The 521,172-nt window shown below is 42.8% G+C and overlaps 8 protein-coding genes and 2 long non-coding RNA genes across 18 annotated transcripts; 4 read left to right on the top strand and 6 right to left on the bottom strand.

Moving 5' to 3' along the window:
• Positions 1–8,658: 8,658 nt before the first annotated feature.
• On the bottom strand, positions 8,659–49,426 carry TMEM156 (transmembrane protein 156). Of its 2 annotated transcripts, XM_050947889.1 has the most exons (7): positions 49,327–49,426; positions 41,936–42,208; positions 39,154–39,414; positions 37,073–37,183; positions 32,734–32,832; positions 17,516–17,607; positions 14,306–14,408 (listed from the first exon to the last, which is right to left on the bottom strand). In XM_050947889.1, exons 1-6 carry the CDS (start codon positions 49,424–49,426, stop codon positions 17,519–17,521), a joined length of 933 nt encoding a protein of 310 aa, XP_050803846.1. In that variant the 3' UTR covers positions 14,306–14,408; positions 17,516–17,518. The 2 variants fall into 2 exon arrangements, with proteins under 2 accessions (XP_050803845.1, XP_050803846.1); XM_050947888.1 differs by lacking the exons at positions 14,306–14,408; positions 49,327–49,426 and adding an exon at positions 8,659–8,740 and having other exon boundaries at positions 41,936–42,464.
• A 3,061-nt stretch (positions 49,427–52,487) lies between these two features.
• On the top strand, positions 52,488–197,607 carry KLHL5 (kelch like family member 5). Of its 5 annotated transcripts, none has more exons than XM_050947612.1 (13): positions 52,488–52,760; positions 63,086–63,169; positions 108,758–108,934; positions 134,031–134,213; positions 138,769–138,905; positions 139,475–139,671; positions 152,924–153,136; positions 167,257–167,443; positions 168,492–168,716; positions 169,013–169,175; positions 183,635–183,847; positions 193,643–193,814; positions 195,840–197,607. In XM_050947612.1, the coding sequence occupies exons 3-13, from the start codon at positions 108,801–108,803 to the stop codon at positions 195,894–195,896; spliced, it is 1,881 nt and encodes a 626-aa protein (XP_050803569.1). In that variant the 5' UTR covers positions 52,488–52,760; positions 63,086–63,169; positions 108,758–108,800; the 3' UTR covers positions 195,897–197,607. The 5 variants fall into 5 exon arrangements, with proteins under 5 accessions (XP_050803569.1, XP_050803572.1, XP_050803571.1 ...); XM_050947614.1 differs by lacking the exon at positions 52,488–52,760 and adding an exon at positions 52,884–52,969; XM_050947615.1 differs by lacking the exon at positions 108,758–108,934.
• Positions 197,608–205,122: 7,515 nt separating this feature from the next.
• Positions 205,123–339,249, top strand: WDR19 (WD repeat domain 19). Of its 3 annotated transcripts, none has more exons than XM_050947369.1 (37): positions 205,123–205,184; positions 216,433–216,524; positions 218,706–218,771; positions 224,690–224,815; positions 228,029–228,144; positions 228,923–229,038; positions 237,495–237,575; positions 238,815–238,927; positions 243,429–243,602; positions 249,871–249,941; positions 252,221–252,393; positions 252,484–252,598; positions 253,430–253,536; positions 254,023–254,145; positions 259,036–259,185; positions 260,276–260,423; positions 270,001–270,205; positions 271,122–271,281; positions 273,923–274,033; positions 274,728–274,837; positions 276,638–276,695; positions 277,584–277,730; positions 277,821–277,903; positions 279,460–279,543; positions 289,215–289,361; positions 291,824–291,948; positions 293,293–293,405; positions 295,416–295,484; positions 296,016–296,093; positions 302,373–302,469; positions 310,661–310,785; positions 313,104–313,185; positions 314,849–314,999; positions 316,535–316,658; positions 317,704–317,780; positions 319,069–319,193; positions 339,161–339,249. In XM_050947369.1, exons 1-36 carry the CDS (start codon positions 205,179–205,181, stop codon positions 319,181–319,183), a joined length of 4,038 nt encoding a protein of 1,345 aa, XP_050803326.1. In that variant the 5' UTR covers positions 205,123–205,178; the 3' UTR covers positions 319,184–319,193; positions 339,161–339,249. The 3 variants fall into 3 exon arrangements, 2 of the variants coding, with proteins under 2 accessions (XP_050803326.1, XP_050803325.1); XM_050947368.1 differs by lacking the exon at positions 339,161–339,249 and adding an exon at positions 319,667–320,254; XR_007773558.1 differs by lacking the exons at positions 314,849–314,999; positions 339,161–339,249 and having other exon boundaries at positions 319,069–319,166.
• RFC1 (replication factor C subunit 1) lies at positions 321,232–393,278 on the bottom strand. Its single transcript, XM_050947409.1, has 25 exons — positions 393,180–393,278; positions 382,195–382,323; positions 380,092–380,167; positions 377,904–378,020; positions 347,798–348,027; positions 343,969–344,043; positions 341,891–341,968; positions 339,425–339,512; positions 339,029–339,306; positions 337,563–337,670; positions 336,318–336,497; positions 334,518–334,622; positions 332,744–333,140; positions 331,662–331,771; positions 330,010–330,124; positions 329,365–329,453; positions 328,840–328,977; positions 328,268–328,363; positions 328,013–328,111; positions 327,170–327,324; positions 326,922–327,039; positions 324,418–324,563; positions 323,388–323,601; positions 322,758–322,949; positions 321,232–321,834 (listed from the first exon to the last, which is right to left on the bottom strand). Exons 1-25 carry the CDS (start codon positions 393,180–393,182, stop codon positions 321,730–321,732), a joined length of 3,441 nt encoding a protein of 1,146 aa, XP_050803366.1. The 5' UTR covers positions 393,183–393,278; the 3' UTR covers positions 321,232–321,729.
• A 15,906-nt stretch (positions 393,279–409,184) lies between these two features.
• Positions 409,185–454,487, top strand: KLB (klotho beta). Its single transcript, XM_050945511.1, has 5 exons — positions 409,185–409,922; positions 428,506–429,016; positions 435,129–435,397; positions 440,100–441,243; positions 453,927–454,487. Exons 1-5 carry the CDS (start codon positions 409,185–409,187, stop codon positions 454,319–454,321), a joined length of 3,057 nt encoding a protein of 1,018 aa, XP_050801468.1. The 3' UTR covers positions 454,322–454,487.
• LOC127048382 (uncharacterized) lies at positions 441,396–451,024 on the bottom strand. The gene is made up of 3 exons (XR_007773621.1): positions 450,887–451,024; positions 447,807–447,888; positions 441,396–443,036 (listed from the first exon to the last, which is right to left on the bottom strand). It is a non-coding gene; the product is annotated as an uncharacterized LOC127048382 (long non-coding RNA).
• A 5,874-nt stretch (positions 454,488–460,361) lies between the features above and the next one.
• On the bottom strand, positions 460,362–467,598 carry RPL9 (ribosomal protein L9). Its single transcript, XM_050948093.1, has 7 exons — positions 467,485–467,598; positions 467,287–467,402; positions 466,191–466,286; positions 465,527–465,659; positions 463,588–463,668; positions 462,931–463,048; positions 460,362–460,496 (listed from the first exon to the last, which is right to left on the bottom strand). The coding sequence occupies exons 1-6, from the start codon at positions 467,528–467,530 to the stop codon at positions 462,942–462,944; spliced, it is 579 nt and encodes a 192-aa protein (XP_050804050.1). The 5' UTR covers positions 467,531–467,598; the 3' UTR covers positions 460,362–460,496; positions 462,931–462,941.
• A 591-nt stretch (positions 467,599–468,189) lies between these two features.
• LIAS (lipoic acid synthetase) lies at positions 468,190–486,507 on the top strand. Of its 2 annotated transcripts, none has more exons than XM_050947870.1 (11): positions 468,190–468,356; positions 471,556–471,728; positions 473,538–473,631; positions 474,565–474,645; positions 474,878–475,034; positions 475,853–475,910; positions 478,167–478,295; positions 480,402–480,547; positions 484,682–484,752; positions 485,156–485,267; positions 486,069–486,507. In XM_050947870.1, the coding sequence occupies exons 1-11, from the start codon at positions 468,273–468,275 to the stop codon at positions 486,119–486,121; spliced, it is 1,158 nt and encodes a 385-aa protein (XP_050803827.1). In that variant the 5' UTR covers positions 468,190–468,272; the 3' UTR covers positions 486,122–486,507. The 2 variants fall into 2 exon arrangements, with proteins under 2 accessions (XP_050803827.1, XP_050803828.1); XM_050947871.1 differs by lacking the exon at positions 468,190–468,356 and adding an exon at positions 469,334–469,452.
• A 7,317-nt stretch (positions 486,508–493,824) lies between these two features.
• Positions 493,825–496,112, bottom strand: LOC127048394 (uncharacterized). Its single transcript, XR_007773640.1, has 2 exons — positions 495,918–496,112; positions 493,825–494,520 (listed from the first exon to the last, which is right to left on the bottom strand). It is a non-coding gene; the product is annotated as an uncharacterized LOC127048394 (long non-coding RNA).
• Positions 496,113–500,139: 4,027 nt separating this feature from the next.
• Positions 500,140–520,831, bottom strand: UGDH (UDP-glucose 6-dehydrogenase). The gene is made up of 12 exons (XM_050947802.1): positions 520,826–520,831; positions 518,188–518,356; positions 515,531–515,632; positions 513,751–513,951; positions 513,461–513,658; positions 512,896–513,043; positions 510,840–510,934; positions 507,115–507,245; positions 506,151–506,284; positions 504,878–504,969; positions 504,683–504,793; positions 500,140–501,386 (listed from the first exon to the last, which is right to left on the bottom strand). The coding sequence occupies exons 2-12, from the start codon at positions 518,347–518,349 to the stop codon at positions 501,276–501,278; spliced, it is 1,485 nt and encodes a 494-aa protein (XP_050803759.1). The 5' UTR covers positions 518,350–518,356; positions 520,826–520,831; the 3' UTR covers positions 500,140–501,275.
• Positions 520,832–521,172: the final 341 nt, after the last annotated feature.

Here is a 521,172-nt window from a genome sequence, read left to right as displayed (position 1 = left end):
TAATTTATTTATTGCTGCTATTTGCTGTTTAATTATAAATGGCTTTTCTCAGTGACTGACTCCTACACTACAGCATGCACTGCCTAACATGACTGAACAAAGGAACTGCCACTTCCACTTTTTTGAAGTCCTTTAGATTATCCACTGATTATCTTTTTCTAAATTGTAAAACATACCTCTTTCTTTTTTACTTGTAATAAATTATTGCAGCCAGCAGCATTTCAGATATTTTATTAACGATGCCAGTGTCATCAGCAGGTCAGGCTTCATAACAACTTCAATGAGTCTGAAAGATAGACGAGTCCTGTTTGACACATTAGAGAACTTTTACCATTGTCTGACTCACAGAAGCACTTTTTATCACATGAACAGTCACCCACTAGTAGTAGTATTTATTAGACATTCTATTTTTAATTCAAAATGACAGCCCTGTCTCTTCTGTTGGTCTCAGAGGAATGAAAAGACTGGGTAAGGACTTTTCTGAGATCTTTTTAAAGCCATCTCAGAGCAAGGCTTAAAGTGACACTGTCAACTAATCTGACCTACTCGGAAATTGTTGCAATCTGACTGGAAAGTCCTCTGGACTTTAAACAAGTATAATTCATTTACTGAAAAATCAAATTCTGCTACTGAGAATATGAGGACTAAAATAACCACTCTTATCATAGGATCTATGCATTTCCATTATTTTGATACCTACTCAGCATATCAGCAATATTGCTATAACTCATGGTTGTTGATGATTGCGCATAAATGTGGAATTAAAATGAAAACAGTCATAATTTCAGCTGTATTCACAAGCCAGGCAGGGAGAAACAAAGGACATGATCTGTGGCAAAAGGGAGATTTTTTTTTTAAAGATCTGATGACAGTACCAGAAGAGACTTTTTTTTAAAGTGCTGAACATTGCTTAAAATATTGAAGAGATGACATCTAATTAATTCCAGCAGGATCTGAGTCACAGCCTTTCTGAAGTAAAACAAAAATTAAGCATGAGCATGCAGAAGATGAGGCAAAGATCAGAACATTCAAAGAAATAAAACACAAAGGAATGAGGGCAGTTACTTTGAAAGACCTGATCAAACTTGATCTGCAATGCTCACTTCCCCCTATCATATTTACCTCCAACCCTTCTCTCCAAAGTGCAGACCTGCTAAAAAATCAGCAATAGAGGAGGTTCCCCACTTTGATTGTATCCCATTACCATCTTTGGAGAAGATTCTTTAATGGAGTCCGGTTCTTAATTGTTTCCCCCCTACTCCCCAGAACTTAATGAGACTATTACCTATATAACATCATAATAAAGTGCATAAACTGTAGAAAACAAAACAAACCCCATAACAAGGGCTAACTATAACTCTATGAATGAAAGCTGCTGTAGTTGAAAAGGGAAAGCACGAGGACACTACCCCAGGTAAATGATGGGTCTTTCTCTTGTGCATGACAGGGTGGAGGTGCATTTGGCTGCAAAGTATTCATAGATTCCAAAGCCAGAAGGGACCACTCTGATCATCTAGCCTGACCTCCTGTATAACACAGGCCATAGAACTTCCCCAAAATAATTCCTAAAGCATAGCTTTTGGAAAAACATCCAATCTTGATTTTAAAATTACCTGTGATAGAGAATCCACCACAACCCTTGGTAAATTGTTCAAATGGTTAATTACCCTCACTGTTAAAATGTACGCCTTATTTCCAATCTGAATGTGTCTAGCTTTGACTTCCAGACATTGGAGTGTTCTATACCTTTCTCTGCTAGACAGAAGCGCTCATTATCTAATATTTGTTTCCCATGTAGGAACTTACAGACTAATCAAGTTACCCCTTCACTGCCTCTTTGTTAAGGTAAAGAGATTGAGCTCCTTGAGTCTATCACTAGAAAACTGGTTTTCTAATCCTTTAACCAGTCTCATAGCTCTTCTCTAAACGCTCTCCAATTTATCAACATCCTCTTTGAATTGTTGACACCAGAACTGGACTCAGTATTCTAGCCACAGTCATACCAATGCCAAATGCAGAGGTAAAATGACCACTCTACTATTACTTGAAAATCCCCTGTTTATGTATACCATGATCGCATAAGCCTTTTCAGTCACAGAGTCACACTGGAAGCTCATGTTCAGCTGAAGACCCCAAAATCAGGGCCGCCTCCAGAGTTTTTGCTGCCCCAAGCAGAAAAAAAAAAGCCACGATCGCGATCTGCGGGAGCTCTACTGCCACCGCTTCAGTCTTCCATGGCAATTCGGCGGCGGGTCCTTCACTCCGAGAGGGAGTGAGGGACCCGCCGCCAAAGAATCAGATGTGTTGCCCCTTCCCCGTGGCCACCTCAAGCAGCTAGTGCCTGGAGCTGGCCCTGCCCAAAATGACCCCAAAATCTTTTTCAGAGTCTCTGCTTGTCAAGATACAGTCCCCCATGTAAGTATGGTCTACATCCTTTGTTCCTACATATACATCTTTACATTTAGCCATATTAAAACACATATTGTTTGCTTGTGCCCAGTTTACCAAGCGATCCAGATGGCTCTGTATTAATGACCTGCCCTCTTTGTTATTTGCCACTCCTCCAATTTGTGTGTCAGCTGCAAACTTTATCGGTTATGATTTTATGTTTTCTGCCAGGTCATTGATAAAATTGTTAAATGGCAGGGCCAAAAAACAATCCCTATGGGACCCAACTAGAAACAAACCTGCTCAGTGATAATATATTTGTAAACAGGGAATTACTAGACTTATCCATTATTTTGATCCATTTATTGTGTGCCCATGATGTGGTGTACTCACCTCTCGTGAGCACCTCCTATCAGCTGGGTACTATCCTACCCTCTCTCCTGGTGTCCCCTGTAGTTTGTTACCCTCATCAGGCAGGTTTTCAGTGACTAAGCTCTCCAGCTCAGTCACACATCATCTAAATGGATGAACCCCTTCCAGGATAACAAAGGTCCAAAAAAGGACTGTCGTGTGCCCTTGTTGGTATCTGCAGCCCCATCTCGGGGCTCAGTTCTCAGCCCCTTCTGTGGTAGCTTTAAGTCCATCTCTGCCCTCTTATATATCGGTACCACCAGGGCTTTCTCTCTGGAGACTTTTTGTCCTCAATGGTTCACTGGTGTCCCAGCAATCCAGCCAGCTCACTCCTTACGTTCAGTCCCCTTCCAGGGGTTGGTTAACCAAACAGTCAATAGTCTGCCTGCCCTTACCAGGGTCTTCAGCCCCTTCCCCGAGTCTATTACATTCAAGCCCTTTGCTCAGGCTTTTAAATGGGTCTTATCCTCTTCTTGGGGCTTAGGTCAATTCCCCAGGGGCAGGACCCAGGCCTGCCCCACTACTCCAGGTCCCAATGCATGGACCCTATAAACAGCAGCCACATATTACTTCCCTTAATAGTTGCTGCTGCTTCATTCTCTGGGCTAGTGCCCACCCATTCCCATCAACTTCATCCATTACCCTAGGGTTACACTCCCTCTGACTGTTCCCTGTTTGAACAGGGTCTCACCCAAGCCACCTTGCCTGAACAGACTCTGTCTGTCTCTGCTTGAACAAGGTCTCTCCCATTCCTCCTTGCCTGGAGAGTTCCTCTCTCCTATCCCTACTGGTCCCACCAATGAACCGACCTGCTTAGGCCCCGCAGCTCCTTTTAACTGAGCCTGCTGCACTCTGACTGCCTGCTTCCCTGCCCCACCTTCACTGCAGTTTTCCTGGGGCAGGGTGTGATAGGACCTCCAGCAGGGGTCGTCAAAGGCCTGATACACTCCATCAAAATGCCATGTTAATTTTATATCATTCTAGTTTTTTTAATCAAAATGTGAGGTACAAAGTCAAACAATTTACAGAAGCCTAAGTCTTTTACATCAACACTTACATTTATCAACCAAATTAATTTGACAGGATCTATTTTGTATAAACAGAAGTTGATTGGCATTAATATTACCCTCCTCTAATTCTTTATTAATTGAGTCCCCTATCAGCCACTCCATTATCTTTTCGAGGATTGATGTTAGACTGACAGGCCTATAATTACCAGGGTAATCCCGTTTACCCCTTTTAAATATTGGCATACCATAAGCTTTCTTCCAGCCTTCTGGACCTTCTTCAGTGTTCCACGATTCATTGAAAATCAGCGTTAATGGTCCAGTGAGCTCCTTAGCCAGCTTTTTTAAAACTCTTGGATGCAAACTTTCTGGGCTTTCTGGTTTAAAAATGTCTATCTTTAGTAGCTGCTGTTTAAAATCCTCCTGAAATACTAGTGGAACAGAAACTGTGTTATCATCCTATGATGAAACTACATCATTGATTTTTTTCCCCAAATACAGAACAAAAATATTTATTGGACACCTTTGCCTTTTCTGCATTATTGATAATTCTACCATGCTCACTCAGTCTTATCCTTTCCCTTGCGAGAGGTTGGAGACCACCCTCGCACCGCCTTCTTGGGCTGAGCCAGGGAGCAGGAACCTTGTGGGAAGGAGACTGAGCAGGAAGCACCTCCTGTCAAGAAGAGGGGACTGAAGAAATTCATGCACATCCCTGCACACACCCCTTCATTGCACTTCCTTAAGAATATATCATATGTATTCTGAGATAACTGCCTCATTGCATTATTTTCTTGCTATTTTCTTGTGCTGCATCTGATAACCTGATGCCTCTTCATTCTCCCACTGATGTCCTTACCCACAGCTGGGCACAAATGAAAGGGAAATTTTCACATGCCAAGATGAAAGAGAGTAAATTTCAGTCACAGGGAGGTGAAGTCCTGGGACAGAAAGATACTAGATCTTCTCAGTTTCTGTTTGATACTGGTGTTTTGAAAAGAATTATTAACACAGGGTACGTCTACACTACAGGATTATTCCGATTTTACATAAACAGGTTTTGTAAAACAGATTGTATAAAGTTGAGTGCACGCGGCCATACAAAGCACAATAATTCGGTGGTGTGCGTCCATGGTCCGAGGCTAGCGTCGATTTCTGGAGCGTTGCACTGTAGTTAACTATCCCGTAGCTATCCCATAGTTCCCGCAGTCTCCCCCGTCCATTGGAATTCTGGGTTGAGATCCCAATGCATGATGGTGCAAAAACAGTGTCGCGGGTGATTCTGGGTAAATGTCGTCACTCATTCCTTCCTCCGTGAAAGCAACAGCAAACAATCATTTTGCACCCTTTTTCCCTGGATTGCCCTGGCAGACGCCATAGCATGGCAATGATGGAGCCCTTTTTGCCTTTTGTCACTGTCACCATATGTGTACTGAATGCCGCTGACAGAGGCAGCACTGCAGCGCTACACAGCAGCATTCATTTGCCTTTGCAAGATAGCAGAGACGGTTATCAGTCGTTCTGTACCGTCTGCTGCTGTCATGGGTGCTCCTGGCTGACCTTTGCTGAGGTCGGCCAGGGGCGCAAAGACAAAAATGGGAATGACTCCCCGGGTCATTCCCTCCTTTATGTCATATCTAAAAATAGTCAGTTCTGCCTGGAATATGGGGCAAGTGTACTAGAGAACCAGTGTACCAGAAAACACAGCCACTCCGTGTCAGATCCCACAGAAATGATGAGCTGCATGTCATTCTAGGGCGTGCCCCTGCAACAACCCCACCCGTTGCTTCCCTCCTCCCGCAACCCTCCTGGGCTACCGTTGCAGGGTCCCCCCATTTGTGTGATGAAGTAATAAAGACTGTAGGAATGACTTTTTAGGGAGATAAAATGAGGGGGAGGCAGCCTCCAGCTGCTATGATAGTCCAGGCAGTACAGAATCTTTTCTTTAGACATGAAAGGGGGGGGGGGGCTGATGGAGCTCAGCCCCCAGTTGCTATGATGAGGACGGTTACCAGCCGTTCTGTACCATCTGCCGGGAATAACTGGGAGTCATTCCTATTTTTACCCAGGCGCCCCCAGCCGACCTCACCTGAGGCCAGCCAGGAGCACTCACGGGATGATGACAAGGACGGTTACTAGTCCTTCTGCACTGTACCATCTGCCACCAGGGAAGGGAGGGGAGAGGATGCTGCTGTTCAGTGCCGCAGTACCGCGTCTACCAGCAGCATGCAGTAGACATAAGGTGACATTGAAAAAAAGTCAAGAAATGCTTTTTTTCCCCTTTTCTTTTACGGGGGGGGGGGCATAAATTGACGAGATATACCTTGAACCACCCCGGACAATGTGTTTGACCCTACAGGCATTGGGAGCTCAGCCAAGAATGCAAATATTATCAGAGACTGCGGGGACTGCGAGATAGCTGGAGTCCTCAGTCCCCCCTCTCTTCCTCCATGAGCATCCATTTGATTCTTTGGCTTTCCGTTACGCTTGTCACACAGCACTGTGCTGTGGACTCTGTATTATAGCCTGGAGATTTTTTTCAAATGCTTTGGCATTTCGTCTTCTGTAACACAGCTCTGATAGAACAGATTTGTCTCCCCATACAGCGATCAGATCCAGTATCTCCCGTACGGTCCATGCTGGAGCTCTTTTTGGATTTGGGACGCATGGCCACCCGTGCTGATCAGAGCTCCACGCTGGGCAAACAGGAAATGAAATTCAAAAGTTTGCAGGGCTTTTCCTGTCTACCTGGCCACTGCATCCGAGTTCAGATTGCTTTCCAGAGTGGTCACAGTGGTGCACTGTGGGATACCGCCCGGAGGCCAATACCGTCAATTTGTGGCCACACTAATCCTAATCCGACATAGCAATACCGATTCCAGCGCTACTCCTCTCGTCGAGGAGGAGTACAGAAACCAGTTTTAAGAGCCCTTTTTATCGATATAAAGGGCCTCGTTGTGTGGACGAGTGCAGGGTTAAATTGGTTTAATGCTACTAAAATCAGTTTAAACGTGTAATGTAGACCAGGCCACAGAGAGATAATATTTGCCTGCATATTATATATGCATTTGCAATGTGATATGGATTTTGAGCTGCATACACAGAGGCATCACAGAGCAAGGTGGTAATAGTCATCCTCATCACAAGCCAGGAAACAGCACACATGAAATAATGTGCTCAGGTATGGACACCTCAGTACCAGAATGATACAGACAATTTGGAAGAGAGCAACAAAAAGGTATGGATGGATTGACAAGGAGGAAATCAAATAACTACATAAGTTATAGTTTAGCCCAATGACATCTAAGGAGGGAGAAAGAGGAATTGTATAGGCTGGTATAATGGGGTCTGGCAGAAGTAATGGAATTAAATTAAAGAAAAAATAGGCTTATATGAAGAAAAAAATTCCTGACAGTGAGATCTCTTTCAGTTATTGAGTAATCTCCTATAGAAAGCAGTGGAAGTGCCATCCCTTGAAGCATTTAAATCTTCACTAGAAAAGCACTAGCAATCTGTCATTGTTTTAAGATAACCTAAACATCACTCTTCAATCTGTAAGTTTAAATAAAGAAAACCACATCAATAGAGGCAAAAGTTTATTTTATATACTATATTTCAGAGGCCATTTCTGGAAGGTTTGAAGTTATTATTACAACTAAACATGTCAGCCCCAAAGACTCAAAAAATCAAGGTTTTTTTCCTGGATTTTTTGTAATATGACAACACAAGCAGTAGAAATAAATATTTCAAGTTTATCCAACTAGATATAAAAATTTCAAATAGGTACAGGTACAGGCATTCAAATAGGTACAGGCATTCAAAAACTAATGTTCACAATTGTTCCTATTAAATCTGAACTGCTTGGTACTGTGTAATGACTAGAGAAGCAATTTCAGAAAGCTTCTGGAGGGAAAAGCCATATAAATGTAAGAGATGGAGGGTATGAAGTATTAACATGATGCTAAATTGCTGCATATCGTATTTGCAATGGGCAGTTTACAATCTGTTCATCCTGATGGATTTAGCACAAGGGAGTTAGAAGCCCTGGCTCTGCAATTTCAGTCTCTTGCTGGTAATTTATGGCTAAATTGTACCCACAAATAATGTGTAAGCACAGAATGAGTTTGGGACCCTGATCAGCCCAAACAGCTCCACTGCACTCAGAGGAGCAGTAATAAATGGAAAGTAAGGAAAAGTTGCCGGAGATAATGAGTCTGAATACTAATGACCTAAACTGGTGCAAAAATAGGATTGCAATCTATCAAGTAGTACCCAAATTCATTTGGTGCTGCTAATGAGTTGTTTAAAAAAAATGGTTTTATAGTTTGGAGCCAAATCTGCACTATTTACCCATTTTTCCCTTAACTCATTAAGATCCTGCAGTCTTTGTGCATGCAAAACTCTCATTGACTTCACTGCAAAAGTTCCATGGTGTTCACATTGAGCTTCAAGATTTAGCCCATGATGTGTGACCCTTCTTGCTTCTTTAGCAGCAGCCAGACATCTTTAAGGATCATTGTGACCTATGACATTCACATTACACAAACTAACATCCATGGTCCATCAAAATATACATATTTTTCCATTTAAAATGGTCTCATTTTTTCACAGAGAATACAAATTGAGTTTCTTCTCAGTTGGAAAGAAAAATTTTAGCAAGGATAACCTCAACTTTGTGAGTAAGTATAAATCCTGAATGAACCCAAAATAGATATGAAATCTACAGTCTTCTAATGAGGTTGATTCTACAGCACCATATCAGTTTATCCATTGTTCGTATTTTAATAGAGTGGTTTTGATTAATACAAAATCCTGTTATCTGAGGTTCCTGGCATTTTTAGGAATAAGAGCTGGCTAAGGTAGCCAGGAAGGATGGATTGGAAATGAAGATGGCTTCTTTCATGGTGTATCGATTATGTTTCATATTGGAAGGCCTGAAATTGAAGAAGAAACTATTATCAGATAAAAGGAATGTGGGAGAAAAAGGAGAGCCACTTCTCATTTACTTTATGTTTAGTAGATTCCGTTATAACGTATTTAATAAATGTAGTTTTCTTGTAACTTTCACTGTACTGAATTTTCCATTTTATCACAAAAGAAAAAAAATTCTAATGAAAAATAGACAAAATGAAGGAAATGCTTCATACAGGAGCAAAATCAATAGCCAGGGAATTCTGAAGCCCTGATAGCCCAGGATACCCAATGTAAAGGGGATACAGTGGTCGCTACCTACCAATAGGCTCATCCCTAACTGTTCTTTCCTGGCTATTGAGATTCTGCACATGAAAATTTCCCTCATCCAAATAATGAAAAAAGGTATCTGTGTGTCTGCTCAGTTGTGGTTTTTTATGACAAGTGAATCCCAGAATCCTTTACACTGACTGCCAAGATAGCTTCTGGATGCATCACTGCAGCTGGTGCTGCGATGCTGGGGGTATTTTTGAGAATTAATAGATGCCTACTGGAGGTGAATGAGCACAACGGGGGACACCCTTTTGAAAGAAGAAATGACAGAAAAACGAGACCAAATCAACTAGTGAGCAGAAAGGAGCAGCAAACAAGTGAGAAATTGAAGCAGGAATCAAATCCCATCCTTACCTAGGATGCCAGCATACCAAGGGACAGGCTTGTCAATAATTAAATGAGGGTAGCCATTTCCTCATTTGCAAATGAAAGAAAGTCTAATATTCAATGAAGCTGGGCTGCAGAAAATTATCCAGACCTGATAGCTAGTCCTTATCTCTAATGGGGCAAAGGAGAACCCCATATCTGAGCAATACCAAACTCTGACAATGTCCAGAGCTAAATCAAGTCCATCTTAGCCCTGAGATGTATCTCATATTCCCACCTTGAGTGACAAAGCAAAAGATGGCCCGCCTCCTATTCTGGCAGTTAAGTTGTTTGGGATCCCAGCTAGAGTATCTTTCTCTCTGACCTTATTTTTCATTCACATTACCCCATAGGAGCTTTTGGTAAAAAGTGTTTCTGAGGATGGGGATTTGTATTGGCTGAAGCAGCTGCTGAGGTGAGCTAAAAAATGACAAATATAAGCAGGACAGAATGTATCAAAAATTGGTGCCAGCTAATAGAAGGCAGCAATTTTTAACTGTTTGTGTAGTGCCCATTGCAGCCAAATCTGGCACTCTTGCAACCAAAGCAATGTAAATACTAAATCCTTCTTTTAACAGCTTCTAAATTTCTGATGGATCCTGAGATGTGGAGGAAAGTACATTGTGCTGTGTGTGTTTTAAGCAGAAGCTGCTAGTTGTGCCAAATATTCTGAAACGTACTCAGCAATTTGTGATGCCAGAAGCCATATTACACTAACAGACATAATGGATTTTAAAACTTAATTTACATATTAAATTACATATAATGAGGCAAAAAGGGCAGAAAATAACTTTTCCACTCTGATATTTAGAAAATAAATGTGTAACTGATTTGCCTGTAATGCATTCACTACAATATTTGGGGCCATATGCTGACCTGAATCTGTGTCCAGAAAGTTGTATACAGCAATCAAGGGCAACACATTGCAAAAATGGCTAATTGGCATATTAAATGCTACAAAGACTAAAAGTCACTGCATTCAGTCTTACTAACCCACCACATTTAACTATAGTATTATACAAATATAGCAAAGCACCACAAAATCTGTATCCTGGAGCGTAACTGGCATTATATATTTTAAGGAAAATCAAAGGGTCCCCATCAACTTAAAAATCATATTTTTGTCTGAATATTTTGCCTATTTTTTACAAATAAACATTTAAGATTCCTAAAACAGACAAACATTATTTTTGTCTCCTCCCCTATCACCAGCATATTTAGTTTTTACATTTGTGATTTGTCAGCTTCACAATTAATTAGTCATTTTTTCCTACTGTTTGAGTGAGTCTTTACTCAGAGGTAAGGAAGATGTGATTTTAAAACCACAACCACAAAAAACTGACAGAGAAACTGAGGCAGGAGTCTACTTGAAATTATTCTAATTCACTTTATTGCTAGTTGCCTATTCTATTAATATTATTATACTGAGCCTATAATCATGGTATCTGAATGCTTTCCAGTAATGCAGGAAGGGCCTGATCCAAAGCCCACTGAGGACAATTGAAAGACTCCTGTTGATTTCAGCGGGCTTAGATCAGGCCCAACACAGCTAGATTGCTAGGGTCCCTTTAAAAAAAGAAGATGATCACAATTAAATAGAATGGGGTTTGGGCTTTTCTGTAGCTCCTTTCAGTTAATTGTCCAGAAATGACCTATGCCCTATCACACCTGCAAGGCTCTGCTCCCTCAAGCTACCATTATATTTTACATAAGGGAAAGAATCAGGTTCTCTTTTCCGATTATCTTTGCTATAGGAAGTTTAATCTTTCTTATAACCACATCCTCCTTTTGTTTGTCACCCTTAACTGTGCAGTAACTATCTTGGATCTCCGTCCTGCAAACTGAACAGTATAAGATCCTTAGATTGTAACCCCTTGGGAGAGTGACCTGTCTTACTTGACAGTGAAGCACCATGGCACAATAGAAATAATAAATTACAATGAAGCTTTGTCCATATCCAAGGGACCTCAAAGCACTTTGCAATGTAAAGTACTGATGGTGCCAGAATTATGTAGGAAAAAAGAATAAACTTTAATGTGTGTCCCACAGTAGTCCTCATAGAGCCTTGGACATTAGTCTACTTTATTAAAAGAACTAATATGGGACAGGACACGAGGGTTCTCCCCTCCTACCCTTGGAGCTTTTGTTGCCAAAGAGACAGATGCAGTAAATAAAACATGTTCAGTAATATTGATTTATATGGCGTGAATTTAATCTAGCAACAACTAGGAAAATGAGTGTGCACATATTTTTATAAAACGCATCTCTGTATCCAGCTGACTTTAGGATATTGCTCTTTGCAGAGGCGAAAGTGTAGGATTTCATTCATGAATTGTCAGTTTCCTGCAGGGGTCAGCAATGTGTCCATACACGGACACAAGTGTCCATGGTAAAAATGTTGAGGTTTGTGGTAATTTTTCAAAAAATTGAACGACTGAATGACATAACCCCCTGCCCCATTCACACACACACACACACACACACACACACATAATTTTGTCACATGTCCATTGCGCAACAGGGTGGTGCTGACCCTTGGTTTCATGTCTGGTTCTAATTTCCCAAATGATATTTTCTTTTTAAATGTTTTTTTTCTGATATGCCTTTTTCATGATCTTTCTGAGAACATGCTGCTGCTTCCCCTTACATGGGCCAGGGACAGAGGCCCAACACACTCTGAGATGGGGATGCTGTAACAGTTCCACCATATGCTATATCTATCTATGTTCTTATACTGCATAGGTCACCACAGAGATTAGGGAGACTGGCAACCTGCAGTCATTTTGTGGTGACTATCCACATAGTCCAGGCTCTGTGGGTTAAGATAGGACATTTTAGAGGTAGGAAAGGGATAGAGTTCAGGAGAAGTCATTCCCCGGGCATATGCTTCCCCCAGGACTCAAGGTGTCTGCTCAGTTGAAATCTTCTGTGTTACTATATGGGAGATCAGGCTCCATACAACTTCCAGGCTGACCCATGAAAAACAAAGTCATCTCCTCAAATCTCTTAAGACTTTACAGGAGACTGTCCTGTGAATGGGTTTTTCACAGAACAGGATGGTCTGACTCATAGTTAGTTGCCCTGTTTTATCTATTATTTCAGCAATTCTTTGTCTCTTATTCTCTTTTGAATGGCCAGAAAAGGAAACATACCTTGATCATATGCCCCTTCCTAAACATTAGTCCTCTCATGGTCTTAAGTACTGTATTATTTGTCAGGAATTGAAGCTGACAGTCTGACTTTGGTAAAACTGATTTTGTGTTATCCTTCTGGTACAAGACTCTCAAAATGGGGGTCACGACCCCTCAGGGGGTCACGAGGTTATTACATGAGGGGTTGTGACCTGTCAGCCTCCACCCCAAACCCCATTTCACCTCCAGCATTTATAATACTGTTAAATATAAAATATGTGTTTTTAACTTTAAGGGGAGGTGGGTTTCACTCAGGCTTGCTGTGTGAAAGGGGTCACCAATACAAAAGTTTGAGAACCACTATTCTGGTATGTTCTGGAATTTGAGGTTCCCAAGATTCCTGCACTCTTCTCAGCTTCCTGCTTTTCTTTTCATTGTAATGGTGGGGGGCGGAGATTATTTGCTGCTGACCAAAATAGAAGTGGCAAACCAAAATACAAGTTACCTCATAGTCACTAATAATACTACTTGGTACTTGCAGGCTTTAAAGTTCTGTATACTCTCTCTCTGTTTCAGTTTCCCCACCTTTTAAATTAGGGAAAAACTATACTGTCACGGGTTCAGTCCACCTGTGCCTCATTAACAGTCTTTATGGGTCCTGATAGAGGGCAGGTGATCTCTAGAAAGAGCCAGAAGGGAACAGGAAACAGCAGCAGGACTGCTAGCTATGGACCTCTCTCAGCCCAGTGAGAGTGCCACACAGAGGTGGCTGAAGGGTTATTGTAGGAAGCAACTGGAGGTCCAGAACCACATGCTGAAGTAAGGAGGGATGCACAACCTCTGAACCCAAGGGCAGAATCTGCAGGCCAGGGAGATTTTTATTTTGATGTAGGGTTGAAGACTTTATATCAAGTTTATTAAGGCTAATATAGTAAAACCCCACCAAGGGAAATCTTGTCTTACACCCTTACGTGGTGTGGCAGTCTTAAAGGGGCCTGAGAGAGAATGGGAAACTGAGGGAGACCTGCACTGTCATATGCAGAAGGGGGTGCTACAAAGCAGGCATGCCCTTTTACAATTTGCTGTTAAAGTGTTCTGAAGAGAATTGTCTCAACATGTGGGATGCTTGGCCTGTATTTTTCCTAGCTGGGTGCTGGTAGGGAGTTTAATGGATGGTAGCAATATTACATGAAAGGTAGGGGTGACCTCCAGCCCCAACAGTCAGATAATATGGTGAGGAGTGTCCTGAAATACCGCACAAAGACTGGATGAACTTAGGACACAGATAAACAGAAAAGCTGCAGTGCTGGAAGCTGATGAACCTTTATTAAACCATTTGTTACCAGTTGAGTTAACTTCACTCAGATATCCTGGCTGTATTCAGCATGCCAGCAGAGATAAATACTGCATAATGGACCTGATACGAAGCCTACTGAAGACAATGGAAAGACTCCCATAGTTTTCAATGGGCTTTGGATCAAACCCTTCTGCTAAGTGTTTTGGACAGTAATAAAAGCCAGCTTCAGGTGAACCTTAGGGGTGTTTCTTAACTAAATAAAATTTTAGTTCAAACCTCACCTACAGACTCAGATGTACAAGTACTGTGATCTAGGAAAAAATTAAAAGAGCATGATTTGCCAAATGTGTGTTTCCCACCTTAGCAAGTGATAGTCAGATATCGTTTGGAATAAAATCAGAGAGATACTCCACTCTGAATATATTTAACAAAGAAAAAATAAAACAGGGAGCTTACCAATGGCAGTAACAAATGAGAAGCCAAGAACAGTGCATATATACAAAAAAAGAAGGGGCATAGACTTAGCAGTAAATCTACAGCATCTACCCAGTAGGTCTCTCCTCCCTAGAAAGGAAAAAAATCATTTCAGCAGGCATTGCCACTGTGCATGTGATAAGTTTGTGTCATTGGCTACTGAGCTGTCCCTAACTATTAGCAAGACAAATACTTCACACCAGGGCATTAGAAGGATCTGAGTTCAGCAACAAGACTGGGGGTTCATGACAAGAACCAGACACTCATTTGTCTCTCTTTCCTCCAGCTTACTGTTGGTACCACACATAGCTACATCTTCACAGGGTGGCTACTGTTGTTATGGGGGATGTTGAATAGGCACACTTCCCCTCTCAACACTATTTGGCACTTGCTGTGAATAAATTTTACCCTGAGTTACACCATATACATGTACTGAGGCCTGTGCTACCTGGAAATAAGAGCAGGATAGCTGCCTTTCATAGAGAGAGGAGTGTGGCTGTGAAAACTGGACTGGCAGGAAGTCCCCACTGCACAAATTTTCAATTTGCTCCCCGAGAGAGTAAATCACAACACTGTAAAACACCCTACATTCAGAAACAAGGCCCAAAATGCAAACTGCCTAGCCTGGACTGCCACATTTTGCAAGTGCAAAAAGACAAGCCATTTTGTTCTTTATCAGCACATAGGGGAATGAAAGAAGTTAGGGCATACGAATAGCAGCTCATCATTCTTTCCTTGCACATTTTATTCTATGAACCAAGGGAGCATGATGTGAGTCTAATTAGCAATGATACTGAAGTCATATTTAAAACTGACTCTAGAGCAGATCTAAAGTGTGGTCTCTGGATCAGTGATATGAATCTGAGTAACAGATACTACTGCAACGTTAGAAAATCCAGAGAGACAGTTCTTAGCCACAACTAAACACTAGACCTAGGTATATGCCTGCACTGCAGAGAAGAGAGAAGTGTCTATCTGAAATGGACAGATGTGTGGGTGGGGATCTGAAAATGAGATGACTACCACGGAGGACATGTATGGTTGGGAGGCGTTCCCACAGGAAGGGAAATGCTGTACAGAGGAGAAGTGGACGGGGTTCTGAGGAGAGGAGAATTTTCACAGAAGAGGAGGCAAATCCACTTTGGTCTATGCTGGTATCACAGGACTGGGCAATGGACTAGGCCTCGGAAGACCTGAGGTCTATTCTCATTTCTGCTACTAACTTTCTGTGCATCTTTGGGCAAGTTACTTCACCTTTTTCTACTTCAGTCTCCCCATCTTTACAATGGTGAGAATGATACTTTTTCACATTCATAAATCCCATGATAAATGAAAAGCATTATATAAGTGGTCAATATTCTTAAGTATTATATTATCCTGCCTATGACCCAGCTAGTCTCACTCAGAATCAAAGCTCTATGAGTTTGCTATGTCATTAGCTCATCTGTATCCTACCATAGCTTTAAAAAAATTTACTTCTGCAACTAATTCAGTGTTTTCAATTCACAAACTGATTTCTCTATAGGTCCTCCTTGTTAGAGGGTTTTCCCTTCACCCCCTTCCCTGGTTCTTGTCATGCAGACAGAAAGCAGAAGAGCAGAAGTCCAAAGTGCAGACAATGCGCTGTTTATTGGGATTAGTTCCAAGCAAACATATCCATAGCTCTACACGCCAGAAAAGTCTATTTCCCAGTGTCTCCCTTCCCAGCTCTATCACTGCAAAGCCTTGCCTGTGTCCCCATTCCCACCTCCTCAGCAGGCCCAAATATACCTGCAGTGCACGCCCCTAGTCACACCCCTAACAACTTATGGTCATGTTTCATTTCGGGGATTGCTGGGTTGGGGTCTTCATTCCCACCCCTTTTATACCCCATGCGAGGGGTAAGAAGTGAGGTTGTACTCCGGTCAGGGGCAGGCATTTCTCTGGTCTTTCAGTGTTTTACCTTCCCTCCAATCCTTTTTTGCCTCTCCTGACTGGTTGCTCGACCTTGCCTTGAGATAAGGAGTTGAGGCAGTCTTCATGTGTGTGCTCATATTCCCACCATGCCCAATGCGCTCATATTCCCACAATGCCCAGTGCTTATCTGTTTCCATTATATTAACAAACCATCTGGTTTAAGCAAAAGCAACATTTACAGTGTGTCTTTGTTCTTAGTAAGAATCCCTTTGTTCACACATATTAGTAAAAATGTATATATATACAAAACCAAAGAGGCAAGTAGAAGTCAGCAAAACTACATAGACACTAATACTCCTAACACACCTGAACTATTGAAGTCAAACTGTATTTTAGTAAATAATTTTTTTAGGAAAATTTATGATTAAACCAAAAGTATATCCTTTCTGTAAGACTGCAGATTTAATGTATGTAAATAATGAAGGATCTTCTTAAGCTTTTAACCTCAGTAATTTTTCACATGCAATGACAATTCTATGAAAGTATCTGTAGGCCCCTTTCTTCTATGCAGCTTTGTATTAGTATTTTGATTTTACTTATTCAAATATGATCTATTTCATTTTCAGACATTAAAACACCTTTCAGTAAGTATATCTTTTCAGACTTGTCTCTGTCTCCATTGCTATTGAGATTAGAACTGGCACCCTATATCCAGATGTTGCTGAACTTTGAAGAAGTTTGAAAGTGAATCTGAACTCCACACACAGCTGGGCCTACCTCTGACTGAAACCCACATCTTCAGTCATTTCTGCTGACTGCTGTAATAATGATGGTGGTGGATTTCTTTGCTATTTGAATTTGGTCAGCAAATTATTTATTATTTCAAACACATGGTTCTTTTCAGGACTCATTAGCAAATTGTTTCCCCTGCTGCTTTCTCTGGTTCCCATAGCCTCACTCCTTGTCAGAAACAACTGTCACCTTGATTCTGAAATCCAGGTCACACTACTCCACACCATAAAAATAGTGCAAATGTTTCTGCTAAAGTCTTCAGGGGCGCACAGGGTTTAACAGACTAAAAGATTAGTTTATTGATCAGTCTTGGTGCTAAAAGAAAAATTGATTTTGTTTTCCTGCCATCTAGCTCTTCTGAAACATATTTTCAGGTTCACCACCTCCTGCATTTTGGCCAGAAGTATGATGTAATTTATTTAGAGTACATATTGCATGTGGTCACTCTGTTGATTTTAGCAATAGATAGGAAAACAGAATCATGTGAGAGGTTTAAGGTATTTGTTTACCTCCTATGCCTGCTGAGAATGCTCATGTTCAGGAATTGCAGGCAATATCTCTGCTGTTTGTGTGATAGCTGTGGGTCTTCGTTGGTTGGGTTCTGTTAAAAGAGAAAATAGTTTTAGTCCACATTCATAAATAGCAAAAACATCTGAGGAATGTTACACTTCAGGTACCTTACTCCCATTTGATTTCTATGAAAGTTAGGCACCTAATCTGTTCAAGCACATTTTTTAAAATCCCACTATTAGGAGTCTAAGTCCCACTGAAAGTCAGCTGAATTTAGGTGCTTAAGTCACTTAGAAACTTTTGAAAATTTTACCCAGTGAAAATACAGAAGCATGTTTAGTAAGAGCAAATTCAGGGCTAAATCAAAGCTGTAGATTAGCTAGCAGGAAGCAGAAAACTCTGTAGCTTTCAATCTGTGAACTTTCCAGGGCATAATCCATATGGAGGGGCTGAACAACCACGCCACAGAGGTAAGGGGCATGCTGTTCAAAGGCTATTGTGGCTACAGCGGGAGCATGGAATGCTCCCAGGAATCACACAGTTACTGACATACATCTGCAAGTGGTGGTGGCAGTGAAGGGGTTCAACGACACCCCAACAGGCTGGCATTGAAGCTGCCCTATAGACAAGACACCTTAGTAGGGCCCACATAAGGAGTCTGAGCTATTAGGAAATGGAGAAATTGGAGCTTGCTGGAAGCTCTTCATAAGCTAGCACTCAAGAGATCAGCATTATCTGATATGATACATTTTTTGCAGATCTGAAATGGGATGATGTTGTAGATAGTATCTTAACTCCAGATCCACCTGCTCCGTGCACAGTCACAATTCCTCCAAACTTGCAAAGGAACTTCTATATGTTCCAAGGAGGAGGGCAAATTATGCTGCTTAGATTAAGCTACATCCTGTCCAAACATGCCCTCTAATTTATGCCTCAAATTTTTGTAAATATAATTCTAAAGTACAATTCAGTTCTCAACATTTAAGTAATTAAATTTGAAAAACAAGGCTAAAATAGACTTGTGAATGTATCCATTCTCCCTTCAGAGTCCCACTGTTATGCCTACATATCAAATGGAGAAATGACCCAGACGTATATTGGACCACTATTCTGGTCCTGTTGTCTGTGGCTATAACTGGACCTGGGCAGCTGAAATCACATACAGACTATAAAATAGCTGCTCTGAAACTGCCTTGGACCCATATATTTTTTTTATCCTCCCTTGTAAAACACAGGAATAAACCCAAATTAGTCATTAGATTTCATACTTTTCTGTCTAAATTTCATGTCTTTAAAGCTGGGAGGTCTGTTGTAAATATTGTGACAAGATTTGCTTTTTTCTCTGCATTACCCACCTAAGCTGTAGAGGAAGAGACAACCACTCACCTATGTCAAATATTAACTGAGGAGGAACAGAATCAAATATGTGATGTTCTACTTGGCCAAGATTAAAAAAGAAAATTCCTTCTTAACTAGTCTTCACATCTATTTAACATTGCTGAAGATGCATCCTGCCTGCCTTCTTCAACAAGAAGGAATACTGCGGAACAGTAGGAGGTAGGAGAGGTGGGCCTGGGCTTAGAGTTCCCTGGAATGCCAACACTGTTCTATACATTGAGCCAAATTCTGCTCTTATCTATACCACATTGACTTAAATGAGGTTACACAGGTATAGCTGAGGGAGGATTTGAACTATTTTCTCTGATGTCAGAGACAAGAGACTATCCTTTTAATAGGACAATAAGGGAAACAATGCAGAAATTTGAATGATTTGAGGTAATGTGTCCTGTTCACTTATTTACACACACTGTAGCCACTGAGCTCCTATACTCTCTTTCATGGGCTACCCACATTTTTGAAGTCTACATGTTGTAAGAGCCCAACCACAGCCAGGCTGCTACTTCTGCTCCCACACATAAGGGCAGGGATGGACGAACACAGTGATAGGTGGTGAGTTGTATGGGCTCGAGGTGCCCGGGCTCCAGGAATATTCAGGGCCGGGTGCCCTGCTCTAGCAATATTTGGAGCTGGCTCTCTCCCCCGGCCCTGCCTGGATCGGGCCCCGGCCCCATGGGTCTCCCCCCACTGCCCCACCCCGCCACACCCCTGCCTGGAGCGGGTCCCGGCCTCCACCTTCCACCCCTCCCCCTGCATCCCCCCTCCGCTGCATCCTTGCCTGCTCGCAGATCGGCTCCCGGTAGAACTGCTGTCTGCTGCCCCAGGTCCTAGCGCCTGCCATCCGCTAATGGCAAGGCAGGCTGCCCTTACCCTGTTCTTCTGCAGGGCCGCCCGGGGGGGGGCAAGAGGGGCAATTTGCCCCAGGCCCCGGGCTCCGCAGGGGCCCCCACGAGAGTTTTTTGGGGCCCCTGGAGCGGGGTCCTTCACTTGCTCCGGGGGGCCCGGAAAACTCTTGCGGGGCCGGGCTCCAGAGCTTCTTCCGCTTCCGGTCTTTGCCGGCCAGGGGGTCCTTCTGCTCCGGGGGGAAGGACCCCCCACCAGCGAATTACCGCCGAAGCGGGACCTGCCGCCGAAGTGCAACCCAGTCTTCGGCAGTAATTCGGCGGTGGGGGGCCCTTCCGTTCCGGGACCCACCGCCGAAGTGCCCCGAAGACCCGTGGCGGGGGCCCCCCGCCACCGAATTACCGCCGAAGAGCAGGCTGCACTTCGGCAGCTGGTCCCACTTCGGCGGTAATTCGCCGGTGGAGGGCCCCCGCCACGGGTCTTCGGGGCACTTTGGCGGTGGGTCCCGGAACGGAAGGGCCCCCCGGCGCCGAACAGGGCCGGCTCTAGAATTTCGCCGCACAGGGGGCGCCCTGCCGCTTGCCGGTCCCGCGGTCCAGTGGACCTCCCGCAGGCATGCCTGCGGATGCTCCACTGGAGCCACGGGACCAGCGGACCCTCCGCAGGCACGCCTGCGGGAGGTCCACCGGAGCCGCCTGCTGCCGACGGCCCCAGGCCCCCGGAATCCTCTGGGCGGCCCTGTTCTTCTGCCCTAGCCCTGAGCCTCTCCAACGCCCCAAACCCTCATCCTCAGCCCCAACCCTCAGCCCCCTGCACCCTGATCCTCATCCCCAGCCAGAGCTCTCATCCCCCTGCACCCTAATCCTCTGCCCCAGCCAGAGCCCTCATCTCCCTGCACCCTAATCCTCATTCCCAGCCAGAGCCCTCATCCCCAGCAGAGCCCTCATCCCCCTGCACCCTAATCCTCTGCCCCAGCCAGAGCCCTCATCCCCCCACACCCTGAGCCTCTGCCCCAGCTCTGAGCCCCCCTGCATCATGAACCCCTCATCCTCAGCCCCAACCCTCATTCCCCTGCAGCCTGATCCTCTGCCCCAGCGTGCACCACCTCCCCCTTCCTACACCCCCACCCCTAGCTGAGCCTGCACCCAAACTCCGTCCCAAAGCCTGCACCCCTCACCCCCTCCTGCATACCCACCCCCTGCCCTAGCCCAGAGCCTGCACCCAGCACCCAAACTCCCTCCCAGAGCCTGCACCCCTCACCCCTTCCTACACTCCCACCACCAGCCCACAGCCTGCACCCAAACTCCATCCCAAAGCCTGCAGCCCTCACCCCCTCCTGCACACCCACTCCGTGCCCCAGCCCAGAGCCTGCACCCAGCAGCCAAACTCCTTCCCAAAGCCTGCACCCCTCCTGCACCCTAATCCCCAGCCCAGGACCTGCACCCCAGACCGCCCCCCTGAAACTCCACCCAGACCCTTAGGCAGGTGGAGGCGGAGTTTGAGGGGGCGGAGTTGGGGGGGTAGATTTAGGGGGGCAGGTTCTGGGCACCACCAAAATTTCTACAAACTTGCCTCCCATTAACACAGTGAGGAGTGGGCAGGATCTGCTCCTGAACACGTTGGCCAGTGCCCCAAAACAGCACAGAAGGGGAAGCACCAGGTTTTGATTCTCAGAGCCTTGGGTCCTGACCAGATTGTGCAGGGCAGTGACATCCTGCCCCTTACTCAGGCTAAATGGTAAAGTTACAATCCAGCCCTTCATTATTAGAGGTCATTGTCAATATAAACCCCCTATACTAAACAAACCATTTCATTTACCATGTTACTAATGTCATAGGTTGAAAAAATTAAAATGGAAAGAGTATTAAATATTCCAATTTCCTTTCCGTCATTTATATTGCTTGCTTACTTATGCAGAGTCCTCTTTCCTGAACAAAGAAAGTCAATTAAATCACTTTTACTTTTATCTTATATAATCAGTTTCTTAATGTCATACTGTTTGGCTTGCAAACACATCAGGTTAATGTTTATTTGTTTAAAATAACTGCTACCACTGAAATTTAAAAAGCAAAATCACAGGGAAAACTTCTGTTGGCCTTGGGTTTGCAAAATTTGGGATTTTGAATTAATAGTATCTCTATTGTTTCAATGTAGAGTTCAATCTTTTATACCTTTTAAGGGCCAGGATTGCATTGATTTACCTGGTTACTGTGTGTACTTTCCTATTCCTGGGCTACATTCATTTTCATAAAATAATTACATAAATAGCCCTAAAACTTCAGCTGAGTGATACAGATGTGATGGTAAAATGAACCTAACAAAATAACATATTGGAAAAATATACCTCACAATTCACAAGCTATTGAATTCTCAGTTACATATTTGTTTCTACATAATGATCTTTGTTATATTCAGTGACATTACTGGGATTTATTCATAGTCTGTCTTCAGCTCTTATGATGTGAATGCTAATTTAATAAGGTTGAGAGGCAGGAGTATCATAACTTCATTTTAAAAAAAACAACCAAAACGTCCTAAGTTCATTAAAGTTAACTTTGCATTGTCATGAGCAAGACAGGTTAGTTGGAGAATGTATTCTAATATGTAAAGAGTCAGAGTATGCCTCACTGAGACAATGGAGGTAGTAGATATTTATAATCCATCTTGGCAATGGCAGATCTTAAAACTAGTGCTTAGGAGAAACAGCATTTCTTTCCATGTAGTCTTGATTCTGCTTGCTATATGGTGTAAACCAGGACTAACTTCACTCAAGTCAATGGAGTTATGGTGGTTTGAAACCGGCGAATGGCTCCATAATCAGCCCCATGGAATTAGTAAAAGCAGTTCATAAGCAAGAAACTTTTCAGTCAAATGGGTAGCCTGGAGTGGAAGGAGCATAACATTAAGACCAATATTGTGCTCTTTCTTCAACATCATAAATCTACACTGGGATTTCATAAGACACTCAATGGTCAAAAAACCCTTAGACATACACTGCTAAACAATGCTATTGTGAACATAGTGATAAAACAAGAATGTTATTACTGAGAGCTACTAAAGACAAAAGATTTCAGAGACACATTCCTTTCCTGAGGGATGAAAATAATAAGCTCATAAATACATCTTCAGAAGTTAGCCAGCTCTCTAAATGTTGGGAATATAAATTGTATTCCCAAGAGTGCTCAGGCAGACAGGATGCAATCTGCTCTTTTCTAGGAAAAATTGAAATGCCACAAATTACTGGATTGTTGAGATAAATTATTGAGACTCTTGTAACTGCTGAAGAAATTGACAAGACAAGGCTATTGCTAATATGCTGAATGAACAGTGAGGTGCCCAAGTCTAGACAGTTTTTTAAAACTATTTTCCCATTTGCTGACTTAGGATTTTATTTTATTTTATTTTATTTTTTGCCATTTACAGTTATTTCAGAGGACTCCTGGTTTGTGTTAATCTATAAAAGGATAAGGAAATCAAATTACATGGAATTTATTAAACAGTATGGTTCATCTAGTAATATCAATAATACTCTGAGCCCAGGACTATTCTTTCCCTTCTTGTAACAAAGTTATTTTGACCAAGTTGAATAACTTCCTCAGTTTAGCGTGTTGGTTATCACTCAACCCTGCAGTGAGTTGAGCCATGCACCAGTCTCCCTGAGCTGCTAATAATGTACATTCAGAAGGTCAAATACTAATTCCTGTCTGAAGCCATATCAGTGGGTTCTGTGCAGATGGAAGGAATGGAATCCAAAAAACCAGCACAGCCATTTCAAGGTGCTACTATAGTTTTGAATCTATCCTTTAACATGGGATTTAGTCAAATGTGGGCATAGTCATAGAGCCTCAGGCCACAATACCTTATCTGCCAAGGCCCTGATGTGGGATATACGTGACAATATGTGACAAGGGACCAAAAATGAGGAACACAACAAAATTATTGATGCAGGAAATTTAAAAGCAGTGGCAGCATTCCCTTAGCGCACATAAGTCTTTCCATAACCTCAGTTTCACAGTTCTTTTTTTCTGATATAAATAAGTTTCAACAATAAAAGTGAGTGAATGCCATCTTTATGTGGGAAGGAGGTAACTTTGGAACTAAACTGTATGCCTTCACATAAACTGAGGGACATTTTACAGGTATGCCCCGAACTCCAGTGCAATGGCACAAAAGAAGAGTAGAGTTACCCTGTGTGCCCTTTCCATGCCTAGGATATGCCTCACAGTAAGTCAAACCAGTGTGTAAGGCCTTCTATGGTGCTTCAGAAGGCTGCAGGATTTGATCCAGAGTTATTTCCACATGACATGGGGATTCATTTGTTTGCTAGCCCATTTCATTTGTTCTGAGCTGAGAACAGAGTGCTTGTCAGTCAAGGGATGACACAAGTTCTGTTTTTATACAGATGACTTCCTCTCTTTGTAGACAATCCACGCTATCCCTGCCATACAATTGCTTTTTAATTTCTTGTAGCAAGGTTATGTACCTGGCCTGCCCACTCACATTGATTTCTTTCTGCTGGATTTCATTACAAACACTAGAGGCTTGTGACTCTAGCTTTCAGTGCTAACTTCACAGTCCTAATACACAAGTTTTTCTTCGAGTGATTGCTCATATCCATTCCAGTTAGGGTGTGGGCGCAGCGCGTGCACGTTCATTGGAAGACTTTTACCCTAGCAACTCCAGTGGGCCGGTAGGTCGACCCCTAGAGTGGCGCCGGCATGGCGCCCGATATATACCCCAGCCGGCCCACCCGCTGTTCAGTTCCTTCTTACCACCGTGTCGGTCGTTGGAACTGTGGAGCGCAGCATAGCTGTCCTCCACGTCCCTAGCTCTCCTTTGTTTCATTGTTCTCATAGTTGTAGATAGTTGTAAATTGTAGTTGGACTTTTCATTATTGTTAACTTTTAGCATAGCTGTATATACTTAGTTAGCGGGCTTGGGCTTTAGCCCTTCCCCACACCCGGCACCGGGCCCATGCCTGGTTCGCCAGGGTTCAAACAGTGCTCGGCCTGCAAGAAGCCAATGCCAATGAGCGATCCCCACGACGCCTGTCTGAAGTACCTGGGGGAATCGCACATTTCAGATAAGTGCCACATCTGTAAGGCTTTTAAGCCTAGGACAAAGAAGGAGAGGGACCAGAGGTTAAGGACTCTCCTGATGGAAGCGGCACTTAACCCTGTGGCCCTGACGCAGAGCGCTGGCTCCGTGCCGGCACCGGACCACACCGGCACCAGAAAGACGCCCCGGCACCGACCTTCCCCGGCACCGGGATTCGATGCAAGGCCCTCGATGTCTGCCACTCTATCCTCGCAGACTCGACCGGAGCGCCCGGCACCTACCTCTGCCACCGCACCACCAACAGGGATTCCGTCGACTCCGGGCCCCGGAGGTCCGTCAAGTCCGATCCCTCATAGCTCCCCTATAAGATCCGGGGTTGAGCTGTTGGTCCCTTCGACGCCAGAGACATTCGCTTCGGCGCAGGACCTAATTGCTCTCACTGAAACCACCCTGTCTCAACCCCCGGTGCCCCCGGTGCGGGTTTTATCTAGAGGCAAGCCTGCGACAATGCGAGCGCCGTCTCCGGTCTCGCCCAGCCGGCACCATCCCCTTCGAGGTCCCGGCACCGTGGACGTTCTCGCTCCAGGTGCCGCTCGCAGTCCCGGCACCACTCCCCTCGGCGGTACCGGTCATACTCGCGGCACCGGCCATCTTCCAGACGGTCTCGCTACTCCCGGCACCGGTATGGATCGAGTCGCCGCTACCGGCACCGAGACTCCAGGAGCCATTCTCGTCAGCGGTCAGCACCCCGGTCGACCTCCCGGCACCGCGCTGGTGGTAGATACCGGTCCCGGTCGACCTCCCGGCACTGCGCCGGCGGCAGGTCCCGGTCGACCTCCCGGCACTGCGCCGGCGGCAGGTCCCAGTCGACCTCCCGGCACCGCGCTGGTGGCAGGTCCCGGTCCCGATCCCGGCACCGGTACGATTCCCAGTACCAGTCCCTGGCACCGAGGAGGTCTTTGAGGTCGAGGCCGAGGGAGCCCTATCAGCCACGTTCGGCCCCACCATGGCCGTCCCGGCAGCCGTCTGTCTCATCGCAGGCAGACAGCATGTACGCTCTGGACGCGGACAGACCCGCGGCCCTCTTCCAAGACCCCCGTCCGCAGGATCAGGGACCGCAAAAGTGGGGCTTCTGGACACCCTGGGTGTACCATCAAGCCCAGGGCCCTCAGCACATTCCATCGCAACCAGCGACATCTGAGCACCGGGTTCCGGAGGCCTCGTTGTCTCGCCCTCCCCCTTCTCCAACGGGGGAAGACTGGTCTAACCAGTAGGACCCTGAGCTCCCTCCAGGATCAGAGGCGTTGGTACAGACGGAGCCCCCTGTGGACCCAGTCCTACCGGGGGTCTCCTCATCGTCCTCCCCCGATGAGGCAGTGGCGGGAACGTCATCCTCCAGTCCCCCCCTACTCGACCTCAGGGCGCACCAGGACCTCCTCAGGCATGTAGCGCAAAACATGAACTTGCAGGCTGAGAAGGTCTCGGAAATCGAAGATCCTGTGGTGAGCATTCTCTCAGCGGATGCTCCCACCAGAGTCGCCCTTCCCTTCATTAGGACTATTCAAGCCAATGCTAATACCATCTGGCAGTCACCGGCATCTATCCCTCCTGCTGCATGTGGGGAGGAGCGCAAGTATATGGCACCCTCTAAAGGGTATGAGTACCTGCATGTCCACCCGCCCCCGTGCTCCCTCGTCGTGCAGTCTGTGAATGAGAGGGAGCGCCACGGGCAGCAGGCCCCAGCACCGAAGTCCAAGGAGGCGAGGCGCATGGACCTGCTAGGCCGGAAGGTCTACTCAGTGGGCGCCCTCCAACTCAGGGTCTCTAACCAACAGGCACTCCTTAGCCGCTATGCCTGTAACTCCTGGGTAGCGGCGGATAAGTTCAAGGAGTTGTTGCCTCAGGATGCGCGTCAAGAATTCGCGGCGATTCTTGATGAAGGCAAGAAGGTTGCGAGAACTTCATTGCAGGCATCCTTGGATGTAGCGGACTCGGCCGCCAGAACTCTGGCTTCTGGGGTTACCATGCACCGCATCTCCTGGCTACAGGTTTCTGGCCTTCCTCCGGAGCTCCAACACACCATCCAGGATCTCCCGTTTGAAGGTCAGGGCCTGTTTTCAGAGAAGACTGACCCCAGGCTGAAAAGCCTGAAAGACAATAGGGTCATCATGCGCTCACTAGGGTTGCACACGCCCGGGACACAGCGCAGACCCTTCCGGCCTCAGCAGCAGCAGCACCGGCCCTATCCCCAGTACCACCAGCGTCAAGACTTTAGTAGGCGCCGTAGCAGGAATGGCCGGCGCAGACAATCGGGCAACCAAGGGGGACAGAATCAGAGCTCCTCTAAAGCCCCACTTGGCCCAAAACCTTCATTTTGAAGGTGCGCCTGAGGACGCTATACCAGTTTCCTCCACAGATCCGTCCCCTCCGTTTTCCAACCGCCCTTCGTTCTTCCTCCCGGCATGGACCCAAATAACATCCGACCGTTGGGTCTTACGCATGGTGCAAACGGGATACCGTCTGCAATTTATTTCGCAGCCTCCCTCCCACCCTCCACCCTCGTCCCTCTTCAGGGACCCCTCTCACGAGCAATTCCTCCTTCAGGAGGTGCAGACGCTCCTCGACAAAGGAGCCATAGAGGCGGTTCCAGAGAACGAAAAGGGTAAGGGGTTTTATTCCCGCTACTTTCTGATCCCCAAAGCCAAGGGAGGCCTCAGACCCATCCTCGACCTGCAGGAACTCAACAAATATATGGTGAATATATATGGTGAAGTTGAAGTTCCGCATGGTATCCTTGGGGACCATTATCCCATCTCTGGATCCTGGAGACTGGTACGTCGCCGTCGACATGCAGGACGCTTATTTTCATATAGCCATTTTCCCACAACACAGACGTTTCCTTCGGTTCGTGATCAACCGCCACCATTATCAATTTGCAGTCCTCCCGTTTGGCCTCTCCACGGCCCTGAGGGTATTCACGAAATGCATGGCTGTCGTCGTCGCCCATCTTCGACGCAGTCGCATACACATATTCCCCTATCTCGACGACTGGCTGATTCGAGGCACGTCAGAGTCGCAGGTCCTCAACCACGTCCGCATGGTCAGCAGACTCTTTGGAGATTTGGGCCTTATTCTCAATGTGGACAAGTCTACTCTGCTTCCCACACAGAGGATAGAGTTCATCGGGGCCATTCTGGACTCCACCTTGGCCAGGGCCGTTCTGCCGCTGTCCAGGTTTCAGACGCTGTCGGCCATCATTTGGCGTCTATAGGCGGCTCCCTTGACCTCTATAAGGACGTGCCTAACCCTCTTAGGCCACATGGCAGCCTGCACCTTCGTTACGGGTTATGCGCGGCTTCGTATGAGGCCCCTCCAGTCCTGGCTTATCAGCCAATACAGTCCAGCCAGGCATCTGCTGGACGCGGTTATCACTGTCCCCCAGGAGGTATTGGATTCCCTCCGGTGGTGGCTAAACCAGTCCGTAGCGTGTGCGGGGCTCCCGTTTCATCCGCCCCAGCCCTCGGTATCCCTAACAATGGATGCCTCAGACCTGGGTCGGGGGGCCCACCTTGGAACCCTGAGGACACAGGGCCAGTGGTCTCCTCAGGAGGTGGCCCTCCACATCAACATACGAGAGTTGAGAGCGGTCTGCCTTGCTTGCCAAGCGTTCTCCCATCAGCTTCAAGGTCGCTGTGTCCCGGTATTCACCAACAACACGACAACCATGTACTATATCAACAAGCAGGGTGGCACGAGATCCTCTCCCCTATGTCAGGAGGCGATGCGGCTCTGGGACATTTGTATAGACCACTCCATTCACCTCATGGCATCCTTTCTTCCCGGAGTACGGAACACGCTGGCAGACCGTCTGAGCAGATCCTTCCTTTCGCACGAATGGTCCCTTCACCCGGACGTCGCCCTCTCACTCTTCCAGAGGTGGGGTTGTCCCTGGATGGACCTCTTCGCATCCAGAGGGAACAGGAAATGCCAGATGTTCTGCTCCTTTCAAGGCCGGGAACCAGGGTCGGTAGCGGATGCCTTTCTTATTCCGTGGACGACACACCTGTTCTACACATTCCCTCCGTTCCCACTTATCCAGAAGGTCCTTCTGAAGGTGCGCAGGGACAGGGCCCGCTTGATTATGATAGCTCCAGCGTGGCCCAGGCAACATTGGTATCCGATGTTGCTGGACCTGTCTCTAGCCAACCCAGTCCCCCTGCCCCTTCACCTGGACCTGATCACCCAGGACCACGGCAGGCTCCGTCACCCGGACCTCCAGTCTCTGCACCTCATGGCGTGGCTCCTGCATGGCTGACCAGGTCGGAACTACGGTGCTCTACCCCGGTACGTCAGGTACTCCTGGGCAGCAGGAAACCTTCCACTAGACCGACGTACTCGGCCAAGTGGAAGCGTTTCTCCTGTTGGTGCACGGAGAGGGGTTTCCTTCCTATGGAGGTTTCTATTGCCAATATTCTAGATTACATCTGATCCCTCAAGCAGCAGGGCCTGGCGATATGGTTCCTTCGGGTTCACCTGGCGGCTATCTCCACCTTTCATCCGGGGGGAGATGGCCATTTGGTTTTCTCTCACCCTATGGTGACCAGATTCCAAAAAGGATTAGAACGTCTCTACCCCCAGGTTCGACCCCCTGCCCCTACCTGGGATCTCAACCTGGTTCTGACTCGGCTCATGGGTCCTCCATTTGAGCCGTTAGCGACTTGCTCCCTGCTCTATCTCACCTGGAAGACTGCTTTCCTGGTGGCCATCACCTCAGCCAGACGGGTGTCAGAACTCCGGGCCCTCAGAGTAGATCCCCCGTATACGGTCCTCCATAAAGACAAGGTGCAGCTGAGGCCACACCCTGCCTTTCTCCCCAAGGTGGTCTCAGCCTTTCATGTCAACCAGGAGATCTTTCTCCCTGTCTTTTTCCCAAAGCCCCATTCGTCCCACAGGGAGCAACAGCTCCACTCGCTTGATGTCCGCCGGGCACTCGCGTTTTATGTGGAGAGGACCAGCTCTTCGTGGCGGTAGCGGACCAAATCAAAGGACTACCCATTTCCTCACAGAGGATCTCCTCGTGGGTGACGTCCTGTATCAGGACCTGTTATGACTTGGCTCACACCCCTATGGGCCACGTGACTGCGCACTCCACCAGGGCACAAGCATCATCGATGGCTTTCCTCGCCCACGTGCCCATCCAGGAGATTTGTAGGGCGGCAACCTGGTCCTCTGTCCACACCTTCGCTTCCCATTATGCCCTGGTCCAGCAGTCCAGAGATGATGCGGCCTTTGGCTCTGCAGTGCTCCATGCCGAGACTTCTCACTCCGACCCCACCGCCTAGGTAAGGCTTGGGATTCACCTAACTGGAATGGATATGAGCAATCACTCGAAGAAGAAAAGACGGTTACTCACCTTTGTAACTGTTGTTCTTCGAGATGTGTTGCTCATATCCATTCCACACCCGCCCTCCTTCCCCACTGTCGGAGTAGCCGGCAAGAAGGAACTGAGGAGCGGGTAGGCCGGCAGGGGTATATATCAGGCGCCATGCCGGCACCACTCTAGGGGCCGACCTGCCGGCCCACTGGAGTTGCTAGGGTAAAAGTCTTCTGACGCGCGGCACGCACACCCTAACTGGAATGGATATGAGCAACACATCTCGAAGAACAACAGTTACAAAGGTGAGTAACCGTCTTTTCCTTAAACTGCTGTAACAGCAGTACTGGTAATGAAGTGATTATAGTGCCCTGTTCCCCTCTCCTTTTGCCTCTTTGCAGGCCCCTGCATGTGAGAGCATTCACCCAAATTGATTATGTCTTCTCATCTTCTCAATCTGCTTTCATGCAAGAACAAACTCCCACATACCTGTTTCTGAACCAGCCCCTGTACATTGGGTGAGTTAGGGCTGTGTTATTCCCTTCCCCAAAACCAACTCCCTGCATGGGAGGGAACAGTTCCCCAACCTTAAGTCATTTCCTGCTTCTTACCAAACAGGCTTGCAATTCAGTGCTAACAAATGTAAGGCAATACTGCTAGGTATTATAATTATTTATCATAGCATCTAGGAAAGCCTGTGCTAGACCAGGATCCTATTATGTTAGGTGCTGTACAAACACTGAACAATGAGACAGGGATAGGAAATAAACAGCAAAAATACAAATTGGAGGCTGCTAACTAGAAAGCAGCAAATCCATGAAAGACTTATAGGCAGAAGTAAGATACTAAGGCCCAGATCCTCAAAGGAATTTAGGCACCTAACTCTCGTTGAAATCTGAGGATCTGGACCTAAATAAGAGCATTCAGTGCAATGCAGTTGTTAAACAAAGTTATGGTCTTTTTAGATTTTATACATAGAATGATAACATGTAAAACAAATGTGTGTTTCAATTACCCCCCATTTCAGAAGAAGATCCAAAATCTAGAAAAAAATAAATAACGGTGCAACATACTAGCATTAGAATATATGAGGAACCTGCGATAGCTAAATATTTATCATCTAAGAAAGAGGTGATTCAGGAGGGATATTATTACAGTCTGTTAAACTGTACAAGTTAATCAAAATACATAAAGGGAGTTATTCAGTCTCAGGAGATGGCAGAACAAGGACAAACAGTTTGAAACAAAGGAAAGAAGTGTTTAGACTAGATATTAGGAAAACATGCTTAACTATGGCTATGTTCCACCTGCTTTCTTTGAAGCCAATGGCAAACATCCCATTGACTTTGTCATAAACAGATAGTTAAGGGTTAATAGAACAGGAGTACTTCATGTCTCTTTTGACTGTAAAGGGTTAACAAGTTCAGTGAGCCCGGCTGTCACCTGACCAGAGGACCAATCAGGGGACAGGATACTTTCAAATCTTGAGGGAGGTAAGTTTGTTTGTGTGCTGTTAGTTTTTGGTTGTTGTTCACTCTGGGGGCTCAGAGGGACCAGACACGCAACCAGGTTTCTCTCCAATTTCTTTGATACAGTCTCTTATATGTTCAGAATAGTGAGTACTAGGTAGATAAGGCAAGTTAGACTTATGTTTGTTTTCTTTATTTGCAAATGTGTATTTGGCTGGAAGGATTTTTATTTGTACTTGTATACTTAGGCTGGGAGGGTATTCCTAGTGTCTATAGCTGAAAGACCCTGTAACATATTCCATCTTAAATTTACAAAGAATTTTTACTGTTTTTTCTTTCTTTAACTAAAAACTTTTCTTGTTTAAGAACCTGATTGTTTTTTTATTCTGGTGAGACCCCAGGGGACTGGGTCTAGATTCACCAGGGAATTGGTGGGGAGAAAGGAGGGAAGGGGGAGAGAAAGGTTAATTTCTCTCTGTGATAGGATTACTTTCTCTCTCAGGGAGAGTCTGGGAGGGGGAGAGAGAAGGAGGGGGGAAGGTGGATTTTCCTGTTTTAAGATTCAAAGAGTTTGAATCACAGTGATCTTCCAGGGTAACCCAGGGAGGGGAAGTCTGGGAGAGGCCACGGTGAGGCAAAGGGTTTACTTTCCTTGTGTTAAGATCCAGAGGGACTGGGTTTTAGGGGTCCCCGGGCAAGGTTTTGGGGGGACCAGAGTGTACCAGGCACTGGAATTCCTCGTTGGTGGCAGTGCTACAAGTACTGAGCTGGTAATTGAGCTTAGAGGAATTCATGCTGGTACCCCATCTTTTGGACGCTAAGGTTCAGAGTGGGGGTTTATACCATGACAGACTTCAATGAGCATAGCTGAGTAATAGAGAAGATTAACAAGAGAAGGGATCACGGTACCATTGTTGCTGAGGTCCAAGAGCAGGACAGAAGAGACATTGTGAAAGATGTAGTGAGAATTCTACAAAATATAGGGATTAAGACAGGATGTCTTAGAAAGTTTTTCTTGGCCCCTCTCTTTGTTTCAGAATTAGTTAGGTTTTTATTTTGCTTATATATTACTCACCTGAAAGGAGCTGAATAATATTAGTAGATGTAGATTCTTTTGAGCTTTTGCTGTCTTTTTGTTGGATAACAGAAGCTGCCGTTGCTCTATATTTGCTATCTGATTAAAACAAAAATAGTTTATCTTCAGCTGTATCATTATATATATATTACTCGTTACCAGGGAGCTCATAGCAACCCCTATATTTAGGTTGCCTAACACTTTCCATTATAAAAGAGCCTTATGCCCTTTTTTAAATTGCTTTAATGCCTCTATTGTTTACAGCAAGACTGGGAAATTGGGCCAAGAGAAAACCTTGGTGCCAGATTTTTCTTTGTCCAGTGAAATTCCATTCAAGTTTGGCTTTTGAAAATTATTTTTTCCTTTCAGACACTTATGTACCTCAGGATAACTTTGGAAGCCTGCCAGAATATTAACTGAACATGAATAGTCTAATCTAAGGGCAGGTCCAAACTGTTGCTAAAGCAAAAGCATCACATGTTGCACTGGGAGTTCTGGGGGCAGACAGTCTGTCTGGGAGCAGAAAGAGAAGGAGTCAGGCTGAGCTTCCCCCTAACATTACCTCCTCATGGACACAGCAACCTGTCCTCTTCTATGACAGCACTACATAGAGAAAAAAACACACACACCCCTCCCAGGGGGAAATGGGGAGAGAGAGAACAGGGCAGAGCTATCCTTGACCACCTTTTTGATCCAACATCTGATCTTAGCAATCATTCTCCCCTATGCCCCATCAGGAGAAAAGCCTGCTCTTGCTATAGGCTGTTATGGTTAGTTCTGTAGTAAAGCTATATTGCAATGCTGATGATTCAGAGTTCAACCCTACCAATGAAGTGTTATGGATGGTTGTTACTATTTTCTAATAGAATTTGGTTTTACCTTTTAAAAAACCCTAGGGAATTATATCCACAATTAAATTAACCTTGTCTAGGTTACAAATTCAAGCACTCCAAAACTGAAAAATGGGAGAATCAGGATTATATAGTGGATTAAGCGGTTTGTATGAGCCCTGCCTCATTTGAAGGCATGTAGAAAGGAAGTCAAAGAGAATACAGAAAGGATTGTCTTCAGGTCAAGATAAGGGGATACTCTGCAGGAAAATTCAGTTCTGTCGCTGCCTTTGCTGCAGTATTCCTATATGATACCAAGAAAAGTACTAAAGCCAAAATTTTGGCAGATGGCTTCTAATTGTGTGTTCCTCATTTTCAGAAACTCCAATTAAAGACATGCAAGATTTGATATGCAGAACTGCTGAGCACTCATAACATCAACTAAAGTCAATGGGAGCTATGGATGCACAGTGGTAGGGCAGTCTGGAGGAATGACTGGAAGTTGAGGGCCAGAAGTCCTGATTTTTAATCCTGGCTTTGCCACTGATTCATCTGTGGCCTCAGGCAAATCTTCATCTCAATTTCGCCATCCATAAAATGAGAATACTAATGCTCTCATATCTCACCTTGGAGATAATTTCTGTAATGTTTGTGAGACCCTTAAATATTATGGTGAGGAGAACCCTATAAAAGCCTAGAAGGAAATGAATACTTCTGTATTAATTGCATGCTTTGAATGGTATGCAGTAATAAGGCAAGAGCCACTAACTGAATTATGAGGATAAAAATATTGAACAGTTGCCTCATTCCCTGAGCACTGTCCATCCTGTGTACTGAATGAGGCCTTGAGGTGACTCCTGGGAGGGACACGAAGGGTCAAGTGCCCTCCAGCAGCCGCCCCGGGTAGAGGGAGGAAGGGTCAGGGCCAGAGCCTCTTCCAAACACGCTGTCTGGTGCAGCACAGTGGCTAACTGGGAGTGCACCTGGCTGCAGCAGCAGCAGGCTGCCCCCCACCCAGGCTCAGCTTCTGGGGACAGTGGCCAAGTGAGTCAGAGGGCCCACCCCTTCCCCTTCCTGGCATACTCAGAGTCAACTCCTGTCCCCAGAAGTCAAGCCTGGGGAGGTAACAGGCTGCCGCTGCCACCCCTCCCTGCCCAGGCTCAGCTTTTGGGGACAGGAGCTGACTCTGAGCATGCTGGGGGGCAGTGGGGAGGGGGCTCTGACTCACTCAGCCGCTGTCCAAGAAGCCAAGCCTGGGTGGGAGGCAGCCTGCTGCTGCCGCAGCCAGGCACTCTCCCAGGCAGCTGGTGACTCCGGGGTCTGGTTGTGAGCAGCTGACCATGCTGGGGGGAGCCGGCACAGCAGGAGGACAAAGCCCTCCACCCCCCAGGTAACATGAGTTGGGGAGGTCACATGTCCTCCCCTTTATATGGTGCCCCCCCATACTAGGGGAGGCACCAGTAATCTAGTATGTAATTAAAGACTGTATCATAACGCATATGCACAAGGGGGTGGAATTCAGATTGGAGAGGCAATCTTAAATTCTGACATTTTCTAACTTTTGCGTGGTTGACTTTGCAACCTTAACATTGTTTTAATGTGGGCTTTTATGAAATACAACATTCTACATTTAACTAATTACAATAATTATTAATAGAAATTATAATTCTAGAATCAAATCAGTAATTGGAAGCTTAGAAGCTTGAAAATTTAAATAATATTTTTCTTTACTGATTATGTCCTTGAAAATGCTGAGAAACTCATAATTGAAGATGGAATGAATTATTTAAGAATAAATACAAAAAATAGTTTAATTACCTTGGAAATGTATGCATTACAATCACGGGTTATGATCCAAAGGCTATAAAATCTTACTCTTAAATCCTTAAAATGCATAGGTAATCTTAAAATTACTATTAAATATATTTTTAATATTAAACTACAAGATATAATAGTTTTAGTTTACCTGCTAGGACATGAGTTCAGGGCTATGTGCTTTTTGGGTTGGGGTTTTTTTTTGTTTGTTTGTTTTTTTGGTATTTTTGAAAAGAATGGAAAAAACCTCTGACAGGTTCTGGCAGGAAGTAAAAAGATAAAATAAAATAATTTTCTAATGATATAGTTTAAAATATATTTTTTTTGATTTGTAATTTCATCCATGTATTTTGCTTCAGATTTAGGATCTCAGACAACTCTAGTGCTTATTCATTTAAATAATCTTTGAGATCACCTTTAAATAGAAACATTTTCCACACATTTAGTTTTCTTCCTCTTGTTTAATTATGATTAAAGCCAGAATCCTAACAGTATACCTTTATTACAGAAATGGCTGACAGTGCACAGAGTTAGGATGGCTAAAGGCACATAAGTGATATCATTTTAGCCATATAAATAATCAAAAATTCTGGTTGTGCTCAGTTCTGGAGCACTGGGAGAGTACAAAGCTGTAACACCTGAGTGCTAATGCTCGGCGGCATCCTGGCTGCTTTGGGCAGATGCCTTAGTGAGCACTGTGTGGTGGAAGCTTGCTTACTAACACTCCTTACATGCTGGTGAAAGGAGCAATATGTTCTCTCCTTCGCACTTACTGGTCTCAGAGTTCTGGTAGTCACACAGAAAGCAGAAACCTGCTTGTACCAAAGGCCAGCTGGCCACACTCCTTCAGTACAGAAGAGTGTTGCTGAGTGCAGGCATTATGTCAGTTGCCCAGAAGTCTAGTTCTCAATGGAGTGCTGGGTTACTAGGAAGGAGGTAGTTCCCTATGTAGCCTCTACTCTAACTGATCTCACCTGGGAGCAGGCAGAATTTAGCCTCTAGTGTTGAAGATACTGTTTAGAAAATTATTGTGGTCAATACTGTAGCACAGTAAATGCTTTTTTAAATACTCAAAATGCATACATGGTGCTGAATTAACAGCACTGAAAACAAGGGCCATCTGGTCCAAATTCAGCTTCAGTGTAAGCAAGTGCAACGCAGTTGACCTCTGTGTCAGTGCACCAGGGCTAAATTTGGATTATCAGTCTTCAGAACAGGCAGCTGCCGTGAATGCTTCATCACATCTACCTAATTTGCCTCAATCCCAACCTTCAGGGATCATCCTTAGGAGCAAGAGGATATTTCAATTTCTATGCCTATTCAGTCTTTGGCTCTTCTGTTGAGACTCTGAACAAAGAAGTTAATTGTGGTTTCCTATCTCTGAGAACTGGACCGAAACCATCAGCTCATTTCACATAGGCCATCAGGCATCAGTCAGTTGCTAACATATTTCAGTCACTGCCAACCTGTGCTGGATTTGAACTTGTGATCCAGTGGGGAAAGATTATATTATTTATCTGCTGAGCCTTCCAATCTCCCATCTGCAATTATTTTAATTGTATTACATATTACAACTAAAACATAATTCTTTAAACTGCTTTAATAAATAAGGGTGTAGCCTATTGCAAAGCTGAATGTACTTTTTAAAAATTATAGGAATTTAAATGTATATAGCTTCACCCTACATTACTTACGGATGTGTTTTTTATTTTCTTGGAATACTTTGTAGGTAACAGTAATGATGGTAAGCACAAAAACAAATGGAATCAGAACAAGCCAAATAATCTTCGGCATACACATTGGATCTGTTATAAAATAAAATGGAGAAGATAAAATAAAGCAATACATAATTATTTTTCTGTCATCCATCATTCTATCTAGATATCTATACCATACCCATCACCAGGGTATCTCAGTGGCTTATAAATTTAAAAGAAAAGACAAAACATTTTTTCCTCTTTCTTCCCTCCCCTGCTGTTCAGAAGAAGGATTGTCTGGAATTAAGTTTCATGGTTGCAGTAGGGTTGTCTAGAATTAAGTTTCATCTTCGTCTGGATGTATCACAGTGCATGTCTGAGATAGTTAAATAAAATGTGTGAATTAACAACTCATGTGTAAATTATATGTGACCCTGTCAATGAGAAGACACTGCAAAAGTCAACATCTACGTGGGGGTGTGATATAAACAAAAAAGGGGCATATGTTTTGATGAGAAATAGAAGGAACATGTGCAGCGTACAACATACACCTATTCTTGTGTCCACAACCAGACAGTCCAATTGCATATTCAGGAGAGGGAAGAACATGGTGCTTATGGAAACCTTCTTGCTTATGCAAAAAGGGAGAGGCATGCCACTTCCAAGACCACCTCCTAGGAAATCCCATCTATTAGGGCTCTATTGAGAGAAAGCATCTTGGGGCCAGGGCAAGCACAAGAAGGAGGCTGTTCTCTGTGGAAATATCGGCTGCAGAAACCCACAAGTTCTACATGGAAATCTCTTCAGTAGCTAATATCTATTAGAGCTGTATTAACTGGGTCCCCTACTCAGTTACAACTGAAAAACCACAGAGAAACCCAGTAAGTAACAAAATGGTTCCATTTGATAGCTCCCAATTCTCATGGATAAGTTGCCCTGAGAGACAGCCTTATGCAGTTACCTATGCCTTCCCCTTCCAAAGGCCAGATTTTTATGGCTCTTTCCCACCTGGCTACCCTATATTTATTGATTTTTATTTCCCTGATGCTCTGGACACATCTCAAACTTTAGATCTTGTCTATCTAAGGGAAAAAAATGTTCTCAAGTCGAGTTAATTAACTTGAGGTAAAGTTCTAGTTAGGACCTAACAGACTGTAGCTTTAATGCAAGTTAGTAGATTGAGTGAAAGACTATGAGGCAGCCTAGACTTCAACTCAGCCTACTTAATTGTGTGATAACTGCAAACTGCCTTATCTTCACTAGGATTTTACCTCAAATAGTTAATTTCAGTTGGCTAATTCGAGTGAAGAACTAACCTATTTTTCCCTAGTGAAGACACAGCCTACTTAAAAATCTAGAATTTTCAATACATAAATAAATAATAAACAATACTTGAGTTCACCAATTTCCCAATGGCAAATGTTCTATGGCATTGAATATGACAGACAATCAGACAGAAAAGGCTCTTAAAAAGCCTATGCAGCACAAGAAGAAATTTAAGGAGTTGACAGGCTATCCTCTGGAAAAAGATTGTCTTCACAAGGAGACTGTCTTCACTAACTGGACCAAGACTTCTCCCCAAAGCATATTGGACTTAGAATATAAGCGAAACATTGCATCATGACACTGACATTGCAGCCTGACCTTTTTCCCATTGAAGTCAAGAGGAATTTTGCTATTTACTTCAAAGGGAGAAGGACTGGGCCAAAAACTTTGGCAAAATAAGCTAATAAAAATAAGAAAAATCAATTCTTGTTAAACACAAATTCAATCAATCTCTGAACTATAAGCCAGAAAAAAGGTTAATCAGAGGCACAGATGTTAGCGCTCTCGGGTTGTTTCCAAAAATATACAGCAAATGTATCTTAAGGTACTATCTAAAGACCATTTGTTGTCTAGCTCAGGTGGCCTTTCATTAAAGGGTGATCAAAATTGCATTCCATTTTCAGGGGATACTTTCAAACAGTTGCATATGGTTGCCTATTGGAAGTTTTCCTTCCTTAGTGTAAGATTCATATTATATCATATTATATTATATCATGTTTGATTTGCCCTCTCATTCCCTTTTCATCACTTACTTTCCACATAAGGCTGTAGTTGCAGTGAAATATTTATACAGCCATTTTGGTCTTCCATCATTGCTGCTATACATGAGTGATTTATGTTTTCTTCTGTAGTGTTTCCTTTTCTGGTTGTAGAATTTCTGAGGACTTCCACTATATAGTAAGTGTTGTATTCCTCGCTTTCTTCATTCACATAACCCATAGTGAAATTGAAATGTTTATGGAAAGAAATAAATTTTTTTGCTTTCATATCTAATGATCCTCTCACTTCTGGAACTACAAATAAATCAAAAACATTAAGATCTGCTATGTAGCACATTGTACTTACAAAATAAAAGTACCATAACTCACTACTAAACCCCATTCGTATAAATAGACAGTAAGACTCATTACTGACTAGTAGTAAAATGGACAATAATATATGTAATAAGCTTTCAGAATGGATCTAAGTTGTATTGATTTTGCTATACAAAATGTGTTTTCCTTGTAAATGTTAGTGACTTCATTTACCAACTGCAAAAGTTTTTTTGGAATGTGTCATTGTCAGAGATAACACTAAACTAAAAATAAAAATGTGAAAGTTATAGAGTTTGAGCTGGACATGACCTATTAGGTCATCTAGCCCATCTCCTTGCCATTTTGGAATATTTGCCCAGTCTAATTTTAAGTGATTCAAGCTATGAGGCTTCCACCATGTCCATGTCAACAAAATAGAACATGTTTTCCCCTCAGTAACATCCATATACCTCTGTCAAAATCAATAGGGTTCAACAAGCAAATATGAGGGTAGAATTTGTCCCATATACTTCTTATCTGGTTATTCTCCGAATCTGTACAGGAAACTAATTTGTAAAAGCTAGAGGATTCATTTTTATGCATGCAGTTTGAAAATAACAACAATATCTTAGACTTGGGCGCTTGCTCAGTCGGGGTCCTATTCTGGCTTTTGCAGGTGTCACAGAATCACAAAGTCTGGTCCATGCTCCAGTCTGTAACTAATCTCCTGGGAGTGACCCCTTTAGTGGGCCAGGCCCCCAGGGCCCATACTGTTCCACAGGGGAAGGCTAATGACCTCCATGACTCCAAAACTGAGCCATTGGCACCAGCAATCCCTGTCTCTCTCCGTGGCTCCCTGCAATTAATCCAGTCAAGCCAGGGTCCTACAGAAGGCTTGTACAGTACCCGTTCAGGACGCAGTGCTTTCAGTGAGCGTTTGCAGTGACACAGGCAGCCTTTCTAAAACAAGGTACCCATTTAGTAGTCACCTGGCACACAGAATCTGAAAGTCTTTAGGTCAGCACAGAGGGGCAGAAATTAAGCCATAGTCCAATCTTGGTCAAAGGAGTGCTATGATGAGCCAGTGAAGCTGTGACAGACTCCATTTCTGGCTCCCTGTCTTGTCCCCTCTAGTCTCTCCCAGTCTGGGCTCCTGAGTCCCTCCAAAAAGCCCCCTTCATCCAGTCACCTGACATCTTGTTCTCCAGCTCAGTTCCCAAGTTCTGCCTGCTGGGGTTTCCTGCTATTACATGTTGATTGGGACATCCCTCTGTCTTGCTGGACCTTCTGTTGATTTGGGTCAGTTTAAGCCAGTTCTTTAATGATTGTATTCATTTCCCTCAGACAGCAAGGTGACACACACAGACCTTCTGCCTCCTGCACTGTTCCAGGAACAGTGTTAACACCTTTGCATCCACTGGATAGTAATGCAACATACAGAGGGAAACTAAGGCATGCCTAGGATTCATAAAAATATTACAGAAAATTCCAACTTTGTCACAGTAGGCAGAGCCCATGTTGAGACGGCAAAATCTAGAATGTCTCCAGAAGCAATGGAGAAGTGCATGCCAGAGAGAGAGGATGAGACCCTCTCTGAAAAGGTGTAGATTCTGACTTCCCTGTTCTGCCCTGGATGGCTGGAAGGAGGCTAGGACTTCTTCAGTCTTGTCCAACTTGAATCATTCAATGTCACTCTGGAACTAAGCACCCTCAATATTGCAAATATTGACACGGATTATTTTAGCTCTCTGATATCCATGCTTTTGTATAGCGCTAACTACAGTCTACTCTTATTAATCAGCATTTGTTTTATTATCCTGTCTTCAAAGCCATTCTTCAGATATTTTCTCTCAATGTCCCCTTCCACCACAGGAAAACTATCTTTTGATTAATTATATTCCATAGTAGAGCTCCACATTGAAATCAATAAGGCGTTCTGCATGAAAACTGATGACAGGATGCCCTTTAGGGGCAAATTAAGGATTTAAGCAGAATGTATGAAGATGGGAAGGATGAACAGGTGCAAACTTTTAGAAACATATCATGGTACAAGTTAAGGATGTGTGGATGTATTCTGGCTGGCTGCTGGAACAGGTAGAGGGAGGAAAAGTATTTCTATACTCTTTCCCATAACATCACCTTTCTGCACCAAAGGCCTGATACAGAGCCCATGGAAATCAATGGAAAGACTCCCTTTGATTTCAATAGGCTTTTGATGAGGCCACAACACAGAAGGCAGGATTTAGCTCTAAATATAAATTCTGCACTCATGACGCTGCCTATGTATCTGAGGGCAGAATTTGGCACTAATTATGCACTTTGTAGCAATGCAAAAATAAGCTACTAAGGCCAAGAACATATATTCACAGAGTTTTCCAGGAGTTTATGATTAAGGAATCAGTATAAAGCTTATCGCATTTTCATGATGGTTTAACTGGCAAAAAAATGAAAAAAATCGTATGCAAGTGTAATTAACTACCTCTAAACTAAGCACTTCTTTTCCCTTGTTCTCGTTCTTTACCTTCTGATCTTGATCCCTGGTGAACAACATTCATATCATCCTCAGATTCACAGGTTGAGTTTAAAATACATGGCTGCAGTTCAGTCTCGGAGACTTGGCAAATACTTGGAATATTTTGAAAATCAGAGTAATTTATAAAGATCTTCAAAAAAACAGTCTGTTTTTTACTTCCTTGTTGCAGGAAGCTTTCAGAAAAATTGTTAAAAGCACAGACTGGAAAGGTGACATTATTTAATGAACAAGCATCGATGCATGATATAATCACAGTGCTTGCTGTAAAACAAAAAGAAACATAGTTATATATTGTAAGGATGGTCATACTGGAAGCACATAGTAAAATATGTACAAGTAAGTATAAAGATAGATATCCTTTCACCATGCTACTGTGAAACATACTTTCTCTCGAATTCTGGCAGCATATTGAACATATTGTATAATGGGAGAGCATGAAAGAAGAATGCCTCTCACGTCTAACATACTGGATTTTATTGCTCAATAATACTAAATCTCTTCTGTAACCTGCATTCATAATTGTATCTGGATAAATTCCTCTTCCAAAGCTCTTAGGATTTGATCCTATTTGAAAAAAGATGAAGCCCTTAACACTTTCAGAGGGAAAGTTTGCTCAGAAACCTACATGGTAACAATAAGTCTTTGTGATTGTATTGGAGAACAGCTGTAGTTAAATTTAAACCTGTCTCCAAAGATAATGCTCTCATAAAGCAGGATTATATATACCTGAAAACTCCACATTACAGCTTTTGTGTACTCTAACACTAATGTTATCTCCTATTTCACCTCCTTCTTTTTGGTATTCTTTGGTTTTAGCTAGTGTGCATCGATTCACCTTGGACAAGTGATACAAAGATACTCTATAATTTATTATTAAGGAAGAGAATGAATCTCCTATTTTTTCCTACTGTCTTCCACACTAAATAACCATTAAGGCTTTTTTGTACAGCTCACTTTTATATTTGAACTTGTACTTGTCTTAAAATATTTTTTAAAATCTGAAAATAATTAAAGAGCAAAAATGCTGGTACCTAACACCAGCTTCTTAGGAAACCAAATAACCACTCTGTTTCTGCTCACGGTATGGGAACCCACACTACAGTAGCTCATCTTCCAATTTAGATGTATACTTTCATCTCCATGAAATAGGGTTTTAAGTATCTAACTCCCACTAGCACTAATGGAAGTTATATGGTCATAAATTCTCATATATAGAGATGAAAATACATCCCCGAACTGGCCCAACATTCATTGTAGCCTGACAGTTGCAATAGGCCATCTGTGCTAGCATCCAGGGGGACTAGCCTCAGAATCAATTTAGTGAAAAATTTCAGACAGGATAAAGAAAAGACATCCTACAGTAAATGCAAAGTCAATTACCTTCTCTTCTTTAGTGATAGTAGATTAGAGAGTAATAAATATGTCATAAAAACAAAAACTGCAGTGATTTCTAAAATATCATATTATGCACATAAAATATAAGACAATAATTTGTTATAATATTATAAAGAACATTTAAAAATACCAAATTTAGGGCCTGATCCTTCTTTAGGCAAGTTGAAGGTTTTCTTCTAAATGTCCATGATCTCTCCTCAATTGCACAGTGAGAGAGATGTGGACCTTTGGAGACAAATTCTTATTGTCTGCCCAAGTAAACTCCTAGTAAATATTATTTGTGCAGATGATCTATGTCAGAATGTGTAAGGGAAGGAAATTAAATTTTCCTTCCCATCCTGGAGCTAGGATGCTGAGCACCTATGCAGCCACCTCAAAGTTATTACTGCAGCTTTCAAGCTATTAATGGCTACTTATTGCTACAAATATTTTACACAGGTATTCTGTCCATGTAGTTTGTGGAACTATTGAGTGTGCTTTATCAGAGTGAGATATCTCTGTATCAAATTATGAACTCCATTTCGTACGATGTGCTGAACATATAACTAAACTTACCCGAAGGCAGCCTCTTATGTATTCCAGGCAGCCGTTCTACTTGGGGAAGAGGCTTGATACCTCACTGAAACATTATCACTGAGAAGCCACCAAGACTAGAACCTCTTATGTGTTTCTCAACTACCAGCCCATCCCTCTGGAACAACTGACTTTCCTCAAAAGTGGTGGCCATGACTGGAGGGAAGTTGGTAGTCCCTAGTGGAGTAATGGCAGAGAGACATAGGCCTACATAAGAGCAGGAGCTGCTGTGTGCAGGGGAGGGAGAGCAACCATCACCACATAAAAAGGACTGGCAGGTAGGTGAGAGCAGGAGACACTCTCCCTAACTTAAATCACTGACAACCTTTTGATTCACGAGAAGAGGTGAGGTCAGACCAAGGGAGGGTGTGTCTCAGGACCAGAGGTGAAAGTAACTTAAAGGACTTACCAGTACGCAGGGCCAGGGTCCTGAGCAGGGGTTTGGGACCTCAACCAGAAGGACTTTAAATCCCCAGGCCCTTTAAATTGAGATTTAAAGGGCCCAAAGCCCAGGTTGAAGTAGCGGCTGCTGGGAGCCCTGGGTCCTTTATATCACTGCTGGTAGCAGTAGCTGTGGTGGCAGCCAGGACGGTGGTGGCAATTAAAAGGGCCTGGGGCTCCACTTCAGTAGGAGGCCCTTTAAATTGCTGCCAGAGCCCTGGTACTCCCAGCTGCCACTGCGACCCTGGGGCTCTGGTGGCTATTTAAAGGGCCTGGAGCTCCAGCTGCTGCTGCCTAGGAGCCCAGGGCCCTTTTAAATTGCCAGCATGGGGAAGCAGCCCCCTGCTGGTACAGTTGGCTGTGTACCGGCTCTTGCCGGTATGCCAGACTGAACTGGCTTACTTTCCCCTCTGCTCAGGACTCCTGTTTCGTTTTCTAAGATCTCTAAGCCCTCTGCTGCTTTAAGAGTAAAGTTTCTGTGGTTAAGAAGTTCCTTTGCTAAGCCTATGTTTAGAGTTGTTCAGGAACTTTCCATCAAAATGGAGTTTGTGCAACACTGAAATTTTCTTCAGGAAAACTTTGATTTTGCTGAAAATTTTCAATTTTCCATCAAGAAACTTGAAATTAAATATATCGTTTGGGGTTGGGTTTCATTTTGAGTAAGTTCAACAAAATATTAAACTGTATTTTCATAGTATGTACCATCATCATATGGGAACTGTTGTTCTGGTCCCTATTCTCTCCTATGGACTGGGGCCCCTAGAGGAACATCCCTCCCATAAGGCAACATGCTGATTTCACTCTGACTGAGAGGTGTGGTCACATGACTCTGGGTGCATTATGTGAGATGTTTGGGACCTTGATGTCCCTATTCTCCCTTTGGGCCAGGCTCCCTGCTGTACTATACCTCCCATAACGCAATGTACCACCATAAGAAAATACAGGTTAATTTTGAAATGAAGCATTTGGGATAATTTCAACAAATCAAAATGAAACATTTCAATTGTGAGAGTGTGGAAATATTTTGTTTGGATTTAAAATGTCCAAATGAAATGTTTAGACATTTGTTCATTTAAATTTTTCAGATTTTTCCATTCTATGAAAAGTTTCTAAATTTCAACTTTTCATCCTCTTTAGGGACAAAAACAAATGTTGACATGTCAGAATTTACCACAGATAGAAATTCAAAATTTCACTCAGTCCTGCCATTGTGCCTTATTCACTTCCCACATAGTCCATGAAAGGGCTAAACTACATGGGTTAAGCTGAGAAACAATGACTAGACTCTAGCAAGATCCATTCAGCTTGGAAGCACATAGGACCCAGCGATGGGGTCCACTTGCAACAGACTGGTAACCATAAAGTGGGCAAGGTTGTAACATGTGCCCCCACCTGTCTCCGCTGGCCCCCCACACACATTCTCATGGAGTTTGCCTTTTGTCTCCTGCACTGCCAGTCCACAACCTAACTGAACCCCTGCTTTGCAACAGAACTGCACCAGTATTGCTGCTTTATTTATAGATCTTGCATTTCCACAAAAGGGTGGTGACAGGATATACCTTTTAGTTCATAATGCTTTCTTGAGATAGTGAAATATACTGTAGTTAAGGAAACAAGGATCTACTGTCTCAGACACACAACTACATTAAGGTGGAGTTAAGGTTGAGAACACATATCAGTAAGTTAGGGTAAATATATTACATGCATGTTGTGATTATCATCAAAACAAGCATTGTAGATCCAGGAAATTCAGAGTTAAGGTTAAACTAAAAGAAATCCAAACATGTAAGATATGGAAACACACAATTAAGGCACTCAAACAGCCTTCATTCTGCCATGTAGTGATGTCATGCAATAGCTTACCATTATGAATGATGCCTATTAGTCTTTGTGGCCATATTAGTCCTTGTCTCAGATTAGATTAAACTGATTTTAAAGACACAGACTTATTTTCTTGTTTCCCCCCTCCCTCCTCAGGGTATCACTATACAACAAAGTTAAAGTTGTTTGTGTGCTTTAACTGAGTATTTCTTTACCTTAACACTTAATTTGAAATTGCCAGAAGTTCAGCTGAACCTCGGCAAACATCTGCATAATTCAGGTTTGTAACAAAATTCAGAACAAGAGCAGTCTCCTAAAGAAGATTTTTAACTAACAATGCCCATGCAGCTCTGAGGACACACATACGGCCAAATTCTAAGATGGTGTATTCTAGGCTGGTAATTCCAGTGTATTTACACCCTCTTACAAAACTCATAATTTGTTACATAGTTTAGCAAGCAACCAGATAACCTGGTGTAGCTAGTTTTAAAATTCCTAGACAGAGTTTTGTGATGAATTCTGCTTCTCATATACTTTGCTTTAAGTCCTCTGAAATCCTCAGTGCAGCACTTAAGGCAGAACTGCACTTTCTAATTTTACTAACACTGTTGTTAAAATTCAGCAAGTTCAAAATGACAAAAATTTCGAGGTTGCATCAGTTATACCATGCAGCGTTATCTAAACAGGAACTATATATGCAAAAATCAACTAGAAATAATAGTTATTACATGGTTCTGACAGTAAGGTCAACACGTTCTCTTGTAGTAACATTTATGTCATCACTGTATATTCATGCAATCTGTTAAACAATTTGATTACTACTTAGCACTTTTGCCACTTTTACATGGAGGTAAAACATTAGGTATGGCAATCTGAAAACTTTGTTTACACTTTCTACAATATCTGAAAACTTAAAGCATCCCACTGATCTTGTCATTTTTATTCCTGGGGGAATTCTGTGCCACTGCATACATGCAGAATTCATGTGTCTCACAGATTTCTTTGCCTCCCCACAGAAAAATGACTTTCTGATGGGGCAAACAAAGCGAACCCGCAACACCGGTCATGCGCCGCTTCCCAGCAGCGCAAGTGCATTGTTTCAGGCATCTGGAGCAGCCAGCAGAGAGGTAAATCACTGCGGGGGGGGTGGGGGGGCTGGGGACGCCCCAGCCGGTGGCTCTTACTCTGTGCCAGGCTCAGCTGCTTGTCCTGGCAGGGCTGGAAAGGATGGGATTTCCTCTTTCCCTTCAAGGAGTGGCCAGGGCTGGGTCAGACCCACCTCCAGAAACCTCTCTCGTTGCAGGAAACTCTGCACCCCCACTCCTCCCTGCACCCTCATTCCTCATCTGTGGGGGGGGGAGCAGTCACTGTATAGGGAGCTGCTCCCCCATCTGCCCAACCCCTGTGCATCTGGACCCACCTCATACCCAGATTGCCCCACCAACCCTTACCTCCTGCATCCAGAATCCCTCCACACTGAGCCTCCTGAACCCAAACCCACACTCCAACAAGCCTCACCCTCTGCATCTGGAGCCCACCTGCACCTAGAGACCACTTCTGAGTCCCACCTCCATGCATCTGGACCCCACTCCTACACCCAGACTGCCTCCACAGACATTTGAACTCCCACAAGTCCTACCCCACTTGTACCTGGATCACCTTGACTAGCTCCCCACACCTAGATCCCCACCCCACTGAGCCCCACCAAGCCAGAACCCAGATCCCAGCTGAGCCCTCCATACCCAGCCCTCCCGTCCTCCTCTGCTGAGTCCTAACCACCTTCACCTGGACCCTTCCTGCAGAGTCCCATTGCCTCTGCACCCAGAACCCCACCCCCAATGAGCCTGTTCATCCAGATCCCCCCCTGTACCTGCAGCCAGATTGCCCCACACAGAGCCCTTATCACTCCACACCTGGATCTCCCCACAGTAAGCCCTTCCACACTTGGATCCTGCTGGGCTGAGCCTGCCTGTCTACATCTAGTGTGCTTGGCATGGAGTGGCAAGTCTGGGCCTTGCACTATGTAAGGGCCAGGTGCAGCCTCACTGCTGAGTTCATGTCCCTGGGTCGGGGCTGCAGGGTGATCTCCCACCTCTGTGCAGTCAGTGGCCTGTGCTCCCCACTGCCATGCTGGAGCCTCCACATTTATTTATTGACCAATAAAATTTGCAGAATTTTGGAGAAATTTAAAATATTATGTGCAGAATTTTTAATTTTTTGGCATAGAATTCCCTCAGGAGTATCATTTTGTAAGCTACAGATTGTTGTCCTTATGCTTGAGTTAGAATCAATTTAATTCTTGCTTGGTAAATGAAAATATAAATTCAAATTAAATTAATTTTCCTAACCTCCAAAATTTCAGAGTTTTTACTGAATATCACTTTTCATAAAAAATGAACATAAAGCCTTTCAGGAAAATGAACCATCTTTATCAGATGGACATTTTTCTTGTTATGTTTTTCTCTTCAAAGTCCTACTTTGGAATACAGAAGAAAAAAACCCTATAATTTAATGTTAGCCTATCTATGGATTTTTAAATGAAGGTATAACAATGAATATATGTTTTATTCATACATTTTCTCATTCTCCCGAATCTCAGTATTGACCTCTATGACCAAATTATATTTGGAATTCATATTAAGAGATTGATTTCCTCAGTTCTACCCATTCTGCACTATTTTGTTTCAGTTCACCATACATACATACTACTTTGATATCTTCAACAGGATTAACTATTTTTCATGTTCTTTGAATGAAAGTATAATACAATAATGTCACAAACATTTTTGTGCCTTTGGGTGCAAGAAGTTCAAAATAGTTATAATTCTAACAAGCAATTACCTTCTGTAGAAAACTCCCACCAAAGGCAAGAAGTAAAACATAAATTAAATGAAAATACCTACAGTATTTTTGATTCTGGTATATGTAACTGTTTGACAAATATTCTTCATAATTAATGTATATAGTTAACTATTATAAACAAAAAGCTAATTGAAGTGACACATTTCATATACATTTTGTAAAGTTTACTATCAGTAAGAAAATTGCATCACAATCGGCTCCCCTGGGAAAGTACATGTGAATTCTTTTAACTGCAATCTGACCTTAAAATAAAGAAGAGACCACATTCTTTAAAGCGGATCACTCACCTTCATTGGTTTTGAAAAATTCAGGCAAACTTACAATGAACATGATAATTATTGCTGTTAATAATTTCAGGAGATCTGCTTTGCTCATAGTCAAGCACATGTCACTGAAGAACTCTCATCTAGCATACTGGTGGGAAGTTCCTTCCTGTTTTCGTGTTGGTCTTATGCAAAATACTTCTTATTCGTTTCCTTTTTCTAGCAAGACTTGCCTTTTTTTTTTTTTTTAACATGTTTTGTTACATGAGTTTCAGAGAGCCAGTGTCTCTGGTTACTTACACTAGCATAAATGAGGAATAAGGCCACTGAATACAATGAAAGTATACTAAATATTAAATGGTATAAGTGAGAGGAAAATCATGCCTAGAAACCAGGGCTGTCAAACTATTAAAAAAATTAATTGTGATTAATCGCAGTTTTAAATCACACTGTTAAACAGTAATAGTATACCATTTATTTAAATATTTTTGGATGTTTTTTATATATTCTAATATATTGATTTCAATTACAACACAGAATGCAAAACGTAGAGTGCTCACTTTATATTATCATTTTTTATTACAAATAGTTGAACAGTAAAAAAGATAAAATAGAGTATTTTTCAATTCACCTCATACAAATTCTGTAGTGCAATCAAATGTAGAATTATTATTTGTTTACATAACTGCACTCAAAAAGAAAACAATGTAAAACTTTAGACCCTACAAATCTTCTCAGTCCTACTTCTTGTTCAGCCAATGGCTAAGAGAAACAAGTTTGTTTACATTTACAGGAGATAATGCTACCCACTTCTTATTTACTGAGAGTCACCTGAAAGTTCGAACAGGTATTCACATGGCACTGTTGTAGCCGGCACTGCAAGGTATTTACATGTCAGGTATGCTAAACACTTGTATGCCCCTTCATGCTTCCACAACCATTTCAGAGGACATGCTTCTATGCCAGGGGTGGGCAAACTTTTTGGCCCGAGGACCACATCTTGGTGGGGAAATTGCATGCAGGGCCATGAATATAGGGCTGGGGCAAGGGCTTGGGGTGTGGGAGGGGGTGCGGTGTGCAGGAAGGGGCTCGGGGCATGGGGTTGGGCCCAGAAGCGTAGCTGGGAGGGAGCAGGGGGAGCGGCCGCTCCCTCACTGACCACATTCTCCAAAAGTGATGCCTTAGGCACCGACTCCCTTGGTGCTCCAGGGCTGGAGCACTCACGGGGAAAACTTGAGCACCCACCAGCAGTCCAACTCCCCAGTCCCCGCCCCACCCAGTTCACCTCCGCCTCCCCTCCGCCTCCTTCCCTGAGCACACCGCAGTGTTCTGCTTCTCCCCCTGGCTCCCAGCACATGCACTGTGAAACAGCTGATTCGCGGCAAGCCTGGGAGAGAGGGGGGAGAAGGGGGAACGTGGCGTGCTGTGGAAGAGGCGGGGCCAGGGTGGGTATTTGAGGAGGGGTCCAATAGGGGCAGAGAGGGGGGAGGAGGGGCGGAGACAGGTTGTTCTTCGGCAGTGGGTCCTTGACTCGCTCCAGGTCTTCAGCGGCACGTCGGTGGCGGGCCCTTCAGAGCCGCTGAAGACCCGGAGAGAGTGAAGGGCCTGCCGCCAAAGTGCCGCCGAAGACCCAGTAGGGAACTGCCCGGTGAGTACAAGTCCTCTGCCCCCCCATCCGACCCCCAGAACCCCCCCTAGAACCCGCAACCCATCATCACCCCCCGCTTCTTGTCCCCTGACCACCCCTTCCTGAGACCCCCCCAGGACCACACCCCCTACCCAACCCCTCTGTTCCCCATCCCCTGACCGCCCCCTCAGAACCTCCACCCGCTCCAACCGCTGTCTACCCCTTATCCAACCTCTCCTCCCAGCCCCTCCCGGCCCCCTAACCAGCTGCTCAGGGCAGCGTGTATGGATGCCACGTGGCCTGCTGGAGCTCGCCGCCTCACCCCCTTACCATGCCACTCAAAGCGGCAGGAGCTGCAGAGCTGCCCAGCAGTGGTCCAGAGGGGAGAAGGTGGGGGAGGGGCCAGGGGAGCTCAGGTGGGCCAGATGTGGCCCATGGGCTGGTGTAATGACAGAAAAACCTCCCTCTCCCAATTGCCCGCCCCTTTAACAACTGGTTCTAAACCAGCTTCTAAATTTAACGACCGGTTCACGTGAACCAGTGCGAACCAGCTCCAGTTCACCACTGGATACACGTGCCTCCAAATAATTTTTGAGTGGTGTCATTTTCTTCTGGACAAGCTTCTGACACCACCTCCATGCACTTGAGCCATGGGGAGCCCTGAGCCCTTTAAATCCCAGCCCCAGCCCAGCCACCGAAGCTGCGGCCAGGATTGAAAGGGCTCTGGACTGCCCGTAGCTGTGGGGAGCTCTGAGCCCTTTAAATCCCCACCGTGGAAGCGGGTGCGGACCGGCACGGCATACTGGCTCTTGCCGGTACGCCGTACCAGACCGGACCGACTTACTTTCACCTCTGGGGGTAACTGATGGATCTGTTTATACATTCATGTTTATATTCATACAGATTGCTTGCCAAAGGCAGCTGGATAATTGGTGGGGCCCTCTTTTAGGCTACTACACTATGAGCTAAGAGTATGATGAGTAACATACTTGCACTACCTCAATGAATGTTACAAACATGCCCAAATCCTGTGGCTACATACTCAGCACGACTAAGTCATGCCCGGCTGCCACTACCTGTTCTACTTCAGTTATGCTACTCTTTATATGAGTGCTAGCTCTCCTGGAGCTAGCTGAGCAAGCATGCCCTCTCCAGCTGGGAATCACACTCTCTACTCCCAGTGCAGACTTGGCCTTCCTGTACTTTAGTACAGATTGAACAAATACATATCCTGAAAGAGTGGCAGCGCCCTTACATCCCATCTGCCAGCCAGAGGGAATCCTCAGCTCTGGGGAGGAGAGCATAGCTCCATCTGTGCTGGCCCCCACCCCACCGAATCCTGCCTAACGCTGCTGGGAAGAAGGCCTAAAGCAACATTCTCTCCCGAGGCGACCTGCCTCAACCCCGCCCACTCCCTTGTGTGGGTGCGACACCGCCCCTTATTTTGCATATCTCCACCCCCATCGGCCGGCGACTCCAATTTCTTCCCCTTCAGGCGCGCGGAAGTGAACTGTCAGCTGGCGGGCGGGCGGCGGTTGGAGGAGCTGGCCTTCCCCTCCCGCGAGTGACGAGGCGGAGTCTGCGGTTGGGCGGAGGGCGTTGCTGAGGGCCCCTCCCCTGGTTGTGGTCCCCTCCATCCGCCTGGATGAAGCCGCCCTGAGCGCGCGGGGGGGGGGGGACTGGATCCCTGGGGGACAAGTTCGGGGTTTGGAGCCGGGAAGTCCTGCAGCAGAGGTGGCCGGGGAGGGGGCTGCCCGGTGACTGCATCTCCCTTCCCCTGGCATAGCGGGGGCCACGAGAGAGGGAGGGACCCCCCCCCAGGCCCTGAGAGGTGAGAAGGGGAGACGGGTTGATGGCTCGGCAGCCGGGAGATAGAAGGCTGCAGGGAGGGGGCGCCTCGAGGGGCAGCGATCCCGCCGCTCTGCTGGACTTGGGCGCTGTACAGAGGAGCAGGCGGCCCCGTCTAGGAAGCTCCTGGGGATGAGGGGGAGAGAACTTAACTTGTGTCAGTATCGCGTGGTGTTGAAACTCGTGCAAAAGGTGACTCAACTTTGTGTGTTTGGGCAGCGGGTGGGGGAGTCCGACGTGAACAGCGGGGTGTCTCACTCCTGACACGCAGGAGCAGCCTGCTGCCCCACTGGCAGTCGAGCCAGAAATCTGGTCTGAGGAGCCTAATCTAGCGCACACATACTAGCCTAATGCAAGAGGACAAATACTGAATTTAAATGATCTGCTTTTTATTAAAGTTTTAACAAGTTATACTGATATTACTCCACATGTGGATATGCTTATTATGGGATAAGAGAGGCTTTTTTTGGTTTAGTTAAACCTCTTCCAAAACAACATAAATAAACAAAAAAAAATCACCCTTATTCCAGAATAAGAGTGGCCACACAGGAGTTATAGTGGTATCACGATATCAGTTTAAATTTCATCTTACTGTATACTAGTATAATAACTTTCCTGTGTAGAGATATCCTAAGTGTTTGCAAGGATCAGGATTTAGTTGTTCAAGAAAATAAAAACTCTTTTATGATGGGCAGTTGCTTAATCTTGCTGGAAACAATACCTCCACTTCCTTTTCTTGAAGATTCTTTCCATGAGTGTTTTTATTTTGGATATGAGGAATAAGATCAGGAAAAATAGGTCTTCATACTACAATGTTCAATCTCACTTCTGATGACTTCTGGTATTCTCAAAATTTAAAATCAACAAAAGTTGCCATTATAGTTCCATTATTGGCCTTTCCCTTTCCTACTCTGGGAGAAGTCTGTTGTTTTTTTCCCAATGCCTGCAGAAATTTGTGCCTCTCTCAAACTAAAATAAAATTTTGTACAAAAGCAACCAAAACTAGCAGTATTTTGGCTTCTGGTATGTTTAAAATTTTTTATTGTACTGTGTTGTGGACTTCCCACATGTTCCACCATAAAATTGGTATGTGAATTATATTCTCTTTTTCCTTTAGCCTGTGTTGCCAGAGTATTCTCTTGAAAAGTTCATAGATATTGATCTCTGTTTTGATATCTCTGTAGTTGTTGTTTTGTTTGTTGTTCAATATTTGTAATGTTGGCAGAATGTTGTTATTGGTGGTTTAAAGCCCCCAAGGATTTCTGCAGAGAACAGTTCTCTTTTTTCTTTACATATTTGTTTAATTGCAAGGCCTTTGGAAATGCACTGCTGTTGTCTGTTGACTTCTAGCATAACTGAAGATGAATTTTGAAATGTGTAATTGAAAGGGAGTTAATGGGGCACAAATTGAACAAATTATAACGAATCTTTATTTCATTTATATATTTACTTTTTATAATTGGAAAGCAAGAGAAATGAGACCATTTGTATTGATATTATGTTAGGTACCACCACACTTTTTAAAAGAGAAACTCACTTCAGTGTCAGTAAAAGTGTATTGTGCCTGCTTTTTTTTTATAGTAGCACTGCTAGGTAATATGTGGATTACAATTCTTAATTTTTGTTCATTGGGTGGAGTGTTTGAACTAGGGTGAGGATGAGACATAACAGTAGCACATGTGAGGGGAACATATTCGTAGAAATATGCTTATCATTGCTAGATAAATGTAGTTTGAAAGAGAAAGTGTAGCTCCAATCCTGCAAACAATTACGTATGCTTAATTTAACTACTAAAATGCCTAAAGTTATAGTTCCAGTATCACTCATCTGCTATCCTATCACATAAAAAAGAGAATGTTTGCAGGATCAGATTCTGTGGCATGATGATATTGGAGTGAGAGTTCTGCTGCTGACTTCAGGAACAGAATTGGGTTCTAAATGAAAATTGTACTTCAAGTTGATGACACACTTCTACCAGAAAATTATTTTTAAGAACTATATCTTAAATTGTGAATTGCCAAAAAAAAACTTGGACCTAGTATTTAAGAGCACAGTTTTTAAAATATATTTTAGAACACCATCTGAAGTGACAAATAGGAACAATAGCATTGTTTCAGTTTGGACATAATTCCAAATACATATATGTATATATGTGTGATTGGTTGTAAAACTACAGACACTTATTTGTTCTAGAGAACTGCAGTGTCTATAGCTTTAGAAAAGTCAGTTAATTTATCATTCTGTGTAATATCTTGTAAAACACATTTTAGTAATTCCATTATCGTAGTTCAGAAACTCTCCCATAAATAGCCACAGTTCTGCATTTCAGCTCTTGAATAGGATTTATTTTCTTGGTTGTGCATGTATAGGCCCTTATCCTGCAAGTGATTCTGCTTGGTGGACCCCCGTAGACTTCACTGTGTCTCTGCACAGATGAAGTGATCTATTGGCATGGAGTAACGTGTAAGAACTGGGCTGTCATTTGTGTGCTTACAGGTCTGAGAATAGAACTCCACTTACCCATCATTGTCTTACAAACACTGACAGGCAAGATTTGAATATACTCCAAAAATATTCTATTTTAAAATAGCAAGGCACATTGCAATGGATGGTAAAGAAGCTGTTAATTTCAAAGTAACTTTAAAGGTTCATAATATAGATGAGTGATCTTCCTTCTCTTACCCCCTGTCATCCAAAATTACTGTGCTTTTCTTCAAACACCACATCCTACAGTCCTTTGGATCAGTTTCTGTGCTTTTCACAGAGTTTCTTGTGTGGGTAGATGCTACTTCTCTTCCTCACTATAGGCAGTTTGGACAAGGGAACAACAGCCTCTTCCACCTCCTTGTAGTTGCTGCAAGAAATGCTTCTCTGTTTCTCTAAATCCCATCTGTTCCATGTGATAGATTAAATAAAATGCTGACCTTTGGGACCTGACTAAACTACCAGTGAATGGGAGGCAGTCTTCTAACTATATAAACCTTCTGTCAGCTCATCTTAAGATCATGGCCCATGGGCTAAGAACACCAGCCAGATCCTCACATATACTTAGTTGTTGCTCCATTCAGCTTGGCGGGCACTAACATGTTGGGGTACATCTACATTCTATATTGCCAAAAAACAAAAATAAAAAAACCCTGTGCCAGCAAGTTCTTGGTCTACAGACTTGAGGTCATCCTATGGTGCTAAAATTAGCCATGTAGACATTCCACCTCATGCTCTGAAGCCCGGGAAGGAGATGGGCTTCACAGCCCAAGCCCCAGCTTGAGTCAGAATGTTTGCATGGCTGTTTTTAGCTTCATGGCACAAGCAATGCAAGCCCGAGTCTGTAGACTCGGGCTCTGAGATTTTCTGCTCTGATTTATTTTGGTTCTATGTTTTTGCAGTGTAGACATATATCCTTGGTGGCCTGCTACTTAGTGGAATACTCAGCCTAAATTAGGTGTCCAGCCTCCCTGTATGATGCATGGGGAGAATTAGGTGCCTAAGAAAGTGATCCTCCGTAGCCAGCAGCTTGTTAGAGAGCCCCCTAAGCTACTTGAGAGTGAAACACTAAGGAGAGGGACTTAGGTGCCTAAACAGTTGACCAAGTGGACCTGGCTGATGGACCAGAGAAGGTACCTCTGTCCTCTTGGAATCCTCAGCCACAAACTCTCTCTTATAGTTAAATGGCTGACCTGTCTTAGATGCCTTGGTAGGCCGTGCCCTAGCAGCTGAAACTGTTGTGGTTTTTTTTTTCCTCTTGCTCTCTTTCCTGCTCACAGTCAATACATCTCTCACTCTCACCCTCTTTTGTGCAGGTGCTATGTGGTTCCCCTTTCATCTATTGTTGGTCTATATGTGGCCCTGCTGCTGTGAGGTGTCAACAGGTCTTAAGTGTGCTCAGAGTGCTCAGAGCATACCTGCAGGATTGGGCCCCACAGGTTTTCCCCCTAGCTAGCTTGAGCTAGGGCTTAAAGCTGCTTGTTAGCTGTGGGGTAGCATCAAAGCATAGGTGGCTCTGCAAATGCTACCCACCAAAACTTAGGTGCCTAGCGGGGTAGGCAGATGCTGTGTGATGATTTTCAAAAATGTCATTGGTGCCTCAAGAGGTGGACTTGGGTTCCTAAAGAGGCAGATAGATCCTCAAAGGTATTTAGGTGCCTGGGCCCGGGTCTGAATACTGATAATTACAGTTTAAATTGGTTTTTAAAATTCTGCTTGGTATTTTATGGACGTGGATAATGATGTGTGGATTACAGCAGGTTCTTAACTACTTACTGAACCACTGGTTAGCTTTGAGTTCTCATACATTTACTTTAAACTTAAGGAAAGCATACAGTGTTTTGCTCAATTTTTGAGGAGCAGCATTTCCAGTTGTCAGCATATCATAATCAAATATATTTTAATCTTTTTTTCTTCTTTGACATATAATTTACACATTGCTACAATTAACTTCAAGCTCTCTTTTGATGTTGTGGTATAACATAGTATTTCTTGTACATAAGATGGGAATGTAGTTTTGCTTAAATACGTATGTTGTTGCAGCTTGATTCCTAGTCTTGCTTAAAGAAAACTAAAATAGGTTGTGTTGTTGTATTGAAAGGTTATATCTTTCTAACAAGTTAATATCTTATGGCCTGCCAAAGTAGAAATTTAATAGAATCAACTCTAAGCTGCTTTACCACACGGAGAGCACTTTTAGGTAAGCTAGAGTCCAGGGCTTCAATGAATAGCTGTGACATTTACTGTAACATATAATTTAATTTTGTCCCTTTTGATTTAATTCAGAAAATTATATGCAAAGACTTGCAAGTTTGACTAGAGGATATATAATCAGACCATTGGATATCATGGTGATGGGTACAGTATGAGAGCCAGAATAGATTAGAATCATATGTGCTTCATCTATCTCAAAGGATACAGTTTAGTTAAATTTTTCATTTTATGAACATTAATATGTTAAAGATACTGATTATCAAGCTAAAAATTTTTCACGGTAGAACATCTGCAGAAACTGCAGATTCATGATGTTTCCATGAACACTTGTTCTCCTCTTGGCATATGAAGAAAATAACTTATTCTCGGAGGGAGGGGGAATGTATTTGTTAAGAGTTAAATCATTTTTTTTCTTCACTTGCAATTTTCTGGATAGTCTCTTATCATTTAGTTCTGCATCCCCACACAATGACATTTAAATAATAATGTACAAACTGAAAGTCTATAGTTTTACTAGGGTCACATCAATTTTCTTTTTTAATATTAAAGCTGAAGGATAATAGACAATTTTTTTAAAGTGTTAGACGCATATGAATAAGAATTGCACTTCCTAGGTTCAAAAGTTACAGATAATGTCAAATAAAGACAATGGAACTACTCAAACACGCGAGTAACTTTACTCAATTGAGTCTTGGCAAAACCAGTCCATAAGTCTTTGTACAGTGGGAAAATAGATGTGAATACATGCGAAGTGCTGTCAAATTCACAAAGAAAATAAACTGTAAAACACAGATTAATTTTGCTAGCTGCTTTCACTTCTATTAATCTTGGGTGTTACTCAATAACTATAGTAAGCACAACATTTTCAAATAGGATTTTAAAATAATCACTGTTCTTTCAGTCAAGCACATCATTGCTAGAGGCAAGATCCTAGGCTAAATGGACCAGTGAGTAGTTCTTGGAATACAGAAGCTGCAGTACCAGAACTTCTATTCATGGACAAAATTGTGGCATTGTTAGGGGTGCAGAACTGTCCTATAATACATGGACTTAAGTATTAAGCATCCTGCAGCCTGTCTTCCAAAATCTTCAATTTCACAGATGTGATGTTACATCTGTGAACTAAATTTAAACTAATTGCTGGTAATTGCCTTTCCCTGCCCCCCAAATCGTTGTCAGAGCTGGCAGGGAAAAGGCAATCATAATGAGAGTCACTCCAAGAAGCTTTCATTGGAGTGGGAGGCAAGAGCCACACTGTGCAGGATAAGGTACTGGAGTGGGAGGGAATGCTATCCTTAAAAAAACAACCCCCCAAACAGACATTTATGGTAGGACAGGAATGGCAACAGCAAGGGAAAGGACAGCGGGCAGTCCTTGTCTGCAGTGCATGCATCTGTCATCCTGGTGTATGTGTGTATAATATACTGTAAAATGGAATACAAGCCCATTTTTAAAATTATGGAGCTAGAAGTCCATAGCCAGATTTGAGCTTCGCCCTCATGGTTTGATGTCACTCAGAGCTCCTTCATGGAATTATAGCTCTATCATTGAGTTACTTATTTCTTAACTGGTTTCAGAGAATGTTCATATTGTTTACAGATAATAGATAATACAGATTAAGGGTAATATCTTTAAAAGTTCTCAGCAATGGTCTCATTGCTTCCTTTGACTTCAATAGGAGCTTTACTATTGACTCCAATGGTAGCAGAGTTAAATCGACACTGAGCATTTTAAAAAATCCCACTGTAACTTGACATTAGAAATGTAACAATTTGATAAACAAGGTGTCATGGAGTGTGAGGAAGTAAGGGCCCTGGACGCCTCTTTCTGAGATTCACTGTGAAGTGACTCTCAGCCAGCCAGTAAAACAGAAGGTTTATTAGATGACAGGAGCACAGTCCCAAGTGGAGCATATAAGTACAACCATAATCCCTCAATCAAGTCCTTCTGGGGGGTTCAGGGAGCTTAGACACCAGCTTGGGGTTCCCTGCGTTGTACCACCCAGCCTAAGACTGAAAAATAAAAAACTCCTCCAGCAGCTCTTTCTTTTGTTCAGTCTCCCAAGCAGAAGGTGTCACTTCTCTCAACCCCCTTCCTGGCTCAGGTTACAGCTCAGGTAGTTTCCTTCAAGGGAAGTTCCCCATCCCCAATGTAACTCCCCTGCAACATTCCCAGGTCAAATCCGCCCTGCTTCCTGCTCCATCACACAAGGCAGCCCATGTCAAACGATGTGCATACACTCTTTTGGGAATTTGACTTTTTTTCACTTTTGGGAGGAAGGATAGTCTTGTGGTGAAAACACCAAACATGGACTTAGTAGACCTGAATTCAGGCCCTGGCTCAGCCACAGATTTCCTGTATGACTTTGGGCATGTCACTCAAACTACCCTGTGCCTCAGTTTCCCATCTGTAAAATTAGGATAATACATACCTACCTCACTATGATGTTGAAGATAATATCTGTTAATCATTGTGAAGCACTCATCTACTATAGTGATGAGGGCTATATAAACACCTAAAATTCTGTGCAAGTAAATCCTAATTTGTGTTGGTGGATTGGACAGTGTATGCACATAATATTTGTATTTTGTGTATGAGTTTGAAAATCTGAGTTCAAACGAGATTTAAAACACTTAATTATTAATGTACTTATCCTCATGCATGCAGCTCATTTAAAAGCAGGTACCAGTTTTGGGTGCTATATTTCAGCAAAGATGAGAACAAACTGGAGAAAGTCCAGAGGAGAGCAACAAAAATGATTCAAGATCTAAAAACATGAAGCATGAGGAAAGATTGAAAAAAATGTTTTTGTTTAGTCTGGAGAAGAGAAGACTAAGGCCTGGTCTACCCTGGGTGGGGGAGGGGAGTCGATCTAAGTTACACAACTTCAGCTTCATGAACAACGTAGCTGAAGTCAACATACTTAGATCTACTCACCACGGTGTCTTCACTGCGGTGAGTCCACTGCTGCTGCTCTCCCTGTCGACTCTGCGCCTCTCGTGACGGGAGAGTGCTCGGGGGTCGATTTATCGCCTATAGACTAGACAGGATAAATCAATCCTCGCTGGATTGATCACTGCCCGCGGATTTGGCAGGTAGTATAGACATACTTGAAGAGGGGAAATAATAGTTTTCAAGTACCTAAAAGTTTGTTACAAGGAGGAGGATAAAAAATTATTCTTGTTAACTTCTGAGTATAGGACAGGAAGCAATGAACTTAAACTGGAGCAAGGGAGGTTTGGGTTCTACAGTAGGGAAAGCTTCCTAACTGTCAGGATGATTAAGCACTGGAACAAATTGCCCAGGAAAGTTGTGGAATCTCTGTAACTGTAGATTTTTAAGAACAGATTAGACAAACACCTCTGAGGAATGGTCTTAGTTATTACTTAGTCCTGTGTTGAGTGCAAGGGACTGACTAGATGACCTATTGAGGCCCCTTCCAGTCCTACATTTCTATGATTCTGTGATTACAGATCCTGTTTATCATACTGAATTGTCTTCATAGCAGGCCTCAGAAGAGTAAGAAAAATAGCTTTTCCAAATAAAATAATCTCTTATTTTCCACTCTTGGATATTTTGCTTTTGAGCACACAGCTAGGCAAGAACTCTTTGATTTCAAAGATGAGAGTCACTGGAGAACCTGAAGAAGGTGTTAGACTGTTCCACTGTGTTCTGAGTTCAGTTCCTTACTGACTTTAGTCTGATAATTCCTTAGGGGATGTCTACACAGCATTTAAATGCCTGCAGCTAGCCTAGGTCAGATGACGGGCTTGCAGACCTAAGGGTGTAGGGCTATCAAATTTCTGTGTAGCTGTTTAGGCTTGGACTGGAGCCTGAGCTCTGGGACCTCACAAGAGGGGAAGGTGTTTTATTCCAGTGGCCATGACTTTGAGGTCAGCATAGATAAGGAAAGGCATATTCAGCCCCATGTCAGTTTGTCATGGTTTAAAACCCTAGTGGGCAATAAAATGTGTTTAATGTTTATGTGCGCTGAGACTCAAAAAGGTCTTCACTGTACCTTTAGTACATCTGAGACATCAGCTGGCGGCTGCTTCTTGCTGAAGTAGGCTAGCTGATGTCAAGATGCATCTGAGCTTTCTCTGGTCCCCTCTCAGATGTCTTATCTCTTGAGGAGTAACTGTGCTATGGATGTTGACCTAAATTGGATTCAGGCCCTGTTACTCCTCTCATTGTAATTTCCTCCTGCTGCTTTTTACTCTGTATGCCATCTATGCAATTTGTCACTATATATGTTGTTTTCTCCCAGTGATTTAAAGGTATGCCTAGACTGTGATCTTTTGATGTTTTTTATACTTGTGCATGATTAGGGAAAGGGCAAAGACGAGGTTCACAACTGTTGCTTAGTGCTCTTGTGTCCTACGGAACCACCTAAAACACATTTGAATCCTCCAATATGTCTTACAGTTAGTTAGCCCAGAACTGAAACATCATGCTCCTAGGTCAGGGGTTCTCAGGACAAATTATTTGGTGGCCTCAGAGTGTGGCGACCAACTCTTGCTGGTGGTCACTCTCATGCTTTCCCCTAAAATACTTAATTAGCTTTAGGAAAAACAAATAAATATGCACATACACATGTCCAAATCATTGTAATTTATTTATTGATAGCTAGTATTGATAGCTGTTGTGAAAAGAGATATTAACAAACACACAAGTAGTACTTTTCACAGCAGACTTACACACCCCTGCAAGCCTGGGGACAAATTAAGCCCTGGATGGGAGATCAGAGGAGGCAGTGAGAGGGGTGAGTGAGTGGCCACGGGAGGCTGGAGCCTGAAGCCCCATGTCTGGAGGATGTGGCCTGCCGCCACGCAGCTGGAGCCCCGTGGTCTGAGTGTCGCTGCATCTGGGAAGGTGGGAAACACACTGGCTGCCTGCTGCTCCAGCATTGTGACCCAGGTGTCTCCAGAAGTGGTCAGGGCCCAGTCCCTGCTGGCGGCCCCAGCAAACAACACCAAGGTGGTGCATCCAGGAGCACCAGGGAGAGGGAGGAGCCCCTGCTTTGCCCTCCACTCCAATCACAGCCCAGGAGGCTGTGGCCGCAAGAAAAGCCCCTGGTGGCCACATGTGGCCACGGTGGCCACATTTGAGAAATGCTGTTGTAGGCCATTTTGAGGCAAATACTCAAGTAAGTGACTTAATACATTATTCTAGTGGAGCTGTGCTTAAAGCCATGTATCACTTTCTAAGGTCGCCATAGGAGACCAGTATAGCAATTGCCAAAGGCTTCTGTTGATGCCTCTTTGAACAGCATCAGTATAGGCATATGAGCCAGTGGATTCTAAAAGACAACAGGGGAGGACATTGGTGGTCCTGATGACCTTCTCTCTCTTTGTTTTTAAGAGAGAGTCCTTTGATGGTGTAAATGGCAAAATCCTGACCTTGACTCGTTTAAAACATTTCTCCAACACCAGCTGTCATGGGATGAAAACGAAGTACATTTCGCATTGAACTAAATTTATTCTATACTTGTATTTTGAGACTTGCCCACAGTTAGTTTTACATGCTAGTTGTGGATACAGTCTAACATCCAGTTTTTTCAACCATTCACTTTTTTATTAATTATTTTAATGTGTGTTTTTCCTCCTTTAGGTTCTGTTATCTACCTGGAACATATTGAGGGAGGAGAACAAATGGAACTACAGGGCTCTATGAACATCTAGAGAAACAATATAGGTAATTATTATATATCTTTTATTATAACAACAAGCTATGCTCAAATAACATTGTGAGGGATCCCCCCAGGGTGCAGCCTTGGACCGTGGGACCACTGTGCCCCTTTAAAACTCTCCAGCCTGGGCTGTCTCTTTCAATGCCTTGCTAATGACCAGCAGCAATCCCCTCCAGGCGCTGTTATCACTTAGCACAACCGCATGTGAAGCCCCACACCCAGCTAGATTGCATGAATGCTCCCAGAGCCACTCAAGATGGAATAGTGCAAATGTATTAATTGGTTCACCACTTCATCAGTGGAAAGTGGATATACACCAGCCTTTGCAAACCTGAGCATATTTGCTACACACTTCATACAAACTCACTGGTAAAGATAAACTGTAAAACAAATTTATTGACTACAAAAGGTGGATTTTAAGTGGTATTAAGTGATAGGCAAAAAGTCAGAGTTAGTTACCAAAAGAAAAGAAAATATAAGAATGTAGTCTAAACTCTCAGCCCTATTAGACTGGGCAACATCTAGATTAAGTAATTCCCCCCTTCTCCCCCCTGGGATATTGCAGTTCATAATACACAGATTTCACCCCTGAAATCTGGGTCAGTCCCATCAGTTGGAGTCTTCAGAGTGTCCTTGCTGCTTGCAGTGTAGGTGGGTGAAGGAGAAAGGACAGCATGTGGCCACTGTGTCTGTTTTATACCTTTAGCCCATGTGCTTGGAAAACAAAAGTCCAGGCATGTCTGGGTGGGCATTGCTGAGTCTCCAGACAAGGTTGAGCAATTACCCTTGTATGGCCTCATGTACATGATGTCAAGTATCAGAGGGTAGCCGTGTTAGTCTGGATCTGTAAAAGCAGCAAAGAATCCTGTGGCACCTTATAGACTAACAGACGTTTTGGAGCATGAGCTTTCGTGGGTGAATACCCACTTCCTCACATGCATGACTTAATACATTATTCTAGTGGAGCTGTGCTCCATGCATGCATGAGGAAGTGGGTATTCACCCACGAAAGCTCATGCTCCAAAACGTCTGTTAGTCTATAAGGTGCCACAGGATTCTTTGCTGCTCATGTACATGAGTCACTGCATTGTAACTTCTTTGCTGGACAATAATTGTTGATGGGTTGATTGACACCCTGCTTGGGTGGTGGTTACATACTTTGCTGTTGCCTCTGGGGAGCTAATATCTGGCTGATGTCCCAGCTTACAGCATGTTTTAGTGACAACCATACAACACAATTCTCATAACTTCATATGCATTAATGGTATACATGTATGGATAGAAAAATGATTTTCAGCAGATCATAAGCTTTCCCCTGATACCTTGCAAGGCATGCTTTATATGTAAGATCACAATATTATATATATGGAATATGGGGGTTACAGGGCGCTCCCCCAAGGTACAGAATGTCACAAACATTATGGCATTGACTAGCCCACAAAAGTATAGTAGTTTCAAAGTTAGACTGAAATTCCATCCCTTCCTTTTTTGTTGTGCCACACATTGTTGTCAGACCCCCTCAATAAGTGAAGAACACTTGAACAGTTTGACCTGAATTTACTTTTATGGATTTCAGACCCTTAATGTTGTTTGGAACATAGTCTCGTGTGGCTTTATCTCCTTTGCTCTCTCCTTCAAAGCATGATTCATATAAGAATATCTGAACTGATATAAAATGCTTTTATTCTTTTTAAAATACAGAAAAATTTTAATTTGTAAACAAGCATTAAATGAGAATCTGTTTAATTAGGGGAGGGAAAAACAAAACAAAATATTTTACTATTGAATCAGTATATGGAATTGTTGCACTCAGAGGAATGGTTATGTTGAAGAGTAGCTAACAGCTCTGTTGAATCTCATGACTCCAGTAATATTGACAGGTTTTAGCTTATGAGTCTCTTCTTATTTGTTTTGGATGAAAGCTAAAGTAACTTGCAAAAGGTATAACTTTGACATCTGCACAAAGCAAGGTGATAAAAAAATACTGAAAAAATGTATATACACAGGACTGTAGCCTTTTTTGGAGTCGCTGTAAAGTGAATTGTTGCAATAATAACTGAAGGGTTTTCTCCAATTAAATTAAGATTTCTTATTTGTATTAAAAATGGAAATTGATCAGCTGCTACTTGCTTGAACGATAGAACCATTTTCAATGTTGGATCTTTGATAAAGAAATATTGAGGAGAAAGTCAGTTTTCCAATATTGTCTAGAACTCATTGATGTTGTGATATGTTATTACAGAAACAGGTTTTTCTCTGTATTTGTTTTAACTTCTGTCACATTATCAGTAGCAGTACTCATTTTACACAGTAAATGTAAGTTGTTCCACTATATTACTACCTATCTAATTCTAGGAAAACATCATTTTGACTTTTTGGGGGTGGGCGTGGTGGTGGAGCATATTACACTCAAGCAATTTCAACATAGAAGTTTGAGTGGTATGCCTTGTGAGCCACAGAATCATTCAAAGCAGTAAAACTGTTGGGGCACATGTGTATTGACACATCTGAATATTTAGTTGTCAGTTCCCCTTTCCTTCAACTTGAATGGTCATAGCACCCCCTGTTTCCTTGTTCATCTTCCCTCTCCTTTACCTCTTGTTTCTTGTGCTGTCTCACACACACCCCATAAGGTGTCTTCACAGCAGCTGGGAGCGAGCCTCCCAGCCCTTGAAGACAGACTTGAGCTAGCGCACTAAAAATATATTGTCAAGTATCAGAGGGGTAGCCGTGTTAGTCTGGATCTGTAAAAGCAGCAAGGAGTCCTGTGGCACCTTATAGACTAACAGACGTATTGAAGCATGAGCTTTCATGGGTGAATACCCACTTTGTCAGATACGTTCCTCAAGATAAGGAATCTGATAAGATACAAGTTGAGGAAATTCTGTGTTCATTGAGTCATTTACTAAGCAAATAGCTGATTATCACATGGTGATGAATCAACTGCAGTGTCTTTTATGCGCCAAACTCAGCTTCTCTGCATTTCTTTTCTTAGATGGTAAAAGGCTGGAAATGCAGATAACCATCCAGAAAGGTCTAGATCTGACCAAGTTTACTCTGCATATGTTATGTGTCCATTATTGTGAAGAATTCATTGGCATCTGCAGTCACACTTCACAGGAATTCTTAGAATCATAGAAATGTAGGGCTGGAAGGGACCTCGAGAAATCATCAGGTCCAGCCCCCTCCGCTGAGACAGGACCAAATGAACCTAGATCATCCCTGATGTGTTTGTCCAATCTGTTTTTAAAACCTCCAGTGATGGTGTGACACCGAGCCAGAAAGGGGTAAGCAACTTGTAGGCTGAATGACCCAAATTCTACCTTTAAAGACAAATTAGGGCCGTTCCTTATAAATAGCTAACAAAGCCATGTTAGATAGACTAGAGCTTTGAAATGTAGACTTATTGGAGAATTAGAAGAAGATAGTGATTATATTTGTCTGTGTTTACCCATATCTTGTTAGAGGTTAACAATGTAACCAGATAGTTCCTGTCTGTTACTATATTCTATTGATTGAAAGATCAAAAGGGAATATTAACATTTAGATGCAACTTGAGTTTAATAACATCATTGTCTATATTTCTTTTTGAAGTTTAATAAACTATCTAGGAACTGATTAATGGATATTATGCTGATGCAACTAAGTATTTGTGTATACATAGAAAATAGGTTTTACTTCAAAGCCACTGTTCTTCACGCAAGGAATACCTGCTGTCAAGAGGCTAACAATAGATTTCCACAAATCTATAAAAGAACTCTAGGGCCGCAATCCTGTATCTCAGATCTGCTTAAGCTTGGTTAGGAGAAGCTTGAGTCACAAGATTGAGGTCTCCAGCTTCAGTTTTGATTAGCCTGCTAATTCTCATGAAATAATTAAAACAAAGTCTATATATAGACTGCATATTTGGACTGTAATCTGATGAACCAATTCTGGAAAGAACTTTTTCTATTCAGCAGCTCACTATCTCTACTATGAAACTGACCTAAGACTTATTCACGTCTCTATGTATAACCTTTTAACTATAATACTTTTTTTCCCCTTTTTAAATAAATCTTAGTTTAGGTAATAAGAATTGTCTGAAAGCATGTATTTGGGAAATATCTGAAATATTCAGTGACGTGGTGGGTAACCTGTCCACTCCCCTGGGATTGATGGAACTTTCTGATGAACAAGATTTTCAGTAATCCTCATCATATTTGACTAAGCCAGTGGTCCCCAACCTTTTTTGTCTGGTGGGCACCAGACGGCGAGCCACGGAGGACCGTGGCGGCGGACGAGCATCCACCGAAATGCCGCTGATAAGTGGCGTCATCCAGAGGCATCGCCGCCAAAATGCTGCCAAATTTTGGCGGCATTTTGACGGATGCTCGTCCGCTGGTCAGTACATGGGTGCACTTAGTACGTGGGCGCACCTGCGGGCACCGCATTGGGGACCCCTGGACTAAGCTGTCTGAGTGGGAGCACAGGGCTGGATTGCTTTAAGGGAACTGTGTGTTTGGCTTCAGGGTAACCAGTAAGGTATTGTAGAAACTGTTTTGTAGCTTGATTGGTTAATCTAATTACTAGAATAACCACCAGTTTTGGGGATCATCTGTATCATTCTTTGCAGTTTGCCCTGATTGAGCAATCTCAGTGTGATCCTCCCCAGGCAACAATGGTCACAGGAGCGGATTCCACAGCCTCCCTTGGAATCCTATTCCAGAGTTTAATAGTTAGAAAGTTTGTCCTGTTATCTGACCTGAATCTCCCTTGTTGCAAATTAAGCTATTTATTTCTTGTCCTGCCTTCAGTGGAAATGAAGAAAAATTGTTCACCATCTTCTTTATAAGAGCCTTTAACAAATGTGAAGACTGTTACTAGGTCTGCCCTCAGTCTTCTTTTCTCAAGACTAAATATGCCCAGTTTCTTTAACTTTCCCTCACACATCAAGTTTTCCAAACCTTTTATCATTTTTATTGTTCTCGTCTGGACTCTTTCCACTTTGTCAACATCTTTCCTAATGTGTGGCGCCCAGAATTGAACACAGTACTCCAGGGGAGGCTTCACCAGTGCTGAGTACAGCGAGACAATTGTCTCCTGGGTCTTACATATGACACTCCTCTTAATACATCCCAGAATGATACTGGCCTTCTTTGCAACCTCATCACATTGTTGACTCATTCAGTTTGTGATCAATTATAACCCCCAAATCCTTTTAAGCAGTACTGCCACCTAGCCAGTTATTCCCCATTTAGTAGTTGTGCGTTTGATTTTTCCTTCATAAATGTAGTACTTTGCAATTGTCTTTACTGAACTACTTCTCGTTGATTTCAGATCAGTTCTTTAATTTGTCAAAGTCATTTTGAATTTCAATCCTGTCCTCCAGACTGCTTGCAGTCTCTCTCTGTTTGGTGTCATCTGCAAATTTTATAAGCTTACTTCACTCCATTATCCAAGTCATTAATGAAAATATTGAATAGTATTGGACTTGGGACTGACCCTTGCAGGACCCCACTAGATATCCCCTCCCAGTTTGACAACAAACCACTGATAACTACTCCTTTGAGTGCCATCTTTCAACCAATTTTGCACCCACCTTACAGTAATTTCATCTAGACCATGTTTTCCTGGTTTGCTGTATCAAAAGGGACTGTATCAAAAGCCTTATTAAAATCAAGATGCATCACATCTAATGGTTCCCCCCATCTTCTGGGCAAATAACTGTAAAGAAGGATATTAGGCTGGTTTGGCATGATTTCTTTTTGACAAATCCATGCTGGCTATTCCTTATAACACTAATATCCTCTGGGTGCTTACAAATTTATTGTTTTAATAATTTGTTCCAGTATCTTTCCAGATATCAAAGTTAGGCTGACTGGTCTATCATTCCCTGGATCCTCTTTGTTCCCCTTTTTAAAGATAGGTGTTATGTTTTCCCTTCTCTGGTCCTCTGGGATCCTACCCCTCCTCTATGAATTCTCAAAAATCATTGCTATTGGTTCCGAGATTTCTTCAGCTGATTCTTTAAGTACCCTTGGATGAATTTCATCAGAGTGTGCTGACTTGAATACATCTAACTGATGTAAATATTCATTAACGTGTTGTTTCCCTATTTTGGCTTGCATTTCTTCTCCGTTGTGGTTAATATTGTGTTAAATGATTGGTCACGATTGACCTTTTTTTGTGAAATCTGAAGCAAAATACACATTAAACACCTCAATCTTCTTGTTGTCATAATTTATTAGCTCTCCTTCTCTAAGTAGAGGACATACATTTCCCTTGGTCTTTCTTTTGCTCCTAATGTATTTAAAGAGCCTCCTTTTATTGTCTTTTGCTAAGTGTAGCTCATTTTATGCCTTAGCCTTTCTGATTTTGTCACTACATGTTTATTCTATTCTTTTGTGCATCTTCTTAGCAATTCATCCATGTTTCCACTTTTTGTAAGATTTTGCCCACCCGATTCCACCGGTTCCCAGCCCACGGCTCTAACAGTGGCAGAGTGTTCTGCCTCTGGGTCGGCAGGGATTCTAGCGGCAACACACTGACCCCTGTTCTTGCAAGAAAACCAGACTAAAGTGTGGTTTCTCCAGGCTACTTCCTACCACAGTTTGGAGAGGGGGTTCATAGTCTAAGGGTCCCCTGTCTCCTCAGGGTATACTGCAGATGGCAGTCCTGGCAACTCCTGTCTGGGGTCGGTCTCCTCCAGAGGCAGGACACTGTCCAGCACAGGATCGTCTGCAGCGGTTGATAGCAGACTGGAGAGCTCTGTCTTCTTCTGTGGTTCCCACTCAACTGAGCTTCAGGGCCTTCCCTTTATACTTCCTATCCTACCTTGGTATTTCTGGCAAGGAGGTAGAGTGGATCTGGCTCTGCCCACCATGGGGAGGGTAGTGGTCCCTCGCTCTCAAGTCTGGAGGGAGGCCACTCCACTTCACTACAGAGCCGTAATACCCTCTTACCATTCTTCCTATATTTCCTTCGCATTGGGATAATTTGCAATTGTGCCTTTAGTATTGTCTCCCTGAGAAACTGCCAGCTCTCCTGAACTCCTTTTTCAAATTTAGTCCTCTTCCAATATTTTTCTCACATAGTATCCTCCCAATATCTGCAACTCTTATTCATGTTGGCATTATTTAGTGAGCAATGCAGTACTCCTAAATGCTACATTTTTGTTCTTTACTTTTGTTGGACATCAAGGTCTGGTCTATACTAAAAAATTAGGTCAGTTTAATGTCAGTCAGGGGTGTGAAACATCTGGACCTCTGAGTGGGGTTGTTAAGCCGACCTAAGGCCCCCTCTAGCCAGTGCTAGGTCGATTGGAAAAATTCTTCTGTCAACCTAGCTACCACCTCTTGGGGAGGTGGATTACTTATGCCGAATGGAAAAGCCCTCCTGTTTGGTGTAGGTAGTGTCTACACTGAGTGCTATGGCAGGGCCGCTGCATGGTGCAGCAGTCCCACTGTTGTGTTTTAAGTGTAGACAAGTCCTAAAAAGCCAATATTGTTTACTCATATAGCCAAGGAGATTGCACTGATCATCCCTAAGTTAAATACAATTTTAGGGAATTTGCCTTTTCAGTTAGATGCTAGCTTAGTCGTCATGTGTGTGATTCCATTTGGGTTTCTTTTTGCTTATAAACAGCCCTCTGGTCTATTGCCAGAGCATCTTTTGTGGTATCTGCAAGTCTGTTGCGTAATATGTGCCTGTGTGGTAGCACACTAACTGCAGAAGTTGCTTTCGTTCAGTGGAAGATCCAAGCTATTTGGTAGAATATATGAAAACTTCCTCTTTCACAATCACCTAAAACAGAATTTATAATAAAAGAGCTGCCCAACTTGGAAATATTGTATAGAAAGTGGAATATGTAGGGATTGATCCTGGCTGGCAAACCACCAGATAGTTAATCCCTGCAACCCCCCGTTACCCCCCCGATCTTAACATGCCTGAGTAGAATGAAAAACATAGCACGTCACGCTTGCAAGCAGCGGGTGAGAAGCAGGGAGATAAGGAAGATCCTCCGCCAGTAAGAAACAAGTAAACAAGGCTGTGATTTATGCTGATTCATGCTGACAATGTAACTAGAAAGAATAAAAGGGCTGCCACGCCGGCTGACGGGGCGCCTTCCTGAGCAAACGAGCTGTCTGTGTCTGGTTCCTTCCCGCATCTGGTGACCCCGACGTGATACCAGCCCTCCGTACCCACCGGCCGGCCGAGCCGTGGTGCACCACAGTGCGTCTTCGCACTCCCTTGTGAGTATGGGGGGGGATTTGTCCGTGCAACAGAAGGCTCATGCGAAAGAGCTGGTTCAATTACTCAAGGTAACCGGTCACACAGCAGCATCGCAGCGACATGTGGAAAATTTACTCCATGTCATAGAGGTTAAATGCCCTTGGTACCCCGAGAGAGGATCTCTCGAGGTTTCCGATTGGCAGACTGTGGGTGAGCGATTCCTAAAAGAACCGCGAGCACCCATCCAGTACATTTTGCTGTGGCAGCATTGTGCAGAGGCAATCGGGCGTTTGCGAAAGGAGGCGCCCCCGCTTGCCTCTCCCACCCCTACCCCATCTCCATCCTATGTCACGGAACCTCAAACCCCCTGTCCTGCCCCTCGGGCGCAGGCGACGGCCCCCAGTCCTGCCCTTTTTGATTCGCCGTCGCCTCCCTCTCTTTCGTCCTCGCCGGCTCAGAGCGCGGTGCAAGCCGCTCTTCAGCAGGCAATGGCGATAGATGCCTCCCCCTTATTGGAGGAATGGGAGGGAGACCTCCCGGCCCTCTATCCCGTTACCTATGCCTTGAATGATGCCAGAGAGAACGTTGCTACACATCACCCGTTACCATTCAAGGTTATTAGGGAAATAAATAGCGGGGTCCGCCAATCCGGCCTCCGCTCCACTTATGTGGAGGGTCTCATTGAGGGGCTGGGTACAGTCTATGTTATGTTGCCAACAGATTGGAAACACCTGTTCCGAATGATTTTATCTCCTGCCCAGTACTGTGTATGGGACAGTGAGTTCCGGGCTGCAGCATTGGCCTGCTCCTCTGCAGAGATCATCCCTGACCAGATTTATGGGTCGGGGCGGTTTGCAGAGGTGGATGCACAGTTGGTGCTCCCGGCAGAATCTTTCAAACGCACCGCACTTTCAGTCATGCGGGCGTTTCGTCGTATTCCCATGACTGGCAAACCCTTGTCGTTCTTCACTAGTATTAGACAAGGGTCCTCTGAGCCTTTTCACCAGTTTGTAGATAGATTAAAAGAAGCCACAGGCAGCCGACCTGGACTGGAATCTCTGAAAGAGACGCCGCAGGAGATTCCAGGGTGTAAAAGAACAGCCCTCCCAAGAGCAGAAGCATGTTGGAAATTCTGGACAAGCTGTATACAAGATAATCTCCCTTCCACCTCTCCCCCTCCTCTGAACATTATACACAGAAGTGGCCAGTCTGGACGTACCTGTGTAAGTATAAAAGGAGCTTCGGGCTTGGGGCATTAATATTTTCCTGAGTGATGTGGGAGCGTTCCCAACACTCTCCATTGTTGTTTTATTATTTTATTAATGAAGCTTTAAAATTCAGTCATATGGTGTGTTTTCTTTATCTTCCCCCAGCGATCCTGTAGTGTCAGCCTGATCACCTGACACGAGGGATAGATTGGTAACAGAAATTTGTCACAGTTTGGTGAGCAATTAAGAAAGGGGGAGCACTGCAGAATTTACACCATCTATTTGTTTTACCCTTGTTATTTTGTGTTTGCTTTGCTTGGTACTGTTGGTGCTATATGTTGAAAATTGCATGAGTAAAAGTATGCCTTAATAGGATAAGAAAATGCTATTTGGTTTTGGTTCTGTTCTGTTTAACCGGTTACTGTTGTTTTTTTGCTCTGTATACATTTGGGCGTTAGGAGTGTGGGCGGAACTGAACCTCTCGTTCGTAATTCCTTGGGGTGGAAGCCATGAGTGCGAGGAAGCCCTGAGGTTGAATTGAGATCCTTCTGTCCCGTCCCCTGTAGCGGACAGTATATAGAAGTGGGAAAGTCTGACTTAGACTGTACTTCCCTCTGCGCTCTGTGTAATTTTTTTTTTCTGTTTAAGTGTCAGCAGACGGATGGGTGGACTCTAGGTAAACTCTCTAAAGGGGTTTGGATTTTTGTCCAGGTGGCAAGCCTCATGAAGGAGGACTCGGGTAGTCTTGTGAGTAAGAAGGTTTAAGGGAAAAGACCAGGAGGGGTGGGGGCTAGTTAAGAAGCCCACCCTCCTAGCTAAACTGGTAGTGGAACAAGTTGGTGCCCATGGAAGGGACGGTTCAGCAAGAAAAGCAGGATCGGGCCCAGGCAGGCAGGCAACAGAGAGAGAGATTGGAAAGCAGGTTGGAAAACTTTAAGGGTGTAGTGGAAGGAAGGAGTCAGTAAGTATAAGCGTGGGGATTTCAAATACCCAGGACTTACTTGGCATGGTGATTTAAGTTGATAAAAGTGTCTGTTGGGAGACGAGCAAGTGATTTAAGGGAGAGTGAGAAGTTAACTCTGTAGTTGCTGGAGGAAACAGCAGTTGAACTTTGTAAAAATGCTAAAGAAAAAAGTTCTTGGTGTCTGCGAAATGTTTGTAAATAAATTTAGGCAAAGAAATTATTGGATTGCTATTATTTGGTTTGGCTATGAACAATTTAGTTAAATTAGCTGAAGAATGTATACAGTGTTATGTAATTGAAAACCTAGGCTGCTTATGAAACAAATATAAGAAAATATGGGGTAATTCCTCTGTTCTTGCCTGAAGTCAACAAGGGTATTTGTATATTTCAAGCGATGATTGTCTGCCCAGAAGGGGTGGGTAGACCTCTGTTTTTTTGTCTTTCAGATAATCAGAGAAAACTGATGCCAGCTGAACGGCATTCAACGTATCATGCATTTACTGGCACAACAGGAATTATGTTTTGTGTTCTATGTCCTGTCTTGTGGTGTTTGTCTCGTGGCCAAAATTATTGTTGTTTAATATTTTTATAGGATAGTCTAGTTAAAATTAAATAGAAGGGTTAAATGCAGATACTTGTTTTATTCAACTTTGGAATACAAGGTGTTTGGATAAATCAGGAGAATGTGATACACTAAAGTCTAATGCATTTGCTTAAGTAAGAAAAAGAAGCTTCATTGGCCAAATTGTTAATTAAAGAAATTGTTGTTATAATTTGCATGCCAACGGTCTTTGAAAGCAAAGACATGAACAGTTAACCCACTCCCCATATTGTACATGGGATCTTTCTGGCTACCTCAAATTTCTAGCCAGAGGGCTGGGGATGGTAGAAGGCTATTGGACTAGAGGTTGAATTGAATGAACTCCTCAAAGTGGGTGTGCTTGTTCTAGCTCGTTGCTCCAAAGTTCTGTAATAAGGTTATTTTAGTAAAAGAGTATGTGTGACATATATTAAATAATAAGACTAATGTACTGTATAATGGCAATGTTTACGTGTTCGTTGTTGGAAAAAGGTGTATAGGTGAAGAGTGAAAGTTTCCTTTGCAGGTTAAAGGAAGCCAAAAAGGGAAAAGACAAAAAAGAACAGAATGAGTTAACTGAAAAGAAAAAAGTAGCTAGGAGACTGTAGATAAGACACTGTCTCCATTCAAGGACACTGCTCACAGCTAAGACTTGGCTAATAACCAAGGAAAGGGGGGTGGGGCTTGAATGTGCCCAAGCAACTATGAGATCTGCAAAACACTGCCAGGCACTAATGAAATGTGTTAAGATTCTTTTCTCACGGGTAAAGAAGCGCTACCCAAAGACCGAATCAGCCCTTGCCTTCCCGGATGCCCTTCAACTAGCCCTGGCAGGCTTTGTGGGCTCCCTGTCCTATCATATTCAGAAAGATCCTCGCCTGCATGCCATTTGTCACATTCCCACTGTATTTCGTAATCTTTGCCAGCAAACCCCCATAATTGATGCGCTTACAGTATTTACAAATTGCTGCCTTCTGCTCCCGTTGGGGCGTTGTGCACACCTTTGGCATCCCCTATAATTTACAGGGCCAAGCTATCGTTGAGCGTGCGGACCGTACCCTCAAAACAGCTCTCCTCCAACAAAAAACAAAAGGGGGAATCCCGCCCACGCTGCCCGACAAGGAGGTGTGGTTAGCACATGTTCTTTATACAATCAATTATTTAAATCTTGTTTTTGATGGTGCCCATTATATCTCCCGTTTACAGAAACACTTTAGGTGCAAGGAAGAACTCCCCGCCCCTAAAGTAACGTATAGACAACTCCCTGGAACCACGTGGAGTGCCCCAGTCCCCTTGATTACCTGGGGGCGGGGGTACGCAGCCGTTAACATACCTAAGGGGCCTGTGTGGGTCCCAGCCCGTTACATCCGTCCGTGGAAAGAGGACCCCACAGGCGGCCCGCAGCATGGCGTGGCACCAGGGTCTTAACAATCCCATTCCTGATTTCAATCAGTTATTAACAACAACAGTTACGCTGTCTCAATAACGGCGCCGCAGTACTCCCAATGCACCAGTGACGTGGGTACAAACAAAGTTCCTCCCACAGCAAGCTGAGCGTCTGCTGGAACAGCAAGAAAAGGAGAAAACCCCAGAGAATTTGTTAACTGCCTTTATTGCTTGCCTAAATGCTAATTTTTGTGTGATGTTATGTATAATGCCTTGGCCACCTCCTTGGTTGGCATACCTGGCTTAATAATTAGTAATAGTAAAAATCTTAATTGGTTAGCTTGCTCAGCGGTTAAAGCTCTTAATGCCACGTCTATTGCAGTGGCATTGCTTAATGAGGAGCAAACAGAGCTGCGCCATGGCATTTTGCAAAATAGAGCTGCCATTGATTATCTTCTTTTGCTACATCACTATGGTTGTGAAAAAATTAATGATATGTGTTGTTTTAATATTTCTGATCACTCCCATGCTATTAATAATCAAATAGCTTTAATTAAAAATCTTACTGCTCAAATTCAAATTCACAATGACCCATTCTCCTCCTGGTGGGACTGGCTATCTAGCTGGCTACCAGGATGGGGTTGGTTACATCAGGTAATAACCTATGGAGGACTTTGCCTTTTATTCCTCATACTCACCTGCTGTAGCGTTCAGTGTATTCCCTCCTTAATTTCATTGTGCACCCAAGGGTGCCCTTGGGCAAGAAAAAAACCTGCCCTTCCCTTCTAAAAAGTAAAGGGGGAGATGTAGGGATTGATCCTGGCTGGCAAACCACCAGATAGTTAATCCCTGCAACCCCCCGTTACCTCCCCGATCTTAACATGCCTGAGTAGAATGAAAAACATAGCACGTCACGCTTGCAAGCAGCGGGTGAGAAGCAGGGAGATAAGGAAGATCCTCCGCCAGTAAGAAACAAGTAAACAAGGCTGTGATTTATGCTGATTCATGCTGACAATGTAACTAGAAAGAATAAAAGGGCTGCCACGCCGGCTGACGGGGCGCCTTCCTGAGCAAACGAGCTGTCTGTGTCTGGTTCCTTCCCGCAGGAATATGTTACCTCTTCCCAGATTTTGAAGTCTTTACATGTAGTTACTACAGCTCATAGTATTGTACTCTTCTAATTCCATGTGGATATTTTCTCCTCAAGAAGTCTTTGAGGCTCACTGCTCCTGTCAAACAGGATATGTGTTGGAGAATTTCACCTGTCAGCTCATGACAGCATCACCAGAAAAATCATCAGCTCATCACAGTAGTACCAGAAAAAAGATAACATTGACTAAACTAAGAGTGACTGTGAATCAGCTTTAGTAGAACTAGGAGATTGCAGTTGGAGAGGGTTTGGGGGGGAAAGCTCCAGGGGAAAAGAAATCCAGACAGAGGTTTACCAAACCTGAAAACTTCAAATTTGTAAAGTTCAAGTTTTTGGTTGTGTGCTTTTCAAACATCTGCATTTTCTCCCCATTATTTTTAAATAATGCAGCATAAAATACTTTTTTAATGAACTGTAATCCTGGCTGTTCGTTAGTAAGAAAAGTGAGGCCTACTTAGTAACTCCCCATAAACGAAGAAGCTTTAAACTGGAGGGAACCATTTTTCCTTCAGAAAGTTGGGTTTTGGGGTATGGCAAAAATACTTGCAATTTTAGAACAAAACAGATGAAGGGAATAGTCATGGCTCTGGCTTCTAAATGTTGCCAAAGCTCGCACAATAAAACCTAAATTAATAGATTTACAAATGCATATTTTATAGGTTCACTGCCAAGATTCATTGGCCAAAAAAATTGATTCTCTTTGTTCTATCTGTTTTACATAGGGTTTTCCATGTGTGTGGTCTTATATAATCCTCCTGTGGTTATGCACACCCTTCATGCTCATAGTCTAGTATTGACGGGAACATTCTCGTGTAAATAATTCTGAACTTGGAGTCTTGCTAAATGTTGAAATCCAATATTAAGATCTTCTTGTTGCCTGCTTTACACATAACCTGTTTCACTTTTGATCATGGGTTCTTCTTCTCAAAGTATAGATGGAAGAGAGTCCTTCCAGAGAAAGCGGGGAGAGCAATGAAGGGTAGGAGAAAACAGAAGGATTTTGACTATTGCTTACAGTGACTTCCCTCCATTCTCTACTCCCCTCCCACCACTGTCAAGAAACTAAAGGTGAGCTGTCTCTTGGCAGCCCACTAGGCTACTGTGAAATTACAGCTAATCTTTAAAACAGTATAAGTAAGGAGAGAGCTACCTTACAATTAAAGCCTTTTCGAGATTGTCCTTGAAAGTTTTTTCCTTTCCAATGTGCAGTCCATCCCTATCTCTCCTTTCTCCCCCCTCACGCTCCGCAGCCTCTCCACAATACTACAGCAGAATGCAAGTATAGGAGACCTGATGTTGTGATTCAATATGAAGTTGTAGGAGGTTGTCCCATTTGGCACAGTGGCAACACTGTAAACAAATTTATAGGACATGTTAGATACGCACAGGTGTAACATTTAAAATGTGAACAATATTGAAATAAGAAATACTTTAAAATTCATAATGCTATGAATATTGATTGTACATTATCTATGTAGAAAGTTAGTGGCATTACCATTAAATTCTCAATACTTGCTGGCATTCTGATCAACTTTTACAGGAAGAGAGGATATAGATGCATGGGATCATCAATAATACAATATTCAGAAAGTAGGTGAAAAAAGCATTATGTATGAGTTTTTGCAGTAGCAAGCAATCAAAAGATATGAGATGTATTCTGACTTTGCTATTTTTTGAAAGGTTGAAATAGCATATGCATAAATCTGTCTAGTTTAAGTTTTTAAACTGTTAATTGTTCTTATTGGTAGTGGACAATACCCCACATTACAAAATTCTGCACACCATTCTTATATTTGTTAGTAGCATACAGATGTGGAGTATAAGCAATGTCTCTCAACCTATTATTCAAGAACAAGAGGAGTTTCTCCTTATCAAGATTGAAATTAAGTGTTACCTATAAAACAGTTTAGAAACATACTTATTCATTGTATCTGGCTTAAATTATTTAATACTGTAGGTGTGCATAACTTCATAGATGCAATAAGACATGATCCAAGTACACAGACGCTTAAAATCTAAACTGTACTGAACACAAAGATATCAGCAAGGTTGCAGTGGTGAAGGGAAGGGGGAGGGAATTCACAGAAAAGCATTTTGTTATTCATGGGCAAAGTTAGCATTGCCATTATTGGAGTCATCATTTTACATAAACTTTAGTATAATAAAGCTCCCTTGTATTATAGCTTTGTGTTGAATAATGCCTTCTACATTGTTTACATCTAATTTGATCTAAATAAATTGACTCAACTTAAAAACTAAAATATTATATCTAAAAACATCAACAAAAATCATAGATGTTGAATGTCAGTGTAGTAACAAACCTATGCAATCTGATTATAATTACAATATTAAATCATTAGATGTATTTTGTATATTTAAATCTTATTCTTATTTCTATTAGCCTAAACCTGATAAGGCTCAAAAAGCTTTTCACTAAGAAGAAGCATGGAATTTTAAACCTTTAAGTATTCTTCTAGGAAAGAAAGGAGAGAGAGAATCTATTAAGATACAGTATAGTAAAGCTTTGGTATTTATCATTTGATCTTCCCACACTGTCATAAATCCACAACTTAAATTTAGTTAATCGGTGGTTTATTTCCTTCAACTAGGTAATTTAAATTTCAGTTGCATTTTTACATAAGTAATTGACTGAATTTTGGTCAGAGAATTATAGTTGAAAATACACTAAATGCATTTCAGTAAAAATCCAACTAGTTCTTCACTTCATCATAAGTATTCTCAATGTATTATATACTTCTTTAAAAAAATTAGTTGAAGCATTTTAAAGAGCGACCCTATGATTTGTATGTGTGTGAAACAGGGTAATGAATGGTAGGGGGAAGATAAATTAGTAAATAGTTGCAAACCATTTTAAAATACTACACAAAAACTTAGATTTAAGAAAGTTAAAATAGTAGTTAATCTTGCATTGGACTGTCAGGCTTATCATCTGGGACAGTAGAGAAAATTGGATGGTAGACCTTTGTCCTATAGTTTCATCCAGGTTCAGCTCTCACTTTCTTCTGGAGGCCAAGCCAGTCCGCCTTGAGGTTTGTCTTACTCTGTGTGTGTATGTTGTCTTGGTAGACAGGCCTTGCTTCTCCAGGAATGAAAGAATTTTGGTGCTTGTGGTTCAGATTTTTGTTCTTAGTTCCTCTCTGGAAGTTCATGTATACCCCCATTGTTCAGTTGTCACTCTGCATGTGTAATGAGAAAATGCTTTGGGGAGTCTTGTGAAACAGGGCATTGCTGTGTACTTTGAAAGAACTATCAGAAAATTAAATTAATTGTTGCCAATTCTTCAGGAAAAGGAATTTTGGCATTTAGGAGTACTGTATTTCTCACTAGATAATGCCACAATGAATAAGAGCTGCTGATATTGGTAGGATACTTCTTGAGAAAAATATTGGAAGAGGGCTAAACTTGATTTTTAGAAACTGGAATTGGAGAATTACTAGTTCAGATAATTCCCAAATGGATAAGACCTAGAGATAATAATAAAGTAGCTTTTGGCTTGTGTTTTGTTACTTATGAATTGCTGCTGGTGAAGTTACTGAGAAATGTGGAGAGAAGTTTCTTTTTACAGTAAGTACACTTTCAATAGGACAACGTCCAGGTAATGTCCTCTTTTTCCTGTTGGGAAAATCACTTTGATCTGAACACTCCAAGAGGATAATTTTTGTCAAAAGACATCACGTGAATTGCCAATATTTCTGTTTAATTAGAGGACATGAGAACAAAGTTGGCCAGGTCTGATGGGAAAGAGGGCTAGAGTCTTGAAATGTGTGCAGTGTAGAAAGGTCGAATAAGTCAATTTCTTGACTGAGTCATGCAGTGTCTTCTGATCTTTGTTTTGTCACACATATAGTTTGAAGGAGGATAGAATCCACTTTATAGGAATTACAAAAAAACTGAATTCCAGAATAATTGTCTAAGGTGATATTGGAATTATGACCTCTGTGTCTGCGTATGCTTATTATTTTAGTTCACGGCATAAAGGATAAGAAGGAAGATGGGGAAATCCCTCAATTTTATTTTCTTGTTGTATAGTATTTAGAATGGTTTGTCTGAGGTGGAATTGGTCTACAGAGAGAGGAAAATGTTTAGTTTTCTCGAAGATTAATTCTTAAGGCATAAAATTTCCTAAAACAGCAGATTTGCACCATTTATTTGAATTTTTGGAAAAATATTTCCTGGTCCAAGAAGGACAAAATGGCTGGAAGGATTAGATTAGCTCGAGGGATCGTGTATTTTTGATATGCAGATTTTTATGTCACCCAGGGGTGCTGGTGTGAAAAAGCAGTATAGCTCAGTCCTTAAGCGCCTTCTCTGAGGGATTCTCCAAGGAACTTGTCACATTTTTTTTGAAAATGTGATTGATCCGATATTGCCATGATAAAGTGGTGTGTGTCAGGAATTAATTTCTTAATTTTTTGTTTCTTTGACTGAGATGTCTACCACTGGTAGACAACTTGGCCATAGAATCAAAGCTTCCTTTTTAAATTTTTTTGATAGTATTGTAAGTGAAAATTATTAATTTTTCCAAAGGCACTTGGACTAGGTGATTCATATGCTAATACCTAAAATGTTTTGGACTTCTACTGTCTGAGAGTAAAAAAGAGGGATCACTTTAGTGAACAGAGGAGAGTTTCTATTATCTGAAATAGTTTAATCTAAGTAAAAATAACAAATAATGGTATTTGGTTTTCTAAAAACTATTTTGGAAATGCAGCAATAAAAAGGGGTTGCAGACACAATGGAGCACACAATTAGAATTCAAAATGGCCATGATAAATTGGAGAGTTGGTCTGAAATCAACAAGATAAAATTCAGTAAAGACAAACACAAAGTACTGCACTTAGGAAGGAAAAATCAAATGAACAAATACAAAATGGAGAATAACTGACTAGGCAGTAATACTGCCTGGAAGGAACTGGGGGTTATAGTGATCATAAATGGAATGAGTCAACAATGGTAGGCAGTTGAGAGAGGCAGATATTTTGAATGTACTAATCAGAGTATCATATGCAACTCAGGAGGTAATTGTTCTGCTCTATTTGGCATTGATGAGGCCTTGGATGGAGTATTGTGTTCAGTTTTGGGTGCGATACTTTAAGAAAGATTTAGACAAATTGGAGAGTCCCAGGGAGGGTAACAAAAATAAGAGGTTTAGAAAACATGACATATGAGGAAAGATTGAAAAAAAAACGGGCATATTTAGTTTGGAGAAGACTGAAGGAGTTCATGATAATTCTTGAGATAGGTAAAAAGTTGTCATAAAGAGGATAGCGATCAAGTTCTCCATGTCCACTGAGGATAAGGAAAGAAGTAATTGGCTTAGTTTGCAGCAGGGGAGATTTATGTTGGATATTAGGAAAAACTTTCTGACCTATAAGGAAAATTAAGCACTGGCACAGGTTACCTGAGAGGTTGTGGAATCCCAGTCAATGGAAGATTTTTACAAACAGGTTAGACAAACATCTCTCAGGGATGATCTTAGGGTTGCCAGTTTTGGTTGAAAATATTCCTGGAGGCTTCATCATATGACATAATCTTTCATTAGAGGGTTCGATTCCTGGAGGGTTGGCAACCCTAGATGATCTAGATATGCTTAATTCTGCTTCAGTGATGGAGGATGGACTAGAAATAGATGACCTCTTGAGGCCACTTCCAGCCCTACTTTTCTATGATTAACATAGAGGAGTGAATTTTCAAAGCACAATGTGGGAATTTATCTGTATGAGTACTGTTTATGATAAGTGGAGTCATGTGTCTAAAGCCCCTTACAAAACTTCAAAGTTTATCCTAAAGAGACATTTTTATATAGGAGCACTGATCGTGATCGCAACACCCAGTGGCTTGGTACTTAGCTTGATTCTAGACTTGTGATACTACTAAATAACTGAATAAAAAGATATTTTGTCCTCTGCTTCAATTATCTATGATTTTAAACAAGATTGTCTCAGGGCAAGGTCTTTGAATCTCCTAAATTTGTGCAGAGTTGATCATGTCAGTGTCCAGCTAATTGGAGTTGTGCAGCACTTTTAAAATGTATGGGTCTATTTACATGAGAAACATTTTTTTCTCAATCTGCTTACGTAGCTTGCATGAGTGTTGCATATTGTTGAAAGTGGATGATGAATTATATTGAGAGGCTCTGTATTTTTCTCTTCTAGAACAGTGTACATTGAGCAAAACTTGCATACAGTCAGAGGGCTGCTCTGATTTAATCGCTTTGATCTGATGACTTTGGGAAGCCCAGTGTAACATGAAAAGTGTCAGTGTTTGTAACACATCATGTATGTAAACAAACAAGGTGTTATGAAACAGTTTTACAAAATTCATGATAACAGAATGATTAGTATGTACAACCTTAAATTTTTGAGGAAGAAAATTAAATTGATAGTCCTACCATACAAAATCCAGCTGAAACATCTCTGGGGCTAACAACTCTCAATAACACCACCCTCTGCAATAATCTCTTATTTAGTCTAACTTCCAGTGCATAATAAATTAAAAAAAAAAAAGCAGTGGTACACATTTCATTAGATACTGAGAGAGAAGGTGACAAGATAGGGTTTTCCAATGCCCATGTTTGATAATCTATAGTTATATGCACATACAATAAGAATTACACATCTCTCAACTGCTAATGTGCAGACTAATCATAACCAAACAGGATCCTACACTAAATGTTTGAGCTGATTCACAATATGTTGGTACCTGATCATAATACACACGTTTAAATACTTCTGAAGGAAATATGGCTGAACTATATGATGTATCTTAAATTATTGGAAATGTGTATTTTGATATACATGATTTTAACATATCAATCTCCAAAAAGGATGGAGTTTCTGTTTGCTTTACTGCAGGTTTTCTTGTATGGGAATTTCTTGATCTTTGGGTGCAATAAATTTCATGGGAAGAAATCATAACTGACTGACTGAAGTTTTAATTGAGAAATTGGGAAATTACTATTAATGATCCATAGTGTTGACCTATTTATTTATTATGACCTATTTTAGAGTTGGCAAAGCAGTATATTGTAGTTGGAAAAAGAATGAGTGATATACAGATACAGTATCTATGTAATGCAGTGGTTTCCAAACTTTAACAACCTGTGAACCCCTTTCACTAAAATGCCAAGTCTCGCAAACCCTCTCCTAAAAATTAATATTTCCAGGGATTTTCTCCTTTACCTGAGCATAAATTATAAAAGCATTGATCTTGGAAATATAAAATTTGTTTTTATGACATGATTATTACACACTATTATTAATTATGTATCATTCCAGTATTTTTATTACATTATTAAAATGGTAACTCTCTTCCAAGATCTCTCTTTCGTAGCTTGTATCTCTTTTTGAATAAACCTGTTATAAGACAAGGCTCCTATGTTTCATCCAGGAATATCAGATGTGAAACAGCATGAAGTTATTTAAGAAGCCAACTCAAAGAGTTCCTCATACACAAGCATTCAGGTCTCGAGCAGTCCAGGCAAACAACGGATGTTACAAGAAAGCTTAAACTTGTTCTTCATAATAATTTTAAAAACAATACTAGCTGCCTATTTAATTTTAAAAACAGCAAAAAATATCCACCTCCCGTTCCATTTCTTATAAGGAGTCTTAAAGTTTAAATCTCCTCAGTGTGATAGATATTCTCGCTTTGATCTGCTTAGCTCTTGGAAGTCCAGGGGCTCCGGGCTGCTGGCCCCGTGCTGCCCAGAGTCCCTGGGGACAGTTCTGCCCACCATGAGGGAATTTTTTCCTGAGAACCCCCATAACATTTTGCAAACCCCCGGGGATTCATGAACCCCAGTTTGGGAACTACTGTTGTAATGTCATAACAAGATGCTTGTAAACTTTTCAAAACTAAGGAATTTTAGTCACTATTTCCAGGCACATGTATAAAAGAAGAATTTTTAACTGTGGTGGGGGAAGGGAATGTTATCAGGTAGCTATATCAGTCTTCAGAGGAGCAACATCACAACTGGATAACACAGAACTAACGCACTGTTCTCTTGTTCTTCTTGTAGTTACTCTTGTGGCAGTAGAGAAAGAACTGACAGGGATTTGAAGGGGATTTCAATGCATGACAGTCTCTGTTAGCAAGAGTTAGGCTAGCTGTAACCCTAATAACGCGAGATTTGTAGAAGCGAGGATTGTGTGAGGTGAGTGGGAAAGAACAGTGAGAGAAGTTTTTGTGACCTTGTGTAGATAGATGGGGATTGTAGACTAGAGTCTAAATAGAAGTGAGAAAAATAAGATATCAGGATGAGCTATGTATAAACAAAATGCAGCTGTTGCTTATTATTGTATATAACAAAAAGTATAAATGCTTGCTGTAATTATTTACCTGTAGAGAGACCTGCCTGGGAGGGGGAAACCCTGTGTCCTAGCGCACGCTCTCCCTCTATGCATTGCTTGAGAAATAAAGTATCTGACTTTGCTGCACCCAACCAGAAAGTGAGAACTGAGTTTTTCTCCGACACTGCTGAGACAAGTTTACAGTACTGTTCTGAAACACAACCAAAAATAAATATGTGACCAAAATAATTATATATCCTCAACCATACATTTTAAGGCTCTAATGATAGAGGTGATGACCATAAATATCAGGCTGTGTAGGATAGTGTGGTTAAAACCACTAATAGTGCACAGATAGGATCAGAATGCCTTGTTGAGGGAGTACATTGTCCCTTCTACCTACGCTACATTGATGACATCTTCATCATCTGGACCCATGGGAAGGAGACTCTGGAAAAATTCCACCACGATTTCAATAGCTTCCACCCCACCATCAACCTCAGCCTGGACCAATCTACACGGGAGGTCCACTTTCTTGACACCACGGTGCAAATAAGTGATGGTCACATTAACACCACCCTATATCGAAAACCTACCAACCGCTATGCCTACCTTCATGCCTCCAGCTTCCATCCCGGACACATCACACGATCCATTGTCTACAGCCAAGCACTGAGGTACAACCGCATCTGCTCTAACCCCTCAGACAGAGACCAACACCTACAAAATCTCCACCAAGCATTCTCAAAACTACAATACCCGCACGAGCAAATAAGGAAACCGATCAACAGAGCCAGACGTGTACCCAGAAGCCTCCTACTGCAAGACAAACCCAAGAAAGAAACCAACAGGACTCCACTGGCCATCACATACAGCCCCCAGCTAAAACCCCTCCAACACATCATCAAGGATCTACAACCCATCCTGGACAATGATCCCACACTTTCATAGGCCTTGGGTGGCAGGCCAGTCCTTGCCCACAGACAACCTGCCAACCTGAAACATATTCTCACCAGTAACTGCACACCGCACCATAATAACTCTAGCTCAGGAACCAATCCATGCAACAAACCTCGATGCAACTCTGCCCACATATCTACACCAGCGACACCATCACAGGACCTAACCAGATCAGCCACACCATCACTGGTTCATTCACCTGCACATCCACCAATATAATATATGCCATCATATGCCAGCAATGCCCCTCTGCTATGTACATCGGCCAAACTGGACAGTCTCTACGGAAAAGGATAAATGGACACAAATCAGACATTAGGAATGGCAATATACAAAAACCTGTAGGAGAGCACTTCAACCTCCCTGGCCACACTATAGCAGACCTTAAGGTGGCCATCCTGCAGCAAAAAAACTTCAGGACCAGACTTCAAAGAGAAACTGCTGAGCTTCAGTTCATCTGCAAATTTGACACCATCAGCTCAGGATTGAACAAAGACTGTGAATGGCTTGCCAACTACAGAACCAGTTTCTCCTCTCTTGGTTTTCACACCTCAACTGCTAGAACAGGGCCTCATCCTCTCTGATTGAACTGACCTCGTTATCTCTAGCTTGCTTGCTAGCATATATATACCTGCCCCTGGAAATTTCCACTACATGCATCTGAGGAAGTGGGTATTCACCCACGAAAGCTCATGCTCCAAAACGTCTGTTAGTCTATAAGGTGCCACAGGATTCTTTGCTGCTTTTACAGATCCAGACTAACACGGCTACCCCTCTGATACATTATCCCTTTATAATACTTATGTGATAAAAATACATGAACATGGATTGGCATTAGTTAGGGTTAACCTGCCTTCAGCACAGACATCATTCTACTTTGTGGAAGATCAATGTTGGGAAGGGAGCAGAGTGAAGCAGGGGTGGGTCTATGACATGGGTAGAGGTGGGAAGACAGCAGGAGAGCTAGTTGGCCTACAAAGATCAAAATTTCATATGTCCTCATCCCTGTCTACCTACTTTGGGCAGGTGCTAATTTTAAATCCTGAGTGTTCAGTCCACATGCTCAGTGAGAGTTTGGCTGGCATCAGAAAGCTGGGTAATACTATTTGGTATAGCATATATAATATTGTATGTTTACTCTTATAAAACTCAAATTGCATGTAGAAGACTGGATAACGTAATGATTTTTGGATTTTCATGTATATCTCTATATGACTGTAAATTCTTTATTGTGACTTTTGAGGGGAGAGGAGGGAGACTTTCTTCATCAATCAGGAGTTAATGCACAATAAAAGTCAAGTTTTTCCTAAAATTCCACAATTATGTATCCTAGAAATTAGTGAAATGTTAACTCCATAAAACTGATGTAAATGCTTCTTTACTATTGTTACCGTGGGTCAAAAAAGCAAACTCAGGAGAATCACAAAACTATGTAGTTTCACCTCTGATCAGAGTAAATCTTGTCATGGAACAAGTCTCAGGACACCACAGAAAGTAGACAAGTTTGAAAAGAAACAGGAAAGCACAATTGATTATTTCAAAATAAATAGCATAAACTTATCCCCACCATTTGGTAGTGTTATGTTGGTAGATGGTGTTGGCTGATATCAATCACATGCCAAGTTAAAGCTGATGGGTGTGCTAATTAACTTTTTCATTCAGGCTAAATTGAAGGAGCAATTAAATACCCTTTTATGTAGTGATGGGTGGAAACAGAATCGCCACCCAAGGCACTGGGTCATATGGCAAGGACTAAGCAAGAGGCAGGTTTCATCATATCTGACGACTGCAGGATTCCTACACCTTTTGCTGATTGCAAAACATAAGGGCTAGAGGATTGATTGGTTGTATCTCTGCGTATGATGAGCAAAAAGCCAGTAGAAAGTGATGGAAACATTTGTGAGCATGCCCAAAAGGGGCAACAGTATTGAATCTAATTGATATTATATAGGTGTAGTGCCACAATTGATTAGATTATATTGTTGAAAACAGTTATGTACATGCAATATTTACAATACATTTTTTTTTAAAAAAGTAGTGGGAGGATTTATAGATAGTGGAGCAACTACTGTTTTGTACTGCTTTTATAAGTTCTTATCATCATCATGACAAATCTCAGAGAAGCCTAGTCTATGCTAGAAAATTAAGTTGGCATAATGTTGCTCAAGGGAGTGAAAAATGCATACCTCTGAGTGGCATTGTTAAGCTGACCTAAGTCCCTGTGTAGACAGTGCTAAGTTAATGGAAAGATTCTTCCATCGACCTAGCTACAGCCTCTTGGAGAGATGGGTTACCTGTGCAAATGGGAGAATCTCTCCCGTTCTCATAGGTGGTGTGTGCACTGAGGCACTATAGTGGCATGGCTGCAGTGGCTTAACTGTGCTCCCAGGGCCGGCTCCAGGTTTTTTGCTACCCCAAGCAAAAAAAAAAAAAGAAAAAGGCCACCCCTTGAAAAGTCCCACCCTCAAGGGGTTGGAATGCCACCCCTTGAAAAGGGCCGCCCCAAGCACATGCTTGGAACGCTGGTGTCTAGAGCCGGCCCTGTGTGCTGCTATAGCATTTTAAATGTAGAGAAGCCCATAGGTTCCTTGCAGATTGAGTGCCACCCGGATCAGTCTCTGGCAAGGTCCTTAAGGTGGTCTGGGTGGATATTCAGTTTATGACCATCACTGGTGATCTTATTGTACTACCAGAGCTTTTTGTAACTGTGTGATCACCGGCTATGTAATGGTGTGCCTTGGTAAATATGCTTTGTAATCTGTTGGTCTTCCATCCTAATAACAGATACCAGGAAAACCCCTAAACTGAACCAGTCCTGATGGAGACAGTTTGTTGGGTTCAGCTAAAAATATCGTAATTTCCGATCTTGTCCTGCCCTTTAATATGGAGCAGTTGACAAAAATGATGAGAATCAAAAATGTCAAACCACTGCACTTCAGCCTTCTTTAGCACCCGTCACTGCCATATAATAGAGCTGGTGTAGCTATGGTTCTACAGATTTGTAGCAAGTTTGATGTCACATTGTCCCCACGGAGGCCATTGAAGGGCCCAGAACATGGCAGTAGCTGCTGCTATATAAGTGTCAATGTCTTTTGAGCATCCTCTAGTACCATCTATGCTTTCCATAAAGCAGTCAGTTCCCATGTGCAATGTGGCAGTATTACATTGCTGTTGCGACCATTCATAAAACTTAAGCTCAAAAGATACTGTTGTGATCATCTAGTTTGACCTTCTGTGTATTACAGGCTCAGGCTGCATGATAACAGGCAATTAGTGGGTTCCTTAGTGGCTGGTTAATATCTCCTTGCAGGAGGATACAATGGCAGGTTCCCTCAAACACAAACATAGGTATTGCCATACTGAATCAAACCTGAAATCCAGCATCCTGTCCCCAACAGTCACCAGCACTATATGCTTAAGAGAGAGGTGTAAGAACTCTGCAGTAGTCACATATGATGTAATCTGCACCAATATTAGGTTTCACCCTGATTGCTAATAGGTAGAGATTGGTTTAAACTAAAAGCATGACACTTAATCTCTTACACAAAATTATTATTCTTAATTATGGCAACTTTGGATATTGATATCCATATATGTCTAATCCCATTTTGAATATTAATTTCTTTGCCTCACCATTTCCTGCAGCAGTGAGTGACTCCTGCAGTTTCACATATTATGTAAAAAAATTCTTAGCTTGTATTGCTGTTGAATGCCCTCTTGTTCTTGTGCTCCTCAGGTATCTGCACACCAGGCTCACCCTCATTCTGGCTATGCACCCTATACACAAGAGTTTAAAATGTTTTTAAGCAGCAGTATCCATTGGGGCTGTGCATACATCCTGTATGCCCTTGCACTTCTCTTTCAGAAGGCATAAAGGGCACAGCAACCCCAGTTGCCATTCAGTTTCTTCTTCATGCCCATGGCAGTGAGTCAGCAAAACTCAGGGTCCTCTTAGCTACTGTCCTATCTAGAGTGTACTCCTAGTTATTTTTGTCTTTTGATATTTTGTTCAGCCCAGTGTGGTGGGTGTGTGGGGAGTAAAATTAGTTAGCCCTGGTATCAGGACTCAGTAATCCTATCGGCCTTGTGTTTGAATCAAAATCATAAGGTTTTAAAACCTGTCCATATGATGATGGAGCAATGCCTTTAAATGTTAGGCATGTTAAATGTCTTTGTTTGGGGGAAATCCATATCGTTGCAAAATGTGTGGTTTGCAAATCCTTTTCAAAATTCATTCAAAAAGCCAGAGAGGCATAATTGAAGCTATTTTTAATGGAGAGGTCCATGAGAGGCACATCAGACTCTGAAGCTCTCCTGAGAGAAGAAATTCCTGCTCCTTCTGCAGATGAGCCATCCACAAGAGGTCTCACTCTGGAGTCTGCTGGAATGAAGAGAATTCATTTGTCCTCTAATGTATCAAAGACTGTCTCAGATGCCATTGGAGCAGTCAATGGAAGAAAGGACCACAGTTCTAAGTCTGACTCTCAGTGCCATTCTTTCTCTGATACCAAGTAAGAAGAAGCCTGAGAGTTGTCACTCCAGAGACCAGGCCTTATTTTCATCATATTCTGTTGGCAACAGGAAATAGTGTCCATGATGTTCTGTATAGAGCTGTCAGCAGCCTTTGAAATTCTTGACCATGCAGTTTTCCTAGTTTGGTTACACAATACCATTCTAAACTGGTTCTGTTCTTTAAGAAGTTTGGGCAGTTGTTCAGCTGCTTGAGTGGTCTCTTGTGCGGTGGAGTTCCACAAAATTTATTATCCCTCTGGTTCAACACTGTGAGACTTTTAGAGAAGATAGTGGCATGATTTGGGTAGTTATCTTACTGGAATGCAGATGACACATACATAGAGGTGTAATGAAAACAAGATAAGGTTGTTCAATATCCTTAGGCTTTCCTAGTGCCAAGCTGCAACTGAGGCTTGTATGACAGTGAACAAGCTGAAGCTGTGGCCTGACCTACATCTAAAACTTAGGTTAACCTGGCTACATCTCTCGGGGGTCTGAAAAATCCACACCCCTAAATTAAGCCAACCTAAGCCCTGGTATAGGCACCACTAGGTTGTCAGAAGAATTCTTCCATTAACCTAGTTACTGCCTCTTGAGGGAATTGATTTACAACAGCATCAGAAAAAACCCATCTATTGCTGTAGCAAATGTCTATGCTATAGCAGTGTAGCTGCAGTGCTGCTGCTGTAGCGCAGACATAGCCTCAGTCTCAGCAAGTCAGATGTTAGGGGAAGGAATTTAAAGGGAGTGCAGAAGTGGTTGCTTCCACCATTATTATAAAGGTGTTTTTTCCATCCTTCTTCAAGAGGTTTGCAATTTGGCAGTGTTCTTGGACATTTGTCTACTCCGAGAATTTGTCAGTAGGTGGCAGTTGCTGAGCCTTTTTTTTTGTTTTTGTTTTTTGTTTTGTTTTGTTTTTTAAATCTCTGCTTGTCTAGAAATGTGTGAAACTTTTCAGGGGCAGACCTCACCACAGAGATATCCATGCTTTTTTGATTTCTAGATTGGTGTATTGCAGCGCAACCCATGTTGGGTTATAGCTGAAGATCACTTGAAAGCTAGAGCTCATGGAGAATATGCCTGCTTACCTCTTAAGGGGTATTGGCTGCAGGGAACATGCACTATATTCAAGGGTGAAAGTAACACAGAAGATGGGAGGGGTGGGGCCTCAGGTGGAAGGGACGGGGCTGGTGATCAATCTCCCCTAGCCAGCCCATTCGTGCTGCCTGGCCTGTGCTGCCTGAGGCTCCATTGGCGATTTTAAAAGGGCTTGGGCCTCCAACTGCCGATGGCGGGGTAGAGAAGGGAGGGGCAGCGCTTTAACGTCGGCTGTGTACAGGCCAGTACTGGCGGCCGCTTACCGGTACACCGTACCAGCCTACTTTCACCCCGACTATATTCCTGTTTATTTCCAGGTGCAAGTCAAGATGCTTGTACTTGGATACCACTGTGATATATAGATGAACTTAAATCCATATAGCCATATATGCCTTAAACCAGGGGTCAGCAACCATTCAGCAGCGGTGTGTCAAGTCATCGTGTATACACTCTAATTTAAGGCTTCACATACCAGTAATACATTTTAACGTTTTTTAGAAGGTCTCTCTATAAGTCTATAATATATAACCGAACTACTGTTATATGTAAAGTAAACAAGGTTTTCAAAATGTTTCAGAAGCTTTATTTAAAATTAAATTAAAATGCAGATCTTATTAGTTTAATGTGATCCTTGCCCTTGCTTTTCCTTGCTGAGTTTTCCAATGTCTGGTAGCATGTATTTGGATACTTTAAACTGCACACAGGCTTCTGAGTGATCAGTCGTTAACCGGCTGGAACCCCAGATTGGCAGCTGAGGTGAGTGGAGCTGGCGGCTGGTAGGGCTGAGCAGAGCCAGAGGCCTGGACCCTGTCTGGCAGGGGGCCTGCGCTGGAACTCCAACTGGAAGCAAGGTGAGTGGGGCTGCAGAAGCAACCCCGGCTGGCAAGGGGCGAGCAGCCGGAACCCCAGAGCGGCGGTGGGTTGAGCGGGTCAGCCCGCCCAGCTCTGGGGTTTTGGGGGTGGGTTGAGTGGGTCAGGCCACCCTCACTCTGGGGTTTCAGCCGCAAGCTCCTGCCAGCCAGGGTCTCAGCCCACTGCCAGCCTGGGGTTCCTTCACCCAGGCCAGCAGCAGGCGCTGAGTGGCACCGGCGGCAAGACCCCCGCTGGCAAGAGGCTAGCAGCGGGAACCCCAGAGCGGCGCTCAGCCCGCCCCACTCTGGGGTTTCGGCCGCTGGCTCCTGCCAGCTGGGGTCTCAGCCTGCTGCCAGCCTGAGGTTCCTTCCTCCAGGCCAGCAGCGGGTGCTGAGTGGGACCAGACTCAGCTCACCTCACGTGTCATCAAAAAGTGGCACGCATGCCACCTTTTGTCACGCGTGCCGTATGTTGCCGACCCCTGCCTTAGACCCTGGCTTCCATTGCTTTTTTCTCCAGAAGCCGGTAAAGTTAGTTGAAACACTAGATTTAAACATATGGGACTAGTAGCCTGGCTTTCTCTCATTAGAGATCCCTTAACTCTGAAATATGCTTTCTCTCCCTCCCCCCCTCACCCCCACTGGTTTGTCAGAGATGTAGTCTATCCTTTCTTTTACTTGTGAGGTTGGTTTGGATAGCAGTGGCATGTTTGATTTTTAAGAAAGTACCCTTTCCTCTCTTGCATCTTCAGAGGCGGAAATGTTATGCCTCTGTTAAAATTTGTAGACATGTCCTGAGACATGTTATAAGATTTATTTTTCTTATATTAATAAGACTGAGAGCTGAGCAAGGTCCAATTGCTGCTCTACAAAGGTCCTGTCATGGTGCCATAAATCTGAATGCTGTCTCTGCTCTAAACAAAGCTCCTTCTTTTTTTTGTAGTCCCTCTCAGGCTGTTCCCATTTATCCTCTGAGTGTAGCAAAAAGAAAGCAAACAAAGGAGGACAGAAAGGGCTTTTTTTCTTTTACCGTAATCACTTGCCTTCAGACACAAGTAGTTTTTTTTTTCTGTATGTAACTACTTTCTTTGGATTAATATTTTAATTTTTATATTTATAAATGTCTACAAAAATAGTTTTGCAAGCCTGGTAACATTCCAGAGTGTGCATTTGATCAGTTACAAACATCTTAAGTATGCTGAGGCGCTCATCTGTGCTGAGACATAGATGACTAGTGTTTGTTAGAAATATTTTCAGTTGCCAGTATTTGCAATCTTGTATCAATTTTTTTAAGTTTAATTATGTTCTAAAGTTTGAATTACTATATTATACAGTACAGAGCAATCTTTGGAATTAGAAGAAACTAATTACAGAAGTTAAAATAAGGACTTTAATTATATTTAGATTTTTTTATTTAGTTGACAATTTAATGGAATATTAAAATCTTCTAATGATCAGTTGAGTCTTTAGTTTCTCAGGTCTTGACTTGAAGTACAAAAGAGCTGCTCAGGATAAACAGATAATTGTATAATCGATTTGACAGAATAATCAACTTGAAAATATAGTATTTGATGTTGCATTGGTGTTGGATGATGATGATGATGATGATATAATTGTGTAAAATCAAAGGGTAGTAGCAGCAACAACAACAGGAAAAACACCTGAACAGAAGAGTGCTGGTTTTTGGATCTTGAAAATGCTTCAGTAGATGTTATATATTCATTTGGAGGTTTAATTTTAAACCCTAATTTCCTAATAGAAAAATTAATCTGAGATAATAAATACCAAATAATAGAGACTTATTTAGACTTACCTTTTTAATGGGTGTGTGTGTGTATATATTTATTTAGATGTATTAAATCCTCTCTAGCACTGTGGGTACTTCACATCTTTATGAAAATGCCTATACAAAATTCAAATAGATTACTGTCTACAGAAGTCTAGCACAAATAAAATCTCTCTCCTGCCTCTGCTCATATTGTAGCTGTATTTCTTTAGATTGACTAGTTGAGGTTAAATAGCATCTGCTGACCTTATGATCTCCTTAGCATAAATATTGTGTCTACGTTGTAACTAATTATATTGGATTATCACTCTTCAACACTTGGACAAATGAAGCAGGCCATATATATCGTCTTAAGAATGTGAGTGCCCTGAATTCCTTTCTAATAGTTAAACGCGAATATCTTTTTTCCCCCCTTCATTTTGATAAATTATTCTTGAGACCTTTTTGTGGGAAATACTTTATTAAAACTGTCTTGCTGAATTCTTTCAGGTATCTATCTTGTCCTCTAGTGCAAGTTTAACTATTAGCACCAATATAAATGGTTCCAAATGCAGAATTTGGTAAATTAAGCTCCCAGTCATGCACATACTTCATTGTTTGCAGAACCTTGCTCACTTGAGTCGTCCTGTTGAAGTTTATAAGACTACTCATGTGACTAAAGTTACACATGCCCTTAAGTGTTTACAGGCTCAGAGCCTCATGCTTTCTAGAAAATCAGTATTCTCTTACTTGATTTGGAGCCTGTCAAGTTCTAGTGCAGGGGTTCTCAGGACAAACTTTTTAGTTTGCTCAGAGTGCACCATTCTTTTTGGTGGCCACTCTCACGCTTTTTTCCTAAAATACTTGACTAGCGTTAGGAAAAACAAGTAAATATGCACATATACATGTCCAAATCATTGTAATGTATTTATTGCTAGCTAGTAAGTCTGTTGTGAAAAGTGATATTACAAACAGACAAGTGTCCCTTTTCACAGCAGATTTACTCAGCCCTGGCAAGCCTGGGGACAAATTAAGCCCTGGATGGAAGGATGGGGAAGGCAGTGGGGGCCAGGGCAGATGGAGGGTGGAGGACTGGAGCCTGAAGTCCTGCGACCAGAGCCTGAAGCTCCATGACTGGAGGACAGGGTCCAGGGATGGAGCCTGAAGCCATGTGGCCAGAGTCTGGGGCCTGCCACGGTGCAACCAGAGCCCAGGGCTGGAGCCCGAAGCCCCACAAGCAGAGCCTGCTGCCCCACCACCTCAGGGGTGAAGCCCAAAGTCTGAGGTCCACCACGCCTGGGAAGGTGGGGAACTCATTGGCTGCCTACTCCTCCAGCATTGTGCCCCAGGTGTCTCCAGAAGGGGCAGAGTCCAACCCCTGCTGCTGGCCCCAGCATCCAGGAGCAACATATAGGGGGAGTGGGGCTCTACTTTGCCCTCCCCTCCCCATCACAGCCCAGGAGGCTGTGGCTGCAAGAAAAGCCTCTGGTGGCTGCATATAGCCACGGTGGCCGCATTTGAGAAACGCTGTTCTAGGGTGTCTCCACTGTAAGTATATAAAACTCCCATTAATTTCAACAGTATTATGTTAACAAAGAGAGGACAGTGTGCCTTTAGGTAAATTATATGTTTTTTTATGATTTGCAATAAAGTAGAATATTATACCTTATGAAAAGACGTGTTTAGGCATAGATTCTTTGGTCTGCAAGTTAAAAGCCCCAATCTTATAAAGACTTACACACATGCTTAACTAAGCACTGTGAGTAATCTCATTAAGGGCTTGGCTACACTTGAGAGTTAGAGTGCATTAAAGCAGCCCCGGATGCCCTAGCTCATGACGCATCAACACTGGCAAGGCACATGGAGTGCCCAGATTCAGTGACTGGAGCACTCCTGGTAATCCACCTCCACGAGAAACATAATGCTTGCTGCATCCCAGCTGGAATGCCACAGTGCCAGTGTAGACGCCCTGGTCTATTAATGTGCGCTGATCAGCCTCCAGAAGTGTCCCACAATGCCTATTCTAACCACTTTGGTCATCACTTTGAACTCTACTTTCCCTGCCCTCAGGTGACCAACCATCAGACCCACCCTTTAAAGTCTCTGGGCATTTTGAAAATCTCCTTCCTGTTTGCTGAGCAAGGAGTGGAGTGCTCTCAGCGAATCTTCCCAGGTGACCATGCCTCCATGCGCCAGGTGATCCCCAGTATGGAGCAATGGCGAGGTGCTGGACCTCGTCAGCGTTTGGGGGGAGGAAGCTGTCTGGTCCTAGTGGCGCTCCAGCCGTAGGAATTACAGTACTTTTGGGCAGATATCAAGGGACATGATGGAAAGGTGCCATGACCGGGATGCACTGCAGTGCATGGTTAAAGTGAAGGAACTGTGGAATGCCTACTGCAAAGCCCACGAGGCAGACTGCTGCTCTGGTGCTGACCCTGTGACCTGCCATTTCTACAAAGTGCTGGATGCAATACTGGCAGCGACCCCACTTCCACTCGGAAGACCACCATGGACACTTCAGAGCCTAGTTCAACAAGGCAGGAGGAGGAGGAAAGCGGGAGCGAGGCTGGTGAGGAAGAGGGGGACAGGCCGGCATCCCTAGATGCTTGCAGCCAGGAGCTGTTTTCAAGCCAGGAGGAAGATAGCCAGTCTCAGCAGACAGAGCTTGGGGGAAGAAGAAACAGCAAAGGAGGTGCCCGGTAAGCGGCTTTTATTTTGGGAAGGAAGTTGTTCGGTGCGGACTCTTGGGGCAAGAAGGGTTAAAGCTGCACGCATGCCTAGATGCGGAATAGGGCGTCGATGTGCTCTCTCACATTGTAGTAATTGGCCTCAGTGATGTCTTCAAAGGTCTCGTGCAGAAACTGGGCAATCCGCTTGCGCAGGTTCCTTGGCAGAGCTGCTGTGCTCTTTGTCTCAGTAAGGCTAACATGTCCACGCCACTGTGCCGTCATGGGTAGGGGGATCATTGTTGCACACAGGCAAGCTGCATATGGGTCAGAGTGGAAGGCGCATTGTAGTAGAAAACCCTCCCTTGCTTTCCAGGTCACCCTCAGCAGCGAGATACCTTCCAGGATGAATTCATCCTGTGGGGACACTGTTCAGTATAGGAGCCCCCTGCAGCTGTTGGCTCTCCCCAAGGCACAGAATCCCAGAGGACAGTATGGCTGTGAAACAATCAGTCCCCCTTATCCTTGTGCTTGCTTAAAATTTTGAGGCTTCTGTGGGTTCTGTGCACTTGCTTTGGGACGGGCAATTTCTGCTATTGTGTACACTGTATTTGTCTTTAAGTTTGGCTGAATCATTGCTCTGTCTGATGTGAACAATGCGCCTCTGTTAAGTGTTGCTTTTTACAGATGCAACCTTGAGATCCGAGCCGTCCTTGTTATCGACAGCCAAAAGACTCCAAAGAATCAGGAAGCATCCACAAAGAAGCAAAGAGGACATACTGCATGAAGTCATGCAGCAGTCCCTTAGTGAAAATCAAAAAGTTCAGGAGTGGAGGGAGAGTGAAAGGAGAGTCTGCCAACAGAATGCGGATCGCTGACACCAAAGCGTGGAGCGGCTGCTAAGTATCATGGAGCGCCAAGTGGACTCAATACAGGCACTCGTAGCAACACAGACTCTGAGCACTTCCGTGCCGTGTCTCCTCCCCCACCCTGCATTCCTTGTCCCAAAACTCTTTTCCTTATGTCTTTCCCCCATGTCACCACCAACCCACTTTCCCCAACATCAGAGTTCTTATTGTGACCAGCTGCCTCCAACACCTGTAGCTTCATCACCAAGCCCTGCAAAATACGACCCTTACCCACTGCACTCAACCCCCATCACCGTGCATTTTAGCCATCCAGAAGTACAGTACTCATTGCAGGGCACTCCAGACAGGAAGACTGAGTATGGTAACAGGACATACGCAAATCTATGATTGTCCCATTCCCCTCCCCACCACCTTTCCTCATCCCACACAGCATAGATGTGTCATGCCCTTTCTGTTTCCCAAGCAGTTGTGTTTCTTTTCAGTAAATGAATTTTCTTTTCAATACATGAATTTTTTGGCTTTGAAAACATTCTTTATTATTGCATTAAGTAAAAGATACCATAGCCCAGGAAAGCAACAGGCACTGCAAGTCAGTGCATCATACGTAGCAAACACAGATTCCTACTTACATTGGAACCACTGCACTTCACTCCCGTGCAGGGCACCAAACATTACTGGTGGCTTTCAGCCTCAGATTGCTCCCTCAGGGCATCCCTAATCCTTTCAGCCATGCGCTGGGCCCCTCTAATAGCCCTGCTCTCTGGCTGTTCAAATTCAGCATCCAGGTGTTGAATCTGTGAGGTCCATGCCTGACTGAATCTTTGTGAAGCCTTCACAAATGTTACGGAGGGTACAGCACACGGATATAACCATGGGGATGTTGTCATTGTCCAGGTCCAGCTTCCCATACAGACAACACCAGCAGTCCTATAAACAGCCAAAAGCACACTCCACAGTCATTCTGCACTGACTCAGCCTGTCGTTGAACCACTCCTTGCTACTGTCAAGGCCCCCTGTGTAGGGTTTTTTGAGCCACGGCATTAACGGGTAAGTGGGGTCTCCAAGGATCACAATGGGCATTTCAACTTCCCCTATGGTGATCTTCTGGTCTGGGAAGAAAGTCCCAGCTTGCAGATTCCTGAACAGGCCTGTGTTCTGAAAGATGCATGTGTCACGCGCCTTTCCGAACCAGCCTGCGTTAATGTCAATGAAATGCCTATGGTGATCCATAAGTGCCTGGAGAACCATAGAGAAATACCCCTTGTGATTAATGTACTCAGTGGCTAGGTGAGCTGGTGCCAGAACTGGAATATGCGTCCCATCTATCGCTCCTCTGCAGTTAGGCAAAGCCAGCCACAATGTCCTGCACGTTACCTAGAGTCACTGTTCTTCTGAGCAGGATGCGATTAATGGCCCTGCAATCTTGCATCAATACGATTCCAATGGATTGACTTTCCCACTCCAAACTGGTTAGCGAACGATCGGTAGCTGTCTGGAGTTGCCAGCTTCCAGATTGCAATAGCCACCCGCTTCTCCACCGATAGGGCAGCTCTCAATCTCATGTCATAGAATCATAGAATATCAGAGTTGTAAGGGACCTCAGGAGGTCATCCTTGCGCCGCAGGATGGAGGCAAGCTCAGCGCACACTCCCATGAAAGTAGCTTTTCTCATCTGAAAGTTCTGCAGCCGCTGCTCATCATCCCAGACTTGCATGACAATGTGATCCACCACTCAATGCTTGTTTCCTGAGCCCAAAAGCGGCGTTCCACAGTGGTGAGCATGTTTGTGAATGCCACAAGCAATCTCGTATCATATGCATTATGCGAGTCAATATCATCGTCGGACTCCTCACTGTCAGTTTGTATCTTACGGAGTAACTCGACTGCAATTCATGACGTGCTGACAAGACCCATCAGCATATTCCTCAGCAGTTCGGAATCCATTCCCACAGATCGAAAGGGAAGACAGTGTGCAGTACAAAAAATGTTTAAAAGTGGCACCAAATGTGGATGGATGCACAGGGATTGCTGGGATGCAAAGCAATGCATCACAGGTCATTGGGACAGGACCCAGAATGACCCGCTTCCTCATGACCCTTTCCCACAAGCCACAGCACCAGAATGGGAAGAGGTACTCTGTGGGATAGCTGCCCATAATGCATCGCTCCCAATGCCTCTGCAAGTGCCACAAATGTGGCCACGCCAGTGCGCTTGCAGCTGATAGTATGAACACACTGCAGCGCTTTCCCTGCTGTGGTCTTCGAGAGCTGGTTTAACTCACAGCGCTCTACATCTGCAAGTCTAGCCATGCCCTAAGTTAAGTACATGTGAATAAGTTTTGCCTCTGAGGGTATGTCTGCACTACAGAGATTATACTAGCATAACTACTCTGGCATAATCCTGTAGCGTAGGTGCAGCCTGCATGCACAGAAGGGTTTTTCCATTGGCATATGAACACTACATTCCTGAACAAAATTTGCTACATTGATGGAAGCATTCTTCTGCTGACATAGCTGCATCTCCACTGGGATTAGGTCATCATAGCTGTGTTGGTTGCGGGTGCATGTTTTGTCATAGCTATGCCGACCTAACTTTTTAAGCAAGTGTAAATCAAACCTGTGAAGTGACTATACAAATGGCATTATGGCATCCTCTGTGCATGTGTGTGTCTGTCTGTCTGTCTGTCTGTCTGTCTGTCTGTCTGTCTCTCTCTCTCTCATATCAAATATGCTCAGTTTCAAAGTTTAAAAAAAATTCTTTTCCCCTTAACTTCGAGTACTACAAACTCAACTGGGCTCTGAGAATTAAGGTGGATTCTTTTCTTTTTGTGTTTTCTCCGTGATAAAGGTTCTGCAAACTAAATGTAGGCCATTAGTTGCTCCTGTGCAATCCTGTTAATTTACGTTGAAGATCCTGGTGATATTTATCTAATCTAAATGCATACATAACATCCTATTACAAAAAACTGTGGATTATAATTTCATATAATTTAGGCACAAACTGTTAGAACATATGCTTTATTATTATCTCTGGGGAAAGTGTGTGGGAAATCCAAATTTGTATAATCTCAGTTATGAGGGAAGTCAAGAAAATTGAAAAAACTTTTGCCCTTTTGTTGTTTCATAATACAACACAGTTTATTCTCTTATTTCTATATGACTAAGGGTATGTCTACATCTACAATTTTGCAGCGCTGGTTGTTACAGCTGTATTAGTACAGCTGTATAGGGCCAGCGCTGCAGAGTGGCCACACTTACAGCAACCAGCGCTGCAAGTGGTGTTAGATGTGGCCACACTGCAGCGCTGTTGGGCGGCTTGCAGGGGGGTTCGGGGAACGCGAGAGCAAACCGCGGGGAAGGAGACCTGCTTGCAGGGGGGTTATTAAAGGGAACAAGAGAAAGATGCCACATTTATTATGATGATAATTTGATTTATAACTAATATCTTAATACTTATACACACACATTATACCTAATACCTAATACCTACACACACACACACACACATCCATCAGATGTTCTGCAGCTGCTGCATAGTTACCAGTCCTGAAGATAGCTTAAGTTCATAGCTTGATTTTGTAGCTTGCGTTCGTAGCTTGTGGCGGCTAACTGGCCAGGAAAGCCAGGCACAAGGACAAGCTGGATCTCTGTTGGGCAGGCACTGATGTCCTTCCATGTTGGCAGCAGAATGTTACCCAGAGTCTCTCATCTCACCCTTCTTTTTTATAGGCTTTTAGTTTGGATTCAAAGTCTATAGGTCTTGCTGTGTCATGCTGCCTCTGGGTTTAGATTGATCACCCATCAATTGCAAGTGTGACTTTCAGCCTTGAACCTGGCTTTGATCTTCCTTCTGTTGTCCTTTTCTTTTTAGGATGGACGCTTCTTACTTTGTTTAGGGCTGTTGTCTAGGTCTTCAGCCGTTGGTATTTTGAACTTTATCTCATCAGGACAGCCTGGGGCTGGAGATTGATTCCGTCATTCATACATACCTCATTCACACATCTAAACTAAACTAATAAGATTACAGCAGGGTTTGCAAAAATGAAGGTTGGAGGAAGCTTTTACAAAATGGAGTGAGTGTTTTAAAATGGGGTTTGAATTACAATATGGAACAGAAGTTACAGTGTAGGCAAGTGTAGTGAATGATGAACAGAAGTTACATTAATAAAGTGAACAATTAAAAACAATTTCATTTATCAGTTCTACAAGTAGAAAGGGCTGAAAACCACGAGAGTTGGCAAGTCTGCCATTGTCTTTACTTGATTTGCACAAGAGCAATTTGAATTTAAAGAAATTATTTTGTTGATATGAACAAAAGATAGAATTGAGCTCAGTCTCTTAGTTGTGTTGGCTTTGCCATGCTAACTGTAGCTGTAAAACTTGCTGACATGTAAGTAGGTATGACTTTGAATACAGACAGGAAGTAACTGAACATGAGCCTAGGTGTTAATGTGTTCATCACTTCTTGTCCTGTCCTGTCTCATCTGTCATCCTTCACGAACACTGAGAACAAATACACAATATGGAGAGAGGGGATAAGTAAAAAGATGCCATTTTTTCTTTGTTTTTTAGAATAGAACCATGCTTTAAAATTCACACTGCAAAATTCTTGTAAGTTATATTTTAAGTTAATATTTAAACAATAATTCCAGCAGAACTTAACAAGATCATCTGGAAAACAATGCATTGTTGGCTGACCTCACTGGTATTTCTTTGTTTATGTAATATGGTAACTTTTACTGTCACATCCAATCAATTCCAAAATTTCAGGGAAAGTTTTAAGCATCATTGGTCAGATTACTAATGATTTTGGGGACAATCATAACATCTAAAGAGGCAAATGGTGATTCATCTGTCAAAGGCATCCATTAACACCTCGCAGCACAACAGTGTCCTTGCTCATCTCTCCAGTACAGTTTAACGTATTGACACCATGAATGACAGAAGACAAATAGTTGTTTTCTCTCCTGGGAGCCAGGGGTAGGATACTCAGACAGCAGGGGTAGCCAGAGGGAGAGAAGAGGAGAGAGATGGCTTCTTTCATTCCTACCTCCTAAAAGTCTGCTTCTGGTGAGGGGGAGAGGGCATCATATGTTCAGCCCTCCCTTTCAATCTGTTAGGAAGAAAGGCACTTTGCTGGTGTGGAGGAAGAGTCGCACAGAGTTCCTGACAGGATGGGGAGAACAGAGGTTTCTGCTGTGGGGGAAGGGAATGGGGGGGAAAACAGAGCCCATTGTTTGGTGGGGTGAATGGGGGATTCTGCTGTGGGAGGGGGGAGGGGGAAAGCTAGAGGACTAGAGCCCCTGGCATGATGTGGAGAGTGGGGGAGGGACGCACACAACTCCTGGCTGGGTAAATGGGGAATCCTGGTATGGAGGGCATCGGGCTGCATAGAACACCTGGTGATGGTGGTGAGATTGGTGGACTCTGGAATGGGGAAGGTTGGAGAGAGTGCATGGAGCCCCTGCCATTGGGGGATGGGGAGAAGGAATGCAGGTGGACCCAGAGCCCCTGGCAGGGGGGAGAGAATGGAGGACCCTGATAAGGAAGGAGGGAGGGAGCAAAGAACCCATGCCAAGGGAAAATTGGGAGAAGTTGAGAAAGTCCCTGAAATAGAGAGTCATAGGAGCATGGCACACAGGGAGCTTGTGTGGAGGAATGGAGGGATGCATGGAGTCCCTGGTATTTGCAATAAGCTCAGCCTACAGAAGCCATGAATTGTGCACCCCCTTTGTATATTGATATTCATTGACAGTGAAAACTGATATCAGATATACATGTCCAATAGAGAAAGGGGAATGGGTTTGATCTGTCTTGTAAAACATCATGTAACTTCTGTGTATGATATAAAATCATCATTATCAAAAAAATTCTGTGATACTACTATGATCAAATGAAGTCAGCCATCCAACAAAAGCAGCAACAATAATCTCATATTCTATACACCCACTCAACCCTTTTGGTTCCTAATTGCCTAAAAAATAGTAATCTGGGCACGCTTCAAAGGTTAACAAATCTGGGGTCTGGTAGATACAAATTGAGAAAACTGAAGCACTTCCATTGATTGCAGCTGTGATAGCAAGTGAAAGAACCATTCCCTCAAGTTACCAATCCCTAAATAATTTTGAGCATTATGGGTTAAAACCAATGCTTTTATCAGTTCACATTCCAGAGGATTGTTGACCCTCTAGTCCATGTAGACTGGAAGTCACTCTCTGCCTTTTAAAAATCCTGAGTATTTTAAAATGTGTTTTCCTGATTGCGCACCTTGACGAGTTCACCTAGTAGCTCTCCCCTGTTGTGTGCAGCTGCCCAATTGACTATGCATGCTCCATGTACTAGATGCACTCCTGGCTGGAGTAGACAGGAGGTGTTGGATCTCCTGGGCCTGTAGGAAAAATAAGCTATGTAGGCACAGCGATAAACCAGCTGTGGAAATGTGGGCATTAAGAAAAGGTTGAACATAGAATATAAAAATAGTAAATGAAACAATGAATTCGTACTTCTGTGGCTCTTTTGGGTAATGTGGATCGCTAGTTTGGCTCCTTGAACCATTGAGGTCTGAGTATCACAGGTCTAGTCAGTCCCACCAGCTGAGCACGGATGAGCCTGATGAAGGGGCAAGAACCTGAGGTAAGTGTATGCGTATATTTTTCCTTACAGTGCTTAAATGTAAAGATTGTGCCCAGCTCAGTCCCAAGTTAGCAGGCAAAGATACCAACTTTTCATTGCTCTCTCTTCTCCTGTGAGTAAAACAGTGTTATACTGTGTGGAATATGTGGAACACTTTGTGATATTATTATCAATGTTATAAAATTGCAATAAATCATGCTGGATATTCCGTGTGTCAGGGAAAATGTTATGATTTTTCCAGTACGATAATCTTGTTTATATGTTTGTATCACATATGTATTATGATTTATAGATTTGTAGGGAATATCTCTATTTCAAACTTGTTCTGTGAATCTGGATGACACCTCCAAACTGACTGGCACCAGCACTGCCTAACCTGTTCGATGGCCCATCAAGGGTCATCAACTGTACAATGAACTCACTCAAAGGAACTAGGGGATACACCTTATGAGTCAGCAAGCAGGGCCACCCAGAGGGGGGGCAAGTGGGGCAATTTGCCCCGAGCTCTGCAGGGGCCCCCACGAGAATGGCTGAGGCTCCCTCCCTGGCCCTGGCTTGATCCCTCCTCCGCCCCTCTCTCGGAGCCTCTGCGCATGCAGAAGCGTCCCTGGACAGCACTGCAGCGTGGCTCTGGTGGGGCCTAAGCTCCTTCCCACTCAGCTGCGTGGTAAGGGGGTGGGGCTGCGAGTTCCAGGCCGAGCAGAGGGCGCTCAGGCCCCGCTGGAGCTCACAGCCCCGCCACCCTTACTACGTGGCTCTGAGTGGGGAGCTCAGGCTCCACCGGAGCCACGCTGCAGCGCTGTTCAGGGACACTCCTGGATGCGGAGCGCTAAGGCTCTGGGTGAGGGGGAAACCAGGGGGAACGGGCTGGGGTCAGGGGGGTTCGATAAGGGGCAGGGAGTCCTGGGGACAGGGAGGGGGCAGAGGTTGGGGGGTGGTGGTCAGCGGACAGGGAACGGGGGGGTTGGATCATGGGCGTTCTGGGGATCTGTCAGGACTCAGTGTGTGGATGGATAGGGGTTGGGGCAGTCAGGGGACAGGGAGCAGGGATGGGGTCCTGAGGTGGGTGGGGGGTCTCTGGGGGACAGTGAGGGGACAAGGAGCAGGATGGGTCGGGGATTCTGAGGGCGGCGGGCAGTGGGGGGGCAAGAAGTGGGTGGGGGTTGGATAAGGGGCAGGGCCAGGCTGTTTGGGAGGCACAGCCTTCCCTACCCTAAAGTTCATTCAGCAGTTTGAGGCTTGCAGAATAGCCAAGCTGTTAGCTTTTCCATTAGGGCTACCATCCCTTTCACTTCTCAAATGCCAAATTACAGTCTATGTTTAATTTCAATGCCATAGGGAGATTCATTTAAAATTAGCCACTGGGGGAGGGATCACATGAGAAGAGCAATATCCTACACCGCCTACCTCCTTCCCAACCCTACCAAGGGAGACCCCCCCCCTCCCTGCGTTCCCTGAGGCTTCAGAGGGGTTAAATGAGTGGTTCTCAAAGCAATTTCGGGGGCCCCTTCCCCTGGAGCTCACAGCCCCGCCCCCGTACCACGTGGCTCTGAGTGGGGAGGAGCTCAGGCGCTGTCCAGGGATGCTCGTGGATGTGCTGAGGCTCCGGGAGAGGGGTGGAGGTGGTATCGGGCCGGGGCCAGGGAGGGAGCCTTAGCCATTTTTGTGGGGGCCCCTGTGGCAAATTGCCCCACTTGCCCCCCCCTCCCCCCCCGGGCGGCCCTGATCTGCTAGCTAGTTTTCAACCAACCTCCAGTCTTACATAGTAATACTCCTGGAGGAATAGTATGCCACTTGCATGTGCGCAGAATTCATGTCTCCCACAGATTTCTTTGCTTCCCTGCAGAAAAATCACTTTCTGATGGGGGAAGCAAAGGGAATCTACAAAACTGGTCATACACTGCTCCCCAGCAGCGCAGGTGCATTGTTTCAGGCATCTGCAGCAGCCAGCGGAGAGGTAAATCAGTGAGGGGGAGCTGGGGACGCACCAGCCAGTGGCTTCTACCCTGTGCCAGGCTTAGCTGCTATTCCTGGCAGGGGTGAGGAGGATGGGACTTCCTCTTCACCTGCAAGGAGCGGCCAGGGCTGGGTCAGACCCAAGTCCAGAAACCTCTCTAGCTGCAGGAATATCTGCATGCCTCCTCCTTCCTGCCCCCATTGCTCCTCAGCCGTGGGGGGAGAGGTCACTGTATGGGGAGCTGCTCCTCTGTCTGCCCAATGCCCATGCATCTGGACCCGCCTCATACCCAGATTGCCCCACGAAGCCTCACCACCTGCACCCAGACCTCCCTCCCCAACTGAGGCCCCTAAACCTGAACCTACACCGCAATAAGCCTCACCCTCTTGCACCCAGACACCCTGGCCAAGCCCCACCTCCCTGCATCTGGACCCCACTCCTGCACCCGGACTGCATCACCACACTTGAACCCCCATCCCAACAAGCCCTACCCCACCTGCACCTGACTAGCTCCCCAGACATAGACCACCACCCCACTGAGCCCTACCAAGCAGCACCTGGACCTGCACCCCATCACGCCAGCACCCAGAAACACCCCCACGCTGAACTCTCCATAACCGGACACCCCTTGCTGAGCCTCAACCACCTTCACCTGGACCCCCCCCCCCACAAAGTCCCATTGCCTCTCCACTTGGAACCCCTCTCCCAATGAGCCCCTGTTTATCCAGATCTCCCCCATACCCAGACCAGCTGCCCGCAGCCAGATTGCCCCACATAGAACCCTTATTGCCCTACACCTGGATTTCCCCACTCTACGCCCCTCCACACCTGGATCCTGCTGGGCTGAGCCTGCCTGTCAACATCTGGTGTGCTTGGCACAGAGGGGCAGAGCCCCAGGGTGTTTCTGGGGCAGGTCTGGCCCTTGCGTTATGTCAGGGTCGGGTGCAGCCTCACCATTGAGTACATGTCCCGGGGTGAGGGCTGCAGGGCGATTTCCCACCTGTGTGCAGTCAGTGGCCTGTGCTCCCCACGGTCATGCTGGAGCCTCCACATTTATTTATTTACCAATAAAATTTGCAGAATTTTAAATTTTTTGGTGCAGAATTCCCCCAGGAGTAAATATAGGATATTTAAAATATCCCTGTTGTTTGACCTTTTCTTTTCCAAATACAAACAGAGAATTCTGACATGAGATTTTAAAGTATTTTGAAAGTTAAATTATATATATATATCTAAAATATATATCTAAATAGCACTAGAGACTGAACTCCTTTCTGTAAAGGCAGTTTTATTTTTTCTCTATCTGACCAGTGCACTTTAAGTTTTACCTGTAGGGGCCAGTTTTAGAGGTGAGAAGATAGTGTGGTCTTGATGACCCTTAAGTCTGTGATGCCTCAAACTCCTTCATGATGATCAATTAGTTGCAGTTGAGGTTATGGTTTTCATGATGTATAAATAGACTGAGACCATTAGCACATTTCTCCTAGGCTACTAAGCAACCATCAGTAGTAACTTTCAGTCACTACAGACCCAGATTTGATTCAAACCAGCATGTCAAGATGAAAGGCTCTGTAACCCTTTACCTGTCCCCTGAGCCGTCTAGTCTGTTTGAAAAACAATTTGATGCATGTCTTGTAACTGGAAAGAAATAAGGAATCCTTTCCAGTTCAGATTTTCCTGAAATAGAATCAGCATATTGGAATATTTTTAGCCTTTTTTAAAAGTGATTTCTTAACAGTACAAGAAAGTGTTTCATTTGCTTTTTAGAATCACTGTTTTTTTTTTCTTATTAGTAGTAGCAAGAGTTAACACAGTAGCGCAGTAGAGATTCTGAGATGCAACATAGGAATTACATTCTCTATCATTTGTGGTTTAAGGAAAGAGGGTGGTATTCAGCATTTGAAAGGGCTTTAATGAATGCTGTTAGTGTTTGTGAAAGCTAATGGTCAGAGGATGTGAAGGAAAACAGTAGAAAGTGCATTGGCTGCTTCAGTGTGACCTGATTAGCATTTTTCTTGATTTGAGGTGACTGTTTCACCTTGTATGTTCATCCCAGTATTTTTCATCAGCTCTTGCCACTTGTTTATATTCAGATGACATATGATTTGAAAAAGCACTTTTATGTATGTGAATGCAGTCCCTCCCAAAATTTGCTTGTAATATGCAGGAAGAGTATATGTTTCTCTAATCTTGGTTGGATGCACAAATCTTCTTTTATGTGCATTGCTTCGTGCCCTGTTGCCTAGACGATCACTTGCTTTCATTGAGGATGTCTGGCTCTCGAAAAGAGTTTGACGTGAAACAGATTTTAAAAATCAGATGGAGATGGTTTGGTCACCAGTCATCAGTCCCTAATTCTGCAGTGGACAGCCACCAGGGAGACTTCTGGAATAGAGGACAAAATGCAACTGGTGGGACAAAGTTTTTAGATCCAGGTAACCTACCATTACCTTTGGTATCAATTGGTTACAGAAGGTCTAGCCAACAGGATTTCCAGAATTTGCCTCCTTGGCCAATGGCATCCACCTCTGAAGTCCCTACATTTGAGTTCACAACAGAAAACTGTGGAGATGCACGTTGGCTTGGCAGACCAGAAGCAGATGATGGAGCGAGTGAAGAAGAAAATGAATCGGACAGCAGTTCATGCAGGTTAATTGTTATTTTCCTATTTTGGGAAACTAGTTGTCATTTAATGTCTTGAATGACATTTTATGTTTCATGCCTACAAATGTCAGCTATAATTTATCCTAGATTAAAATGCTTCAGAATTTTCTGATCGTGACATTGCATCAAAAGCATAAAAGTAACTGGCAGAACATATAATTGAATATATTTGCTATTACCAAATTAAAATTTAATTTTAATATAGCTAACCTATAGCAAAATTAATCTTTACAGCTACTGAAAATAATATGAATACAATAGCTTTACAATACTGTTTTTTTTAAATTACTTTAGAGTAACATTTGTTTTGTGCTTAGCTGTGTTAAGAATTAGTTTTACACTAAATTAAAGAAAGAAATAATGTAGAGGTAATATTTCTATAGCTCTGAAATCTTTAAGTATTTTTGAGAATAAAAGATTCAACTGGAAAAATAAATTTTATTTATTTTAGCTATGAATTTCAGTTATAATTTTCTCATGTATGTGCATTTTTCAGTGTTCTGTAGTTGTAAATCTGAACATATAAATCTATATTTTAAAGTCCATTTTCATATGTTGTTTATGAAGCCGAATGTGAGTACAACTTAAAGAAAAAATATTTACTTCATTCATTGAAACTGATATATTGCCAACCAGCTTGTGCAGCAAATTAAAACATGAAAAGTGCCTTAAACTGATTGTGGCTGTGCTAATCAAGTATCTTAAATTGTAAAACTAATTATGTCCATAAAATTATGGTAATAGTTTTGTTTCTGTCTTACATCTTGTTTCTGGTGCTAAAAATAAATAATATGTTATATCACTAATGTTTTTATCAAAAGGTGTATGTTAATTGGTGGCAAATAAGTAATATGTAATTTAATTTCTCTTTTTTTTCTCGGTTTTTACTAAAATGTCAGTTTATTTTCATTACATCCTTTATTACTTAGCTCAACTATACTACACAGAGTAACATGTCTTGCTGTGCCCTTTTTTGGTTTTGTAAATATTAGAAATGCTACATTAGCTAATTTGCCATCTCAAATTAATTTTCATGGTGTTTGCTTTCTAGCTTTTAAAATTATTTCACAGTGACTAGATATTCTAAAGAAGTGTGACCTATCTTTTTTTAAAGGGGGCAGAGTTTTATTAATAAGCCTATTAGAGATAGATCAATCTGGTTAATATATTTCAATATGTTGCGTTCCCTTTGGAGAGTGTACCCATATAGAGAAAAATGTAGTTGGTGCAAGGGCAAACAGACAAGAGCAAACACTGCACAATTTATGGTTTATATCCTTAACAAAACAAAAATTCTCTCTGTTTAGGAGTCAACATAGCATTTGCTTTTGTCACTGAATTGGAAACATTTATCAGAATTATAAGGGAATGAAAAACTGCATAATGAGGCTTTATAAAAAGCAATTTAGTCTTCCTGTAATAAGTATATTTAGCTATCAACAAAATGAGTTTCAGAGAAAGTACCTAAGAATCTTCTATATGAGGTAATTTTCCGTATGTGTTTTTGTAAACAATTCTATGAACAGTTACAACAGATGACATGAATGCATCACCATTCAATCTTCAGAGATAGTCTTTTTAATGTTTTCAGAAACATCTACTCATTCAGTGCAATTTTTCTATGTACAGCACTACACAAACAAAAGAGGATATTCTCAAGGTGAAAACAATTGGTATAAAAACCCATGTTTCATTGAAAGACATCCATGTGCAGTCTTTAAAATTAAAGAGACATTTTGATTTTCAGAAAGGGTCAAGTACAGGAAAGGAACTGAAGTATGACCAATAAAGCTAGTTAATTAAAGTGGAGTATTACAATTATCTGTTTAAAGTATAGGGGGAATCTGTGTATAATCTAGGTATTTTAATTTTATTTATGGTGGTTGAGTTCTGTTTTTTGTTTTGTTTTTGCAAGTGGTAAGGGTTATGTAGTACTAGAGACACAACTGAAGTACAAATCTTGTCTGGCTTTTGTATCCTTTAACAAAGTAACTGCATCCTTGTTTTCCTGTATGTTTACACTCGTAATCTGAATCATGTAGAATTATTTGCCCGATGTGTGTATTCTTTGTATTGTGAAATGTCATGCCTAGTTAATGCTAATGGTTAAGAAGGTGCTTCATTTAATCATTTGTTTGTGTACACTTGCATCATCAAGATAAGGTGTGTACTAAACCATTTCTGCTACACACCCTGTATAATAGGTATGCAAGAACCCCAAACTGGAATAATCTAAAAATATCAAACAATGTGGCACATCAATTGACACAGTCTGACTGACTGAGCAGTTGGAAGCTCTCTCCTGCTTGTAATCATTAATGTAAAGAGATTTAATAACCACACAATCAGTCTTCTGTGTATATTCTTCTACAATATAATTTCACATTTACTAAGTTCTTTTGGGTAGCACAAAAATACTTTGTTGCACTCGGATTTCCTTCCTAATATAAGGGCCCCATGTTCCCTTCAGTGGAAATAAGACACATCTGGGAGTAGAAAATCCATTTTAACTCAGTTTCTTTCATTGAATTCTTCTGTAAAAGGGGGAATACCTGGATGGATGGGTGTGCGCATGCATACATACACTATCCACCCTCCTCTGTCATAAAGGAGAATGAGGTTCCAAACCCATTGATCTGCAGGAGAGAAATGTGTGTGTGGAAAGTTCTTGCTTCTGCACTCCTCTCTAGCTGAGTGCCATGTTGCAGGCCGTGGAAGCACAGCATGATAGAGGAAATAATCTTGTATTCTGCATGTCTCCTCCCACGCTGTCAGGTCCCCTTTTTGACTGGATTTTCTGGTCGAAAAACCGGACACCTCACCACTCTAGTGTAAGCTAAGCATAGAGAAAGTTGATTTCACCTAGATATCTCTGGAAGATTGTTAGGGATAGGTTATTTAATGATTAAATAAATACAAATTAAAACAAAAACAATGCCATGGAACTAACCAGATCTGTGTCAGACATCACTGATCAGTTTGGTAATATAGTGTATCCTTCCTCCCCACCCCTCACTCTGTTGTCTTTTTAGATTGTAAATTCTTTGGAACAGGGAGCATGTCCTATGTGTTTCTATTGTGCCTTGCGCAAAGTAGATCCACCCTAAAATAATGGTTGTTTGTAGATTTCTCAGTTGTGAGTTTGTTTGTATTAGGATGATACTAAGATATGTAATGCTAACTGAGGGGCTCATAGAGGAGTATGTACTAGTTGTAGGCCCCGTCCTAGAAAGTAAACCAAAATCAGAATAGACGCACTGATAATATGAAACAAATTTTCCCTTGTAAAACCAAAATTGTCAGCATACATATAAATAAAACTATTCTCAGTAACTAAAGCAGTTATAGAAACTATTAATGTCCTGGTTGTCTCTAGAGAGGCCTCATATACATACGGGGGCTAAAAAAAATTTTTTTTCTTTATTGTTTTTCAAACCTGGGTCAGAAAATTCATTTTAGCATTGTTCTATTGTGAAAAGTGTAGGTTGCTTTTTAAAGGACTGTCAAGGTCTTTTCCCCCACTTTGAACTTTAGCGTCCAAAAAGTGGGGACCTGCATAGACCCTTCTAAGCTTAATTCCTAGCTTAGATCTGATAACGCTGCCACCAGCCAAAATATAGTGTTTGGCACACTTCTTGTTCCCCCAAAACCTTCCCTGGGGAACCCAAAACCCAACCCCCTGGGGTCTTAAAACAAGGAGAAATAAACCATCCCCCCTCCTTTCCCCTCCCCAGACTTTCCCCTCCCTGGGTTACCCTGAGAGGCTACACTGATCCAAACTCCTTGGATCTTAAAACAAAGAGGAATTAACCTTCCCCCCCACTTCTTTCCCCCCCACCAATCCCTGGTGAGTTCAGACCCAATCCCCTTGGGTCTTAAACAAGAAAAAAAAATCAATCAGGTTCTTAAAAAAGAAAGCTTTTAATTAAAGAAAGAAAAAGTAAAAATTATCTCTGTAAAATCAGGATGGTAAATGCTTACAGGGTATTCAGATTCATATAGACTAGAGGGACTTCTCCCCCGCCCCCAGCCTGAGATTCAAAGTTACAGCAAAGAGAGGTAAAAATCCTTCCAGCAAAATACACATTCACAAGTTAAGAAAATAAACATAAGACTAATCCGCCTTTTCTAGCTAGTAGTTACTATTTTGAAACATGGGAGACTGATTCAGAAAGATTGGAGAAAACCTGGGTGCACGTCTGGTCCCTCTTAGCCCCAAGAGCGAACGAACACAACAAACAGCACAAACAAAGACTTCCCTCCACCAAGATTGGAAAGTATCTTGTTCCCCCATTGGTCCTCTAGTCAGGTGTCAGCCAGGTTCACTGAGCTTCTTAACCCTTTACAGGTAAAAGAGACATTAACCCTTAACCATCTGTTTATGACATGTCCCCCAAATCTCGGACAGTGTGGAACCACACTGGCGGTGATTTTTTCCTAGAACTTTAGAATAAACAGATTAATAAAACACATGCACCTTTACATATACTACTAATTATGTAAACTACAAGACTTTTTACATTTTAAGGACAATTTTTAACCAGTTGATTTTGGGAAACTTTCACGAGAGAGTGCATCAGCTACTCTTAGAAGGTTCTGAAATGTGTTGAATTTCAAACTCAAAATCTTGGAGAGCTAAACTCCGTTGAAGCAGTTTTTTGTTGTTTCCCTTGGCAGTATGAAGCCATTTTAGTGCAGCATGGTTGGTTTGTAGTTGGAACCGCTGTCCCCAAACATATGGGCGTAGCTTTTCCAGGGCATACACGATGGCGTAGCATTTTTTTTTTACTGATTGACCAGTGGCTTTCCCTCTCGGACAATTTCTTGCTGAGAAACATGACTGGATGGAAGTTTTGATCCGGTTCTTCCTGCATTAAAACTGCTCCTACACCACGCTCAGATGCATCTGTGGTTACTAGGAATGGTTTGTCAAAGTCTGGGGCCCTTAGCACAGGGTTAGACATGAGTGTCGCCTTAAGCTGGGTAAAGGCCTTCTGACACTCATCAGTCCACTTAACTGCATTTGGCTTGGTCTTTTTGGTCAGGTCTGTTAGTGGGGCAGCGATTTGGCTGTAGCGTGGTACAAATCGCCTGTAATATCTGGCCAAACCTAGGAAGGCTTGGACCTGTTTCTTTGACTTTGGGACAGACCACTTTTGGATAGCATCCACCTTGGCCTGTAGGGGGTTTATTGTTCCTTGACCCACCCGGTATCCAAGGTAAGTCACTCTGTTTTGGCCTATTTGACACTTTCTAGCCTTAACAGTTAGTCCTGCCTGCCTGATGCGCTCAAAGACTTTTTCAGGTGTTCTAGGTCTTCTGCCCTTGAATCAGAAAAAATGGCCACATTATCGAGGTAGGCAACTGCATATTCTCCCAATCCTGCTAGGAGACCATCCACCAGTCTTTGGAAGGTGGTGGATGCATTTCGCAGCCCGAAAGGAAGCACATTAAATTCATACACCCCTGCATGGGTAATGAAGGCTGACCTTTCTTTGGCAGGTTCATCTAACGGTACTTGCCAGTACCCCTTGGTTAAGTCTATTGTAGAGATGAACTGGGCACGTCCCAATTTCTCCAGTAGCTCATCAGCGTGTAGCATTGGATAGTTGTCGGGACGAGTTACCGCATTTAGCTTACGGTAGTCCACGCAAAAGCGTATTTCCCCATCTGGTTTGGGTATCAGAACCACTGGAAATGCCCATGCACTGGTAGAGGATTATACCCATCTGTAGCATGTTTTGGATCTCTCGTTCTATAGCAGCTTGGGCATGAGGAGACACCTGGTAGGTGGGGTTCTAATTGAGTGACCATTACCTGTGTCAATGGAGTGGTATGCCCGTTCAGTCCGTCCTGGGGTGGCTGAGAACAATGGGGCAAAACTAGTGCACAGCTTCTTGATCTGTTGCCGCTGCAGACTTTCCAAGGTTGTGGAGAGGGTCACCTCTTCCACGCCACAGTTACTTTTTCCTTCGTATTAGACACCTTCAGGCCACTCAGTGTCATCTTCTCCCTGGGCTTTAAACTGACAAACCTTTAAGTCTCTGGAATAAAAGGGCTTGAGAGAATTAACATGGTACACTTTAGGCTTTAGGATGGAGGTAGGAAACGCTATGAGATAGTTAACAGCTCCCAGGCGCTCTTGGACTGTGAATGGCCCTTCCCATGACGCCTCCATTTTATGGGCCTGTTGCGTCTTCAAGACCATAACCTGGTCTCCTGCTTTGAAGGAACGCTCTCTGGTATGTTTATCATACCAGGCCTTTTGCTCTTTCTGAGCATCCTTTAGGTTTTCTTTAGCAAGGGCTAAAGAGTGTCGGAGGGTGCTTTGTGGGTTGCTTACAAAGTTTAGAATATTAGTTCCTGGAGAAGGCGTAAACCCCTCCCATTGCTGCTTCACCAACTGTAATGGCCCCTTAACCTCGTGGCCATACACAAGTTCAAATGGTGAAAACCCTAAACTGGGATGTGGTACAGCCCTGTAGGCAAAAAGCAAGTGCTGCAACACTAGGTCCCAATCATTGGAGTGTTCTTTGACGAATTTACGTATCATGGCCCCCAAAGTTCCATTAAACCTCTCCACCAGGCCATTGGTTTGATGGTGGTAAGGGGTGGCAACCAAGTGATTCACCCCATGAGCTTCCCACACATCATTCATGGTCCCTGCCAGGAAATTAGTTCCTGAATCTGTAAGGATGTTGGAGGGCCAACCTACCCTGGCAAAAATGTCTGTTAAGACCTGGCACACAGTTTTAGCCCTGGTGTTGCTTAGAGCTACTGCTTCCGGCCATCGGGTAGCAAAGTCCACGAAAGTCAGTATGTACTGCTTTCCTCCGGGGGTCTTTTTTGGGAAAGGACCTAGAATATCCACAGCTACTCGCTGAAATGGGCCCTCAATTATGGGGAGTGGCTGGAGAGGGGCTTTGACCTGGTCTTGGGGCTTTCCCACTCTTTGGCACACCTCACAAGACCGGACATAATTAGCAACATCCTTGCCCATCCCCTCCCAGTGGAAGGACTTCTCCAACCCGTCTTTTGTTCTGTTCACGCCAGAATGGCCACGGGGATGATCATGGGCTAAGCTTAAGAGCTTTCCCTGATACTTAGTTGGAACTACCAACTGTTTTTGAGGGTGCCAGTCTTCCTGGTGTCCACCAGAAAGAGTCTCCTTACATAAAAGTCTTTGTTCTACCACAAACTGGGATCGGTTAGAAGAGCTGAGAGGCGGTAGAGTGCTCCGTGCTGCCGCCCAAGCTTTCTGAAGGCTGTCATCCACTTCCTGCTCAGTCTGGAACTGTTCCCTTGAGGCTGGAGACACCAGTTCCTCCTTATACTGTGGACTTGGGCTTGGTCCCTCTGGAAGCGATGTAGGTGATGCGGTTGTTTTTGTTGATGGTGAACCGCTTTTCGCCATCACTATGCGATATTTCAGGCTCTAGCTGAGCCTCTTGGGTAGGTTTGTCTGCTGCTTCTGCCAGTTCAGGCCCGCTGACGCCCTCTGGCGTTGAGGTTGGAGATGAGTTTGCAAGCGCTGGCATCAGTGCTGGCAACGGTTCTGGTGCTGGTTGCTTTTCCAGTTCCAGTTCTGGGACTGGATGCACTGTGGCTGTTGCCGTCGTTGGCAGGGGATCCGGGTCCACCACTTCTGTCTGGGTCTCCGGTAACACAGACAGGGCCCTTATGGATGGCTCAGGAACAGGGATGGGTCTGGAAGGTTTCCTGGCCTGGCTGCGTGTAAACATTCACACCCTCTTGGCCCACTTTATCTGGTTGGCCAAGTCTTCCCCCAGTAGCATGGGGATGGGATAATTGTCATAAACTGCAAAAGTCCACATTCCTGACCAGCCTTTGTACTGGACAGGCAGTTCAGCTGTAGGCAAGTCTACAGATTTTGACATGAATGGGTAAATTGTCACTTGGGCCTCTGGGTTGATGAATTTGGGGTCCACTACGGATTGGTGGATAGCTGAAACTTGTGCCCCCGTGTCTCTCTACACGATAACCTTCTTTCCGCCCACTCTCAAAATTTCCCTTCGTTCTGAGGGTATTTGAGAGGCATCTGGGCCTGGGGATCTTTGGTGTGATGGTGGTGTAATGAACTGCACTCGGTTGGGGTTCTTGGGGCAGTTGGCCTTTATATGTCCTACTTCATTACATTTAAAGCATCGCCCCACTGACTGGTCACTGGGCCGAGGTGGGTTGCTGGAGACTGGTGAGGTGGGACAATAGGGAGTCTGGGGCGCTCCTTGGGTTGTAGGTGGGGTCTTGGGTTGCCCTCGGTGATAGGGTTTATTTTTGGTTTGCCCCCTGTGATATTCGCTCCCCTTGCTAGTAGCTTTTTTCTTTTCTGCCACTTCCACCCATCTGGCTCCAATCTTCCCTGCCTTGGTTACAGTTTTGGATTTCCTGTCTAGGATGTACCTTTCTGTTCTTCTTCGAGTGATTGCTCACATCCATTCCAGTTAGGTGTGCGCGCCGTGCGTGCACGTTCGTCGGAAACTTTTTTACCCTAGCAACTCCAGTGGGCCGGCAGGTCGCCCCCTGGAGTGGCGCCGCCATGGCGCTCAATATATATGTAACCCTTCTGAAAGCTTCAAACCGTATGCCTCCAACCTATCGAGCACTTTAAGAAGTCTTTCTTCATGTTCCTCCAGGGTTCTTCCAAACACAATCAGGTCATCCAAGTAAACTAACACCTGCAGTAAATTCATGTCTCCCACGACTTTTTCCATGAGTCGTTGAAATGTGGCAGGGGCCCCCGAAATCCCTTGTGGCATGCGTTCGAACTGGTAGAACCCTAACGGGCAGATGAAGGCTGTCTTCTCCTTATCCTCTTCTCCCAGAGGGATCTGGTAGTATCCACTCCGAAGATCCAACACAGAGAACCACTGACTACCCAGCAAACAGTCCAAGGCATCTTGTACTCGAGGCATGGTGTATTGATCAACTGTAGTGCGCCTGTTTAGGGTGCGGTAGTCAATACACATCCGGATTTTTCCACTCTTCTTACGAACGACCACAATGGGTGAGGCATAGGGGCTTCGTGACTCTGTGATGATACCATTCGCGATCAGCTCTTGAAGATGATGGCGCACGTCTTCCATCTCAGAGAGGGCAATCCTCCTAGACCTCTCCCTGAAGGGTCGGGGATCTTGTAGCCTGATATGGTGTTCCACTCCCTTTGCACATCCCACGTCCCACTCATGTAGTGAGAACACCTTGGATCTCTCGCAAAGCTTCTTCCTCAGGCGATCCTTCCATTCCTCAGACAGCGGTGAGTCCCCGAAGTCAAACTTCGCAGGATCTATCATTGGAACTTCAGCTTCACACTGGGGTCTCACAACGCTTTCAGGCTCAAAGATGTCTGCAATCTTCTGCCCTGGTTTTACAAACACATCACGGCGTGTTTCATTAGCAACCAGTATCGTCACCTCCTCCTGGGCTTCAGCAGGTAGGGTTATGACTCCACTGAGAACCAGCACTCCTTCTGGGAGCCCTCCCTGGGTTGGCTGCTCTACCACAGCTAATGTTCCCTTACTGCCTTTTAGGCAGGTACTCCTGACAATCACCTCCTTTTCTGACATGGCAGGCACCACTAAAGGGACCGGGCCCGCATACCTCAGTGCTCCTACTGGCAAATCAGGCATCACTTTTCTTGTGTCCTCAATTTTTCTGTAAGCCGCGGCACAGTGTGTGTGTATCACCAAGGTGTTCAGATATTGGTCTCCTGCTTGCTGTCTGCAGTAATTGGCCAGTATCCTAAAGAGGCTGGAGTTGGTCCCTATTAGCACAGACACATCAGAGGCTCCTTTGGGGTCAGAGCATATTAAAGCAGCAGTGTCCACCTCCTGTCTTACCCCAGCAATCTCTTCTGGGAATTCCAGGTGTACTATGACATAGCCCTGATAAGGGTATTCATCCATGCTGAGGCCACATAGGCCAAGCCCTGTCAGGGGCTGTATAGGCAGATGCCCAAGCATCTGCTGGTAGAAAGACTGGAATATGATAGTCACCTGGGATCCAGTGTCAAGCACTGCTCTACATTCTGTCCCTTCAACCTTTACAGTGACTTCCACTCGGGGTCCTATCAATCCTGGGGGGATTCGGGCCGCATGGTTCCTTCCAGGGGAGCCTCCGCATCCTGCAGGCCTAGGCGGCTCCCTTCCCAGGCCTTGGGGCCGTTTCCCGGCTTTCCCCAGGTGGTCCTCAGCTTTTGATATACCAGCATGGGATTCTCTGCATTCTGACACCTTGCAGCAATGTGCCCACTCTGGCCACACCGGTAGCAGAAGAAGGATTGTCCTTTCCCTTGCTGTCGAGGGGGTGCAGATGTTCTAAACGTAGTCCTCTGGACCATGGTAGCAGAGGGTTCCTTGCACCTTGAAGTCTTTGCTGAATCGAGAGTACTCTCTAGTTCAGTCACTTTCTGTGTTAAGGCCTGCACTCGCTGAGTAAGTTCCTCTTGAGGATTCACCATTAGTGCCTTGGGTGTCCGTGTGGATGTTGTGCCAGATGCTTGGTGTTGCTGCACCTCCCAAACCTCGCCAGCTGCCTGCCTCTCTTCTTCTTCTCGGACCTCTTTTATCAGGCGAGAGTAACTTGGTGGATTATCTTGCCGTTCCCTTAATCGAAGGTGGAGAAGGATTGGGTTCTGATATTGAATTCCTCTCACAATCTGAGCCAATCTAGTCCGGTCCATTTGCTCAACGGCTACTGCTCCCCTCATGATGGCTCTCTGTAATAATTTCTCCAATCTTTGGACATAGGCAGAAACCTTCTCTCCCTTTTGTTGCCTGGCATTGAGGAATTTGCAATAAACATCCTCTGAACCCTCAGTTCTCCCAAAAGCATGGTCCAGGGCCTCTAGGCAGTCCCTCACCTTGACCCCAGGGTTACCGAGTTTCAGGGTGCGAATCACATCTAGAGCTGGCCCCCTGAGACACTCTACTAGTCGCCTTCTCTTTTCAGCCTCAGGCACCGCCCACTCCTGCAGCATCTCTGTGGTGTGCTCCAGCCAGGGTTCAAATGCTTCCTCCCCAGGTATTGGGGTGGGACCCCCAGAAAACAACCTCAGTTTACGATAGGGGCTTGACTCGGGGTGGGGAGGCATGACCTTCCCTAATGCTTGCCCCAAAGCCTTCACCCACTCATCAGGTGAAGGAGCAGTCTCCTGTTGTGGGGCTCTCGGCTTAAGGCCCAACAGACCTGGCATATCAGCCAAAGTTTTTCCCTCTTTCCCCAAAAAGTCTGACGTTTTCTTTAAAAACTCTACATCAGCAGTAGGGGCTGGTGAGGGCTGGCTCCCAGTGGTTATTACCTTCCACTCACCATCATCCACTGCTATCGTGCCTGGAACCTATAGAGGGTCCACAGCCGAGGGCAGCTCACACAATACAGCAAAAGCGCCCTCTTCCCTCACAAAAATGCGCCCACGCATTTTGCACTTACACAAGTACTCAGTGGATGACCTTAAGATAGGTTCTATTGAGCCCTCATCGACTGCCTCCAGCACCCCCGTTACCAGAAGACAGTTCCTGGGGTCAATATTCATCCCCTTGCACCAATCCTCTAACAAGTGTAGAGCCATTATACAAACTCTAATCTTTTCCCAATACAACAGATCAAAACAACAAGGTAATTAGGGGTTTTCCCAATTCAATGGATCACTCAAAATGTGCTTGCGAGGGGTACTGACCTAGGATATCCCGGACGAGCCCCCAAAATGTAACCCTTCTGCCCCTCTAAGTTGGCAGCAACAAGGGCCGGGTTCAGTATCCAGAGGTTCCGTTTCAATAACCCAATGCCAAACCAGCTCGAGCCCCCACCCAGTGACCTGGGAAAATCTTACACACACCCCTAGGCGCCTCAAAGAGGCAATGCTTCCCCTCTCGCAAGCACAGAGTCTCGGTGTAGCAGAAAAGATTTAATACATGAGATAAACAACAAACACTACATTGGGAAAAACACCTCTACTAGAGTTCATAGACCAAACCGTGAGCAAAGACCCACCCCAGGAAATTGGGCTGTGTCCTCTTTCCTGGGCTCTTGAGTCCAGCAACCCCCAAATCACCCACAGTCCCAAAAGTCTCTGTCCTGGGTCAGTGCAGCCCAAAGTTCGAGAGTCTATCTGCAGGTCTCCCCCCCCAGCCTGGTAGAAAGGGGCACCTTACGTAATCCGGGGCCAACTGCCCTGCCTCTCCGTGGATTCTGCTCCCGCCTTCTCCATGAACTGCTCCGCTTTACCAGCCGCTCCACTCTGCTCCTCCAGCCGTTCTCTGACACTGCTCCGCTCCGCCAGCTGCTCTGCTCCACCAGCTGTCCTGTGAGCTGCTCCAGTTGTCCCTGCAAACTGCTCAGCTCTGCGGGCCGCTCACAGCTACTCCGCTCTGCCAGTTGCTCCGCTGCCACCAGCTGTCCCGTGATCCGCTCCAGCCGTCCCCACAAACTGCTCCACTCCGCCAGCAGCTCTGTTCCACAGTATAGCTTTGGGCTCCCCACTAGTTAGCACAGTACTCAGTGCTCTCAGCTCAGTGATTTTAGCTCTTTAGTGATTTTCAGCTCTTAGTGATCTCAGCTCTTAGTGATTCCAGCTCATAGTAGGGGAGCCCCAGTGCTAGTGCACCATTAGCCCAAAGTGATTTCAGCTCAGTAACCTGTAATTAAATTCTTAAGGGAATAAAAAATCAACTCTGACATTCCACAGTGGAGAGAGGAGGGGGTGCAACTGGTGCTTCTGGCTCCCCAAGGAGATTGCACCACCAGGCACAGATACCTGTCCCCAGCCTCTCTCAATTCTCTGGGTTTTGGAACCCATGTCCCATGTCTAGCCAGTACCACCCAACTGAGGGTGAGCAATTTGTCACCAAGCAGTCCCACAGCTTGGCAGTCTGGGATAGGGTGGGCGTGCCTATGCAAATACACTCTCTCACATTCTTTCCACCAGATGTCAGGGTAGAGCTTATCCTGACTCTGCTTACATCTATCCCTGCCGGCCCACCCGCTCCTCAGTTCCTTCTTACCGCCGTGTCGGTCGTTGGAACTGTGGAGCGCGGCATAGCTGTCCTCCATGTCCCTAGCTCTCCTTGTTATCTCTCGTTATCTCTCGTTATTGTATAGTTGTTAGATTGTTAAGTATAGATAGTAAGTAATTAAGTGTAAATAGTGTAGTAAATAGTTGTTCGCCGGGGGCTCTAGCCCTTCCCGGCACCCGGCACTGGGCTCATGCCTGGTTCGCCGGGCTTCAAGCAGTGTGCGGCCTGCAAGAAGCCTATGCCTACCAGCGACCCCCACGACGCGTGCCTGAAGTGCCTGGGGGAATCGCACAGATCGGACAAGTGCCGCATCTGCAAGGCTTTTAAGCCAAGAACAAAAAAGGAGAGAGATCAAAGACTCCGAACTCTCCTTATGGAGGCGGCACTTGACCCGGCGGCTTCGCAGGCCGTGATCTCGGCGCCGGCACCGGATCGTACCGGCACCGAAAAGACTCCCCGGCACCGACCTTCTCCGGCACCGGGTGCAGAACCAAGACCGTCGACGTCGGCTACTCCGGCCAGACAGACCCGACTGGAGCGCCCGGCCTTAACATCGGCCGCGGCACCGCCGGCACCGTCGACTCCGGGCCCGGCGGGTCCGTCGAGTCCGGTGCCGCCAAGCTCCCCCATGAGGTCTGGGGTTGAGATATTGGTCCCATCCACGCCGGAGACCTTCGCCTCGGCACGGGACCTCATTGCCTTGACTGAGCCTACTCAGCTGCCACCCCCGGTACCTCCGGTGCGGGTCGCATCTAGAGGCAAGCCCATGATGTCGGCACCGTCTCGGGACTCGTGCTCGCGGTCCAGGTCCCGACGTCACGGCAGGTCGAGATCTCATCGCCGCTCGCAGTCCCGGCACCGCTCTCCTCGGCGGTACCGGTCGCACTCGCGGCACCGGTCGACCTCAAGGCGGTCGCGATCGGACTCCAGCCGCCGATACCGGCACCGTGACTCCAGGAGCCAGTCCCGCCGTCACTCGCCGCACCGGTCGACCTCCCGGCACCGAGCTGGTGGCAGGTCCCGGTCCCGGTCGACCTCCCGGCACCGCGTCGGTGGCAGGTCCCGGTCCCGATCCCGGCACCGAAGCAGCGGCCGGTACCGGTCCAGATCCCGGCACCGAGACAGAACCCGGTCCCGGTCCCGATCCCGGCACCGCTATGACTCCCGGTACCGATCCCCGGCACCGAGAAGATCGTCGCTGCCGACCCGCGCAGACCCTTACCAGCCAGGGTCGGCCCCGCTGTGGCCTTCTAGACAGCCGTCGGTCTCCTCACAAACGGACAGCGGGTATGCGCTGGGCACCGACCGGCAGGCGGCGCTCTTTCAGGACCCGCCACAACACGACCAAGGCCCGCAGCAGTGGGGGTTTTGGACCCCATGGGCATACCATCAAGCCCAGGGGCCCCAACAGCTTCCTGCTAGGCCTGCGACGGCGGAGCACAGGGTGCCGGAAGCCTCGTTGTCTCGCCCCCCTCCCTCCCCGGATGGAGAGGAAGGGTCCAAGCAGCAAGACTCCGCTCTGGCTCCTGAGACAGAGGCGAGGGCCGAGGGGGACCCCCCATTAGACACTCTCTTGCCGGGGGTCTCCTCATCCTTCTCCCCTGATGAAGCGGTGGCTGGCACCTCCTCCAGTAGCCCCCCCCCCCCCCCCCCCCCGCTGGATCTCAGGGCGCACCAAGACCTCCTCAGGCGAGTAGCTCAGAATCTGAGCCTGCAAGCCGAGGAGGTCTCGGAAATAGAGGATCCGATTGTTACCATCCTCTCATCGGATGCTCCCACCAGGGTCGCCCTACCCTTCATAAGGACCATCCAGGCCAACGCCAACACTATCTGGCAGTCACCGGCCTCCATCCCCCCTACGGCGAGGGGCGTCGAGAGGAAGTACATGGCCCCCTCTAAAGGCTATGAGTACCTCCATATACACCCGACACCGTGTTCCCTGGTGGTACAATCGGTAAATGACAGAGAGCGTCATGGGCAGGAAGCTCCAGCCCCCAAATCCAGGGAGGCCAGGCGAATGGACCTCCTTGGACGCAAGGTATACTCGGCTGGGGCGCTGCAACTCAGGGTTTCGAACCAGCAAGCCCTGCTCAGCAGGTACGCTTTCAACTCATGGGTGGCAGCGGACAAATTTAAAGAGCTGCTGCCGCAAGACGCCCGCCAGGAATTTGCAGCCATCTTAGATGAGGGCAAGAAGGTTGCACGTACATCTTTGCAAGCTTCTTTGGACGCTGCAGACTCGGCTGCCCGCACCCTCGCGTCGGGGGTAACGATGCGCCGTATCTCCTGGCTGCAGGTCTCTGGCCTTCCTCCGGAGCTCCAACATACCATCCAGGACCTCCCGTTCGAAGGCCAGGGCCTGTTTTCCGAAAAGACAGACCCCAGACTTAAGAGTCTAAAGGACAATCGGGTCATTATGCGCTCCCTCGGGATGCACACACCGGGAACGCAACGCAGACCCTTCCGGCCACAGCAGCAACAGCAGCGCAGGCCATATTCCCAGTTCCGCCAACGGCAGGACCTTAATAGGCGCCGTGGCAGGAATGGAAGGCGCAGGCATTCGGGGAACCAAGGGGGGCAGAACCAAGGCTTCTCTAAGCCCCCGCCTGGACCCAAGCCTTCATTTTGAAGGTGCGCCCGAGGGCGCAGTAACAGTTTCCCCCACGGATCCTTCCCCCCCGTTTTCCAACCGCCTTTCGTTTTTCCTCCCGGCGTGGACCCAAATAACATCGGACCGCTGGGTCTTACGCACGGTGCAGACGGGATACCGCCTGCAGTTTGTATCATTTCCTCCTTCCCACCCCCCTTCCTCGTCCCTCTTCAGGGACCCCTCTCACGAGCAATTCCTTCGGCAGGAGGTACAGACGCTCCTCAGCAAAGGAGCTATAGAGGCGGTTCCGGAAAACGAGAAAGGCAAGGGGTTTTATTCCCGCTACTTTCTGATCCCCAAGGCCAAGGGAGGCCTCAGGCCTATCCTCGACCTGCGAGAGCTCAACAAGTACCTGGTGAAGTTGAAGTTCCGCATGGTATCCCTGGGGACCATTATCCCATCCCTGGATCCGGGAGACTGGTACGCCGCCCTCGACATGCAGGACGCTTATTTTCACATTGCCATTTGGCCACACCACAGACGTTTCCTTCGTTTCGTGGTGGGCCCCCTTCATTACCAATTTGCAGTCCTCCCATTTGGCCTTTCTACGGCCCCGAGGGTATTTACAAAATGCATGGCAGTTGTTGTGGCACATCTTCGACGCAGTCGTATCCACGTGTTCCCTTACCTAGACGATTGGTTAATTTGGGGCACGTCGGAACGGCAAGTTTGCAGCCATGTCCGCGTGATCACCGGCCTGTTTGCTACTTTGGGCCTCTTGATAAACATGGACAAGTCCACCCTGATCCCCACGCAGAGGGTGGAGTTCATCGGGGCCGTCCTAGACGCCACTGTGGCCAGGGCTCTTCTGCCGTTGCAGAGGTTCCAGGCATTGTCGGCGATCGTTCAACGACTGCGGGCAGCCCCCTTGACATCAGTGCGGACATGTCTAGCCCTGTTAGGCCACATGGCAGCTTGCACCTTTGTGACCGGTTATGCTCGGCTCCGCATGAGGCCCCTCCAGTTGTGGCTCATCGATTATTACCGGCCGGCAAGACAGCCGCTAGACATGCTGATCACGATCCCCCAAGGGGTGTTAGATTCTCTCGACTGGTGGCTAGACCAGTCCGTGCTATGCACGGGGCTCCCTTTCCACCCACCTCAGCCCTCGGTGTCCCTGACAACGGATGCCTCAGATCTAGGCTGGGGGGCCCACCTGGGAACCCTGAGAACGCAGGGCCTGTGGTCCCCGAAGGAGGTGAGGTTGCACATCAACATGCGGGAGTTGAGAGCGGTCCGCCTTGCTTGTCAAACGTTCTGCCATCAGCTTCAAGGTCGTTGTGTCGCGGTGTTTACCGACAACACGACGACCATGTACTATATCAACAAGCAAGGCGGCACCAGATCCTCTCCCCTGTGTCACGAGGCGATGCGACTCTGGGACTTTTGTGTAGCCCACTCCATTCACCTCACGGCTTCTTTCCTCCCCGGAGTACGGAACACGCTGGCGGATCGCTTGAGCAGATCCTTCCTGTCGCACGAGTGGTCCCTTCGCCCGGACGTCGCCCTCTCCATCTTCCAGAGGTGGGGTTATCCCGTGTGGACCTCTTCGCGTCCGGGGGGAACAAGAAGTGCCAGGCGTTCTGCTCCTTTCAGGGCAGGGAGCCCGGGTCGATAGCGGATGCCTTCCTTATTCCGTGGTCGACCCACTTGTACTACGCGTTACCCCCGTTTCCTCTGATTCACAAGGTCCTTCTGAAGGTGCGCAGGGACAGGGCTCGCGTGATCATGGTAGCCCCAGCGTGGCCCAGGCAGCATTGGTACCCCATGCTGCTGGACCTGGCCATAGTCGACCCAGTTCCCCTGCCCCTTCACCCGGACCTGATTACCCAGGAGCACGGAACCCTCTGTCACCCGGACCTGCAGTCGCTGCACCTAGCGGCGTGGTTCCTGCGTGGCTGACCGGCTCTGAGCTGCGCTGCTCCACACCGGTGAGGGAGGTGCTTTTGGGCAGCAGGAAGCCTTCCACGAGAGCGACATATTCGGCCAAGTGGAAGTGTTTCTCCTGTTGGTGCATGGAGAGACATCTCCGCCCCATGGAATTTTCGGTGGCCGATATCTTAGACTACGTTTGGTCCCTCAAACAGCAGGGTCTGGCGATATCGTCGTTGCGAGTCCACCTGGCAGCTATCTCCACCTTTCACCCGGGTGCGGATGGTCGCTCTGTTTTTTCTCACCTGACGGTGTCTAGATTCCTTAAGGGACTAGAACGTTTATACCCTAACGTCCGACTCCCTGCTCCAACCTGGGATCTTAACTTGGTGTTGTCTCGGCTCATGGGACCCCCCTTTGAGCCGTTAGCTACTTGCTCCCTGCTTTACCTCTCTTGGAAGACTGCCTTTTTAGTAGCTATCACCTCAGCTAGGCGGGTGTCGGAACTCCGGGCTCTTGTGGTAGACCCCCCGTATACAGTCTTCCACAAAGATAAGGTGCAGCTGAGGCCACACCCTGCCTTTCTCCCCAAGGTAGTCTCGTCCTTCCACATCAGCCAAGAGATATTCCTTCCGGTTTTTTTCCCGAAACCTCACTCCTCAGGCAGGGAGCAGCAGCTCCACTCGCTTGATGTCCGTAGGGCTCTCGCGTTCTATGTGGAGAGGACCAAACCATTCCGCAAATCCCCCCACTTTTCGTGGCAGTAGCGGACCGCATGAAGGGGCTTCCTATCTCCTCGCAGAGGTTATCCTCATGGGTTACTTCCTGTATCAGGACCTGCTATGAGCTAGCCCATGTGCCTACGGGCCGTGTGACTGCGCATTCTACCAGGGCGCAGGCGTCGTCGCTGGCTTTCCTCGCCCGTGTGCCCATCCAGGAAATCTGTCGGGCAGCGACCTGGTCATCGGTCCACACCTTTGCTTCCCACTACGCCCTGGTCCAGCAGTCAAGAGAGGATGCGGCCTTCGGATCTGCAGTGCTCCATGCCGCTACTTCTCACTCCGACCCCACCGCCTAGGTATGGCTTGGGATTCACCTAACTGGAATGGATGTGAGCAATCACTTGAAGAAGAAAAGACGGTTACTCACCTTTGTAACTGTTGTTCTTCGAGATGTGTTGCTCACATCCATTCCACACCCGCCCTCCTTCCCCACTGTCGGAGTAGCCGGCAAGAAGGAACTGAGGAGCGGGTGGGCCGGCAGGGATATATATTGAGCGCCATGGCGGCGCCACTCCAGGGGGCGACCTGCCGGCCCACTGGAGTTGCTAGGGTAAAAAAGTTTCCGACGAACGTGCACGCGCGGCGCGCACACCTAACTGGAATGGATGTGAGCAACACATCTCGAAGAACAACAGTTACAAAGGTGAGTAACCGTCTTTTTCCTCAGGAACCCCCTCTAAGAACTGCTCCATTTGCATTAGGAAGGACAGCTCTGCCAGAGTGTTAACATTTGCTCCTGATATGCAGGCATCCCAATTCTTTCCAATATGGTAGGCGTGTTGGGTAAATGACACATCTGGTTTCCACCTTAGGGCTCTGAACCGCCGACGGGCATGCTCAGGTGTTAGCCCCATTCTGATTCTGACCTTGGTTTGAAAAAGTTTGTAATCATTCATGTGTTCCTTAGGCATTTCAGCTGCCACCTCTGCTAAGGGTCCACTAAGCTGTGGCCTCAGCTCTATCATGTACTGGTCTGTAGAGATGTTGTACCCAAGGCAGGTCCTTTCAAAATTTTCTAAGAAGGCCTCAGTGTCCTCACCCGCCTTGTAGGTGGGGAATTTCCTGGGATGGGGAACAGTACCTGGAGAAGGGTTGTTAGGTTTGGCTGTTTCATTCTGCGTAGCCTTTGCTAATTCCAGGGCCTCCCTCTGGAGCTCCAAAGCCCTCCGGTGGTCAGCCTCTTTGGCTTGTTCTTCTTTTTCTCTCCTCTCTATCTCTCTTCTGTGGGCAGCCTCTTTGGCTTGTTCTTCTCTTTTGTGAGCTGCTTCTTCCCTTTTTTGGGCCGCTTCTTCCCTGGCTATTTTTGCATTAATTAGTTCCATCCATCTCTTATGTTTGTTGTCTCTCTCTGTTGCTTCTAGCCTTGCCCGTTCCTGTTTAAGGGCTTCCTTGGAACTGATTGTTCTTGCTTTCTTGTGCTGGCTGCCCCCTCTGCAGCTTACTGACTGCTTGGTTAACAGAGATTTTCTAACTAGCTATGCCCGAGAAGTAGAAAGAAAGAAAACAATTCACTTGTAAATGCCTTTTGCTGGCTGTCTGCTGGCTCACAGCTCGAGCCTCTTCTTACAAAGACCCTTGTTAAAAAACTTAACACCTTTGCCCTCAGGCTGCTTTCCAAGCAGCCAGAAAGGAGAGAGAAAAAAAAACTCACTGGCTTCTGGGTCCTAGAAATCCCACCTCTGCCACCCTGTCATGGTCTTTTCCCCCACTTTGAACTTTGGCGTCCAAAAAGTGGGGACCTGCATAGACCCTTCTAAGCTTAATTCCTAGCTTAGATCTGATAACACTGCCACCAGCCAAAATATAGTGTTTGGCACACTTCCTGTTCCCCCAAAACCTTCCCTGGGGAACCCAAAACCCAACCCCCTGGGGCCTTAAAACAAGGAGAAATAAACCATCCCCCCTCCTTTCCCCTCCCCAGACTTTCCCCTCCCTGGTTACCCTGAGAGGCTACACTGATCCAAACTCCTTGGATCTTAAAACAAAGAGGAATTAACCTTCCCCCCCACCAATCCCTGGTGAGTTCAGACCCAATCCCCTTGGGTCTTAAACAAGAAAAAAAAATCAATCAGGTTCTTAAAAAAGAAAGCTTTTAATTAAAGAAAGAAAAAGTAAAAATTATCTCTGTAAAATCAGGATGGTAAATGCTTACAGGGTATTCAGATTCATATAGACTAGAGGGACTCTCCCCACCTCCCCAACCTGAGATTCAAAATTACAGCAAACAGAGGTAAAAATCCTTCCAACAAAATACACATTTACTAGTTAAGAAAACAAACACAAGACTAATCTGCCTTTTCTAGCTAGTAGTTACTATTTTGAAACATGAGAGACTGATTCAGAAAGATTGGAGAAAACCTGGGTGCACGTCTGGTCCCTCTTAGCCCCAAGAGCGAACAACGAACACAACAAACAGCACAAACAAAGACTTCCCTCCACCAAGATTGGAAAATATCTTGTTCCCCCATTGGTCCTCTAGTCAGGTGTCAGCCAGGTTCACTGAGCTTCTTAACCCTTTACAGGTAAAAGAGACTTTAACCCTTAATCATCTGTTTATGACAAAGACCTTTTTACTCAACAGGGGTCTGTTCCTCGTGTATCTTGTGTCTTACTCTACTGACAGATTTTTGAGAGGGTTTGCTTTGTTTTGTACTGCTTTTCACAACTGGCTTGTGCATCTCTGAGATCTAGATATCAATGTCATCTCAGTCTTTACACAACTAGAGATCTTTTTTAGTTCCTTCTAATCCTTGTCTATCACCATTAAATCCTGGTCTCTAACTCTCTCAAACTCAGTGTCTTCCTTCACTCATCTTCTTTTCCCCTGCTATCATGCCCCCTCTTCCCAAATATCCAGTTTCCCACTAAAGGGTATTTGCTGCTGCTTCTGGGACCACTAAAATTTATTCTTTTTTTTTGCATTCCCCTCTTTAAAATTCTTGCCCATGCCTTTATCATTTTTCAGCTTGTAAAACTATGCTTTTTAGCCTTCCTGTCCCTCTTCTCTCCAAAACACTACAATTAATGTCATCTCCATTTGCTCTGTCCATACCACCTCCCTTCAATATTTGAATTCCTTCCCTGGCTTCTTATTTCTTATCCTGTTAGACTGAAAGTAGTTAGCCATGATCAAAGCAAGTCTCATCTGAAAAATATTTAGCCCAGATTTATGCTATATATTCTCTCTCTCCCCTTACTCTCTCCTATAACCACCTCTATTCTCATTTCCTCCTAATTTCTCACCCCCCAACCCCCTAGTCTTTTACTCCCTATGTTTCTCCTAGTCCTCGCTACCTCATTCGCCTTTTCAACAAACTTTCCACACACTCTGTTACTTGAATTGATGTCTTGTTGATTTTTGATTGTAAGCTGTTCTGGGAAGGAACATCTTATTCCATTTTTGTGAAGTATCTCATAAATATTTGTCAGTTTACATACACTAATAACTCAGAAAAAGCTGATGTCTTAAAGTTCCGGTGTTGAATTACATTTCTTGCCTCCGTCTACTGACCAGAATACATGAACAATGTATTTGCACTAAAGATTTTTGTAAAAAAGTTCCCATTGGTAGCACCATTGTGAATCCTAGTCTAGAAAAGACTTCAGCAGCTTCCTGTATTTTTACCACTGCTAGGGTGACCAGATGTCCCGATTTTATAGGGACAGGCCCGATATTTGAGGCTTTTTCTTATAGAGAAGCCTATTACCCCTCACCCCCTGTTCTGATTTTTCACACTTGCTCTCTGATCACCCTAACCACTGCTTGGTTTCACAGCAAAAATGGTATGGTGTGTGTGTGTTTGGGTTTTTGGAGTGTAGCAGGTAACTGTATCACATTTGCTATTCCAACTGTAAAATCCTAGTAGAGACTAGGCACTGCGGGTAGCCTTTACTGCGAGGGTGCTAGGCGAGATCAGCCTTTATAATCCTGCCTGTGGTTGACCTCACCTAGTTTACCTCACAGTGACTTGTCTCCACTAGAATTTTACAGCAGGATAACTAATGCATATTTGTTATGCCATGGTAAAATGCAACTTTTTCTTCGCAGTGAAAACAAAGCCTTAGTTTAAACCAACTGCACTAACCAACTAGTGTTGTTAGGCAATTTTTAAAAAATGATTTTTATTGAATAATTGTTTTTCAAGCCAAAGGCACTAGTCCTCAAGATGAACAATGTTCATGCTAAGTTTAAAATCTCAGATGTTGGTCCTATATACTGGTTCCAAAAAGGATATTTAGAACTTTTTTTAATGGGAAAAGGATAAAATATGTTTTTGTTTTTTCACTCTACCATAATGAAGTTTGCTCAGACTTAAAATTTGTATTTTATTGGCAAAGACAAAGCATTGAGAAGCTCAGTCTAAGGCATGGTCTTCACTAAAAAGCTACATCGCTCAAAGGTCTGAAAAATTCACATCCCTGAGTAGCATAGTAAAGACGACCTAATCTCCAGTGTAGACAGTGCTAGGTTGATGGAAAAATTCTTCCTTCGATCTACCTACTGCCTCTTGGGGGGAGTGGAATGTTGGTAGGAAGTCTACACTGAAGTGCTCCTGCAGTTACACTGATGTAGTGAATCAAGTGTAGACAAACCATAAAAAGTGAATATTTTTGAAAATGGAATGTTTGAAAACAGCTGCTTATAAAGAATGATGGATTTGTAACCTTAATTATGGTAGGCAGGGCTAGTGCTCAGTAGAATTCTTATGTAGTAATTACTTTTTTTGTTTGCTTTGTTACTATCTGAGATTATAAATATGCACAGTTTACATGTTCCCTGACACTGTGCTCCCACCTCCTCCAGAATTTAGAAAAAATTGACATTTCTTTCTTCTGCTTTCAGAGATAGCTTTCACATTGTAAACTGCTGCTCTGTGTCCTTGTTGAGCTGCAGCAGTGCAGCTTGAAACAGTAAAAGGATAGGTGTGTATTCCACCCTCCCACTTTTTAATAGGCTGTTAATATTGAAGCCTATTTATGATTACTTCAGTGCCACCATGATTAATTGTTTCGCTACCGAACAATGAACCACTTTCCCAGGCAAAAATACTTAATCAAAAATCTTGCTTGGAGAAACAAAATCCCTTAAACTAGTGGCACTTGGACAGTTCTGTGGTCCCCAGTGTTAATGTTTTAAGACCCAAGTAGTGAGTTGACTTCCAAAGAACTACTCATGATTAAAATAAAGCATATGCTTAAATTCTAAGCTGGATTGGAGTCCTAGGCCTTGTCTACACTACCACTTAAGCAACGTAACTTATGTCAATTTAGGGGTGTAAAAAAACCACCCTCTGAGCGATGTCATTTAGATCGACTTAAGTTTGAAAGAGTAAAAAGAGAAAGTGTTATTAACTGAACTGTATTTTCACTGACTCATGTTCCAAGATGTGTGACAATAAAAATACACCTCTACCTCGATATAACACTGTCCTTGGGAGCCAAAAAAGCTTACCACGTTATAGGTGAAACCGTGTTATGTTGAACTTGCTTTGATCCACCAGAGTGCGCGGCCCCGCCCCCTCGGAACACTGCTTTACTGCATTATATCCAAATTCATGTTATATCGGGTGGCGTTGTATCGAGGTAGCCGTGTATTTTTTCTGCATACATGTCATAACTATGTGTATGTAAATATTTATTTTTCCAAATTTATCCTCAAAGGAGTTGTATAGAAAGGGCACTTTAAGACATTTATCTCTCAGAAGTATTGATATGTCCTCCATTACAATAGTATCTAAGAGCCTTACAGCACTACCTGTAAGGAAATGGAAATGTTGTTATACCCATTTTACAGATGGGGAACCAAGACTCAAAGAGACTAATGGTATGTGTATACTGCAGCTGGGAGCCTGCTTCCCCACCTAGGTAGACAGATGCACACTAGCTTGCTCGAGCTAGTATGTTAAAAATAACAGTGTGGAGATTGCAGCATGGTGCTGGCAAAGGCTAGCTGCCCAAGTACAAGTCTACTCAACCCATTGGACCCAAACTTATGTGGCTAGGCTATGCTGCAACATCCACACTGCTATTTTTAGCATACTAACTTGAGCAGAGTTAGCACGTCTATCTCCCCGTGCTGAGACATGCTCCCAGCTGCAGTGTAGACATGTTGCCATAGCTATGCCAGTATAACCCGGTAGTATGGATGTAGTCTACACAGATGAAAGGGATTTTTCTGTCTATATAGGAACATGACTTTCCCAAATGATTCTAGCTAGATTGATGGAAACATTCTTCCATCAGTGTAATCTCCAGCATAGATGTAGCTAAATCAGCATAGCTGCATTGGTCAGGGGTGTGGATTTTAAGTATAGACCAGACCTCAGTGTCTTGCCTAAATCTGCATAGAAAGTCTGTGGTAAAGCAAGTCTGGTCTTCTGAGTTCTGGCCTAAGTCCCTAACCACTAGATGAGGGGTTCTCAAACTGGAAAAAATGTGGTTTTAATTTATAAGAGGAGTCGCAGTCAGAGGCCTGCTGTGTGAAAAGGGTCACCAGTACAAAAGATTGAGAAGTACTGCATTAGATCATCTTTCCACTCTTCAATGGACTTTGGAACTCACACAGACACAGACACACACGCACACACACGAAGATGCGAATGAAAGTAATTGCGAGAGACAAAATGTTAACCTGAGTAATATATATCACTTCTAAATGCAAGCATGACTTTCATTGTTTCAGCTATGAACAGAATTGCTGTATTAAAATATTAGCCATTCTAAGATTTTGTTATTATGTTCTTCAGGACTTCCAACAGCAGTCAGACTCTATCATCTGGCCAAACTATGGAGCCTTGTACATCAGATGAATTTTTTCAGGCACTCAACCATGCTGAACAAACCTTTAAAAAGATGGAAAACTACCTGAGACATAAACAACTATGTGATGTGGTATTAGTTGCTGGTGATCGCAGAATTCCAGCTCACAGGTAAATATCTAAAAGATTCTAATTCTAAAATAAATTACATTGGCTTACTTATGTTTGTGCATCTGTGGTGTGAGGGTTAACTATTTGAGTTTAAAATAAAAGATTCAAGAAAGAGGTTTTGACCAAATTAACTTTGGAAACTAAAAATTAACTTTTGTATATTCCCTGTGATACTTGATCAAAAGTAATTCTAATGGATACCATGTTAATTCCCACCTGTGACTATAAACTCAAAGATTTGGCAAACAAAAAACAATAAAATCCCTTCCCAGAATCAATTTTCAAAATATTTCAAGGACTGTAGTATTTTTTACTGTTCACAAAGAAAAAATTAAATTTAACATTTACATGTGTATTGGATGTTCCCTTGTGTCTTCCAAATTAATTCAGTGTTGTAGTTTGCACAATTGTAAGACCAGCCTACCTATATAGTTTCCTCTCACATGAAACACCCAAACCGTCTGTAATTATTGTACCTTCAGTTCTTGTTGGCTAGCCTTAACATGTAGCAGCTTTTCAGAAAATATTTAAATATATCTTTATGTTCTGGAGAATAGACTGGAAAGCAATAAACTGATATTTCACTTAGGATCTTAAAAGTCTGAACATGTATGCAGGTAATGTCAGTTTCCTAGGATATTAAGATTCCAATATCTTGGCATTTGTAGTTTTGCAAAATAATTGAAATAAATTGCATGGTATTTTTAGTAGTGTGTGTATTTCATCTGGAAAAGTACTAATATGCCAGTAATCAAAAAGGTTAAGTGGGATGACCTGGGTACTGATAAGCAAGTTAGCTTGAGACAAAATAATGGAAAAACTGATATGAGATTTCATTGACAAAGTATTAAAGGATAGGGATATATCTGTGCCTGTCAAGATGGTTTTATGGAACATAGGTTTTGACTTGATTCATTCTTTGAGATTACAAATTTGCTTGATAAACATAACAGCATAGATGCAATATACTTAGACTTTTGTAAGGCATTTGATTTAGTACTGCATAACATTCTGATTAAAAAATTAGTACTACTGTATTCAATATCAATAAAGAACTGGCCAACTGACAAATCTCAAAAAGTAGTTGTCAGTAAGTCAAATGTGGGTATTTCTAGTAGGATTCTGCTGGAATTGGTAATTGGGCAGATGCTGTTCAACAATTTAATCAATGATCTGGAAATAAATATAAAATCATGCTGATTAAAATACAGATGAGGACAGGGCAGTCATACAGAGCAACCTGGGTTGCTTGATAAGCTGAGCTCATTTAAACAAAATGCTAAATGCAAAGTTATACATATAGAAACAAGAATTGCAGGCCATACCTGTAGAATGAGGGACTGTAATCTGGAAAGCAGTGACCGAGAAAAGGCTTTAGGGATCATAGTGGTCAAACAACTAAATGTTAGCTTCTAGTGTGATGGTGTGGCAAAAAGGACTAATGTGATACTGGGATCTATAAATGGGAAACTAGTGAGTAAGAGTAGGACAGTTATTTTACCTCCATTTGAATTTGGCAAGACTGAAATAATGCATCCAGTTCTGGAGTCCATGTATTAAAAAAGAAGTTGAAAAATTGGAAGGGGTGCAGAAAGAACCAGAAAAATTATTTGAGGCTAGAGAAAATGCCTTACAGAGAGACTTAAAGAGCTCAATCTATTTAGTGTCAAAAAAAAAAAAGAAGAGGTAACTTGTTTGCCGTGTATAGGTACCAGGAATAAAGACAAAATACTGGTTCTTCTTCGAAGATTGTTCATGTCCATTCCAAGCAGATGAGTATGCACTGCATGTATGCCAGCTGGAAGATTTTCCCTTAGCAGCGTCTGTAAGGTTGGCCTGGGCGCCCTCTGGAGTGGCACCTCCATGTTGCCCAATATAGGAGCCTGCCAACCCTCCACCCCCTCAGTTCCTTCTTATCGCCGGTGACGGCTGCCTGGAAATTTGCTGCACTCCTGGGCAAGGCAGCAGGGACAGGCTCCGTTGCTCGCCCCGGTCCCACTCATACTAGGTTACTTACTTTACTGAAGCAGCAGGGACTCTCACTCTCCTTGGTTTGAGTCCACCTGGCTACCATCTCCACATTTCACCCAGAGGCTGATGGTTTCTTGCTCTTCGCGAACCCACTGCTCAGTTGCTTCCTCAGGGGCATGGACAGACTCTTCCCACATACGTGGCAGCCTGTCCTGGCCTGGGACCTTAATTTGGTCCTTTCTGCTCTCACGGACCCACCTCCTTTGAGCCCTTGGCTACATGCTCACTGCTGTATCTCTCCTATAAGGTCGCGTTCCTCGTGGCTATCACCTCAGCTAGGAGGGTCTCTGAGCTCAGAGGCTAGCCTCGGTACTGTGGACACACTCCGCCGAGTTAATGGTCTTGAGTGGGGACACACACAATCAACTGTATAAAATTGATTTCTAAAAAATTGACTTCTATAAATTCGACCTAATTTCGTAGTGTAGACTTACCCTTAGATGCAGTTTATCCCGTCAGAAGGAGTTTTTCTGCCAGTGTGTGAGCACCACCTTCCAGAATGACATTAGCTATGCCAACAGAAAAATTCTTTGGTTAGTATAGCTGCATTTACACTGGGGTTTTTGTCGATATAGTTATGTTAGTCAAGTGTGTGTTTTTTTCACACCTCTGGCCAACATAGCTATGCCGGTTTACATTTTGAGTGTAGACCAAGCCTAAGGCAGTGTTTACACAAGAGTTGTACCAGTTTAATTGTATTGTATAGTTTAAGTGGTATAACTACCCCTAGAGTGGCTGAAGTTATACTAGCTTAAATGTGCTTTTACCAGTATAGCTTGTACAGAACTGAAATAAGCTGTACAATCGTAAGGCATCTTTTCAGTAGTATAACTGTCTCTACCCTAGGACTTATACAGATATAACCACATTGCAAAAATCACACCCCTTACTGAAATAGTTATACCAGTGATCTGTGTGTAGACTAGGTCTTAGCCTAGGCTACTGTTGCAGCCACCACTTTTTTTTTCCCATTAGAGCTCTAAATATTATTACAGTATTGTCAATGTTAAATATTTTTAACGTGAGATATTTAGTTTACATGTCTGGTTCTGAATTTAATGGAAGAATATAATGAATTACAAGTTATTTTAAAATTTGTTTTATTAACTCATTCAAATCTAGTCCATCCAAAGAACCATTCGCCAGATGAAATATGACTACGTGGTCCCGGACAATCTAAGGCTTCTGACTGAACAGGGGAATATCAAATCAATCTGCCAAATCTCCCTCAATGGCAAGATGAATTTATCTGTTACCACACTCATGCTGTACAGAATCCGATTCTGAGAGGCAGTATTTGAAGCTGAGGTTTTATTTAAATGAAAAGCTAAAACACCCAGAACTGCCACATGGATAGTCATCCTAACAAATTATTCTAATTATCCTCTGGGACTGAATAATCTAGTTTATCAAGAATGGGCCATAAAAGTAATTTTGTACTACAGGGATTACAGAATACTGTTATACTGCCCTTTGAAATATTTAAAATGTTTTTAAACCATTTTCCTCACGGTCAAATTGTGTTTAATTCAAGTTCTGCACATTCTCACCCATCTCCATTGTCTCCAAAAGGCTGGCAAAAAGTATTTACCTGATGCATCCCTGGACAAAGATGATGCAATGGATAACAGATGGAAGATATGCAGACACAATTTAATAAAAAGTAATGGCTGCCAACACTGTCAGCAATCTATAACTTTGCAATTGTTAAACTAAGACACAATTTTATGTAGTTCATCTGTAAAACGCATCCAGTTAATCCAAATATCTGTAAGAAATACTACTAAGCATTCCCTTTGCTTTTCCACTCTATTTAATCATATCTTCACCTACCTTAATTCTTAAAAATGTATTACTATTATAATACTGTATGTATTAAGTGTTTTGCTCTCTCTCTGATGCAAATAACTCTTTGTTGAGCATTAACCTAGACATGCACTCGTCCCAAACAGTTGACAAAGTAATGTGTGAACTGCTTACACAAAAAAGGTAACTCTACTATTACCATATTCCTGTGACTGACTTACTATACTCACATGTGGAATTTTCTGATTTGTATGATCTCCATTTCTACTGAGTAGGCAGGTTCTGTCATTGATATTTGTATCAATTAGCCTATGAGGAACCTAAATAAAATACTTTAAAATAATTTTTTAAATTACTAAGAAGTAATTCCTTTACCATTTTAAAATTAATAATTGATTGTTTTTTCCAGGTATTTTTCATATAGTATCTAATGCTATGTATTTGCTTCTTCATGTATTATTTTTATATGGCAATTATAAAAAGTCATTGAGCACTAAAAGGGTAAATCATTTACATCAGCAGAAAATGTACTTTCGGTAACAGTACTCCATTATTCATAGGAAGGAACTGGGGCATGAAGCAGTTTGTCAAGTTTAAAATGCTTTCCTCAGTACAGTGCACCTTCAAAGGCCAAAATAATGAAGCATTTATTAACAAACGTCAGCTTCACTAAGTTCTTTTTTTCCCTCTCTCTCCCCTTTCTCCAATATATTCTCAGATTAGTTCTCTCCTCTGTTTCGGACTACTTTGCAGCCATGTTTACTAATGATGTAAGAGAAGCAAGACAGGAAGAAATCAAGATGGAAGGTGTAGAGCCAAATGCACTGTGGGCTTTGGTTCAATATGCATATACAGGTAATAAGAATGAAGAAAAGGGTGGTAAAGTTTCTCTGATGTTCTGTCCCTAAGTGAACATCATATTCCATTATTAGATTTCAGATATTTGGTAGAAATGCTGCACCATACAATTCAACTTTTTATTTATTAAAACTACTATTACTGCCATTACCTAGAGCAACTCAGTGGGATGTAGTCTCTCTAGTTAATTGACAAATGTCAAAATATTTCAGATGCATCCTGTTTGATGAAAGGAGAATATTTTTTCATAATTCCTTTGCACTCTATTATGCAAGCTACTACTTTTTAATTTTTGGGTTGTCTTGTAAGAATGTTATTGTCTTAGTCCGATGTTCTGTAGTATGTTCTGAAAATAATTCTGTGTTGTTTATGATTTTTTTGGGGGGTTGATGAAAGATAAAAGCAGAGGAACCAGAACTACCGTTTCAGTCACATTTTCTCTCTCTCACTTACTTAGTCTGTCAAAAAAACCTTTTTTGTGTGTTTGTGTGTTCAGAAAAATCTCTTGTTGGAATTAGTCAATATTCTTTCATAAATAATGAGCGCCCTTCTTTTAATATTGTTAGGTCGCCTTGAATTAAAAGAAGATAATATTGAGTGCCTGTTATCTACAGCTTGCCTTCTCCAGCTCTCCCAGGTTGTGGAAGCGTGCTGTAAGTTCTTAATGAAACAGCTTCACCCATCCAACTGCCTTGGAATCCGCTCTTTCGCTGATGCACAGGGTTGCACTGACTTGCACAAAGTGGCTCACAATTTCACCATGGTATGTCCTTATTTGTAGCATCATCCATTCATTGATTTTTCTGTAGCAAGGAAAATATAGAATATCTGCCTTCATGAGGTAAATGTTGCTATCCCGCCCTCACCCCCTAAGAGCCATTGTTATTATCAGAGCTATTTATATACTGTAACATTAAGTACTGCTTTCTATCTTGGTAGTGTTCCATTTAGTCAGAAAAAATGTAATGGGTAAAATCTTCAAAAATGCCTGTGACTATTTAGAGAAACAGTGTGGGTGAGGTAGTAACTTCTATTGGCCCAGCTTCTGTTTGTGAAAGAGACAAGCTTTTGAGCTTACACAGAGCCCGTGTTCTGGTATGGGAAATGTACTCAATCACCTTCTATATAGCAACATAGGAACAAGGAACATACGTTTTTAGGTAGAATCATGAGTAGCCACGTGCAGAAGTATAACCAGCAATTAAGTGAGGGTTTGAGGATTTATTTGGAGCAAGTCTGATTCTCTGACATTGTTCAATTTCATTCCCTCACCAATATCTTTTGTTAATTTTTCTCCTTACCTCCCTCAAAGGTATCATTTTATGGTAACTCTATCAGAGAAGGGTAAGAGCCTAAGGGTACGTCTATACTACCCACTGGATTGGTGGGTAGTAATCGATCTATCGGGGATCGATGTATCGCATCTCATTTAGACGCGATAAATCAATCCGTGAATTGACGCCCGTACTCCACCTCGGCAGGAGGAGTAAGCAGCATCGACGGGGGAGCAGCGGCAGTAGACTCGCCACCGTGAGGGTGGCCAGGTAAGTCGAACTAAGATGCTTCGACTTCAGCTACACATAGCATAGCTGAAGTTGCGTATCTTAAATCGATTCCCCAGTGTAGACCAGCCCTAAGCGCACGTCCAGACTAACCCGCGGCATCGGCGGGTTAAAATCGATTGCTCGGGGATCGATATATCGCGTCTAGTCTGGACGCGATGTATCGATCCCCGAGCGCGCTTACATCGATTCCGGAACTCCATCAACCCGAACGGAGTTCCGGAATCGACACGGAGAGCCACGGACATCGATGCCGCGCCGTCCAGACGGGTGAGTACCTCGATTTTAGAAATTCGACTTCAGCTACGTTATTCCCGTAGCTGAAGTTGCGTATCTAAAATCGATTTTAATACCTAGTCTGGACGTGGCCTGAGAGGCATATCTGTCTGTGGCCAGTTAGCACTGCTGCTCTTTGCTCATGGGAGTTCCTAGAGTTACGTGAGGTACTTCTCTCCTCCTCCCATGACATGGCCTCTGCTGGTCTAGGCTCTTGGGAACTGAACTCAGGCATCTGGATACCACATCAGTGAACTTAGTATTAAAGCCTTTTATTCCCTGTGTGGTATCCCCATGTCATCTGAAATGTGTAATTTGTGTTTCTTAATTGGAATTGGGATAATTGAATCAGAAATCCATCGATTCTCCTTTTACCTTTTGAATTTTTGCTGAATGGAACCCGTTGTTTGGTTGTTTTATTTTTTATTGTTTTTCCTCTGACTTAATGTCCAAGCTTACTATTGTTTGCAGTGTTGTTGTTGTATCCATGTTGGTCCCAGGATAGTAGAGACAAGCTTTTGAGGTACACACAGAGACCTGAAGAAGAACTCTGTGTATCTCAAAAGCTTGTCTCTTTCACCAACAGAAGTGGTTTACCTCACCCACCTTGTCGCTTCAAGTTTACTATGAGAGATTAGAATCAAATACCCCGGCATTCTTGTTGTGTGTGATTCAGTTCCCTCTCAGGTGGGTAGATCGTTAATGCATTTAACAATGCATACATACATACTGATGTTTATTAAAACATGTGAATGAATAATGTGCAAATCACAGTATATAATAAGAAAAGATTTCATTATTGGGCAAGTATGGATTGAAGACAAAGCATCAATAAAACAATCAGATGAGACTGGAAGAACAGAATAAAACAGATATGTATAATTAGGAGAAATAGTATTCTTAATTGTGAGAGACTGAGAAATCATTGTATGTTATGATGAAAAAAAATCACACTAAAATAGATTCCTTATTTCTTCCTTGCCCGAACAGTTTTTTTCTAAATAAATAATTGTCCTTGTTGTGCTACTGTCTAGTCACGTTCCTCTAACATTTACTAGTGGAATGCTAGAATCAGAAGGTTAACAAAATATTATTTGATGCATTTTAAAATATTACCCTTTAGAAGGTGTACTTCCAGCTGGTATTATTTTGACAGCAACTGTTGGTTGTCGTCTCGCTTCTCAAAAGTTAACTTATTACTGACTCCACATCTTTCCTTTAGTAAGAAGTTGTTCAATTCACAGGAAAATAGTTGCGTATCTTTTAGGCCATTGTTTACTTCAGTGGCACAATTACTGATTCTAAAGCTTTGCCATGAATCAAATTTAAATTAGCTGGATTTTTAAAAGCCATTTTCAAACTAATTAGTTGTGCTAGATGGATTCTTCCCAAGGCCTTTTTAATGTTGTTTAGTTCCAGTGGAGACATGAAATTGAATTTTAGTAATAATGTGTAATACTGAAGCAGTTCCTTTGGTTTGAAACTAATGTTGCTATGGAAACTGAATAGAAATGTATAGTCCAATTGAATCATCAATTCAAATAAATCCCAAAATAGTTTCATTTGTTTAAAAGCAATTTGAAAGAATAAAAATGTTTAACACTAATGAATACTAGTCACTTGATGCTCATTCCATTAAAAATATTAAAGTATCAGGGTTAAAAATATCTATAGTTCTGTAAATTCTGCTGTTTGTTAAAATTTATAAATTATTCATATGCTACAAATGATCATGAGTTACACTGAAATAACCCTGACTGGAGAAATTTCTATTGGTTTTGCCACACTGTTTTGCCTTTCTTAAAGGCACTTGAAATTTGAGGGAAATTAATAGTATAAAATATTTTGTATTTTAATTTCAATATATTCATTTTCTTTCTTTTGTCGCTGCTTTTTCTTTTCTAGTCTGATGGAAAGAGCAGTTCACCATGCAGACAATTTCATTGCAGTTAAAACAACTACTCAGTTTTAATGCTGTCATATTGAAAAGCTATGTGTGAAACAATGAATATTTTGATAAGCACCTAATTTAAACTATTGCTGTACTTTGAGACCAGCAGTTCACATGAAATGGGCATTTTCTCAAAATAGAAGATCCATCAGTGAATAATCTCAGTGGGTCCAGCTCCACTAATGGACTTTCTCTATCTGAACAACATCCATTAGTGTCACTTGAAAACGTTGGCAAGGTTTCAGTCAGTGCAGTGTATTTGAAGTATAAATATAAATAGGATTGATTTGAATGTTGGACCACTTCAGATTAAAAGTATGTATGTTGCTATTTTGCTAAAAGAACATGAGTGTTTCATTACTTTATTATTAACTATGTTGTCACTCAATTTATAGGCTGTTTACTCATTGTGACAAAGAATAAGAAAACTCTTTAAGGTTATTGTCAAACTAGATCAGTTTTTTGGACTTCAAAATTTGACAGTGCCTGAAAAATCCTCAGGACATAGTAAGTGAAACAGTCTAAAGTGACTAGTAGTGGACATAATAGCATATAAACAGGCATTATGGACTTGATTCTGATAATGTAGGCATGTAAAAATGCAATTACCAGGATTGTGTGTGCAAATACACCTAATTAATCTTTTATACATAGAGTTATCTTATTATGTAAATATAATTTATAAAAAGTAATGGGCCACATGACTACAAATTTAAAAATGTTGCTAGAGTAGCCAAAAGGTTAATTTAAGTATCTCTGTATCAGGGCATAAAATACAGAATTTTTGCACTTTTGATTGTTTTTTCCAAAGCAGCATCTAACGTAGTGTTTTACTTCCAACATCTTCCTGTTATATCAGGTGTGGGGACATCCTACATTTCCAACAAGGGTGACTGCTGTGATTTCTTTAGTTTATCCAGGAGATCAGAATCACATAATCTCCATTAACTTGATATTTCAAGTAACATCGAGGTGCTATGCCATCGTGTCCTAAAATAAGCACAGTATACTTCCTCTATTTTGAGGACAGGAAGGGAACTAAAATATAATTGATGCAAATTTGTAAGAGTTGATGAATTTTATTAATTATTCTAAGATCAACATTTTTTTAACTTAAGAAAATCGCTTATTGTGTGGTGATTGCTTTATAGTAACAATGCTTAGTACTTATATAGTGTCCTCATCTGTAGATCCTGAAGTGCTTTATAAAAGATAGTGAGTGTAATTGCACCTTAATTTCCCATCTGTAAAATGGTGATAGAAAAGTTAAGGCAAGGGTCTTATAGCTACTGAATGGCAAAGCTAGGAAGAGACTCCACACTTCCAGTCTTGTAACCTGTCCAGTGACTTATGTAGCCTCTAATTATCCTCGATCCATCAAGGAAAAAAATAAATGTTTATTCTTTTCTAGCTCATTTGAGAACAGTTGATAGCGTGCAGTAGTTATTCGATGAAATATTTAGCTTTTTTTCCCTTTCAAAAAATGTGAACCAAAGGAAAATGAGTATTTTCAGAGAAGAGGAAAATAGCTTCTTCTTAGAGTGCTTGCTCATATCCATTCCAGTTAGGTGTGCGCGTGGTGCGTGCACGCTCATCGGAAGATTTTTACCCTAGCAACTCCGGTGGGTCGGCAGGTCACCCCCTGGAGTGGCGCTGTCATGGAGCTTGATATATACCCCTGCCGACCCGACCGCTCCTCAGTTCCTTCTTACCACCCGTGTTGGTCATTGGAACAGTGGAGGGCGGCTTAGCTGTCCTCCACTTCCCTAGCTTCTCTTTGTTCATTGATCTCTTGTTGTATATAGTTGACCTAGTCCATAGTATAATTAGTTTTATAGTTGTTGTACATAGTTTAGCGGGGTTTGGGCTTTAACCCTTCCCCGCACCCAGTGCCCGGGCCCATGCCCGGTTCACCAGGGTTTAAACCATGCTTGGCTTGTAAAAAGCCAATGCCCACGAGCGATCCCCATGACTCTTGCCTAAAGTGTCTCGGAGAATCGCACATCTTCAACAAGTGCCGCATTTGCAAGGCCTTTAAGCCGCGGACTAAAAAGGAGAGGGTCTTTCGCTTAAAGACTCTCCTTATGGAGGCGGCCCTTAACCCTCCATCCTTGGCACTGAGTGCTGATGGCGGTCCTCCGGCACCGGACCGCACCGGCTCCGCCAAGACACCTCGGCAACGGCCTTATCTGGTGCAGGGACCTGACCGAAGGCCCTCAGCTTCCTCCACATCTTCGGCACAGACTCGTTCGGATTGCCCGGCACCTACCCCTGCTGCGGCACCGACGACCGTGGTACCGTCGACTCCGGTCCTGAGAGGGCCATCGAGTCCGGTCCAGGAAAGCTCCCCGGTGAGACCCGTGGTCGAGCTGACGGTTCCCTCCACACCGGAGACATTCTCCTTGGCCAGGGACCTTATTGCAATGACTGAATCTGCCCTGCCTCAACCCCCGGCACCGCCGGTGCGGGTTCTGCATTCCAGAGGCAAGCCTGCCGCTATGAGGCCTCCTTCGCTGGAGTCAACGAGCCGGCACCGGTCTCGATCCAGGTCCCGGCACCGCTCAAGGTCTCGTGGACGGTCCCGATCTCGACGCCGCTCGCAGTCCCGGCACCGCTCACCCAGGCGGCACCAGTCGTACTCGTGGCACAGATCCACCTCTCGTCCCGGCCGGTACTCTCGATACTGCTCCGGCTCTAGGCACCGCTTCTGGCACCGAGACTCTCGCAGCCGGTCCCACCTCAGATGCTCGAGATCCAGGTTGACTTCCTGGCACCGCGCTGGTTGCAGGTCCTGGTCTCGGTCTCAGCACCGATACGATTCCCGGTACCGATCCCCGGCACCGAGGAGATCTCCAACGATGGGAGCGAGGGACTCATACCAGCCTCATTCGGCTCCTCCATGGCCGTCGCGACAGCCGTCCGTTTCTTCTCAGGCGGATAGTGCATACGCCCCAGACGTGCCTGCTGCCTTGTTCAACGAGCCCCAGCCTCAAGATCATGGATCGCAGCAGTGGGAATTCTGGACGCCTTGGGCATACCATCAGGCCCAAGGCCCTCTCCCAGGTCCACCACGCTCGACAGCCTCAGAACACATGGTACTGGAGGCCATGATTACGCATCCCCCTCCTCCTCCTATGGAGGAAGGGTTGACCCAGCCTCAGGATTCCGAGCTCCCCAGGGAGACGGACATGATCCACCAGGCGGAGCCCTCATCAGACCCGCTCGTTCCAGGTCTCTCCTCTTCATCCTCCCCAGACGAGGCTGTAGCTGGAACCTCATCGACCAGCCCTTCTCCAGTTGACCTCAGGGCCCACCAGGACCTCCTCAGGCATGTTGCACAGAACGTGAACTTGCAGGCCGAGGAGGTCCCGGAGGTCCAAGACCCAGTGGTGGACATATTGTCATCAGATGCCCACACTAGAGTGGCCCTCCCATTTATTTAGACCATACAAGCCAATGCCACTACGATCTGGCAGTCTCCGGCCTCTGTTCCGCCCACTGCGCGAGGAGTAGAGCGCAAATACATGGTGCCCTCAAATGGTTATGAATATCTGTGTGTACATCCTCCTCTTGCTCCCTCGTCGTCCAGTCAGTTAACGAGAGGGAGCGTCATGGCCAGCAGGCCCCAGCCCCTAAATCAAAGGACGCAAGGTGCATGGACTTGCTTGGGCGAAAAGTTTACTCTGCGGGGGCCCTCCAGCTCCGCATGTCCAATCAGCAAGCCCTTCTTAGCCGCTATAGCTACAACACCTGGGCAGCAGCGGACAAATTTAAGGAGCTGCTTCCGCAGGACGCACGACAGGAGTTCTCGGCGATCCTCGATGAGGGGAAAAAGGTCACAAGAACTTCCCTCCAGGCTTCCCTGGACGCCGCAGACTCAGCCGCCAGGACTCTGGCCTCTGGCGTGATGATGCGCCGTATCTCGTGGCTGCAGGTCTCTGGCCTCCCCCCGTAGCTCCAGCACACTATTCAGGACCTTCCATTTGAGGGTCAAGGGCTGTTTTCGGACTAAACTGACCCTAGGCTGCAGAGCCTAAAAGACAACAGGATCATTATGCGCTCGTTAGGGATGCACACACCAGTAACTCAGCGCAGGCCCTTCTGACCCCAACAGCACCGCCCTTACCCTCAACGCTGGCAGAGACAAGACTTCGCCAGACGGCAAGGCAGAAACGGCTGCCGAAGGCAATCAGGCAACCAAGGGGGCCAGAACCAAAGCTCCTCCAAGCCTTCCTCCGGGCCAAAACTTTCCTTTTGAAGGTGTGCCCGAGGGCGTTGTACCAGTTTCTTTAAAGGATCCGTCCCCGCCCTTTTCCAACTGTCTTTCCTTTTTCCTCCCTGCGTGGTCTCAGCTAACATCAGATTGTAGGGTCCTACGCACATTGGAACTTGGATACCACCTCCAGTTTATTTCAAACCCCCCCTTCTACACCTCCTCCCTCGTCCCTCTTCAGGGACCCCTCTCACGAGCAACTCCTTCTACAGGAGGTGCAAACGCTCCTCTCCAAAGGAGCCATAGAGGAGGTACCGGAGCACGAGTGGGGCAAGGGGTTTTATTCCCGCTACTTCCTAATCCCCAAGGCAAAGGGAGGTCTCAGACCAATCCTCGATCTGCAGGAACTCAACAGATACATGGTAAAGTTGAAGTTCCGTATGGTATCCCTGGGGACCGTTATCCCATCCCTGGATCCTGGAGACTGGTATGCTGCCCTCGACATGCAAGATGCCTACTTCCACATAGCCATCTTCCCACCTCACAGGAGGTTCCTCCGGTTCGTGGTCAACCGGCAACATTTCCAGTTCGCGGTCCTCCCGTACGGCCTCTCTACAGCCCCAAGAGTATTCACCCAGTGTCTGGCTGTAGTCGCCGCCCACCTTCGCCACAGTTGGATACACGTGTTTCCGTATCTAGATGACTGGCTTATCCGCGGGACCTCCGAGACGCAAGTCCTCAGTCACGTCTGCATTGTCAAGAACCTTTTCCTACATCTAGGTCTAATGATCAATGTGGAAAAATAGACTCTAATCCCCACTCAGAGGATAGAGTTTATTGGGGCCACCCTGGACTCGACTCTTGCCAAAGCCTGCCTACCACTGTCATGGTTCCAGGCTATGATGGCCATCATCCGGAGGCTGCAGGCGGCACCGTTAACTTCAGTATGCACTTGCCTCACTCTTTTGGGTCACATGGCAGCCTTCACATTCGTAACGAGCTACGCAAGACTGCGCCTACGGCCCCTTCAGTCCTGGCTCAACTCGCAATACCGTCCGGCCAGGGATCCTATGGATATGGTCGTCACCATTCCCTCAACCGTCCTAGACTCCTTCCAGTGGTGGCTGGATCCCTCCATGGTGCGTACGGGGTTCCCGTTCCATCCGCCCCAGCCCTCGGCGTCCCTGACAACAGACGCATCATCCCTCGGTTGGGGGGCTCACTTTGGGCACCTACGCACCCAAGGCTGTTGGTCATCTCACGAGCTGGACCGCCACATCAACGTCCGGGAGCTGAGAGCGGTCCGCCTCGCTTGTCAGACGTTCCGTCAACACTTACAGGGCCGTTGTATGTCAATATTCACCGACAACGCAACGGCCATGCACTATATAAACAAGCAGGGCGGCACGAGATCTTCGCCCCTGTGTCAAGAGACCTTACGACTATGGGACTTCTGCACAGCCCATTCTATACACCTCATCGCGTCCTTTCTCCCGGGGGTTTGGAACATGCTGGCGGATCGCCTCAGCAGATCCTTCCTTTCCCACGAATGGTCCCTTCGCCCGGACGTTGCTCTTTCACTCTTCCGGAAGTGGGGGTTTCCCCGGATAGACCTCTTTGCATCTCACAGGAACAGGAAATGCCAGACGTTCTGCTCCTTTCAAGGCCTCTCACCGGGTTCAGTGGCAGACGCCTTCCTTGTGTGGACGACGCGCCTGCTCTACGCCTTTCTACCATTTCCTCTCGTCAACAAGGTCCTACTAAAAGTACGCAGGGACAAAGCCCGCTTGATCATGATAGCTCCAGCCTGGCCTTGACAGCACTGGTACACCATATTGCTAGACCTATCCATAGCCGACCCTGTTCCCCTGCCTCTTCACCTGGACCTGATCACCCAGGACCACGGCAAGCTCCGTCACCTGGACCTTCAGTCGCTTCACCTCACAGCATGGCTCCTGCGTGGCTGACCCAGTCAGAGCTGCATTGCTCCACCCCAGTGCAACAGGTGCTCCTGGGTAGCAGGAAGCCTTCCACAAGAGCGACATATTTGGCCAAGTGGAAGCGTTTCGCGTGCTGGTGCGTGGAGCAGAACTTCCTTCCCACCGAGGTCTCCATATCCAACATCTTGGATTACCTCTGGTCCCTCAAACAACAGGGCCTGGCGGTATCATCTCTGAGGGTCCATTTGGCGGCCAGCTATACCTTCCACCCAGGGGAGGATGGCCGCTCGGTGTTTTCTCATCCGATGGTGTCTAGGTTCCTTAAGGGCCTAGAGCGCCTTTACCCCCAAGTACGCCGCCCTGCCCCTACATGGGACCTTAACCTGGTTCTTGCCAGATTCATGTCCCCTCCTTTCCAACCGTTAGCAACTTTCTCCCTTCTCTATCTCTCCTGGAAAACCGCTTTCCTGGTGGCCATTACGTCCGCGAGACAGGTCTCGGAACTTTGGGCCCTCACGGTGGATGCCCTGTATACTGTGTTCCACAGGGACAAGGTGCAGTTGCGACTGCATCAGGCCTTTCTCCCCAAAGTGGTATCGGCCTTCTATGTTAACCAGGAGATCTTCCTCCCTGTCTTCTTCCCAAAACTGCATTCGTCTCGCAGGGAGCAGCTACACTCCCTAGACGTCCGTAGAGTGCTCACTTTTTATATCGAGTGAACTAAGCCATTCCGCAGGACCTCCCAACTCTTTGTCGCGGTGGCTGAGCATATCAAGGAGCTACCTGTCTCCTCGCAGCGGATTTCCTCCTGGGTAATGTCGTGCATCCGCGCCTGTTATGACTTGGCTCATGTCCCCTCGGGCCACGTGACTGCGCACGCCACCAGGGCTCAGGCCTCATCGGCTGCTTTCCTCGCTCAAGTGCCCATTAATGAAATCTGTCATGCAGCAACCTGGTCGTTGGTCCACACCTTTGCCTCCCACTATGCCCTGGTTCAGCAGTCTAGGGATGACGCAGCCTTCGGCTCCGCCGTGTTGCACTCTGCGACATCTCACTCCAACCCCACTGCCTAGGTAAGGCTTGGGAATCACCTAACTGGAATGGATATGAGCAAGCACTCGAAGAAGAAAAGACGGTTACTCACCTTTGTAACTGTTGTTCTTCGAGATGTGTTGCTCATATCCATTCCAAATCCGCCCTCCTTCCCCACTGTCGGAGTAGCCAGCAAGAAGGAACTGAGGAGTGGTCTGGTTGGCAGGGGCATATATCCAGCGCCATGACGGTGCCACTCCAGGGGGCGACCTGCTGACCCACCAGAGTTGCTAGGGTAAAAATCTTCCGACGAGCGTGCACGCGCAGCGCGCACACCTAACTGGAATGGATATGAGCAGCACATCTCGAAGAACAACAGTTACAAAGGTGAGTAACTGTCTTTTCTACTTTTTTCAGGGCTTGAAAAATCCAGTTGCCTATGGTGAATAGGAAATTTTCCCAGGCAGGTGCCATCAACTTCTGCAGCTTCCAAGCTTTAATTTTTGTGTTAATTTTTGGTTTAAGTTGCTAGCCTTTTAAGTTGCAAGGAAAACCTTCTGAATATGAAGTGATTATAAACCAGTGCTGTCCAAGTGTGCAAGAAGAGAGCTCCAGAATCTCTGCTGCAGCTTCTGCTCATAGCTTTTTCAAGCTTTAAAGCAGAGTGAAAAGTGAACAGTCATGTCAGTTTTTATTGCTGGTCTTCAGAAGCACATGAACTGTGCAAAAATATTACAAGAATTGGATCAAGTTCAGCTTGCTGCTGTTTGAGTAATTCATGAGCAACAGCAGAGATCCATACTATTTATGAGGAGAAGAACTCAGAAATAGAGGCTTGGAGAGAGATGGAGAAGCAGACTCAGCGCATATATAGCAACCAGAAATGTGTGCCGTAGCTGTGCCACTGTAGTGTAGACATACCCTTAGTGTAACATAAGGGACAACAGATGGATACAGACAAACAGGAGAGTATAAGGAAACAATGAGACAATATTGGTCAACATGTTAGACAGTGATCTCCACTTGCCAGCATCCCAATTGTTGTCAAGTTTTTTGTAGGCATCATGGCAGAGAGGAGGGTTTTGAACATGGATAATGAGGCAGCTTTATGGACATTTATGGGGAGCACCTCTCAAATGTGAGAGGCAATGAGGGAGAAAGCATGAAGGTGCTTGTTTAAAAATGTAACTAGATATTTGTAGACAGTCATGTGCCTTGTCCTCTTTTATATCTTTTAGTCGCAATAATACATATTCAACTTGTTCAGTCTTTCCTTAGGGTCAATCCATCCAGCCTTTGCAGGTTATGTTCCTCTTCTCTGAGCTCCCTTATTTTGTCAATATCTTTCTGGTAATGAGATGCACAGAATTGAATGCAATACTCGGTGTATTTCCAGAGCCATATTTAAAACAAAAGTCATCTCCCTCCTCTGTGATGATATGCTGAGTGCTTATGCAGTCCAAAACTGTAATGAACATTGTTATTGCCATTTTGTATTGCAAATTCATATCTGATTTGCAATGCCATTTTCAACAGTATTTCTCTCTACTGCTGCTGGATTTTTCTCTGTTATTAAATCTGTGTTTTGAGTTACTGAATTATTTTTCCTCTGAGATATTAACTTGCATTTTTCCAAGATGACAGTCTTTCCAATATAGGATTTTCTGTGAATTTCACTAACATGGAGTTTACTCCTTTTAGATCATTAATTATGATAATTATTATTATTATTATATTAAATAGGGTTGGTCTTAACACTGGTCCCTGCACAGTCCCCTTATCGAATGCACCCACTCCGTGGATATTTTGGCTTTTTTTTTTTTATTACCTTTAAAAAAACAAAAAGTGTTTCAGCCAGTTTTCACTCTACACGTGTTTTGGATATCCAAACCGATTTCAATTAATTTAAGAGTAAGATTACTTTAGAGATTAAATCAAATGTTTTTCTAAAATTAATCTACATTATGTCTGCTAATTTTGGACTTGATCATTAAGTTACTACAATCTCTGAGTAAAGGGAAACATATAGATGTGCTGTTCCAGGAGCGGACCATATTGGGTACATCTACACTTCAATAAAAAACCTGTGGCATCGAGTCTCAGAGCCCGTGTCAGCTGGCTTGGGCTGTGCAACTATAAAATTGCAGTGTAGACATTTGAGCTTGCCTTGGCTCCACCCCGAGCCCAAGCACAAAACATCTACGCTGCAATTTTAAAGCCCCCAGACGAAGCCCTGCAAGTTCAAGTCAGCTGACCTGGGTAAGCCACAGCTGTGCCACGGGTCTTCCACTGCAGTGTAGGTGTATTATTTTGAATCAGAGACTCTTTCCACCTTATGCTGCCTTCTTGTTCCCTTGCAAAGGAGCATGGAGAAACTGTGGTCTTGCCCTTTTCAGTACTATTAAAAAAGCATTCAAGTTTGGCAAAATGTATTTGTTATAAGCTTCTTATTGCTCTTCTAGTTTTTTGTGGATTTTTTGCCACTTGCAATTGAGTTTAATAAAGCTTCCACAAAATCTTCTAAAAATCCTGGTATTTTTAAATAATGTGCACTTATGGTTGGAAACATTTTATATTTTGTTTCTTCCTACCATGGAATGAGGACAGGCTACTAGAAATGACAGAAGGGCAGATGTGGAGAATTGAAACCTATCAGAAGAGTAATTGTTGATTAAAAAAATTAATTTGTAGCCTGGTGCAGTACTGTGAATCCTTTATATCTTCATTCCACTATCTGTATACCTTACTCAGCTGTATTTGACTTACAAAACAATAAAAACAATTTAAAATAACCTACTGAAAGTTAAAGTTAGAACTGTTTTCCTGTTCATTTACTCTTTGGAAATTATGTTTAACACAAACCAATCTAACTATAATGAAGACCTTTACAAACATGCCCATTACTGGAGTATGCTGTACTCTACTCAGCAAAATCTGCATCTCAGTACATTATGTTTCTGCAACTTTCAGCAGCGGATGACAGTAGTGGCCTGTCCATAGATCTTTAGTGTTCATATTGAAAATACTTTTTTCTTTTTCAGGAGAATTTCATGGAAGTAATTAGAAACCAGGAGTTTTTATTATTGCCAGCCGCTGAAATTGCAAAGCTTTTGGCAAGTGATGATATGAATATTCCTAATGAAGAAACTATACTGAATGCACTGCTTACTTGGGTTCGACATGATTTGGAACAGAGAAGGAAAGAACTTAGTAAGCTGTTGGCTTACATTAGGCTACCGCTGCTTGCTCCACAGGTAAATTATTACAAATATAAAACCATTAGCTCTTTCTTCCCATGGATAACATCAGTATTTTTAGGGGACATACTTATACTGTCTATGGAAGTTACCCCAACTAGCAGTGATTTTGGTTTCTTAGAAATAGAGATAAATAAATGAGAAACATCTGTAGTCAGTTTTGTATTTGAATGGATGAGAATGCCACCTGCTCTGGGGTCATTAAAATAACTGCTCTCATTGATTTAATTAATAATATTTAGCACTTACATAATGTCAAAGGGCTTTACAAACTGAACACTTGCAACATCCCTGTAAGGTAGGGTAAGAATCATCTCCACTTTGTAGATGGGAAAACTAAGGCTTTCATGAGCCTTTGACAGATACAAATAAAATTCACTAATCAACATCTATGAATTGTGACCTTCTTCAATCTCTTATCTTTAAAGCACTCAATGATCTTTGACCCTGTTGTATGCACCCTGTGTCCTCTTTATGATCATTAGCTGGATTGGCTAGAAGGCATTTGCTTTTTATATTTACATTTGAGTATTCCATAATCAGTGACAGAACTTACTGAGCTGTGGGTCCCTGAATTTGTAATTCACTTTCTTTAGAAATGTATTAAGGTCAGAGTCGATTGACCTTCAGGAAATAATTCAAGGCTTACTTCTTATGTTAAACATATGCTGAACAAAATAATGTATTTTTTCATGCAACGCACTGTCAACCTCTGGAACTCCTTGCCAGAGGGTGTTATGAAGGCCAATACTGTAATGGGGTTCTAAAGGGAGCTAGATAGATTCATGGAAGATAGGTCCATCAATGGCTATTAGCCAGGATGGGCAGAAATTTGCCAGAAGCTGGGATTGGGTGACAGGGCATGAATCACTTGATAACCTGTCTGTTCATACCCTTTGGGGCACCTGCCATTGGCCACTGATAGAGGACAGGATACTGGGCTTGATGGACCTTTGGTCTGACCCAGTATGGCCGTTCTTACGTTCTTAGTTGTTTTTATATTGTTCTTGTCTTTTAATCTACTGTAATAGAAACATCTAGAGTCCTTGGAAATAGAATTTACAAACATCAGTAAATTTAAATATAAAATCAAGAGAAATTGGGCCTGATCAGTACTAATTGGACAGTAAATGTTAAGGGTAAACACCAAAACAATACTTGATTACAACCACTATTATGTGTCTCACTTTTCTTCCATCTTTTGCAGATGTATGCTGCCATTTCTGATTCTACATTTGTCACCTTTTCATTTATTCAGTTTTTTCAGATTCCTCAAAAAATGAAATTTGAAGTATTTTTAAAATGAATGTTAATCACACGTAAATCAGGAAATTGAATTAAGTTGCAACAACAGCCTTCACTCTGACCCATAAGGGTGCGTTATAGTATGATGTTTTGTTACATGATTACACAGCAGTGGGCTATGTGACATAGCAAACATATTAAAATATAATGAAACAGTTTCCAATTTTATGGTAGAAGGTTCAAAGCTGTTTGGAAGAAAGGAGACAGAAAATTGGAGGGCTCACTAAAAGCCATGTTGTTATAAGTAGAGATGTGAGGACTTAAACTCACAAACTTTAAAAAATTACAGGGCATCTGAAGTAGGGGATTGCTCGTTGGAGCTATGCCATCAGCTATGAAGGTTTGTCTGAAATATTGCCTTGGGCATTACGTGAGGTGGAGAGATCCAGCGTGAACCTTGAAAATGATGGCTAACATAGGCAGCAAAGATGCAGGGTAGAATCTGCACCTAGCTACCCGAGGCGAAGGAAGTCACCAGGAAAGACTCAATGGCTCAGGTCGAAGCCAGTACTGGTAGACCAGGAATAGGGTTGCATTACTGCACCTCCATCTCATCCTAGTGGGATGAGATATTTCCTGGGATAATTGTTGGCTCTTTTTTTTACCATGAATAACCTAGTACTCAGCGCCAGTGTTAAAGCCCCTGCCTTATTTTCAGCTGTAGATGCCCTGTCGGTGCTGTCTCCCCTCGGTGGAAACATGATGGGTTCATGCCAAAGCCCCCTTGGGGACACACGTCCACTGATGTCGGCAGGCACATCTGGAGTACATTGTGACAATACATCCAATTGTATCTGGGATCTCCAACAGTCCACCAAAATTGCAACTTGGAATGTTGCAACTCTTCACAGGTATGGTCATCAGGTCACTGTCTCACCCGAAATGGATCGTCTTGGTATATCAATCTCAGGACTAACAGAAGCAAGGCTGATAGATCACAGACGTCATGAGGTGGACAATTCTTTCCTTCTGTAGTCTGGCAGTCACAACCATTTAAATGGTGTAGCAGTACTATTGCAACATGAAACCAAGTCCTCCCTGACAACCTGGATGCCTGTGTCTCCTTGTTTACTAATTGCACATCTTAAACGTTGACACGGTTACTTCACTGTCATGGTAGTCTGTGTGTCAACAGAGGAATTTATTGACTTAGTTAAAGATCATTTCTCTGATCAGTTTGAACATCTAGTATGCACAGTCCTTCCACATGATCTTGAGTGACCTAAATGCAGTGACTGGCTCCCTGCAAACTGGATGTGAACAGGTCATTGGTCTTTATGGTTCAGGCACACCCAGTAATAACTCTTGCCGCTTGCTTACATTCTGTGCCTCCCAAAATCTTTCCATTCTTGGGTCATGGTTCAAGTGGCAATGCTTACACAAAATGTAATGGATCTTTCATGATGGTGTCACTCAAAAGGAGTTGGACCACATCATTACACATGATAGGCGTATCTTCGTCTGCTGTAGAACTTATCGTGGTGTGGAATGCGTGGCGAACACAGATCACCATCTAGTAGTTACCAGTATGATGTTGATGTTCCAATGAGCAGGTAAGCCCTCTCTGATGATGAAGTTTGACATCTATGAACTCCATGTGCCAGGTTTATCCAACAGGTTTTTTATTGTTGTCAGCATCAGATTCTCAGCTCTAGCTAATCTGCCAGATGACATGGAGATTGCCTGGTCCCTGTTCTCTTCTACCCTCAACCAATCTACTGAGCAGATGATTGGCTATAAACATCCAGCACATCGAGCATGGCAGATAATTAAATTGAAGGCCTCAGTGCGCCGGTGCGGTGATAAACACACTCGTAATCAGCTGAAGCAAAAATTTAACACCCTAGCAGTCCGCGATCGCAAGGCATATTATAACCAAGTGACAAACGGTGTCGAATTTGACTTAGCCAGGATCGACTTGCAGCCAGGATTCCACGCCATTCACAACCTCAGTGGTCAAGAGGTAATCACTACAAATGGTATCCTGAATGCCAGCCAAGGCCATCCATGTAAATTGGATTATGACATTCTCTCACGCTGTGTGGAACATTATCACAGTGACCTGAACCATCCTCCAGCTGCCACTTGTTCAGAACTGGATGATCTGGCAGTCACTGCAGTTCTGGATCCAAACATTTGTACTGATGTACCAACATTGAATGAAGTGAAGTATGCCATATCTAAACTGAAAAACGGATATGCAGCTGGTGCTGATGGCATCCCATCAGAGCTGCTAAAATATGCTATTGATCCTATAGCAGCGTCACTTCTGGCCATCTTTCATCTGGTATGGAGAACTGGAACCTTACCAACTGCCTGGAAGGATGGTATTGTGATCTCGCTCTATAAGGGCAAGAGATCGTGCAGCAAATGTAAGAGCTACAGGCCGATCACCTTGCTCTCTGTTCCAGGGAAGGTATTTGCACATGTTTTGCTGGCATGCCTGGAGCCTTTGCTACATCGGAAGCATTGTCCCCAACAGTCAGGCTTTATGAGGAACAGTTCCACATTAGATGTCATTTTGACCCTTCGCTTGTTGTCAGAGATGCATCAAGAGTTCAAGAAGCCCCTGCAAATAGCATATGTTGATGTCAAGGCTGCATTTGATTCAGTAGACTGTGTCGTGTTACGGAAGGCCTTAAAGGGTGTAGATGTGTCTACTACTCTGCTGGACTTGATTAGAGAACTGCATAATGGAACCACTGCCTGTGTTTGTCTAGGGAACCGATGTCAGCGCCTTTTAAATTAGTATCTGGTGTTAGGCATTCTGGCCCCTGCACTCTTTTGTCGGCCAATGGATTTCATAATGCAGCATTCCGTCAGGTCCATAGGCATTGAGATTAGTGATCTCTTGCTCACAGACCTTGATTACGCTGATGATGTTCTTTTAGTACAGAGCCTCGACAGGTTTCGTGAGGTACTCCAGCATATGGAGGAGTCAGCTAAGTTTGGTCTCCTCTATGCTTCATAGTCAAAGACAAAACTGAAAAATATAGGACCAGGTCCACCTGCGACTCCAATCTCTTTGAACAATGAAACCATTGAATCAGTTTCCAGCTTTTGCTATCTGGGTTCTATTCTTACTATCTCCTCCAATTCTCACACAGAGGTTCTCCATCAGATTGGCATCACAGCATCTGCCATGGGCCGTCTACAACCGATATGGAATCAACATCATCTTAGTATGACAACCAAGTTCAGGATTTATTCGAGCTGTATCCTTCCATACTGTTGTACGGGTGTGAAACATGGACACTACACTGCGCAGACTGGACAAAGCTGAAGGCTTTCTACACAAAATGTCAACATCGTATACTGGGCATAAAGTGGCATGACTTCATCTGTAATGCAAATGTTTATGGTTGTTTGGGTCTACAGACTACTGGGGCCATTGTCCGCTGGTGGTGCCTTATGCTTTTCAGACATGTTGCAAGGATGCCACAGGACGTTCCAGCGAATGCCGTTTTCCGGGTGGCTTGTAACATCCGGGATAAAAGCCACCAGTGGAGGAGTGGAGGCAGCCCAAAGGCAGACACCCTAGTACATGAGTTTATCAAGTCTGTTCTGATGTTGGACTCTCAGACCGTCAAGCCTTTGCAGTCGCACAGGAACGGACCAAATGGCGAACGATCGCTGCAGCCAACTATCTGGCTAAATGAAGAAGAAGAAGAATATTATAGGACTGTAAAGCTAATGGCAACAAGACTTGTAATGGAACCTCTATATCATCAGTTTTATTTACAGATTTCTTTGAAGCTACCATTATACATTCTGGCATCTCAGTTTATTGACAGAAGCAGCATCCTAGACATCTGGAAAATCTTGTTGCTGTTGCAAAGGCTTGTGACATGGTTGTTTTATTTGTTTTTATATTTGTTTACCAGGTTCCAGTGGCTAGTATCTGGTCTTTGATCATATTCTGAAAAAGTTGATTAATCACATTCCTAACTGTGAGAGATTCAGCTTTCTTTTCTTCAGAAGCTCCTAGTACTTTAGAATTTTCTGTTTAAATTACTGCTAAAAAATTTGTTCCAAATATATAAACGTTATACCTTTTTCTGCATCTGTTTTTCAGGTGTGCTTAGAATGTTAATGCACCATTTGTAACTGCTCAATTATAAATGCCTTTGAACTTTGGTGCAAGGAGCTACATAAATAACCAAATCCCCAGAAAACTGTAATTTATAATTGGGGATTTGTTTTGGGGAGTTTATTAATTTATATATGGTAATGAGTAATGTATATTACATTGTATAGTATAATATATATATTGTAATAAGTAATCTCTTTGTGGTGATCTCTAGAGCACTTTAATATAGTACTCTTTCACACAGCACTACTTTAAAGCGCACTAGAGAACCTTTGGTGCACTCCAGTGGGGTCTGCATGGACCAGTTAATGAGTAACACCTAAGTGTGCTTTAGAAGTCATGCTCCCATAATCCATATTACTGCTCCATTTAGACAAGCCCTTAGATACAAGTAACCATTTCCAGTGTTTTGCAGATTTTTATTGGATACACACAGATTTCTTTTTCTTTAATTGAGGTTGTTTTATCAGTGTCGATCAATTAAAACCTAAAATCAGAATTAATTATAATTAAATTATAATTATTATCATGCATTCTATTAAATGGTTAGCATTTGTAAAATATGTGAGTCAAGACAAAGGTTGTTTCAGTGGGGAATGCTAATTTATAATGAATTGCAATACAGTGGACTTAGTCACAAAAACACAGTTTGGGGTTTTTTAGTCAAAAACAGCCTTGGACTGCTTATATTTTTAGTTATCATGGAATTATTTTCATAGGTCCAAGCCTTGTGCTATAGTAAATCATAGCTATGCTGGGGTTCTCTGTTCTAGTGAGTAGATATATTTGTTGTTTGGAGATGCAAAGAAGTATTTTGCCACAAGTATTAATTTTTACAGCTTTACGGTTTGATCTCCCCCATCCCCCCCCCAAGGTTAAATAGTATTTGTCAATCTCAAAAGTAGATCCAAGGACCGGGTTGAGGTTGGAATGTTGTCCTATTGGTAGCCTTCTGTATTACAGGAAAGCAGATTTCAGTGCCTGCTCTTAATCTTGATCTAGAAGGATGCAGATGTTGGTGGTGTTGTAGAGGCACTTACGTATTGCATCAAAAGTAATCCATTCAGCCAGTTAAGGAGTTGTCTTATCTGGGTCTTTTTATTCAGGAATATAGTGGCCTAATGTCAAATGTTCTAGCCCACTAAAGCTTATTGTCAGATAAATTTGTTAGGGTTTGGCTGCACTTGCAGCTGTACAGCTCTGGGAGTTAAAGCTGTCTTCGTACAGCTGTGTAGGGAAAGCGCTGCAGTGTGGCCACACTGACAGCTACCAGCGCTGCAGTGTGGCCACATCTGCAGCATTTGCAGTGGTGTTGGAAGTGGTGTATTATGAGCAGCTATCCCAGTGTTCAAGTGGCTGCAACGTGCTTTTCAAAAGGGGGTGGGATGGAGTGTGACAGGGAGCGTGGGGGAGACAGAGAGAGTGGATTTTTGGAGCTGACACTGTGTCAGCTCCCTGCCTTGCAAGTTCTAAGGACTTGAAGATACACAGCACCAACCTTCAATCATTTTAAAAGTTTTGACCCCTTTCCCCAGCCCTCTCTCATTCACTAAATGCAAATAGTCTTCAGACCAGATAAGCAACTGATCCAAAACAGACCCCCCCTGTCCCCATCCGGGCTGCTTCTCTCCTCAAGCAAACACTAGCTGTGGACATTCATCCCCCTGCCTGCCTCTGCTCGAGCAAACAGTAGCTGTGTTTGTTTTTTAGATAACACTGCTCTATGGCCAAAATGCTTCTGAAATAAATGTAGTCCAACTTTACTAATTCTGGGTCACTGAGAACGAAAATAATGCTTAAAATTGTTGATTGGCTCTAGTTTTCAAGATATGCTGTTGGGTCAGTATATACGACCCTTGACTTGGGAATGGCAGAGGATAAGTGAGTTATAAAGGGAAGGGATCTCAGTTTAAACCAGAAATGTCTAAAATACATCTTTGACTGGATCTATGAATAAATCTATGACTGGGTTTGGACAGTACTTGCTTTTTAGGCAAAACAATGAATGATGCAATTTGAAGCTGGTATTGCGTTATACATGATATGAATTGCATCATGTTATTCCTAGAAGTCATGGATGATGCAATCATAACGAAGCTTACATCACACATGAACAAATTGCCCTATATCAGCTCTAGAAATCATACAGTGTCTTGCTCTTTTATTTGTCAGTGTTTGATTTTGCAAAGGGACACATTTCTGTTTAGCCAAAGTGAGCAGAGATGCCTCGTACTTGTGTGAACAGTGCAGATAACTTCTGCTATGTTTGTGGTGAAGTGACTTTTGCATCACAAAAGCGCAGTATAACCACTGTGGTTAAGAAAGCCTATCACCTTTCTTTTGGCTGCAAAATTGGAGATCAGGACAAGAGGTGGGCCCCACACATATGCTGCAACACTTGTGCAACAAATCTTCGCCAGTGGTTGAACAGGAAAAGGAAATCTTTGCCTTTTGCAGTGCCAATGATTTGGAGAGAGCCAACAGATCATACCAGCAATTGTTACTTGTGCATGGTGCCTCCAGTTGGGAAAGGTGTGTCAAAGAAGAAAAAGTGGACTGTGCATTATCCAAACTTTCCATCAGCTATACGCCCAGTACCCCACGGAGAAGGACTGCTGGTTCCTGATGCACCAGAATCATTCTCATTTGAGTCAGACGAGGAAGAGGAAGAGGATGAAACTTCTGGTCCTGAACCATCAATGTCACAGGACCCACATTTTCTCCCATCCTCCTCCTCTGAACCACACCTCATAACACAAGGTGAACTGAATGACCTTGTCAGGGATTTGGAACTACCCAAGAGTAAGGCAGAGCTGTTGGGCTCCAGACTACAGCAGTGGAATCTCCTGGCAGGCTATCAGGGCAAATGGAGCCCATCAATATTTGCAGACTATTGCTGGACAGTGACAAGAGATGCTCCATTTAATGAATACAAGAGACAAGCCAAGAAGCGCCGAGTAGATACTGAATAGGACTAAAATATGTACATAATAGTTTTTTGCCTTTTGTTTCATAATACATTTTATTTATTTATTTAACCTTTTTGCTGATTTTTAAAGTGTTTGTTACATAAACAGGGCAGGTGAAATATTATCATGTAAAGCAACCATAAACACATGAAAAGACCTAGGTTTACAATTTATGATTAAAACTCTACTATCTACACGATATACATAGACATAAAATGTAAAAACTTAAATATCTTAGAAACAGTAGCCAATCAGTTGTTTTCATTGTCATATTTGTATTCAGCACATCAAAATACATAATAAATATCACATTTTATCTCTGAAGCAGACGACTTCTCAAAAATTGTAGACCAGTGTAAGCAGCTCCGGGAGCCCTGAGTTCACAACAAAACAAAGAGAGGCATCACAACAAACAGAGGGTGTTATCTTTACTTAAAAAGCATTGTGGGAAGGTTCTGGAGGTCAGTTACAGAGTAGTAAGATTAATCACCGTTTATACTGGCATCCCAGCGCTGCAAGAGCAGTGCTGTTCTCTTTATTCCTTTCGTCGAGGTGGAGTACAGCCAGCGCTGTAGCCAGGGAGATACAGCACTGTTTGTGACTTGCCAGTGTGGACGGGGAGTAAGTTACAGCACTGTAAAGCCACCACCAGCGCTGTAACTCTCAAGTGTAGCCAAGCCCACAGTCTCTAATGTGCCACAAGTACTCCTCTTGTTTTTTAGACAGTAGTGTGACACTGATATTCTGTCTGTACACAAGTATAAAGCATTGCATGCCAACATTTAAAACATTGTAACATTTCTTTTGGTTTAGCAATTTTCTAATAATTAAATGAGTGTAAGATCATAAAAGCAGCAAGCACTGCTTTGTATTAAAAGAAGCAGCTCAGGTGAAGTATTGCAACTGAGAATGATGAAAACTAAGATAAGCACTGTTCCTTCTTACTGATGGTTTTAAGCAAAGGGATTTTTAATTTGCTTTTTAAACAGAAGCAAACCTTTGCTAAATTCACGTTTAAAATATTGATTATGGTATATTGCATTAGTCTAAAAACAGAAGTTGTTACAATCTGATGGAAAACTTTTTTATAAATCTATAGTTCTGTTTACTTCCTTAACTCAGAGGTTCTCAAACTTCTTTTTTCACGGACCACTTGAAAATTGCTGAGGGTGTCAGCGGACCACTTAGTGGTCTTTCCAAATGTTTGTACCATTAGCTAACTATTGTAAAGTACTTTGGATAAAAGCACGACATAAAAAAAACTTTATAATATTTAACTTTTTTTTCCTACAGATAAAAGCACACAACTCACACTTTAATATCTGTAGTCTTTCTAATGTGGTGGATGTGCCGTCTCCCCCCTGCTGTGGCAGCCCCCATGCTGAGGCCAGGAAGGAAGGGGGTCTCTCCCCCACCGCAGAGCTGAGGCTGGGAAGTAGGGCCATCTCTCTCCAGCTGCTACAGCCCTGGTGTTGTGGAAAGTTATCTCTTTCTCTGGCTGCCGTAGCCCTGCACATCCCAAATTCCCTCCACCCCCTCTTTTCACCCCACTGTGCCTCCCACCTATCCCCTATTCCCCACAAGGCCACCACCTCACCTTACTGTGCGTTTTCTTCAGGGTCCAGGCCTCTAATTAGTGGAGCCATACCTGTGTGGCTCCACTAATTAGGTGGGTGGTCCTTCATTCTCTTGTGTGCGGCTGCCCAGGCGCGCACCTTAAAAGTAACTATCTGCAGACCACCTGAATGGAGCTCGCGGACCACTGGTTGTCTGCAGACCACAGTTTGAGAACCTCTGCCTTTACTCATTTTGCTATCTCTTTTATGCTGACCTGAATGTATCACTTTTGGCAAAGGAAAAATATGTATGCAGTATATTCCTTTTTCCAGCATAAAATGGAGTAAGGCCTTATAGTTGTGAAATTGATTCTTTTGTTTTACAGAAATCTAGTATTTTTTAGATATTTTTGCAGCATGATGCAAAAGGCCCAAGAGAGCTGAGAAACAAAAACAAAAAATAAAGTAGAAATATCACAGATGAGTGAATTACATAACTTGAGTGCAAAACTTTCAAAAGGAAGTGGGTGTACAAAACTTCATAGTAAGGGGAAAATTGTGTTTGGCTCCTGCACGGAGGCACAAGTCAGAGGAATGGGTGCAATGTACCTCCTTTCCTTATGTTCCCATGTTGCAGCTGGGCACAGTTGAGATCTTGCACTCACCTAAGTACTAGCCTGTTTAAAAAAAAAAAAGAAAAGAGTGAGGTAGAAGCCATGGCCTTGCCTCTCTCCTTTGTATCAGCTAGCAAAGCTGATCCCCCCACAGAGGGAGTGCACACTACACAATTTTTAAAGGATGGTGCAGCAGCTAGACAACTCATCTCCTGGTAGGGTGACCAAACAGCAAATGTGAAAAATCGGGACGGGGGTGGGGGGTAATAGGAGCCTATACAAGAAAAAGACTCAAAAATCGGGACTGTCCCTATAAAATTGGGACATCTGGTCACCCTATCTCCTGGGATCTTTGTGTTTATGTGTGATACAACATTTCAATGAGGCCCCGCTGGGAAAATGTACCATCACCCCACCCAACAGTGGGCTCTGTTAAATCTAGGCAGCTCTAAATTCACAAGAGATGCTTATGCTTTTGTGGTCAATAACGAAATCCATTCAGTGAACCTGACTAACCTACTGGGGCAATCTTTGAGAGTGCTTGCTTAGTACATTTGAAAGCGAGATGGTTCTCTGGAGGCAGGCAGGAATATGAGATCTGTCATGGCTGACTGCCAGCTTGATCCAATCCATGCATCATAATAAGGAAAAGCAATATTTCTTACTGAAGGAGCCACAGTCTCCATCTCTTTTTGTTTATGTTGGGAATTATACACAATGACCATCTCTCCAGAAGAAATTATGCTTTCATGTCTGACCTCAGTCTTCTTTTTACTGGACCTAATGTGCACAGTTCTCTTTTAATGTATATTTCCTAACTTTTTAGAGTACTTGATACTGTTCTGTAGAGTTTTTAGCACATGTGATGAACCTGGGACTCATTTCATCATGCTGCAATTAAATGAAGTTGAGTTTGATCAGTGCATTTGCACATAGAACCAGTACAGAAGAAAACTCATTGGTGTGTTCAAAAGTAGCAGTCTAAGATTAAACCAAGAACAGCGTGAAGAACTAACATCCCACTCATAATAGGGGTCTACATTACAACTGCCCCCTTGGCAGATCTTAAGAGATTCTACCCTACAGATGTTTAGACTGACACAGCTACGGCATTGCAGCTGTGCCACTGCAGTGTAGACACTTGCTATAGTGACGGAAGGGGGTTTTCTGCCACAGTAGTTAATCCACCCCCTCAAGAAGTGGGTAGTTAAATTGTCAGAAAAATTCTTCTGTCAACATATACCAGGGCTTAGGTCAGCTTACCTACATCTTTTGAAGATGTGACTTTTTCATATGCCTGAGCAATGTAGCTAGTTCAACCTACATTTTGGGTGTAGACCAGGTCTTAGTGTGTTTATATGTGTGCAGTGCTTAGATGCTATCGTAATAAACACTGTAAAAATTAGGACTGTCGAGGGATTAAAAATATTAATCGCAATTAATTCACACAATTAATCATGCTGTTAAACAATAATAGAATACTATTTAAATGTTTTGGATGTTTTCTACATTTTCAAATATATTGTTTTCAATTACAACACAGAATACAAAGTGCACAGTGCTCAGTTTATATTTATTTTTATTACAAATATTTGCACTGTAAAAAAAATAGTATTTTTCCATTCTCCTATTGCAAGTACTTTAGTGCAGTCTCTTTCTCATGAAAGTTGAATTTATAAAACAATGTAAAACTTTAGAGCCCACAGGTCCACTCAGTCCTACTTCTTGTTCAGCCAAGCACTCAGAAAAACAAGTTTGTTTACATTTGCAGGAGATAATGCTGCCCACTTTTTGTTTACAGTGTCACCTAAAAGTGAGAACAGGCATTCGCATGGCGCTGTTGTAGCCAGCATCACGTGATGTTTACGTGCAAAATGCCCTAAATGTTCATATGTCCCTTCATGCTTCAGTGGCCATTCTAGAGGACATGAGTCCATGCTGATGATGCATTCTGCTCAATAACAATCCAAAGCAGTGCAGACTGATGCAAGTTCATTTTCATTATCTGAGTCAGATGCCACCAGCAGAAGGTTGATTTTCTTTTTTGGTGGTTTGGGTTATGTAGTTTCCACATCGAAGTGTTTCTCTTTTAGGACTTCTGAAAGGACGCTCCACAACTCGACCCTCTCAGATTCTGGAAGGCACTTCACATTTTTAATCCTTGGATCGAGTGCCGTAGCTATCTCTAGAAAGTTCACATTGGTACCTTCTTTGCATTTTGTCTAATCTGCAGTGAAAGTGTTTTTAAAATGAATAACGTGCTGGGTCATCATCTGAAATTGCTATAATATGAAGTACATGAAAGAATATGGGTAAAACAGAGCAGGAGACATACAATTCTCCCCCCCCCCCAAGGAGTTCAGTCACAAATTTAAGTAACGCATTATTTTTTAACGAGCGTCATCACATGAAAGCACGATCTCTGGATTGGTAGCCAAAGCATGGAGCGGCATACATATGTTTAAATACTTTGCAATGCCGGCTACAAAAGTGCCATGCGAATGCCTGTTCTCACTTTCAGGTGACACTGTAAATAATAAGCAGGCAACATTATGTCCTGTAAATATAAACAAACTTGTTTGTCTTTATGATTGGCTGAACAAGAAGTAGGACTGAGTGGACTTGTAGACGCTGAAGTTTTACATTGTTTTGCAGTTATGTAACAAAAAAAATAATCTTCATTTGTAAATTGCACTTTCACGATCAAGAGATTGCGCTACAGTACTTAGGTGAACTGAAAAATACTGTTTCTTTTGTTTAGCATTTTTAGAGTGCAAATATTAGTAATCAAAATAATAATATAAAGTGAGCACTGTACAGTTTGTATTCTGTGTTGTAACTGAAATAAATATATTTGAAAGTGTAGACAAACATCCAAAAATATTTAATGAATCTGACTTGGTATTTTATTGCTTAACAGTGCAATTAAAAATACTATTAATCTCAATTTTTTGAGTTAATCACGAGTTAACTGTGATTAATCGACAGCCCTAGTATAAATGTCATTGTATAGACCTCTACCTCCTTCCTGCTTTGCCATTTCAGCCTCTAAGGTGCTGTACTGAGGTACAGAGAGGAAAAGTGAATTTTACAAGATCACAGAATAGAGATCATTTGCAGAGTTGGGAATAGAATCTACTTTGAAGTGCTGCAATGTCTTTGACACCCCCAGATTAGATATTTTGCTATAATTATTGTGATTCTTGATACATATGGCCAGGGTTAAACTGAGTGGCAAATTTGATAGTCAGGAAGCATTTTCCTCTGGGTATATTGGCCGTGACACAAAAATTGATCGTGTCTTCCTTTGGAGCATTGAGCAGGAATCGCCCATTAGAATAAAGTGAACCTCATTCCTTCCCTTCTTCTATCTTTCTAAGTATATTTCAAAATATGTGAGTGTTCTGTACATTGATTCGTCTAATTTTACACTTATTTTATTTGTGTGATTATTCTGATGAGTGTGTATTGTAAACCAGACAGCAATCTTTTTTCAGACAAAATGTTCCATTATAATTTTTATTCTTTCAAACTTCTTGCTGTTTGCTTAGCACTTAAACATGTTTAATTTTATTTCTGTCAGTTTCTGGCAGACATGGAAAATAATGCCCTCTTTAAAGATGACATTGAATGTCAAAAACTCATTATGGAAGCAATGAAATACCATCTGTTGCCCGAGAGACGACCCATGTTGCAAAGTCCCCGCACAAAGCCTAGAAAGTCTACAGTAGGAGTGCTGTTTGCAGTTGGAGGAATGGATGCAACAAAAGGTATTGGTTTACATAATATTTGTTGATGACAGTGTATATTGAAAATCAGCTGAGTAGATTTTTGTAAAGATATATTTATTAGATTAAAACATTCAAAGGCTATACATTATAAATAGTAGATAAATAGATAAATATCTATTGATGTTTTTTATTTCAGTAATAGACATATATAGCAATAAAAATATTACATGTGTGCAGGAAGCTGAGTTATGGTTGTTGTAAACCTAAAATGGGATCACCTCACTTCTGTTCATTTAAATGTTCAGTCAAATGAATGGAAAATCACCTCTGTTCACTTGAATGTTAATTAACATGGTTAAAAACTTAAGGAAGTTATACATAAAATTTTAATATTAATGAAGACTTGAATACAAACAAAAATAAGTGAAAGCTGCTACAGAATATTTAACTCATACCCTTATTGACTATTAAAGCATTCTATCAAGGTATCTCAGAATGGTACTTTTATGAGCTTTCCTACTGTGTGGTGATAACTAGAAACATTTTAGTGAGTTATGAATGCCACGGGAATTAGACCACATTTTTATTCATTTTTAGTTTGTGTATTAATTTTAACATTATATTAATATAGATTATACAAATGATGTTAGTTGTATGTCTATACACTGTGAATGCATTATATATATATATATACACACCTGCATTTTTTTCACAGAACTTCAGATTTTGTTCTAAATGTTATGATACGGGGTTAATCTTAATACCTAAATATAGCTCTGTCAGGTTCATTTTATGTCACTTCCTGAAATTTTAATGGTCTTTATAGGCTTAATCCAGCAAGGATGTTGATCATTCTGGCTCTTGCCCTTCAAAACATTTAAAAAATAAATAATATAATTAAAATTAAAAAATAAATAAAGAATACTACTTGCATTTTAAAGTTAAGCATATGTTTAGGTGAATTTCAGGATCAAATCCAGAGGGCTCAGCAGGTTGGAGGATCAAGCCTTCTGTCAGTAATTTAAATAGGACACTTACTGCAAACAACTGTTCTCTTTGACTATAACTTGTATATATTACTGTTAAGGAGCTACGAGCATTGAAAAATATGAACTGCGTACCAACATGTGGACTCCTGTAGCAAATATGAATGGGAGAAGGTTACAGTTTGGAGTTGCAGTATTAGATGATAAGTTGTATGTTGTTGGTGGTAGAGATGGACTGAAGACATTGAATACTGTGGAGTGCTACAACCCCAGAACAAAAACTTGGAGTGTAATGCCACCTATGTCCACACATCGGCATGGCCTTGGTATGTATAACTTCATAATTTTTAAAATGCTAAACTTATGATTGATTAAGAGCAGTTAAAATCTCTCTTTAAAGCTCATTTTGTTTTATCTTGATACTAGCCTAAATCTGAACTCTAAAATCGGCTAAAATTAAAGTGACAAATTATTTTGATTTGCTGTGGAACATATTTAATATTGGCAGTCAAAAGAGGATGTGATTTGTATTTATTTAAAGGTGCATCTTTTTTGGTAGGGGTCATGGGAAAGTGATGCCTTTTGTTTTTCCAGGAAGCAGTTGTTTCTCTCTGTTTTTTAGGGGTAGCTGTGTTGGAAGGTCCTATGTATGCTGTAGGAGGGCATGATGGTTGGAGCTACTTGAATACAGTTGAAAGGTGGGATCCACAGGCTCGTCAATGGAACTTTGTAGCCAGTATGTCAACTCCAAGGAGCACTGTTGGTGTAGCAGTATTAAATGGAAAGTAAGCAAACACATTTTCTTGAGAAATAATTTGGTCCAATTTTTGTTTACATTAATTTTTTAAATGTAGCTTTAGAAATATTTTAAAATGAATGTATTGCTCATGAAGGATGTTGGTTGATAGTACTGGGAATAGAAGTCCTCTTCTTGTAGAAAAAGAACAGCATTGACTATGCAAGCTTTCCCGTCACACCCCAATATGCTTCAGTGCTGTGAAAGAGGAGCCATCTCTAAGGGCAAGCAAGCAATTCTGCCTCCTTATTAATTAAGTCCCTGGCACATTTGCTGAAGGCACCAGTTGGAGTTCTAGTTTCTGTTAGTGTTGAACCTATGTATTGATGAAAATTAACGTTTTGTAACTCTGCAAATGGCAAAATAATCAAATTTGCCAAAACCAAACTTTAATTAATACAGGTAATAGTTTCTTCTTCTTTTGGCTTTTATAGTTTAGAACTACATTTTCAAAGCCATGACCTAATTAAAGCAAAATACTTCAAGTCACACAATTATTTTTTTGAAAAACAAGACATGTTCAAATTCTCATGTTTTTAGAAGAATGAAAGCACAGTTTACTAAACCAACAAAGACTTGCACCAGTCCATATTTTCAGAAATAGAAAAAGGGTTCTAAAATATAGTAAGTGTTTTTATTTCTGCCACTAGTCCATGTCTGTAGTAAAGAATCCACAAAACATCTGTAGCTGTGCAGTACAGTTTTAGCCTATACTATAGATGCTGTAGATATGGGTGTACAATAATCCATTTTAAAGACTATTACCGCCACTTGCACTAAAGAGAAAGGTACCTATAAGATATGGGCTGAAAATCTCCCTAACCTTTTGTAGGTGAAATTGGTAATGGAAGGTGATTTTTGCAGAGTTTCCATTTGAACCTTCACTAAACACACACATTTTTCACAGGTAGAAACAGAAAGAATTTAAAAAAGTGGTTAGTTTGTCCAATCATAAAGTCAGCTCATAAAGATGATATTAATCAGTTATATGATTTTGCTATAAACACAAATGCTCAAATATATAAAGAACCATAGAAGAGGTGGAATATGTGAAAAAAACCTGTCAAAAACTATAGAAGTAAGAAATGAGGGTGAAAAAAGTTGATATACTGCTTCTCCATGTCATTGCAGAATTGTTCATTATTGTACATTTTCTAGTATCTTGTCCAGGCTGGTTTTGAAAGTCTTAGGCAATGAGGATTCTTATTCAATAGATAGACACATCCATGTTATTCCACTTAAGTGTGTGCACACCCAGCGCACCAGAGCCAGAGAAATTTGCCTCGCAGTATCTGTTGAGGGGTGGTTCATACCTTGTGCCTCCCCGGCAACATGACGGGATGCTGCTCTGGCCCTCTCTGAGGCCAGAGTCTACACTACTGCTGCCAGTTGATCTAAGCTTTCCATTTTGAGTTATGTTTGTAGCGTAACTCAAGTCGACGTAGAGCTGTGTCGACGGGAGACGCTTTCCCGCAACATTGCTTCTGCCTGTCATTGAGGTGGAGTACAGAAATCAATGGAAAAGTGCTCTCCCATCAGTTGAACATGTCTTCACTAGACCGCTAAGTAGATGCTGCTGCATCTATTATAGCAACACCAATTTAGCTTTGTAGTGAAGACAAGTCCTTCTTACTGCCTGTGGCTGGAGCTGGAGTCTGTGTGGTCTTAACTTCACAACCCTTGAACTAGTTTAGTTTTCTCTTGTTGTATATTGTTAGTAGTACCCTGTTAGCTAGAATAGTGTTAGTTGTGTTAGTTTAATTTTCCTCTGTGCCACTCTAACCAGCATTTAAACCAGGGGTGGCCAACCTGAACCTGAGAAGGAGCCAGAATTTACCAATGTACATTGCCAAAGAGCCACAGCAGCACGTCAGCAGCCCCACATCAGTTCTCCCTCCCACCCCTGCGCCTCCCACCACCGGCAGCACCGCCTATCAGCACCTCCGCTTCCCACCCCATACCTCCAGATCAGCTGTTTTGTGGCATGCAGGAGGCTCTGCGGGGGGAGGGAGGTGGAGTGAGGGCACTGCAGGCTCAGGGAGGGGGCAGGAGGGAGTGGAGTGGGGACAGGGCCTGTGGCAGAGCCAAGGGTTGAGCAATGAGCATCCTCCGGCACATTGGAAAGGTGGTACCTGTAGCTCTATCCCCAGAGTTGGTGACTATACAAGGAGCCGCATATTAACTTCTGAGGAGCCACATGTGGCTCTGGAGCCACAGATTGTCCACCCCTGGTTTAAACGTTGTCTTTCATATGGGGGAGCAATCCCCATCAGCAATCCACACATGCGTTGCTTGCTGTATCTCAGCCAGGCCCTCATTGAAGAGCGTTGTGTGATCTGCAGATCGTTCAAGAAATGAACTCAAGTAGCTCGGGACCTTCACTTCAAGCAGCACCCACTTGAACAAGCCATGTGGTCTGCTTTGGCATCGAGGCCCTAGTCGGGTCAGAGATTACCTTTAATTTGTAAGCATGCTCTTGCTTCATGTCCCAGAGCAGGCACCTCTCCAAAGAAATAGAGGAGCCATTTCCCATTGACTGCCTCACGGAAAAGGTTGTATAAGACATATCAAGACCACTCCAAGTCTCGGGTGGACTATTCTGCCTCCCCCAGGGAAAGTTTGGACCAGCACAGAGTTGGTGACGGCACACAGGATGGCATGGGTACCTCCAAACCTTCCCCAGTGTAGAGTAGGGAGGTTAGAAACCCCTAGGTGTCTGTCGAGTCCGATAGCGACAGTGGAGATGCTGGTACTAACTGTTACCCTATCAGCAGTGCACCAGGTAGCTACAGACCTCTGATTTTTGTTTCCAGCATCTCTTTGGTCCAGGACTTTGTCAGTGCTGTGCCATCTATTGCCCTGTCGACTGAACTAGCTGCTGAACCCTTTGGTCCATCAGCACTGCCCCCATTTTCCCTTTCACAGGTTGTGGAAGCAGGGCTAGTACTGGGATCAGTCTGAGGGACCTTGGTACTGGGAATCTGCTTGACATCACTGTAGTCAGCACAGAGAATGTTACCATGGTGGCTTTCACCACCCTCAACATCTGTACTATTAGACATTCTGGTACCTCTGCTGACTTCAGGATTGATGCTTCTTCTGGCACCAGTGTGCTCGGCACCAGCGGTACTGCTTCCATCAGCAGCACCAGTTCCTGCCTCGTTCTGGGCAATGGACAAGTCAGACCTGTTACTCAATCCCCCTGTTCTCGCTCAACCCTTATCCCCAGGATCCTGAGACTCCTCAGTGTTTGACTCAGGGTCATTATCCTCCCACTTTCCATCTCCTGAGCAGCATTGGGGCTATTGATGGACCATTACAGGTAGTGGGATTGGCACTCATCTTGTGGTCACGATGGAGAGTCCAGCATCTAGTGGCCAACAATGCCTTATCTATGTCAGTAGCATTCATGGAATCCATGGAGTGCTGCTTGGTTGCGCAGCTCCCGCTGTTCATCTTGATCGAAGGCAAAATTATTGGCCAAGTCTGTGATGGTGACTGTTGATCTGCTGCAGGCCTAGGCACTGGTGGTCCTTCTCCCTGCAGAGACTCCAGAGTCTATCCTTTCTCAGTCTATCAGCCCTGGAATAGGATCCAGCTTTAGCCTTGCCTTCATCTCTGGACGATTCCATGCATTCTGGTTCATCCTGCACTTTGGTAGTGGAAAATCTTAAGATGTTGCTACTTTCTTGGTATCTAAGCAGAGCTCTTGCAAGAGAACACCTACAAATTAGTGGATATCCTACAGCTATCTACTCTTGGGAGAGTCACCCTCCCTATCAAGGATGTGTTCCATGAACTGGCTAAGGCTCTCTGGAGCATGCCACCTTTGGTATCGCCGGTGGCTAAGTGCATGAGAAAGCGCTGTTCTTCTTCGAGTGCTTGCTCATATCCATTCCAGTAGGTGTGCGTGCGCCGTGTGCACGTTCGTCGGAGACTTTTACCCTAGCAACACTCGGTGGGCCGGCAGGGTGCCCCCTGGAGTGGCGCCGCTATGGCGCCGGTTATATATCCCTGCCGGCCCGCTGCTCCTCAGTTCCTTCTTACCGCCCGTGTTGGTCGTTGGAACTGTGGAGCGCAGCGTGCTGTTCTCCACCTCCCTAGCGATTCACTCATCTTCTCCTATTGTATATAGTTCGTTTAATTGTAGTTAGTTAGTATATTTAGTAGTTCAGTTTGTGTAGTGTAGATAGTTTGACGGGATTGGGGGTTAGCCCCTTCCCCGACCCCGGTGCCGGGCCCATGCCCAGCTCACCGGGCTTCAAGCCGTGTGCGGTCTGTCGTCGGCCGATGCCCACGGGTGACCCGCACGAAGCCTGCCTTAAGTGCTTGGGCGAGGCGCATCTGACAGACAAGTGCCGGATTTGTAAGGACTTTAAGCCCCGAACCAAAAAAGAGTGGGACGTTCGCCTCAGGCAGCTGCTGCTGGAGGCAGCGCTGACTCCCCACTCCTCGACACCGACACCGGCACCGAGATCAGCCGCTTCATCGGCACCGGAACATGCCTCAGTGAAGACTCCGAGTCACCGGCCTTCTCCGGCACTGGCTTCTACCCAGCACCGCTCGAAGTCACCTCCGAGCAAGAAGCGCAAACCTCCTGCGGCTGCCGTGCCCGCACCGCAGTCAGAGCGCTTAGCCAGACCGGACCGCCTGGCACTGCCGTCTGCCGCGGCGTCAACTTCCGCCGCACCATTGACTCCGGCCCCGGACAAGCCGTCGAGTCCGATGCATACCAGCTCCCCGGCGCGGGCCGCGGTTGAGCTTGTCGTGCCCTCCACTCCGGAGGCATTCTCCGCGGCACGGAACCTGATCACCCTAACGGAGCCTGAGCTGCCTCAACCCCCGGCACCGCCGGTGCGGGTCCCCCAATCCACAGGCAAGCCAGACCTTGTCAGACCTTCTTCGCCTGGTAACACGGGACTTCGTCACTCTCGGTCCCGATCCAGGTCCCGCAGACGCTCAGGGTCCCGCCATTGTTCTCAATCACGCGGCCACTTGCAGTCCCGGTACCACTCCCTGTCGTGGTACCGGTCGTACTCGTGGTACCACTCGAGGTCCCGGTCGCTGTCCGGACACTATCTGCACCGTTCCAGGTCCCATCATCACTCACGGCACCGGGCTTCTCACAGCCGTTCTCGACACTACGGCTCCCGGCACCGGTCGACCTCCCTGCACCGAGCTGGTCGCAGGTCCCGGTCGCAATCTCGGCACCGTGGAGGGTTGCGGCACCGCTCCCCGGCACCGTGTAGGGACGGTTCCAGCGGGCGCAGGCACCATCACTTTGCAGTCTCCGCACCGCCATGGCCATCTCGTCCACCATCAGTCTCCTCCCATGCCGGATCGGCGTCGTACGGGGACTTGGACAACCAGCAGGACCCTCAGCAGTGGTCCTTTTGGACTCCTTGGGCTTACCATCAGAGCCAAGGTGCCCCACATCCACCGCCGCGCTCGAGGCCCTCTGAACATAGGGCGCCAGAGGCCATGGTGAGCAGACCCCCTCCAGAGGATGCAGAACATCTCCCAGTGCCGGGCTCGGATGTGCAATACCCACCCCAGGACGTCCCACAGGACCACGACTCGCTTCAAGACCCAGTGGTCCCTGGGGTCTCCTCCTCTTCGTCACCAGACGAGGCAGTAGCGGGGACGTCCACATCTGGACCGCCACCAGTTGACCTCCGCTCGCATCAGGACCTCCTTCGCCGGGTCTCTCTTAATATAAACCTGCCAGTGGAGGAAGTTCCGGAGGTGGAAGACCCAGTGGTCACCATCCTGTCAGCGGAGGCCCCGACAAGGGTTGCCCTCCCCTTTATTCGTACCATACAGGCTCGAGCGGACACAATCTGGCAAACCCCGGCTTCTGTTCCACCTACAGCCAAAGGGGTCGAGCGCAAATATATGGTCACATCCAAGGGGTACAAGTACCTGTACGTACACCCTCCCCCTTGTTCGTTAGTGGTTGAATCCGTTAACGAGTGAGAGCGCCATGGCCAACAAGCCCCTGCGCCTAAATCGAGGGAAGCCAGGCGCATGGACTTGTTGGGAAGGAAGATCTACTCTGCGGGGGGCCTCCAGCTCAGAGTGGCGAATCAGCAAGCCCTCCTGAGTAGATACAATTATAACACATGGGAGTCGGTTGGGAAGTTTCTCGAACTAGTCCCGCAGGATTCCTGCCAGGAGTTCTCGGCTCTCCTGGAGGAGGGGAAAAAAGTGGCACGAACCTCCGTCCAGGCCTCCCTAGATGCCGCTGATTCGGCAGCTAGAACAGTTGCCTCAGGGATCGCCATGAGGCGCATATCGTGGTTGCAGGCGTCCGGTCTACCACCAGAGCTGCAATACACTATACAGGACCTACCATTTGATGGTCAGGGCCTGTTCTCCCAAAAGACAGATCCGCGCCTCCAAAGTTTGAAGGATAACCACGTGATCATGCGGTCCCTCGGCATGCATACGCCACAGACCCAGAGGCGACCTTTCCTCCCTCAGCCTCAGCGTCACTATCCCCCTCCTCGGCCAAGACAGGACTTCTCCAGAAGGAGAGGCCGTAACTCCCGCAGATGCCAATCGGGCCCGCAAGGGGGTAACAACTCCAGACCCGCCAAACCACCGGCGGGACCGAAGCCAAACTTTTGAGGGTGCGCTCGGGAGCACTGTACCAATTACCTCCCAGGATCCTTTTCAGTTCACCAATCGCCTTGCCGCATTCTTCCCTGCATGGTCCCAGATAACATCGGACCGATGGGTTCTCAGCACGGTCGAGTGTGGTTACCGCCTTCAGTTTATTTCGTCCCCTCCTTCCCACCCTCCCTCCCCGTCCCTCTTCAGGGACCCCTCTCACGAGCAACTCCTTCTGCAGGAGGTTTCGAAGCTCCTTGCGTTGGGAGCTATAGAGCAGGTTCCGGAGCACCTAAGGGGAAGAGGGTTCTATTCCAGGTACTTCCTAATTCCCAAGGTGAAAGGGGGCCTCCGGCCCATCCTCGACCTGCGAGCTCTGAACAAGTTCATCATGAAGTTCAAGTTCCGCATGGTATCCCTGGGAAACATTATACCCTCCTTGGATCCCGGAGATTGGTACGCTGCTCTCGACATGAGGGACGCATATTTTCATATTGCGATTTACCCCCCACACAGAAGGTTCCTTCGCTTCGTGATAAACCGCCACCACTACCAATTTGCGGTCCTTCCCTTTGGCCTATCCTCGACCCCTCGAGTATTCACAAAGTGTATGGCAGTAGTCGCCACCTACCTCCGCCGCCGTCAAGTTCATGTTTTCCCGTATCTCGACGACTGGCTTATTCGAGGGACCTCCGAGGCTCAGGTTGCTGCACACGTAAGCGTCATCAAGGACCTATTTTCCCATCTAGGTCTGATCCTCAACCTAGACAAGTCCATTCTGCTTCCTACGCAGAGGATAGAATTCATCGGGGCCATGCTGGACTCGAATCTTGCAACAGCCAGTCTACCTCCACAGAGGTTCCAGGCTATAGTCTCTCTCATCCAGAGGCTACAAGCCTTCCCAACAACCTCTGTCCGTACCACCCTCATCCTACTCGGCCACATGGCAGCGTGCACTTTCGTGACAAAGCACGCGAGACTACGCATGCGCCCTCTCCAGACTTGGCTTGCCTCGGTTTATCGTCCACGCAGGGATGCCCTGGACATGGTAGTCACAGTCCCAACAAAAACCCTGGACTCCCTCAACTGATGGCTGACACCTCCCCTGGTGTGTGCCGGTCGCCCGTTCCACCCACCACAGCCTTCAGTGTCGTTAAGGACGGACGCTTCATCACTGGGCTGGGGTGCACACTTAGGGCACCTTCACACCCAGGGCCTTTGGTCCTCGCAAGAGCTGGCTCTGCATATCAATGTTCGCGAACTGAGAGCGGTCCGCTTGGCATGCCAAGCCTTCCAACACCATCTACAGGGCCGTTGTGTTGCGATTTTCACGGACAACACAACGGCCATGTATTACATAAACAGGGGGGCACACGGTCTTCTCCCCTTTGCCAAGAGGCGATGCGACTGTGGGACTTCTGTATAGCCCGCTCGATAGACCTCGTAGCCTCCTTCCTTCCGGGAGTCCAGAACTCTCTCGCAGATCGCCTGAGCAGATCCTTCCTGTCCCACGAATGGTCCATCCGTCCGGACATCCTTCTTTCTGTATTTCGGAAGTGGGGCTTTCCCCAGATAGACCTATTTGCCTCCAGGGAAAACAGGAAATGCCAGGTATTCTGCTCCCTTCAAGGCCATTCCCGGGGCTCTCTCTCAGATGTGTTCCTGATCCCCTGGAAGGGACATCTTCTCTATGCCTTTCCACCCTTTCCCCTAGTGCACAGAGTCCTGCTCAAGCTCCGCAGGGACAGGGCCAGACTGATACTGATAGCCCCTGCATGGCCGAGGCAACACTGGTATCCCATGCTGCTCAACCTATCCCTAACGACCCCGATACCACTACCACTCTGCCCGGATCTTATAACGCAGGACTTCGGCAGGCTTCACCATCCAGACCTGCAGTCCCTGCACCTGACGGCGTGGCTACTGTCTGGCTGAACCAATCCGAGCTCCGCTGCTCGGCCCAGGTCCAACAGGTCCTTTTGGGAAGCAGGAAACCCTCCACGAGGACGACATACCTCGCCAAGTGGAAGCAGTTTTCTCTTTGGTGTACACAACATTCCCTAGTTCCAGAGGCCGTTTCGATCCCTCTTATCCTGGAATACTTGTGGTACCTCAAGGGAACAAGGTTTGGCACTCTCATCAATAAGGGTGCATTTAGCCGCCATCTCCACCTTCCATCAAAGGGAGGCGAACAGTTCCACCTTCTCTCACCCGATGGTTTCGAGATTCCTTAAGGCTTGGAGTGCCTATACCCACCGGTTAAGCCTCCTTCCCCTACCTGGGATCTCAACCTTGTTCTGACTTGGTTCACAGCCCCACCCTTTGAGCCCTTGGCCACTTGCTCGTTGCTGTACCTGTCCTGGAAGACGGCCTTCCTGGTAGCTATCACATCGGCCAGGCGGGTTTCGGAGCTCCGTGCTTTGATGGCGGACCCCCCCGTATACGATCTTCCACAAAGACAAGGTGCAGCTATGCCCGCATCCAGCTTTCCTCCCCAAGGTGGTCTCAGCCTTCCACATTAATCAGGATATCTTCCTACCGGTCTTCTTCCCGAAGCCGCACACATCAAGCAGGGACCAACAGCTTCACACCCTGGATGTCCGTCGAGCCCTCGCCTTTTACATCCAGAGGACAAAGCCCTTCAGGCGCTCGCCCCAGTTATTTATAGCGGTGGCGGAGCATAGGAAAGGTATGCCTGTATCGGCTCAGAGGCTCTCATCAGGGGTAACGTCCTGTATCCGGACGTGCTACGACTTGGCCCACATCCCGATTGGCCATCTTACCGCCCACTCTACTCGGGCTCAAGCCTCGTCGGCCGCCTTCCTGGCACACATCCCCATCCAAGAGAGATGCCGCGCAGCTACCTGGTCGTCAGTGCATACGTTCACTTCTCACTATGCGCTCGTGGCCCAATCAAGAGATGATGCCGCCTTTGGCTCAGCAGTTCTGCACTCCGCAGTGTCTCACTCCGACCCCACCGCCTAGGTAAGGCTTGGGAATCACCTACTGGAATGGATATGAGCAAGCACTCGAAGAAGAAAAGACGGTTACTCACCTTTGTAACTGTTGTTCTTCGAGATGTGTTGCTCATATCCATTCCACACCCGCCCTCCTTCCCCACTGTCGGAGTAGCCGGCAAGAAGGAACTGAGGAGCGGCGGGCCGGCAGGGGTATATAACCGGCGCCATAGTGGCACCACTCCAGGGGGCGCACTGCCGGCCCACTGAGTGTTGCTGGGGTAAAAGTCTCCGATGAACGTGCACGCTGCGCGCACACACCTACTGGAATGGATATGAGCAACACATCTCGAAGAACAACAGTTACAAAGGTGAGTAACCATCTTTTTCATTACCTGGAAGGTATTTGAGGGGTTTTATTCCCATCTGGCCCCAAACTCTCTAGTTGTAATGCAGGGAATGACAGAGCCCAGCAGGACAGGTTTAAGTCCAACCCCAAGGATAGGGATTCCAAACGAATGGACTTCATGGGCAGGAAGATTTACACCTTCCTTTTCCTACATATATGGATTGCTAACCAGCAAGCCTTGCTGTCCAAATATGATTTTATTAATTGAACAGCTATGTCATAGTTCGCAGACCAGCTGCCTGAGGCCTTGTGAGAAGATCTTCAAGTATTTGTAACTGGGAATTCCTTGGTGGCTAAGACTTCCTTGCAGTCCGCACTGGACGTCATGGTCACCTCTGCCATTGAGGATTTGCCCTTCAGTGACCAAATGCTGTTCTTGGACAAGACTAATGAAACACTGCACTCCTTCAAATACTCCAGGGTACTTGGGGGGTGTACATGCCAGTGGTGCAGAGGCACCATTATGGCATTCAGCAACAACCGCAGCAGTATTGTCTGCAGTGCACGTTTGGCCAGCCTTTGTCTCCTCCAAGGTAGCAGGACCACCCCAGAAAGGGGCATGATCCCACAGGAAGAAAAAGAAGAAGAAGAAACCGTTACATACTATAACTGTGCTGTAACTGTAGTTCTTTGAGCTGTGGTGCAGACATGCATTTCACCACCACCCTCTGTCCCTTCCATAGCGGAGTATTGTTTTCGGGCATTCGGGGGAGGGTCAGGGTAGCGTTATCTCATGTAGCCAGGGGAGGGAGTATGGCCATGAAGTGTGAATGCCATCCTTCTACGGGTACTGCTAAGCAAATTTCTCCAGCTCCAGTGGGCTGAATGCGCACATACCTAAATGGAATACACGTCTGCATCACATCTTGAAGAACCACAGTTATAGTAAGTAACCATTTCTTCCACCACTTCATATGGAGGACTTTTCCCACAGTTTGATAATTATCACTATCCGGAAGCTTTTCTTGATATACAACTTAATTTTTTTTCTGTCTTAATTTTATCCAATTACTCCTAGTTACAGTCTGTGTGCGGCACTTAAAAAATGGCGCTTCTCTCCTTGGTGTTCACATCCTTCAAATAGTTGTAGATTATCATAACACTCTTAATCATCTCTTGAGCTGTATCTATACTGGGGATATTTGTACCCAGATAACTATACTGAGGCTGAATCAATACACGTAATCCCCAGTATAGAGAGAGACTTAACCAAGTTGCACATTTACTCTTTAAATTTTCCTTACAAATCAATCCCCTCAGCATTATTATTATTATTTTATTATTATTATTATTATTTATTATTTATTGTTATCTGAACTCTCTCCAATTTGTCTGTCTTTCTAGTAATGAGGTGCCCATACTTGAATGTGATATTCCAGATGCATAGAGTCCCTCCTTGCTCCAAATCCTAAAGTGATGCTTCTGCATTAGCAGCCCAAAATTCTCTTGACCCTTTTTCTTTGCAGTATCACATTGCAGATTAGTTTACATCTGATTTAACAAGGTACTTAAGCACATGCCTAACATAAGCATGTCAGTAGTTCCATTGATGTAAAAAAGTTAAACACATGCTTAAGTAAATTGCTGAATCAGGGCCTAGGTACCTATCCCTATCTAAGGATATGTCTACACTACCCGCTAGATCGCTGCATTGACCGCTGCCTGCTGATCAATCTAGTGTAGACACGATAAATCAACCCCTGAGCGCTCTCCCATCAACTCCTGTACTCCACCGCCATGGGAGGCACAGGCAGAGTCAGTGGGGGAGCGGCAGCAGTCGAGTAGGTCTAAGTATGTCGACTTCAGCTACATTATTCACATAGCTGAAGTTGCATTACTTAGACTGATTCACCCCCTCCCCGCTTCAGAATAGACCAGGCCTCAGTATTTTACCACTCACTGTATCTATGATCCTTTAGGCAAGTTTTTAGTCCCTGTGACTTTCATATTTGTGGCAGTTTGATTTCATTCTGAGGATAAAAATTCATTGGATATTATGTCAAATGGTTTACTAAAAACCCAAAAAATATTACATATACCTCAAGTTTGTCTGTCAAGATTTATTCTTCATTAATCCATGTTACTGACTGTCTAAAGTTTAGACAGTAAAGTGTATTAGAAAAGGGCAAACTACACCATCTAGTGGATGTGAGGACATTATCAAGAGCTAAAATTTGGAGGCAGAATTTTTTTTAAATGGGTAAAACAAGGCTTTGATATGGCCCTGTCATTTTGAATTTCACTGTACCATGCTTTAAAGAGGCATATCAAACCTCAGTACAAAGTCCTTTCTTTCTTCAGTATGCCCATTCTACAAGGGGGAACAGCCAGCTTGGAATTTAGGCAAAAGTGTACAGTATTTAAACCAGGGGTCCCCAACGCGGTGCCTGTGGGTGCCATGGCGCCCGGGGGGCATCTAAATGCGCCTGTGTCCTGGCTGGCAGTGGAGCATCTGCCGAAATGCTGCCGAATTTCTGTGGCATTTTGGCTGTGACGCCTCTCGATGAGTGATGCCACCGACAAGTGACATCATCAAGAGGCGTCGCCGCCAAAATGCCGCCGAAATTCGGCGGCATTTCGGCGGATGCTCCACCACCGCCATGGTCCTTCGTCTGGCGCCTGCCAGACGAAAAGGTTGGGGACCACTGATTTTAAACAGATACTTTTAATGGCGATGATGCTGGATGTTCAGATTTTATTGTGAGATGCCCTTATTGAGTTTAATTTTTTTGGAGGAGTACTGATTCTGGCTCGTCACCAAAATTATGTTACGCAGGTTCACCATCTGCAATCTGTACTACTACTGAATAATATACCCAGTTGTGTTTAAAATAACAGAGAGGACGTGGAAGTTGGGGTTACACACTGTGGAGGAGTTACATTTTCTTTCCCTTTTCAAGTGCAGCTCCATCAGCTTTATGCTCTGTCCTTCCTTCCCTTTTAAACTAGGGTAGCAACTTCTTCATTTTCTTTTTCTTTCTTTCTCCTATAATCAGACTGAAATGCAGAGAACTTCAGAGAGCATGCCACTGCTAAGGAAAGGGCTAGATAGTTTTATTTCAGCCTAGAGTGGATGCTACCGTGCTATGCTGAGGGAGCTGCACTAAAGAAAGGAAACGGGCTACCTCCATCATGAATAATGTAACTTTTAAATTGTATTTGGGAGCTTTGTTTTGGAGCAGTAGCCTATTGTGATAGCATGCTACCAGTACTGAGGAAAACTAAAATGTATTAAATAGTTGCTAAATGATCAAACTGGTCCCATTAGTGTTGCAGTATATATGATTGAACTACTGCTGATTTCAGGAAGAATATATATTTAAAATTTTTTAAATCCATTACTTTTATTGCATATGGTAACATTTTTCAAAAGTACATAAGTGAGTTAGATTCTTTAAACACTTTTGAAACCAAGACTTAAGTTACTATTGAAAATGAGACTTGGGCTCCTAAGTCACTTAGGGATAGAACTAGGTGAAATATTTGGATTAATAGTTTGTTTATTGAAGAACACAGTTTCAGTGGACTATTTGTGAATGTGACATCAATTCATTCAGTAGTTTTGGCCCAAAAAATATTTTTTGGAACTTCAACATGAAACTATTTTTTTTGATTCACCAAAATGTATTGCAATTTTTTGATTCAGTTCAGGTCAAGCTAAAATTTTTTTGATTCCCTGCCCGTGCCCCCAGAACTGCCAGCAAACCAAAAAATCGGCTTTGTTTTAGAGTAAAAAATTTCAAGAGCACTTACGTCCATAGAATGGATCATAAGTGCTTCATTAAGGACATCACGTGTTGACAAGTATTTTAAATGCTTGATTATCATTATTATGTGTTGGGCTGAAAGAAAAAGATTAAAACAAAACCTTATCTTCCATCTGAGTCCTAGTTGTAGAACCTTCCACTGAAATTTCAAGACCTTTGAACTTTTTTTCTTAACAAATTTGAGAGATTCCTCAGCCACAATCATCCTTTGAAGCTTGCACCTTTTCATTTGAAAAGTTTGAAAAAAAAAAATAAAACCTGTTATGCAATTCTCACTGAAATCATTATTTTGCTATTTGGAATGAGGTAAACTTTTTTTTAGCTTAGGACCAGTTAAAATTGGCTCTTTCTATAAAGATTGAAAAAATAAATGTTATAAAAAATCTTAGGATCATAACAACATTCAGGACAAAAGACAAAAAACAATTATGAAGGCTATACAGTGAAAAGTGGGTCAGATAAATTGAATATTATCAAAAATATCTAATAAACATTATTTCAAAGATACGATTTGAAAAAAGCTATTTTCCCAATCCCCAGATCATTACCTATTTCTCTGTTATATTTTTCTCCACCCCTTCAAATTCATTCTAGCTAATTTTATTTTCCTGAGTAACCATGTGTAAAAATGTATCTATAAACGAGGAAATACTATTGCTGTAATATTTATTTTATGAGTTCAGTTAGTTTCTTTTCTTTACAGACTTTATGCAGTTGGTGGTCGGGATGGAAGTTCTTGTCTCAAATCTGTGGAATGTTTTGATCCTCATACTAATAAATGGACTCTCTGTGCTCAAATGTCAAAGAGAAGAGGAGGTGTGGGAGTAACTACTTGGAATGGGTTCCTGTATGCTATTGGTGGGCATGATGCTCCGGCATCAAACTTGACATCCAGACTGTCAGACTGTGTGGAAAGGTAATACTTAGATGAGGATAGTGCTGGTGAAAAAGTGTGGCATGATTTTCACAAAGAGCTGTAATGAGAACCTGTTAAAATGGTCATATAATTTTAATACTAGTAAATATGTAGATGCATACCATGTAATCAAAATATTATTTATAATATGGTTCATGTCCAACAGAGTAAAAATACCATCTTATTGTACTTTATCCAGAAAAATTATTTTGTTTTCTAACAATCTCACTGAAGGATTCAGAATTCATTTTAAGAAAAACTTTTATTCAAGATGCTTACAAACACTAGTGTTTCACCTAAACTAGCCTTTCATAAGAGATAGAACTTCCTCCATTCATAAGGTAACTTTTTAAATGAGTTACCATTCAATTTCTGTCCAATCCTTTAATGTCACCACTTTCCTAGTTCCCCTTGATATTATGGAAAAATCAGGTATGTTCACCATTCATGAGTAATGCAGTCATCCCAAAGTTGAAATGGATTGATAGAAAATGGTTATTGGAATAAGTTTGGGATGACTGCATTACTCACAAAAGGCAGAAGTAGATGTGAATTATACAGGTCTCATCAATCAAGTGACAATTATAGTAAAAACTTAGTACTACACAATCACATATTTTCTCTTCACTGTTGTCAGGTATCCAGATCCCTGAAATATCCTGTTATGGGCATACTAAGCCAGCTGAACTTTTTCCTGATATAACACACTCCCTGTTCACTAGGGAGGGCAGATTTTCAAAATCACCTAAGAAACACAAGCCTTAGTGAAAGTCAGTGGGACTTATGCTAAATCCTGTAGGATTTTTTTTAAATCTCCACCCTGAACTGTGTTTAGCACTACAATTTCAGAAATGAAAGGAATTTCAGGATGGGAGCTATCTTCTTCCCCTGGACTTGATCCCTTCAAACTCTCTTGCTCCCAAGAGGCTACCAGTCTCTTCTTTCCTGTGACTTCCCACAGCCTTTTCTGTGACTCTTGAGCCCACTCCTTTATTCACAGATTTCTTTTGTTTGAGGTTCCAGTCAGGGCTGGCTCCAGATTTTCTGCCACCCCAATCGGCCAAAGAAGAAGAAAAAAGCCGCAGCAGGTCCTGCACTCCAAGAGAGACTGAGGGACCCCCCCTACCAAATTGCCGCCAAAGACCTGGACATGCCGCCCCTTGGTATTAGCTGCCCCAAGCACCTGCTTCTTTAGGTGGTGCCCAGAGCCGGCCCCAGTTCCAGTTCAGAAACCCTTCCAGCTAAGCCCCAGAAATGCTGCTTTCAAGCTTTTCGTGCACTAATGCTGTGCACCTGAAAATGAAATCTGGAAGTTGCAGGACCAAGGCCTTGCAGAAAGGCTTGCAGATATGCAGCCCCATCACAGCACAAATTAGATTTTAGAAGGAGATGGGAAGTGCTGACGCTTGAAGAAAGGTCGTGGGAAAGATGTTCATCAATTTTTGCCCAAATGTCACCTGATGAGGTTGACATTTCAGTTCTGAAACAGGATTATGAATGACGTGATATTCATACATAGCATCTAGAAAAAATTATGAAATAGGTTAAAATGTATTACTAAATGATCTTTGTTAGGCCAAATTTTAATTTGGAAGTTGGAATAAAATTGCTACAGTACATGTTTTGTTTATTTCTGATTTGCTCTCTCGTGCTAAATCAGTGGGATGGAGGTGTTGAAATGTCTGCAAAACCAGCATAAAATAATTTTAATGCAAATATAGTAATCTAAAAATTAGCTTCATAAAATTCACTGTGAAGTTTGTGAATGCTTGTTTGCTACTGTACACTGTGATAGATTTTCAAGAGCATCACATTGGTATATAAATCAATTATATAAATCAAATTGACAAACATTTTGTATAGTTCATAATTCACTATCTTTCAATACATAATGCACTTTGCCTGCTGCATAAGTTTCAGGCAGTGCTTCTGTCATAACCTATTCCCAGATTTGGACCTTAGCGTCCAAAATATGGGGGTTAGCATGAAAACCTCCAAGCTTAGTTACCAGCTTGGACCTGGTAAAGCTGCCACCACCCAAAAAATTAGAGTGTTTTGGGGCACTCTGGTCCCCCAAAAAACCTTCCCTGGGGACCCCAAGACCCAAATTCCTTGAGTCTCACAACAAAGGGGAATAAACCATTTCCCTTCCCCCCTCCAGGTGTTCCCTCCCTGGGTTCCTGGAGAGATACACAGAAGCAAGCTCCGTGAATCTAAACAGAGGAATTCCACCCTCCCTGTTTCCAGTCCTGGAAACAGAAGTACTTCCCTCTTCACCGAGAGGGAATGCAAAGTCAGGCTAGTAAATCTAACACACACAGATTTCCCCCTGACTTCTTCCTCCCACCAATTCCCTGGTGAGCACAGACTCAATTCCCTGGAGTTCCCCACTAAAGAAAAACTCCAACAGGTCTTAAAAGAAAGCTTTATATAAAAAGAAAGAAAAAATGCATAAAAATGGTCTCTCTGTATTAAGGTGACAAATACAGGGTCAGTTGCTTAAAAGAATATTGAATAAACAGCCTTATTCAAAAAGAATACAATTCAAAACATTCCAGCAACTACACACATGTAAATACAAAAGAAAACAATATAAACCTTACTGCCTTACTATATTTGTACTTACAATTTCGAAACAGAAGATTAGAAAGCAAGAGACAGAAATCCTCTCATAGCCGAGAGAGAGACAGGCACAAGACAAAGAACTCAGACACAAACTTCCCTCCACCCAGATTTTAAAAAGTCTTGTTTCCTGATTGGTCCTCTGGTCAGGTGTTTCAGGTTACTTCTTTCCAGGTGAAAGAGACATTAACCCGTAGCTATCTGTTTATGACACGCCCCCCAAATTGCAGACAGTGGGGAAACTCACTGGCGGCGATTTCCTCCTAGACTTTAAAATAAACAGATTAATACAACACGTGCACCTTTACATATACCACTAAGTATATACCTAACAGACTTTTACATTTTAAGAACACTTTTTAACTACTGGATTCGGGGAAACTCTCACGGGAGAGAGCATCAGCTACTTTGTTAGAAGCTCCTGAAATGTGCTGAATTTCAAAATCAAAATCCTGGAGAGCTAAACTCCAATGAAGAAGTTTCTTGTTGTTCCCCTTGGCAGTATGAAGCCACTTTAGTGCAGCATGGTCAGTTTGTAGCTGGAACCGCCGTCCCCAAACATATGGGCGTAGCTTTTCCAGGGCATACACAATGCTGTAGCATTCCTTTTCACTGACTGACCAGTGACTTTCCCTCTCAGACAGTTTCTTGCTGAGAAACATGACTGGATGGAAGTTGTGATCCGTTGCTTCCTGCATGAGAACTGCTCCTATACCACGCTCAGATGCATCCGTGGTTACTAGGAATGGCTTGTCAAAGTCCGGGACCCTGAGCACAGGGTCAGACATGAGCGTTGCCTTAAGTTGGGTAAAGGCCTTTTGACACTCATCAGTCCACTTAACTGCATTTGGCTGGGTCTTTTTGGTCAGGTCGGTCAGTGGGGCAGCGATTTGGCTGTAGTGTGGTACAAATCGCCTGTAGTACCCGGCCAAGCCTAAAAAGGATTGGACCTGTTTCTTTGACTTTGTGACAGGCCACTTTTGGATAGCATCCACCTTGGCCTGTAGGGGATTTATGGTGCCTCGACCCACCTGGTGCCCCAAGTAAGTCACTCTGTTTTGGCCTATTTGACACTTTTTGGCCTTAACAGTTAGTCCGGCCTGCCTGATGCGCTCAAAGACCTTTTCCAGGTGTAGTAGGTGTTCGGGCCAGGAGTCTGAAAAAATGGCTACATCATCGAGGTAGGCAACTGCATATTCTCCCAGTCCTGCTAGTAGACCATCTACCAGCCTCTGGAAGGTGGCGGGTGCATTTTGCAGCCCGAAAGGAAGGACATTAAATTCATACACCCCCGCATGGGTGACGAATGCTGACCTTTCCTTGGCATGTTCATCTAGCAGTACTTGCCAGTACCCCTTGGTTAAGTCTATTGTAGAGATGAACTGGGCACGTCCCAACTTTTCCAATAGCTCATCGGTGCGTGGCATTGGATAGTTGTCCGGACGAGTTACCGCATTTAGCTTACGGTAGTCCACGCAAAAGCGTATTTCCCCATCTGGTTTGGGTACCAGAACCACTGGAGATGCCCATGCACTGGTAGATGAGCGGATTATACCCATCTGTAGCATGTTCTGGATCTCCCGTTCTATAGCAGCTTGGGCATGAGGAGACACCCGGTAGGGTGGGGTTCTAATGGGATGAGCATTACCTGTGTCAATGGAGTGGTATGCCCGTTCAGTCCGTCCTGGGGTGGCTGAGAACAATGGGGCGAAGCTAGTGCACAGCTCCTTGATTTGTCGCCGCTGCAGACGTTCCAGGGTGGTTGAGAGGTTCACCTCTTCCACGCCACCGTCTTTTTTCCCGTCGTAGTAGACACCGTCAGGCCACTCAGCATCATCTCCCTGGACTGTAAACTGACAAACCTGTAAGTCTCTGGAATAGAAAGGCTTGAGAGAATTAACATGGTACACTCTGGGCTTTAGTGAGGAATTGGGAAATGCTATGAGGTAGTTCACAGTTCCCAGGCGCTCTTGGACTGTGAACGGCCCTTCCCATGATGCTTCCATCTTATGGGCCTGTTGCGCCTTCAAGACCATAACCTGGTCTCCTACCTTGAAGGAATGTTCTCTGGTATGTTTGTCATACCAGGGCTTTTGCTCTTCCTGAGCATCCCTTAGGTTTTCTTTAGCAAGGGCTAAAGAGTGTCGGAGGGTGTTTTGTAGGTTGCTTACAAAGTCCAGAATGTTAGTCCCTGGAGAAGGCATAAATCCTTCCCATTGCTGCTTCACCAACTGTAATGGCCCCTTAACCTCGTGACCATACACAAGTTCAAACGATGAAAACCCTAAACTGGGATGTGGTACAGCCCTGTAGGCAAACAGCAACTGCTGCAACACTAGGTCCCAATTATTGGAGTGTTTGTTGACAAATTTACGTATCATGGCCCCCAAAGTTCCATTAAACCTTTCCACCAGGCCATTGGTTTGATGGTGGTACGGGGTGGCAACCAAGTGGTTCACCCCATGAGTTTCCCACAGTTTTTGCATGGTCCCTGCCAGGAAATTAGATCCTGAATCAGTAAGGATGTCGGAGGGCCAACCTACCCTGGCAAAAATGTCTGTTAGGGCCAGGCACACAGTGTTAGCCCTGGTGTTGCCTAGAGCTACAGCTTCCGGCCATCGGGTAGCAAAGTCCACGAAAGTCAGTACGTACTGCTTTCCTCTGGGCGTCTTTTTTGAGAAAGGACCCAGAATATCCACAGCTACTCGCTGAAATGGGACCTCAATTATGGGGAGTGGCTGGAGAGGGGCCTTGACCTGGTCTTGGGGTTTGCCCACTCTTTGGCATACCTCACAAGACCGGACATACTTGGCAACATCCTTGCTCATCCCCTCCCAGTGGAAGGACTTCCCCAACCGGTCCTTGGTTCTGTTCACCCCAGCATGGCCACTGGGATGATCATGGGCTAAGCTTAAGAGCTTCCCCCGGTATTTAGTTGGAACCACCAACTGTTTTTGCGGCTGCCATTCTTCCCGGTGTCCACCAGAAAGAATCTCCTTGTATAAAAGTCCTTGGTCTATAACAAACCGGGATCGATTAGAAGAGCTGAGAGGCGGTGGGGTGCTCTGTGCCGCCGCCCAAGCTTTCTGAAGACTGTCATCTGCTTCCTGCTCAGTCTGGAACTGTTCCCTTGAGACTGGGGTCACAAGTTCTTCCTCAGACTGTGGACTTGGGCTTGGTCCCTCTGGAAGCGATGTAGGTGATGGGGTTGTTTCCGTTGCTGGTGAACCGCTCCCCGCTGGTGCACCTGAGGGTATTTCAGGCTCTGGCTGAGTCTTTTGGGTATGGCTGTCTGTTGCTTCTGCCAGTTCTGGCTCGCTGGTGCCCTCTGGCGTTGAGTTTGAAGATGTGGTTGCAATTGCTGGTGCTGGTTGCTGTTCCAGTTCCGGGCCTGGGACTGGAGGTGCTGTGGCTGTTTCAGTGGTTGGCATGGAATCCGGGTCCACTACCTCTGTCTGGGTCTCTGGCAACACAGACGGGGCGTCTGTGGACGGCTCAGGAACAGGAATGGGTTTGGAAGCTTGCCTGGTTTGGCTACGTGTAACCATTCCCACTCTCTTGGCCCGCTTCACCTGGTTGGCCAAGTCTTCCCCCAGTAGCATGGAGATGGGATAGTTGTCATAGACTGCAAAAGTCCACATTCCTGACCAGCCTTTGTACTGGACAGGCAGTTCAGCTGTAGGCAAGTCTACAGCTTGTGACATGAAGGGGTAAATTGTCACTTTGGCCTTTGGGTTGATGAATTTGGGGTCTACGAAGGATTGGTGGATAACTGACACTTGTGCCCCTGTGTCTCTCCACGCAGTAACCTTCTTTCCGCCCACTCTCAAATTTTCCCTTTGCTCCAAGGGTATTTGAGAGGCATCTGGGCCTGGGGATCTTTGGTGTGATGATGGTGTAATGAACTGCACTCGGTTGGTGGTCTTTGGGCAGTTGGCCTTGATATGTCCCCGTTCATTACACTTAAAGCATCTTCCGTCTGATGGGTCACTGGGTCGAGGTGAGTTACTGGAGACTGTTGAGGTGGAAGAATAGGGCGTCAGTGGCTTTACTTTGGTTGTATGTGGGGTCTTTGGCTGTCCTCAGTTGTAGGGTTTATGGTCGGTGTGCCCTCTGGGGTATTCGTTCCCCTTGACAGTAGCTTTCTTGCTTTCTGCCACTTCCATCCATCTGGCTCCAATCTCCCCCGCCTCGGTGAGATTTTTGGGTTTTCCATCTTGTATGTACCGTGTTATGTCCTCAGGAACACCATCCAAGAACTGCTCCATTTGTATGAGGAGGTGCAGTTCTTCCAAGGATTTAACATTGTGTCCTGATATCCAGGCCTCATAATTTTTCCCAACGTAGTAGGCGTGTTTGGGAAATGACACATCTGGTTTCCACTTTTGGGTTCTGAAACGCCGACAGGCATGATCCGGGGTTATCCCCATTCTGTATCTGGCCTTGGTTTGAAAAAGTTTATAGTCGTTCATGTTCTCCTTAGGCATTTCAGCTGCCACCTCTGCTAAAGGTCCACTGAGCTGTGGCCTCAATTCTACCATGTACTGGTTTTCAGGGATGCTGTACCCAAGACAGGCTCTTTCAGAATTTTCCAAGAAGGCCTCAGTGTCATCACCTGCCTTGTAGGTGGGAAATTTTCTGTGATGTGGAACCATAATTGGCGAAGGGTTATTAGGATTGGCGGGGTTTTGTTGCTTAGCCTTTTCTAATTCCAGTTCATGTTTTCTCTGTTTTTCCCTCTCTTCACTTTCTTTTTGTTGTTTTTCCATTTCTTTTTGTTGTTTTTCCATGTCTCGGCGGTGGGCCGCCTCTTCTTCTTCTTGTTTCCTTCGGTGGGCCACCTCTTCTTCTTCTAGTTTTCTTTTGTGGGCTGCCTCTTTGGCTGCTTGTTCTCTTTTGTAGGCTGCCAGTTTGATGCTTTCTTCCTTTTCTTTCAGCGCCACCTCTTTTTGTCTTTTTTCCAGTTGTCGCCTGTGTTCAGCTTCTTCGATTTGTTCTTCTGCCCCCCTTTTTTCCTTGGAAGTCATGGTTCCTGTTTTCTTGTGTTGGGGTGCCCTCTGGTGTTTATTGTCTGAACTGCAGGCTCTGTTGCCTCCTGGGGTCTGCCTAGCAACAGTGCCTTTTTCCCTTTCTTCCTCTAGCTAATCTTTTCAATGTAAAGTAAACCAGAAAAACCACTTTATTTGCATGTATATTGTGCTGGTAATGACTCTCAATGGGAGTGCTATTGTCACAAAAGACCCTTAATAGCTCCTTAATGGTTCCTTGCTTAATATGCAAGCCAGAAACTGCAAGAGAGAGCAGAGAAAGAAAAAAAATTCTCTCCGGTTCCCTTTAAAACCAAACTGTTTCTCTCTGCTTAAAAGCCTCTAGCAGAGAAAAGAAAAATATAATATTCCTACTGGCTTCTGGATTCTATCTTTCCCACAAACGCTGCCACTCATGTCATAACCTATTCCCAGATTTGGACCTTAGCGTCCAAAATATGGGGGTTAGCATGAAAACCTCCAAGCTTAGTTACCAGCTTGGACCTGGTAAAGCTGCCACCACCCAAAAAATTAGAGTGTTTTGGGGCACTCTGGTCCCTCCAAAAACATGAATAAGATGTGTGCTTCCAACAGAGACCTGCTGCACTAAAGAAAAAGGTGCCAGAAAGACACTTAAAACTCATTACATCTTTGCATCTCATGCAAAGAAATCAACACCAATTTCATCCCCCAAACTCACTTTCGTGGTTTTGGATACCTTCTTAGTGAGAAAGAGATTTTCTTTTGATAGTCCTGTGCCTTAAAAGCATTTTATTAATGTGATTCCCTCAAGAAATTTGTTTGTTTTCTTGGCATTGTGTCTTGTAACCAGGGCCAGCTCCAGGCACCAGCACAGGAAGCAGGTGCTTGGGGTGACCAATGGAAAGGGGCGGCACATCCGGGTCTTCGGCGGCAATTCGGAGGCAGATCTCTCCGTCCCTCTTGGAGGGAAGGACTGGCCGCCGAATTACCACCGAAGAATGAAGTGGTGCAGTAGAAGTCCCGCTGATCGCAGCTTTATCTTTTTTTTTCATTTTGCCCCTTCACCACTTCAGGTGGCAAAAAAGCTGGATCTGGCCCTGCTTGTAACTACGCTGGCTAATCTGAAAAGGAGACATTTACAGATTGAGTCAAAACCAAGTTTTTAAAAGACAAGTTTGGACTCTCCAATTTAATTCCTGACCTATCTGTTAAAGACTGTAGATATACTCTAGATTCAAATTTAACTGAGGTGTTTTCAGTGTATCACCTGTCTACTATTGTGTTTGATCCTAATGACACCGGTTTATGGCAAGAAAAGTTCTGTAAATTGCTGCAGAAGAATTTTGCCATGTTGACATTTTTTTCTATAAATTATAGTTATTGCAAAAAGCAGTGATCAACTTACTTGTCCAATGAATCTCCTCAGCAACACTGTATTACTCTGTATGTGATTTGGGATTTAATAGTTGTCTGTCTGTAAGGTGAAGAGAGCACTAAACTCTAACAAAGTCTGGCAGCAGAACTTGATTCTGGAGCAGAGCATGTTTGGTCATAAAAGAGGGGAAAATTATAAGAAAAAATTAAAATAAAATTGTATCTATTATGTAAAAGCTAAAAAAGATGAACATAGGCCGGAGATTACTTGGACCCCGATCACACAAGCTACTCCAAGTTACATGGTCCAGTTTGCAGGATTGTGAACTTAGTGAAAAGATGAACTGGTAAAGTTATCAAAAAGCTTATTCTAGTCATAGATTGTTAAATAACTTCTAAAAAGGACTTAATTTTTTCTATTTTAAGTGTCTTGATTGCTGTGCTACTTTACCCTTTCCTATTTAGCTTATAATAGAAACTTTACAAGATGATAATTCAAATAACTCTTTAACAAATGATTCATATATACTGCTAAATGAAGTTATGTACAGTATTGTTAACAGTGCTAGGTATCTTTTTCTGTTTCTATATGTGACTGTACAGCCTCAGTGAAATGATTAACCAGATGCTGCTTTTAAGGGAAAGATTTAAACAAGTAAGAAATCCTTTTAATTTCACACCCGAAGAGAGAATACTCCTTTACTGATTCTAGTACCTTGAGAGTCAATTTCAGTATTTTTAATGGAATTTTAGGCAACAGTATTAGACTTTTACAAAAATTATCTTTCAGGTATGATCCAAAAACAGATGTGTGGACTGCAGTGGCCTCCATGAGCATGAGCAGAGATGCAGTGGGAGTGTGTCTCCTTGGTGACAAGTTGTATGCTGTTGGAGGATATGATGGGCAAACCTATCTTAATACAGTGGAGTCTTATGATCCCCAAACGAATGAGTGGACACAGGTACGGTTTCTAATTAAATTACCATATATACTCGATCAGAAGCTGGTTCGTTTATAAACCAAACCCCCCAAGATGGATAAGTAAAAATGGAATTCGGGGGTTGGCAAACTTTGACTCCCAGGTCATCAGAATAAGCCGCTGGCGGGCCGAGATGGTTTGTTTACCTCGAGTGTCCACAGGCACGGAGGTAAACCTAAGTAAACAAAGTGTCCCAGCGTGCCAGCTGCTTACCCTGATGGGATGGGATAGCAACTGGTGGGGAAATTTTTTTTGGGGGGAGAAGCTGGGAGTCAGGGGAGTAATCCTTGTGACCACCCCCCACATGTCCCCATCCCAGCCCGGGACCCCCACACTCTTCCCATCCCATCCTTTCTCACCTTATCTAGGGAGGGCCAGGGGAGGATGTCTCTGACCTGGCTGGAGCTGCTCCGGCAGGCTTGGCAGCGTGGCCGCAGCCTGCTCCTGCGGGCCAGACCCGGTGGCAAGGCCGCAGCATGTTCCAGTGGGCTGGGCCGGGTGGCATGGCCACAGTGTGCTGTGGAGGGCCGGGCGGTGCGGCCACAGGCCGCTCTGTGGGGCAGGGCTGAGTAGCACAGCTCCAGCCTGCCAACCCAGGAGCTACAGCTGCTTCAGAGGCTGGGGGGAGAGCAGCATGGCCAGAAGCAGACAGACTCTGGCCCTGCCTCTTCCCTTCTGTCTCTGTTGTCTGTGCTGCCTCTTCTTGCTCCCTCTGTTGGAGAGAGGGGCTGTGTCTCACCTCTCCCTCTCTATATCCGTTCATAAGCCGACCCCCTTCTCTGGTGCTTCCCTTTTTTACTAAAAAAAATTCAGCTTATGAACAAGTATATACGGTATATGGTATTATTTATGTTAGTGATGCCAAAAGTGTGCTTGATGCCTCCAAGTAAAGAAAAAAGATAAAGTACATGCCTTAAGGAGCTTACCTGTAATGAGATTACAAGACAGTAGGGGTATAGCAGAAGGACAGAGACCACAATTTTCAAAAATAAAAGTTTAAAGTTAGGTGCCTAAATCAATTATCTGATTTTTCAGAAGTGCTGAGCACCCATCAGCTCCCATTTTCCTATGTTTGAAAATCTTGGCCAGTATCAAGAAGATTGTGTATTCAGCATGGATAGTGCAGTATGATGAAACAAAGATATTTAAAAAAAATAGATGAAAATAAGTACAAGAACGTGTCCTCTAGTTTTCTTTTTAAAACAAAATAAGATTTAAAAAAAATTTTTGTAGGGCCCCATTTAGTTCTCTTGCTGCCTATTATCAGGTCCCTCTTATCAAGGCTGATTTGATTTGTCTGATAAGCTCATCTTGGCATCTATTTTATCTAGATACTATACTTGTACCATGATTATCATCATGGTATATGAGCATCTGGTGAATAGACTTCAAGTCTGCCCTACTTTCTCCTTCATGCACAAACCTCCAAGTGCTGCTTGAAAGCATTTGTCAGGTGATCAGGAGCTGTGTTAAAGTTGCATGAAAAGACCTGCACAATACAAGCTATTTGCAGTGTGCAATGACTTTTCTTGGCTCTATCAAATCTATGAGCAATGCTGCATATTGTTCAATGTCATCTACAGGATTAGGATTGTTGCATAGCAATGAAATGAAGGCCCAGTACCAAGTACTGCTATACTTAGAAGAACAGTGTTAGATGATAATCTCATTTTAAAATATAATAAAAATACTTGATTTTTTAAACATTCAAATAAATATTATTTTACTGTGAAGAGTACTGTTTATGGAGTGTGCCATTGACTTTAGAGAGAGCAGAATTTGGTCCTGCAGAAGAAAGTATTGCTGTTTCTCTGAGCATTTTTATGCAAATCTTCAGCCTATTTTGTTAATTTTTAAAGTCAGGTTACAAAGCACCTACAAATATGACATTACAACCTTAACTACTGTGGTACATTATCAGTTTTGAAAATCTGTTTTTTTAATAAAGTCGATTATATTTATTTTATAAACATAGCTCGTCAGTCCTTTTTTTGGTTTTTGTTATAGGTTGCACCCTTGTGCCTAGGAAGAGCTGGAGCATGTGTTGTGACTGTAAAACTCTAATTATTTTGTATATGAAGATACTAGTCTCTTCCATAGACTCACTACGTTTTTCTCAAGTGAATTAATACGTTACCAGTAAACAGAGGTACTGTGTGTTTTCTTCAGAGCTAAGTGTTTGATCTTAAGATAGCATACAGGTAAACAATTTTGAATGGACCAATAATAAGCACTTTTAAAAAAAATTACCTTATGTTACCATATACATACAAGAACTGTATTTGTAAGGTATTGTACTGAGGCCAGTTGATTGCCAACAAATACACCTCTACCTCGATATAATGCTGTCCTCAGTAGCCAAAAATCTTACCATGTTATAGGTGAAACTGTGTTATATCGAACTTGCTTTGATCAGCTGGAGCGCGCAGCCCCATCCCCCAGAGCACTGCTTTACCACGTTATATCCAAGTTTGTGTTATATCAGGTTGCATTATATCAGGGTAGAGGTGTACTTTCTTATTAGAAAATGCTAAGAAACTGAGTGAGTCTATTCTAAAATAATTGAATGTTACAGATTAAGGACCCTGATCTTGCAAACATGCATGAGAGTGACTATTCACAGAAGTAGTCCCACTGATATCAGTGGGCATAAGATGTTGCAGGATCAGGCCCTAGATATTTGATTTGCCTATACTGAAGGTGTTTTGCTGCAGCTATGTAGGTTATTATTTTTAGTTCAGACAGACAAACCAATGCAAATCAGTTGTAAATGGCAGGCATATTTCTTGCCTTGGAGATGAAGGTATATATTTGGTGACTATGTTGCACTTTTTTCACCATAACTGAGGTTTAGCAATTTTTTTATTTAACCAAAGCCTTATTTTAAATAATCTTTTTATTATGCTAAGAGAAATCTGCCACTTAATACTTTCTGCAGGAGTTATGCTGCATCCAGTATACTCTGGATTTTTAAAGGTTTTATGTAACATGCAGCATATTTCTTTACTTAATTCCATCTCTCATTATTTACACTTGATTGTAACTACTCTTTGTGAGTTTTTCCTTTTAAAATAAATTTAAGTGAGAGAGATCTGAAGTGTGATTAAAAGTGACCCAGCAGAAGTTAATGAGTGCTTTGGAAACTCCTAAGCATTCCATTACATGAAGGTTAAAAAAGATCTATGATAATTGTTCTAAACTGCATTTAAATTGGAGATTTGCACTAATTTGAAGAGTACAGTTTTATAAGGTGAAATGAAACACTTGTGCTGTTTTTCCTATGTTATTTCAACAAATAAAGGTTTCGAGCCTACAAGATGCTAACTGTCCTCAGTTGAGGATGTTCAACACCTTGCATAAGATTAATAGTACTTCACAGGATCAGACCCAATTAGTTACATTATTTAACATTATAGTGAACTTCCTTTGAGATACTTTATAATTTGCCTTTTTTATTTGATTGTTATAGTTCCTTACACAGAATTGTGTGGACATTCCAAATGTTCTCTGAAAGTTTTGTGAGGAATTTGCTTTTCCTGTGCCTTTTTTCTTATGTTTTCAAACAGTATAATACATGATTATGTTTATTTGTAATGGAAAATGTGAAGATGTGGGCTCACTGAGTGTTTGTGAAAGTAAGTTCTAAATGTCTGATACCCAAAATCTTTGTACATTTGTAATGTTTAAATACAAATGTGAATGTTAATGCTCAATTAACTATTTATTGTTTTAAAAGAAATTACTGAGCAGTAAAACTTTGTGATGAAATCTGTAATGTTTTGATTCATTATTTTATCTTTCAGTGTACACTGGTGATCATTGTTTAGTATAAATTGAATACTGTTAAAATCTTTTAAAGTACGATTTCCATTTGATGGTTTAGTGCCTAATTTTTGTGCAATTTGTAATACAAACATTTTATGCTTCGATTAGCACATTTAAAACAGATTTATTTCAGCTGCTTTACATTATTTTTTTGAAACTCATAATGTTGGACTTCTATTTTTACAAAAACATCTCCTCTATCTCTATCAAACATTTTTAGTTGTTCTTCATTGTAATTTATCGTCACCATAAACAAAACTCTTAGGTATTCCAAGAGGACCATGCTCTTCATACCTCCATCTCTTGCACACCACCTTTTTAAATGGGACTATCCTGTTAGCCAAGTGACTTTGGCTTTCATCTGAAGTGTTGGAATGACAAACCTAGGGACTAAATTCCTCTTTTTCACAATACAGATATAGCATAGGCAGCAACCATGCAAGTCTATTCACTACCTTGTCAATGCCTATGTGCTTAAATTTTTTGTTGGAGGAACCACCTCTAGGGATGACAGGATAGTTCATGCCCATTCAATCCTTGGTGTCTCTAATGAGACACTAGAGAAAGATGCTAACTACAGCCAGTTGACATTTGTGCTTGCATTAGCCTATATCAAAATCAGTAACCACATATACTCTTCCCTTATTCTGTATGGGTAAATTACTCCATAATTGACTGCTCTGAAGTTTCTTGCATCTTTCTCTGAAGCATTGGGTACCAGCTGTCATCAGGGATCAGGGATACAGGGCTGGACAGATCATTAGATCAGTTCCGATGTTCTTACATAGCACTTTCTCTGTGGAACTCATGAAGTGAGGGTAAGGGCCCAGGCATTGTCATGTGCTTCCTGGAGATGAATGCATGGCTCCATAGATGGTGTTGACAGGAGGGCTTTCATTTCCTCAACCACAAAATGCTGTTCCAGGAAGGAGGACTGCTGGGAAGAGATGTTGTCTACCTAACCAACGAGGGGAGAGCATCTTTGTGCACCAACTCACCAACCTAGTGAGCAGAGCTTTAAACTAGGTTCAAAGGGAGCAGGTGACAAAAAGTCCACAGGTAGGTGTAAAAAAATTACCTTAACCGAAAACTAAAGGGGGTGTGGGATGGAAAAGTACAACAGGATCATAGGAGCAACAGATAAGATAACAGTGGAGGAATCGGCTCAACATCTTAGATGTGTATTCACAAATGCAAGGAGTATGGGGCATAAACAGGAAGAACTGGAAGTATTAGTCCATAAACTAAATTGTGACTCAGCAGGCATCAAAGAGACTTGGTGGGATAAAACTCATGACTGGAAAATTGGTAGAGGGGTATAGATTGTTCAGAAAGGACAGTCAGGGGAGAAAGGAAGGAGGTATTGTATTATAAATCAAGAATATATGCACTTGGCCTGAAGTCCAAAAGGTGGTGAGAGGCAGACCAGCTGAAAGTTGAGATATGTTGAAAGTTGAAAATAAAAGGGGAAAAAGAAGGGGTCTGCTATAGACCACCATATCAGGAAGAAGAGATGCATAAAATATTTCAAGAACAAATAGATACCCAAAACACAAGACCTTGTAGTCATGGGGCACTTTGTTTGGGTAGTTAATGGATACAACGTCCAGTAAGTTCTTGGACTGTACTGGGGGCCATGACTTGTTTCAGAAAGTGGAGGAAGTAACCAGGGGGACAGACATTTTAGACTTGATTCTAATTAACAGGGAGGAATTGGTTGCAAATCTGAAGGTGGAAGGCAATTTGAAAGTGATCATGAAATGAAAGACTTCTTACTTCGCTTAGAATCATGGAGTGAGAAAATTGGAATAAGGTCAATGGATTTCTAAAAAGCAGGCTTTTACAAACTTGGAACTGATAAGTAAGGTCCTATAGAAAGGAAATCTAAGGGAGAAAGCAGTTCAGTACAAGCTGGAGGTTTCTCAAGGAAACAATATTGAAGGCCCAACAACAAACTATTGTGATTGTGGAAGATATAGGAAGACTAGTAAGAGGTCAGTATGTCGGCATCAGGAGCTCTTTAGGGAAGAAATCCTACAAACAGTGCACACGTGGACAAATTGCTATGGATGAATACAAAATAATAGTACAAACAAGGGGACAAAATCAGAAAGCTTTGACACAAAAAGAGTTACATCTAGCAAGGGATATTAAAGGAAGTAAGAAGAGATTCTATAAATACATAAGGAGTGAGAGAAAGACAAAGGAAAACATAGAGGACCTATTTACAGTGATGGAGAGGTAATATTGGATGACATCAAGAAGGCTGAGGTGTTTAATGCTTATTTGGTTTACCTTCACTAAAAAAATTGTGATCAGACGCTTAACATAATATTAACAATGAGGAAGAAACACAAGCCAAAATAGGGAAAGAAATGTTTATTATTTACATAAGTTAGATGTGTTCAAGTTGCCAGGGTAAAACGGATTTATCAGGGGTTTGTTCCCCACTGGGAGTTGGGCATCTGAGTGTTAAAGACAGGAACACTTCTTAAGTTGCTTTCAGTTAAGTCTGCAGCTTTGGGGCACGTGGTTCAAACCCTGGGTCTGTGTTGGAGCAGACTGGCATGTCTGTCTCAACAAGACAGGATGCTGGAGTCCCAAGCTGGCAGGGAAAGCAGGGGCAGAAGTAGTCTTGGCACATCAGTCGGCAGCCCCAAGGGGATTTCTGTGATCCAACCATCACAGGAGGATAATAGAGTTAGAAGTAATAGCCAACATGGATTTCTTATGAACACATCATGACAAACTATTTCCTTCTTTGACTACTGGCCTAGTGGATGGGGAGAAGCTGTAGACCCAATATATCTTGATTTTAATACAGCTTTTGATACAGTCTCACATCACATTCTCATAATCCAACTAAATGTGGTCTAATGAAATTACTATAAAATGGGTGCACAACTGGTTGAAAGACAATACTTGGAATAGTTTTCAATGATTTGCTATCAAACTCGGGGCAAGGAGAGAAGGGACGTATCTAGTTGGGGTCATGTAGGGGCCTGTCTTGTCTAGTACTATTCAATATTTTCATTAATGACTTGAATATTGGAGTAGAGAGTATGCTTATAAAACGTGTGGAGGACTGAATGGTGCACTGGAGAGAGGTGATGGATTGATGGCTCTGGTACCTAGAGTCACCTCTGTTCCTGTAGAACGGGAGAGCAGCAGGGCCAGCCAGCCAGCCTCCCATGATTCCCCAATGATAAGCTTCTGTAGATAAATCTCTGATAATTTTCATATGACTTTACATTGTGCCTCTTCATATAACCTTGTAGTGGGTCTACCCATGTGTGACCTCTGTTTTCATGAAACTTTGTATCAAAGCCTAATGTAGAAACTTTGCATTGCCCTTGGTATAATGTTATAGCCCCTAAGGATAGAATAAGATAGAAGAAAAATGTCTCTTTGCTAAGAATAGACTAAGATTTCCTCCCACCCCATAATCAGTCGCTCTGTTGAATGAATGAGGTGTGAATGAGGAAGGCGTGGAAGGCAGGCACCTCCAAACAGCTGCAACAGTTGGAGAGGGGATGGAAGCCAGACCCAAGGACAATAAAACTTGTCAAGCGGGCTCACGTACTTGTAAAACAGTATCATTCTTGTGCCGCTCCCCAAATGTTAACACCCTAATGAGTTGCGCCAGCCCAGCCCTGTCTACACCCATCCATTAGTCTAGTGCTAGCGTTGTGCACTACCCTCCTGAAACGTTAGTTTAGAATTAAAGTTTGGCCTTTATTTACTAAGCATGCTCTGAAGACAGCATACTCAACATTTCTCTGCCTAATGCAGGTGCAGCACTGAAATGCTCAGAGTGGAATCATGTTCAGTATTTTACAGATAAAAGAATGATTACTAAGGCACAATATCTTGAGGATTAGTGCAAGAAATGTGGGTCAATATCAGTGTGAGTTATGAGTGCTCAGAAGAACTCAATCATCTCTAGCTATTGCTTTTGTCCATTCTGGCTGCATCCTGGCTTCTTTCCAGAGCTGCTGAAGTGTAGATAGCTTTGGAATAGCAATGATTTCAAACCTGTTAGGACCAGATTCACAAGTGAGATTTAGCCCTTGTGCTGCTCAGGCAATACAAATGGGCAGAATTTTAGCAGCAAGTAGCCCACAGGAAATTCCCTTTATATAGGGGGAAGTACTCACTGCTGTGAAGCTGGAGTTGGCCAGTTGCCTTCCCCATTAATGCTCCAGAACAGATGGATGGAGGGGAGTGTTGCCTATCTCTGCTATGTCTGTCCTTTATTGATGTGAGCTATCCATCCAAAAGCAGTCACGTGACCCTCCCCAGCAGTATGTTTCAGGTGTCCAGGGCAGCCAGAAGCGAGGTAAATCACTATGGGGTGGGAGCCAGGGGTAGCTCCAGGCACCAGCACGCCAAGCGCATGCTTAGGGTGGCAAGCTGCGGGGGCACTCTGCTGGTTGCTGCGAGGGTGGCAGGCAGGTTCCCTTTGGCGGCATACCTGAAGAGGGTCCACTGGTCCCGCAGCTTCAGCGGACCTCCCGCAGGCGTTGCGCTGAATCCGCAGGATCGGGGACCTTCCGCAGGCAAGCCGCCGAAGGCAGCCTGCCTGCCGTGCTTGGGGCGGCAAAATACCTAGAGCCACCCCTGGTGGGGGCGCAACTGGGGAAGACACTGCTGGTGGCTCCTACCCTGTGCTGGGCTCAGCTGCTAGTCCTGGAGGATGGGACTTCCTCTTCCCCTGCATGGCACCCAAGTCTGGGTCAGACCCACCCCTAGATTTTCCCCCTGGCTGTAGGAAGCTCTGCAAACTCCATGTGCCCCGCCACAGCACTTTGTGCGCCCATTGCTCCACAGGGGGAGGGATCACTATACAGAGAGCTGTTCTCTCTTCCATCCAGACTCCCGCATACCCAGATCTGCCTGCCAAGCCTCACCCCCCACACCCGGAACCTCCCTGACATGCCCCACTCCCCTGCACCTGGACCATCCCGATGAGCCACTTGCACCCAGATCCCCACTCTATTGAGCCCCAACCAGCTGCACCTGGATCCCAATCCCACTGAACCCTATTCCCCAACATCTGGACTCCCCACACCCAGACCCCCCTGCTGAGCTCTATCCCCCCCCCCCCACTCCCACCCTGCTGAGCACCAGCCATCTTCACTGGACTCCCCCTGCAGACTCCCATTACTGTTGCACCCAGAACCCCCCAACAAGCCCCTGTGCATCCAGATCCCCCCCACACCCAGATCCCCCACTGTGTGGCCCGCACCCAGATTGCCCCATCCAGAACCCTCGCAACCCACACCTGGATCTCCCCCCACACACACACACACACAAAGCCCCTCCACACACACATCCTGCTGGGCTGAGCCTGCCTGCCTGCCCACACCTGCTACAGATAGAAGGGCAGGGTTCTGGGATATTTCTGGGGCAGGCCTGGTCTTGTGCTGTGTCAGGGTTGGGTGCAGCCTCACTGCTGAGTCCGTATCCTGGGTGGGATGAGGAGCTGGACCATGATCACCGACCTCTGTGCAGCTAGTGACTTGTGCTTCCCAATGCCATGCTGGACCCTCCACATTTATTTGAAAAATAAATTTTCAGCATTTTAAAATATTATGCACAGAACTTCTAATTTTTTGAAACAGAATGCCCACAGGAGTAAGGAGGGACAAGGAGTCAGTTGATCAGGACTGCACAGAGGTTTTAGAGGGTCTAGGCCAAAATCTGAAACTAAGATGACTGTCCCCCAACAATTTAACACCAAAGGAAAGGTGAAGTGAGAGGTGGAGTGAGAATGAGCTTAGACTGCATTCAGCCCAAACCACAGGCTTGACTCCTGCCCCAAGCCCATATGTGTAGTTTGACTTGTATATTTGGGTAGGCAGCTCCACTCAGGCCAATGGGACGGCATGGGGGGCAAATTCTGCACCTGCCTGATGTTTGCAGTTGGGGGGACACCACTTCCCTGACCTACCCCCAAACTGCACCCATGCTGGGGGTGGACCTGGCTCCCCACTTTGGCTGTTGTGACTGGGCAAACAGGAGGGGTGTGTGGATGCAGCACCACTCAGGTTGGGGGGGGGCCTCTCTTGCCCCCCTAGCCCTGCAGCTGCCAAAGGAGGATAAGGCACACACAAGGAGCAAAGTGTGGAGCCCTAAAACCAAATAATTGTTTACATTCTCTGTTCCTGCTTCAACCTAAAGAAGCTGTACAAGGCTATATCTACACTATGGGCCTTACAGCAGCACAGCTGTATGCTACACTTGTGCTGCTGTAAGGTCTCCCATGTAGCTGTTCTTTGCCTGCAGGAGAGCATATAGGTCATGCTAACAAGTGGCTGGGCTGCCATGCTCAGCACAAAACGTGCTTGGCTTTCAAGCAGACATGCCACACCCATGAAAAAAATGCAGAAATTAGGCTTTTTATTTAATTGGCTTCTGGGTTGCTTTTTTGGCTTGTAGCTTGTTGCTTTTTTTTTTTTTTAAATCAGTTCCTGGCAAGGGGGAACAAGCAGGGGCACGGCAGGGGAGAGAGTCAAGGGTGCACCCAAGAAGATCTAGTCACATAGGGTGTTGGGCTTCATAGCGATTGGCTTGTTTTGGCCTCATTTTGAAATGGGATTAGCTTGCTTTTTAGTTTATTGTGAACATCCGGATGCTTATTTACCAGGTGAAAGTTGGCAACTGTGCTTTAAGGCAAGCACAGTCACCTCCAGGAGGCAGTAGACAGCAAGAGCAGCAGCCCTAGATCTTGTACTTCCAGCAAGCCTTGCTGCAGCTGTAACCCTCTGCCACCCCTGCTGCGATCTGTCTGGTTTACACTGTAAGCGCCTCAGGGCTGTGGCTTGCCAACGGCATTTGTAACGTGACACGCACACCGGGCCTGCAGGAACAAACGCTCGCGGAATGGCGGCGGAGGCCGAGGGTGGGGAGCCAGCGGGGCACTGCATCCGCCCCACGAGCCTGCCCCCGTCTCACGCAGGCTGAGGCCACCGGCTTGCAGGGTGGCCCCCTTACCCTAGAGAAGCGCTGCTGCCCCTGCGGCTCCAGGAACGCGCGACTGAGGCTGGGATCAGCTCCCAGGCCCCACAAGCCCGACTCGGCCGCTGCCTCCGGCAGCCACTGAGACACGCCCGGAAAGCGGCCGCTGACAAGCCAGGCTCCAGCAGCCCGGCACGGTCCCCCTACTAGCGTGACGGGCGCTGGCGTTGCCGCAGGAGGCCACGGCCAGGGGCTCCATCCTGAGTCCCGCTGTTCCGTAGGCTTTGCCACCTCCCCCCGCCCCCAGCGGCTCGCTCACTTGGTGGGCGGGGCGGGCTCGGAAGCCGCTGGCGGCTGCCGAGCTCAGATCGGTTTCCGGCTCAGCCCCGCCTCCTCGCTATGATTGGTCGTGGCGCCAGAAGCTCTTCCCTTGGCCCCCACCCCCAAGATCTCCTGGGTGACCGGGACGCTGTTAGCCGGAGGGGTCGCGCTCCCCGTCTGCCCGCGGAGTGGCAGCGCATGCGCACATGAAACATTGACTCGGGAGGCCCTGGCGAGAAGATGAAGGTAAAGTTTAAAAATGCCGTTATTGGGGCGGGGGTGGGGCTCACTGGGGACCGGGCGCCCTCCAGCTGCCGGAGCTGCTCTGGCGTGGGGGCAGTTGGCCGCTGTGGAGGCTGAGGGGCCTGGTGATCAGACAGCCCGGCCCGGGGCCCACCCCAGCGGGGGCTGCGGCGCGTGGGAGGTAGAGCGGGGTGACCTGGAGCAGACGTGGGAGCGGGGCGGCCCCGCGGACACGCTGACGTGCCCTGCCCTGGAGGGCAGCGGTGAGCCGAGGGGCGGGGGCTGCCGCAGAGCAGCGGGAGAGCGAGAGTCGCTGGGCGGGGTGAGCGGCAAAGGGGGCTGGTGGGGGCTCGCTCCTGCGGGGGGCAGCAGGGAATGGCGGCCCGCTCTGCTGTGTGGGGCGTTGGGGAACGGCCTGGGAGGGAGCGCAAGAGGGGCGTTTCGGCCCCGGACCTCTCCCACAGGAAGAGACGCTGCAGAGGAAGCTGCAGGAACCCCTGAAGTGGGCAGTGAGGGAGTAACCTGCCCAGCGGCGGGGAATCTTCTTCCTGAATCCCGGCTGTATAGGTCTAGCCTCTGCCCTGTAGCATGAGGGTATTTATCACTTCCAAACCTGGCCGGAGTTTTTAGTCTTATCTAGTATAACTGGACGCTCTCAGTAGCCAAAAAAATGCCCAGTCCTGCTAAGTGCAGGGACCCAGGGACATCCCGTGGCAATGAATTCCACAGACTAATTTCCTGACTTCATTTCAGTGAAGGTTTGCGTGTTGCTGTGTTGAGAAAGGGTAAATAGGGATGGCAGATTCTAGATTATGATTGTGTATTGGTTGATTTAAAGTTGGCTGCTCGCATGACCGAAGGCTGAAAGATCACAAAGGCCTGGAATTTGTCCACACTCCCACTAATATTTTTCCCTTACTAGTTTTTTTAAATGTGGCTTATTTAATTAACCTTCCATGTCAGTGTTTGTTGTAGCAGCAGAATATATGATATATAGACATCAGCTGATAGATTGCATAACCTTATTGGTAAGGCTATGTTTTAGTCTCGGGTATTTTTAGTAAAAGTCATGGACAGGTCACAGGCAGTAAACAAAAATTCACAGCCTCTGACCTGTCCATGACTTGTAACCCCTGACTAAATTTTGGGGAGGGGAGTGGCCCGAAGGGGCCGTGGGTGCTCTGGGTGGGGAGGGTTGGCGAGGCTGGCAAGGCTCCCCGTCGGGCTCCGACCGGTATGTCCCTGCAGCTCCTAGGGGCAGGGAATGCCAGGTGGCTCCGCGTGCTGCCCCTGCCATTGCCTGGGAACTGCAGCCAATGGGAGCTGCAGGGGCATCATCTGCGGGTGCGGGCAGTGCATGGAGCCACCTAGCTCCTCCATCTAGGAGCTGCAGGGACATGCTAGCCGCTTCCAGGGAGTGCTCCCTCCTCGCCCCTAAGTAAGTGCCGCCCCAACTCCTGAGGCCCCTCACACACCCAAACTGCCCCAGCAGCAGCTGGTGAAGGTGACTCCTGGGCTGCCTGATCTGCTCAGGCAGCCCCAGAGCCAGCTGCACCGGCCACTGCAGAAGTCACAAAATCTGTGACTTCTGAGAGAGACTTTACTTATTGGTTATCTTAGAACAAGTCTGGTCTGTCTTATCTAGATGCCTTAGATAGTTGGTCTCCATCATTAAAGTATCTGAGCACCTCACCATCTCTAGTCTATTTATTCTCTCAACAGCCACGTGAAGTAGGTTATACTGTTATTTTTGTTTTACAGATGGAAAATTGAGGCAGAGAGGCTTAAGGAACATCTACACTTGCATAGTTACAGTGTTGGTCAGAAAGCACAAAAGGAAAACCAGTGTTGTTTGTGCAGACTGACAGCTGCCTGCGCATGTGTGTTCATTTGCAGCGCTATTCAAAGTGATGCATTCTGGGCAGCTATACCACAGAGCACCTCTTTCTCTTTTGCCACTAAGACTTGTGGGAAGGCGGAGGGGGTTGCGGGTCATCCTGGGTCCAGTCCGAATGCCCTATGATGCATTGCTTCGCATCCTATCAGTCCCTGTGCTTCTGTCTGCATTTGATTTGTGTACTGCACTCCCTTGCCTCTTAAGGGCTGCAGGAATGGATCCCAAACTGCTGACCAGTATGCTGCTTGCTCTGACCAATATGTCACAAGTGGCAGTGGAGTTATTCCTTAAACTACAAAGGCAAGAGGAGTGCGACATTGATCTTGTCACGCGTAGTAGCTATGACACAAGATTGCTTGTGGCAGTCACGGAGGTGCTGATCACAGTGGAATGCCACTTTTGGGCTTGGGAAACAAGCACTGAGTAATGGGATCACATCATGATGCATGTCGGGGGTGATGAGCAGTGGCTGCAGAACTTTCGGGTGAGAAAACGCACATTCATGGAACTATGTGATGAGCTCTCCCCAGCCCTGCGGCACAAGCTCTCGAGAATGAGAGCTGCCCTCTCACTGGAGAAGCGCCTGGCGATTGCACTGTGGAAGCTGGCTAGTCCAGACTGCTACTGATTGGTTGCTAACCAGTTCAGAGTGGGAAAGTTGACCATTGGAGTCATGTTGATGGAAATGTGCAGGGCCATTAATAGCATCCTGCTCCAAAAGACTGACTCTGGGCAATATGCATGACATTGTGGAGGCTTTCCACAAATGGGCTTCCCTAACTGCAGAGAGGCGATAGATGGCACACACATTCCAATTCTGGCACCACGCCACCTACCACCGAGTACATTAATTGGAAGGGGTATTTCTAAATGGTTCTCCAGATGCTTGTGGATCACCATGGACGTTTCACAGACATTGACGCAGGCTGCTCTGGAAAGGTCCATGATGCATTCATCTTTCGCAACACTGGCCTGTTCAAGAAGCTGCAAGCAGGGACTTTCTTCTCAGACGAGAAGATCGCCGTAGGAGAAGTCGAAATGCCCATTGTGATCTTGGAAGACCCCGCCTACCCCGTAATGCCGTGGCTTATGAAGCCATACATGGGGCAACTTGACAGCAGCAAGGTGTGGTTCAACAACAGGCTGAGCAAGTGCAGAATGACTATTGAGTGTGCATTTGGCCATTTAAAAGCCCGCTGGCAATGCCTTCATGGGAAGCTGGACGTGGCCGATGACAATATTCCTATGCTTATAGCCGTGTGCTGTATGCTTCATAATATTTGTGAAGGGTGAAAGCTTCACTCAGCGCTGGACCACAGAGGCTCAGTGCCTAGAAGTTGAGTTTGAGCATCCAGAGACCAGGGCTATTAAAGGGGCACAGCACAGGGCCATAAGGATCAGGGATGCCTTGAGGCAACAGTTTGAAGCTGAAAGCCACTAATATTTGTTGCTATGCTCAGGAGTGCAGTGCTGGTAATGCTAGGAGGTGATTGGTGCACAAGATGCAAGAAGGGGCCTTAACATAATTGTATGTTGTTTTGCAGTTCTCTTTTTGCTTTCACTTAATACGGGGTGGCCAACCTGAGCCTGAGAAGGAGCCAGAATTTACCAGTGTAGATTGCCAAAGAGCCACAGTAATATGTACTGATTGTGTGACTTAATAGAATAAAGATTGCTCTCAAACACACAATTATTTTATTAAAAGACAACAACCAGAAGAAAGAGTCAAAATGAAAAAATTAATGAACAGGGAGGGGGAATAGGGGAGGAGAATGTCTCAAGAAGAGGAGGTGTCCCAGGACAGGTACAGATTTGTGTAAGTAAGGGATCATACCCTGCCATCTCCTTTGGAGTACAATGCAGCGGGTGCTGTACTTTAGCAGGGCCAAACTGCAGAGGGATGGGTGGTGAGTGCAGTGGGTAGGGGGAGTCCCCAGTGCTGGACTGTGAGGAAGGAAGAGTGGAATGCTGCAGAGAGTGGAGCCAGAAGGTTGATAAGAGTGTGTTGGCGGTGTGTGTGCGTGGGGGGAGAGGGGGAATGCATGGGAAAGAGTTTTGCGATAGCAGCTGCAGGGGAGGATGAGCGTGGAGCCGCTCAGTTTGAGAGTTAGTATCACCTGGAGCGTGTCCGCTTGGCACTCCATAACATTTAAGAGCTACTCCGTGGCTTCTTTCTGGTGTGCTGTGTTCTCCTTTTGGTCCTCTTCTCGGTGTCCCGCCACTCCTTCAATTCCTGATTCTTGGCAGCGGAGTGCATCATAACCTCATGGAGAAAGTCCTACTTCGTTCTTCAGGGCTGCTTTCTAATTCTGGGCAGCCTTTCTGCCGCCGATAACAAAGAGGGAGGCTGGGCTCCCAAGATCATCTCTGTGAAGTTTAAATGCAAGATTTTACAGAAGCAGTATTGTTTGCAACAGAGACAGCACTGACTCCGTGCTTTAAAACACAGTCAGTATTCTCACACCTGTCGCTAACTGGCTGACCCCAGGCAAGCACACATGAACTACAAGACTCCCAAAATGGTGAGTAGCTGCAGGGGCAGAGTAAATCACTGTTCCCAGACCCTGCTGTACACTGGGCACGTGTCTCTTGAGTAGAGCCAGCACTGTGGGGGGGCCTGATAATCATTCCTGTCCCCACACTTTCCACAGGAAGATATCTTTCTGATGAGGGTGAGCAGGGAATCAAGGGAGGATCTTCTCCAAGGCTGCAGCTTCCACCCTGGCCCCTATGCAGTTCGCCTGTATGCAGCAGTGGTCCCTACTCCCCCACCCCCTTCGATGGTGAAGTGGTATGGAAAAGTTACTGTTAATGAAGCAAGAACCAAAGCAGCTCTGCCGAGGAACCTGCAGCAGTGGATTGCCCACTATCTCCACAGGAGTTTTCTGGAGATCTCTGAGGGAGATTCCCATGAAGTGAGGGAGTCTATCAACAGCCTGTTCTGCCGCTCAGACTAGACATGTGGTGTGGAACAAGCCTGCTTTCTCCAACCCTGCGTTCTCTCTGCTTCAGCAATTCCCAAAATGAGGCCCACTTACCAGGGGCCTCCTCTCCTGTATGCACTTCACCAAGATCCGACTGCTGTGACTGGCTAGGCTCCTCTGGGGTAGAAAAGAGCTCCTGACTGCATGAATCTCTGGCCTCCAAGTCATCCTCTGCCTCTGGGTCCCCATCCTCCTCTTCGTCCAAGTTTTCCTTCAGGCTCGGTCCACTCTTGGCTGGCACGCAAGCCAACAAAGTATCCACAGGAGCCTTTGCAGTGGAAGTGGGGTCGCCACTGAGTATCTGTGACGATGCGGTTCTGGTGGGACCCCGCTGAGAGTGCCAATTAGGACCAATTGCTCAAACAGGGCAGTCACAGCCCAAGGCTGGGGTTTTTCCACCTCTAAGGCAAACCAAACCAGCCAGACAAAAATGACTTCGGTTTCACCCCACTGGCTAACCACAAGTCACACAAGCAATTTCCTTAGACACTCCAGTCTCCCAGTATCACCACCAGTGCCACTCGTCCTGGGGATGAATGGTTATGAAAATCAACACCCCAATAAAAGAAAAAGGTTCTTTCGATCCCAAAGGACCAAGCCCCAGACCCAGGTCAATATACACTTCAGATCTTACCCACAAATCAAGCTGTTGCCAATCCTTTAGAATCTAAAATCTAAAGGTTTATTCATAAAGGGAAAAAGATAGAGATGAGAGCTAGAATTGGTTAAATGGAATCAATTCCATACAGTAATGGCAAAGTTCTTAGTTCAGGCTTGTAGCTGTGATGGAGTAAACTGCAGGTTCAAATCAAGTCTCTGGAGTACATCCCCCGATGGGTCATCAGTCCTTTGTGTAGAGCCTCAGTTTGTAGCGAAGTCCCTCCAGAGGTAGGAAGCAGGACTGAAGACAAGATGGAGATGAGGCATTAGCCTTATATAGTCTTTTCCAGGTGTAAGAACACTTCTTTGTTCTTACTGTGGAAAATTACAGCAAAATGGAGTTTAGAGTCACATGGGCAAGTCCCTGCATACTTTGCTGATTTACAAGGCATATTAGCCTCCTCTCAATGAGTCAGTTGTGTAGCTGAAGGTCCTTAATGGGCCATCAAGCAGGCTAAGCAGAGCTAACACCAACTTGTCTGGGGTGTCACCCAGAACTACAGCACCAATTTGAAATACAGACAGTATACAACCAATACTTATAATTTCAACTACAAAATGATACAGACAGCATAATCATAACCAGCAACCCATAACCTGGTCTTAGACACCTTATATGACCCCCTTTACATAGGATTTGGTGCCACTACAGGACCTTGGTTGCAAACCATGTTCTATATGGTCCCAGTTTATATCAGTAATGTCACAGTATCATGTCCAGCTCTTTGTAGAACTGGTAGCTTGTGGGCGCAGCACGGGAGCGGCAGTTTGCCTCCTGTGCTTTGTTGTAGGCGTTCCGCAGCTCCTTCACTTTTACCCTACACTGGAATATGTCCCAGTCATGGCCCCTTTCTATCATGCATTTCTAAATCTGTCTGTAACTATCATAATTCCTACGGCTGGAGCACAGCTAGGACTACACAACCTCCTCTCCCCAAATGCTGATGAGGTTCAGCAGCTCAACATTGCTCCAAGCAGGGTATCACCTGGTGCATGGAGCAGGCATGGGCACCTGGAAAGATGCCCTGAGGCCACTGCATGCATCACCAAGCAAACAGGAAGGGGACTTTCAAATTTGCAAAGGAATATCTGGGATGGGGATGATGGTTGGTCACCTGAGGGCAGGGCATTACAGTTCAAACCAATGACCAGAAAAAGTGAGAACAGGCGTTCTCCCGGAGGCCAATCGCAGCGCTGTAATCACCACGGTGTTTACATTTGCATTGCAGCGCCATAGCCCCGGCGCAGAAAGCTCTACACCTCTCTTTGGGGTGTTTGGGGTATTTTTAGAGCGCTACAACTGCGCAGTTTCTGCGCATTATGTGGCTTTGCAGCATGTACACCTTGGGAGTTACAACGCAGAAAGCTTTTTTTCTGTGCAGAAACTTGCCAGTGTAGACATTGACTTGCCCAAGGTCACAAAGGAAGTCAAACCTGTCCGTTTTTTTTGAAAGAATGAACTTCAAATGGGAAACTTCCACGTGCCACACATAGTGTTGCCAGCCTCAAGTGTTCAAAGCTGAGATCTTCTAAAATGATAAATTTTGGGTTGTTTTTCTTTGCCTTTTGATTTCTAAGCCTGTAGGGTGCACTTGCTTCATAGTTTCAAGTTTCATAGCTGTTTTTTTTTTTCTCTTCCAAACACGATGGCTACAAACCAGGGTGGATTGATGTAAATCAAGGTGATTTAAGCAAAAAATGTCAATTTAAATCATCGATTTTAAATAACTTTTCCATTTATACTTCAGTTATTTTCTAAAGAAAGGTACATTTTCATTGGTTGATATAACCATTTAAACATGTTGATTTACAACTAAATAGCGCCTTTACAGTAAATTTGGTACATCTGTTTGCTACCTAGGAGGGTACACTAAACTATACTATAAATTGTATAGCTTAATGCTTTCAGATTCTTAATTGTACATTTTTTAGTATGTTAGAAAATGATTAAAGATATATTGTTTATTTACTAGATAACTAACTTTTTGCTCATGATTTTTGTCAAGCTGCATTAGGATGATAACGAACTTGAACTTAAACATATGAAACAGCATATATGTTTATTTTCATTAAACAAAACTGCATTTAAATTAAATGTTTTGGATACATAAACTTCTCATCAACACGTTTCATGTTTACAACTAAGTGATTTATTAAATAGAGGGATTAACTGTACTCAGTGATTTAAACTGATTATTTCAGGTCAGCCTGGGAAAATTTTCAAATATGCCTAAGTGAAAGTGACTGGAGTGTATGTTCCTAGTCACCTGTTGTCATAAACAGATAGCTAAAGGTTAATGTCTCTTCCACCTGAAGCACCTGACCAGAGGACCAATCAGGAAACCGGATTTTTTCAACTCTGGGTGGAGGGAGTTTGTGTCTGAGTCTTTTGTCTGTCTGCCTGCTTTCTCTGAGCTTTGGAGAAGTAGTTTCTACTTTCTAGTCTTCTGTTTCTAAGTGTAAGGACAAGAGATCAGATAGTAAGTTCTATGGTTTCTTTTCTTTGGTATTTGCATGAATATAAGTGCTGGAGTGCTTTGATTTGTATTCTTTTTGAATAAGGCTGTTTATTCAATATTCTTTTAAGCAATTGACCCTGTATTGTACCATCTTAATACAGAGAGAACATTTGTATGTATTTTTCTTTCTTTTTATATAAAGCTTTCTTTTAAGACCTGTTGGAGTTTTTCTTTACTTCAGGGAAATTAAGTCTGTACTCACCAGGGAATTGGTGGGAGGAAGAAATCAGGGGGGGAGATCTGTGTGTGTTGGATTTGCTAGCCTGATTTTGCATTCCCTCTGGGGGAATAGGAAAGTACTTTTTGTTTCCAGGATTGGGAACAGAGAGGGAGATTCACTCTGTTTGGATTCACAGAGCTTGTGTCTGTGTATCTATCCAGGAGCACCTGGAGGGGGGAAGGGAAAAAGGATTATTTCCCTTTGTTGTGAGACTCAAGGGATTTGGGTCTTGGGGTCCCCAGGGAAGGTTTTTCAGAGGGACCAGAGTGCCCCAAAACACTCTGATTTTTTGGGTGGTGGCAGCAAGTACCAGGTCCAAGCTGGTAACTAAGCTTGGAGGTTTTCATGCTAACCCCCATATTTTGGACGCTAAGGTCCAAATCTGGGACTAAGGTTATGATACCTGTCTCTTGAAAATGAGAGTCTCCTGTATTACTTAGGCTGACCTGTTGTGCCATATTTATAAAGCTTGACATCAAAAGTTAGATGCTTTCCCCCAATTCTGTCTTTATATCAGTGATACTCAGACCTCGGTGATTCAGGAGCCAAATTAGTAATCAGCATTACCCAAAAGAGCCACAGTACTGTGAATTCATTGTTTCATTTAATATATATTATTCTCACAGCAAAATGATTGACCAAGTGTTTTATCAACTTCACTTGGTTACTAACACGGTAAAAACATCCTGATTGTTTAATAACTTAGATTGGTTAATGTACGTGTACCTCGATATATAGCTGTCCTTGGGAGCCAAAAAATCTAACGCGTTATAGGTGAAACACTATTATATTGAACTTGCTTTGATCCACCGGAGTGCACAGCCCTGCCTCCGCCCCCCCGGAGCACTGCTTTACCGTGTTATATTCAAATTTGTGTTATATCGGGTGATGTTATATCTAGGTAGCAGTTAAATTAAATCACGCAGTGTTTTAATATCGTGCTGCAAAGAGCTGCAGGAGATGCATTAAAAAGCCACTGCTTTTCTATATAAAGAAGCCTTTAACTCAGAGTTTTTGACAGCCTCATTGATTCAGTATAGTTATTTTTATTTAAATGTTTTAAGAGTTTACTATTATTTTAGCCTTTAATATATTTTTATTAAATTAAGATTTCATTATAAACAGGTTTTATTTATAAAAAGAAAAACTTATTTTACTAATTTAAATACAATTAAAAATCCAGTTTAAATAAAATATCCAATTTTTAAAAAGCCCTTTTTTTTATTTTTGATTTTTGGAGAAAATCTTAGATTTTTATACACTGTACTAGAAACTTACTTTTTTTAAATGAAAGCTGAGCTGCTTGTGCAGTCTCTTAAGTCGAGCAACTATGACTTTAAGAAAATTACCAAATATTGTGAGACTTAGAATATCGAGGTTGGAAGGACCTCAGGAGGTCATCTAGTCCAGCCTCCTGCTCAAAGCAGGCCCAGTCCCCCAGACAGATTTTTGCCCCAGTTCCCTAAATGGCCCCCTTAAGGATTGAACTCACAACCCTGGGTTTAGCAGTCCAATGCTCAAACCACTGAGCTGACTTGCGATAGAATCACAGGAGTTGGCAACACTCAATATTGCTAAAGAATAAAGTTGTGTAGGTTTATAATCTTCAGATTTTAACACATGCAAAGTGTGAAAAGAAAAGCTAATTTTATTTTACAGTTCAGTTACTTGGTTTAGTTTTGTACTTTTACTTCTCTTACGGATTCTATCTTTCCCATAAACGCTGCCACCATGTCATAACCTAGTCCCAGATTTGGACCTTAGCGTCCAAAATATGGGGATTAGCATGAAAAACCTCCAAGCTTAGTTACCAGCTTGGACCTGGTACTGCTGCCACCACCCAAAAAATTAGAGTGTTTTGGGGCACTCTGGTCCCCCCGAAACCCTTTCCTGGGGACCCCAAGACCCAAACCCTTGAGTCTCACAACAAAGGGAAATAAATCTTTTCCCTTCCCCCCTCCAGGTGCTCCTGTAGAGATACACAGAAGCAACCTCCGTGAATCTAAGCAGAGGGAGTCCACCCTCTGTAATTTCAGTCCTGGAAACAAAAGCACTTTCCTCTTCACCCAGAGGGAATGCAAAATTAGGCTAGTAAATCTAACACACACAGACCTCCCCCTGACTTTTTCCTCTTACCAATCCCCTGGTGAGCTGCAGACCCAATTCCCTGAAGTTCCCCACTAAAGAAAAACTCCCAACAGGTCTTAAAAGAAAGCTTTATAGAAAAAGAAAGAAAAATACATACAAATGGTCTCTCTGTATTAAGGTGACAAATACAGGGTGAATTGCTTAAAAGAAATATGAATAAACAGCCTTATTCAAAAAGAATACAATTTAAAGCACTTCAGCAATTATAGACATGTAAATACAAAAGAACATATAAATCCTTATCTGATCTTTGGTACTCACAACTGGGAAACAGAAGATTAGAAAGCAGGAAATAGAAAAACTTCTCATCCGAGAGAGCATATAGGCAGAAGACAAAGAACTCAGACACAAAATTCCCTTCACCCAGAGTTGAAAAAAATCCTGTTTCCTGATTGGTCCTCTGGTCAGGTGGTTCAGATTACTTCTTTCCAGGTGAAAGAGACGTTAACCCTTAGCTATCTATTTATGACAGTAGCAACAACCAAAAGTGCTATCTTTGCAAAAGTCTGAATTCTCTAACTTAAAATTTTTAAAAATTGCTAATACAAATGAAAGTATATTTGTACTATTTTCATCTTAGGTTTTCAAGGTTGAACTTTTTCAACACCAGATTTGAAGTGTCTGTAATGAAAATTCACTTTCCCATGTATAACAAAAGGCCTGCCACAGAATTCTGTCCCTTTTATACATTTTCTGTCCTATAGTCTATCTTTCTTTCTTTGTACTGAATGTTAGTTATATTTACTAATATGCACTAGGCAGGTTTAATGTTCTTCAATGCTTACCATTTTTAAGTTAGTAATTCCCCTCTTTCTTCCCTCAGCGAGTATTTACTCTATTAGAAAAGGCTTTGCTTGGTTCCCCTGTGCAGTTCATCTGGCAGAAAACTTTAGGAAACTTCCTTGCTGTGACAGGGTAAGATAATAAGAATTTAAATATTATTAATATGTATGTAGAAGTAATTGAATTATTTTTACATTTTGTTAATGTTGTATATTCACTGTCACAGTATATGTCACAGTTCCTGAGGTAACTTGCATCTCTGACCCCTTTTTGGCCTTCTTGAGGGCATCCCACTTAGGTCTCAGGCTTCCCAGCTGTCACCATAGAGTCCTGCAACTCTCCACCTCTAGACCAGGGAGTTAGGCTGCAATTTTTTCTGTAATTCACTGTGATTACCACAGTAGATCTGACTTCAGTTCAGCATCTATGGTCCTATTCTTTCAAGGGCAATGACATGGTTAATTAGTGACCAACCAGCCAATGACAGGGTTAACCATTGACCAGCTGCACTTTTATAGCTTTCATTTCTTTGTTTGTCAAGTGTTCTGAAGTAGGTCAAACTAGTATAGGTAGATTTGGCAGAATTCAATTTTTTATTTTTTTTTGGAACATATTTAGGCAACTAATATGTACTTTTCATTTTAAGATTTTTATTTGATTTTTAACAATTTTAATTTTTACAATCCCTGGAAATTAAGGGGGAGGGAAGGGGAGGGTTGGGTTAGCATTAGGGTAGCACTAATAGTGGGGCTCCAAGGGGTTCCCGGGACTGGTAACATGGCTGCAGGGGCACGCTGCACAGCTGAGGGATCCAAGACACCTATATAAAAGATGTTAGAGAGGCTGTCATCCTCAGCAGATGGAGCAAGGACTCCAAGGAGAAGGATGAGCCCCAGGACACAGAGGGAGGCCACCCTGCTGCTGAACAATTCCATCCCAGGGGCAACTCCTATGTTTCTAGTGGGTGGGTGAGTGAGTGCAGCTCCTCTGTCATGGCTCCAGAGGATTCTTTGCAGGGCCTGTGACACTTGATTCCTACAGGTGCGAAGTGTGGGGAAGTTTGCGGTCCTGGCAGAGCAGAGCAGAGCAAAGACTCCTCTCCAGAGTTATGAGGAAGAGGACAAGCCTCTAGCCTGAGACCACCCCACTGCCGAATGGGTCCTGCCCAGGGACAGAGCTTCCCCCAGTACATCATCCTTGCGGTACTAGCTCAGGGTCTCTGCTCTGCCCATACAGGACTGCAGCCTTCTCCACAGCTTGCACCAGCAGGAATCAAGTGTCACAGGCCCTGTGGTAGCTTAGTGAGCCCTCTGCCACCACAATGTCATGGCCTCGCTCCTGTGACAGAAGGGCTGCCTGGGGCTTCCTGTGCTATTGCAGGGCCAGTGACATTGGATCCCTGTAGACGCAAGATGTGGGGAAGGCTGTAGTTCTGGCAGGGCATGCAGAGCAGAGACCCTTTGCCTAAAACTGTAAGACAGGCCCCTGGCCACAGGGGAGGCTACCCTGCTGCTGAATGGCTTTTGCTTAGGGATGGCTCCCGCACTCCCAGCTGTTGAGTGAGAAAGCTATGACAGTGGGGTTGCCTGCCCTGCCTGAGATACCTGCAGAGACAAGATACACAGGGTGGGTTTTGAGGGGTTTTTTGTTTGGTTGGTTGGGTTTTTTGGGTCAAATTTCAGTGTGTCAGCTGAAATAGATGTTTACTTCATCTATCAAATTCAATAGAATCCTGCCACGGCCGTGTACATGCAGTTTCTGTCAGGGGCAGAGTTTCCTCCAGACTTGCTACCTGCCGAGGAATTTGCATTAATTACCTCCCAGTGATTTAGTTCTTGTAGGAAACCCTGTAACTCCCCCATGGAGCCAGAATACAATCCTTAGCCCATAAACAAACATATAAGACTTATAAAGCCGATACAATAATTTTTTATTATTCCATGTGTCCATAATATCTTTTATTGGACTACCTTCTGTTGGTGAGAGAGGCACGCTGTATATTTCCTAGACCTAAAAAAGAGCTCTCTGTAAGCTTGAAAGCTTGCCTGTCTCACCAGCAGAAGTTGGTCCCATAAAAGACATTACCTCTCCGATCTTGTCTTGCTAATATCTTGGGACCCACATGGCTACAACAACACTGCATATATCCATAATATCTGTCACAGTAAGTACCTATCCCCTGAAAATATCAATAGATAAAACTCATGAGCCATATCAACGTGGCATGAAAGATTAATGGAAAAAGTTTTTATGAAATCTCTAAGGATATTTGCAAATGTACAAAAAGAATGAATTCATCTTCTGTGTTTTTAGAGCTGATCACACTGTAAAAATCTTTGATCGTCATGGTCAGAAGAGAAATGAAATTAACTTACCAAGGTAAGAACTAACAAGGGTTTGGCACATGTTCTTAAACAAAAAAATCACATATTTTTAATGGCACATGCATACGTATAAGTAATCTGTGGAAGATGCATAAGTAATCTGAAGCAAAACTGAATTCATAATACAATAGCCATGAAAAATCAGGAAAAAATTATATATATCCTTATATGTAAAACATTCTTTAACTATACTTTTAATCAAAACAAGGGTAGAGATAATTTTAATCAGAATTTTAGGACCCCACATAAATAGTTCGTTGCTAAAATGTATAAATATATAACAAAAGTGACAGACTAAAAAGATTTAAAATACCAAAAAAACCTTATTTCAAGTCCAAACTTCATCTCAAAAACTGTATAAAAGTACTTTCTTCACCTCAGTTCTGTCTCACACCATCTACTCATGTTATGTCAACAACCCAAAACTGTTATCTTATTTATTTTCTGTTGCATTGTAGTCTGGTTCCATTTTAATTAAGGTGGTCTCTGTATAGCTTCGCCTTCCTCCAAATGTTTCCGAGTACCTAGAAAACTTTCTCTCTTCTTTGCACCATCTTTTCATCCATACATTGAGACCTTGAAGTTCCCGCTGCCTAGATGGACCTGTGTATGGAACTCAAAGCACTTCAGAAAAAGCTACCACTGATGCCCTGAACCTATGCCTTCTATCTAGTATTCTAAATTTAGCTTCCAGAACCTCTCCCCTATATCTCTCTACATCATTAGTACCAACACATACCACAACCACAGGCTCTTCCCTAGTGCTCACCTGTAGTTTGGTTAGATATCTCATGATGTTTGCCACCTTTACACCTGGTAGTGAAGTCACCAAGCTGTTCTGATGGTCGCCAACTGTCTACATATTTCATATTCAGTCTCCTGTCACCCACAATCAGTCTTTGGGTATGTCTACACTGCAAAATAACTTCTGCGGCAGCAGTCTGCGCCTGCGGCAGCTGACTCAGATTTGTGCTACAGGGCTAAAAATAGCAGTGTATGCATTCCCGCTCAGCCTGAAGCCCTTAGACTCTGAGACCCTCTCCCCCTTCCCAGGTTTCAGAGCCCAGGGTTCAGACCAAGTGGGAACATCTACAGTGCAATTTTTAGCACCATAGTGCAAGCCCAAGTTGACCTGAGCTCTGAGACTTGCTGCTACATTTGTTGGTGGTGGTGGGTTTTTTTTCTGTTGCTGTTTTTTCCTGCAGTAGAGAGAGATCTTTTCTCTCTCCATTGTAATTCAGTCCCCTAGAATGACCTCCTCAGTACATGAAGAGCTGTCAGTCTTCACTATTTCAGTTGGAAGGAGAGTCCCATCTAAGGGATTATGTTCCTCCAATTCACCTTGGTGTCCCTTCCACCATGAGTCTGGCTTCCTCAGTTGGACGAATGGGGAAGTCAGTTCTGAGATGAGCCTACTCCAGTGTCCCTATATGCAGAGTCTCTAAACAATTCCATCTGTCTCTGCTCTTCCAGCTCAACAGCTCTGTCCTCAGGATGTTGTACACGGGCTCTGATAGCCATGAACTGCTTGTGTTGGGTGTGTATGTACGCCACTTGGCTACAGAGCAAATAGTCATCCATACATTTTGCACTCTGCAACAAATTGGTTAGTGCCCTCCCTGGCTAGTTTGCTTCCCATTTACCTTCATAGCTAGACTGAGTTTTTTAAATTCATTTCTAATCAGAGTTAACTTTGTTGTGGTCTGTTAATTATTCAGGGAAAAGGTTTTATTATTATTCAGATTTTAATTCCTCAGGCTGCCAGGTGATGACAGTTCAATTTAGAGCTTTCTTGCCCTCTGTGACTGACTACCACTCAGTCCAAGCTTCCTTGTGCTCAGTCACCCTGAGAGTCCCCAGATGATGTCTGCACTGCAAAGAAAAACCCATAGCTGGCCCAAGGAGGAATTCACAGAAACTGTGACCTGTCCGTGACTCTTACTAAAAATATCAAGACAAAACAGGGATCTGTGGATCTCAACAGGCCTGAAGGGGGGCATCTGGGCAGGGGCTTGGAGCTGCCTGCAGCAGCTAGGAGCTGAGGGGTACCCCTGCCACTGCAGCTTTAGGGGTTCCCTGCTGTCCATGGGGACTGAGAGCTGTGGGGTGCCCCGGCTCCTATGTCAGCCCAAGCTCGGGGGTTCCCCTGCCGCTGCCCGGGAGCTTGGGAGTTCTCACACCCTTCCGCGACCTCCGTGACTAAATCATAGCCTTATTGATGATTAGCTCAGTCTCCTGAAGTCTGGTTTCAAAGAACCTAGTATTACAACTATCTCAAGGCTAACTCTAGGCCTATGTCTACTCTGCATCGCTTACAGCAGCATAGCTGTGCCGCTAAAGCCTTGCCGCTGTAAGGCACACAATGTAGGCACTCTTTGTTGACAGGAGAAAGCTCTTCTGCCGACAAAATAAACCCACCCTCAACGAGGGTTATGGGCGAGGCGTGTCTCACGCCAACAAAGCATTGTCCACAATGGGCACTTTTCATCAGTAAAACTTTTGTTGGTCAAGGAGGTGTTTTTTTTCACACTCCTGAGCGACAAAAGTTTTACTGATGAAAATGCAGTGTAGACATAGCCTAAACCTGAGTGTCTTTTTTAATATTAAACTTGAACCTAATTTACAATCTGACTGATTGCTGTAGAAGCAGTTAAATAACAGCAGTTTCAACCAGGGCAATTAGTTGCTGCCCTTAAACCAGACTACAGTTTTTTCCGCCAAGAATAACAACCCAGATTGAGTACAGGTGTCACAGTTACAGGACTAGATATACATTCCTCTTTCTGGTCTCTCAGAGTATCTCTTCTCAGGTTTCAAACCTCCACCTATTCCAGGGTAGAATTCCACAGTTCTCCCACTCTTACACCAGGCTCTGGGCTACAGTACTATGAGTATCAACTGTGCAGGTCTGACTCTCTGCTTCTTTTCTTTGGGAGTCTGTGACCAGAATACCTCCTTAAAACAAAAGTATTGGGTTTTTTTTGCAGCGGGAGCAATTTAGAGGAAAAAACAACAAATAGTCTGATGCATGTCTGTCCAACCTAAAGGCTTACCATCCCCTGAGGTAGTTCTAGGCAGCCTGCCTTTTTTTCAGACACCACAGCAGTTCTTGTGTGCCTGGTTCCCCTGAACAACTCCCCGACAGTTCTCCCCTCACTCTTGAGAATGGTTCTTTATAAGCTCCATAGGCCTTTTGATCTTTTGGTTCCCAGGCCTTGGCCCTGCTTGTCAAAACTGGTTATGTAAGTTGGCTGGAGCCAGGAAGTAGAATCTTCAAAGCTAATAGTTCTGATATTGTCTCTTAACAACCCATAAGTGTTTACTGAAGAGGGTCTTATATTATTATATATGTTTTCCTATCAGCTTGTTTTTCCTGACAACTGCCCTGTTAAACTAAATCAACATATTACTAAGTAAACATCCCAATAACCAGGTCAATTTACAGTATTCAGAAATGATTACAGAGCATCTCCACTTCTGTCATAGAGAGTTCAAGCAAAAGCAAGGACAGTTACCTGGAAGAACCCCCGCTCAGTCCAAACGATACTGTGATCACTCCATCTGTTACCTTCTAACTCTATCTGGGACTTCCCCTCTCTTGAGAATTGAGTTCAGAATCCCAAGTTTCTTCTGTTTGAATAGAAGATGTCATAAGTGCCATCTCTTCAATTATATTTCTCATTTTCTCTTGTCCGTTTGTTCCTATATACTATTTTTCTTTTTTGCTTTCTTGTGTTTTTCTGCACTCTTGTTTTTCTGCACTCTTGTCTAATAATAATAATAAGAACTCGCAGCTCTTATTCAGTGCTTTTCATTTGTAGATCTCAAAGGAGGTAAGTGTCACTATCCCCACTTTACAGATAGAGAAACTGAGGCACAGAGAGAGAAGGTGACTTGCCCAAGGTCTCCGAATAGGCCAGTGTCAGAGCTGGGAATAGAATCCAGATCTCCAGAGTCCCAGTCAAGTGCTGTGTCCCCTGGTTACACTGCCTCTAGTGTCTTCCCTTCCCATTTATTCCTCCTGCTCACCAGAATGCTGCATGCTGCTGTGGCTGGGGATTGAGACATCCATTGAAGTTTCTTGCAGGAGGCCACATTTACTATCGTGCTAAATTCAGGCAAGTGGGAGAAAAGAAGATAAAAAGTTGAATTTGATGGATTGCTGATTTAGCCTGCAGCCTAGTATACATAAAGTGCTTCCTATGAGGAGCTACTACGTGAGCAGGACGGGAAAGCTGGTAGCTTCTCAAGAAGCCACCTCCTGTTTTACTGGAAGCTATACATGTACTTACCCAGAATGCAGAGCAAAAGCACAATTCACATTGGATCTTAGGCTTCAAAACAAATTATTTTTGTAAAATTTTATTTTGACTTCTCAGGCAGTCAAACCTCTTGTTTTTTCACTCAACGCACTTGCTACAGCTTTAAATGCTATTTTTGCGTACCGTACATTTTTTACCAAAGAACAATGGTTGAGAGATAAGGTCCACGGTAGAAGAGTGTAAAAGACAATTTTTCAGACAATTAAAAACCAAAGATATTGACGCATTCATGACAGCAAAAGCTGTGTTCTGCATGTTTTTGCAAAGATTAGACACTGCAGTTTTTACATATTTAATTGACAAATGTCCCTCTGGCAGCCAAACAGTAAGTTCTTTCCCCATACTAGCAGATGGAGTCTAGAACAAGTAACCAGATGCCTGCTATACGTTATGAGTTGCTTGCCTTTTGATTAGAGATGTGCAATTGTTTAATATAATACCCAGACTCCATCCAATATCAGGTTTTGTTGTGTTCGCACAAATCTACCTTGATGCATGTGCCAGGGCTGCTAACATTTATACAAACACCTGTGTGCCAGAATCCATCCTTTTGTTATCTTCAGGGATGCAGCTGGGCTCCTGGAACGGAGTGGCTCACTCTGCCCTCCATGGGACTATAAGGGATACTGAGGGTGTATCTACATTGCAGTTAGATGCTGCAGTTAGGCCTGTGCCAGCTGATGTTGGCTCTCAGGGCTCTGGCTGTGTGGCTATTTTATTGCAGTGAAGACATTCGGGTTTGGGCTGCAGCCTGAGCTCTGGGGCCCTCCCACCTCACAGGTTCCTACAGCCAAAACTCCAGCCTGAGCATGAATGTTCTACACTGCAGTTAAACAGCCCCTTAGCCAGAGTCGGCTGGCACAGGCCAGCCAAGGGTTTTTAATTTCAGAATTACTCCAAGAGGCCTCTTTCTTCTGCACAGTCTTTGAGGAGTTTTTCATTATGATCCATTGTCTCTTCCAGTTCTAATAAGAGCCTTTGGTGCCCAACCCTTCTCTACACTAGTGCAGCAGGAAAATATACCCAGTGCATAAGCAGAGTTGTTTATAATCCTTAATATATATGTTCCTTCCTTAGTCCTATTTCTCCTATGCTAGAGATCATGGGGTATGTCTGCCCCTGTGCTCCTTGTGGGAACAGCAACTAGAGCATTTTCCTGCTTCGATGGGGACTTCTGTCCCAAACTTAATACCCTTCTGAGAACTAGGAGGGAGCTGTCCACATCAGGTTGCCTCCAAAAAACTAGAAGGTTGGGTGACAGCTTGGTGTCCCTTAAAGATCCAGAGTATGTTGGAAGGGGCCCTCTAGCCCTGGGGCCCAGCAAGGGATCAGGGCTCTAAAGCCCCCTTTGGAGGCACAAGTAGTAGGAAGGAGTCATAGTCTTGGGTGAGATTAGAGCTGGGGCGCAACTTCTATCTAGAGATTCAGGTTTACGTAACATGAATGTCTCATCCTGTCTCAGGTTTGTTAGGAGGGGAGGGGCTGGGTCAGGGGCTTTATTTTGACTGTATAGTTTTGTCTGGTTTGGACCCTCATAAACTTTTAAAATCCCTGCTAAAATTTATTTTCTTCTTTCTCTCTGTTTCTAAAGCAACTGTGTTGCTATGGACTGGGATAAAGATGGGGACACCTTAGCCATAATTGCTGACAAATCTAGTACCATTTATCTGTGGGATGCCAACACAAACAAAACAAGCCAGGTGGACAGTGGCATGAGGTAAGAAAAACTCTTCATGTAAAATGTAAAACACATGTCAAGAATCATGCTAGTACAGTATGCCCTTCTTGGTGCTACATCCTAAGCCCATTTGGAAGCTGAAATTAATATAGAATGCAGCAGCCTGCTTCTTAAGTGAGGTATGTTGCCACAAGGACATTCCACTGGTGTTTTGTAGCCTTAATTGGCTATCTACAGGTTTCAAGGTATAGCATTTCTGCCCTAAATGGCCTTGACCAGCCTACTTGAGAGAGTACCTCTTTTCCCCATGACGTGTGCTACTGCCAAAATTGGAATCAATAGAAACACTTGATCTGGAATCTATTCAGTTTAAAACAGAGGTTGCTGCTGGGAAGGCACTTTCCCTAAGGATTCCTCAACTTTGGACCTCAGTTCCCACACCTGGGTTCTAAAAAGGATGACTCTCTTGACCTTCAGGTATAGTGCAAAGATCTTTCAATACAACTTTTGTGGGTATGGTGTTACTGAAGGGCAATATCTAATATTGTTGCTCTAAAGATTAGCTGGTCATTGTTGGTATGTGATGGAGTTTGCAGCTGGATATTTTTTTATGGTATGATTTGTGTTTTTAAAAGAATGTTAAGAGTGCCTAAATCCTGAGAACGTCTCCATCTATTATTAGTTACATAGCAGTAGCATCCACAGTGTGCTAGGTCAGGGGTTGGCTACCTTTCAGCAGTGGTGTGCTGAGTCTTCATGTATACACTCTAATTTAAGACTTCATGTGCCGGTAATACATTTTAACGTTTTTTAGAAGGTCTCTCTATAAGTCTATAATATATAACCAAACTACTGTTATATGTAAAGTAAACAAGGTTTTCAAAATGTTTCAGAAGCTTTATTTAAAATTAAATTAAAATGCCGATCTTATTAATTTAGTGTGATCCTTGGCCTTGCTTTTCCTTGCTGAGTTTTCCAGTGTCTGGTGGCATGTATTTGGATACTTTAAGCTGCACACAGGCTTCTGAGTGATCAGTTGTTAACCGGCTGGAACCCCAGATTGGCAACTGAGGTGCGTGGAGCTGGCAGCTGGTAGGGCTGAGCAGGGCCGGAGGCCTGGACCCTGTCTGGCAGGGGGCCTGCACTGGAACTCCAACCAGAAGCAAGGTGAGTGGGGCTGCGGCAGGTTCCCCCACTGGCAAGGAGCCAGCATCCAGAACCTTAGAGCGGCGGCGGGCTGAGCGGGTCAGCCCGCCCAGCTCTGGGGTTTTGGCGGTGGGCTGAGCGTCTCCGCCTGCCCCCGCTTTGGGGTTTCAGCTGCCGGCTCCTGCCAGCCAGGATCTCAGCCCAGGCCCGCATTGGGTTCTGAGTGGGACTGGTGGGACCCCGGCTGGCAAGGGGCCAGCAGTGGGAACCCTAGAGCAGCGCTCAGCCTGCCCCGCTCTGGGGTTTTGGCCGCCGGCTCCTGCCAGCCAGGGTCTCAGCCCGCTGCCAGCCTGGAGTTCCTTCCCTCAGGCCAGCAGTGGGTGCTGAGTGGGACCCCGGCTGGCAAGGGGCCAGCAGCGGGAACCCCAGAGTGGCAGTGGGCTGAGCGGCTCAGCCTGCCACCACTCTGGGGTTTCGGCTGCTGGCTCCTGACAGTTGGGGGTCTCAGCCCGCTGCCAGTCTGGGGCTCCTTCCCCCAGGCCAGCAGCGGGTGCTGAGTGGGACTGGTGGCAGGACCCTGGCTGGCAAGGGGCCAACAGCAGGAACCCCAGAGTGGCAGCGGGCTGCGCGGCTAAGCCCGCACCGCGTGCCATCAAAAATCAGCTCGTGTGCCATCTTTGGCACGCATGCTGTAGGTTGCCAACCCCTGTGCTAGGTACTTTTGAAGCACATACGATAATAAAGTCCCTGCCCCCAAAGTCATTCATCAGCAACAAAAAAAATATTTCTGATAAGTCACGTGAAGAGGAAACTTGATCCTGATTAACAGTAAGAGACTCTGAATGAGTCTTATTTTGCTCGCTGTTACTTTATGTCTATCCAGTCTATGTAGCTGGGATACGAGCAGCCCCTGTTACACAAATATGTCTATTCCAGGGGTAGGCAACCTAAGACACGCGTGCCGAAGGTGGCACACAAGCTGATTTTTAGTAGCACTCAAACTGCCGTGGTCCTCGTCACCGGTCCAGGGGGCTCAGCATTTTAATTTAATTTTAAATGACACTTCTTAAACATTTTAAAAACCTTACTTACTTTACATACAACAATAGTTTAGCTATATATTAGACTTATAGAAAGAGACCTTCTAAAAGCATTAAAATGTGTTACGGGCATGTGAAACCTTCAATTACAGTAAATAAATAAAGACTCGGCACACCACTTCTGAAAGGTTGCCGACCCCTGATCTATTCCTTTAGTACTTCTGCTTCTATTAGCATTTATTATGCTCTTCATGTTTACTACTTTTTAAACTAATAATAAAACAGACAAAATGTCCTTCAAGGGTATTTACATACATCAATTCTAAAATCCAATTACATGAGGGAGACTGTATCAGTAAGGAAGCCATACCTAATTGCATACAACAACATAAATGCAACAGAAATATCGGGACTCAGGCTTGGCTGACAGGTTAGGCTACAGGGAGTTTGAAATAATATTATCTTTTTACTAAATTCAATTAAAATATTAGCTTTTTGTATTAACTCTTCAAAAATTACACAAAACACAGCCTTCCTCTATCTGAAACTCAAAGCAAAAATAGCTTCTGCTAAGCTTTCTTACTATATTGGATAGTTTGGCAATCAAAAAACTATGATCTACCATGTGAATACAGTCATGTGATCAGTCCCAACTACACCTTTAAAATACAAAAAAAGTCAGAAAAGCACCATCTTTTTAAATATTTCTTAGAAATTTGCTGTTAACTTGATTATCTCTGATATATTTGGAAGTATATCAAGGAGGCTTAAAGCTTATGGACAGATTCCCACTTTTAGCATTTGTACACATCTAAATGTTTAAACAAACCAGCTCCTCGCCCCCACCCCCAGTTCATTGCTATTTACTGAATGCTTAAGAAAGTCTGAAAGTGGCAAACTCACCTTAAGCAAATGAATTAAAAAATTTAGCTCAGGTTTACACAACACTGTGTAAATACAAAACAAATAATTATAGTTAACAATGTGTTTGGTTTTTTTAAGTTTAAAAGAGAATCTCACAGCTATGCCATATAAGATGATTTTATTGTGTGTTTTAATATTTCAGAGACCCAATGTCTTTCTTGCTTTGGTCCAAAGTTGGAGCCTTACTTGCAGTTGGAACAACTAAGGGAAACTTGCTTATTTATAACCGACAGACTTCTCGTAAGATTCCTGTCCTTGGTATGTACTATACTGAATTCATTGGGTTTGTATGTTTCTAACTGAGAGCAACATTTTACTCATAATGTTAAGATTCCTTTGTGTTCAGTGTAAAAATATAATCTATAACTGTAACTCCAAAATGTACCCTTGCTCAAAGGGCTACTTCTGATTTATTATTCTTACTAGAATGGTTTCTTATAGAATACTTTTCAAAACTCCTCTGTGATGACCTAGTGCCAAAGTTCTGTGCTACCATGTGGGAAACTTGGGTTAAATTGTCTTCCTTGCTCCACAGATAAGAAAATTGGTTGTGGAATTTTTCATGTTGATAAACTATCTTTCCTATGGTATATTTGAGGAGAAACATCAAGAAACTTCAGAGTTCCATTTGGGCAGGAAAATGGTGGCTGCTGTAAACGGCTTGAGACGTTTGATGCGAATCAAGTGGGAAGATGAGAAGTTCCTTAAGGTTCCATAAAGATACAAAGGCTTCACTCTTGGGAATTTTTTTTTTTAAACAAAAAACAAACTTTGATAACAAATATTTTCCACTGGCTAGCATGCTTTCTTGAATATTCACCGTGTCAGTTTTTTGTTTCACACCCTAATTATTTTCTAAAAATGTACATACTTGAATTACATTAATCTTTCCTTTAATTTTTTAATGTTTTTTAAAATGTATGTATTGTAGGGCTCAAACCTGCATAGCCTGGGTTATGAATTAGAGGCCACATTCCCATCTCTAATTTTGTATGTTTTTTTATATGTATAAATTAGATATATATCTGTTTTTCAGGTAAACACACCAAGCGGATCACTTGTGGTTGCTGGAGTACTGAAAATCTACTGGCACTAGGTAGTGAAGACAAAATGATAACTATTAGCAATCAAGAAGGAGATACTGTAAGACAGGTAATAATAGCAGCATCTTTATCTAACTGTTATACTTAGTTTATGATCCTGAGGCAAGATTCTGTTCTGATCTCTGAGAGTTACAACGCTGGACTCAGCCCAGTTGGAGTGGATGCTAAAGTGGCTGTAAATCATCTTTGCACTCTCCCAGTCCTGGCCTGCTCCCAGGGCTGGAGCAAAACGTCAGCATACTTTGGGGCCTGTCCAAGTTATAGCAGCCTCTTTAGGTTGCCCTACTGTCTGCAGACTCTGCAGTGCTGCATGTTATGAACCTGCCCCGGAAATGCTGCTCACCACCTCTGCCCTGGTTTATACTCGATGCCAGGGCTTGCATGGGGTTCTTGGAAAGCAGCCTTATGGCTGTCTTCTACAGTGTCTGTACCAGGGGAATTCTTCCATGGCCAAATACAGGGCTTTTAGGGCATCTTTAGGATGCTCCAGCCCTTTTACTCTTTGTAAAGTAACTGGAGTAGGGGTGAAGATCTTGCTCCTAAAGTGTAAGGTAGGCCTTTGTTACCCCTTTTGAGATGCTGATTCCCTTCTTCCCTCTGATCAGAGTTCTAAGTGTTTTCTTATGTAAATTAGAATCCTTGTGAGCAAAGGCATTTTCTGGATATGCACAACATCTATAGAATTCACTTAATTTCAAATAGTAGAAACAGTGGTTCATTGAATACTTTTTTAAGAGCAGACTGAAATCTTATTTCTTCAAATGATTGCAGACATTCCTCCCAGGTGTGCACACGCCCACTGTACTGAATCTGGAGAACTTTGCTTAGCACTCCCTTTTGAGGTGGTATTCGCTCCCTTTGGCCTTTCATAGCCCCTCCCATAGCTATTTAAGTGCAGCACTGCCTTGACCTCCCTCAGTTCCTTTTCACTGCCTGCAGCTTGAGTTGGAGAATTCTGTGTGGTATCAAATATCATGTTTTCTGTCACGGTGCTTTCCTATGATTTTGTGTATGTAGTTAGTTATAGTAACGCCCTTAGGATTTAGTTAGTTAAGTAGGATTTAGCCTGGTGTGATGCCCTCATCAGGTTTTAAACACCTCCTGACGCATGGGGTGGCTGTCTCTAATAGTGACCCCACACTCCGTGTTTATTGTGCCTTGGGAAAGGGCACAATAAAGAAAAGTGCACCATCTGTAAGTTGCTCAAAAAGAGAACGTAGGTGGCTAGAGACTTGCACCTGAAACAACACTTTATACCTGCTTTGGTGCTGGGAACCTCTGCAGACTGAATAGAGCTATGCCATCTACTCACTCACTGGTACTGAGTCAAGATTAGTTGGACACCATACCGTCGACTCCAGTGTCATCAGTGGGCTTCCATTGAGTCTGGTATCAATGACATCGGTGTTGGCACCAACTGTTTCCACACCACTGATGTGTCAGGTAGTGCTGGACTTGCTATGCTTCTCTAGTTCCTGATTCTTTATTAATACAGGAGCATTCAGCTGCAGTGTCTTCTTCTGTACCCTTGCAGAATTGTCACCATTATTGGCACTATTTTCCACCATTCCTGAACGTTTTTGATTCCTCCGGGATTATCATTTGTACAGGGATCAGCACTGGTTCTGCAGTAAGGACAGAGGCTCTTGGTCCAGTTCATACTGGCCACCGGTGCTGTATCCTTATCCTGAGTGGCCTCCTTGGAATCCTTTGGATGTTCCTCAGTCTGCAAGGTCCTGATCCTTGGCTCAGTCCAGGGAAAGATCGCCAATCCCCTCAGTAGTGTCCCCTCTTGAGCTACCTACATTGCAGACACAGACCAAGGTTGCTCCCTCTGAGCTGGTTCAGCCTGAACCATTGTTACAGGCACAAGTGTTGCTGCAGGAGAGCCTCTTCCTCTTCCTCCTCACCTGATGATTCCACAGTGCTGGATTTCTCCTCTTTTGTGCCTGAGAATTTTAAATCATTTGAAGATCTCCTGAGGTAAATAGCTTCAGGCTGGGTTTGCTCAAGTACATCAAATTAGTGAACATTCTCCAGTCCTCAGCTCCAGGAAGGGGAGCTCTGCCAATAAATGAAGCACTTTTGGAACTCACAAAGACTTTGTGTCATACCCCAGTTTCCTTACCTTTTGTCAGTATGCTTTGCTGTAGTTAGTATTATGTACCTATGTGGCGTTTTGAGTGCTTCTTTTTCACATCCAGCCCCAAACTATTATTGTAATAGTGGCAAATTAGAGACTACCTCAGGAGAGAGATAAATCCATGCGTAAAGACTTTGGGCTTGTCTACCCTTGAAATCCTATAGCGGCATGCTGCAGCTGCCCCACTTTAGTGCTTCAGTGTAGACACAATCTATGCCAGCAGAAGGGATTCTCCCATCAACATAGGTTATCCACGTCCACTGGAGGCAGTACCTATGTCAATGGAAGAATTCTTCCATTGACTTAGCGCTGTCTACACTGGGGGTTAGGTTGACTTAACCTCGTTGCTCAGTGGTATGGATTTTTCAGACCCTTGAGCGATGTAGTGGGTTGACCTAACTCTTTAGTGTAGACCAGGCCTAAGAGTCTGAGTGGTTAAATTTGATGGAAAGAAAAATTTGTTCAACCTCATTGTTACAAATGTGCATTTCAAATCAGCAGGCAGTATTATCTAAATATGACTTTGTAAATTGGGAGGTGTCAAGGCTGATTCCCCACTCTGGCAGTTTGAGTGCAGAAGGTGGGGGCCTGTAAGAATTTTTAAAATTAATACTGGCCACTCCAGGCTGGTATTAAACTCCCAAGGTCACAACTTCTCTCTGACCTTGGATGGGTTGATGCTGTCACCAACGAAGTGAAAACTCCCACCCCTTTTGAGAACCCAGGAAGAAACACTTGGAAATTCCTTCCTGCAGGATACTCTGAAGCCCTTCTTTCTCTCTCTCTCTCACACGAAAAAGACAAAGGAAATCAGCTGTTGCCACCAGCTAATTAAACAACATCTGTACAAACCTCGTAGGGACACAAAAATCCAATCCTATTCTTAAAAAAGGTAAAAATTATTAAAAACTAAAAGAAAGGAAATACATTTGGAACTTAGGCTTAAAAGAAACAATTACAAAAATTAAGCATAAAGATAGCTCTCTTGAGGTTCAGCTTAAAGCAAAACAAAAGCATCTGGGGTTAGCACAGAGGAGTCCACAAGCCAAGAAATAAACCTAATCACGTCTTTCTAAATATTCCTAATTTACTTACACATTTGGGAGTTCCAAATATGTAATTCTAGGTATGATCTGATGATTTTTGATCATACCTGTCGTAATGCTTCTCATGCCATAACTGCTCCTTGTTTCTCTTCTTCCCGGAGAACACCACAGACAGACAAAGGGAAGTTTTTTTCCCCATTTTAAAAAGTTCTAGCCCTCCCACTGGCTCTTTTGGTCAGGTGCCCACTCCTTTCCTTTTACAGGTGTGCTTGTTAACCCTTTACAAGTAAAGCAAATAGAGAACAGCCACTAAGAGGAATTTTATAGCTAACTGGCTGGGTGTCCATAAAAGGGAGCTATCCCTCCCCCTCTTCATTTATCACAGGAGGCTATGTCCAAATTTACTGATAAGTTGCCAGAATCCTCCAAGGAAGAGTTCAAGACACTCATTGTGGAAGGGCATCTAGTGGGCAAGATATCATTGCAGTCATCACTGAACAAGGCAGACACTTCTTCCAGGATTATGGCCCCAGTTATATGTCATGGGGTCTACTCACTGCTGGGGTGCTCCTTTGTGGTTATATCTGGTCCAGGTTCCCTTCTAGGCAGTCTTACTAAGCAAAACTATGTCACTTTCCCAGTGGCTAGTAGGGGAATCGGGGCCTGTCCACTGGGTTCCAGCCCAGAGACCCTACAATCAGCAGTCAAGAGTTGCATCATCTCAACCCTTGCTACCATTTCCCTGGGCTTCTTCCTGCTCTGCCCTCTGCAGACTTTCTTTTCTACCTACTAATTTGCTGCTCTTGATCTTCAGGACACTTACTTCTCGGACAAGCCCTTGCAAAAGGTCTCTTTGATGGCGAGATTTACCCTGCCTCGGTTTTCGAGTGGAGGGATAGCTCAATGATTTGAACATTGGCCTGCTAAACCCAGGGTTGTGAGTTCTGTCCTTGAGGGGGCCATTTAAGGAACTGGGGCAAAAATCTGTCTGGGGATTGGTCCTGCTTTGAGCAGAGGGTTGGACTAGATGACCTCCTGAGGTCCCTTCCAACCCTGATATTCTATGATCCATATGGCGATTTCCCCAAGCCACAGGAAATTTCTGAGATTTGTAGCAGCAGGACAGCATTGTCAGTGCTCCCTTTTTGCCTGTCCCTGGCTTCATGCATATTTACCAAATGCAGTAGCATATCTCAGAAAAGAGGAATTCTTGTCTGTCTTTACCCGAACAATTGGTTAGTGAAGGGCAAGTCTAGAGACCAAGTCCGCTGTTACATCCAATTCAGTCGTCTGGTCTGATTTTGAACAGTCATAGTTAATACCAATACAAAAAATTAAGTTCATTGGGGTCTCACTAGACTCGGAGGGCTTTTCTTCCTAATAAATAATTCCAACCAATTTGCCTCCTGTGTTTTTCCCCTCCACTCTCACTGTTCATCAACAATCCATGTACGCTTGAGATTGGCAATTACATGTTGCAGAATGCAAGATTGTGCCTTCATCCTCCTCAAGGCTGATTAAAGTGGTATATCTCCTGAATTGTCAGTCATTTGATCAGTCCACTAGACCATCCAATAAATGTTTGCAAAGGTGTTCCCTTTGCCTACCCTCCATCAATCAGAACCATAGTTACCAATTCCTTCGCAGGAGGTTGGAGAATTTATCTGGGGTCATTGAAAGTTCAAGGTTTGTGGACAGATCAGGAAGCTTCTCTTCATATCAACATCCTGGAGCTTTGAGTCATTTACAGTGCGTACCAGCCTTTCGGGAACAGATCAAGAGCCCCAGAGTCATAACTAAGCATTTTAGCGCCCGGGGCAAGCAATCATATTTGCAGGGGTAAGCAGGCCAAGGCTTGGGCCACAGCTGGGGGCAGGAGTGGACCCTCAGCTGGGGGCTGAGGCCTGCAGCCACAGCTGGGTGTGGAGCATGGGGCAGGCAGCCGGGACCCTTGGTGCCGATCCCTGGGTGCAGAGCCAGCAGCTGGGGTGCGGGACTGGCAGCCAGGATCCTTGGTGCAGGGCCAGGAGTGGAGCAGGGGGGCAGGTGTGGACCCTCAACTGGGGTCCGAGGCCTGCAGCCACAGCTGGGTGTGGAGCATGGGGCAGGCAGCCGGGACCCTTGGTGCCGATCCCTGGGTGCAGAGCCAGCAGCTGGGGCGTGGGCCTGGCAGCCAGGACCCTTGGTCACTCCCTTCCCACTCCTTGAGGGGCTGGTCCATAGATTGAAGACCTCTGCCCGAGGGTTACCCTATTTCAAGTTTCCAAATAGAGGACACTGCCGGGGGGAGGGAAAGGAGGAGCTGGAGTGGGTATTTGGAAGGTGCAGGAAGAGGTACCTGCGGCAGGGGTGCCCACTGTAGGTGGGCTGCCAGTGCTGTGAGGGGGATGGGCTGGATTAATGGGGGAGCCTCAGCTGCTGCCGCTGCCGAGGGGATGCTGCATTTGCAGCTCCTGCTTCCCCCCATTCCCTTATTCTCTTCTCTTTCCCCGCCTTATCCCATCCCCTTCCTTTCCCTCTGCCTCTTACCTCATATCCTCCACCTCTTGTCCCCCTTGACCTGCCTCCCCTGCCACCTAAGGCACCCTGCATGTGTAGAATGGAAAACTGAACTGCACTAAGACCAAGGAGGTGACGTCCAGTTGCAGAGGAACTGTCAGCAGAAGAAACATCTCCATACCACTCCCTCTGCTCCCCACCCAGGCCTCTGTTGGGGTGGGGTGGGGGAGATCAATGTCCCCCTGGCTATGCGCCCTAGGTGATTGCCCTTCTCGTCCCACCCTGGTTACAGCCCTGAAGAGCCTGCTGCAGCCAGCTTTGTCAGGAGGCAATAAAGTTTTGGCAATTTTGCATCAGGGAAAACATCACTCCCATGGCTGCTCACGTTCCAGGTGCTCAGAATCACTTGGCCAGTCACCTCAGCAAAAATTTCTCCCAGAATCACAAATGGTCTCTGAGGAGTAGTTTGCCAAGGTCCATCTTCAGAGAATGGGACATTCTGACTCTTGATTGCTTTGCAACAAAAGACAAGAAGTGCTGTCAATTTTGCTCTCAAGCAGGTCTGTCTGGTCTCATTAACAGACACCTTCTATCTGAATTTGTGATCAGTGTTGAGGTATGTTTTCCACCACAATCCCATTCATTCCACAGGTTGTTCAAGTTGGATCAAGCCAAATTGATCCTCATTGCACCAGTTTGGCGAAGACAATGTTGGCTGTCTGACCTTCTCAACCTACCTATTTGACCTCCGAGTTCTTTTCTCCTCTGTCGTGACCTACTGATTCGACACCACAGTCAAATTCAAAATCCGGTGCTGAGCAGTCTGCACCTCTTGATTAGATGAGGAGGAAGGACAGTGTGCGGAAGCACTTCAGCAACTTCTGCTTAGTAGTAAAAAACCATCCTCTAGGGCTGCCTATTTGGCCAAGTGGAAATGTTTTTTTTGGTTTGGTCACTAGCCTAGGGAATTCAGCCTGTATTCAGGACGTTTTTGCATTGCCTGTTACATCTTCAGTCTCTGGTCTGTCTCTCAGCTTGTTGAGGGTCCATTTAGCGGCAATCTTGGTGTTCCATCCGTCGATCCGAGGGAAGTCAATTTTCTCAAACTTCATGGTAGTGGAGGAAATGTCAATTTCTTTCCACCTTAGTCGGACCTTAGTATAGTATTGGCTGCCCTCGTAGGATCTCCGTTTGAGCCCATAGTAACCTGTCCCTTATTTGCCAAAAGATGGCCTTTCTTTTGCCGTCAGGAGAGCAAGTGAACTGCAGGCCTTGATGGCAAAGCCTCCATGTATGCAATTTTTCAAAGACAAACTGACTCTGCAGCTGTATCCAAGATTTTTGTCTAAGATGGTTTCTCTGTTTTACCTTCATCAAACAATATACTTACCTGTATTCTTTCTAAGCCACACTCAAATACAGATGAACGCCACCTTTATACATTGGATATGAGACGTTTCTTGACATTTTATCTGGAAGGGATTAAAGTATTTTATCACCTCAGTTTTTTGTCTCCTATGGGAATCAGATGAAGGAGCTCAGTTAGTTTCCACATGGATGATTTCCAGATGGATCACTTTCTGCATTACAACAACATACGGGGTAGCTCAAGTGCTCCTCCACAGACACTGGTGACTCATTCAACGAGGGCCCAAGCAGCTTCTGTTGTTCTCAGTAATGTTTCTGTACATTTTCAGTGCTGCTATCTGGTCTTCTGTGCGTACAAGACATTATGCTATTTTGACTGCGTCTCAGTGAGATGCCACTTCGGAAAGGCAGTCGTCAAGTCGCTGTTTAACTAGAGCCCAACCCCAAGCCCTACCTCCTTCGGTCACTGCTTGTGAGTCACCTGAATGGAATATACATCTGCAACCACTCGAAGATGAAAAACAGTTACCTCTCTGTACTGTAACTGTTGTGCTTTGAAATGTGAGTGCAGATGTGTATTCCACAACCCACTTTCTGTCCCCTGTGCATTAGTGTCTCAAATGTTGATACTCTGTAGGAAGGAACTAAGGAGGGGTCAGGGTGGTGCTGCCCTTAAATAGCTATGGGAGTGGCTAGGAGGGGTCCGATGGGCACTGCTAGGCAGAGTTCTCAGACTTCAGTGCAATGCGCATGTGTACACCTGAGTGGAATACATGGCTGCATCTTCATCTCAAAGAACAGTGGTTACAGTACAGATAAGTACCTGTTTTTTCTTTAGCAGGACCCTAGTCTGGGGAGAGTTCAAATGAATCTATGTTTTGGCTGTATTTTGTATATAGTAAATGGCTTTGGAATTCATATCGGAGCAAAGCTATATAAATACAACATCAATCTCCTTTTGGGTGGGTAGACAGGGCTGCTTGTTTCATCTTATCCACTTTCATCTTTAAATGCTCTATTGTTGGCCCTGTCTTCTTTTCCCACTACGTTCTTTTGCTGCATGACCTCGACTGGTCACGCCACTTCAGTTACTACCATGTCTACAAAACAACATGAAGGTCTATCTGTTCATCTCTATTTAGAGTTGCATCTCTAACTGCCTTTTAGACATCTAAACCTGGATGTTCCCTGGCAATTCAAGCCTAACATGATCAAAACTGATCTTTTCTTTCTTTCTTTCTTTCTGTTTCTGTTGTTAATGAAGAAAGGATGTTGGCGTTGTGAATAAAGGGAGAATAGTGGAATTGTTGTAATATTTCTTTATTTGTATTGCATTAACACCCAAAATATTCTAGATGGGAAAACTGTCCTCTTACCTTATCTGTACAGTGCTTGGCACACTGTGCTACGTAAATAAATAATATCTGAATCTGGACTTCCTTCTCGCAGACTTCAGTGAGATCGGATCCCAGTGATATGCAGTTCTCAGTGATGAAGACTGATGAAAGAATATCAGCCAAGGAAAGCACAGTAAGCAGACTGTATGAAACCCATGCACAGCACCATTCAGCACATCTCAGATGATGTTCTGAATGCAAACATAGTGCCCTACCTGTCTCTGTCACATTAGCATACAGTATTACTTAAAAGGTTCAGATGGCGTTATCTGAAAAGGAAGAATTAATTTGATTAAAATAAACTATACAACAAACTAAAGTAAAGTTGCTGTGGTATCTTTAGAAGAGCTTAAAATAATAGTAATTCTTAGACATTTCAGACCTTTAACTCTTACAATGACTAGTGGTACTGACATTTAAGAATGAAATGCTTTAAGAGGTTATGACAAGAGATGGGCTGAGGGCAAATCTTTGGATTCACACACACTCAGACTTTGGGGAAACTCAAATCTCTTGTTATCAGCTATTACAGTTTTTTGGGTTTGCACTGGGTCTTGGTTTCCCCCCCAAATATGTTAAGAAACAGGGTTGGGTTGGAGAGGGTTTACTGGTATTTTAATACTCCTAAAATAGGTATTAGCATGAATAGTACTTCACTTTTAGGCTGAGGGCAAACAGAGAATGGTCTAAATTAAGATAGAAAATAGCCTTTTTGTTTAATATTCTTGTCAATCCAAGCAAACACAAAGTATGAGACATAAAACAAGTTCTTCCTTGTTTTCTTGTTATAGATGTTATAGTAATAAGCCTCTGTGTTACTGTTCCCTGTGTTACCCTGCATTGAGCTAGCTTCTACTTTGTCTGATAGTAATGCTATTTATTTGGTCACCAGAGAATGCAAACAGAGAGCATTGAAAACTGAGCCTTTCTTTCCCCAGAGACAAAATCCATCATCTTTGTGGATGTCCTCAAATAAGAAGCATTTATCTAGATAGATATTAAATTGTACATCTTCATAATTTTTAAGGAACTCATTTTAAAATTACTTGAACAGCTTTTAAGGAAATTTTATTAATTATTAAATATTTTTTATATTTAGAAATGTTATCTGTTTAGAAGTTTTGTTTATATCATTGACTAAAATTAGCCACCAGAGCTGTGATGGTGTTTCCTTGCACTCTACGGATGACAATTCTCTGCATCTCAAAAAACACAATATCCTCTGATTTTGTGTTATAACTTGACCAATGGAACTAGACCTTTGAACTGAATTCTGAAGGATAAAAGCTTTGTCTTTTAGGATAAACAGTAGTGTTTTTTTTTTTAAAATGGCATTCTCACTGGGTGTGTGTTTCACTTTGTCAATTGGCAGGTAAGCGTGGTGGTTGGCAAGAAAACATTGTTTCTTTTTAATTTGAATGATCCTGATAACCCAATTGATCTAGAATTCCAGCAGCGCTATGGCAACATTGTAACCTATAGATGGTGAGTAAGCACTAACTTCTTAATATTGCAAGAAAAAGCTGAGGTTTTTATCTTTCTAACTTATTTTCATTTCTGGTATTTATCCCACTATGACATGAGGATTTTTGGGTTTATATCGTAGTCTTTTTAATACAATATTCCTTTCAAGCTAAAGCAGTGGTCCACAAACTGTGGGGCATGCCCCTCTAGGGGGACATGGAGGAAAGTTCAGGGAGTGCATGGTGGGGCCCAGGCCAGTTCCCACAGGGGGCCAGGGATGGAGCACAACTCAGCCCCACTTCATTCTCAGCCCAGCTCCACCCCAATCCCAGTTCCAGCTGCAGGTCTGCTCTGGCCCCAGCCGCCGCTCCTCTATGTCCCCTGCTCTGCCCCTAGCCCAGCTCAGCCCTCATTCCCTCTCTGCCCCCAGGCCAGCTCCACCTATAGCCTCAGTTCCTTCCTCATCCCCAGTTCTGCCCCCAACTCTGCCTTCAGCCCAAGAGCCAACTGCAGGAATAGAGGCGGGACATGGACAGATTCCATTACTGATAAGGAGGGGCACAACAGGAAAAGTTTGGTCACCACTGGACTAAAGGAATCTACAATTTACAGGCCCCTTCACTGAAAATTCTGTTTAAAAAGCAGTGATGTCAAAATGAGACAGTAAAGATGTAGTCCCACACTTAGTAATGGTATGGTTGCTGAAATTAGTGAGTGGTTTCTGTTTGGAGGAGAAATTGGTGACACAGAGTCAGGATAGATTCTTGGTATAATCTGTTTTATTTACAAAAATATACACACTCATGGCTGGCCCGCATCAGCTGACTTGAGCTCACAGGACTCAGACAGTGAAGCTGTAAAATTAGACCTTCAGGCTCCGACTGGAGCCAAGGGTCTGGGACTTCCCCCACAACTCAGCCCCAACTCAGCTGATGCAAGCCAGCTGCAGGTGTTTGATTGCTGTGTTGACACACCAATAAAATCCCTTCCAACAGCTCTCTGGGTGAGTAACCTGCTTGTATGCAGCCTTTCAGTAAAGAATTTCCTTTATTTTAATGACCATTTATGGTTTTCCATTTTTGATTAATTGGGGCTCTGTCTGTACAACTTACGAATTCTAGTTGATATGAAGTTATATTATGAAAAACTGCTATATGTATGTAAAAATGCCTGTATGTATGTGGATCAACCATTGCTGTCAGGTAGCAGGTACACACCAGACAGGCACAATGGGGTAATTGCTTAGGACTCAACGACCCTGTTCAGATAAAAACGCCTGGGAATGATGAGTGATCTCAAGCCTTGGAAATCCAATTTAGTTTACCCTTGTAGGAGCAACAATAGAAACTTACCAGGAGCAGAACAAAGGCACCCAGGTGACCAGGAGGAGTTTAAATAAGGGAACACATAGAAACAGTGAGTAGATAGGAAGATGCAGCATACGGCAGGAGAGAGCAAGATCACCCAGTGTGTAGCAGCCTCATAGGGCATGCAGGTCCTGCTCACTTTTTGGAGCCCAGAAGGCCCCAAGCACTCTGGACAGCCCAAAGAATGCCCTGGCGTGGTGAGGAGGCTGAGGCAGGGACACTGAATCATGGAAATGTGGGGCTGGAAGGGACCTCAGGAGGTCATCTTGTCCAGTCCCCTCTGCTGAGGCAGGACAAAGTATACCTAGACCATCCCTGACAAATGTTAATCTGTTCTTAAAAACCTTGAATGATGAAGATTTCATGGCCTCCCTTGGAAGCCTATAATCCTTATAGTTAGAGAAAGTTTTTCCTAATATCTAACCTAAATCACCCTTGCTGCAGATTAAGCCCATTACTTCTTATCCTCCCTTCACTGGACATGGAGAACAATTGATCACCATCCTTTTTATAACAACCCTTGAGATATTTGAAGAATGTTATCAGGTCCCCCCCCCCCCTTAGTTTTGTTTTCTCAAGGCTAAGTATGCCCTGTCTTTTAAAACTTTTCTTCATAGTCAGGTTTTCTAAACCTTTTATCATTTTTGTTCCTCTCCTCTGGACTATCTCCAATTTGTCCACATCTTTCTTTAAGTTTGTCACCTAAAACTGGACACAGTATTCCAGCTGAGACCTCACCAGAGTAGAGTGGGACAGTTTACCTCCAGTGTCTTACATACAACACTCCTGTTAATACACCCTGAATGATATTAGCCTTTTTTGCAATTGTATCACATTAAGAATATAATATATTGGGTCAGACCCCTGGTCCATTTAGCCCAGTATCCTTTCTTTTGACAGTGGCCAATGCCAGATGCTTCGGAAGGCGTAAACAGAACATGGCAATTTCAAGTGATCCAGTTCCAGCTTCCTGCAGATGGTGGTTAGGGACACCCAGATCATGGGGTCGCATCCCTGACCATCTTGGCTAATAGCCATTGTTGAACCTATCCTCCATAAACTTATCAAATTCTTTTTTGAACCAAGTTATACCTTCAAACATTCCATGGTAATAAGTTCCATAGGATGACTGTGCATTGTGTGAAGAAGTACTTTCTTATGTTTATTTTAAACTTACTGCCTATTAATTTCATAGTGACCCCTAGTTCTTGTGTTCTGTGAAGGGTTAAATTACACTTCCTTATTCATGATTTTATAGATCTCTATCATATTCCCTCCTTACTTGTCTCTTCTCTAAGATGAAGAGTCCCATTCTTTTTAATCTCTTCTCATATGAAAGCTGTTCCGTACTCTTAATAATTTTTGTTTCCATTCTTTGTTCCTTTTCTAATTCCGATACATCTTTCTTGAGATGGGGTGACTGTGTTCAATATTCAAGGCGTGGGCAGACCAGGAACTTATGCAGTGGTATCTTGATATTTTCTGTTTTATTATCTGTCCCTCTACTAAAGTTCCTAACATTCTGTTAGCTTTTTTGACTTTTTTGACTGCTGCCACATTATTGAGCGGCAGTTTTCAAGGAACTATCTGCAATGACTCCATGATCTTTCTTGAGTGGTAATAGCTAATGTAGATCCCGTCATTTTGTATGTTTGGGATTATTTTTTCCATTGTGCATCAACATAAAATTTTCATCTGCCATTTTGTTGCCCAGTCACCCTGGTTAGTAAGATCCTTTTGTATCTCTTCACAGTCAGCTTTGAACTTAACTATTTTGAATAATTTTGTAGATCTGCAAACTTTTCTACCTCACTGTTTACCCCCTATTCGGTCATTAATGAAAAAGTTGAACAGCACAGGTCCCAGTATAGACTCTTAGGGGACCCCTTCTTTTATGTCTCTGAAAACTGACCATTTATTCCTATTCTGCCTTTCCTATTTTTCAGCCAGTTACTGATCCACGAGAGGACCTACCTTCTTATTCCATGACGCTTAGTTTGCTTAGAGCTTTTTATTTGGGACTTTGTCAAAAGCGTTTTGAAAGTCCAAGTACTCAATATCAGGGGTTCTCAAACGGGAGTTGGGACCCCTGAGGGGATCACAAGATTCTTACGTGGGGGGTCATGAGCTGTCAGCCTCCACCCCAAACCCTGCTTTGCCTCCAGCATTTATAATGGTGTTAAATATATAAAAAGTGTTTTTAATTTATAAGGAGGGGTCAGACTCAGAGGCTTTCTCTGTGAAAGGGGTCACCAGTACAAAAGTTTGAGAACCACTGCTCTATATCAGCTGGATCACCCTTGTCCACATGCTTGTTAACACCCTCAAAAGTTTTAGTAGATTGATGAGGCATGATTTCCTTTTACAAAAGCCATGTTGACACTTCCCCAACATATTGCGTTTATCTATGTGTCTGTTGATTCATATTCTATTTGTGATCCACTCTAACCCCCAGATCCTACTGCCTAGCCAATTATCCCCTTTTGTACTTGTCCATTTAATTTTTCCATCTTAAGTGCAGTACTTTGCACTTATCTTTACTGAATTTCATCTTGTTGATTTCAGACAAATTCTCCAATTTGTCAAGTTAATTTTGAATTCTAATCCTGTCCTCCAAGTGCTAGCAACCCCTCCCTGCTTGGCGTCATCTACAGATTTTGCAAACATACTCTCCATTCCATTATCCAAGTATTAATGAAAATATTGACTAGTACCAGACCCGGCAGGTCTGGCCTTAGGGTTGGGCGGGCTGGGCAACAGCCCAGGGGTGCCGTTCTAAGAGAGTGTCTCCGGAGCCGGGGTGCCCCTCCTACCCCCGGCTGCTCTGCTCTGCTCTGTTACTGTCTGCATCCACTGCTGCTCCTTCCCCACCCACCTTCCCTGCCTTGGAGCCACCCCTAGCCAAGCTGCTTCCGGGAGCCTCCTGTCTGCTGTTTTCCTATGGTGAGGACCTCAATGAGGAGAGGAGATCTAGACACAGCTCCCACTAACAAGTATTTTTATATCTGCTGTAGGAAGACTTAATGCATTTCTGTCTTTCTTTCTTCAGCAGTCGGACTTTCATCTTGCTCAGGATTTTTTTCTCATATTGCGTTACTTTCTATGCAGTCAGCCCAGCCATCTCTCTCTCTCTTTAAATGTTGGTTTTGCTATAGGTATGGTGATGGCTACATCATGATTGGCTTCTCACGTGGCTGCTTTGTTGTTATTTCTACACACATTCGTGAGATTGGTCAAGAGATTTTTCAAGCTCGCAATCATAAGGATAACCTAACCAGCATTGCAATATCACAATCACTAAACAAAGCTGCATCATGTGGAGACAACTGGTAAGTGATCATATTTGACTTATAAAATGTCTGAAATAGCAAGTGTCTTAAAGTAAACACTATTTATTTTCTTCATTGTTCTAACTTTTGATATCTTGTTTATTTTTTATTGGCTATTGTGATACTTGAATACAAAAGTGTTAGTGACATACTTTCATTACTGTGTGCTACAGATTAGACACAGAATGCCTGTTAGCAGTAGTAGGAATTGTTCATCTAATCCACTTCATGTGCTGTTGAGAAAATTTAACACATTTATGGGATACTAAGGGTTGATATGCACACCATTTTTGTAACAGTATAACGGTATATCTGTTTAGAAACCAACATAGTTAAAAGTGTGGATGCAATTATCCAGTATAAAGGTGTTTATATCAGTATAGCTGAATTTACAGAAATAAGCTATATTGATGTAAGAACTGTTATATCAACTGTATGACTGGGCCCACATGAGGGGGAAGGTTGTGCTATTTTAACTGTGTCTATTTTTAAACCAACATAGTGGTACAAATACTGTGTGTAGACAGTCCCTCCGTTTGATGTCTAAAACTTGACTTCTTTAGAACAAGCTAAAATGCATGCATCCTGCTCTGAAACTAAACAAACTCTGGCTTGGGCAAACCACTACCTGGAACAGTTTCCAAAGGCTGGGACCCTCCAATGAGAGACCATGCTGTCATCCTTGGAGGAGTTTTATCTCTGAAATAAACAAGATAATCTTAATTTCTATGATGGGCATAATGTGAGAGTTGGATTTTCACACTGTGAGCAAACAGACAGATTAATTGTCTGCATATCTTTTATTATGTATTTGTATAGCACCTAGCACAGTGGAGTCCAGATTATAAATATTTATTATTTGTATTACAGTAGCATCTAAAGACCTCTGACCCAGAGTTCAGGGTTGCATTATGTTAAGCACTGGATGTAACCCCAAAATGGTGGCCCCTGTCAGCCAGAGTTTAGATTCTAACTAAGCTAGTCATGTTTGGGGCCTCAGCAATGGCTACTGTAAAGCAAATAATAAAACTAGACCTGCCATCCAGGTGGCACAAGGATATCAGTCTTTGTCAGAGAGCGCTTCCTTGATCAATGTCTTGAAACCAGAGTAGTAATGCATGCCATTCACATTATGCAAGAACTGAAGGGCACAACAGTTGGACTCCAAAGTGACCGCACTATAGCATCAACCATCCGAGGGTATAAAGAGCTGAGTACTAAACTGCTGAGTCTTTCAACTCTAGATCACTAGTTTAAATCCATCCCACTTTCATATTCAGTTGTTTCCAAATGGTTGTTCAATAGCTTAATTAAAGTGAGTCCAGTTTCTAGTAGATGAGGGTCTGACTCACCAAAACCACCACCACATTTGTTGCTAATTGGAACCCTTACTGGCAGTCTCAACAGAAAGGCCAAGGTTTGAATGGATATGGAGACTGAATGTGATCCTCTCATTCTTCTTCACGTGCCTGTCCATATATATTCCATTGTTGATGCATATACATCCCAGGCACTCAAGATTGGAGTCTTTTGGCCAGCAGTGTCAATTGGGGCTGCGCAGGCGCTGTGAATGTCATTCTGCTCACATACCAAAGGCATTATGGGTTTTGCAGGCCCTAGTGCCTCTCAGTTCCTTCACCATTGTCCATATTTGTGAGATATTGCTCCCTAGTGGCTTGACACAATTTTCAGCAACTTTTTGTGCATTATTGTCTACATTATTGTTAGTTAGGATAGTTTGCCTGTTGGCAAGGTTTGGTAGTTTAATTCTTTGTTTTCTTTTCATTTTCTCTCTTATCAGGAGCTTCTTCCTAATACCAAGGCTTAGGTCTCATCTGAAATTGCCTGGCTTTATGTATTGCTCCTCTTGTGAGGTGCCATGACCATGATCAGTTAGTGATGGATATCCCATATGTGCTTTTTGGTTGGGGAGGATCGTAGCCCTGATAAATGCAAGTCCTTTTTCTAAAAGGACTTTGAAGGCAAGAGAGGTACACCTTAATCTGTTTTTATTTGACTGCTCTATGCAGCCTGCCTCTGATCCAGGGTGGGGAGAACCTTCCCCAGACAGGTTTGATTTCAGTCCAGCCTATATGAGTTCCAATTACTCTAGTTTGTGGGCCCCATCTTCTAAGACTGTCCCAGCTATTGTCAGAGCCTTGGAGAAAAAAGAGCATTACTCCTTTGGGAAGAACAGGGGCAGATCCTTGCTGGGAATTCCTAGTAAAAAGAGGTCCAAGTTCCCTATCCACTCCCAATCTAAAGAGACTCTTTCATCTGAGTTGAGTACCTCTGGAACTCTTGAGGGGGCAAGTTACCAGAACTTTGGCACCATCCCAGGAATCAAAACTAGCTGCCTCTGAGACCAGAGCATCAGGGGCTACTTCAAAACCAAGTGCTCTGCCACCAACTCTTGCTGCGCCAACCCTTTTTGATACCAGTCTCTTTGGTACTGTTTCCTTCGACACCAAGTACTTTAGCACTGGACATGTCAGCACAATCCACCCTGGTGCTATCCATCCCCACACCGAGGTTAGGCATCACCTTTCTCCATAGTGAAGAAAGAAGCATGCTATATCAAAGGATATTCAAGTCTTGATGAGCCAAAATCTCCGCTGCTCTACACAGAGCTAAATTTCCCCACCACAATGACAGTATTAGTACTGGGTGGTCTGCTCAATGCAGGTTAATGTTGCAACCTAGCACACTAGCTTCAGCAGCCTCCCACTTAGATCTGGAGTGCTCTTGCTTCTCATGAAATTTCCAACACAACAGGGAGGGATCCCTTATATATTCACCAAGGACCCCCTCATTTGATCCTTATGCATCTGAAAGAGAGTCAAGGGCTTCATTCATGCCTGTATCATATAGGGGGTATGGGAGTAGACATATGCCCTGATCCCCTTCTCCCTGGCCCCCAGGACCTTTTCCATGTAACGTTCCATTATGGCCCTGTTAGAACCCCTGAGGTCTTCATCATATGAAGCACCACACTTCTGCACCACCATCCAGAGTAAAACCTCCTCTCCAGCACCTTCCCAGGGACCTAGGATTTCTCAGCTTGCAGTCCATGATGTTTATAGGATCTTTTTTTGGAAAAGTCCAGATCTTTCAGAGTTTCCACAAGATAGCATTTGCTGACAGAATGAAGGGTCAAGTGATATAAGCTTGGAATATCGGGCTGTATTAAGGTCTGTAATGAGCTAGCTAGTTTATATCCTCCAGCTGAGATTAAGGCTCTTTCTACAGGGCCCAGGCCGCCTCTGCAGCTTCTTTGCAAACTACTCATTCCAGACATCTGGAGGGCAGCTACTTGGGATTCAGTTCATACTTATACAGTTCATACTTCCATTCCCTTGTGGAAGCATTGAAATCTGATGCTTCTTTTGGCAGAACAGTGCTGCAATCTTTAATTAGACTCCAAGCATGCACCTCCTTACATTAGGTTACTGCTTGTGAGTCATCAAGAGTGGAATATATGTAAACAAGCACTTGAAGAAGAAAAGTTACTTACAGTAAATGGCATTCTTTGACATATGTTGTCCATATATATTCTACAACCCTCCTTCCTTCCCTGCTACTATGGAATCCTATAACACCTAGAGTCTGTGATGACAAAGGAACTAAGTGGCAGTTGAGCATACACTTACCATTGTGCCCTCAGTCCTGGAGCATGTGGACACTTAGGGAAATAGGGCTGGATTACCCAATAGTCAGACTAAGCACATTTTTAGGGCACCAGCAAAGCAAGGGGCACCAAAAAAAATGAGATTTTTTTTTGACAAAAATTGATACTTGATGTTTCAAAAAAAGCATTGAAGTAATCATCATGGGAAAAATCAGAACTTTGTTAGACTTCCTTACACTCCACTACCTACTCTTCCTTCTTTTTTTCTGTTCTCTTTTTGTTACTTATCTCCACCTAAACCAGGGGGGCGTCCTACTAACATAGATCGAAATAATGCGAGGAAATCAGATACTGTAACTGATCATCCTACTCCTGGTGGTAAAACAGACATTGTTCTAGAAGGTGTGGATGTGTCAGAGATTGAACCTGCTCATGCTGTAAATAATAGGAGAAAAGATCCTGGTATGTGGGTTGATTTCAGTACCGATGATGTAGGTTACTGGATAGATCATGGACCAAATGACTGTCAACACCACACTAGACCATTTGAGAAATCATGTTGGACTTTTACCAATGGCCAACAAACAAGATATTGTCCACAAAAAATATTTTTTGGCATGAAAGTGAATGGTGAGAAATACATTTGAGAATGACTACTGTATTCACCATCAGCAGGGTCTGTGTACTGTTTTGTTTGCAAACTTTTTGCATATAAACTTTCAACATCTCGGTTTGCTGCAGATGGATTTAATGACTGGTGGAATACTGTTTTAATTGAACAACATGAAAATAGCACTACTCACAGAGATTCAATGTTGACATATTTAAATCGAAGACAGGGCTTTGGATTGACACAAAAATTGGAAGAACAAATTAAAGGGGAGTGTGAATAATGGCAATACATCTTGCAGCGTATTATAGCTGTTATTCAAACATTAGCTGAACGTGGTCTGCCTTTCCAGGGATGAAATGATACACTTGGATCATTGCAGAATGGAAATTTCTTGGGATTGTTGGAGCTTGTGGCTCAATTTGACCCATTTTTAGCAGGCCATATCTCAAAATATGGGAATGCTGGCAAAGGTAACCCATCATACTTATCCAAGACAATATGTGATGAACTCATTGGTCTAATGAGTGACGAAGTTCATTCAGCTATTGTGGATGAAATAAGTACTGCTAGGTACTTCAGTTTATCTGTCGACTCTACACCTGATCTTTCACATATTGATCAGTTGAGTATTGTACTAAGATATGTGTCTCCTACAGATAGAAAACCAGTTGAATGATTTATAACATTCCTCAATTTGAAAACCACACTGGTTAAGAAATGTCAAATCAAGTACTACATTATCTGTGCCAAGTTTACAAAATAGATTTCTCAAAGTGAAGAGGTCAGTGTTATGACAACACTGCCAACATGTCAGGGTGTTATCAAGGAATGCAGAAGTAGCTTTTAGAACAGAACAAATATGCCATATAGAAAGATGGAATACAATGTGTATTTCCACATGTAGAAATCGCACTACATATTTTTCTAACATTGATGATTATGAACTGCTCCCCAGAACACTTTTTTTCTCAGCTGAAAAGAATAAAAAACCTCAGAGAACAACAATGTGTCAGGACAAACTTGATTCACTTTCCCTGTTGTGTATGGTAGCGGACATGCTTCATCAAGTCAGCTTCAATAGAATTTACCCAGAATTTTGCAATCAGAAAATCAAAAAAGAAGCTATTTTAGTTTCAGCATACATGTAAGTTTTGTGTCATTTTGAAAAAATAAAATGTTATTTTATGGTATAGTATTGTTTTTATTTTGAATTACATATGGGGGGAGCACTATAATCTTTTCAGTGCTTAGGGCCTCTAAAGGTCTTAATCTGGCCCTGCCCAGAAGATACAGCTGGCAAAAAGAGCCAATATCAAGCACATGGGGTACATGCTCACCAAGAGTAGCATATATCTGGACAGCACATCTTGAAGGATTCCAGTTCTTGTAAGGTAATTTACTTAGGGATAATCCCTCCGGAATAGGGTTAAGCAAGTGGTGCACAGGGTAGGAAAGTTCCACAGTGCAATAGCAACACAAAGACTTCATGCTCTTGAACTCTGAATCTAGCAACTTTTAACTGATGTTAGTGTTTGTGGCTCAGGGACCAGTTGCTTAGGTCCATGATTCAGTGTTAACCTATCAGGTGCTTCTATGTGTGCACATGAGTGTATCATGACAGAGCCACATGAGAAAGGATAGTGTTATTTTCCCATCCTTGAAGTCCTGAATGGAGAAGTCCCTCTTCCACTTCTCAATATTTTTGTCCCATGAGATGATGGATCAGTCTGTCATTCTCCCAGTGTCCAGGAAGAGCGCTTTATGATCATATAAATAACATGACGTCTATGCAACCAGCCTCAGTGTTCAGTACAGAAACTAAAATGCATACAAGAAGTCAGACACATTTGACAGTGTCTGTTTTTTTTCAAAAACTACATATCTGGGGAACCTAAAGCACTTTGCATTCTCCCTTTAATATTTCTTTCTCCATAATGAGCTTATCTCTCTTCATTAACTACTTTCATTTCATGATGGTTAGGATGATAGTGCTAGTAAAGGTAGTGACTGTTTATATTTTGTTTTAGCATTAAGATTCATGACCTGTCAGAACTGAAAGAAATGTATGCTATAATAAACCTGGACGATGAAAATAAAGGTATGATAAAGTTTCCAAAGCTGTAAAACAGAATTTTGTTTACATTAGTATGTTTACAAGAGAGAATGTATACAGAAGAATATTTACTGAAAAGCTGTCTAAATATGGACTGCTGTTAACTCCCTCCTTTCCATTGTGTATGTATTATGAGATGGTCTGTTTGCCAAAGTGGGTATTTAACATAGCTTTCGTGGTTTGGTTTGGTTGGGTTGGGTTTTTTTTGGTTGGTTTGGTTTTTTACAAAACACATAGAGATCCTATTTTTCACTTGATTGTCCAGTATTTTTGACTCCATAGCATGGTATATTCAAATTACTAAAATAATAGTGTGTTTATTTTTTCCCATTTTGCTTTTCTGAGTGGCATGTTCTTGTGCTAGAGGTATGTGTATCTCTGGAGCAGGAGTCCCTGCCACTGTTACCTCCTATTTCAATATTGGATTCATTTATTGTGAATTTTGATAAAATTCACTCTGAAATTAAGACCAAATTAGCGGATTATGGTCTGTGATGATAAACTATTTCTGTTCCATTCTACATAGCTTTTTATACTGAAGTACAAAAGGTGTGAAAAAATTAGGGCTGTCAAGCAATTAAAAAAATTAATTGTGCGATTAATCACACAGTTAAACAATAATAGAATACCATTTAAATATTTTTGGATGTTTTCTATATTTTCGTATATATTGATTTCAATTACAACACAGAATACAAAATGTACAGTGCTCACTTTATATTTATTTTTGATTGCAAATATTTGCACTGTAAAAAACCAAAAGAAATAGTGTATTTCAATTCACCTAATACAAATAGTGTAGTGCAATCTCTTTATTGTGAAAGTTGAATTTACAAATGTATAATTATGTACAAAAAATAACTGCATTCAAAAACAAAACAATGTAAAACTTTAGAACCTACAAGTCCACTCAGTCCTACTTCAGCCAGTCGCTCAGACAAACAAGTTTGGTTACAATTTTCAGGAGATAATGCTGCCCACGTCTTGTTTACAATGTCACCTGAAAAGTGAGAACAGGCATTTGCATGGCATTGTTGTAACAGGCATCACAAGCTATTTACATGCCAAATGTGCTAAAGATTCAGCTGACCCTTCATGCTTCAACCACCATTCCAGAAGACATGCGTCCATGCTGATGACAAGTTCTGCTCGATAACAATCCAAAGCAGGGCAGACCGACACATGTTCATTTTCATCATTTGGGTCAGATGCCACCAGAAGAAGGTTCATTTTCTTTTTTGGTGGTTCGGGTTCTGTAGTTTCTGCATCAGAATGTTGCTCCTTTAAGACATCTGAAAGCATTCTCCACACCTCACCCCTCTTAGATTTTGGAAGACACTTCAGATTCTTAATCCTTGGATTGAGTGCTGTATCTATCCTTAGAAATCTCACATTGGTACCTTCTTCGCATTTTGTCAAATCTGCTGTGAAAGTGTTGTTAAAATGAACATGTGCTGGGTCATCATCCAAGACTTCTACAACATGAAATACATGGCAGAATGTGGGTGAAACAGAACAGGAGACCTACAATTCTCTCCCAAGGAGAATTTTTTTAACAAGCATCATCTGCATGGAAGCATGTCCTCTGGAATGTTGGCCAAAGCATGAAGGGGCATACGAATGGTTAGCATATCTGGCACGTAAATACCTTTCAGTGCCGGCTACAAAAGTGCCATACGAATGCCTGCTCTCACTCTCTGGTGACATTGTAAATAAGAAGAGGGAAGCATTATCTCCTATAAATGTAAACAAACTTGTTTGTCTTAGCGATTGGCTGAACAAGAAGTAGGACTGAATGGACTTGGAGGCGTGGAAGTTTTACATTGTTTTGTTTTTGGGTACAGTTAAGTAACAAAAAAAAATCTACATTTGTAAGTTGCACTTTCATGACACAGTACTTTGTATGAGGTGAATTGAAAAATACTATCTCTTTTGTTTATCTTTTACAGTGCAAATATTTGTAATAAAAATAATATATATGGAAATGTAGACAACATACAAAATATTTAATAAATTTCAATTGTATTCTATTGTTTAACAGTGCAATTAAAACTGTGATTAATCACAATTAATTTTTTTAATTGCAATTACTTTTTTGAGTTAATTGCATGAGTTAACTGAGATTAATTGACAGCCCTAGAAAAAATATTCTTAAGTAATGAAACCTTGACATGGTTGCATTTTAAAAAAATAGAATTATTTGTGGATTTTACTGACAACCAAGTAGCTATTTTTGTTGTTGTAAAAGCTTCTCAATATTTTAGGTCTAGATCACCTGGCTTGGACAGATGATGGGCAGTTGTTGGCAGTGTCTACACAAAGGGGCTCACTCCATGTCTTCTTGACAAAGCTTCCAATCCTTGGAGATGCTTGCGGCACACGGATTGCGTACCTCACTTCTCTTCTTGAAGTTACTGTGGCCAATCATGTTGAAGCAGTATGCTAGCCTATTAATTTTTCACTTAATTTAGTTGTAACTTTTAAATAAGTAGTAACAATGAGAAAATTGGGTATGATTTTCTTATAGGAGCTACCAATCACAGTTTCTGTTGAAGTGGAGCCAAACTTTGTTGCTGTAGGTCTTTATCATTTGGCTGTAGGAATGAATAATCGTGCTTGGTTTTATATACTTGGAGAGAATAGTAAGTATGACTGTAGTTCTTTTATTTTAAAGTTTCATTATCATTATCTGCTAAATATATGTCCATTTTATAAAACAGGCATTTTGTTTAACTCTTCTAATATCCTACTTAGTGCAATAGTATAATCTCATGGGACACCAAAATTCAGGACTGCACGTTGGATTCCCAGAATTTGGATTAGTACCAACAAGATATTGTGGAGGCAATTAGAACAGAAATTCAGGGTTCTCAAGGTTGGATGAAGCCTTTCATTCTTTGTCATCAGGTCAAACGCAGCTGTATGAAAGTCACTACCAACTGAAGGTTGTTTGACTTATGTAAAATTAGTAGATGGTCTCAGTCCATATTGGCAGTCCTAGCAGAGAGGCCAAGGACTGCATAAACATGGAGACTAAACTATTCTCAAATTCCTATAGGTGTTCCATCCAGAGTTTAGATGGATTGGGGGGGAAGAGTGGAAAAGCTTGTGCTATACCTGTTTTTTTTAGGCAACAGACTTAAGTTTCAGTACTTGTCAATCCAAAATCTTTTATGAATAAAAAGATCACTCTAAAGGGAAAAAAGTCCAGCATTAGTCATCGATGGACTAACTATAGGTTAATGAGGTTTCGTTGGGGAAAAAGGGTCCCTTTTAACCCTTAGTAACAGAAGGATGCAACTGTTTTCTCATAGTCTCCCGTGTTTCTGTCAAGAGTTCCTCCTACTTCTCCACCTTTCATTCTCCTGCCCTCTTAAGATTATTATGAATTACTCAGGTAGGTAAGAAGAACAGAAAATGGACCATGCACAATTTATCTTTTTCACCTCCTCCCTTCCCCTTAAATTCTATAGGTGTAAAAAAGCTTAAAGACATGGAGTATCTGGGGACAGTAACCAGTATATATCTTAATTCTGACTATGCTGCTGCACTCTTTGAGGGTAAAGTCCAGTTGCATATGGTAAGTATACAGAAGATTTTGAACTCTGAAAGGCCAGCTGAATTGAGGTGGCAATAGATTGAGGAAGAAATTGTGAGTCCTAATGATAGTAAGATTGGTATGAATGGAAGTTAGGTGCTAAGTGGGTGAGAAGATGTAACTAACCAAAGTAAGAGTTAAAAACCTTCCAAACAATTATTTTAGTAGCAAACATGAGAACAACAACTGAGTTACAGGTGGCTTGCAGAAGTGTGCATTCTGTCTTGAAGTGGCAGTGGATGAGAAGAAAGTGCTAGCTTATGAGGTGTTTAACAAGCTTTCTTTGAAAGCTCAGTATGGGGTTTTAGGGGAGCAGCTAGTGGTTTGTAAGTGGTACATGTGAAAGGGCAAATCTGAGCTAGTTATAACTAGGGTAATGCCTTAGTGTCTGTTTCATACAGACAAAATTAATTAATATCTCACTAGTGGTGACAGTGGTTTCAGTTTTGCTTATTCCTTATGCTTTAGATAGAAGGTGAAGGTTTAGATGCTCAGGAAGAACGAGAGACTCGACTTTTCCCAGCGATGGATGATAAATGTCGAATCTTGTGCCATGCTCTTACTGGTGATTTCCTCATCTATGGTACAGATGTAAGTATATTGCTTGTCTCAAATTCTTCTTAGATTCAGTAAGTTTCTGTTTTTGATTACTTGGACTATTTCTCTTCATACAATAAGCATAAAGTGTACGGTTCTGATATGCAGTGTACCAAGACTTACTTTGTATGCAAGCTATATTTTAGGCAAACAGAGACAAAATTTCAGCCAGCTTCCTTAATTATTTAGGCCTGCGTGTGATGCAGTTGCACTGGCACATTACAACGGTTCAGTTGTTTTTGGCTGATGCTCAGCTTCGTAACTTAAGGCCAAGTCCTGCTTTTATTGAAGTCCTTGGCAAAACTGATATTGAATTTAATATTATTTATTTGTATTACGGTGGTGCCCAGGGGGATCTATCAAGGATTAGGTCCCCATTGTGCTAGGAATCTTGCAGACCTGCAGGAAAAGGATAACCTAGATTATGAGGGACTATTATTATATGACAACTGCATAGGAGTAGCATCCACCACATACCATCCCCTTTACAAACTTAAAGGCACAGATCCTGCCTCCAACAGCTCACAGTTTGAAAAGGACATACAAACCGGAGGGATTAAAAGGTGCCCTCTGGGGCACCTGGCACTGGCCACTGTCAGAAGACAGGATACTGGGCTAGATGGACCTTTGGTCTGACCCAGTAGGGCCATTCTTATGTTACCAAAGTAAAGATAACCTAACCTATAAAATGATTTTTAGTTTGTTTGGCTTTGTTTGTAAATTGTCTGTATATCTAGAGTTGCCCCTTAACCTTGCACTATTAGTGAGAGAGTTTCTTGTAGACATTGCTTTAGAAGTGTCTCTTCACAAGGTGTTACCCCCAAAAATCAGACTCAACTCTCCACAATCAGTCATCAATTTGTCTGGTTTTGATAGGTGAAAGGAGGTGACCCACCCTAGAGGAATTGCCAGGGTTTTCCCTCTGAGCTTTGGCAAACTCCCCAGAACAGACTGACTCTGTTGACCTTTGGGAGTACACAGATACAGCATTCCACTCCAAGGATTGACACTCAGGCAGTAAGCTTTGAAAACAAAAATATTCTTTATTTAATGTATCAATGTTCTCTGATACAATAAATCATAAAAGCATATATCAAGAAACAAAACACAAATTCTATTAGCAAAAGTATGCACATCAAAGTACCTAATACCGTAGTACCGTGCAACTAGAAATATATTTAAGTGGTTATATTCTACTTGCAGTGATCAGTCACATTTTGGATGTTGACAGCAAGTTCTTACTTAAATATTAAAACTGTATACATAGTAACAAACATATACACAAACATCCAATTTTAGTATCTCAGGCATACAGACTCATTTATTCTATTTTCTCCTTATACCATGGTCGTCATGTTTACTTCTCTGCAGTCTTCTTTCCCTCAGGTCCGTCAAATGGTCCTTTTGTTCTGTCACAGCTACTTCTTAGCTGCTGCTGCTGTCATAGCTTCTCTACTACTGTTTCTGTAACTCACACACCTCCTGGGTGTGGTGCTTTGTCCCATCTAGTGGCACCAAGGCCACTTAGAGATAAAATGAGGCTGTTCTACAGCCTTAGCTTGCAGCCAGTTGGCTTTTAGCTCATGCAGTAGAGGCTCATGCACTAAGCTCCACAAGTCCCAGGTTCAATCCCACCTCCTGATGACCGGGGTCTGTCAACATTACACCTCTGCGTGATTGCTTGGTCTGCCACAACAAGCCCCTAGCCCTTTTCTTCCCTTTTTTAGTGATTTCAGCTCTCTTCCTGCTGCTTCTGGCTTTTCCTGCTGACAAACTTTCTTCCTTCTGCTCTCGCACTCCAACATCTCTGAGAATGACAAACACACACACTCAAGCTTCTCAGTTCTCTGCCTTATACACGCTTCTTGGCCTATTCTGATTGGTAACTTCCTCAGTCCTTCTCGTTAGCATACCTTTCCTCCAGTCATCTTTAAGCCTACTCTCATTGGTCCGTTCTTATAAACCAATCACAGCTGCTAAATTCATTTGTCAATTAATGCTGGACCTGGTTAAAAACCTGTGCCATGCTCAACTGACTCCTCCCTTCAAGTTTTGAGTGACCCTTATCTCACCTTAGCCTGCCTGTTTGCTATAGGCCAAATTACTCCAAGACCACCATTTTAGTTTCTCTGGCTGTGATTACCTGCGACCACCATCTTGTTATCCCTGGTTGTAACCACTTAAAACTGTCTCTTAGTTATTAAACCTATATAACGATAAACAGTTACAAATTTATATGCATCTTAACATTAGGATTCACTGTCAAGACTCCAATTTTTACTAATTTAAATAAGTTTAATTTCATTTCTTTCCTTGCTTCAGCTAGTGATGGCGGGGCAATGTTCTTAATGTTCAGCTGCTCTATTCTGTATTCCTTACACAGAATAGATCAGCAGAAAAATCTCTTGTATCAGAGGGATTTGAATGAAGAGAGGGTGGTGGCTTTTAGGACAAGCTCATGAAATACATTTCATATGTTGGGAGTGATGTGAAATGGAGTTCTGAGAAAGTTGTTTGTTAGTGGACATACAGTGTGTCAAGGCTGACATCATTGGTAGAGTGTAAGGAATGGAAGAAGCACCTTGGAAAATGAATGAAGTGATAAACAGCCACACATCATTATCTGGGCTGGCATCAGGTATATGAAAACCAAAGGATGTGTTGGCACAACCCACAACTTCCTCACAATTTTTAATGTAAGTTTTTGAACAGAAGCCTAGAAACTAGAATAACCAAGATGATCAGGCAGAGAGATGAGAGAGATTACAAGCAGTAGAAAGAAAAAATGTCTGGCAGTTGTATGAATTGGTTTTTTTAGAAGATTATTCTGGGCTTATCAAGAATGAGTAGATTTAGATTTTATCCACTGATATTTTTTTAATGTATGTACTATCCTCTTGCTTTGTGGCTGTAGCTCATCGTCATAATAGCACATGTTCTGCATCTAGAGTTAAACTTCATTTCAGCCTAGCAGCAGCACATAGATGATATACTTGTCTTCCAAGCAGAAGTCTTAACCATATAACTAACTAAAAGAAGCACTCGGTTTAGAAACCACTTTTTTTCTTTCCTCGAATCTTATCTGCTGGTTCAAAAACCCTGGTGTCAACCACAGTTGGAATTTTTGCGAGACTGTAGACAAGGTTTAAGACAGTAAAACTGCAACATGTCTCTCTGAGTCAAGTTGTTTGACATTTATATAACTTTCCTTTTAAAACATCATGTACAGTTGTTAGTACATTTTCAAGCTGTCAGAAGAGCTTATGTTCCTTTATTTTATAGTAGTGATATTATTTCCACTGTAAACCACAAAGTAAATAATTTTCTTGTTCATTTTATCAAAGAAAAAGTTTGAAAATGCACAACCTTTTGCCCAGTTAATGGTTCAGTAGCACATTCTATTGCCTTGTGAAAGACCTTTGAGTGAAATGTTAGAGCTTCAGTATCCCATGAGCTCAAACCTTTGAAGTGATGATCACTTCCTGTGGGGTTTTGAATACCTTCCACTGCTTCTGATTTCAATGGAAGTTCAGGGCACAAAGTACTTCAAAGGATTGAGCCCTTAATTACTCTATATAAGATGCTATGCTGGGTTTCCAAAGGAAAGGTAGTGTTTCGGTCTCCAACACCATCACTGGTTTAGTAACATAGTTAAAAATTCATTAGTGATTTTTGCAATTAATTGTTGGGGTTTTTGGTTATTTCATTTTTTTAAATTTTTTTTAAGATGTTACTGATTTAATATAAGATACTGAATTCACAGCTGAACAATTGGGTGTGTAGGAGTTTTACAGTTGGCTATTTTATATGATTTTAAAAATATCTTCTGTACATATAAGAGGAAAATGAAAAGAATCCTTAAAAGATTTCTCCATATTAAATATAGTATTAAATAATTAATTAACCTACTTTTTTGTCTAAGATAGGTGCACAGATTCTAAGCGTGTCACGCTTGCTATTTGGAGACAATACAAATTTGATAGTTCGGGATACTACATGCTAGGCCCTTCTCTCTAGAGCAACATTTCTCAAACTGTGGGTCAGGACCCCATTTTAAAGGGGTCACGTGAGCTGGCGTTAGACTTGCTGGGGCTGAAGGTAAAAGCTGAAGCCCTGAAGCTTTGGCACCTGCTAGGGTGGCAGGGCTTGGGCTTTGGCCCCCTAGCCTGGGGTGGAGGGGCTCGGGCTTTAATCCCCCTTCTTAGGATTGTGTAGTAATTTTTGTTGTCAGAAGGGGGTCAGGGTGCAATGAAGTTTGAGAAACCCTGCTCTAGAGAGTCATCCAATTCTACCTGCTTCCAGAATTGTGTAGAATGTAGCAGACCTTCGTCTGCAGACCATGGACATAGGGAAATCTCTCATTTATTCTCCAAAACTTTTTCTAAACCCATATTCCACTTCTAGATGGTTTTTAATCAATTTGGCTCAGAATTCTAAATATTTGGAAGGAGGTAAATTTTCTTTGAGTTGATTTTGCAGCTTTCCCTTGCTACAGGGCTGCATCGTATGGGGGGAAATGCTCAGCCACGAGACCAGAGATAAAGTGTTTTTTCTGCTCTTCTGTTCTATCAGAGTATATTGAAGAGTACTTTTGCCTCTTTGGCAACCGGGGGAACACATTCACACAGGAATCAAGGTTGTCTCAAAAAATGCCCTAGATTCTCCTGCCATCTCCCCCAGAGCAGCTGCCAATGGGAAAAGAAGGCCAAAGAGACTGCAGTTGCTCTTCCTTAAATACTCCTTACACATAGCACTCGAAGATAGGACAAACCAAAATGGAGTAACATTGGAGTGACTCCATCAAAAAGAATTACCTCAACATTATTTACATTATAATTACTTGTGTAGTACCAGTATTCTGATTGTTCTATTATTTATTATTAGACAGGTGTTATTCACTATTTCTACATTGAAGACTGGCAATACGTGAATGAATATCGGCATCCTGTCAGTGTGAGAAAAATCTTTCCAGACCCCAATGGAACCAGATTGGTTTTTATTGATGACAAAAGTGATGGCTTTGTGTATTGCCCAGTAAGTCAATTCAGGACATTCATTCCACTTTACTTACAAGCAGATTTCTCTGTAAGTTATTTCTACTGTATGATGTGTTTTATCACACATAAAGAAACATGTGCCAGTTGGACTGATTTGCCCCCCCCCAAAAAAAAAAAACTGAGGTGGCAGAGGGAATAGCCTAGTGATAATATAGGGACATAGAATTGCCACACCAGATCAGCCCAAGCTTGCTCGTGGACAAAATTTCTTCTTAACCCCAGATAGTTGGTTTACATACTGTTTATAATTACTTTATCTTATCTAATGTTACTGTGTATTTTCTGATTATCTGTATTAATGTCTCATATTTTAAGCCTGTTTTGCTCTTGGATTCAACACCTTTAGCAGAGAATTCCACAGGCAAATGTGTGTTGTGTATTAAAAAAAGTTTATTAGTTATAAATGTATTTCACTGTGTCCCCTAGTTCTTGTATTATAAGAGAGGCAAATAGGAGAACCCAATTTACTTCTTAGTAACATTTATTATTTTCATTATTCATCTCCTCGCTAAACTAAATAATCTAGCCTGCTTCTTGCTTACATATATATACCTGCCACTGGAAATTTCCACTACATGCATCCGACGAAGTGGGTATTCACCCACGAAAGCTCATGCTCCAAAATGTCTGTTAGTCTATAATGTGCCACAGGACTCTTTGCTGCTAAATAATTCTACTATTCCCAGTTTCAACACACATGAAAGTCTTTTCATGTCCTCAGTAATTTTCATCACCCATTTCTGGGCCACTTATTCCTTTTTGAGATGGGTGACTGGAATTGATTTTTATATATTCTTTATAATTGGAGATATACCAATCTCCTAGAACTGGAAGGGACTGTGAAAGGTCATCAAGTCCAGCCCCCTGCCTTCACTAGCAGGACCAATTTTTGCCCCAGATCCCTAAGTGGCCCCCTCCAGGACTGAACACACAAACCTGGGTTTAGCAGGCCAATGCTCAAACCACTGAGCTATCCCTCCCCCCCAAATCACTTAGTGATCACACTATTCAATGTGTCTCATTGGCTTTCTGCTTACTAAATAACTTTACATTACTGTTTTTTGTAGGTAAATGATGGTGTGCATGAGATCCCAAATTTTCCACCAACCATTAAAGGCATTCTGTGGGAAAATTGGCCAATAGATAAAGGTGTATTTGCTGCTTACGATGATGATAAAGTGTATACTTATGTCTTCCATAAGAATACCATACAAGGTACTGTAAATACTTTAGTTAATCTTATTAGCTATCTGACATTTCATGGCAATTAAAGTTAGAACATGTTACACAATAATATTAAATATTGCCTTTTAATTCGTATTTTCATGTGAATTTGCTGCATGTGAATAATAGTACTGCTACTGGTAAGTATTGCCAGCCACAGAGCAGACAGATACTGTGCAAGTTTCTGCACACAGCTCCCACAAGGCATTTAAATCCTAATTTGCAGATTTCCTACTACTCTGGTCCATGGCCTTTAACCTGCCAGTTGTGTTGAATATTTGTGAGAAATGTCTGCTGGGAACAGGATCACAAAACTCATGTTCAGTTTTAACCAGAATTTTAATCTAGGTCATCTAATGCAGTGGTTCTCAACCAAGGGTATGTGTACTTTTGGGGGTACCCAGAGATATTCCGGGGGGTACATCAACTCATCTAGATATTTGCCTAGTTTTACAGCTGGCTACATAAAAAGCACTAGTGATGCCAGTACAACCTAAAATTTCATAAAATGACTTGTTTATACTACTCTGCAATACACTGAAATGTAAGTATAATATTTATATTCCAATTGATATATTTTATCATTATATGGTAAAAATGAGAAAGTAAGCAATTTTTCAGTAATAGTACACTGGAGAATTTGAAAGTAGTGTCTGTTAGTCCGTGCATGTGCCCTGACTCACCACCTGGTTTCATCTAAGGTGATAAAGAGGGGGGCATACCAATCATGTCTCCAGTTCCTTCTCATTGCAACATGGTCTGGGTCAGAACTATTAGTGTCTTCCTGCATGTGACCCACAAAAGAACAAAGTTGTATATAGTTAGCTTTTTACTGATTTTCACTTTTTTTTTTCTTTTTTCTGTTTTTAGATAGGTGAGCAGTTTTTAGAGTAGAATAGGTAGTTTGTGGGTTTGTTTTTTGGTAAACTTCCCCACCCCCACCCATATCCACACATGGGTACTACACTATACCAAAGACCCCAGGCTTTAAAATCTGCCCCTTCTGCCTTGCATTCCTTCTCGGTCAGCGATGAACATCAACCCTACGCTACTGCTTGGAGAAGGCCACATCATAGAATTGTAGGACTAGAAGTGACCCCGAGAGGTCATCTAGTCCAGTCCCCTTCACTCATGGTAGGACTGAGTATTATCTAGGTCATTCCTGACAGGTGCTCGTATAACCTGCTCTTAAAAATCTCCAGTGATGGAGATTCCACAGCCTCCTTGGGCAATTTATTCCAGTGCTTAACTACTCTGACAGTTAGGAATTTTTTCCTAATGAACAACTTAAATCGCCCTTACTGCAATTTAAGCCCATTGCTTCTTGTCCTATCCTCAGAGGTTAAGGAGACCAATTTTTCTCTCTCCTCCTTTTAACAATCTTTTATGTACTTGAAAGCTGTTATCATGTCCCTTCTACAGTCTTCCCTTCTACAGACTAAACAACCCAATTTTTTCAGTCTTCCCTCATACATCATGTTTTCTAGACCTTTACTTATTTTTGTTGCTCTTGTGTGGACTTTCTCCAATTTGTTCACGTCTTTCCTGAAATGTAGTGCTCAAAACTGAACACAGTACTCCAGTTGAGACCTAATCAGTACTGAGTAGAGCAGAAGAATTACTTTTTGTCTTCCTTACTACACTCCGGCTAATACACCTCAGAATGGTGTTTACTTTTTTTGCAACAGTGTGATGTTGTTGACTAATATTTAGCTTGTGATATACTATGACCCCCAGATTACTTTTACTTTCTGCAATACTACTTCCTAGGCAGTCATTTCCCATTTTATGTGAGCGCAACTGATTGTTCCTTCGTAAGTGGAATACTTTTCATTTGTCCTTATTGAATTTCATCTTATTTACTTCAGGCCATTTCTCATTTCTTATTCTCATTTTGAATTTTAATCCTATCTTCCAAAGCACTTGGAGACTCTCCCAGCTTGATATCATCCACAGATTTTATAAGTGTACTCTCTATGCCATTATCTAAATCATTGATGAAGATACTGAACAGAACTAGACCCAGAACTGATCCCTGTGGGACCCCACTCTTTATGCTCTTCCAGCTTGACACTGAACCACTGATTACTCTCTGGGAACGGTTTTCCAACCAGTTATGCACCAACCTTATAGCAGCTCCATGTAGGTAGTATTTCCCTAGTTTTTTTTTTATGAGAAGGTCATGTAAGATGGTATCAAAAGCCTTACTAAAGTCAAGAAATATCACATCTGGCACTTCCCCCATATCCACAAGGCTTATTACCCTGTCATAGAAAGCTATTAGGTTAATTTGACACAATTTGTTCTTGACAGATTCATTCTGATGGTTACTTATCACCCTATTATCTTCTAGGTGTTTGCAAATTAATTGCTTAATTATTTGCTCCATTATCTTTTCGGGTACAGAAGTTAAGCTGGCTGATCTGTAATTCTCCAGGTTGTCATTATTTCTCTGTTTATAGATTGGCACTATATTTGCCCTTTTCCCAATCCTCTGGAATCTCTCCCATCTTTCATGACTTTTCAAAGATAATTGCTAAAGGCTCAGATATCTGCTCAGTCAGCTCCTCGAGTATTCTAGGATATATTTCATCAGACCCTGGTGACATGAAGATATCTAACTTGTCTAACTAATTTTTAACTTGTTCTTTCCCTATTTTAACCTCTGATCCTACCTCATTTTCGCTGGCATTCACTATGTTGGATGTCTAATTGCTACCAGATTTCTTTGGTGAAAACTGAAACAAGAGAGTCATTTAGCATGTCTGCCATTTTCACATGTTCTGTTACTGTTTTTCCTCCCTCATTGAGTAATGAGCCTACCTTGATCTTGTTCTTTCTCATGTTAGTAATGTATTTGTAGAATGTTTTTTGTTACCCTTTATGTCTCTAGCTAGTTTAATCTCATTTTGTGCCTTGACCTTTCTAGTTTTGTCCCTGTTATTTGTTTATGTTCATGCTTTGTCATTTGACCTACTTTCCACCTTTTTTTGAGTTTGAAGATTTTCTGGTTAAGACAGGTTGCCTCTCACCATACTTCCTATCTTTCCTACACAATGGGATAGTTTGAGCTCATGCCCATAATAATGTCTCTTTAAAAAACTGACAACTCCGTTGAACTGTTTTTCCCCTTAGACTTGCTTTCCATGGGATCTTACTTGCCACTCCCTGAGTTTACTAATGTCTGTCTTCTTGAAATCCATTATCTTTGTGTTGTTTTCCCTATTACCATTCCTTAGAATCATGAACTCTTAACATTTCATGATCACTTTCACCTAAGCGGCCTTCCACTTTCAAATTCTCAACCAGTTCCTCCATATTTGTCAAAATCAAATCTAGAACAACCTCTCCCCTAGTAGTTTTCTCCACCTTCTGAAATAAAATATTTCCTCCAATACATTCCAAGAACTTGCTGGATAATCTGTGCCCTGCTATATTATTTTTCCCAACAAATGTCTGGGTAGTTTAAGTCCCCCATCACCACTGCTTCCTGTGCTTTGGGTGATTTTATTAGTTGTTTAAAAAAAGTCTCATCCATGTCTTCTTCTTGATAACATGGTCTGTAGCAGACTCCTACCATGACATCACCCTTGTTTTTTACCCCTTTTATCCTTATCCAGAGACTTTCAACAACATTTTAATATGTTTAATATAGGAGGGGAGCGATAGCTCAGTGGCTTGAGCATTGGCTTGCTAAACCCAAGGTTGTGAGTTCAATTCTTGAGGGGGACCATTTAGCAATCTGGGGCAAAATCAGTACTTGGTCTTGTTAGTGAAGGCAGGGCACTGGACTCAATGACCTTTCAGGGTCCCTTCCAGTTCTACAAGATGGGTATCTCTCCATATATTATATTTATAACACTACCTACCTTTTTCCCCTGCCTGTTCTTCCTAAGCAAGCTGTACCCTTCTATACCAATATTCTAGTCATGCATATTATCCCATCAGGTCTCTGTGATGCTAACTATGTCATAGTTGTGTTTAACAACTAGCATTTCAAGTTCTTCCTGCTTATACCCCATACTACTTGCTTTAGTGTATACATGTAAAATACTGATTTGATTTCCACCCATGTTCTCTCTTGTCTCTCCCTTGTCCCTGCTATAACAGCCCATGCTCCCCAAGATTCCAAACCATCTCCCAGGTATCCATGTGTTTGACATCCAGGTTGTAATTACTTATTTTTTATGGGTCCCTATTATTCTGTCAGAAGCAATTTGTTTTGCCTACTTCCCCTTTTCCTCCTAAACAGAGTGCCCAAAAGCACTTCCCCTACAGTTTCTATAGGAACATATTAGCTGCTGGTCAAAGTCTCAGTGACTTTTCGTTTCCTATTGGCTTAGAAATCACAAATTAAAGACCCAGAGACTGTTAGCCTGGCAGAGTACAGGATATGGGCCATGGTCTCTAGTACATGTGGAGAGTAGGGAGGGAGAAGACTGAGTTTTCAGTACTTTCTGGTAAGTAAAGTTTTGTTTTGTTTTGTTGGTTTTTTTTTTTCTTTCGATGCTCCTTATGGATGTGCAAATGTACATTCTGTAGTATGTACCTTACTGAGTTGGGGTGTTTGTGACTGTGCTAAATGTATTAATAAACTGTGTGGATTCATCACAGCTCCTAGAGTTTTCACCAAGGTTTTCTCCATTGTAGCAACCCAAATCAGGAGTTATGGGGTCGTCATATTCCCATATCTCAATGACTGGCTTCTAGCAGCATGGTCCAGACATGAAGCCCAGGTTTTAACCTCCATGTTGATCATCCTCCTTTGTTCTCTCTGGGTCAATATCAGTGCCAAAAATCAACCTTAAACCCAATGCAATGGCTAGACTTTTTAGGGCCACTATCAATTCAGTCTCTGCATAAGCCTACCTACCAAGAACTCATAACTCATATAGTCAACAGTACTTCAGTCACAGCCAGGACTTTCCTATCCTTCCTGGGACACATGGCCTTATGCACATAAATCTGCATCTTCGCTGCCTTCAGATGTGGCTCCAGTTGATTTACTCACCCAACCATCATGCCATGGACCGCATGCTCACAGTCCTCCCACACACACTCACACATAGTAATCTCATCCCTTCCCTGGTAGAGGGAACACGCAGGGTTCCCTTCCCACCCTCGCTTCCCACACAAGATAGTTATCACTGATGCATTCCTTGTAGGCTGGGGAGCGTACATGGGTGAATACATGACACAGGAAACATGGACTCTTTGGGAGTCTAGAATGCATATCAACATTCTGGAGCTCTGAGCTGTAAGGATGGCATGTAGGCCTTTCTCCTGCTCATCTGTTCCAATCAGATTCTCATAATGTTGGACAACACCACGACTCTTTGCAACAAATGGTGGCACGAGGTCAATGACTCTGTGCTCCGAAGCAGTCACCCTTTGGAACCGGTGCATCACCCACCAGATCATCTTATCTGCAGCCTATCTCCCAGGAACACACAATGTGATTGCAGACTTGCTCAGCACACAGTTCATGATTGACCACGAGTAGGAACTCCATGACACCATGGTACAGGACATCATCAACAAGTGGGGAACTCTGACCAGAGATCTCTTCACATCCCCAGTGAATAGAGAATGCAGCCCATATTGCTCCAGAGGAGGTCTGAAGCTCTGAGTGATGCTTTCATCATCTCCTCATTGGACCAACTCAATTACGCCTTCCCTCCTCTTTCAAGTCCTACCATGAGTACTACACAAGATCAGACAAGACAGAGCGACAGTGATCCTGATCATCCCTTCCTGGCCCAGACAGTTTTGTTTTCCCAACCTCCTTCGTATGTCTACCTGTCCCCCAATTCCCAGCCCTGCTTTCCCCAATCTCCTGATGCAGTACAATGGTGGCATCAACCATCACAATCCACATGCATTTCACCTCAGAGCAGGGTATTTGGATGTGCATATTCTTTAGAAGGGGTGTGTTCATAAGACATGCAAAACATCCTCTTCAGCAGCAGGAAGGAATCCGCTAGGAGTTGTTACTGAGCCAAGTGGAAATGCTTCACCTCCTGGGCAGAGTGCAAGGGATTCCCCACCTCCGGAACTACCTACTATCCTTAAAGGCATCAGGGCTCGCCCTCGCTCTCTTAAGGTCTACCTAGCAGCAGTTAGTGCCTTTTACCCCCCACCCCATGGAAGAACACTCTGTCTTTACCCACCTGTAGACATCCGGACTCACCCCTGCTGCGCCTCCTGCTGGTTACTTCTGGGAATTAGCTCAGTTCCAGCTCCGGAGTGCCCTCTGCAGGCCGGTGATCCACCTGTCCTCTGGCCCTGTGTCCCTCCCTGGACCTGGTGCCCTTTTATGTGGAGTGCTGCCCCCAAGCAGTCACCCCTTTCTCTGAGGGTTTCCCCTTCCCAGGGGACCTCCACCCTCTATCCCCACTTTGCCTCAGAATATGGCTACTGCCCAGTCTCCATCTCGCCCCCGTTCACTGGGGCAGACTGCAGTATCAGCCACTCATCATAGGCAACAGGGTTTGGATCTGCTGTCCTAGCCTACCCCTGGGCTGCCCTCTGCAACCCCCAGTACCTTTTAACCTAATGCTAGGCCTCAGCCTGGGGCTTTCTAGGCTAGAGCTCCCCCGCTACTCAGCCTGTCCTCAGCCCTGCTCCCCTCAGGTACTTTGTCTCTAGCTCCTGGCAGCCAGGCCCATCTCCCTCTACAGCTAGATAGAGACTGACTGCTTCTAGCTCCTCTGGCCGCCTTATGAGGACCCGTTGCTCTGTTTGGGGCGTGGCCCCAGCTGCAGCCACTTCCCCAATCAGCCCAGCCTAAAGGCTGCTTTCTCCAGCCACAGCCCCTTCCCAGGACTGTTTTTAACCCCTTCAGGGCAGGTGCAGGCGTCCACTCTGCTACACCACCATTGACTGCTAGGTTTTGGAAAGGCCTCATCAGAACCTTCCCACCTGTACAACCCATCACTCCCCAGTGGGACCTCAACCTGGTTTTATCCATACTAACAAAACCGCCCTTTGAACTGCTGGCATCATGTTCTATGTCCCGCTCCATGAAGGTCGCCTTCCTCATTGCTGTCACTTCAGCAAGAAGGGTCAGTAAGCTTGGGGCCATGATGACGAACCCTCCTTTCATCATTTTCTATAAAGATAGTCTCCTTACATCTGCATCCCAAAATTTTGCTAATGGTTATTTCCCAGTTTCACGTTAATCGATCCATTTACTTATCTGCTTTCTTCCTGAAACCACATGACTCTGAAGAGGAACTGCAACTCCACTCCCTCAATGTCCTTTGGGCCTTGGCCTTCTGCCTACAGAGGCCAAGACCAATCAGGAAAACCACCAGATTGATTGTTGCAATAGCTGAAACAGTTAAGAGGCAGGCAATCTCTACACAGCTAATCTCCAAGTGGATTTTGGGATGCATTACACTATGATATCAATTTTCTGTCCTCCCATTACCCTTAGGGGTCTAGGCCATTCTGTGGGAGCCCAGGCTTCACCCATGGCTTGCCTCCACCATGTGCTGATTTGGGATATATGTAGAGTAGCCACATGGAATTCAGTACACATCTTTGCACCATTATGCCTTGGTGAAGGACTCAGTGACAGATGCCGCCTTCAGGGCGTGGCTGTCCTCTGCTTATCTCCTTCCATCTGCATCTTCGCACCCTCCTCTGACTTAGGTACCATGTGTTAGTCACCCTTAATGGAATACAATAGGGCTTATCACTTCAAGAAGAGGAGTTTACTGACCTTTTAACTGGAGGTTCTTCGAAATGCGTGGCCCCTATCTCTATTCCACTTCCCACCCTCCTTGCCTTCTGCTGCAGATTTGCTGGATTTGCAGTGGAAAAGGAACTGGAGTTGTCTGTCCCGCCTTTTATCTCTTCAGAAAAAAACATGAGACAAGTCAGGGCACATGTGCAGATCGATGAACAGTACTTTCTAATTCTCCACTCCAGACCCATGGTGTGCATATGTGTAAACCGTCAGTGGAATACAGATAGAGATCACACATCTCAAAGAACCTCCAGTTACAGGTAATCTCCTCTTTTCTATCTTACTATCTATCCCTTTCCTAATATTCGGTTAGCTTTTTCGACTGCCGCTACACATTTAGCAGCTGTTTTCAGAGAACTATCCACAATGACACCAAGATCTCTTTCTTGAATTTGCTCCATTATCTTTTCGGGTACAGAAGTTAAGCTTGCTACATCGTTTTATATGTAGAATTGAGAGTGTTTTCCAATGTGCGTTATTTCACACTTATCAACATTGAATTTCATTTGTCATTTTGTTGCCCAGTTACCCAGATTAATGAGATCCCTTTTTAACTCTTCGCAGTCAGCTTTGGAGGTTACTGTGCTGAGAAATTTGGTATTGTCTGCAAATTGTGCCCTTTTCCAGATCATTTATGAATATGTTGAACAGCACAGGTTGCCATACAGATCTTTCAGGTACCCCACTATTTACCCCTTTCCACTGTGAAACTAGACCATTCCTACATTTTATTTCCTGTATCTAACCAGTTACTGATTCATGAGAGAACCTTACCTCTTATCCCATGATAGTTTATTTTGCATAAGAACCTTTAGGAGCTTAAGTTTTAAGCTTAAGAGCTTAAGGTTTGGGACCTAGGTAAAGGCTTTCTGAAAGTCCAAGTATACAATATCGACTGGATCACCCTTGTCAACACACTTGTTGACACCCTCAAAGAATTCTAATAGATTGGTGAGGCATGATGTTCCTTTGCAAAAGCTAGGATGATTCTTCCCCAACATATTGTGTTAATCTATGTATCTGATAGTTCTGTTCTTTACTATAGTTTCAACCAATCTGCCTGATATTGAAGTTAGTCTTACCAGCCTGTAATTGCTAGGAGCCTTTTTTGAAAATTTGCATTGTATTAGCTGTCCTCCAATGATCTGTTACAGAGACTGATTTAAGCAATAGGTTACATACCGTAGTTAGTAGTTCTGCAATTTCATATTTTGGAGTTCCTTCATAACTTTTGAGTGAATACTGTCTGGTCCTACTGACTTATTACTGTTTAATTTATCAGTTTGTTCCAAAACCACCTCTATTGACATTTCAGTCTGGGACAGTTCCTCAAACTTGTCACTTAACAAGACTCAGGTGTGGGAATTTCCCTCACATCCTCTGCAGTGAAGACCAATGCAGCGAATTCATTTAGGTTCTCTGCAGTGGACTAGTCATTCTTGAATGCTCCTTCAGCACCTCTGTCATCCACTGATTGTTTGGCAGGCTTCCTGCTTCTGAAGTACTTTAAAAAAAATTTGCTCTTTTTGTGTCTTTTGCTAGTTGTTCTTCAAATTCTTTTTTGACATATACTTTGACACTAGGTACATACAGTAGATTATGAATGCCAAACAGGAGACCTTTAATTAGTCAGACTGGTCCAGGTGTAGTGCTGCTGCTATGCCAAAGGATAAAAGAACAAAGCTGTTGGTATTTTCAGAATAAGATTCCTTCACTCTTACATTTCTTAACTGTTCACAACTGCAACTGATTGCTAAACATGTCATAATGTAGGAGCATTTTAAATAACCTTTTTTTTCTGTTCTCCTAATACAGGGTCCAAGGTTATTTTGGCAGGTGGTACCAAGGTTCCATTTTCCCACAAACCATTTCTTTTGTATAATGGAGAATTAACCTGTCAGACTCAGAGTGGGAAAACAAACAATATCTATCTTAGTACTCATAGTTTCCTTGGCATTGTGAAAGACACCGGATTTAATGAGCTGAAACAAATACTTACTCAGACTTTAATGCTGAAAAGGTAAGTCTGCTTTTTAATTGTATTGGGTTAATCATTTCCTTCAGTGATTGAAGCACACAGTACAGCATACATTGGTGTTCTAAAAATCTCTTGCTGAATATCGATAAAATTATATTGAACCTTCATTCTGTATAAGTGCTTAGTGTGTCTGGGTAGCCAAATAACAAATGACCCAATGATGCTTTTTCTCACTTGAATAAATTACTGTAGCTCTTACTTTACAGAGTATTCTGGGCTGCATGGTAGCTTCTGTCTCAAAACTCACTGAAAGTGTATGCCACCCACTCCTTCCATTCTTAGGGTACATCTATGCTACCCGCCGAATCGGTGGGTAGCGATCGATCTATGAGAGATCAATTTATCACGTGTAGTGTAGACGTGATAAATTGATCCCCGATCACTCTCCCGTCAACTGCTGAACTCCAGCTCGGTGAGAGGTGGAAGCAAAGTAGACGGGGGTTTTGCGACGTGCCGCAAGGACGCAAAGTAATTTTAATTCGATCTAAGATACGTCAACTTCAGCTATGCTATTCTCATAGCTGAAGTTGCGTATCTTGGATCGATTTTCCCGCCCCCTTCCCCCCCCACACAGTTTAGACCAGGCCTAAGGGAGCAAAAAACAGTACACTGGGAGGGTGTAGTGCAAGGTGAGAAGTAAGCCAGGGAAAGAAAGTATGTTTCTGAAGGAGAAAGGTGGGGCAATTTTGGTATAAACTGCAGGCCGGTGTATTCATGTGGCCCTGTTTTTTCCTGTCAGAGGGCTCCTAGCAATTTCCCCAAAACCTAGAAATTAGTCAGTCCCCAGTTTCCCTCTGCTTTGAGGTTAACTAGTTTTTGAGGTTTAAGAGAAAATGTTCTAAGAAAATACACATTGAATGCAACTGTTTGTTTTAGTTTTGTTTTTCACCCTGCATAGGTTTTCTGAAGCATGGGAGGTATGCAAACTTCTGAATGATCAATCTGGTTGGAATGAGCTGGCCAGAACTTGCCTACATCACATGGAATTGGAGTTTGCAATACGTGTTTATCGGACAGTTGGAAATGTTGGGATGGTGATGTCACTAGAGCAAATAAAGGTAACATTTAAAAGTAATTACCAAACATTTTTATAAAAAGATTAAGATTTTAAATGCACTTTGAAGATTGCTGGAATTCTGGTGTTGTGTGTTTATATTGAAGAAGAATTATTTTAGAGGTGTCAGTATCTTAGAGGGAGAGGAAGAGTATGTATTGAGAAACCAGAGCCATCTCTAGACAGCTTGCATATTCCAGAGTGTGTTAGTTGCTGGAATTCCTCCTTAATTAGTTGATTTGCATGCAGCACTGTAGTATTGCATGTACTGTACATATACTATGCTTTGTAACCTATCGTTTAAATCAGCTTCTGTACCAGATGACTGGAGGATAGCTAATGTGATGCCAATTCCCTGGGCCACTTTCCCACAGCAGCCCCCACTCAATATCAACAGTTTCAAGCAGAGTGCCTCAAGGGTCAGTCCTGGGGCTGGTTTTGTTCAATATCTTAATTAATGATCTGGAGGATGGCGTGGACTGCACTCTCAGCAAGTTTGCAGATGACACTAAACTGGGAGGAGTGGTAGATACGCTGGAGGGTAGGGATAGGATACACAGAGACCTAGACAAATTAGAGAACTGGGCCAAAAGAAACCTGATGTGGTTCAATAAGGACAAATGCAGAGTCCTGCACTTAGAACGGAAGAATCCCATTCACTATTACAGACTAGGGACCGAATGGCTAGGAAGCCGTTCTGCAGAAAAGGACCTAGGGGTTACAGTGGACGAGAAGCTGGATATGAGTCAACAGTGTGCCCTTGTTGCCAAGAAGACTAACGGCATTTTAGGCTGTATAAGTAGGGGTATTGCCAGCAGATCGAGGGACGTGATCATTCCCCTCTATTCGACATTGGTGAGGCCTCATCTGGAGTACTGTGTCCAGTTTTGGGCCTCACACTACAAGAAGGATGTGGAAAAATTGGAAAGAGTCCAGCGGAGGGCAACAAAAATGATTAGGGGGATGGAGCACATGACCTGCGAGGCGAGGCTAAGGGAACAAACCCTCACAATTTGTTTAGTCTGCAGAAGAGAAGAATGAGGGGGGATTTGATAGCTGCTTTCAACTACCTGAAATGGGGTTCCAAAGCGGATGGATCTAGACTGTTCTCAGTGGTGGCAGATGACAAAACAAGGAGTAATGGTCTCAAGTTGCAGTGGGAGAAGTTTAGGTTGGATATTAGGAAAACTTTTTCACTAGGAGGGTGGTGAAGCACTGGAATGGGTTACCTAGGGAGGTGGTGGAATCTCCTTCCTTAGAGGTTTTTAAGGTCAGGCTTGACAGAGCCCTGGCTGGGATGATTTAGTTGGGAATTTGGTCCTGCTTTGAGCAGGGGGTTGGACTAGATGACCTCCTAAGATCCCTTCCAACCCTGATATTCTAAGATTCTATTTCCAAAAAGTCTCCTCACCTCCATTGTTGGCTTATGATGAAAATGGCAGAATAAGCTGTGACCCTTGCATCTAGAGAGAGAAGGGCTATGTGGAGGGTCACAGGGAGCCTCTGAGGCTAGCAAAAATCCGCCAGGAAACACAAGACCCACGGAGTCAAGGACAGAACTTTGTCACAATCGTTACAGACATACTTGCTGACCGGTATTTGAAATAAATGTCCAGAATAATTGAAATTGGTGCGATTATGTAGAGCAGGGATCGGCAACCTTTGCAGGCGGCTCGCAAGGGTAAGCACCCTGGCGGGCCGAGCCAGTTTGTTTAACTGCCACATGCGCAGGTTCGGCCAATCATGGCAACCACTGGCTGCGGTGCGCTGCTCCACGCCAACAGCGGCGGCAGGAAGCAGCAGCCAGCATATCCCTCGACCCGCGCCAGTTCCGGCAGCCCCCATTGGCCTGTAGCAGCGAACCACAGCCAATGGGAGCCGCGATCGGCTGAACCTGAGGACTCAGCAGGTAAACAAACCAGCCCGGCCCACCAGGGGGTTTATCCTGGCGAGCTGCGTGCCAAAGGTTGCCGATCCCTGATGTAGTGTTATTTTGACACACAAAATTTGAAGAATTTTACAGAATTTTAAAATATTGTGTGCAAAATTTTTAATTTTTGGTGCAGAATTTTTAATTTTTGGTGCAGAATGCCTCCAGGAGGAATATAATATTGCACAGTTTTAATGGTAATGGCATTCAAACATTTTTTCATTTAAAAACAATTAAAAAAATGTGTCACTTTGAATGCCTTGGCTGGTTTTGTGAAATGCAGAAACCTTAAAAAAAATTCTGATTTGTGTAAGTACTGGTATCCACTTCTGCAGCTCTTAATTACGTGCGGACTCCCATGAGCTTTACTGGAACTGTTCAAATGAGGGCTTTCAAACTGGGCCCTCACATTTTGCTGACTGCCATGTTGTGGGGTAGAATCTGCCCTTTCCTATTTGATGGCATCCTTACATGTACATTGAGAAATGTCCCATTTCTTGTGTAATGAGAGAGGTTTTAACAAATTATGTAACTGTGCATATGGTACAGCAAAAGTATGTGCCATGTTTTTTCTGGGTGACAAGTGTGACACATGCATAGACATGACTTGACAGGTGGATCTGTAGAATCTTTTTTAAAAATTAGTAATAGATGACAGAGTTTGTAATAGGGTCGTCTTCTGGACAGTTGTAGCACTCAGTATTTTTATTTACAGGGAATAGAAGACCACAACCTCTTAGCTGGACATCTTGCCATGTTTACTAATGACTTTAATTTGGCTCAGGATTTATATCTGGCATCCACCTGTCCTGTTGCTGCACTTGAGGTACCCAGTTAAGTTGCCTAAAACGTTGTCAAATGCTAATTGTTTTTCTTGCCAACCTAATATACGCTACTACAGGGGTCGGCAACCTTTCAGAAGTGGTGTGCCGAGTCTTCCTTTATTCACTCTAATTTAAGGTTTCATGTGCCAGTAATACATTTTAATGTTTTTAGAAGACCTCTTTCTATAAGTCTGTAATATATAACTAAACTATTGTTGTATGTAAATAAGGTTTTTAAAATGTTTAAGAAGCTTCATTTAAAATTAAATTAAAATGCAGAGCCCCCCAGACTGGTGGCCAGGACCCGCACAGTGTGAGTGCCACTGAAAATTAGCTCAAGGACTGCCTTCAGCACCCGTGCCATAGGTTGCTACCCCTGCGCTACTACCTGATTATTTTGCATGGTGATAATTCTGCTCAGTTTTGTAGTATTTCTAAACATTTTGAGTCATAATGATATGGGTCTGTCAATTGCTTAAGATAAGTATGTATTATGCCTCTTATTACAGTATCACCTTCTTGCTATCATCTGTCTCAAACTTTCTGTTGAATCCAGTCAAGATTCTAACATTGATCATTGTATTTATAATACTAGAAAATAATATAATGATTCAGTATTTGATGCTTACATCAGAAAATTTCCCCCCCTCCCCCCCAAAAAAAAAGCTGACTTCAAAGAATTTCTTTTGGTAATAGATGAGAAGAGATTTGCAGCACTGGGACAGCGCACTGCAGCTGGCTAAGCGTTTGGCCCCAGACCAGGTCCCATTCATATCAAAGGAGTATGCTATGCAGCTTGAATTCACGTATGTTCTCTTGTAAAAATGTAGTATTGTAATATTGAACTAGTACTCCTACTGAGTAGAAAAGTACTAGCAATGTCCTGAAAGCATTTCCACAAAGATCTTGATTTGTTTGAGCCTCTCCAGCTCATTGCAGTCCTATACAGAATCCCTGAGAGGTCCTGCAGCTGCTGTACCAGGGAAGTTGGGAGTATCCACAGAAAACTACTCTGGAGACATGGTTCACAAAAATAGCTGCTCATGATCGATTTAAGTGCCCATAAAAGAAAAAATGAAGTGCGCACCAACCGGCAAACCTTGCAATGCAAACAAAATAGACTGTTAACCAGAGGTTTAGTTGCAGAGTAGTGTCAGTTTGGAGTAGCTTTCTCCTACCTACCATCTTTTATCTCCACTGCTGAGAGTAGAAGACAGCTTGGTATTTAAATGCCCAGGCCTCTCCTTCCCAGGTCACGCTGGGTCATCCTATCTCCTGCATATTTGTGAAAAAGGAGAGCCAGACTTCCAGGTCAGCAGTCTAGTAGAGACAAGGAGTCTACCCTATTCCCCTTGTCTTTCAAACCTAACTATTTGGCTGCCCCTACCAGGTTGATATCATGTTCCCTTTGGCTGCCAAATCAAGATAGGGGATCATGGCTGCTTCAAGTATGGACCCATGATTAGCCACTGAGCAGGCTTAATCTGGTAAAGTAAGTGAGATTTATGGGAAAACAGTGGCTGAGAGATTGCTTCTTGCGGTACCAGGTTTCTACGCTACTAAAGAGATCATACAAAGGAGCTCCTTAGAAGTCAAATTCAGCCTCATCACCAATGACTTTCGAGCTTTAGAAGGCTCACTTCCTAGGGCCCATAGAAGATTTTGGCACAACAACCATAAATCCTGACATAGGCCTTATTTCCATGCAAATATGCACTGATATCACTAAATCATTTTTAATTCACACCTTTTGTTGTTTTGGAACAAATCTGGGAACCCTCTTATTTTGGAATAAAAATGTCCTATTTCTGTTTTGTTTAAGTCGGTAAATAAATCATTCAGTCAACATTAGTGGTATCAAAATAGGACACTTCTTTCAGAAATCAGCTTCTGTTGCTTGTTGAGCTCAAGGTGCAAAGGCCTAGAAGTGATACAGGAAAGAGGCTTCTCCAAGAGACAGATGTGCAAACTCACTGCTTAGTCTTCTTGGAACATGAAGGGACATGACACACATGCTTAATTCCACCCTTTGTATCGGAGCCACAGAGTCCTGATGAGCCATAATTAAAAGGTTCAAGGCCAATAGGGTCAAAGTGAAAACGAAATATGCCATGGCACAAACTACATAACACTTACTAACTAACAATAATACAATTGAAGTCTAGAAATTAAGGGAGTTTTGGATCAAAATCCCCCAAATCACCCTGTATACTGAGAGAAGATACCTGCAAGTGGCCACAGAAAAGAGGGAACTGAGACATTTGTGACCATATGTCACTTTTGTAACCTTACTCTGAATGTTTGGAGCCGAGGAAAAGGTGCTCATGCAGCTCCAACAGGGGCTGCTTTCTAGAAGGTTCCCAAAGGAAATGCAGCAGCACTAGGGGTGCCCATCACACAAAATGGGAATATGCAGTGGCCACCTGAAAAAATAATTGCAATTTATGTTAAATGCTGCAAAAATGTGATCACAGGATTAACTGTTTTAATAAGACTCTATTAGCTGACAAATAAATGGAATGGATATCCTAAGTATGCAGGTTTAATATCTCTGCAGTTGTTGTTCCTATTAATTTACATTATTAACATAAATTATTTTATTTTAGGGGTGATTATGTGAATGCTTTGGCGCACTATGAGAAGGGAATCACAAAGGACAATAAGGTAACACTCTTCAATGTTGGCGGCATACAAGTAATTATATATTATACACTGAATCCTTCTGTTCCAGTATACTTAAATACAGGATTTTGTATTCTTCTGTAAATGATATGACTCTCTTCCTTTTCGAAGAACAATATTGATATTATGTTGGTCTTTTCTGTCATTTTATACACAGAGAAAAATGGCTTGCTTGATGTAAAACAGTAGTTTATTAATATCTATTGCATTAAGATTGTAGTATGGAAATTATTGTTATCATTTGAACAATTTCACAATATTTATATAAATATTAAGGGGGACAGTGCCAAAATAATAATAGATCTCTGCTCTTTTGGTGAAGTCAATTGTTCAGTAAAGAAAAAAAATGAATAGTCAGATTTTTCCAAGACAAGAAATAGAAATGCTTCCTTGTATATTTTAAAACCAAATGTGTGAATTGGGGGCTAGTACTTTGAGAGAAGTCCAATTAGAAGCAAGTAATTTCTCCTTCTGTCTTTTTCTGTACATGTGTTTTGGTGTTTTTGTTCTGTTTCTTTGTCTCTTTTTGAAACTTACCTTTGTCCCGTATGCCTGACCTACTCAGTTATTTCAAAAAATAGAATGTAGTATGAAAGACTAGATGGAACTTCACCAGAAAGTTACCTAAATGTGGCCAGCAAGGAAAACTTAGGCTTTTCCACAATTAATGGTGCCATTATTTAATCATAAATACTGACTGTTGCCTTTTCAAACTCTGGTTTAAATTTTTTAGACAAGAACAGTTTTACCCGAGGTCAGGTCGTTTCTGGTTGATGCATTTCACTGTTGTTGCAATGATTGCAACGGCTTCTGTAAAACCAATACTTTTTGCACTGAAAATATAGTTATCACATTACTTTTGATTGCCAGTACCAGGAACATGATGAAGCTTGCCTAGCTGGAGTGGCTCAGATGTCCATTCGAATGGGAGACATTCGTCGAGGGGTTAATCACGCCATTAAACATCCTAGCAGGCTACTAAAGAGAGACTGTGGAGCCATTCTGGAGAGTATGAAGGTATCCGTAGTATTAGAGAGAGCATTAATAACATGATGAATTCACAGTCTACAAATAAATTAAAATTTTGTATAATTTTCATTATTGTAGCAATTTTCAGAAGCCGCCCAGCTATATGAAAAGGGGCAATATTACGACAAAGCAGCATCAGTATATATCCGCTGTAAAAATTGGTAAGTGCAGCTTTAGTGCAGATTTACGTTCCTTGAAAAATAGGTTATATTGTAGTGCCCTTTGAAAAGGAATAGAAGTCCCTGATCATCTTGATTAATCAGACACATAGTTCACATGACAGTCTACTGACTCTTTTCCTGGGAACTAAATCAAGTATGATTTACATTCTGAATCTTCAGAAACACAGGTTGTTGTAAATCAAAACTTCTAGTGCTAATGAAGCCAATTCAATCAGGATGGATGTGGCCCATTCCCAGCAGTCAACAAGAAGGTGTGAGTATCAGCAGAGGGAAAAAAAAAATGTGGTAGTGACTCAGCCACTCCCTGTCTTTATTTGGCCTAATTTGATGGTGTCAAGTTTGCATATTAATTCCAGTTCTGAATAAAGGCCTGAATGAAGACTAGGAGTGGCTGAGTTACTACAAAAATAATTTTCCCTCTGTTGATACTCACCTTCTTGTCAACTGTCGGGAATGGGCCACATCCCACCCTAATTGAATTGGCCTCGTTAGCACACACCACCCACTTGATAAGGCAACTCCCATCTTTTCATGTGCTGTATATTTATATGTGCCTACTGAATTTTTCACTCCAGGCATCTGATGAAGTGAGTTATAGCCCACAAAAGCTTATGCCCAAATAAATTTGTTAGTCTCTAAGGTGCCACAAGGACTCCTCATTGTTTTAGCATCATATGGCTGTTCAGCGTTGTTTTCAAAATGAACTGAGCCCTTGTCCAGTTCCTAGGGAGCAGGTGTTTACATAATAGAATTGCCACCATAATTGGACTCCTCTTAGCAATCCCTGCAGAGCAAACAATAATTGAATTGGTAGAATGACAGATGTACCTTTTCCTCATGAGCTGGTTCCTCCAGGTCAGAATTGAGACACATTGGAGTAGTACAGGGAAAGCTTGCATTGCTGTCATCAGTACTGTGCCTTTTCTGTGAATAAATGAGAGTATGGCAGAGTCCAGAGTGCTCTGTCTGGCACTCCTCACAAATAGAAACTACAGACCAGATCCACTGAAGTATTTAGGTATGTAAGTTCCACTGATTTCTAAATACCTAAATACCTGTGAAGATTGGGGCCTACAATCACATCCAAAATTAAAACAAGGAAGAAATGATATTCTAATTCTATAAGGCCCGTTTACATTGTCAGAGCAGCATAGCATGGCCCGAAAATGCACAGTAACCAATTACTAGTTTTTAGATGTGTAGCAAGTGCATATTTTTGAAAACTTTGAAGCTCTTTCAAAGCTTCTCTTGTATATAGCAGAAGACAGCATATTTGTAATGCAAAATATCGTGATTAATTTCCTTGTTCATTTAAATGAAAATGAGATCACCTTTACATACTAAATTTTTTTGTCTTAATTATTACTAAAGAATAAGATCATGCTGCTGGTTTTCATACTGCACATGTTTTGTAAGTCCCTTTTTCTTCTCTCTCGAGTATTTCTATAAATATCCATATACTTTATTTGGTTAAAACAAATTAAAAAGAAAGATCATCTTTGTTATTTGATTACTTTATTCTCTTTGTTTTCTAGGGCAAAGGTTGGTGAGCTTCTCCCTTGTGTATCATCTCCAAAGATTCACCTGCAGTACGCCAAGGCAAAAGAAGCAGATGGCAGGTAGTGTTTAATTTCCAGAATCAAATAGCCAAGGGTTTAAAGCTACAGAATGTTAATATTCACAGTTTTATTCATAAAAAAATTAGTATATCCAGTGACTACGTATTTGTGGAACAATATAAAAATTAAGTGTTATGCAAACATCTTGAAACTAGACAAAGATTATGTTGCTGATTAGGAAACAAATAGTTCTGATAGATTATCCTTGGGTTAAACTTTAAAAAGCTATTTTAAAAAAAGTAGCACTATAGCTGTTAAGTACTGTAGCTTTGTTCAGTGGTGGTGATGTGCTTAAGTTTATTTTTTTTCTAAAGACTCCTTCTGAGTTTTTATAAAAAGCTATGATTAGTCATCACAGTCTATGAAACAAACAGTTTTTACTTTTTAAAATAAATTACAGTAGCACTGTTTGTAATAATTGGGTCTCCAAATTTACCTTCATTGTGAACTCAACTGTAAGAAGCGAGTGAAGTTCATAAAATGTCACAATAACCTGTAACAATAAACATCAAACATCAATAAACATTGATGTGAAAAGGTGGAAAAGAGAGACAAAAAAGACTGTTGATATAATTCAAGGACTGTGTTAAACTCATGCCTGGTAAACAAGAAAATTGGTGTGTTGGAAATTAGGGCTAACTGATGATCAAAATATTGAGAGGATGGGCTTTTCTGCCCATCACTCCCCTTCTGAAGTCCTTAAAAGAGAAAACTTTCGGGGGAAATTCAGGTGGAAGAAGCTGTTTGCCAGCAACTGCTGCAGCAGGGTTTACCATCATGGCTGCTGCTGTCTCTTGCCACTGTGGGGCTCTCTTATCCTGATCCTGAGAATGATGCTGACCAGACTGGGCCAGAGAGGGGGATTCAGATGACATTACCACCTCCACCAGCTCCAGCTAAATTCAGAATGCTACCTGCGATGTGAGACTCTCCCTGTCTCTCACATGTGCGCGCTCACACACACTGTCTTTTTTCTTCAAATCCACCCTCCCCCACGCACATTTCTTCTCTTTCCTGTCCCTCTGCTTTTACCTTCGGTTTAATAAGAGCCTGGCTTAGCCAGGCAAGACTGTATTTGTAACATTGCTGTTACCCTGTGACCAGAAAGAGGTGATAAAAAGCAATGCCCTAAAGATGCTGGTACAAGTTTGCCAGATCTCGCAGTGACTATTAAGACAGTGAGCCATATCCCCTCTCTGCGCAGCAGTGTGGTTGCAGGTAGGAGTCAACACCGGACACACAAGCTGCATTTTCTATCTTCTCTGTTCTTTTCTCTTCCCACTTGTGAGTGTCTTGTGTTGTCTTCTAGGAAACAGAATTGGACTTTAACAGCAACAGCAACCACAACAGCTCAACTAATATCTTTTCATTTCCCCAAAAGGACAGTTATTACCAACATTATTATCACATAAGAGACTGTCAAACAAGTGGTTTTTTCCTTCTAAAAACTCTCTAGCTAAAGGCAAAGGAAACAAGGAATGTTGTTAAAATGAAAGCCTTAGGCCTGGTCTACACTACGCGTTTAAACCAAATTTAGCAGCGTCAAACCGATTTAACCCTGCACCCATCCGTACAACGAGGCCCTTTATATCGATTTCTGTACTCCACCCCGACGAGAGGAGTAGCGCTGAAATCGGTATTGCTATGTCAGATTAGGGTTAGTGTGGCCGCAAATCGACGGTATTGACCTCCAGGCGGTATCCTACAGTACACCATTGTGACCGCTCTGGAAAGCAATCTGAACTCGGATGCACTGGCCAGGTAGACAGGAAAAGCCCCATGAAATTTTGAATTTCATTTCCTGCTTGCCCAGTGTGGAGCTCTGATCAGCACGGGTGGCGATGCAGTCCCAAATCCAAAAAGAGCTCCAGCATGGACCTTACGGGAGATACTGGATCTGATCGCTGTATGGGGAGACAAATCTGTTCTATCACAGCTCCATTACAGAAGACGAAATGCCAAAGCATTTGAAAAAAATCTCCAGGCTATAATAGACAGAGTCCACAGCACAGTGCTGCGTGACAAGCGTAACGGAAAGCCAAAGAATCAAATGGACGCTCATGAAGGGAGGGACGGGGTACTGAGGACTCCAGCTATCCCACAGTCCCCGCAGTCTCCGAAAAGCATTTGCATTCTTGGCTGAGCTCCCAATGCCTGTAGGGTAAAACACTTTGTCTGGGGTGGTTCAGGGTATATCTTGTCAATTTACCCCCCTCCCCCACCCCTTAAAAGAAAAGGGAAAATAAATAGTTTCTTGACTTTTTTTCAATTTCACCGTATGTCTATTGCATGCTGCTGGTAGACACGGTGCTGCGGCACTGAACAGCAGCATCCTCTCCTCTCCCTTCCCTGGTGGCAGACGGTACATTGCAGAAGGACTGATAGCCGTCCTCATCATCATCCCGTGAGTGCTCCTGGCTGGCCTCAGGTGAGGTCGGCCGGGGGCGCCTGGGTAAAAATAGGAATGACTCCCGGTCATTCCCGGCAGATGGTACAGAACAGCTGGTAACCATCTTCATCATAGCAACTGGGGGCTGAGCTCCATCAGCCCCTCCCCCCCTTTCATGTCCAAAGAAAAGATTCTGTACTGCCTGGACTATCATAGCAGCGGGATGCTGGGCTCCTCTCCCCCCCACCCTTTAATGTCCTGCCTGGACTATCATAGCAGCTGGAGGCTGCCTCCCCCTCATTTTATCTCACTAACAAGTCAGTGTTTCTTATTCCTGCATTCTTTATTACTTCATCACACAAATGGGGGGACACTGCAACGGTAGCCCAGGAGGGTTGGGGGAGGAGGGAAGCAACGGGTGGGGTTGTTGCAGGGGCACCCCCTAGAATGACATGCAGCTCATCATTTCTGCAGGATCTGACACGGAGCGGCTAGAACATTTGCCCGATATTCTAGGCAGGACTGACTATTTTTAGATAAAACATAAAAGACTCGGAGAGTCATTCCCATTTTTGTCTTTGCGTCCCCGGCCAACCTCAGCAAAGGCCAGCCAGGAGCACCCATGACAGCAGCAGACCGTACAGAACGACTGATAACTGTCATCTCATCACCAATTTACACTGGCACGGCAGACGGTACAGAACAACTGATAACCATCTCTGCTACCTTGCAAAGGCAAATGAATGCTGCTGTGTAGCGCTGCAGTACCGCCTCTGTCAGCGGCATCCAGTACACATTGGTGACAGTGACAAAAGGCAAAACGGGCTCCATGGTTGCCATGCTATCCATGGTTGCCATGCCAGGGCAATCCAGGAGAAAAAGGGCACAAAATGATTGTCTGCCGTTGCTTTCACGGAGGAAGGAATGAGTGACGACATATACCCAGAATCACCCGCGACACAATTTTTGCACCATCATGCACTGGGATCTCAACCCAGAATTCCAATGGGCGGAGGAGACTGCGGGAACTATGGGATAGCTACGGGATAGCTACCCACAGTGCAACGCTCCAGAAATCGACACTAGCCTTGGTACATGGACGCACACCGCCGAATTATTGTGCTTTGTGTGGCCACGTGCACTAGACTCTATACAATCTGTTTTACAAAACCTGTTTATGTAAAATTGGAATAATCCTTTAGTGTAGACATACCCTTACGTAACACTTTACGTTTTAAATGCTTTAACTGTTATCTTTTGTTTTCTGTATCTTTAATAAAAGGTTATAAGACTTCAATTTTATAGTTGCCATGGTACTAAGCAGGCTGGTGTCTCTATTCCAAACCTGAATCTTGTTTAACACTATTTAATGTTGGATAGTAACATCGTCCTGTTAATACCTTTCTTTTACTATTTCGGCTTATTTATTCCCATCTAAATTAATACAATGCACCTCCTTTACGCTAGAGACAGGGACAGTCTTTGCTAATTATTGATTAATGTTTAGATAAGCAAACACAAAAGCAGGGATACTTAATCACAAAAAATAAAGTTTTTGCTAATTGTAATATACAAATAAATATACTGCAGAATATTTTGTGAAAATAACCAAGGCTTAGTATTATGAGGAGTCACTGCAGTGCTCTTGCGCTAAATATTTGCTGTGATGTGAGCAGAGGCCACTATTTTTATGCCAGTAATACAGTGTGTGAATGAGAAAAGTCCTATTGTAACTTGTTTGACTAGGGCAGGGGTCGGCAACCTTTCAGAAGTGGTGTGCCAAGTCTTCAGTTATTCACTCTGATTTAAGGTGTCACGTGCCAGTAATACATTTTAACGTTTTTAGAAGGTCTCTTTCTGTAAGTCTATAATATATAACTAAACTATTGTACGTAAAGTAAATAAGGTTTTTAAAATGTTTAAGAAGCTTAATTTAACATTAAATTAAAATGCAGAGCCCCCCGGACCAGTGGCCAGGTCCCGGGCAGTGTTAGTGCCACTGAAAATCAGCTCGTGTGCCGCCTTTGGCACGTGTGCCATAGATTGCCTACCCCTGAACTAGGGGAAGAGAAGAGAATGGGAGTTCTTTTTTGAGTGATTGCTCATGTGTATTCCACAATATGTGGCATGCTCGCCATGTGCACCAGTGCTAGAAGTTTTTCCCCTAGCAGTACCCGTAGGGGAGCGCCCCAGTGACTCCTGGAGTGGCGCCTCTATGGCAGCGGTATAAGAGGTGCTGCACGCTTCCCCCCACCCTCAGTTCCTTCTTGCCACCAGTGAAGATGCATTGGAACTTCTCTGCTCCAGTTTGTCTGCAGCTTTCCTCTAGATCGCTGTAGAAAACCTATGCTGATCAGCGACCCTCACCAAAGTTGCTTAAAGTGTTTGGGAGAAGCCCACATTAGGTGTTTTGGCCCTTGCAATGGTCTCCAAGCCGCCAAAATTGGACTTGGCACCAAGTTCAGCAGCATCAGTGCAAAGTGCACTTTTGGGACTGGCCTTCCAGTGCTGGTCACTGTCCCGGTACTGGCTAAGAAGCAGAGGGAGCACCCGGGAAGAGGACATTTTCTGACATCCCGTGTGGGAAAGGGAAAGTCTGGGGAAGAGCATAGACCTTTGTGGGGCAGAAAGCCAGGCACTTGTATCGCCAGCTAGGCCAGCCAGCCTTCCTAGGAATGCACTAGCCACCCCAAGTAGTGGGAGAGGCCCCAGCACCTGGAAGTCCCGTTCATGCCAGTGCCCCCAACACCCCGCCAAGAGATGGTCATCTCCAGGGGGAAGCCAGCACTGGGATCCATGCCATGATCTCCATCTGTGTGGCATCACTCCCTGGCACCGCAGCAGTTGACGTCAAAGTGACAATCCCCGGGGATGTGCTTCTGACCTGCCCAGACCGACCAAAGTTCCTAGCACCATTCACGGGACTCTCAGCACCTGTTCCCTGTGGGATGGCACCGCTCTCCTGATGGCCAACATGGCCTCAGTGTGCCAATGGTCCCCAGAATGACTCTGGTCTCTGGACAGGAGATGTCGCTCCCGAGGACGAGGGACTCCATCGGGGCCCTGATGAAGTCGGCACGGATCGTCTGGGTCGAGGCAGTGCTCCCCTCCATTCCATTCCCAGTCGCCAGACTCACAGCACTAATCTCAGAGCACTAGGTGTCAACTACCAGGTCACAGTCACTGATCCGCCGAGCTCCGTCACTGATCCATGGCAGACGGCTTCAGGGCTTGGCTTTCTGGTACCGGTCCCCCTGCTGCAGACATCAGGATAGCAGGCAGGAAAAGGACTTAAGAGACCGCATCAGCACCGCAGTGGTCTCCAAGGCAAGACCTTTCCCCCTCGAGCTTGGAGGAGGTAACTGGTGTCTTGGGCCAAGCACACCCAACCAAATCGGGTGTGGGGGGGGCGCTCCCCCAGGGCCACTGCCTGGTGCATGGCCAATGGCCTGCCCCTTGCCAGTTTTGGAATCAATGGAGGTTTTCCCAGGCACCAGAGACCATCATGCAGTGCCCTGTATCAGAGAGGAGGTCAGTGGGGTCTAAACAGGGTGCCTCAGGAACCTCCCTCAGCCTTGGTGGACGCCACCTAAGTGGAGGATGCAGAGCCACTCCCATCCTCGCCTCCTTGTCATCCTTGCCCGACAAAGCAATGGTGGGACCATCCCAGACAGTGCCACAGGACGATGCCAAGGCATACCAGGAACTGCTGAAGAGGGTGGTAGCGAATCTGGAGTTGGAGACAGAGGAGTTGGTGGAACCCTCGGACTCCTTGTTTGACATCTTGGCTGCAGTGGCCCCATACTAGTTGGTTACTCCCCATTCATGAAGGGGTGGTGAAGCTGATAAAAATTTTGTGGCAAACCCCATCCTCTCTCCTGCCCATTTCCAAGCAGGCGGAGAAAAATATTACCTCTGCACGAAAGGGTTTGAATACTTGTACTCTCACCTATCTCTGAACTCTCTAGTGGTCTCAGTGGTCAATGAGAGAGAGAGACAAGGGCAACCAGGCCCAACTCCCCAAATAAGGATGACAAAATGCTTGATTTATTTGGGAGAAAAGTTTATTCATCTACCAGCCACCAATTGTGTGTGGCAAACCATCAGGCCTTACTCGGGAGGTATGATTTCAATGTGTGGCAGTAAATATCGAAGTTTGCAGACTCATTACCGAGGAGTCCACACAAGAGTTCCTTGCCATCCTAGATGAGAGGAAAACTAGCAAGGGCCTCCCTTCAGGCTGCCTTGGATGTGGTGGACTCGGCTGTGAGACCCATAGCAACAAATGTGTCCGTGACATGGGCATCGTGGCTTATGTCCTCTGGGCTGTTGACAGAGGCTCAGATCTCGATCTAGTACCTCCCTTTTGATGGGTTGGCCCTGTTCACAGAACAGACAGACACGAGGTTGCATGGGCTTAAGGATTCTAGGGCTACCCTACGTTTCCTAGGCCTATATACACCAGCCGCCCTAGAAAGAAGTTCAAACTGCAGCAACCCCATAGACCAAATGGTCAAGCCAGACCAGAGCCTTACCACAAGAAGGGCAGGGACTATAAGCACCACCAAGGCCAACAATTGGGCCCTGCTTCTCACTTGTCAGTTTACGTTCTGGACAGGCACCACCTGGACAGAGTCCTCACAATTCTTCTGCAAGTGTTTACAACTCTGAAATGGTGATCAAACCCAGTAAACGTTTCTGAAGGAACACCCTCTACAACCCCAAAACCCACAAAGATGCTAGTGTCGGACATGTCTGACCTAGCTGGGGGACCCACCTTGGATCGCTGAAAATCCAGGGGTTGTGGTCCCGGGAGGAGCTCACACTACATGCGCAAATGTCAGGGAGCTCAGAGGCATCCGTTTGGCTTGCGAGGTGTCCTTCCTTGACTATCTCATCAAGTGGTTCAGGTGTTGACTGACAATAGAGCCATCATGTTCTATGTCAACAGGCAATGAGGAGTGAGGTTTTTGGCTCTTTGCCAAGAAGCCGTCCAGCTCTGGGAGTTCTGTATCCAGCACGGCATACACTCAAGGTGATACATCTCCTCGGTGTCCGAAACACACTGGCAAATTGCCTTAGCAGGGCGTTCTGTTCTCACCACAAGTGGTCCCTCCACAAGGAGATTGTCAAAATGATCTTCCAGAGGTGGTGTACACTCCAAGTGGACCTGTTCGCCACCTGGTGTAACAGGAAGTGCCACTGGTTTTGCTCCCTGTAAGGACTTTTCTCCTGTCCTGAGCAGACGAGCTGGTGTACGCCTTCCCGCCAATCCCTCTTATCCCCAGGACCCTCCTGAAACTAAAGAGGGACAAAGCCAGGGCTGCCATGATCACCCCCGCATGGCCCCACCAGCATTGGTTTGGCATGCTCATGGACTTTGTGTCAGCGCCCCCATTGACGCTTCCCAACCACCCAGATCTGCTCTCTCAGGATCACAGGAGGTTACGCAGCCAAACCTCACCTCACTCCACCTCTCAGCGTGATGCTGCGTGGCTGAACCCAGAGGAGCAGGCCTGCTCTACTCAAGTCCAGCGAGTGCTGCTGGAAAGTAGAAATCCCTCTACTAGAGTAACTTACCTGGCAAAATGGAAACGCTTCTCCTTCTAGGTGTTGGAGCAAGGGATCTACCTGACCCAGTAGTCCCTGCAGTCCATTCTAGACTACCTGCTTCATTTAAAGCATCAGGGCCTAGCCTTCTCCTTGATCAAGGTGCACCTGGCAGCCATTTCAGCCTTCCAGGGCAGATCAGTGTTCTCACATGAGATGATGATCAGGTTCCTTAAGGGCCTGGAAAGGTTTTTTCCCCCAGTCTGGAACCCAGTACCCCAGTGGGACCTCAATCTAGACCTTTCTAGGCTCACTGGCCCTCCCTTCAAGCTATTTGCCTCCTGCTTTCTTTCACATCTATTATGGAAAGTTACCTTCTGTGTGACTATCACTTCAGCGAGGCGGGTCTCCGAGGTTAAAGCCCTTACATCAGTGTACTAAAAGGACAAGGTTCAGTTGTATGCCCACCCAGCTTTCCTGCTGAAGGTGGTGTCAATTTTCCATATTAACCGGGACATATTTCTCCCCGTTTTTTGCCTGGAGCCTGGCGCGTTGAAGGAGGACAGTCGTATACACATCTTTGACGTCAGGTGGGTTCTGGCCTTTTCCTTAGAGCGTACTAAGTCCTTCCGTAAATCGACTCAATTGTTCATTGCAATGGCCGACAGAATGAAAGGCCTCCTGGTATCTATCTTCTCAAAGGCTTTTGTCTTGGATTACCACCTGCATTCGCACTTGTTATGAACTGGCACAAGTTGTATCTCCGCAGATAGTGATGGTTTATTCGACCAGAGCTCAGGCATCATTGGCAGCCTTCCCTGGCGCAAGTCCCTATCCAGGATACCTACAGGGCCACAACGTTGTCGTCGGTACATACCTTCACGACCCACTATGCCATCACCCAGCAGGCTAGAGATGAGGCTGGCTTTGACAGAGCTGTGTTGCAATTGACACAGCCATGAACTCCTACCCACCTCTGGGGATGCTGCTTGAGAGTCACCTAACATGGAAAGGACATGAGCAATCACGCGAAGAAAAAAAAACAGTTACTAACCTTTGTTAACTGTTGTTCTTTGAGATGTGTTGCTCATGTCCATTCCATGACCCGCCCTCCTTCCCCACTATTGGAGTTCCGGCAAGAAGTAACTGAGGGAGGGAGAGAGCTGGCAGTGCCCCTTACACCGGCACATATGTGCACCGCACCAGAGGGCGCCAGAGCTGCTCCCCTATGGATACCACTGAGGGAAAAACTTCTGGCACTGGTGCATGTGGCGAGCACACACACCTAACATGGAATGGACATGAACAAGACATCTTGAAGAACAACAGTTAACAAAAGTTAGTAACCGTTTTTTCCTCTTGTTAAATGTTGAATAGTAGCTATTATTCAAAACCAGTTTGACTTGGATAACTTGCCAGTTTAGATGACTGTGGAGATACTCTCATAAAGTATGTAGACTGTTAATGCTGCTTGTCTTCTAAGGCAAGTCAAAAGACGGTATTGTATGAAGTGTTGTCTGTCTTCCTACTGCCATTATCCATCCCAATAGAAGAAGAGTTCAAAGGAGGTGTACATCTACTAAACAAATTGGCTAAAAAAACAACAACTTGGTTTCACAGCGTAACGTCTCAAGTGTAAAATGTCATGAGTCCCTTGCACAGAATATTGTGAAGAATTCTTAACAAAGCCAAGAAAGCTTGAATGTAAAACGTGGGCATCATTATTTTGCAGATATAAGGAAGCAGTTGTGGCTTATGAGAATGCCAAACAATGGGACAATGTAATCCGGCTATATTTGGATCATCTTAACAATCCTGAAAAAGCTGTTAGTATTGTCAGGGAAACACAGTCTCTCGATGGAGCCAAGATGGTAGCCAGGTAATGCAGTACTATAATTACATTAGATAGATTTACAAACGTAACTTTCCTAACTTTATTTCTTTATAACCTCTCATGCGATTGTCTTTGTTGTCCTCTTCTATATTTGTTGCCAAGTTCTAGAATTATGCTCAGTACACTAGAAGTGATTCAAAAATGAGATGTAAATAGTAAACTGGGGTGGGCAAACTTTTTGGCCCAAGGGCTACATCTGGGTGGGGAAATTGCATGTATGGCCATGAATGTAGGGCTGGGGCAGGGGGTTGGGGTGTGGGGGTGTGTGGGAGAGAGTGCAGAGGGCTCAGGGCAGGGGGTTGGGGTGCAGAAGGCATGCAGCGGGGGCTCAAGCCAGAGGGTTGGGGTGCAGATGGGGGCTCAGGGCAGGGGATTGGGGTGCAGGAGGGGTGCGGGGTGTGGCAGGGGCTCAGGGCGGGGGGTTGGGGTGTGGGGTGCAGGAAGGGTTTGGGATGTAGGCTCCGGCCCAGCGCCGCTTACCTGGAGGGGCTCCGGGGTGACCGTGGGGCTAAAACAGGCTCCCTACCTGCCTGCCTCCCCTGGCCCCATGCCACGCCATGCTGCTTCTGGAAGCGGCCAGCACCACATCCCCAGGTGGGGGGCACAGGGCTCCGTGTGTTGCCCTCTCCTGCAGGTACCTCTCCTGAAGCTCCCATTGGCCATGGTTCCTCATTCCCGGGCCCCCCATCTTCCCCAGAGGCCAAAGGGACATGGTGCTGGCCACTTCCCAGAGCGCCACAGGACCCGCAGCGCCACGGGGCTGGCAATCCTGCAAGCCAGATCCAAAGCCCTGACGGGCTGTATCTGGCCCGCAGGCCATAGTTTGCCCACCCCTGTAGTAATCCCTCTAGTCCATCCACAGAGAGGTTTCACTTTTACAAAGGGCTGTTCAGTTTTTTGGATATCTTTATTGATTTGTTGATACATTCCAGTCTTCTGTTTGCTTTTCTTACTGGAGAAGTCTTAAGTTTTTGTCCATTCTTAACCAACAGATTCTTTTGCTTGATTCACGTCTTCTAGCTTGTAACATGTAAAGCATAGTCCCTTTAGTTATTTTATTTATATTATATTCTGTTTTCCTCATTACCTGGTGTCTGGGAGGGATATTCTTTTTTTATTTTATTTTGTATCGAGTATTTGAATTTATGGAGTGGGCACCCAGACCATAGAAGGGGCACCTCTAAGTTATTTTAATAAATCTGAATCTGTGTTTTTTTGTATAGTGCAACACTTCATAATCTCTGAGTTGAGCACTGAAAGGATTAATCACATGCTGGGGTCCTTTTTTTTTTTTTTTTAAAGTCTCTAGAATGCTCATATTGGCACATCTGTAGCTTTATGTAGGGCCAAAGCTGGTGCTAGACAGTTAAACTTTAAATTTGGAGACCAAGGGTGATATTCACTCATGGTGTTGAGGACCAGTGCAAGTCTCTTTGCACCATGTAAGCTCCAGGGGACTGTACAAGGTTAGTCAGCTGGGTAGCCAGACAAGCTGCCTATTGCATGCCATGGAGCTAATCACTGTACTAGTCATTGCAGGACATATGTGGAAGGTGCCATCAGGGACAAAGGAAGTCCATGGGGACCACTTCCAGTTTGTGTTTATGCAGATCCAGTGGTCCCAGCATCCTGTAGAACCATTGCATTGGGGTTGTGGCTGCTACTGGAGCCCTGCACACTGACCTTGTGGGGGGCAGAGGGTATGTGACTGTATTTAATCACAACATCCTCCCTGCAATCTCAGGTTTCTACACAAGGGGAGTGAATTTCACTCTGAGTGCATAATTTTGAATGTTCTCACTGTTGCATACAGTCACACAAACAAACAAAAGCAGTAAATATCCATTCAGTTCAAAGTGCCATGTATGGTTGCCTGGGTGCATATCAAGAACATCACACACTATTAAGAATGCATAATGAACATAATTGGACAGATGATGCGAAACAATCAGAACTTCAGCTTTATTATTTTTAAAGCATATTTCAAAGGCAGTAGTCCTCACTGAGAACCAGTGTCAAATTTTAAGTGGAAAAAAGAGTACAGTATATGAAAATATCATTAGAAAAAGGCATCTGAAAAACACTTTTTGCATTTGAATGTCTCAAAATTGGCCAAATCGTAATTTGTCAGTTTCACCAAAAAAAGTTCACTTTTGGACTGTCAATAAACATACAAAATTTGATCCCAAATGATAGAATCTTTTAGAAAACTATAAACAAGCAAGCTTCAAATAGAAAAGCCTTCTCATCCATAATTATTACTAGAAATTAGTTTATCGTAAGGTACGAGCATATGCTAATAGCAGCACACTAGAAGATTTAGAAGAATGATTTCATGGTCCTTCAGTTGCCACACTCATTGCACAAGAGAGATTTTCTTTGGAAAACATTTGGAGTGTGTGTGTTATGTTGTTTAACAAAAGTATTAATGTGTTTATTCTGATCAGATTCTTTCTGCAGTTGGGTGACTATGGTTCTGCCATCCAGTTTCTGGTTATGTCTAAGTGTAATAATGAAGCTTTCACACTGGCCCAACAGCACAATAAGATGGAGATTTATGCTGACATCATTGGTGAGAATTCTATTTTAATAATTTTATTTGGAATTCTTTAGCAATTTATGGCCTATTTGTGAAGAAAGGCATAGAGAAGTCTGTAATGATAATGTGCAGCTGTGTGAAATTTCACATCTCTTTGATCCATGGTCACCTACAGAATTCAGTTTTCTGCCTTATTAATAGTAGGAGGCAATGGAAAACTCACTGAACCAGTTCACAGTTAAGCCATTTGACTATGCTAATAAATGACAAGGGTAATTACATTATGGTGTGTAAAACCTAAATTAAAAAACTGCTCCAGTAAGTCCTTAGTAAGGCTGCAAGTTTGTTATGGATTCCGTGACTTCTGCAGCAGCTGGTGTACCTGGCTAAGGGGCAGCTCAGGCAGCCCCTGCACCAGGCGCACAAGCCACTGCTGGAGCAGTCTCGGGACACTGCCTCCTCCCTGAGCAGCAGAATTTTGGTGTGGGAGGGGGCACTGGATTGGGGCACGGGATGGGGTGAGGTGGGCTCTGGACAGCACTTATGTGAGGGCTCCCCAGAAGCAGCGATATCCCTCTCCCTCAGCTGCTTTGTGGAGATGTGGCCAGGCAGCTCTGCATCCTGCCTCCGCCTGCAGGCACCGCCCCCGCAGTTCCCATTGGCCACGGTTCCCAGCCAGCGGGAGCTGTGAAGCCAGCGCGCTAGGCAGAGGCAGCATGCAGAGCTGCCTGGTTGTGCCTCCGCCTACCAGCTGAGCGAGAGGATGTCGCCTCTTCCAGGGAGCCCCCCAGGTAAGCGCTACCCAGAGCCTGCCTCACCCCATCCCGTGCCCTTGCCCCCTCCTATACGCAAACTCTGCTACAGCTGGGGGTGGGGGAGCACAGAGCCAGGTCAGGAGTCTGCTGGTCCTGCCAGTGCACCCCCAGTGCAAGCAGAGGTTCTGGGTCATGCACTGCCGCCTGCACCCCACAACACCAGCGGGGGTCCTGGGCCACATGCCACCGCACACCCCTTCCAGCACCTGGGCCGCCCTCCCCCTGCACCTGCGGTGCCCCCGGGAACCCTTCCCTTCTCCCCGCCCCGCAAGTTTTAGTCACAAGTATTTTTAGTAAAAGTCATGGACAGGTCACAGGCCGTGATTGACCTGTCCGTGACTTTTACTAAAGGTACCCTTAGCCATTAGTCCTTTACCAAAGATCAAATGTGGCACATTAAGTAGGTATAAACTGTGCAAAACAGAAGTTATAAATCCAACTGGCTCCTATTTTGTTTGAAAACCAAAGGCCAAAAATGTGAAATATATGGTTTGCCTCTTTGACAGGATCTATAAACCTTTGTTTCATAAGAATTTTGCTCACGTTAGTGTCTGTGTTGCAGGTTCTGAGAATACTACCAGTGAAGACTATCAGAGTATTGCACTATACTTTGAAGGAGAAAAAAAACATTTTCAGGCGGGCAAGTTCTTTTTGCTGTGCGGTCAATATGCCCGGGTTAGTATTCAGAGATAAAACAGCAACAGTATTTAAATGTGCATAGCACTCGTTGTGCAAAACACTGGATTCCAGGATTATTACACTTCCTACAGATCAGAAAAAATAGGCTTTTTATCTGCTTCCTCGTATTTCACATTGATGCAATCAGAAGAAAAAATATTACTGTCCTACCTACAACAAAACTTAGAGGAAATTATTTCTTCTATTAAATAGAAAATGAATAAAGGGTGAGTGCTATATATTATGTTATTCAGCCATGCACATAATTCTTATTGATACCAGTAGAAGCTTCATATGGATCGTAGATCTAATATATCTCTAAGTGATACATTAACATACCATATATACTTGATCATAAGCCGGTTCATTTATACGCTGACCCCCTTAGATGGATAAGTAAAAATGGAAAATTTTTATGACCCATTTATAAGCCGACCCTATAAATGAGGAGTCAGCAAACTTTGGCTCCCGGGCCATGCGGATAAGTCACTGATGGGCAGAGATGGTTTGTTTACCTCGAGTGTCCACAGGCACAGAGGTAAACCTAAGTAAACAAGCTGTTTACCCTGATGGGCCAGGACAGCAACTGGTGGGGAAATGTTTTGTGGGCGGAGAAGCTGGGTGTCAGGGGAGTAACCCCTGTGACCATCCACCACGTGACCTTACCCCTAGCCTGGGACCCCACACTCTCCCCATCCCATCCCTTCCCACCTTATCTGGGGAGGGCCAAGGGAGGATGTCTCTGTCCTGGCTAGAGCTGCTCTAGTAGGCTGGGCAGCGCAACTGCAGCCTGCTCCAGTGGACCAGACCAGACTGCAGCATGTTCCAGCAGGCTGGGCCGGGTGGCATGGTCACGGTGTGCTCCAGAAGGCCAGGCGGTGCAGCCTCAGCCTGATCTGTGGGGCAGGGCCAAGCGGCACAGCTGCGGCCTGCCAACCCGGGAGTTGCAGCTGCTTCGGAGGCTGAGGGGAGAGCAGTGTGGCTAGAAGCGGAGAGACTCTGGCCCTACCTCTTCCATTCTGGCGCTGTTGGCTATGCTGCCTCTCTTTGCTCCCTCTGTTGTGGGGAGGGGCTGTGTTCCAACTCTCCCTCTCTATACCCGTTCATAAGCCGACCCCCTTCTCTGGTGCTTCCCTTTTTTACTTAAAAAAAATTTGGCTTATGAATGAGTATATACAGTAGTTAGTTTAGTTACTGTTAACTTGGTTGTCTGAATGTTCAGTTGTAGAAAAAACTATTTAATTGATTAAATACTGTAGCTTATTGAAACAATTTTTAAAGGAAAGAGTATGCAAATTAGCATATTTCTTATAGACTGGTTACAAGTTGAGTGTGTCAGCTGCTGCATATTAAGCAGAATGTTTATGTCCTGAGAGCAAAACAGCAAGGTTATGAATTTTTGAAAATTACCAACTGCTGGGGATGGGACCATTGTAGGTGACCTGCTCCTCCCAGTGAGTCAGTGCCCCATTAATCCTTGGTTGCAGTGCTCTGTAATGCCCCAATAGAGCAGATATCCTCTGATTGCTGGCTGTCAGTGCTGATAAGAAATGTGCCAGGACTAGACTATGAATGCTCCTGCTGTTCTGATGAGGCCATGGGAGTGAGGAGGAACCAGGGTGGGTATGGGTGATGTGCTGGATTGTAATTGTCCAGCAAGCCCTTCAGAAAGACTTCATCAGTATATTTTTTCCTACAGCAGTTTTTGGGACAGCAGCTGATGCTTGTGTACCGCCGTGGTCCTGGTTTGGTCATGCGTATTGGTCATTTTCACGACTTTGTGACTCAATTGACTTCAGATTCATATGAAACAACACAAATGCTCTCAACGTGTGCTCAGGGATCACGTAATTTTAATGTAATCAAAGGTTGTTTCTCCTTCCTTCCCGGATGTTGCAGAACTAGATGAATTAAAATATAATTTTTCAAAAATAGGGAAAAAACTTTTATAAAGAAAATACCATGTCATTTATCTGTTATACCCCTGTATTTCTATTTTTGTTTTAGGCACTAAAACACTTTCTGAAAAATCCAACCACAGAAGATAACATGGCTCTAGAAATGGCTATTGAAACAGTAAGAAACATTGATAAACCTAAGAAATTGAATATTCAGCCTGCTTTTCAAGTAATCTGTGTCTCTACTGTAATGATGTCATCCTAGTGTTTAGCAGAATTTGAATAGTTTATAGATTTAAGGAGGAATCTGCAAGAGTAAAAGCAAGAGCTAAGGTAAAAAGTTCCTGATGCCATCCCAAATAATTTTCTTAGCACTGATGCTGAAAAAAGGGAATGTAAATAACATATCTGTCTGTAATTCCAAATCTAGATCTTGTTAATATTTAATGGATGCAATTAAAAAACCCATTAAATAGGTAGTAGTTTATGACATCCTTGTCATAGTGTGTTAGACTTCAACATGGACTTCAGCATGTCAAAGAGAAGCTGATCAACCAAATAGATACCTACTTTACTGCATTTTGAGTACATAACACCGGTAAAAACATGTTTTAAATATATCTAAGTTCAAAGGTTTTCTGTGGAGAAATCTAATTCTTTTTCCCCATATTTCAGGCACATGTTGACATTTTTCCTCTGTCTTTAATAGGTGGGGCAGGCAAAAGATGAAGCACTAACCAATCAGCTGATAGACTACCTTATGGGGGAGAGTGATGGCATGCCTAAGGTACTATATTCCTATCACTCTTTTTTTCTCCAGTTTCTGTTCTATAGGATGATTTCTTTTATCTTTTGCCCTTCAGACACCTAGCAGATGTAGATTGCTTTTTTTGAGGAGGGATATATAAACATCGTTCTGGACAAAGTGCTTAGCTCCCATTTAAGTTCCTAAAGTAAATGATCAGATTTTCAAAACGACTCACTGCGAAGCATCTCCCATTTGATATGTGGACAATGGGTTCTTCAGTTATTTGGAAATCTAGCTACTTCATTTAGATACCTAAATGGATGCTGAACTTTTTTGAAAATCTGGCCCTCTATTTTTGTACTTCATTATCTAATATCATACAATTTTCAAAGTTGAAAATGATTTATTACAGTCATTTCTAACTGCAAATATATTAATACTTACACTTATATTTATCTTAGATAAAAAATTAAGTACACTGTGCTGGCATATACAATTCCATATGTGATCTGTACACGACTACATAAAACGTTTATAGTAAAAAGAAAACTAAAGATTAGCAAATCCATATCTTGAGTTTTTAATGACATACTTTATATATAGAATGCGGAGTTATTTAACACTAAGAATATAAAAAAATTGTAGGTATTTATTTTTTATTGTGACTTATGGGAAGTCTTTCTGAAGTCACAGAGTTTAAGGTCAGTAGGAATCGCCAGACCATCTGGTCTGACCTCTTGTATCTCACAGGCCACTAACACCACCATTACATTCCTGCAGGAGCTTTATGGATTTTTGCTTTTATCTTCCTTCTGGGAGCCCTCATTTCATACCCAGCATCCTTTATACAAAGAGGACTAAATAGAGCTACTTTTGGAGTCCATAGGTCACTTCTCCCACCATAGGTAGTGATGCAGGCATGGGGAACTGGTAGACTACCACCAATAGGCTGTATTAATCCGTCTTCCCCTTTTACATGCTATATTTTTTGTATTAGTTGTCATGTTTGTGTGCTTGGTTAGTAATGTTAACCAATGTTGTTAATCCTGCTTGTTAATGCCATAGGTCTGATGTTAAAAGGAAGACCAAGAATACCAAATGTATTTCAGGGTAAAGGGCTCAGAGAAATTACAGTGTCTTCAGAGGTGAAATTCTCTTCTCATGTCCACACAACCAATCTCTACTTCAGTATCTTGATTTCCATACATGTGCAAACCACCAACTAGGTGAGCAAAATATAGGAGTGTAGGTCTGCAGTGTGGATCTGAGAAAAGAATTTTGCCCATATTATCTTTGCATGATTATTTTTCATCTAGGTTTTAAAATATACTAGCATTGCTAACAGCCATCAGATGGTGGTAATCTTCGGGTAATTCAGTTTCTCTGAGATCCTCTGTGGCTGAGCTAGAGAAGGCACTTGCTCCCATACATACACTGCATCAGAAGGACTCTGCAGGGCTTCCACAGTGTAATCTCCACAGTCCTGTAAATTCAGAATCACAAATTTATGCTCTGTAGGGACGGAGCTGGGTTTGACAGCTGTTGAGATGATATGTAGTTGCTGCTGAAGGGCTACAAGCTCTCAGAATTCTAGTTGTGGTTTGCAACTCTATAGTGAGGTTGCAGAGCTCCAGCCTCTTTCTTGCTGTGCTGTATTATAGGGCCAGTCTTGGTCCTTTGGGCATTTAGTGACATTTCTGTCTTTTTTTAATTAAAAAAAAATCTCTGCACTTTGAGCAGCCGCTTTATCTGTCTTTGTTGGGTGCTGTTTTGAGGTAACGTTACCTTTCATCAGACATTTGGATGACACCAAAATTGTAGAGGGAACATACACTCAAGAGGACAGAATTCAATTGCAAAGTGACCTGGAGAGATTAGAACTGTAAGGGCTGTGATGGGAGATCTGGTACTAACAAATATTGCTCCACACAGATATAAACGTTGCGTGGAACACGAACTGACTGTCTCTGCCTGTCCTTACATTATTTTTTCTGTAAACCACAACCAAGCCCCGTGGAATGTGTGGGATGGGGAATTGGAAGTGACCCACAATATGAAAAAGTTTGAGAACCAGTTTTAATAGTTTAATTTTTTTTATAAAACTTCATAGCATTGTGGGAATACACTCATTGTAATGTTTAACATTGTTTTGCAACTTGTATGAAGGGCATTCTTTTCCTCATTTAAAAGCTCTCTCTTGTTCTTCTGAATGCTTTACTCCATCTGCCATAGTCTCTCTCAGTGAGTAACATCATTTTACTTTATCAAATCATAGTACTGTAACTTGTTAAAGAAAAAAAATTTTTTTTAACTTCATTATGGTGTAGAGGCAAATGCCTGACTGAAATTCTCAGGCAATCTGAATCACATTTTTATAGAATAACATCTTTTAGATGGTAGAATTTTTATTTCACTGAAGATGAAATCTACATTGAAGTAGCCATACGGCAGAAATTTGTTAATCCTCTCTTCACTTATTCCCAAACTAGATAATTCGCAGAATAGCCTGGTTCTTTCACTCCACTTCTCAATAAAGAGTTAATAGCTCAGGGCTGTAGTGAGGTGTTATATTACTAAGCCTTTACTACATTTATCAAGATGTTTTTATACCCTTTGTATTCTAATATAATATATTAATAAATTTATTACATATAATACTAAACTACACTTGTCAGAATTAAGACAAAAGGATTCTGATCCAATATCCTTGATTTATATCCTAGTTTTTTGCTTACTACAATGCATATCACCTAGAGTGTTAATTAACAAGATTCTGCTGTTCTGTGTTTATTTTTTAAATACAAAAATGTTTTAAAAATTGAAAACAAGAAACCCTGAAAACAAAATTCTGTAAAGTTGCCAAATTCCAATAAAAAAGTAGTAATGGTCTATTGAATATTAATAATATGTTTTCCAAAAGTTCTAAGAAGGATATTTTTCTATTTAAAACTGTTTTCTCTCATTTAAAAAACATAAGGCAAATTTAAAAGCATACAATATAAAATTAAAACATTTAAGTCCATATTTAAAATAAACTGGACTCCACTGAAGATGTAAAAATAATTTATTTGTAGACACAATTGGAGTCATTTAGATATGTTACTTTAATTGCATCCACAATGAGGTATATAGGAAACACTATACCAGGTCAGGCCAGTGGTCCATCTTCTGACAGTGATCAGATGATGTTTTGGAGGTACAAAAAACCGTGTGGTGGACAATTATGTAATAACCTGATGATAGGAGAATTTTCTTCCTAACTCTAGTCAATTAATGATTGCATTGTCCCATCTAATACAGTATATTATCCTATCTAGTGCAACTGTAGAGTTTCATTATCTATATAAATATCTAATTTTTTAAAATCTCATTAAGTTACTAGCCTTTGTGGCAGTGAGTTCCTCAGATTAACTATGTTATGTAAAATTATATTTCCCATTATCAGTTTTCAGTGTCTTTTTTCAATCTCCATTGAATGTCTTTTTGTTGTTGTGAGGGAGGGTATGCAAGTCTCTATTTTGTTAACCTCTATCATGTCCCTCTTATTTGTCTACTCCATCAGTTGGAATCATAATCTTTTCAGTCTCTTCCTTATATGGAAGTTTCTCCATGCCTTTAACAATTTTCTCACCTTTCTCTAACCTCCCTCTGTTTCCACAATGTATCTTTTGAGATGTGCTGAATGCAGTATTCCGGGGGAGGGTACCCCATTGATTTACATAATTCTATTATCATATTTTCTGTCCCATTCTATATATATCCTAATGCTTTTTGGTTTTATGACTAATACTGCAAATTGAGCAGAGGTTTCTGTTGAACTGTCTATAATGCTACCCAGGTCTTTTAGATGAGTGTAGGGTGACCAGGTGAGACGAAGAAAGTATCGAGACACATGGCGTTTGCTGACAGAGCAAAAAAAAAAAAAAAGTGCTGTGGCGGAGCGAAATATCGGAACAAATTGCATCCCGACCAAAGATCGGTCAGGACGCGGGACAACCACCCAAATATCAGAACGGTCCCATTTTATCGGGACATCTGGTCACCCTAGATGAATGGATTGTAGTTAATTTAGAACCCAGCAATGTGTATAAGTAATTCAAACTATTCTTTCCTATTTGCATCACCTTGCAAGTCATCATTGATTTCATCTGCTGTCATTGTGCCAACTTGTCTAGTTTTGTCAGGGTCCCTTGTCAGTTTTCATCCTTCTTGACTACCCTAAATATTGTTGCTTCATCTGCAAATTCTACCAATTTGCTCATTACCCTTTCCAGCACAGTAAAAAAAATATGTCAACAACAGTGGTGACACTTTGCAATTAGTCTTTCCCCATTACAAAAACTGATCATTTACTTCCGCTCTTCGTTTTATGTCCTTAGTTTCTAAAATACTTAACTTCTCATTCCATGACTACTTAATTTCCTTAATAAACTCTTGTGAAGGTTCTTTTTCAAAGGCATTTTGAAAGTCCATGTAATTTGCCAGCTAGTTCTCTCTCATCCTTTATTTGTTGCTGCTACTCAGAGAATTCTAGTAGTTTAATAGAGCATGATTTGCCTTTACCGAAACTGTACTAGTTTGCTGCTGTCATATCACATTCATCTAAGTATTCTAGAATTTTGTTTGTTTTTTTTTTTTAAATTATTCATCCAATTTTCCTGGTACTGAAGTAAGACTTGCTGGGCCGTAATGTCTGAGATTACCCCTTAGCAACTATTTTAAAGCTAGATAGATACCTTTGCTACCCTCTAATCCTCTGGTATAGTAGCTGACTTTAATGAGAGGTTACATATTTTTCATAGCAGCTCAGCCTCTTCATTCTTAAATTCCTTCTCATCTCTCGGCATCTATCTACACTGCAGTTAAACACCCATGACTCCCTGTAGCCAGAGCCCTGCAAGCCCATGTCAGCTGACGTGGGCCAGCAACAGGTGTTTAATTGTAATGTAGACATACCCTTGGCTGTATATCATCTGGTTCTGGTGACTTACTACTCTTTAATGGCTCTTTATCACCCTCACTCAAGCAAAATAGTATCTTAGTCCATGAGAAGTACTGCTGATTTCAGAGGGGTTTCAGGCAGAGTAAGGTGGTATTTTTGTGTAAAAGGTGGCAGAATCTGGCATTAATTTAGTCTCATCTTATTCCAGCACAACCTCTTTTGATACCTCAGTATCTGGTAGTACATCATTTTTTATTACTTGAAAAGAGAAGGTCTCTCCAACTTCCTCTGTGGTGAAGACTGATTTAAAAAAATCATCTAAGCTTCTCTGCACTGCCCTTTACTTCCTTAAATTGATCCTTTTATTTCATGATAAATCCAGTGGACCCACGCATTCTCCTGCAGGCTTCCTGCTTTTGATCTACTTAGACTTCCTTGTTGTTCTTTTGAAGGTGCAGCTAAAAAAAGGAGTAATTTTAATTCATTGTTCTTTATCTTCTACTGAATCAGAGGCTACTGATTGCAGAACAGAATTTCAAGGTCAACATTTTAGCATCAGTACTTTTCTATAATAGTTTTTTAATTACAACTCAATTATAATTATTTAAAAGGTTCTTGTAAGATAAAAGTTATATACTTTTTTTTTCCTTAATTGCTCCTCCACTACAAATTTACTGTAGAATACCAAAAAGCAGAAACAAAACCCCTAGGTAAATTTCAAAAACTTCTCTGATTGACTAGATCTGACATTACTGGAACAATGTAGCCAAATCAGTGTCCAATTTCTTCAGTATTAGTCACTTCATGATTAGTGTGCTTTCTCTTCAACTTTTTTCAAGCAATTATATATTTTAGAAGTTCTCATGTCAGCAGATTTACATGAATGTTACATTCCAGCTGAAAGAGGGATATCTTTCAACTGTATTTTCATGTACTATTTGTTAAGAATGGAAAAATTTCTCTGATTGTTTCCTTCCTGAAAGTAACCTCTTCCTCAATCCAAGAGCAGTTTGGGACTTATTGAGGAGAAGTTTAGAAACAATCCTAATCAAGGGGTGGAGGTCCAGTAAAAAAATTTCTCCTTGATGGAGAGAAGGGAAGAGAGATTTCTGCTCACTACTTCCCCAAAAAAAATATTTAAAAAGCTAGTTTAGTAATGAAAGAAGTGGGAGAACTGGATCACAGTTTTATTTGCACTGCCACAGGCAGAGAACACGATGCACAGCCAGACAGGGTATGGCCAAGCCACAGAGTTCACAGACAGATCTGAACTGCCTCTTGACATTTGCTTGAGCTAGAGAGAGATTAAGATCTAGAAGATGATACAGCAGTATATGTTCCATCAGCAAAATTACTTTTGTATTGTTCTGATTAAGGACGCCAAGTATCTGTTCCGCTTGTACATGGCACTAAAGCAATACAGAGAAGCTGCCCGAACTGCCATAATAATTGCCAGAGAGGAGCAGTCTGCAGGTAGGTCACTCAATACTCTTAATTTATTCTGTTTTTACTGATGTGACAACAGGATTCCTTTTTCCATCCCAGCAATATTTTAGATACTACCACTCATAGGAGCATGCTCAGAGAAGGGCATATATCAATTTTAGAAAGACCTCCGTCTTGTGTACACTAACGATTTTCTCTTATATCCAGTCTTTATTTGAAAGTGTGAAGTTGCCATTACGGGAGTTTAAAGCACTCTTATAGGGTGTGTATACACTGCAATTAAAAACCCGTGCCTGGCCCATGCCATCTGACTTGGGCTATGGGGCTGTTTAAATGCAGTGTAGACATTCTGGCTTGGCCTGCAGCCAGACCCGCACACTTTACAAGATCCTAGAGCAGGGGTTGGCAGCCTTTCAGAAGTTGTGTGCCAAGTCTTCATTTATTCACTCTAATTTAAGGTTTTGTGTGCCAGTAATACATTTTAACATTTTTAGAAGATCTTTCTATAAGTCTATAATATATAACTAAACTATTGTAGTATGTAACGTAAATAAAGTTTTTTAAATGTTTAAGAAACTTCATTTAAAATTAAATTAAAATGCAGAGCCTCCCAGACTGGTGGCCAGGACCCAGGCAGTGCGAGTGCCACTGAAGATCAGTGCAAGTGCCATAGGTTGCCTACCCCTCCCCTAGAGCCTGGGCTCTAACCTGAGCCAAAATGTCTATACCACAATTAAACAGCCCCTTAGTGTGAGCTTGAATCAGCTGGCATGGGCCAGCTGTGGGGTTTTAACTGCAGTATAGACTTACCTCTAGTGATGGTGGTAGTGAGACTGGAAAGTCATGGAGAGAGTCTCTTAGTTCTTCTTCGAGTGATTGCTCATATCCATTCCAGGTAGGCGTGCACATTTGCCGGAAACTTTTTTACCCTAGCAACTCCAGTGGGCCGGCAGGTCGCCCCCTAGAGTGGCGCCACTATGGCACTTGATATATACCCCTGCCGGCCCACCTGCTCCTCAGTTCCTTCTTACCGCCGTGTCGGTTGCTGGAACTGTGGAGTGCGGCTTGCTGTCCTCCACGTACCTAGCTCTCTTGTACGCTGTTCGTAGTCGTAGTTGTAAATAGTTTTATAGACCGTTTAAAGTAGTATATTAGTTAGTTGTTTATTGTATATAGTTGTATAACTTGTTCGCGGGTGGGCCGTTGCCCTTCCCGGCGCCTGGCACCGGGCTCATGCCTGGTTCGCCGGGCTTCAAGCAGTGCTCGGCATGCAAGAAGCCGATGCTGACTAGCGATCCCCACGACGCGTGCCTCAAGTGCCTGGGGGAATAGCACATCATTGAGAAGTGTCGTATATGCAAGGCCTTTAAGCCTCGCACAAAGAAGGAGAGGGATCAAAGACTCCGCGCTCTCCTAATGGAAGCGGCACTGACTCCGGTACCGGCGGCGCAACCGGCCACTTCTACTCCGGCACCGGACCGCGCCGGCACCGACAAGACTCCCCGGCACCGTCCATCCCCGGCACTGGGAGCAGATCCAAGACCCTCGACGTCTGCAACACCATCTAGGCAGGCTCGAGTGGAACGCCCGGCACCTACCTTGGCCGCGGCACCGCCTGCAGGGCTGCTGTCAACTCTGGGTCCGGAAGGTCCGTCGAGTCCAGCCCCTCCTAGCTCCCCCTTGAGATCGGGGTCGAGCTGTTAGTCCCATCTACGCCGGAGACCTTTGCCTCGGCACGGGACTTGATAGCGTTCACGGAGCCATCGCAGCCTCAAACCACGGCACCCCCGGGACGGGTAACCTCCAGAGGCAAACTGATGCTGAGAGCGCTGTCTCCGGAGTCCAGGCACCGATCGCCCCGGAGACGTAAACGCTCGCAGTCCCGGCACCGTTCTCCTCGGCGGTACCGGTCGCACTCGCAGCGCCGATCAGCATCTGCACGGTCCCGGTCTGGCTCCTCTTACCACCGGCACCGAGACTCTAGGAGCCGTTCACCTCGGCGTTCAGCTCCTCGGTCGACCTCCCGGCACCGAGCCGGTGGTAGGTCCCGATCCCGGTCGACCTCCCGGCACCGCGTTGGTGGCAGGTCCCGGTCCCCACTGCCATCCCGGCACCGCGCTGAACGAAGATCGCGGTCCCACTCTCGGCACCGACCTTGAGGCAGATCCCGATCCGGATCCCGGCACCGACTACCATGCCGTTCCCGATCCCGGCACCGGTACGGCTCGCGGTACCGATCCTCGGCACCGAGGAGATCGTCGGCGTCGGCATATAGAGAGGTCTATCAAACTGGCTCAGCGCCTCCGTGGCCTTCAAGGGAACCATCCATGTCCTCTCAGGCAGAGAGCGCCTATACGCTGGGCCAGGACAGACACTCGGCCCTGTTTCAGGACCCTCCACCTCAGGAACGAGGGCCTCAACAGTGGGGGTTTTGGACCCCATGGGCGTACCGCCAAGCCCAGGGTCCGCAACATATCACTCCTCGCCCTGCGGCGGAACGCAGGCCACCAGAGGCAACGGTGTCTAGACCCCCTCCCTCCCCGGAAGCAGAAGACAGGTCCAGCCACTAGGACCCAGAGCTCCCTCCAGTGACGGAGGTGCAGCCCCAGACAGAACCCCCTGTGGACGCTCTGTTGCCAGGGGTTTCCTCGTCGTCTTCCCCTGATGAGGCAGTGGCGGGTACCTCGTCCTCCAGCCCTCCCCCTCTAGAACTTAGGGCACACCAGGACCTCCTCCGACGCGTGGCACAAAACCTGGACATTCAAGCAGAGGAGGTCTCTGAAATCGAGGACCCTGTGATGAGCATCCTCTCCGCCGATGCGCCCACCAGAGTGGCCCTGCCTTTCATCAAGACTATTCAGGCCAACGCCGCTACTATCTGGCAGTCACCGGCCTGCATCCCTCCGACCGCTCGAGGAGTGGAAAGGAAGTACATGGCTCTCTCGAAGGGCTATGAATACCTGCACGTTCACCCGACACCCTGCTCCCTTGTGGTCCAGTCGGTGAACGACAGGGAGCGCCATGGTCAAGAGGCCCCGGCGCCCAAGTCTAAGGAGGCGACGCGGATGGACCTCCTGGGCCGCAAGGTCTATTCAGCGGGGGCGCTACAGCTCAGGGTCTCGAACCAGCAGGCCCTCCTTAGCCGCTACTCCTTTAACTTTTGGGTAGCGGCGGGAAAATTTGCAGAGCTGTTACCGCAGGACGCCCGTCAGGAGTTTACCACCATTCTGGATGAGGGCAAAAAGGTAGCGAGGACCTCGCTACAAGCCTCCTTAGATGCTGCGGACTCGGCCGCTCGGACCCTTGCCTCGGGGCTTACGATGCGCCGCATTTCCTGGCTTCAGGTCTCTGGCCTTCCGCCAGAGCTCCAGCATACTATCCAGGACCTCCCTTTCGAAGGCCAGGGCCTGTTTTCTGCTAAGACAGACCCCAGACTAAAGGACCTTAAAGACAATAGGGTCATAATACGGTCTTTGGGGATGCATACGCCTGCGACACAGCGCAGGCCATTCCGGCAGCAGAACCAACAACAGCAGCGTCGGCCGTATCTTCAGTTCCGTCCGCGGCAGGACCTCACTAGGCGCCGCGGCAGGAACAACCGACGCAGACAGTCGGGTGGCCAAACGGGGCAAAACCAAGGCTCCGCCAAGGCCCCTCCTGGACCCAAGCCTTCACTTTGAAGGTGCGTCTGAGGGCGCAGTACCAGTTTCCCCTCCGGATCCTTCCCCGCAGTTTTCCAACCGTCTTTCATTTTTCCTCCCGGTGTGGACCCAAATAACATCGGACCGTTGGGTCTTGCGCACTGTGCAGGCCGGTTATTGCCTGCAGTTTTCATCGCCCCACCCCCCCACCCACCACCCTCGTCCCTCTTCAGGGACCCCTCCCACGAGCAATTCCTCCGTCAGGAGGTGCAGACGCTCCTCGTCAAGGGAGCCATAGAGGAGGTTCCAGAGAGCGAGAAGGGCAAGGGGTTTTATTCCCGCTACTTTCTAATCCCCAAGTCCAAGGGGGGCCTCAGGCCTATCCTCGACCTGTGGGAACTCAACAAGTATATGGTAAAGTTGAAGTTCCGTATGGTATCTCTTGGAACCATCATCCCATCCCTGGATCCCAGAGACTGGTATGCCGCTCTCAACATGCAGGACGCTTACTTCCATATCGCCATATCCCCCCAGCACAGGCGTTTCCTCCGCTTTGTGGTCAACCGCCAACATTATCAATTTGCGGTCCTCCCGTTTGGCCTCTCTACGGCCCCGAGGGTGTTCACGAAATGCATGGCAGTCATCGTCGCATACCTTCGGCGCAGCCGCATTCACATGTTCCCCTACCTCGACGACTGGCTGATCCGGGGCACATCGGAGCTGCAGGTGCGCGACCACGTCCGCAGGATCAGCAGCCTCTTTGCTGCCCTAGGCCTCGTGATCAACGTGGACAAGTCTACTCTGCTCCCCATGCAGAGGATAGAGTTCATTGGGGCCGTTCTGGACTCTACCCTAGCCAGGGCCTTGCTACCCTTGCCCAGGTTCCAGTCGCTGTCGGCCATCATTCTGCACTTGCAGGCGGCCCCGCTGACCTCTCTAAGAACATGTCTGGCCCTCCTGGGACATATGGCGGCCTGTACGTTCGTGACAGCGTATGCCCGACTCCGCATGAGGCCTCTTCAATCTTGGCTCATCGCGCAGTACCGGCCGGCCAGACATTCGTTGGACACAGTTGTCACCGTTCCCCAAAGGGTACTGGACTCCCTTCGGTGGTGGCTGGACCAGTCCGTAGTCTGGGCGGGGCTCCCGTTCCATCCGCCCCAGCCCTCGGCATCCCTGACTACGGACGCCTCAGATCTGGGCTGGGGGGCGCACTGCGGCGCCCGAAGAACTCGGTGCCTGTGGACCCCTCAGGAGCTGGACCTCCACATCAACATACAGGAGTTGAGAGCGGTCCGTCTTGCTTGTCAAGCGTTCGTCCATCACCTTCAAGGTCGTTGTGTCGCGGTGTTCACCGACAACACGACGACCATGTTCTACATCAACAAGCAGGGCGGCACCAGGTCCTCTCCCCTATGTCTCGAGGCGATGCGTCTCTGGGAGTTTTGTATAGCCCATGCCGTTCACCTTTCCGCCTCCTATCTCCCGGGAGTACGAAACACTCTAGCGGATCGACTGAGCAGGTCCTTCTGCTCGCACGAGTGGTCCCTCCGCCCAGACGTCGCCCTCTCACTCTTCCAGAGGTGGGGTCATCCCCGGATGGACCTCTTCGCGTCCAGGGAGAACAGGAAATGTCGAACATTCTGCTCCTTTCAGGGTCGGAAGCCCGGGTCTATAGCAGATGCCTTCCTGATCCCATGGGCGACCCACCTGTTTTATGCGTTCCCTCCAGTTCCGCTGATACACAGGGTCCTCCTCAAGGTGCGCAGAGACAGAACTCGTGTGATTCTGATAGCTCCAGGGTGAGCCAGACAACATTGGTACCCCATGTTGCTGGACCTCTCAGTAGCCAACCCAGTTGCCCTGCCCCTTCATCCGGACCTGATCACCCAGGACCACGGCAGGCTCTGTCACCCGGACCTTCGGTCTCTGCACCTTACGGCATGGCTCCTGCGTGGTTGACAGGCTCCGAGTTACGCTGCTCTACCCCGGTTCGGGAGGTTCTCCTGGGCAGTAGAAAGCCTTCCACCAGGGCTACTTATTCGGCTAAGTGGAAGCGTTTCTCCTGTTGGTGTTCGGAGAAAGGTCTTCTCCCTATGGAGATTCCCATCACCACTATTCTGGACTACATCTGGTCCCTCAAGGCCCAGGGTCTGGCGTTGTCGTCCCTTCGGGTTCACCTAGCGGCTATCTCCACGTTTCATCCTGGAGGGGACGAACGTTCCGTCTTCTCCCACCCTATGATGGCGAGATTCCTGAAGGGACTGGAACGTCTCTATCCACAGATCCACCCTCCTGCCCCTTCATGGGATCTCAACCTGGTCCTAACTCGGCTCATGGGTCCTCCATTTGAGCCGTTAGCTACTTGCTCCCTGCTCTCTCTCTCATGGAAGACCGCCTTCCTAGTGGCCATCACCTCAGCTAGACGGGTGTCGGAACTACGGGCCCTCACAGTAGATCCCCCGTATACGGTCTTCCATAAAGACAAGGTGCAGCTGAGACCACACCCTGCCTTTCTTCCCAAGGTGGTCTCAGCTTTCCACATTAACCAGGAGATCTTCCTCCCCATCTTTTTCCCAAAGCCCCATTCTTCCCACAGGGAGCAACAGCGACAGATGTCTGTCGGGCGCTAGCATTTTATGTGGACAGGACCAAACCATTCCGCAAATCCCCCCAGTTATTCGTGGCGGTAGAGGACCGGGTCAAGGGACTACCGATTTCCTCGCAGAGGATATCTTCCTAGGTTACCTCCTGTATCAGGACCTGTTATGACCTGGCCCACGTTCCGACGGGCCGTGTGACTGCTCACTCCACCAGAGCACAGGCGTCATCGCTGGCTTTCCTTTCCCGCGTGCCGATCCAAGACATTTGTAGGGCGGCAACCTGGTCATCGGTCCACACATTCGCTTCCCATTACGCCCTGGTTCAGCAGTCCAGAGATGATGCGGCCTTTGGCTCTGCAGTGCTCCAGGCCGCGACTTCTCACTCCGACCCCACCGCCTGGGTAAGGCTTGGGATTCACCTACCTGGAATGGATATGAGCAATCACTTGAAGAAGAAAAGACGGTTACTCACCTTGTAACTGGTGTTCTTCGAGATGTGTTGCTCATATCCATTCCACACCCGCCCTCCTTCCCCACTGTCGGAGTAGCCGGCAAGAAGGAACTGAGGAGCGGGCGGGCCGGCAGGGGTATATATCAAGTGCCATAGTGGCGCCACTCTAGGGGGCGACCTGCCGGCCCACTGGAGTTGCTAGGGTAAAAAAGGTTTCCGGCAAACGTGCACGCGCGGCGCGTACACCTACCTGGAATGGGTATGAGCAACACATCTCGAAGAACACCAGTTACAAGGTGAGTAACCGTCTTTTTCTTTTATTTAATTTCCAGTAGATTTATTAGTAGAGACTACCGAGAACTTCACTTTTCCCCATAATGGAGGTCTGTTCCTTAATTGCAGTGGCTGGTAGACATGGCTTCTAATTTAGGGACTGATCCTGCAGTCCTTAGCTACATCAAACACTGATTTTAGTAGGCGTTTCACCTGTAATGACTGCTTTTAAAAGAACAGACTTCTAAAAGTTTTTTTTTAATGATACTTGGTTTTTTAGTGGTTGGTTAGATTTTAGATAGAGGGGAGAGAAAAATAAAATGAACGAGGAAGGGGTTTGGGAAGCAAAATAGTGTATCTCCTCCATTGGCTGCTCCCGCTCTAGTCCAGGCAACAGTCCTGTAACAACTTTCTATTTTCTTTTATTTTAAAATAAGTTATGGAAAATGTTTTTAAAAGAAGAACAGCAGCCTCAGGGACAAGGAGGACAATCACATTCTGGGCAAGTTAACAGCTATCTGTGTACTGCTCTGCAATGGGCTGGAAAATTTCAAACCCATGGCACTGAGGGTCAAAGGTCTGCTACGCCACAGCAGTGAAAAACAGTTATGTGCTCATGATGTAAGCATAGAACATAAAGGCTCAAGGGTTTTATTGTTCGTTGTCTAAATTCCGTAATCCTGAAATAATAAAATGTGGTGCTTTAATTGATCTGAAGTGAAATCTTTTTCCACCTGTTTAATTTAGCAAAGTACTATACAGACATTCACTAGGATATTAAACTAAAACTTCAAATAACACACTGTATTTGATATTTAACTAATTATAGAAATAAGATGTGAAATAATCATTGTCCAGAAACAAAGGAAATCCATCCTAGGATGCCCTAAAACTACTCTTTTGTACTTTATTGGAAAAGTAATGGATGTTTCAACTTCCATTTTTAATATAGGGGACAGCAGCAGATAAAATCATGATCTACATGTGCTTTGAGCTGTTCCACATATGTCCTGCTTTTTTCGTTTCTTCCCATGTCACACTGATTTTTTTTTCGTTTAGCTGCTAAACTAGTGCTGTCTAGGATATTGTAGCAGGCATCTAGGTGCTTGTGATTTTTCCAGACAAATTGACTTGCAAATTTTCTGCTCTTATATTATAGCTAAAAGCCTACAATTGAGTTTAATTATATCCCTTGTGTAACAGCATTGTTGTGAAAAAATACATTTACTGTTAACTTTTTTCTTTTAAAGGAAACTACCGAAATGCACATGATGTTCTTTTTAGTATGTATTCAGAACTCAAAACCCAGAAAATTAAAATTCCTTCTGAGATGGCTACAAATCTTATGATTCTACACAGCTATATTTTAGTAAAGGTAATGCAGATTCAGAATTAGTGTTTTAATGAAGCAAATTCTATGCAATATTTATATAAATTGTACAGATTAATTATGCTGGCATGTTTGTTGATAGTACATACAGATGGAAGTTGGTAAATGCACCAGTTACAAGAATATTCCATTTCCATTCAGTAAGCTCACTGCCTATCAGTCATTTTATACTATTGAATAGCATAGTCCCAAAAGTTCTGGTTTACTTGGGATAGCCCTGGTTTTCTGTTACGTGGCTCAGGTCTTTGTGTTTATCCTGTGCAACCGGGATCACATAAAAATCTGGTTGTTTTACGATTACTAGAGATAGCTGGGGCTGCTAAAGCCTGCGTCTCTCTTTCCTTAGCCCACATCCAGACTAACCCGCAGCATTGGCAGGTTAAAATCGATTGCTCGGGGATCGATATATCGCGTCTAGTCTGGACGCGATGTATCGATCCCCGAGCGTGCTTACATTGATTCCGGAACTCCATCAACCCGAACGGAGTTCCGGAATCGACACGGAGAGCCACGGACATCGATGCCGCGCCGTCCAGACGGGTGAGTACCTCGATTTTAGAAATTCGACTTCAGCTACATTATTCACGTAGCTGAAGTTGCATATCTAAAATCGAATTTAATACCCTAGTCTGGACGTGGCCTTAGATTTCATTGCTCTGCCTGTGGTTTTCCATTTCCTCAGCCGAGCAAGGAGATTGCAGGCTCAAGAACAGTCAGTAGGAGCACTTTCAGCTGGCTTAGGGACAGGTCATAAGAAAATGGAGGCACCAAAGGAGTCATCCTCTGAGAAGGACCTCAGGTTGGGGCAGAGGGGGGAGAGATGCCCTACAAAAATGCTATAAAAATGCCAGAGGATAAAGACCAGACCTGAAGAGCTCTGTGTAGCTCGAAAGCATGTCTCTTTCATCAACAGAAGTTGGTCCAATATATACCTCACTCACCATGTCTTTCAGAGGATAAAGAGGGCTAAGTAGGATTCCCCAAAACACATCATCTTCCCCTCCAGTGGCACAAAGAAAATAAGTGGTGAGGCAGACATATAGGTGTCATAGAGCCTTGTAGAGGTCTCCATCCATAAATATTTGTGGGCCTCCCCTTACTGGTTTTGTATCTATTTTGGCAGTATTGATGGTGGAGGTTTTCAGGCGGTTAAGTTACAAAACATCAGATGTATCCCACTACAATACATGGGCAGAAAACTTACGTTTGTAGACTGTGTATGAGAGGAGACTATATTTATCTTTGATTTTAGAATTGCATCAGTGCACTGCCAGCAGAAAGTTTGGCCCAGCATCTTTTGGAATGGTTTGATGCCTTAATAATCTTATCAGACAACCTTTAAATCCTCAAGTGATTTGCTGATAACTTGGAGATTTGTCCATGGAAAAGTCTTACTGGCAGCTACAGGCTATAAACTGTTGTTAATAAAACCTAAAAGCTTACAGAGGTAAAGCCCAAAGGAGAAAAAGTTACAAAAGTTTGAGAAGCTACAGTAGCAAGTAGTTCTAAGATTAGCTGAAATACCAAGTATAGTATAGAGCCCTGCAAATCTGTGGATATCCACTTCATAGCCACTGACCATTTTTGTGGATAATGGATTGGATGCAGATACAACCACACAGGGCTCTACTCACCTGAGGCGCCTGGCCCACGGCATCTGGCTCGTGTAGCCCAGGGGGTGCAGCGCACTTGGGGCCAGCAATCAGTGGCTGGGGCTGGGCAGCAGGTCAGAGTCAGGACTGTCCAGCACCCACTTACCACGCCACTTCCTGCCCAGCAGCGTGAACCCCTAAGGCAGCACCAGCAACCTCACCATGGCCCATCCCGGTAGCCCTGACCATGCTCCCAGTGCCAGGCCTGACCACGAGGATTGGAGCAGGTGGGGCCCCGGCACCCCACCCCACAGTGATGCAAGATGCACTGCTGCACTCACAGTGTGCCGTCACTAGCAAACCCCTTGAAGCAGCACACAATGCGATGCCCCTTTGAGACCCGGCCCCTGCACTGCCCCTTACCCCCAATACCCACCCTCCTGCTGCCTCTTCCCTGCAAGACCCTGCCCCCTCAACTCACTTCTCTACCTCTTCTTCTCTCCCCCCCAGCCCTCGTGAGACAGCTTGGTGCTGCTGATACAGGTAAAAGATGGCTAGCAGATCACAGGTTGATCGTAGTGGATGCGGATCCACATTCTTTTATCCGTGCAGGGCTCTAATATAGAGCAGCAAAGCATTTACTAGTTTCAGATCCTCCAAATGCTGTTGCTGTAATCTTTAGTGTAATTATACCCACTTGTTTTATTTCAGACTCATGTTAAACGTGGAGATCACATGAAGGGTGCACGCATGCTTATTCGTGTAGCCAACAACATCAGCAAGTTCCCATCACGTAAGTGCTGTCCACACACAAAAAAGCATACGAGAATTAACTATCCAGTGCATCAGACACTTTCTTTTTGTGCTACTGTTGTGCATATCTTTGAACAAGTGTAGGTATGTAGTAAAAGTTAAACCTGTCCTGCCATGGAAAACCTGCTTTGCTACATGGCACATAGGTATGAAGGCCTTACAGTGATGAGGGCAACACTGCTAGCTAAGTGTGTCCTCAACCATACTAATTGCTAAATGGTTGCAGTATTAAGTTGCATGAACCACAGTCTCAATATCATATGTAACTAGTGGGTCAACTCTGGGACCTTGGCCACAAAACTCATGTCTTCTTTCAGATGTACTGCATCTTCAGTACAAGAGAGTACTGCAAGGCCAGGGCGTCCTACCATTATGGCAGTCCTTGCTTGGGACAAAGTACAGTGCAAGTGCAAGATGCTAATGCTTGGCTCACTGTTATATAGTAGTTACCTTTAAAATTTTCATTTTTTACTTTGGTAATTAGACATTACCGCTGTATGCCTTATACTCTGTCTAGGGAATACTGTTACCTACTTACCAAAGGTAAAATTTCTTTGAGAAAGTGCTACATGCAGAATCTTCTCACATATGACAACAGTAGTGACAGTACGTATGTCTACACCACGTTTGCTTTTCACCTGCCTACACCTAGGCTGCTCTGCATGACCAGCACTTGCCAGCTACACTAAATCCTGCACTCTGAAACACATTGTGACAGAAATTATACTTGACTGTTTGCTCCCAAGTTCCCAGCTACTGATGTCTCTACCTAAGTTATCAGTCCAGAGACACTGTGAATGTTTTGCTATGAATAGAGCTATGGTAAGAGTTGAACCATGACCATATTTGGGAGAGGTGGGGGTAATCTAACAATTCCCAAGGTCATATGTTCAGTCTCAAAAACGCACCATAGTGAGGAAACCCAATGACTGGGATATATTAACAGGAATGTCCTATGTAAGACACATGAGGTAATTGTTCTGCTCTGTTCAGCAATGGTGAGACCTCAGCTGTATTATTGTGTCCAGTTTAGAGCACCATGTTTTGAGAGATGGGAATGGATTGGAGAGAGTCCTGAGGAGCCCAACAAAAACAAGAGGTTTAAAAAAACAACCTTTCCTGACAGAGCATGAAAGAATGGGGCATGTTTATTCTAGAAAAGACAAGACTGAGGGGAGAATGTAAGTCTTCAAATAGGTAAAAGGTTGTTTATAAAAAGTATGGGAGAACAGCTGGTCACATGTCCACCCAGGGTAGGACAAGAAGCAATCGGCTTACTCGACAGCAAGAGAGATTTAAGTTAGATATTAAGAAATCCTTTATAATTTTAAGGATAATTAAGCACTGGAACAGGTTCCCTAGGGAGGTTGTGTTATCCTTGTCTCTATTAGTTTAAAAACAGGTTAAAGAAGGTGGAGTAGCTATACCTAATCCTGGCTCAACACAAGAGGATGGACTAGGTGACCTTTTGAGATCCCTTCAAACCCTGCATATCTGTGTGGAAATACAAGTACCAAAAATCTGTGTAGCTCTGTGCCCTGAGTAAAGAATTTCTTCAAAAGCCTCTCAACCCTGTTTGCTCTATTGCTAAGGTTTTTAGCATTGCTAGTGGTAGATGAATGTTTGCCATTGTTTCATTGCAGACATTGTCCCAATCCTGACGTCAACAGTGATTGAGTGTCATAGAGCAGGACTGAAAAACTCAGCTTTCAGTTTTGCTGCTATGTTGATGAGACCGGAGTACCGCAATAAAATAGATCTTAAATACAAAAAGAAGATCGAAGCAATGGTCAGGTGAGCTAGGCTAATATGATTTATAAGTGCAGACAACAAAACAACTTTAATCTGTAGCATTATTTTTCCTCCATAAAATCTACGTTTACATATATTTTCCTTAGATATTTTTCCATAATCCTTACCTTAGGTTGGGAGGTTAATAATGTCCAACTCCTCTAAAGACTGAGGCCCTTATTTTTCATTGTCTTGCATATTTACCTCTGTGCAAAGTGGGTGTAAAATGCTACCAAACTCGCTGCAATGCTTACACCCATTTTGCACAGGTGTGGAAGTCTATAGTGAATTGAACCGACAAAGGCATAGTAGTTCTCCTATATTTGTATTTTCAGGGGTCAGTTGTTCAGCATCACTACTGTGCACAGCATTTTATAGAAACGTGCAAAGACATCAGTTTAAAATGAAAAAAGGGAGATTAGGCCAAGGATAAATACCAAGTTAAAACGGCAAATTCCTTCTCCCTTCCTCTTTGTAATCTGTTTAGACCACAAATTCTTAGAGGCAGAGACCTGTTTTTCTAGACTACTACTACTGTATAGATAATAGTGATGGTGTGTTTATCCTACATGTGTAAAGCTCCTTGCCTGCTTTTTAGATGCCACTTTAAAAATCTCCCAGCCAGCATGCCAAACTGCTCTGCTATACTCATGACACCCTATTGAAGACAATGGGGTTACATGGGTGTAATTGAGAGCAGAATTTTTGCAACTTGTGGGATGAGTTTTGACTGCTCTGGTCAATACAACTGAAATAGCTCCTGTCCGGCAGAAAAAAATCAGGGTACAAAATCTGAACTTTGCCAAATTTTATAAAATATTTTAATGAAAATGTCTAATTGTTCTCAAAGCTCATTATGCTGAGACATTGGAAAGGATGTATTAGGCTAAATAGAAAGTGCTATGAAAGAGGATCAAAGCCTTTTATCTATAAAGTTCCAGGACAGAGTATATCTAGAAATCACTTAGGAAAACTAATTTTAAGTGTCCCTCTCACTGCCCTCATATTAGTTATAATCTACACAATTTTAGAGTAGAGTCTGGATCAGGAACCCTCACCACCATACATACTTGCTGAAAAAGAGCTTATGGACTGCAACTCCATTGAGCAGAAACTATAGTCCAACTATTACAATTCTGAAGCTTAAACACACTAATATTTAACACCTAAATATAATGGTGAGTGGTGCCCAAGAAACAGTAAGATTAGATGATATTACATAGTATATATACACACACACACACGCTATTTATTACAGGGATGTTTGAGAGATTAAGAATTCAAAATGGAGAGCAACATTGCTTAATGGCAAATAAATGCTTCAAATTAAGGGCCCACTTGCAATGTTAGACAGTGTAAGGAAAATATATGCAGTATCTAAGGGAAAACTGGTGAAGAGTGAAGGTGACAAAAGATTGTTAACTAGAAACTGTACATTACTCCAAAAAATTAATGTTTTGCTCTTTACAGAAATAATGTGTGGTCTTCTTTTGTGAAGGAGTTCTTGTACTTGATTCAGATCCATATCTTATTTCTAGACGACCAGACACATCTGAGGCAGAAGAGCCAACTACACCATGCCCATACTGTGAATTCCTGCTCCCAGAGTGTGAACTCCTCTGCCCTGGATGTAAAAACAGTCTCCCATATTGCATTGCAACTGTGAGTATTTTAAACTGAATGACAAATTCCCCTCCTCCCTGCACACGCACACAGTTTGAGAATGCTTCCTTTAGTATTTAGCACTGTGAACAAGGTCTGCCTCTTCCCCCTTCTTAAAATGTCAGACTGTTTTGGTAAGTAACATTCATCTAAATTTGTAATTGATTCAAACATGTTTGTCCAGTCAGTCTCTATCCCCATTTTTTTAAATGGGGACACAAAATAACTGACTATTATATCACTAAAATTTAATGAAAACAATGAATTTTTATAGTGAAATTATAAGATGTATGGTAAGGGAAAGAAAAGTGTGTGTTTTCAATTAAGACTGCTGTGCACAATGTAGAAGTCCAAAGATGTAACATCTATGTATTTACGGAACCTTTTTAAATTGAGTGTACACAAGGAGGAAGCTGTCTCACTCTAAGCAGACTATCACAAAAACTGCTGCTTTGCCTGAAACTTTGTGATCTCAGGTTGGATAAGGTGGTATGCAAAGAGATGGCCTCACAGCTCTGGTGCCTTCTGTGTGCATGATTAGCAAGTAAAATCTTGTACCTAGAACAAACTCCAGTCTAAAAAGAAGCCCCAACAGTTTTGGTAAATATCTGGGACTGCTGTTTATAAACTCTTAAAATGGTAACTCAGTAATGGTCATGGTAATTGTCCCTTGCTGTACTTCTACCAAAAAGAGGGGAAGAATGGAGAATTACAAAGCGCAGAAAAATGTAATGAAATGCTGCATCATCTTATTCAGAACTTCTTAAAATCCACAGCACTATTCATGCAGCAACAGATGTGAAAATGAAGTATCCAAATTATCAATCTCATGTAATGTTTGCTTGAAAATAAATTACAGTAGCATTAAATCTAGCCATGCTGTAAGGTATTTGATACCATTGCAAGTTAGTGTCATTGTTCCTCATGAAACTTGTTAGAATTAAGATCTTTCGCTGCTGAAAGGAGCAGAACTGAAGAGTCAGTATGCTGACTAGGATGCAAATACTGACAATCAGGTTTAATCATTGAAAACTTTCACCTGCAGGGTCGGCATATGGTAAAAAATGACTGGACAGCCTGTCCAAATTGTGACTTTCCTGCCCTGCACTCAGAGTTCAAAAAGTAAGTTGGAATCTTTCCTGCTGAATAAGGATTTTTTTTTTTTAAAATAGCAAAGACCCTTTTCCACAGGAAGAAGCTTTAAGCCTTTCATTCTGAAGGCCCATCATTTATCCTTACCCCACACTTTCACCATAGCATGAACACATTTGGGCATGTCAAATGCATGCTACAAATAGAGAACGGAGCAGCTGATCCAGTTGTAACCTTTGAAAGAAACTAGCAAGGGTGGAAATAGGCTTCTGCAATTTCAACACTCTTCTTTCCCATCCCCCAAGAGGCAGTGCAGAAACACACGAATACCGGCCTGAGGAGCCCCAACTATCGATGTGGTCCCCTTAAGATTCAAAGGGCCAAAGCAGCTGTTCCCCCACCCAACAGACACAGACTCCATAATGCTTGGTTCCAGAGTAAGAATGTACCTTGGCAGAGCTTTGACCTCAGCTATTCTGCCTTGAACAAGGGCGTATTTCCTGATTAGCAGTCACAAGGAAGTAGGAGCAGTTCCTCAGCTCAGTTAGTGCTTATTATTGACATTTGAACAGAGCTACCTTATCAGTAGAAAGTCTTCCCTTTCAATATTCTCTTTATTCTGTACTCTTCTTAGGATTTGCATATTTTACTTTCAAACTTGAGTAGCCCTAAGACTGTATATTTGATTTCTCAAATGAGACTGGAGCTTTAAATAGAATTATTAACATCGCCCACTTCCAGAATACAGTAGGGGGCTAGACAGCCTTCCAAGAGCTTTTACTATAGCAGCATCCAAGAAATCCCTTCTTTCCAAATTGTAAGTAGTTACAGTAGAATCTGAGTTATGAACTGACCAGTCAACCCCACAATCCGGCAGCAGCAGAGACCAAAAAATAGCAAATGCAGTGCAGTGCTGTTATTGAACTTAATGGAAAAAAAAAGGGGGGGGGGAGATGCCAGCATTTTTGTTCTGCATAGTAAAGTTTCAAAGCTGTATTGAGTCAATGTTCAGTTGTAAACTTGTGAAAGAACAGCCATAATTTTTTGTTCACAGCTACAAATCTCTCTGAAACGGAGGTTGTTTGTAACTCAGATTCTACTGTAGTTGACACCTTACAAATGAGTCATTTTCGCCCTCCCCACCTACTAAAATTGATAGATTTTAAGGCCAGAAAGAACTGTTACAATTATCTAGTTTGATTGCCTGCATAGCAGACCACAGAATTTTCCCCACTAATTCCTGCATCAAGCCCAACACTCTGTAGTTGAAAATGGTGTCAGGAATGTAATTTGACCTGAAATATTTCTTTTAAAATAGCGTGTTGCAGAGTGAAAATATATGTCCAATGTGTTCAGAAAGAGTTAGCATTGTCCATCTTAAGAAGATAGCTGACTGCACACCATACCTCAACCCAGAAGAAATGGAACAGTGAATTTATTCAAGTAAGTGCTACTGCCACTTCTAGAACAAACCCTAGGAAGATATGCAAGAAATGAGCCAAGATACAGTGACTAGCTGGATGAACTTTAGGGAAAATGGATATTTATGTAATTACAAAAAACTTAGTATACTAAGTGTGCTTGTTTATATGGGAACTCTGTGGTGTTCCCTGCCCTACAAAGTTTACAACTGAGAACGAACACCAAGTACATGGTAGTACCTACAGGCTGAAGCAGACTGGGAACCCATCAATGTGATAAACAGGATGGCAAGAAGGCAGTGCAAGCCATTAGTTTTTATTCTTATTTGACAACTCCAGGTAGCAAGTTTTGCCTTGAAATGCTCTGTCTTCAAAGAATGCAACCAAATTCTCACCACTTGCTGCCATTAACTCACTCTTTACCCTATTTTACAGTAAATGTTGTACTAGTTAACATTTTGAATCCAGTATTTGACATCCCAATTCTATTTTCAGGTACCAGCAATCCTTGGAGGGAATATTTAGCTACAGTCTACACACTGGTTTGTAGTTCAAGTAGACAAAACTTAGTACTGTTCCAATACCAACTATTCTTACGTGAGAGCTGTAATTAGTGTACTGTACCTACAGTCCTGTAGGTTTACACAGTGGGTATTAAGCACTTTTGAAGAGAAATTGTCACCATAAGTAGCAGACTAATATCAGTTTTTAGTTGTAGTACATATCTTCTCCAACTATTGTATTTGAACCTCTTTCATAGTCAGGATTGATGTTTAGTTTTATAACAACGTTAATTCCATATTTGACAAGCAATTTATTTATTCATTGAAAAGTCAGTTTGGTACAGTTGCCTCTATTTTGAAGACTGAATAACTGCTGCTCTTCATTTTCAGAATGATTGGAGAGTTGTGGTGTTAAGGATGGTCCTTAGCAGTTTCGGGGGGGGAAAAAATCCAGCAAACAGTTTAATACTGGAGCAGTTGTCAGTTCTGTTCTCTATTTTGTGATACAAAAATTAACCAATGTACTTGTTGAAAGCAGAATAAATCCAGTTTTACCCTTAAGTTTAACTTTAAAGTCTGTTCAGCTTCAGCAGCACAAATGGGAATAGTGCCAACTTTTTGTTTCAGCATTCTCTGCTGCAAACCTGTCTCTTCATCTGAGAGTGTAGTACCACTGGAATTCTCTCTACAGCTCTGTGGGATCTGCTTCCATGTGTGTTCATTTATAGCCAACTCATTATTGGAGGGATTGATAGCTAGGAGATAAGCAATACAAATAGCCGAAGGAAGAAAAATTTAGCATAATAAAGAGGGCATCATACTAAATGGGTACACCCCAAGGTCTTGAGATTGAAGTTTTTCTAACTTAAGATATTGTAAAGATTTCCATGTTGGCACTGCAGTACAGACAGTGGGATTTAAATTATTTCAATTCCACAACACTGCTTAGGAAACTTGAGGTAGAAATTCAATAGAAGTGGGGAGAAGACTTTGGGTAAGAGCAGACAGGAAAAAACCCAAAGCCTGATAGCCTAATGCTTTGAATTTTTAGTTCTTGAACAATGCAGTAAGGGCACTATAGAGCAGGGGTAGGGAATAGATATTCTATGGCGGGCCATGAGTGCTCACAAAATTGGGGCTGGAGGGTGCTCAGGGCTGAGGCAGGGGGTTAGGGAAAGGCTCAGCAGTGCAGGCTCTGAAAGACATTTACCTCAAGCGGCTCCCAGAAGCAGTGACATATCCCTGACCCCAGCCTGCAGGCCATAGTTTGCCCACCCCTGCTATAGAGCCGTAAACATCTCATAATGAATACATGCAATTTTAATTCCATAGCACAAAAGCATCCAGAAGTGCTAATTCTCACTGAGTATTTTCCACACCTCTCTCCTTCAACAAAATGAGGGGGAGGAGGGAGGTGGAAGACAAAACCCAGGAAAAAAATTCCAATACACACTGTAGCCCCAAAAGCTGAGGTAGATGGTATTTGTCCCCAGCAGGCCTTAATAACTATCTCCAACGTATGAAAAGGAGGAAAAAACCTGAATAAGCCAAAATATAAATTTAAAAATATTTGTAAACTAATTTTATTGCAATTTTATACATTGCTGCAGTTTTATAATGTACAAAAGAAATATGCAATTTAAATGTTTTGCATTATGTACAAGATTTCACCACATAATAGCAGGGATTTAGTAAAAAAGGTTCAAAGTCCTGTAAAGAAAGACTATTAGTATAAATGGCAGGAAGCTAAGCTCCTCTTTCAACATGTTACTGCTGCAACTGGTGCTTATTTACAGGTGACCTTCTAGCAGCAGACTAAAGTCTGCATTTTGTTTACAATCTTTTTTATACTTTGCAGCATGTTAACATTTACATCATCCATGCATATTTGGATTGCAAAGCAGCCACACTACCTCTATAAAAGAGGAGCATTTTCAGCCCACTGGTTCTACCTTTCCAGCTGCAACAGGATCACTGCTTCACATTACTGCCAGAAAGTGGGTATCACTAGGCAAGCAAAGCTGTGTCCAAAGCTAGAGTGGTTACCCAATGTAATCAGTCAGTATTGAACAGTTCAGTTCCTCCTTTCTTTCCTTTCCCTTTTTTTGTTTCTTCTCTGTTTGCTGCTTTTGATGGCTTGGTAGACTTTGCCTTTTTTTGCTGGAAATAAAATGTTAAAGTTTAAAATGCAGGCTTAGTCGGCCATGCTAAATTGTGACAGAAAACAATCAGCATGGCAACATTCTCAATAAGGATAAGTAAAGGAAGTGTTAACAAAAGTAAGGATATCAATCAGATAATATCAGTTACTTCCAATTTGTGTCCTGATCCTGAAGCCATCAACAACCTAAATAAAACCTCTAAAGACTAAAGTGAAAAAGGATCAGGGACATACACTTTATTATGTCTGTTGCCAAAGCTCACCGCACATACCAGGGCTCCTTGCATCCCTCCATTCCTTCTCTAAGAAGTCCCTGTGTGCCACCCTTCCATCTCCTGCACACAAGGGGCTCTGTACCTCCCTCACCATTCTTCTCTGTCTGGGAGATAAGTCATTCAAGATGGCAACAACATTTTAAACTGTACTGGGACAATGAGCAACACAGATGTTTTGCTGACACCAGCAAATTTCATTGTTTTATAGAGCTGATTGCCAGAGCCAGCACTTTCAATCAGATGCAAAGAGCTCTGCAAATCACCTTTTTGCTTTTCCGATTTTCACCAAAATGGGCAAGGTCTGTCCTATTGATGCTGAAAGCATTCCCTGAAATTCTGGAATTGATCAGATGAGGTGTTCAGTTCATTAGCATCAGAAAAACATCAAATTGAAAATTGGCTGAGTGACGTGAGACCCTAAATCTGCTACTTGAACATTAGACAGCAATACTTCTGCCAAAATTTCAAACCTACCATCAGAAAATGCTTCCCTATTTGACTCTTCTAAATCTCATCTTGTTGCAAAGTTAAACACCCAGCAACCCAGCAAGTGTGTGTTGTAGTCCCTGGTAAGATGGTCTAACTTCTCACAGGAGACAGATAGGTTTCCTTGGTGTTACACTACTCTTATTAGCTGGAAGTATTACCTTGATCATTGCATCACTTTCAATAGTATCTTGCTCATCCTCATCAGATTGCAATTCGTCAGCATTCAATTCTTCATTTGCTTCTGAAGCCAGCCCAGGCCCTGGCTGCCGTTTAGAGGTTTTTACTGCATGCAGGGCATATGGTGTCAAATGTGCCTCTTTGTTATAGGCACGTGTAAAAGCTGCTTTGACCTGTTCAGGGGTGAGGAGACACTATAAGCACTAGATTAAAGACTCCAAGTTGTCTGGCTAACCAAGCTATGATCTGGTCAAGGATTCCCCCAGAGAAGAGTATCTGTATGCCTAAGGCTTGCAGAGAAGGAGACAGCTATCAGGGAAAGGAATGCAGGGAGTACACAGGGGGACACATCTAAGATGCATATTGAGGGCCTAATCTATTTCTTCTTTGAGATTCAGTCACTTGGCTACTGAATATTTGAAAGCATGGTTATAGATCAGCTTTCAAAATTGTAACTCTGGGTGCAGAAATGGTAACCTGCTTCAGCCATCCATCTCCTGTCCCAGTGCCACAGCACAGTGGATGCTATTCTATGTTTTATTCATAAGGCCAAAGAATTACCATACATTTATAGGAGGAGGTAATAGCAGAACGTAAGTAGTGAATTTTACCTTGGGGTCCAGTTTAGAAAAGGGACTAGGTTTGCCTCCCCAGCTGGATATTTCCATAATATTTTCAACATCTTCTCTCATCAAGCAATAGGAGTCCATGAATGTTACAGCATCCTGTACACCTTCTGTTCCTAAGCTTGTCAAGGGTCTAACAAGTGCATCCCGCAAGTATGACAAATACTCCATGTTTACAGCTCTCTTGCTGGTGTGGGTTCTTGCCAAATGAAGAGAGATTGCATTAAATAGGATTTCCTTGAGGCTCATTCCTAAAGGTCAGCTCCCAGTGCAAATCAAAATACACCCTCTTGAATAGGCTCTCAGCAGTGTCTAGGAACACCAAAATGCAGGCTGCATTTCTGCATGGAGCTACCAGTGCTGAATAATTACAAATGCCCTGGCTGCAAGATATCCAGATTGGGGCCCTGGACAGACAGTATCATTTACAGTGGACTAGCTAGTAAGGGGCATCCCACAGCAAAATTAAGTGGGAAGTTAGGTCAAACCACAGTTTAAATAAAATCATATTCTCAAACTATTTTAATGGCCGATTATACAAAAATTGCTTTAATCTGCCTATTGACCACCTTAGTGCTATGCCAGTTACTGGAAGCCTATGACTAAGCTCTTGGAATGTGACCATTGCCAGCCAATGGACATATCTGTGTCCTTACCCTCTCTAATGGACCTTTTAAAATTAATACTAAAAAGGAAGAAACTATAGCAAATAGGGGCTATTCTGCTTTCCACACATTTTGCTCTGACCCTCCCAAGACCAGTGTTACCTTCCCTCCCAAACCCCATTCAGTCCTGTCCCTAATCCATTTGCTCTCCTTTCTCATTGGTGTCCTCTTTCGTGTTAGGAGACATCAGTATCTCATTTCTCTCCTCACCTGCTGGTCTCCAGAACCTAGTTCCTCCTAACTGCAGCCAGAGCTAATGATCTAAAAGAGCTAAGTTACATTAACTACCAGTAGGAACAAACATCCCAAAACGGTGTACACTGGGAAGCACAGAGGGAGCTCTGCATTACCTGAGACTCATGTGCATTGCCAGTTCTTGAAGAATCCGGTCATGTTTGCCTGTGGATGAAAATTTCCCCAGCCAGCCTGGAAAGTTAGGAAACTGTGACATGTAACCTCTCATTAGCTCCCCAGGGAGAACACTCGAATAAATGGCCTGAAAGGTGAAGTACACATGAAATTCAGTTCAGACGTAAATGTTTAACACTGGCACCAGGATTTCCTGAATGACACAAAAATACAAAAATATCAATAGTGGAGTGTTTTAGAAGTTAAAGATAGAGGAGACCTATACAAATATAGGGTATGTCTACACTGCAATGAGAGACCGATAACTGGCCCAGGTCAGCTGACTTGGGCTCAGACTGGAGCCCAGGCTCTGAGAGGGAAGCATTTCAGAGCCCAGGCTTCAGCCCAAGCCAGAGTCCCTACACTGCAACTTCTAGCCATGCATCCCAAGCTCACTGACCTGGGCTCTGAGACTCAGTGCCAGGTTTTTTTTTAGCACAGTCCAGACATACCCACAGGGTATCTGGGAGGCTGCGGAATAATCTCCAGTGGAAAGTGAAGGAGGCCATATAATAAATTCTAATGCCAGAAGGGACCATCGTGGTCATCTATTGTGACCACCTGCATAACAGGCCAAAAAACTTCCCCAAAATAATTCCTGTTTGAACTAGAGCAGATCTTTTAGAAAAATAATCTGTTTAAAAAGTGCCAGTGTTGGAGAATCCCTGGATACAGGCAGAGTCAGACTGGGCAAAGCAATAGAAAATGTAAAGAAAAGAGGGAGACAATCCTACAGTGGTAATGGGATGGATTATTAAGTCTCTCTCATTTTTAACTTCTAAAATGCACCATATCCACCAAAAGACAAATCCCAGATCTTTTCTTATTCTAAAGATTATGGCGGCCAGCATCCTGTCAATATTAAATCTACATGACTAGTTTAATCCCTGTTTGTTGGCATGTTTCTAGAAGTAAGTGCAAAAAACTTCAGTATCCCTTGCAAAGGAAATGCATATTTCCTAGTATTTTAACCACTTAAGAGCAACAGATATATCTGGTGTGCCAGCCATCAGCACAACTGATGGTGCACCACACTACCTCTGTCCCTCAGCCCAAGAGATATGACTCCCTCAGCATAGGCATTATGGATTTCAAGGTGTTTTCAATCATATGGTTATAGCTGAAATACAGCTACTGCTACATGGCATAGAAAAAAGGTTCATACATGGAATATGGTGTCTCAGAATGGGATAAATTAAAAACCTAACAGACCAGGGCTGGAGCTGACGTCCTAGTCCACCTAACTGTCATGGGCTTTGGTACAGAGGCCGGTATTTCTGGCTCAGCTGCCTTCAGAGCATCTCCTGAAAGGAGTACCCAGACACATAAATGACCATCGCTGTGGGCAAGTTAGGCACCATACAGGTGCATCAGGCTCAGAAACAATAGCTAGGCACCATGCACAGCTTTTAAACTCCTTTTGGGGTTTCAGTCTGGGCACAGCCTCAGCACCAGATTGAGTCATTAAAGGCTGCAAAACACTATTAAGATACAGAATACCCCAAAACCAAAAGCCACTATCCTAAAACTGAACTATTTAATGACTTTGGCTACTACACCAGCCTAAACATGATGACAAACGGAGAATCCCATCTGTTCTCTGTGGTGAAGGAACTGAAGCAGCTGACAGGAGTAAACTCGTTTATATATAGAGCCTTGGCCACCAAACGTTTAGCACCTTGAGGGGGCACTCATGCATCCCCCAATGGACACAGCTTTCAAGAGGTTTCTGTGAACTTGACACCAGGGGTGTGACAGTGTTTCTCAAAGACTGTGTGAAGGGGAGAGGGGAGAAACGCCAGAGGACTGGCCAAGATGGCATGGACAGATCTCCATGTTGTTCTCCAGACTGTCAGCTTTAATTTTAAAACAAACAAACAAACAGTCTAACAATTATGGTTGCAAAGAAAAAACTTTCAAAATGTGACAGTGTAACCAATGAAGGTGTCTGAGTTTTCAAAGAGCCTGCTCCAATACCTGTGAGATCTGAATTGTCTCATTCATTTCGATGAAAACTAACTCAGATGCCATTGATGCTTTAAAACGTGAACGCTGTTTTTCCCCAAGAGAGAAAGAGTGTGATGCTGATGGCCGGGGGATTACAAGAACTAGCCAAGGGACGTAGGGGACACACACGATGATAAAGACCTATCCATCTTAAATTTTCTACAACATATGACAGGGTTTCAGGAAACATGCAATTTCCTGAAGACAGCCTCAAGCTTTCAGAAGTTCTGGAAATGCTGTATTAATACAGGAGATGCTTTTCACTAACATGAATATGGGCAATGTAGTTCAAATGGCAAAATCTACCATCTGAACTGAAGAACAATACAACTGTACAAACTGTAAGTTATGTAATAAAACCAGGCCAACAATTTCAAGGGAGCAGTCTGGTATCTGGGACATCCTTACGTTACGTATGAGAAATGAAAGAAGGGCTTACCTGCATAGGCAGAAGGTTCCAGTTTTGCTTACTGCGAATCTGTTTGTCGACTAGATCACCATCACATATACTGTCTGCTGCTCTGCTCAGTAGCATCAAGTGTTTTTTCATGTTACCTCTGGAAAAAAGTAGTTGCCCATATTACTGCAGGAACCTCCAAATATATTAAAGAGCAAAAACTCTTTCACACACACTCACTCCCCCCATACAACCCCTAGCTCCACCATTTGTGATATGGGACAACTCACCGAGCAGCAACAGGTTTCACATGTACATAATTTTCTTGGACAAAAAGAGGTCCTAGAGAGTAATCATGGAAGAATAGGTCAGATTTGTCTATAAGAGACATGTGAGAAGTTTCTTCTCCAGCAGTAAAAACTTTCCTGACGACATCAAAGGGACCCTAAAATAAAGGCATTTTTAAAAGCTGATCACACATGTGCTGCATTTTCTATGAATAGTAGATGAAGACAGAAAGTAACTATAGTGATGGCCCATAGCTATATCTGGAGTCTAATATAAAAGTCAACTACTTCTATCCAAAGATCTTGAAGTGCTTTACAGACATTAAGATTGAGCTTCAACACCTCTATGAGTAGGTTGAGGTAAATAATTTTATGACTATTTGTGAGGATGAACAATTGTCAAGGGTAGGAAGGAGTGAGCTACATAATCTTTAACCTTCAGGGAGCTGCCAAGTTAGTCCTTTTAAAAAAAAAATCTGCTATAAAAAGCTGTATTGCCTGGCCTACTTCATCTAAAATATTTTAATCTTGCACAGGTAAATTAGATCTGCACACTGAGACAGATCCATAATAGACTTCAAGGAGCATTCTGCTCTCATCTGTTCTGGGAAAAACTCTACTTCCTTTTTTTTTTTTTTTTTTTTTCCTTTTAAGTTAGTTTTATTCTTCAGTTATGGTGACAAAATTTTAGCAAATTAAATGGGTCTGGTGCATACTCAAAACATTTTTTAAGTAGCTGACTACCTCTGTATATTTTGACTACTAGTATTTTATTTCTATTGTTGAATTTCTGGTTACTAGGAACAAATCCATTAGCAGCTGATCCAAGATGTACACACTTCTTACCAATTTGATATCCTTTTTGGCTTTGCTGGCATCAGCTTTTGCCTCATCGTAGGTCAGTGATTTACTTTTTGTACACCACATACTAAGATTATGTAAAACCTGGGAACAAACAAAACAGACAGCTTACGTATAGCTCAGGACAAAGACATAGGAAGAAAATCTGATATCTATGCAAAAGCAGCAATCTAGCAGTCATGTACTACAATGCAAGCATGAACTATAGGCTACCAAGACTGCTACTGGTGTATAACTGACCTGCCTAATGTCCTGATTTGCTGCCAGAATTATCTCATTCATAGCTGGAGCGGGTATCTTTAACCCTTCTTTAAATGCAATAGACATCATGGCACCCTGTAATAAGCAAAATATTTGAAAGAGAAAAATATCTTGAGTATTTTTTACATATAATGTAGTTAAAGTAGAATAAAAATGATGGGCTAAATATGCACATTTACAATGAAGAATGTTACAATGATTTCATTTCAGTTTACAAGGTATGATTTATTTATATTCTTAAAAAGTCCTCTTTCAAGTATGCATATCTATTACCTGTTGTTACCTTTACTTGGCTCTTGAAAAATAAGGCCACTTTCTTAGATGCCTAACTATGCATCCACTTTTGAAAAAGCAAGCAATAGCCAACAAGATTCGCCCTCCACCCTGCAACTACTGAAGTTACTCCATACAACCTAATTTTTGACCTTAGGTGCTGGTACAGGTTTCTGTTTCTACCAGGGACTGGAAAAGTAAAAGAATAGATGCTGGTAGAGAACTGGCTGCATTCAATGCAGTGCTACTCAATGAACAACTTATGTCACTATTCCTACCTTAATCTGTTCTAGCCGAGGTCTCTGAAAGCGAAGATCAAAACAGTAATGGACCAGGGAACGAATCTTGGGATGGTTCCGGTCATTACACATACAGATGATAGGAATCTTTGTGGTTTTGATCAGACCAATTAACTCCTGCAATTTAAACACATTCACAGTGTACATGTTAACGGTCTTCATATATCACACATAGCAAAAACTATTAGAATTTGTTAGCTTAAAGCAGTTTATGAGTCAATACGTGGGTCAAATCGTCAGCTAGTGTAAATCAGCATAGCTCTATTGACTGTAATGGAGTTACATTATGGATCTGGTCCTTCTTTTTCTAACTCTTTCATTTACCACTCTATTGAAAAAGAAATTTATTTCTATTGTGTCTCAAACCATGCAGTTCAAGCCGGTTTTTTCAGTACTTTAAATACTCAGCTCTGTGATGAGATTTTTATTATCTAGATTAACTACTTTGCCCATATAAATGTTATACATTTTACTAGTGCCAGCAACAAACTGTAGGTGTTTCACCTGTATTCCTCCTCTGTCTTCGTTCCCTGCCATTCCATCCACTTCATCCATGATCAATACATGTTTCATGCTAACTGAATGGGATGTTCCTAAAAAATTAATAAGGACAAGTGAAGTTGCACTGAAATACTTATTTCCCAGGTTATAGAGGTGCTGCTCTTTACACAACTCTCTACAGTTAAATCTATATTAAGGAAATGTTGATTTAATCTCCCATTCTGCCAGTCGCACATACAGTACACTCAAAATACATGTTCACACTGTAGTGCTGACTGATTCTCTTGTCATGTCTACAATATCCAGTCCTATTCAGCAGAAGAGCAATTATACAGTTTTTTAGCAGTTTGTGTAACTTCCACAACATACCATAATTAAAAATATCAACCTAAAGTAATATTTAGGATTCTTCCCAGGCCCATTGTTTTGACTTGCTTTCATCTTAATACATGAAACTCGCTCTCTAAAATATGGGATTGATCCTACCAGCGACTGAGCACACTCAGCTCCCACTGGATGTCATGGAAGAAGGGCACTGTTAATTCACTTCAGTAGGAGTTGAGGTGCTCAGCACTGCACATAATTGAGACCTCTGGGGGGGGGGGGGGGGAGGGCAAGCAACTAGGGAACATCACACACACCACATACCAGAACAGAAGTCTTTCATGCTGGTGTTATTTAGAGATTCGGCAACCACGTCCTTCAAACTGTTCTTACTGCGAGCATCACTAGCATTCAGTTCCACGTAGCTGTACCCCAGTTCCTAATCCCAATACAAACCACGCAGAACAAAGAGAATACATCAGGAAAAAAAACAAAACCCAAAACCACTCATAAGCAAAGATGGGAAGACCATACATTATAAACTAAAACAATGTACAGCTTTGTATTTCAATTCCCTTTTGTATTTTCCCTCCTTTCTTTTTGCATCCTAAACATTTTTTGGATGAATCACCGTAAACAGAGACATGCTATATTGCCCCACAGCAGAACAAAATTCACTGTTGATTCAGTAAATCATTTCTAAAATTCTGTAAATTTGGAGGTGGGTCTGTCTTCTAATTTTACAAAACTGGGAGGTCACAGATTCAGCCGCAAAAGGGGACTGACGTGGCACATCAAGAACTCAGTTTAAATTAACAGAATATACAGTATATGTCTCAACTGAAGCAGAAGTCAGAGTTTTAGTTTGGGATTTTCAAAGGGGCCAAGAGTTTTGCGCCCAACTCCTGCTGGCTTTCAATAGGATTTGGGTGCCAAACTCCCTTAGGCCCCTTTGTGAATGAAGTCTGGGATTTTCAATTAATATTTCTGAAAGATTTACAGTAAGAAACATTCAGTGTGAAAACCTCCATTATCTCCCACCACGAAGCTAGACAGCTTAGGCTAGAGTTTCTTGATCTTTTCAGCTTATGACCCCTCATTGAAAGCCAAACATTGACCCCATTACATATAAAAATAGTATATTAAAAAACAAGTTATATAATAGGTCTAATTATTGATATATTCAATTAAAATATTTATAACTGTCATTTATTAACAATAAGCTTCAATAATTATATTGATGTAATTGGATTTTTAAATGTAATAAGAATTTATATCAATTTCATTATTTCTTTGCTTTATGACTGTAATAAAGTTCTCAACACCTTGCGACTCCTGAGTCTTTCATGATGTGCCTGGGGGTCATGACCCACCAATTGAGAAACATTGTTATTAAGAAAAAAAATTAGAATAATTTTCAAATTTCAGCAAAAATTCAGTCCCAACTCTTCTCAGCTTTTGTCTTCAACAATTCACTTAGAAAGTGTGGCACTAGGGCGAATGAAAAGGTGTAGGAGGAATACAAAAATATATAATAAAAGCATGCAGTGATGGCTTCACTCTGCTCCCACTAACTTCAACTGGTAGATCTGCTATTAGCTTCAATAGGAACAGAGTTAAGCCAATGCTGAGAACTTCAAAAAATCCCATCCTCAACTGCTCAACATACTGGAGCTTGCATTCCTTTTCATAAATAGATATGGGTGCACAATCACATCACTATCGTCTATGTACTTACCCCATACTCATTACAAGAGTGTCCTAAGACCTATATTATCACGTAAGACCCTGACACTACAATCAGTTCCCCATGGGTAGATCTTCATGGAGACTCTGTAGGTGGACCCCTACACCCATGCAGAGTCACAGTGGGGGCCCATCTTAATGTATCCAATTGTAGGTGCAAGATCAAGGCCCTATATCCAATACTTGCATCTTCTCTTGCATCCCAAAAACATTTGTGAACAAGCACTCACCTCACAAACTAAAGCAGCTGTAGTCGTTTTACCAACTCCTGGTGGACCTGACAGCAAAGCTGCTTTAAAATTAGTACCACCATCTTTGCCTCCCGATTTACTGGGTTTTGCTACAAAAATAAAAGCAACTTTTATCTAGATATAATACAGGGATGGTAGATAGTTACATATTTTAAAAAGATACCTTAAAAATACCAGACCTTAAAACAAGCAAGCTCAATCTCTGGATATCAGAACAATGGACTACAAATCTATAGAATAGTCATAGCATGAATATTTGGAGAACTGTAATTCAAATAATCTTAGTTTAACAGAATATGCACTTGCACTCTTTGTTTTTAATAGTTTTCAATAATTAAATGCACCTGTGGCATTAAAATGTTTTAGCACTTTTAGTTGCTGTGAAACATTAATATAGGATACATTAAAAATGTGTTGCAGTGAAATTATATACAAACTTACTGTGCCCTTTTCATTCTCTCTTATATATCCTCATGAAAGGGCATAAAAAATTAGTCCAGAATACCACACATTAAGTACCAATAGATTGCACTGACTAGCTTGCAGTGTCTTTTCTTTAAAATTGCAGATTATCCTTAAAGAAAGTTGCTAGTCAGTGCCAGGACCTTGGGAATGCACTTCGTCACGTGCACAACAGCCACCAGAGTATATTAGCCTTCAGGGCATGCTGCAAGGCCCACCTTTTCTCCCTGCTAGTGAGGAAATGGGTGTTGGCTAGAGCCCCATGGTGGTGGGGGACGGGAATTAATGTCTATTATATGTTTGTTGAGGTTTGGCCTCTCTTATAGTTTGTAAATATCCAAACAAATAAAATACAGAACTGCAAACAGTACAATGTAAATCTGGTGATCTGAAAATGATTGTTTTACATCTTCAAAGGTAAAACAGACACTTGCTGAAAATATTGCATCTATTCTGGGACTTAAACCTGATTCCAGACTTCTACAGTTGCTTGCACTCTATAAAAGAGCCTACATGAAGCTGAGCAGTGCGAACACCCGAAGTTCTACAAATTGAGAAACCTGGAAACAGCCAGAAAAAGATATTAATTGCATAGTCACCATGTTTGTCCTCAGAAGTATTCTTGTGCCAGTTTTGGAGCCATCGTAACAACTTATTGGCACAGCTTTGCTCCCCTTGCTGTCCAATTACTGTTTTAAGAGATGTAGGCTTATATTTATCAACCCACAGCAACCCCTCTGCTCTGCCTTTGCTTATCTCAGGAACACAACTCTCTTCAGCCTTTGGGGCATGCTGCTTCTCCACAGCTTGCTGCTTGAAGTCCAGACCTTTCTGAGCTTCAGTAGTTTCTTTTTTTATAGATCTGAAGGTGCCTTCTTTTTCAAGAGTGGAGTTGCTTTTTTTAGGGTCAGTTTCTTTCTTAGCTGGGCTAATTTTTCTTTTTTCAGGCTCCGTTTTCTGTGGGGTCTTGTCCCTTTTTGACTTCGCTTTCTTTGCCTTAAAAGACAGAAGAGTGAAAGTATAAAGGGAAAATAAAACCATACAAGAACAGGTCAGTAGCACACACAGCTAGAGAGCCTTCAGAAGGGTCAAAACTTATATAACTAGAGCTAATTAGAATTTTCCCCACCCTCTTTTAAAATATTCAGCAAAAAAATTAAAACTTCAATTTGGAAATAACACTGCAGTGCCTCATGGGACTAGTAGTCAGGTCACTCTTATTATTCACCATGGTCTACCTTATTGCTGAGCCATTACGGTGTATCATGGAGTCCCTGCTCATAGCACTTTGTGGGAGATGTAGTTTGAGGCTGGGGAATGCAGCCCATGAAAGAGAAAAGGGCAACAAAGTACAACTCCTATGAGGCACTATGGTGGCATTTCAAAATTTAAATTGGTTTTTGAACAAAAAGTCAAAATTGCCTGTGGAAAACAGAGCTAAATTTTTCATGGAAAGTATGAGTCAAAAGCCCAAATTTCCATCAAAAACCATTTTGGAGCTCTGTGACACCTCCAAAGAAAAACACAGTTCCAAACTTAGTTAAGTATGAGGACGGCAAGCCCATGAGTGGATTACAACAGGAACACAAAATGTCTCAGCTTTAGACTGATATCAAATAAAAAAACAGATACAATCATTTCATTTCAGCAGCTAGTCACATGAGAAATAGTAAGACTGTGTCTACATTCAGTTTGGAAACCATGGTAGTACCTCTAGAAAACTTAATACTGTTTACGTAGTCATTGTAGACTGATCTTAACCACACCGTAAAATAAATTTTATAGCATTCATCCACATTAGTTTATTTCGATTAAGATTACTTAATGTTCGCACAGAGGAGTGACAATGTAACAGCACTACATAAATGCTAAATTTATCATATGCCATTTGCACTTAATTACCCTACATTTGCAATAGGATCTCAGATTTGAATTATGGCCTTGATATCGTACAGTATCAATCATCTTCAATTAGATGGCAACACACGTAAAATAATTCTGTAGATTTTCTAGAGCTATTACATTTTAAAGGATAAACAATTAGTCAAATTTATTAAATTTATTAGATTTCCCCTGAATATATTCATTCCTCAGATAGGCAGCTGCACTAGAGGGAGTGTGAGAGTGCATTAAATAGGTTAAAAAAAATAAATCTGATAAAACCAAAGCAAAAGTGAATAAAAGGAAGTCTTCTTTTCCACAATACAAAACTTGTATTTTCTTCCAACGAGAAGTCAGAGTGATGGAAGCGTGCGACTACATAAAGCCAAACTGCCGACGGATGGACGGGCAGACAAACACACACACACACACACACACACCATATTAGCTGACAGTGCTTTAAGAAATAAATTAAGTTTATTTTGTACAAACCTCTGCTTCAGCTGCTATTTCATATTTGGACTTTTTGCCTGGCATAGTTCGAATCAGATCAAATAGGTCATCCTCGTGAATTATTTTTGTCCCCAATGTTGATGCCTAGACCAGAAAGAATAATTAAGATTAGCTCACTTGCACTTAAACTGCTTTACACAAGTAATTATGTATGTAATTAAGTTTAGAAACACAAGCAATGTTAAAAAGCTGTATAATAGGTGTCTATTCACATTACAGTTACAATTTTTAAAACAAAATACCAAACATATAGCCTATAATTGACACAAATGAGACAGTAAGGGGAGAGTTTAGGGTATGTGTGGTTGTTTCTAGCAGTAATAGAAACAACAAAAACATTGTATATTACAGTAAAATATTTAAATGATTTATAGTCAGATGGTGACATTTGAAAATAATTACCTGAAACTAATTTACATACCTGGAAGGTTTTTTTAATTTTAAGTTTTCCTAGAAATTAACTTTTGAATATCCATTCCAAGTAGCAATAAGACACTTCAGAGAACAATCTGATGGGGCTGATTAATTTACACCTTCAGATTCATTTCTCGTCTGACCACACACCTTCAGTGTACATTAATCAGAACTATCCTAGACTCATGTCGTACTGCTCATTGAATGTCTTCAGTACGGATTGTAAAGATACTTATTCATGTCTGAATCCTTTAATATTAATGCTGTGTTGTATGTACATTTGTTTTACGTAATGTAACGTAAGCACCACTGTAATTTAGCACTGCTGTCAACTTTGGGCCTATTTCTGGTCTCACATATAGAAGAGTGCACTACATCAGATATACTGTCTGTACATATGTAAGTATGGCTGAGCCCTCAAAACTACTGTAAAAATTGACGTTACTGGTAGAAAAATAAGGAAGTCGGTGTTACCTTTAAGTCATAACTGAGGCACTATCTATTAATAAACACCATTTTCTCTTTTCTAAAAAAGTTACTTAATATTTCACACACACACACACACACACACACACACACACACACACACACACACCCTCAGAATATGCATTTTTGGGAGAATTGTCTGGTTTTGGAAGGGAGAGGAGTTATTTAAAGTTAAGCACCAATGTTGATACAAGAACAACTGGATATAAGCTCGCCATCAACAAGTTTAGGCTTGAAATTAGACAAAAAGGTTTCTAACCATCAGAGGAGTGAAGTTCTGAAACTGCATTCCAAGGGAAGCAGTGGGGGCAAAAACCTAACTGGCCTCAAGACTGAGCTTGGTAAGTTTATGGAGGGGACAGTATGATGAGACTGCCTACAATGGCATGTAGCTGATCTACAACTGCTAGCAGCAAATATCCCCAATGGCCCAGGAAGGGACACTAGATGGGAAGGGCTCAGAGATACTACAGAGAATTATTTCCCAGGTGGTGTCTGGCTGTTGGGTATTGCCAAGATGCTCAGGATCCAACCGCTCACCATATTTGAGGTTGAGAAGAAATTTTCCCCTGGGTCAGACTGACAGAGACCCGGGGGTTTTCACATTCCTCTGAGACATGGGGCACAGGTCACTTGCAGGTTTAAGCTATTGTAAATGATTAATTCTTTGTAACTTGAAGCCTTTAGATCAGGATTTGAGGACTTCAGTAACTCAGCTACAAGTTATAGGTTTATTAAAGGAGTAGATGGGCAAGGTTCTGTGGCCTGCAATGTGCAGGAGGTCAGACTAGATGATCCTGATGGTCCCTTCTGACCTTAAAGTCTATGAGTGAATTAACATGTGCATTTCATTTTTGGATCATGCATAGTAGCACTTACCTTTTCGCATTTAGACTGGCCACAGTCACGCCCCATAATGAGATAGTTTGTCTTCTTGCTGACATTACCAGTCACTTTTCCTCCATAACGCTCAATTAAAGACTTGGCCTCATCTCGTTCAATAGACTCCAGGACTCCTGTAATTACGAACGTCAGGCCCTCCAAGCAGTTTTCAGATCCCTAAGAATCAAATATTACAGTAAGCAGGATCCCTTGATGCACTTACAACAAAATGTCTCCCCATTACAAAAATGATTTCTTCAATACCTTGTAAAAGCAGCAAAGAGTCCTGTGGCACCTTATAGACTAACAGACGTATTGGAGCATGAGCTTTCGTGAGTGAATACCCACTTCATCAGACACATTGGTTTGTCAACTACTGTTTCATTAGCTGAGGCCTTGGCTACACTCACACTTTACAGCGCTGCAACTGGGGTGTGAAAAAACACCCCCGAGCGCTGCAAGATACAGCACTGTAAAGCGTCAGTGTAATCAGGGCAGCAGCGCTGGGAGCATGGCTCCCAGCGCTGCACGCTACACCCGTAAGGGATGTGGTTTACATGCAGCGCTGGGAGAGCTCTCTCTCAGCGCTGCCACTCTGACTACACTCACACTTCGGCAGCGCTTTGAAATTCCAAATGTAGCCATACCCTGAGACTGTAAGCAGCCATAAACAATCTAATGCTTGGCACTTTTAGCTAAAATTGAGTGGGTAAATTTGATTGCTATAGGCATCGACATCCTGTACTTCAAGCACTGCAAACTACTGAGAATCACTTTCTTCAAACAGGGTAATCGTTTTCCACTATAAACATCAAAAATCAATATATAAATCAAATATTATACTAAGAGTTTCTAGTTGGTGACATTAAGGTTTCTTAATTTGTGCTGTTTATTTTTACACAAAAAAGGTATTGTTTTTATTTTGTAGGGACTTAAAAAATCAAATAAAATCAGTCTGTTTTTCTTGGATCAAGACAATTGGCTCGCTCCAAAATGCTGCAGTCCTGGAAATGAGCTCAACAACATGAGAAAACTGTAGAACCCAACCACCCATTTTCACAAGCATTTTTCAACACCACAAAAACTGCAGTTTCTAGTGCATATTTTATAGATTAGAAATCTATTCTCAAAATACTTCTTAGTTGGGTCTTGTCTTAGATAACATATCTGGAGGCCCTTGATATACATCAATATTACACACACAAAATGGTGTAATTCTTCTACAGCCAAATTGGGACTTACTTGTGGTATCTCTTTGGAACCTAGTGCTTTTGGACCCTCTCGATTAAGGAAGCTTCGATATGCCTGGTAGTTGACTCGTTTCTTTTCAGAGTCCTCAGGACTGATAGACTTTGAAAGAAGAAAATTTACTATAAGTAAGGAAACAATCAAACTCAGGCTCTACTTTCTTTAAAGTTTCCAAACAGCTTTTTGCACATTAAAGGAGAAGCAAACCCTAGCACTTATTTTTAAATGCTGACATGTAACTAGCAGCAACATAGGTCTTTACAAAAGGAAACAAACTCTACAGTACTACAGCATCCCTCTTTAAATGTGTGAAAAGTAATTCACTGTTTATGTTAGGGCTTGTCGAGACATGGAATTAATAGGGAATAACTATCCACTTAAACCTCAAACCCTATCTTAATCCAGAATAATTTTCATGTGTAGACATACCCTAAATTGATACACACGACCAACATATTTTGCTATGCTTCAGATGAGTCAGCCTTTTATTCATAAAAAAATAAAAGTTAAAAAAGACCTATTAGAGAATCCAGGCCTTTCTTCTCATAAATGCAATATTGTCTATTTCTCTGCACAAACACAGAGGATGATTTTGGTTAAGCGTGTAAAACTTTAGAGACAGTATTTGCCATTTTCAGCTGCTGGGGGTGGGGAGGTGGGAAATGCTCTTCAGAATCATTTCTCAAATCAACATTTAACTATTGGTAATTTAAAATTAGCAGATGCTTCTGACATTTCAGTGTCTAGGATTAAAAAACAAGAAAAGGTGGGAATTGTTGAAAAGCTGACTATGCAGTGCTTAAGTCTGCATTTATTATGTATTTATTAACATGTAATCTAAATGAACTTCCTCCTGTGTCACCTAGTGCATCCTGTCATCGAGAATACAGCAAGAACAATCTTCATATCTGTATCATGTATAGCACCAAGCTCATCATAAATAATAAAGTCTAGGTGTCTATGAGATAAAGAAATTAACATTAGTTGTTTTCTGTTAACAATATATTTCCATACCAAAGATTCAAAGAGCCATCCACTTCTGGGATCTCTTTGGGCACCAAGCCAGCCCTCACTCACCCCCAACTCCCCCTCACCCCCAATTTCTGCACTATGGAGCTATTCAGATAATTGCTTTCTTCCACAGAACTTTTTAATATGATCTTTCTGTGTATGTATGTCCTTTAAGAAGTGCTTGTTAATTAGATCTGTTAATTCCTAGCCTCATTTTATCAATATTCCTCCAGCTAATTTTTTTCTTGCCTTTGACACACTTATTGGAAACTTAAAACCTCACTAGAAATTTAACTTCCTGAAATTAGAAGTTCTCCAGGAAACTCAAAGGCAAACATATTGCCCAGCAACAATAGTTAGATAAGGAGGATGGTAAAAAGAAAAAACAAAACATTCATATTCTTGTGTCAGCACCTAGCCCTAGTGAACTCCTCATGAAAGGTTCCTACCTCAGGCTTTTGGGGAGAAACTTTCTGTTTCTTTGGCGTTCTCGTCTCTTCCTTTCCTGAAATGATTTTTTCTTTTGTCACTGCACTGAGAGTGTCTCTCTCCTTTTTATTGCTCTCTTCTTTTTGTTTCAGACCCACCAGCTTACAGCTAGGTTTCAAAGGCAAAGTCCTATTCTCTGACTCCACGGCTTTACCAACAGACGTTTCTGGATGTGGACAAGATGGTCTTGTACTTTCATATTTAGTTTGTTCCTTTGCATTACAATTCCTTGTGTCATCTGTTGAGTTGGCATTTCCCCCAGAAAGAGAGAGGGGAAAAAAAGTGTGTGTTAACAGGAGAACCTCTTCATATTATAGATTAGTGAGTGCTAAGATTTTTCTGTATGCTTGCGTTACCTTTTTGAGATGGTTTACGTTTTTCTGTTGTGTTTGAACTGGTCTTGGTAGTCGAAATGGTTAGCTTCTCTTCTGGATATTTTCGAGCCTAAACAAACATGAACAAAATACCAGAATAAGAAATCTACATGCTCTAACCCAGGGGTCGGCAACCTTTCAGAAGTGGTGTGCCGAGTCTTCATTTATTCACTCTAATTTAATGTTTTGCATGCCAGTAATACATTTTAATGTTTTTAGAAGGTCTCTAAGTCTATAATATATAATTAAACTATTGTTGTATGTAAAGTAAATAAGGTTTGTAAAATATTTAAGAAGCTTCATTTAAATTAAAATGCAGAGCCCCCCAGACCGGTGGCCAGTGTCAGTGCCATTGAAAAATCAGCTCACGTGCCACCTTCAGCGCATGTGCCATAGGTTGCCTAACCCTGCTCTAACCAATAGTTAAATTAGACTTCTGCAGGTTCAAAACATCTCTCTCAATTTCTGAAAGCTGTGTTTGGGGTCTGAATGGCACTGCTTAAAAGGTTAGCCCCGCCACTGGTTAGAACAGAATTTAGTACATACACTTTTGGAAAGGATATCTAAGCAGATGAGCTTTTTAGGGTCAAATTCTGCCTCATGCATGCACTCAACTCCCCCTTATGCCAACGGGAGACATATACCTAGAACCTATGATGGCAAAATTTGGCTCTCGTTATTTCATTTGGGACGCTTAGGAAAAATAGGACTTTGTGCTTTCATTTATTAACTTCAAAAATGATTACTGCTAACTAGCTTAAAGGCAATAATCCCATGTACTCTAAAGCATGGGTAGGTGTCCTCTTTCTGATTTATATCTGGCCTATTTTCAGTTTGAATGTGTGATCTGTTTCAAAATCAATCAAGATTTGCAGATTTTATAATCTTATTTTTATGTATGTTTTAACACTGGCAAGCAATGCCAGATATTCACATACCAGGCATCCTAAAGCAGAGGGCCCACACCTTTAGGGGTGAGAGAGAATTTCATTTTTTATGTCCATCTAATCCTTGGCTTCTCTGTTGAGATTGCCAACATTCATGCTAATCAGTAACAAATAAGGTGGTGGTTTTGTGATGTGGACCCTCACTTTAGATCAGCAACTCAATTTCACCTTAAGTACTAAATCGCCAAACAGCCTACCATCTGGGCTGAATTAAAAGTGGGGACCTACATATCATAGGAAACTGGTAATAAGTTAACAGAACCTAAACCATTCAGTCCTCTGTTGTAAGATTCCATTTCTATATTGATAAGATTTTGTTAAATAATTGCCTATAGACCATGTTATTCAAAGCATCAATATAACTTCAGTTTAAATCGAAAAAAAAATTCCACATGAACCACTTCAGTCTTCATTATTTTAACCTTAAATTTTAACTCTCTCTTGCATCAACCAACCACAAACTGCAAAACTGCAACTTCACAAATCTGTTTCAAAACTAAGGTCAGGTCTACACTAAAAAGTTAGGTCAAGCCAGCTAGTCACTTGGGTATGTGAAAAATCCATAGCTTGGAGCAAAGTAGTTGAGCTGATCTAGCCTCCTGTAGACAGCACTAGGTCAACGGAAGAATTCCTTCTTTGACCTAGCTACCGCCCCTACGAGAAACAAATTTACCATAATGACAAGAGAACTGCTCCCATCACTGTAGTGAGGGTCTGCACTGAAACGCTACAGCAGCGCAGATGCAGCTTCGCCATTGCAGTGGTTTAAGTGTAGACACAGCCTAAGTTTTGATATCCTCTTAACAGTAAAACTATAGCAAAGGGATCCCCCACAACTAGAAGTCAGCATTCAAGCAAATATAAAAGACGACAACTCAATGATGAGTTACACTGCAGAGATTTCTAATTCTGAAGAGATACAGAGGGCGATAATAAACTGCTAGTTGTCCAATTTTCTTTTCCAGTAAAGTACCATTTATTAAAATCATATTTTGTCAGACAATACAAAGTGAGATCATATGATTATCACCTGATTTACTCTTTAATCTTGGGATAAGTCTCAGCGTTAGCATGCTAGACAGCAATGTGAAAAACTACAATTGTGACACAGGTCAAGAACTATCAGTGAAGGGGCTAGTAAGGAGATTTGTTCACTAGCCGCCAACAGAACACAGTAACAGTTTCAAAAGAAGCAGACAACCCGTTCAACTACAAGGATAAAAAGCAACACATCTGCTGATATTAAGAGAGGACAGTGCTTATTGAGTGGGGGGAAGAACAAACCAAGAGGAAGGAAAAGTGGGCATGACCTTTTCAATTCCACAACTTAATGTTTCTTTCAAGAATGCCTCCCCATGGATCTCCATAAAATACATACGTGGTCAAAAGATGTAGTGGGTTTTTTTAAAACAAAAAAATACAGTGCAATCCAGAGTCACAAAAACATTTTAGTTTTAAAAATATTTTCATTTTTAAACACAAAGCTTATAAAATAATTAACCTTTTTTTTCTTTGGTGTTTCATCCAACATGGCTAGAGTTCTGGCAAATTCTTCATCCTCATGCAGCTGTCTCTCTAGCTGTGAAGAAAAGAGAATATCCAGGTTTTTGTCAAAGAAATTAAACTAAAGACAGGTTGTATAAAATGCCACTGCCTGTTGTTCAAGATCAAAAATTCACTGACCAAATGGACCACGACAATATGCAGTTTTAATCAAATATCCCACTCAGAGGGAATCTTGCTGCACTGGATTGCTACAAAATGACTTGTTTTCCTCAAGTGCAGCGACAGTATTCAGCTTCGTGAAAGGATATTTGTAATGCAACAACCCACTATATAAAGAGATGAACTACCTAGATAGAGAGGAATAGAATTGTGCAATTTCATTAACAAACCTTGCTGTCTCTTCAAATACTTTTGTTATGGAACAACTTTGTTAATGCATTACACAACTAAAATCTGAAAGGAAGTCAGGATCTCACTACTGACAACCTGTTACTGGGGAGCTCCCTGCAGATTTCAAAGATCCTCTTTCAGAACTGGTGTCAGAAACAAAGCATATTCTGTATTATCACATCCCCACAATGAAAGTAGTCATCTTCATGCCAGTTCTCTTATTTCAAGAGAGTAGATTTTTACAAATATAGCCCTTGACCTTTGCCTGGCTCTTGCTCTTCAATGCATTTTAGCAACTGTCTGACATATTAGACAGATGCAAGTCCAGCTGAAAAATATAAATAGCAATTTTAACAAAATGGATTTCCTCCAGTAAAAAAAAGAAAGTCCAGGTCCATGCATTTCCTCAGATTCCATTTGCAATTACTTATTAACTTGTGCCAAATAAAAACAAAGCCTAGTTAGATTTTCCTTCATTTGTTCCTAATGCAATAAATGCAATATCTACAACAGTGACAGGCATCCGCGTTACCATATTATCATTTAATATTGTGCCTTAGGGCAAAAATTTGTTCCTCCTGACTAAGGTGTTTATTGATAATAGCTGTATTCCACATTACAAATCAAATCCTTTTACAACAGCAAGTAAACTGTCCTAATGTAAGATCAAACATGCCCTTCCTGCCTGATTCAAACAGATGACTTCATAAGTCCAAGTATACCACAGGGACTATTTTCTATGTAACCATAACACCGGTAGTACTCTGAAGCTGATGAATGGCATCTATCTTCCCTGCTTCCAGCAGAAAGAAGAAAAACAGACAGACAACAGTATCATCAATGTAAATGAGCCATTTAAGGTGAAGATACACAAACTGTATCAGCAAAGCATTTCTGTTACATTTCTTGTGGAAGGGAGTGGTGGTGCTAGAGGTGTTAGGAATTTAAAGAAAATGTGCGTGTTTTTTCCTAAAACAGACTATTTCATTTCAAAAGTTAACCCTATTAGAATATTAGTTTTTGGCAAGGTCAAAGAGGATAAATTCTTTTAAAATGTCCATAAATTATAAACATTTACTTCACATGATGCTTATGCATTACACATTTCCAGCCAATCTTCCCTTCAAAGAAGAAAACACAGACATTTTGACAGGTATGCATTCCCCCAATATAAAACAGATTCATCTGGCATTTATAAAGTTAAATACAGTACCATGCGTAAGAATGCTATAGATTTTCAGGAGTGCATGGAAATCACGATACAATCAAATGAAATGGTCATGGATGGCAGCGATCTCTTTTGAGATGGAGTATGCATTAGAGACAGAGAGATATATAAGGGTGTAGGAATGAAGATCAGATTTGAAAGAGAGGGGTCAATAGCAACAGATAAAAGGTGTGGGGAAGGGATATAGGGAGGCAGAGGTTAGGGTAGATATGGCTACATTCACAATACTAAAATAATATGCACAAAATAACCTCGCATATATGAACTTTATTATTGAAATATATTTTTTAAGACATAAAATTTGTTTTAACTTTCCAAGCCACTATAGCAGCATATTCACAGAATTGCTCAACACAAAACACAACCCAGTTATTTTCTTGTCAAGCAAAGGCTTTTGAAAAGGATTCATCAATTTGGGCAGCAGAGAGCCAGGACAACATGTTTACAAAGTTTACCTCTGAATCTTCCTCTAACTGAAGTTGCTTAGCAATGGCCTCATCTTCTAGCAATGAATCTCTGCTTTGTGAAGGCTGCATTTCAAAGAAAGAAAAACAAAAAATCAATAGTTCCAGTTGTTGCCATTATCTATAAAGCTACCATGAGATACTGTTGTATTAATCATGAAGAGTATATGTCTCTAGAATAATCTGGTTACATACCAGCATGACAATGGCTAAAAGAACTGGGAATGGGAATGAGCATTTTACTCCTACCTCACTAATCTGAATCCATCCCAGGTTAACAGCTACCATTCAGAATACCAAATGAAATTAAGTGGCCTCACTTATTTCCAAGCTGATATCAGATCACATCACCTGGCTTTAATGGGCATCCTTGTTCCCAAGTTCAGAAGAGAAAAGTCACTGATTAGGCTGTATGTGGAATATGAACTACCCCCTCTCTCCCTTTCCCTCTGGTGCAAACATAATGGCAGGGCAATACATGGAAGTCTGTGCTGCTGCCTATGCACCCGGTATACATTCTGTTGATAAACAGAACTTTACATGCCATTTCTCTCAGGCTGGTACCCTTTCACAAGCATTACAGATTTTCAATTTTAAGTCAAATAATTTTTGGAAATTCAAGCTGATAAAATTCTCTAGTGTTCTTGGCTTTTTATCGAGCATTTCAGACAGTTTACTGATAGTACAATAAACCTCTCCACGTAGGACTGGAATTGCGAGAAAACCTTTACTAGTAGGGCTGTCAAGCGATAAAAATTAATCATGATTAATCACGTTGTTAAACAATAATGGAATACTATTTATTTAAATTTTTTGATGGTTTCTACATTTTCAAATATATTGATTTCAATTACAACACAATACAAAGTGTATAGTGCTCACTTCATATTTAATTTTTATTACAAATATTTGCACTGTAAAAAAACAAAAGATAGTATTTTTCAATTCACCTCATACAACTACTGTAGTGCAGTCTCTTTTATCATGGAAGTTGAACTTACGAATGTAGAATTATGACCAAAAAAATTACTGCATTGAAAAATAAAACAATGTAAAACTTTAGAGCCTACAAGTCCACTCAGTCCTACTTCACCTAATCATTCAGACAAACAAATGTGGTTACAATTTGCAGGAGATAATGCTGCCCACTTATTTACAACATCACCTGAAAGTGAGAACAGACGTTTGCATGGCACTGTTGTAGTCGGCATCGCAAGATATTTACGTGCCAGATGCACTAAAGATTCATATATCCCTTCATCTTCAACCACCATTCCATAGGACATGCGTCCATGCTGATGGGTTCTGCTCAATAACGATTCAAAGCAAAACGGACCAATGCATGTCCATTTTCATTATCTGAGCCAGATGCCACCAGCAGAAGGATTAATTTTCTTTTTTGGTGGTTCGGGTTCTGTAGTTTCCGCATCTGAGTGCTGCTCTTTTAGGATTTCTGAAAGCATGCTCCACACCTCGACTCTCTCTGATTTTGGAAGGCATTTCTGATTCCTAAACCTTGGGTTGAGTGCTGTAGCTATTTTTAGAAATCTCACATTAGTATCTTCTTTGCATTTTGTCAACTCTGCTGTGAAAGGTGTTCTTCAAACAATAGATGTGCTGGGTGATCATCCTAGACTGCTATAACATGAAATATATGGCAGAATGCGGGTAAAACAGAGCCGAAGACATACAGTTCTCCCCCCCAGGAGGCTCAATCACAAATTTAATTAACGCATTATTTTTTAATGAGCATCATCAGCATGGAAGCATATCCTCTGGAATGGTGGCCAAAGCATGAAGGGGCATACAAATGTTTAGCATAACTGGCACATAAATACCTTGCAACACCGGCTACAAAAGTTTCATGCGAACGCCTATTCTCACTTTCAGGTGACGTTGGAAATAAGAAGCAGGCAGCAGCATCTCCTGTAAATGTAAACAAACTTGTTTCTCTTAGCGACTGGCTGAAGAAGTAGGACTAGTGGACTTGTAGGCTTTGAAGTTTTACATTTTGTTTTGTTTTTGAGAGCAGTTATGTAACACACAAAAAAAACTATATTTGTAAGTTGCACTTTCATGATAAAGAGATTGCACTGCAGTACTTGTATGAGATGAACTGAATAATACTATCTTATTTTTACAGTGCAAATATTTGTAATAAAAATAATAAATATAGTGAGCACTGTACACTGTATTGTGTTATAATAGAAATAAATATATTTGAAAACGTAGGAAAGCATTTGAAAATATTTAATAAATTTCAATTGGTATTCTATTAACAGTGCAACTAATTTCAATGAATTTTTAAAATCTCAATTTTTTTAGTTAATCGCGCGAGTTAACTGCCATTAATTGACAGCCCTATTTATTAGGTTTCTCTTTACACATGTAAAACAAACAAACATACAGGTGTTTAAGGAAAAAAACTTTAACTTGGTAAGAACGTGTTTTACTTTTTTAAAAAACCTGGTAAGTAATAGAAACTAAAGAGAAATGGGACCACTGATAGTTATTTAAAGTTATAACACCATTTGTAAGATTAGTGGCTCTTCTACAGTTCTTCAGAGTGTTGGACAGGAGCAGAGGCTAGCAAACTGCTGACTTCCATTTTGCTGGTGTTATTCTAAAGTAAGTATACTTACAATTTGAATTTCTTCCATTGTTTAATTAAAGCTTTGTTTTCTTAGGGCTTGGCTACACTTGTGAGTTAGAATGCATTAAAGCAGCCCCAGGCGCCCTAGCTCGCTACCCATCCACACTGGCAAGGCAGGTAGAGTGCTCTGACTCCAAGGCTAGAGCGCTCCTGGTACTCCACCTCAGCAAGAAGATTAACACTTGGTGCACGTTGGCTGAAATGCCCAGGCGTCAGTGTGAACGAGGTGTTGCATTACTGAGCTCTGATCAGCCTCCGGAAGCATCCCATAATCAAGTGGTCACTCTTGTCATTGTTTTGGAACCACTGCAGGCATGCCAATATGCCCTTTGAAAGCTCCGTTTTCTGACAGCTGGCATGATTATCTTCTCTGAGACAAAGCAACATTACTGTGGAACGCTGAGTGAGAGAGAAAAGCCGGGGGGTGTGGGAGTGTCTGTTGCTGTCTGAACTTACATGCTCTCAGCCCCCCAAAAACCCACTCTCTCCCCCCATACACACTCCACCCCACCCCCCTCATTGCAAAAGCACGTTGCAGACACTTGCATGCTGGGATAACTACCACAATGCACTGCTCTCTGTGGCCGTTGCAAGAGCTGCTGATGTGGCCATGCCAGTGTGCTGTCAGCGTGGACAGATTGCAGAGCCTTCCCTACTGTGCTCCACGAAGGCTGGTTTAACTCAAAGCGCTCTACATCTGCAAGTGTAGACATGCCCACAGTATTCTAAAATTTGTTTCCTACAATATGATGGAACACTTCAGAAATTTTATCCCTCTCCATGCACCAAAACTTATGTTTTAATAATCACTAATTTAACAAAATTGTGCTTATTACTTATGATTAATTGATTTCACAAAAGTCTACAAATCAAAAACCTTGCAAAACAAGACTACTACATATATTAGGGCACTACTGGGAAGAACAGTTAAAAAATAACTAATTTTCATGTTGAATGATCTGTTCGAAGAGAAAAATATAATTCAATAATCATGTTTTTTAAAATTTCTGATACATCTAGATGTGTTAGTCAAAATAGTACTCACTACAGTGACTTTTAAAGCAAGACATGTCAAGAACAAATGGTTACGTGGCTGCTCTGCATCGCTAAGTTCACTAAACCAGCCATTTTGATCTGCTATCATCAAGAAATATGTTGAATACTCACTTTTCTTTTGCTTGCTACCAATTTCTTTTCTGATCGCTGCACGCTACTAGTTCCAAAGTAATCAAGTACTGAGGTTGGCGTCAATTTTATTGGTGATAAAGGTTTACTTTTAGCTTGTGGTTTTGCATCCTCCTTTCTCACTCCTGCTGTTCCTAGACAGCTGCTTGCTGATGTTCCATTCTCCTTGGGTTTCTGGGAAGTCTTCTGATTAATGAAGTCACCTTCATCATCTTAACAGGGAAAAATATTTAATCACTCTGTTACCAATATCCTGAATAAGTTCTTATATAATGTAACTGATAAGAACTATTTGGGGCAAGTTTGTCAATTCTTCACCTTACATCTTTGCAAATGTTACAAAATGTCAAATGTTCATTTAAAAAAAGCTCAAAGCAACACTTACATAATTAAATGTAGGGTATTTTTACATACAAATTATTTACTACTACTTTGTACTCACACAGAACCTGTCTCCAAAAGAACTTTATAAAAGTTATACATCCTCATTTTACAGATGGGAAACTGAAGCATGGAGACTTGGCAACAGATTCAAGGTCTGACTCTCAGACCTCTTCCCTAGAAGAGCTACACCATACTTTTAAAACAGCAGGATATTAAGATAAAGGTCTTTTGTAGCATAACTCTTTACGTAAAATTATATATATCACACACACACACAAAACACACACACACAGCGCATTATATTGATCTATTTTCCATTTCAGTACTTAACATGGCCCTCAGCACTTCAGTATCCAAGGATTGCTTTCTACAGTCAACTTACTGCCCCTTCAAATTACTTGATACTATTTTAGGACTTTCAGAGGTTTGTACGACTGGCAAGGGAACAAGAGATGGATTGGGGTGTTTATTTCCTGGAAATCTGCAAAGCAACTACTTGAATCATATGTTTGGGGGGGGGGGGTTGTATTTTTTTATTTTTGTGCCCATAACAGAGAAACTAGCAACTAGTCCATGTGTTAGCAGCGGCAGCAGCATTCATTAACCCCTTCTATCAAAAGAGCCCTAAATGCTTTACAAACTATATTACTTCTCCCTCAGCTGCAAATATAGCCATCTCTGGCATAGAACAGCAGCCATTTAAGAGTTGAGCCCACAAAGTAAACCTTTTTCAATTAAAATTGAGAGAAATTTGGCAAAAGTACGGAATAGCCCACAGACCACAAAAATGAAGTGAGGATTTGGTCTTCCCTCCCCTTTAGGGCTCTTTTTATAAAAAATGATTAAAACAGTTTTGTCCTTACAGTTCTGTTAAATCATTTTCAATATCAGTTCACAGGAAAACCATTGCTACTAGCTGTTTTCATCAATAGATCAAAGTTTCCTAATAGGCAGATATTCAAAGAATCCACACAATGATTATTAGGATTCCTGAATCTGAGGCAGTTTGGGAACACAATTCATAGAAGAGATGTAAGGAGACTTACTGTACTGGATTACCTAACTCTCTTGTCTCCTGATGCGCTAGTTATATACTTCTCTCATCTCTTTAGTAGCTTTCCTAAAGGTACATTATCCCACATAATTTTCAGTGGTAAGTGGTTATGTGCTTGTTAGGTCTACACAGTTTTCTGTCCTTATGACCCATGGGTTGATTTTCTGTATCCACATATTCTGTTCCTTTTTTCGGTTTAGAGTTTCTTCCTCCACCCTCACACCATCCAATAGAGGGCGATAGTAACAACATTCGTGACATTAGCTGGAAGGTTTCTATTATTGAACACTGTTATTATGTGGTATCCAAAGAACACCTCAAATGGGCAGGCTGATTATTATTCAGGGCTATATGCTATGCTTGTGAGGAAAGGAACTACTAGGTTATCAAAGCTACATCAAAAAAAAATCATTACAGAATGCCTGAAGACAAGATTTGTCCACCAGTTGAACAGTTGTAATTGATCAAAGAAAGAAATCAAACCTGGGTTTCAGACACAAAGGCACAGAGCCCTTCCACTAGACCAAGAGGTTTACTTTTTTCAACACAACAATACATTTTCTTTAGGCAACAATACATCTCCTACAGCCATTAAGCTCAATTTAACTAGATATAATATATCCGGGATATTTGGCTATTGGATGCTTTAGGCTCCTAATTTGCCCTAGTTTAATATCTTAATAGTAGACTGTTTGTTCTACTAACTTAATTTCAGAATTATTTTCACTTTTTACAATTTTTCAATTGAACGAGAAAATGCATTTCCGGGGTAAAACGTGCATCTTACTAACAGTTAATGGAGCTATAACTACATTAATTTGTCTCTGGTAAAAAACACAGATCGCCTTCTACTTTTATTTTTCTTAACCCTAAAGCTGCCAGTATAATAGAACTGGGTCCTTACTCTTCTCTACTGATATCACATTCTGCATACTAGTAAACAAGATGACTTCCTTATTGCAACTTTTTTTTTTTTTAAGACTAAAAATATAAACACCGGATATTGCCTTTTGTTGGGTAGAGCAACGTAAAAGGATAAATATGATGAAGTTTAATTAAAAAAAGGATGTTGATTTTTTGGAGTCATGTTTACAGTGTGAGCACTTTAAGTATGGGTGGTAATTAAAGCAGGCACTAATTATGTCCTTGCTCGGAAAGGCAGTATTAGATTTACTAAGTGCAAACTGTGTACACTGAGACCAAATAGCAGATTTATAGGCTGCTGAGTGCTTATGACCTCAAAATATATTCATCTGAAAATGTAAATGCGGGGGAGCCTAACAAACATGAAAGTAACTGTCCAGAGGCAAATAAATCACTATTTCTAATCCAGTCGGCTTCCAAAAGAGAAGTTTCAGTGGCATGATGATTTATCAAAAAGAGATTCAGAAATAGTAAATTTACCTAATTTCTTTTCAAATAACTAAGCCCCAGTATTTTTGAACTTTGAGGATGTGCTGACCGCTCCACAGAAGGCTTGACATATCTTCCTCACATCTAACCTGCACGGACCTGCCTTCATTTCCTAACTGTTCTTTGGGTTACGCCTTTTTTTTTTTTTAATATGTATCTTTACGATGTGCACTGAGGACTTGAATATTATTTTTCCTGCTCGTTGTTTTACCTTAGAAATTTCAGGAATGTCTTATTTTATTGTAGAACTATTTAGAGATATCAGATATACAATGAGAGGTTTCATACTTAAGGTATGTCTACACTACAACACTGAAGTGGTGCAGCTGTACCAATACAGCTGCACCACTGCAGCATGTCTGGTGACGACACTCAGTGAGAGCTCTCCCATAAGCTATGTCGGTGGGAGAATATTCACACCCCTGAGCAACATAAATGTTGCCAACATAGACCGTAGTGTAGACATAGCCTTTAATGAAGGGGCAGAGAGGTCAGAGGGGTGCTGAAACCCGCTTTCTACCAAGTGTTTGCTAGCCATTGAAATAAAATAGGTGTTAACGAAGGCAAAACAAAGGTATCAACTAAAAATCCCTTCCTCTCTCAATTGTTCAGCTATTACTCATCTATTATGATGTCATCATTTCATTATATTCTTCATCTGGTATTGTGCCCATGAAGGTACATATATTCTGAATTTCCAATGTAAAAAAAAAAAAAAAGAAGAAGAAAAGAAATATCTATCAGGCCTTCTTTATAAAATCATATACACCAAAGAAAGAAAGTCTTCTGAATAATACACTGGACTGGAAATTAACAGATACAGACTTATTAGTAATTATTGATATTGTGGTAGTAACTACAAGCCACAGTCATGGCCAGGAGGACTCCATTGTGCTAGGCACTGTACAAACAAGATAAAAGCATCCCTGTCACACAGAGGTTACAATCATAAGTAATTCAAATCCTGGCTTGGTCTCAAACTTCCAGCCTTATCTTGGGCAAATTACTTAGTTTCTCTGTACCTCAGTTCCCAGTTGGTATAATGGATTATCATCGTCTTGCACTCCCTTTCTAATTTTCTATTTAGAGTGTAAACTATTTGATGCAGGGACTTTATTATATATTTGTACAGTAATTGGCTCTGATCTCTGCTGGGGTCTCCATGTATTATCATAATGCAAATAAATAGTAAGTTTAATATGGTAGAATTACTTTAAAACAGACAGACATACTGCAGCATTAAAAACTTTGAAACAGGTCAAAATTAACAACTGCATAAATTCTTTTGTTATTAAGATTATATTACATGTACATAATTATAGTGTGTTTTGGACAGATCTTATAAACGCAAAGCTAAGTTTTAAAACTGCCTCAATGTTAATCACCACACAATTATTTATTTGCAACAACAGCACTTAGAAGCTGTTATGCACCAGAGTTCTATTGTGCCAGGCATTATACAAACACAAGAAGTCCCTGTCCCAATGAATTTACAATTTAGATGAAGGTACTATGGTCTTTCATGTGGTTTATCCTTGTGTCTTATTCTCCAGTCTGTGGGTATATCTACACTATGAAATTAGGTCCATCTTATAGAAGTCGATTTTATACAGTTAATTATGTATGTCCACACTAAGCGCATTAAGTCAGCAGAGTGCGTCCTCACTACCGTGGCTAGCATTCACTTACGGAGCGGTGCACTGAGGGTAGCTATCCCACAGTTCCCGCCACCCATTGGAATTCTGGGATAAGCTCCCAAGGCCTGATGGGGCAAAAACATTGTCGCAGGTGGTTTTGAATACATCAGTCACCCCTCCCTCCGTGCAAGCAATGACAGACAATTATTTCTTGCCTTTCTTCCTGGGTTACCCATGCAGGTGCCATACCACGGCAAGCATGGAGCCCACTCAGCTCACCGTCACTGCTGCTGTTGTGGGCAAGTCTACTGTGGGGGCTGCTGTGATCCAGGTTGCCAAAGCAATCATTGACGTTCGGTTACCAAGGATAGTGACTCTGGGAAACGTGCAGGCCTTTTTAGATTTTAGGTGCATCATATTCCTGTCTTTGTCGCTGGTGAAGAAGTCTTGCAGCCGTACATTCTAGTCCGGTCGGTGCTGTAACACCCCATAGCACTTCTGTGGCTGACACATGTAACAGTTCCAGGGCTCTTGCTGTTTTGCCTTGGCACCTTGCCCTACCCGGACCTCCAAGCATTCGACACAGAAGCACCTGCAACAGCTGGCATTGCTACATAGCAGCAGCTCCTTGCCTTCACAGACTGTGCAGTAGGACTACTAACCGTCGTCATCCACTGCTAACTCTGCTCTCCTGCTCCCCAGCAACAAGCTCGGGGGATCCGTTCATGAAGCCTGGACAGTAGTAAGGAGCAGTTCAATTACAGGCTGAGCAAGTGCAGAATGGTAGTAGAATGTGCCTTTGAACATTGAAAAGCTCGCTGGTGCTGTTTGTCAGACCTCAGCGCAACCAACATTCCACTGTTATTGCTGCTTGCTGTGTCCTCCATAATATCTGTGAGAGTATGGGGGAGACCTTTATGGTGGGGTGGGAGGAGGAGGCAAATTGCTTGGCATCCAATTTTGGGCAGCCAGACACTAGGGCGATTAGAAGAGCACAGAAAGGCGCTCTGCACATCAGAAAGGCTTTGAAAACCAGTTTCATGACTGGCCAGGCTTCGATGTGACAGTTGTGTGTGTGTGTTTCTCCTTGATGCAAACCTGCCCCCTTTGTTGATTTTAATTCCCTGTAAGCCAACCATCCTCCCCCCTTTGAAATAAAGTAACTATTGTTTTGAAGCCATGCATTCTTTATTAATTAAAAAAAAATGAGATAATGGTTGGCTGGAGAGAAGAGAAGGACAAGGCCACATTGCTCATTGCAGCCACACTAAAAATCGAACTGTTTGAATGACAGCTTTCTGTTGGTTGGGCCATCCTCTGGAGTGGAGTGGCTGGGTACCTGGAGCATTCTTGCTCCTGCACCCCCCGCATTCTTGGGCACCTGGGTGAAAAGGCTATGGAACATGGGGAGGTGGTTAAACAGTGGATGCAGCAGGGGTCTGTGCTCTTGTTGGCTTTCCTACGGCTCCAACAGACACTTCATCATGTCCGTTTGCTCCCGCATTAGCTTCAGCATTGCGTCCTGCCTCCGCTCTTTGCGCTCACTTAATCCTTTCCTGGTCTCTACCACTGAATGCCTCCATGCATTAAGCTGTACCCTATCAGTGCGGGCGGACTGCATGAGCTCGGAAATCATGTCATCGCGAGTGCGTTTTTTTCACCTTCTAATCTGCAATAACCTCAGGGACAGGGATGATGGGGGAGCATAGAAACATTCTATGCTCTACAATGGTCACCTGTGCTGCTGAGTTCGCCACGCTGACCAAACAGGAAATGAAATTCAAAAAGTTCCCAGGGCTGTTCCTGTGTACCTAGCTAGTGCATCAGAGTTCAAAGTGGTGTCCAGAGCAGTCACAATGGAGCACTCCGATAGCTCCCAGAGGCCAATACCGTCAATTTGCGTCAGCACTACCAGAAATTCAACCCAGCAAAGTCAATTTTAGCACTCTCCCCTCACCAGGCAGGGGTACAGAAGTCAATTTTAAGAGCCCTTTAGGTCAACGGAACGGGGTTGGTTGTGTGGACATATTCATTTTTAAAATCGACCTAATGCAGCTAAATTTGATTGACCAGTAGTTGATACATCACTTAATAAGATAGGACTATATTTGTTAAATATTTTTGTAGATTTTCAGTGTTCTCCTTTTAAACAAAACTATAAGTAAAAAGTTATATTCAAAACCATTGAGGTTTTAAACAGAATAAACGAACAAACCATCAGTAATTGTTGTATTTGCCTATTAAGTTTAAAAACTGATTAACCTTAAAAATATATATATATTTTTAAAAAAATTTTAAGTTATTAAAACCAGATGCCATATTTGACTTAGGAAATGTAATTTTCCCACTATTCACAACATTTAAAAAAAAACCCAAACCTGAAATGGTCCAACAGTAACTCCAGGCTTCAGAAACTGGCCTTTATAGTCCCATAGATTTGTTTTACATTCAGTTTTTCAACATACAATTTGATTCTTAATGTACTACAAACATGCAGTTTAAACTAACACTGTTAGAGCTTCTGTCTAAAATGAAATGTCAAGGCAATGTGATAATAAAAATATAAAGCTACCAGCCCCCAAGCTATTCAAATTTCAATCCCATGTCACCACTTTATTGGAGAAGTTAAACAGATGTGATCAAAGGCCACTCAATGAAGATTGTCTCTATCACATTCTTCCAGGGAGATGGAAGGTTCGATCTTGGAACCCTTAAAAGTTCCAAAAGAGCCAAAGGGGATAATAATGTACAGACTACTTTACGCTTTTCCAGGATCAGACCCAAAATCTGGAGCAACTACATGTTCTAAATATGACATTTATACATTTCAGAGGATTGGAACAAAACTGTATAGCCTTTAATACACTTTTTGTTCACTTTAAACTAAAACAAATAGACCACCAAATATAATTGTTACTTTATAATTTCTCTTAATTTTTTGTTGAAAAAAGTTTCAAAACCAATCGATTCTTTTAAAGTATGCTTTACCTCCAGAAATGCCATACTTAATATAATTTTTTCAAATAAAATATTCACACAACTGTACAAAAGGAAATTTCTGAATTAATGTGTTATTATATATACTTTCAAAATCAGCAGTCCATTTACTCTCACAATTAAGAGATTATGATCAGCTACTCTTATTAACTTGTATCAGAGTCATTTTTAGCCTAAGATAAAATTCAAGGCTGCTACTTACTATTTCACAGAATTGATCTGAATAGGAATCCTTACCACCACTGTCAGATGTCACAAAAATGGATATTTTACAAAAATTTATATTGTGTTATTATATTAACTAGTCCTATCAATGAGTAGAAAATTGCATCAATCAAAATTTTAAAATACTTAAATGTATATATTTGCAGTATGTTTTTCATCTATTTCAGATATTGCTAAGTTAGTCTTCATTGTATTAAAACATAATAGGTAAGTATGCACATGTATATTACTTCAAGGTATCGAACTTAATAAAAATGTATTTTTTTCCTATTACATAAACTATTCTACTCATGTGATAATCAAACATTTCTAATCTCAAAGTACAAAGAAGGGCTTTAAATTATTAATTTAAGACACAGAATTATTTCTTTACTTTTACTGGTTGATTCAACACATTCTCATTCATATTTAAATAAAAACAGGATTCCTGACAGCTGAAGGTTAATGCTAGTTTCTTTAATTCTGTTTACAACACTTATATTTAATACAAAACAGGATCACATAATCATATAATATCAGGGTTGGAAGGAACCTCAGGAGGTCATCTAGTGCAACCCCCTGCTCAAAGCAGGACCAATCCCCAACTAAATCATCCAATCATTAATGAGCTGGAGGATGACCTGGACTGCACCCTCAGCAAGTTTGCAGATGACACTAAACTGGGAGGAGTGATGGATACGCTGGAGGGTAGAGATAGGATACAGAAGGACCTAGACAAATTAGAGGATTGGGCCCAAAAAAAAAAAATCTGATGAGGTTCAACAAGGCCAAGTGCAGAGTCCTGCACTCACGACAGAAGAAACCCATGCACTGCTACAGACCACTCAATCCTGTTCTGATACCAGTTTTAGCCCAGAGCATATTTTATACCACCAACTGCAAGATGGGCTTTTAAGGAAAATTGTAACAACCTTAACCATAGCAGCAAACCACAACCTGATTATGCAGTGTTTTACAACTTTAATCACAAAATATGAAAAATGTGCTAAGTAGACATTACTCAAATAGCTGGAATCAGATTTGCCACATGCCTTAGGCACTTGGCTCATGTTGTCATTTCATATTCTTTGGTTTCATATACATTTTTAACTGTTTTATGCAATTATGCGAGACTAATGAGAGATATCTTGTTAAATAGTATCAATATCAATAAATTTGGAGAAGTCTTGTAATCAATCATCCAATAGTAAGAAATAGTGAAGAAACCGAATTTTTAGTAAACTGAAATCTTCACTAGAAAACCTTCCTTGAAAAAGAAACTACACACCTAATAACTAAAGTATTATTTTAATTAAAAGTAAAAATACATTAAAAAAGTGTTTACAACCTGCTTTAAGAAATTTAAAAAAAAAACTTTACATTAAAAACCCACAAGAAAAATTTTAGAAATATTCTGTTTAAAATTACAGTAATCAAGATGAGACTTTTTAAAAACTATGACAATCAGCTTGCTTACTGTAAGTAGCACAAATTTCATTTCAGTATGATAGTTCTTAGTGAAGTAGGCTCAGAATAGCCAATTTAAAAGTTTTTTGAAGACTTACGTTTCAAAACACTTTTCCAATGTTATCATGATAAGTGATTCTTTCCTGGAAAACTGTCAGATAGAATGAGCAAACTGCACATAGTGTTCTTTTAAAATTACGTTTTACCCACCTTACTTAACCCAAGATGGATTGTATGTCAAGATGTCACATTCTGAGTATATACCAGCTCTGCTATAAGTAAGGTTAAACAAAAGGGGTTTCTTAAAGGACAACTTTTAAGAGATCTAAAATCTGCATGCATGTTTATTCAGATGCTTTGAAATTTAGTGTTTTTAGGGTTAGAAATCCGAATTGGAGCAAGGGGTTCTCAAGATACAGACCCCCAAAAAACAGCATTTCTTAAGACTGATAGTTTCTAACTTTTGGGGGGGGGGGGAGGGGGCGCACACTTTGGAGTCAATCCATAGCTCTCACTGAGCCCCAAGTGTTCTCAATCATTCAACATTTACTCAGCTACTGAATGGTTCAAGGGGACATGCTGTGACCATTAAACCAGAACTATACTCAGGCACCACGTTTGAAACCCACCCTTGGCAGAAATCCAGAAGTGAAATGTAGACATGTTGCTAAAAGCAGCTTCTGTCAAAGGGTAGTTTGGGGAGAGTGGGAGGTAGTGACAGAATCTGAGTACAAAATTCAGAAGGTGCTCAAAACTATTTTTGAAAATAAAAAAATTACACCTGAAAATGCTTGCTGGGAGGGAAGGAGGAATTAGTGCTGCAGAGGAGTTGGGAGGAAACCAGGAGAGAGTTTTGGGCTGCAACAAGTGGTAGGGTAATAGGGAGGAGGATAAACAAGGATGGCAGCTCAGGTCAGTGGGAGAGGTGGGGACTAGGGAGAGTGGGGGGAAAGCAGAGGAAGCGCAGGATAGGGAGAGGGGAGGCCTGTCAGCCCCAAATTCTCCATTCTTATGTGTGCGCATACCAGGATCTGGGGATCCCTATCTCTCTGGGGATGTTTGAGCTCCTCACCCTGCCTCCGGAGGTGAACCAGGATGCGGGGGAGGGGTTCCTGAAAGTAACAAATTTAAACCTTGAGAACCAGGAAATACAAAGTTAAGGTACATGCCACCCCCTGTGGAGTGGAGGGATTAGCTGGAGTGGGGCAGGATGGGGTGCGCCGGGTCATGGCTGTGGAGGGCAGGCTGAAGAGGAGGAGTCCTGCTGGAGGGTGTTGGAGTCTGGCTCAGTGCTCAGCTGAGGCTATCTAATCAAAGAAGCGTGCATCCCCTAGAAGACTGCCGCCTGTGATATGTTTACATAGCAAGAAGCAACTTCTTACATGCTAGTTGCTTCTACAGTGCGAACTACTGGTGTAACAATGGTGCCTTTGGTGGGACACTTCTGAGAGTACCAATTCAGAACAAATTGCTTAGAGCAAGGCAATTACAGCCCAAGGCTGGGGTTCCTTTGCACATTAAGGCAAACCATACCAGCCAAACAAAGACGACTTCGGTTTTACCCCACTGGCTAACCATAAGTCATACAAGCAATTTCCTTAGACACTCCAGTTTCACAGTATCATCACCAGTGCCATTCGTTATGGGGACGAATGGTTATGAAAACCAATACCCCAGTAAAAGAAAAAAAGGTTATCCCAATCCCAAAGCACCAAGCCCCAGACCCAGGTCAATAGACAAATCAGATCTTACCCACAAATCACATTGTTGTCAATCCTCTAGAATCTAATATCTAAAGGTTTATTCACTAAAGGAAAAAGATATAGATGAGAGCTAGACTTGGTGAAATGGAATCAATTATACACAGTAATGGCAAAGTTCTTAGTTCAGGCTTGTAGCAGTGATGGAATAAACTGCAGGTTCAAATCAAGTCACTGGAGTACATCCACAGCTGGGATGGGTCATTCAGTCCTCTCAGGGCTTCAGTTTTTAGTTAAGTCCCTCCAGAGGCAAGAAGCAGGATTGAAGACAAAGTGGAAATGAAGGAGCTGCCTTTTATAGTCTCTTCTGGGTGCAAGAGCACCTTTTTGTTCTTACTATGGAAAAGTACAGCCGCAAAATATGACTTGCCCGTGTTACTCCAAGCTCCATGTCCATCCATGACTCAGTTTGCAGGCTGACGCCATTATTCATATTGTTTACATGTTAGTTTGAAAGTTCCCAGGAAAGCTCAGATGTGGATTTGTATGTGTGCGTGCTTTGGTGAATTATATATATGGTTGGAGTTAAGGCTGCATGCGAGTTGTTCAGAATATATATCAGATGTGGATTGGCGTCTCCCAAAGTCCATTGTCAGTTACGTGTTTCTTGATTGGGCACTTACTGAGAACAGTCGCTTCTCAAGAAGCTAACCAAATGCTTCACTGAGGCTACTTAGAATCAAAAACACAGTACATAGCCAATATTCATAACTTCAACTACAAAAATGACACACCCATACAGACAGCATAATCATAATCAAAAAATCATAACCTTTTTATGGACACCTCACATGACAACCTTTGTTCAATATTAGCTGCAAATATATAACAGTGTTTGCAGTTTATGTCAATAACGTCACAACTGGGTTAAGGGGATGGGAAGATGAGCTGCAAATGTTGGTGGGAGACAAAATGTTGCAGAACTGGTGGGGATGAAAGGAGAGACATCAGTCTTGTCTCATCTGCTTGAAGTTACTGTACCCCCATATAATACAACTGTCAAGATTTTAGGACCTAGACCATGCCTGTGATTTCTCTCACTGGTCCTCTCAGCAATTACATGTTGCAAACATTCCAAAGCATGTCCATTATCCTCCTTCCAGTGTAACAGGAGGGAAGAGCAATTCTTAGAAACCATGTGTCCTAGTGGAGAGACAAGTGGACTAAGCTATCCCTGACTCTGCCACTGGCCTGTTGGGAGACGTTGGTCAAGTCATTTCACCTCCCTGTGTCTCAGTTTCCCAATCTGTAAATTGAGGGCAGAGATGTAAAGGGCTTTGTGATCTACTGATGAAAAGCACTATAAGAGCTAAGTATTACCACCAAGTTACAGCAGCAGATCAACTGCAAACTACAACTGCCTAAATGCCTACTAACTACTACAAATATTTCTCTATTAAAAACAAAAAGACAAAAAACACACTAAGAAATTCACTGAAACATCATTGAACACAGAGTTAAGGTGGTCTGTGGTGTCTTGTACCCTTCCAGAACATATACTTCAAATGACACAAACCTCAGAAAACCAGAAAATGAAGAGTTAAGGTATTTCAAACATCAACTTCTGAAAACCAGGAAACAGAGTAAAGCCAACACAATTATAACTCTGCCCTCTTAGAGCAATGACCCAATAAAACCCATACTTGCACTCTGCCTTTGTAGATAGGTCACAACATTCAAAAAACAGAGTACATGACAACTACAGCACAGAATCTAACGTCCACACTTTGCTAAGGCAAAACTTGTGTTTAGATGAGCTGTAATAAACAGGAGTTACCTGCACATGTTCTATACTCATATACTGAGCCTAATTCCCCCAAACAACCCCATACTCGCTAAATCTGACAACTACTTCAACCCCCCTCCTCCCACAACCCATTCATTCTCACTGCAGGATTCCATCTAATACTATAGTTTCATTTACTGCTTGTATACTACCTCACTACTGACAATCCCCATGCTAAAATGACTCCTCTGCACTGCTGCTACTCAACTTACAGAATTTAGCACTGAAAGGAGACATATTGAATCCCTCAAACTACATATGCACCTCTTTCCTTTGATCACACACATGGGGGGCTAAGGCCCTGACAGAGGGCCAGCCTCCTCCCAGATCTCTTCTTATCACAATCGAAGATCTGCCAAGGTGCTCCAACTAATCCCTCCACCATTCAATACAGCTACACCTAGCATAGTGAACTCATCTGGAGCCAGTATTACCAGCTCCAGGGTGACACAGCGAAGGTTGTGTTAGCGTGTACCTTAACTCTATTTCCTAGTTTTCAGAAATCTGAGTGTCACTGTACTCGATGTTCTGGAAAGGAAAGACACCACAGGGCAACCTTACCTTTGCATTAAAAGATGTGTGTCAATGAATTTAGTCAAAGTAGCAGCATTTTTCTGCATTCCATTATAATATTTTTGAGAACACAATATTAAAAAAGAAATGTATGCTACTAAAAGTCTATTATATCCTGATCTCTCAATGAAGTAATCTAGAAACCTGTGTAAGTGTTCCAAAAATATATAAAAGTTACCACAGCAAAGTCAGTGAAAATATATATATATATATATATATATATATATATATATATATATATATATATGAGTTTAAAAAGTTCAATATATTCAAAGTGTCAAACCAAATTACCAAAGCACAAGATCCAAAGCACTCTATTATCAACTAGCATGTGCCATTTCTACCCTTCCCCATCAACTAGGTTAAGAATTACTGACAGCTGTACAAAATGTATAGGGGAAGTGTTTGCTAATGAACCCTCATCTCCTAATGATGACATCAAAGCACATGACATTGACTAGATAAGTACCACAAACCTCATTTAACAATTCAAAGATCACCCATGTAAGTACTTGAAAAAATACAATTTAGTCTCAACACTTCCCAAACAAAAGAGAGAGAGCATAGTAACCAGGAATAGTAGATCACAAAGATTATTTAAAATCCTACATTTCCCTTCGGGGGAGGGGGGGGGAGTTATACAAAGATGAATTAAGTTAAGAGTCTTGTTTCACAAGCTTAGAAATAAAATGAAAAACCATAAGATGCCTATTACAAGATATGGGACAATATTCTTTAAAACTCTTATAAACTAAGAATGATATCACATGTGGCCCATAATGTTATGGCTTAATAACTAAAGTTGCACCGGTAAGGAAGAGAGAAATTAACTCAACTTTGTACATCAACCAAAGTGAATTAAAAAAAACTAACAAATAAGTCACTTGGACATAAAATAACTGTAGCATCCTTTAAAAACTGATTTTGTGGTTGCTATGTGAATAAGTGACAAAGCAGGAAGAAACCTACTATGGCATAAGTCTACACTACAAAGCTTTGCTGACATGGCTATTTCAGCTAGGAATTTGAAACAAAAACAAAACAAAAAGCTTACGAGCAGACATAGGGCAATGCTAACTCCTTCATTTGCACCTGAAAACAAAATAGGAGCTATTCCAGATCACAAAGCACAGGAGCTATGCTGTGTACATATAACAAATCTGCTAATTGCAGTGCACTGGGGTTAGCTAACCTATTTTAGGTAACGCAGGTTAAAACAGCAGCGAAGACACAAATTCAAGTTGAGCACACTTTTTTTGGCGGGGGGGGGGCGAAACGACAATATATAGACATACCTACTATTTGCCAATATCATGCACTCCCAGAATGCCTTGTATTCATATTAAGCTTTACAGTGAGTAAACGTTGTATAATCTCTATTAGGGCTGTCAAGTGATTAAAAATTAATTGCAATTAATTGCACTGTTAAACAACAATAGAATACCTTTTATTTTAAATATTTTGGATGTTATCTACATTTTCAAATACATTAATTTCAATTACAACACAATACAAAAAGTGTACAGTGCTCACTATATTTTTATTACAAATATTTGCACTGTATAAACAAAAAAAACTCAATTCACCTCATACAAGTACTGTAGTGCAATCTCTTTATCATGAATGTTGAACTTATAAATGTAGAATTATGTACCAAAAAAACAGCATTCAAAAATAAAACAATATAAAATTTTAGAGCCTGCAAGTCCACTCAGTCCTCTTTTTCGGTCAGCCAATCACTAAGACAAACAAGGTTGGTTACAATTTGGAGGAGATACTGCTGCCTGTTTCTTGTTTACAATATCACCTGAAAGTGAGAACAGGTGTTCTCATGGCACAGTTGTAGGTGGTGCTGCAAGATATTTACGTGCCAGATGCACTAAAGATTCATATATCCCTTCATGCTTCAACCACCATTCCAAAGGACATGCTTCCATGCGGATAATGGGTTCTGCTTGATAATGATCCAAAGCAGTGCAGACTGATGCATGTTCATTTTCATCATCTGAGTCAGAAGTCACCAGCAGACGGTTCATTTTCTTTTTTGGTGGTTTGGGTTCTGTAGTTTCCATATCAGAGTGTTGCTCTTTTAAGACTTCTAAAATCATGCTCCACATCTTGTCCCTCTCAGATTTTGGATGGCACTTCAGATTCTTAAACGTTGGGTCGAGTGCTGTCGCTATTTTTAGAAATCTCACATCATTACCTTCTTTGCGTTTTGTCAAATCTGCTGTGAAAATGTTCTTAAAACGAACATGTGCTGGGTCATCATCCAAGACTACAACAACATGAAATATATGCAAAATTCAGGTAAAACAGAGCAGGAGACATACAGTCCCCCCCCCCGCCCCCCGAAGGAGTTCAATCACAAATTTAATTAACACATTTTTTTAACGAGCATCATCAGAATTGAAGCACGTCCTCTGGAATGGTGGTCGAAACATGGAAGAGGCATATGAATATTTACCATATCTGTCTTGTAAATACCTTGCAATTGCCAGCTACAAAAGTGCCATGCGAATGCCTGTTCTCACTGTCAGGTGATATTGTAAACAAGAAGCAGGCAGCAGTATCTCCTACAAATTGTAACCAGCCTTGTTTGTCTTAGTGATTGGGTGACCAAAAAGTAGGACTTGTTTGTCTTAGAGATTGACAGAATAAGAAGTAGGAATGAGTGGACTTGTAGGCTCTAAATTTTACAGTTTTGTTTTTAAGTGCAGTTATGTAACCAAAAAAAATTAAAAATCTGCATTTGTAAGTTACATTTTCACAATAAAGAGATTGCACTTTAGTACTTGTATGAGGTGAACTGAAAAATACCATTTCTTTTGTTTCATTTTTACAGTGCAAATATTTGTAATTAAAAATAACATAAGTGAGCACTGTGCACTTTGTATTCTGTGTTGTAACAGAATCAATACTGAAAATGTAGAAAAAACATCCAAAATCTTTAACAGATTTCAATTGGTATTCTATTGTTATAAGTGCAATTAATTGCTATTAATTTTTTTTAATCACAACTAATTCTTTCAGTTAATCGCATGAGTTAACTGCGATTGACAGCCCTAACTTCTATCTTTTGTATCTGTAGGATATGTCAGAAACAAGGTATATGTTCTACTGAGACTTGCCAAATACGAACATTGTGCTAGGTATGGCTAATACAATGTTCTAGGGATACTTGGTTGTCTCTGTACCATGGAAAACAGGTGTGAAACTAGATAAGAAAACAGAAGTGAGGTCTGTAATAATACTGTGGAATTTTCTCTCTGTTGTAAACAAAATGAATATAAATATGAGCAGAATTTAGTTCATTCTTTGGAACAGACAAACTGCTGCAAGACTAACTAATCTCTTTTTGCTGATCTATCTGTATTTAATAAACTGAGCAATCTGACACCTCTTTAATGGATAACCTAAACCAAATTACTAATACTAGTGAGTGAACTGATTAGCAGCATAGAGTGATTGGATTAGCAGCTGATGAGCTGTGCTAACTCAAGAGGTAGCCTGTAGCAGCATTCCTATTGCATCATTAGTGTCACCCACACTCAAACTAGCTGGCTTGAGTTTAAACCACCACTTAGCTCAAGCTAGGGACTGTGTGTGTGTGGACAGGAGTCATGTGATGGACAACACCAAGTGATACCTCAAGTCAACACAGCAGTGAACACAAGCCTAGCTCTATAGTGCCCTGATACAGTAGCAGCTAATCCCAGTAAGTAATACAAATAATAATAGATTCTACTGTATTACTGCAAAACAATAGTACAGATGCAAAAATGGTGTCCTTGAAATTTGAAGTTTTGCTTTTCCCAACAGAGATGGGAAAGATAAATACTTTTAGAATAGCAAGAGGAAGGAAAATAGTATGTTCTGTCTTCACGTATATACTGTTTACAAGCAGATAAAGAAAGGTTAAAAAAGCAGGGAAGAACGAACAAGGCACTGAGTAATACTGAATAGCACATTTCTATGTACAGCAGCCAAATAATTATTTTGGATTGGTGAATTAAAATACTAGTTTTTTCAATCGTCAATTGCGTGTATATGAGAGAGAAAAGACGGGTTATGTAAAGTTAGTCCTCAGCAAGTCAATTCAGCTTGCAAGGCTGATCTAGCAACCTACAAATTAAAGTATGAACTAGCTAGAAGTCAAAAGAAGAGAGACCGAATAGAAGTAGCATTGCTTTGGGGGGGGGGGGGGGAGAGACTTGACCTCATTCCTCAATTAAACTAACTTTGTTCTTGCCATATGGAGAGCCAACAGCAAAATGTGTTCTCTTCTCTCTAGAAAATTTGTAATACAGCAATATCAGGAAACAAAATGTAGGCATACCAAAAGCGTGACAGCATCTCCGAGTAAAAAGATAAACATATATTATCCATCACAGAGCAGAGGAATTACCTTAGACAAGTCCCAGTCTGTATTACAAACATTCACTTATATAGCAGGGTACAAAAAACAACAGTCAAAGAAAATATTTTTCAAGGCCCTGATAAAAATGTATTTAGACAAGTTAAAAAGGGAAAATTATTCTGAAACTTTAAAAAGAGCAAGGACAAGTTATAACTCCACGTGTTACCATTAACAGAGTATCCCATGGCTTCAACAATTACTCTTATTTCTGACATTACCTTTCAGACTGCAATTTAAACAGGGAAAAAAACAAAACAAAACAAAAAAAACCATCTGCCAGGCAAATGACTAACACTTCAGAACTGTGATAATAATCCAATAGCCAACACAATAGATATGGATTGAGAAACTTTTGCTGTTATAACTCCTCATTTTCAAACACAAGGGTAAGTTTTTCAGAAGATTTTCATGACTGTTCTGTGTAGAAAAAGAAGTGTGCGCGCACACACACAAGCTCACAATTCCTTCAGTCATTTTTTGAGTAGACCAAGGCTAAAAAAAATTCCACTTTACTTGTTTCAAAAAAAAAAAAAAAAAAAAAAAAAAAAAAAAAAAAAAATCCAACCAAAAGACCCGAAGTTTGAAAGCTAAAACCAGTCATTAAAAGTTTTAAATGAGCAGTCTTTGCTTTGTTTGGGAAGAAAAAAAAAATAAATCTGTCAAACTGTAGCTTTGTTAAATCAAAAACATATTCCCATCAAGCAAATTTTTATCTGCAAGGATAAAAATTTTACAGTGATGAGCATCCTAGAAATAAAACAGATTGGACAGAGAGGCACATTTTAAACAGACACATTGTGGCTGCATGTGCTTCTCTAGATGTGCAGTTTTCAAACAAACACTGTTGAAGATGAAAACACTGAGATTTACAAAGCTTTTGCCATTTAATCCAGACCAACACAATTTCCCCATATATTGTATATTTCAATTATGTGATCATTAGGCTCAAACATTACATTCACATTTCCTGAACTCAGTCCTTGTGCCACTGAATGCCACTGGATTCTGCCAACAGAGCCAAAGAAATCTGAACTCAGACGGTGAGCCCAATCTACGTCTAGTACACTTGTCTGCTAATTTCATAGAGGTATCAATTCCTTTAACACAAGGATGGGCAAGCTTTTTGGCCTGAGGGCCACATCTGGGTGGGGAAATTGCATGCAAGGCCATGAACGTAGGGCTGGGGCAGAAGGTTGGGGTGCAGGAATGCAGGGTGTGGGACGGGGCACAGTGTTCAGGAAGGGGCTCAGGGCAAGGGGTTGGGGTGCAGGCAAGGTGACAGGCAGGGGGCTGGGGTGCAGGGTACAGGTCCCTGCCTGCCTGCCCCAGCCCCGCGGTGCTCCCGGAAGCAGCCGGTACCATGTCCCTTGGGGGGGCGGGGAAAGCTGGGGAGGGCACAGAGGGCTCTGAGCGCTGCCCTCGCCTGTGGGTACTTTCCCCAAAACTCCCATTGGCAGCGGTTCCCCGTTCCCAGCCAATGGAAATGGGGAATCCTGTCAATCCCACGGCCAGATCCAAAGTCCTGACTGGCCAGATCTGGCCCGCGGGCCATAGTTTGCGTACCCTTATTTTAGCACAATGGAGATACCTTTATTAGATGGGCATTTTAAGTGCACATTAATTACTAGTTGAGAGCACATTTCACTGGAACTCTACTCACAGGATACTCACCTGTCCCCACAAGAAGTGTACATTCATGCTCTCTATTTTGTCTTTAAAATGTGCACAGGAAATTGACTTGCAAAAACTTTGTTAATAAAAGAGTAAACTGGCAGTTAACATTTTGGAAAAATATTCTTATGGCAAGATTAACTGTGCCACACTGTACACATGTAAAATTTTCTGTTCCTGCATTTGTTATGTTTATATATCCATATATCATTGGTTATGCTTTTACATGCATTGCAGAATAAAACATGTGCAACATGGAGCCAAATTATCTAATATAAGAAACTTACATTTTCTGTGATTTTAACTGTACAACCTTAATTGTTTTTAGCATTTAATTATAAAAAATAGTTTTAAATAACTCAAGGTCTCGAGTGTCTATTCACAAGGTTCTGGATCAGCCCTATGCAGCTACTCCAAATGGTCAATTTTTGAGATCCTGGCCCTTCAGCCATTTCACTTGCAAATTCAATTTCTCATGTTTCTTTCTCCAATTATGATGCTTTGATTAGCTTCATGTGCCACCACGAAGGTGAAAATATGGAAATTTGTTCTGTGGAATACTGTACATACATCACAGCAAAAGTTCAGTGAACGAGCTCACCATCAACATACTGAGCAAAGTGGAAAGTGAATAAGATCTCAAAAGGGAAAGCATGTAAAATAGTGAGCAGCGGAAGAAGAAATTGCTAAATGTTTGCTTTAAATCTTCTCTTGCTATCTCAGTACCTCATGGCTGTGCAACACTAAACACACAATTCACCTATCTATCCCATACTATGTGATGCACTGGCAAAAGAGGAGTTCAGATGCCAATAATATATATAACATGAATTTCTCTTACCTACTGCATGTCCCTGCCTGCAGGTATATGGGATCTTGGGGAGCAATTACCACACAGGTGGGGTGCAAAATAAACTTTATTAAGAAAATGCAAAAACAGGGAAAATTTAATAGTGAGGGGTATGGGGTTTGTTAAGGTAGGCAATTGGGGAGGGAGTTCTTTTAGTATAGTATAGGGGGTTTCAATAGTGGGGTACAATACAGTGGGGTACAATACAGTTGGTAACCAACTAACACTGAAGTATAAATGTAACAGGTAGCTAACAATTTCTAGGTAAAGGGTGTGTCACAGCAGCATATAACCAACTAACAGTTATGGGTAAAATGTGTTAAATAACCAACAACTCTAGGTAAAAATGTGTCACAGTGGTGTAAATATAAAATGTGAGGTGTGTGAGAGAGAAAAAGGGTAACCAATGGGGTTTTATGCTAGACTTCAGTAATACAATTGAGGTTTGGCAGCAGTAGGAGCGGGGTGAACACGTGGGGGAAGGGATTAAAAGAGAGAGAGAGAGAGAAAGGCAGTGGTAGAGGAATGAGGTTAGGGGATGGGGGAACAGGAGCACGTGGTGGAGCAGAAACCAAAGACAGAGGCGCTACAGAGGGAGATTTAAACTCAGGGAGACACAGAGAGCAGACAGGCTGCAAGTTTAAACAGCAGAGAGACTGCAATGAGTGACTGGGGAGCTCGGGGGGGGGAGATTGGGGCAGTGGGAAGACAAATTCAAATAGTAAAAACCTTATCTATCCCCTAACTTAATCAAACTTATATAAAATGACAAGCAGCTACAGAATACAACCAGGCAATGATTTTCTAAACTTATCTTAACCAACAATTAGGCAACACAACAAATATCACAGAAACTTACAAGCTCTACAATCTTAACAAACTATGACTTATTAAATTAAAAAAAAAACAAGACCTATGGTGCACCTTATGCTATGGGGACGTTACAGAGGGCAGAGTGGTATGTATCCAGGACCCAGCTCCCAAGGAAGCCAAGGGATGGTGGCTACAGCGGTGGATACAGCTGAAAGCAGAGAGCCCCAAGGCAAAGCCCACAGGAGCAGAGCTTAGCAGTGGCAAAGAGCCCTGTAGTTTAAGAGAGGTTTTAAGACACAGACCAAGGTTTAGCTTGAGTCTGTGTGCTGGGGAAACAGAGCCAGCAGCTAAAATAATAAAATAAAAGTATAGAAAGTTTTACAGAGGGATTCTTACCAGTCCCCAAGGCAGCAGCAAAGGCAGAAGCAGCAGCAACATCAGAAGAGGCAAGGAGGGTTCGGTACAGTCTCAATAATCAGGAGATCTCTCAGGTAGCAATTCGTTCTTCGTGGGGGGGGTTTCAAAAACGGGGGTACGCTCAAAAATAAAACAAGAGCGAAGAAAGGACCCCCCAGAACCCCTGGCTGATCAGACCAGGCAGCAATGCAGGAACCTTTCTGAGGTGTGTTTCAAAAATGTCTGGTTTTAAAGGCAAACTTGGGCAGTTTCCCACCAGTAATCCTGATAGGCTCCCTCTGTCACAGGGGAGGGGGCACAGGGGAAAAACTGAAGGTAAGCCCAGAGACATGCCTGGACATAGTCCTGTGCAATAGGTGACTCAAGAGCACATGAGACTATGACTCATGCCCAGGATCTTAAAACCACAATAGGCCTTGCAGCTCTGGACATTGCCTACCCTACACCAAGCCCAGGTTCAACGAGGTGATAACAGGACTAACCCTTTGAAAAGGGCAGTGGTCCCACTTAGCATGCAGCACAAGTGGCCATCCCTTTGAGAAGGGCAATGGCTCTTGTTAAACAACTTAAGGGGCCCTCCCTTTGAGAAGGGCAGTGGCCCTGGTAAACAACTTAACAGCCAGGGAAGGGCGGTCACAGGAGAACAGAAAACAAAATGGAGTCTGGGGAAACAAAATGGAATAGGGGAATAGCTGTAACGGACACTGCAATCATACCAGAAGCAGCTTTCTTCATTTCTATCCTCCCTCTCTGCTAATGCCCAATGAAAACCCTTTTGCTGGACAGCTGGACTGTCAACAGCAGAAGTCAGTCAGCCAATCTTCACTATTCGTGCATCTCTAATGTGGCCATCATAACTGAACTGAATCAGAAGAGATTAAGATTGTAGTATTTATATTTCCACATGCACTAAATACTTACTAATAACTCTTACAGAGTGTGGTAGATGAGTGAATGCCAAATTAGAAAAACAGGCCTTAGATATCAATACATAAACCCATCTAGTGTGATTACTTTTAAAATCCTTACTATTTAAACTTTTATTAAAGTGAGGAGATTTCACAGAAGGAATAACAAAATTATATAGATAGTAAATTTCTTCAAGTTTTCATGATAGGACCTAGGAAATGCACCTTGGCAGTGCATTATAGCTCTCGTTAAATTTTTCTAAATCCACTTTTTCCTGTAATTCTCAAGATAGCTCTATTAGACTCATAGATCAAATATCAACTAAATTAACTGTTAAAGTTCACCAAGTGCTTTAGAGAATAAAAGAATTAATAGTATTATTTAATATCTATCAGAAGGTAGGCAAAGAAAAACCCAGTGCTGAGTCTCAGCGCCCAGGTCAATTGACTTGGGCTTGCGGGGCTCCGATTGCAAGGGTAAAAATAGGAGTCTAGAGTTCACACTCGGGCTGGAGTCTGTGCTCTGAAACCCAGCAAGTGGGGAAGAGTCTTCGAGCCCATGCTCCCACCCGAGCAAGCATGTCTTCACTCATATTTTTAGCGCAGCAGACTGAGCCCTGAGAACCAGAGTCAACTGAACCAGGCTCTAAGACTCAGTGCTACAGGTTTTTCTTTTCAGTGCAGACACACCGTAAGGTACATATATGACCACCATTACCATCATAGGTGAATGACTCAGAATTGTTAATGTATTTATCTTCACAACACCCCTCTGAGATAGGAGAATGTTGTTGTTACTCTCATTTGACAGAGAAATGACACAGAAAGACTAAGTGACTTGCCCAAGGTCACATAGGAAGTCTGTGGAAGAGTGGGGACTCAAGTTTACTGAGTTGGACGCTACCACCTTAACTACTGGACCCTCCTTACTCTCCAGTGAATTTCAAAGTTCAAATTCTGTAGGAATCTTATTTCTTTCTCTCTCTCTCTCACACACACACACACACACACACACTTCAACCACGGACAATCCTACCCACCCAAAAGCACGTTAATTAGTTCTCTAGATTTAATTGGAATTGTATATATCTATGCTATAAAGCACCAGCGTAAAGTGTTACTTACCTTTTTAAGTGCCACTAACATAAAAGCAGCTTTTACAAAGTTGTGTTTTGCCACACTCACAAGTATTGTTGCAATCACTACACATCCACAAGGATATTATCTACATCATTCTCTTTGTTAATAGTCAGGTATACATTAAGATCCACATACACAAACAAAACGAACACCCCCACCCCACCCCACACAGTTCTTGCCAACTAGCAATCCCTGACGAAACCAGACCAGGCTCAATGCAGCATAACAACAGGTCATCTTCTACAAACAAAGCTCAAGGTCCTATACTTCATTAAACAGTAAATAGTAAATGTTATTTAACAAGTACAAGAAGTATTTGGATTTCTCCCAACTTACTGGACTGTTTTACTAGAGATAATGGTTAGCAATGGAGGTATTTATAAATAGCTCTTCCTTTTCCTGTTACTTGTAAGATTAATGGTGTTCTGTCCTTGATAATCAATAATCTAAATGAATGGAGTTTGATTTCACCAAGTACACAGCAATGATGAAAAATATTTGTTATGGGATTAGAAAGGGTAAACCTAATGGTCTGTACAGCACGAAAGCAACAGTAAGATAAATAGAAAAAAGTTAACCATTACATTAATCCAGTCATTTACTCTCTTCTACAAAACAATGCAACTTTAATTCATATAGCATTTGTCATAAATCAGATCCCAAAAAACAGAGTTAAACAGAAATAAATTTAGAGGGATAGGCAAAGGACAGAAGACAGACTTCAGATTAGATCTGGGGAGGGAGAGAGAGAGAGAATATGAATAACAGAACTACTTAGGCTATTTCAAACAAATAATTGCTGCAAATAAGGCTGTCACACCTGCAGTGGAAAGGCTGCATGAACAAACAGAAACAAGACTGATATTACACAGAAGGAGTGAAGAAACAAGTCCATGAAAGTTTTAAAAACAAGGGAAATAATTTTTAACTGAATGGATTTGGATACCTGTACTTTTAGAAAAATATATTTAAAATGTGAACAATATATTGGTTACATCAATAAAAGTAATGCTAATGCTGCTGTCAGACAAAACTGACAGAGAAAAAACTACAAATTCAATGCAATTTAGGGAAAAGATATTAAAGTAGTACAAAAAATAAATGAAATCCAAGTCCACAGAATGTAAAGCCCATCAAACAAACTCAAATCATATCCCTCTCTCTAGCCGAATAAGACACAACCCCATCATGATATTGCCAAATTTTTGTGTGTTTTCTAATATTGAAACAGTTATTGGCTTAATGTGTAGGCCAATTAAAGTATGCTTAACTGGCATTAAAACACTATTCAGTTCCAATGAAATGAAAAAACGAATTACACACATACTAGCAAAAAAATATGAAATGAAATGTTAACCCTTGTATAAAGAAATTGCTTTAGTCATAGCTTAAGTCAACCTTACTCTGTTTGTACCTAGAACTCACTAGATAAGAGTAACCTTGAGCTGCAGTTTTCAGGGATTTCACTATTAACCTTGACCAACGTTCCTATTGTGTCAGATGCAGAAAAGCTTGATCATACCACCTCGTTACATAACAAATCTAAAAAATGCACTATTTCCACTTGCTCTCTGAAGAATCTGATTAGGTATCTGTTCTTGAATTAAAGCCATCCAATATCTTTATAAATCTGGGTGAAAAAATCTAAAATCATTCTGGTAAAGTTTGCAGATGACAAAAATTGTTAAAGGGTAAATAAAAAGTTAAGACAAGTCAGTAATATACAGTTTCATATATGGATAGCTTAGTAAACTGGGCTCGTTTGAACAATGAGTTTTAATACAGTTAAATAACAGGTCATGAATTTAGGAACAAAGAATGCAGGTTACAGTTATAGAATATAGGACTACATTCTTGAAACTGACTCTGAAAAGGATTTGGGGATAATCAACTGAACAGGAGCTCCGAGCATGATGCTGTTGGCCAAGAGAGCTAATGTGACCCTTGTATACACTGGATTAAGAGCAGGAAGGCAGTAGTACCTCCATATATGACAGGGGTGGCCAAACTGTGGCTCGCAAGGCATGAGGCTCTTTTAATGTTAAAGTGCAGCTCGTGGAGGCCCCTCCCCTCCCCCCATTCCTCCCCCTCCCCATTCTCCACCTACCAGACTGGGAAACAGGAGCTCAGGACCTCTGCCGTGCAACAGGATAGGGGGCTTCTGCCCATCTGAGGAGGAACGGAGTGCACCTGACAGGGCTTGGGGGTTCAGCAGGAGTGGGGAAGACCCGAGCTCCAGCAGGTTTTCCCTGCCTCTGGAACTTCTGAAGATTGTTGTATGTGGCTCGGAGGGTCAGTAAGTTTGGCCACCCCTGGTATATGGCATTGAGACCATTAGTGGAACATTGTGTTCATTCAGTTCTGTGTCCACACTTAAAATAATGGGAAAGGGCTCAGAAAAGAGCTGCAAGAATGAGTTGAGTTCTGAAAAATGTGCCTACAATAAGAAACTCGATCTGGTTTACCTAGAAGGGGATTTGATCATGATCTCTAAGTACTTCCATGGGGAGACGTTTCTGATAGTAGTAAGCTCTTAAAGCTACAAAGCAAAAGTATAACAAGATCCAGTGCCTGGAAGCTAAAGCTAGATAAATTCAGCCTGGAGATAAGGCACAATTTTTAACAGTGAGGGTAATTAACCATTTCCACAATTTACTAAGAGACACTGTGGACTGGAGGTCTTCCTAAAAGATAACCTAACCAGAAGTTATGAACCTAATACAAGAATTACAGGATGAAATTCTATGACTTTTGCTGTACAAGCAGTCAGAGTACAATGACCATAACTGGTCACTTTCTGGCCTCAAAAATCTGTGAACATGTAGTTCTTAAACTTTAACTGCATAACAAAAATTATGCATCAAAAAGCTTTTTTTAAAAAAAAAGTCTGGTAAAGAGATAAGACTGGCAAAATAATAAGTGGTTCAAGTTGGGTACTTTTAGGCTTTACAGTAGGGAACACTAAACAACCACCATGCACAGGTTTAAGTGCAAAAAAGCTGACATACACTAGCAAGTGAACAAATCGAAACACTTAATACACTGTACTTCCACTTTAGATAGTTCAGTGTATAGAATTTGAACCGTGACATGTTATTTACAAGAAAGTTTTTTTATATTTCAATAAATTAATCCTATCTGCTTCTGTTGGAATCAAATGAAATAAATATGCTCCTTAAATTTTAGAGTACTTGCAAATACACTATTGTCAAGTGCGTCTGCTACAGAATGCTTTGTCTTGTGCCATTTTTTTCCATATCAGTTCTTGTTTTAACTTTAAAAAAGTTGAAAATCATTCCCCCCCATTTAAAAAAACAAAAAAAACAAAAAAACCAGTATAAACATTGTAACCTCAGCTGGAAATGTATATTTTGTTTTTTGGGTTTTTTGTTTGAAGAAGTATATTGTCCGAAAAACAACATTCTGCTTATCAGAAATAAACACATCACAATTACCAGAAATATAAAACAAAATACAGGCAGTGCTATATGTGCTATGAACATGCAAGTGTTTTATTACACATACAATAGATTGGTATCTTGAAAATATGTTAATCTAATAGGTATTTTACTTTGTGTAACACTGACAGTTTAAGCTTTCAATAGGACATTAATTTAGCAGGTATTAATTTTTTAAAAATTCTTTTGTTTTAGACTTGATACACGCAAACCCAAGTCTTTCAACAATAATCCAGCTGTTTGGGTCTTTTAGAAGCTCCACTGCTATACAATTAAAATTCTTACTTGATAGCAGAAATGATTTCAATACAGTGAGATCATATTAGTTGAGCCAATTTTCTAGTTGTTTTAAGAGTATTCAGCTGCATCTTGTTGAAAAGGAACTGCCATTCGAGAGGGAAGGGTAAACTGTCACCTTTGTACTTGCTTTCTAACTTGATTGTGTTCTTGTGTAATCATCAAGATCTTCTCTACAGCATGCTTTGCAAACACTGGCAAGAGACTTTCACAGTTTTAATTGCCCACATCCATGCATTAAAAGGTTTGATGTGTATCTAGCACTACCTTAACCAGCTTACAGGGCTGATCCAACTGCCTCTGAAATCAAGGAAAGATTTTCACTCACTGATGTCAAAGGGAGTTAAATTGGGTGTCTGACCTCTGGAAATAAGAGGATAGGTTTGAGGGCAGGTTGTATAGAAAGTGACTGTACTTAAGATGTGAGAAAATGCCAGTGCAGTTATAAGATACTGATGTCAAAAGAACACGATTGACTCATTTGTCTCTACTGTGACAACTTCTCAAGCTTTGACACCTGTAAACAGCCTTAACTATGTAATTTAAATATGAGACTGTACATACAGTAGAACCTCAGAGTTACGAGCACCTCGGGAATGGAGGTTGTTCATAACTCTGAACAAAATATTATAATTGTTCTTTCAAAAGATTACAACTTAACATTGCCTTAACACAGCTTTGAAACTTTGCTATTCAGAAGGGGGGTGGGGGAGGGAAAGCAGCATTTAAGTAGTTTACATGTAACAGCACTATACTGTATTTGCCTTTGTTTTTTGTTTGTTTGTTAGTTAGTTATTTGGGGGGCGGGGGGAGAAGGAAGGTGTCTCTATTGCTGCCTGATTGTGTACTTCCAGTTCCAAATGAGGTATGGGTTGTCTGTTCAGTTCATAATTCTGAGGGTCTACTCTATAAACATCCTTGTACTTTAACCCCTATGGGAAAGGCATAACAGAGCATACAATAGCTGTATTTATACAGATATATTCCATTTCTGATTACTGAACGATGGCTAAAAGATTAACTATGCTACATTTTCAGTAGAGACAGACAACAACTGATATCATTTAACTACATTACTTAATAATCACATGCATGCAGATTAACAGTTAGCAGCTACAGTTTTAATACTTTTAAGAAGCAGCAATTATTATACTACACTTATAAAGGAATCTGCTACAAGTTTCATATCCTCAACTGCCAAGTTCTTTTTTTTTTTTTTTTTAAGTTTACTTTATTGTTCTACTTCATAAATAATCTTGCAGCATTCAAATTCCTGGGTCTCATCTCTCTAAGAATAGGCAGAACTCTTCAAGTTCTTAAAGTTCTTTGACCCATAAGGGAAGAGGTAGCAGACCAAAACAGGAGCCACCATCCCTAATAGTAGTTAAATGCCACCCAAGATTAGCCACTGCCATTAGAACCTTGCAGTTAGATCCTGGTTTTAGCAGGAGGCAAATGTTCCATAAAAAAAATAAGCTAAATACAAAACAAAACTGAAAACTTAATGCCTCAAACACTAGAACAAAAAGCCCACAGAAGTTTAAAGACAAAGTCACTATCTCAAAGTTCCCCTCCAAACTCTGAAAGGAAAGGATGAGTTAGTAGGAATTCTGCAAGACGTGTTCTATGTAGAAACAGAGGATAAGGTAAGCAGATCTGCCTCCTCTAAAAAGGTACAATCTGGGCAGGATTCTTACTCCTGGAAAACAAGTAGCTCAGGGATATCCCAAGAGTGCAATCAGAACAATGGCAACCAACAACGAACAAGACACTCTCTCATACGTCATCATCTACAAACAGATATATATTCTGAACAACCTGCATGCAGCCTTAACTCCAACCATAAATATAATTCACCAAAGCAAGCACACATACAGATTCAAATTCTGTGACTGACAGGTAAAAGTTACTATCAAATTTAGAAAAGAATAACCTTAGAAAATTTAGAACTAAACAACAAAGATCATCCAAGCGCATAACTCTTTCTAAAGACAACAGAAATGACTGCAAAATCTGAAGTCAGTGGTTAAGTTCAGGGAAGGCAACTGACCCGCCACTTCTGCTCTTCAGGACAAAAAATTTAAGAATTTAGAAAGCTGAGATACAGGACTGAGATTGCATGGATGGTATTTTTAAAGAAGTACTACTATAAAAGTAGCAGAGTACAAAAGAATTTTACTGTTATCAGCTTTCCTAATATCAATCTTCCTAATAGTCTGATAGCAGATGGATTAATACTTGGACAATATATTTTGGTTTTTTAAGAGTTTGAAAGTCAGAATCAAGGAGGTAAAGACTGAAAATGAAGTTTTGCCACTAACTTTAATGAAGTAAGCAATTGCAGGAGAGAGAAGACTGGCTAGTCAGATACCAAATGAAAAGCTCTCTCTGAAAACTCAGATAGCTCTCTGAAAACTTAGCTCATTTGAAAAAGAGAGTGCTCATGAAGAGCTTAAGTGTTTGGAAGTTATCCTTGACCCCAAGGCTTATAAACACATCACTTGAGGAAACTGAAAAGAGTGCATATGCCAATTCTTGAGATGACATTCCTGACTAAACCAATGGAAACAAGGAGAGATGGTATATGCCTGACCAGAACCCAAGCAAGACTGACCAACAATCCAACACCAAAGGTAGAAGAGGACCTTAACAGCCGCATTGATCACTCATCATCCCATAACTTTTAGCCTGCTGAAGACTTCACTAGCCGAGCAATGACATTTCCCTTTCCCTTTTAAAAAAAGCACTCCTCCTTGAATATCATGTCTTTTATGTTTAACCATTTAGAAAAAACAACCCTACCATAACAGCTGAATATATCATGTGTTTCACACATTACCTGTCTCTGAAACATAAACAGGATCCTGCTTAAGAACTTTATCAGGTTTCGAAGAGGATGGTTTTCTCTCTGGTGGCTTCTTAGATTTCTTTACTGACTGCACCTCCTCTTCTGAATCTGTATTTGACCACAGGATAAGCATTATTTTCCTCCACATACATATAGTCTTTAAATAACAGTTCAACACATCAGTTATAAAAACATCCACCTAGGGGAGAAAGGTACTCTGCGGAAGCCCAGAATACAGAGAAAAATGAAGCTGTACCATTCTAATTTAAGAGACCTGTGTCATGGCCACCATCCTTCGACTAGGACAAGGACCTAAATGGGACTTCCTTAAGAAGCCATCAGTCACCCAGAAGAACTTTTGTTCAACAACAAGAAGCATTCCTTATTACCTATCCCAGGAACTAAGCATGTTGCTTCTGCAGTGGGCTGAGCTGGAGCCTGAAAATTAAACTCCAGCCTGTGACCCAGGGACCTTTTCGTGCCAACTGACACAATGCAGAGAAGGTGCACAGGATTTTACAGGGATCTGCTGGATCGAATAACTCGCTAAAGAATGGCATGTGAGGTCTCTACTGAGAACCAGTAGTCCACTGATCATCATAATCATTGCAAAAATGTATGAACAAATAATATTTAAGGAGTTGTGTATCTATACAGATTATGTGCTTAAGGCAGATAACCAGGAGGTAACATGTCTCAGAAAGGTTCCTTTCAGGTAGCAGAAGTTGCTAGACAGAAACTTGTCTCCCTGTTTGTCTTGTCTCCTTATTAAGCAATTGCAAAAGGACTGAAAAAAGCAGAGGGAACCCAGCATACTTAATAGATAGTTATTGCTTACAGCATGACGTGCGTGGTTCAAGGGGACACACTAGCAGAACAAGTATTTAGTTTTTTAAACACGCACAAAACTAGCACCTCTACATTTCTCTAAGAATGAAATGGTCAATCATCTCAGTGATTGAAAAGCCTGCTAGTCTTTTAAAGCATTTGGAGCAGAACTTAATTTTTCTTCACCCTAATGGAATAGGAGATCTAACACTCCAGGCACACTGCAGGCACTCAGCAAATTAATAATATATTACAGGTGGCAGCTGGTTTGCATATACTATATGTAGCACGAAACATTAATTTTGAAATATTTCCTTTAAGGCTCCCCAAGGGTATAAGGACTAGCTTAATATATAATTTCTCCTCAGTTTGATGTATTTTCAATATTCAATGACAACATTCTGGCAGACTTATTTATTTGTGTGTTCTGCAGCTTTAGCGCATCCCATTGTTTTTGTTTTAAAATTAGAGCAACCTTGTATTACTGAACTAGCGCGCGCACACGCACACACGCGCACACACCCCCCAAATAGCCTGCAATGGAAGACACAAGCTGTAGGGAAGCCTGTAATCTTCTTTTCAATTTCATAATAACTCTAGGAGGCTTCAGCATCCAGAGGGGGAAGAAATGACAGTAACAAAGGGAGAAACCAAAAAGCTTCAAATTTTTTTAAATTTAAAAAGCAACCTGATATATAAAATTTTTTCAGACACTATTTTAAATTGTATCTTCTGGAGAATATCCTTGGAAGAATTGGTTGAGCAGTCTTTTCAATTAAATTTTACTTTTTTTTCATATTCTGAAATGTAGAATGTTTTTCCACATCAGCAGACTCCTGTGCCTCTCATGCAGACAGATCAGATCTCAGAATTGAAGGCCTTAAAATTGCAAAAAAAATTCTGTCAAGACCTTTAAAACAGAAATCATTCTTTATGTCTGCCATTTAAAAAGATACTGAGTAAACCAGTTCTAATCTAAACTCCAAATCTGGGTTTTTCAAATTGTTGACTAAGGTCTACAGAAAATTATTTTGCATATATACATGGGTTAGAATTTTTAGCAGATGTTGCTAGAGATGCAATGCTGCATTTTGTGATACTGAAGAGTGACAACAGAAAATGCAACTGTTCATAGTGATAACCACCAAGCAATGAATCACTTTCAGCAATGAGAGCCAAGAGCATCTTGTGTTCAAAATGCTTTTATTTCTTCTTTAGCATAAACCTTCAAGAGGCTGGGTTTTTTTAATGCGTTGCATTGAGAGGTAACAATTACCTGCTAACCCTCAATTTTAACTGGCAGTACCGCAAAAGACACAAAGCAGCATTCTAAAGTGGTAACAAATTTTACCTGAATCATAGATTATCCTTTTTTTCTTGTTTGTCTGCTTTCGTTTGGAATCATCTTCATTAGATGAATTCTTCACCTAGTAGTAAAAGTCCATTATTTCCACTATCAAGTTCTTTCTTGCTTTCCTTCTACACCTACAGTTCATTAACTAGAAGTTGTAGTATTAATTTCTAGGAGAAACATGGTAATGTCCATGCGTAAAAATAAAGTTAAGAACTTAACTGAAAGCTTATAGTTTAAGTGGCTATAAAACAAGAAGGTAACAAGGAGAAGCAAAGTTCATTATATTCCACAAAGATAACAGTTTGAAAAAAAATAAAAAAAATACACAGGCTGCAACTGAAACAAATGAAAGCTTAAACAATTAAAATAATCAGACACCATCCTCAAACACCTCTGAAATTTTAAAGAGCTTTGTGGAATTACAAGAACTAATCTAATCAGAAATGTAAAGAATATACTAGTCAATACATGACTTGTTTGCTCCCTCTTTTAACATAACTGCCATAACAGATAGACCAGAGATCCCATCTAGTCCAGTGTCCTGTCTGATAGTGGTCAATACCACACACTTAAATGGAAGTTGATTGTACAGTTGTAAAAAATGCCATAACAGACATCTGCCCATATGGGAGCTTTCTTCCTGACCCAGTCAAACTGGTGGTTGCCTTCTGACCTGAAGCATTAAGGGTTATAATGACTTTTTTTTTTTTTTTTAAAGAAGTCTTATCTAACATAACTTTTCCTGTGGATAATAGGAACATACAATGTTCAACTCTATTCTGAAATCTACTAAGCATTTTACCTTAATTATGCCTTCAGTTCCACAACTCAAGTATCGGTTGTATAAAATAGAATTTCCTTATCAATTTTAAAATTGTTGCCTTTCAATTACATTGAACAGCTCCTTGTTCTTGTGTTACAAGTGACGGTAAAGAGATATACCAAATTCACCTTCTCTATACTATTTATTATTTTGTACCCTGTCTTCCCTCTCATCTGTCACCTCTTTGAGCTAACAGTGACAATCTTTCAGTCTCTCCTAATTCAGAAATCTTTCTAGGGCTCTAATCATTTTTGTCACCTGTCTCTGAACCACCCCACTTTTTTATATCCTTTTGAGATAGCATAACTAGAACTCAACTCTTTCCACTCATATTAATTACCCTAATTTTAAATATGTCTCATTACATATTTTGACTCTGAACCTACAATGAGCTCCACATGAGCAGTGCCCTGAATTACAGCGCTAATCTTTTCCCCACCAGGCATTAGACAATGGAGGTAATTTGAGTGTAAAGGCAAGAATAGTTCATAAGGTCAAGTATGGCAGCTTATTTTAAAAATACATTCTATGGACAGCAATTTAAGTTATGTCAAAGGTGCCGGGGCACGTAAATGCACGCCCTTTCTGGGAGGTTTATAAATCTAAATAAATTAGGGTTTGCCTTGGCAGAGCTCCTTACATGATCAGGACCTTAGCTAGATTTGCTTTAAATATTTCATAGGATTGTTTCCATGACAGTATCACAATCTTTTCCCCCCTTCCAAGCATATGGAAAACTAACAATTAATTTATCATACAAGAGAAAAAAAAGTTACAAGAAGATTGGAATGCAGAAACAAAAGCAACTTCTGCTAGGCTAATTCCAATCTTAGCACTATTTTCTATGCTGGATTTGAGAACTGTGTTTGCTTGGTTTTGCTAGCCAAACTTGGTTTAAGAAACATGTTTCTCTTTTTCCACTTCTCATTGCCACCCATGAGACATAGGACCCAAGTTAAATGTTCTCCAGGAAGCAGGAATGCTGACCACAATGGAGGGTTATGTTACTACAGAATACATTCCATAGTGCCATATTAAATATGCAGGTGAGATTTTTGCTTCTGGTATAAATGTCTCCCTGACTCTGCAAAGGCCAATTAGAATTTATTTCGGTTTTGACTATTGAGAAATGACCCAAACATTTTTTAAATAACTGATGAGAAACCATTGAAAATAACATTTAAACCAAGAACACAAGTCAGTTGTAAGGAGTGAGCCACAGAACAACCTTCAAAACAAAGCCCAGTACAGTCTGCAGCTGAGGAAAGCAAACTGACCTTGATATCCTTTGTTTTCTTCTTCCCATCTGAAGACTCTTCCCCATTTTTGGTTTTCTCTATCTTTTTCACTCTCTCACATTCATGTTTCTTGCCAGTAGGTACAACCCCAAAGAATTTTCTGATATCCTAATAAAGGGGGAAAGGGATTTAAAAAGGCAACACCCAATACTTTGACCTTTCACTCAACAAAAGAGCGAGATTATTTTTAAAAAAGCTAATTACTCTCTCAACAACTCTTCGGCCATTCACTGATCTAGAAGTGTTGCTTAAAACCTGTAGAGATGAACGAACTCATATCTAGTCAATACAGGTCTTACAGAGGCAGAGCAGTCTTTGCTCAGTTGCAGCACATATGGCAGTAGCAGCTTTCCTTTCCACTACAGATCATTCCAAGAGCCTACTTTTCCCCTAGTGGAATATCTCTGCCAGCCATCCTATTGCAAAGCACAACACACATTCACATTACTGATGGGATAAAGTACAACAAACAGTTGCAATTAGCTCCAAAAATATTCAGTAAACTCTGACAAGGATAGCCAAAATGTCAAAGAGTCTTTTATAGATCAAATGAATAACCTACTGTGGGGAAGACCCTAACACAGATGAAACTCCTCAGCAAAGCCCACAGGTAGCTACAGGATACTGAATCCCAGCACCCTCTATCTTTTCAGAATCTGGGGGAAATGGGTCATTTCACCAGGGCTCTAGCATCTACAAAGTGTTTGGTATAGTTCTCCAGCTAGTAGGTCTGATCATTTTTTCCAAGTTCAAGCAATGTTAATCAACCTAAAGAGATCAAAAGGGTAACATATTTGTGGCATCTCCTACCACTAATATAAGAACAAAAAGAGCTTTCTACCTACAAAAGTGAAAGGTTTGAACTTTATAAGGCTCTTGTATAAGCATATAGCATACCCACAAACACAGACCTGACATCTGTTAAGAGCCCTTAAACTTTAAGACTATTTACTTAAAAAGAGAATCAACTAGCATGTTATACCTGTTTACAGTCATTGTCTCCAGAGATAGCGGCCATTTTAATGGCAGCCATTATAGGAGCAGCACAATCATTTGGTCTGAATTTATAGCAGGCAGAGGGTGTGGCTTGTGACTATATTCTACCCAGGTAACACTACTTTCTGATTTACTCCCTAGAGATTGCAGCTAGGTAGTTTCCCAGGGATACTAAGACCTGTAGAATTTTCTCATAAACTGTGAGTAATACTAGTTTTTTGGATTTTTTGTAATATTATTTACACAAGTTTGTAGAGCCACTGAGAAAAAGCCTTTGTCAATGCCTTACTCTAGATAAGCTTGATGTCAAAGCATAGTGCTCTGGCTCCTTTCTGAGTTGGATTTAGAAGGCCAAACAGAACATGTGATTTGTTAAACATAATTAGCATTTTTTCCCCTGATAAAACCTGAGACTTAATTATTGTCAGGTTTTGAGCTGTCTTCTTGTTTTAGAAAGTTCACTCTAATGAAAACTTGGATTTGCTATACTTAATTTACACCTAAGGCACTGACCCTGTAAGCAGATGTTTTTGGGTTGAATAAATGGTATTCTATTTACACAAGGGCCTTAAAGGCTTGAGACCTAAATAATTAACACTATTACATTTGTGTTACTCAGCTATTTTGCAGGTATTCTGTCACTACAGTAATACCAGTACTTTACAAGTTATGAATTTGATGGTAAATGGATAGTTCTAAAATTTAAAGGGATGCTGTCAACCTCAAACAATGACTGAAGTAGTTTCAAGTGCTGCATATGCCTCTGAATCACCATTCCCAATTTTTATAGTCTTCACAATGATACTCTTCTCTTACCTGTTGATGTGTGAAAACTCCCCCCAGGCAGAAAAAAACTGATTACAATCCTGCCTGAGGCTTTTGGGTTCAACTCATATATATTCACTGCTACTATTACTAAGTAAACTAATTAGGAGGAAAGCTGTTTCATTTTCACTTTTCAGTAAGAGTCCTCATAGGTGTGATAGAGGTAATTTTTAAGTTAGTTGTATCCCTTTGACTATTCCACCATGGCTTAAATTTAAACTAATGACTTGACAATGTACCTGAGACCTTAGTTCCTTTTGTGCTGCTGACACATTTGTCATAATAAATATGAATAGCTCTACATATTCTGCATACATCGAATATTAGTTATAAACCTACAACACTCATGATACATGTGTATGTAAACATAAGTAACTTTTTTGTTTAGCCAAGTCTTTAATCTTTAGTATCCCTTGCAAATAAGTAATTGTTAATGCTGTAATCACAGGTTTCTGCTGTAACTTTTTCTAAAATGGATAATAAAGAAAAATATGCATGGACTACTTGTTTCAGCTGTGAAAATATTCAATATGTACACACAACAGAAATCACTTTGCACTAGAAATGTTGGGATGAACTAGATGACCATATAAGGTTTTCTGTCTTTATAGTTTCTTTAGCTAAATATACAGAGGAATTACACTTCCTGGGGACTTATTAACCCAATCTCTTATTAAAGGGACATATAAATTTGTTTAATAACATTGTAGAATGTGAAGGTTTTATGAAAATGTAAAGTTTTCACAGCTGTTTATACTTCAGTGAAAAGTTTAGTTGAGATTTAAACACATTCTTGTCCAGCATTTTCAACCCAAACATAATTACAGCCAGTGTGCATGAAAACCAGACAATGACTCTGACTAATCTGTATTTGTTGGCCACGCTAAAGTGCAAAAAGTAATCACAATTGATAATAAAAAGGTAGACTTCACTTTCAGTTTTAATAACAAAGTCTGTACGTAATTTCCAAAATTATTTAATCTTACTCGTTTTAATCTCCAGGAAATATATCAGAGTGCTAGTTATAAAGAGATTCTCTTCCAAGATGCTGTATCGGTTTTTGGTTTCAATTTTCTACCTTGACTTGAGCAAATGGGTAGTGTTTCAACCAAAAAAAGCATTTCCATACAAGAGCAAATCTAAGAGTTGGGTTTAAACTGACATTTGTGTTTCTATGTTAATTTTACAGGTATTCAATAAACACTCACTTCCTAAATTCTGTATAGGGCCAGAATGTCAAGGATGTTACCATCTCCCATTCTTTGAAATAGAAACTTAATTAAGAAATTGTTTGAAAGTAACTTGTTTGCCCCAGGTTCTTCCCTTTTTAAATTAACATAAGTTCCGTGATTCATTCAGGGCTGTAAAAACCCAAACCATGAAATAACTTTCATATTCTGGTTCACCAGCTCTCATGATTGCAAAGCAAACTGCTTGTCTTTACAGAAAACTCACCACCACTGAACGCCTGTATTTTATTTTAAATACTGTGCTGTTTTAAACAAACAATATTATGGTATGTTTAGTTTGAGTTAGGACATATTTTGTCTCAAAATGAACTACTGATTCTCCTATAAACTTCAAGTTTTTAATGTTTGTTGTAAAATCTACCACTTTCCTTTTATCATGTAAACTGCACCAATATGAACCTTAAATACAAGACATCTGTGGCAGAGTGGGAATTTTTTGTAATATCTTTAATGCCTATGTGCGCCTCAGTTTCCTCTGTACTTCACATTGCCACCCAACAGGAGCAGAAGGATTAATACTGTTCCTGGAATAGTGTAGGAGACAGATATGCCTGTCACCTTGCTGTCTAGGTGGAATGAATGGTTGTCAAGGAACTGGTTGAAAGAAACTAGATCAACAGAGGGTCCAGAGAGACAATGCAAGGCCAACTGACTGAAAGATCAATGCTCAAAAGTGGGAAGCTCCAGCAAGTGGGGTTGCGAACTCAGCCATGGCCCTGCCTGGAGAATAAAGGACCGAGAGGTCACCAGCAAAGGATAAAGAGTGGACTTCTAGAGGAAGCTGGCTTCTCCCTCTCCTGGAACCGTTAAAGGGAGAGAGAGACAGGAACCAAGCTGGAGTTCATGACAGCTTGGATGGCACTTGCACTGGCTTAGCCAGGATGGACTATAACTTGAACTTTCTCCTTCCTGGATTCATATAAACAGGAATAAAAGCCCCATGGCTTAGCTCGATTTCAGTAAGGCATTTGATATGATTCCACATGGGGAATTATTAGCTAAATTGGAAAAGGTGGGGATCAATATGAAAATTGAAAAGTGGATAAGGAATTGGTTAAAGGCGAGACTACAACGGGTGGTACTAAAAGGTGAACTGTCAGGCTGGAAGGAGGTTACTAGTGGAGTTCCTCAGGGATCGGTTTTAGGACCAATCTTGTTTAATCTTTTTATTACTGAACTTGGCACAAAAAGTGAGACTGTGCTAATAAAGTTTGCAGATGACACAAAGTTGGGAGGTATTGCCAATACAGAGGAGGACTGGGATATCCTACAGGAAGATCTGTGGAATGGAAAACCTGTCATATGAAAGAAGACTCAAAGACTTGGCTTGTTTAGCCTAACCAAAAGATGGCTAAGGGTAGATATGATTGCTCTTTATAAATATATCGAGGGATAAATATCAGGGAGGGAGAGGAATTATTTAAGCTCAGTACCAATGTGGTCACAAGAACAAATGGATATAAACTGGACATTAGGAAGTCTAGACTTGAAATTAGATGAAGGTTTCTAACCATTAGAGGAGTGAAGTTCTGGAACAGCCTTCCAAAGGGAGTAGTGGGGTCAGATTATCTGGCTTCAAGACTAAGTTGATAAGTTTATGGAGGGGATAGTATGATGGGATAGCCTAATTTTGGCAATTAATTGATCTTTGATTATTAGCAATAAATATACCCAGTGGCCTGAGGTGGGATGTTAGATGGGGTGGGATCTGAGTTACTACAGAAAATTCTTTCCTGGGGGCTGGCTGGTGAGTCTTGTCCACTTGCTCAGAGTTTAGCTGACTGCCATAGTTGGGGTCAGGAAAGAATTTTCCTCCAGGGCAGATTGGCAGATTTTCACCTTCCACCTTCCTCTGTGGGGCATGGGTCACTTGCTGGAGGATTCTCTGCACCTTGAGGTCTTTAAACCACGATTTGAGGACTTCAATAACTCAGACATAGGTTAGGAGTTTGTTACAGGAGTGGGTGGGTGAGATTCTGTGGCCTGTGTTGTGCAGGAGGTCAGACTAGATCAGGCCTGCACAACTCATAAAGCGGCGAGGGCCACATTACTCCAAAGAAAACAGCTGAGGGCTGAAACCCAATGGAAACACCCCACCCCAGCACCTCCTGGTCCCGCAAAAACATCCCGCTCCAGCACCGCCCAGCCCTGCAGAAAAAAACCCTCCTTCCTCAGCGCCACCCCTCCAAAACAGCTGTGGGTCAAAAAGGAAGGTTCGGGGTGGGGAGGAGATACTTGATTTTAAATCAACCAGGGGCTCCCAGCTGAAGAGGTGGCTGGGAGCCCTCGGGGCAAATTAAAGGGCCTGGGACTCCGGTGGCTTGGGGAACGCGGAGCTTTCCGGGGCTGGGGCAGGGATTTAAAGGGCCCAGAGCTCCTGCCGCTGAGGGGAGCCCGAGCCCATCCGCTGGAGCCGCAGCCAGGATTCAAAGGGCTCTGGGCTTCCCACAGCGGCAGGGAGCCCTGAGCCCTTTAAATCTCAGCCATGGCCAGGAATCTCTGCGGGCAGCGCAGAGCCCTTTGACTCCCGGCCACAGCTGGGATTCAAAGGGCGCTGGGCTGCCCGCAGAGCGCCATGTTCAGGGGATTTAGAATTCTCCCACAGGCTGCACAGTGAGGCTCCACGGGCCGCATGCTATGCAGGCCTGGACTAGATGATCATAATCATAGATGGTCCCTTCTGACTTTAAAGTCTATGAGTCAAGTATCGAGGTAGCTGTGTTAGTCTGTATCCACAAAAAACAACAAGGAGTCCAGTAGCACCTTAAAGACTAACAGATTTATTTGGGCATAAGCTTTCATGGGTAAAAAACTTCACTGTTAACACTGGTTCCCCCTTGTGAGGTACTCCCTTCTCTTAGTTTGTCATATAATGCGTGCATCTGTAACTTTCACTCCATGCTTCTGAAGAAGTGAGGTTTTTTATCCACAAAAGCTTATGCCCAAATAAATCTGTTTGTCTTTAAGGTGCCACCACACTCCTTGTTGTTTTTATTGTCATCCAAGTTGGGCTTGCAGGGCTAAAAACTGCTATGTAGATGTTCAGGCTTGGGCTCAAGCTCAAATGTCTACAGAGCAATTTTTAGCCCCTGAGCCAACTGATCTGGTTCAGACATGGATATTTTTATCCCCATGTAGAACTAATCCCTGTGCTAACCCAAGGACTTTGATTCTATATGCTAGGTGACTAATAAATTAATTGTTACCCTGTTTTGAAAAGGCTGCCTGATGTTTCTGCAGTGAGACCACTGCATGATGAAGTACAGTACAAGCCTCCCACAAGGAGCTAGTTTAGCAGATTTGCTACCAGGTGCCACAGAGAGACAGATTGCTGATGCCCAAAGGCCCAGTTCAGGAGTAGGCAAACTTTTTGGCCCAAAGGCCACATCTGGGTGGAAAAATTTCATGTAGGGCTTAGGCAGGGGGTTGCGGTGCAGGAGGGAGTGCCGGGTGTGGGAGGGGCTGTGGTGTGCAGGGGCTTCAGGCAAGGGGTTGGGGCAGAGGAGGGGTGCGGGATCTATGAGGGGGCTCAGGTCAGGGGGTTGGGGTGCAGGAGGGGTTCAGGGTGTGGGCTCTGGCCTGGCGCTGCTTACCTGGGGTGGCTCTGGGATGGCAGCGGCACACGCCAGGGCCAGGGCAGGCTCCCTGCCTGCCTGCCTGCCCTGGCCCCACGCCGCTCCCAGAAGCGGCCAGCACATCGCTGCAGCCCCTGAAGGTCAGGGAGCAGAGCATTCTGCATGCTGCCCTTTCCTGCAGGTACCTCCCCGGAAGCTCCCACTGGCTGCAGTTCCCCATTCCCGGCCAGTGGAAGCTGTAGGGGGTGGTACCTGCAGACAAGGGCAACACATGGAGCCCTCTGTCCCCTGTGACTCCTGGGAAAGGTGGTGAGAGGGTGGGATGTGGTGCCGGCCACTTCTGGGAGTAGTGCGGAGTTCTAGGGGTGATAATCCCACGGGTCGAATCTGGCCCACAAGTTGTAGTTTGCCCACCCCTGGCCCAGCCCCTCTAGAACTGTGTGTCTCCTTGGGGCCTGGCACACTGAAGAGTTCACTCCCAAAGAACTGGTTACAGGCTGCGGCATACACCGGACCTTGTGGATTTGTGACAGTATCTACCAAAAATAACCACAGTATCTTAGACTGATAAGTAACGTAGTGACACTAGTACAGGAACGCCCAAAGCAAAGTCTACAAACCACCTAAACTGCAATCCATTGGTGCTTTCTTTATTATACAGGTCTGGCTCAGTGAGACTAATGATTTTTAACAGACAAGAGACAACAAATTATTTGTCTTTAATGGCTGGGTAAGTGTTCTTGTTTCCATTGCTGGTGAACTCAAACAAGCATCTTCTATTTATCCATCAAGCACTGTTCATGCAAACACTATGGCTTATCTTTTGATAATAACCTTGTGACTATAATGCAGTTATCTGTAGGTTTTTAACTTCAAAATGTGTCTCCCTTTGTTAACACAATGTTCCATTTCCTTGCTGCAAATCATCCTTTGATCCCCATATCAAGGCAGAAGTAGCTTTCTTCAATTGTTTAAAATTAGTTTCTCAGCAAATTGCCAAAACTTCAAGATAATAGCATATAATCCACATGAACACACTTTCTAAATAAAGGCTTAGATTTGAGTGCTTACTTTACCTTAAAGCAACTAAACTAAAAGACTGTACATATCCTTCAAGTGTCCTCTGTTTACCATCTTCAGCATTGCTATATTAGCCTTCAAATTCTTCTTCAGACATCTCATTTTTTTCCAGAGGAGAAAGATAATCTTGTTAGAAGCTATTGGACTGTACTAGATGTACGGATGAAACTATTCTTGCATTATATGAAGCTAAAAATAGGAGAAGCAAAATGGAACTTACTTCATGCCATGTATATATATGGGAATAACACCAAAAAAAAATTTATAGGCCTGGTCTATACGAGACTTATGCCAGGAGCATAAAAAGGTGTGATCCCTGACCATCATAGCTGTTTCAGCAGAAGCCCCTAGCACAGCTCATATTATACCAGTAAATATGCAGTTTTGCTGGTATAGCTTGTTTTGCTTCTGAGCACTGGTTTTACTACCATTACCAAGCACAGCTTCCAGACAGAATTGCATCCACACTCTGAGTGCTTTGCTGGTATAGTATACCAGTATTCTTATACAAATATAATGTTGTTAAAGTAGACATAACCCAGGTAAAACTAGAGCAAAACAACTGACTGGTCCATATCTTGAGTCCAAACGACTGAACTACTTATTAGTTCTAGTTTAATCCTAAAATGGACCACTTCCTTCCTTTTTAGTTAAGATACCAACCTAAAAAGGAAATGTGATTGACCGTACTTTTCTAAATGTCATACTGTATATTTTAAATATTGCTATATGAGAAAACCTGGCATTTTATGCATGCTAACTTCTTGAAATGCTGTCTGAAATGAACATTTTAAAGAGTCTCTTGTCCTCTGATGGATATATAACATCAGCAGCACCAACACTGCTTAAATGTTGGATTTTTCCTGTGCTTATAAGTGGAGGCTACTGCCATCCAACAGGCAACAGTCAGGTGTGATTCCTCACTTGCCTAGAGGCAGCTTGCCAATCTCTTTTCTCCAAAAAATCATAAGGAATAAATGCCAGTTACATCCACCAATACAGCTGTCCCAGAGCAAACCCTAAGGACAGACAAGTAAAGCTAACAAACACTGACTTGCACCGTGGCAGGTTTTAAGCCAGGGTTAAACTCCAGTTTAGAGCAGTTTTCCTATTTTGCAGGAGGGGCTTGCAACAGTGATTCAACATACATGACAAACTCCATTGTAGACAAGCCTTAGTAACTGGATTCCCTTCCCTTATTTTAAATACTATTTTCTCTCATGGATGAATTTCCATGAAGTTTTCTTCTTGCCTTGCTCTCAATAGTTTGTTCCCTTCAAGCAGCTGAAACAGGATAAGCTCTGCGTCTCATGGGCCAACTGCCTCGTGCATGTTACTTTTCTTCAGTGCAATCAGTAGTAAAATTAAACCGATGAAGTATATAACATTTTTGTCTGGAGTAAACTGAAATAGATGAGAAGCACAAAAGTAATTTTCACAGAAGAACTATGAAGGAAGGATTCCTGATATTCTATATCCAGTTCCAATTCCTATAGCCCAGTATTAAAATAAAAGGACAGAAAACACACCTATTTTGTGTTCGTGCCCTCTCACTGCAAACATTAAGTAACTAAAGCTGGAAATAGCCAGTTTAAAATGCACCTTTTGGACCTCTTCATATCTAATTCTAGTCCTGTACAAGTCCAGTAGCAGTCTTCCCTGGGAAGTAGTATACACTTGCAAATTTCATTGTGAAGAGAGCAGAGCTCAGTTTGAAACCTCAAGCAGTTTATCAATACAATTCAAGCAATAGTTATTTAACATTAGTTTAGCATAATTCATTTCCAGAAACAAATAAACTAAACCACATTGGGTATATCTACATGGGACTAAACAACCCATAGCTGGCCCGTGTCCACTTACTCAGGGTCATGGGGCTCATGCTCCAGAGCTAAAAATTGCTGTTGAGATGTTCAGATGTGGACCCTTGCAGGCTCCCAGAGCTTGGGCTCCAGCCCAAGCTCAAATGTCTACACAGCAATCTTTCAGCCTCTGAGCATGAGCTAGCTGACAGTCCCACTAGAGAATTTTTTATCCTTCTGTAGACATACCTATTAAGCCCACTTTAATTCTGAACAGCAGCATCTGGTGATATAATGCAGGTTAACTAATCTACTTTAAATACTTCTTTAATTCGGATTAATTTTCCTGCATCTCCCTATGCAGGCAAGACACCTCAACTATTGCACCAGTTTGATTAAATTGTTTTAGAACCCTACCTTTAGTTAAATCAGTGCAAATTACATAGAACAGGCCTAAGAAAGATCATATAATCAAGAGAAACACTTTATTATGAATTACCTCACTTAGCACCATAAATGGGTAGGGAGAGGGGCTAAATATATGCATAAACTAGAACCAAAATAAAGTTGTTTTAATTCACATCTTTAGTTACTTAGGCAAAAATCTATACATGGACACCCTTAATTTGGATTAAGTATCCTATTTAACTTGATTTTTACTGACATTAAACTAGGGCACTCAGTCCAAAATAATAAATTCACAATTTTACTTGTTTCAGTATGTCTATATACGGATATATAGACATACTGAAACAACTAAAATTGTGAATTAAAACAAACATTTATTTTGGTTCCAGCTGATGTGAAGATAGTGCTAGGCTGTCCTATCAGTGTCCTAAGACAAGGAGGAGAACTGGGGCTGATACAGACTAACACAGCTACCCCTCTGAAACCAGTGTCCTAAGAGGGGCACCACAGCCAAGGAGCTAAGTAGGGCACACAGGATCACATGTAGAATACAAACTTAATCCACTTTACTATCTCCACTGTGTGGCACTTGGAAGGTGGGAGTGTGAAAGAACGACTTGCCCCTGCCCCTAAAACAGCCCCAGAAAGGCCAGAAGGCCCTTCCAAAGGGGAAGTCAGTAACCCGCACAGCTGACTTCAGCAGCACAGGGAAACGTTTCCCCCTCCTCCACCAGCAGGGCTCCCTCACGTTTCCTAGAGGATAAGGAAGGTCTCTGCCCCAACCATCGCTTTGAGCAGCAAGAACCACGACACTTGCTGCTGCGGCCCCGCCGGCGGGGAGCCTGGGGAACCTTCCCGCGCGGGGGCAACGGAGCGGGTCGCAGCCTCGTTTCAGGGCGCGGTGAGGGAGCCCGCCCCGCCTGACGGCGCTGGGGTCGCACGCGCCGGCCGAGCGGGAGCGCTACAGGCACCCACTCCCCTGGGAGAAGGGGGTGTCGGGACCAGCTACCCACCCCCGCCGCGCTCACCATGTTGCCGGGGGTAGTTTATCTCGTTAGCGGGTAATACCGGGCCTCCGCCTGCGCCATCCCCCCTTCGCGCCAACGCCAAACGCGCGGCGCGTGGGATTGACGTCACTAACGCGACGGCTGAGGCGAGTGCCGATTGGAGGCGGAGGGGGGACTAAGTGCGGGTGGCAGGCGGAGGGCGGTGACGGGATGGGGGTAGGATGGAAAGGGGTGGAACTGGATCCTGTTAGATATTTAAGGGGATGCGGCAGACAGAGGTTGACAGATGCCTAATCCAGGTGCTTCATTTCCTGCTGGGCTCCTTACCTCTCAGTTTGCCTGGAAAGCATGTTGATGTCTTTTGTTTACAATCACCTAGCTGTTGTAGATAGAGCCCTACCAAATTTGTGCTTCATTTTGGTCAATTTCACGGTCATAGGAATTTAAAAATCATAAATTTAATGATTTCAGCTATGTAAATCTGAAATTTCACGCTGTTGCATTTTTAGGGGTCTGGACCTAAAAAGGAGTTGTGGGGATTCCAAGGTTATTGTAGGGAGGGTTGCGGTACTATCACCCTTACTCAGGGCCGGTGCAACCATTTAGGTGACCTAGGCAATTGCCTAGGGCGTTAGGATTTGTGGGGGCAGCATTTTCTTCAGCAGCGACCACGGCAGCCGGATCTTCAGCCACCCCGGTCGCCGCTGGCATTTAGGTGGAGGGAGCTGAGACAGGGGAGCACGGGGAGGGCCGCCTGCAGTAAGGGGGGGGCACTGCATGCTGGGGAACTGTTTGCCCCTGCTTACCCCTGCCTTCTCCCCAAGCATGCCGTGGCTGCTTCACTTCTCCCGCCTCCCAGGCGTGTGGCGCCAATCAGCTCAGGGGCCGCAAGCCTGGAGGGCGGGAGAAATGAAGCAGCGATGGCATGCTCGGGGTGGAGGCGGAGCAGGGGTGAGCTGGGGTGGGGGGGTGCCCCTCAGGGCAGAGGCGGGGAGCTGCAGTGGGAGTGCTGCCTCAGGGCAGAGCTGCCACTGGGGGGCGCCTCAGGGCAGAGGGATGGGGGACGGCACAAGGTGGAAGTTTTGCCTAGGGCGCAAAACATCCTTGCACTGGCCCTGCCCTTACTTCTGCACTGTTGCTGGTGGGGTGCTGCTTTCAGAGCAGGGCACCTGGCCAACAGCCTCTGCTCTCCAGCCACCCAGCTCTGAAGGCATCACAGAAGTAAGGTTGGCACTACCACTATCACCACCACCACCACCACCACCGCCAATACCTTGTGACCCTCCTGAAACTCCCTTTTGAGTCAGGACCCCCAGTTTGAGAAATGCTGGTCTCCTCCATGAAATCTGTATAGTATAGAGTAGAAGCCCACAAAAGACCAGATTTCATGGCTGTGAATTTGATAGGGCCCTAGTTATAATGAAATTATTATTTGAAATGTAGTTTAAAACCATCACCATGTCCAGAACAGTGTGCCTCAATCTTGTCCTGAGTTTGCTGCTCCCCATCCCTCCCCACTTACACTTCAGGCCTAGCAGGGTCCTGACTCCTGAGAAGTCATGCTGTGCTGAAGAACCAGCTCTATGTGTTGCCGGCACAGAGTGCCCGAGGGTGGCAACGGTTGGTTCCGTTGCCCAGTGTGCTTCGCAACCAATTAAACACACCAGGGTGGAGAAGTAACTAAACTTTATCTGAGCTCAAATAAGATGCCTGGAGCCACACAGGACTCAGATCAAGCACGCCAAACAAACAGCTTACCTAACTATTTATACTGGAACCAAAACTGATACACATTATAACATGATCTGTCACTCACACTGTTCCCACCCAAGGCTAAGTCTGCCTAATAACAGTTCAGTTTCTTGCCCAAAGGTTAAATCTACCCAGCAACTGAGGGAGTAGAAGTAGTCCCTCCCAACAAGGGCAACCTGAGGTCAAACATGGAGGAGTAAAACTCAAAATGGAGGAGCTGGTGCACTATGGCTCAGAACAAGAGGACTTCATCGGCTCTCATGGCCTTCCATTCTACCGAATTACCTGGGTTATGCCAAGTGCGTCCCCAACAATCCCTCCTTTGAGAATACTCAAAAAGCTCCTGCTTGAGTCTTCTCATAATATGATGACAGCACTTGGTTTAAATCTGGGTCTGGGGAATGCTGAAGGTGGCCAGCCATCAGCATAAGTGTGACAGAGGTTGTAGAACAAACCTTTCCCCATAATAACCTTACAACAGGTAAGTAACAGTAGAACAAGTAAACATAACACTACCCCTATTACCAAAAAGCAAATTAATTTTGAACCTATCTCACCAAGGTTAGGTAACCAACTAAAGAGAGTCAAAAGGGAAGGCACCTGTTCCTGAGTTTTCCACTGGTTAAGGGCTTGTTTAGAGACATATGTACAAAATTTATTACAACTGAGAACACAGACCCTACCTTGAGAGGCTAGGATATAGTTTAGGGTATATTTAATTTGCAGAGCCCTGAGCCAAAGCTGGTAGAGCTAAGAGCTGAGGCTCCTTTTAATGACTATGGTTTTATTGGCACATTTAGTAAGGAACACCAAGAGCCTACAGTAGAGTTGGGTTATTTGCTTTGCCCTATAGAAAGGGAGGTGGATTATACTCAGTCTATCTTCCTTACCAATGGGCTTTGAGGTGGCTTGCAGATACCTGCACTGCCTGGGCTTGACCTGGTGGGAATTGGGCTGTGACACAAAGAGAAGGTACAAGGAATATTAGATAGTAGTTTCCATGCCATTTGTGGGGCAGCCACTTATAAACAAATTTACCACAGATACAAAAGAAATTGTCAATTGCCACCATTCCATTACCTTCTTCTAACTCAGGAGAGAATTGTTAGCAGAGAAGTATACAAGCCCTTTTCTGTGTTCTGACTAAGATATTAAAGATAGTGGGGAATACGCAGAACTGGCAGGTGCTCTCATTAGCAAATCAGATGTAATTGGCTGTTGCTTTTTGTTGAAGGTAGGTAAAACCAGAAGGACACCAGGAGGTATTACCTATAGCATAACAAGACTTGTTTTCCCTCAACAGCAAATCATTATTGGCAATGATTAGACCAGTTTCAGGGAATTACTTTTCAGGGCAACCTTGCTGTATGATAGGGGATCTGAGAGCATATCCAGCAGTTGAAGAGATTGCTTTTGCCAGCAAATTTAATCTCTAAAACCTTATACGTATTAATCATTAAATCGGGAGGATTGGAACCTCAACCAGCATACAGTTGGGCCTTAATTAGGGAAATCATAACTAAGAGCATAAAAGTTCTCTACTAAAGGAAAATGTTAACAAAGCATACTGAGACTCATAATGTTTCCCTGAGGTGAGGAGTAAGGAGCAAAACACTGTACACCCAGGGTCCAAAACCACAATAAACAGAGACTTATATAACCCAACACACTTAAGATAAGTAACCTGTTCCTCTTTTAAACCTTAAAGTCTTTTAAACAGTAACTTCAGTCCAAAGTTCTTGTCGTCTGGGTTTCCAATAGGCTGGGCAGTCCATTTACCTGATAATGGAGGTCTCCTTACTGCCTCAAGTTGGGAGTGGTGTATCCAGTTCTTAGGTTCCTTGGCCTTGGCTGCTGTGTGGGATACCGGCAGGACTGTTTGCGATCCCTTCAATCGTTCCTGCAGGGGTTCGTCCTTCCAGGTGCGAACAAGGACCGAGTCACCTGGCTGCAAGGAGTGGACAGGGGAATCCAGCGGAAGAGACTGCAAGTCTTTAATGTACCTGTGAAACGAAAAGAGAACAGCAGACAACAAGCACATACACTGAGGCAACAAATTATTCCCAATATCTATTCCCTTGCCAGTACCAGAGTTCCATTCATAAGCCATGGTAGTCCCGACAAAATTTCAAAAGGCCTGAACCCTAACCTAACCTAACCTACCCTGGGGAAGAGCACAAAAACAGAGTAGGGAGAGTGGCAATACCTAGGGCCATCCTGTACTTTAGACTTTGACAGAGGAGTTCTCTTTTCTTTACTGGGTGATGTCTCGGAGAGTAGCATGCATTTCATCTGTTCAGCTGGTGGATTCCTGGCCTGTGTGTCACGAATGCTGGTGTATGTTATTAGTTTCTTGGACTTTTCAGGACTCATTCCAGAACTTTGACCATAGTTACTCTTAAAGAATCGTTCCTTCCATAGCTCCACTTTTTTCTTCTTTTTAGTTTTTTTTGCCGTATTCTCAGTTGCATTTTTGGAATGAACTCACCTTCTGACAATCTTTCTTTCCAGCCTTGGGCAGCTGAAGTGAAGAACTCATTGTTGAGTGCTGAGCCACTCATCCTCATTAAACCGTCTGCCTCGACTTGCCTATCCACCTCGGGGAGCAGCAGTAGCAGCTGCTGCTGATAGTCTGTGGTTAGGACAGAGAACGCATGCTTGTTGATCAGCGCCAGCAGATCTGCGTTCACTAAGATGGAGTCAGGTGTTTCCAAATCAATTTTAGCACGTTTTGCCCTCTTTAGTTGCCTTGCTTGGAGTCTGTCAGATCTCTGGAATGATATCTTCCTCAAATCTGGTGGGGAGTTATTAACCTTAACAAAAGGAGAGGAACTGAAGGCAGAGTTCTGAGGACTGGCTGGTTGTTCATCTGACTGCCTTTCTTCTCGAGCAGGCTTAGCAAGTGTGGAGTTACTGGCTGCCTTCACAGTCTTCAATAGGCGATGTGGGTTTGAGGACACAGGCATACTTGTTCTGCGTTGCTGCCTCCGTTACTACTGCTTTGGGGCCCGCTTGAAAGTCTTCTTGCTGTGTTTCTGGGAAGTACATACAGTTGTACTCCAGGTTGTAAACATCGTGACATGATGACATCAGAACAAATGGTTACCACTAGTTGCTCCTTCCTTTTGAGGGAAACCTACTATAAAAACGATTGTCCTAAATAGTTAGCAATGTGCTAAAAGCAAAGGTCATCTCTTCTGAGCCAGGAACTATAAGGTTTAGAAAGACTGCTGACAGGGTTTGGAGAGCCTGAATTCTAAACTGCCAGAGGTCCTGTTGAGAAACTGCTGTGTGCCAGCTGTGTAACTTCTAGAGAAGCAGCAGCAGCAGAACCAGGTCCATGGTTACCAAGAGCTCTCACTGACGGTTGAAAAACCAGAGGTGATGGTGCTGCGGGGGGGGAGGGGGGGGATTTACTTGGATCACCCCAGCATATCCTGCTCTCCTTGGTCCGTTCTTCTGTGCTAGCAGAATGGAGTGTTTCAGCCCTGCAGTCCTCCTTTGGCCTTTCACAACAGTGTTGCTGCCAACGATGTACCACTCACAGCTTGTCTTCAGAAGAGGTTAATTCTTTAAGTTTTTCAAATTTCTTTTCAAATCCTTGCTTCTTTTTGCTTTCTTTTTCAGGGCATCCCACTTAGAGGAGTATTTTCCCAGTCTTTATATGCTTTTGAGGCTTGTTGAATCTCTGTTTCTAGCCTGAAGCATTGCTTGAGGTCTGATCACGAATTTCAGCGTGTCTTCATTGATATTTCCCGTTTCTTTTTTTCCCTCTGTATTCTAGCAAAAGGGTGCCTGGGCTAAGGGAAGGACAGGTCTGCAGAGTAACTTCAGGTTCTCCAGGAGCTTGGCTTAAAGGCAAGAAGTTAGGTCCACAGCAGCTTAACCCTCCTTTTGTCCTCCCTCTTAAAGGAAATCTTTTGAATGGAGTGCAGACCGAAATCATGAAGTCATCAGTATATATGGGTTTAGGACAAGAGAGTTCAGAGTCTTAACCCATTCGTTACCCTTCCATAGGTACAAGATGGGAGTATTGCAAGCTGACGGACATTTCCCTGATACCGTTTGAAGCGTTATTATCCAGGAGTAAAATGCAGGGTGGCACTTTACACTGTACAGTATATTTACAGAGCACTTTCCATTTCTTTCTTAAACAACATCACATTCTTTGTCCTTCTTACAACACACAATATACATTTATGCCTACTTCCAAAACTGTCTTTCTTATTTTCACACAAACCAAACAACTTTCCTTTTCCATTCTCTATCACTACTCTTTGCTCTTCACTCAAGCCTTCTGCAACATGCTTAAAACCTTCAGCTCTTATTCACACAGTTCTCTTTTTAGTACTCTAGGACATACACAAGCAATTTGACTTGCTGCATTGCTTTAGAATTTACTACAAAATCCATCTGTGAATTTGTCCACCTGCACTTTTACTTGGGGTTCCAGAGGTGGAATAGTCTGCTTCCCAATCCTCTACTTTCATCATAGAGATGGGCCTCCCATTGGGACACTCGTTTTTCCATTGTCCCTCTTTTTGACATAAGGCACACCGATCTCGGCCTAGACGCCTTTCTCGTGGGCCAGGACGATTTCGCCCACGGTTTTCCATTCCCCGGCCTCGGCCGCAGCTCTGCAGTAGGCTCCCTCTGCCCGCTTGCACTGTAGCAAACATCATTTCCGCCTGCCTCTTTTTCTTTTCTTTCTCCCTGAGGGCATAGGTATAATCCCAGTGGTCCTTGGAGTTCCATTGGGGATCTGCTAAGGGGACCGCTCCAACGGGATCTGGAACATTAGCTGGGTTCCCTTCACATCTCCTCTGTGCCTCCTCCTTTGCCTTGGGAATAACTTGATTCCGCTCAATCTCAGAGATTAAAGTTTCTAAGAGGACCTGACAATTATGAGTCAGGTGTTTAAGATTTGCTAGGCATTCTAAGCTTACAGGATCAGACTGTATTTGGGTAGACACTTGCCTGGTGGTAGCTTGCTGCGCGTCAATTTCTGGCCTAGCAGTCGCGGCTTCAGTAACAAGGGGAGATAGGCCCGTATCCAAGATGGCTGACCCGTTCTGACTATCCCAGATGGCCGCCCTATCCTAACTATGCAACCCCTCACAAGATGGCTGACTATGTGCTACCTCACTAGGTGGCAGAGCTGTGGCTGAACAAGATGGTGGTGGCTGAAGGGGACACCGGTTCTGGCATTACAGCTCTTAGGGGATTTTCAGTCACTACAGAAACACTGACTGGTGCTCCAGTCACAACCAAATTACAAGTAGACAACAAATCAGACCTACTCCTTAACGACATAAACAACAATACATACATACACTCTTCCCATTTACCAGCACGCTGACAAAACAACAGCAATTGCAGGATCATGTTGTAATTAAGGGATCCTCCGGGTGGCCACCTCTCCTGTTCCTCAAGTTGATACTGTGAAATTTCATTCTAAAGGTTGGATGTGTGTTAATAGTGTAGAATCTGTAGACTTGCCTTGCCTGAGCAGAATGCCCTGTACTATCAGTTAACTAAGATCCATTAAATGAGAGGTGCTATATAAAAGCAAAATCATTATTCCATCTCTTTTTTTTTCCCTCTAGGTCAGCAAGCATCATATAATAATGTTTTCCTGAGCGTTTGGGGGTTAGTTTATTTTTCCAGGGGATTTCTGTGCAGAATTCTATAGTTACTGCTCAGACAGTCTTCAACCTTGGTGCTTTTTAAAACTGTTTAAGCCCATTACAATCTGGCTGAGAGTTTTACTGATAAGACAAATTGTGTATCTGGATAAAGAGATTGAGCTGGTAAAACAAAGTAAAGCAGTTGTTTAGCTGTTGGAATTTTATAATTAAAGAAGTCTGTTTTACTTATGCAACAGGTTTAAGGTGAGGTCTTTGAACTTCTAAAATTAAAAAAACTTAGAGATGGAAAATATGGAGGATGCTTCTTGGATATGGATCTGTTTGTCCAACATGACAGAACATATTTTGTCTGTAGTGTTGAGATGAAGAATTCTGTGTAGTTTGAAAGCTTGTACCTGCCACCAACAGAAGTTGGTCCAATAACAGATATTACTTACCCTGCCTTGTCACAGATCATATTTTAACATTAATGATATCATACGACTAGGCTGTTTAATTTCTTAATTCTGATTTTGTGTTTTGACAATGTCTTGTATAGGGTTTGTTATTCCTTTATGAATGTACATAATCACATGGAATATACATTTTGAATATTAGCATAGCTTGTGAATTAACATTTCTGTATGTACTCAGTGCAAATCAAACTTGCTTTTAGTTAGTTTTATACAAATTACCCAGTATGCTACGGTATTGTGATGACTAATACAAAGGAAAATGTATCACATTTAAGTGTTTCTAATTGTGTATTTGTAGATACATAATAATCCTCATTAGACCCTGATTTAATCCACAGATGTTCCTGCTACCAGAATTAAGAGTAGCTGACATTTGATAGAGCCACACAAAGTGTTTAAATAATGTTAAAGAATTATAGTACATGGTTATCTCTGTTTGTATTTGATAAAGTTGCCTAGAATAACATTAAGCTGATCACTATGTGCGAGTGGACTGGTGACACATTCCTATTTCTTGGAAGTCAGGATTTTAACCCTTTATGACAACCAGAGCTGCGTAAAGTCTTGGAGTGGTTATGTGGTTATGGTTTGATTCTGGTTATAAAGAAAGTTGTGTGTGTGTGTGTGTGTGTGTGTGTGTGTGTGTGTGTGTGTGTGTGTGTGTGTGTGTGTGAATTTAATATTTTGCTTATGCCACCAGAATCATGAAAAGGTGGTCATTTATATTATGAAATACTTGTAGTTGCTGTAAAATGAGGAACGTGCTTCCCATATGATCTTGTCATAGACTGTGGCTTGTGCTTTAAAGAGACATTATACAGTGAAAAATCATATTTTGTAAAAGTACCTATGAAGCAAATTATATCTTTAAACTGTATAAACTGGAAAAGGTTAAAAATCTAATTTACTGGTTTGCTTTTTAACATTTGGCAAGTTACTTATGGCCTGTTGTTTTTTTTTCCAGGGGTAATAGCCTGATTTTCAGAAGTAATTATCTGTGCTTCAGCTTCCTCATCTCTAAAATGAGGATGGAGTTACCTACGTCTGTTGCAAAAAATGACAGAGAATCATCAGTATTTCTCTGAAATTGGGAAATGAAAATAGTTTAGTCAGTTTCACTTTTATTAATCAATTTCTGGTCCTTTCACTTTCTTATAGTCTAATATCATGCTGCAACCTTAGGCTTTAAACACTACATGAGAATTGCTTTATTTTTAAAAAGCAACTTTCATTAGTTTTTTGGGTTTTTTTGAGAAACTCTTTGTTTAGTTTTCTATGAAATCTACATTTTAAGTCAGGTTTGAGCTGATTGTTAATTAAATTACTTACATATCTTTTTACTTTCTAATGTGGGGGTGGGTGTGCTTTTAACAGCTCCTAAAGAAACTTCTTGTAATCCTGAGGATACAAGAAAGTACAACAGAAGTGTATCCTGAAAAATGTTGAAATAAGAATTCAATTTTTTGTAATGGTAGAAATTTGTTTTAAACCAATCAGTTTTCAATAATCAAGAGTCCAATACTCTGTAGGTTGTTTTTGGACAATTCCTCTGGGAGCATTCAACATACTGAGTTATCTGGAAAGTAAGAAATCCATATCTCTCACATTGTAAAGTACTGGCATTTGCATTTAGAGGCAGAATTAAATTAACTAGTATTCTTTTGTAAATCCACAATCTATCTTAGATTTTCTATTTACCCATCACCATCCTATGTCATGTTTTCAGTAAGGAGTTGATCCAAACTCAATAGGAGATTTGGATGTGCAAAGAACGTATGAATGGGGTCTTGATATATATTACGTTGTAGAGGACACTACATAAACTAACTTGTTGCTTTCTGTGTCCTTGATGGTAGGAGATCAAGGCAACTGATGCTAACATAAAGATTACACTGTCTTTAGGAGGACTTTGTAATTTAAATATTTTCCCTGTCTATCTTCATTTGAATATTCAGACAGAATGATTGTATCACATCCCGGATTATCAGCTATTTGTTTGATTAAATCACCAATTAATCTCCTGATCAACTGTGGTCTGTTGAAATACTGTAGAAGCTTGAAACAACATTGTAACATGTTTCCCTACATAGCTATAGCTAATTGTTTCAAATAAGCTATTGTACTACATGTTCATTTGCATATCACTTAAGTATGTTTGTTTTAAGAGTAAAGAAAAACAATTACAACAACTTTTTGGATTAATTTCAAACTTCATATTGCACAGTAGCAAAAAATGATATATTTAAGCCACTATTGCTAATATCAATAGCTCTACTTTTTTTTCAGAAACTTGCAATTTGGCCCAGTTTGGGTGGATTTTCACAGGAGTAGCAAAAGGCACATTTCTGATACAAAGGCCACTCCCCCTGCCAAGTTGAAATCCCTGCTTCAAAGCACGGAAGCCCTAGAGCTTCTCAAAGAAAAGGTCACCAGAATTTTTTAACATGGGAAAACCAGTGTATTTTACTTTAGCCTTATTCTCAGAAGAGACTGGACTGTTTTGGCTGAGATTTTCCAAAAAGAGTCAACCTAACGTAGATGCCCAGCATGTAAAATTTCACCCTAAATGTTTATAGTTTGACAAAGTTATAAGAAACTGAAAACAGGATCTTATAGTGGGAAGTATTGGGCAGTCTTCAGAGCCGCCCAGAGGATTCAGGGGGCCTGGGACAAAGCAATTTCAGGGGCCCCTTCCATAAAAAAAGTTGTAATACTGTAGAATACTATATTCTCATGGGGGCCCCTGCTCAAATTGCCCCACTTCCCCACCCCCCCCCCCACATCCTCCCCCGGGTGGCCTTGGGAAAAATAAATATTTAAAAACCTTCCGCATCTCAGCACAAACCCAATTTTGAGAACTTCTTTTCAAATCATCTTTACAGGTATCACTGGTTCTGAGCATCAGCTAGTGCTAAAAAGCACTAAAGCTCATTAAAAGGGTTGGACAAATATTTTCCGTCAAAACCTTTTTTGGATCCAAAGCTAGGGTTTTTTAAAAAGCAGAAAAAAATCATGGAAAATGTCTGCTTTCCTTCAAAATTTATTGTGTTTTTTTAAATTGAAAAGCTGAAATTAGTCTGCCAAAACCTGAACATGGTTTGGGGTTTCAGAAGTGTGTGGCCGGATATTTGTCGCTTGCTGTGTTTGATTGTTTAAAGAAACAATAAAAAAAATTCTGCTTAAAAAAAATCCAAAACTTTTGAATCACCTCAGCTTGTGACCAAATGCCTGAGGCCAGGTTTCTGATACTCTGCTGTCTTCCTTGACTCATGTCTGTCTCCTTAACTTTGGGTTCATTTAGGTTAGAACATAAGAACGGCCATACTGGGTCAAACCCAAGGTCCGTCTAGCCCAGTGTCCTGTCTTCTGACAGTGACCAATGCCAAGTGCCTCAGAGAGAGTGAACCTAACTGGTAATGATCAAGTGATCTCTCTCCTGCCATCCATCTCCATCCTCTGACAAACAGAGGCTAGGGACACCATTCCTTACCCATCCTGGCTAATAGCTATTAATGGATTTAACCTCCATGCATTTATCTGTTTCCTAGAGACTGGCTCCATGGAGTCCCTCACAAACTGGAGACGGTTACTGTAGGTTTGTCTTTAGTACATATTCCACAAACTGAGCATTTGAGCTTGTTCCAGAATCTGGGATGAGCCTATGTTGTGAAAACTGAAATGCTCAAAATAGCACATGCATGTGAATGGACACAGGGTGTTAAAATTAAATTAACCCGGGGGTCTCGACCCCTCAGGGGGTCACAAGGTTATTACGGGGGGTCGCGAGCTGTCAGCCTCCACCTCAAACCCTGCTTTGACCTCAAGCATTTATAATAGTGTTAAATATATTAAAAAGTGTTTTTAATTTATAAGGGGAGTGGTCACACTCAGAGGTTTGCTATGTGAAAGGGGTCACCAGTACAAAAGTTTGAGAACCACTGAATTAACCCCTCTGGAGCCTCAGGGAATGCAGGGGAGGAGGGGGTCTCTCTTGGTAGGATTGGGAAGGAAGTAGGTGGTGTAGGATATTGCTCTTCTCATGTGATCCCTCCCTCATGGCTCTTTTGGCTCTATCACTGTTAAACTAAAGTGGCTAATTTTAAATGAAGCTACCCTCCCCTGACATGAATCTCCCTACGGCACTGAAATTGAATGTAGGCTATAATTTGGCATTTGAGAAGTGAAAGGGATGGTAGCCCTAAGGGAAAAAATAACAGGTTGGCTCTTCGTGATAAATAGCTGTCTGCAAGCCTCAAACTGCTGAATGAGCTTTAGGGTAGAGAAGGCTGTGCCTCCCCAAACAGCCTGGCCCTGCCCCCATTTGACTCCCACCCACTTCCTGACCCCTGACTGTCCCCCTCAGAATCCCTGACCCATGCTGCTCCTTGCCCCCTGACTACCACCCCCAACCACCCCCTGGGACCCCACTCCGCACGAATGCCCCCTGCTCCCTGTCCCCTGAGTGCTCCGACCCCTATCCACCCCCCTGCCGAGTCCTGACAGACCCCCAGAATGCCCACGATCCAACCAGGGCCAGCTCCAGGCCCCAGCACGCCAAGCGCGTGCTTGGGGCAACATGCCGAGGGAGGCGCTCTCCCAGTTGCCGGGAGGTCAGCAGGCGGCTCTGGTGGACCTCCCGCAGGCATGCCTGCGGAGGGTCCACTGGTCCTGCGGCTCCAGTGGAGCATCCGCAGGCATGCCTGCGGGAGGTCCACCGGAGCCGCAGGACCAGCGGACCCTCCGCAGGGATGTCTGCGGGAGATCCACCAGAGCCCTGCGGCGTGCTGCCGTGCTTGGGGCGGCAAAATGGCTAGAGACGGCCCTGGATCCAACCCCCCGTTCCCTGTCACCTGACTTCCCTCCCCGAACCTCTGCCCTCCCTGTACCCTGACTGTCCCCAGGACTCCCTTCCCCTTATCCAACTCCCCTAGTCCCGTCCCCCTTACCATGCCACTTACCTTCGCCTCCCTCCTCTCATAGAGCCTCAGCATGCCACGTGCAGGAGCGGCCCTGGACAGCGCTGCAGTGGTGTGGCTCTGGCGAGAGCTCAGATCCTGCCAGTCGGCCACAGCTCACAGTCCGCCCCCTTAACATGCGGCTCTGAGTGGAAGGAGCTCAGGCCCCACCCGAGCCATGCCGCTTTAGCTCTGTCCAGGGCCACTCCTGGATGCAGCACGCTGAGGCGCCGGGGGATGGGGGAAGGTGGGGCCAGGGGGAGCCTCTGACATTCTTGTGCGGTTCCCTGCAGGGCCCGGGGCAAATTGCCCCACTTGCCCCCGCCTCCGGGCAGCCCTGGCAGTCTTAATAATAGTCAGTGCTACCGATTCCCCCTATAATAATGAAAGAAAAACAGCTCATAGCCTTGTCTAAACTGGAAAATGTTAGAGTTTTAAGTATCTGCTTACACACACACCTTGTGCAGACACACTAAATTACTTGCACTGATGTGCAAGCATTGCCAGCACTGTGGTAGCTGGACTTGATGGGAGAAAGGCTTACTATCCTTATATCCTGCATTGTGTCACTATGCTGTTGCAGCGCAAGTGCTGGGCTTTTTTGGCTGCAGTGTTACCACTGTTCCTGCATAGTTCCTTAGTGCATCTGCAACCCCCTCAGTGTCACTCAATGCAGTGTCACCTGTATTCATGACTACTAAGTAGTTTTGAGCTACGACTGCTTTGACATATATGCATATGGGCTTTCTGATTGATCAAGTGCAATATATATAATCTTAAGGTTTTTTAATTACAAAAATAAATAATATATTAAAGCAATTTCAGTGCAATTTAATATTATAAAACCTGCTGTTTTATACAATGAAAAGTGCTAACCCATACAGTGCACATTTAAAAAAAAATGGGTACAGTACTTTTTCAACATTGCTCTCCACCATTATTTCCATAAGCCCCATTGTTCAGGATCTGTTCTGGGAATTGTGGAATAGTTACCCAAAATGCATTTGGAATGAGTGCTTTGTCTGGGCCTATTGAACAGGTTTATGTTAGTCATATGGCTACTGTTAATTAACTACTCCAGTAGAACTCTCTAGTGTGGACAAGTATCTATAATAGTGTAATTCATTAGCCATCATGAGGCGGTTTTTATAAACACATAAACATGCTACAGAGAAATACATACATGTCTCTAGATATAGATATGTTGTCATTTGTCCTAAATATAAATAAATAGTACATTTGTACATGTTAGCTACTGTGTCACATTTAGGAATAATCTGTATTCAATCTCCACTTGTTTTAAGGAGCTACATTGTTAAACCACGTTGCTATTGATTTTGATGGATCTGCTCAGAAAATGTTATTTAAATCTAAATATGGACTATAGTTCCCTATGAAAAGCAATCATGTCATCAGTCCTGTTGTAAGTGGTAAATTCAATGTATGAATACACATTCTTTTATTTTCTATCAAAAGCTTTCTGAAGACTTCATTATATTACCAAATACCATCTCACTGGTTTGTCAGACCAATTACAGTGGTGGCCCAATTGTGTCTACCATGATTCTTTAATTAATCAGTGCTGAAGGAGCATCTGGGTAACTATCTATCTTTATTTAAAAAAAAAAACAAAGGAAATTGCCTAAGAACTGAAACAACTTAACTGTTAACTTGTTCTGAATTGAGGGCAACAGCAAATCATGTGTGCTGTATGTAGAGCTGCATACCAGACCCCTATTTAGGTAGTAAAAACAGCTGCACTTAATTGGATAAAATATTCACTTCCTTTGCATTTGTGTATTGTTAATGGGACATATGTTGATCTCCCACTTCCAGGCAGAAGGAGGGACTCAACAGCCTTCTCAACACCATTTCCCACCTGAACCCTGTGGACCCTTTTCTGCACATTCAGGCTCACAACTTGGGAGGTAGAATGGGCAAGGCTAGATGGATGATTGGGCAGGGAAGGGGGAATGCACATCTTCCTTCCTCCAGGCCTTCTAACTTTACCCAGAAAACATAAAACAGCACCATTTCTAGGTAGACCCTTCTGGGAGTCACAAGGTTCTTACTGGCGTGGGGCTAGTGTGACTCCAGTAGAGCCAATGGGGAGCTGACAGATTAGAGGCGGCACCTAGGATCTGCTGGGTTTGGGGACAGACTGTGCACTCTTTTCTGTGGGAGGGTAAACTACCTTCCTCTGAGTAGACAGTGTGGGAAAATCTCCATAAGGAATTCATGGAGAGTCTCACCCCTCAAAAAAATAAAATAAAAAAAGAAGAGCCCCCTGAAGCTGTTAATATGGGAGGGGACAGTTTGACCAAATGAAAGGCAAAAAATTTTTTGCCTAAGTTTAACAGATTGTAATTAAAAATTTGTCCTGTTATAATATATTGAGTTAAAAGGTATAACCCTGGCAAAAGTAACAACAAATACGTATTGACATGCCCTCTTTTCTGTTCATTATTATTCTTGTTATTATTGTATTGTTTGTTTAGCATTGACAGTGTGCTCCTTAATGGGATAATGTAGTCTGAAATTTTTTTCTATATTTCCTTGAAATTTATCTGTATCAAAAATAACTGATAGTCTCTCAGTGTCTCCCCTCTCCTAGTATGCTTCCATTTTGGTGATATAGCATTAAAATAATTATAAGTTCGTTCACAAGTATTTATATTATTATGCAGTATCAGAGGGGTAGCCGTGTTAGTCTGGATCTGTAAAAGCAGCAAAGAATCCTGTGGCACCTTATAGACTAACAGACGTTTTGGAGCATAAGCTTTCGTGGGTGAATACCCACTTCTTCAGATGCCACATTCAGGCATCTGAAGAAGTGGGTATTCATCCACGAAAGCTTATGCTCCAAAACGTCTGTTAGTCTATAAGGTGCCACAGGATTCTTTGCTGCTACTATTATATAGGTAACCTATTTTCCTTCAATAAGAACATGACATAAGTGTCCCAATGACTACCAGAAGGCCACCTCCCTGGAATTACGCTGCTTTCTGTAACCCTTCCTAGGTCTCATAGTTCAAGCTAATCATTGACAGGGCTTTTACGATCACAAGCTTTTACTGAAGCTTTGATAAGACACTGCAGCAGTTAGTGGCAAATAAAGGCAGGCTCTGCAGCAGGGGACTCTAGGGAATGAATGGATTTTCTCCAGCACCAGTGAAAGAAATCTGACTTTTAACACATACACTATAGAAGGACATAATGTGTGGCCGAAGACTGAAGAGATCTGTTGCTTTTTGGGCATTTGTTTTCATAAGGACAGTTACCGGGCTTGCCGGAGAAGGAAGATCTGTATGGAAAAAGGACCTTAACTTCAGTCCTGTGAATGGCACTCAGATGTTTCTGTATGACACTTTCCCCAAAAAATTTCTTTGGGGAGTAGGCACTGGAGCATTTCAGGTGGAGGGCAGCTGGAGGAAGGATGGAAAGGGACCCTCAATATGGGACCACTTCATTCACTCAGATTTCAGAGATGCTGCCAGCATAGATGACTCCAGCAACAGTTACAATTTTCTGGACAAAGACTTGTCAGCTCTGGATTTTTTGGGAGTTACTTTTTATCAGTTTTCAATTTCATGGCCAAGGCTCTTTCCCGCAGGGATGATAGCAAATGCCAACGAAAAAGGACTCCACTACTACAATACTCTCATTGACTCTCTAGTCCACAGAAATATTGAGCCCATAGTAACTCTGTACCACTGGGACTTGCCTTTGGCACTGCAAGAAAAATACGGGGGGTGGAAAAATGAATCAGTAATTGATATCTTCAACGACTATGCAACTTTTTGTTTCCAAATTTTTGGGGACCGCGTTAAATACTGGATTACAATTCACAATCCTTATTTAGTTGCCTGGCATGGGTATGGTACAGGTATGCATGCACCTGGAGAGAGAGGGAGAATAGCAGCTGTCTATACTGTAGGACACAATCTGATCAAGGTACAGTACAACCAGGTCTAATCTTAACAGCTCCAGCTCCAATATGGAAAGTAGCAGGGAAAAAACTATAATTGGCATAAAAGAGATCTAGGACTGTTGAAATACTAAGAAACAGTCTTCTTTTGTTTTTAATATTTATTTTACTAGTCACATCAGCCATTCAATCACTATTTATTTAGTTAGTTAGTTAGTTAGTTAAAGCAACAGTTTACTACTTTAGTTCCATTACTATTGCCTGCAAAGTATGGTTATTCAGAAGCTTTCTTTCACAGCCTTTCCATTTAGTCCAACAACAGCTGTTGCTCACATGTCCTGATTATTATTTTAATTTAAACCAAAGTTTTCATATTTGTATATTTAACAAATTCTTCCAGTAATAGAGTTTATATATAAATAATTTATCCCAGTGTGGTAAAATCATATTGCAAAGTATTTGATATCTACTGATATAGCAGGTTTACCAGTTGTATTTATTGTTTGAAGAGAAACATCCTCTATCAATATTTAAGAATTTTAAAATGACATTAGCCCTGTATTACTTTCAGCTCTTTAGTTTTATTTTATGTTATTAGCAGTAGTCTTTTCATGAATTGCACACCCTCTGGGCTCAAACCTACCCTCACTGACTTCAGTGGATGCAGGATTAGACCCTAAATTTGTGTGCTGTAATATACATGTTCATATAAGTTTTTGCCACTGTTTATTGGAGAGACAAAAGTTAGGAGGAAGAAGACAATGTACCAGGTTACCAGTAGTTAAAGTGGGTTATATTTTTAAAATAAAAAGTGCAGGAGAGGTCCAGAATAGCATCCATCAGTACCACAAAGGAAGTAGCAAATGCTTTGAGATTATTTCAGTGCATAGAAATGCTAAAAAAGGGTGCCTGTCCACATGCTTTATGTGCCCTTGATATAACTTAAAAATGCATTCTAAGTACAACAATTTGAGATGATAAAAGTTAATGTCAAGGTCATATTTAGCACTTTTCATCAGTAGATCTCAAAGTTTACAAAGGAGGTCAATATTATTATCCTCATTTTACAGATAACCCACAGCAAATTCCCATCCTACTCTAACAGTCTCCCGCCATTATCATTACAGTTCACCCCAATACTAACATATATTATGAATATTATTCATATAGGATTTTCAGAAGTAACATGTTTTAGGTTGCATCAATTTTGTGTTTTCCAATTCAAGACATCTTAAAGAGGCTTGATTTTCACAGAGGGAGTGCTTAGCATTTTCTGAAAATCAGGGTCTGTTAAGGTATCTCAAGTTGAGTACCTAAAATTATTAGTCAGTTTTGAAAATATAGGACAAAAACAAGGTGAGTGTGGTGTGAATGATGTTGCCATCCTGGTCATATAACTTAGACAAGGTAGATACTCCTAACTATTTAAAAAACAAAGACTAAAGTGGAACTGAGAAAAAATAAAATACTAAAATAAAGGAAAATAAATTATATCCATGTCCAATGACCTCCTAATTAAAGAAATGCACAAAGTGGAAAATAGCACCGGTGGGTTGTATACATTTATTCTGGCCAGCCATATTCAGCAACCCATACTCACCTTGAGTGACACATTACATGGCAGAAAGCTTAATTGAAATTAATTAAACTACTCACACAGTAAGGTACTACTGGACTTGAGGAAGGTTATTGGAATCTGGCCCTAATTAAATTTAGCATTGTTTGAGAAACAGTCCTGAATGCATCGCTATCAAAAGAATAAAATATTGAAATATGGTATCTATGTGTTGTGGGCACCTCTGAATTTCGCCACCCATCTCCCCAAAAAAGGAATTTGAACTGTTGGATTTGGAACCTCATCCAAAGCCCATTGAAGTACATGAAAAGACTTCCATTGACCTCTGTGGGATTTGGACCGGGGCTTTGGTGGCAGATGTCCATACCAAAACCTCATGTTTAGACTGAATGTTGATAGGACTACATTCCCATGCCACCCGAAGCACATTAACAAATCCACCCATGATAAGTTAATCAGAAAGAACTGGTTTAGAATTGTCTGGATAAGCTAATCTGGCCACTATAGTATTTCATTCTTCTTCCTTTTCCTTTAGGCTGCTTTTCCTGATGAGGGTCATGGCGGCAGCATGAAGAGTACGGAAGACCAAACCTCCCTTTCCTCTATGTTACTTTAGGGAAACCACTGACTAGCAGCTGCAGAGTTCTTCTTTGGAAATATATGGACTATCTTTGTATATCTCTCTCTGTATAGAATATAGAATACAGTATATACTGTTGTTTTATTATATTGCATAAATAAAACATATATGTATAATAAATATACAAAGAGACGGAGATTTTATACAGAGATACTCCATATATTTCCACAGAAGGATTCAGCAGCTGCCATTCAGTGGTTTCCTTAAAGCAGTGGCTCTCAACCCTTCCAGATTACTGTATCCCTTTCAGAAGTCTGATTTGTCTTGCATACCCCCAAGTTACACCTCTCTTAAAAACTATCAGTACTTGCTTACAAAATCAGAAATAAAAATACAAAAGTGTCACAGCTCACTATTACTGACAAATTGCTTATTTTCTCATTTTTACCATATAATTTTAAAATAAAACAATTGAAATATAAGTACTGTACTTATATTTCAGTATTTAAAGCAATATAAACAAGTCATTGTCTGTATGAAATTTTAGTTTGTACTGACTTCACTAGTGCTTTTTATGTAGCCTGTTGTAAAACTATTCAAATATCTAGATCAGTTGATGTAACACTTGGAAGACCTCTGCGTACCCCCAGGGGTACATGTACCCCTGGTTGAGAACCACTGCCCTAAAGTAATAATATGGTGGCCAGATCAGTTCATCCAGAGAATTCTATACCTGTTCTTTCTGATTGACATACTTCCTGGATGGATTTGCTAATGTGCTTTGGCTGGCATGGGAATGTAGTCCCAACAATGTCCAATCAAATAGATATGTGTTAGCTTTGAACAAAAGTCTTAGTTTATTGTAATTACCTGTGCAGCACTCAACTTTGCATAAATTAATCATAGTTCCCTTTACAAGAGCACTTTTATGTTGTGTATAACTTATATACCCTGTGTTGAATCTCACAGAATGACAAAAATGATTTAACAAGCCATAAACCAGAGGTTCTCTGGACTTTGGATTATTTTATCTATTCTCTGAGAGATCTGAAAGCTGCTGTCTGTGATTTTCTCCCTCTTGCAGAAGGTTGAAGAAATTTTTTCTTATTTGAATTGTGGCAACAAATGTAACTATCAAACTATGGAAGGTTTGAGAACAAAAACATAATATTCAGACTTTTGGGTTGGTTTGAGGAAATAGTGAATGGAGCATAGAGCCAAAAAGCAAACTGAAATGAAGTGTGTTCTAGAGCCATAGACAGAGTTGTGTGTGTCTCACTTTGCCTATCTGGAAAGGAAGGACTGCTAGTTATATTCTCCCTTCTAACCCAAATCATCTGAAATCACTTCTGCGTGGGGATCCACCTGCATAGCTGGGAGGAGAATAGTTGATACATACATGCATGGCACACGAACAAGAAGCTGTTGTAAGTTAATACAGATGGAATCTGCAGTAAGTAACTAATATTCTTCCCCTTGCACAGTTTGCAGCCTCTCTGGAGGGAGCGTCACTGGCAGCCAAAAGTCAGAGGAGAACCCAGCCACACAGCTTCTACAAAAGCCAGGCTATTCAGGAGCCACAGAATACAGGGAAGGTTGGGCAGCTCACACACACAAAAAGAGGTCTGAGTGGATCCATGATTTTAGGGGGCAGAAGCCCAGCTTCTTCTATAGAGGGGGCAAATAGCCCAGAATGAAAGAATTAAATGGAAATTTGAAATTCAAACTCATGTTTCCACTTCCCTATATCCACTCTTACATAGAGGGTAATATTTTATTTTGGTTGTTTTTGAGGGCCTGAGTCTGATACCATTGAAATCAATGGTAAATTTGCTATTTACAGCTTATAAAGTACTTTAGGATCCACTTAGATAGCAGGATCTATTCTACTGCCTAATTGTTATTGTTAATATAATAAGATGCTACATAAAATCTTATACCACTTGGACAGTGATGGTCAGGGTGGGGTCCTTCTCCCTTCTGCAGATAAAGGAGATCTCACTTCACAAAAGCGTAATACACCTCTACCCCATTATAATGCCATCCGATACAACACGAATTTGGATATAACATGGTAAAGCAGCGCTCCGGGGGGGAGAGGGGGCTGCATGCTCCAGCGGATCAAATCAAGTTCAGTATAACGCAGTGAGATTTTTTGGCTCCTGAGGACAGCGTTATGTCGAGGTAGAGGTGTATAAAATCAATTAATGATTCGCCTTAACTTATCATGAGATATGTAAGAACCCGACAAAGGAGACTCAAAGATTATGAACTAACTCCTAAGAGATCCATTCTACAAGAGTAGGGAAAGACGACCTTCATGCAGAGAAAGTGAATGGAGTTCTTTGATTTTTTTTTTAATCCAATTAATCTGGCAAAATGTAAAGGAGACAGAACAGTGTGATTCCAATGGAGTTATACCAGGGATTCATCTGGTCTGTGTTACTGTTTTCTCTGGGTCTGATAACATTCCATCTGTTGCTGTCCTTTTTTGCTCCCTTTGAGATTGTTGGAGATCACAGAAAATACAGGGTCGGTTCTATCTGCCATTCTTGCTTGGAACCTGTGCTCTCTGGTTAGTTCTGCTTTTGCTGAGTAACAATGGGGAGGGGAACATTGTAGAAGAAAAATTATTCCCAGACCCAGACCCTTTCCTCCTGCGAAAAGATCATGAGAGGGGTCCCCCATAGTAAGGAAATCTCCACAAAGATCTTCTCATGGACACTTCTTCACATCACCCTTTCTGTGGAAAAGGCAACAAGGCCCTTCCCCATACCTGGTGTAGGGTGACCAAATGTCCCGATTTTATAGGACTGTCCCAATTTTTGGGTCTTTTTCTTATATAGGCTCCTATTACCCCCACACCTGTCCCAATTTTTCACATTCGCTGTCTGGTCACCCTAACCTGGTGTATCCTTAGGAATTCATGAGAGATCATCCATGAAGAGGCTCAGACCTAGTCTGCTCTTACATAGTTAGATTGATATAATTTTTATCAGGGCTGTGAAAAATTTAGATCCCTGAGTGCCATGGATAGGTTGACCTAACCTTCAGTGTAGATGTGGCTAGGTTGAAGGAAGAATTCTTCTAGCTACCACCTCTCAGGGAAGTAGATTAACTACATCAATGGAAAATCCCCTTCCAACAATGTAGGAAGTGTCTATGCTATAGCTCTACAGCAGCATAGCTGCAGCACTGCAGCTGTGCTGCTGTAGTGCTTGTAGTGTAGACATAGCCTCAGTGCCCTGGCAGCTTGCCCCCCACTCCTTCGCAGCACCCACGCTACCAGGAGTTTCCCAGAGCGACTGCTGCCTTTGGGACTTTTGGAAGGGTCTCCACTGAAAAGCCCCAGGCTTTATTATCTTTCCAAATTAATTTTTACAGGGGGAATAATTTGTGTCCTCACCATATCCACCTAGATGCTCTTTACCTGCCCCCCTGCTCCAGAGAGACCTCCACAGGATCCAGGAATTAGATATGGTGCCACAGGGAAGGAGGGAGGTTTGTGTGTGTGTGGTAAGTCCCCCCCAAGCATGGATCTAGGCAGGGAAATCTGGTCCTGCTGTTTGCTGGAAGAGCTTGGCATCAGCTTCTCTGTTGGAGAAACATTACAACAGATTAATAGTTTTAAATTAAGTGCCAATGATTTTGTTTGCCTGTGTGAAATAGTAATCAATTCTTTTTCTACCCAAATGTAAATGTCGTTAAAATCTAATAGACATTTTCTTTTCAAAGAGATATTGTCATAGGCAATAGGATATATACAATCATCATATAACCTGCTATTAAAAAGAACAAATATTTAGAAATAATTGGGAAATAATGGGAAAACAAACATTTCTGTTGCAGAAGGATGACTCTGGAAACCAATTCCACATCCAGATCATTAAAAATTAAGACACAGTCTGGCATGGGTTCTGTGGGCCAAGACAGGGATCTGCAAAAAGTAGGAGCCAAATATTTAAATATAAGTGCCTACAGTTTGGCATCTACATCCATATTTAGGCATCTCAGTGAACTTTCAGAGGGGCTGAGTTGGCTTGCGCTGAAATCAAAGAAAATGTGGGTGTGAAGTATCTCTGAAAATCAGGCCACTTGTTTAGGTATGTAACTTTAGCACAGCCAAGTTTGCAGATTTGACCCTTGGGATTTAATCACTTCTCTCCTAGGAGGACAAAATCCATCCATAGTTATCAGGGCATCTAGGGCACATTTGATAAGCTTGTCTTATAATAGTTAAAAACTCTTGTTTCTAGCACTTAGTTTACAGAAGTTAATATTACAAAACTAATAATACATACGTGTGTGTATATATACATGCTATGCAATTGCATAAGATTTTTTAAAGTTTTAACAACCCAGTTTGTTTCATTCACTTTTTTCTTCTCTTTTAAAACATTGTTTTTTCTTTTTTCCAACCAGTGTTCTGATATGTAACAGAAGGACAAAGATTCCTTCCTAGAGCCCTTATTCAGGGAGGTGTGCAAGATGCCAAAATTTGGTCCAACTTCAGTCAGTGGAAGTATTGTCATTTACTTTAGTAGTACTGGGATTTGGACCTAGCTAACTATAATACATTGTCACTTGATCCTTTAGTTCTTCCTGTTCTCTAGAGGGAAGCTACATCAGATCAAACTCCCTTACCTAAAATATCAATATTCAGTACTCATTTGCCCTTACATAACACTTTACACTCAAGGACTTCACAGTGCTTTGCAAAAATTTTACTTCTCTTAAGTATTTCTAATGCACCTGTTACTGTGTGATCTAGGAACCAAAATCAAATAACGCAAACATCAATAAATTAAGCTTCATAGCACCTCTGTTATTTATTCAGAATGCCAGCTATTTGGGGCAGGGTCTGTCTTTCATAGTTGTATGCACAGTGCACAGTCCAATGGGGTTGTGCCATAATACAAATAATAAATTATAATAATATTTAAGTATTATCTATGTTTTATAGTTGGGGAAAAAGGAGCATAAAAATGTTAAGTAATTTATCCACGTTAATTGAGTGGTAACCATCTGAGCAGAGAACAGAACCTGAAGGTTTTGGTCTGCTACTCACACCACTAAGCATATTGCCTCCTTCATTGAGAAATGCAATCTTAAGCCTTGATCCTACAACCTGCACTGTCCAGGTGGACTTCAATACTGACAACGCACCCATTAACTTCAAAAGCAATATATTATTATTTTTATTTCTTAAATATTAAGAGCCCTGGGTGATAAGACTATTTTGTAAGTTTTTGAACACACAGATTCAGTTTGTCTGTTCCCATATGATTTGTTTAATTCAACTTATTTTCCTTAAATTGCTTGGAAATCATTTAAATGCAACATATTCAACATACTACACGTGTAATAGTAAGAGCCTGGCGCCTCCACGCTGTGCTGGAATGGGTTGAACTCTCCACCTGTGTAGAGTCCCATTAATTAAAATGGGTTTCTACAAAGGCACAAGCATTCAGCCATGTGGAGCAGCTTGGCAAGATTAAGGTTCTACCACTACTAACCATGTAGCATCTATCACTGACAAAAAGCTCCTTGAACTGAAATCTAATCAATTTTGACACACATTTGCCTTTCTTCCAATATGAAGTCAAACGGTATGTCTATGCTGGCAGAGTTACATCGCCAGCAGTTACAACACCACTCAGCGCTGAAGGGAAACCGCTGTTGTGTGTTCACACTGACAGCTGCCTGCGCAATAGCGTGTTCACACTTGTGGCCCTTGCAGTGGTATTCGGAGCAGTGCACTCTGGGCAGTTATCCCCAGGACCGGCGCTAGGGGTTTCGCTGCCCTGCAACAGCAATTTCGCCGCCCTGCGCGCTGGTCCCCCGGCTCCACTGGAGCTGCTGCAGTGGTGCCTGCGGAGGGTCTGATGATCCGTGGCTCCGGTGGAGCTGCCGCAGTGATGCCTGCGGAAGGTCCACCAGAGCCGCGCGAGCAGCCGACCATCCGCAGGCACCACTTTGGCAGCTCCACCGGAGCCGCCTGCCGCCCCATCCGGCAAAACGGCGCCCACCATTTATTCTGGCGCCCTAGGCGATTGCCTAGGCTGCCTAAGTGGTAGCGCCGGCCCTGGCTATCCCACAGAGCATCTCTTCCTCTTTTGCCGTAAGAGTTGTGGGAAGGTGGAGGGGGCTTGCAGGGTATCCCGGGTCCTGTCTTCTGATGCATTGCTTCGCATCTCAGCAATCCCTGTGCTACCGTCCTCATTTGGCGCCATCTTTCAACAGTTTGTGTACTGCACACTCTGCCTCTTCAGTTTGCAGGAAGGGATCCTGTGCTGTTCACCAATATGCTGCTCGCTCTCACTAACATGTCACGAGTGACAGTGGAATTATTCCTTAAACTACAAAGGCAAGAGGAGTTCGACATTGATCTTGCCACGCATAGTAGCTACGACACGAGATTGCTTATGGCATTTATGAAGGTGCTGACTGCAGTGGAACACCGCTTTTGGGCTTGGGAAACAAACAGTGTGGTGGGATCAGATCGTGATGCACGTCTGGGATGACAAGCAGTGGCTGCAGAACTTTCAGATGAGGAAAGCCACATTCATGAGACTGTGTGATGAGCTCGCCCCAGCGGTGCAAGGACTCGAGAATGAGAGTTGCCTTGTTGTTGGAGAAGCACATTGTGATTGAATTGTGGAAGCTGGCTACTCCAGACTGCTACAGATCGGTTGCTAACCAGTTAGGAGTGGGAAAGTCAATCGTTGGACACGTTGACAGAAGTGTGCAAGGCCATTAATCGCATCCTGCTGTGAAAGACCGTGACTCTGGGCAACGTGCATGACATTGTGGAAGGCTTTGCACAAATGTGGTTCCCTAACTGTGGAGGGCTGTATATTCCAATTCTGGCACCAGACCACCTAGCCACTGAGTACATTAATCGGAAGGGGTATTTCTCTATGATACTGTAGGTGCTTGTAGATCACTATGGATGTTTCACGGACATTAACGCAGACTGGTCTGGAAAGGCGCATGACGCAAGCATCTTTTGGAACACTGGCCTGTTCAGGAAGCGGCAAGCAGAAACTTTCTTCCCAGACCAGAAGATCACCATAGGGGAAGTCGAAATGCCCATTGTGATCCTGGGAGACCTTGCCTACGCCTTAATGTCATGGATTATAAAGTCATAGACGGGGCACCTTGGCAGCAGCAAGGAGTGGTTGAACAACAGGCTGAGCAAGTGCAGAACGAGTTGAGTGTGCTTTTGGCCGTCGAAAGGCTCACTGGTGCTGCCTATATGGGAGGCTGGACCTGGCCGATGACAATATTCCTACGCTTATAGCCATGTGCCGTATGCTCCATAATATTTGTGAAGGGAAGGGTGAAAGCTTCACTTGGGGCTGGACCACTGAGGCTCAACGCCCGGAGGCTGAATTTGAACAGCCAGAGAGCAGGGCTATTAGAGGGGCAGAGTGCGGGGCCATAAGGATCAGGAATGCCTTGAGGCAGCAATTTGAAGCTGAAATTTGTTGCTGTGCTCGGGAGTGCAGTGCTTGTAATGCTAGGAGGTGATTGTGATTGGTTCAGATGATGCACTGTGAAGGTTTAAGAAAATTGCCTGTTGCTTTGCAAGGCTCTGTTTTCTTTCAGTTAATGGAATAAAGATTGCTTTCAAACCAAAAAAAAATCTTTTATTAAAAAACAGTAACTGGAGGGGAGAGACAAACAAACAAACAAAAAACACATTGGAACTGTGGCGGATGGGGGAAGGGATGGTCCCAGGAGGAGGTGGGGTCCCAGGATGGTTAAAGATTTGTGTATGTCTAGGTATCCTATGCAACCTTGTCCTTTGGAGTATAGTGCAGCGGGTACTGTACTTCATCAGGGCTAAACTGCAGAGGGACAGGTGTTGAGTGCAGTGGCTACTGGGAGTCCACAGGGCTGAACTGTGACGAGGCAGGAGTGGAATGCAGCAGGTACAGACTGGAGCCAGGAAATTGATAGGAGTGTTTTGGCAGTGTCTGCGGGGCACATGGGAAAAAGTTTTGCGATGGCAGCTGCAGGATGGCGGGCACGGAGCTGCTTGGTTTGCAGTGCTAGTAGTGCCTGGAGTGTGTTCTCTTGGTGCTCCATAACCTTTAAGAGCTGCTCTGTGGCTTTGTTCTGGTGTGCCGCATTTTCCTTTCGGTCTCTCTTCTCGCTGTCCCGCCACTCCTTCAATTCTTGTTTTTTGGCCGTGGAGTGCATCTTGACATCATGCAGAAAATCCTCTTTAGTTCCTCATGTCTGCCTTCTAATTCTGCGCAGCCATTCAGCCAGCAATAACAAAGAGGGAGGCTGAGCTCCCAAGGTCATATCTGAGAAGCCAAAATGCAACATTTTACAGAAGCAGTATTGTTTGCAACACTACACTGATTCAGTGCTTTAAAACACAGCCACTGTTCACATACCTGTCCATAGGCTGCGGGTCACATGGGCTCGAGGTGCCCGGGCTCCAGGAATATTCAGGGCCGGGTGCCCTGCTCCAGCAATATTTGGAGCTGGGTCTCTCCCCTGGCGCTGCCTGGATCGGGTCCCGGCCCTCGCAGGTCTCCCCCCACCGCCCCGCTGCGTCCCTGCCTGGAGCAGGTCCCGGCCCCCGTGGGTCTCCCCACACCGCCCCGCCACGTCCTTGCCTGGAGCGGGTCCTGGTCTCCGCCTTCCACCCCTCCCCCTGCGTCCCCCCTCCGCCGCGTCCCTGCCTGCTCTGCTCCTGCTGCCAGAGAATGGCTCCCGGCAGAACTGCTGTCTGCTGCCCCAGGGTCCTAGCGCCTGCCATCCGCTAATGGCAGGGCAGGCTGCCCTTACCCTGCTCTTCTGCCCTAGCCCTGAGCCTCTCCAACGCCCCAAATCCCTCATCCCCAGCCAGAGCCCTCATCCCCCTGCACCCTAATCCTCTGCCCCAGCCCTGAGCCCCCCTGCAGCACGAAACCCTCATCCTCAGCCCCAACCCTCATTCCCCTGCACCCTGAGCCTCTGCCCCAGCTCTGAGCCCCCTCGCATCATGAACCCCTCATCCTCAGCCCCAACCCTCATTCCCCTGCACCCTGAGCCTCTGCCTCAGCGTGCACCACCTCCCCCTTCCTACACCCCCACCCCCAGCCGAGCCTGCACCCAAACTCCGTCCCAAAGCCTGCACCCCTCACCCCCTCCTGCACACCCACCCCCTGCCCCAGTCCAGAGCCTGCACCCAGCACCCAAAATCCCTCCCAGAGCCTGCACCCCTCACCCCTTCCTACACCCCCACCACCAGCCCAGAGCCTGCACCCAAACTCTGTCCCAAAGCCTGCAGCCATCACCCCCTCCTGCACACCCACCCCCTGGCCCAGCCCGGAACCTGCACCCACACCCAAACTCCTTCCCAAAGCCTGCACCTCTCCTGCACCCTAATCCCCAGCCCAGGACCTGCACCCCAGACCTCCCCCCTGAAACCCCACCCAGAGCCTTAGGCAGGTGGAGGCGGAGTTTGAGGGGGCAGAGTTGCGGGGGCGGGTTCTGGGCACCACCAAAATTTCTACAAACTTGCCTCCCATGTACCTGTCACTAACTGGCTGACCCCAGGCAAACACACATGAGCCACAAGATCCAGGGGCAGGGGAAATCAGTGTTCCAGGACCATACTGTACACTGGGCACATGGCTTCTGGGGAGAGCCAGTATTGTAGGGGGGATCCTTATAATCATTACTGTCCCCACATTTTCCACAGGCTGTGTTCATTATGGAAGATATCTCGCTGCTGAGGGTGAGCAGGGAATCAAGGGAGGGTCTTCTCCAAGACTGTGGCTTCCACCTTGCAACTCGCCTGTGTGCAGCAACAGTCCCCATCCCCCACCACTAGTGACGGCAGAGTGGCACAGGAAAGACCCTTAATGGGGCAAGAAACAAAGCATCTCTGCCAAAGAACCTGCGGCAGCAGATTGCCCAGTATCTCCAGGAAAGTTTTGTGGAGATCTGAGGCAGATTCCCATGAAATGAGGGAGTCAATCAGCACCCTGTTCTGCCTCTCAGACTAGCCATGTGGTGGTATATATGCATATCATACAGACACAAGCCTGCTTTCTGCAACCCTCCTGCCCCCAACAACTCGCTTCAGCAATTCTCAAAATCAAAGCCACTTACCAGGGGCCTCCTCTCCTGTTTGCACTTTACCAAGGTCCAAGAGCTGTGACTGGCTAGCCTCCTCTGGGGTAAAGAACAGCTCCTGGCTGGATGCATCTCTGAACCCTGAGTCATCCTCTGCCTCTGGGTCCCCATCGCTCTCCACATCCTCATCCAAGATTTCCTCTTCCTGGCTCAGTCCACTCTTGACTGGCACATGAGTCACCAAAGTATCCACAGTGGCCTTTGCAGTGGAGGTGGGTTCGCCACCCGAGTATTGTATCCAGCTCTTCGTAGAACCAGCAGCTCGTGGGCGCAGCACCGGAATGGTGGTTTGCCTCCTGCAGCTTGTGGTAAGTGTTCTGCAGCTCCTTCACTTTGACCCTGCACTGCAGGGTGTCCTGGTCATGGTCCCTTTCTGTCATGCATCGTTAAATCTGTCATAATTCCTATGGCTGGAGCACAGCTGGGACTGGACAGTGTCCTTTCCCCAAATGCTGATGAGGTCCAGCTGCTTGGCATTGCTCCAAGTGGGGGATTGCCTGGTGCGTGGAGCAGGCATGGTCACGTGGAAAGATGTGCTGAGACCACTGCATGCGTCACTGAATAAACAGGAAGAGGACTTTCAAAATTCCCAAGGAATTTAAGGAGTGGGGCTCACAGTTGGTCACCTGAGGGCAGGGCAGTAGAGTTCAAACCGATGACTAGAGAGGTGAGAACAGGCATTTTGGGACACCTCCCGGAGGCCAATCACAGGGCTGTAATCAACCAGAGTGTCTACACTAGTACCACAGCACTGTAGCCCCTGCTCAGAAAGGTGTATGTCTCTCGTCGGCATGGTTTTTTTACAGCGCTGCAACTGCACAGTTTGTGTCTTGATAGTGTGTACACCTCAGGGGTTACACTGCAGAAAGCTGCTTTAGTGCGCAGAAACTTGCCAATACAGACAAGTCCTAATATTTATAACTAATAATACATTGAAACAGATGAGTGTGAACACGCCCTTCATTAAGTGTAGCTGAAAGAGACAGTTAAAGAGGCCCAACCTACTATAAAGCATAATGAAATCTGCCCAAAATCTAGCACCATGTGGGTGGAGGGTTCCACTGGCTATTGTTCTGAGTAGGTGTGTGTGGACTGTGTATGTGAAAAAGACAAGCTGGAGTGCAGACAAGAAACTGAGGGCATAGCTACACTTGCAGATGTAGAGCGCTGGGAGTTCCCAGCCTTCGGAGACCGCAGCAGGGAAAACGCTGCATAGTGTTTACACTCTCCGCTGGAAGTGCAGTGGCGTGGCCACATTAGCAGCTCTTGCAACGCCACAAAGAGCAGTTCATTGTGGTAGCTATCTCAGTGTTCAAGTGGCTGCAACGTGCTTTTCAAATGCGGGGAGTGGGGTGGAGTGTGACAGGGAGTGTGTTGTGTATATGTGGGGAGAGAGAGAGAGAGTGGGTTTTTTGGGTGCTGAGTGTGTCACAGCAGGCTGTCTTGTAAGTTCAGACCTCTTTTCCTCCCGCCTCTCTCTCACACATTCACAGCAAGCAACATTCCACACCAATGGCTTTCTTTGTCCCAGAGCAGATAAGCATGTGAGCTGTCAGAAACAGAGCTTTAAAAGGGGATATCCGCATTCTTACAGCCGATTCCAAAACAATGACAAGATTGGCCACTTGACTTAAGGGGATGATGGGACATTTCCAGAGGCTGGTCGAAGCATAGTAATGCAACACCTCGTTCACACTGACGCTGGGGTGTTTCAGCCGAGGCGCAACAAGCATTATGCTTCTCGTGGCGGTGGATTACCAGGAGGGCCAGCTCCAGACACCAGCACAGCAAGCTGGTGCTTGGGACAGCCCATGGAAGAGGGCAGCCCGTCTGGGTCTTCAGTGGCAATTCGGCAGCGGGTCCCTCGGTCCCTCTCGGAGGGAAGGACTGGCCGCCGAATTGCTGCTGAAGGATGAAGCGACGCGGGAGAGCAGCTGCCAAAGTGCCGCCGATCACGGCTTTTTTTTTTTTCTTTTCTCATTGTTGCAAGAGGTGGCAAAAAAGCTGGAGCCAGCCCTGGTTATCAGGAACACTCCAGAGTTCAGGCGCTGTAAGTGCCTTGCCAGTGTGGACAGGTTGGGAGTTAGGGCACCTGGGGCTGTGTTAATGTGCTCTAACTTGCAAATGTAGCCATGGTTAGAGAGAGACTTAGAGACCAAAAAGGGAAAACTAAGCAGCATCTGGAAGCAGTGCATTTCTGGGAGAAACATAGAGAGAGGTTCTAGGTTGGGGATGTTGGCGGAAAGAAGCTTGGCTCTATAAAAAAATTAACCTTTTGTTTTTAGTTCCTCCTGCATTTACAGAAGTAGGACTTTGTATATTCCTGGTAAATAAACAAGATTGCTTCAGAGAAAATACTAGACTCTATTGTCAATTTCTACTGCCAGTTAGAACAACCAACAACCCCTGAAACTCAGGTTTTGTCTACACTAGCTCTGTTGTCGACAAAACTTTTGTCAGTCACGGGTGTGATTTCCCTCCTTCTCCCCCTCCACCGACTGACATAAGTTTCACTGACAAAAGCGCTGGTGTGTTCGTTGGGGATGGTTTAATTATGCCTATGGGAGAGCTCTCTCTCGCCAGCATAGAGCAGCTACACAGGAGACTTTACAGTGGCACAGCTCTACCACCGTAGCTGCGCTGCTGTAAGGTCTGTAGTGTAGACATAGCCTTAGACTAGTTGCTTGTTGTGTCAAAAAGAGGTAACAAATATCAGAAGTATCACCTATCCAGTCAGGTTCTTTGTTCTGCCTCTTTACAGCTTCAAAAAGAAAGCAAAACACAATAACTGAATAATTTTTGTTAAACCAATTTTAAAAAGTCATGCTTGTATTTTTCATTCTAATTCTTATTCTAAACTGTTCATGCCTTTTGTGCACTAATGTAAATTAGCATCAGCAGTGATGCTTTCTTCTCTGCTGATTGCCAAAGTGTTTAAGGAAAATAATCTGACCATAACAAATCATATGGGAATAGATGAATGAAGGCCTCAGTCCTACAGTGAGTTTGCAGGAGCAGCCCCCTGCACCTGCACAAGGTTCAGTGCAGGATCAGGGCCTTAGACAGCATGGTAAAGGACTTACAGAACATGATTATCAGACAGCGATCTGTAAAGCTAAGAAATGAATACATATAACATTGCTTTCCTTATTTTATTAAACAGGCTAATGTAGACTAAGCATTCTTAATGGGTTTATATTAACTAATTTAACATTGTATTTGACTTCAAGTCCATTGTCTGTTTGCTACATTCATATCAGGAAAATGTGCTGAAATTAATGTCACATGCGCCTAGAATAAAATGCACAGTATTGATGTTACCTCCATTGTGTACTTAGCCTTGATGTTTAGCCTTGATCTAAAAGGCAAATGAAAGATTAGGTATTAAACTCTAACTGAAAAAAGATTAGTCAATATTTACTCAAAATAGCCAATGTTTTGTGTGATCTAACTTTTAAAACTGATATTTATTTTATGTTTAATCCATAGCACTGCAAGACTGCAAAATGGCATTATGATGGAATCAATTTATTATTTATATAACACCTATCGGAGGATTTTAATTGCTTTACAAACATTAATGAATCAAGCCTCACAACAGTCTCCGAGTAGGCAGATACTGTTGTCCCCATTGCACCAGTAAAAACTTCTAGTGTCGGCGGGCTAAGCCGCAATTCATGCCAATGCAGTTTACCCCTGACTGAAATTAGAGTAAAGCTGCACCACTGGCTTATAGTGGTTTTGCCTATCTAAATTAGGGGTTTAACATCAGTAAAATACACTGGTGACTGGTACCAGTGGCTGAAATCCCCAGGGTAGACAAGGCTTTTGAATAGTAGTAGCACATTTTATTTGTTTCTAGGCAGCCTTCTGAAAAATCATATGCATATAATAAATTCTCCATCATTGCATTTTACCATGAACCACTGCATTTTAGCTGTGCGTTATTTTTTAACATTCCCTTTCTCTCCATCTCTACATCTAGAGATGTGTTTACACTGTTCTGATGCACTTAATTTCATGGATAGTGTCATGATTCATAATAGTGAGTATACACTGCCAACTTCTGCAGGCATTTTCTTGTAAAATGTTGTAAAAACAACTATTTTTAGTAATAACTGTGAGTGAAGATAGTGTTTGAAAAAGGTGTCAGACTGACTGCAGTGGAAATTGCCACAAAACATGTACTAAACAGGTCAGTGGCAAAGCAAGTCTTCCCATACTGTCCAACCCTGAGCTAGAGGGACACCTGGAAGAGAGTAAGGCCTAGTCTATGCTAGAAAATAAGGTCACTTTAACTACGTTGGTTAGGGCTGTGAAAAATCCACACTCTTGAGGCAGCATTGTTAAGCCGACCTAAGTCCCCATGTAGACACAGCACTAGGTCAATGGAATAATTTTTCCGTTGACGTAGCTACTGCCATTTGGGGAGATGTATTACCTACGCCAGCAGGAGAATCCCTCCTGTAAGCTTAGGTAGCATCTACACTGAAGTACTATGGTGGCATAGCTGCAGCAATGGAGCTGTGCTCCTGTAGCATTTTAAGTTTAGACAAGCTCTAAGCGGGTAGTTTGGTCTATATTCCTACCTACACATTGACCTCTCTGCCAAGGGTGCCAGCTAGCATCAGTTGTGATAGTGGTTTTTATGATATCAATGAATAATGTATTGTAGATGTGATATTCTCTAACTGGAATCTTAAGAGAACACTGACATTATATTAGACTGTATCTTTAAATTTGCCTCCTGACTACCGTTTTGCTGACTTCCCCATTTAGCTACGGATTCTGCATTTCAGAGATTAATGTTAAGTTTTATCAGTGTTTCTAAAGATAGACCTTGTATCAATGTTATGATAGAGAGATGGTGGCCTTGGACAACCATAAAACAGCTGATATACAAGATTTCACTGAACTGTCTTCTCTAGTGTTCTTTAACTTACCCAAGCATGTATTTGACTCTTATACCAGTCACTTTGAGTCTAGCAGTGTGTTTTATTCCAAAATAGGTGTCAAATATCTGACATTGTTTAACTAAAATTACTTTGTTTCTAAGCAGAATTATTTTGTTTGCTAATTATGCCGGTGTAACTCAGAACTATAAGAGTTTCATGTCTGTTAGTATTTTCTCTGCGTGTAAACAGTGCAGTTTTTTTCAGAGCAAAGTAAAGATCCACACTTGAGAAACAAAGTAAACGCAATTATCTGGCAAACTCCTTTATCTGAGTAGAGGTCAAATGCCTTCATGTATGTCAAATCCATTGGAAAGACCCTCCTTTATCCAGAACTGTGTTTATCTGAATAATTTTCATAGTCCCCATCTGACTCAGATAATATTAAATTCTCATATATGGTTTTTCATACATAGATCATAGACAAAGTTTGATTATATTCATATCTTATTTAAATGATGAACATGGAATGAGTTGTCATGGCATATTAAGATCATCCTGGTATGTGCTGCATAATATGCATCTTTCAAATGTGATCACGTTCAGAAAATTGACTTAAGGTGCCAGTGTGCCATTTGATTGTCATTGAAGTAATTAGTAAAACTCCTACGGACTTCAATATTGTTCCATTCTGAGTGCTACCTATGTATCTTCTGAGCCATATCTTGATACTTTACTGGTAAAACCAATATGATATTACTTCAGTATGCAGAGCCAACATGCATGAGGAAAAAGTTGCATTGTGTTTTGCCTCATACCTCATGCATTGTCAGATAAGTTGTGATTACAGAAAGTTTAAAGCAGGGATGGGCATGAACCACAATCCTGGATCAAAACTCCTCCAAACTTTGGGGAAGTTGAAATCTGAGTCCAAACTTTGCAGCTTGGGCCTTTCTTTAATTATTAAGGTTTACACACTGAGCAAAACTTACCTCTATCAGTGAGCACTTATACACAGAGTTGTTGCCCAATTAAGTGAAGAGTAGACCTGTTGAAGTGTATCCCAAGAGGAGCAGGCTAACAGGAATGATTTGTGTGCCCAGTAAACCCAGGTATCCCTCAGGTTGATAGGATAGTAGTCAGATAATGCTGTCTCATGAAAACTAATTGGAGACTCCTAACTTGTGTAACCTTTGCTAAGGAGAAAGACACATTAATAACTGATATATTTAAAATCTCAACATTATTGAGATTAGTGACTATATTTCAACAGTATAATGAATGTACCTGTCTGTACCTATGCTGTTCATTAATGTTGCTAAGAGACCACTGTAAATCACATTATTATATAAATGCCTTATGACTTTTAGAGAATCAGAATTTAATGGTGTGTTTTGTTTGTTTGTTTTTCTCATTAGGCTCATGCAAAAGTTTGGCATAACTACAACACACGCTTTCGGCCACATCAGAAGGGTTTTTTGTCAATAACCTTGGGATCCCACTGGATCGAACCTAACAAATCAGATGATACTTTGGACATTAATAAGTGTCAGCAGTCCATGGAGAGAGTGCTAGGATGGTTTGCCAAGCCCATTCATGGGGATGGGGATTACCCAGAAGAACTGAAAAATAAATTATATTCTTTTCTGCCCAACTTTACTGAGGCTGAGAAAAACTATATAAAAGGAACAGCTGACTTCTTTGCATTTTCCTTTGGTCCTAATAATTTTAAGCCTCCAAACACACTAGCTAAAATGGGACAAAATTTGTCACTCAATTTGAGGGAAGTACTGAATTGGATTAAACTGGAATACACCAATCCCAGAATCCTGATTGCAGAGAATGGTTGGTTCACTGACAGTCATGTGAAAACAGAAGACACCACAGCCATCTACATGATGAAGAACTTCATTAATAAGGTTTTACAAGGTTTGTATACAAATTCAGTACTTTTAAAACATTCAGTGTTTCTTTAAAGGAGATACTGTTGACTATGTTAATTTTTAGTAATTATTTGTATTGCAATAGCACCAAGTCATGGGCCTGTGGCTTATTGTGCTTAGTGTAGTACAACCACAGAACAGAAGATGATCCCTGCCATAAAGAGCTTAGGCCCAACATTTAGGCTTGGTTTAAAGAACACTTTACAAAACAATATGAGTAGGAAGTCTTGTTTGTTACATTTCTTTCAACTCAAACAGTGTCTATTTTTATTTTACATGTTACCCTGTACCATTGGAAATGTTACTACATGAGAAGCAAACTGTAAAACGCCTACTAGCAAAAATTAAATTGACAAGTCTAGGTTCATTATCTAAACTTTAAAAAATGCAAAAAGTAAATAAATGGCAGAAATGGTAATGATTCTTTAGCTCTAACATGTGCATTTAAAATAATAATTTCTGTGTTACAAGTTTCATCTTGATAGTGTCCCTTTATAAGGCCTAAGTAGTGGAAAACTTTCTGAAGGTTAAAAGTTTGCATTCTGTATTACATGTAAATATTGATAATAATACTTAATCCCGCTACAAATTCAACATTTGTTTCCCCTGTCTCATGCACAGTTTTCTATTTTTCCTCATTCTGTTAGTGACACCTATTGGTTTTGATAAGCAACAGTAGCACAGATTTTTGCAGACAGAGTCCTCTGTGTTGGCTGTTGTTAAATATAGCATGTGACATGCCACATTAAAAACATGGAATGACTCAGGCCCAAGAATTTACCTTCCCGTAGAAGGAGTGCTAGCAGTCACTTATGGCAGCTGATTTGCTGAGTCTTTGAAGTTCAAGACATACTGTGTAATTCCATGAGGGAAAGAAAGAAAGAGAGAATGGTTTTAAAGATACATTTTGATACTGGGGTAAACTTTCAGCTATATTAAACTTAAAGATGGCCCCAAATCATAAAGTTCAAATATGCATCCAGATCCCAACTTTCATAACATTTGAGAATGTTAAACTCCAGCATTATGGTTTAAGCTATTATAGCTACCATGTAGATACAGCAGCAAAGCTCAGGTGCAGATCTGGACTTTGAGATGTTGTCTCTGTTTTAAAAAAAAATCCACTATTTGCTTGTCATAAATTACTAATCACAAAAGAAACTTGTTTGAACAAAACATATTTCATTCTCAGCCACATTCCTGTCCTACTAGATCTTGTAGTGAATTTTGTATGGCTGAATTTGACATCACGATTACTTCTATCGACAGATTTCATAATACATAATCTTGTATTTGTGACATCCTTCTAGAAGCAAACTGATGTAGACACTGATTTATGAGGGAGACTATTTTATTTGGATATGGTACCAAACAACACTACAGACCTCTATCCAATGAAAGACACTGTTAGCAGCCAAGTTCTCAGTCTGCAAACAAATTTTATTTTGTAATTTAATTCAATCCATTTGTTTATTAGGTTTAGGGAAAAACTATTTCAGGTTTCAGACACTTTTCCACTCTGTAACTGATAAGTGCACAATACATTTTTAAGATGTTAGTCCAGTAACTTGATGTCTTTAGACATTTAAAAATAAAATTAAGTCCAGATGCAAATCTTCTGAGTAAAAAAAGTGATTATGCTGAAATTTTTAAGGATGTCTACACACGGTCAAACAAGTGAGCAGAACTAGATTGTGTTCATTTACAAAGGTTTCACTGTGAAGAGCTGGCAATGGGAATAATTTGTAGAGCTGCTTTTCAGAAGTACTTGGTAATGTTCAGACAATAGCCAGTTCGGAGGAATTGTGAGGGGAGAGGGTAGAATTGTTTGATTATGCAAGGTGCCTCACCTTGACTTCAGAATATAAAATGGCCTCCTTAACAACAGCCTCATTGTGATGTACACTCATCTTTTGCCTAACTGTGAATAACACCTGGAACACATACATATTTTACTGATATATTATGGTTTCAAGAGATAATATGAAAGACTTATTCTATGGTAGATCAGACTGGATAATTTTTACCCAAAATTAGCACCCCATATAAGCCAATAGTATGTAATGGGATAGCTGCTTATGGCAGCATAATATAAGAAGCTGGATAATACTTTATACCTGCTGGTTCAAGGAAACTGGACCCTCTGAAGTAAGTGAAATTAGAATTTGACCTTATTTTTTCAGTAATGTAGTGCCCCTTCATTTTTCAACCTAAGATAATTAAAATGTTTTGAATCACTAAAATATAAGCTGTATATAAGACATCATTGCAAGAGGACTGGCTAATGTATAGTGTACCAGGACACAGTGAGGAATGCAGCATTTGGTAGTATGTGGCAAGCCTGTCAATGAAGCAAGAGGCATATCACATGCTGTCCCTTTGGCTGAAGCCTAACACCACAACTGCATGATAAAAGTGTCTGAGTCTTGTTTCCGCTACATCTTCTACCACTGTCAGAGCTGTACCAGTAAAGTTTATAGCTTTGATTTTTCCCAGTATAGACACATGCATACAGTTCTGTGCTATATGCATAGCATGTCTAGAAAATTTATGCTTTATATTTTTTCTGCTTATATCTGTTTGTAAATCACCTTTAACAAACCCTATGTTTCCAATATAAGTTGATTGTCAGGTACTTATTAGAGATAAAGAAACAATAAAGAGAAATAAGAGGCAAATGAAGTTAAATAATTAAATTAAGTCCCAGGTGGTGGGATGAGGATGTGAGAAGAGGAATGAGATGTTCCTTAATGGCCCTTTGGTTGAGTGATGGGAAAACTAATTAAGTCTGATGTATCCATTCATGTTGATTCTTTCCATGCTTCACTTGCCTCCACTTGTCTCCTCTTCTTGCTTTCACTTCCAGACTCAAATTCTTCGCCCAAAGGGGCTTCATCTGCCATTAGGCCTTATCAATCCTTATTTCCCCTCCAGGTGCAGAATATAAAACTAATTGACCCCTTCTGGCCCACATTAAGCTACTCAGAGTTTTGTGGAGTGGACACACCATCTCAGGGTTCCACAGGGTTCTGGCATTCACACATAAGCTATTTGTCTTTACTTTCAACACTCTTCACATCTCCCCTTACCTATCATCTCTCATTCACTATCGAGATGTTGACTCCCATCTTGGCTTGGCCAATGATGCCAGCTTCCCTCACTCACTTGTTACATTTTCAAACAACCACCTTTGTGCTTTCTCCCATGATGTCTCTCACGTTTGGGAGAAGCTCCCTGTAAATCTCTACAAAGCTATCTCATTATTTTCTTTCTCCATGATGTCTACGCTGAAGCTGCCTATTATGTTGACCAGTTTTGTCTCATTATTTCCTTGTACTCCACTGTCTGTGATCAACTGTGTCTTGTTTTATACCTAATCCAATCTATATTTTTGTTCTGTGTTTGTACAGTGCATAGCACAGTGCGGTACTGGTCCATGATTGGGGCTCCTAGGAGCCAGAGTAATACAAATCAATAACAACATGCAGGAAAAAAGTCTTAATCCTGAAGTTGTGAAACAATGTCACAAGAGGACACCAATATCAAAGTAAAGTTGAGACTGTGTGTAACTCAATGCTGTTCTAAGAAAATGAGCAAAATGTAGTGTTGGATAAGGATGGAATACCTGCCTTTATTTTGAAATTCCTGACTTTCATGGCTTTGCTTCCCCTTTACAGACCTTGGATGAAATCCTGGCTGCCCTGGAGTCATTGCCAAAACTCCCATTGATTTCAATGGTCATCATTTCATCCCTTATTTTGCAGCCAATCCTTACATTAATACATGATGTTCTTGTGTATTATTTACTAATGAGAACATGTGGACTGGAAGGCTAAAATGACTAGTAATGGAGTACAGAGCTTTTCTTCCAGGTTGCCAGTTGTAATGTAGCCCAGGTTGATAGTGACAGAAGTTGTTACCATCTGATGGCTGTATGGTGTCCTATGAAAAATTAGTCTGGAGGTATCCGTGCCATTCCCAGTAAGTCAGTGACCACATCAGAGAAATCACCCCTACATTTACTCCTGGGGGAATTCTGTGCCTCTGTGCGTGTGCAGAATTCATGTCCCCTGCAGATTTCTTTGTTTCCCCAGGGGGCTCTGGAGTGTTTCTGGGGCAGGCCCAGCCCTTGCTTTGTGTCAAAATTGGGTGCAGCCTTACTGCCGAGTCCTTGTCCTGGAGGCAAGAGGAGGGCCTGCAGGATGATCTCTCACCTCCAGTCAGCAAGTGGCCTATGTTCCCCACTGCCATGCTGGTGCCTCCACATTTATTTACTGACAAATAAAATGTGCATAAATTTGAAAAATCTTAAAATATTGTGTGCCGAATTTTTATGGTTTTAGGTGCAGAATTCCCTGAGGAGTACACATTTGGCACTAACTGGCAATCTTTTTTGTCAGATGTAGCAGGAAGGCCCAGGACTCAATGAGTCTGTACACTGAAATGCTCTCTCACTAATATCTGTAGTGCCTCCACTCAGAGGCCCAGTAAAATGGTGTGAAGAAACCTGTACTCTATTGCATGTGCTGTTATTCTGTGAATTATCTATCTAGCTTCCTTCACAATCATTAAATTCACACACATTTAGGCTAGGTCTACACTAGCACTTTTGACAGTAAAACTTTTGTCATTCAGGGGTGTGAAAAAGCACACTCCTGACCAACAAGTTACACCAACAGAAGCACTGGTGTAGACAGCGCTACGATGGCTGGCGACGCTCTCCTGCCAACATAGGTACCGCTGCTCGTTGGGGGTGGTTTAATTATGCTGACGGGAGAGTTCCCTCCTGTCAGCATAGAGCGGTTACATGGGAGACCTTACAGTTGTGCAGCTGCAGCGGTATAGCTGTGCTGCTGTAAGGTCGCTAGCGTAGACATAGCCTTAATGTTGCAGACTATCACGTGAACAGGGATTTAAGAGTAAATAGCAAAGACGTTTTAAATACAGGTATGGAAGTAAAAAATGTGATAGAAACACCAGTGACACTAATTAAATGAGACACTATGCTTACAAATTAACTATTGCAGGCCTGACTTCTAGCTGTGCCATCTAATTTTTCAGGTGCAGAACTGAACTTGCAAGGCCTGAAGTGCATCTTAAAATCAGATTATTTAGTTTAAATCATTTCATGTTTGTAAAGTGCACAAATGCTGCACCCTAAAATATGAAAAGTAAGCATGTTACTACAGTTATTTAGGGCTGGTCTACACTACATTGCTCAGAGCTATAAGAAATGTCATGCCCTGTGTGATGTAATTAAGCTGACCTAAGACCTGTTGTAGACACTGCTAAGTTGGCAGAATTCTCCCATTGACCTAGATATCACCTGTCAGAGAGGTGGATTTTACTACAGTGATAGAAGAAACACCTCTGTTGCTGTAGTATGTGTCTGTACTATAGCAGCACAGTTGCAGCACTGCAGTTGTGCCGCTGTAGCTTTTCTAGTGCAGATACACTCTTAGTTTCTTAAAAATATTTTTCTAATTGCTTTGATAGTGGAAAAAACGCTAAGATATTTAACAGCATGTATGTATATGTTGCCATGGTTTTGCTACTTGTTAGAATGGGCACATACCCTCATGAGTGATTACGTAGGCGCCGAATTGGTGGGTGCTCCAGGGCTGGATCACCTATGGAAAAAAATAGTGGGTGCACTTCAGATCAGCTCCTCCCCCCACAACTCTTTCACCTGCTGGCAGGCCCCGCCAATCAGCTCTTTCCCCTATCACCAGCGCCTCCTGCCTGCTGGTGATCAGCTGTTTAGTGGCATGCAGGAGACACTGGCGAGGGAAGAGAAAGAGCAGGGGTAGGAAGAGGTAGGGGGAGGGGCTGAATGGGGTGGGGTAAGGTTGGGCGGGAGTGGAGCAGGGCAGGAAGAGGTGGGGCTGGAGTGGGAGTTTGGGTGATGGGATGGAGTGGGAGTCAAGCACCCCCAGGGAACTCAGGAAGTTAGTGGCTCTGAGTGATGAGAAACGGACAGTTTCATAATAGACAACACTCTTTACTTTGTTATAATGCATGTTCATACTGTAAATCACACTGCAATTATTAATAATATTTTGATATACAACACATTTTTATTTATTTCTCCTATGCAGCTATTAAATACGACAGAATAGATGTGTTTGGTTACACAGCCTGGTCTCTTCTTGATGGCTTTGAATGGCAACATGCCTACAGCACTAGACGTGGATTATTTTATGTAGATTTCAACAGTAAACAGAAAGAAAGGATTCCAAAATCATCTGCACTGTATTACAAAGAAATAATTCAAGAAAATGGCTTCTTTCTGAAAGAGTCTACTGCATCTTTGCAAGGTCAATTTCCCTGTGACTTTTCCTGGGGTATCACAGAGTCCGTTCTTAAGGTAGGCTTAATGTACTGTAAACAACAGTTATTTTTGCTACATACAACAGTTAATAACAATAGTACTTTGTACTTATGTATGTGTGATTTGGGGCTGGACTTACCAGTGGCATTGCCTAGTGGCTAGGTCACTCCACTTCCACATTTCCAGTGCCCTTCGCCTTGAACCAGTGTTCCCTCTAATTTTTTATGTCTACACATCACCTTCATATTGGTGCACATAACAAAATTCATGTGGTAGGGGTAGGGCTGAGGGGTTTAGCGTGTGGGAGGGGGCTCAGGGCTGGAGCAGAGAGTTGGGGTGTGTGGGGATGAGAGCTCTGGCTGGAGGTGTGGGGTCTGGAGTGGGGCCGGGGATGAGAGGTTTGGTGTGCAGGAGGCGGCTCAGGGCTGGGGCAAAGGATTGGGGGGAGTGGCCTGGGGGGTGGGGATATGAGGGGTTTGGGGTGCAGGCTGCCCCAGGGCTGCTGTGAGGAGAGAGGACTCCCCCAGCCCTCTTTCACTGCAGCAACCAGGGCTGGGGAGAGGTGGCTCTCCCTGGCCGCGGAAGCTTTGGTGGGTCTGGGCTGGGCCAAGGGAGGGGATTCTCTCCCCTGGCCGCGGCAAGACCAGGGCAGATCCGCGCTGGGGCAGGTGAGGAGAGGCGCCTCTCCCCACCGCTGCAGGTCTGTGCTGGGGCCAGCGGGAAGAGGCATCTCTCCCCGCCAGAGCCCTGAGCCCCTGCGCAGGGCTTAACAGGCAGCTGCGCAGCTGTGCAGCTTAGAGGGAACTTAGCTGGCAACTACTCCAATACTGTGTGAACCCACCTTTTGATGGGTGGTGACTCAGCCCTCTGGCCAGGTCACTGATTTAGTTTGTGCCCTTCTGTCCAGACAAAAATCTAGAGTTCCATTTCCTCACAACAGGAAGGGTTTTCAGCCCATCTCTGGACCCGTGCAAGTGACTCATCCTCACCCTGAGGCTCTCGCTGTTTCTATTCCTCCTGCTTCGGAGAGGAGGGCTGGAAGGGAGGCTTATGTCCCCTCCACAATAAGGGTGGTTGATAGGGGATCCTGGGCCCTTCCATTCCATTGGGCTTCGGTCCACAGTCCTATGAGAGGCAACAATATCCAGCACCCTGGAGCAGGGCCGTCCCTAGACATTGTGGTGCCCTACGCAACCCCAGTCCTCCGTGGGGAGGAGGCAGGGGGGCAGAAGCAGGCTTGTGGGAAGTGGGGGAACCGTCCCTTAGCACTCACTGGCGGTGTGGAGCAGGCTGGAGCTGGGTTGCTCCACTTCCTGCCGCCCAGTGATTGCAGGGGAGGCCTGACCCCACACTCACGGGGCGATGGGAAGTGGAGTGACCCAGCCCCAGCCTGCTCTGCTCTGCTGCCCTGGCTCCCAGGCTTGGGGCTTGGGATGCAGGAGGGAACCACCCCCCAGCACTCACTGGCAGCATGGAGAAGGCTGGGGCCAGGTCGTTCCACTTCTTGCCGCCCGGTGAGTACAGGGTGCGCTCGACCCCTGCTACAGTCCCGCGGGACATAGCTCAGGGAAAAGGGTGGAGTGGAGCTGGGGCTGAGCAGGGGTGGGAAGAGGTGGGGCAGAGCGGGGGCTTTGGGGAAGAGGTGGGGCAGGGGCATGGCAGAGGCAGCTTTCAACTGGCCAGGGGATTGGGTTGGCCGCTGGAGCAGCACGCAGCTGTGTAGGGCATCAGGAAATTTGGGGCAATTTGGTGTCCCAAATTTCCTGGTGCCCTAAGCAGCTGCATAGTTTGCATATGGGTAAGGACTGTCCTGCCCTGGAGTGCCTTGAGGCCACCTCCCTGGATCACTTCCTACTATTTGCCTCCCCGCAAAGTCTCATATAAGATAGCATAAATAAATAAATCAACCTTCAGCCCAGTTGGGTTCAGCTGCTAGCCCTTCCTTGCAGCAAGGAATTCTACATCATTCTTGTTCAGGAGTTTTTAGGTTCAGTCTGTTCTATTTTGTCTGCCACCATTTATCTTTCTTTTTGTGTCATTTTATGGTGTAATAGCCTCAGAATGTGAGGCTATGACAATCACCTACCAGTGTTTTCACATAATCAAATATATATCCTCTCGCCCTGCCTAGTAATGCTTATTTAATGCTACCCCACTTTCCCAGTATTCTCACCAATTCTTTCAGACTATGTTCTTTCACCTTGAGGCATCTCAGTTCTTCACAGAGAAATCAATCTTTCTGCATAACTCGCCCTACATTGCCATAGCAATTTTTTTTTAAATCTTTGCATGCTTTGCAGAATCCATGTTTGTGCATGTTTAATAGATATAAATAGCCATTCAGGTCATAGTGACTGGATATAACTCTAAATATAGTTTCTTTGTTTCTTCTATCGTAGCTGTAAAGTATAACGTGATCCTCAAGTTCAGGAGATATTTCATACAACCTTCGTCTATTTTTCTCTTTCTATTTTTTGCCATTCCTCCTTAATTTTTTTCTTAGCCAAACTTTAAATCTTGTGTTCTTAGAGGGTTCTTTATATCAACCTCCTCATTTTGTAAGGCATTTTTCAATGCTTTATCAGCCATTTAATTGGCAGGTATCCTTACATGTGCTGGGATCCACGCTACTATTACGTATACCTAATAGTACTATCTCCATAGTTACGAACAATACTTCATTGATTAAGTCATTTCTGCTTTCTGAGGCTCTCTTTCTGATCGCCATTATACCCAATAAGAGTCAGATAGGATAGCAGCTGTAGTAGGGCATACATCCCTTATCCAGGTCTGTGCCAATAGTATACCCACTAACTAAGCTGTCATAATGGAAACACAACTAGATAGTCTCACAGATCTCTTAATTCCAAAATCAGGCCATTCCCACTCTACCTGTGTTGTCATCTTTAGATCCGCCAGTATGGATCTGGCAATGCTGGACCCCATTTGCCTTAGACACCCCTCTTTCCCTGCGTTGACTGGGAGTCACGTGATGTAAGCCCATGCCCCAACCCCCTGTCCCAGCCCCCCCTCAACCTGGTGCCTCCTCCTGCACCCTAAAGACCTCATTCCCAGCCCCACCCCAGAGCCTGCACCCCCCCTGCACCCCTACGCCAGCCCAGAGCCCCCCTCCTGCACCCTGAGCCCCTCATCCACAGCCCCACCCCAGAGCCCTCACCCGCTCCTGCACCCTAATCCCCTGCCTCAACCCACAGCCCCCTCCCGCACTCCGAATCCTTGGCCCAACCTCCCAGCCTGGATCCCCATCCTGCACCCCAGAGCCCTCACCCCCTCCCACACCCCAACCCCTTGCCTCAACTCACAGCCCCGTCCCACATTCTGAATCCCTTGGCTCAACCCCCCAGCCTGGAGCCCCCTCCTGCACCCTAAACCCTTCAGCCCCTCCCCAGAGCCCACAACCCAAGCCACTGCCCCAGTCCAGTGAAAGTGAGTGAGGATGGGGGAGAGTGAGCCACCAAGAGAGGGGGAATGTAGTCAGCGGTGGGGGGGGGCAGCTCCAGGAAGGGGCAGGACTAGGGTGTTCAGTTTTGTGCTATTAGAAAGTTGGCAACCCTACCTAGTATGTGTCACAGTATGTATATAGCACCTTTCATCCATGTATCTCAAAGCACTTCAAAAATATAAATTAAGCTTCATAACAACCTTGTGAGGTAAGTATAACAATATCTGTTTTATAGATGTATAAACTAAGGACCACTTAAGTGACTTGCCCAAAAACCACAGAACAAGTCATTGATACTGCTAGGAATACAACCCAGAAGTCTAAGGATTCTCAGGCTTCATTGCAAGGGTAGAAAATGAATAAACCATAAGTTTAAAATATTGCAACAACACAAATAAAAACATTAATCAGCGTCTTCTGCATATATGGCACTTTCAGTATGAACTCTATTCAGAAATACATTATATTGTGTACACCGTCCTGATAAGATAAGACTGTTTTCTTACAATATTTATTTCCACATTAAATGTGATAGATAGCTATATTTGACATGTGGCAGGTGTGCTGTAACATGGTTTTGTAATTATATAGTGAAAGATGACATGTTGGACAACATTAGCCCAGAAAAATACATACAGACAAAATAAATGTAATTTAACCCAGTCACTACCAGCCACAGGAAAATAAAGACTTTTGAGTAAATTCATATTTCAGGGGGTTTTACTTTTCAAAACTTTTAGTGGTTTTAGATTAAACCTTGTTAATTCACCACATGGTACTGCAAATCCTATATATTAAACACACTGGTCAGAGAATGACGGGTGTACAACTGATAGTATCAACTATTCATTAAACTACATGGTTATTTATAATTGGAATTAGAACAGTGGGGAAGTGAGAGCCAGGACTCTGATTCTAGTCCTAGATCTTCCACTGATACTGCTTAGCTTTTACGTAGCACTGATGCCCTGTGTGACCTTGGGCAAATTAATTATTGTCTTTATACCTCCATTTACCCATTTGTAAAAATGGATGTAACTACTGTACAGGAATGCTGTGAGGTTGAATTAACAAAAGAAACCCCATTCTGCACTGTAGTGATACGCTTGTAAACTTATAATATATAAAAACCGGACTAAATAGCAATGAGGATTCTCGCTTCACTGCTTTGCAAATAAAACTAATTTTGTCTTACATGTAGAGATGCAAGTAACAAATGGATACCTGTTTAATTAAAATAAATTTGCATATGTTTGTTCCCATCCATTTTTACAGGCAGAATCTGTAGCTTCCTCTCCACAGTTCTGTGACCCTAACCTGTATCTCTGGAACATCACTGGAGATGGGCTTTTGCACCGAGTTAAAGGAGTGAAGCTGAAAACCCGACCAGCTCAGTGTACAGACTTTGTCAGTATTAAAAAACAACTTGATCTCTTGGAAAAAATGAAAGTAACACATTACAGATTTGCACTTGACTGGTCATTAATTTTACCTAATGGGGATTTGTCAGCCATCAATAGACAAGTTCTCAGATATTATAGATGTGTGATTAGTGAGCTACTGAAACTCAATATTAAATCTATGGTCACCTTATACTATCCAACTCATGCCTACTTAGGCTTGCCTGGTCCTTTGTTGCAGAGAGGAGGATGGCTAAATCAATCTACTGTCCAGGCTTTTCAGAACTACGCCGCTTTGTGTTTTCAGGAACTTGGTGACTTGGTTAAACTCTGGATCACCATAAATGAGCCAAACAGATTAAGCGATGTCTATAATAGCAGCAGCAATGATACGTATCAGGCAGCACATAATTTACTGATAGCACATGCCAGGGCCTGGCAAATATATGACAAGCAGTATAGATCATTTCAGCATGGACTAGTGTCTCTGTCTCTGCATTCAGATTGGGCTGAGCCTGCCAATCCCTATTTTGATTCTCACTTAAAAGCTGCTGAAAGATTTCTTCAATTTGAAATAGCCTGGTTTGCAGATCCAATTTTTAAGACAGGGGATTATCCAGCAGCCATGAGGGAATACATTGTATCTAAAAACACAAAAGGCCTCTCAAGTTCCTTCTTGCCATATTTCACAGATGAAGAAAAGAAACTTGTTAAAGGTGCAGCTGATTTTTATGCACTGAATCATTTTACCACAAGATTTGTGATTCATGAACTTCAAAATGGGAGCTGGTATGAATTTGATCGGGATGTTCAATTCCTGCAGGATATCACATGCCTGAGTTCCCCATCTCGTTTGGCAGTGGTGCCCTGGGGGATGCGCAAAGTTCTAAAATGGATTAAAAAAACCTATGGTGATATAGATGTTTACATCACAGCAAATGGGATCGACGACCAGTCTTTGGCTAATGATGAACTTCGAAACTATTACTTAGGAAAATATACCCAAGAGGTTTTAAAAGGTGAGATGATAAATGCAGATATTTTAGAATGGAGGTTCTTAGCCATTTTCATGATATGGACTGTATTTTTCACACAGACATTGTCTCTTTGTCCACTTGCCCCTTCCATTCACAATCCACCTCTTCATTTATGATCAAAAAATGTCCCAGTGCCCACTTAAGCAATGGCTTACAATGAAAAGTAATATTAGTAAAATAGTTAATTTATTTTGGCTGTCTTGAAGCATTTTAAACTTTTTGAAAAAAGTTAATTTTGCTGTCTGTTTTTGCTCTTCAATGTCAATAAGAGCCATAAATTCCCAGTACCCCTGAAAATCAGGCCACTTATTTAGGTGGCTAAATATAGATTTAGGTTGCTGTTAGGCATCCACATTTAAAAACAATGAATTTAACATTTCCAGTGCTATGTTAGTTTTTAAGGAATTTAGGAATAATGAGTATTTTTTTGGTTTGTTCATTAATGTCCTATATGAATTCTAGACACTGAGTTATAAGCTCTAAATAAGGAGGAAATGTTTCTTGTGCCAGTAGCCCACTGAAAAGATTTATTTTTACAAGCAAGGCTATATTGTAGACATTTATATATACTGCCTATACTCATACTGCACAGAAAGCTCCCCTGCTTTAAGGAAGAACCAAAAACTTGCCATCTCCAATCCCATGTATTTCATTTGATATCTAACTATTTAATTCACGTAAAAGATTAAATCTCTTTAGAAGATTGTACTTAATGTTGCTCAAATATATCTGCATATTATAATCCAGTTGTTTGCAGTGGTGGTGTAGCCATGTAAGGTAGGTGAAGTAAATCTTTTAATGGTCCAACTTCTGTTGGTGGAAGGGACAAGCTTTTGAGCTTCACAGAACTTTTCTTCAGGTCTGGGGAAGGTAACCAGAGCGTCTAAGCAAAAGACAAGTTGAGACACTGTTAAGCATAGCATATTCACACATGCTATAGGAGACCACTTAAAATTAAGTGAGCAGTTAAGGATTATTAGCAGGCAGGGCCTTACAGATTGTTGTAATGAACCATAAAAACATGCCGAGACCATGATTTTTAAGATCTAGGAGAGTTATGAATTTAAGTTGCCAGGCTCATCTTTAGAAGGTGTTGTGAATGTTTCCTTTGAGGGCTAGGACTGAGAGGTCAGATATGTCATGATCACTTTGTGAAAAGTGCCTATGGGTGATAGGGTGGTTTTGTCTTTTATCATTTTTCTGTGTGAGTTCTTTTGAGAACATAGCGATAGTCCAGTTTCATCCACATAGTTATTGTTGGGGCATTTGATACACGGAATGAGGTATACCACATGTTGTGATAGGCCTGGGTAGGACCCAAGGATCTTGAAAGGTATGTTGTGGGGAGTATTGATAATTGTAGTGGTGTAGATATGTCTGCATGTTTTGCATCTGTTGTTCTGGCAGGGCCTTGTGCTGCTTTGAGTTTGTGTGTCCTGGTATGTGGGGAGCTTGTTTCTGATAATGAGCTTGGTGAGATGAGGGTGGGGAGTGGGGGAATGAGCTTGAAGACCAGAAGAGGGTGGTTGGGAAAGATTTCTTCTTCAAGTGCTGGTCCCTATGTGTATTCCACAGGTGGGGAACACATAAGCGTCATGCACCCAAGTCTGGAAATTCTTCAGAGCAGTATTTGCTGGCCCACACACATGCAGTAGCTCTCCTCGTGCTCTCAACTGAGGATATAAGAGGCAGTGATGGTTAACACCTCTTCAGTTCCTTCTTACTGCCACATTGCATGAGTCAGAATTGTTTCTTCCTTCACTTGGTTGTATAACCTGTAAAGAAATAAAATGCTTCTAAATAGTTATATTTCTTAGCTTAGTACTTACTCTATACTATACTGTAAACTTTATTTCTTTCTCTCTGGTTAGGGAACCCCTTCCCAGCTCCAGAATCATGCCCAGAGTCTCATGATTCAAGAATTGCATCTCCTGCCCTCACTCACTCTCTATCAGTGATGAACATCAACAATGCCTGTACTGTCTGGGTGAGGTAGAGTTCTGCAAAGTGCAGTATCTTTCACTCCTTCCCACCCAGAACTTGAAAAGCCAAGGAGCTTTGCCTGTGAAAGCCCCTGGTGGAGAAGGCTATGAGTCCACTCTCCAATCTTAGCCAGGGACACCCTGCTGTGCATTGGCCTCAACTGACCAGCAGTGTCACTCCAAACCTATGCCTTGGACTGGAGCCTTCAACATCTAAGCCCAAAGACTCTTCTTCTAGGGCTCGTTATGAGGGTAGAGGGTACACTCAAGGATAACTCTCCTTTGCGGACTGGCCATAAGAAACACATTTCCTCTCCGAGCCTATCCAAGTCAGGAGAGACGTCGCATATGGAACCTAAGAAACTGGCTCTGGTGAAGATCCCCAGATTGGAGGGCAAGGTGCATAAAAAGGAAGATCCTCCAGTTTCATCGGTCACCTGAGCAAGTGTAAGGACAGACATTCACTGGTTCTGTCTATGAATGCTGGTCCAGACCCATCATCAGTACTGCCTCATTCATCTAAAGACCATCTGGCTGTTGCAGATCCACCAGGTACTTCAGACTTGACTGCTGGAACCCCTCACCCACCAGAGTACAGGAGATTTATATAACACCGGAGGATATTGTCCTCCCTTATCCACAGTCTCCACTTCTTTCCAGCCTTGCCCTTGTGAGCGATGTTATTATTCCAGAAGAGGAGTCTACATCAGTGTCCCAGGAGCTGTCCCATCTCCAACTGTCTAGCAGAAGTGCTGTGGTACCGATGGTACCGCTGCTATCGATGGAACAGTTCTCGGTCTCAGGTGAGTCAGAGGAGCTAGCCACACTGGTATCTCCGTGGAGACAGTCGAGCCCCAATGGATAGTCGAGGGGTTATGCTCACAGTTCCTTTGGGTACAACACCCTCCCTCCCCCCAGGACCGCTTGTATTGATTCCCTTGGGGTCCATGGGTCTCACAGCCAATCGACCAATCGATCCCTCTTTCTTGCCTGATTGGGATCTATGGGATCCTTACGGCAGGCATCTGGGCACTTCTCAAGAGTTGTACTGCTCCTCTCCCTCTCGCCAACTAGTTCTGTTGGTGTACAAAGAGGAAGAGCTGCAACTGGATCTGCAGGTGCCAATGGTTCTGAAGGGTGTCTCTTCATCATCCCTGGACAAAGCAGTCACTCCTCCTTCTCTGCCAGATGACCACTGGCAGTACTAGGAGCTGTTACACAGAATTGTCAGTGACCTACAGATCCCATTAGATGAGTTCCAGGACCCTCAAAACCCGCTCCTGGACATGTTGCAACTGCAGGGAACAAGTAAGGTAGCCCTGCTGGTCAACGAGGCCATATTAGAACTGGCCAGAATGGCATGGTGCGCTCCAGCATCCTGGGCTCCTACACTGAAAACAGCCAAGAGGCGATATTTTGTTCCTGCTAAAGGAGCTGAATTTTTACTCTCCCATACTGCCTCCAACTTGGTGGTGGTGTAGGGGGCTACAGAAGGAGCTTTGTCGCATTAGCAAAGGACGGCCATGGCAGATAAAGACTCTCTAAGAGACAGGACCTCTTGGGGAGAAAGGCCTTCTCCTCCATAGACCTGTAATTTTGTGTTGCTAACTACCAAGCTTTGTTAGTGAAATACAATTTTAATAATTATTTCAGGCATGCAGACTTCAGACATTAAGCTTCCCATGGAGGACACGGCCCAATTTCAGTCTTTTTTAGATGAGAGGAAAATAGTGGCAAGAGTAGCCTTCCAGGCTGCAGTGGATGCAGCAGACACAGCTTCCTGAAATTTGGCCGAGGCTTAGTCATGAGGAAAGACTCTTGGCTGCAATCATCAGGGTTTCCTAGGTAGGTCCAATACACCATCCAGGACCTCCCCTGTGATCAGTCTAATCTCTTTAAAGAGATAACAGACAAGACCCTACTCACTAAAGGACTCCAGATTGACTCTGCATTTCCTGGGGATTTATACTTTAACCTCTATGAGGAAACACCAGAGGAAGTCCTACAGACGAAGGCTACCCCCTCCTCATGTACCTTTATTGCCAGGTGTCCAGCTGAGCCTCCACACAAATACCAGAGGATTCTGAGGCCTCGCTTCTTGGCCCCCTCTACTGCCACAGCCTCTACTCACTCCCAACTACTGGCCAAGAGCCATTTTTGACATATTGGTTGAGACCAACACCTTTTCTCCCTGTCATCTTTGGGGGCTGTCTAGCACTCTTCACCCACAACTGGAACAAAATCACTAGGAACAGCTGGGGTCTGGAGATTATCCATCAGGGAAACTCCAAAGAGTTCCTCTGCTTCCTGCCTCACAAGCCCCCTTCAGGGACTACCCTCACAAGGTAATTCTTCAACAGGACGCAGAATCTCTTTTACACCGAGGACCAATAGAGCGCATCCCGTCTTGTTGCCACAGAAGGGGGTTCCACTCTCCACATTTCCTAATTCCCAAAAATGATGAAGGGTGGAGAGCCATCCTGGACCTTTGGCAACTCAACATCTTTATGCAAAATCTGATATTCCGGATGATTATGTTGGCATTGATAATCCTCTCCCTTCTGAAAGGGATGCAGTTCGTGACTCTCCATATGAAGGACACATATTTGTACGTGGACATTCACCCATCACACAGGAAGTTTCTGCATTTTACAGTTGGCCAGGAACCCTTCCAGTTTCAAGTCCTCTCCTTTGGGCTCATTCCAGGACCCAGAGTATTTACAAAGGTTTTCTCTGTGATAGCCCCCCAAATGAGATGCTAGGGCTATACGTTATTTCTATACCTGGACGATTGACTCCTGGTAGGCCAACCTCATCAGATGGTCAGGTTGGTGACAGGGTTTCTCTACAACTTTTGGCCACCCTAGGCATTTGCATAAACAAAGAAAAGTCCATTTTATTGCCCAGTTACCAACAAGGTCAGTAAACTTTATTGGGGTAATGTTGGACTCGGTTTCTGTGAGAGCATTCCTCCCTGCAGACAGGTTCCATACAATGAACAACCTGATTTCATGTATTACCCACAGACTGCAGTGCACAGGTGTCTTTCACTGTTAGGCCACGTGATGCCGTTTACCAGACTCCAGATGCGGTGTCTGCAAGCTTGGCTCCATTCAATCTACTGACTGAAGAAAGACCATATCAACTCCAAGGTTCCCACCAGAGTTATCACCTCCCTCACTTAGTGACTGAACCCTGAAAACCCATGGTCAGTGTTCCCTTCAATCCTTCCATGTCCAGGGCCACCATTGTAACAGACCCCTCCTTTCTGAGGTGGGATGCCCACAAGACAACCACGCTGCTCAGGATTCCTGGATCCCACAAGAAGCAAGGCTACATATAAACATATGGAACTGAGGGAAGCCTGCTTTGCATGCAAGGCCTTTCTTGCTCATCTGCACACTCCATGTATAAAGAACCGCCAATATCACCATGGTGATCTATATAAACAAACAAGGAGGAGCGAGATCTCATCCCCTCTGCCTGGAAGCCATCAGACTTTGGAACTGGTTCATCAGAAACCACATCACAATACAAGCAGCTACCTTCCCAGTGTTCACAACCCTCTTGCTGATAAATGAAGCAGAAGCTTCTTGCCAGACCATGAGTGGGAGGTTCGCAACACAGTCCTAAGTGAGATATTTACACAGTGGGGTAGTCCACTATGAGATGTCTTTGTGTCCCAAATGAACAGAAAGCTCCCCTTATATTGTTCTAGAGGAGCCATGGGTTGCAACTCCCAGGACTGTCTTGGACAAACAGTCTCAGATATGCCTTCCTTCCCATTCCCCTACTTCTATGGGTGGTACGGAAGATACATCATAATAGAGCCAATATCATTCTCCTAGCATCCTATTGGACCAGACAGTTCTGGTTCACGGCACTTCTAACAATTCCTGCCCACCCACCAATCATGATCTTCCCATTCCCAGATCTGCTAACCCAGGAAGGAGGGGAAATCAAGCATCCCAATCTGATCTCACTCCACCTCATGCCCTGGTGTTTGGATGGGTGTTGGAAATAGAACACTAATGCTCAGCCCTCGTTCAGGTGATCCTTAATCAAAGTTGAAAAGGTTCTGCTAGAATCTGCTATCTAGACAAATGGAGATGCTTTTTGGCCTGGGCACAACTCCATCAACATTCTCCAGTTACCTTAAGCATCCCGGTTGTCCTAGACTATCTCCTGTCCCTGAAGTCTTCAGGTCTCGCTATTAGTTTGCTGTGACTACTAACAGCAATTAGTGCCTTCCTCTCTCCGCTGGAAGCACATTCCGTCTTGACTCACCCAACTACAGTATGATTTATGAAAGGTCTGATCAGTATCCTCCCACCAGTGCTTAAACCTACACTTCAATGGGACAGTGACATCATCCTGTCAGTACTCACAAGTCTGCCTTTTGAACCCAGGAAGCGTTGGCCAGGAAGGTCAGCAAGCTCAGAGCAATCATGGCAGACTCTCCTTATACAGTGTTTCACAAAGAAAAGGTCTCTCTTTGACTACACACCAAATTTCTCCCCAAGATTGTTTCTGAGTTCTCCATCAAGCAAATGATACACTTACCTGTATTCTTCCTGGAAGCCCCATGCTTTCTCTGAAAATGAGTCTTCACACCCTCGATGTCCGGTGTGCCCTGGCGTTCTACCTGCAAAGAATCAAACCCATTAGGAAATCACAAAGACTTGCTATCATCATAGCAGAGAGATTGCGTGGGCAAGTCATATTCTCCCAGAGGATTTGTAAGTGAGTTTTAGGATGCATCTTAGAATGCTACAAAATAGCAAAAAAATCCTCCTCCTGTGGGTGTCATAGCTCACTCCATGTGAGCACAAGTTGCCTCCATGGCATCCCTATTTGACATCCCTCTGCAGGGCGGCCACCTGGAGTTCTAGCCACATGTACGTGACACACTGTGCTCTAGTTTGTGCCTTGGCTGAGGATGCAGTAGTGGGATCGGCATCTTTGCTACCAGCTTCCTCGCACCTGCCTCCAGGCTGAACACTGCAATCACCCACATGTGGAATACGTATAGGGACCAGCACTCAAAGAAGTAGTGGAGATTACTTATTGTAACTGGAGGTTCTTCAAGATGTGTGGTCCCTATCAGTATTCTACTACCCAGCCCCCTTCACATCCTGTTGGATGGGCGGTAAGAAGAGGAACTGGAAAGGCGTCGACCTTCACTGCCTCTTATACCCTCAGTCAGTAGTACAAAGAGAACTACTGCATGTGTATGGACCAACAGACACTGTTTTGAAGAATTACCAGACTCAGCCACATGGTGCACATGCATACCATATGTGAGAAATACAGATAGGGACCACACATCTTGAAGAACCTCCAGTTACAGTAAGTAACCTACACTTTCAGGATGTGGTCCCCACAAAACATGGGTTGCAATTGTTTGATGACACCTCATATTGGTTCCAGTGTGGGGTGGTAGGTGACAACTAGGGGTATGCAGTCAGTGTTTTTTCTCTCCGGTTTTGAAGTAAGGTCTCCGAGGTTATTTGGGTGGCTTGTTCCATGAGGCAATCTACTTCATAGGTGGAATGTTCTTGTTTAGGGATGGTGGCTTTAAGTGTGTATCCCAGATGTACTCTTTGGAGCAAATTCTGTGGTATCTAAGGCCTGGTCTACACTATGGGGTTAGGTCAAATTTAGCCACGTTAGGTTGATTTAAAAATGAATGCATCCACACAACCAACACTGTTCCGTCGACCGAACGGTCTCTTAAAATAGACTTCTGTACTCCTCCCTGGCGAGGAGAGTAGTGGTAAAATTGAATTTGCTGGGTCGAATTTGGGGTAGTGCAAAGGCAAATCGATGATATTGTCTGCTGGGAGCTATCCCAGAGTGCTCCATTGTGACCGCTCTGGACAGCACTTTGAAATCTGATGCACTAGCCAGGTACACAGGAAAAGCCCTGGGAACTTTCGAATTTCATTTTCTGTTTGGTCAGTGTGGTGAACTCAGCAGCACAGGTGACCATGCAGTCCCCCTAGAATCGTAGAGCATAGACTGTTTCTATGCTCCCCTTATCATCTCCATCCATGAGGTTATTGCAGATTAGAAGGCGAAAAAAACTCACGATCACATGATTTCTGAACTCATGAAGTCCTTCCGCACTGATAGGGCACAGCTTAATGCATGGAGGCATTCAGGGGTAGAAGCCAGGAAAGAATTAAGTGAGCGCGAAGAGCGGAGGCAGGACGCGATGCTGAAGCTAATGGGGGAGCAAACAGACATGATGGACTGTTGGAGTCTGTTGGAGCTGCAGGAAAGCCAACAAGAGCACAGACCCCTGCTGTATCCACTGTATAACCGCCTCCCTTCCTCCCCATGTTCCATAGCCTCCTCACCCAGATGCCCAAGAACGCAGGGTGTGGGGAGGCTCTGGGCACCCAGCCACTCCACTCCAGAGGATGGCCCAAGCAACAGAAGGCTGTCATTCAAACAGCTTGATTTTTAGTGTGGCTACAATAAGCAATGTGGCTTTTTCCTTCCCTTCTCCCCAACCCCTCCTGGGCTACCCTGTCCGTTATCTCTCTTTATTAATTAAAAAAAATGCATGGTTTCAAAAAAATAGTTACTTTATTTTGAAGGGGGGAGGATGGTTGGCTTACAGGGAATTAAAATCAACAAAGGGGGCAGGTTTGCATCAATGAGAAACACAGACAACTGTCACACCGAAGTCTGGCCAGTCATGAAACTGGTTTTCAAAGCCTCTCTGATGTGCAGCGCACCTTGCTGTGCTCTTCTAATGGCCCTGGTGTCTGGCTGCTCAAAATTGGATACCAGGCGATTTGCCTCAACCTCCCACCCCGCCATAAACGTCTCCCCCTTACTCTCACAGATATTATGGAGCACACAGCAAGCAGCAATAACAATGGGAATGTTGGTTGCGCTGAGGTCTGACCAACAGCGCCAGCAAGCTTTTCAACATCCAAAGGCACATTCTACCACCATTGTGCACTTACTCAGCCTATAGTGGAACTGCTCCTTACTACTGTCCAGGCTTCATGAATGGATCCCCTGAGCCCCTACTGCACTGTCTGCTGCCAACAGACAATCAACGGTATACAATCGATATCTAAAAATGCAGTAGTTCCCTTTGTACTCCTGACTGAGGGTATAAGAGGCAGTGAAGGTCGACGCCGTGAAGGTCGACGCCTTTCCAGTTCCTCTTCTTACCGCCCATCCAACAGGATGTGAAGGGGGCTGGGTAGTAGAATACTGATAGGGATCACACATTTTGAAGAACCTCCAGTTATAGTAAGTAATCTCCACTACTTCTTTGAGTGCTGGTCCCTATATGTATTCCACATGTGGGTGATTGCAGTGTTCAGCCTGGAGGCAGGTGTGAGGAAGCTGGTAGCAAAGATGCCGATCCCACTACTGCATCCTCAGCCAAGGCACAAACTAGAGCACAGTGTGTCACGTACGTGTGGCTAGAACTCCAGGTGGCTGCCCTGCAGAGAGATGTCAAATAGGGATGCCATGGAGGCAACTTGTGCTCACATGGAGTGAGCTATGACACCCACAGGAGGAGGATTTTTTTGGTATTTTGTAGCATTCTAAAAATCTAAAAGTCTAAAAATCGACTTCTATACAATCAACCTAATTTCATAGTGTAGACATACCTTAAATATATGACTGTAGATAACAGACTTTTTGGTGCATCTGTGGTGATTACTGGATCAGTGGAGATAAGTGTGGTGATCCATGGGTTTTGTATATATAATCATTTTCAACTTCTAGGACACTGAGATCAGCTACAATAATGGAACCCTGCAAATGACTATATACAATAAGTTGATTCAGTAAAAGACATTACCTCACCTGCCTTGTCTCTATTAAAACCCAGGGCATGGTAAAGGAAATCAGTTCTAAAGATTAAACTAAAGTGGGAACAATTACTAGATGTCATTTTTTCCTGTGCATCCCCAAGTCCCTACAAAAAAATACAACTATTTTCCTTTAGGGAATTCTCAGGCTAGTGGTCATGAAATTTTTATTTTTCAAACTGTAGAAGTGTATCTCTTCAAAGAGAGCCCAAAAGTTCAATTAGTTATAACACTCCTACAAAATTACCTTATTTAAATAATAATATGGATTTTCTCTCTGCTTACATATGAATGAAAGGTGAAGAGGTGAGTAATTATTTTTACTATTTTGTTTTTTAATGTAGTTATAATTTTACCTACTAAGGGTAATTTTAGGTGTTAAGAATGTGTATTATTTTTATTGGAGTAGTGCCTGAAGATCGCAGTCCCTGATTGGGGCCTCTTTTGGCTAGGCTTTGTAAACACTTATAATGAGCAGGTAATCAGGGGAAATGTGCAACTTCGAATTTAGCTGCTGTTTTGAGATGTTGCAGATGTATCTTCCACTCAAGTACATGCATGATGAGCGCATCAAAGCTGGAGAACTTTGCCTTGCAGTACCATAGGGGTGGTTCTTGTGTCTTTTGGCCCTTAGCCCCTCCCCCCAGGCTAGTTAAGGGGAGCACTGATCCAACACCCCTGAGTTCCTTCTCACCACCCATGGCTAGAGTCGGAGCATTTAATGTAATAGTTTTTTACCTCACTGTTTATTTCATTTTTTTTCTAGAACTTTGTTGTATATCATTCATTGTTAGCATAGTTTAGTAATACCCTTAGATTTAGTTGTAGTACTTAGAATAGATAGATAATTACCCTGGGTGATGCCCTCACCAGGGTTTAAACATTGTTCATTGTGTATGTTGGCTATCCCCAATAGTGACCCCCTCACACTGTTCGTTGTGTCTGGGAGAAAGGCATATTAAAAAGAAGTGCTCCATCTGCAAGTGATTTTAAAAGAGCACACAGGTGGCAAGGGATGAGTCTAAAGCAGCACCTTTCAGAGCATGCCACCGCTTTGGCACTGGGGACCTCCACAGATCATCCGGCCCCACACTCTTCTTTGGAGCTGACATGGAATGTTGCTCCTGGCTTGAGGTCTGGTGCTTCCCCTAACAAGAATGTTCCTTTCTCTGGTCCTTCAGGGAGAAGGTATATCACAATGACTTATGGAATAGCTTGGATGCCTCCTCCACAGAGGTTAAGAGATCATTCAACAAAGTTTCAAGTGACTGGTTTATTTTCTCAGTGACTTTTTGATTCTGCACATTTGTAGCACTGTAATGTGGTCTTTCATACATACTTTAACCAAATATTATGTTATGATGTCTGCATCCAAACATGGTCGAGGCATGATATCTGCAGTTGGGGAGGCTTGGCACGAGCACCAGAAGCTCCCTAAAAGTGGGGGGCCACGCCCCTTGCTCTGCTCTGAGGCCCACCCCTACTTGGCCTTCTCTCCCCAAGGACCTGCCCACACTCCACCCCACACCCCGCTCCGCCTCCCTCCCAGGCCTCCTCACCCACTGCTTGCACCTTTTCGCTTCCTTCCTCAAGCCCCCTGCCCGCTGGAGGGGAGAGGTGCAAGCAGCAGGAGGGGAAGAGCCCTTGGGGGAAGGGGAGCAGCACAGGTGGGGCCATGGAGTAAGAGGATGAGCAGGACCTCAGGGTGTCGCGCCTCTAGAGGGAGGTGCACCACATCCTTTTTGGGGAGGCCTAGCCTCCCCCGGCCTCTTATCCCCGCCACCTATGCATCCAGATCAGATGCAAATTTTGGGAAGGCACTCTTGCATTTGCTCTTTAAGTAGATTCCGAGCCCTACCTCCTCCTGATACTACTTATGAGTCACCTGAGTGGAATACACATCTGCAACCATGCAAAGAAAAGATGGTTACTTACCTGTAGTGTTACCCTTGTTCATGATGTGTGTACAGATGTGTATGCCACAACCCACCCTTCATCCTCTCTGCATCAGAGTCTCAATTCTTGACATTCAATGCAAAGTGACCAACAGGTGTTGGGGCAGCACTATCCTTAAATAGCTTGGAGAGGGGTTAAGGGCCACAGGACACTAGCAGTGCCCCATACAGGTACTGTTAGGCAAAGTTCTCTGGCTTTGGTGCGCTCAGTGCACGCACACCTGCATGGAATACACATTGGCACTCACATCTCAATGAACAACAGTTACAGCTCAGGTACGTAACTGTCTCTTGCTTGGCAGGTAAGTAAAAACTATTTTACTATAATAGCTTAGTATAGGGATTCGTAATCTTTCAGAGCTGCTGATTCCCTCTCAGAATGTTTTTTTACCCCTTTTTCGAAAATCCACTCATCCATACTATGATTAGGCACTACAGGGCCCGATTCTTGAAGGTATTTAGGCACCTAAAGATACAGATAGGTACTTTTGAAAATCCTACTAGGTGTCTAGCTCCTGTTGATTTGAAGGGGAGTTATGCACCTAGCAGCTTTGAGAATCTTACTAGTACCTATCTGCATGTTTACGTGCCTAAACGCATTTTAAAATCTGGTGCTAGTAGACTAAACTCAGGACTGTAAAGTGTGAACTCCTGGATTCTGTCTACTCACTATATCTCCTTGATGATTATTAGAATAACCATGCAAATTAAGTATTAGGATTATTTATATGGCACACTGAAGTAATGAATAATTATTTTTACTATTTTGTTTTATAATGCAGTTATAATTTTTAACTTTATAAATGTGTTTATTTGAGATCTTAAATAGTTTTTCATTTCATACATAAGGAGAATTTATCAACATTCATTCTTTTTTTCAGCATATCATATTGATAAAGTAAAGATTAGAGGTTATTACGCATTTAAACTGACTGAAGAAAAATCAAAACCCAGATTTGGATTCTTCACTTCTGATTCAAGAGCCAAGTCTTCAGTACAAATTTACAACAACCTGATTAGTAGCAATGGCTTTCCTGCAGAGTATTCTAGTGATCTATGTGATCAATCAGAGGAAAAAACACAGTGTACCTTCTGTTTATTTCTCTCACAGAAGAAGCCTCTGATATTCTTTGGCTGCTGTCTTTTCTCCACATTTGTCCTGCTTCTAACAATTATAATTTTTCACAAAAGAAAAAGAAGAAAACTGTATAGGGCAAAAAACTTCCAACACATCTGTCCCCCATTTAAAAAGGGACACAAAGCTACTCTCAACTAGATTCATCACTGTCTGCATCTGCTTTCTGCATAGGATAAAGAGGATGGGACAATTTCTGAGAAGCACTATGTGAGTCACTCCAGTTATACACACCAAATAACATTCATTGGAGGAATGGAAAATAATTACACAAGGGAGAAGAAAAACTGATGTTGAAGGGTACCAGTGATTTTTATCTAGCTTATGAAGCAAGTTAAATGGTTTCTCCTTGTGCCTTGGAATGATCTGTTAACTAGTTTGACTTGAAAAGATATTAAGCTGTGAGAACTGATGTGCACTTTTATATGTGAATGTCTTCAAACTAGAAATTTTTGTTATAGACACTCAGATATGTTTGGTCATTGATAAGTTTGTATCTGCAGCTGTTTGCAAATGTGACAGCTTTAAAAAGTTCCAATTAAATTCAACACCAAGGATTAAATAGTTTGGACCAGATTCTGGTTTTAGTTGCAAAGGCATAAATCTGACTAACTTCATCATTGACATAAATGCCCAACTCTGATACTGGGGCAGTTGAGATTAGATTTTGATACTTTGTTCCAAAACTAAGGTAAAAGCTCCTAGGACCAGTTGGGAACAAGACATTATGATACACAACTACTGCTTGTTTTCCCCCCCAGGGCAGGGACAAAAATCAGTCAGTTGTGTACAGATTTTTATTACTAGAAATCATTAAATCAAGCTGTATCTATTAATCCATCACAGAAAATAGATATGTACACAACTATGAGTCATATGTATTTATTTTTGGAAAACGTGCTAACTAGCTGAGCCTTCTGTACTCTCAGTAAACTGCCAGTGCAGCCCTCAGTGTTGCAAAGCCTGTCATAAAGAAATATGAGAGCAGTTTGTTTAAGAAGTCTTCTCTCAAGAATTCTGTGTATTCTATTAAAAATGCCATTTTCACAGGCTATGATAGGTGTCTTTCAAAACTACCTTATTTTCATTAAACCTCTTATTTGTGTTTATATAAATTACATTTGCCTCACAATGTCTCTAAGCATCACATAAAATGCTGTTTGTAAGAGACTGAGATGCTCCCATTCACTTTGGTCTACTTTTTCTCTTGGCTCATTTGGTCAGTGGACAAAGCTCCCAGATATTATTTCAGCACCCACAAGCTATTTCTACACTACAAAGTCTTTGACAGCATAGCTTCCCTAGGATAGACGCAGCATACACAGAGAGCTTTTCTTGTGTAGGAACACCACAGCTCCCAAACCATATCCACTATACTGCCAAAAGCAGTCCTTTGCGGACAGAGTTGTATCTACAGTATTGGTTTTGTTTTTTTTTTTAACATAGCTATGTCAGTCAGGGGTGTATTTATTCACAATGCTTGAATTTGCAATAGAAATAGAATAAACTTGTTATTCCTTTTGGAAGCCTGCAGTTTGGGTAGAACTAGCCTGTTGTCTGGATAAATCTACTGACTAGGACAGCATGGTGTCATATATACCAACCGTAATTCTGGGTCCTTCTGCTCCCACGGCAAGTTTGGGTTCTTTGCTGCCAAGCATCTAAACACCTCATCATATCTCAGCTATGCCTCACCCTTATACAGGGCATGTGCCTGTGCTAAATATCTGAAAAAAGATTCCTTTCACATATTAAACTTGTCTATAAATAAAAGGCTAAGGTCCAATTCTCTAGTGTGCTAGCCACCTTAGCCTTATTTTCTTCATCCATATCCTCCACCTGATACAGCAGAGTGAACATATCCACACACTCCCCTTTCAAATTGTTTTCCCTAAGAGTGTTTGATTAATTCTCATGACACGCCCCCCCCCATTCTCAAAAGAACTTGTGGTCTCTAAGTGTTCCTTTGTGTGTAAGGATGGGTAGCCTGCTACCACTTGGGTGGGGGGGCGAAGAATAATCAGCCCCTCTATTTCAGTTAAAACATCTGCCTTGGGTGCATTGCCCTTGCGCATGCCACTTTCAGTCACCTGCCTCCTCAGCTCAGGGACATACTTCTCCCACACTTACCCCTTCCCCCATCTGAGGAAGAGGTAGCCCTCCCACACGTCACAGGGGCAGTTTTCTGCTACCCTGGGTGGGAGCAGAGCTGCAGCTCTGAACATGGTGCATGAAGGCTGCTGCTGGCCTCCTCCCTTGCAGGGAGATGCTGGTAACCCTCACTGTGACAGCCCAGCGGGGCTGGCTGGGATGCCTGAGCACTCCTGCAGAGAGGCTCTTATTTGACCACCCTTGGGTGGTCCAGTCACCTTCCCTCATCTGGGCCTTTGAGCCCACATCCCTGTTCCCAGAACCACTCCAGGGACTCTATCACAGGTCTCCCTTTATCAAGGCTCCTCTAACACCTCTACCCCATTAACTGATCCACAACCCTACTCCCCTTACTGCTGCATGTACAATCCTAGTAGCGAGCCCAGCTGCCATGTGCCTGCCACCTTCAGTGGCCTGGCTGGCTGCTGCCACCACGACTCAGCTCTAGTTGCTCACCCCAGGAATAGGTACTGCTCTCATAGCTGTGGCCCTACCCCTACCACTCCTGGAAGCAATTGGGGAGGGAGTGACATATACTTGGCTCTAGCAGCTGCTGCAGTAGCGTGGCTGAGTTTTCCAGCAGGGCCCCTTCCAGCCAGCTATCCACATGAAAGGGCACAAGGACCCCGGGGAAGGTTTTAAATTGGGAGGGGGGTGTGCCAAGAGCCAATTGCATGTCATGTGCCTGTCTGGCCCGTGGGAGGGAGAAGCCCCTCCTCCCTGCCAGGCACATTCCAACATGTAGCACTAGGAACAAGCTCTCCCCTCCCCCATGCCACCTCCACTATTACCCCATTCAGCCCATGGGAGGTGGAGATGCCCCTTCCATCATGTATCATAGCCAGAAGGGCTCTCCCCTCCTGCGAAAGGGAGGGACTTAGAGATGATGGAATCAGGACCAACCACTAGTTCATTTTCTAGTAGGCATGGGCTTATGCATACACTGAACATCATACCCACACTCTGTTGAGGAACACTGCATCAGCCAGAGTGACCATGGTTGATGGCATACCAGGTATTGTAAAGTGAAGCTCCCAGACCAACCTTGCAACTCCACAAGTCTCTACAGCAACAATGGCAGGTAGAGCCAAGGCACATACACCTTCATGCATTAGTAGAAGGATTGAGTGCACAACATGCTGGGGTATTTGTCCATCCTGGTGACATGGCAGACAGTGTGCAATGCTACTTCTCAATGTAGGAAGAAATCAGACGGAGGACAGATCTCTCCCTCTGTCCTTGAGCAGGAGATAGGCAGCCTTAACTGAAACTTGTGTATATTTGTAAAAGATATTCTAGTTAAGCAGAAACAGTGAGTACCGGTTTTGAGGCTTATCACCTACTTTGAGAGATTGCATCATTAAAATTTTTAACTATGTGGCATACAAAGAACTGCAGAGCTTTGCATTTATTCCCACATTTCTTTACAAAGAGTATTTCTTCAAAACTTATATGAATAAGTTTGTAATGGTGTTACTAAAATACGGGGTTTGCCTAGTTGAGAGTTAATAACAGCCTGACAGGGATAAGATGCTTTATTTTGCAGAAGAAAGGAGAGCCTTGTATCTTGGTACAAAAACCTTTGTTTTATATAAATTTTATAAGCTTTTTATATATTTTTAGACAGACTTTTGCATGTTAATACTTGATTGGTAGGTGTTAAAACTTTGGGCTTTTGTTATTTGTTTAGTAAAAACTAGTTTGAAGCAAGTTTTGTTTGCTTTGAGGCAGAAGAGAAAAGAACAGTTTAAAAGTTTAGGGTACTGTGTATGTGAGGCTTTTACTTTTTTTTTTACCGGCTGCTTGTAAGCTATTAAGGGGGGCTACCTTAACTTTTATAGTTTTTTTTTTGAGCCTGACAAGCCCAGATTGTCAGGCCCATTATGTAATTTATGATTAAGTTGAAGAGACAGGTACAGGTTTTTTTTTTTTTTTTTTACACAGACAGCACAGCCTCTGGTCACAGCATTACATACACTTTGCACATTGCATTAGTACCCAAACAATACATAGAAAGGAGGAAAACAATTTATTTTATAATTGTTTGGAAAAGGCCAGTAAACCATGACTTAAGGTTTGGGAGGAGGTTTTTAAAATTAAAGGTGTGATTAAGAGATACAGCACGGAAAACAATAGCAGCATTTTTAATAGCTTGTAAATTTTTTTAAATTAAGCTAGTGATTAATATAAAAACAGCAGTTTTTTTAATGCGAGCACAAGCTTCCCCTAATTTAGCATTTATGGCATTTAGCACACATTTTGCATAGTCACTTCTGCTACTTTATTAATTTTTTGTTGTAATTTTTGAAAAGCATTTATTGATGCATTAGCTGGTTTTTTTTTGAGCTTTCAAAATGGTACTGCAGATTTTATATGCAAAGTGTTAATGTGACTGGGCTACAGTCATCACAAACTTGTTAGTCCTGCAGCCATACACTAAGAAACTCAACCATAGAGCAGTTCACTACAAGATGATAGACCAGGGGTCGGCAACCTTTCAGAAGTGGTGTGCCAAAGTCTTCATTTATTCACTCTAATGTAAGATTTTGTGCACCAGGAATGTTTTTAGAAGGTCTCTTTCTAAGTCTATAATATATAGCTGAACTGTTCTTGTATGTAAAGTAAATAAGGTTTTAAAATGTTTAAGAAGCTTCATTTAAAATTAAATTAAAATGCAGAGCCCCCCAGACTGGTGGCCAGGGCCCAGGCAGTGTGCCAGTGAAAATCAGCTTGTATGCTGCCTTTGGCGCACGTGCCATAGGTTGCCTACCCCTGTGATAGATGGTACCCACACTATTCAAAGCATCTATTTAGACTCTGCAGCAAAGACCTATGATTTCTGCAGTAATTCCATTTAATCTAAGTATGGTGGCAGTTAAATAACTGAAATTAACACAACAGTAGTCTTGTTTTTGACTAAGTTCATGAAGGCCGTACTCAATTAAATGGCACGTGTTTGTCTGTAGCCCAGTAACTTTTGAACGTTCTAGTTCTAAATTTCAGGAAACACTGAAGACATCAAAAGGGAGAAAATGGAGAACATATGAAGCTCCCTAGCCAGTTCCAAGCACCTCATAAATTGTCTAAAACTGAAACAACTGGTTGATGGCATCCATTAAAATCCCCTGGCAAGACAATTCTTCTATCTCATCTCAGCCTGTCCTCCCACTAGTTTAACATGTTCACACTCTTCGATTATTTATTCCTCAGGCAGAAAAATGCTAGGGGAAGAGGGTAACACCGGGGAGAAAATGGGAGGCACAGAGTCCCTTCCCTGAAGGAATGAGGGTTTGTAGCCCCCCACTACAGGGGGCAAAAGTGGGGGACTTTGGAATGGGTGGAGGGAAAAATGGGGCACACAAAGAGCTCCTTCCATAGGAGTCTCCAAGAAACTCTGGTGAGGGCACTGCAGGGAGTCCCTGACACAGAGGGATGTACAGTAGCATATATGAAGTTTGTGGAGTGGAATAGAGGGATCCATGCAATGAACGTGGCCTACATGAGCATAAAGTGTGCAGCCCCCACTGATATTTAAGTTGGATTCTATTCTATCGTCCTCATCTTTAGTCTTCAGTTTACAATGATAACTTGACTAAAGAAGCTGGTGGTGAAGCAGGTTTTAGGAACTGTCAAGGCTAATCTGAACCTTTGAAATCAGAGAAAGAATGAAATGGGATTGCAGAATAAAAATATTACAGTTTGCTGCTTCTGCTGAAGTGATCAACAGTTTTCACCATTTAAAAATCTTTGTTTCAGAGTTAGCACTTCAATTACATGAACTGGACAGTCCATACATCCTCAAATGATTTCTCTGAGATGCTCTCTTTTACAGCAGGGTTCTGAGAGGCTATGAGTTAAGTACACTGTTAATGGATGGCAAAAACGTACACAACAGTATATTATGGCACCTTGCAAAACTAACTTGGGGAACTGCTTCTCCAAACAATTATATTTTCAGATTTTAAATTTAATATAAAAATACACAGAATGATAGCCATTGTTATTCAGCTCTTGAAGACAGAAGCCAAAATCTGGAATATTTGTTTTATTTTTTAAAACATATTGTCGTGTTCAGTTTTTACACTAGACTTCCCATTTGGTACTTGATACAGCAAGTAGTAAGTTACAGATGTCCCGCTCGTTGTTTGTTTCAGAATCTAGACAACTGTAAGTAAGAAGAGTGCTAAATTATTATATATACAGTTTTAAGCTTTACTAACTCAGTACAATCCCCTCTGAATTCCCTTAGATTTATTACAAGAAGTTTGTGGAAATCTCAATGTATTTTAAAAGCATATCTGATATATAGGATAGAAAACTGTTCCACTTGCTAAGCATCACTCAAGAACTCAGACATGGAATCATGTCACATTTTGATCATTTAAGCAGGAACACAGTTCAGATGCAATAGAAGTAGCTTTTCTTCACCCATTTTTAAAGCAAATGGTCAAATTCAATGGCTCAAGAGTGATTTATCCTCTCCCTCCCTCAAAAGAGCAGCACAAAAAAACAAATAGTCTTGCACATGGCTGAAGTTACTTCTATAAGGCAGGTGATAATAGGGTAGATGTTTTAAATTGGCTTTGTTTGTTTCAAGTGGAATCCACTAATACACCTCTACCCTGATATAACACAGTCCTGGGGAGACAAAAAATCTCACCGTGTTATAGGTGAGACCGTGTTATATCAAACTTGCTTTGCCCCCCTCCCACTCCCATTACCTGACCACCCCCTCCAGAGACCCCCCCCCACCCCAATCACCCCCAGGACCTCACCCTCTACCCAAACCCCCTGTCCCCTGACTGATCCAACCCCTATCCACCCCCACCTGACAGGCACTCACTGGCAGTGGTGGGAAGCAGAGCAGCACGGCCCCAGTCCCTTCCACTCTGCCAGCTCCCAGCCGTGGTGCTCCACTTCCTACCGTCGGTGAGTGCAGGGAGGTTTGGGGAAAGGATCCACCCCTCCCCCCCCCCCACTCACCTGCTGCAAGAAGCGGAGCGACGTGGCCCCAGCCCGCTCTGCTTTCCTTGCCCTGGCCCCAGCCATGTCGCTGGTGGGCAGCTGGGGAAAGGTCCTGCACTTACCTGTCCAGCGGGATGTGAAGCGCTGTAGCTGGGAGCTGGCGGAGTGGAGCGGGCTGGGGCCCGGCTGCTCTGCTGCTGGTGAGCGTGGGGGGATCCCTTCCCCCAAGCGACACAGCTAGGGCAAGGGAAGCAGAGCAGGCTGCTCCCGGCCCCCTGCTAATCCCCTGGGCCACTCTGGGACAAAAGTGCCCCCTCTCAGCTCCTGCTCCCCAGACCCTGGGGGTGGGTGGGAAGCCTCTGACTGCCCCCGAGACCCCTTACCGCTTATCAAACCCCTTGGCCCTGGCCTGGTCCAGCACTCTTAACACGCTACTCAGAGCAGCATCTCAGAGCTTTATCGTGTTTATGCGAACCTGTGTTATATCGGGATAAGAGGTGTACTAACGTTAAGATTACTGTACTGTACTAAAACTTTACTAAAGTTAAAACAGATATAGCCAATTTGCATATCCCTTGCTTTTATGCTGCAGAAGGTACTCATGACGCTAATTTTAAATGCAACTTGAGACTTTTGCAGCCACCTGACACTCCGGTATATTTTATAAACAAAATATAACCATATTTGGATGAAAAAGCTGGTGGAATAAACTTCTTCTGCAGACCCGTGAAAAGATCCCAAAGGAAAAGCTTGAAGCACCATCTTAACTGAAAGTTACTTCCATAATATTACGTGTTGTAGTTTCATTGTCTGGTAACTTAAAGAGGACAAATATAAATGTATCTAGAAACTCAGTAGTCAAAGGGTAGTGCATCAATTATTCAAAGTTTAAAACATTATCCGCTCTTCAAGTGAAGGGATGTCATGTTGGTGGATTTATAGCGACAGAATGGCAAAAATACTAAGCAATGAATATGCTGCTAAATCTTCCTATCAATACACTGCTCTGGGCCATCACCAAATTAAGGAGCAAAAGTCTTACCACCAAATTCAAACGAATCTGCACTCCAATGCCTCAAACCAGAAAGAAATCTGAAGAGCAGCTCAAGAGTGACAAAATATTGCTTGAAGACCTCAGCTATGGCATTATGCACCATGCCCAGGAGAACAAAGCCCAGACCTGATCTACACTTAATTTTTACCAATTTAACTATCAGTCAGGGGTAAAAATTTTTCCTGACAATTATACCAGTAAATACTCATGTTTATGCATCTGTACTAGTATAGAGGTGCTTTATTATTAGCATTGCTCATTTTGCTTCCTGAATCAGAATAACCTACACTGGTTTAAGCACTTTTATATCAGTATGATTACATATAACCATACTGGGGGCTGCCTCTAACTATATTAATAACATACTTAAAGCAGCAAAACTTAACTATAGACAAGTCCCTACTAGCAAGCAACTTTTCATATATGTTAGCTCTTCAAGACCACTGCCCCACCCTCCCATATCTATCATTATTCCCTGTTCCCAAAATCTGCTAAAGTCTTTAAGACAGGGACCTGATTTATCAAGTTACACATACACTTTGAAGTTATAAGACAAAATGTTACTGCTTAAAATACCAACCTATTATAGTTTTATTCATCAGCCTGTTGTACTGTCCCCTTCTCGGAAACATAGATACCATCCAAGAATTTTCTGATATCCTTATTCTTGACTGTGGTGGCCTGCTGGATCAAGGCAGCTACAGAAAAAAACCAAGAAATTTAAGACATGGCAAGGACACTGCCCTAACACAGCCCATTCTTATGCACACTCCAACATTTCAGCTGATGACAAAACTAACAGGAAATGAACTAGCTTAGAAGGGACACTGCCAACTTGAAACAACTAAACTTCTTTTTAAGCAGCCTAGAACTTTCAGGTGGCAGCTCCTCTCGCCAATATGAGTTTTACATTCATGTTTTTAAATGTTTTTCTGCTGCTGCTGCATAAAAGACCCAAACAAAATAAAGCTATACAGGGAAAGCAATATAACTGACCAAGTAAATGCACTGACAACTAATCTTTATGTTTTGCATTCTTAGCAATAAGTAGTACTTAATTTTTGGATAAAATTTGATTTGAGCTATCACTTCAATTCCATAAGAAGTTTTCAGGAACAGTGTGTGTTAAAATATAAAAAAAGTTCCTGAATTAAACTGACACCTGCAAATAAAATGGCTATTATCACAGTATAGTGACATCTCCATCCCTCCCTCCATAAATACTTAGTATACAAACCTGAGTTGGATACCAGTTCAATGTCATTCCCTTCAAGAATCAACTCATCCTTCTGGGCTTGAGATACTGCACAGGCAACACCTAAGAGAAAGGAAAGTACACAGTAAGCTGAATATTTATCTGTGGAGCTATGGCAGATGCACTTTCTGTAACTTATAAACATTCAAGGAAAAACAGTTGCTGTTTCAGAAATCTTGTCTGACTTCATTTATAGACCCGTAAGAGACAATATGGATATTACAAGAATTAGCTTTCCATTATTTATTATGGTAGCATCCAAAGGCCAATATTAGGACTGCTCCTGCTTTATGCTAGGCACTATACATACAAAGTTTCAGCTGCTTTCTATTATAAACCTGATTAAGACCTTCGCACCCTGCAACTAAAATCAAAACCACCGGCTGAAATGTAACATTCACAGATACAAGAGTTTGAAAATTTAAGAATCCATTTTGGATAGTTTTACAGCTAGTCTGTTAAGCTCCAAATTTGGCTGAACGTTATTCAGTTACCACTTGGGCACTTTAGAAGTTTTGATGGCTAGTTTTGGACATGTCTGCTACTTTACTTTTTAAATCAAGAACTGCACAAGTGAGATTAGTCAGGCCAGCCATTTGTCAATTAGCAAAATTTTACCTCTTACCTTCCATGCAGGCCAAAGACATTCCTGTATCTTCACACAGTCCTCAGAGACCCACCACTATCATTCCATTATAAACCACAAAGATAAGGTAGCCAAATAGTAAATATATATATATATATACACACACACACACAAACAGCCCTTATTGTATCTGCTAACGTTGTCTGAAATGCAACCAGTTATCTACCCTGATGCTTTCATCCAAAGTGGTGATCAAACAGATCAACCTAATTTACTCAAAAGTCCTTCCCATTGTCAGGTAATAAGTGTCCATTATAGCCCGTATTCATATCTGGCTGTGAATTCACAAACTTTAGACAATTCTGAATATGAGCAAGTGCTGATTACTTCATTAACTCTAATCTACTTGTCAAAATGTCAAATCGAACACTGTTTGCTAATACCAATACTACTGGTGTTTTCAAAAAGATCCCAAAGGCTTAAATATTTTTTGTGAATGAAGTTGTACAATGGGTAAGATTAGTTTATAGGAAGATAACTGAAACAATTTGTACTCTTAGAGCATGTGCAGAAACATTCTGAAATGCCTCCAGTGGCAGATATTTAATCTCTACAGGTATAAAATGAAGTTAGGGTTACACGTCCATTTGTCCAATAAACTTAACCAAAATGCCTACTGCCACAAACACATAACATACTGATGAGGTACAGGTAAGAGTATGTGTCAAATGAATAAAATTGTTTGAAATTGTACTTTTGAAAGATTTCTGCAGATAGGCCGCAAACTAAGCTTTTCATATGCATCCTTAAAATAAACGTAAAGTTTTTACAGCAGTTAATTTTTCTGTAGTCACTGCATTAAAGAGACTGAACACTGACCGCCATACATAAAGCTACAACTTTACAAGCTCCATCAAGATTCCTAGTTCTTTTAAGTCTTCCTAAATTAAATATTTCAAATGATAATGAAAAATGTTTAGAACAAAGCCAAAAGCAGAAGTGTGTTATGGATGTCTCTTGGAAACCAATAAAATCAAGAATACATATGCGGGGGTGCCGATGCAAAATATGGACCTTCAGAAAAAATCTGGATTTATCCAGGTTTATTAAGAGATTGATCAACATCTGAAAATCATATTCATAGCTTCTATCGAAATCGATCTGTTGTGAGCACCTAGCACTTTTGAAAGTCAGGCCATAAACAATATGTCTTCTGATGCCCGTTACAAAGTTCACAGCACTGAATCTTACTAGAAACAAGTTTGTTACAAAAACACATTCACAGCATGATATCCACTTCAATAAGCGAAGTACAAGGCCTCTAACTACACTTACCTGGTCTCATGCGCACCCTGCGGATGTATTTCTCTCCCAGGAAGTTACGGATTTCCACAAGTGAGCCATTGTCCTGTATAACTACGTTGATGGGGAAGTGAGCATACACAGACCTCATTTTGTAACGAAAGCCCTGGGAGTAACCAAATCAAAAATGTTACAGTAACAGTTCTCAAACTGGGGGCAGGATTGGAGTGGTGGCAGGAAGAGGTGAGGCCTTAAGGGAAGGGTAGAGTGGGGGTGGAGCCTCAGTGGGGGGGACTTGGGAGGATGCAGCAAATTTTTAAAACAAAATAGGGGTCCTTGGGTTACTGACGTTTGAGAACCGCTTTGTTACAGAACTAGAAGACTCCAAAACTAGGAGATACATTTAAGAGTTACTTGACAAATCTGATGAAATGTTAGATCGTTTCTGAAAAGTATTTTAACTTTTAATAGAGAAGAGTTGCTTTTGAAGCATCAAGCCCCAAAGGTCTTTAATGTATATGCTTAATGTTCTCTCCCAACTCTAAAGTGATCTCACTGGCAAAGACAGATCATAGCTAACCCATACTGTACACAGTACCTTTCATTTAGCATGGCTAAAAAAATTCTCGTAAGAATGAAGTTGTCTGATATTGTTAAGAATCACATGACAAATATTCTATTTCAAAATAAAACTTACCAACGTGACACCTTTGATCATGTTTTGAACATGACTGCAAATTGTACGAACTGTTGCCAGCTCCTTTCTGTTACCCCACCATTTGTCAACCCGTAGCTATAATAAAAGTTCAGCAGTGTTCAGTTTCAATTCAAAATTAACAAACATGTTTCCCATAAGAAATTAAACTGTTTTCTGTATAACCTTCAGCAAATCACTTAATCTCCACAAGTCCCAATTTCCACATTTGTGAAATGGAGCTTTTAACATGTATAAAGGAGTTTGAGGAATACTGATGCAAAGTGCTTTAAAACCTTCAGACGACAAATATTAGTGTGAATGCAAAATATTGAACAGGCAAAGAAAACACAAGACAATAACAAAGCAAACTTCCCGGCACTGTTCCATCAACATTTTCCTGAATGGATTGTCTAGGTGAGAAGCTAGCTCCTTTTCTATAGGCATTCAAATTTCTGACCTCTCCACACTATCAACTATGGTGATGGCAAGTTTTGTGCTATTAAAAGACATGCCCCAGAAAATTTAACTCAGATGCACTGAGCTATCAATACAGGAGAAGTCTAGGTTAATCTTGCTTACTACATATAGTTACAGTTTAAATAATAAAATATTATACTGAACAAAATTAATTTGGAGATCTAAAAGCGTCATTCAGTAAATGAAAAAAGTTAATTCAATGTTTCTAATTACATACCTAATCCACAATTTTTAACATTAAAACTACCCCAAAACTGTAGCTCCAAAATGGAACATTTAAAAGGAGCATGCCCACTGACAGACACCCATAATACCTGACTGCATATCAATACTGAACCCTGGCTCAAACACCCAAGATGTGCCTAGCCATCTTAGAAATGTATGACACCTATTTGTGTATCTGACCACCTCATAATCTTAGTATTTAGTCTCAAAACAACTTGTGAGATAAGAAAGTACTACTGTCACTTTCTTAAAAATATAAGAACTCAGACAAGCAAGGCTAAGTGACTTTCCAAAGATCACATAGGAGGTTTGAGTCCCTCATTAGTATCCTAGACACTGGATCGTCCTTTCTATGAATATGAAAATAATCCCAAAATATCCCTGCAATGCTCACCTTTTTGTGTTTCTTTCCCAAGAGGGAGAGCTCTACATTGATGTGGTTAAAATCCCGGCGCAAAGTTCCTCTGGGACCTTTCACAATAACCGCCCGGCCCCTCAGAGAAATGTCGACTGGAAAACAAGGAAAGCTAGTGTTATACCACGTTGCAGGACGAGAATACGAAGCTTAAGTGGAACTAGCAAAGGACTGTACCTTTCTCCGGGATGTCAACAGTCTGGTTGCTGAGAATGGTCTTCATTCTACAAGGACAACCACAGGGGTGAGGGCAGAGACACCGAGACACCGCACTGCCCCATTCCCAGCCCGCACTAAGCCCGGCCAAGCTTCTTCCAACCGGGGCCCACAGACCAAGGGAGCGACCGCTGCGCCGCTCCACACCCCGGCCACGCCACGCACGGGGGCCGGAACGAGCCCCGCGCCTAGACACCCGCCATTAACGCGCCACAGCAGGTGCGCCGGATCACTGCGGGCGAGGCAGGCTCAGCCTCCCGCGCGGCGAGAGGCCGCCGCAGCCCCGGCCCGGCAAGGAGGGGCGGGGGGAGAACCAGCGCCGGGCCCCGGCCTAGCGTCCCCGAGACGGGCATGGGGGAGGTGTCTGTGTCTGGGGCTCTGCCCACCTCCCCGGGGCGCCCAGTACAGTCCCCAGAGCCTCCGTGTGCCCGGCGCGGCATCGTCGAGGCGCGGGGGGGACCCGGGGCGCTGGATGGCAGCAGATGGCGGAACAGGCACCCTCCTCACCTCGCTGCAGACCGAGGGGAAAGGGAGAGCGTCTTTCGTCATCGCGTTCTTGTATCCCCTCCGTCTAGGCCTGACGTCATCACGCTCGGCCACCCGGCTCTGAGGCAGGAGCAATCAACGGCTGAGCGCACTAAGGCCGGAGCAAGAGGGGAATGGGGCCAGGCAGCTCAGATGAGTACCGATCTGACAGATCGGGATTCGTCCTCCGGGCTCGGTGAGGGACAGAGCAGCCGGCGGTGGCCATGGCGCTGCTCCAGCGCGGCCGCTGCTGTGGAGCCGCCGCCACGACGAGCCTGAGGCGGCTGGTGCTGGGGCCCCAGAGGCGGGTAAGTGAACGAGAGGGGCGGCCTGCCCCGGTCCCGCTCGCCAGGCGGCTCCTGCCCAGCGGCCGGGCCGGGGTCTTCCCCCTGCGCAGGGCCGCTGGGCCCCTCCGGGTGAGCTGCCCCCGCCGCGGCCCGGCTCTGTGTGTCACCGGGTCTGGGGCTCGACCCTCGGCGGCCAGTGCTTGGCTGCCCTGCGGCCCCGGACAGACGGAGCCGGGCAGTCCCCGGCCGCCTCCTGCCTCGGGGTGCAGCACACGCAGCCCCAGGGCGTCTTGGCCTGTTGGCTGCAGCAGCCCCTGGCCAGTAACCCGCGTCTCAGTTGTTGTCCGGGGCCACTCCCTGCTTGCAGGCGTCGCTCTCCCGTTGGGTGGCTGTTTCCCTGAGTGTGCGTGTTCTGCGTTTTTCCAGGCTGAATCTCATTTCTGTTTTAGCTGTGATTTTAGTCCGAATAGATCGGTCAAATAAAAGATATTACCTTACTCACCTTGTCTCTCTAGTACCTGGGACCCACTGGCTACTACACTACTGCATAGATCCCTTTGTGTTTCTTCTGTGTCCTCCCTGATGTTTGTGAGATCTCCCAGTTTAGTGCCCTCTGTACAGGGCTCAAGTTGTGGGGAGGAAGGGCTGGTGGTAGTGGCAGGACTCTCCCAAGCTGTATCCACAGCTGAACTCTGGTCACTTGAGATGACAGAATGAGATGCTTCTCACAACAAGTGTTCAAAATATGATTGTTGCAGGCTCTTTTGAGCCCCTTGAGCCCGCCTCTTCTGCAGGAGTTCCAACACACTGTATGCATAATAAGCTTATGCCTCTGGCCCAGGATCGCAGAGTTATATAATGATGTCTGAATCTAAGCATTCATTAGAATTACATTTCTAGCTTACATGGTTGCAAAAGAAAGCTCAAAAATATGATCTGAGTGTAACTGATGGAGTTATGTTTGCTTGTGTCTTCAGTCAGCCCTCCAGCAGAGAAAGAAGCAGCAGCTACTAGAGCCATGAAGGAAGCCCTATGACCATCAACACAGCAGAGATGGCTCCAGCTGCTTTGGGACAGGAAGAATTGAGGGACTAGCTCTATAGTATTGGCCCTCTTGGTGAGGCTGGGGCTTAGCATGCAATTAGGTCAGCATAGCTGTGTCAGTCAGGAGTGTAGAAAATCACAGCTCTAACTAACCCCGTTGAAGATGCAGCTATGTAAATGGAAAAGTGCTTCTATTGATTTAACCAACTTCATTCAGGTTGGTGGTGTTCCTACACCAATGGAAGAAACCCTTCCACCAGTGTAGGCTGCATCTGCATTACAGGGTTATGTCCTCATATCTATGCCGTCATTGCTATACTAATATAGTCTCTGTAGTATAAACAACTTAGATCCCTGAGATCTGCTCTTTCTATTGAGCCTTTTGGCTCTACAAGACAGATTGGAAGGGGAAAATGATGGTACCTCCCAAATGCTGTTCATGTGTGTCTCCAAAATGAGGTACCACTCACAATAGATTGTATTGGTCTGTCATTCACCTTTGCTTTTCTTATATGTTTTGATAACAGTGAAGGCTCACAATATCGACATTTACATTATCATCATTGAACAAATGGGCTGCTCATCATCGGGCATTAGGATTAATGGGGCAGTTCAGACCACTCTGAACTATTGTTTTATGTTTCCGGCAGACTCAGGCAGATATTGTTCCATTGGTTTACATCACTCATTTTATGTTTTCAAGGTTTTCTCCAGAACCATAAAAGCTACCAATTTTTTAAATGGAAATTAAGATTCTGGATGACAAGAGGGCAAACTCAAAAAAAAAAAAAAAGAAAATCCCAAACCACTGGGTTTCTGACTTAGCCCAGTTTGAGCCCTGTTCATTGATGCTATTTATCTCCTCTTCCAGATGCTATTAAATAACACTGGATCCTAGCAACAAACCCTGTAGTTTCTCACTAGATTAGACATTTCCCCCACTACTTGATCATGCTCATTTTCACCTTTTGTTTGCAGTCCTTCAGTTAGTTTTTAATCAATATGACAATATTTATACCCAAACCCGTATTAATTAGTGTTGAGGTAAGATCTTGTGGTACTTTGCATTCCTTCCGGTCTATCTTGCATGCATGGAAGCCGAAAGGATTATTATTCCAACAAGGCCACTGTGGCACAGAAGATCAAACAATCTGCCCTATACAGTGGGTCACCAAAAGAATTTGAGAGTTTTTAAGACTCTTATGGCGAGGTGGCTGAGACATTCCAACTGCATCACCTAGAGGCTTGCTTGGCTACATGTTAAGAATCTCCCATTCCCCCTTAGCTGTCAGAACTCACTGAACAATGGCAGTTTCCAATTTTTAGGCCTAAAAAGGAGATTTTTTCTCTTTGAACTCTAAGGCCACCAACTTAAAAACACTACGTGCTTTCCCATGTCACTACTGACTTTGATGTGCAGGTTACTATGGGTGCTTTCTTTGGAAGATGTATCTTTTATATGGTAATTTATTATGCTCTTGTTTTAAATCACTCTGCTTTTTCTATACTGGTTACTGCTGGTATATTTGAATGCTTCTAAATTTTAGTTACTCCATTTCTAAGAATGTACCAGCGCCATCCTGCCCTGTTGCTATAGTGGTGTTGGAGTTCTCTCCTATTTGCAAGTGTTTGAAGATTATACTTGCATGTGTTGTACACTTTTTGCTCTAGTATGTGCTTAACCAAGCCATACAATAATTTAAGATTATTGCTTTGTTCATATTTAAGTGTCCAGCTTCTTCCCTTGTTTTGATTTTCACTTTTTGAAACTTACAGGCTTTGCTGCCTCTGTCCCCTTTCTAGCTACTGAGATCAGAAAATGTTATTTTCCAATCTCCATCTGCTGATTGCCTATGTCTATATTTGCATATTATTCTACTTGAAAACAAGAGCCAAAATTCTGCCATTGGATGTGTGTTCATAGCTCCCATTGAAATCAATGAGAGCTGAGCACAAACTTCCAAGGATGGAACTTGGCCTTAAATTAACAGGTAAAAAATAAACCTTTCACAGTCATTCTATACAACTTTTATAAGGCCTGTAAATTGTTAACTTTTTGGCTTCTGTGTGAAGCTAATACAAGCCCTATCAGCTCTCAGAGATGCATACCATCAGTTATCCAATACATATTAGCACATTTATGATTAAAAGGGTAATACAGTTCTGCTCTGTTTAGGTGTGTGAAAGCCATGTGTCTAGCCAGTACAGAGCATCAAGTTCTTTGCCAGATGAAAAGAAGGAGTTTCTGCAAAATGGACCTGATTTGCAAGATTTTGTATCTGGGGATTTTTCTGACAAGAGCATGTGGGCTGAGTATAAAGGCAATTTAAAACGCCAGAAGGGAGAAAGGTAACTGTAGCTTTAAGTAATTGCACTCTGCTCTGATGTAGTATCATGCTTTGTTTAGTACTTGATATCTCTTGTATTCTACTGTACAGAAATACCTGCGTATATCATTATTTTTGTCAAGTTGTGTGGTACTGGAATGGCTACTTCACACTCCATTTTGGAAGGAATGGTCCTTTGAAGAGAGGAAAGCATTAGTTTCCCATATGAACTCTTTAAGCACAACATGTGGAAATACGATAGCTAATAGTAATTTCAACATAGTTGAGAAGATTAACTGTTATGAATACAAGTAAAAAATTTGAATACCTAAAACACCATTGGCAATTTATTTTTATTTTCAGTGTTTTGGGCCTAAAAAATAGTGAATGGTTCCACTTGCATAGCTTTATTTTAATTATAGCTGGGAAAAGAGTCACTTATTTGATTCATAAAATGTTACTGGAGATTCACAGAACTAAATAAATCACTTATGATTTTGGTGAGTTTGATTTTTTTTTTTTTTAACCTAGCCCTGAATGTATTCATGCTACTGACAGGTTGCACCACAATTGTTTGTGGTTTATTAACAAGTAATGAGCCTGTAAATTGGTAGTGCCCAGCACCACTCTGTGTAAAGGCAGTGGTAATATCTGAAAGTTTCATCCAAAAGTAATGTAATATGCCCTTGTATATGTTTTGCCCTACTTTAATATAGTAACTGTAGAACTTGTGTTGGAACTTGTTCAGTGTTAGTTGCTAATTGCTTTAGTACACGAAATAATAAATGACAATAACAGGCATCTATCTTTTATATAACCCCTTTTATTATTATGACAATCGGTGTTAATGTATAAAATTTGGTTCTAATCTGAAAAAGTGACTGTAAAAATGACATTTTGGAGCTTTATGTTTAGTGTCTCAATGATTTCCAGACCAATTCTGCCCAGTTTACAGTTTAAGATGATGATTTTTTTTTCTAACTTCCAGCTACACAATATGAGTTTGAAATCTTAAAAACAAGCTGGATTCTTTCTGGCTGATGCATCTCCAACAATAAAGAGTCTGCAATCAAACCTTGGCCCCTAATCCTGTAAAGAAAATTATGTCGCAAAGTTTGCTGTCATTTACACCCATGAAACTCCATGAAGGCCAGGGAAGTTCCACCAGTGTAACAAAGGGCAGAATATGTCCCATTCTATGGCACTGACCAACAGTTTTTAGCTATCCATACTGTACTGGTTGTGTACTTTGAAAAATGCACTTTAAACAGTATTCTAGATGAACAGTAGTAGCTATGATACCTCTGGTGAAATAGCCACCAATATATCTTGAAGGCATTGGAGTGCTTGTGCCATGAACAGTAACAAATTATAAATATATATCATTGGAACAATATGCCCAATTTGTGTTTTTGATAGATTGTTGGGTTTTTTTGTTTTTGTATGTGGATAGATTCATGAAGACTAAATTCAAAAGCTGTGAAAAACAAAATGAGCCACCCCTTCAGAATTTGTTAGGAGTTTGTAGTAGCTGTGTAATTATATTGCCAATGTCTGAATTACCATATATAGCATGGCAGTAAGGTTAGTGATCTTAAACCCTGTAATTATGGATACTTCCATCTTAGCTTGGTGGCAGGCTAATAAATGAGGATGGAAATGAGATGTATGGTACTTTTTTGAAATATATTAATACTCATTTGTTAATCATGACCAGCTTCAAGGAATCTTTCATACCCAGAGGCTGTAACAGAGTAAAGTAGATCTATGAAATTAAGTGACTACATGTAAGTTAATTTATTAATCCTTATATTTGCTTGATATTATTCAGGCTGCGACTTCCTCCATGGCTAAAAACTGAGATTCCCATAGGAAAGAACTATAATAAACTGAAGAGTACACTGCGAAGTTTAAATCTTCATACTGTAAGTCTAATGCCTGACATGTTTTCTTCTAGGAAAAAAGCAATGTTTTCATGATGTGAAATTCACCTCTTTGCTCAAGAGCAGCAGAGAGCTTATACATCATTTATGCCTTTGTGGCTTAAGTGGGAACATATGATGCATAGGCCTTGTCCTCTGCTTTTGCACAGGGGTGAATTTCACCATGGAGAGCAAGGAAAGAAACAAACAATAGAAAATTTGACATTTTCCCTGCAATGATCTTAAATATGTTGTTTCTCAAGTCCTCTAAGAAGTCAAAAGATTATCAGTGTGTCTAATTTAAGTGGAAACACTTGTATAATTTTTGGGACTGTATATTAATAATTCACATGAAAAGAAATTCAAGAAATGTTTGTGTTCTCTATTAAATATGCCCCCCCACTGATGGAAAGAGACCGAAGATGTAAGACAAGTGTAACATTCTTTTCTTCAGGAAAAGATTGTTCTGTAATGTATCACACAGATCTTGTGAATTTTTTTATGAACTTTTTTATTACATCTAAAATGTGCATAATTAATGCAGTTTAGAAGGTGCAATTCTGACAGTTATAAAATAAATATATGGAGATATACCTATCTCATAGAACTGGAAGGGACCTTGATAGGTCATTGAGTCCAGTCCCCTGCCTCCACAAGCAGGACCAAGTACCATCCCTGGCGGTTATTTTGATGAGCAGTTTTCAGGAAGATGTGTAGTTCAGAGGATGAATGGTGTTGGGGTTAAGACACAAGATTGGGTGTCACGTGACATATGTTCTCTTCCCAGCTCTTCCACTGACTGGGGCAACTCACTTAACCTATCTGTGATTTAATTTCCTCCTCAGAATTTCACTACCTGTTTCAGAAGACAAATTCCTTTGGAGGAAGGTGCTATAGAAATGCAATTTATTATTATTAATATAATTTTCATTATAGGTGTGTGAGGAAGCACGATGTCCCAACATTGGAGAGTGCTGGGGAGGGGGTGAGTATGCTACTGCCACAGCAACTATCATGGTAAGTCAATTACCACTTCTTACAATAGGAAATGTATTCTGTTGGTAGCAAATTTGGATATACAAAAATCTCCAGCACAGTGGCCCATGTATATTATGCTAATGTGCACAACAAATCTCTCTCTTCTACGGTTATTAATAATTGATTCTTTGAAGTAGCATATTCAGTAGTTTCTGAGCTGGACAATACAAAGTTTAAAATATAAAGTTAACATAATCTTTTCTTATTTCAGTTGATGGGTGACACATGTACAAGAGGTTGCAGATTTTGTTCAGTAAAGACAGCAAAAAATCCACCTCCATTGGATCTTAATGAACCCTACAATACAGCAAAAGCTATAGCTGAATGGGGATTGGATTATGTTGTATTGACATCTGTAGACAGAGATGGTTAGTATGTTGTCAGTAGTGTCTTCCAGTGTAAGCTCTCATGCACACTGTGCAGTAGTTTTAGAGTCCTCAGTCAGTTTGGGTTATTAGAGGTATATGATTTAAACTTTTATGTGATTGATGAAAGGAATGAATGACAGAAACTTTTCAGAGATTGCAAAATGCTCTTCCTGACTAATCCTTACTCCCCTACTTCTGACGCAGGCAAAATATACGTAGAAGATACACAATTATGTAATTGGTTAAACGTTGGTTCCTTATGGAACTGATTCAGTCTATTTGAGTAGAACCTAATTTTAAAAAAATATTGCTACCTTTCCATTAAGGTTGTAATGATTCTTTTGTGCTGTTGCTATCTTGGTGGAAAGACTGTATCAGAAAAAGAGGGTTTTGTATTCCATTGAAAGACCAATAGTTTCTAACAGCGGCTTTCAATAAAAGAGCAGGAACAATTTCGTTTTGCGTACATTTTTCTTTTCTTAAACTACTCTGTGGGAGAAAAAAAGAAATTAAACCATACAGATCTGTACTAAGGTTAAAGGGCTAAGGTAAACTCATATATAATCAAGGAAATTTAGAATGAAGGTTCTGACTCTGTTCTAACTAACCAAACTTAGCCTGGGTATTGTAAGGGTATGGTAGCATACCTATTGTACAATTTAGGCATAAGTAGTAAGTTAAGGGTGGAATTTCAGCTTTAATTTAGAATCACTTTACCTTTTTTGGGGTAGATTAGACTCTTAACATCAAAGCCACACAGAATTACACAAAAGTATTGTTTTTAATGTAAAAATACCAAATTATTGCATTGTTTCTAGATATTCTAGATGGCGGAGCAGAACACTTTGCAAAAACTGTATCACACTTGAAGGAAAGGTATATTATTAATTTATTACTATTAATTATTATTCAGCATTTATGTTGTGGTAGTGCCTAGAAGCCAAAAGCAGACTGGGCTCTATGGTGCTATTTGCCGTACAAACATGTAATAAATGGCATTCCCTATCCAGAAAGCTCACATGTCCATTCCTGGATTTTTCATCCTCGCTTGTGTAACACTGTTAGATTAAATAGATAGGCAAGAATGTTCTCCTGCTGAATTTCAGTTTATCTGAGATTCCTTTTAAAAATTAAGCACTAAACTGTTTCTTTGGACCACACATTTAGAGCAGTGGGAAACATCTATCCATTTTTTTGTGGATGTTTATATTTTAATGATAGGGTTCTAGCACAGTAATAATGGGTTTGGGAAAAGATAAAAACCTTTGTAACTGGGTTCCAAAGATAATCTGATTTATTTTTCAGCTCTGACCTCTAAACTTTGCCATTTTTCCAAAGAGGTGCTCTCTGTGACCCTGATTCCACCTTTATATTTTCCCAATTATACCTTCTACTTTCCACTTTATGCATTGTGCCAGGATGTCATTTTGGTAGCATGTTTGCATCTTTGTTAGAAGGTTGTAAATTTAATTCCTGCAGCCTGATTTGGGCATTTGCTTAATATTTACCCTGTAATGAGGACTAGAGGGACTCACTTCAAAGTCTATCACCGGTACTTCCTTGATTACCTGGAAGTGTTTCTGTATAGCAGTGGTTCTCAACCTATTTACCACTATGGGCCATGTATGCAGCTCTCTGTTTTGTGGGCTCAATCCACACAATATATATACTACCTGTATGGCCCTGAGGATGTCACATGGGCCTCAGCTATGTGCTGACTGGGCTGCAGGTTGAGAACCACTGCTGAATAGTGATGCAAAGTACTTCTCCATCCAGCTTGGGGTAGCCAAATTCCAACTGTTGGGGGACTGGATTAGATTCCCAAATACCAATGCAAAGTATTTACAGTCCATTAGGCCAGATGTCCCCTCTGTCATTCAGAAGCTCAGATGGTTCAAATCCTATTAAAAATCTTGCTAAGTGTAGTATGGAGCAAAGATGAAGAAAATGAAATTCACATGTAACCTGCACTTAATTTGAGCAAGTCTGGTGAATCGGTAGACCATAGAAATGGTTCTGATGTTATGTTCGACTTATGCAACATTCATATTATTTTGTGGACTAGTCAAAGCAAGAGTTGCACCTATACAGTAACTCCTTACTTAACATTGCAGTTATGTTCCTGAAAAATGCAACTTTAAGTGAAACAATGTTAAACAAAACCAATTTCCAATAAGATTTAATGTAAATGCGAGGGGTTAGGTTCCAAGGAAATTTTGGGGGCAGACAAAAGGCATTATATACTGTACAGTACTGTGGTTGAGAAGTGCCCCGACTTACCTCACACAGGCCCAGCCCGCTGCAGGCAAGGATGCTAGGAAGCACCTTCATAGCAGCAGCAGCTTTCCCAGAGAAGAACAGGCACTGATTTGCCAGGGGAGGTTCCAGGCCCGCCTCTTCCTGTCCCCGCTCTGCTCCAGGCCCGCCTCTTCCCATCCCCGCTCCGCTCCAGGCCCGCCTCTTCCCGTCCCCGCTCCACCTTCTCTCTGTAGCACTCCACATCCCTGTTCCTTCCCTCCCAGCCCCAGAAAGTCCTAGACGCACTTAGAACTTTCTGGGAGGGAGGGGGAGGAGCGGAGATGCAGTGCTTCCCTGCTCTCCCCTTCCCTCCCAGCACTTTGTGCTTAGGACTTTCTGGGAGGGAGGGGGAGAAGCGGCTGCCAAATAGGGGGGGGAAGCACTGGGAGAGAGGGGGAGCAGGTGGAGAAGAGGAACTTGTACAATGCTCCCTTGTAAAGTCTCTGTTCTTCCCCAGAAACTTACAAGCAATGGACAGAACGGGCAGCCAAACGACGTTACAAGGGAGCATGTTCCCTAATTGAGCAGCGATGTAACTTTGAAACAAGGTTAAGCGGGAGGCTGTTAAGTGAGGAGTTACTGTACTATGTTTTGAATAAAAACTAACTCTCAAGTATTTTCAGTGCATCACTGTTTTAGACGTTTACCTAACTTAACTTTACTTAGTAGATTTAAATATCAACATTGTAGATTTAGAGTTGTTTTAAAAATATTGAATTTTGATTTCTTTTAAAATATTCTGATATTTTAGTATCATGTTATTGAAATAGTTTATTTGAGCATCAATAATAGAAATATCACAAGCATGTTTATTTTTCAATCTTTGTTTTTCAGGAATTCAAAAATTCTAGTAGAATGTTTAACCCCTGATTTTCGAGGGGACCTTAAAGCAGTGGAGAAGGTTGCCTTGTCAGGACTAGACGTATATGCCCATAATGTGGAAACTGTTCCAGAGTTACAGAGGTGATTAAAGGTGATCTATGTGTATAAACAGATAGTAGGATGTATATAGTTAGAGGATGTTCTGTAATGTTCTTATGAAAGCAATATTTAGATCAACCAACATTAAACCTTAGGTATAGGTTCCTTTAACTCAACTCATCATTACTACATACATCACTTACACTTATAAACAGTAAAAATCCTCCATACCTTATAATCAAATAGCGTCTAAAGTTAAAAATTAAAAAGTAGACAATACAGTTCTATCTACCATAAATTTTGAAGTAAATTTTACAATTAGAAGCTTGTCTTATAAAAGAAACAGGAAAGGAAAAATACTGATTTTAACAGACGTCAGGCTAGATCTATTTCATAAGAAAGATAGTATACAAGAAAGATGCATGTGATTACATTAAAACAAAATGAGTTTTTTTTCATTTTCATATGCTCATTGGACCTCTTTTTAGAAGGAAAGCAAATTTACTTGGTAAGCCAGTCCCTGTATGTTTTTTTAGCATGTATTCAAACCTAACTGGCTGCATAATAGCAGCATCTGGAGCACCCACGGAGTCAGCGCCTATTACTATGGAATTATGTTTTCAAAATGAGGATGTATTTATCACACTTTGGCAAATAGCCCACAGCATTTCTCCATCATCGTTATGTCTCAGTGCCACCAGTGGGAGCCAGGTCCTGTTGTCTTCATAGAAAAGTTATATTACACCTCTCAGTGAAACTTCCAGAACCCTCTGCTCTCTTCCCTCAATAGCCATGTGTGTTGTACATGATTTTGACCAGCAGAGGGCTACCTATCTTGTAAAGTAGCAGATTAAAAGCTTTATAGACTTTAAAAAGTGGAGTCAGCCAACTCCTTTTCTTTGAGTGACCAATGTTTTTCTACCACACAGGAGGGTCTCCAAGTACGACTCCATACCCCCAGCAATTAGCCTTTTTTCCTAATAACTTGGAAATTCAGAGTGATGATATAACACTCTGAAGTCTCCAGCTAAACTGTCTAAATTCAGCTTAAATATGGGTAGGCCATATACACACTGCTGGTCAAACTGTGTAAACTAAATTAGCCCAAACCAGTTTTAATGTAGGTTTAAACTTCCTAGTTTTAATGTACACTAAAACTTCCCAGTATAGACTGTTCTTAAGTGGCTCCAACTAAATTTTCATATAGACTTCAAATACAGCTCTGTCAGGGCTGTTCCCCAACATAAGCAAAAGAGTTAAATCTTTACTATTGTTGATTTCTTTGCATTATGGCAGAGCTTGTTGGCCCTACAAAATCAGGACCTCAATACTAGAACCTGTACAAACACTTGATAAAAGACTGTCCTCGCCCTAAAGACCTTACAATCTAAATAGACAGTGGGGTTCTGCACAGAACAGTTTGCAGGATTGGGGCCTAAGTAGATACTTATATATGTCCTACCATTGTAGTATCTTCAGTGCCTTTGTTACTCCTTGGGCCAGATTCCCTTGTGTACCAAGATATACTCAGCACAGGAAAGAGTGAGTACAGGGAGGGCCACTGTCAGAGACCCAGTACCAGCTCCCTGATTCTCAGGCCGTTCCAGCCCTAGGGACCATATGCCCCCTCAGAATTTTCATAGGACAGTGGAGCTCTCCTCTGCCCACTCCTTAGCCCTCTGTGCCCTATTATGCCTCTTCCCTTTCCGGATACTTTCCCTACAGTGAAAATGGGGGCAGGGTAAGGTGGGGAATGGCATTAATAATAGCTCTGTCAACTTTACTCCAGTTCTATTAGGCATATTCTCAACTGGTCAGCTGTGAACCAATTATATTCCCGTTGCACTGCTGGGGGTTGGAATGGGAGTTGACAATCTGGCCCCTAGTGGTTAGCTGAAGACAATTTTCTGCAAAGCTGGGCTCACAGAGCAGCAGCACTTTGGTTGCATCAATCACAAGAGAAAGTAATGGAAACTTTTTTTAAGTGAAAGCTTTGTTTTTGCAGGAATTGACAAATATTTCAGAAAGTTGCTAAAATCTCAGTCCCCCTCATTGTTTTGCACCTGTGATTTTTCCAATGTCCCTTATCTCATGCATCTCTGTGTTTTTTTTTTCCCTATGGTCAAAACAATATGAATATTTTTAAAGGAAAGTACGTGATCCTCGAGCCAATTTTAAGCAATCCTTACAAGTTTTGAAGCATGCTAAGAAGGTCCAACCTGATGTAATTTCTAAATCCTCCATTATGCTGGGATTAGGCGAGACGGAAGAACAAGTATATTCAACAATGAAATGTAAGTTGCATAACTTAAGTATATGTATAAGCTTTACCATGTTGGAACATAGTTGAAGCTTGACCATTGCAATATAACTAAAATGGATGCACATGCATATAAGTTGGTCTGTTGAAAAAATTGTTTTCTAACTTTTTCATGCAATAAGGTTTTGTTCAATTTAAAAATTGAAACTCTGCCACAACTGTTGTTTATATTGCTTTCAAATCGACACGAATAATTTCACTATCAGAGTGCTGCAAGGGCCTGATCTAGCTGCCATTGAAAACAATAGGCATCTTTCCATTGACTTCAGTGGGAGCTGGATCAGTCTTCATGTCATTTAATGTTCATAATCATTTCAGGATCTCGGATGTGTACATAGAATGTTTTATTTATTTCATTGTACCTTTTTTATTTCATAACTAATATAAATGATTTTTTCTTGTTTGCAGAATAATTCTTTTTTGATTTTGATGCACAGATTATTTTAATTGTTCCTCTTCCCTGAGCTGCAGTACCTTCTTATAAGAACTTTTGCACTTACCTCTAATTTTTGAGAAAAATAAAGGTTAATATAATGTAAGTAGAACCTTGTATAGGATGAAATTCATGAATTCCTGTAATTTCCCCCATCTCCACCCCAGGGGCAGACTGCAGGCTTGTCCATCTACAACTGCGCTTTGGCATTTCCAGGCAGCATCAAAGTTAAGATTCAGTGTCTCCTGCCTCTAAGACACGTTTGTGTCAGCATATTTGGAGCCAGGAACTAGCCCACCTCCCTTGTGTGCAAACCACCCCTATATGCCCATCCGGTTGCTCTGATCTTGCTCTTCTTCCCTCTCAGTGGCAGGAGTTATATGACATGTGAATTTAAGAGGGCTATCGATTAATCATAGTTAACTCACACAGTTAACTCAAAAAAATTAATCGTGATTAATAAAATTAATCATGATTAATTCCAATTTTAATCACACTGTTAAACAATGGAATACCAATTGAAATTTATTAAATATTGTGGATGTTTTTGTGCATTTTCATAAATATTGATTTGAATTACAACACAGATTACAAAGTGTATATTATTTTTGATTGCAAATATTTGCACTGTAAAAATGATAAACAGAAGAAATTATATTTTTCAGTTCACCTCATACAAGTACTGTAGTGCAATCTCTGTCGTGAAAGTGCAATTTACAAATGTCGATTTTTTTTTTTTTGTTACGTGACTGAACTCAAAAACAAAACACTGTAAAACTTTAGAGCCTATAAGTCCACTCAGTCCTACTTCTTGTTCAGCCAGTTGCAAAGACAAACAAGTTTGTTTACATTTACAGGAGATAATACTGCCCCCTTTATTTACAATGTCACCAGAAAGTGAGAATGGGTATTTGCATGGGACTTTTGTAGCTGGCATTGCAAGGTATTTACATGTCAGATATGCTAAACATTCATATGCCCCTTCATGCTTCAGCCACCATTCAAGAGGACATGCTTCCATGCTGATGATGCTCGTTAAAAAAATAATATGTTAATTAAATTTGTGACTGAACTCCTTGAGGGAGAATTGTATGTCCCCTGCTTTATTTTACCCACATTCTGCCATATATTTCATGTTATAGCAGTCTTGGATGATGACCCAGCACATATTCATTTTAAGAACACTTTCACTGTAGATTTGACAAAACACAAAGAAGGTACCAATGTGAAATTTCTAAAGATAGCTACAGCACACGAACCAAGGCTTAAAATCTAAAGTGCCTTCCAAAATTTGAGAGGAACAAGGTGTGAAGCATGTTTTCAGAAGTCTTAAAAGAGCAACACTCAGATGCAGAAACTACAGAACCCGAACCACCAAAATAGAAAATAAACCTTCTGCTGGTGGCATCTGACTCAGATGATGAAAATGAACATGCCTCGGTCTGCACTGCTTTGGATTATTATCGAGCAGAACCCATCATCAGCATGGACACATGTCCTATGGAATGGTGGTTGAAGCATGAAGGGACATATGAATCTTTAGCGCATCTGGCATGTCAGTATCTTGCAACACCGCCTAAAACAGTGCCATGTTTCAAGTGACATTGTAAACAAGAAACAGAGACATTATCTCCTGCAAATGTAAACAATCTTTTTTGTTTGAGCAATTGGCTGACCAAGAAGTAGGACCAAGTGGAGTTTCAGGCTCTAAAATTTTACGTTGTTTTATTTTTGAATGCAGGATTTTTTTGTACATAATTCTACATTTTTTAGTTCAATTTTCATGATATAGAGATTGCACTACAGTACTTTTTTTTTTTTTACAGTGCAAATACTTGTAACCAAAAATAAATGTAAAGTGAGCACTGTACAATTTGTATTGTGTTGTAAATGAAATCAATATATTTGAAAATGTAGAAAACATCCCAAAATATTTTTAAAAATGGTATTCTATTCTTGCTTAACTGTGCGAGTAATTGCATGATTAATTTTTCAATCACATGATTAATTGCAATTAATTTTTTAATTGAGTGATTAATCACAGTTAATTATTTTAATCTCTCGACAGCCCTAGAATGTACCAGTAGTGAAATAGTTTCTTCACAGAACCATTTTATTCTAAGCAGATGTTCATGCCAACTGTAATTACAATGTTGAAACAATTGAAACAATTCATGCTTTTCATTCTACTTCACTATGGGGCAAATCCAGCCCCTAGCTCTAATAGCTAGGATAGACATTGAGAAGGGGAGGGGAGGAGGAGCTATACAGAACCTGATTCCTCAACGCTCCCATGGATGAGAAAACTACACTAGTTGCACTGAATAGCATCTTTCAGCAGCTGGGTAGGAGTAGGCTGACAAGAGTTTCACTGAATCCAAGTTTGGTATAAATTAGTTCCACTCTGTATTGATATCTTAGCAGAGAAGGCGTATCTGCTTCCTGAGGCATCAAAACTAGCATATCCCACCAAGGAAGTAGAGCTGGTGGAAGATATTGGCAATTTCCCCTTTGATTTATTCTTTCTCCATTAGAATTGTATGCATAATTTCAGCATCAGTCCTCTTGTAAGTGTGGAGTAAGATGAAGTATTTTCTTTTTATGTGTAGCTGGTGTTGCAGACTATGTCAAATTAAGAGTCTGACCTAGATATACTAATAATCATCATCATTTTTACCCAAAAGGAAGTAAATACTGAATGCCGCTAGAAAATGAAAGCTCAAAAATTGAGAAATATGGACATTAAAGATAAACTGCAGAATGCTAGAAAAGGAATTCTCATCGCTGCATTTAATTGTGGGGTATTATTAATGATGAAAAGTGTGTGATAGATACTTTACAAATAAATAAAAAGATACAATTCAGGCTTCAAAAGCTGACATTCTAAACAGGTAATATGTAGACAAGTGATAGGGTATTGGATACAACCAGAAGCAAATGTTTGCTGGTGATACTTAGCACAGGTCAATCACTTAAAAAAAAAAATTCACTATTTTAATACTTCTGAGGAGAAGAATCAGGTTTCTAGACCTCATGCAAGAAGTGAGTTTTTAGGAAGGCATCTAGGCATGAGATACTGGAGGCACAATGGATCAAGCTAGGAAGGAGTAAAATCAATCACTTTAAAAACAAAAAAAACTTAAATACTATACAAAAAATTTTAAAAATCCAATAAAAAGCTGCATCTTCACAGTTCAGTGTGGGCAGAAACTCCCTAGTGGAAACTCTGGGGATGGCAAGAGATTATCAGATTTGTTGTAAATTGTACTTCAACAAAATGCCAAAATTAGCCTAGTCTAATGAAGTATCAGGAAAAATGTCAGATCCCGCAGAGAGACAGACACACCAGCCACATTTACTCTTAAGGAGATAGTAAAACAGTGAAAGGTGAAAGGACTTACTAAAACTGCTTGAAATCAGTTTTTAATATATTTATTTTTATTTACTAAGTATCTTGTTGTTCTAAAGTATTTATACCTAAATTCTGCAATTTCTCTTTAGTGCTTCAGTCATGCCCTCTGATGCTATGTATTGAAGGGTAGAATTTAATCCCTTATTTAATGAGTTAAGGAGTGACTTGCACTCAGAACTGCATTTTAGGTAAGATGATTTTTAATCAGTGGTGATACATCATGATTCTGTCACCTGCTAAGAAGGCACTTTTCTTTTTTATAGTATTACGTGAAGCAGATGTGGACTGTTTGACCTTAGGACAATACATGCAACCAACAAAACGTCATTTAAAGGTATAAATGTGTTGAATTTACTGGAAGCAGACTATGACCTGTTCCTGATACCATGTACCCCTTCCCTTGTCAGAATGCTATCTCGTGCCATCTACACACCTTCTCACTATATGCCAGCTATGGATTTTTGAAGAGGACTCCCCTCAGATTGGGTAGCCATTCTTGCTCCTCCCCACCTGCCTTTTCTCAACAGTTAATCTGCTCATCAGTGTGGGGCTGTTATGGGCTCCATGTTAGAAATTCCTGCCTGATGAATATTGTGAAATGTATAAATCCTAAAGTAATTAAGAGTTTCATCTTGCCACATCCTGGCTGAATATAGAGTTGGCATTCCAGTTTATTAACATTAATTATACATTACAAAGTTATTACAATCTGAGCAGACTTATTTTTTTCCGTCCAGGTTGAGGAATATGTTACCCCTGACAAGTTTAAACACTGGGAAAAAGTGGGAAATGAGCTTGGATTTCATTACACAGCTAGTGGTCCTTTAGTGCGCTCCTCCTATAAAGCAGGTAGAGTACTGCACAATGTTAAATTATTATGTAAAGATACAGATGTAAAGTATTTGATATCAAAAACTCACAATAATGGTTCTTTGTTTTTTTATACAGAAAATGTATTGTCTTTTATAGTTCCTCTAAATGGGTTGCTATTGAACAGTTACGATGCTGCTTATACTCACATTTTATAAAACTAATATTACTTAGCACTACACTTACTGTTCCAGGTATGGATTTATTTAAAATGTTGTGTATAATTTGCAACTTTTGCCATTAGCTTCTGAGCAAAGTGGGCTTTAAAACTGCCCTCCCTCATCAGTTGTCTTTTGACAGGGCTTCAGAAATAAGCCATTTTAGTAACTGATTTTTCTTTTAGAAAGTTCAGTGTACTAAATTACAGCTGGCCCTACCTGAACTAACATGTAGGCCCATATTCTCTTGCTGTGCGTGGGCAGCAGAAAATAATCAGTTGTGGTTCTATGCCAGCTCCAGAATAATATAGAGGACCTTTCAAGTATTTACACCTCACAGCACTGTGTAAAATAGGGAGAATTCCATTTTATTATTGGATATGCTGAGACACGGGAAGTTAAATAACTTTCACGCAACCAAGCACTAGCAGAGTTGGGGAAGACAACCCAGGAGTCCTGACTTCCAGCCTTATGCTGTGATTGTTAGAATCCCTGTTGGGTAGGTTTGGATTTTCTAGAACATTGGCCACAGTCTGATGACATGTATACTGTTTTATTTGTTCTGTTTAACCCCCAAAGCAACTAAAACTGATTTATAGGTATTAATTTTCATTTTAATTAGGTGAATTTTTCTTGAAGAATTTAGTAGAGAAAAGGAAGACAAAGGTCATCTGAAGGTGGAAGTGGACCCATTTTAAGTCACCTACAGCATTAGAGTCATTTTTTCATAAGTTCAATTAATTCCAAAAATACAGCATCCCACATCATGGAATGATGAATGAAATTAATATTTCTAGAACACTGCTCCCTTGACAAAACAATTGACATTAATTCACCTAGTTCTTAGTTTCCATAAAATTACAGCTACATGGTACTTTAGTGCTCAGTGAATCCTCAAAAGCCTTAGCTTTAGAATGTATCAAAACAGAGACTCTGATTTGGTGAGCAGGGGAATTAGGAGGAAAAATAAAGAAAAATGACACATACGTAAACAAAAATGGATGGATTGTGAAATCTGGTATAGCGTTTAAATGCTGAAATAAAGAAAAAAATGTTGCCCCGTTGCGGTGGAATTGTGACTTTTTTCTTCTTCTAGGAGTGCCACCTCTACATTTATTTATTTATTTATTTATTTACTGGGGACTAATACTTGTTAGTTTGAAATGTGTGGAATCTTGCTAAGATGTTGATATTTTTATATTAGCACTCCACATCCTGTCCTTTTCTCCTCAGCCCCACATTTTCACTTTCCACCAAGCCCATGAGAGAAGAGTGGACCTGTCTAAAAGGATACTCCTGAGGGAATTCTGTGCCAAAAAAATTAAACATTCTGCACACAGTATTTTAATTCTGTGAAATTCTGCAAATTTTATTCATCAATTAAATAAATGTGGAGATTCCAGCATTGAAGTAGGGAGCACAGGCCACTGACTGCGCAATGGTGGGAGATCACCTCCAGCTCCTGCCCTAGGACATGGACTCAGCCATGAGGCTGCACCCTACCCTGACACAGTGCAAGGGCCAGACATGCCCCAGAAACACCCTGGGGTCCTGCCTCTCCATGCCAAGCACACTAGATCTAGACAGGCAGGCTTAGCCCAGCAGGATCCAAGTGTGGAGGGGCTTAGTGTGGGGAGATCCAGGTGTGGGGTGATAGGGTTCTGTGTGGGGCAGTCACGGTGCACACAGCTTGATGGGGGGGGGGGTATAGGGAGATCTGGATGAACAAAACTCTTTGAGTGGGGTTTCTGGGTGCAGAAGCAATGGGACCCTGTAGGAGCGGTCCAGGTGAAGGTGGTTAGGGCTCAGCAGCGGGGTGGGGGGGGTCTAGGTGTGGGGAGCTAGTCAGGGTAGTCCAGGTGCAGGTGGGGTACAGCCGATTGGGGGGTTCAAGTGTGGGAGGGCAGTCTGGGTGCAGGGGTGGAGTACAGATGCAGGGAAGTGGGGCTCAGCTGGGGTGTCTAGAGCCCCCTTGCACCCAGATGCAGAGGGTGAGGCTTGTTGGGGTATGGGTTTGTGTTCAGGGGGCTCAGTGTGTGGGGGTTTGGGGTGAGGCTTGGCAGGGAAAGCTAGGTATGAGGTGCGTCTGGATGCACAGGGGTTGGGCAGACAGGGGCGCAGGCAGCTTCCTGTACAGTGACCCCTCCCCCCCACGACTGAGGAACGATAAGGGCAGAAAGGAGGGGAGATGTGAAGCTTCCTGCAGCTAGAGGGGGGGTGGGTCTGACCCTGCCCTGGATGCTCCTTGTGGGAGAAGAGGAAGTCCTATCCTCCCCAGCCCTGCTGGGAATAGCAGCTAAGCCAGGCACAGGGTAGGAGCCACTGGCTGGGGCATCCCCAGTTCCTCCCCCCTCCCACTGATTTACCTCTCTACTGGCTGCTCCAGATGCCCAAAACAACACACCTCTGCTGCTGGGGAGCGGAGCATGACCGTTCTTGCAGCTTCCCTATCAGAAAGTCATTTTTCTGCAAAGAAATCTGCTAGAGACATGAATTTTGTGCACACACAGTGGTGCAGAATTCTCCTAAAAGTAAAATTAGGAATGGTTAAGTCCCCACTTCTCAGCTAATTAGCATAAAAGGGTGCTTGTGAACCTCATAGCTTTCCTGTTCCAGGGCTTTCCCTGGGTGATCTGGCCCTGATTTATTGCATTAGATGGTGTGGTGTTAAGTTAGTAGGATTTAAAAACTCGTCATCCAAGAAATGAAGTCCTTTTCATTAGAAGGCAATAAAATGCAACAACTAAAGATTCCTATCTTTTTCAGAATTAGTTATGTAAAGAGGGTTTTTAATTGCATGAAAATTCATCATTGTAGCTTTTGGCTAATTGTTACAAGCAGTGTGTTCACTCAAACTATAAACACCAGAAATATAAAAAGGACTGAGCTATAAGGCGATCATCCAGCTGTGAAAAAAGGACATTACATAATAACTAAACTGTTTCCCCTCCACCCCCCCCATAGTCTGAGGAATGATGCCGCTGGAAAGTGTTTCCAATATCATTTCATGTTTGAAGTATTTTATGAAATCATTGGTGGGTGGGTCTGAAGGTTTAAAATATCTGTTTTGCATGCTCTCACTCAACCATTTCTGATATACAGCTTTTATAACTTGAAGCTCTACCATGAACCTGCTAATACATTGTAACACAGTTTACTCAGGCCTGCTTCTTAAATGGAGAGGCCTTGTACTCCAATTTTATATTAATTACTTGTTACTTTAGATTAATATTTTTAAAATATGTATTTCAGAACTTTTGAGGACACACACACACACACACACTAAAGCTAACAGATGACAAACTTCCCCACCCTCAAATCAGAATTTCTTCAGCCACGCGACTTTAGGAAAAGCCTTCCCATCATACTTGTTCAGGTTTTCTGGATATACACCAGGCTATAAAGGCATAATACACATTTCACTTGAGGTCAATAAACTACGAATCTTGTTTTGTTAGCTGTAAAGTACAGACAAGTTTAATATAACTCTATACTGTCAATTACAGTGGTTCATCGACTGCAACAGAATTACTCTGGCATAACCGATCAGAATCTCTAAGGTATACCTCACTTAAAGATCATTCACATTTAACGAGCTCAAAAAACACTTCACCAACATGCCAGTTTCAATTTCAAGAGGTCTCCCTTATTAAATATTTTCAACCTTTCTTAAATTTTGACGCTGTACCAGTTTTCTGTGCACCATTAAAATCCTAACCTCAAGGTTAACAGGCTTGTTAGATTCATAGAATTTCCTCTCACTTACATTAAGGTACATCCCAAGCAGCCCCACTAAAGGCAGTGCAGCTACACTGGGTGTAGACAACATAAGCAAGATGAGAATTGGATCCATTGCTTTTTGAGTGCAGGTCAATAATCCCTTTACACTTGCTGCAGTGACTACTGGTCTGATGCATAGCCAGAAAAGGTTAAACATCCTGCAAAATAAATGACTCAAATTCAACCCTTAAAGACATATGGGGAGATAACATTTGGGTTTTTGTGTATTTACATATGTATGGATAGTAGTCAACAATGTAATCAACAGTCCCTGTCTGTGCTGTATTCTGATCATTCAAAGATCAAAAGAACATTGTAGCATTTAAAAGATATGTAAACACAGGGTATCTCTGTATTATTCTTTTTGAGAAGAATAGCAAATCACCGGTGAATGGTAAAGGAACAGGCGATTGTCTTATGTTAATTTGTATAGCTAAGTACCGGTGATAAACCCACTTCAGAGATGCCCTGATTACCCATTCTTCCCCAATGAACTCCAGCTTGTCAGACAACCTGATCCTTTAGCTCAGATCTGCTTAAGCTTCACCAGGGGATGTTTGCATCTCACAATGAGATCCCAGTTAAGCTGGTACACCCTACATATGATATTGGACTATAACCTATTAACTGAATTCTAAAGGAACTCTGCAACTACAATGTGCACTATCTCTGCTATGTATCTGAACCTCAAGAATTGAACTCATGTCTGTATGTATATTGATCTTTTAACCATACTCTCTCCCTTTCCTTTTAAAATAAATTTTAGTTTGGTTAATAGGTATTGTCTGTAGCGTGTATTTGGGTAAGATTTGGTGTATTCATTAACCTGGGAGGTAATGTGTACGATCCTTTAGGACTGGTAGAACCTTTTATTTTATTTATTTTATTTTATATGCTGAAATAAGATTTTCAGAAATCATCTTATTTGACTCAGGAGGCCTGAGGCTGGGTTACTTTAAGGGAACTGTGTTATTGGTTTCTGGGCAACCAGTGAGGTAATAAAGAAGTTGTTTTATGCTGGCTTGGTAAATTTAAGTACTGAAAATATCCACCAGCTTTTTGAGTGACGCCACCTGGTCCCCACTGGGACCCCAGTCACAACTGGCTGTGCACTATGTTTCAATTTTCTTGTTTTCAGTGAGTTTGTGAATCAAGATATTTCAAAATTGTAAAAGGCACTTGTAGTCAGTCATTTAAGAACTCATCCATGGGAACTAGGGAGGAGGGGGGGAATTAATGAATTTTTGTCATGACTGGCAGAAGCCAGAAATTTTGCTGAATATTTTTTAAAAAGCCATTGTTTGACCAAGTCTGAGGAGTTTCAGCCCAAACAGAAAAAATAAGAGTTATGAAAAGGATGCAAACAAGATTTCAGAAAAGAATGACCCTTTCAACTTTTAAAACTTTGTTTCTAACATATCTTAAATGCACTGTGATCTTATAAACTCTTTGGGCAGAGACTCTCCCTTGCTTGTACCTAGCAGAATCTGGCCTGTTGTGATAAATGAGTCAAATAATTTACCCAAATTATGATTTCAACTATAAAATGCATGTAAAAGTTCATAAGATGTTACAATAACCTATAATAGCAAATGTTGAAGGGAAAAAGTACAAAAGGGAAAAAGAATAACTAAATTAATCTAAACAAAAAGGCCAGGTTGATATGATTCCCAAACTGTGCTGAAAATTATGCTTATTAAAAAACAGAAGACGTGGAGCCCAAAGTTAATGACTTAAAATTGATATTTTGGATATTAGACCTAATTGTGGACAAAATAATGAGGGAATGGGCTATTCCATCCATCACTCCTTTTTGGGGTTCCTAAAAAAGATTTTTGTGGGAAAAAGTAGGAAATAACAGACTACTGGAGCAAGCTTTACCATCAGGGCTGCCATCCCCACCACATCCTGGACCCCAGGGTTTGTCAGCCTGATCCCAAAAGATGTCCTGTACAGCAGGGGCGTAGCCACAGGTGGGCCTGAGTTGATTTATCATCCAGGCCCACCATCCCAGTCCCAGCTCTTGCTGCAGCACTTGCCTCACTCCACCTGCCTGGCCCCCATCCAGGGAGCAGGGTTGGGGCACAGAGGCTTGCAAGCCGCCACTCCCCAACAGCAGTGCTTCGCAGGTGGAACGGGGCAAGCCCCCGACCCTGCTCCCCAGGGGGAATGCCAGGCTGAGCAGGACAAACCCTGAGCACTGATGGGGTGTGTGTGTGTGTGCGTGCACATTTTTCCAGGGCCCCTGGCCAAAACATCTATTCCCCCCCTCCCCCTAGGGGTGGGGGGAGACGAGGTGGCCCTGATCATTCCTATTCTTACCCTCCTGTCATTGCCCACCCACCCTAAGTCGGGGCCCATTCAAGTGTCCCATCCTGGCTATGCCACGGCTGTACAGACTGGGCCAGAAAGAGAGAGGGGATCCAGATGACATTGCTACTCATACCAGCTCCAGTTGAGTGCCAACCACAACCTGAGATAAAAGGATATTGGACAACAGCAGCAACTCCAGCCCCTCTCAATTAATTTCTTCTCTTTTCCCCAAAAGAACAGTTATTACCATTTTACTATTACTGTATCTAACAGACTGTCCAGTAAGGTTTTTTTTTTCCCTTCTAAAAACTCTCCAGCTAAAGGGAACAAGGAATATTGTTAAAATGAAAGCCTTAACAGTTATTGCGGGAAGGAACCAGACACAGACAGCTTGTTTGCTCAAGGAGGGCGCCCCGTTAGCAGGCGTGGCAGCCCTTTTATTCATTCTGGTTACATTGTCAGCATAATTCACAGCCTTGTTTACTTGTTTCTTACTGGCGGAGGATCCTCCTTATCTCCCTGCTTCTCACCCGCTGCTAGCAAGCGTGACGTGCTATGTTTTTCATTCTACTCAGGCATGTTAAGATCGGGGGGGGTAACGGGGGGTTGCAGGGATTAACTATCTGGTGGTTTGCCAGCCAGGATCAATCCCTACATCTCCCCCTTTACTTTTTAGAAGGGAAGGGCAGGTTTTTTTCTTGCCCAAGGGCACCCTTGGGTGCACAATGAAATTAAGGAGGGAATACACTGAACGCTACAGCAGGTGAGTATGAGGAATAAAAGGCAAAGTCCTCCATAGGTTATTACCTGATGTAACCAACCCCATCCTGGTAGCCAGCTAGATAGCCAGTCCCACCAGGAGGAGAATGGGTCATTGTGAATTTGAATTTGAGCAGTAAGATTTTTAATTAAAGCTATTTGATTATTAATAGCATGGGAGTGATCAGAAATATTAAAACAACACATATCATTAATTTTTTCACAACCATAGTGATGTAGCAAAAGAAGATAATCAATGGCAGCTCTATTTTGCAAAATTCCATGGCGCAGCTCTGTTTGCTCCTTATTAAGCAATGCCACTGCAATAGACGTGGCATTAAGAGCTTTAACCGCTGAGCAAGCTAACCAATTAAGATTTTTACTATTACTAATTATTAAGCCAGGTATGCCAACCAAGGAGGTGGCCAAGGCATTATACATAACATCACACAAGAATTAGCATTTAGGCAAGCAATAAAAGCAGTTAACAAATTCTCTGGGGTTTTCTCCTTTTCTTGCTGTTCCAGCAGACGCTCAGCTTGCTGTGGGAGGGACTTTGTTTGTACCCACGTCACTGGTGCATTGGGAGTACTGCGGCGCCGTTCTTGAGACAGCGTTAACTGTTGTTGTTAATAACTGATTGAAATCAGGAATGGGATTGTTAAGACCCTGGTGCCACGCCATGCTGCGGGCCGCCTGTGGGGTCCTCTTTCCACGGACGGATGTAACGGGCTGGGACCCACACAGGCCCCTTAGGTATGTTAACGGCTGCGTACCCCCGCCCCCAGGTAATCAAGGGGACTGGGGCACTCCACGTGGTTCCAGGGAGTTGTCTATACGTTACTTTAGGGGCGGGGAGTTCTTCCTTGCACCTAAAGTGTTTCTGTAAACGGGAGATATAATGGGCACCATCAAAAACAAGATTTAAATAATTGATTGTATAAAGAACATGTGCTAACCACACCTCCTTGTCGGGCAGCGTGGGCGGGATTCCCCCTTTTGTTTTTTGTTGGAGGAGAGCTGTTTTGAGGGTACGGTCCGCACGCTCAACGATAGCTTGGCCCTGTGAATTATAGGGGATGCCAAAGGTGTGCACAACGCCTCAACGGGAGCAGAAGGCAGCAATTTGTAAATACTGTAAGCGCATCAATTATGGGGGTTTGCTGGCAAAGATTACGAAATACAGTGGGAATGTGACAAATGGCATGCAGGCGAGGATCTTTTTGAATATGATAGGACAGGGAGCCCACAAAGCCTGCCAGGGCTAGTTGAAGGGCATCCGGGAAGGCAAGGGCTGATTCGGTCTTTGGGTAGCGCTTCTTTACCCGTGAGAAAAGAAACTTAACACATGTCATTAGTGCCTGGCAGTGTTTTGCAGATCTCATAGCTGCTTGGGCACATTCAAGCCCCACCCCCCTTCCCTTGGTTATCAGCCAAGTCTTAGCTGTGAGCAGTGTCCTTGAATGGAGACAGTGTCTTATCTACAGTCTCCTAGCTACTTTTTTCTTTTCAGTTAACTCATTCTGTTCTTTTTTGTCTTCTCCCTTTATGGCTTCCTTTAACCTGCAAAGGAAACTTTTACTCTTCACCTATACACCTTTTCCCAACAACGAACACGTAAACATTGCCATTATACAGTACATTAGTCTTATTATTTAATATATGTCACACATACTCTTTTACTAAAATAACCTTATTACAGAACTTTGGAGCAACGAGCTAGAACAAGCACACCCACTTTGAGGAGTTCATTCAATTCAACCTCTAGTCCAATAGCCTTCCACCATCCCCAGCCCTCTGGCTAGAAATTTGAGGTAGCCAGAAAGATCCCATGTACAATATGGGGAGTGGGTTAACTTTTCATGTCTTTGCTTTCAAAGACCGGTGGCATGCAAATTATAACAACAATTTCTTTAATTAACAATTTGGCCAATGAAGCTTCTTTTTCTTACTTAAGCAAATGCATTAGACTTTAGTGTATCACATTCTCCTGATTTATCCAAACACCTTGTATTCCAAAGTTGAATAAAACAAGTATCTGCATTTAACCCTTCTATTTAATTTTAACTAGACTATCCTATAAAAATATTAAACACAACAATTTTGGCCACGAGACAAACACCACAAGACAGGACATAGAACACAAAACATAATTCCTGTTGTGCCAGTAAATGCATGATACGTTGAATGCTGTTCAGCTGGCATCAGTTTTCTCTGATTATCTGAAAGACAAAAAAAAACAGAGGTCTACCCACCCCTTCTGGGCAGACAATCATCGCTTGAAATATACAAATACCCTTGTTGACTTCAGGCAAAAACAGAGGAATTACCCCATATTTTCATATATTTGTTTCATAAGCAGCCTAGGTTTTCAATTACATAACACTGTATACATTCTTCAGCTAATTTAACTAAATTATTCATAGCCAAACCAAATAATAGCAATCCAATAATTTCTTTGCCCAAATTTATTTACAAACATTCCGCAGACACCAAGAGCCCTTTTCTTTAGCATTTTTACAAAGTTCAACTGCTGTTTCCTCCAGCAACTACAGAGTTAACTTCTCACTCTCCCTTAAATCACTTGCTCGTCTCCCAACAGACACTTTTATCAACTTAAATCACCATGCCAAGTAAGTCCTGGGTATTTGAAATCCCCACGCTTACACTTACTGACTCCTTCCTTCCACTACACCCTTAAAGTTTTCCAACCTGCTTTCCAATCTCTCTCTGTGTTGCCTGTCTGCCTGGGCCCGATCCTGCTTTTCTTGCTGAACCGTCCCTTCCATGGGCACCAACTTGTTCCACTACCAGTTTAGCTAGGAGGGTGGGCTTCTTAACTAGCCCCCACCCCTCCTGGTCTTTTCCTTGAAACATTCTCACTCACAAGACTACCCGAGTCCTCCTTCATGAGGCTTGCCACCTGGACAAAAATCCAAACCCCTTTAGAGAGTTTACCTAGAGTCCACCCATCCGTCTGCTGACACTTAAACAGAAAAAAGAAATTACACAGAGCGCAGAGGGAAGTACAGTCTAAGTCAGACTTTCCCACTTCTATACACTGTCCGCTACAGGGGACGGGACAGAAGAATCTCAATTCAACCTCAGGGCTTCCTCGCACTCATGGCTTCCACCCCAAGGAATTACGAACGAGAGGTTCAGTTCCGCCCACACTCCTAACGCCCAAATGTATACAGAGCAGAAAAACAGCAGTAACCGGTTAAACAGAACAGAACCAAAACCAAATAGCGTTTTCTTATCCTATTAAGGCATACTTTTACTCATGCAATTCTCAACATATAGCACCAACAGTACCAAGCAAAGCAAACACAAAATAACAAGGGTAAAACAAATAGATGGTGTAAATTCTGCAGTGCTCCCCCCTTCTTAATTGCTCACCAAACTGTGACAAATTTCTGTTACCAATCTATCCCTCGTGTCAGGTGATCAGGCTGACACTACAGGATCGCTGGGGGAAGATAAAGAAAACACACCATATGACTGAATTTTAAAGCTTCATTAATAAAATAATAAAACAACAATGGAGAGTGTTGGGAACGCTCCCACATCACTCAGGAAAATATTAATGCCCCAAGCCCGAAGCTCCTTTTATACTTACACAGGTACGTCCAGACTGGCCACTTCTGTGTATAATGTTCAGAGGAGGGGGAGAGGTGGAAGGGAGATTATCTTGTATACAGCTTGTCCAGAATTTCCAACATGCTTCTGCTCTTGGGAGGGCTGTTCTTTTACACCCTGGAATCTCCTGCGGCGTCTCTTTCAGAGATTCCAGTCCAGGTCGGCTGCCTGTGGCTTCTTTTAATCTATCTACAAACTGGTGAAAAGGCTCAGAGGACCCTTGTCTAATACTAGTAAAGAACGACAAGGGTTTGCCAGTCATGGGAATACGACGAAACGCCCGCATGACTGAAAGTGCGGTGCGTTTGAAAGATTCTGCCGGGAGCACCAACTGTGCATCCACCTCTGCAAACCGCCCCGACCCATAAATCTGGTCAGGGATGATCTCTGCAGAGGAGCAGGCCAATGCTGCAGCCCGGAACTCACTGTCCCATACACAGTACTGGGCAGGAGATAAAATCATTCGGAACAGGTGTTTCCAATCTGTTGGTATCATAACATAGATTGTACCCAGCCCCTCAATGAGACCCTCCACGTAAGTGGAGCGGAGGCCGGATTGGCGGACCCCGCTATTTATTTCCCTAATAACCTTGAATGGTAACGGGTGATGTGTAGCAACGTTCTCTCTGGCATCACTCAAGGCATAGGTAACGGGATAGAGGGCCGGGAGGTCTCCCTCCCATTCCTCCAATAAGGGGGAGGCATCTATCGCCATTGCCTGCTGAAGAGCGGCTTGCACCGCGCTCTGAGCCGGCGAGGACGAAAGAGAGGGAGGCGACGGCGAATCAAAAAGGGCAGGACTGGGGGCCGTCGCCTGCGCCCGAGGGGCAGGACAGGGGGTTTGAGGTTCCGTGACATAGGATGGAGATGGGGTAGGGGTGGGAGAGGCAAGCGGGGGCGCCTCCTTTCGCAAACGCCCGATTGCCTCTGCACAATGCTGCCACAGCAAAAGGTACTGGATGGGTGCTCGCGGTTCTTTTAGGAATCGCTCACCCACAGTCTGCCAATCGGAAACCTCGAGAGATCCTCTCTCGGGGTACCAAGGGCATTTAACCTCTATGACATGGAGTAAATTTTCCACATGTCGCTGCGATGCTGCTGTGCGACCGGTTACCTTGAGTAATTGAACCAGCTCTTTCGCATGAGCCTTCTGTTGCACGGACAAATCCCCCCCCATACTCACAAGGGAGTGCGAAGACGCACTGTGGTGCACCACGGCTCGGCCGGCCGGTGGGTACGGAGGGCTGGTATCACGTCGGGGTCACCAGATGCGGGAAGGAACCAGACACAGACAGCTTGTTTGCTCAAGGAGGGCGCCCCGTTAGCAGGCGTGGCAGCCCTTTTATTCATTCTGGTTACATTGTCAGCATAATTCACAGCCTTGTTTACTTGTTTCTTACTGGCGGAGGATCCTCCTTATCTCCCTGCTTCTCACCCGCTGCTAGCAAGCGTGACGTGCTATGTTTTTCATTCTACTCAGGCATGTTAAGATCGGGGGGGTAACGGGGGGTTGCAGGGATTAACTATCTGGTGGTTTGCCAGCCAGGATCAATCCCTACAAGTTATAGCATATGAAAGGTTTTTTTTCCTTCTTTTCTGTATCTTTAATAAAAAAATTAATGGATTTTTAACAGTATTTCCCATGGTAGCAAGCAGGCTGAGATCTCTGTATACCAAACTCTGAACCTTTTGTAACATAGTTTCATGTTGTACAGTGACTTAATACCTTTGGTACTATTTTCCATCTAAATTCATATGATAGGCCCTCTATCACCACACTATTGGAGCACCTCACAGATTAATTTTTTTCTCCTCACAAAACCACTGTAAAATGAGGGTACCTCACAGGTAGAGAATTCAGGCAGTAAGGCCCCAATCCTAAAGTTAAGCACATGTAAATATATTTGCAGAACAGGCAATAACTTGCCGAGGGTCCAAGAAGTCCATGACAGAACTAGGAACTGACTCCTGGTCTCCTGAAGCCAACTCCAGTCCTTCCTCTAACGGGACCCTGATAGGATTATCAATAATTCAAAGTATAAGGATGATGAAGAGCAATTCCTAACATTCTGAAATAGAGACTACAGTAGCACCTTGCTGACCTGCAGGCTTTATAGCACATACACACACAAAAAGGGTCTCTCCCCAGTTCTAATATTTAAAACAAAATTCTACTTCTGTCAATAAAAAAATTAAAAAAAAAAATCTATTACTATAACAAAGATTACGGAAAGTAATATTTTAAAAAGTTTACTTTGTGCATCTGAAAGCACTGTCAGTAGAGGTGGTCATAATGAGGGAAAATTCATGGAATTTTTCTAATTAAATTTCACTCTCAGCATCATTTTATTTATCCATTGAGTCACTTGAGCCCTGATCCTCAGAAGTAATTAGGTATCAAACTCCCATTGCAATCACTTGAAAATCCTGGCCTTAATTCTACAGTTTCTCCTGTCTGTGTGGGTCATTTGTATAGAAAAGTGGGGAGAGAAATAATTTTTAAAAAGGAAGTGTGAGTAGAAGATTCAAGCAGGAATGTATCAAACTACTTTTAAAACTTTTTTTGTTTGGTCTAAATTTCAAGTTGACACTGACTCTTTAATAGCAGATGCTGTGATTCTTTCTACTAGAGCGTCATTACAGAATGTACATTAGCCTATAAAGTAGAAATTAAAAATAAACCTACAGCTGGCAGAAACAATATAAAATGTAACTACTTCAAATCCAGCAGGAGGATCAGTGACTTAGAAATCAGTTTGAGTACTCAAAATAGAAATGTGTTCTAGATATTCTATAATAGGACGAAGTCAGTCATTAGTGCCCTTAATCCTGTACTCTTTCACAGCTGCACTTGTTGTACACCTTGTTCAGCAGCCCAGTTGCAGAATTAGTATCTCCGCCCAAAAGGGGCTTGTTGTTCACTTGCAACATTGCTGGATGTAGAACAGCTGGCACTGGACTCATTTTGACTGACTTCATAGGAAGACTTGAAATGATAACCATAGCTTGTCCCACAGAATGTTTTTGTCTTAGAGCTAGATCCACAAAGGAGTTTTAAAATATTACGCATGGCAACGCTGAGACTTGTGCCCTGCCACCTACTGGAGTCCAGAGCTCCAGAATAGGCACCCACACTCCCTGTACATTTCATACAATGCATGGGGAGAGTCACGTACCCAACGGTGGGATCCATAAAAGCCAGTGAGGAGCCACTCCAACTGAGCCAAGAAGAAATGCGAAGGAAACAGGTAGGCCCTAAACGCTCCCCCACCCCCTCACTCAAAGGAACTAAGGCACCTCAATCCAGGCTGGAGGGGGGCAACCTCCTTCGGTTCAGGAGCTCAGAAGTGCCTTTTTTTGGGGGGTGGAGGGCACACATACAGGGGATGTCATTGGAACAGGGACTTGAGTCTCCACCTCGCAGGTGTGTGCCCTTACTGGTGGCCTATAGGCTTATTCATTCTTCTCCTGGCTCGATGTCTATTAACTATTTCACATCAAGTCGAAGATCTTAAACGGGGGACTAAGAGAGCCGCTACTGCACCCACAGTACCCCAAAGTCTAATGGTTAGGGCATTCACCTGAGAGGTTGGAGACCCTGGGTTTCCTACATCCTGGTTGAGTGCTTTAACCATTGGGCTAAAGGCTATAAAATGGGGGGGGGGAAGAGAAATCAATAGATGGGGCAATACCTATTTTGAGGATCCTACTGGGGCTTAGGCATGAGCCTGGCATCTGGGATCAGGATTTATGCAGCTGCATACATGGCCCATGGCCTACGGACTTTAGGCACCCCTACAGGATAAGGAGGCAGCTGAACAGGGGTTTTGAGGATCTACATTTTAGGGATTCAGGTGCCAAAGTCTTTCTGGTTCAGCTCTTACTGTAGATAATTAAGTATGTTTGCATAAAGTTTCATGTGTTAAATGATTATCATAATCTTATTGCTATAAGCGCCAATTGCTTACAGCAATAACATTATTCCATACTGCACCTTCAGAATATACACAGCCAAGTATTACATTCATAAGTGCCAAGAACTTTTCAACCCCATGAGTCCATGTTACGTAGGGTTTTGGGGCCTCCATGTCCTTCTAGCCATAAAGAAAATGAAGGGTTCATGGGCCTCCTGACAACAGCTCACAGTACCTGTCGGTCACAGCCCCCAAGCCGAGAACCCACAAAACAGATGGAATGCAGACTTTATTACTAAAACGTATTTAATAGCACAGACCTGTTAGGATAATGAAAAGTAGAAATTAAAGCAGAAAAAATATCAAAACAAACAAGACTTATTCCTGGTAATCAGAGTGAGGTAGCAAGCTGACTACTTTATGAAGAGTCATGGGTAAATTCTTGCAGATTCAGTGGGAAGAACATCTGTTCCAGCTCATATATGGTAGCAGGAAGGGGAGAAAAGGGCTACTGAGTATTCATCATCTTGGATGGAAACATTTATTTTACTCAGTGCTTTATTTTACTCAGTGCTGAGCAAGAGGAAAAAGCAGGAGAGCCAAATGCTTCTCTCTCTTTAAGACACTAGGGTGGCAACACTGAAACAGAGGAGAAATTTGGCCCCAAAAGTCTAATTAAATCCATCATTTACAACTGACAACAGATGCTATATGGTATGTATAAACAGAGCCAAGACCAAGGAATCATTAAGGACATAGCTGGTAGGTCAGGCTGTTGTTGCAAACCCACTGCAGAACTATCACCAAATTAATGGCAGACATGAATCTAGCTTCCTGACATATTACTAAACATTTATATTGCATCAGTGCCCAGAGGTCCCAATCAGGATTGGGGCCTTACTGTTAAAACCAGATCAATATTCTATGTAACGGCTCAATCCAACTCTGTTTAAAGTCAATTAGAAGCTTTCCACTGATTTTCACATGAGTTAGATCAGGCATCTAAGACAACAAAATTACCCCAGAGTCAAATTAAAATCTTCAGCAACGCCAATGACATTACTGAGCACCACATATTCCTGGATCAAAACAAGAACAATTCTGTTAATTACTTTTGGCCTTTTTGTTGTTTATAAAATTTAAAGTGCAGCTTGTGAATATTTCTGAAAGCAAAAGTTTGCAGTCTGAAGTAAATGTTCATAAAAAAATTGATTACTAAAACCAGTCAGGCCTGTACAATCTTCAATAACTGAAAAAAAAAATACAATATTTCAAAAATAGAGAGATTAGAAAATTTGGGTTCACATGTACCAGGTACACTGCTACCATTTCTAATGTAAAATTGATTCACAATTTAAGAACAATATCTTCTTTAAAAAAACATTCACACTGGTCCATTGTGATACTTCAGTACCTAGTAAAACTTATACTCTGGGTTTTTTGACAGGTGGGTCCTGCAGGCTGAACTTTGGAATTTCACATGAAGGAGCAAAAGGAATTCTTTTTGCTGACACTTTCTTCCCAATTGTTTCAATCTGGAAGAGGAAAGAAAATTTATATACTATGGTAAAGCTTGTGCAAAAAGAACCTTGTCAGCCTGTTAGGAATCTATGAACCAGTAAACCTGCGTGCTTTGCCTAAACTTGTTATAAACATTCAGTGAATAAAAGCCATATTAAGTGGTTGTATTTCTAATTCAAAAAAGAAGTTTGTCTACTAAAAGTGATCTCTCACTTTCCACATGCAAAACAAGCCCTTTGAGAATTGTTACAAGAGACCCCTCAATCCTGGAAATAGGTAGGTATGTGCTTAATGCTAGGCAAGTGAATGTTCACTGACTTCAATGGGACTGCCTACGGGAGGACATGAAGTAGTTGATTAAGAGTTTCTAAAATGTATTTCAAACTAGGGCTGTCAATTAATCGCAGTTAACTCACTTGATTAACTCAAAAAAATTAGTTGCGATTAATCACACTGTTAAACAATAAAATACCAGTTGAAATTTATTAAATATGTTTGTATGTTTTTCTACATTTTCAAATATATTGATTTTTATTACAACACAGAATACAAAGTGTACAGTGCTCACTATATATTACTACAAATATTTGCGCTGTAAAAATGATGAGAAACAGTATCTTTCAATTACTCATACAAGTATTGTAGTGCAATCTCTTGTTCATGAAAGTGCAACTTACAAATACAGATTTTTTTTTGTTACATAACTGCTCTCAAAAACAAAACAATGCAAAACTTTAGAGCCTACAAGTCCACTCAGTCCTACTTCTTGTTCAGCCAAATCGAAGACCAACAAGTTTGTATACATTTACAGGAGATGCTGCTGCCTGCCTCTTATTTAGATTGTCACCTGAAAGTGAGAACGGATTGGCATGGCACTTTTGTAGCCAACATTGCAAAGTTTTATGTGCCAGATATGCTAAACATTTGCATGTCCCTTCATGCTTCGGCCACCATTTCAGAGGATATGCTTCCATGCTGATGATGCTCATTAAAAAATGTGTTAATTAAATTTCTGACTGAACTCCTTGGGTGAGAACTGTATGTCTTCTGCTTTGTTTTACCCGCATTCTGCCATATATTTCATGCTATAGTAGTCTCGGATGATGACCCAGCACATACTTATTTTAAGAACACTTTCACTGCAGATTTGACAAAAAATGGAAAGGTTACCGATGTGAGATTTCTAAAAATAGACACAGCATTCAGCCCAAGGTTTAAGAATCAGAAGTGCCTTCCGAAATCTGAGAGGGATGAGTGTGGAGCATGCATTCAGAAGTTTTAAAAGAACAACACTCAGATACGGAACCTACAGAACCTGAACCACCAAAAAAGAAAAACTTTCTGCTAGTGGCATCTGACTCTGATGATGAAAATGAACATGCGTCGGTCTGCTCTGCTTTGGCTCGTTATTGAGCAGAACCCTTCATCAGCATGGACACATGTCCTTTGGAATGGTGATTGAAGATAAGGGACATATGATTCTTTAGCACATCTGGCATGTAGCCAGCGTCGCAAGATATTTATAACAGCACCATACAAATGCCTGTTCTCACTGTCAGATGGCATTGTAAACAAGAAGCGGGCAGCATTATCTCCTGCAAATTGTAACCAAGGATGTTTGTCTGAGCGATTGGCTGAAGTAGGACTGAGTGGACTTGTAGGTGCTAAAGTTTTACATTGTTTTGTTTTTCAATGCAGTTATTTGTTGTACACAATTCTACATTTGTAAGTTCAACTTTCATGATAAAGAGATTGCACTACAGTGCTTGTATGAAGTGAATTGAAAAATACTATTTTTTGTTTTTACAATATAAATATTTGTAATAAAAATAAAGTGAGCACTGTACATTCTGTATTCTAATTGAAATCAATATATTAGAAAATGTAGAAAAACATCCAAAAATATTCCCTTATTGTTTAACAATGCTATTAATCACCATTTTTTTTTTTAATCGCTTGATAGACCTATTGTAAACACATGAATAATGGTGCTTGGCTTTAAAAAAAAAAACAACAAAAAAAAAAAACCCCACACCAAGCAATGCAACTCTGCAAGGCTAAGAGTTTCCAACTTGTTTTAACTAGCCAAACAAACTCATCAAGAAACTTGTGTATACAAAAAGAAGGCATCGTCATTTCCATATAAGAGGCAAATCAGATAACCACTTACACCCATTTAATTCCATAGACTTCAGCATAAATGTTCCCAATCTACACTGGTGTAAGAGGAGAATTAGGCCCAAATAATTCTGCTCAAGAGTGGACTAGATTAGAGACCCAACCATTGAATAATTAGAGGTGTATCTTCCCCTCTTGAACAAGAGCTCATCTACAGCTGGGCACACAGAAACAATAGCTGATTCTCCAAGCTACATGATAAAGTGGACCAAATAGCAATGTGCTAGATAAAGACCTCAATGATGGATAATTTTACACTTCAGCATTTACTAAAGGAAACATTCCACTATAAACGCTTGTCTAATTTGGTTTCTGTGTTTTATTCAGAATTTAACTGAGCCTTGAAGTGATGAAATACTTGTGTCAGTAGCTCATTCACTCAGATTTTAATAAAAAGAAAAGGAATACTTGTAGCACCTTGCAGACTAACAAATTTATTTGAGCATAAGCTTATCTTCCTACTGTATATTCCATTGCATGCATCCGATGAAGTGGGTTTTAGCCCACGAAAGCTTATACTCAAATAAATTTGTTAGACTCCAAGGTGCCACAAGTACTCTTCATTCTTTTTGCTGATATAGACTAACACAGCTACCACTCTGAAACTTGTCAATTTTGATATTCATCATTCTAATGTTGCCAGAATATCAGCTATGGTCATGTCTGCACTAGGTGCCTTGCAGCGCTATAGCTGTACAGCTGTGTCACTGTAAGGTCTCCTGTGTGGTAATTAAACCATGCCCTATAAGCGGTGGGAACCATAATGCCAGGAAAGCATCTCCCACTGTCTGCATTGGCACATTTGTCTGTGAAACTTGCGTTGGTCGGTGGTGGTTGCCTGGAGGGTGTTTTTTCCACACCAGACTGACAAAAGTTTTGCTGACAAAAGTTCTAGTGTAGACAAAGCCTATGTATGTCTAGTAAAACTAATTTTTCTTTGTTACTGAATGTTGATGAAACAGCCTGATGTGGCTTGGGTTTTAAAGCAATATCAGTTTACAACCAGAGCTGTATTGTAGGAAAAGTGCTATCAGTGATGGCCTTAATAAAAAGGCCTTTACAGGTTAACTCACATACTAGATTCTTCTTGTGATTCAACCATACTTCTCCAAAAGGAAAAACAGCTAGTTACCTGGAAGCCTATGACTTGCAGCTCATTATGAAGATCATCAAGAACTCTCCTACCATCAAAGATGAAAGCTGGTTTCAGCATTTTTTTGTGAATGCGCTCATAATCCAGTTCCTGTAAAATGACCCACAGAATTTGCATAAGTGTCAGAATTCCTCTAAAAAACCTTTAAAAAACAGGGAAAAAAAAATTTACCACCTTAAACATGTCCCACTCGGTGCAGATAACCAGAGCATGAGCGCCATCACAGGCTTCATATGGATCTTTACTAATAGTGACCAGACGAGACACTGCAACAAAAAGGAAAAATGAAGCTTTATACTTCTCCATTTCCTGGCAGCATCCTGATGTGTACTCCCTGATAGGACAATTTCCCTGCTAGCCCTACTCAAACACAAACTTTTAATGTCAACAACACCCGAAGATTTTTCCCTTATCTAAAGGTCCTAGGGCCACTGAAGGCTACAGCAGCAGTGGGTATTCAATATCTCTATAAGGTCAGGGCACTTACTTGAATGCCTAGATTAGGCACTTAAGTTTTAAAGTTTTATTGCAGATTCACTAAGGAATTAGTGGCAATTGTCCAATACTTAGATCCAGACATGGATAGAGCTCATTGTAAAATAATCAATATTGAGTAGTGATAACAGCAGCACAGTGGTTTTCAAACACTCCCCATGCACATTTACTATTTAATACTGCATACACACTACATGGCTTCTGTTAGTTGAGCTCACTGCACATACCAGGGGCTCCATGCATTCCTTCATAAGCTCCCTGTGTATCATCCCCCTCTTTCTTCATGTCAGGATCTCTAGGTGCCCCTCATTTCCTCTTGTCCCCAATACTAGGGTCTCTGTGTGCCTCCACTCCTCTCTGTTTTCTGTTAGGGCATTCTAGAATTATGGCACTACAGACTTAGACCAAGTCTACACTAGGAGCATTTTGTTGGTATAGCTATACCAGTATAATATAGTAGCAAAGTGCTCCTAGTGTGGATGCGATTTACTACAACTCCCAAGAGCCCATGGAATTAGCTTCCAGAAAATTATAAGGAGTTCTTTTCTGGACTAGCCAGGCACAAGACTGAACAGGTACCATGTAGGAACCTGGAAGGGGAGAAGGAGCTGGTCAAATGACACCAGTCTCCTTCCTCCCTCCCTTCTCTCTCCCACCTTATTGTTGAATTGAAGGAGACACTCTTTACACAGCTTTAAAATTAATGTGTCAAAGGGGACAGACTTGCACAGAAGTAACTTTCACAAATGCAAGCATTTTAGAAGCTATGAAGAATTAAGTTAAAAAAACAACAACTTTACAATGAACCTTTTTAACTGAGGCAAAACCCTGATTTAATAATTTAACTGAGCAACCATCTTTGCCATGCTGAAAGCACTTTCAAGAGCACTGGATGGATTCTGCCTGCTGACACACAGCAGGATAGAATTTATGAGAAGCAAAATTCCCTCACCTTGATCATCTTCTGAGACACCTGGGTGTGAGAGATCCAGGATGATCTGTTCCCTTGGTACTTTAGGGTCATATATATGGAGTTTTGCTCCTTCATCCATTAAATATTTGCTGATGTAAATACTGGAAGACTCTCTAAGAAAAGAAGTCAGCCAGTTAATGGAAGTCTTCAGACAAATATTTAGATTTATTTAGAACAACACGAACAAATACTCAGAAATGAGCAGTGCCAAAGCTTTCAAACTGAAATTACTGAATGTAATTCCAATGATAACACATGGCCCCAGGAAAGTAAATCAGTAAAAACATGAAAATAGAAGAGAATAGCTTAAAGGATTTAAAACAAAATTTTAGTCCCAGACACAAAAGAAGAAAGCCCTAATTTACAGTGTTTAAAGAAATATTTTTAAATCTATTACTATAATCTGGTTCAGTCACAATTTAATGTATAATTTGGCCAAGTAGTCTGAATGGGGCCAAAAACCACACTCAGTGGGGTGTAATAGGGTGGTAGATTCCCTGCCTGTGAATACAGAACTCTAGCGTCTGAGTTTAGGGTGACTCAGCAGAAAACTCCAGCATTATGGTTTTGAGTAATTACAAGTAGGACTCCATGTCTGTCATGGATTCTGTGACTTTCCACAACCTCCCTGACTTCTGCAGGGGCCAGCGTGGTTGACCCCAGAGCCGCCCAAGCAGCTGGCTCTCCGGCCAGCAACTGGAGTGGTCATTGGCCAGAGCATCTGTGGGCCGCAGCCCTGGGCAGCAGTCGCCACTGGCCCGCTCCCTCCCCGCCACGTTTCAGCCAAAACAAATTCTGGGGCATCTATTTGATCCTCTTCCCTATCTACACAGTTGAAATGGTGGTAAACAGTTCTTTTAGCTGTGTATATTCAGCACAAGATTAGAGAAGTCATTCTGGCATGCCTTATGACAGCATGAATTAGTTTCATGCATTTTGTCACCTTGTATCTCCTGTATCCTTTTTGAATGCAAATCCTAGAATAGCAATCTTCTTGTCAGTGACCGTGTTAAACAAGCTGTCAATAATACGGGATGCAAATCTCCTTCTCTGGTAATCATTCATGTCTATCACCTGAAATTATGCAGAATATGGTGGTATGAATGGGGTTACACTTGACCAAAGAAATGCAGCGTTAATAGTTACTGGGGAAAAGAGTGCCACTGCTAAGCCTCTGCTCCTGATAAAAGCACTCAGTTAAAACTGAACTAGGCAGATGTACATGTTTTAAATATTAACATGGTTGCAATTTCTATTTTTAATAGGTAAAATATGAGTAACTGAAGGACTGATCCAACTTTTTTTTAATCACAGTAAAAGAAAAAGCAGTCTTGATCCTGATCTCATTGAAGTCAGTGGATGTTTTCAATTGATTTAACATTCAGAAACTACCAAGAACCAAATTCTGCTGTCCTCATTAGTAAAATTTCCAATGAACATTTGCTTAAGAAAGGATCTTGGAAAATTTTGTCCTAACTTTAGGTGTTGTTCCATTGTGTGGAAGCTTTCCCCAGATCTTAATGGTTGATTTCATTTTTAAAATCCATTTTACTTTTTCTTTCTGTGCAATGTAGTTTAACCAACACCCTCTCCCCCTACCCCCCAAAACACACAGCTCACTATTTTAGGCCAAGACATGGAAAGCAACAACAACAGGAGCGAGCATTGTGGTAAATTTCAGGGAGAAAATGAGCTTAGAAAATAAGGGCATTATGCCAGCAGACTACAGCAAAAACTGCACTTTCCTCTAGGTTTGTGTATATATATTGTGTAGTACATCTATTTTACACAACAGGCAGGCAGTTTTAGTACCAGTTTAGGGCACACTGGAACATGTCAATGCACAAAGACTGGCATAGATGTAAGTGGTAGTGATGCACTTTAATGATAAAAATACTTCTCTTTGAGAAAGGCTTTGAGGCAATATGTAGGTTACTCTCTACCTCCGTATTAGAGCTGCTGTTTTTTTCCCCCTTCCCCGCAACATTTTTGCTCGACCCCTCATCTTTTTTGGACCTTTGCCTCCAATGACCAAGTAAGAAAGCCAGGTTTTCCAGAGATTGTTTGGTCAAAGGCATACATACCTCAGATAACATAGGCAATAGCCTTCCCTGTGACTCTGAACATGAGCATATTCTCATTGCAACAAACAAAACTACACTTAGCAGTGATGTGAACAGTGGCACATGGCCCACATCAGGTATAAGTTGCTTAAAAAATGTATGTTAATGGTAAAATAATGTCACTTGCACTGGTTTGGTTTTCTATATATGGTGTGTAAATTACTCTTTGCCCCAGGGGAAGAAAAAAGGTGGCAGAAAAGCACTTAAGAGGAGGGTTTAAGATTAATGTTTTAGGCCCAATGGAAGTTCAGTGCCTAAATACCTTCAAAGATCTCATCTGGGCCTTATCGCTACAGACTTCACTGTATCCTCCAGAATCTAAAGCCCTGTCTACACACAAACTTGTATGGCTTATTTAAACCAATGCAAACAACTATGTGGACACAAATTATATTAAGAGCAGTTTATTTTGGTGCAGCTTAAACCTGTCTCTAATTTAAGTTAAACCAAGATAAACCACACCTTTTATTCGTATAGCTGCATGCAACCCCACCAGCGGGCTTCCACTCACTATGGGCTTGTCTATACATGAAAGCTCCCACTGGAATACGTAATTGACCTTCCCGAGAGGCAGTAGTTAGGTCAATGGAAGACTTTTTCTGTTGACCCAATGCTGTCTACCCTAAGGGTTAGGTCAGCTTAATTACGCTCCTCCAGGCTGTGGATTTTTCACGCCCCCCGAGCAACATAGCTGGGTTGACCTACCTTTTTAGTGTAGACCAGGCCTACATCTGTTTCTAAAACAGATATATTTAAAAAAGTTTGTAGATCAGCCCTTAAACCAAAATAAGTGTGTCCACACGAAGGTTCATACCAGTTTCAAGTAACACCTTCAGTTTGCACCAATGCAACTCTAACGTTCACCTGGGGCTTCAATTAACATTAAGTTGAGAAGAAAGGGACAAATTCACACTTATTATTTCAGCCTGTCTGGCTCTAAGATCAGGTTTCATTGTGGCAAGTCTGACAAAGAAGGAATAAAACCTTTTTTTAAAGTTTATATTCCTTCTTTGTCAGACTCACCACAATGAAACCTGATTGGCTCTAAGATCAAGACAAAACAAACAGGCTGAAACAACAAGTGTAAATTTGTCCCTTTCTTCTCAACAATGTTAATTGAAGCAGCGGGTGAGCATTAACCACTTCATGACACAAAGTAAAACTATTTCCACATGTTTATTTCCCCTCCCCCCCCGCTCCTCACACCTTCTTGTCAACTGCTGGAAATGGCCATTTTGATTACCACTACAAACACTTTTTCCTTTCCTGCTGGTAATAGCTCACCTTAACTGATCACTCTCGTTATAGTGTGTATGGTAACACCCATTGTTTCATGTTCTCTGTGTGTGTATATTATATATCTTCCTACTGTATTTTCCACTGCATGCATCCGATGAAGTGGGTTTTAGCCCACAAAAGCTTATGCTCAAATAAATTTGTTAGTCTCTAAGGTGCCACAAGTACTCTTGTTCTTTTTGCTGATACAGACAACACGGCTGCTACTCTGAAACCAACCATTTCATTGCTACTCCTCTTCTTAAAATCATCCAGCTAATGTGTACTCAGATAATGACTAGACAACGCCTTCTTTACCTGTGATGTTCTGTAGCAACCAGGCTACAACACACACACAAGATCACAGCACTAGTAGCTGAGCTAGAAACTGTTCTCTCACATGAAAACACAATGCACTATCCACATGGATACCTGACAGCCGTTATTAGTCTTTTGCTTAATCAAGTAATTGGCTAGTGAGGGTCTTTACAATGTTATCAGGTGCAAAGTGTTGGAATCAGCCCATGGGTTCTTGTGGGTTTTCTATAAAAACTTTACGGTTATTTGAAAGTGTACTAAAACAAATTGCTTTCATTAATGCTGGACTGAGACAAGGAGGCTAGATTGTGGTTAAACAACAGGCATGGAGTCAGGATACCAGGGTTCTGTTCCCAGCTCTATAACTTCCTGTGTTGTGCTGGACAAGTCATTTACCCTAAGGCACAGAGGGGTTACAACTACACTGCAATCAGAGATGTGACTGCAGTTCCACTAGACATACCCACACTAGCTTTACTTGTGCCACCATGGCTAAAAACAGCAGTGTTTCTGCGGCAGTGCAGGCTGTACAAGCCCACCCAGAACCCTGGGTTACTCTAAGCCACCACATCAACACTTAGCCATGCTAGCACACTTAAAGCTAGCCTGGATGGGTCTGCCTGGAATCACACTTTGAATTTACACCCTCCATTTAATATAGGGTTACTAATGCCTACTCCGAAGGGGTGTTGAATCCTCGTTTATTACATTTGTAAAGCATCCTAATAACCTCGGGTGGAAGGTGCTATGCAAAGTATTTATTAATAAATATTTATTATCTCTACAGTTAAGGGTATATTTTAATTTCAGTTCCAATCACACTGAAGGATAAATGATTATTTGCCACAGACAACGCTGAAAAGTTGCAAGCCAAAGAATTACTGGCTCATTACAGAGGTAACAGTGACGTGCCCTGTTTGAATAAGTTTTACGCTAGCGAATGGACTCATACCTGTTGCCAATAGCGAGCTACTTCAGGCAAGTTCAGAGCCTCACAAAGGTACACTAAATTCAGAACATCCTTCTGAAAACAGCTACCACCAAATCCTGAAGGAAAGGAAATGGTTACTCAGATGGTCTTCATCCATAAAAGATTAGTGTACTTAGCAATATTTTTAATCACTTTATGTCTGGCATACGCCAGGGAGTTGATGCAGGCCACTTTTTGATAGGCCTGGCCAGTTTCTCTACTCTGGCTGGTCAATAGATGTAATTTGCCACATTTTTTTGCTGTGTGCATGTGTGGCTGTGTGTGCACTGATCTTGAAACTAGAAGCCACACATCACAACTGGGAGCACACTGTGGCCTGCACCTGGATCCTGCTCTGCATGCATAGCATGCCCCCCATCTACCAGCTGCCGAAACCACAGAGGCTCCTCCCAACACCAGGGACCATCTAGGATGTGGGACAGTCCCATCAGGGCTGGCTCTACAGTTTTCGCCACCCTAAGCAGTGCACTGAATTGCCGCCACAGACGGCAGGGGCAGTCTGTGAGCCTTTAGGGCAGCAGGCGCATTTCCACAGTGGCGGCAAGCGCGTTTCCGCAGTGGCGGCGATTCGGCAGCGGCTTCTATGTTTAGCTGAAGCTGCTGCAGACAGCTAAATATAGGAGCTGCTGCTGAATTGCCATCACTGCGGAAACGCACGTGGTGCCCTAAGGGCACACGGACTCCACCCGCTGTCCGCGGCGGCAATTCAGCGTGCTGCTTGGGGGCAAAACAACAGGGACTGCCGCCCCTTACAGATTGCTGCCCCAAGCACCAGCTTGGAATGCTGGTGCTTGGAGCTGGCCCTGAGTCCCATCACCTGGTGAGGCTCACTAGTAGGGAGAGAATGGTAAAGGGGCTCCCTCCAGGGCTGAGGCTCCTAGGAGGAGATGGGTATAGGGGCTCAAAAGGCCAAGGGTGGAAGTCAGGTGGGGGAGAAGAGTAAATCTATGCCCCTCCACAACACAGACACTTTAAAATGGCACTCCTCAAGTTTGGCAGTTATTGACCAAAATATCAATAATAGTTTTCCAGGTATGGGCTGCCAGTCTTTTTAACTAAACTCCTAAGATTCTTCCAAAACCTGTTCCTCAATCCTACCTATTTTGGCAGCTAACAGGACCTAAAATCCTGTTAGTTTTGCCACTGACCTCAAGAAACCTGCTGCTTCCCCTAAGGACCACTACCCAGAGATTAGATTTAAACTAGTTTTAAAAAGGGTTCTGGATTCTCACTCACTATCATGGTCAGGAGCCAAAGAAGAACAAAAAGCTAATGAGGGGTTAAGATAATGAGTGGCAGGATCCAGAACTCTCAGATTCCCCTCTACCAAGCCAAAGAGGTAGTAGGTATCTGAAAAATGGACAAATTTGGATAATATAGATTTTGCTACTTGCCATTCTTCTATTATAAACATTTGTAGTTAAGACATTTGGTAAAGTACTTTTAAAAATTAAATACTTTTAGTATGGAGATTGTAGCCATGTGAATAGGGTTGCATCTTTTCCCACTGACCCAGCTAATGGACGTGCTCCACGAAGTTTTTGTCCCCCAGGCAGAGCCTCAGGATATCTGGCCAGTCAGACTGCAACTGTAGAATTTGCATACTGATAGCTTTCCATATCAGATCTCAGTCTGCAATACCAAAGTCTGCATAACTGATTTCACTCTTCTGACTACAGTGTGGACGGACTATGTAGTGACTAGAAAGCTACCACCAACCAGCCAGTAGGGAATGCTCTAGAAGGATGAAATTGAAACCTCTCTTCCCTCATGGATGCTCAGTGTCCTAGCTAGTGCAGGCCAACCGGAAGTGTGAGACTCTTTCATTAAAGAATTAAAACAAACAAACAAACAAACAAACAAACAAACAGCACAACAGTAGGTCTTTTGTAAGCTGTTGTGCATTGAACAGTCACTTCAGAATACCATTATTTTTAATGTTCCCAGTTGAGCTATTGTGCTGGATAGAGACAGTTCTCCTACCAAGTCTAAAAAGAGAAAAAGATTCTTCGTTTACCAACACTGGCCTTCAGAAACTTATTTCCTATTCTTTGGTCCATTCCAATGGCTCTTGCTACCTCTTCAACATCAGCTCCTGTAGCTTCACACAGAGCACTGATTGAGTTAATGCTGCTGATTCTCTGGGCAAGGAAAGCATTAGCTGCCTGTAAATAAAAACACAACACCACAGAGGTGGTTTTCCCTTCTGTAAATAAGATGTCTGTAAGCCAATGAAGAGGTGTGGTTTGGGTTTTTTTTGGTTTGGTACAGATAAAAAGAGGGGGATTACTTCAATGTGTACACAGATTTGTTTTTTTTTGTTGATGTTACCATTTTCTGCTGTTTCCAATGGGTCTGATTTCATTCCCAAAATATAACTGATTTTGGATAAGGTCTTTTCTGATACAGAAAAGCCTATTAGTAAGTTGTGAACAAACAATTTTGATACGCAATACTGGAATCTCTTATAAGCATTCAGATAACTGGTTGCTATGGCTTTTGGAGGATTATTCTTAGTAATATCAGTGCTGATATTTTGTATTTAATTTGTTGACTGCCATAGCACCATAACTGATACGAACCAGTTTGGAGAGCTCAGATGACCAAGTATTGGTTGTGAGGATTTTTTCTTTGGGAACCCAGTGCTCATACACAGCACATAGAGCATGGACTGCCTTCTGTCCCTCTGGAGTCTCATCTCCACCAATCAGCACTCTGTCTGGGTTCTTTAGGTCTTTGATAGCTGTTCCTTCTGCTAGGAATTCTGGGTTAGACAACACCTGCAAACAGACAGGAAAATAAAATTTGAAGTAAAACAAGGAATGGGGGGTGGGCTGGGGGATGACTTAGTCCATAACTTCTAGATATTTACCTGCAAATTTAAATTAGGTTTTGTATTGGCATCAAATATCCGACGAATACTCTCTGCTGCACGTACTGGGACTGTGCTTTTCTCGGTGACAATCTTATAACCATTTGAATTCTGTACAATCCGCCTAGCACATGCTTCAATGTACTTCAGATCAGCTGCCCGGCCTTTTCCCATCCCATAGGTCTTTGTTGGTGTGTTAACCTAGTTACAAATTCACGGGAAGGAAAAAGTTATTACAATCTTTACAAAATTTTCACAAGTCTGAAGATACAGGAACTCCTGCATACATGAGATTACACTCCAAGGACAGGAAAGCTTAGGTTCTACTGATTCAGCCAGTAACTGGCTGCCAGATCAATGAACAGCTAGCAGAGGTATCAATTACTCATTCTAAGTTGTAAAACAATATCACTAAACTATGTTCATCGTCAAATAGGATTTACACAAGGGGCATTATTCATAGCATCTCTGCAGGCTTCAGCAGAGTCTAATCTTCATTCAAAATTGCTTCCCCATACCCACAAAGAGCTATTTCTAGTCTTCTCCCCAACTCAAGCTACTATACGTGCAAAGATTCAATTCCCCCTTATTTCCCTCTACTCTGAGGGATTCCTCTGATTCTAGTTTTTGGGAGATAGTCTCCCTACTATTATTTGACTGGAAAAGCTAAGTGCAGATCAGCCACAGAGCTCCTGAAAATTGCTGTACTTGAGAGGAGGGTGGAGGGAAGTGTCAACGTAGGGGAATATTTCACTTAACTGAACATAGAGGGTCCTTCTCGTTACAAACTGAAGGCAAGAATATTTAAATTAAAACACAACATAGCACGTTTTACCAGCCAGGGACAGGAACTCAGCTGGCAATCTACAGGCTGAATTAATGGCTGTCATCCAATAACTGGTTCAGTGATTTCATAGCATTAATATTAGACTTTACTGATTCATGCAGAAGATTCTCCCAGGGGACGGAGGAGAGCTCATTAATAAGAGCTCTTCTCAATATCACAGCTTTCAGTAAAGTACTTGAAGAATAGAACAATAACTTGTCTGCAGCCCCAGAGCTGTAGTTCTGTTAGATATGAAACTAGGTACATGACTTTTGACACTGCAAAATGCCACAAATGTGTGTTTAATAGGACCTGTTTCCCAATGTTTCAAGAGAGTGGAAATATTAAAAACTATAGGAGACTATCTAAAAACAAAACGTTGCAGTCTTCTCTTCTCCACTAATTAACTGAATTTTAAAAAGTACTGAAAAAAAATAAAATAAAAATTAAAAAACCCTCTTTATATCCAGATAAGTATTATAAATTTTCATCACCAATCCTGCAATGAAACCTGCTACTGGACTCTTATTTCTGCACGAGTCCCATCAACTTCAGTGGAATGCTACAAATAGAAGTCCACACTAGTTACAAAACTGTGGGCTTATTTTGTATTCTCTTCAGAAAATACTCAGCTATGTAAAGTAACAAGCTTATTATTTGTATATAGAAAGTCCAAAAGTTTGTTGGGAGCTTTACAGATAGAGAGAGATAAATCTTCTTCCTTCGCTATTATTTAAGAGTTTTATCATCCTCTCTGCAATCTAAGCATACCTGCATGGTAAAACCCGCCCAGTTCAGCACAAGTCTGTTATGCTTCCTGAAACTACATCACCTCTTCAAACAAAATAAAGGACTTGTAAAAAAAATTGAACCCTCTCCTCCTCCTCCCCCCCGCACATTTGAGTGCAGAAATGTAATGATAGTAAATATCAAAGTGCAAAAGAAACTACTTACAGAAATAAATACCAAATCAGCCTCTCTAATGGCATCGTCAATACTGGTGGAAAAGAAGAGATTCTTTCCTCGGCAGGACTCTACCACTTCTTTTAGCCCTGGCTAGAGAGAGACAGGCAAGTATTTAATAGTCAAAATTTGGTTAAAACAGGTAACAGTATATTCAAACAGGCAGCACACAACTTTAAGTACAGCAAAGGTTCTGTTTTCAATTTTTTTAATTTTATCTTTATTAAAAGTCATTTCAAATCTGTTAGAAAATAAAACTTGTGTGGATTCACAGAGGATCATACTGAGTACAAACTAATTATGGCCCTCTCTTTCACAGAAACATAGCATTGGGATGTTTCCCCAACGCCTCCCCACACTTGCAAGGGGCCTCTGGTTATTCATATACCTGGACAAACTCCATGTATTAGGACTTCATACAAAAATGTTTGAATTATTCGACAAACTAAAGCCACTACTCTAAATAAAATAGTAAAGAATTGTGAATTTAACCCAAATTCTACTTATAAAAGTACTATCAAAAGAATGACACAAGATTCTTTTTCAATAACTATATCAAGGTAAAGGTTCAGTTTGGTGGAAGGGAGGGAAACTGCACCTTACCTAGACAAAGACATTTTTTGCTGTCTCACTGTTTACTAGACATTTGACCTAACAGAAATAAAAAATTAACTCAAGTAGAAAACCATTACCACAGAACCTGAGTCCTTTCAAACAAACACCAGAACCCAGTTATGAATAAGATTTACATTCCAGCTGTGATTTTTGCTGGGATTCAGGTACAAAGACTGCTCATGTAGAAACCAAAGGATTAGCTTGTATCTTCCTATATGTAGTTGAATGGGGTGGAGCACAAAGTGCCAGGGGGTCAAAAATTGCAAATGTCTGAACTCATTCTTAGAAGTTTTGGGGTATTCTTTGTAAGCAATAGATATCCTGCTGGGAAACAGATGTGCTTCTGGTATGAAGAGATGTTTTGGGGGTTTTTTAAATTAAAACACAGCATTTGCTCATCCATGTTAAGATCTGTACTCAATTCTTATTCACTAATCTGAATGCTACACATTTTACCATTAGTTAAATTTTAACCAAGCTCTGGAAACAAGAGGCAAAGGCTATGGTTTTGATTTTTTTAAACAAAGGTCAACAAAGCAACTTTGTCCTATATTTTATATTACAGCAGGGTAAAAATCAGAGGTAATATCAGAAGACAAGCTTATCTCTTATTATGGCCAAAAGAACAATGTAAGGCAGCCTTGCAAAATTCAACTTTCCTTGCTTTTGAGGGTTGAGCAAAAATATTAGCTTTTTCCATTACAAAGTGTGAGCAAGTATATCTTGAGCCCTGGGTCAGTACATTCTCACGTCAATTTTGTTATTTATAACAACACAGGGAAGTGGTGGGTGGCGAGAGCTTCTTTTTAACGAGCAAAAACTGTAAAGTATCAAGTGCTAAAAATGGTAATTTGTATACAAGACAATGGAAATCCTTTTGCCCTGTAAAAAGCAATGATAATCAACAGATATCTGACACTGAAATTAACGTATGTGCTTACTGAAAAATGATTTTAGAACTAAAAATAAGAAAAAGGATGTGAAGTGTTACTGGTTAGGAACTGAAAAGCTCTTGGCACCCCTGGTGATCATCAGGGTATCATTCAGGTTTAAAAAAAGCTGACTCCTTATAGGAAGGACTAAAGCTATAGCAAAAATCCTAACTTTAAGAAACACCAGATTCCAGTGAACAACTAGCATAGGACCAGATTTTGCTACCCTAATGCCAGTCAAAAATCAGCAAGACTGCTTGTGTAGTGAGGTACTACTCAGTTCAAGAGTCGCAGAATGAGCCGCACAATGGTTTCTCATTTTCCTGTATGTTGCCAAATCACTTGTATGGTAGGTGAAAGTTTGATTCACCATTTCACAGCCATTTGCAGTGGTTAAGGGAAAAAGTGGTGAATTCTTCAGTGCCTCCTTAAATGTTGATGGCCGGTTTGCACAGGTGTGAATAGCACAGTTAGGCCCTGTCTCCAACAGCCAGGAAAATTGTTCTCTCCCTTCTAGGAGCTCAGCTGCATTACAGTTACAGGGTCAGGAGACATAACTGCAATATGGCTGGCTGTCCCCGACTTACAACTTGGCTACAATTTGTAACGTGGATAGGACCTACCGCAGTGGTTCAAACCATCCCCCTGGGACACAGATTGCCATCCACATTACATATTGGAACTGTGCTGTAACAAAGGAAAAACTTTGTCATAACTGGGTCTGCTGACTCAGTTATAAGTGTGCAGTGTACACAGGCCCAAAAAGAACCATGATTTTGTATGATTTACTGGATACAGTAAACATTTTTTCCTGATCAAGATGCACAAGGCCTAAGTCAGTCATCTCTGAAACACACTCCAACATCTGACAGTACTAAGTTCATGGAGGCCAGTGGTCATTTCAAACCCTTGTTTACCGCACATGCTTAAGGTGTAGTTGTTGAAGGAGAATTCTTTTTGAATGAGGCATGTAGTTTTGATGTTCCTAGAACAGCCATTAGGATCAAAGAGAGGCGGGGGGGGGGGTGAGGGAGACTGTATGAGCAGAGGCAAATACTGTATATTAAAAAGATAGAAATGCTATAATAAACACAAGTTTACCTCATAAATTGGAAGTGTATCGGAGTTCCAGGCATTGATTCTAGCTTCATTAACGTCAACAACTGTAACCTTAATTTTAGGGCACATATGTGCAATGACACTACATGTTGGCCCACCAACATAGCCTGCACCAATACAGCAGATTTTCTTAATTTCAAACATGGTTGCTCTAGTGGAGAAGGGGACAGAGGGGGAAGAGAGAGAGAGATAAAAAGAGAGGCAAGGTCATTGTACAGTAATTCAAATAGTAAAAGCCACTGATTGACTATGGTAGCGTAACAGGAGACTATAATCAGTATAATCATAAAAAGAGTATCTCAATTGAGCATCCACTGAAATTAGCTAGTTAGTCTCTTGTATCCGGAAAGACTTAAATCCTACCTATACTAGCTAGGGAAATTCTGCTAGCATCTTTGAAATGAGACATATATAGATCATTAGAAAAATGCTAACATATTTTCCGTGGCGATCTTAAAACAGGAACTAAAAATATGACTAACATAAAGATCATTCCTGTTTAAATAGAAAAACTAGTATTGTATGATCTAAAGTGTAAATTGAGTCTACCCTCTAATAACAGATTTACTTCGCAGTCTAATTTTAATTTTAGTTAGTTTCAACAGTGATAAATCATGATAAACCACTCACTGCTAACCAAACAGTAATGATTCTCAAAATTAATCACCAGAGTTCCTATTCTGTCTGGAACTGAGCAACCCCTCATTGAAGTCTTTGGGACTAGAGAGTGCTCAGCCACTTCAATGATTGGACCATGGAAATGATAAATGCTTACAACGTTTTGAAAGCTTATTACACCAAATACAGCTATCAAATTAACCATGCTGAACAGTGAAATAACTAAAGACTTAGTTGCATGCTATCAAAATTAATTTAGAAATAACATTGATATAGCTTATATTAATTTTGATGAGGAATTTCTCACATAATTAGCCACCTTTTCTTTCACAACTCATTAATTTATTCATTTTAGAAATTTCTAAAGTCTATCTATCACACCTTTCTTTGAACACAATGAATAATAGGCCCTGATCCTTCCCCCATTTAAATGTGTAGGTGTTTTGCCACTGATTTTCATAGGAGCCAACGTTGAGCCCTTAAAACTACACAATTATACCATACACAATTATACCGATCATGTTGTCTCAGTATTTTAGGATCACTGTAATCATGACATGATTCAGCTCTATTACCGGAAGTAGCGATCAGTCATTGTTCAGGTCATCACATTACTTTTACTACAGCAGTAGAGATTGCCTCTCTCTTTCCTCCCACTCCCCAAAATATACTGACGTATTATTGTATATACAATAAATTGATTCTAGAGAGGCAAGAATTATTCATGAGATTACACTATTTCCTTTTTAACTAAAGTTGGCTCACTGCTGACAAAAGATGCTTCTATCAATCACTAATTATTTTAACAACTAGTGCATCACTTTTGGTAGTGTGCATTCTAGACAAGGGTACCCCACCCCTGCAAAAACGTGAAATGTTACAATCAAGGTGAACGCTAACCAGCACCCTTCTTAGCCATCTCAGGCTACGTCTACACTACAGGATAAATTCGAATTAACTTAAACCGATTGTATAAAACATATTATAAAGTCAATTGCGCGCGTCCACACTAGGCACATTAATTCGGTGGTGTGCATCCATGGTCCGAGGCTAGCGTTGATTTCTGGAGTGGTGCACTGTGGGTAGCTACTGTAAAATAATGAGGCCAATAACGTCGATTTGCATCCACACTAACCCTAATCCGATATAGTAATATCAATTTTAGTGTTACTCCTCTCGTTTTGTAGGAGTACAGAAATCGATGTAAAGACCCCTTTAAATGGATATAAAGAGCAGTGTAGTATGGACGGGTGCAGCGTTAAATCGATTTAACGCTGTTAAAATCGGTTTAACAGCGTAGTGTAGACCAGGCCTCAGTAGAGAGATCACTGAATGGGCCTTAGCACTACACTTTCTTCTAGGACAGCATGGGGAAAGCTTGCAGAGAGTGCTACTGCTCATGCTGTATCCTGTGTATGTCATCTGTGAACAGAAAGAGGACTTCAGTCTTTAAGGTGAGCAAGGCTATGCTCTAGGCATGAAAATTTCAATAACAGAAGAGAGAATGTGGTTCTAGAAAAAGATTTTAAAAGAGAAACAGATTCAGACTCCAAAGTCACCAGCCAGCAGGATACTAACACTTCACATTTTTGTGAGCAGCCTTGTGGAGAACGGATATTGCGAAAGCTTTTAAAGAAATGCAACTGTCCTGGAAAAAGTTGGACAAAGCAAGACTCCGGCAGCGTCACAGACCTGGGTGGAGGTTCACTGTGTGCTTCTGATCCCTGGAAGCTAAAGGGCAGGAAAAGCACCACCAGCGGCACCGTAACCTACACGGAAATCAGAGAGGGCCCCTCTAATCCCTGCTCCCCGCGGCGGGCCGGGGCAAGGCAGGACGGGTCCCTGCCCAGCCCTTTGTCCTGCTGTTTGAGATGACCCAGGCGATAGGGGATCACCGCGCTCAGCACTTCAGGGGGCGAAGACAGACGATCTCGCGCGGGCTGGGGAGGAGGAAGAGGGAGGAAAATCCCGCCCCTACAAGGCAGGGGACGCGGATACATACAGCGCAGCCGGGATCCCGACGCCCCGAGTCCCTCCGAGCGGGAGATGAAGGTGCAGCCGGAGCGAGGGCTGGTGGCGTGACGGGGAGCGGCGCCTGGCCAGGCGGCAGCCTGGCTCGAGTTGCTATTTAAAGAGTCTCTTCCCGGGGGAGGAGGCCGGGCTGAGCCGCACCCAGGTTGGGGCGGGCGGGAGCCTGGGGTCTCTCCCCCGCGTCCCGCCCACCCGCAGCCAGCGAATGCCGGCAGGACAGCTCAGCACGGGCTGAGGCGGTGGGCGAGGAGCGGCAGGACCCCCGGGCCCAGCTGGTGCAGGAGGTGACCTGCGCGCTCCCGGCGGCCTTGGGCCAGC

Source organism: Gopherus flavomarginatus, chromosome 3 (genome assembly GCF_025201925.1).
Source record: "Gopherus flavomarginatus isolate rGopFla2 chromosome 3, rGopFla2.mat.asm, whole genome shotgun sequence".
Classification (NCBI taxonomy): domain Eukaryota; kingdom Metazoa; phylum Chordata; order Testudines; family Testudinidae; genus Gopherus; species Gopherus flavomarginatus.
Note: the sequence above shows the minus strand (reverse complement) of the source record. Positions and strands in the feature narration are given on the sequence as shown.

Coding starts and splice junctions, on each gene's coding strand:
- TMEM156 (XM_050947888.1), bottom strand. CDS start 42,464: ATGAATGCAGGTTACAGAAGAGATTTAGTATTATTGAGCAATAAAATC. Junction 39,415..41,935: donor CCAGGGATCAAGATCAGAAG/GTAAAGAACGAG, acceptor ATTTATTTGTAG/TTCCAGAAGTGAGAGGATCA. Junction 32,833..37,072: donor AGAAAATAAAAAACACATCC/GTAAGTAATGTA, acceptor TGTTTTAATCAG/ATAGCAAATATAGAGCAACG.
- KLHL5 (XM_050947611.1), top strand. CDS start 108,555: ATGTCTGGCTCTCGAAAAGAGTTTGACGTGAAACAGATTTTAAAAATC. Junction 153,137..167,256: donor TACCGCTGCTTGCTCCACAG/GTAAATTATTAC, acceptor TATTTCTGTCAG/TTTCTGGCAGACATGGAAAA. Junction 193,815..195,839: donor AAACGAATGAGTGGACACAG/GTACGGTTTCTA, acceptor TTTTTGTTATAG/GTTGCACCCTTGTGCCTAGG.
- WDR19 (XM_050947369.1), top strand. Junction 260,424..270,000: donor CCATAAGAATACCATACAAG/GTACTGTAAATA, acceptor CTCCTAATACAG/GGTCCAAGGTTATTTTGGCA. Junction 271,282..273,922: donor TGTCACTAGAGCAAATAAAG/GTAACATTTAAA, acceptor TTTTATTTACAG/GGAATAGAAGACCACAACCT.
- RFC1 (XM_050947409.1), bottom strand. Junction 330,125..331,661: donor CAGCTGCTTTAGTTTGTGAG/GTGAGTGCTTGT, acceptor TATTGGGATTAG/GAACTGGGGTACAGCTACGT. Junction 328,978..329,364: donor AAGACAGAGGAGGAATACAG/GTGAAACACCTA, acceptor TTTAAATTGCAG/GAGTTAATTGGTCTGATCAA.
- KLB (XM_050945511.1), top strand. CDS start 409,185: ATGTGTGGCCGAAGACTGAAGAGATCTGTTGCTTTTTGGGCATTTGTT. Junction 409,923..428,505: donor TAGGACACAATCTGATCAAG/GTACAGTACAAC, acceptor TTTTCTCATTAG/GCTCATGCAAAAGTTTGGCA. Junction 441,244..453,926: donor TACCCAAGAGGTTTTAAAAG/GTGAGATGATAA, acceptor TCTTTTTTTCAG/CATATCATATTGATAAAGTA.
- RPL9 (XM_050948093.1), bottom strand. CDS start 467,530: ATGAAGACCATTCTCAGCAACCAGACTGTTGACATCCCGGAGAAAG. Junction 467,403..467,484: donor TGTTGACATCCCGGAGAAAG/GTACAGTCCTTT, acceptor CTTGTTTTCCAG/TCGACATTTCTCTGAGGGGC. Junction 463,669..465,526: donor CAGGGTGCGCATGAGACCAG/GTAAGTGTAGTT, acceptor CCTTTCTCTTAG/GTGTTGCCTGTGCAGTATCT.
- LIAS (XM_050947870.1), top strand. CDS start 468,273: ATGGCGCTGCTCCAGCGCGGCCGCTGCTGTGGAGCCGCCGCCACGACG. Junction 478,296..480,401: donor ACTGTTCCAGAGTTACAGAG/GTGATTAAAGGT, acceptor ATATTTTTAAAG/GAAAGTACGTGATCCTCGAG. Junction 485,268..486,068: donor GCGCTCCTCCTATAAAGCAG/GTAGAGTACTGC, acceptor CATTTTAATTAG/GTGAATTTTTCTTGAAGAAT.
- UGDH (XM_050947802.1), bottom strand. CDS start 518,349: ATGTTTGAAATTAAGAAAATCTGCTGTATTGGTGCAGGCTATGTTGGT. Junction 515,633..518,187: donor ATACACTTCCAATTTATGAG/GTAAACTTGTGT, acceptor GTCTCTCTCTAG/CCAGGGCTAAAAGAAGTGGT. Junction 510,935..512,895: donor GTTTCTGAAGGCCAGTGTTG/GTAAACGAAGAA, acceptor CCTTTCCTTCAG/GATTTGGTGGTAGCTGTTTT.